Consider the following 576,716-nt stretch of genomic DNA (forward strand, 5'->3'; position numbering starts at 1 on the left):
TTGGCAGATGGTTGCGTTATAGGAAGATAGAATATTAAAATTAAATGAAAACTTTAGTTTGTCGTATCGTGATTATGTCATAACAAGTAAAATAATGGATTGGATGGTACAAGTATGTTGATTGCAGAAGATGCACATAACTTTCTTTTGTCATAATCATGAAACAGTCAATAAACAAAACATTATACAGAGATTGATTAACTTATATTGAGCAGAATTTGATTGTGCCACTACCTAGGAAATGCCGTGTTCCCAACACTGGTTGTATTGAGATCTGTATGCCACTTCTACTGATTATTGCTCGGCATCAGAGTTCCCACTGCAGGAAACTATGTTGTAGCTGGACCATGAGTATTGAATCCCACTCCTCTTAGCAGCCTTTCCACAGGCCGGAGGCGGTGCGAACTCGACGATGTGACAGGCGCCGCTTGAAGAATCCGACAGAACAATACTCCATTGGCCTGACATCTGGACTTTTGACAGGGATGTCAAAGAAGGAAATTGCTGAACTTCCAATTTCTTGTTCTATATGGCAATAGAATTCCAGCGATGTTTTCGCTGTGTGGCTGAATGCCTCGTCTAGGAGCATTTCAATCTGGTTTATGTCTTGTCCGTTGAGCTCCTTTGTGGCTAAGCGGTTAGCGTACAAGCCTTTGGCATGGGAGATCCGGATTCGATTCCTGGCGGGAGCTCATGTGGTTCGAATTCCATGTTAATCGGAAGGTCACACGTCTCATTTAGCCTCAGTACTGAACGGACTTTAAACTCAATATTTTGCATTTCAGTCATGAGTCTGGTACGATTTTGACCTTTCGTTCCACCTTTCAAAGACGGTGTTTGCTCCTGTACTAGAAACCGACCACAATCAGGAACCCTTTTGGGAAACCTTCTCGCGCTGGTGTGGTGGGTGGGCCTTGGTGTTCCTTATATTTCTATATAATACCATTCACAGTGGCACGATCTACACGAAAATTACGTAGTTGACACATTTCTACGACGCATGACTCCGTGAACTTTGAGTCGAGAACGGTCACAGTACTCCCCTCCCAACACATGTTGAAAAAATGAAATGAAATCTTTAAGTTTAAAGTCCCACGTTATGCCGGTTAGGCTAAAGGAGACGGTGGTAATGAGAAAAAGTGGGAGGAAACGGGAGAACCCCGAGAAAACCCACGAGCACGGTGTTTGTTCACCACAAAGTCCACACGGCGCGAGCTTGGATCGAACCCGGGACCCCAAGCACCGGAGGTGAACGCTCTACCACTGAGCCACCGCCCCCCAAAGCACATGTTGAGTTTCGGGGACAGCAGACTACGCTCGATCATACTGCTCTGCATCATGGCTAATGAAATATTGTTGCTTGCCTCGTTGCAATCTCATGGCAATGGGTTGGCCATGTGCTGAACAGTTGCATATTGACTTTGGCTCAGTATCAGTGAATCAACCTCTGTATACAACCAATAACGTACGATATGTGTGTGGGTGAGACAAATAATTGCCACTTTCGCAAAATCAACATCACATATGTAATACTTCTAAATTTCTCTAATGTGGAAAAATGGACGTCCTTAATGGAAATGGCCTCGGGGAAGCATAATGGTACATCACATTCTCTAACTTTCGAGCAAATCAGAAATGAAGATTCAACATTCCCATGTAACTCAATGTAATGACACGTACAACATAGGCTTTACCTGCCATTTGCAGCTACTTTTCTGAAATTAAACTACCTATATACTATTCCGTGGCTTTGTCCTAACCAATTGTACAGTCATGTTCAAAATGATTACTGTCTTCTTGTAAGAATATAATTTGATAATGATTTTGTAGGGTACTTTTAATATTGATATTATGTGTACTGTATAATCTGGAAATGTATATTTCCGGTAAATTTCATAGGAGAAAATTATAAACATGAAAATTAGAATGAGTAAAACAAAATGTTACTAAATGGACAAGAAAGCTTTATTCTTGTTTTATTGTTCTTATTTACTTCTCTTTTGACATGAAATTTGCCACATACATGTCTTTGTCGATTATACACATACCAACATTATAAAAAATACCTAATAACTCAATTTCACCGGAACTGGCGCTTACTATTATGTTCGCCAGAGCCGCACAATTCTTGCGAGAAACTAGAGGGACAAAACTTAAGAATCGAGTTCGTTGACGAAAATAATATCCAAACCGAAAGTGGCATAAATAAATCATTTCCATTTTTAATGTTAATCACTCTAGAGCGAAAATGGTAATACAATAGATAGTAAGACGCTCTCACCTAGCACCGGAAGTGATGAAAATCCACTGTAGCATATTTATCTACATACAGCACACGCTATAAGAGATAGCGAGAAGCGGTTGTTTGGAATTGATTCACCACTCGAAGAATAGGTACCATCTTTTCTCCAACCTTGTATTCAAACCGAAAGAGCAGACATCAACCACTTCTGGTTTTATCGTTGATTGCTGTTTAGCAAAAACTGTAATAGATACCGACAAGCTCTTTTCTATGATTAATTAACTGCTCTAAGAATATACTGTGTATCCACTCTAATATTCTTATTAAAACCGGAAGTGATAGAAACCTTCTATCACTTTCGGTTTCATAATATTAATTCAGATACTATCACACCATACACACCAAACTTGTTCAGGTGGTGTACACGTGATACAGTTACTATAGAAACGCCCTGCTCTTACAAGATAGCTAACCGATCTTCTTATCATTAACGTTCTTATGGATCAAATTAATATAATATAACTTCCGTATTTCTTTCTTTTTGTTCAGAAACACTGTTTTGACTGTTGGCTTATAACAAGGGAACAAAAGGTGTAAACAGGAAACATTTCTTATGAGATCAATATCTGCGTATGCGTACTACTACGCTAGGTTTGATAAAGAGGGGATTACCGTATTTCACCACAGAATTTACAACACTGCCCTTCTTATGCAGTTTTTCTTTTTCAACAAAACCAATTGAAGGATGAAAACCATATATGTAAATTGTATGAATAGTAGATGTATGAAAATTTTGGTTTGGAATTTTATAGATATATTCTTTTGTGTTTTATTGAAACATTAGGATTGGTAAGATTTCGTTTAAGAGAGACGAGTATGAATGGAATGCCTAAAGGAAGAAATAGTAGTAGGCAGAAAGACCAAAACTAGCACTTACATGATACTTTCAAGTAAACATTTGGGTTGTAAGTAACCGCACAATACAATTTTGCATTGTGAGCATCGAGGTAAAGGGGTTGCCGCAGTGACAAAGTAATATGAAAGAAACTTCTATATTATTTCTCTTCATATTAAATGTTAATCAGCTATGCCCTTCTTCCCCGAGCAAAAGCTCTATAGCAGTTTTACAAGAGACATAAACTCAAATGAGAATAGCAAGAAAGAAGACTAATTACTTAATGTATAAAAAAATTTCTTTCCTTCCAGAGCTAACACAACGAGCTCATTGTCTCAACACAGTATCTCCAGAATACATAATTCATATGCATCAACATATCACATTGAATATAATGTGAAAATTATGATCATAATCATATGACCAAAATCAAATGAAATATTTAAATAAAAAATGATATAATATTTCATTTTTGTTATGATGGTCGACTAACAGGGTCAATGTTAACAGACTAAAACCATACCTACGAATTGAATGTCTACTTAAAGCAGAAAATTCGTGTTATCATTCAGGTCAAAATCTTTCGTCATCGCGAGTTCTGTCGAGGAGTTTGAAATTTTAAATATACGATACAACGATAATCATATCGCTCGTGCTGCATGGTTGCGAAATATGATCGCTTATTCTGAGGGAAAAGCGCAAAATGAAGAGATTTGAGGTTAAAATACTGAGAAGCGAATAATCGGACCCAAGCGGAATGGGGAGTGGTAGAAACTTAATAACGAGGAACTGCATAATTTGTACCGTTTACCAAATGTCGCTAATGTCATCACATTTAAGAGGATCAGGGTAGAATGGGAGAAAGTAGGAACGCTTTCAAAGTTTCAACTGGAATTTCAATTGGAAAACGACCATTAAAAAGACATAGACGCAGTTGGGAGGACAATATTAAGATGAACCTCGCAGAAATAGGAATACAAAGTAGAAACTTTATCTAGTTGGCTAAGGATGGAAGTCAGTGGAGAGCTTTATGTGAACGCGGCATTGTACCTCTGGGTTCTATAGGCCATAGAGTTAGTTAGTGCTCGGTCTAAAGAAATTAATTATCCCTAGAAATTCAAGTAAATATTTTTTTCCTTGTTTATTTGGCATTTCTATTATCACAAAGATTGTATCTTACATATGTCTGTCTCATTTTTCAAAACGAAAGAAAGAAATACTTTTTACGATTTTCAAAGGGAAAAAGGAAGATATGTGATATTCGGAATTTACATATAAGAAACACCTAGGGGTCTATATGACTTCATATACTGACGTAGAATAAGTCTAATGGAAATTGAGACAGTTCCATATTTTGAAAGAAGTGTAACACACGAAACATAGAAAAAGTATCTTAGAACTCTCGATGGGTTCTTATGTGATTCAGATCCCCATATAGATTTGGTGCTCAAAGGGACGATAAATCAAACTCAACGAAGCAAGTACGTTCTTCGTTCCCATTTATTTGTGTTTTAATGAAAGATTTTTTATCTCTTAACAGTCCCACATCCAATTTTGAAGTTCTGCTCTTATTAGTTTACTGTAGTTTATGTCGCTCACACCAGTTAAGTCTGATCGATGGAAACTACGATGAGCTTAAGATGACTGATAGACAAAAGTTAAGATGCTAAAGCCAAACTATTCTTGAACATAAGGTTGGGATGTCATTTAGATAAGAGGCAAGAATGCAAAATGTAGTCTCTCTGAAAACTAAGTTACACCAGTTGGTTGCGTTGTTACACAGTACATGAGACAATAAGTTCCCTAACTAAAACATTTCTAACTCATAAAAAATCATATATAAGCCATATTTTAAAGGTGTCTGTTATTATTACTTCTTTTATTTATTTATTTATTTTAGTAAAAGCGGAAGAATTCGTTTTACGAGGAAAATAGACCTAAAAACGTATGTAGCGTAAAACATGCCAAAGCTTACGGGAAATACGTAAGATCTGGCAACCCTAATCATACGTGATTGACGATACTCGTTCGGTCTTGACCAATCTTGGCATGTTGATTGACAGGTATTGACAAGCTTAGTACTTATATATAAAACATTACGATATGCACACCGTTGGTTTGTGAGTTTTGTGTCATCGAAGTTGGGATTTAGACTTAGATTCTTTCTATTTCAAGTGTACCCCTACTGGCGCTACTTTCGATGTGTGTTTTCCCGTACCAACCTCGAAAGAGATAGGACAAGATGTTGTGGCCGATATCTCTCAATAGTTGGACAGGTTTACCACATTGCATTATTCACGGACTTCACTGTCTTAGTACACTGTCTTGTTAGCTTTTCTAAGTATCCTACGATCTTCACTCGCCAAGACCACACGGCTGATTGACAAATTGGAAACATAGCCGAAGTCATTCATTACTTTCTCCAAAGCAAAGGGAAGGTTTCCTCTTTGAGAGGGTGTCGGTTTTGAGACCGAAATATGTTTCGCATATTTTCCGAGGGCACACTTGAAATAGAAAAGCTCTAGTAAACTTTGTGCAAGGAACTTTTCTTATTGTCATTTGGATCAAAATATGCATGGAGCAAAACCTGTTATTAAACGTTAATTTGAGACATAAGAACGCAAGTAATGAATCAGCTGTTCTTTAACTAAGTTCTAAATGCAGTGCGTACTTACATAATAAAGACATGCTTTCAAACATTATTAAAGACATGATTTTTTGGGGGTGGGCAGGGCAAACATTAATAATCGTATTTGGGCCCTCGAGAAAAAGTTGTTTTTCTAATTCTTGGCCCCCCTCCTTCCATCTTTCTATTTCTCTTCCTGTAAGCTCTCCCGCACGGCAAGCTCTGCGGGGCCATTAGTTACGCTCCTGGGCCCGTTCCATACATGACTAATTAATTAAGGGGCAATATTGACAAATCTGAAAGACATGCGAGTAAATGTTACCTCTAGGGCCCCTAATAGTAGACATTTTTTTCTGAAATAGGCCCACGACTCATTTTTGTTTTATTTACCTTTTTTGTACTGTTTTGTTCATATAATGTAGTCAACCTGTTTAATGCTTCATTTATAAGTTCATGTTCGTATCGTGTATGAAGTAAGAAAATCTTGTCTAAAAATGGGTCACCCTCGAACGGCGGTGAGCTTCCCGGGAGGGGCAGTTGCCCCTGCCCCCCACAAGTTACGGCCCTGATTATAACTGTAGGACGATTTTTTCCCCCGCAATACAGAAACTTAGTAGTTATTAAAGTAAAAATGTCACATGATTAAAGAAAACGAACAAAGGATATTACGGTACTTTGAATGTATATTTGCATTTTTTTTTTTTTTTTTTTTTTTTGTCAAACTATTTGAAAGTATCGGTACCATATAGAAAGGTTAATGATTCAAGCTGGTACGTTCATCTAGTGTAATGCGGACAGATACTGTAAATGAAATGTAGAATTTTGTTCAAATTCTCCTTGAAAAGTAGTTTCTCATTCAGAAAAATGATATTTCCTTATCTATAAATAATATTGCAAAATATCAATATAATAAAATTGCCTCTTCTATGCTTCCGAATCTTTCTTCAAAATTTGTTCAAACATACATACATGTCAAACTATAATAGACGTAAATATATTATAATACATGCCGTTGAACAGCACAGAGAATATACATATGTATAAATTATTTTGATAATAGTTAAGTATTGAAATCGAGATTGATTTTTTTTCAACATGTGGCGCAGCTGTGCAAGTGAGTGGTGGTGGAAACGAAAGAGGAATGTTTCTTAAGGCCCCATTGTCACTTTGCAAGAATATTGTGCTGTCATAAAAAGAATCTTTCAACATTCAATATTTCTCCATGTGAAAATAGGAGTCAAACCATGTGCAACTTTCTGGGTCGTCTTGCTTGCTACCTGCTATCGCCATCCCACTGACATAAAGAATAAAAAAACAGTTTTGCCGCTTCCGAAACAAGGGCTTATTTTGGACTGGGATGGGAAGCGCGTCAAAATACACGTTTTTAATGAGGAGGTTCACTATTTGTCCACTAGAGTAGTGTTCCATTGGTGGAGATATATTTCTTACTTTCAAAAAGTTGTAATGTGTAAATAGAAAGATCGAATTACAAGATTTTTTAATGACAGCTACAATATTCTTGTAAAGTGACAACCCAGCTTAAGTAATTGATACCAAGTTCATTAACCTTGAATGACAGTTAGGTGTGTGGGCGTGGTGAGTATAGACAGGAGTTTCTAAGCAGCGTCTTGAGTTCAGTATGAAACGAAGAGCAAACATAAAGTTTTGTGCGCGTCTGGCAAGAATGCTATAGAAACTTATCAATTGTTGTAACAAGCATATGAGACGACTTGTTTATCCTGTGGGGCCGCGGTGGCTCAGTGGTAGAGCGTTCACCTCTGGTGCATGGGGTCCCGGGTTCAAACCCTGTTCCCGCCAAGTGAACTTTGTGGTGGACAAACACCGTGTGCGTGGGTTTTCTCGGGGTTCTCCCGTTTCCTCCCACTTTCTTCATTCCACCACTTCATTTATTTCTCATAATCACCGTCTCCTTTAGCCTAACCGGCATAACTGTGGGACGTAAAACTCAAAGATTTCATTTCATTTTTTAAATTTTTTTTGTTTATCCTGTGAGCGCGTATTTGAATGGCGCAGGTGTTTCAGGGAGAGAAGGGAGTTAATTGAAGATTATGAACACGCGGGTGTAGCAAGGACAGTGAGAACACAGGAATTGGTGGAGAAAATTAGGATAATGATCACGGAAGACCGAATTTCGACACTGCGAATTCTTAAGCAGCTGCACGTAAATAAAGAAACTGAACGGCGTTGCAAATAATAACCCACAATCTCCAAGAGGAAGATGTGTGTCCCTTTTCCGCCTCATTCCTTAACAAATGACCAACAGTGACACAGAGTTGATCACAGCAGAGAATCGATTACTAACGCCAACAGGGACCTTAACTTCCTCCTGAACATCGTTACTGGCGATGAGATATTTGTTTTTCAATATGTGACAAAAAAGGATAGTGCAGTGTGGAAGTCTGCTAACTGCCAAAATCTACAAAATCCAAAAAAAAAAGAACCCTGAGCCAGTCAAAATCCAAAAGCAAGCATTTGCTCATTGTTTTCTGCAACAATAAACACATTGTGCATAAAGAATTTGTACCCTGTGCATAAGGAGTCAGTTCAGACAGTTAATGCATCATTTTACCTTGAGGTGTTGAAGCAATTACTGTAACGTATCATACGTATGAAACCCAGGAATCGGAATAATGTGCAATGGCATCTGTTCCATGGCAATGCCCCAGGTCGTAAGGCAGTGGCTTACAATATTTTTTGCTCCAAAATTGTATCTTTGTGCGAGTAGTCCTGAGTTCAATTCCTGGCGGGGACACTCGGTCAAAAAAGTGTAAAAAGCTTTTTCAGGCCAGCCATCCTGAGCGAGGTTTTCCTGGGTTTTCCTCATTCACACCAGATAAATGTTGGAATGGCACCTAACGTACAGATCCCAGACAACTTCCTTCCTTGCTTAGTCCTTCCTTTTTTTCCCTTTCCTCTCATAATATGGTCACCAATCACTCCTTATACGTGACGGACTAACATGGCCATAGATCCAGAAAGCCCAATACATCTAATTCCTAATTCTAATCCAAAAGGGAATCTTTGTATTGCCCCACCTTCCTTACCAGATGTGGCCTCGTATGATTACTTTGTATTTCCTAAACCCAAGTCTGTACTCAAAGGCTTGTACTGTACTTTGATGACAAAAATGCCGCAAGAGGGCTACGGCAAAGCTTTTCAACAGCATTCCACAAAATGACTTCCAGCAATCCTATGCACTGACGTCCAGGGCGCAATGGTGTATGAATGCAGGAGGGACGCGTTTTGAATGATTCAAGGTAAAAAAAAAAATGTCTATGTTCACTTTTTTTCCTCCAGCTCCAGCCTCAATTTCAAATTGACCCTCTGTGTACTTTAAGAATTCTATTTATAACGATCGTTTCTTTTACTTATTGGCTTATCTCTCAGCTACCTCACAAACGTGTTATAAAGTATTAGTAAGCCTTTATTTACATTAAAACATAACTGACCATTTCTTTTTGTTACATAGCATTACTAAGTTTATTGACTTCAGTTGTTAATTTAAAATATAAGAATCTCGCAATTCCCTACTGACCATTTTTCTTGTCTATATATTTTTTATATACATACGTTCATAGGTCGGCATAACATCACTCATAATAAAACTCTCCTCCAAATTTAAGCTGATCTCTATTTTATCTTTTTGGCATTCCTCCAGGTTCCTTCTTTTATATGTATTGTAAGCAAAAACTTTTCTTTCTAAAAAAAAAAAAAATAGTAATTGAAAGAGAAGCAGAATGCATTTTTCTGTGTTGTAAGCTATTTTACCGAAGTTAATTTTTGTATTGCAATCTCATCCTAGTGTCCATATTGCCCTTTAACCTGTCTTCTATAGTTCTTGCTCTCCAGCCTATTTACCATTACTACATTCAACACGTGCTATATACAAGCATACAAGTCTTGCGATAAAAATTACAAGTTTGTCTTTGATAAATTGTAATTTCTTTAAAAAAATAAATTCATAGCTAAAAATGCAAAGCATGAGTATAGTCACGAGTGTACACAAAATCCTTCTAAATAACACCAACATCATTTAGGAAATGATACCTGACAAAAAAATAATGCAAACATTGTAGACTAAACCAGGGTGTAGAAACGCTTCCTTTCGGCGGTACGACCAACCCTAAATTCGATGGACAAAACTAAAAACAGTCATATCGGATAGAAGTCGAGAAAAAGACAATGCTTATTATTATTATTATTGTTATTATTATTATTATTATTATTATTATTATTATTATTATTATTATTATTATTAATTGTTTTGTCATAATTATTATTAATACACAATTGAATGTTGAGTTAGGAGAGAGACAAGGATTATCCTCTAAATAGCTGTTAAATTCCTGGAGTGTTTTATCAAAGGTTCAATACGGATAATAAATAATTATTTTTATTATGTATTATTATTTATTATTGTAATTATAATAATACTATTATAATACTTGATTATATTGTAATAATCAAGTACAATACTTAAACGGGTAAACATCATAACATATTGTTTTAGTAAGAAGAACATTGTTAAAATTTGAAAGACCAAAATACTTATGTGTGACTGGAATTGGTCACCTCACAAAAATTAGATGATTTTTGATTTGGCGTATGACCCAACAAAAAGCCACGAGACAACAAGTCTTCTCACAACACATTTACTAGGGAAAGTAAAATATTATCCATGTCATAACTCACTCTAAGATTCTCCACGCTGCCTTTTATCTTCGCATGCTATACTGTTTTGCTAGTTCTGGCGTTTAATTGTTCCATTTTTCATACTTCCATTGCGGAGAAAAACGGTTATTCCACTGGTAATGTGCATCAAGGAAGAATAAAAGAACTGTGATCATACAACAAAACTACTGGTTTCGACAATAGAACACGACGTTTAGGGTAAATTCCCAGCTTCAGATTGTAAACAAGCAAATCACTGTGCATGTTGAGTCGTTAATATTGTGCACCTCTTTCCTGGGTAGTTTTCCAGTATAGCATCCGTTTAGACTTACACAACAGGGATAGTATTACCTTTCCCGTGGAAGTTTGAGTCTTGAATATCTTTTTCATTGGTTACGTTAGTTGTTGTTACTCCAAACTTTACTCTGGATTCAGGCTCATAACGATATATATCCACATTTAATCCCCAGTGCCAATTATGCACAAACATGAATCGGCTTAATTGTTGTGGCAGCCGAGTAAGTGGTGCAGGTTGAAATACGTCCTGCCACTTTTTCGTGTGCCCAGTCTAAGTGTACGAGGGACTCTCTGTATTTTGTTGAATAGTACTGTTAAAAGTATGCTTCCGTTATTTTTCTTCCGTTATTTGAATATTCAAATATTTGTTTTCAATATTCAAACATATGCCAATAATTGTTTATTATTGGAACAATTGTTCGAATTCGTTATACGTAACCTTAACAATTATTCCAATAATTATTTGAATAACGATACTTTTTCGAATTCTAGAATAATGTATTATTCGAATTTTAACAGCACTATTGTTGAATGTCCTCGACGAATTTAAGCCCCTGTTAAACTTTTAGACTAAAGAAATCGGGTCATTGCCTTCTATTCTTCCTTGATGCAGTATGCTAGTGAAGCTACTATATTTTCTCTGCTATAGGAGAAAGAATATAGCATAACATTATAACCTGCAATTAAGAATAAACTCTCATAGCATTACCAACACGTCATAATATTATAACACAATTACGAATAAACTCTCATAGCACTACCAACACATCATGACATAACATGCAATTGAGAAAAACTCTCATAGTATTACCAACACATCATAACGTTATAACATGCAATTAAGAATAAACTCTCATAGCATTGCCAACATAGTATAACATTACAACTTGCAAGAGAAGGAAGCAGTGCGCACAATCGAAAGAAAGTTATGGCAAAAGTGTGGATATTTTGTTGTTGTTGTTGTTATGTAACTTCCCTAGTTACATATGGTAACAGTTTTAAGGAGTTATCTTTTAATGTCATGCCATCCAAGAGATTCAGAATTCAACTATAGAAGATCTTTAATAGTACTTTAAGAATGCATTCACAAACCAGTAAGTTTCTTTATGGTAAGCCAGTTTAAATAAAATAAGCGTAAGGCTTGCTGAAGTATACTCCTCAAGCCTAGAAAAGGAAGCAAATTCTTCTGTATGTGCGAACTGGCTTCTAAGCATACATTTAGTTAATTACTAATGAGCACAAGGCGTTTTCAATTTAACTGGAATTCCTCTTGGGGGGTTGGGGACAGCGTAATAAATTACCAAGCTGTGGTGCTGATAAAGGGTATTTTGGTGGGTTGTGGATATTTAACCAAGAAAACCTTCCACTACAAGAAGTTGCTTTGCCTCTCGAGAATCCTTTAGTGTTGGTGCTAAAACAGTTTGCTTAACCTTGCTTTAAAGCATCTAGTAGCATTACTGAAAGTCTTGAAAAAGTGGAAATAGCGGGACCAAGGGAATTTACCCAAATATTAAATATTTCAGGAAAGGTACATACTTAGTGAAAAGTTTTAAGACCTATGCGATTTTTGCTGCTTTTGAGAGAAAAAAAATAAACTTTAGAAAAAAAAAACATGGATAGATGGAGATTGGGTCAGAAACAAAAGAAGAATCGAACTGCAAAATGCAGTAGTATATTTGTTTTGTGCCTGGAAGACAGGAAAAACAAAAGGACAGCAGATTGGATCATTCGCATATTTTTCGCATCTGATACGAAAACCCTTCCTGGGTGGTGAACAGTACCAAACAAGCTTAAGTCATAAAAAATGGAAGTAAAGGAATGAACGAAAACGTAAGCAAAGGAGAATGAGAGGAACCAGAAAGATAAAGAGAGGGAAGAAAGGAAAAAAAGGAATGGTATTCTCGTTCAGGAAAATTTTACGAAAGTGCTTCTCTCGTTGCTCGTTTTCTGTATTTGGATCAGCGACGCTTTATGGTGGTGCTATCCTTGACTTCTCGTAGGGAGATCAGCAGAACCATTTTTTCTGTTGGCACTTTTCTCTTTTTAGTTGAGAACATAGAACCGGAACTGGAGCTTTTTAAATGATTCCGTTATTGTCACGTGTGTACATGTAGTTGCTCCTTACTGTTAGATTCAGTGTCATGCTTCAGTGTAAATAAGGCGTAAGTAATCGGTTCCGGTGCATATATCGTAAATACCTTGGCAAAACATCCTAGATAAGTGTTTCTCTTGGTTAATAATAATAATAATAATAATAATAATAATAATAATAATAATAATAATAATAATAATAATAATAATAATAATAATACAAAATTTCTAGAACAAAAGCAAGACATTTGCGAAAAATAACAAATTAAAGATATATCATCTTTCCTTTTGTTTAATTTTTAATAAATTAATTAACTTTCTGTTTCTCATGTGTACGTTAACAAAGGATTTTGACAAACAATTATGTATATAATTTCAAAGCAGTACAATTAAGTTTTTAAGTCTTTTGCTCAAAGAATAACATCAAAGTATTAGTGTGAATTTTGAAAAATATGTTTAATGTGCATGATGTCAATTTTAAAAAATAAGACAAAAGAATGATCGTATTCAATATGAAACTTGTGATGTATGTCGATATATGAATATAGCATCATTATCTACATAGAATAATGTGGTTATACTAGTTAACATTTCATATGTAAAATATATCAGCACTATCAAATAGGTTCTTCTTCAAGGTGTATTTAAGAAAACGGATTGTTTCTTTGTGATTATCTGGTATTCAAATTCAAAAATTTTCTTGAGCTCCTTCGTGGCTAAGCGGTTAGCGTACGCGTCTTTGGTGTGGGACACCCGGGTTCGATTCCCAGCGGGAGCTCATGTGGTTCGGATCTCACGTTAATCAAGAGATCCAATCTCATATAGCCTCCCTGATGAAAGGGACGTTAAACTCAAAATCAACTCAATTCCACAAATGTCCTTAATATATCATTTATATTTGTTTCTGTGTTTGTTTCCGTGTTTAAAAAGTTACAAAACCTTATGCCGAATTTCATTATTATTTTTTTTTTATTTCATCACAGATGCTGAATAACTGACCAGCCATGGGCTATACTCTGGAACAGTACATATTCATTGTGACATAGCATAGCCGCACTAGCAGTTAGTTATTCTTTGACACAGATGGTCCACACAGAGAAGTATGGAATAGATGCTCCAAACAGATCCTCCATCAATCGGGCTATACGATAAGTACCAGGAGACATTTAGTGTAGTAGAGGCAGCAAGAAGCACTCGACCAAGGTTGTTAACAGAAGAGCAGTTGAGGGATGTGAAAGCTGCGTTATGATGTGACTATAGAAAATCAGTGCAACGACCTTTGGTCCAGTCCGCGTTATCCATTGACAGTGTACACACTGTCTTGTGCAAGTGTTTGCAATCGTATACGTACCCAAAACAGTTTTACTTGGAAAAGTGCTTTCCAGGATGAGTGATCTGAAAGAGCTTATGGTCACCACAATCTCCAGATTTATCGACTGCAGACTTCTTGCGGGTTTATCTTAAGAATCCCATCTACATTGTTCATTCGCACAGTATTTTGGAATTGAGATATATATATTCGTTGTTGCGTTACTAACATCTCACAGATAACATTAAAAGATTTTTTTAAAACTTAGTTCGTGTGTTCGCTTGTGTGAACGAAACGGCAGTCACTTCCAGCACTTAACATAGAAAAATTAAAAAAATAAAGTAAGTTTTCCCATAAGTTTGCATAACTTTTGCAATACCCGGCAGTATAGTAAATGGACCCATGATCGAAAATAGTTCTAAAAATTTCAAACTAAAATTTTCAAACAAAAATTTTTAAAAGCTCTCAAACAAAACTGTCAAACTAAAAAATTTCAAAACAAATTTTGAAACAAAAATTTCAGAAAAATTTCAAACAAAAAAATTCCATACTAAAAATTTCCAAAACAAAATGTTGAAAATAAAAATTTTCAAACTTTTGAAACTAAAAATTTTTCAAACAAATCTTTTAAACAAAATTTTGAAACTAAAATGTTTTCAAACATAATTTAGAAACAATACAAACCTAACCTTTCGAACTTAAAAATTTCAAACAAAAAATTTTCAGAACAAAATTTTGAAACAACTATTCAAAAAAATATTGAAACAAAAACTTTTCAAACCAAAATTTTTCAAAGAAAAATTTGAAACTAAAATGTTTTACAAACAAAATATTCGAAATTAAAAATTTCCAAAACAAGATTTTGAAACTAAAATTTTCAAACCAAAGTTTTCAAACTAAAATTTCAAACAACATTCTCAAATTCAAAAATTTCAGAACATATTTAAAACTAAAATGTTTTCAAACAAAATTCTGAAACTAATAATTTTCCAAACTCAAAATTTTGAACGAAAATTTTAAATTTAGAAATGTTCAATTTCAAGCCAATTTTTCAAACAAAATTTCAAATGAAATTTTGAAACAAATATTTTGCAAACAAATTTTGAAACAAAATTTTCAAACAAATTTTAAAAAATTCAAAGAATTCACAAACAAAATTTTAAAATCCAAAAACGCACCATTAATGACTTCACGGTTAACCGTCAAACGTTATTCGTTTTTTTACTACTCGATTAACAAATAAACGGTTGTCAATTTTTTGATCATTTTTTCTAGTGAGTCCACAAGAAACATTGAACAAAAATGTTCAAAATAAAATTTTCGAACAAACTTTTCAAACCAAGATTTTCAAACAAAAGTTTAAACAGTAAACGAAAACATGCTAAGCAAAACTTTTATGCAGCAAAGATTTGAAAGGAACAATCAATCATATTACACACATAAATAGTGATCAGCTAATCAGATTGCATCAAAAATTACTTTCTTTGTGATTAACCAATCAGATTGCAACACCTTATGCAGTGAGTTGTGACAAATCTCAAAGTGATGTTGCATATCAGGTATCATGTGTTAAAGAATTTTGTTTATAAGATGAATGAAAACTACAATTCTAAGATTCGAAGTGTAAAATTTGTCAAGGTTAACTCTCGAATTTCAAGTACGTAATTTAAAGCTCGAGGTAAAAATCAACCAATCAGATTTCAGTAAAAAACTTTCTACCAATAATCTTAGACTATGAGTTGTAATAAGTTCAAAGTATTATTTCATATCAATCAAGTATTAAGTTATTATTTTTTTGAATATTAAGCACAACATTCAATCTTCACATCTCATACTAAAATTTTGTTTATCACAATTCGCAAATATAAAGGATGGTCCTATATCTCTCTACCGAAGTGCATAAATATACCTGTCTTAGAATTAACCATGTACTTAACCATATAATCATATATTGTAGTTAGATCTAATTCTAAGTAGATCAATTAGGTCAAGAACCTCCGGTAATTATTTACCCTTAGAAGGAAATAAGCAAAACTACCTGAGGTCTAGAAAGGTGTTATTTTGTAAGTGTCAAATTTGAGGAATACCGTAACAAAAATTTGAAAAGGGAGCAATAAAGTATACATGTTCTATAAAAGAAGATAAATCCCTTTATACAACCATATATTCATATGACCCAATCAAGGTCAATAATATGAACCAAACGCCTTCCACTTGGTACAACGTATTGCTTACGTTTATATCTTGGTATTTTTTACCCATAGGCAGGGATAATGAAGACCAATGAAATGTACAGAAATGTATATTTAGGGCCTAAAGAATATTTATCAATTATTGTTTTTGATTATTCTCAAATGAAAGGGTGGTCCTAAGTACCTCTCCCAAGTTTTCAAAGGGATGCATCATCATATCCATGTTTAATAAAAGAGAATAGATCGCTGCACACACCAATATAATCATATGATGTAATAAGACCTCATCAAAGGGGAAAAAATGGGTCAATAACCTCCAAAATTTACATTTTTGACAATTCTTAACCCATGAAAGGGAACGAGATGAGCCACCCAATTTATAATAGTATTTACTAGGGCCCTACACTATTATACCAAATTTTAAATTGGGCAATTTCTAAAATTTAAGGGTGGGCCCAGGTACCCCTTCCCAATTATCAAATTGGAACCTCGGCCCATAATGTACCTATATCTTAAGAAAGAGAATAGACCTCTGTACACGTTCATATAGCTATATAATGTAATAAGACCTCATCAAAGAAGATAAATTGGATCAAGAACCGTACACGTGGTCGTACTAATTTTTGGCAAGTTTTAGAAATGGAAGGGAATGAGATGGACTTTCCAAATTTACAGTGATACATATTAGAGTCTTGTACTACTATACCAAATTTTTAAATTGGGCAATTCCAAAATTTAAGGGGTGGACTAAGGTACCTCTCCCAAATTTTGTGATGGGTGCACTAATATGATAGGGAATGTATCTCTGTACATAGTCATATAACCATATAAGATAATAGAAACTCATCAAAGGTGATAAATTAGGTCTAATACGAACACGTGGTACGACGTATTGCTTACGTTTATATTTTGGGCAACTTCCAAAATTTACGGGGTGGGCCAATGTACCCTACCCAAATTTTAAAGGGGTGCATCAATGTAATCATGTCTTATAAAAGGGAATGAATCCGTATACATGCACATATAAACCATATAAAATAATAACACATCAAAAGGGATAATTTAGGTCAAAAACCTCCGAAATTTGAGTATTTGCCAAATTTTACTCTTGAAAGGGAACAAGATGGATCCCCAAAACTTATAGAAGTACATATCCAGGTCCTAGGCTACCATACCAAATTTTTAGATTTTTCAATTTCCAGAATTTAAGAGGGTGGTCCTACTTACCGCTGCCAAAATTTACGGAGTGAGCCAAGGTACCCTGCCAAAATGAAAAATGAAATAAAATCCCAATGTTATGCCGTGAAATAAAGTTTTACGTCCCAAGGTTATGCCGGTTAGGCTAAAGGAGACGGTGATGATGAGTAATGAATGAAATGGTGGAATGAAGAAAGTGGGAGGAAACGGGAGAACCCCGAGAAAACCCACGCACACGGTGTTTGTCCACCACAAAGTTCACTTGGCGGGATCTGGGATCGAACCCGGAACCCCTAGCACAAGAGATGAACGCTCTACCACTGAGCCACCGCGGCCCGCAACCCTGCCAAAATGTAGAGGGGTGGTCCTCTTCTATATAGAAACTTGAAATTTTGTAGACATATTCACTATATCCTTAATATTTTTCAGTTGATTTTGCGATCTGTGTTTTAACACAGGGAATGGTACCGTTTGAACACGGCGTATAGTAAGAAAAGGAAATTTCAAATGTAATTTCTAGCATGACTATCGGGTTAACTTTTCAGAGGTTAACAGGATTTTCCACTAGTGTTATGTTCTTCCAATCAATTCAATTTGATTATGCGATTTAAACTGACTGTTACTTCTTTTTAATTAAAGTTTAGAGCTTCATGAATGGAAAATGAAAGAAACATGACCCAGCATGTCAGAAGGCTACTGATGATGTGTCAGTAGAGATAAGAGAGACACACACTACAAAACATACTACAAGCTAAACCAGTAACGTCTTAGTTACTATTCCATTCTCAGAGTTTTCTTTTTCAGAACATGCGTCGTGTACTTATGTAACATCCTATATTACTGAGAAAGTAACCCTGATAGCGAAATTCTGATTTCAGATTTGAATTTAACATGGTGAATTACTATAGTACTACAGACCTTTATCTCAGAAATATAACTTCTTTTAGAACATTGTAATTATACCACATCACAAAAACAGTTTTCATATTTTTGTACCTAATTCAAAACGTCACATATTTGTCCGTTTGCGAAATATGTCTTTAATAATTAAACACAGAAAAATGTAAGTGAACAATTCTTTCAGATTATTTTAAAATGAAACTTTGGGTGTCTTCCCGTTTGGCCTTTTCCCATTTCACCTTGTTCCTGCTTTCATTACTTCAGGCTATGGTGCTAAGATAGTGTATGCTAATTTGATTGTAAGGCGAAATAGGAATTCCCGTTTGCCCTTTCTATTTCGCCTTACATCAGCGAAGTGAATTTTTTAAATTATGATAGGGAAATTTTCTGTCTTTTTTAAAAATATTTGTAAGGCTAGTAGTACTTACGTTTGAACGAATAGAACAGCGTATAATCAAAGTAGGTATTCAAAATACTGTGTTATTTTCATCACTGTTTAAAAAATTGCTCCAGTAGCCTTGTATTTGTACCTCAAATATGAAGAAGAGAGCGGGGGAAGAATGAACATCAACAATTACTAAGATATATAGTTAAGTATATATATTAGTTGTGATAAGGTACACAGGTAATGTTGACACCGAAGCTTCTCTGCATATTTCTAATATTTATTTATGCAACTTCTCCAAAAGTTATTTTAGAACTTTAGATGTGGAACTTTTTAAAGGACTTTTTTATTTATAGGGTAACACAATTAACCCAGGGATGCAAACAACAACTCGCCTGGGGCGAGTAGTTCATCGGTGCGGGCGAGTATTTAATATCATACCGAATATAAGTAAATGATTTATATTGAGGGATATGGGCTAGTACCTTTCATCTTGAGCTAGTAAAATTGAGTTGCTTATTTGCATCCCTGAATTAGCCGGTCGTAGTTAAGCAATATCCCGTTTGTCTTTACTTTCTCGGGGGACAGTATGACTTTTTTTCTCTTGATTTTTAAAATTAGTTTATTTTCTTCTCTCCAGGAAGGAGATTGCTAAGGGAAATTACTGTAGTGAAACAGCAAGTGTTGTTCCTATTTTTGGTGCCGTCAAACACTATCTATATAACGTACGAGCACGAACCCGCTACCACTACCGCAAATATTGAGTATATTGAAGATGGAATGATCGTGGAGCGAAACGCACGACGGCAAAAACTTTTATTGGCGGTTGAAGGCGTTGACACTAGTAGGATTCTTGTAATATGTATTTTAGTAATCAAGAAAATAGTTTATCATTTTCTACTTTCTTTCTTTCTTTCTTTTTTTTTTTTTTTTGAAATCGTAAAAATCTGATATGACAATAGTAATAGATGTAAGAATATTAACATTAAAGCATTTTCTTTAGAATGTCCTGTTATTTATTCTAAGTCTTTCTATCTTCAACAGGTTTTCGGCACTGTTGAAACTGGAGATTCTGTGTCAGTGCGACAGGATTGTAATGGATGGAACACATAAGACTGTACCTCGCTTTTTCTCCCAAATGTACACTGTGCACGGAAAATATTTCGGCCAGATATTTTTTCTCCTCTTTTGCATATTTCCCAGTAAAAGGCAAGATACATATGTAGGATTACTGGAGATAATCAGGGAAGAAGCTGAGAAATTTGGACTGTGTTTCAACTTGAAAGAAGTTTCTATTGATCTTGAGAATGTAGCAATCAATGCTATAAATTATGTATTTCCTGGTTAAAATCAGCGGATGTTCCTTCCACTTCTCTCAGTCTGTATGGAGGAAGGTTCAGCAGTTAAGACTTCCTTAATTGTATAAAGAGAACGCTGAAGTGAAAAGATGGATTCGACATGCAGCAATACTACTTCTGGTACCAACTTCCTATTTAGATGTAGTGTTTGGACGTTTGCAAGAAGATGCGCCTGACGCTCTATGTAAGGAGGAGTTCCATGATTATCTTGTAGACACGTGGCTGGATGATGATGATACGTTATTTTCTCTGTAAGTATGTTTTCTTTCCTACATAGATAGCTGGCGTTTAGTGCAAGTTTTTTTAAAAATATTAAATCATTAATTAAGCTATTCCGAGCACTCTACAGTAAAGCATTTTTTAAAAATTAATACCTCGTATAAAGTGTAATATAGATTTTCTTGCGACGTGCATGTATTGAAGATTATGCATTTGCTGATTTGTAAATTATCAAAAGAATACATTCTTTTGTTTACAAAAGAAATAAATGAGTTTCACCCAAAATTTTGCTATTGACTTTCCAACGTAGATTCTCCTGCAATCCTTTGAATTTTTAATGTGCTAATGATGTATTTTTACCTATTTGCAGTGACTTGTGGAATCTGAAAACGATCAAGAACGAACGACTAACAATGCAGGAGAGTGGCACGTCAAATTACGAAGAAAATCATCAAGGGATCACTTAGACATATATTATTTCATTAAATTAATGAAAGACAAGCAACGTGAAAATGAAAGACTGTGAGTACTTCTTCAATTGGGTTATCAGAGAACACTTAGAAAGCTAAAGTAGAGACGGATTGATGACAGGATTCACCGCCTAAAAGATACCTTAAGAACAGTGAAATTGATGTAATTTCATATATTGATACTATTTCAAATTATTTCCACATAAAAACTTTGTATGCTATTTCGGGTGTGATAATAAACTTTATGTTCTTGTAAGATATTTGAGTTTAATTTGTCTGGCATAGAAGAGACGTTGCAGTTGAGAATAAGGGAAATCCCTCTTTCATACAGAAACCGAATGAAAATTTCCTTGTGTTATAAGGTCAAACAGGAAAAGGCCAAACGAAATTCCCGTTCCGCCTTAAGATAACATCCTTATCGGTTGTATGTCAAAATGTTTTGGAGGCATAAGGCGAAACGGGCATAAATTAATATACTAAAATACATTCATTTAAAAAGCGATAGAAAGATTCGGGGGGCATAGACATACAAAGTTTGATTTATAATGCAAAATAAAATCCGAGTTCGTAGCTTCCATTTCTTTTTTTAAATTTGTATAGTTTTTTCTTTCCCATCGCTAGATTTGCTATCAGTAAGATTTTTCTAACGTTGACCCAAGCTCTTTTATTTTACCAAAGATAATTTGAGGTTTTAGCTTTAATGAAAATAGCAAAACTGCTCTTGTAGGGCAACCTGTAAAACAAAAGGCTATGTATAAAAATTGAGTTCTTTTCCTTTTTTGACTTGAAAGATATACTATTTGAAGGCCTTATGTTTGTAACCATTTTCTCATAATTGTTGCGACGTAGTTTAGATGGGTCTCATAAACTGAGTGGCCTCAATTGTATGTTGCACATCTGATATACAGGCTTGTCAAGGATGTGAAAACGATGGAATATATTTAGAACACTACCAAAACTATGAAATCGAGGTTTATTGATGGTGTGATGCATGACAGAGTGAAAATGTTCCACTTTACATGAGAGCCTCTGCGACCATTTTGGAAGGTATCATACTGGATTTTAATTAATTCAGTGAAATGGGAACTTTACGATCCGGTACTATTTTTGAAATAGGGTGTGATTTCGTAACGACAGTATGGAAGTTTCCTCTCTGCTTGTTTGTATCCTGAACGAAATTATGGTCATGAATTTACAATGATAAGTTTTTGTATATGTTCTAGACCTATGTGATAAAAATTTCGTTAACAAAGACTACAGAAAACAATCTTATTAATGTCTTTAAAAAATCACACTTTATTTCAAAAATAGTACTGTATCGTGAAGTCCATATTTCACTAAATTAACTCAAATCCAGTAAGGCAACTTCTAAAATGGCCGTAGAGGCTCTCATGTAATACGGAATATTTGCACTCTGTTCTGCATCACAAAAAATGCCTCGATTACATATTTTAGTAGTGTTTTAAATGTATTTAATCGTTTCCACACCCTTGGAAATCCTTTATATATTAAGGAATATACAACCAGCGATACAAACCACTGTTTCAATTAATGCATGCATATGCTTCAGTAGGAGACAAAAAATGCATAGCATTTTGTGATTTCAGCAAAATGTTTACGTGCATAATGAATCATACCACACAAGTGCATCAATTAACACAGTATTCATTATGTATTTAGTTGCATGATTAAAACTTATACACCTAAACATTTTGGTGAAATCACAAAAGTTATGCATTTTTTGTGTCAACTAACGCGTCTGTGGTTCTGTGTTTATGCAGATGTGATAATTCTGCTCTTAAAAGACATTGAGCATACTTTATTGTTTTAAGGATCTTGAAATGAATCTCTTGATTAAAATTGTAGTTCAAGTCGAGATCTCGCGCAGGATTATTTCCATAGAGGGGAGTAAGAAGACCGATTGATAAGCACTGTCTGGAATACACACACACACACACCTTGATGGTATTTATGCACATTCCGTAACTTTTTCAACTACGGTAAATGTAGTTGTACTATTTCTTATAAATTAAAGTGTTTGAGTAAGCAAATTAATGTATTTCAACATGTACTTCGAAGAACTTAATCACCTTGGAAAATCCATCGGAAGATAACTACATCCGCTTATTCCACCCTGACAGCGACCATCGCTCAAATCATAGATAGAGGTTATACTTAACTGTTCCGTTCGGAATAAACGGAACCGCACAATTGAAGTAACTAATCCGGCTCCATGAATCGAAACCTGAACTTATCACTAACATATACATGCACAAGGAAGAAGAAAAGAGAGAAAAATAGAAAAGATTTGCCGAATCCCACCCTATCACTAGTTTAAAAGGACGTCTCGTAAAAGTTTGTCTAATTCATCTGAAAGAGAGAAAAGAAATCCAACCAGGAGCCATCCGGCAAGAGAGATTACTGAACCTTCGGATTGTTCCCGTGTGGTAGTTAGAACCCTGACGGGAGAACATGGACTGCTTTATGGCTTCTCTGTTCTACATTTCTAGTCGCTCATGCTTCAACCCTTCTCATACCTTCACTTACACCAAAGAGATGAAGGGAACCTGTCACTCGATACTTCGTCTTATGGAACAGGGTTACCAGCAAGGAAGAGGAAAATCAAGCGACTTTCATTCTTTTAACAATTTGTCTTACAAGGAACGTATTTGATCCATGACAGCTAGATATTTATGAAAATTGGTATTCTGACTAATTGCGGATCGCTAATCATCGTAGTCAGAGTCACTCTTTGCGGAAATACCTTGTTTACCCACTGCAAATAATGGACATACCAAGCAGCGACCGGGTGAGGCTGTTCTGAATTAAGGCTGGAAAAACCAGAAAAAATGTTTCCAGCTAACCTGATACCTACTAGAGGGAGACACGTGACTAAGAACATGACAGTAGTGTCACACAAGCAGTGTTGCCATACCAACACAAAATTCTTGTTTTTCAAATAGAACATATACCATTTTATCGCATTAAAACAATTGCCATAAAAAGAGAAATAAAATAAGCAAAATACTGGTTATCAGTGTCGCCAAATAAGGAAGATATGAGGTTCTAAAGTTGAGAAATTATGGAGTCCGTACAACAAATTTACAACAACAACAAGACTGCACAAGGTACACTCCGCAACAAAAAATTGCGACAGCTAACGCCGTGCAGTTAGGCCACTTAATATACAAATTCTTATCCCATAATCGTGTCAGGTAAAGAGACCCCCTCTCTCTTCCTTTCTCCTATCCCATACTAAAATTAGCTAACAACATGAGCGTAATTCTAATTTCAAACTACACATGTATTATTTTCGATAAAATGAAATAAGAAAACCGAGACGAAACAGATTCATAGGTTGATGTAGGGAGAAACTGAAACACATCCAATGAAAAATTGAAACTAATGGATGTCTATTATACAGAGATTCAGAAATGAGGCAGAGAGAGAGAGAGAGAGAGAGAGAGAGAGAGAGGGAGGGAGACAGAGAGAGGAAGAAGAGGAGAGAAGAAAAAGAAATGGGAGAAGAGATAAAACTGTGGAATTCAAACGTAGTAAGAAAAGAACCTAACATTATAAAGTTCCGTTTCCAGAAATCCAACAGTAATATAGAAATAACGTTTGTTTTTACATATTTTTCAGAATATGTAGAGGATGCTTTAAATATTCATTATCTCACTTTCATAATGAATAGCATACTCAATTTCAAGTAGAACTGTAGATCTCCAAGACACCTCTAATATAATGTCAAAACTTTAACACACATGCTTGGTTTCCGCGTAGTTCGATTGCGATAGTGTTCATTGGACGTACTGATCCGAATACATTCTAATATACGCAGTAGATAGCATTGGTCATATCCTCCATTTCAGACTACTAATACAAACTGAAAAAAAACGAAAAGAAAAGAAAAATAAAGAAAGAAAGAGAAAATTGAAGAGTTCTGTTTTACTGCTAAGTTTTTAATCAGAAATACCCTATGTTAAAAGTCCAAACTGTATCGTAATGAAGAGTTGCAAATGTTCGAAAGGAAAAGTTTATGTTCCTCGTAGATAGCATGTTTCAAATTTCAACGTGAATGAAACACATTGAATTACAGGATAGAAATAAATTTTGTGTCGAACTAGTATAAATAAAATGTTGTTTTCAAATAACCAAAGAACTTACCGTTTTCTAGTCTTCTCCGAAGATTTATCTCTTCCGAACATCCAGCATTGATTTAATCTCTTCCAGACATAACGTAATTTGCACAGATAGAATGAACACACTAAGAGCTCAAACGGATCATCGTGTCAGTCGGATGATGTTGGTTAGGTTATAGACCACCACTGGGTCGAGGAATAAAATCCGTAGTGACCCGGTAATTCGACTGAGACTCGGTAATCCAGAGGACAAAAAAAGAGATTGTACTTATTCCCTTGCGTTTAAACACTATTTTTGTCAGAGATGATCAGGACTGGAGATGTTATCCCCAGAGTACCAAAACCACAACTCCAAAGTTCCCAGTTAATTAGATTCTCCAGACCAGGTATATCGGTCTCTTTACCTGACACGATTATGGGATAAGAAAGTGTGTTTTAAGTGGCCTAACTGCACGGCGTTAGCTGTCGCAATTTTTGAGTGTACAAATGTACATAAGGGAAAATGAAACGTGATCTTTGAGGTTTACGTCCCACGATTATGTCGGTGAGGCTAAAAGAGACTGTGGAAAGTTGAAACATGTATAAAATGGTGGAATGAAGAAAGTGGGAGGAAACAGCGAACCACAAGGAAACCCATAAGCATGGTATTTGTCAATCACAAAGTCCACACGACGCGAGCTGGGATCGAACCGGGAACCCCAAGCGCCGGAAGTGAACGCTCTACCACCGAGTCACCGCTCTCCCTCAAATGTACACAATGAGTAAACTACAGTATGCACAGCATCCAGTGACTAAAGGGTTTGATACGTCATATTGAGTGTGCGTATTTTGTCATACTATGTATGACTTTTCTGTCGTTTGTATTGGTGTATTACGTTAAAATAATTTTGCGAATGTATATTACTGGTAACCTGAATGCAGTGTGTTTTATCTTCATCGTTGTCTCACATGCTGACATTTTCTATGCTTTCTAGTGACATCTTTCACAGGTCAATAATCTTGGCGAATCGTGTCTGATGTACTCTCTTGTCACAGATTCGTTACCTTAGGTGCCGCAGTTTTTCTGCACTGTGTTCAGACGCGACGCCGTTGTTTGTGTGGTTTGGACGGCATACAGGATTTTAGGCAGTATTGTAACCCCAGGACAATTCGTTCTATAGCTCGAGGGTTCGGGATACCGATTCTACACGACGAACACTATTGGAATTAGTGGGCTTCACGAAGAGTTGCTGTTCACATTTCCTCATTATGCCACATGGGATTTCTTCTTTCTACGGCTACTCTAACATGTGCTATTTTGTGTGGATCCTGTGTCAAGCCCGTTAGTCACTGGGTGCTGTGTAACCTGTACTTTACTCCCTACTGCAATTTGTTCCTTCCGCAGTCTTGTTGTTGTTATACATTTATTAGTTTCTCTGTACGAGACCCATAATGTTTCAACTTTAGAGTCTCATATCTTCGTTATTTGGCAATACTGATAACCCATTTTTTGTTTATTTCCTTTCACGTTTTATGCCAATTATTTTAATGCCATAAAATGGTATATCTTCTATTTGAAAAACTATAAATTTGTGTTCGGTGGCACACTGCTTGTGTGACAATATTCCCGTGTTCTTGGTCATTTGTCTCCCTGCCGTAGATATCAGGTTACCTGCATACATTTTACATTTTCTGTCTTTTTTGCCGGCGTTTTTGGGTATTACTCGGGGCAACCTCTCCCAGTCATTGCTTGGTATATGCATTATGCGTAGCGGGTAAACAAGGCATTTCCGCAGGGAGTGACTATCACCACGATGATTATGGATTCACAATTAGTCAAAGTACCCATTTTCATAAATATCTATCTGTCAGGATTTGCATACGTCCCTTGTTAGTGTTAAACTCGATAGGAGTTTTGAAGATATTATCATTATCATATTTATTCTGCCGAATATTGACAGGTCATTTGTCGCAAACAGAGAAGTTTCTTTGCTCAATAGCATCGGCTATCATCTTCATCTTTACCTACAATATTTCTGTTTTGATATCATCGGTTAATTGTAGTCTCCTTCGTCCCTTCCTCTCATTTTTGGCACCATACCATCTTGCGCGTCTCTCATGACACAGTTCCTTCAGCCAATGTCATAACCAGTTTCTCTTCCTCTTCTTAATAATATCTAAAATTTTTCTTTTCTCCCCACCGTTTCTAACACCCTCTCATTCGTTTTCTGTTTGACCCAACAAATTCTCTGCATGCTTCTCAACACCTACATTTTGAAAATTTCCAGTAGTTTTTCATCATTTTTGCGTAATGTTCATATTTTTGTCCCATATAGTACAAGACACCACACGAAGCATTTTATGAGTCTTTTTCTTAACTCTTTATTCAAAGTCCCAGAAAATATACTTTTCTTCCTTCTAAAGGCTTCTTTCGCATTACTATTCTTGCTTTTATGTCACGTTCTCACTTCATATAATCACTATAATAATACTACCCAGGTATCAAAAATTAGTCATTTGTTCTATTTTCTCCCCTCCTACTTCTATATTTGACACCGATCGCTTTGTTCCAATCACCCTGGCTTTTGCCTTTTTAACATTTATTTTCATTTCATATTTTTCACAACCCTTCCTCAAGTTATCTAATATCTTATTGATTTTCTTTTCGGATTCCGCAGCAAGTGCAATATCATCTGCAAACCGCATACACATAATCATTCTACCTCTTCCCGTCGTCTTCATTATTTAGGGTCTTTTTCACTATCTCTTCTAGATAGATATCAAATAATATTACCAACAGATATCACTGACGAAATCCCTTTCCAATTGCACTCTTCTCTGTTATTTCCTTCCTTATTCTAATGCTTATTTATTGGTTCATATATACGTTTCTTACGACCCACCGATCTTCCTCTTCCAACTCAATCTTCTTTAGAACTCCCAACAATAATTCTCAATTCACGAGGTCAAAAGCCTTTCCTAGATCAATAAATACGGTATATTATACACCTTTTTCTGTTTTTCCATACACCTTTCACTAATTACTCTAAATAACCCAATTGCATGTCTTATACCCTTACCTCTCCTGAATCCGAACTGTTCCTCCTCTGGTTTTTCATTTGTCCTTCATACAACCTTTTGATCAGTATTCAAAGCAAAAGTTTTTGCTGCATACGATGTGAGACTAATAGTTACATAATCTTTACATAATTTCCGGGTTCGATTTCTTAGCTATCGGTATCATAATTGTCTTCAGGAAATCTTCTCCAGTTTCGTATATTTCATTGCAGAGTCGGAACAACCTTTCTTGCCGTTGTTTCACATATTATTAAGATATTCGTTGGTATATTATTAATATCGGTTACCTTTGCATTCTTGATTTCGGATATAGCTTTTCCAGACTCATTCCGAAGAATACTAAACTCTTTATCATAACAACCTACTTCATTTTCTACTTCAACATCTAGGCCACTGGTCTATTGCTACTCTCATATAAGTTCTCAATATATTCTTTCCATCTTTCTAAGACCAGTTCTCTCGCTGATTATCTTCTCATTCTTATTTTCCACTGCCATCTTAAAGTCCCATGGAGCTCCTCCGTGGCTAAGCGGTTAGCGTAGGCGCCTTTGGCGTGGGAGGCCCGGGTTCGATTCCCGGCGGGAGCTCATGTGGATCGGATTCCACGTTAATCAGTAGGTCCACGTCTCATATAGCCTCGCTGCTGAACGGGACGTTAAAATCAATTTAACATAAAGTCCCATATTTCCTCAGAAGTTCCATAGATTTCACCTCCTTGTACATTTCCTAGTAATTTTCAACTCATTCTAATTGTTCTATCTCTTTTTATTTCCTATTATAAAAGTCTTCCTTGCTCTGCCTGTTTCCGTGGTAACTCGTTGTTTAACTTCGTGCACATCTTTCTGCCCACTTCTGTATCAACATGTTTCCACGCCCTCCTTTCCTTCATTTTCTGCAACACGTTTAATATGCTCCCACTGTCTGTTACTGCCTGTACCTATCCTTTCCTCGCTTGAACACTTACAATTTTTCAACGGAAAAATATATTACTTTCTTACTTTTCAACTTTTAATTATGCAACATCATGTGGCAAATTTCCGTCTTCCTACATTTTTAGTTGAATATCCACTCCGACCCACGGAAGGTTATGATCAGAGAAAATGTCGGACCTGGGTAGTCTGTTCAATATATTCGGCAGTCTATTGAGAATTTCCATGTAAAACTTCTTCTATTATGTTGATTGTACGACGTTTTCCCAATAACTAGTGAATCCGTCTACAGTATTTGACCAATCCCTCAACCATTTCATTTCTTTCACCTAAGCCATGTTTGCTTACGAAGCTACTTTCCTTTTTTACCCGCAACTGCATTGAAATCTCTCATTACAATAACGCATGCATCCTTCTTCTCCTTCTCTACAATTTCTTCTATTTTCTCATAATTTTATTCTATTACTTCAGTTGAATACAAAGTAGTTGGTGAATAGGTCTGTATCAGCACTAGGTCCTTTTTTTCTTTAAGACTTAACAGCATATCTCTATCAGGAACAAATTCTACTTTCACTACCTTCTCTTTTAAGCACCTACAAAGAATTATTCCCACATCATTATGACCACCCTTTTCATTACGTGAGTAAAACTTTCTATATCCTTCGCTGTTCTACTCCCAATGACTTTTCCATTTAATTTCAGAAACTCCTACAAGTCTAGATTGTTTTGCTTTATTTCTTCTTTAAAATTTGAACGTCCCTATCCGAAATCTTTTGCTCTTACCTCTCTCCCTTTCTATATATATCTTCTCCACATTGTTACTCTGTCATCCAATAGTCTTTCCCAAGACATCCCTCTCCAAGAGATCCGAATGGGAGTATAGTGTACATCCAGAACTATATTTTGACCTGCGAAAGATCATTGTATATATGTTCTCTTTATGTAGTCAGCAAACTAGGGAAAAGTAAGTCACAGGTAAAGGTGCATCTAGTATTTAGAAAACAGTTTTGTGAAATTTGTTCAGCAACAGTTTGTAGTGAAGGTCTTATATACATTTTATAGTTCACGAAGGAATTGTATCCATATATAAATATGACAATACCCTTAAAGAGAATAACGACGAGTGAACAAATTTATATTCATGCTTTTTCACTCCGCTTTCCTTCCATATTCTCATTCCACCAATTACAGGCAGTGTGTGGGTAAAGAGTATGTGCATCACTAGCAATTTATCCCAGCAAAATATATATTATTAATTATTGGCAAAAAAAAAAAACATATTTGCAGCAAATTATCCCAGCAAAATATATATTATTAATTATTGGCAAAAAATCGTTGTTTTCAGATTTTCTCGAAAATTACACATGAACATTTATTCTTATACATGTTATTTGTTCAATTTTGATGTGATCTATCGACTGACGTAAGTCTTACGTTACAACAATATTTTAGTTAAACATGTTATTAATAGACTTCGGAATTTTAGGCACGAAAAAGTTAAGGTTTAGGCGCCTAAAATAGGCCCTCAAAATACGAAAATAGACGCCAAAAATTAAAAAAAAAAATAGGTTCTAAAATTCAACTGTATATTTCCCAAATATATTTTTTTTTGTATCTTTCAACAATACATATACATATCACAATAGTAAGATTTTATTCATAGTTCACGGAACAGAAAATGACCAAAAGTCTTTCCAATTTTTCTACACTCAATCTGTGTCTCTTGTGTATTAAAATCATTTTCGCTGCTGAGAATGATCCCTCAACTGAAACCGATGTTGTGCATATTTGAATTTACTTGCATTTGATAAAAAATACTTCTTCCGGAAGCATCTCATTCTCCCCCGTGAAGATTCTTGCCGTGCGATCCAACACATTAAGTTCTCGTTTTTTCTCAATCATAGTGTCCCATTAACCCTTCATTATTTCCACAACTTTTCCGTTTTCTTTCTGCTTCCTTTTCCACTGTCACCTGCTCAACAAGTGTTATTTTCCTTACCTTCCAATTTGACAATTGTTACAGGCAAAAATGAAAAATTTGCCTTTATGTACAGAAAATCTCTTTTTATTATTACATCCTCACAAGCTCCTTCAAAGCCGAGACACGTACTATTATATACCCTCACCAGTGGCGTATTTAGGGGGGGGGCTTCCGGGCTTAAGCCCCCCCCGAAATCTTACTTACTATAGTAAAGTATATAAAATATTTTGCATAATTTTCACATTTTCAGGCAAAGCCCCCCCGAAAGTTAGCAAAGCCCCCCCCGAAACAAAATCGTAAATACGCCACTGACCCTCACTATGAAGTTCTTCAACAACAGGCGCAATAGCATCCAAGTTTTCAGCTTAGTACACAGCTGCCTCAATCCATGTTTCCTAACGTGTTAAAACAGGCTGTGAAGAAAGAGGGATGTAGGGTTTTTCCCTGAAAAATGCAATTTACAACGATTTTTTTTTTTTTTTTTTTTTTTTTTTTTTTTGCTAGCCGTAGCTAGCACCCCTATTTTTGTATACTCTTACTAAGTATTACTTATATTTGCGGGCAAAAGTGCTACTTTAAAGGCACAGACAATTAAGAAGAAGAAGGAGAAAAATATAAAGAAATAATTTAAATATCGAAATATTTTTCTTAATTTCGTTGCTAAGACAACTTGATTATCTGTTTGATGTCGTTGTTGTGGTAACTAAGAAAGATAGATAGAACGAAGATCCATCTTGTAAATACCGAATGTATAATATTTTAGTGTGACAAACACGATATATGTTGAAAGAGAAAATATATTTATATATAAATATAAATATATATATTTAAAAGTGCATAACTGTGTTGTGTGATTCATGATAATCTCGTGAAATGTATAAATATTCAATATATACGTTTGGAGTCAGGGAATGTAACGCAACAAAAGAAATAACCTTACAAATTCTAGATTGAGTTTTACAGGTTTTATTTATGTTTGAAATCAAGTTATTTACTTCAGAGAATTCACTTCTGACGGTTTCAGAAATTCTGTGAAAAGCATGTGCCATATTGGTAACATGAATTAAGTTGGGGTGGGCATTTAATTTCTGGATTTCCTTAGAATTTTCTTGTTTTAGGTTATTTTAGGTTTGAAAAGAACAAAAAAAAGGCAAAAAAATAGGCACTAACACCTCTTTTAGGACATTTTCGGTCACAAACACCTTGTTTCAATAGGCCAAAATTTTCATAATTTGTTAAGATCCAAAGTTTTATTGCCGTACTGTGAAAGGAAATAAATAGGCATTTGCCCTAAAATCCGAAGTCTAAACATTAACCATACAATGGATAATTCTCTTTCTAGTGGCTAAGATCTTAATGTGGATATATTTTAGTTATCAGTTACACTTCAATAAGTAGCAAAATTTTTGTACAATGTTAGTTTTTAGGTTTACAAATTAGCTGTCTTCTTTTTATTTTTCATTCATGTTCTCCGAACTATGCATGCGCTTTTACACTTGTGTATATAATTTTGTTCAGGAGTGATTTATATATGTACCATTTTTGACTTTTCTCTATTAATCGGTAATAATATTGTAGATTTTCAAAGTTATTCAATTTGTTTATACATTCGTCTCCATTAGTCTAATATGCATAATGCCGCGACATTGAATTACAGATTCTATTGCATTTCATTTAATTTGCGATAGCGACGAATCCAGCCATTAACATATTTACAGGCTTTGTTTAACACAGTATGCACGGATTAATGAAAGCATAGTGTTTGCAGTGCAAAATATTACAATTTTGAACATATTTATTGAAACGTTAAATAATGAGTAAGCATTAAGCTGATAAAATGTATGAAACAGTCACTAACGCAAGTAAATAATACATTTCATAAGCAATGTGTGTATAAAGTATGGTGCTTACTTTTTTCGAACACTACATATCATGGTGAGATATACATAAGTAAAATATGTTTTTTGTTTATAGACAGACCTTTACCTGTCAACTCTGATTGTATTATTAGTATTGAACACGTAAGTTTCGTTTCACAATGTGAATCTACGTCAGACTTCCAAACTATGAGAATTCAATACTCAAACGCGAAGTAGTACATCTATAACAACTGGTTGCAATGAAGTGATATGGTCAAAGTTAAGAACTGTACCTCGGATGCTAAATTCATATCAGAAAAGCCATTACTCGCTATCATTTATTGTTTTTATTCTATAGCAGCATTTCCAACCGGTGTGCCGCGAGGAAATCGAAACAAAATTATTAATTCTATAGCAGTAAATTTCAAGACATAGGGAAAAATTGTATATTTGTTATTTCACATTACTATTAGCCTCTACTATGAATATACAATTTTAAGTTTCATACTGTGTTACTTTTCTGCACATTTTTAATGTGGACAAACGTATTTGTTATCATTGTTATGACTATTATTGCTTCTTTATTGTTACAGACTATTTCGTAACTTAAAATTTAAAAAATCATTCAATCCTCTCGGCAAAGCAAACGTGCCTACAAATTACCTACTGTGTTTTAAAAGTACAAGAGATTTGTTCGTTCGTTCTTGAGTAATCTTCCTTCTTAGTAAAAAATCGGATACAGCTTTCGAAACAGAAAGTGTATATTTAAAAGAATCTGAGTCCTATATTTCATTGCAATTGTTTTGAAGTTTTAAATTGAAATGAAAAATAAACATAATGAATTCCACGGGGAAAAATCAGTGATCGAGCTTTCTTCTTTGTGAGAAAATCAGTAACAAAAAAAAAAAAAAAAAAACAAAAAAAAACGGTACTTTATATTTACAAATAATACTAATAATATCTATGAGTGTGCCGGGAGAATTCAAGCTACCCCGTAGTGTGCCGCAAGTTGAAAAAGGTTAGGAAACGCTGTTCTATAGCAATAAAGGTTGAAACTGGAAGTTGTTAATTTGTACCATTTACGATTTGAATAGAGGCATAAGAGATACTAATCAAAGAAAAGGTACTCTTGGGAAGTTGAATCGATTACAAAAAAAAAAAAAAAAAAAAAAAAAAAAAAAAGAAAGAAAAAGAAAAAAGAAAGAAAAGAAAGAAAGAAAAAAGAAAAATCAATTATTGGAAACAGTTTGTCACTATTTATTATCATTTTTGTTCTATAATGATAAAGGTTCACAACGGAAATAATTAATTTCAATCACTTCCGGTTTGAATATATAGCTAACGAAGAAGAAGAAGAAGCATATTCTTGGAATGTTCAATTGATTGCAAAAAAGTCACAAATCTCTCAGTTTTTGTTCTGCAGAAATCAGTATTGAAACTAGAAGTAGTGGTAAATTTCGAACACTTCTGGTTTTGGTAGATTGTTACGGGTTGGGATGCTATATTCTCTTCTCATCCTAAATCGATTGCAGAAAACCGCTTGCCGCTATCTATTACAATTTTACTTCTATAGTAACAGATAACCGGACATGGTTTATTTGAACCACGTCCGATTTGAATACAGGCTTTAATAAAGAAGGCAGAACCTATTTCCGGGAAGCTGTATCGATTGCAAAAAACACTTCTTGATATTTCTTACCGGTTCACTCTATGCAAATCAATATTGACACCGGATGATTTAGTAAATTTGAACCTCTTCTAGTTTTAGTAGAGGGTTGTGGACAGTAATGATACAAGTATGTTTTCTTGAGACATCGTTTGCAAATAACCGCTTCTCGCTATCTATTGCCGTTTTCGTTCTGTGGCGATAAACGTTGAAACCGGAAATGGCTAATCTGAACCCCCTCCAGTTTGAAAAGGGCTTAGTGGAGGAGGTAGAGCATATTGTTGGGACGCTGAATCGATTGTAAAAAGTCGGTACTCAATATCCTTTAGCGTATTTCCTTTGATACCTCTTGACAGAAGAATGGACAAAGCCGTTCTATGAGACTTCCGACAATTATGGATAGCATAGTTTGGTTATCTAATAATATGTCAGAAACCTTCAACTATATCTGGTGCAAAATCTTGTGGAAAAGGGGGAATTTCTCCTAGTTGATATCTGTGGAATAAAATTTCTGTACTAAGTCACTGAGGATAAAATTACACTATTGTCAGAACTTTGCAACGCATTAAACTGCAATATTAAGACGACTCGGTATTGTCATTCTGGAAAGTCAAAAGGATAACTAGGACATTATTTGATATATATAAATGAAGAAAACTATATCATGAAGAACCTCATAATCTTATAATATATGAACGTATCATGTATGTTATATGCCTCGTATTAGCTCTGTTACCAGTGTCTCTCTTAAATTTCTCGATCATATACGAGGGGCATTCAATAAGTAAAGAGACATTGCTATAGCTCAATAAAGATTTATTTCAATCTTTCAAAACTAAGGCTATTTTTCAATATAATCACCCTTTACAGTTATGCATTTGTCCCATCTTTCTTGTAGCTTCCTAATTCCCTTGGCGATGAAATCTTTCGATTTACCCCGAAGCCACCTTTGCACCGCTGCCTTAACTTCCACATTGTTGGGAAATCTTTTTCCACGTAGGGCGTCTTTGAGTGGTCCAAACAGGTAAAAATCAGATGGGGCGAGGTCTGGGCTGTAGGCAGGATGAGGTAAGACCTCCCAACCCAATTCTTGAAGCTTATCTCTGGTCAGCTGGGCTGTATGAGGGCGGGCGTTATCGTGCTAAAGAATGACTCCTTTTGACAAGAGTCCACGGCGTTTGCTCCTGATAGCTGGTTTAACTTTGTGTTCTAGCATATCAGAATAGTATAGGTATATTGATAGTTCGCTGATCTTCAAGGAAATCGCAATAGATTGGACCCTGTGAGTCCCAAAAGATGGTCAGCAGCACTTTATCAGCGGAAGGTTGAACCTTGAATTTTTTTGCGAACTGGAGAGCTAGTGTGTTTCCACTCCATACTCTGCCTTTTGGTCTCAGGGTTGTAGTGATGGATCCAGGCCTCATCGCAAGTCACTATTCTTTCAAAAAAAGCGTCTCCTTCAATCAAACTTCGTTACGTTAAGGCTTGACAAATGGAAAGCCTTGATTCTTTATGAGCGTCAGTAAGCTGTCTGGGAACCCATCTGGCACACGTTTTTCTGTATTTTAAAATGTTCCTAATGACATTGTGAACAGTTCCAACACTTACTTGAACTTCCTCAGCTATCATTTCAACAGTAATTCTTCTGTTATCACGAATAAGACCGTCAATCCTCGATTCCAACGAAGAACCAGAAACTTCCACTGGACGTCCACATCGGGGTTCATCACCTACACTTGTTCGGCCACTTTTAAACCTATCAACCCACTTGTACACATTCGCACAGTTCATACAACTGTTACCGTACTGTCTCAACATTCGAGAAAAATTTCACTTGGTTTTACACCTTCTGCGACTAAAAACCTAATGACTGAGCGCTGTTCTTCTAAGGTGCAATCTTCTAGAGGACTTGCCATGATGAATTGATATTTTTGAAGTTATGTTGACATAAAATTACGAGACAGCAGATCAGAGCATATCCCAAGGTTGCCAGCTAACACCCCTGAAACAAAAAAAAAAAAAATGATTAGTGTTAAAAATATACTTTGTCTCTTTACTTATTGAATGATCCTCGTTATATATATATATATATATATATATATATATATATATATATATATATATATATAAAGAGAGAGAGAGAGAGAGAGAGATAGTCATTGCCAAAAATTCTGAGCACACTACTGATTTTTTAGAATTTTTTAAATAAGATGCATTGTATTTATACAATACCTGTTTATTGGTCTGATTTCATAAAGTAAACAACGATATTTATATAAGGATTCAAAAGTGTATAATCCTAATTACATTGAGACACATTTATAGAGAAGAACTGCTTTCCAGTAAACAGATAAGTAACAGACAACAAATGTCTCACTTTGTCCGACGATGCATCGTTTTAACGACATCCAGTTGTGTTAGTACTAAGGCTTATTGTTAGTTTTCTGTTTTTTACAACGAAAAATTGTATGTATTATACAATCGTATCGTAAAATTGGGTGCATGCGATCGTGCTGCTTGCACTTGCGTGAATTGGTAAATTAGTGCAAAGTACGTGCAAGTACTACAAAATGCGGAAGAAAACTAAGTGTCCAATCACTTTCTCAAGTTGTTATTTTGAGAGAAGAGAGCTATTCTGTGCCAAAGAAAAGATACAGTGGTTGCAGATAGCAGTCAAGGTAATGCGTCGGGCTCTTGAAAGACAATCACAAACTAGTGTAAGTATTGCACTTGAACAAACTAGTCGTCCAGAAATAACAATTTCTCGTCAGCACAAGTTCATTAGAATTACAGCAAACGGAATAGATGTATAACCTTCCCGAAAGTAGCAACAGAACTATAGAAGAGGCCAATAGGTACCAGATAAAACCGTGATCCAAAGTCTGCAGACTTAGTTTGGGGGTGCGGTTGCAGCAAAGAAATCACTCTTTTCAGCTGGAGATGTTGCAAGAAAGGTACTATTATGCCATATATAAATATTGGACTTATGAATAAATAGAAGAGGATATTTTACATCGACGAATCTAAGTTTCAACTTTTCGGTTCCCGACGCCAGATGTTTGAGTGTCACTCTTTCGAAAAGCGCTTTTATCGTGATGCGTAATACCTATAGTAAAACACTGGAAAGGTAGTTTTATTTTGTGAGGATGTTATATAGGCAATCAACTTGGTGACTTAGTTCAAATCAACACAATAATGAAAAGAACATGTATCACAACATCTAAGTGAGGTACGTGATTCCATTACGAACGCACATTTTGGGCAGTAACTTTGTACTACAACAGGATAATAATCCTAAACTTTCTTCCAAGTTATGCAGTAATTATCTGCAAAAGAAAGAGATACCATCATCAAAACAATGGAATAGCAGCCACTGTCTCATGATTTGTCACCCATGGAACTCCTGTGGAATGAACTTCTCATGACAGTTCCTGAACCCATACCAATGATTACTGAAGATCTCAGGAAGGCTCTTCAAAGCTGTTGAAGTCGCATAACTTCACAAAACGTGGCAAAATTGTTCAAATAAATGTCTGGGATTTGCAAAGCTCTTATCAATGCTATGTATAGGTACTTTAATGAATGCAAGCTTCCTCAATAAATTTGTCTTAGTGGAAACAGCAAGCTGTACTTTCGTTTTCTTGTGTAATCAATGATATTTTTGTTTCATAAAACAAGTCCAACAAATAGGAATTTGTGAAGGTATCCACATATTTTGTTTGAAAAAATTCTGAAAAATTAGTAGTGGGCTGAGACTTTTGACAATTATATATATTAAGAGCGAAACTTAAGAAGAGAGAACTTTAAGTGGGACACGCTTGTTACAGAGCTAATACGAAGCCTATTGCATACATTTCTTTATAGGAATGCTGATTAAACGAATGTTTTGAATAGGTCGAAGGGAAACTGATAGAGTAATACAAAGCAGAATATTAAGACAATATAAGAAAACATTAATTTTTATTGGAATATCGAAGTGATTGGATTTTCGATCTAATTTGAAAAGGATATTATTCAATGGTAAGCTTTCGTTTCTGCTATAATAAACCTTATTGTTTGATGACTCTTCTGATTTCTTGAATCACAGGTTTGGCTATTACCATATGTTGATTTATGGTATTTATTTACTTTACTGGTTAATTAAGTTTAGGCCTATGTTTACATACATGCAAACTAATCTTAACTGTACATGCTTCTGTGCCTAGTATGTATTTACTTTAGATTCCAATGTAATTCATATACGATTCTAATTAAATTTATCTCTCGAAATATCATTAAATATTAATACCTGAAGCACTATTTATGTTTGTTTTGAAACTGCAAAATTGTACCATTATACCGTATCATTATACTGTGCAATATTTACGTAACACATTCTATATATATAACATATAATGTCAATAGATATTTGTTTCTGTTTAAAGATATGTAATGTGCAAGTATGAAATAACGTTTTTATATTCTATAACAGAAATTATTATTATTATCTCTTTCAGACACTTTACATTTAATTGGCTAATTAACTCAGAAAAGTTTTCTCAAAAAATTAGGACATTGTTAATAAATGCTTAAAATATTCCGAAATATTATATATTATATATATATATATATATATATATATATATATATATATATATATATATATATATATATATATCGCGTGTTCTAAAAATATGCTGCTACAGGCCAAAATAAAAACGAAAATGTTATATGATGGTATGCCCCTTCAGCCGCTATGGGGAATCAAAATTTCACTATGTAGCAACGTCGGAGATTAACTTGGACCAATTAGTATTAATCTACGAATACAACAAGCAGTTGAATCGATTGCTACATTAAAAAGTGATGCTAGTGTCAATCAATATCGAATTAACTGCTATCTCGAAAGAATCGATATAACTATTTGCTAGATTACTATATCTAATCTATGGGTCTTCATTTGCAACGTTACCACATAGTGCAATTTGAGTTGAGTTGAATTTAAGTTTAGCGTCCCTTTCAGCAGCGAGGCTATATAAGACATAGTGTAATTTGAGTCTCCAGACGAGTACTCGAAACGTATACAAATATATTTTGCTCTATTTTGACTTGAAGAATAATGCTCTGCCGATATATATGGTATTAAGTCACAAGAGCAGTTGTAGCAGAAGAGATCCTCAAAAAGAGAGAGAGAAAAAAAGAGTCATTTTAATACATATGACTACTTCCTTTCTACCTTCAGCGTTTTGCTCAGCTGAACTATGAATCACTTCAGGATTGGTATTTTGGATTGTTGCAACGTTCGTATATGCTGTATTGGATGGGCAAACCGAATCATAGAGGATGACGCTGGTTGTGTAATGTCAAAGGATACTGATGTGCTAATTTGCAATAGATATATATACCAACGAAGTAGTACGTAGCACACTTAAGAGAATTCCTTTCTTAAGCAAATACTACATACATTTACGTGCCATTTTCAAAAAAGTAAATATTGCTTACATTTTCTCCATGCAGGCTAGTTGATTTAAATCATTCTTACCAACTGGTAAAGTTAAGTTTATGTAATGATGAGAAATATGAATTAATATGTGCGGTGAGAAACATAGACTCAAGGAAAATGCATATGATTCCGTTTCGTTATATGCAGCTGTGCTCATAGGGTGACGTCACACGAAAGCATTTGGTAAAGCTTTCCTGTATATAAACCTCCGCGATACTGCTGTTTGAATATTTCTAATTTTAGGCTCTCTGATGTGACTTTGTGACCGTATTTTTGGAAGATTTGACAGTTTTGAAATTTGAGCGTTCTGACTGTTGGGCAATCTGATTTGGTCCCTATCACGCTGTTTTTTGCAGTGATTTGTTTAGTGTTACGGAAAAGGTCTTGAATATAATTACCCAATATTAGAAAGTAACTACTCGTAATCGATAACCAATATTATGCAGATTTTGTAGGAAGTTCAGAACATGGAGAATTTTAAAAATTGATATTAATTCCTAACATTAGACGACTAATAGCAATATTTTTCAATATTTTAAGAATTTAAAACATAGAAATATATTTAAAAAAATATTATGTCTTTTATTTCACACTACGTCTCAGGTCACAACTTCCAGTTATGTTCAACAGCGTGTATATAATTCATATAATTGAATATATACATTTCAAATTATTTCTAGCTAATACCATAAACATGAGAATGATTTGTTGAAATTTATTATTATTATTATTATTATTAATCTGAAATTTTACGCATTCATAATATTTTTCAATGATTTTTTTTTTTTACACTTTGCTTTCTACCGAAAGTTCTTAATGTTCTACTCAAACGTAATTTCTATCTGATTTACGTAGCATCTCTATATAGGTAGTTCTAAAACAGTAAAGCAGGATTAGTGGGGATGAACAGTTTCATTTCCTTCACCTGTGATTGGAAATAGTATAGGGAAAATTTGAGTCTACGAACTGGAAAGGAGAGATGCCAATTAACCTTATGTGATCTAAGTTTTTAAGGCTTTATATTCACATATGTATGAAAAAATCAATATACCTCTAATGTATGGATTATTTGACTATTAATATAAGTCACATTCTTAAAATCGCACGAAACTCATGTTAAAATAGTACCTTCAAAGTTATTTTACAGTGGATAGATCCATGCTGTTTTCATTTTTCTCCTCCAAATTACTTCTTAAGCAGTTACGTTAAACTTTTCCTTAATGAAATTGGATTGCGTTTATTTTCAGGTAACTTCTAAGGATTGAAGCTATGAAACATGTTACCCACAGTTAAGAGAAAAAAATCCAAACTAGAACTTCGGTTGTTTGTATTCGAATCAAGCACCTGCTCAGAATCGCTTTGATGATGACATGCGTAAGAGGCATGATTTTAGCCATCTTTCGCTCATTTTTATTTCCTCGTTGTTGTACTTCAGCCTTTATGCTCATTTACGCAACAGCGCGCGCATCTTTGGTGCACGGAGTCCTAAATTCGATTTCTGGTCGGACATCCTTGAAATTTAAACATATCCGCCTTAAACTGTAGATCCATGTCTCCTATTGCCTCGGTACTGAAAAAGGATACTAAACTCCACTATTCTTGTGACACTTTTCATGATCAGCGTTGCATTGTCCGATGAATCGCGATATTCCTTTTATCACTTCGATGGCAGGATATAAACTGTTGTCTTCTAGAAGAGTAGCTGCTCGTAATGTGTTCAATCAGACAGGCCGATGTTGCTTCGTTATGATTTGGGAAACTTTTACAAAGTTACCTATGGGCTCAGTAGTGCGTGTGGACTGTACCATGACGGCTTCTATCTATCGGCAGGTAATTAATGGGTGATCATACCGAACTGCATACCATAACTGATCAACCTAACACCTAGACGCTTATGGTGGAGTAAACATGTATTACGCCACGCAAGGTGAAAGGTTTCACCATGATATCTCCGTGATCGAGAAGAGATACCAAAATCATAAGGATCCTGCAATGATAGGAGACTATTGTTGGTACCTTCTGCGCGAGAGTAAACAGGATTATAAGAGGCAGCACAAACACAAGCGTTTGTAAGAAAAGTAAGAGATATATCTCTATCAATGGTGTAGATATAGCTTGACAAAGGGGGACACTTAATAATGAAATCATCATCAAAAGTTTCAATAGATATTTCCGAGGCCTTTTATAAACATCTTACCTTTGTGAACCCCAAAGTGTTTTAATTCTTCTCTACGCCATTGTTACGAATGATTCAGTAAGCTAATTTAAAAAGAATTGCACGATTTTATGAGTATGTTAAAACCTTATAGGCGTACCCAAGTAACGATTTGTATCGAATGTATTTTAATGTACGTACAATACAGTAGGACCACGACTATCCGACATTGTTTCCAGACTATTTCTCAGCCTATTCAATCGATCTCTTTCAAATTTTGATTAATATAACTAGATATCCTTGGAAGCATACCTGTCAAATTTGCTGTAAATCGGTTAAATAAGGGCTGAGAAATATCCCGAAAACTGTGTCGGATACTCGTGGTTGTACTGTATGTAATGCGAATAATAAATCTGTTCATATCTTTTGAACCTGACGTGACAGGGCATTCTTATGGTGATTTTCGAAATCAGCGTGACCGTTTTCTTAAGAATTACCTATTTTGACCGTGAAGGTATAAAAACGTTTTTATTTGTTGGGCAGTGTAATCAGACCACGTGTGTATGTAAAACACAGTTGAAATATAAAAATGATAATTTCTATCAAGACGTTAATTTCACTCATATGCATTTTAGACTACTGTTAAAACAATTACGACAAGCGTCAGAAAGCTCAAGATGCATCCCTCTACGAAATAGAAATTCGATAAGGTGCTTAGATCAAATCGAGAATTAGAAAAGACGTACCTAGTCAATTAACCTGTACTTGTGGATGTGGTCAGTAAATCTTGTCCAAATAAATGTTCTGAACTTTCTGTTCCACTGCACAAATCACCTCAGTTGAAATTAAAATGTATAATCCAGTCTATTAATTTATTTTAGCAACGATATACAAAGATTGACACAAGAAAACTTTGAGAAATTTTTAACGGAAATCGAATAAGATGTTTCTTAAGTGCATATTATTTTACTTATAGTGCATATTGTTTTAAAACTTTTTAGAGTATATTTGCATCCATATTTTAAGGTCTTTTAGTGCATTTAATTTTGGTCCCTACTGATACGTCTTCCAATATTCTCGTATATAATATACCTGTGTGCATACAAAGAAAGCAGGTTAACATTCAGAGTATAGTTCCTCATCTTGGATTATCTACAGTCACCTTCCTGCCTATTTCCCGATTCCACGTCTTGTCCTCAGAGGCGAAGAAGTCATTCACTGCTGTTTCCATATCCTGCTGATTGGAGAAGTATCGTGATCTCAGGAAGTAGCCACGTATTGAAACACGTAGCAATCGAAAAGGCCAAGATCAGGACTATATGCTGGTATGAAATAAGTTCGAATTTTTCAATCAAGTTCCTGAATTCTTTTTTGTTACGTTTTTCGACCCGAGTGTGCTTTCGTTGTATCTTGTTGCAACAGAGCATTCTTTCGGTTCACAAACGCATAGTGCACGACACAGTCTCTCCAACAGTTCGGAATAAAGCCTTGCAGTGATAATATGACTGTTAGGAACGAACTCGAAGCAAATTACCTCCTCGTAGTTCCACAACATACAGAGCACTGTTTGACGACCAGACCTGGAAGTTGGTGTGGTGTGGTTCAGTACACCTTTTCCTTTCGTATTAACATGTTTTAGGTTGTTGCGACATCATTATGTCCGTGTTCGAATTCATACAGTAACAGTTCATACATACATTAGACATTGTTCAGTACTCATCGTCACTGCCACTAAAAGCTAATAGAAAATTGTAACGGAGTGGCGGTGTCCATGTTAACTAGTCCACTCGCCACACTATGTTTCTTGGGCCAGTGTGATCCTGTTACCGTCTATCACGGCGTATACACGTGCCTGATGTTTTGGTTGTGGAAATCTTGCAAGACTTATGACTGATCCTTGTATATTAAAAATAATCTACGATGCAATGAATTATGTATAGTAGAATTAAATGAATACATAGTACGTAAAAATGAGTATTTGTAAAATTGCTAAAAAATCACACTGCACGAAATCCACACAACCTTTCACTCCATCTTGAAGAATCGTACACATCCATAGTTAAAAATACACAAAATAGTATATCTACATCATTTCATCTTTTCATTACATTACTAACTGGCACTACTCAATGAGTCAACCAACCTCAAGCACTATATAATTCTTTCACAACTCATATATATTCTAACGATGAACATACACTTTGTTTACAGTGGGGAATTTAGATAATCTTACTCGGAGCAAATAAATGTTTCGCCGAGATATGGGAAGGAGATAGCGGTACTTATTCGATAAACATTGCTTTGAAATTATCGATATGAATTTCTCCGTCACAGAAATTTATATTCACGAGGGAAAAATGTTCTACCAAGGTTTCCGTTATTCCATCACCTGATGCTTTAGTTTTGAAAGAAATAATTTGTTTTGTGATATCATACATTTCATAATTATACTTTGGCGAGTCTATGCGTAATTCTGATGTATATTAGCTAGCACACTAATCTGAATAGTTGTCTCATCTTTAGTACACTTATTTGTTAGTCACTGCAAAAATAAATATGTTATATTTTGGTTTGCAATTATATTCTAATCTAGAAGTGGTCAACATGAAACATGTAATATAACTCTTATTGATTTTACCTGAAATAAATTTGCTTGATTAACCATTTCGTAAGAATATTCATGGAAGGCTAGTAAATGGACAAAGGCAGATACACCATCCCTTCAACACGCAATCTCACCAATTCTATTCGAAGCACGAATTGTGGATTTGTTGCCACCAAGACAAAGAAAGCAGTTTGCCGATCATTCTCAAACTATTTTGCAGTGGCTTTTCTTCATTTCAAATGCAACCAGTGTCTACCAAGTTTCCTTAGCACTCACCAAAAAAGAACTTTTCTCATCTCGTAAGGAGATTTTCTTGGTTAAACTACTACTTCCACTTATTCTTCTTTCTGTTTGTTTTGCCTCTTTTAAGACTACAAAATGTAGCAAGAAAATAGTAAAGTTTGTACATACATTGCTTAAATGTTTTCAGAAATTAGGCAAGTTCTCAGAAAGTAAAATTGTTTCACTAATTATCTCTTCATTCTTTTGCAAAAGATTTGCACCATCCGATATGATATAATCCTATGAATAGGGTTTCCATATTTCTAAACTGAAAAAAGGGGACATTCAATTAACATTTACAGAATATTATAGTTGTGTGCTTGTTTCCAGCTGAAATAGCAGAATTAATTAAAAAGGGTCACACTCACCAACAGTAAATGACAAAGAATAGATTGTTCTTATTAATTGAGTATTGATGGATAATGAAAATGGAATCTTTTTAAAAAAATATAGCACGAATGATATTAAATTTGTGTTGGAGGGAATTCGGGACATTTGAAATCCCAACCATTGGCTGGCAGAGCAGATTATGTATATCCGGGACTCAAACTCGGCTACATTAGGACGTCTCTGAACTCTACATATGAGGTACACAAGTTCCCTCGTGGCTAAGCTGTTAGCATATGTGCTTTAGCGTGAGAGATCGGAGTTCGATTCCCAGTGGGAGTTCATGTGGTTGGGATCTCACATTAAGCTGTAGATCCATGTCTCATATTGCCTCGATGCTCCAAGGGATGCTAAACTCAAAATCAGATTAGATCTGACGTGAGGTACACTTGAAGTAGAGAGAAGCACCACGAACCTGACTATAAATATAATGTTTTCTGCAAAAAATGTCATATTTACAAAATCGTATCCTATTGGCGATGTTGTACTTCTACTATGCAAGGTACGTCTTGCGACCTTGCTGATATTATATTCAAATATAAATGATATAATTTAAATATTGCTCTATTTAATAATTGTGTTTAATTATAGGTTAGAAATCCAGGCCTGGAGTATATTAATTATTGGTATATATTTATTCATTTATTTTATTATTATTAGTGTAAGGAAATATTTAATTCAATTTATGTTGTATATTTATGTATATATATATTAGAGCATCATCCCCTATTATTTAAGAATTATTCATATTATTACTTACAGTTTAGCTAGTGCTAATCGTTGCTTTTTCCATGCTAACTTTTTCTCTTGAAGCCTGTCGAGGAGGCTAGCTGCAAAATCCATTGTATTTCAGTCTCCCTTACTGGGAATTTTCCATTTCGAGTAGTTGGCGCTAAAAAACTTTCTAAAGATTTTTTGTTGCTATTTTTTTTAGCAGGCCAAACCGTATAAAAAGGCTGCCTCCCCTATCTTCGTTGCTGTGCGTTTTGAGGATTCCTGAATGCAGGATCTTGGCCAGCCAGTCCGCTGCACTGTAAGAGAATAGTGCAGTTTGGAGAGAGTCCCCTCTAGTTAGAGACTGTACGTAGAGAGAATAGTGATTCTACTACATTACAGATGCCCGCTTAAGCAATTGAGCTTTGGCCGTTTAGATAGGATATTCAAATGATAGGGATTTAGGAAATAAGTTGTTATTTTTAGATGCTTAATCCTACGCCTATAACAGAGGCTATTGGATTACTATTGCTTGTTTAGAATGGGAGTATATAAGCTTCCTAAGGGTCTATGGCGGAGGTGAGTGACGCACGTATAGACTCGAGGTTTTGGTTCCGTCCTAGTGGTGGAGGAACATTAATTTTAAAATCCAAATGCGTTTGGGTTCGATCCCTGCTTATGTAATTATAGCATAATTAGGTGCTGTAAGAGATTAGAGATTTCTCACTGCAACTTTCATTTAATAGAGTGTTAGAGTGAGTATTTAACCAAATTCCTTTATTTCCTTGAGCGAAAGGAAATTTAGAGCCGTGAGCAAAGGCTGACAATCCTATCCCTAAAACCAACCTATCCTATATGATTATTTGCTTAAGCTAGATAGAATCCTTTTGTGGACTTAGCTTGGAGTCCCAGAGACAGGTTTAGGCCAGACAGTGACCTATGAGTCAAGGTCCCGTCTTTAAAAGTAAGGAGTACGGTCCAGGAATAACTGAATTCTGTAAACCGTATTTCCACAGGTCCCTGCTATAATAGAGAGTAATTTGATTAATAAGGAAATTAGGATTTCTAGAGTTTAGATTAAAATACTTCCTTTCTCCATTAGTTATTGGGGAAGGGTAAGAAGGAAGATAGAGTGCATATAGGGCGGAGTGGCGTCCTGAGATAAAGTTAGTACCCTACCTTTAAATTAGAGAATTCTATTTGTAAATAAACGAATAATCACCTAGTTAATTTCTCGAAAAATTCATTTAATATTCTTTGATATGAACCATATACCCTAGACATTACGAGCAAGTACTTTGTAAGGACGTAGATAGAAAGTTATGAATATTTAGAGAGTTGTTATCGTAAATTATACGGAATTGATATTCATATTTGGAAGAGATATCGAGAATACGGAATATACGAATACGAGAATACGGACAAATTTTTTTTTTTTTATCTTCCAAAAGTGGGGAATTCTCGTCCGGAATAGAAATTAAATGAAACCGAGAAACAGACGTAGGAGGAAAATGGAGAATGTAATTGAATTAGACTTGTTAAAATCCGCTTTAGGGATAGATTCGGATATTGATCTGGGAATAGACCAAATAGTAGAGGAAATACGTAAGCTTAGAGAGGGGAGTCAAGAAAATAATGAGCACAGAAATTGTAAATGTAGTAGTTTGGATGAAATAAAACTACCGTTACCGAAGTTCTCAGGACAAGTATCGGAGAATCCATTCGATTTCCTCGATGAATTGACAGATTTTGCCAAGAGCAAAAACATGACAATGAATGAATTGCTAGATAAAGTTATTCCAAATGCCTTAGTTGCTGACGCCCGTAAATGGTTTAATTTCAAGTCGAAATTTGCAGATTTTACTGCATTTAGGCATAGTCTACTACAAGAATATTTTAGCTTTAATTATGAAAGCGAAATTGAAGCTCAATTGGCGACACGAATTCAGAGACCGGACGAATCGTTCTCAAGATTTATTAGAGAAATGGCATTGCTTTTCTCTCGTATGAAAAATCCAGTTGAGGAGGTAGAACAGATAGCTAAGATTGTAAGTAAAGCACACCCTAAGTATAAACAATTTCTTCATGATAGGAAATTTGTAAACTTAAGGGAGTTGGAGGAATACGCCTTGAAAATTCAAGCGTATTTATTAGAAGATTATAACTATGCTAAGCAGCATAGCGCAGGGAAGGAAGAAAGTATCCAATTGGCTGCAGTGAATAGTAGAGAGATAGGCACTGAGTCAGTCCCCCCGATTAGGCCGCAAGCATTAAATCCAGCATATTTTAGCAGGCAAACAAATGAAAAGAGAGAAAGTAAAAAAGAGGGACCAAGTAAGGCTGAAATTAAATGTCATGCGTGTAGAGGTTTTGGGCACAAAAGCTATGTTTGCCCCAGCAAGAAAAAGGTTGAGAACCACGGGAAAAGGGAAAATATTGCAGCTACGGTCACTAGATTTCCTAGAAAACTTGCTAGAGGGAAAAATGCACCTCCTTATCTTTTTGGGAAATTTTACGGACAGATTAAAGACTGTTACTTGGACAGTGGATCATTTATTTCATTAATTGATATTAAGACCGCGAAAAAATGGATTGAGAAAGGAGCGAAGTCGGAAAAAGTAAATGAAAAGATTTTGTTAGCTACAGGTGAAGCTAGCTGTAGTCTTGTGGTTATGCCAACTTTTTTCATAAAAAGGAGGAAATTTACGCATAAATTCTATGCTCTTTCTCACGCTTCTATTGAATTAGTGCTTGGTGCTGATTTTCTATCAGAAGCAAAGATAGATCTTTACCTTGCGAAAAATTCATGGTGCTTTAGCGATGAGTCGTTTCTTACGAGATTCGTAATTCCAGAGGATCGAGAGAGAACTTCAAAAAGTTTGTCAACATCAATGAGGGATAACGGTACTCTTTGTAAAGAGGGAAACGATGGTGCGTCAGGAAAAAGAAAGAATTCTTTTTTATTGCATCGAAAGCAAAAAAGGAATCTCAAGGGTGGAGAACAGAGCCACTAATAAAAGCGACAATATTAAATAGAGAGGTATTCTTGTTTTGCGACTCTGGCAGCCTACTGAGCTTTGTTGACGAAAACGAAGCAAATTTGTGGAGAGAGAGAGGGGCGAAGTTTAAGAAAGATCCATTGTATTTAAGTCTAGCGAGTGGGTCAGCGACTTCCTTAGAGAGTGTGCTCGTAGAAGTTGAATTTTACGGCCATAAAATTAAGCAGCGGTTCCACGTGGTATCTTCCCTTCTGAAACCCATAATTGCAGGAAGAGATTACCTGGCGAGGGCAAAGATTGTTTTGTGTACATCGCTCCGAGGATGGTGTATTGAGAACGGAGGGATGGCGGTATGCGAGTATGACAAACCTCATAAAAGTAGAGGGGAGGGAAATGTCCCTTGTGCGGCCATTGAGAATGCCCCCAGCCAGCTTATAGAAAAGATGTTATACAATGTTAGTTTAGACCCACAGAGAAAAAATAAAATGAGAAATATTTTGGAAAAATATAAGAACGCTTTTTCAGACAAACCAGGAGTTACACATTTAATGAAACATCATATAAATATTAAAAACCCCAAACCCTTTTCTTGTCGGCTTAGACCTATGTCTATAGAGAAAAGACAGATTATGGAGAAAGTGTTAGATCAAATGGAAAAAGATAGAATTATAAAAAAGGCGAGTACTCCGTACGTAAGCTGCCCGATTTTGCATAAGAAAAAGGATGGTAGTTTCAAGGTCATTTTAGACAGTCGAAAAGTTAACGAACTAACAGAGAAGGAAAAAGTAGGTTTGCCAAGTATAATGGAAGCCCTAACTCACTTAGGAAAGATGAATTTCTATGCATGTTTTGATTTATCATATGCTTTCGCTCAGATTGAATTAGATGAAGAAAGTCAACCGTATACAGGTTTTATAACTCATTTGGGCACGTATCAGTTCATTAGAGGAGTTTATGGATTATGTAATTACCCATTTGCTTTAGCCAGGTTGATGCAAATGGTTTTAAAAGAACTATATTATACTAAGGTCATCTCATTCTATGATGATATAGTGGTGGGCGGTCAAACACCTGATGAGTTAATTGAAACTCTTGAAGAAACGTTAAAGAGAATTAGCGATGCAGGACTTACCCTAAACCCGGATAAAGCAGTTCTTTTTACGCAGAAAATAGAATTTCTGGGATATACTATTACTCCCGGTAGAATAACATGCACTCCGGAGAAATTAAAGATGGCACAGCAAATTACTAGGCCGAAGAATGTAAAACAGCTTCAAGCGATCTTGGGATTTTTCCAGTTTTTTCACTTTCGGATACCAAATATGGCTATGATAGTTTCACCGCTTACAGATTTGTTGAAGCGAGATGCAAAATTTAAATGGGAAGAAAAGCACGAGAAAGCGTTAATGCAACTAAAGGAGGAATTAGCCAAAGATCCTGAATTACTTCTACCGAAGTTAGATGACCCGTTCTACTTATATGTGGACGGAAGTTCGGTGGCTACTGGGTACACCCTCTGCCAAAAGGATGATAAGGGCCGTTTAGCAGTAGTAGCGTATGGATCTAGAAAGTTATCTCCCACTCAGAGTAAATATAGTTCTACGTATCTAGAGCTTTTATCCATTGTTATTGCACTTGAGAAGTTCGAGTTATATTTAATTCATGCTCCTGTCATTTATGTATATACAGATCATAGACCGATTTTATCACTAATAAAATCTATGAAAGTACCAGCGCTTGTACAGAGGTGGTTAACAAGAATAATGAGATTTCCAGTTGTGCTGAAATTTCAGCAAGGGAAGACAAATCCCGTAGATTTTCTGTCTCGTCTCGAAAACTCGCACACTGAAGGTCCAGAGTTTGAGGGGAGCAAAGAGGCTAATGAATTATTACCGTTAGAAGCTGAAAACGATTCTGGTTTTCTAAAGATAGAGACAAGCGAAGGAAAAGTAGTAGACGTTCAGGAGCTACCAACGTCTGAGGTTTTACTCATTGATTATAATAGTTTTAGGGAAGTAAAACTATTAAAGAAACAAATGAAGGAAAAGAAGAGAAAAAGGAACTTAAACGTAAGCAAAGTTAGAAAATTTTCTCTAGAAGAAAAGAGAGAAATGCTATCGGAATTACCTTACTGCATGTTAGTAGAAGAAGAGGAAGAAAATAATTTTGCAGACTTCTCGCAAATCAGAGATTTAGATAAACTTAGAGAAAATCAAAATGGAGATTCTTTTATTTCGAAATTCATTGCTTTCTTAAAGGGAGATAAGGTGTCAGTTTCAAGTAAGCTGAGACAAAAATTTAAGAGACTGAAGAGAAATTGTTTTATAGACGAGAATGGAATTCTGAAAAGAAGATTGAGAGTAAATGATGAAGTTAGGGATGTGGTTTGGATCCCAAATTCATTGAGAGCAACTCTCTGCGTGATGGCTCATATAATTAAAGAATCAGGTCATCCTTCGTGGATAGAAACGCTAAGAAAATTGCGGGAAGCTTACTTCTGGCCAAGTATGCGTAACGATGTACGAAATTTTTGCAAAGCTTGTGTTCCCTGTAGTTTATACAAGGAAAATACTAATAATAAGTATGGGTTTATGGAATCTTCATTAGCTGTTAAGCCTAACCAAATCTTGTATGTCGATAATTTTGGATCCTTAGTGCCGAGTAAAATAGGAGGATATAGATATGGATTAGTCCTTGTTGATGGATTTTCAAGATTGGTAAAGATTTATCCTGTCAGAAGACTTACTGCAAAGACAATGGTAGACTGTCTTTTAACTTTTTTCTCGGAGTTTGGACCTTATTCTCAAATATCTAGTGACAATCACTCAATATTTTCAGGAAAATTGTGGAGAGAAACAATGAGTCTGCTTAAGACAAGATGTCATTTTATTAGCGCTTATAGGCCAAAGGGAAATAAAAGCGAAAAAATGATAAAAGATGTAAAGACAATACTTGGCATGTATGCTAACAAGCATGAAAATTGGGCGAGAGATATTAAACTTATTGAATTTGCAATAAATTCCAGAGTTTGTTCGGCTACGGGATACAGCCCAGCATTTCTATTCTTTGGAAGGTCTTTTAAACACCCGTTATATGAAACCCAAGAAGAGAAAGAAGAAGTTCAAGAGGAACCAGATTATTGTAAATATGTTCGGGAAATCCAACTGAGAATGGAGACTGCTTACAAACGCGCGAATGAGGTACAGAGACGAAAACATGCTGACAGAAAACAAATTTACCATAGAGGTCGACGACCGAATCCATTCAAACCCGGTCAGATGGTATGGTGGCGGATAATACGGCTTTCTTCCCCCACTAATAAAGTGAGTGCAGGCCTCTTACCGAGGTACAGCGGTCCTTCGAAGATCGAAAAGCAGTTAGCTGCAAATACTTATATAATTCGGAATCAAGACAGTGGTAGAACAGTCAAGACAAACGCTGATATGATCAAACCTGTTTTTATGGCCCCAGAATTTTGTAAGAAGGTCCGTGAACTACAGCCAGAGTTTGCCAAAACACTATTTCCAGACGAAAGAGAAAGTAAAGTTGGGGGGAAAATAAAACATCCCACAGACGTAGTAATATAAGCTTAAAAAAGATTTTTTGTGCTGTTATTTTTTTTTCTTTCTTAGAGAAATTTAGCTAGTTTAGGGAACAAGCCTGGCCAAGATCTCAGTTTCTCGTCTCGTCGTTTTCTGTAAACATCGTTGTCTGTAGTCTCAAAGCTTTGAAAAAATGTCGAACGGATTTAAGAAACCTACACGTAGTGTGTACGTTGCTGCTCGTCCTAAAGCAGATGCAAGTTTTGAACTTGAATTATTGTGTCACGTAGATGCTTCACGAAACAATAAGCGTCGTATGCGTTTTTCACAGTTAAATAACAGCAGTACTAAGAAAGTTCGAGTAGCTGACCCAGGCTATACTCTGAAGGACATTAGAGCACTTCAATATCAAAAATCGTTGCAAAAGTTTAATTTCACGAAAGAGGACTCCAACCTTGGTGGACCGAGTTCGAAAGATTCTTCCAGTAATCCAGATGCTATTGTCGAGGATGGTTGTTTCTTGGATCTAATCACTGATGGTGAGGGATTAGATAACCTTCCCTTAACACCAGGTAAGGACTTAGACTTATCAGGTACTGTGAACGGAGTCGAGACGGCAAAAAGGAAGTTGGACTTCTAGTGAACAGCAATCTGCAAGTCGGTAGTGCAGATAAACCGAAAATCAGTACAAGTGAGTGAACAAGTGAAGTGAACAAATACTGAATTAAATGGGAAATTATTAATTTTTTTGCTTATGTTTTTTTTTAAAAAAAGAGACGGTCACGAGACTAAGAACTGAAGGGAAATTCTCCCTAAAAAATTTTAAGTCTTTACGAAATTAAATGAAAAATTTGTTTGTTTTTGTTTTTTTGTGATTGTGATAGTGTTGTGATGAAAAATGTTTTGAAATATAAGACTGATCCGGACTATAAACTGAATACTCAAAGTAACAAGTGAGAATAATATTCTTTTTTTTTCTTTCTTTTTTTTGTGATGGGGTTATATGCAAGGTACGTCTTGCGACCTTGCTGATATTATATTCAAATATAAATGATATAATTTAAATATTGCTCTATTTAATAATTGTGTTTAATTATAGGTTAGAAATCCAGGCCTGGAGTATATTAATTATTGGTATATATTTATTCATTTATTTTATTATTATTAGTGTAAGGAAATATTTAATTGAATTTATGTTGTATATTTATGTATATATATATTAGAGCATCATCCCCTATTATTTAAGAATTATTCATATTATTACTTACAGTTTAGCTAGTGCTAATCGTTGCTTTTTCCATGCTAACTTTTTCTCTTGAAGCCTGTCGAGGAGGCTAGCTGCAAAATCCATTGTATTTCAGTCTCCCTTACTGGGAATTTTCCATTTCGAGTAGTTGGCGCTTAAAAACTTTCTAAAGATTTTTTGTTGCTATTTTTTTTAGCAGGCCAAACCGTATAAAAAGGCTGCCTCCCCTATCTTCGTTGCTGTGCGTTTTGAGGATTCCTGAATGCAGGATCTTGGCCAGCCAGTCCGCTGCACTGTAAGAGAATAGTGCAGTTTGGAGAGAGTCCCCTCTAGTTAGAGACTGTATGTAGAGAGAATAGTGATTCTACTACATTACAGATGCCCGCTTAAGCAATTGAGCTTTGGCCGTTTAGATAGGATATTCAAATGATAGGGATTTAGGAAATAAGTTGTTATTTTTAGATGCTTAATCCTACGCCTATAACAGAGGCTATTGGATTACTATTGCTTGTTTAGAATGGGAGTATATAAGCTTCCTAAGGGTCTATGGCGGAGGTGAGTGACGCACGTATAGACTCGAGGTTTTGGTTCCGTCCTAGTGGTGGAGGAACATTAATTTTAAAATCCAAATGCGTTTGGGTTCGATCCCTGCTTATGTAATTATAGCATAATTAGGTGCTGTAAGAGATTAGAGATTTCTCACTGCAACTTTCATTTAATAGAGTGTTAGAGTGAGTATTTAACCAAATTCCTTTATTTCCTTGAGCGAAAGGAAATTTAGAGCCGTGAGCAAAGGCTGACAATCCTATCCCTAAAACCAACCTATCCTATATGATTATTTGCTTAAGCTAGATAGAATCCTTTTGTGGACTTAGCTTGGAGTCCCAGAGACAGGTTTAGGCCAGACAGTGACCTATGAGTCAAGGTCCCGTCTTTAAAAGTAAGGAGTACGGTCCAGGAATAACTGAATTCTGTAAACCGTATTTCCACAGGTCCCTGCTATAATAGAGAGTAATTTGATTAATAAGGAAATTAGGATTTCTAGAGTTTAGATTAAAATACTTCCTTTCTCCATTAGTTATTGGGGAAGGGTAAGAAGGAAGATAGAGTGCATATAGGGCGGAGTGGCGTCCTGAGATAATTTAGTACCCTACCTTTAAATTAGAGAATTCTATTTGTAAATAAACGAATAATCACCTAGTTAATTTCTCGAAAAATTCATTTAATATTCTTTGATATGAACCATATACCCTAGACATTACGAGCAAGTACTTTGTAAGGACGTAGATAGAAAGTTATGAATATTTAGAGAGTTGTTATCGTAAATTATACGGAATTGATATTCATATTTGGAAGAGATATCGAGAATACGGAATATACGAATACGAGAATACGGACAAAATTTTTTTTTCTTCCAACTAGGATTGGTATACCTGCGAGGAGCTGCGAGAAGCTGCGACGAGCGTGGTTGTTAGTAGTTCTTTAGAAAAAAATCGTCATTTAGTGTTGTCATCGAGCTTGTGTTTTACTAGTAATTTTCCAGTTTTTACTAGGTATACTGAATTACAAGAGAACTGTTTTCGCAGCCCACCGGGATCTGTTTGTGGCAGGATGAGAGGAGAAAGGCTAGTAACATAGATAGTTAGGATTTCTAAGACACTATCCAAGAAGCTAACTGTGACTACACTGGATACCATAAGTGACAGCACATTGTTCTTTTTTCACGGTTTCTATCTTTATTTAGTGGTTCTGTGGAGGTTGATATTCAATGGTCGGTTATTACAAATAGAATGTGTGTAAGTTAGAAGTGTGTGTGTGTCTCTGTTAGCTCAAGATAAACGAAAACAGATACATATAATCTGCTACTTAATAGTTTGTTTAATATATAAACATACTATTATTATATAAATAAATAAATAAACAATATATAAATAAATAAGCAATTTGTTCAAGGAGAATAAAAGTTGTCAATTATTTTTGCTAAGAAATCATAAAAAAAAACTCATTTTGCTCGAATTCTCACTTTGATAAAGTCGATCTGATCCATCGATTAATATATGTTCTATCTTTGTACATTATAGATTAGCTATCTTTTTTTTTTTTTTTTAAAAAAAATAAGTTTTAGAGTTAATCACAATTTGAGGCTACATATAATATAGTTTTAATTGTATAATTTTAATATATAATGTGTCCTTATATAATTTTAATTGTATTGTGTAAGTCTTCTTGTTAGTTGCATAATGAAAAGCTTATTGAGGTATATTTCAGCATTAGTTTCATCCTAACAGATGGCGTTCTTATCGTATAGCATCAACTTGTTTGGAAAAAGTAGTTTGTTTTTTCCTCGATGATCTCAAAAACTATGTTAGAGAATTTATTCTATATGGATTTCTTTTTCGTTATACGAGTTACGAGCTGTATAAGATTTTGTTTTTTAAGGTAAACCTAATCAGATTCAAGTTTGGTAATTGGTAAACAATATTTGTTTCAACGGAGGGAAGGGCTGATATGAATAAAATAATTATGTTAGAAAACACGAGAGACAAAGATAAAGTTATTGTATGGTTTTATATGCTTTGAAAATAAAGACTAAGGTAGCAGTATAATACCGTATTTGAAGATCTAAAAATAAAGGCGTGCCTTTTTACAGAAAGAAGATACAACATTGTAATAGGAAAAAAAAAACTCCGGAAATTGTTTTGGTTATTCTGAAAATCTCAACTAGCGAAAAAAAAGAAGAAGAAGAAAGGAAAGAGTGAATGCCAAGGACATATCTAGTGCAGAGGCAGGGTATCACCGAAATATAGCAGACGTAGTGGAAGCTCCATTGTCATCATCACGATGCTATATCCAGGTAGCGTCATTTCTCTCCCAGCGTAAACAGAGAGCGCTTGCTAATGAGCACAGGACGCAGCGGAGAGAAACGGTGATGTTGCGTGGGAGTGGAGGGGGAGTCGAGGCCTCGTACTCTCATTTAGGGTCCATTGGGGGAAACTCCAGGAAAGAACATTTTACCTTCCTTAGGGCCAGGGAGCTATTTTATTCCTAAGGTTGAATTTCAGGCAGGAAAATTAGATTACTTCTCTAAAACAGAGGAATAAGAGCGGGCTGGAGGGGGAGCCACCAGTGAAGAGTTTTAACTGTTTTCAATATTCATGAGAAGAAACGTGAAGAGGGGACAGAGAAGGTTGGAAAGCTTTAGCATTGCGTCTTTCTTTTTACTCACCCCCTGTCGAGCAAAAATTCTTCCCCTCACCCCCTCCGCGTTCCTATACAGCGACATGAAAAGAGAAGAAGGAACCCAGAGAATGTAAAAGAAGTTGCTTGTAATAAGAACCTTCTCCTGGTAACTTGTAAATCTTCTTTTATAACTTTCTGCCATCAGCAATGCCGCCGACGCCACTGACGCATTTGGTATTACTGCTAGTTCAATTCTTATCACTTTTTTTCCCTCATAAGAGCTGAGAATGATGGAAAATTATGTGTCATCACATCACGGCTATTCACTACTTCTGGTTTCATCCTAGTCCCCCTTGTTGCGCTTGTGTCAATAAACGTTCCTCGGAATAGTTCATTTTACAACCAAATAGAAAGTAAGTGATTATGACTTTTTTTTGTAAATGCTTTCTACATGATCAAATGACAACCTTGATATTACAATCAAAACATAAATTTTGTAACAGTAGAAACAATTTCGTTTCATATTGTAAAATTACAGTAAATATCCAAATTACGGGGATTCAATATTTATACCCGAAGTAACACATTTATCATTTCCAGTTGCAACAAACTGATAACATCGGAGATAGTACCTGTTTTTGAGACACTGAATCCATAATAAAAATATTCTTATCTATTACTATTCCTGTTCTAAAAGAATCAGAACTGAAACTGGATGTTGAAGCAGATTTCAACAACTTCCAAGTTTTTCTTGGAAAATAAGAGCGAAGATAAGAGGTATTCTTACGGCACTGAGTCTAGGGCTTATATAAAAGGTTTTTGGTATCTGTTGTCGTTTTTTCTTTTCTTTTCTTTCTTTCTTTACCGCAATCAGTGATAGAAAAGAGCTCGTAGAATTCGACCACTTGAGAATTGAATCGACCGATAGAGGGATGTTGAAAATCTACGTTTCCTACTTTTTTTCATTTCAACGGAGATTAAGATTGAAATTGAAAGTGATAGTAGATTTCTACAACTCCTGGTAGAGGATAGAGATAATTCCGATTGTAGAGACAGCTTTGGTAGAGAGATCCCTGCTTGTAGTAGAGAGATAAAGGCGGGGATAACACCTATTGTTGGGATGCTGAATTCCTTTCAAAAATACCGCTGAATCGCCAGGCAGTACTATTTCTGTTTCATTCAGGCTGGAAATGATTTATTTCTACCACTTCCAGTTTGAAAAGGGGCTTGAGAAAGGAGATGACACTATATGAGATACTCTGTTCTCTGTATGTATTTGTTACACTCTCTTTGATTTCTTTTACTCTGATGTCTGTCGACAGACGAACAGGTACATAAATTCAGTGAGATTTTCCATTCCTTTTGCATTGCATACATAGTTTGGAAGTCTAAAAACAAGTGGTAAATCTAAGTGAAACACGTTAATTTATTAAGCCAGTCACAATAAAAAAAAAATAATTCGTAAGTGCTGGTCCAGATTACTTGACTTAAGCATGACGTCAGTGGAAGTTATCCCTGTATTGGCCAAATGTAGTAATGTTTACTATGATTTCTACCGTTTCCACTAATAACAGAGATGTAGCTGACCCGAGACAAAAGAAGACTACATACAACCTTGGTCTCGTCTCCATTCTCAGATAGGTGTCTCTGTTTTAACTCGAATTGAAAATTGTATCTCTCGGAGGTCTAGTTTTCGATCTGAAGATTATCTCAATCTCGACCTCAAACTTGAAGGCAAACCCCAGTGCCGTCCGGAACATTTTAAAATATTATTAGCTTAAATTAAATTAAAATAATATTAAATTAATATTAAATTAAAAAAGCTAATATCAAAAGCTGACAAATGTTTTTTTTATTGAAATTGAGTTATATATCGCTTGTTATATATTTGATCTAAAGTAATTCTATGGAAACATAATTTTGTTTAAAAGCGTAATATTTCATACTAAAAAACTGTAGTTCAAATATGGGAATTTGTATGCCTCTATATGGAGCTTCACTGCACGTTTTGCGAGATTACTCGAAACTAAGCGAAATGGATGTGACGGATTTTGATACAAGGCACCTCAATTATTTACAATGTTTCTCAATTTTTGAACCTGGCCCGAGAACAAGTTACAATTAATTTCATACTATCCTCCGGAAAACGATGCCCTGCGCACTAAACGCTCTTTCGGGACAGTCCGCGTTCGTTGTGTGCGAGACTGTATTTAATGAGCATGAATTAAAATTAAGATAGTATTCAACAGGGAAAGTAAAGAACATTGAAAATATCATGCATTAGTACGTTCAGAGTGAATAAAAATATGGAAAAATCACCTAAAAGTTGAGAGAAATTCCCTATAATTCCCTGTAAAAATCACCTATAAGTTGTGGAAAATGACGATCACATTTGTATCTGTACCTATAAAAGAATACAACAAACATAGCGAATGATAGGGATCGTGTCCACAATATCAGAAAATATGACGTAGTTTTTGGAGTTGAAATATATAATTTTTATTTTAAATGGAAATAGCCAAATAAAATATAAATTTAAACAATTTAATGATTAAGACAAATACAGCAAATTATTCAGCGTCAAAAGCACTTATTTCTTGCATCTTCGTCTGCTATGTAGCATCATGTGTTTCCATATTCTGCGCATTACTGCAAAAATAATACATTAAATCCTCCACGCAAATCGTATAATTAATATTTAGAATTATCAAATTGTGTATGAATAATTGATAAGTGAAAATCAAGGACACATTCAGCGGAGAGAGCTTCCTGTACACGCTGCGTCTTTCCACCAAGATACAGGAAAAGTTACTGATTTAAACACCAGAAATGATTTTTAAAATATTACACATATACACACAAATCAACTTGGGAAATATTTAATGAACATGACAATTTCAATTGCTTTTTTTTATTTACCTTACATATGATTTCAGTACATCATCATTGTTTTGACAACACAAAGAAACAAAGACTAATGTATGTAGTTCAGAATCTTTTTCTTTTGCTTGTAAATTGTCATCTTATAAGAGAAATGTGTTTACCTCAGTGCAAAGTCTCGAGTAAATTGACAAAATAATAATAAAAATACCGAAACATTCCAAAATGATGAAAATATCACCAAAACTTATGAAAAATAACAAAAAACAACCTAAATTCGGCAAACAAATACCTAAAAGGTGAAAATTGGCAAATAGGCAAAATAATTCACTATAGATTAACCATTTCTTGTTTCAGAACAAAGGGGTATCATTGTGTATTTGATGGGCACTATGTGTGCGATATCAGATAAAAGATAACATGTCATCAACTTCCGTCCCCTAATAATGTGGAGAATTATGGAAGATTCTTGGAATAAGTTGTAGTTAGACGTAGAAAAATAGGTACAACTAATATCTAGTAAGACTATATTAATATCTCTTACACCAGCTAAGATTTTCCCAAATATCGTGAATCAATATATATATATATATATATATATATATATATATATATATATATATATATATATATATATATATATATATATATATATATATATATAACTCTATACATTTATATTTGTCAGTACTTTTCTCCTATTTTTATTTGAAACAGAAGCAAGTAGGTTTATTGACTTCACTCTGCCTTTAACCCAGGGCTTTTGTGCTGTTGTTCTAGGAGTATTGTTTGTCACTAAGAATAAAACAGAGGAAAAAGACAGAATGGATAGAAAAGGAAGGAAAAAAGAAAAGAAAAGAAATAAAACAAGGGCCCTGATCAAGGACGGTAACAAATGAAGGAAGTTTTGCGTTCGTTTTCTTTTTTTTTTCTTCCCTCGGCGTCAAATTGCTGTCTTCGGTCGAATTTCGTTTTCTTTCTATCACCCAACTTTTCAAACAGGGAAACGTGAGCTCTAGTGGGATCAGGGGCCAGTCGATGTTTTCAACTCCTTCACGCATCACTGGAGATCACGGGAAAAGGAAGAGAATAGGAACTTGGTTAAAGGGGTGAGTGAGTGTGTGAGTGAGAGACAGAGAGGTAGCTGGTGGTTAGACTCTCTTCTAGTATTTCTATATAGCAGCACACCAAACTACTAGAACTGGAACGGTTCCACGGTCTACACGCTTCGAGATGAACTCTGTTTGAAATTGGGAGAAGAAGAAGATCAGGGACATTGACAGAGAAAGAGGAGTATTACATTGCGCGGGAGGGAATTGGAGGGGTTATGCAATGCAGAAAGCGGGAAAGCTCAAAAGATCTCAGTGTAGCCACTACTAGACAATTTTTGGTTTAACAGCCAGAATTTCCTGTATGCTTATTAGGATCATGGTAATTGACAAGACTGCAATGTTAATGCGTATATCCATCCTTTACACCACATGCGTATATCCAGTAGGTCTACTGTCTTTTCCAATTGATCATTAGAGTTGTTACCTCGGCCATGTTCCTTAATTGAGGCAATCTGCTGACATCTCCACGAGTAATGGTGACTTTAACCTTAACTATTCTTATCTCATTCACTCCTAAAAGAAATGTACAGTCAGCGACAAAAGTTCTTTCTCTTTAATGAAATTAGTTTCGTAAATAACTTCAGAATGGATGGACAATTTGAGTACAGTTATCGGTAAATTAAAAGGAACGTAATCCTCTGTATGTTTCAATCTTGAAACTCGGTGAAACGGTGAAAGTTCTACAGTTATTCCCAAAATAAATTTTACCAGACGGAAAAAGCTTCGGTCGCTGACTGTAGGTTCCGTCTAATGTTAATATGCAACACACAATATATTGGAGAGTTAGGGTTGCATAGATATCTAGGCAAATGTGTTAATGAAGTCCATTCGTTCATAAGTGTACTTTTCATGTGATCCTTTTTATTATCTCGGGCAACTTTATATTGAGTACATCTTGAATAAACTTTCCTTTCTACCTTTAAGACTATATAGACAGTGTATGTGTGTGTGTGTGAGAGAGACGTTGTTTATAATGTAGCACGTGTACTTAACGCTCTTAACCCATTTCAAGGACATACCAAACACGTAATTGAATATCTTGAGCGTTCTAACCACATGGATATTCTGTCACTTAATTTTCAGGAGCAATTGTACTGAAAGGAGATCATTAATGCCAACCTGAAACGGTATAAAATTCCATCTCGAGAGGCAAAAAATCCCATTTTTCATGTTAATTTCCCACATTGTACAATTATTACTATTAATAATAATAATAATAATGTCAGAATTGTAGTTATGTTGTTAGAGTTTAAAATGCTGTGACTCCATCATACCTTTGTACCTTCACCTTATACTAAGTTGAACGATAGGGGAAAACTGGAACGTTCCTTATATTTCATATGAAACGTTTGGAAATTGATAGATTCTCGTTTGATATTTTATTTTGTTTATTTCATTTGATCATTGTTTCGTTTTCTTCTTTCTTAAAACACTAGAGCACAAGTTTCGTTTCTTGGTACTTGATTTTTTAAGAATCACATACGATTAGATCACTTCTCACTAAATCATTTGGACTTTGTCGGTGGTAAATAAAAGATTTTGGAGTGAAAGTTGACAACACGCTTATTGACACTCATTATGTCCAATTCCCACTCGTAGAGAATTTTGTTGGCGTGGATTATGCATATAATGAAAAATTAAGTATATGTTGCCAATTTCGACAAAATTTTGCCCTTCGAGTAATTAATGTAAAAAAATCCCTTAAAATGGGATTTTCTCCACATGTTGGCATCATTGAAAGAGACTGAGCCTCGACGTCTTCTGAACACAGACCAATTTTGATTCTAATTTTATGTTACCTATTAAAACTTTACTCAACTAGAGGTCTGCACGAGCTCGGGCCTACAAAGTATATATAACTTCGGGACCGAACCGGGCTCGGGCCGTAAATTTTTAAATATACAACTATATTTCTCGGGCTTTCTCGGGCCTAACTTTGTAAATATACTGTACAACGGTATATATTGCACCGTTCTTTCTAGAGAACTTTTAAAGCACAACTCCAAAATTAAACCTCTAATTGATGTCATAAAAATACAATTTTGCGTTAATTATTATTAAGTTTCTGTAATTCGGGCTTATTTCGGGCTCGTTTGATTATCACGCGAGCTCGTGCTAAAACTTCCGGTCTCTAATATCTCCGGTCTCTAATCTCTAATCTCTAATTTCAACTGTGTTGAATACTTCCGCCAACTTTTTTCTATTCCTTATATGGAAGAAATAATTTTCTGGTTTCTTTGTAAGTGAAATGGAATGTTAATGGTTTGAATTTACTGGTTTCTTTTTCAGTGTTCTCTAATTGTCCACGACTGTACCCAATTTATCTTATGTTATTGCATAATTTTAATATTTAACAATTAAATTTAATAAAAGTAATATTAAATTTATATAATTGCAAATTAATTTTCAAAACACAAAAGACATCTAACTATTCTGGACAAAGAAATTAGTAAACAGATATCATTAACATTAAAGTTCATTGCAAAAAAAAAAAAAAAAAAAAAAAAATAGTAGAAAGATAATTCTAGATATAAATCAGTAAGTTAAATAATAAAGATAATCTATGTATGGTCTACATACAATGGATATTAATATCCAACACCTTGCGGATGGCATCAGTTATTTACTTTTGTTCTTAAATACCACACAGACGCTGTCTCCATAAGGATCACAGATCTTCAATTATGTTTAGATTCATGAACTGAAAGGTCCAGGGGAGATATTTAAATTAATCTTAATGTTCCTCAAACTCACATTCACGGAGAAATTAAATGTAGCCTAAAAGCAGGGAATTCGTGTTACTATTCAGTTCAAAATCTCTTGTCGTCGCGAATTCTGTCGAGGAATTTGAAGCTTAAAATACATAAAACGATAATCATGCCTGTTGTTCTGTATGGCTGCGAAACATGGTCACTTACTCTGAGGGAAGAACATAGACTGAAAGTATTTGAGAACAAGATCCTGAGACGAATATTCGGACCCAAGAGGAACGGGAATGGGGAATGGCGGAAACTTCATAACGAGGAGTTACATAATTTATATGGTTCACCCAACATTGTTAGGGTCGTCAAGTCTAAGAGGCTTGGGTGGGCGAGTCATGTAACTAAAATGGAAGAAAGTAGAAACGCTTTCAAAGTCTTGACTGGAAGACCAATCGGAAAACGACCATTAGGAACACTTAGGCGCAGATGGGAGGACAATATTAAGATGGATCTCGCAGAGATTGGAATACAAAGTAGAAACTGGATGCAGTTAGCTAAGGATAGAAGTCAGTGGAGAGCTTTTGTGACCGCGTTATTGAACCTGCCGGGTTCCATAGGCCATAGAGTTAGTTAGTTAGTTAGTTCCTCAAACTACGCAATAGCTCTGCCTGTGTAAATAGCTGTACTATCATCCTAAATATAGTATCGATGTACCGAAACAACATTTGGACCATAGGATTCAGATTGTACCATAAAATGTCGACATTATCACAGGCACTGACGTGACAAAGAAGAATCAGTACAGAGCCTAGTGAAAAGGAGGATATTAAGCTCCATAGCATCACAGAGTCGACGCCACATTTCTTGGTTCGACAGAACATTGCGAATTATACACTTCTATGCGCTTCCGCCACATACAAATATGACGTACACTTTTCAATAAGGTGATCTATGACTTATTCTACTGTATCACACGTTTCAGGTCATCAACGATCCATGTTGTATGCTCGCGAATCCATCGGCGTCGTGCTAAAGCGTTTTGGTTCCTTATCAGCAGTTTCGCCCGACCATTTCTGTTAAAGTAACGTAGCTCGCGACGGACTGTGATTGTCTACACAGGCTGTCGGAAACGCTGTTTGAGTTCCTCTGTCATTTGCATCTTAGTCACACAAAGTTGTGAGTGACAATCCGTTTTAATATTTACAGGAATCTGTCACAGAGGGGTTTCTTTCCGTCTACCGTTCTTCTTTGGCAATGAAGATTTTCCATGAGTTTTGTAGACTGCCATCTCTTTGGGCATTGTCACCGGTGATACACAGAATTTACGTGCCACTTTCATTACTCTCAAACTACAAAACTGAAAATCACCAATTTTCTTCTTTGGAAATCAGAGAAGTATCCGTTTTACATTATCTCCGTTTGCTCAATGCACACTGCAGTTCTACCGCTCCTTATGTAGTACTTAGTTTTCCCTAACCCATTGTGAACTGCAGGGAGCTGCAGTCGCCATCTGACAGTTGCCAAAACCATATCGGATGTATTTCGAAGTCCATGTATTTGTATTACCTTGATAACAATCTATATATTTTGTACTTATTAGATCTATCTATTTTGAAATAAGGAAAATACAATCAATTGATAAATTGCAGGAAGTCTTAAGAATTTAACACTGATAGTATTCAAAATTTAAAAAAAAAAAATATTTCATAGGCTTAACTATTTCTTTGAAAAGCTATCTAGAAATGATTGTTTTCAATAAATATTGGCAAGAATTTTCTTTCAATTGTTATAATATAAAGCAACTTGACAAGTAAGGTAACAGTAAGATACGGGCAAGTAGAATGGTAACTATCAACTTATTTTGATGTTCTGAGTTCAAACGTACACGTAATAATCCTAGTAAGCAGAAATATATTGGTTTCATTTTGTGATCAATTGAAAGTCGCATTTTGAAATTTGGTTACAATAAAAATCATAAAGTGTTTGTGAATCAACATAGGTCAATGATACTATAATTAATGAAACGTACAGGTCACACTGCACTGAATTTTCTCTAGAAGATAATTTATAGGTTAAATTTAGTCATGACTTATGCCATGTTGTAAGACTATTACGAAATAAGAAAATGACAACTAAAAGGGTACATGTCACCAAAAATTCCAAATTGAGATTTCAATAGGATATTTTTTTTCGTCTGCATGTCTGTCCAATACCAGGCAGTATAAAGCAGAAAATATTCTTGTTCCTATATTTCACTACCTGAAAAATTATAGTTCGCATGTAACCCTAACACTTACGTAAGGGTTTTCTTTCCCCATATTAGAAAAAAACTCTTTCAAGTGGACATGTATGTTTTCGAAACACAGTTTCACGAATGTGAACGAAATTACTTGTCATTTTTTGAGAATATCGTTTAACAAAACCTTACCCCTGAAGCAAAGTTTGTATTTTTTTTTTTCATGAGAAATAATTTATGGCCTATTCTAGCATTGATATCAATATGAACAAAATAGCATAGTTGTTTCTGAGAAAATTGTCCGAAAAGGATTCATCACAAGGAGTAAACTACCCGTTCTGCACTTTTTCCCAGAGAAATGAAATATTAATCTATGAAAGCTAAACAAAATCGAAACAGTTGTTTGTTTTCGTGAAAGTTTTATATTCACTTTTCAGTATACTATAATTATTTTGGGGACTAGGTAGAAAATTCAAAATCCCTCTTGTGAATATTATAAAACTTTAAGTTTAACATTTGGTCCGTTTACGTTGAACGGTATGGCATTCTAGGCAAGTGCACACGAATGAGCGACGGATGAATAGACACCAAAACCATCACTTTTTCGCTATGTACTCATAGAGAGCATGAAAATTGTAAATTCATTACTAGAATCTCTGATTCAATTTTCTTTCTCATATCGTCTTCCGACAGTAAAATGTGGACATTACATTCGGAGCTCTGTTTATCATAGAGTAGAGTCTTATATTTATACAAAAAAGTCAAAAGTATCCGGACAGGTCAGTAATAACGAGAGGCGTGGATGGAAGGAAAGCAAATATTGCAAGTATATATTGGTGCGAGAACTGTATTGAATTGGGTCTGGATATTATGACCGCCATCTTAGATTCCGCCATATTGGAAATTACACATTTTTTAAATAGAAAAAGGCATGTGCAACATATTAATTTAGGCTTTAATCGTCCCATAAGAGATAATATGAACTCAATTTGACCCTTCGCCATTCGTTTATGAGATAGGATGTGCTGACATTTGACATTTGTATCTAGTAGCCAATTTTTTCGGAACAGGCTAATAATAGCCTGCCGCGTGAACGAAGGAAAAGCAAATGTTGGAAGTAGGTATTAGAGGTAGAATTGTATTGAATAGGGCTGTGCCATCATGGTATATATATATATATATATATATATATATATATATATATATATATATACAGAAACAGACTGATATTTTTTAAACATGTGTTTATTACTCAAACTCTATGTTCACATGATCTTTTTCAAAGTAGTCCCCTCCTTAGTGAATGCACTTTTTTATAACGTTCCTGCCATTCCTGGAACACGTGATGCATTCTATATTTTTTATATTTCCTTCAGAATCACCTCACACTTCTTCACCACTGCTTCAGAGTTCTCAAAGTGACTGAGTGCTGGCTTGCTTTCTTTCTAGATCGAAGTGATGTAACCAAGTTTCATCTCCAGTGATAATTGACTGAAGAAACTCATCTCCTCCCTCAGCAAAGGAACGTAGCATCTCACGGGAAGTCTCAACTCGTACAGCCTTTTGTCCGGAGTCAACAGTCGTGGTACCCAACGGGCACAAACAGGGAACATATGTAGGTGATGATGGATTATTGAAAAAACACTACCATATGAAATTCCCAACACTTCACTTAGTTTACGTAACGTTATCCTTCGATCCTCACGGACAATCACAGCAGCAGTATTGATGTTTGTCACAGCAGAGGCCGAAACACCAGGTCTACCTTGCTTAAAGCATGAAACTCGTCCTTCTTTGAATTCTTTGATCCAACGAAACACTGTTGCTCGAGTTAATGCACTTTCACCGTAAGTTTGCTTGAGCTTTTCATATGTATCAGAAGCTGTATACTACAAGCGAAAACAAAACTTTATTGCGCCATACTGTTCTTCTCGTCTAACCTCCATTGTATGCATATATACAGCACGTTGTGAAATGAAATGGAAACAGTGTCTAAAACACAGCGGATTACTCCTAACCTAACGATACGACGATGCTGCCACCTAGTGAGAGTATACATGAAACACAACTCTTTCAACTATCAAACTGCCGGCATTCGGTAACAAAGGACACTGCGGTAGAATAATCAGTCCCAGTCTTTTTTGATCAGCTCTCGTATATATATATATATATATATATATATATATATATATATATAGGGCTGGATTTAGGGAGCTGCAAAGGTGCACGTGACCCCCCCCCTTCGTTGTAAATCTATACTACCTAAAGTGAGAAGCTAGCAGTGAATTTTCCAAAATGAATAGTTTAAGTCAATTTTCTGAAGGTTGAAGGAAAAGACTTAATCGAGAGCATACACACAATCCTGGGTCCGGCCCTATATATATATATATATATATATATATATATATATATATATATATATATATATATATATATATATATATAATCATGGATTCTGCCATATTGGATATCACACAATATTTTTCTAATAGAGACAAGTAAGTGTGACAGAGTAATTTACAAGCGAGAATTTAAACTCATTTTGACATATTGCTATTCATTTACGAGATAAAGTATGCTATATTTGACATTTCTACATAATCGTGATTGAGGTCCTCAAGAACAACCAAGACGAAAACCTTGTCTCGTCTCGTAATAATTCGGTCTTGTCACATGACTGTCGCAGAGATATGACCCTTTCTCACCTGTTGTAGAGATTTTTAGATCAAACGTGAGAAATGTTTCGTGCCCCACTCTATATACATCAATCATGCGAATAGATACTTCTGCTAGTAGCATATACATATGTAATTAAAGATACCAATATATATATATATATATATATATATATATATATATATATATATATATATATATATATTAATTTGGAGGTCAAATTCGATTCAAATTGAAAGACAAAGAAATGGTTTCTATGTTGCCAGTTGTCTCTAAGTAGACTTCTTGACATGACAAACAGAAGGATAATTTAAGATTAAACTTATAAAATTAATAGTGAAAACAATGAATATTATCTATTTAGAAACTGGAAGATAGATAGACACTTATATCATAAAAGAAAACATAGCAATGACAAAACTATCATGCAATTTCCTGAAACTGAAACAATGATGTAGATATGCATAAAAAAAAAACACATGTGCTTGTCATCGTATTAAAGCAAAAAGCAAATGCAGAAATTGTGAAGAAAACCTCTTCCATACAATCATAGTAGATGTAACTTGTGGAGACAGTGAACAAGTGAGGCGTTTTCATTCTCTTTTCTTTCTTTCTCTTTATCTTTCTCTCTCTCTCTCTCTCTCTCTCTCAGACACACACAAATACAGGAAACTAGTTCAAGGAACGTCCGTTTACGGTTTTTCGTCCAATTTGAAATTCTCGAGGGAAATTTTAGATCGTTGTCCTGCAGACAAGGATTATCTGACTGCGGTCCCATTCCTCTTTGGATGACACGCTGCTTCGGTTCTCTGAGGAATGTGGGTCGACCGTCCTTAGATTGGCCACAGCTCCCTCAAACCCTTTTTTTGTATCTCTCTGTGTGTGTGTTGATACGAACGTGGGTGAGTGTGTGTCCGAGGAAATGTACACTATGAGGAAAGCAGTCTAAAGAAACCCAAAAGAACACTTTTTCTTCTTTTTCTGTCAGAGACACTATTTGCTGCTGAAATACATCTATCCTATTTACGCAGTGAGATAGTGTCCAGAATAAAAATGCTGCGGTGTCTATTGTATCCTCAAAGTGTCCATTGGGGTGTATATCTTCTAAGTTTACTATTTCTAGTCGTAGGTTTATTAAATTTACAGGAGAATACTAAATTGTTCGCCATGATATTCAGTAAGTAGCTATAGTAATAGTAGAATATATTGCAAACATTGTATCTCATAAGCTGTGATAATATATTTGGCAGCTAGCACTAATAATAATAATAATAATAATAATAATAATAATAATAATAATAATAATAATAATAATAATAATAATAACTGGGTGTTTATTTGCTGAACATGTAGCTAACGCAAGTATAATTTGATGTTTTTGTATTTTTCTTGGTTATTGTTGCATTTACAGCAGAAGTGCCACCTAGTAATACATCTTAGTCTGAAATTATGTCTCAAAATAATGTAAAAGTTGAAATCTATTATATAAAAGCGAATGTAAGTTTCTGTCTGATCGTATTACACAATAGCTACTGAAGCAATTTAAAGTAAAACTTGGCATGATATCAACTTTTGTCTCTCCTATAACGATCTTATATTAAATTTATTAAAAATGCGTATTCTTAGGGAAAGTAGGGGTCTTTAATTATGCAAAAAGGTGAGTATTTCACGAGCTTGCCAAGTTAGAAAATTGAATCTCAGTATAAAAACTATTAATAAAAACTAAAGAGATATATATGTTCCCTCGTTTTTGCAAGGTTCCGTTTTCAGCGGGAAAGGAGCACCTATATATAAAAATGTCTATTATACAGAGTGATTATAAACTTACGATTTATTTCAGATATAAAAGCGAATGCAAAATTCTTCCTGATCGCATTATGTGATAAGTATTGTTCCATGATTATGAATTCTTGACATGATTATGAAACTGAAGCTTGCCAAGAATTTTGCGATATTAAATGGATTAAAATCTATTTTGTAAGACGGAAGCGGGATCAAGGGAAAAATAAGTTTTCGTTATTCAATTCAGTCATTTCTCGCTTTCAAATTGCATAAACCTTATTCTTCACTTGCATCTGGGTTGAGCTGAGAATTGATAGGTGCAACAATACCAAATGCTTTACTTTCCATTTTTCTCGTTTCTTTATTTTCAAATTGCAGAAACCTTATTCTTACCGTGCATGTCAGGCAGCTTGCCTGTTAATAGACATGGACTGCAAAGGCGTTTACTATTCGTTATTTATTTCACTATTTTCTTTACTTTCAAATATTCTTCATAGATCTTAATTCTCCCTATACGAAAGCAGGATGTTCCAGGAAGTTCATATAATAAAAATAAATGAGAGTTTTTTCTGATCTTATCGTGCAATAACCATTTGAACCAATTAAAATTGTATTTGGTATGGTTATCAATCTTAGGCATTCCAAGGAACACATGGTATTGCATTTCTGAAAAAAATCTATCTTAAGGTGGGAGCAGAGGCACTATTTTATGCAGAAAATTGAGTACTTCACGCGCCCGGGAAGTTAGAAGGATGAGATTCGGTATATAAACTCTTTATCAAAGACAAACGGATCCTTACCCCTACGTGTTTGAAAATTTCCATTTCAAGGCGATAACAGAAGAGTCATCATTTATGCTAAAATTGAGATATAACATGTAAAACAAACAATATTAGTGCTCAATCCATAGATTTCGGTGTTGCTGAAATGAATAGTGACACTTCTAATACCATTTAAGTGCAAATTCACCTCTCATTGTCTTGAAGATAGAGAAGTGGAAGTGGAAAAGAGTAACATGTAAAAAATAATCGAAAACGACTAGTATTAGTGTAGAATCCATAGTTTCTGGGATCGCTGAGATGAATACAGACACTCTCAATACTGTTTAAGTACAAATTTATCCTCCATTGACATGAAGATGAGAAATGGTAGTGAACAGGAAGGATGATGGATGAGGGTAGAAAGGGGATGACATTACGGATTACATTTTCATTATAATGAATATACTGAGAGGAGGGAAGGATTTCAAATACTTATCATAATTCCATATTCTCCCCTTTCGAAAAAGGAACGTTTCAGCCATTCCTTCCTTCTTTGAACTTCCAAGAAGGGAACAACTTTATATTTCGTAATCTACTCGTATATGTATAGTATAGAAGAATAAATACACTAACTCACTCATTGCTTCAGGCTTTAACAACTTTCCGAACCTAGGTTTAGAACTATGATATTTTGTATAAATCTTTTCCTCCCATTGTAGGCTGTAAAAATATGAGGTTTAGGTAAATATAACCTCTAAGAGGGACACAGAGGCTTGAATGATTTTCTGCTATTCTCTAGATCTCCGAAACTATCAGCCATATAAATTTAAAATTTAATATATATGTTTTCCTTGTTTAATACATAACAGAGAAAAAACGATGTTTTCCGAAATGTGACCCCTAAGGTAATGGTGGAGTGTGAATAATTTTCTGCAGTTTTGCTAAATCTGTCAAAATGTCAGCTGTAGAACCTTGAAATTTTGTATAAGTATCGTGTTTGCATCCTAGGATCCAGATTAGACGAGAGTTTGCAAATCAAAATTAAAGATGGGTGTGGAGGTTTTGGTTTTCTCCATATCTGCGAAACTATTGAAAGCAGAACCATCAAACTGCGTTTGAGTATCCAATTGTATTCAATATCGAAGACGGAAAAGAATGGAACACAGGGAGAAGATATGAAAAATATTGTATATGGTTACAAGCGGGAGCATAGACTAAAATAGTAGGCCCTATATTGTTATTTTCACGTAAATGTATTCGTGGATTAGATTGGAATCATAACGGTGATATTTATTGGCCATTCTAGTTATTAAAATTGAACGTGTTTTTGTTGTAAATGCAACATGAATCAAGAAAAATATCAAATTATATTATTTTGTAAGTGTAGTTGGCAGACATATTGAATTGACCTCCATATTGGATGAAGCAAGCGTGGGAGAGGCGGGGACTTTTAATATCTTGTTACATTTACCTTAGGGATTCCATAAGAAAAGGTTGAGAAATTCAACAATTATGTCCGGGTTCGGCCTAAACCTATGCCAGATAGACTGGACTTCGTATGTATATATACTGCTGAACACTGTCAATAGATGTAGAGCTGTTGTGTTAAATAAACAATAAATAAACAGAAGATGATCTGAAATTTGGAATAGTACTCAAGCTTCAATAAATTTCTAATTGCGCTTTTATATCCTATTTTTAGGATGATGGCTTCACGCGTCCTTTGGGTGCCTAAAAAAAGTGATCTCAAATTTAGGAAATAAATGTAAATGTCTCAAGTTTGAGGTATTTGTTGTCGTGACTGCATGGATGGATATTATTGGAAATAGTTCAATTGAATTCAAAATCTAACAAATTAGTACCAAAATAATGTCTAGAAACCTATGTAAGTGTGAACGCTTTTAATATTGGTATAAGTAGTATCCCAAAGATCCAACTTTTGAGGTCATTTGTTTTGTGATCTGATAGATGGATGCGTTTTAAAATAGTTTAATTGAAGTCAAGATCCACAAATTAATATAAAAAATGCACTTACAAATTTATCCAAGCATGAACACTTTTTTCCACCAATAGCATAATTGTGAGCTCTTTAACCATGCGCTTCGGACAAATCCATTCATTCTTGATTCATTCTAATTGACTTATTTTTTCTTTCTTTCTTTCTTTCTTTCCTTCTATTTATTTATTTATTATGGAATGACTTAAATATATTTTCTTACAAAAAAGGAACCAACTTCTTTCAAAGATAAAATATGAATATTTAAAGCCCTATCAAATGAATAAGAAACTAGTAGTGTATTGACAAAACACAGTGATAAAGTACTCATACTTTATTTAAGAGGTACTATGATTTAGAGCAACAAAAAGGAAAAGAAACGACAGTCATTTTGATGCTAATGGCACATTTTATTAATTGTCTTTGTTTTCAGAACTGATTTTTCATTTTCTATAAAAATGACATTGTCTTTTCCTCGACATCTATAAGTACAAGGAGATTTACCTATAGAAAACGTTAAGAGGTTTAACAACCTCGTTTCATTTTTTCTTCAGAAACTATCTTCAAATATTATTGTAAAATGTTAGCATTTATTGTAGCTTACTGCTTCTTTAATATGGCTACTCTGTCCTAAAAAGTATACATGTGTTTATAATGGACAGTGCTGGTTACCAGAGGTATGACAACTCAGTTTAAAGAACAACGATATGTATGCACTATTTTATCGTCCTGTAGGGCCTAGAAAGTCATCTAATATGTCTGCTAGTGATCGTGGGTGAGCACCTGTTAAAAATATTCTATCAAAAATATCATCTTTGTCAACGGCAACAGACACAGTACATAGCAATCCACAATATATATATATATATATATCACACACTTGATACAAAGTGGCTCAACTCAAAAAAAGTTAGTTTTAAGCTTCTAGTAAAGCTAGAGCCATGATTCTTATATTGCCGGATAGAGGACAGGCTCACAAATCCGAATATATACATAACTTAAGATTGACAATTTTTGAGTTATGGCACTTTTGTAGCAAGGGTATGATCTATCTATTTATATAATATATATATATATATATATATATATATATATATATATATATATATATAGATAGATAGATAGATAGATAGATAGATAGATAGATAGATAGATAGATACAGATATAGATACATCCGTACGTCATGCATACATACATACATAGCTATAAGACCAAATTCCATATATATTAATAATAGTATAGCCTAATGACAGTGCATGTTACATCTTGAAATTGGAAATGCACTAGGAAATCTTTCATATAATGAGACTTCCATTATATTTTCTCTGATTAAAATAAGATGGAGTTGAAGAATATATGTATATATAGAGCTTGTTTCGTAGCTTCAAAAGGAAGGCCGCACCCCAGGAAACCCAAGTTGTTTACCTGCCACTACTAGGAAAGCTCTGCTAACGACATCTTACGCCAACTAATGTAATTAAGTTGCAGTTTGAAAGACAGGCCGCAATCCTAGACACGATTCTCGGCACAAGTTGCGTTCGCCACCGTCATTTTCTCTTTTAGTTTTCCCTATTCGTCTTTCTCTCTCTCCTTCTGCTTCTCCCACCTACATTTTAAACGAGCTCTTCTACCTCTTACGTATAGATTTTCTGGTTTTTGCCTCCTCTTTATGTAGTGCTTTTATTTATTTCCACCCCTCCCCAAAACAATCCCATGTCTCTACTTAAAAGCACCCCTCAATGCAAAGTGCTTTTCTTTATACATCCTCTGCTCTGCTTGTTGTCAGTACGTTAAATTGCAAAATTACTGTATTTTACGCTTTGATAAACATTGTGATGCATTCCGTTTGACCTTTATGTATTCATACATATAAAACATCGAAAATGAAGTGAGGCGTCCTTTTACGAACAAACTAGATTTTAATAATAATAATAATAATTTAAATATCTTTTACAATGGACGAAGAGGTAGGTCTAGCCAGACGACACTTATTTAATGAATAGTATGTGGTTAGAGCATCGTCTTCCAGAACCACTCTGCTAATTTCGCAGTCTTGACTTTACTATATCTTAATTGCTATAATAATAATAATAATAATAATAATAATAATAATAATAATAATAATAATAATAATAATAATAATAATAATAATAATAATAATAATAATAATAATTCAAATAGATAATTATTTGAAAAAGGCATTACAGCTAATAATCAACTATTCCCTAAACGAAACCCAATGGACACAAGCAAGCCTTCCAGTCCGCCTAGGAGGTCTAAACATACGGAAAGCATCGGACTTGAGCCTACCAGCCTTCCTTTCCTCTTGCCATGGGGTGCGTCCACTTGTCTCCAATATTTTAAATAGTTCAGTTGACAACGTGGATATACATCACACGGATGAGGCTTTGGAAATTTGGAAGGGGATCTACAACAGTAAAATTCCTGAGACAAAAGAATTACAAAAAAGTTGGGATGCAATATTGTTACAGGAAGTAATAGATAATGAAGTAATTCCTGAAAGTATAATTGACACTGTGCGTATGAAAGCTTTGCAGAAAAAAGAGACCGGTTCTTGGTTGCAAGCCACGCCATCTAAAACAATTGGAACCTTTTTAGATAACAAAGTTTTTTAAATATGTGTAGCTTTGCGTCTGGGGGTAAATATCTGCCATACATTTACTTGTACATACCAAAGCAGAATGGATGAAAAAGGGTTACACGCACTAAGTTGTACTAAAAGTGGAGGAAGACTAGTACGCCATGGTGAATTGAACAACATAATAAAACGAACACTGGCGAGCATTGATTTTCCAAGCATTTTGGAACCACCAGGAATGTTTCGAGAAGATGGAAAGCGGCCAGATGGAATTACCCTAACTCCATGGAAAATGGGTCAACGGTTTATATGGGATGTCACATGCATGGATACCTTTGCACCATCTTATTTGCCATCAACACAAAACGAAGCAGGTAGTGCAGCTGAAGTGCCCTGCAAGAGAAAACACTCCAAATATTCTAAACTGAAAGAAGAGCATCTTTTCGTTGCTTTTGCAACTGAAACTATAGGGGTTTTCAGGAAAGAGGCTCACAAATTTTTGAAAGAACTGGGTTCCAATTTGATTACTAAATCAGGCGACGCTAGAAGCCAACAATTTTTAGTACAACGCATTAGTCTAGCTATACAAAGAGGCAATGCGATTAGTATCTTAAGCTCCTTCCCTTCACACAAGTTAGAAGAAATATTTTATCTTAATTAGACAAATTTTCCCTTATAAATTTTCAAAAATAATTCATTTTAGCGGCTCATTCTTGAAAAATATTTGATGTATAGAATATACATTATTTAACGGATTCATAAGATCATAATGCATAAATAGCTTATATTTTTTTCATATCTGTAATTTTTTGCTCTGTATCTTCATAATATCATTATGGCATTCGGGTTTTATATTTACCATCTAAATGTACTAAAAATATATCCACAATATAATAATAATTCTTAATGAAAAATTTGGAGCAGATTTATCAACAAAATTAAATTGGAAATAAAAAAGTTCTTCTTCTTCTTCTTCTTCTTCTTCTTCTTCTTCTTATTATTATTATTATTATTATTATTATTATTATTATTATTATTATTATTATTATTATTATTCGAGAACCTAGTCAATGTTTTACAATTCAAGATCAATATCGCATTATTTTATTCAAAATAAGCTTTTTGTGAACGAAATCGTATAGGATCAAGTTTTATTTTCGAATAGAATCCGGTATACATAGGCTCCAATAAGATAATAAACCAATAATTGGTTTATTATCTTATTGGAGCCTATGTATACCGGATTCTATTCGAAAATAAAACTTGATCCTATACGATTTCGTTCACAAAAAGCTTTAGGAAGAAATCGTTGCCACAGCAAATATGACTTGAAGTGCACACACCTATGTAGCAACTTAATCTAATATACATTGCTATAACTAACCTTCTCAAAAATATCTGTATGCCTGCTTCTCAATCTTTATTCGTGTTTGAAGAACTTCTAAGTATCAAAGAGGGTAGAAACCAGTGTCGAATTTACGCAAAAGCTAAACAAACTATAGCTTATGGCCCCACTGTCTTGGGGGCCCTAAAAGAATTAAAGGGAAAAAGAACTGGATGTACAATTCTAAAATATACTGTAAGATAAAATAAATAAATAAATAAAACCTACATATAGCAATAGTAATTTGCGTTGCATAGATTCGTATGATGTAAGTAATGGGGCTCCCTTCTGCTGTGCTAGCGTGCTACCTAAAATGTCTCCCGTTTGCTCCCTTCTGTATATAGGGTCCTACTCTCTGCGTGGACTGGTTACACAAATAAACATGCAAAGGGCCCCATTAAATGCAATGGCTGAGTTCTCTATCAAAGTTCAACCCGGCTCTGGTAAGAACTTTTTCTTTTTTTTTTTTTTTTTTGTTACAAAAAGCGAGACAAGATATAAAACATAAGATGACTATCTCTCATATTACTCATTTTTAATAAGTTCTGTTAACATTTCTACGCTTTGCATTCTTTCTTATTGCCACTTTGTTTCCAACACTCACAAAGAAGATCCGGAATATGAGGCTTGTGAGAATGCGTTACCCCAAAGTACTATTGCCAAATGATCACAAATAAGGAAGTGGCCTAATCAACACTAAATTATGCAATCGATTACATATTGAGGCAACAAATTGTCTGCAAGGCAGTGTGCACGCATCAACACCACGGTATATCTTAGAGCGAAAGTGCAAGGCCAAAAGGTTGTATGAGGCGGCCCCTAGCTGGTGACCGTGATAATGGATGAAACATGGATCTACCTAAATGACTGAGGAAATATTCGAGTTACCACATCAAAGGTTTTCATTAAAAAAAGAGAAAGAAACTGTTTTAATTTTGTACATTGATCCAAACGACGTTTCTCGAGAGGCTTTATGAGTGTTACTGACTTTAACTATGGAAGGAAACTCAATATTCGTAAGATCGAAAAACTGTCAAAATCTATTTTTTTTTATTTTCACGAATACGCTCCGTACACAATTTACCCAGGTCCGTCTTAATATATGGGCTCTATAGTTTCTAATCTAAGGCCCACTAACATAGGAACATATGAGCTGAATTGTATGTGTTAATTACATGTTTTCGATGCAATATTATGTATATTTTCTATTTTCTTTTTTGAGTTCCACAATTCCTTTTTTTAAAACTTATTCGTTTTTTGTGCAACATTATGTATATTTTCTATTTTGAGTTTCACGATGCTCTTATAGGGTCGTTTCTGATACAATAATATCATTGTAGATTTTATATTATACTTTTCCCAATTCCATGATATATTTTTAAAACTCATTCCCCAATAGCAGAGACAACTTGCAAACCGCTTGCTGTAAACTTGCATTGCAAGTCGGCTAAGCTTGCACCCAGCTTTATTGAAAAGGGTGTAAGCAAGCAGCAAACGAAGTTACATGAGGGTACCCTTGCATTCAGTCTTCCAATCAAGCTTGATGCAATTGTTTTACGCTGGCGGCAAGTCAATAGCCAATGAACGGACAGTGGTGCTATTATGCTCTGCGAAAGGTCTAAAGCATGACTTGCAAGTACAACAAAAGGCAGATTATACTGTATGAAAGCACATGTTGAAAGTGCAAGAGTAGAAAGTCAAAAGCAAGAACGCACCAACTGGCCGAAAGTTTTCTTCCTACTTTTGTTCGTTTTTGATACAATATTATGTAGATTTTCTATTTTATTTTTTGAATTCCACTATACATCTCTAAACCTCATTTCTTTTTGATACAATATATACGTATGTTGTTTGATCTTTTTCAGTAATCCCAGCACTTAGGATTGAAATCTGTCATTTATGAGTGGTGTATTTAACTTCCTAATGTGGAGTGGTTTACTCCCTATCTTGCGATTAGAAAATATTATCTACAATATATTTCGTAAAAATATTAGATTTTTATGCAATGTAGAGAACATTTGATTCCCAGTACTTTGATTTATATTCAATCGAGAGTGAGATAGTGGACTTAGTTTTCCTTTCCCCCAATTTGCTATATGCTAACGTCCGAGAAAAAAGCGATTTTGACACAATATATGTATATATAAGTTGGGGTTTCGACTATTTGGTAATAATGTCAATCAAATATGAGAAGTCAATTAACTTCCTTCACACAGACTTAAAAAGCGTTCCATGACAAGTTTCGTAAAAATAAAAATCGATTTTGATGGAATGTTGCTTATTTTTTTTTCTGAGAATTTCTAATCTTTCCAATTGTTTGGAGTGGAAATGAATCAATAAAAGGGAGTACATTCACTACAATTTTATATAGCATATCTTTAGAGAAATTTTATTAAAAACATTGAATCTTTCTATAGAACATGATCTATGTTTTGTTGGAAATTAGAGGGTTTCTTAGTCATATAGTTTGTGTTGTAATTAGAGAGAGGGAAGGGTCTCTTTTCCCAAATTATCTAAAGAATACCAAGTCCATGGTGTAACACGACAGCTACATGGATTTATAGAATGAACAAACATATTAGAAAAACATTCATACCTTCCTCTCTATGTGCAGTATATAATATATTAATTTTATTTATTTTTTCTTTATGTCTATTTTATTTTTTTCAATTTATGCTTTAATTTTCATATACTCTCTTATTTTTACGTTTATATACTTCTTACATATTATACGTAGTATGTTATTAGTTTCTTATCTTAATCTAGCTTTCTTCTTTTTTAAATTAAGAGCGTAGACAAAAAAATATTTTATGTTTTGAAAATATGAAATCTTAACCTTAAAAAATGAAAGTAAAACTCCAATACGTATACTGAAAAGCTAAAGTTCAAAGTTGATCTTGAGTTTTAATAACATATTATACAAGGAATTCTTAAAATAATTTAGCATTAAAAATTGCACAACAAAGATCACTAAAATGTTAGAGCAAATTGTATATTTTCTATTGTTATTTTTGCTTTTCTTGGAATACAACATTAAAAAGCAAGAATTCTTTTGTATTATCCACTATGAAACAGTAATTTCAAATTACGATTTCAAATGTATTTAAGTAGAGTGTTTATTCTATACTTGTACCAGTTTGTGTTTAAATGGTACGTTTCAAAAATAGATTATGCCATTCAGGTAACCATGGTAATTAGTATTTTCAGTTGCGGTTATGAAATTATATAATGCGTTTAATATATATTTAGGCCAATAATAACTAAATTACCATACTCTACATGAAGCTGCACATTAGCATTATTATGAAAGAGTATATTTAGAATCTAAGAAGGACAGGAGGCATATTAATGATAATAATTCACAATAAATTCATAAATGAATAATATTCACGGGGCTGCAATTTAAACAGCAGAAAATAGAGACGAAAAGAATGAAGACAAACACATTTGTATCTTGTTAAATTTTAGAGAAATTAAACAATATTAAGTACTCTTGTTGTGAGATGATTAACAGGAATAGAACAAAGTGCAGATTAAATATTGTTTTCGGAGCAATAGCTGGTCAGTTGTTATAAAATTTTCATTACATCTAGTGTAAGCATTTAATCATTTATTGATATTCAAATATATGCAGCAAATATCGCGACTATTTTGTTTAAATCGAGATCTGTTGGTATGTCGAGATCTGTTGGTTGCTCTAAAATGTAATGCCAAGGTTGAAGCGCCATGAAGTTATTACAGCGTAAGTAAAAAAAAAAAAAATTGTTTGTATGCATATGAAACAGAATGAAAATGTTTTGGGCTAATTTCTATAAAAATTGTCTAGATCGTCTACATTAATTACTACGTAATTTAATTCCTTCTTGTAAATTGAAAACATTAAAAAATCTTGAGTGGACCATGAGATTATTTTGACATGAAAATAGTCATCATGTGTTGCTCACAAAAACGCGGATGTATTCGAGGTACTGTGGTGAAGTTTTGACACAAGGAGGCGTGTCCTTGACTTATAATCCAATTAGAAATTTATGGAAAATCTAAACTTTCCTTGCATTTACAGGAAATAGGAGGTAATAACTAGAGTATTAAGTGTAACTAAACCGTAATAGTACTGACTAGTTCCAGTGTTCGTATATTTTTTTAAATAGTGAAATCAGAAACAAAATATGGCTCGTAGCTAAACTTACACTACACTGCCATGGGAAGCTTAGCCATTAGTTTGGGCATTACGTAGATTTACTCCCTAATATCATGTGCAATTAAGTCTAGTGTTATTAAGAACAATGTAGCTTCTAAATTTCAGTAATTTTAGAATATTGTGTCTCCCTGTCTCCCTACACAAGTTTCGGCTGCTAATTCAAAATTGCAATTTGAAGATTTCAAGTAAGCATTGCGCAACAAGCAAAATATTAAATATTATGGTATAGATTGATTTAGTTTCAGCACAGTTTCCGAATTATTCTTCTAGTACGTTGGCATGCCAAAACCTTAGTAAGTTTAAATTTCCGCAAACGATTGTGCATGTATATCTAAGTGAGTGAATGGGTGCACGTTGGAGAATGGTGCATATAGGGAGTTTCTGGTTTCTTACGTTTTATTAGTAATTTCGTATGTTCTCATGTATTTCATCGTCATCTGCATCATCATAACGTTTGTTCCATTTGAATGTAAGTGTAGCTTGATATGTGTTCCCTTCAGGAACTGATGCTAGCTGGCTGAACTGGGAATTAATGCACCTGTTATAAGTAAAATAATATATTAGATTGTTTATAAATGAAGATATACAAAAGTAAGAATATTGGAAACAGGTGTATTTAAGTGTATATCCATAGCTCACGGAGGGACCCTAGGGAGTCCACGAGCTCTTTACAATTTAAACAAATGAAAAATAATTAGGTATTTCTTATATGTAGTTGTAGATGAAACTCCTCATAGGCACCAATTACTATTTGTCTTAGGTTAAATGTTTATAACTTGCATGGATATGTGTTAGTTGCATGGATATGTAATCTTGTAATTTAAATATGGATCAAAGTAACAATAATTCAAAGTACCAATTAACTAACTTGCAGATTGTGAAACTGTGCTTAATATTTAATACGAACGCTACTGGAAACGTATATACAAAAGCTGTACCTAAAAAAAAAAAAACAATCGAAGGAAGTTTGAGACAACATTGGAAAACTATGTTAAGATTTTTTTTTTTTGCGTGGACATATGACGTCCTATGTAAACATATGTTAAATGATATCACGACAATCTACGATTATTAAAAGAATCCTACTTTGAACCCAGTATTATTATTATTGTTGCTTACTATAAGCTATACGAATTTACAGTAAACTTTATATTTAGGTCTTACGGTGCTACTTATTTTCTTTCTTCCCCAGTCTTATTTACTACTATGCTTCTTCATTGTGCCACAAATATGCATATGTGACTTATACGTAGAGAATTAGCAAAAACGGAAAGCTGATACATGGTTGGCGCCCATGCGTATTTTCTCAGCCATGAGTGGAATTCGGCTATAAATCTACTCATTCGAAATTCTAAACTATTCCAATTTTTTAAAAATTATTTCGGTATTACCAGTTTTTGGCAATAATGTTTCATCTTGATAACTAGTAAATACATCTTGAGCCCACATAAGGAGACGGGTAGTGGTCCAGGGAAGAATATCCAGTCGTACCAATAGTTTATTTCTTCTACCTTCGTCGAAGGAACTTTTACTTATATTTGCGAGCCGTAGCAACAACCATCGATAATGAAACATAAAAACAGGATATATCCCAAACCATAATTGTTTTCCATAGTCATATGAAATGTAGTCTATCATTCGGGAGATATATTCGCTCTAAATTCTTTATTCTTTATTTACATTTATTTATTTTCTTTTTCCCTAATTTATTTGTTTATATTATTATTAAATATTCGCTGTTACGGCTTCAATAGCTTCTCCACCCGAGTATTTCTTTTGCAAGTGACACAATGATTAGTTATTTTAGTCAACGGTTTCAACTACTAGTACGAAGAAGATAATTTTACATACGTAATTTGTTTTTGCCGTTGTGTACAGAATAAAAGCCAGTCCGTTCATCTTATCTGCATGCTTTCATAACTACACATATGTTAAATTGACTTTTAGTTATATAAACGACAACGTGGGAACAAGCATGTATGGTCACATTTCAATACACGTGAGCTTATTTTAGATGTATGATATTATATACCTATATATATGCTTTCATGCTTTATGATGGTCGGCTTTTTATTTTGTAACATATGCTGAAAGATATTCAATAAAAATGAATCGCATATATAATATACGCACTCGCAAACACTAATACATACATGTAATTTCCAGGAAAATGTCTTTTTAAGCTGTTTCTGTTATTGTATGGGAAAGAAAATATGTTGCTATGGCAATTTCAATTTCTAAGCGTTCTATAACTCTTCCTATTTACCTGTCTGTAAAATGATATCTTTTCACTAGAAGCATCACAATATGAAGTCTTTCTGTGCTGCACTGTACGTAGAGAATTTTCTTCGCTGGTTACTATGAAGTAAAATTTGATAGAGGATGATGCTTATGTAACTTTATAATATTATATATATATATATATATATATATATATATATATATATATATATATAATGATATACGTATATACTCTAGTTATATACGCATGTAGTATAATACAACGTGTAGTGCATAATATAATGTATCTGGGAGATATTTATAAAATCAAGCAGCAAGAAAGTTTATATTAAATTAAAATATCATTAAAAAAAGCTTTAATTCACGGCTGGTATTTCAACTTAAGAAAGGGAATGTTGTTTGATATTACATTGTACCTAAAAATGCATTTCACTTCGATAAATTTAATATACGGAAAACTACAATTATATCATTTATATGAAAATATACTTAAGCATATCCTACAGAGATAGAGAGAAATATACACCAGAATTAAATATTCGTGTGAACTTTAATCATATATTCATACTAATCTTGAAATTTTAATGTTTTTTGGGACGAATTCTTTAACATTGAGTAAGTTTCATAATTTTAAATTTGAATAAAATTGCGTAAATTTTGTATCCTATTCTCATTAATATGGCGATTTAGTTTTCATTTTTCTTTATTTTTTTATACTTTTTGTACTAAATAGTATGTGAGACTTATATGTAGAAATATAATGCGGAATCTTAACCATGTACGAGTATACACATCCTTATCAGTTAACTCTTCTTGTCCAGCATGAATTCACCATTCAAGAAGCAGTGATATACCGCTAGAGTGCAGATTTGTTCTAAATCCCACACCATGCTGAAACTTCTGCCAATATGAACACCTTACTTACCAATCAATGCAAGTGTAATCCGGTTTACTATAGATGTTGAGCGATACACATCTTACCATATTCTTTTTCTCCAACATGCAGGGGCGGATCAAAGCTTTTGGGACCTTGGAGCAGACTATTTCAAGGGGGGGCTAAGTTGCGAATAATTCTAGCACATAAATTTTCTTTCCTGCCCTCCACAGCCTCATAGGCTTATCGAAACATCGAGAGCTATGTTGTAATATTTTAATGTGCTTCAAGTTTACAATAACTAGTTAGTTTACATTCATTATTAACAGTTAAATGCTCATATACTGCAGTGTAACACACAGATGCCAAATACAAGCTAAATTGTCAACAGTCCCAGTAAAACACTAATAGAGTAAAAAGAAAAAAGTCATATACAAAATAGGTAAATCAGTACAAGACTACATTGTTTGAAAAGTTTTCTTCCTACATTTTCGCTCTGCAAAAGATTCTATTATGTCATTAAACGATAACTCTCTAAAATGTTTCTACGGTGAGACTACTGGGATGTTGGATTAGCAAGAATGTTCTGCTTACGTTACCTGACTGTAGCTATGTATGTCGGCAATACAGGGATTCCCTAAAATTTCCCCATGTCCTATAAATTATACTTTACAATGGTGTAAAAACAAATAGCACGGTATTCTTCTATAATATTATATTTCGTCCCCTACATTATGGTGCTGGCTGCGTAAACAAGTTTTACGTTTCTCGTTGTGATTCGAAAGATGTTAGAATAATGGGTAAACCATATGAAGTGTTCCAAAAAATGTGGTTGCTTGACCATTTAATATATATATATATATATATATATATATATATATATATATATATATATATATATATATATATACTACTGTATTATCATATACTACATTGGTAGCAGAAAACATTTTTTTTTTAATTTCCTACCTCGTTTGTGATTAGCGGCCAGTAGCGTGTGCTGATTACTGAACCATTGGAACAAACATCATTCTCTTCAGCACTTTCTCTTCTTTAATTTTATCTCTCACTATGAATAGCCGTAATTGAACCCTAATAAGTGAAAACTACTAAGTATAGTGTCGAAAATGAACAAATTTCACGTTTTAGAGTTGAAGTTTAAAATGAGGGGTGAAATTTAAAATACACGAGAAAACTGTAGTAAAAACTTAGACTTTGGTTAACAAAGTTATGGAGTTTCAAAAAATGGACAATTAGCATTAATTTCCACCTTAGCTTTTTAAAGATAACTTTAACTTGCACAATAGACATATTTTAATTGTTATTTCCACCATATATATATTGATAGATAGATACATACATACATACATAGATACATAGATATAGATATATTATCATTGTATAATATTCTCCTCTACATTTTGTTATATAGTGTATAAAAGAAACCATAATTGTTCTATTAGTAAGATAAGATTATGAAATCGAGCGCTCAAAAGTAGAACGAAAAATAGTTTGAGTTCATTGTAGTGTTGCAATTCATCTTCATTTCTATTTATTATTTATATTTGGGTCATGCTAAATGATCGAGAAAAAAAATTGCCGCTCGACCTTTTCAAAAAAAAAATCTAATTTCTTCAGAAATGTTAAGTCGATGTAAGAGTGCGTGAAAACCACAATTAATTATTTTCTACATTTCATGACCATTCAGCGGTTGCTGCCATTTTGTTTGTGTTTTTTTTTTCGATTTCAGGCTTTTACGCTGAAACTGTCAGTTAATACATCATCATAAGGGAAGCATTTCCTCAAAAGTTCTCAACTCTCCCCGTCTTGCTCCCCCCCCCACAACCCTAAACATGCAAATTTGCATACCTACATTGAAATGTCAATAACTCGATTACGCCAGCTTGTGTAAATATGATTTTTTAAAGTTAGTTTTCTCATATTACGTTCTTTAAATTATGTTCTTATGTGTTTTAGCTAAAGTAAGTATATATGGTGCTATTGAAATAAATTGCTGAAAAAGTAAATTTTCAATATAATGTTCAACATTTTTGTTATTATTACTAAAACGCTGATAAGGCTGGAACGAAATGTTTCACATAAAATTTCTACCTTTTTTTATTAGCTTTAAAATGATATACGTATTAACAGGTTTATAGGAATGGGAACGATGTCCAGAGAGTTCTTACCAAATGACTGCAGGTGGGAGAATATCATCGTGCCGGGGCAGCTAGGCGCGCGCCGTACCCCGGCTATGACACTGTCTACCTTCATACGTCAGTTTCAATGGGAGATTTATAAAATTTGTATGTGCTAAGTGTCTTTTTACAGTGGAAGTGAGAGGTATTTAATGAGTATCTAAAAGGTTCTTTTTTTTCTGTAAGCTTTTTGGTTTATAATTTGAAATGTAGGCATAGATTAGTATGCCTTTAGTACACTGCTTTCTTATCGTTAATTAGAACGTAACATTATGACTTTTGTTTACATGCTCACAATCAATTTAGATTTTTATCTTTAAAAAAATCTGCAGATAAATTTACGTTATGTCTAACCTGCAAAATAGCAGTTTTCAAATTCAAGGCAAGCATTGAAAGGTTTAATCTCTACATGATTATTCACAGTCAATTTTAAAAATACGAGTAGTATAAAATATGTAATATGCCTGACTAAAACCGAACATTAATATAAAAACCGAGCAACATTAATATAAAAAATAAAGAATAATTTTGAGACTGTAGTTGTAAAAATGGTGTACATTCTATTCGTGAAGTACAAAGAAAAGGTGATGTGCATGAAAAGTTACAGACAAGGAGTATTAAGAAAGTGCAAATTTGTAAGAGTACAATTAAGTCAGGGGGCAAAGTTATTCCAGAAGATCTTGATATTTTTACATCACAAAATTACAAAGAAACGAAACTTCAAGTGAATCCCAAAAAGTTGAAAGTAAGTGGGTTGTTATAAATCACGCTCTCGTATTTGCTGTAAGACCTAGATGGTTTCTGTCACCCATATAGACAAGCCTTGCTCTAAACCTACATCGATTATACGGATATAAACACTTCATAAACATATTTCATCGATGGGAGTGTGAGCATCTTACCATCAAAACACAATTTACCAAACATTGATCATTAACTATTCATTCATTAGCTCCTCAGCTATTTATTCAGATGGATTACTCCAACAGGTTTTTGATAATGTTGACGTAAATGTATGAAGTCTTGATAGCAAAGGCACTTTCCGTACTATGGGAGGGATTCATTATGTTATGTTATGTTAAGCCATATACCTATGTCGAAGCTTAGATAACAGTTAAGAGAATTCCACTTTTGTATTTAATACCGCAACTATCCGAGAGTACATATATTCAATGAAAAAGAGAAATACAGGCCTTTCTTCAATGATCATTAAAGACTTCAGTGAACTTCAACAAGTAAGATCTCTTATGGCTCAATCTTTACATATCTGTTCCCCCTCAACCTTTTATGGATTTTGTGATTACAGTCGCAGCCGGGATGTAGTGAATTTATGACTACCATAATGAGAAATTCGAAAAAGTGCTGAAATACACATATTATGTCTGTATTGCAGTTGATCAAAGCAGAAAATGAAACCAGTTATGGTGATTGATGGAGGGTTACTTATATATGTTCCTTGTACTTAGGAAAATGGTATTCAAAATTGTAGCAACTACACTAACAAGGGAACATCTTATATTGATAGTAGCATTGCCCAATCAAACAATGTGCAATCGATAGAAGTGTGAAGAAAAGTGAGAAATCCTAAGTTTTACGGGTCGACACCCAAAAACACAGGAGATACAGAGGAAAGAAGGATCTAGAATCATGTGAAGATAGCAATGCAAAAGATACACTGACACACAAAGAACTTCAAATCAAAATGGCATTTATACAACAGTATAGTAAGCAACTATTGTACCCACAGACATGCTCAATAACATCATATGTAATTCAGTGTTGCCAAGTGAGCAAAAAATGAAGATTTGTTACATGGCACGGTACACAAATTATAACATGTATAAAATCTAACAATGGGTATGGTTCTATTAGTGTGGCTCTACACAAATAGATTTTATACATGTTATAATTTGTGTTCGGTGCCATTTAACAAAACTTCATTTAGTGCTCAGTTGGCAACACTGAATTTCATATGATGTTATTGAGCATGTCTGTAGGTACAGTAGTTGCTTACTATACTGTTGTGTAAATGTCATTTTGATTACTTTAATGATTTTGAAATTGTTTCTGTGTCAGTGTATCTTTTGCATTGCTATCTGCATATGATTCTAGATCCTTCTTTCCTCTGTATCTCCTGTGTTTTTGGGTGTCAGCCCGTAAAACTTCGGATTTCTCACTTTTCTTCACTCCTCTATCGATCGCACATTGTTTGATTGGGTAATTCTACTATCAATATAAGATGTTCCCTTGTAAATGTTCACTGAATTGTGACCACCTAGGGGAAACCATACTATTATTGGCCCACTGACAGTAAGTGGCAATTTCGGAAACGAAATTAAATATTAAGAGTTATACTTATTTTGGTTCCGTCATCAATTCACCATGCTGATGCGGTATCTGTTAGCCATTTTTTCTACTTTAGTTGATGGCATGAGTTGACCACATGAGAAGTTATGGCTGGTAATTCTGAAATACCTTCTGATTTGCAGGTAAGTCTTACAGATTTTATAAGGAATTATTACTTTTTTGTGCTTGTGTAAATCATGAATTATTGTTGACAGACTCATCAGTTTTAAAAATCAAGTTAAGGAGAGAGCAAGTAATTAACTTCTGTGTCTTTACGTTGTATTTTGTTCGTTTTGACACTTAAAAGGGGAGTGGCTAGTAACTCGACTCGCAATTTAGTTCCAGCACAGTAATTAGCCATCTATGCAAATAACTATGTTTAATTCATTACGAATTTTATATTAATGTTTTTATTGAAATATCAATGTCACGTTTTGGTTTACAACCTGTAGATTTCTCGCGTTTCTATGAAGTGTCTGTACAGTTATTAGCCGAGGTGGCTAATAACTGTCAATAGTCTGGCTAATAACTACCATTTCAAATAGTTGCATCTCTTCATAATTGTTTTTCAATTTTGTAAATACTGTAATGAAATATTCTTTTAATCAATATTGCTAGTAAGATGTTTCAGATCTTCGATCGCTAAATTAAAATGCCAACAAGACCAAAATATTCATCTGGAGCTGCACTTCAAACAGTTACAAATGAAGGAGTTCCTGGAAGATAGCTGCCAAAAAGAATGGAGTTCTAAGAGCAAATATTCAGTTTAAAAGGATAAGTCCTGGACACAAAGAAACCTTCAGCCTATCATCAGTACTGACAACGGAAGAGGAACATATATTATCTAGGTAAGAGAACTTTCTTAAATATTTATATTTCAGTATGTAGGATAATATTTAAAACTTTAAAGAGTGTTTACTTTTATATCTCGACTGCTATCTCGAATATTACTGTCACTGTAGACTATCTCCATTTGGTCATTTTGAGTTGTGGTGCTTCCGTTTCAAACATTTACAGTCACAATGATGCATTGTAAGTAAGACTAGCAGTTGATTTCTTGAGTCTAATTAAGCTACAGGTTCTAAAATTTCGCCATGACGTTTAAAATGTTGTATAATACTATTTTTTTCTTTGAAAAAATACATAAATTAAAAAGTCTGTATTATTTTGCTAATTGCTATTTAAATATAGGCGAAGATATATTTATTATTTAATAATATCCCGTGTTTTCACACGATTTCGAAGGTAATACTATGTTAATTTGTAACATTTGTATCTATCACATAATTATTGTTAAATTTATTATGTTTTACAGAGTTTCCTGAAACGCCACCCTAAAATAAGAGAATGAACAAGCGACGGCGTCACGTCAATGAACGTGTGTGCAAGTGAGGATAATATACGAAAATTGTTCAGTGTTAAATCAACATGTGCAAGACAAACGTATAGAAGATCCTCAAGAATTTTGAACGGTGATGAAAACGGTTTTCAGGTACGCCCAGCACCTGGCAAGATTCATTTTGAAAAAGGAGCTAAAATGTATACTCTAACAAACAAGGATCCTCAAGAGAACAAATTATGGTCTTGTTCACGTTTTCTGCTAGTGGGTCTTCAGGTCCACCTTTTATAGTGTATCCCTACAAACGAATCTCAGAAAAGATGACCGACTCAGTTCCACCTTCTTGGGGTTTATCACGAAGCGACAATGAGTGGATGGCGACTCAAGCTCTTTTTATGAAACGGAATGCGTTTCACCTCTTTTTAGTACAATAGAATGTAAAATTTTCCGTCTTTTTTTCTTGATGGACATAAATCGCACCTGACTTATCAGCTAAGTATTTTATGTACACAGCTACTAATAGAGATTACAGCGCTCTATCCAAACGCAACCAGAATTCTGCAGACTGCTGACGTAGGGGTGTTTGACTCATCAAAATATATTGGCATATACCAGTACAAAAGAGACAAACTAAACACCCTGATGAAGTGCTTACAAAATATTCATTTGCTTCTGTCTTACAAGATACAATTGAGTCTTAAATAAAACCAAAACATTTGAAAAGCAGTTTGGGAGCTTATGGTTTCTACCCATTTCATCCAGATGCTATAGACTATCTTAATGTCTTGGCTTCATCCAAAAATATACACGCTCTCGTAGAAAGATGTATATCCAAAATTTCATTACGACTACCTTATTGATCATTCGCACACATTATAGGTGAAAACAGATTGTAGGCATTTGAAAACCTAAACGAAAATTGTTGTGAAATTGACTCTAATTCAGAATGCTTTATTTTGCATCGTTTGTTGCTGTGCTTCAAAAAATGATAAACGTAAAAAACCCTCGTAGTTATTCTACAGATTGTGATATACCTGCTCTTCATCAAGTGATATTTCAGGTAAGAATGGGCGGCGAAACATATGTAACGAAACTGAAGAAGCAGAGAATAATTCAGATGCAGCTGAGAATTGCAATAATTCAAAACTGCAAAATGTTAGCAAAGTAAGTATGGATTCTGCAAGTGGTAAACCAGTGTAAAATTCTACAGCATCGTGTTCAATTAACATGCCAACTTCTACTTTAGGCAGTTTTCTTCAAGTGACCTGAGACTCCCAAAAGAAAAGGAAAGAAAGGCTTTGAACGACTTCCTTAAGCTGCTACATCTATAAAATATCAAGAATTGCTTGAGAAGAAGCGACTTACTGAAAAGAAAGAAGAATCAGAGAAGAAAGGAAGAAACAATAAAGGGTCCAGCTGAGAATGAGTGAAAGTGAAGGAAAAGTACAAACTACTGCTAAAAGAAGCTTATTTTTAAGCAGACAATCTGTTCATAAAGTTATTACATAATGTTACACATGTAACTTTGATGTAAATGACACTGACGACACGACAAAGTGTGATTAGTGTCTAGGGGTTTAACACATAACGTACATTCCAATTTCCGAAAGCTCATCGTATTCATATTTCTGATACAAGAGATGGTGATGCGTTCCTATACCTGAACTATTACCAGAACAACAAAACAAGCAGTTGAGGTGATATGGAGGAGGAGGAGGAGGAGGAAGTGGAAGACCTTCCAGATCTTGTTTCCACTTCAAATGAAAACATGTACGCCTATTTGTGTAAGACTGATTTCCCTAAAAGAATTGTCAATTGACATTTCGAAAATTAATGCCTAATTTCATTACGTGCAATTATAAATCTATTAATAATAATCAATAATATTAAAATTAGTCTCTTTTATTATTTTAATTTGATATAAACCTTCTGTTAAAAGAAAATATGTTAGTTATGGTATAATTAGTTGCACATTTGTCACTAGTAGTTATAAACATTTGAGTGTTTATAATGACGTGTATTGTCGTAATAGGATATATGAGAATATAATGTGTGTAACTGTGGTCTATAAAAATGAAACTTGTTCAAATGTTTCATGAAAAGTGCAAATGACCACATGGCTAATAACTGAATTTATCAATGCCAATTACTGTAAAAAGTGACTAATAACCGTAACTTTTTGTACGTTTTCATTCAAAACTGTCTTTTGTATCTTTGTCTTATACATAGTATCTTAAAATAATTGTATACCATTTTATTAAGAAATAAACAAAGTTTCTGAAAAGGTACATTTCATTCAGTTATTCTGAAAACTGTCTTGTAGACAAAAGTTTAAACTAAAAATTTCGCTTAAGTGGCCAATAAGTATATGGTTTCTCCTAGTCCTGGTCTATGGCACAGAACATTGTCGTCCATGAAAATATCGTCTTCGTATGGATAGAAGTCTTGCATTATAGAGTGTACGTGATTCTCTAACACCTGCAGATACACAATGGATGTCTCGCTGTAGTCCATACACACCAACGTTCCCAGTCCATGCCAACAGAAGCATCCCCCAACCATACCACGCCGTTACCTGCTCGTACAGTACGCACTATGCACGAGGGTTCCTAAGATTCGTGCTGTTGGTCCCACATATGCACACGCCCGTCCTAGAGGAGTAGCTCAAACCGTGGTTCATGGAACCAACACATTCTTTTCCAATCATTTATGGTCCAAATATCGTTTTCCTATGCCCGAGCGCGACCGAGACTAACGAGTCGTAAGCAGTGGGTGACGAGTGTGTAGTTTGCTGTGTAACTGCATGCTTCCCAGTGTACGCCGTATAGTTGCGTGGGTAGTGTGCATTTACCGTTGTATTGGTCACGTAATTCCCAGACACTGATGGTTCGTTTCGCTGTCACGAGGTGTTTGACACGACGCTCGCCCCACGTTTTGAATTTCCGTACGCCCCCGTAGTCCCGTCCCTTGGAGAATGTTACTCCATTTTCTTTCCACTCCTTGTAAACCTTCACTACACAGGAACGGGCGCATACAACAAATATTGTTTTCTGGGTTATTGGCGCACCTATTGCTCGGTACTCACAATCATCTTCTATTAAAACATTGATAAATCCTGCCCACTTTCCATTATAACAGTGTGCTTTCTGCCAACATGTAGCTTCGAGTGTGTTCTTTCTCTGCAATACTCCCAGTCGTGGTCATATAGCCAGCTCGGCTGCTGGCCACACTTTCTTGTGTGGAGGTGTTACGCAATTCAGTGAGCACTCTGTGTACATTGAGAAGACATGTCATTGTCTTTTTTTTACTTTTATCGTGAAGATGGAACGTTTAAAGGAAAGCTCTGATACCAGTACAAAACTCTAAGCCTTTTGAACCTGGTGATCTTCATCTCGTTACACACAGCTGTGAATAATCTTGCGCCAACTGTATGTAGAAACGTAGAGTTAGATCGTTCCACCATATGTGAACACTATAATGGACTTTTCTGCCATGATTCTCCTGCCTATAACGATGTTATCAACTTTAATGATGACGAATGTGAACAGTGTAGTATTTTGTTTTAACAGATTAGATTGAGAACTGATTTGAGTTTTATTAGTCAACAAGTCAACAAGACAGACTTTTATCAGTCAATTGTATGAGCTGCGAACTAATATTGTAGAAAGTAGAATATTTGATTCTACTCTCTACATTCATTATGTCTTATGTGTGTGTTTTCCGTGATTTTGTTATTGCAGTATAAAGTACATTATTTTTAACTTTTAAGCACCATCGATTGTTGTCAGTTAAGGACATGGCGGGTCCATTGGTGGTAGAAATTGGAACAGACCTGATCTAAATTAGGAATAGTCCCCGGACCAAAATTGGCCATATTAAATTGCAATAATACAAGTAATAAACAAATTAATAAAATATAGTAACCAAAACTTGTAATAACCATTTTAAATAAAACATTATCATTTAAATTAAATATATATGTATTTTAAAGCTAAAATTCCTACCAACAAAATGTTCCATATCAGCCTCGACTGCCACCACATTATCTAACTATGATCACACGTTCTCGCCAACTTTATCGTGATTACATTAGCACCAAAAATCCTGAAGCTTTGCATCATCATCAACAATTGCAGAGAACTGTGCATAAATACATCCAGGCCTATAAACTTTGGTGTTGGGTAAAAATCTGTAATAATCTGTCTACCATCAGTCATCCTGACAAATGTTGGAAAAAGTTTAACGCTTTATGCGGCAAGTTCACAAAAACTCCCTACCCAATCCTGATCGGCAATTCCGCTGCTCAAACAGATAGGAGAAAGCAAATGCCTTCGCAGATCATCTGCAAAACATCTTCATGCCACCACCACCTGGGACTACACCCCATACTGCCGACAAAGCCGACACTTCTTCATTCTTACAACCCAATACCATGCAGGAGTTCAGTGTCGATCAACCTGTCACTGCACCCATCACTGTTCAAGATATCACCGATACTATCAAATGTAAACGAAACACGGGGCCAGGCTTCGATAATATCACCTATCGTCAGATCAGGGAGTGTCCACATACACTACTCATCCTTATTGCCAATCTCTTCACCTTTATACACCGTACTGGTTACTTTCCTATGTCTTGGAAAACATCTCAAACACTTCTGTTTCCAAAACCACACAAGCCTCCTCATGAGATATTTTCTTACAGGCGGATCCAACTTACAAGCAGATTCCATAAATTCGTTAAACGCATTCTCGTCAAACGCCTTCATATCTACTGAATACAAAAAAACAATTCCTCTCACTCAAGCTGATTTTAGCCCTTCTTTCACTATAAACGATCAACAATTAAGAGTCACAAGCCTACTCACCATCCACTATAATAGAGTGAAACCATCATGTGTAGTCTTATTCGATCTCGAGAAAGCTTTCGATAAAGAGTGGCATCTCGGACTTATTCATAAACTGATTAGGCTCCAGCTTCTTACAACATACATCCGGCTTATCTTTAATTTTCTCTCAGGTCGTCTTACTTATGTTACCATCAACGAACATTTATTTCATCCCATTTTCTTACTATCCGGAGTTCCACAGGGTTCTGCTCTTTCACCGCTGTTATACATTCTGTTTGTTGCTGACATGCCACACCTCCCAAAACAAGTCTATCCTTTCCAGTATGCAAATGGTACTGAATTTCTCGCTCTACAAACATCCATATAGCATTAAATAATATCTTACAAACAGCCATCACTGATTTCTGCGTTTGGTGCCAGAACTGGAAAATCACCATCAACGCTACAAAAACGCAGGCTATCTTCTTTATTCTGCCAAAGGAAACAACTAAGATTCGCCGCAATCGCCGTTGCCCATCTCTACATCTGGACCAGGTTCCAGTGCGGGCTACAAAGGCAGTAACCTACTTAGGCATCACATTTGACACACACCTCACCTGGATGCAACATCTTAAAACAATTGTGACCAAAGTATTTAATCGTCTTAACTTACCCAAACGTCTCATAGGAACGACATGGGATCTCAGATCACACACAGTCTTAAACACCTACAAAGTCTTCCTCCGTTCCACTCTGACCTATGGTTTTACAGCTTGGATTGCAGCATCACACAAATTCTACTACAAACTTCTTATTCTCGAACGTCATGCCTTCCGCACTGCATTTCGCATAAAATTACCTAGTCCCACACAAGAATTGTATCAACGCATTACTTTTCCTACCTTGCAATACCATCTTGAATCCCTTCGACTCTCCTACATATGCCGCCGATTTCAAACCCAACATCCATTACTTTTCGTCATAATGCACTATATAGCACTTCATCCCACACCCAGTCGGTATCTTCACATATCTTTTTTACATTGTATCGTTATACGCTACCTGCTGATGACCCCTCACTATTGCTTCTGAATGATTAAGTCATTCATGTTTATTTACCTCTCATTTTTTCACCATTTCATGCACAATAATTTTCACAGAGTAACTTGGGTTCATCATGTCTCTTATCATAGCCTAGAGTCCCCCTAGGCAAGAAGATAACTGCATTCGTTCGCTAATATTTTCCTCTGTGTTGTCTTATGATTACACCTCATCCCACGTTTCATCCTCATTAATTATACTACTATAATACTACGTTACTATCAGTTTTCTATTCTCCTGATCGTATTTATTGCTTATGTTGCCTAAATAGTGTTGTTCATTTATAGTTTTGTAGATTTTTGTTATATTATGCTTTCATAACAGCTATGTATGCATGTTCATGTTGTATGCATTTATGTCTATTTTCACCACCGAATGTTAAGAGACGCAAATTTCCTAAAGTTCATTACTGCTATGAAAGTAATTCAATAAAGCACTGAGACCAACCAAAGATCTCAAAAACCCGTAATCCTTTGGCATCACTTCTCTAAAAGAGGGCATAACCCTCTCAAAGGTATTCTGTATTCAACGTAAGAAAGACACCTGGGATAAACAAATGACGTACTACAATGAAATGTAATTGGCTAGAGCTATGTAGTTCCGTGACTGACGTAATTGCTTATCTGTAACTGGTTAAAGAGGGGAACTATTTTATCACATTGTTTCGTATAATTAACTTGACTCATTTGTTAGACGAGACGAAAAAATATTAATTCACGAAAAAAAATATACTACTACAAATTACTGACAAAATATATGCAATATTCTGTGATTTTTACCTTCTGTTATCGAGAGAAAACAATCGTCACAGTGTTACTAACATGCAAACCGATAAGTATCTATAACAACAAATGTTAAACACTTGAGAGAGAGAGGTAGATAGTAAATGTAGTAGAGAATAAACATTTATATATGTTTCAGTACAAATTTAATATATTTTGAATTTCTCTAAACAACCATAGTCTACTAAAGAAAAAACGTTTTAAAAAAGTGTAATGGTTGTCCTTAAGAAACGCAGAGATTGCAACAGTCATTTTAAGTCCCGCCCCCAACAGTCACCTTACAATTTGAAAACGTGGTAGCTACATGTAGTGCTTCTGTTCAGTGTCAAGTTATGGAACATCCAAAGGGAAAACCATTGAACAGCGGGGGAAAACGAATTGTTTTAAACGTGTTCAATAAACTGCTGGAAAACAATCCTATTGTGTTTGTTAATGACGTAGTGAAATCAATGGCAGAATATAATGGTGTCCCTGAGTCAAGTGTTGTGAACGTACGTAAAGAGTTCAAAGAAACGGGCTTGTTGAAAACATCGGGTAAAAAGAGAAACAGAAAGAAAACAGAATTAGTGAAGGCGAATGGCTTTATGAAATGTGCTATTCGAAGTAAGATGCATGATTTCTTTCTAAGAAATGAACCACCTAAACTAAACAAAATTTTGAGTTCTGTAATTAGTGACCCTATGTTGACTACTTTCAAACAAACTACGTTTTACACATTGTTGTTGGATATTGGTTTTCAGTTTCTCAAGACAAATAAAGTTAATGTTATTTTAGATAGGGAAGACATTGCATTATAACGACGACGATATTTGAGAAATATTCGTAAACTCAGAGCGGAAAATAGAACCATATATTACTTAGACGAAATCTGGGTGAACGAAGGTCACACTACATCCAGTGTATGGGTAGACACAACTATATGTTCTAAAAGCAGGCGCTTTTGTCTGGAAAATCAACCGACCTAAAAAATCCTACGGGCAAGGGAAAAAGACTTATAGTTATTCATATAGGTAGTGATAGTGGATTTGTAGATGGTGGTGCTCATATCTTTGAATCTAAGCGCGGTGGTGATTACCATGATGACATGAATGGTGACGTTTTTCGTGAATTGTTTGAAACAATATTGCCTAAACTTGATCCAGGGTGTGTTATTGTAATGGATAATGCTTCATACCATAATGCTCGAACGACGTCCAAACTCCTCATGGCGAAAACAAGAAATAATTGAGAGGTTAACAGCAAAGAAAGCGCCTTTCTCAAAATCCAATGTTAAAGTGGAACTACTGAATAAAGCGCAAAGCATTGCTCTCAACAACGAAAACCTATATGTAATAGACAGCATCACATAAACAGACTGGAAGAATGATTGAGAGACTCCCCCACCACCACAACAATTTTAACCAGATAGAAACTGTGTGGGCGTTTCTTAAGGGTTTTGTAGCCAGAAACAATACCACGTTTAAATTACGTGACGTTCAGCTGCTGCTTGAAACTGCCTTGACTCAAGTGACACCAGATATGTGGAAAAACAATATTCATGTGTTGAAGGAAGAAGAGAAAATGTGGAATCTGGACGGACTTTCTAACCCCTTGGTGGATCGCCTTGTAATTAACATAAACAAAGAATCTGATGAATCTTCTGATGAAGACCTGCAAGTTACTGCATTGAGCGATTCAGAAGAAACTTCAGATTAACGTGAGTAATTCATAATTATTTTATCTATTATTTCTGTAAGTTGACAATAACATTTACGTACCACTATTACTTAATTCCATTCAGTAGCGTTGCCAGGGGATGGTTCCGGGACCCCCCAAATTTGTAAAAGTTGTTAAAATTAAGCATAAAATCGCGTTTTCTGGCCAAACGTTTTCCGGAGGAAGAACTTCGGAAACCCTCCCCCGAAATTACCTTCTAGCTATCTGACCCCCGGAATCAAATGCAGGCTACACCACTGATTCCATTATTTATTGATATGCTTGCTTTATAACCGAGATATACCTTGCTTTTGAGATCGAGGAACGCACGGAAAAAGAACAGCTGACCGAAGCAGAAATTTCGCGGTGAAGCACGTGGTTGACGCGGAGTGATACAAACTATTTTGTTTATCTCAGGTGTGGTTCTTACGTTGAATTGATTTTAGCATCAGCTAGAAAAAAAACAACCTAAGAGTTATATTTAATTTCGTTTTTCCTGGTATATTAAAACGGTAAGAGAGTGCTGTTACTGGATTCTTTTCTCCGAAAGTATCTCATTTGAATTAACAAACAGGATTAAGAAATATTTTTTTTCCTCGTAATTCTTCTAGATATTGCAACAAAACTTAGCACATGGATTATGTATGGACAATAGTATTTTTCAAGGTAGATTGTATTATGGGATCTGTACCCGGTACCACTTCAGGGGTCACCAAATTTCAGAAAAGGGATTTTTGGAGGGAAATTTTTATATTTATCCCAAAATCCTTTTCTTTTGTACACTATGAACACATGCTCATGGTAACATTTAAAATCGTGTTTCATTCTGGAAAGAATGACGTATTAACCATGATGATTGGATGTGTAGTACTGTGTTTGGAAATTTATGTTTTATATATGTCCATTTTTCCGTTTATATATGAAATTTGGTATTGCCAAGCAGGATTGAGAAATATTTTTACCTTGTAACTATTCTAGATATTGCAATAAAACTTGGCACATACATTACATATAGACCACAGCATTTTGCAAGGTAGATTATACAGAGGTACCTGTTACCAGAGTTACTCCAAAGAGCACCAAATTAAAAAAAAAAAAGGATTTTTGGAGGGAAAATTCTCTATTTTATCCCGAATTTGCCTTCCAGCGTACATGATGCAAACATGCGCATGATACCACTTGAAAGCATGTTTTATTCTAAAGAGAATGATGTATAATCAGTGCTACTCTTACGAATAGTACTGAAGTAGTAGTTACGTAACTGAAAGTCAATATTTTTTTTAAAAAATGCATGAGTCTAAGAGGGTTAAGGGGGTTGGACAGGAAAGCAAGAGAGGGGTGGGGACGTTTCAGAAAATACCTCTTATATTGTGGTCTAACGTTCCTGAAAAATTCAGCTTGTTACTAATTAGTCCCGACACAAAACCTTTATTGGCTGGATTATTATAAAGGTGACACATGTATATAGCTTGATTTCGATCATGCTGTTGACAATAAAAAATGCAGTCTTGAGCTCATTGATCTGATGGTAAAAACGATGTTAGCAACCAGTTTCCCCCGACCTCTGAGAGTGCCTCCTGGAGGTGACCAAATTATTATAATAAAAAATAGAATAGTACCATTTGAAAATAATATCTGCCCCTCTGAATACTAAGCGTGCCCCCTGTAACATCTTTTCTGAAAGAACAACTGTTAGCAACTATAGTGCCTATAGCAACCCCTGCCTCCGTTGGAATAATGTATAAGAGGATATAACAGCGATAATTGTGACATAAAAACAGCGATACGAAATAAAAATAAAGCAGCAACAGTATGCTGGGATCTCCCAACCTGCATTTTTGTGTGTGTATGTGTTACTGGTAAACGTATTTGGCACTGTTTTAACATGTAACCCACATGAAAAGGCTAGACTTTGCTGGTAGTTGCATTGTGAGTCAATATTTCACCCACTTTAATCACGCAGTGAATATACACAGTGTGCATATATATGCAAAAATGCTAGAACCCTGTTTTCCAACCTTATGATCCACACACAATCTACGTTTAAGAGTTTTTGCTAAAATATATGCAATAGTCTTAGAAAATAATATACGCTTCTCTGAATCTCGAAAGGAAGCCTTTCCCAGGAAAAATAAAAATGACTTTTTAGGTCTCTTCTTTTCATGTGCAGAGAGCGTTAAATCAAAGTAGGCATGCTTATGACGTAAAACATGCTTCGTAGACTATTAACGGAACATTAGCCTCTTCCCAGCCGTTACGCCGGGAGATGAGAACCGTAGCAATAATAATAAAAATAATAATAACAGTAACAATAAAAACGGGACTGAATACTCTAAAGTGTGTATTCACACAAGTAGGAAAACTACTACGCTTCCCTTTATTTCTTCTTGGAATGTGTGTGTGTTGCAAGTAAAGCGTCTCTAAACTAATGTAGTAGTGGAACTATATATACATTCTGAATAGTTTACTACCAGTATCATTATTTATATATGTAAAATAGTGTTTTTGTTTATTTAATAATAAAACACAGAACAAAATATTTGTATGGGAACGCGAGGAAAAAATGAAAAAATGAAATAAAGTAAAAATATGACTAACTGTCAAATGTTTTACATTCTGTTGTTATAAAGGTGTTTTATGTGGTTCGAGCAGAAACATACCCTAAGTAATATAACACTAAAGTTTGTACTGTTGTTTTACTAAATCGTCTTGTGTGTTATATTCATTTTTTTTTTGTTGGAGAATAAAGAGTCTGCATTCTGGATTCAACTTCGTGGTTTTAGGGCATCTGGATCCAAAACAAGAAAGTAATATTTGTCTTTTCTCCATAGTACTTATTCTGCAATGTTTTACAATTATTCTTGTTTGAATACACAAGACTGCTGCGTGTTAGGTTATGTTTTTCAGAATGTTCAGTCGTGGATCCCTTAAAACTTAATCTTCACCTTTACCTTATATATATGTATATATAAAGTCCGTCTTTAAGGCAGACTGATATATATACTCAACCATAAATAAAATCTACTCAATTTCACTAATTCCATTTATTATCGTACAACATCAAAATTATACTTGCATTTCCAATATCGTAGTATTTCCAAATACTGAACAAACACATCCATTACAGTCATTATTACACATAACATAGAGAACATAAGGATTATCTTTCTTAAAATTGCAATCTAAAGATTCAATATCCATCTAGAATTCTTAGGATTCAATATCCGTCTGGCTTCGACTCATTTCATCTTAATCTGCTTCCATTACCAAAACTTACTCTTTCCACAGCAAAACTTACTCTTTCCTAGCAACATAATAAAATGGCCATGTGCCATTATTTCAAAATCTTAGAAGTCCGTGGCCAACAAAGCCTCATTTCATACGTTCCAGTAGTGCGATTAAAATGTCCCCCCAAATTGCATCATTTCAAAAGGAGGGAAAACGAAAGCTACAATAATCTGATTAATCAAAATAGTCACGGTTACTAAACGCGTATTTTTTCCATCGCTCACACAATAATTGGATTCCGTATAAAGTCTGCGATAAGAAGACATTCTCAAGCAGAGGGAAGGTCTTACAGGGATAATGAAACAAATGACGATGAGAGAGACTTAAGGAGAACATGATGGATGAGGAAAGGTTGCATACTGTAACTCTACAGTCTGCAGCGTCTTTGAAGCGACATTTTCGCGTACATTGTTATGAAACATGGGAACACCATGTGTTGTGAATATTTCTTGATGCTTCGGGACAAACTTGCGATGCATTCACGAAGTTCAGTACTGTAACGATCTCCAGTGATGGTTTCTGCATTCCACAATATATCATCACACTACCAACAACATATTCTAGGGCTTTGCCATCCCTCTTAGGTTTCAATCGAGATTTTACCACTGTCCTGATCATTTTCGATTGTCCTAGCAAATCCATTTCTCATCAGAAATGACAATCTAATACAGAAAACTTCCCCGGCTAGTCCTTACACTCTGACAACTGCACACATCCAGGGCGATACTTGTTGGCCGGTGTCAACCCATCAGGAACTCATGAGTCAAGTTTTTTCATCTTAGAGATTGCACGAAGTCGTCGAAAGAATAGTATGATGCATGCCACATTCCTGGCCAAAGTACATTGTTATTGTTCTTTGCTCTTCAGAATTTCTCAGTTTGAATTTATTATTATTATTATTATTATTATTATTATTATTATTATTATTATTATTATTATAATATAGTAAATTATTATTATTATTATTATTATTAATAATAATCACTAGTAATTTTGTATTCTCCATGTTGCATTTTGATGATGATTATGATCATTTTCAACAATGCACTGTCTCTTGACTGTCTGACTACCCTACACTGTCTGGGTCTAGGGTCTCTTGACTGTCTGGGTACTCTAGACTGTCTGAGTCTAGGGTCTCTTGACTGTCTAGGTACCCTAGACTGTCTGGGTCTAGGGTCTCTTGACTGCCTGGGTACCCTAGACTGTCTAGGTCTAGGGTCTCTTGATTGTCTGGGTACCCTTGCTGGATATTAGCAAAACTTGTGACGTTAGATGTGTGACCTTAGTCTATCCTATATTATGTTGTTGAGGTGTATCAAACCTTGTGTTAAAGCAAACATTTCATTCGCACCTAATAAAAACGAATGTTTGGATAATTGAAATAGTTGCACAGTTTCACTCGATATTTTGGTATTATTATATGTCATTTGTCTAATTTATACTAATACCCAGAAAAAAGTATTGTAAAAAAAATGAACTACTCCTCGAATAATTTCTCAGATATTCCTGAGAGTCCATTACTTTCAATTATGATAGAATATTTATTTAGTTTGACAAAGGAGGAAAAAAGAGGGAAGACAATCGGAACACAACAAGTGTACCGAACTCACAAGTAAGGGACCATATGGTTGTCGCGCAAATCAGATGCAGACATACGCCATCTGATTGAGCATGAAAAGATATGGATAACACAGAAATTTAAGGTGCTAAGGGCCATAGGGAGCTGAGCAAGGAATGAGGAAACATTGAATGTCGGCAAAATTGAAGAAAGTCAGGAATGACGGGAAAAGTTAATTTCGTGCAAACAGGGAAAGAAAGTCAACTAAAAGAACGAAACTAAACATAACAAGGGCATCAAGGACGAAGAAAGATCATAATCAGGGTTGCCATCCGGACCGCAGTGTCGCCAGCGCTGCATAACATTGATATGGAAGATATAGCACAGTATAGGAATTCATGCACAGGGAAAAATATTAGTAACACAAAAGACAATTGAAAAGACTGTACACGTGCGTAAAAAGGTTTAACGATAGTTGGGAGTGAATAATGTACATGAGGGAGGACAAATATAGACATGAAAGTGAAGGGGGTTACACATGATAACACAGAAATGAAGGTGTTTGGGAGCATCGTTCCATGTTGATGATGATGGTCGCTGAATTCCCCAATGTGAAAGCATATGCAAGCAGATCAGCGAATATGACCAAACGGGATTTGCAAATCTTCCTGGAAGAAGTTTTGTTGCCCGATCTTCAGTGTAAGGATCGTATTTTGCTTTTGGTTGACTCCTGGAATCCAAACAAGGATGACACTTTTCAACATGACAGTTCCTGGCGGTGTTCAGTTCTACAAAAAGCTGATTCCTCCGAAATGTACAGGCCTTATACAACCTGCTGATGTGTTCTTCTTTCGTCCATTCAAAAACATGGTGAAGTTCATCACAGATACGTTAGTGTTCTCCAGCATTAATGTGTGGCAACGTGAGAACTTTCTCCGCCTTCAGTCATTTGTTCATTACCAGTTTTCCTCTAGGCGATTCCAAAAGATGATACGCTTTGCGTTTTTCAAATGTGGCTACTCCAATGAACATCCTGGAGAGTTTGAAGCACCTTCCGCATATTGCTTTGAAAAAGAACTCACAGAGGAATGCTGCAGAGACGCGTGTGACCAACTTGCTTTCATTCGTGATCTTCACGTCAACTGCAATTAAACTACAAATGGTGTGTACTGTTCTCTATTTTCCTCCATTTGTATTCACGCGGGTGTAATATTTACTCACGACTTCGTTAAACCTTTTTACGCACGTGTACAGTGTTTTCAATTGTCTTTTGTGTTACTAATATTTTTCCCTGTGCATGAATTCCTATACTGTGCTATATCTTCCATATCAATGTTATGCAGCGCTGGCAACATTGCGGTCCGGATGGCAACCCTGATTATGATCTTTCTTCGTCTTTGATGCCCTTGTTATGTTTAGTTTCGTTCTTTTGGTTGACTTTCTTTCCCTGTTTGCACGAAATTAACTTTTCCCGTCATTTCTGACTTTCTTCAATTTTGCCGACATTCAATGTTTCCTCTTTCCTCGCTCCGCTCCCTATGGCCCTTAGCACCTTAAATTTCTGTGTTCTCGATATCTTTTCATGCTCAATCAGATGGCGTATGTCTGCATCTGATTTGCGCGACAACCATATGGTCCCTTACTTGTCAGAATATCCAGAGGTGCAAAGCTGTGGAACATTTTTTTTTAAATATCGAAGGGAAAACGATATTTTAAAAATAAGTTTGTGAAGTGCTCTTCCACTGGGCCATTACCGTCCCATAAAATTATAATTAAATCTTAAACATTCCAACATAATTAAAACTCTTAAACTTAGCATAATTTTGTCCAATGATGAGAATACTGTATTTCTTTCCGAATAAAATGACATCCTCGAGAGTAAAATTGTATTCGCAGTTTCTCAGAATATCGAGAAAAACTACTTTTGTGCCTGTTAATAAGTATGCCGTTTTGTTCCCAATAATAATTTATAGCTTTTATTCTGCTAGAATAAGTCATTTAATTATTTTAAGTATTATATATTTAAAACAGGGATTAGGACGTAGATTTTTGGATTACGACCATGTTAGTCCGTCACGTATGAAGGATGACGTAGCTCGGTGATCACATTATCCGAGGAGAGGGAAAAAAGGAAGGATTGGAGAAAGAAGGAAATGGACTGTGTCCTGTATAGTAGGTACCATGCCGGCATTTGCTTGATGTGAATGAGTAAATCTTAACGTAGGATGGCTGTCTTGTAAAAGCTTTTACACTTTTCGACCGAGTGTCCCCACAGGGAATCGAACCCGGGACCGCTCACGCCAAAGATGAGAATATGTAAAACAAAATACATTATTAAGAACCATGTTACATCTAATGTTATTTCTATTCTTCTAACGGTGGCACATATACACCTAACAGTGACATATATAGACCTAATAGTGATTGTTAACACTGACCCACATACCACTTGTAAAGTTCAGTTATTGTATATCAAGCTCTTTATTTAATAAAGAGGCACAGTGACTAAGGGCGCCGATCCTGTTGGACCCGGGCCCCGCTTTGTATTTATGAATATACAATATTTGGCATAATTTCAATGCAATTTGTCTTAAAATCGTCATATATATACCTTCTGCAACTCAATGGGCCCCCCAAATTTACGGAGAAATCGGCGCCCTTGACAGTGACAGAAAAACGTGTGTCGTGTATTCGAGCAGTCTGAGGCGTTAAGCTAATGATCGTTAGGCGAAACTCATTTGGACTTCGAGTTCCTCTGAAGAACATGGACATTTTTAACTATCCGCGAAGTATCTGAGTTCGTGTTCCTGTCGTATTGGAGATTCAGTAGAAAATTGAATTAGGTTAATTAGAAGACTATGGAGATAAGCGTGCGATTGGATGAATTTGAGAGAAAAATTGGTAGAGCACTCATCTCTGAAGTGAGGATTCCCTGGTTCGATTCAAAGTCTTGTGTATTTTAAGTGGACGTTCTTTGGGTGGCGGTTCACCAGTTTCCTGTCATATTTTCATTCTAGCATTTCTTTCTAAATGATTTTATTAACTAATCATCCGTTCCTTTCAGTCTAAAGGACATAAATGTGGAACATAAAATCATATAATTATTAGACACACCTCGTACAAGTAACTCGTCTTTTCTTTAATGTTCTTATCTTGTATTCCCAACCAAATTGCAAGTGTTCCTATGTTACATTTTCTAATATACCATTGAATGAATTCATTTAAGATTTTAGTGCATTACCTAGCTATATTGAAATGGGGAAAATGTATGAAAACAGGGATTTTGCATCGTCTTCAACAGAAATGTTTTTCCAATCCGTCGCCACAGTTTAAGACTCTAAGTCAGTGGCCACCAAACTTAATGAACCTTTTACCTACCGGACTGTTTTTAAATTCTGCTGTGAGCTACCAACCAAATGACACGTATCAACTTATTTTATTAAAAATTCTTAATTTGTTTATTACCTATAAACTTAATCTTACATTTCTAGTAAATATGAAATCAGTAAATATGAAATCTATTCAATTTATCAAATGTCTAATATACATACGAAAAAGAACGTGCACAAGAACACACATATAAAATCAACAGTGAAATAAGGCTGACTATGGTAGTTGCGCGGGAGAAACAATCAGCTGTTGTCATCAGCGGCCCTTGTCGTTAGCGCCAGCTCAGTAGATGAATCAAGAGTAGCCAACCTTAATGTTAACGCTATCTACTGAAAATGTCCCCGCGAGCTGGTAGTAGCTCGCGATCGACGGTTTGGTGATCACTGCTCTAAATTGATGTATTTATATGAACAGCAATTTTCGTTGTCTCATTATTTAAGAGTTTTTTACGTATCTTTTCATTTATGTCCCTGCACACAATATATTTGTTTCTAATTAGATCGTAGCTCCATTCGACAATAAGTATTGATATCAAATTTAATCCCTATAATGTTTATAACTTAGATACGTATACATTCATCCCCAAATGATATGTAACTTCTGTTTCTTAGGAACTGCAAAATAATTCTCGTGACTTGTTGTATTATACCACATCTCAGTAATAGCAATAAAAAGGCCTTGTTTTGAAATCTGTTCTAGTTTTATTTTTTTCGCGAACAAAAAAAAGTAAGCAAAAATGAAGCGCTTAGGAAAATGAAAAGAAAATTAAAGACGCCAATAAACGCTTAGAAAAATCTACTTAAAAAAAAGAGGTGGGTTGGTTGGAAAGAAACGAATGTTAGTACATTGATAAAGTAGCGACCGTGCTATGAAGCGAAATCCAGAGGAAGTTACGAAAAATAATAATAGTAAAAAAAAAAGAACACTCATAAAATATTTGATTGCCCATAAGCGAGTTAGGAAGTCCGTTGTTAACACGAAGTTTGTGGGGAGTTCTTATTTGGCCAACAAAAGCTGTTTCAGAGGTTGATGCAATTCTCAACTGGTTTTAACTACCCATCTACAGCAGCGATCATCTAGCCAATGGCTTTGAGCGAATAAAAAAACAAAGTTTTTTTTCTTTTTTTTTACTAAATATCTTGAAAAACAAAGTTATGAAACGAAAGCGTTATCCCGTTCTTGCTAATAAAACTTTGGGAGCAAAGAAATTAGAAAAAAAAACAACAATAAAATATCTAACAAGCATTTTATTATTTGCATATCCCTGTAACATTACGATTTTTTAAAAAAAAATCTATGTGTTTAGCTCTTCAAATGTCAACAATTTCATTACGTATTATAACTATAGTAATCAAATTTATGCAAATTTATCAAATTTATATACGGAAGTAGATAAATTTTGTATGAGCAGTAATATAAGAGAATCAAATCATCACAAAGCATCAGGGGTGGATCCAGGAGGGGGCGATCGGGGCGATCACCCCTCCCACAAGAGGAAACTTTCTTATCTTATATATAAATAAAATCCATTTCAGAGTTTGGAGCTCTTAAAAGTAGCTCTAAATAGCAGTATTACAAGCTACAACCCACCGCCCCCTCGAAGTCCATCATGGATCCGCCCCTGTAAGGCATTAAAATAATCTGAAGTACAAGTGGAAATAAAAACCCCATATTTATCGTATCGTATCATGCCCTGTAGGGTATGATAGATTCAAGTAAATACCGGGTGTAAAAAATAGTAGAGTTAAAAGAACATTGTTGTTTGGTTAGGGTTTAGTGTTCGTTTTGTAGCACCGAGGATGTTTTCACACTTGGATGTACCGTTTAAACTGAAATCTAAACTCTTGTAATGCGTTCAAATTTTAATCTCTCTCTTCCCGAGAATCGAACTCAGCACCCCTGGACCAAAGGCGCACGGGCTAGCTACTAGATCAGTGGAAAGGGCGAGAATAATGTTTATTGCTATTCTATACTTGATACTTACACAAACAGCAACTCTCGTTCAATCAACTCTACCATACCTCTTGAGTAAACACTCGAAAACAACAACAGTATTTTCTGTATTCACTTCCTCAATATATTATTTATTCTTAGCTCCAACTATACAAATCAATAATACCATTTGTTGACCATAAGCACCACTGTAATTACATACGAGTATTTTGCCGTACTCTGGCACAAATGAAGAGCTGCGTTTCAGAAAGCTACATGTTTTTGTGAAACAGCTTTTTTTTTTTAACATGGAGAAAAATAAACATTCACTATCGTAGTAAGATTAAATTCAAACTACAATTTTTCATATGGTAAAATGTAGGGACAAGATTTTTCTTCATTAAAGCTATGTATTTTATTCAACAGAGATGCAAACAAACAAATAAAATATACTGGAATGAAATCTCAGTTTGGAATTTTTTAAAAATGAAATGCAGCCTCTCATTTCGCACCTTCTCAAATATAAGTTATTTCAAACAATCTAAAACTTCCATGGCTTCAATCTCACTTCTTCCCCAAACCTAACAGGTTATAGTATGTTGTTCCGAATCGCAACTGTAAAGCCTATTCAATTATATCACTGAGAGTTTGCTATAATCTCAAATATTAATTTAAATATTAAATAGTGTTCATAGTTGTAACACACATTGCAATTAACGCAGGTATGAGACCAAATGATCCGTTTTACGTTAATAGATTTGAACTTCTAAAGTGTTATAAACAAGTATTTATACTGAAGGCGGATATGTTTAACTTGATCCACATGTCATAAAAATCAAAGCATAATATTGATTGTCTGTAATGTAAATTGTTCGCAAGTTTTTTTAAAAATGTAATAAATGTGCGATTAAAACGGTGGTCCTTATCAAGTGGCCATTTTGTGTGGGTAACGCAAACTAAGTTTTGGTCTCGACAACTTAAATATATCTTCATCTTCTAAGTCTTTTTTTTCTTTCTTTTTTTTCTGAAAGGTCGGGTCTGCAAACATTTCTTCCCTGTTTCTTGATCTTTCGCTTCACCTCTTCTAATTCTGGCTGTTTTCACCTATGGATTTGTCAGATCATTGATCAAGTCTGTTCTTTTCATCCCTACCCCTCATTTTCCTTTCGTCTTCCCCTTTATGACGTTGTGAAGAAGACAATTCCTTCGCAAGATGTGTCCAATCTAATTGGCCTTTCTGTGAAGGATACTGGCCAAAAGTGTACTCTTCTCTTCTACCCGCTTTTAAACATCTTCATTTGTTACTTTCTGTCTCCAATTCATATTCTCCATATTAATGCAACACCACATTCCGAACCTTTCTAATTATTTATTGTCCAACTTCTGTAATGTCCAAGTCTACTATCTTATGGAGTACGGTAGTACTATTACTAACAATAATAATAGTAACACAAGTAAGGTGCCAACAAGAGCAGTGTTACGGACATTATTTTGTATTTACCAAACTGTATGTGATAAGCTGATTCTTATTGATACAAATTTTATATACGGAGGTAAACCAAAACATATGCATAGTGAAACTGCTTGTATTATATTTTTTCCAACTTAAGAGTCGAGGTGCTCGAGGCATTTTCCATGAATAAGCTTGGCATTAGTTTTAGTATGCCATGTTCATAGAATTCCGTTCTCTGCATGTATAACTGGCTGCTGGAAAAGTTTCGTAAAATATTACTAACAGTAGTGCCAGTCAGGGCAATTTCTTCATAGAATAGAGGGAACATTCTGTTTCTTTCTATTTGTGTCTGTCTAATTATTTTGCTATCGGTAGTGAAAGTGGTGTCTTCTCCGCATGAAACCGAGCAGACACAAATATAGCGGCGAAACCAGAGGAGACTGTGCATTTAGCCTGCTCATACCAGTGCATTGGGCATAGTGGAATATACAGTTAAGTTTATTTACATAATTTTAATTTGCTAAGGAATAGAGGAATTTGTTCAGCCTTTTGTGTAACATTGTATCACTTTCTTGATAAATATAGGGAAGGCTTAGGTTTCCATACTGCTATTTAAACTTGTGCAAATAAGACGGCAACGGAACAAGTGAATGGTAACGCTTCCAAGTACATGTATTCAGAAATTTCGTATTGCGCAGAAATTGTGTCAGGCCAGGCCCGAAATCAGCTTCAGAGGTTTGGGGGGGGCATCAATATGTTAAGGGGGCAAATAATTAAAAATTCTCGGTAATAGTATACATGAGAACCCCCTGTCTTCCGTGCGCGAGGATACTTCATATTATATATTTATACGTTACCAAATTAAATCACTGCGTTGTCTTCATTATATGTGCTTAACATTCTATTTTTACTTTCTAGAATAAATTTTGTTGATTTCGATTCGAAAAATGTTAAATATTTTAAAATTTATATCATGATGCAGACCAAAATCCTTGTTGCATATAATGTAATGCGCTATAGCATATAAAGTACAAGGGCAAATAGGTACGTTCTTTTTTATTTTCGTATCAGTGGATAAGTAAATGAAAGTGGGTTTGTTACCCCCTTTCTAAGTTCGTAGATACTCAATGAATAATCCCTAAAAGTATGAGCGTCCAGCTTCTTCTGGAACTCAGACGGTCTTACGTATACTATATCCAAATTCTCTTATAAATATCTAAATTGTGTTTTTGTATTGAGGTCTGGAGGGACCACGAAAAGTTTAGGGGTGCCAGGTCTCCCTAGCCCCACCCTCTGGTTTCGGACCTGTGTTAGGCCTATCCCTTGCCTTACAAACTATAAAACAGAAACGAAATATTGTATGGGCATTTTCTAAGTAGTCACCATAATTGTATATAATGGTTAACTGGATGCTAATTAAATGATATATTGCCATATTTGTCATATTCATTTTGTTCTGAAAAGACGTTTGGAATACTCAGAATTCAGTGATCATTTCTGTGTAAATAGTGGGTCTCTACCAGTCTTAAACCCATCTTCATCTAAATATTGCGTAAAGACATTTGAATACACGACGGTTGATGGTCAATTGGGTCGCTATGATATAACGAAAATAGAAAACCAACAGGAAAAGAGAACGTCTGATTAGTGCTAGAGGTTTTATTTAAGCATAAATTAGAACATAGAAGACATGGAAGGGCAGTGAGTCAATGAAAAAAAAATAACAACCATATTGAACTGCTTAATTTGATTGTAAAATATTATTGAAAGTTCCAAACCTTTGTTGAAAGCAACTACGATTGCTAGAACTTGCAATAGAATTCAAAATTACCTAAGCAGCTAGGCAACAGAGAAAGTGATTGACGAAGTAGGGCATGAAATTTTCAGATCTCCCTTTAACCTTTTAGACGCCAATGTTCCCATTTAGGAACATCGTGCACTTTCGATTGTATAGCTATAATAATGAAATATAGTTGCATTTTTTGACAAGCTTCTTTCAGGCTAAACGAGATAAGTTATTTTCGAAGAATTACCGCTTCGTAATAGGTCGAATAAAAAAATTCTAAACTTTTGTTTCATATTCATTTTCCACATGAGTGCTCAGGCTTATTTGTAATTTTCTTTTCTAAAGACTAAATTCAATGTCAGTAGCGTTTCTGTTTGGTTTAAAGACCAACCTTTTGATTCAATGCAAATGTACACCAATATAACAAACATAAAGTAACCTAGAGATCGACATTTTACGATGTTCCCATTTGGGAACATTGGCATGATCCATTAAGATTTTATTTGTGCAATATTGAGGAAAACCAAAACATTGTTTGGAAACAGTGTGGACTGCCAACACTAAGTAAAAGTAAAATGTGGTTTGTATTGCAAGGTGTGTTAGGTGGTGACTCATTGTTGAGGTTTCTGAATATCCTGTGTACATTGCAAGCACATTGTTAAGAAACGATTTTTAGCATTACAAGAAGTTTGTGAATATTTTGAGACGCTTCAGACTGAATTTTCAGACATATCTGATGCTGAAGTGTGTATTCTTCCCCCTGATGAGAACGCTGATTTAACAAACGAGGAGCATATAGATGATGCAGATTTGATTTCTATTGAGCCAAATGATGTTTGCGGTGAGCTAGAAATTATAACCAGTACCGGTAAATCTGAATTAGATTCTGCTACCATTCACAAAACGCCGAATTTGGCGTGGCGCTAGTACACAGGTCAGAAATGAACATAAACGTAGATGGAAGAAAAGCATCACGTTCGATTCACAGCTGGAGACAGAACCAATTGTGCCTTTGTGTGAGAAATATCCTGAACTAGTTTCGTTGAACAGTATTGACTTCTTGAGAAAAATTCTTCCTCTTGAATATTTTGAACATTTGGCAGCCATGACCGCACTATATGCATTGCAGAAAGGACATTCTTTGGAAGTAGGTGCTGAAGACATTTCCCAGCTTTGTGTATTGTTACTTTTGAGTGATTATCACAGTGTCCCCTAAGAAGATATGTATTGGAGTACTGCAGAAGACACATCTGTTCCCATTGCGCCCAAAATTATGTCTCGTGGCCGTTTTCGACCGATAAAACTGTTTTTCCATGTGATGGATAATGCTAGAATGAAACCTGAAGATAAACTTGCCAAGATTTCACCTATATACGATGAACTTTCAAAAAATCTTTGTCAGTTTGGTGTATTTCATGAGCTGTTCAGTATTGATGAATCAATGATTCCCTATTATGGCCATCACTCTTGTAAAACGTTCATTCGGGGCAAACCCATAAGGTTCGGATATGAAATTTGGATGATACATTCATCAAATGGGTATCCCTATCACCTGGAAATCTACAGTGTAAAGAAAGGTGAAGGTGAATCAAGAGAACCAATTGGGTCAGCAGTAGTGAAGCATATGATAAGTATTTAGTGAAATACAAAGCAGCATGAGGTCTATTTTGATAATTTTTTCACTTCCTATGATCTCGTAAACGAACTGAGATTATTACACGTGAAAGCAATAGGCACAATTAGGGAAAATCGAACCAAACAATGCCCTTTGCCAAGTTCGAAAGAGATGTCGAAAAAGGATAGAGGCTATTTTGACTACCACTGTGATGGGAACGTGTATGTATGCAAGTAGTATGACAATGCTGTTGTGATGGTTGCTTCTAATTTTGCTATACACGAACCTGTCTCTACTGCCAGAAGGTTCTCCAGATCTAAGCACGAAAGAATTCAAATCTCGCAGCCGCATTTAATTTCAAAGTAGGGAGGTGTTGATCTTTACTGAGAACTAGGTAGCTATCATCCACAGTTAAGAAGTAAAAAGTGGCGGTGGAATTCGTTCAACAACGCACTAAATATTGCAGTAGTGGCATCATAGCTTTTATATTGAGAAATAAATAAGAAAACACAAGGTGGTATGAAGCATCTTCAGTTCCGGAGAGAAATTACATTGGCGTTGTTGCACAGGAACTCCGTGATTGTTAACCAACTCGGCCCCCGAACTCATCAAATATCATCCTCATCTAATCAGGTTGGTTGTCACTATCTGGTATCAGCACTGAAACAGAGACGGTGCGTTGTGTGTCAGAAAAATACAAGAAAGCAATGCCAGGACTGTGAGAAAAGCCTTCATCAAGAGCGTTTCCCATTGTATATACCATTGCAGATCTACTGTAGATGTTTGAACAGTGAACCAAACCAATTACTGTTTGAAGGAATAAATGCCTTTAAAATTCAGGAAAAGACTAAAAATATAGTGTCAATTATAATATTCAATTCAGTAGTGATAATATAATATATATCCCAGGTGCATCGAATAAAACTTTATTTTCTTTGTCACATATAAAATGTTCACTTAAAACGTCAATGTTCCTAAACGGGAACATAATTGCAAAAACCACAAAAATAAATAAAGAAGTAAATAAATACAAGAAATATTCATAAATAGGAATAAAATGACCTATTCTATGAAATATAAAAAATGTAGTCCAATGACAAAACAATTTGGCGTCTAAAATGTTTTTAATACAATCATACTTTCAGAATTACAGGCATTAAATAACTTTGAACACTGTTACACTAGTGACAAAGAGTGTTAAGGTGGAAAAATTATTCCCATGATTCACAGATCTTATTGGAAATCGATCAGCAGCAGTAGTTGCTGAGAATGTGTACAACTTAAATTAAATCTTTAAGTTGACATCCTACTATAAAATCATTTAAGCTAAAGCATATGAATGATTATGAAAGAATTGTGGAATGATAATATTGGAGGAAACGAGGAAACACGAGAAAACTCATGGACATGATGTACCTGTTAGTAACACATGCTAACATTATATTGTATTTGATAATGTCGAATAGTGTATTACAAGTCATGACCTGTTTCCTGATTGGAAACATCACACTAATGCTAATGTTCCGCTATTATAAAATACAGAAGAATAGGTGTTTCTATGTTTAAATTATACCTGATTGTTTGTTTAAGTCTATTTGTTTTTACAGTATTTTTCATAAGAGTATGAGGAAGTAATTTTGAAGAGAAACGGAAATTTCTCGTGAACACTTTTGTGCAATGTTTCTTTTATGATATCAAAGGTAGTTTAACATCAAGACATTGTGTTCGGCTTTTGCGATGAAGCACCATCCTATAAAACTGTATACAACTGAATCGTTGAGTTTGAAAACCGGTCATCTTCATCGAAGGTAATTTAAGAGGAGAGACATTGGTTAAAATACATTTGACATATAGAACTGTTTTCATTTTCAGATCGTAGAAAAATCGCAGTTCTTCGGTCCGGAAACTAAAACAGCCCTATAAGTGAGATGTATATTGGCTAATTTAGTACTGCTTGTCTCTCCTTTCAAATTAACTTCGATGGAGATTACTGGTTTTCTAACTCAACGATTCAATTGGTTTTCCGAATTTCAGTTTGGTCGTACATTTCTCAGTGATAAATTTCGTGTAGGTCGTTCATTTACTTCTGTTTGGCGAGAAATATTGATTCTGTGAGTGAAATGTTTGTAATGAATGACATCTGACATAATATGATTATTTAGACATCCATACACATTGACTTGAAAGAAATATATAGGATTTTGCATGGTCACCTGAAACTGCGGAAACTTTCAAGTTGTTGAATCCCATAGAACTTGCTCGAATCTCAATCTGGTGCCAGTGCTTAAAAACATCAACCGAGGTAAATAAAATTTGGTGTACTACAAGACTACAGAGTCCAAATATTAGATTTATTCATACAATTTCGAACCTAGACAGCAACCCATTGTCTGGCTGTTTCAAAGTGAACTGAAACTAACCAAAGTTTTCGTTCGAGAAGTTCTGCCATGCAGTTTTACTTGTTTCTTCGGTTATATCGGACATGTGACAAGATAACATTAGAAGATCGAAGGGCTGAAAGTGCTGAAGAATATACAACAATCCGTTTGTCAGAGCTCATCAATATATTGCATAAAACATACTAAAATCGTTGAATTATTCGTCTCAACCACAACAATAGTTCCCACAGAGAATAATAAACTATTGATTTTTTGTCCAGTAAAATCATTGAATCAATGAGTCATTGTTCGTACTCATCTAATTTAATATTTAGTAACTTCTTTTCTTCGCACTTATGAAAAATAAGGTGTGTGATCAACTAAAGCAGCTGTTGGCACTTTCCGAACAGCGGTTTCTAAGGTATGTTTTCAAACTGCTGTGAAAAATAAACAAATATGCTCAATCAAATGTAAACACGGAAACTTAGATTCTTCAGAATTTTATATTATCGGTTTAAGTGCCACTATTAGTACTGGTTTGCAGAAACTTTTCCAGTGTTCTTTGTATCTGTGGATCACAGAGTCAACTTTTTCAACCGAGTCGAACCATGGACTGCTATTTAATCGTTTCTAGGAGACGAAAGATGAAAATCTGAAAGAATCACTTTCGGACTGTGTCAACACACCACTTAGTAGTTGGTGGTCTCTAGATGATGTTAAATGTATGATTGTGCTGGAGTATATCCCAATCAATTTGAGTGATTTTGACAGGAACACATTAAGCAAAATGGGGACAATATCGTGAAACAATAGCATATTTGAAGCAGGTTTAGTCCTACACTTCTTTACGAAAAGCACGTTATAACTTGGCTAATTTGTTAACGTTCACAGTATGGTATAGTCCACAGTAGTTCGAGAAGAAACAGAATCCGAGGAAGGTCTCCGATGTCCAAGATCACTGACAAGAGTGCTTTTCAGCAGAGTGAGGAATCTGAACGTATCGAGACATAAACAATCAAGTGTTTTCCATATTATACTGGACTAATCTTTTGAAAAAATGTAGAGGGACACCCAGGACTCATCGCATATCATGTAAGAAACTCCGGAACTAGTGTCGGGTGACATTATTCTCCGTCTTTCAAGGTCATCTTTCAAGTTCTTTGGTACCCATTATCCACTGATTTTATGAGAAGCAAATTTGTCATTCGCAATATCGTTTATTTATCATAAGAAACACTTAATTTACGTCTTATTCTTTACAAAAGATTAGTCATTCATCCCCAATTATCTTCCCAAATATGCAGATAGTGGCTAGTTTAATTACTGTTGGACCAGAACAAAGCAAATCAGAAAGGTTTACCCGACTGGATCAAACTACTTGCACTCCCTGGCAATTCTGCGGTTCAATCATTTTGCATTATTCACTTTAAGCATGTATTTGTAATATTTGAAGTTTTTCCGTTTAGGCAAAGGACTAATTATATCTTCCCTTCTGTAGACGACACTAACACACCTCACTGACAGACGCATTTCAGTTTAAAGTTTTTCAACTTCGACTTCTAATTATTCTTTTAAATGTTGAATCTTAAGAAGCACTCCATTCGGTATTTAGCAAAAGATGGTTTCTGATAGTTAGGCAGAATTGTATTAGACTGTTGGACATAGTGTATTAGAGGATCTGTTTCCAAAGACAATGCAACAATCATAGTAAGTGATTAGATAGATGGAGTTTAATATACCTTTTCAGTACCAAGACTATATGAGATGTAGACCTACAATTAGAATCCGAACTACCATAATGGGCTTAAATTTCAAAGCTGTCATTCTAAGAATTAAACCCAGAACCTCGCGCACTAACTACTATTCCAGTAGGAAGGCATGCTTTAGATCACATTAACATCTAATAACACCCCACAATTATTCCGAGAACAAGTGAGCCCTCTACATAATATTTACGTGTATTATATATCCCTTCCGGTATAAAATAAAATCCAAAATTATATATATATATATATATATATATATATATATATATATATATATATATATATATATATATATATATATATATATCAGGTGTCCTCAAAATGGACCACAGAGCGGCACTATTCTACGGGCAAAATAAAACGAAAATGTTATATGATAATTTGCTCTCCTGGGCTTCCTTCAGCCGCTATGGGTAATCAAAATTTTACAATATGGTAACGTCGCAGATTAACTTGAAGCCATTAACATTACTATACGAATAGAACAAGCAATTGAATCGATTGTTACACTAATAAGTGATGCTAGTGTCAATCGAAATCGACTTTAGCTGCCATCTGAAAAGAATCTATACAACTATTTGATAGATTGTTAAATTTAATCTGTTTGCGACGTTGCTACATAGTGCAATTTGTATCTCCAGACGAGGACTAGAAAGGTATACAAATATATACCTCCCTGTATATATGAAGGGAGTTTGGCTACTGGCATATAAATTGAAGTGTTCAACAAGTGCTTCTATAAAAATTGTTGCGGATGTGCCGCAGAATTCTGAAACCTGAATATTTGGATAGGGCACATACAAATTCCTAAGTGAAGTCTTGGCCCGACTACGATAGGTCCCATAGTTTTGGAGTTATGGACCTTTAAAGTTGAATTTTTTATGTTTTCGGCAACCTATAATTCCGAAAGGAAGCATTTATGCACCCAGGTTGGTCTATACTTTTTGTCTTATCTTGTCAGGAATCACCTCCCAAACGTTGTCGGTGCTTTTTGAAACGGTGTCGGTATATATATATATATATATGGTTTGGGTACAAAACCTCGCGGCCAGAACCTCGCGGCGACAACCTCGCGGACCAAAACCTCGCCTGGCCAAAACCTCGCCTCCCAAAACCTCGCGGCCCAAAATCTCGCCAGGCCGAAACCTCGCCTGGCCAAAACCTCGCCTCCCAAAACCTCGCGGGACAAAATCTCGCCGGGCCAAAACCCCGCCTGGCCAAAACCTCGCCGCCCAAAACCTCGCGGCCCAAAATCTCGCGGGGCCAAAACCTCGTCTGGCCAAAACCTTGCGGGCCAAAATCTCGCCGGGCCAAAACCTCGCGCCCCAAAATATCGCCATACCCAAAATCTCGCCTGACCAAAATGTAAATGTTCCAACAGATAATAAGGATGACGGTATAAAAGACGCTGTTTCAGAAGAAGTATCACAGGTATTTGACCAAGTCCCGCTATACCATATGAAAATTCTATTTCTGTATTAGAGAATTTCAATGTGAAGGTAGGGCGACAGGATGTTTTTAAACTGGTTATAGGGAAAGAAAGTCTGCATAAGGAAAGTAATGACAACTAACGAGGTTAGTTTCGTGAACTTTGGAACATCCAAAAACTTAAAATTTTAACAAAAATCTAATAATATCTATGAAAATATGAAATAATATATGAGTTTTTACGACGTCCCTTGATTATGTCCTATAGGTTAAAGGAGACGTAGATGACCAGGATGAAGGAAATGATCGAATAAAGAAAGTGGGAGGAAACGGGAATAACTCGAGAAACCCCACGCACACGATGTTTTGTATCTTCTTCTTCTTCTTATTATTATTATTATTATTATTTCTAATGTGGAATTGCATATTAAGAAACACATTGGGTAAATTTTAAAGAAAAGCTTCATTCGCGGCGAGGTTTTGGCCCTGCGAGATTTTGGGTGGCGAGGTTTTGGCCCGGCGAGATTTTGGGCGGCGAGGTTTTGGCCCGGCGAGATTTTGTCCCGCGAGGTTTTGGCCACGCGAGGTTTTGGGCGGCGAGGTTTTGGCCACGCGAGGTTTTAGCCCGGCGAGATTTTGTCCCGCGAGGTTTTGGGCGGCGAGGTTTTGGCCACGCGAGGTTTTGGGCGGCGAGGTTTTGGCCACGCGAGGTTTTGGCCCGGCGAGATTTTGTCCCGCGAGGTTTTGGCCGGCGAGATTTTGGGCGGCTATGTTTCGGCCGCGAGATTTTGTCCGTATCCCTATATATATATATATATATATATATATATATATATATATATATATATATATATATATATATATATATATATATTGGTTTGTTTTGACTTGTATAATAATAATGTGTGGTCCGTGGGCGCCATTTTTAGAACACCCAATATATATTTATAATTTACAATGTTGAACTATAGTATATCTCACTAGTTTAACAGTTTATTCTTTCCATTATGTTTCTATAACAACATGCTTTTATTTATTTATAGTTTCCAAATACATTTTTAGACCAAAGTATGTTAAAACAAAAGTAACTTCATTGTGATAATAGAATTGTAAAATTAGAACGTAAACCCATTTTTTTAAACTTCTTTCCCATAGTTGTGTAAACATTTTGATCTAGTACATTTTTCGTTCGTCAGAAAGGTTGTATGGTTTCGGTTGTCTTAACATTTAAGCTGAAAGAGATTGCTAAACAATTTCCTAATCTCTAAAGTATACGACTCTTTTAGCATGAAGTGTTTGTTTTTGGTATTGAGTTTTGGTGTATGTCATTTGCTACTTGTTCAATGAACAATTGTAATACAATTATATTCCCTAATTTCTGTGGTTTTCTCCCTATGTTTCTGTACATTTTTCAGTATGTAACGCGCAAGTATAGAAAATTCTTTGAACTAATATTATGTCGTTCCCTATCTAAAAATCTATTTTAAGGTTCTGATTTAAAGAGTTTTCCTTTAGGATTTATATTATTCGAGTTGCGTACACTTGCTCTACTCACGGAATTCCACAAATAATTGTTCTCTCAGTAACTTTTCAGTGATTCACATTTTATGGAACCACTTTAATAGAGCTTCGTTTATAAAAATGTAAATGTTATTCAGGATTAGGATAAAGGATTTAGATTTCTGGGCTTTTGGCATCTAAGACCATTTAGCCCTTCATGTTTTTGAGGAATGACGTCCCCGGGCAAGCGTACTATCCGGGGAAAGAAAAGAAAGAAAGATTGGGGAAGGAAGGAAGCGGCCTGGGACCTATAAGTTAGGTATCACCCTGGCATTTGCCTGGTGAAATGACACACACACACACAAAAGGAAACTTCACTCAGGGTGGCTGGCCTGAAAAAGCGTTTTATACTTTTCAGCTGAGTGCCCCCACCGGGAATCGAACCCGGGACACCTCACTAAAGGCTAGATCTTTAGCGACTACGCTACGCGGGGTCACTAAATGTTATTCACTAAACAAATAAGGTTTATTTCATATTCCGCTATATAGTATCGTTCACTAGTATTAGTATTCCGTCCTCTTGCACACGTGTAGAAAGATGCTTCGTGAAATGATTTTTCTACATAAATCACATTCAGCAACATTTGTACTTAACTCGTTTCCCGTAACAGTATGGAAATATCGGCCATCTTGCTAGATATGATACACGTGCCGTGGAGTAATGACTGCCATATTAAATTTTAATTTGACTGAATCCCAAAGAAGCAAAGAATTATAAACGAGTACAGTAATATATAAAAAAGATATGATCTGAACTAAAGATGGGGGAAATGTAAAAGCAGTACTTAATCATAAGCTCCTAACAACAACTGCATCTATAAGAACATAAATCCCGTTCACCATCCCCCCCCCAAAAAAAATGTAGTAACGATAAGTTGTTAAAAGGAAAAGGGTAGAGGATTTTAAGATATTTTCTTGACGTGAAATTAAAATTATGATGACGGTTATTATCGTAAACTCAATGCGTAGCTAACATTAATGTAAAAAGAAAACAAATAAATTGCAACGGAAACTATATCGTGTAATTTTGCCACAAAAATAACACAGACGATCATCGCAATTACTGTTCACTGATAGCCAATGTTCAGTTAAAATGTATATAAGCTTTGCTTTTAAATCTCCTGCAGGGTGCAGTACGTAATCCGCATAATAATAAGCTTTGGAGTGAACGACTACAAATGTTGTAACTACCAAATCTGGTGTTAAATATCGTTCCATATCAAATTTACTAATAATATGTTATTTAGATTTTAAATGTTGTTTATACTTTAATCCCTACAGCAACTTTCATGGCTATACCACTGGCTTCAGTGTGAGCATCAACGAATACAAATCTTGCTGAGAACAAAATGTTTCGGAACAGTTTTGTTGGCAGTAGAAACCTTTGATTATCACGACTTCAATGTTATAAGCAAAGATGTAAAGTCACTAGGAATAACTTTGACTACCCATTCAGAGCAGGTAAGCCACTAGAAATACATTGAAGATTAGCACCGTTTCACGTTTCAGGATTATATATACGAGTATATCAGTGTATGTTTATTGTTAACACTTCGAAGTTCGGAACTTCTAAGATAAAACGAAACTTCATACAGTGGTCCGAATTACGTAAGAACCTAATAAAAACATTTTCTTCAACACAGTTAAAATTATCAAGTTGGGGTACTAACTAACTAACTAGCTTTATGACCTATGGAACCTGGAGGTTCAAAGCTTTCCATTGGCTTCTGTCTCTAGCCAACTGGATCCAGGTTCAATTTTTATTCCCATTTCTGTGAGATTCATGTTAATATTGTCCTACCATCTGCGCCTAGGTGTTCCTAATTGTCTTTTCCTATTTCGTTTCTAGTTCAAACTATGAAAGCCTACTTTCTTCCTTTCTGAGTACATGAACTATCTATTTGAGCCCCCTAGACCTAATTGAATCGCTTTCTATTAAAAGGGTGTATGCGCAAGAAAAAGAATTGTCGGGAAATGACAAAAACTGTTTTCTTACGAGAGGGTTTGGTTATGCAAAAGAAAAAAAAAGCCTTATATTTATAATACGTTTCAAGAAACACGTCCTTTTAACACAAATTGTTACATCTGCCTCGAAAATATTCATTTCTTTAAAAATGTTAAAATTGTGAAAAATGTTCCATACGCCCTTTTAAGAGAAAGCGATTCAATTACCTTAATAATGTTAGGTAAACGGTATAAATTATGCACTTTGTCGTTATAAGGATTCCACCATTACCCAATCCCGCCCATCTTGGGTTTGAATATTCGCTTTAGGATTTATTTTCAAATACTTTCAGCCTGAGTTCTTCCCTCAACGTAAGTGACCTACAGAAATAATCATCGTTTTATACATTTTAAGTTTAAAATATTTCGATACGATTCGCAAAGACAAATATTTCGGACTGAATAATAACATGAATTTCCTGCTATCAATTAATATTTAATTTCTTTGAGAATATGGTTATGCTCCGTTAATGTTGACCTAGATATTTGAAAGTATCCACTTTGTCGAAAATATTATTTAATATTTCAACTTTAAGATATTAAAATCTATAAAATTAGTATTAATTGTTGAAGTTTGAATCATCTCTTCCAGGGTTCGTTTCCTGGTGTGGGCATACTTTTTCGTATTAGTACAGTATTATGAGCCAATTGAGTGTTGCATATATTAACAATAAGACCAGAGAATTCAGTTATAGGAAACTAGGTGATACGATAAACACCATACTGACCATACATATCTCAAACTTATAACTCAAGCAGTCGTTCTTCTAGGCTTCAACAGAGGTTAGTAGTTGAATGTAAACATTTTATTCGTTCTTCAGTTACAAAGATGTCAGCTATAATACACACTTGGTCTTCTCCTTCCTTTTGTTTACTGGTTGTTATAGATTTGGAACGCATTTGGAAGTGGTTGTCTTTTCTGTGCTTAAAAATCTTCGATACTATAAATTAGTTGATTGATTGGTGTTAACGTCCTTTGTCATCAGCCAGATTTTATAGGAAAATATCAACAGTTTAAAATGGGTTCTTGACCATTCTAGTGCACTCGGTCATTTACCAGGAATCTAATCCAGGAACTCGTGTTCCAACAGCACCCACTGTAATCACCAGACTACTAAGGAGGAGGGCTATACAATTTAGTCAATCAAATACTCAATAGCAGTACTTCCCAGTATCAAATGTCCAATAATATCGTTCAAATACTTAGTAGTATTATTTCAAATACTATCGATCAAATGTTAAATAGTATTGTTTTGAACACTATCTATCAGTGTTTCAAATACTATCCATCAAATGTTCAGTAGTAGTGTTTCGAATAATATCGATTAAATTCTCAATAATAGTGTTTCGAATAAGTTTCGTAAAATGTTCAGTCGTAGTGTAGTGTTTCAAATACTATTGATAAAATGATAATAGTGGTGTTCTGAACACTGAAGACCAAATGATCAAGAGTAGTGTTTCGAATTCTATTGATCCAATGCTCATAAGTAGTGTTCCGAGGACCAAATGATCAAGAGTATTGTTTCAAATTCTGTCGATCGAATGCTCAATAGTAGTGTTCCGAATATTATCGATCAAATCTCAATAGTAGTGTTTCAAATACTATCGATCGAATGCTCAATAGTGATGTTTCGAATTCTATCGATCAAATTCTTATGTTTCGAACGAATACTTTCGAACAAATGTTCAATGATCGTTTCATGATTACTATCGATCAAATTTTCAATAGTAGTGTTTCGAATTCTATTGATCAAATGCTCAATAGTATTGTTTCATATTCAATCTATCAAATGTCTATGTTTCGAATATTATCTATCAAATGTTGAACAATGGTGTTTTGATTACTATCGATTAAATGCTCAATAGTAGTGTTTCGAATTCTATTGATCAAATGACCACATTTCGAATATTTCGATTCAGTATTGAGTAGTATTGTTTCGAAGTAATTGAAAGTAACACTTTCCCGATAATAAAAGAGGAAGAGAAATACAAGTGACCAAAGATATCGACACTTCTAGTCCCAGTTTTTGTCCATAAAACATAAGAAATAGTTTAGTGTCCACATTTTTTTGTCTATGACCTAATGAATTACATGATGTTCCTTATTTTAACTTATCTCGCACACTACATAACGAATGCCAATAACTTATTTGCGTACAAAGAGCCTCCCTTTGACTTAACTTTCGTTTTCAATATCGAGGGCATGCGTTATGCATAAAGTACAATACACCATACAAACATTTGATAAATCGTTATCTTAAAATTTCATACAAAAATCCTTTTTTTATATCATCACTAAAAATACCACCTAAATATATAAAAATCAACTGTTATTTTCTTTCCTACTTCTATTGTTTACACATCTCTTTCTAACGTTTAGTGTCCTATCAACATTTTAAGTTTTACTTTTACTTGAATAATCTTAGGTGCAAATTGCACTAGGAAAGTAAAATATGTCAATTACAAATCGAATACATTTAATCCTTCTACCTGCAACCAAAATACCGCCATCCTCATGTAGCTTATATGATGGTGAGAGACAACAATGCTATCAAACTCTCCTTCCAATTTCACTTTTCGCTATTATGTTTCCTTATTCTAATTCGCCCATCCTCACTTATGCTATGGAGATAAATTTCTGAAAAAAATTCTTTTTTTTTTGTTCCGACCGTGGGCACCGATCCGGGTCCTCTTGAAAGTTTTCTTAGGCATTACAGAATCAGGATATATTTGCAAAAGTCTTCCTTTGAATATTTGGCAGTGAAGCACATAAACCTGAAAGCGCTCTCCCCTTGGAGTTATACAGAAATTGACACTACTGGTTCTAGCCCAACTTCATTAGTTACTCCATCAATACGTTTTAGTTCAATTGGTCTTAATCTCTGTTTAGGTTAACAAATACTATGTGTATATTCTTATATTTTTCCATAGACCTTTCAGCAATCATTCTTAGATAGCATTTACATTTTGCTTGCCTTTGCCTATTCGAGATACAAACTGTTTCTAATAATTTGTTTTATTGATTACTCCAAATAACATTTTGTTCAGTGTTAGTTGCATGCAATATGAAACTAATTGTTCTGTAATTTTCCCATCTACCAGAAGAGAAACGGAAAACACCGCCAGACAAGCAAGGTCGCGAATATTCACATCTTGATGGAGATAATATTTCATATAAAACAATTGAATCGTTGAGTTCGAAAATCGGTCATCTCCATCGAAGCTAATTTGAGAGAAGTGACAAACAAAACTAAACGTAATGTGTTTTGTCAAGTATTTGGAAAATTCGAATCCCTTTCGAAAATCCAATTTGAAAAATTGTCCTCACTTCTAAGTCAAAGTATTATAACTTGATATCATAGAATGTTATCTTGATGCCATGTCAAAAGGCCACGACGAAAGGGCAAAGACAGAAGAGCACGAGACTAAAGAGTCTGAGACCAAAATATCAAAAGCGCTTATTAGTAAGAAAGGAACGAAAGAGAAAGGAAAAGGAAATGAAAATTAATACCATTTTTATTTACGTTTAAAATATCTGCAGGCTCTGCGATTATGTATGTTTCATTTTTGTTGTTATACGAATGTTTGGTGTAATGTTCAAAGGGTAAGCCAGGTATTCTCTTTAACATTCTAAATTTTTCTTCATTCTACTCAGCGTTACCAAACATGTTTAACTGGCGTCCTCCTTCCTAAGCCCTGCATAATTCATGCAACTCTCTTTTCAGTTCGTTGGCCATACGTACTTTTTAATGACTATTTCTTCGATATCGGATATAGCATTGAATTCTCAATTATTCTCTAACTTACACAAGTCCGGAGAACTGGCTCGCAAACAAACTCGAGTTCAGCAACCATGCTCTTTCAACACAAATAAAATAGGTATTATCCATAGAATATTTCTGTTTTTTTTTTTTTCACTTATATACACTCTGATCTTAGGCTATGAATTTCCGGCTCTTTTGGTGCGAGGCACTTTGACCTAGAGTGTTATGACACGACTGAGTCTCTTCTAAGTCGTGGCCTTTTCGACCGATGATCTTTCTACCAGGCTCTTGTGATTGGAGTCGTATAGACTTCCCGTTTGACCCGAATCATTTTGACTTAGGGATACTTTGACGCGAGTGGTCATTTTGATATAAGGCTTTCTAAGGCGAAACCATTTTTATCCTAGCCATATTGACAGGGAGCCGTTTCGATCAAGGCCCTTTTCACTTGAGCTCTTCTATTCTCGCGCTTTTCCTAATCCTTCTGACATGGAACCTACTGAATAGTACAACTATTATTGAAGAAATATCCTGCAAGCGTATGTAAATTAACAAGATGTGTGACATCGGAACATGTTTCGACAGGCTCTAAAGATAAAGGAAAATACTTTGAACAAGAAGAAACGACAGGCTCTGGAATCGAAATTAACATTTTTGAGAAATAGCTTTGGTTCTGGAACCGAAACCAATCTCACAAAAACGAGTTGCGGTTCAAGAAACGAAATTATTTTTTAAAAATATTGGTTTTCTTTCTAGAACCAGAATTGATTTTTCTGGAGTATCGGTTCTGGTTCTGGAACTGGAACTCGTTTTCCAAAGAATTATGGGTTTCGTTTCCAGGACCGAAATTATTTTATTCCGAAAATATTGTGGTTCTAGAACCAGAACCCATTTTCTCAGAAATGTAGGTTTCGAATACAAAACTGAAATTATTTTTTCTGAGAATATTAGTTCTGATTTTGGAGCCAAAGCCCACTTCCTCAGAAATATGGGTTTCAGTTCAAGAGCTGAAATTTTTTTTCTCAAAATATTGGTTCTGGTTTTGAAAGCGGAACACATGATCTCAGAATAATGGGTTGTGGTTCTTAGAGAGTCGTTTACGGTTGCAGAACCGAGGCATAGCAGAACCTATTTACATCTACCGGTTAGGTTAACGTAAACAGTCCTAGTGAAATCCTTTTAATTTTCGCTTACCTTATTTTTCAACTCGCCAATCATACGAAACTGTCTGTTTCAACTCCAATGTAAGTAAGACTTATTATCTTTCTAAAATTTGGTTTACTTGTTATCTTCCCACTTTTAGTCAACTCTTTAGCAATTTAACAGTTTAGGGACTAGTGACTGGGTATGACCGTTGTAGAATTAATGTCCTTTAAGAAAAACGACAAGCATAACCCGACTTTTGCTTACATTTTTATTCTGCGTGAACAATAGGGTGTATTTGTAGCATATATTCTGTCTCCTGTGTACATTTTTTATTAGTATCACGTTGTTTAGATTTGAGAAGCTAGGTGGCATGAATTTACTTTTGGTCATAGAGGAAGTTTTCTTCAACATGTGTCGTTCACAGTTTTTGATAATGGATGCTAATTTTGGTTTCGATAATTCTTAATAAACAATGACAAAGATATACTCAGCTTTTAAGATACTTTGCATCAATCATTTCTGTACTATTTATTTTCAAAAACTGTACAATAAGTTCTAGTACACTATATTTTTTCTTTTCCGAAAAGTATTGGCGAAAAATTGTGTTAAGTATAACAAGTTAAACATCTTTTGAAAGAGCAACCTTTGTGGTTCTCAGAAATGCATTTATTAAAATATAAAACAACTTAAAGAAATTTTTTATTACGAATTTTTGAAAAAAATATCAAAAATCATCTTTCTACTGGGAAAAGTATGGTATTTTAAAGTTAATTTTCACACAGCTAAACCTATGGGCACTATGAAGTCAGAAATATATTATTATATTTTGTTCTAGAAGTAAATACACTAATCAGCAAACCAACAACAGAAAGTAGCTTATCCGTCTTGGATCCAGTAAATTAAAAATTTGATTATTTTTGTTGTTAGTTTTCCTTTTTGCATTCAGAAGACATTTCTAGATACATAAGAATTTACTTCTGGTACTTTCTAATTATTCTTCCTTGAAAACAATTGCAGTAGTGTGTAGGAAGGAGATATTCTATGCACAGACTCCTCAGGTCTAATTTCATTAAGCTAACGAAGCGGTATCTCTTTAATAGTACTTCTCTAATTAACATTGTCATCTACAGAAAGAGATTTGGTTCTTATGGATGTGTGTGTATCTGTGAATGTTCTGTTCGTAGGCAGATCCTGACACACTTGCGTAGCTAAGCTAGGTACTACTAGTAGGCTAACGGAGCAGGAATGAAGGAGTCATTCTTCTCTCTTGTAATGTAAAAGTATATATGAAATCTGATAATTAGAATGCCAGAGTGAAAGGACAGAATGAAAATTAGGTTGGAATGTAAGCATACAAGGATGAGAGTTGAGTTATAAAATAAATAGTGGAATAATACTGGAGAACATTCACGCCCTTCCTTAGGATATCAGTGATTTTCTTGATGTTTTAAATTCTCGTAAAACAGTTAGCCATAGTACATTACAATAAATAGTGGAATTATGCCGGAGAACATTCACGCCTTTCCTTAGGATATCAGTGATTTTCTTGATGTTTTAAATTCTCGTGAAACAGTTAGCCATAGTACATGTTATTGAATGTCATCTGACACACTAGTAAGAGTTTTATTCCAGATTTTGCACTCCATTAGTGTAAACAGGATCTAAATCCGGGATGAACATTGAAAAATTACGTCGTCAGAATTCAATACTTCTTATCATACTTGTATTTAATATACCTACAAGTTCCAAGAAATTAGATTTTCAGTTGATAGTCCTCTCTGCTGGACTAATGATTATTCCTTTGATGCATATGCATCCGGGTTTCCTGTGAAGTAGCATTAAAATTTGAAAACATTGCAGTGGTTCGAATTCTATCTTAAATTGTAGATACACGTATTAAATAACCTTGTTTGTGAAGGAACGCTAAGCTTAAACATCCATCCAGATCATTTTTTTGGGAACATGGTGGCTCTGTGAAAGCCTGTGGTGTGTGGGGTCCCTGGTTTGATCTCAGGCCCAGTAAGATGGTAGTGGACAATATCGTGTTCGTGAGTTTTTCGTAGTACTCTCGTTTCATCCTACATTATTATTCCACTAATTCGTCCATCATTCCACTAAATCGCTTGCCTTAATCATTTGTCTTCCTTAGCCTAAGGGGATAATCGTGGGACGTTAAACTGAAATATTTCATTTCAGATCACAGTTTTAACAGCAACAGAGGAGAAATAGTTATACATCTTGCATTGGCGTCTCATGTGGGGGGTGCTTTGGTAAACCTTTGGAAAAGTTAAAGACCTTCTTCCCCAACCACTAATCATATTCACTCCCTTAATCCTTGACTAGTTGTTGGGAGAAGTGAGCTGTCATCATTTTCATTATTATCATTCTTCTATTCATAGATATACTGTCACGCAGAAGGTTTTTTTCACGAAAACTGACCTAAATCTAGTATTTTTGAAAAATGAAAAGAGAAGGAAAGAAGATTAGAAGGAAAGTAATTGAGGCAACATTAGTTTTAAGCAAACAGGGACCATAAATCTTTACCACATGTCGCAAAGTCTAGCAGGGAAAGTTTAGAATACTTACACAAGTCCTGAATAAAAGAAAGCTCTCTATCCATTTTCTGCACTATACAGCTATATCTTTTGTTGTTTTACGTACTCAGGCCCAACATGAGAATAAAAGTTTATGAGTGCAGAAATGTTAATATTTCGGACTGCGTTGGTAGATTCAAATCATTTGGCTCCCATTGGCTTCTCTTTTATAGCTAATTGTTAATTTTCACATTGATAACATGCAGAAACATTTAACTACAAATAGATAAAAATTAAACTTCACGGCATCGGCGCCACTAGAGAAAGGTAGATTTCTTCTGGTTAGAGTGTAAGATGGATGGTAATATTTTGGAAAGGAGGGTGGAAATCAATTTTAAAGACAATACTGATCATAAGTCAGCAGTTGTCTTTCGGAACATATATTGAAATCAAATATTTTATGTAATAACTCGTATCATATAACAAATAGGAAAGAAATTAACAATAAAGATTCATTAATAGTTTCGTTAAAGAGATCCATTTTACTAGTGCTTTCTACACAAAGTAAAGTTCAGAAAAGGCCTTGTGTTAATTTTACTATAGTATTTTAAACTTATAAAACCATCATATAAGAATACAGATGCTATATATAAAATTGATAGAAAAATTATTAGAAGGCATTATATACTGGAAGAGAAATCCACGAGCAAATTTTAATATACAAACTGCCAATGGAACAACGTAAAATCAGGAAATTTTAAAATTATTGAAATTTATTGTTAACAAAACTAGGTTCCGTACTTACTTTAAAGTTGTTTGATTTTGCACTTAATTTGCTTCTCCAGTAAATAGTACATTAATTACGTTACTTAGTAAAGGTATTGTAATACATATAAAAACATGGCGTGAAACTATGTAATCAATTTTCATTCTGTATACAATATAGCGGGAGGAAGGGGACCTGTTTTGCTTATCGTATCCCTTGTTCACGAATTCTAAAACTGCCGATGTGTTTCTGTCTCTGCTTATCTATGTTCAGAAACCATCGATAATTCATTTTGTCAATGATTACAGAAATTATTTATTTCGTATTTTCACTTATTATATATAAAGTTTTGGTGTCTGAAACATACATGCGTATTTAAATGTTCAACGAAGTCTTTATATAGAAAAATAAAGAAGTAAACATATTTTCAAGTTTGCCTTTGATATGAAGACAATCAATACCAAACAGCTTTTTATACTATAAAACATGAACTTAATTAACCGTTTATCATTCATCTTATTTTATACTAGCTATTTGTTCTGTAAGTATTTAAGAACAAGATCCTGAGACGAATATTCGGACCCAAGAGGAACGGGAATGGGGAATGGCGGAAACTTCATAACGAGGAACTACATAATTTATACGGTTTACAAACATTGTTAGGGTCATCAAGTCTAGGAGGCTTAGGTGGGCAGGTCATGTAGCTATTATGGAAGAAAGTAGAAACGCTTTCAAAGTCTTGACTGGAACACGAATCGTAAAACGACCATTACGAAAACCTAGGCGCAGACGGGAAGACAATATTAAGATGGATCTCGCAGAAATATTATTACAAAGTAGAAATTTGATCAAGTTGGCTAAGGGTAGAAGTTAGTGGAGACCTTTTATGAACTCGGCATTGAACCTACGGGTTCCACAGGCCATAGAGTTAGTTAGTTAGCTATTTGTTAAATATCTCATTTTGAGAATTGATTGAATTCTTCAATTGCAAGCATCTTAGTACATCATTTTCATTTTACCACTTTCTCCCGACTAATATTCTAGTTAGTACCCGGAATTTAAACATTGCGCAAATACAATTAATAGGACAACTAACAATTAAAAATACATCAAATTTGACAATTGTAATGACATAATTTTTAAAAAAGAAAGATTGTCGTGACTTTAATAAACCTCTACAGGCATCATAGAGAGGACAATTGAAAGTAATATTTTAACTTCTTATCTTGGAAAGAAAGATCGTATAACCTATTTTATAATTTGTATAATGCGAACAATGAGTAAAAATAATAGCAGACATTCAAATGTCAGTCTTTACAACTACTGGAGGAAAAGAGCCAAAATACGTACAATTCATATTTGAATTTGCTACATTTACACGGCGTAAAATAAACTTACATATTACTAAATAAAACATATACGTATATAAAGTGTGTGAAACCTTTTAACATTTCCATTTTTCTAAAGCACACACACACACACATACATACACACAAACACATACGCACGTACAATGCACACGTGGTATGTATATATTCATCATTTTCTACCTATAGAGAACGGTTGGTACTCGTCCCCCCTCTTCTAGTCCCCTTTTTATAATGCAAACACTGGATGGCTGGTTGGTTAGTTTGGTTCGGTCAACATTTTCAGTCCATTTTGAAATTAGCAATTCCGCTCCACATGTTAAATTACAGTTACGAACAATTATGACTATGAATGGATGACATTTATGAAAACGCAACCCCTTTTCGCTCCGCAATTATCTTTGTCTTTGTCTTTGTGTTTCTAGCCCCCCTTTCCAGATTCTCCATCCCTGCTCTTTTTCTCTTTGTGTCTTTTCTATTCAGTGTCACATACAGACACACACACACACACACACGCACGCAAACTGTGTTATACCAAAACCTGTAGCCTTTTCACATATTCTGTTCATTCGTCCATTCGTTCTGACTGTGCATATACGTATAACCATTAGGTTCAGAATTTTCGAAATTTCTCCCCTAACCTTTTTCATCTAAAGATAGCTGTTAGGGAAAGAATAAAAAGAGAGATAGAGAGAAAAAAGATAGAAGGTGAACTGTTTACTCAGTAAATTTTTGATTCAGTTGAAGTAAAAAAGAACATCTGAATTAATGTATTTCGAATCATTTTATTTGTATATAGCTACTATATTTGTTTCGAGTGTTAGATTTTATTTTTCAAAAATCATTCTTTTATTTACATTTTACTCTATATATAGCTTACAAAAAATTGTGTTTCTATTCTGATCTTCGTTTTCTACTCCTTTTGCAAGTTCTTTTTAAATTTTTATTTTATAGTGTTGCATAGAATTGTTATTGCAATATTTCACGAATTTTTTTTTTATTCATATTAAAGCGTAAACATTGTGAATATAATATTATTTCTTTGGTCCTTTATTTAAATTTTAATATGTTGTGATCTTCCATACTCTCACATTAATCTACATACATTTGAAAAATATATTCTACAATCGTTTCCTAGTAATTAGTAAGCCTATTATGGATCATAATGCCAAACTTATTAAATAACATATATTACATATTACTTTCATTTTTAAAAGAATGGCATTTAAAAGAACACTTTTTTTCCCTTATTCACAATCAAATTTCTTGTAAGCATTTTCCCTAAATATTAGTTGGATTATTTGTTCATATTATAAAGTTCTTCTTCTGAAGGTATAGATAGTGCAAATTATAGCCCGAAATAGTTTTCTTCCACTTTTATTTAATAATCCTCTTTCATATAAACAGTATTTTACAAAAGTCACTGTGCTGTTCAGTTCTCTAATACTTGGGTATAATATGGTATCCCAAGACCCGAGCAGCCTACTGAAAGATCTCCACAGAGCTCCAAGCAAACTGGATGACTGACGTTAGGTGTCTCAACAGAACTCCGAGCAAGCTAAGTGAGTAGGAAAGTAGGCCTAGAGCTCCGAGTAAGCTAAAAGCTTTGGGTTAGGTTTTTCTCAAAGCTTCAGGCAAGCTAACAGAGTGGATGTGACCAGCCGAAGATTGATAACAATCGCTGTTATTCTTCTGATTTTTTAAGTGCTCCAGTATGACGATGTCTCTGGTGTTCACGTCGTCTGCCACTATAGTAAGTCGTAGTAGAACTCATATGGTTAATGTTTGTGAACATAAGCATGTGTAGGTTGTTTGCCCAAGAGACATGTGAGGAGTATTACAATGTATACTATATAAAAAGTTAACGTAATCTTGTTTGAGGCCCCATTACGTTCGAATGGTTGAGCCAAGTGGCATATTTTTAACGTAGTATGTACTTCAAACTTAATTTTTTATCATATTACATTATATTACATATTACATGAATATATTAAGGCCGGCCGTGGGGTTTCAAAATTTATGCCAAAACATAATTCAAGCCGCAACTATAAGTTTATTAATTATTAGTTTTAATTATTACCCTTTTCATTGTTACCCGTCATAAAATATTTTCCATTGTTTCTAACGTGTATCTTTAATCATAAATCACCTAATGTGAACGAGGAACCGAAGAAACGTGAAAAGGAATATCAGACATGGTATCGAACGGCAAACTTACAATAGCAAAGGAGGGAGAAATTACAGCAGAAGGTTAAACAATATGGCAGCAAACAAGGAAATGAAACTACAGAAGAGCAATGAGAACACTAATGCTGTTTCAAATCTATATCTTGAATGAGATGCATATCTTATAAAGGGTTATTTTTCACAAATAATAATAGCTGCACAGTTCGAAAAGAATTTTTGAAGAATTGAAAAATTCTACGTCATTTCACTTCGATTGAATTACACATCCTAACGGAAGAATAGTTTACATATACCTTTCAAATTTTTGCCATAAATCTATTTCGTTCTTGCGAAGAACGGATGTTTAGCTGGTTAACAGAATTTAAAAATTTATTCAGTTTGATGCACTACAAGTGTACAAACTGAAAAAAAAGAAAGAAAAATTGCCATCAAATGGTGGCTGTGAATGATGCGTTCTATGTTCTTAAATGTAGAGCAAAAAAAAATGCAAGGGAAACACAAGAATTTTTTAATGTAACTTTTTCAAATTATAAATTACCATACATTTATCGTATTGTATAACATTAACATATAACAACAAAGACAAATCCTAGTGAAGACATGTAAGTGAAATCAATGTGATTCCATATTGAATTTCAAACACATATATGAAAAGATTCCAATAATGATTGTACAAATATGCTTCACACTGTAATATGCAAACAGACTTTGGATGTAAATAGAGTTTATTTTTCAGGTTTACAAAAATAGAATTTGTATGCAAAAAAGAGTGTAAAAATTAACTTTAAATCACATACTGTCAACAATATGCAGTTGAATGACAGAAGTACAACTGATGCCCTGTTGTTTATCAATCACAATTGATTCACATTTAATACTTTTGAATATAATATCAAATTTTGTAAACCACAATCTCTCAACAACTGATCATGTATTTTTTTTATTTCGCTTAATTTTTAAACAGTGAAAATAAATAGCGCTTGAAAATTGATTTCTTTCATGGCTGCAATAACATATATATCAATGTCCCAAACGAAATTCTACCCAGATGCATGAGTAATTTATACTCTTAACCCTGCATCTAGTTATTTAAACGGACATTTTTTTAAATGTACTATATACTGCATATTACTCAACTAAAAATGTGATATTAAGGATGAGAAAACTTTCTCAAATCTTTTCATTTCTAACTTAGTTTCTTAGAATACGCACATGTATATTTAAAAATATATTTAAGCATATCGTCTCTTAAAAGCAAATGCTTCTTTTCACAATTTGTGAGTTTTATAAAGAATGTTTACTTTATGTACGCAAATATCTACTCTCTTAAAATATATGACAAGCACTTTCGCTTCGCGTAATTCTCTTTAATATACGATACGACGATCCTTAACTTAATTATCGTGTATGAAAAAATAAGATGTGATGACTACTAAGTAAATACCATGTCTTTCTCAAAGTACTTCTTGTTATTCTCTATGCATCCTTTGAAATCACACCTGGGAGAACACATGCCAATTTACTTTAGGTAAGTTTATTAAAGGAGATACGCTTAACTTTTTAGCCTGCTATCACAAACTGTCGTACCTGAATATTCTTTCCAATTTTGTTGAATGAAAATATATCAAATGGTACCAGATCTGGACTATAAGCAGGATGAGTAACTAAATGAACTGTAACTTCTCTGTAAATTCAATTGTCCACGTTGAGGTGTGTGCAGCAAATCCTATTTTGGTTGACTCAAGGATTTTTTTCCTCTAAAGCGTCTGGCAGACAAACTCTCACATAACAATTGGAATTAATCAGTTATTCTATCTTTTTGAAAAACAATTACCACGTGTTCGCTTTACTTGAATAAGGTGGCCACTCTGCTGCGTACGTTGTTCAGTTTGACAGGAGGTTTCTTATCTGGAACGATTCAGACTGCCGAACTGATGTATCGTTTCGAGAGCATCTTGATAAATCGAGATTTCTCGCACCTGTTACAATATATTCTACTTAACGGAAGGGGCCATTTGAAAACTTCAGATTATGTAGCAACGATATTCCATTCAGAATTGCTGCAGTATTCTGGTGCCCACCGGGATCAAAAGTTTTGTGCAAGAAATGTTAGCACAAGATTTTGTACATTGGCTGCAATATGATGCCTAAAGTTTAAGTACGCCATTTGCGGATTCTTTGGAAGTATGGCTTACTACAATGAAATCAGTAACTGCCATGACATGCTGGCAGATGTCCAAGTCAGTTATAATTCCCCATTACTAGTATACCTGGGTTAAAATGGAGCTCAATTTGGAAACTCTCTGCAAACGCTCAAATAGTGTGCCAGATAAAACAACTTTTAAAATCATTTTAGATGTGATATTGCATTAATATTCTCCCGTGCAAGCTCCATTATTTCAAGCTAACTGCCTTCAACTTGAAATTTATCGTGTCAGAATTTCATATACAGTAGAAATAGAGCTTGTATGTAAAAGTAGAAATAAGTGCTATGCAGTTCTGTTCACATCAACTATGAGATATTTTGCAAAATTATACAATAAAGCACATTGTATCTATTGCTGGTTGCCTAGATCCGAAAGTTAAAGTGCTAGCCGTGGTATTGCTTATTCTAAAATACAAAATTCAATGTATAGCACAATCTGAAAAATACTTCTAGGGTAAACAGATATACTCGTATATGGACAATGTACAAAATGTACTTACAGCGATATAAAAAGATGAATTATTCATAGAAAATATACATTAATGGAAATTTTGGTAATGACATACCACCAAGTGATTGCATGATGTAACCGAAATGACAGTAAGTTTTTTTTCATACATTGTAGCTAGAGAAACGAAAATTAAAATTAACAGGGAGCAAGCAAAAGATACTTTACGGGAAAGAAGTAAGAAACACATTTACTTGAAAAAACGGTAAACCACACTCCACAAAGATAAACCTAGTTTTCAATGGTTGTGATAACCTAGTATCTAGTTAAAGAGAGCTACGTTCAGATCACAAGAAGATAATTGTTATTGATAATATAGACGCAACCGTCATGATTCAAGATTTTTTCATTTCTGAAGACATCTTTTTGACATTGTCTAATATACGTTTTGAATTACACTAGTATACAAAACTTATGTACGAAAGTAAGTTTCATAAGTTACGTCATTCCCAAGTGGTATAGATTGGAAAATCTTGAACCATGCATAGAAAGTAGTGCTACAGTGTGATATAGGAAGCAATAGAAAGAAACATGCGATTAGAAGAAGCATGCGATAACTTATACTGAAAGCAATGCAACTCATGATATCCCTGTGATATTACAGAAGGAGTGAGATGTTCCTTAAGAGGTTATTTGTTTATCACGGTATGCAATGTTCTCCAACGTTTTCCCACTTTGCTCACAACGTCGGTAATAAGTTATTGTAGTACCAGTATTGGAACACCATTATTGCATCAGTAGTATTGACAACTTGTGATAGTTCTAGTATTTCTGAACGATCGGCATGACGTCTTCCAATAAAATTTCAAACATGCTTGATGAGATACGAGTAAGGAGAATAGTCAGGCTAATCCATTTACCAAACATCTAGTAGCAAGAGTTCCGCTGCTTGCACTGTTCGATGTGGTCGAGCCTTATCATCCGTAAAGAAGAAGTTGAGGACGACTGCATCTCCGAAAAGACACATGGGGGAGGAGGAGTACAATGTCACAGTAACATCGACTGGTGAGTATACCGCGTACTAAATTGGGAGATCAGTAAGTAAATGCAACATTATGGCTTCCCACACAAGAAAACTGGACCACTAAAATTATTACATTTTACAATTCTGCCGTTTTCTTTTTCATGTTCCCAACACTCGTCAGATTTGGACAATCACTACTCAGACTATATTTGCTCTCATTGCTACTATATCTAAAGAGAATGCGGCCACATTCTCCTCGATGCAGTCCTTATGTTCTTGACACCATTTTAAACTTTCCTGCTTATGCGGGCGTCAACAGAATACAATGTAATGGCTTTTAGTCAAATATACTGTACTACTCCATACAGTCCACGTGACGTTGTGGAGCGTGAGATTGGATGACTTGTAGTCTAATTAGATATGTTCGCAATTGGAGCAGAGTTCGGCGTCAGTCCCTTCTTGCCTGTTTCACAATGTAGTGTTAGTAGATGTAATAATACAGGTTTCAGCGCACTTACACTTTAGCCACATTTTTATATATAAATCTCACTATTAAAATATATTTCCTCAAAAACATTGGCTGCATTGAGATCCAACTGATTGAAAATAATTTCTTGAAAGGTTTTAATTGTTCTTTTGCTACTTTGCAATGATGTATCTCGACATAATTTTTATGTATAAATATCATTATCGAAACACTTTTCTCCAAATTATATTAGCGCAAAACACACTACCCCAGCAATGAAAACGAAATAATTGTTTATAAACATTTTACATACAATAAATGAAGAAATGTAACGTTTTTGGTTAGTTAAAACAATACCAGAAATTTTCTAGAAACAGAAATACAATACCAGACGAATGTTGTAATAAAAAGAGAAAACAAAATCATGAAGTAGAAAGTATAGGAACGTTTGCTTATGTTATTGTAAATCCTAAACAACTATCTGAAAAGGAATTTACAGAATTGCAAAATGAACTTAGAATTTTATATTGATTATACGAATGAACTAATTCAACTTGATGAAAGAGCTAGGTATAATCTTCTCAAAATAAATGAGTTGTGGGATAATGCTTGATCTTATAATGATTTAGAACATTACTTAAGTTTTAAGAAACATCATGTCTTTATCAACCACATTAATAATGAAAAGTGGAATGATTATACCTTTGACCATAAAAATTCGATACCACTGCCAAACTTTGTCGCGACGTAGAGGTACGTTGAACCAGACCATAATACCTCTCAACTTTTGATACGTCTGTCCCGTAATACTCAAATAACTAATTATTTTAAATGAAAAGATCATATACCTGTTCTTCATATTTCTAACCTTCAGATATTCTTAGATATGAACAGTTTAAGATAATAATGGTCACTTTACGTTCCCCCTTAGCATCGAATTTCCAAACAAATCTTTCCTCAGCTGGATCTTACATCACAAATAATATGCCTTATCTTAATTTCAAATTTCTAGTTTAAAGGGTGAGGCCTGGACATTGATTAGTCAGAGTGGTCAGTTAAAGAATTATGTTGTGTATAGAGATATCGGATGTAACAAAATTACGGGCCCATAAGCTATCTTCGTTATGAGTAAAAAAAAATGAAAAGTGTGGAACGTTGTTGAAAATATGTGATTTTCAATCTAAAATGGAGAATTTCTCCAAGTGAACCACGTGTTTGTGCTTCACACCGGCAATGCACTAAATGTTAAATGAAAATGCCACTTTGCGAATTCAGCAAGCTCGTCGAACGAAACGTAAGGACACGCAAAAGTGAAATGGAAAACGTGCATATTGTTATGTAAGAGAATTTGGAAAACTACGAATCCATTCCCCAACAATGCTGTGTTGTGGGTATAAAAAGGGACAAAGAAAACAGCCTTATGAACTGGAAAAATGGATTTTTAATTTAATACTAGCTGAAATACCCATTCTTCGCAAGGGTCAGATAAAATATCTATATAATCAAACTGCACAACGAAAGAAAAAAATATCAGTCATTTTCTACTACTTTTACACATCCCAAAAAACGGCCCCTGAGACCCCGTGGTTTGAATTTTGAAAAGAAATCGCCTTTGGCCCCAGCCAATGGGGGGCTGTATTTGGAAGTCAACGCCTATTGGAGCATCACCATTAATCTCAGTGACCTCGAAAACTACGGATTTAATACTAACATCCGTCATTTTGGATTATTTTTTACATGTCTCGGTATCCCACTCCCCGGTGACCCCGACCTGCAGCTGAATGGGGTGAATTTGGAAGTTAATGCGATCGGAGTTTCACCATTGATCTCAGCGACTGCGAAAACTATGAATTCGACACTAATATCGATCATTTTCTACTACTTTTACATGTCCCTGTAAACGACCCTCTGTGACCCCTCTGGTTCGATTTTTTAAAATAAAACAACGTTTTGTCTTGATCTGGGGCCTAGAGCAAGGTACCCGTGACCAAAATTTGGTAGCTCTCGGTCTACTCGTTTGGTCCCCAAGCCGCACAAAGACACACAGACAGACAGACACACAGACAGACAGACACACAAACGAACTCATTTTATTTGTATTAGATTAGATTAAGCTTATTAGCAGCGTCGAGCCCAAACGACCGATGCACTTGGAAAATCTATCATTTTAGACTAAACTTACATATTTTCAATAACTTCGTCCCACCTTTCCATTTTTCATGTCTTTTGCTCATAACGGAGTTAGTCAGTGCCTGCAGACTTGGATTCACTATCTAAAGCTTAAAGATTTTTAAGTCTCTACCTTCTCAGATTATTCAAATAATAATAATAATAATAATAATAATAATAATAATAAAAATAATAATAATAATAATAATAATAATAATAATAACTACCTAAATTGTTATGTGTAAATTATACTTCGTATAGCTTGTGTTTCGAAGTATTAATACAAACAATTTTAATCTTTGTAATAAAATTTTATAATTTAAAAGGATCTCGACTATCCACACAAAGATGTCACGTGTGATGTAAACATTCGTTAGTCTGCACATCTCTCTCTCCTTTTCCCCCACATATCCCCCTACCACACCCACGTCTACACATATCACAACAAAGAGTACGTTATCGCCAAACCAGAAATATCGTTAAAAAAAGTACCCTACCGTTATTAGATTAATGCTGTTTGATAACACAATATATCAATATATAAAAGAGATGTGCGTAACGTAGATTAAGATAGTTCTCTAATCACACACATATATAAAGGTGTATCAGTATATGTGTGTTTTAAATAACAACAATATGTCTATAGTAAAAAAAAGTTCATCTATATATAATTGGAAGCTTACAGAAAGGACCGCTGAATGAAATCCAAATATAACTAGAAAGGATTGGTAATTAAAATACTGTCATTCAGTCCAAAACATTATTTTAAAAAAGTAAGAAAAAAAAAGATCCCTGCAGTTCTTTCCTTCTGTTTTCATCCAGCGTGACGGTTGTCAGTCAGCCTCTAATTTACCTCACTCTGTCCCTCCACTCATCTCGATTTTCTATTTTACCATGAAAAAAAAACACATACAATAGTATAAAAGCATTAATACTACAAAAAATGCATGAACAAATAAACTTATCGCTAATACCAGGTTAACCTTCGAAAGTGTGCGGCGGGGCTTTAATTTTATTTTCATTCCAAAAAGAAGAAAGTGTGATATTATTTTTTAAAAAAAAACTAAACAACGGATCAGTGCTTTTGTAATTAAGGTGTTACATTAAAATTTACTTTTTTGTCCTCTTTCTTTAACGTATTGTTATAAGAATTTAAACGGCGCATGAAGCTTTGCCTTTGTTTTGAACAATAGAATAAATTGAAATTAAAAGCCTATAGCAGTGTACAGTTGTTGACAAAACCCTTTAAAAATGTTGGTAGGTACATGACACCAGGGGTGGATCCAGAGGGCGATTGGGGCAATCGCTCCCTCCCTCAGAAGAGGATATTTTCTTATTTTATATATAAATAAAATCCATCCCAGATTTTGGAGTTCTTAAAAGTAACTCTAAGTAGCAGTATTACAACCCACTGCTCCCCCAGAAGTTCGTCCTGAATCCGTCCATGCATGACTCTGTACTGGAATATTTTCAGATGTTTTCTCCGGGGATGATTTTCAGTACCTATGTAGAGGGATAAATTAGTATAAAAAATGCTGAAAATCTTTATGGAATAGATCGGTAATTTGGGCCTGGGGAATTTCGTACCTCCGAGGGAAAAATGTCCCGTGGGTCACCCCTCAAGTCATCAGTGACTGCAGTCCTGGTTGCTTAATCATAAATTACTCACTTCTAGAGTGTGAAATCCGTGGTAGGATCCCAGCTAGGTAAGAAAGGCTTTGTGGTTGGCAAATTTAGTGTGAGTGGATTTTCCGTTTCCTCTCACTTTATTTTGTATTTATAATTTCTTTCATTATCATCATCACCATCTCACTTAGCCACGGAGAATAATCGTGGGATGATAAACTAAAAAATGAAAATACATATCTACTCAGGGCAACTACATCATATAAGCTCTCTCAGCTATGGGTGATACTTGTGGTATGTAACCAAGCTTGAGCACTATGAAGGATTATGTTTAACGAGTTTAAATTTGATCAGATCTTTAAGGAAAGACGAAACCGGTATAAGATCGAGAGAGCTGGAAACTCACTATTTGATCAAAGAGATCCATCTGTACCCATGTTTATGTGGCATTACAAAAGTACGATTAAGCAAAAGCGAACCAAAGCGGCAGTCTGGACTCTCTCCTGAAACGACTTGGTACTAAGTATTCTCCTTTTCTCTACACTATGTATAAAAACTTTCAGAAAAAGTATCACCATATTTCATACTAAAGTTTAGTTCAATTCTATTTTTTCTAGGTAATTCGAAGATAGATGCACATACAATTTTTTCTGTTGGTCGGTGTCCAAACTTAGAGGGTGTCTAAGTTAACACTACACTCATGTTCTGTTAAAGCGGCGTCATTCTGCATCCGAAAAGACGATATGAACTTGTTAAGCGCTGTCCCATACATTCTCAAAAGAAAATGATAGAACGAGATTATTTTTATAAGAAATGAAAGAGTACAGATGAAGTACAGAGTACAGATGAAATCGTTAAACTACATGAACCATTTATCTCCTTAACAAATACATTATTATTTGGAAAATATACAACTGTATATCGAGTTAGAAAGATTTTAGGGTAGGATCTGGAACCAGTGGATCAATATGTGGCTGCACTCCTTTTCGGAGGTGATTGCTTATAGTCTACTACAGTGATTACTAAGTGAAAAAAATTCCAACAGATAGAATACGAAATTAACCATGTGGCCCAACTATTTTTTAAGTTTACAAGAGTTTAAGAAAATTGATTTAAAGTGTGCTCATTTCACAATCTAGATAACTTGAACATGTTTGTCTTTAACCCCTTTAAAATCACTAGGTCATATGATCGATATTATTAAGTGCATAGTTGTATTATAAGTACTTTTTCGACGACTCGTTTCTCTTATAATGTTATGTTGTACCGTTAACTTAAGAAGACGCAGTCTCTCACAAACACAGACATGTTTTCTCTATTACCCTCCTTCTCTTCCAGTCATATTATTTACAAATATATATCCTTCGTTATATAAACTTTGTCGTCCGCATAGTTATTAATATAATTATATGAAGTTTGATGAACATATTGACTTGAATATCTATCTACTATTTCTCGAGATACCTTCAGTTTAGGTATCTGAATCTGAAGCCTTGATATGGTTGCTAAGATTTGAAAAATATTCTCTTCGGAAATTGCGGGAAAAAATTCCAGAAGTTATCAATCGTGGTTCATGCAATTCTTGTCATTTTAGAGTTTTATTGATTCTACTAAGTAAAGTACGTATGAACAATATAACTAAGGTATTTATAATACAAGCGAAAACTTCCTAAATGCCTTTTATTTATTTATTTTTTAAAAACGTCACAATATTGTTTAAAATGTTTCTGTCTTTATATCCGCTAACAGTATTCCAACGAAACTTGACAAATATGTAGCTTAGTAAATAGTATTTTAGATATAACTTTTGTGCACATATCTGGAACTGGGGTTCCAATAGAGCTTCTAAACTGTAAGAACTTCTCTTTTGAAACAAAAATCACTAATTTTTTTTCCGACTTTATATATCGATGAGCAATGACACACACGTATGGCATCTATGAATATATTCCTCCATTATAAAGATAAATATATAGGAACCATGAATGTTAAAGTAATTAGTGTAGTAGCAGGAGCTTCCTAAGTGATTGTTTTATTTTCCACAGTGACTCAATATTGACTTTATGGCTCAATTTTTTTTTTCTATTACCGCATGTCATATATATATATACTAAAATATTAACTTACAATGTACCTAAACTTGGGATAAAATAGTAACAAAAACTTGTCGTATAAAATTGATTGGAAACATTTTCCAGAACTTACGAATATGTTGCACTTATGTATAGTATCAGTCATAATCCTGATTCAATCTAAAATTAAAGATATAAAAACTACATGAAGCTACATTAATTAGGACACAATAGAAACTTCCTAAGTGAATTCATGTTTTGACTTTTCAAATTTGTACTCGATATTATAAAGAATAAAAAAAAATATTTATACTTCTTAACCGTACTTGGATGAATTTTTGCAGACATATAACTTCGAACGTAAAGGTTTATTTTGTGCATATGTATATACCGGAACCTGGTATTCAGTTCTAGGCATCTAAATCTGAAAGAAAACGTTTTTTCAGGGTATTTCGAAACCTTTCCCGATTTCATAGATGCGAATAGATGTAAGTGAATAGTTTCATTCGAAGGCATTCATCGACGTAGCAACTCAAAAGAGGAAGTCTTAACTAAGTCCATTACATTAAAATATCGGTTTCAATTAAAGTGTCTGTTTAGAATTTAAGAAAAATAAAAAAACTTAAAATATCTATATACACTTGTACTTAACATGTAACGATATCAATGAATACTTCAGAAATTATTGGGCCGATTTTGTTAAAAGTTTACTGATCTATTAAGAACATCTAAAAAAAGTATTAAGTAAAACATTTTCGTTGTAAATTCTGTTATGTTTATTACAGAAATCAGTAGTATCAGTAGTACAGAATTACGCATTCTAGTTTATTAGTAATTTTCTCTCTAACCACGAGGTTGTTCTTGATAAAACTTTCTCAACTTTATTCATACTAATTTAGAGAATGTTTTACACATAACGTTCTAAATTTTTGAAGTGTTCAATTCAACATTTAAGTATTTTATTTTATTGAATTTCCTGTTACGAAGAATTCGAAATATAACAATATTCTTACTTAAATTTGTTATGCTCTTCTATGTTTTATGAGTTTTATTAAATTATTCACTTTTATAGGTTTCTAGTACACCAAGGCAGCCTTTATCTGTAAGCTTTCTACTACACCAAGTATCTGCTATCTGTACTAAACATTACTAAGTTATATTTTACACAGTATGTAAAACAGTAAGCGTCAGTGCTGATTTCTGTATATATTTGAAGGAAGAGTTTAAGTTTGTGAGTTTCGATGTGAAATGCCGTGGAGGAATTTAAGACAAATACTTATTTTAGTGCATTAATTTCATAAACATGTATTAATCAATCTTGGGTGAACTCGGGCTCCATTTCCTCCCAGAATCGTCGCCCGTGACAATATGCACTTCACAATATGATACTCCAAAATCTGTTTAATTTTGTGAGTTATAATGAATAATAATTGGTGTTTTATTTTTTATCAAGAAAATTTTATTTATTTCTATTTTATTTTAATTAATTAATTTATTTATTTTGCATTTTATTAAAAAATAATTTGTTGCCAGTGATGTATTGCTACGATCGGGGTATTTAATAATCTATTATAGCCAGAAAAATAGCTTCTCGTACAAAACTGTAGTGCAACATACATTTTGAGAGTTTCATTTGATTGCTTGTCAAATATGACAACTGGAAGATAATTTACAGAACTATAGTGGATGAAAAACTTTTAAAGCTTGTGCTCCTCATTTGGAGAATACGACGGATTGTTGATAAGTTCTCAACCCGACTTCCTTCAGCATATGTCATTCTGAAATCGCATCTGAAACAAAGATATTTTGTAAGTTTGTCTATAAGCAGGGATAAAAGTGAGGGGGAACGCAGGTTACGTCGTTACCCCACTTCCAATAAATATACATTGCATCCCCCACTTCCTAAAAATACAATAGACAAAGATAGGCAAGGAGAACGGCGTTACGTCATGCGTTCCCCTAACTTTTCGTATCCACTTTTACCCTTGTTTATAAGTGTTGTGTAAGTGCCAGCAAGGATAACCATAGCACTAACAGCTTTTTTTTTTCTTTACATGTCATTGATTGAACCACGGTGCAACTAAATGTGGAATTTGACAAGGAGAAGTTGTTAGCTATCATGAAGTTCTCCTTGCAACAAAGTCACAGCAACAAGAAAATCTCTGGTTGCATTCTACATATATAGTGCGCAATGCCCTTCCCTCCACTGTGAAGAAATGGTGCTCAAACTTTAAGCATGGCGATTTTTCAGCAAGAAATGGTGAAAGGTGTGAGAGGCCAGTGTCTGTGTGGGTCTAGGTCAAAACCCCCACAACCAAAACCCCCACACTTAAGAAATGTCAAAACGCCCACACAAACGGTCATAACCCCCACACAAATGGACAAATCTCCCAAATACACGAACGGTCATAGCCCCCACAGCCAAAACTCCCACACTCAAGAAATGTCAAAACGCCCACACAATCGGTCATAACTCCCACACAAACGGACAAATATTCCAAACGCACGAACGGTCATAACTCCCACAGCCAAAACCCCCACACTGCTAATCGGTCATAACCTCCAACGGTCATAACTCCACACAAATGAACACAACTCCCACACATAGCAACGGTCACAATCCCCACATAAATGGACAAAACCCCCACACAAATGGACAAAACTTACACATGCAGAAATTGTCACAACTGCCACACAAATGGACAAAGCCCCCACACAATCGGACAAATCCCCCACATTCCAAAATGATCGTGATTACAAGTCTTTGTTGCGGCTCTTTATGACGCCCACTTTAGTGTTTTTGTCATTAGAAGACAGTGCAAGAAGATTAGTTGCAACATCAGTTTAAGTGGAATAAAAAACGTTATTAAAAAGTACAAGGGCAAGACATGCAACCAGGATCATTTCAGAGTGCGGGAGATTTGTCCGATTGTGTGGGGGTTTTGTTCATTTATGTGGGGATTGTGACCGTTGCTATGTGTGGCAGTTTTGTCGATTTGTGTGGGAGTTATGACCGTTGAAGGTTATGACCGATTAGCAGTGTGGGGGTTTTGGCTGTGGGAATTATGACCGTTCGTGCATTTGGGAGATTTGTCCATTTGTGTGGGGGTTATGACCGTTTGTGTGGGCGTTTTGACATTTCTTGAGTGTGGGGGTTTTGGCTGTGGGAGTTTTGACCTGTTCCCGTCCTGGTTAACTCTGGATAAAATGAATCAAGCTCATGACCTGATTTTGAGAAACATATTAATTCACTTCAAGCGATATCACAGACTTTGCACATATCCAAAGAATGTGTTTAGTCAATAATCCATTATCAGTTGCTCATGCCTAAGCTTTCCGCGAAATATAAACCCAATCGTTTGAGTGCCGATGAGAAATGCAAACGTATGACATCTTCTTGGTCAGTTGATTTTTTGGTATATTGCGAACTCTAGTGACATTTTTTCAATGTTACCCAGAAGGCGACAAAACTTTTTACATTAGTACTCTGCAAAGTACCCTCGATATAGCACAAAACATATCGGAGTATTTGAGTGAGCAAGGAAAGGGAATGTGCTTAATCTGTAAGTGATAATGCTAAGTATAAAACTTATGGGGCAATTTGACTTCAAAACTTCATCAATAACATAACCAAGCATAACCATTTCGTTTTGAAGACTCCGCATTATTATTACGTTCGTAATATAAAATTCTTCTTAATGTAGGTATAGGTATAGAGTGTTTTAGTCGCAGTTCCTCAACGGTCATTTCAAAACCATTCACTATAAATAATATTAATGTGCAATATTTTGTCATTCTATCTCCAATAGTTTTGCAGAAATCAAGGTTCATATAAATGAAACGATTATGGGACCTTCATTTACCCCAAGGTAAAAATCTATTATCAATATTTTCAGTAATGCTTCAGGAACGTGCACATTTTGGTAGTGATACCTCAAATACTCTTGACGAAATTAGTGAAAGAAGAAAAGGAAAGTGAAGACGTAAAAGCTTAAAAAGAATAGCATATTGAAAGAACTGAATTCTTTAATAGAAGACGTGTAGACCCTTGTAGTGGAGGAATATCAATCGATATATCTAGATAACTTATTGTTCAGTTCTTGTATCCCAAATCTTAATTTCATCCGTCTTCCGTAGCCTAAAGGGCATAAATGTGGGACGTTAAACTGAAATAATTCAATTCATTTTCATTTTTAAAAATTTTCATTCTATCCCTTCACTCTGACATTATAATTACGAGGTTTCTTTAATACCATAGTTTTACATTACATGGTAAAAGAATTGGCTCCTTTGCTCCTGCTCCTTTGGTCTACTAATATACCTTACCTTTGCTAGGCAAGTATACCAGCATCTGTTTTCGAGCAAAGCATTTACAGATACACACGTATATATATATATATATAAGAACCAAATCGTTGTCTGTAGATGACAATGTTAATTACAGAAATACTATTAAATAGATACTACTTAGTTAGTTTAATGAAATCAGACCTAAGGAGGAGTGAGTAGACTATCTCCATCCTACACAACAATTACATTTGTTTTCAGGAAAAAATATAATAACAGGTGACCAAAGTGAGTGCTTAGTATCTACAAATGTCTTCTGAATTAAAAAAAATCTAACAACAAGAATAATCAGAATTTTAATTTACTGCTATCCAAGGTGAAGAAGCTGTTTTCTTCTGTTGCTTAACTGGTTAGCACTTTTACTTCTGGAATAAAAGATAAGAGTTCAGATTTCATGTTAAATATATACTGTGAAATGTTGTCTCATATATGTGTGTCAATGTGTAAATTGGTAGACAACCCTATTAAGAGTTGTGTTTTGTGTGTTGCATATAGCGTAGGGATTAAAACCGTGATTTTTTTTTCTTTCTTTTTTTTATAACGGATGAGTAAATATTAGCTTTGTTGCGCTACAGAGTATGTCAAAGAATGTCCCTCTGCCGGTATTTGCATAGTACAAAAATTCAACATTATTGTACGTTACTTTGAAAGTTACAAGGGCGTATCAAGATAAATAATCCACTCTGTATATATCATATCATATGTATGTGTAAACTGATTACGTGTTACCGGCTGAATTGTTCGGCGCATGGCCGGACAAACTTTCATGCTCTTCCTACATCACAATGTTTTATTTCAGTACACAGAGGTGAGCCTAATTGTAGGGGAAACATATGCGAATAAGTTATATTCTTTTCAGCTTTCTTTAGCCATACTGCTAAAAAAAAACACCTTATGAAACTTGTTAACAGATAGAAGTACTATAATCACTGCCGCTACAATGAATAAAGTTCTATGGTCACCCAGATGTAGTGCGTTCAAGTGGGTGATGGGAGGTCATTGCAACAGCTCTCAGGTGACATTATTTCTGCCTTTCTGAACCTGAGTTCGCTATTTCTTAATTCACGTGATTCCTCAATTGCCTCATCATGATGAAAAAATTAAATGAAATCTTTCAGCTTTATATCTTATGATTATGCCTTGAAGGCTAAGGAGACGATGATGTTAATTGATGAAATGATGGAATAAAGAAAATTGGAGGAAACGAGAGAATCCAAGAAAACCGACGCATTGTAGTTGTCCATCACAAGGCCCACTTGGCACGTGCTGGGATAAAACTAGGGATCTCACACATCAGAGGTGAGCACTCTACCACTAAGCCATCATATTCCTTCCTGATAATGGGTTAACACCTAACTATGTTAGAGATCTAACTAGGTGTAGAACCTGAGACCACGTATTACGAATTCGAAGTCACGTGCGCTAAAAATTGAGCATTCTTTTTCAACGAACTTAAAAATTTCGTTACTGAATTCTCTATGTCTCTGTGTGTCTGTCTGTCAGTCTGCCAGTCTGTCTGTTATTTGAGATTTTTTTCAATTTTGAACCCTGCATTCGATAGAGCGTCAAAAACTATCAGAGAAAGTGATTAAATTTTTCACGTCACTCTTACCGTTCCCGAGATATTTGCCAAAAAATGGTCGACTTACAGAGATATAAGGAGCCATAGTTCGGGATCTGTAAGTTGCAGAGACATGATATTGATGTGATCAATACCTAAGAGGATGGTAAATATTTTGATGCCAAATAGTAACCGGTGGTCACTGTCCAACTGGCCACTGGTTTGGCCAATGGCCAATTCGCCATTGGCTACCAATTATTATCGGTACGAAAATGTTTTAACATTCTATTAGGGATTGATTAACACCAATATCATCTCCCAATGACTTACCGTTCCTGTGACATTGGCCAAAAGTGGCCAATTTCTAGATACTTAACGAGCCATGACTCTGGAACCATAAGTTACAGAGAGTTTATATTGATGTTGATCAATATCTAAGAGGATGGTAAATATTTGGTTTGGCCAGTGGCCAGTTGTATAGTGGCCATCAATTAATATCGGTACGAAAATTTTTAACATTCCATTAGGGTTCGATTAACACCAATATCATCTCTATGACTTACCGTTCCCATGACATTAGCCAAAAGATAGTTCGGATTTCGGGAGATTTCAGAATCTAAATCTCGGGAACCTTAGGTCACACAGAGATCATGTTGGTGTTGATCAATACCTAAGAGGATGGTGAACATTTTGGTACCAAATAGTAACCGGTGGTCACTGATTAACTGTCTAGTGACCAACTGGCCACCGTTCCCCAGATATTGGCTAAAAACGTTCGAATTTCTAGATATTTAAGCTGCCATATCTCGAGAATTGTAAGTCATAGAGAGATGATATTTGCCAATTTTGTGAGAAAGAGAAGAAGGTACGAATAAAATGATTTATTTTTACATCTTGGAACACTGACAGTTATCCTTTTCTCTCCATCTCTCCATTCTTTTTAAGGGGATGTCTACCCACTTGCAAGTGTTTCAAGATTCCTATAAGATAACACGTAGATATTTCTATGTGAATATTTAACAAGATATTGCACTTACCGTCTCAAAATTTTCCATGATATTTTCCAACAGCAATACCTATATGTTCATGGTTTCTGTTTTTGATTTAATGCCCCAGATCAATTTAGATTAATTATAATGTATACTTCCGTTTACACTTGGCAACGTAGAGGATAGAATTTCTCCAGGAATTGAGAGCTCTCTGCTGAACCTCTAGCCCTAATAGTCTTCGCGTCACGTGGTAGTGATTTATGAGCGCTTCTGGCTAAAAACAAATGTTGTCTCTGTTTCTTCCTTTTTTTTTTTTTTTTTTTTTTTTGTCAAAAACTTGTTTTGGGCAGCTTTGTCCTCAGTTTTGTCCACTGCCTCTATCGAGATAGCAGTTATACAATGGAGATCGTTTGCAGATCTCATAGCAGATAATGTAACATTCTTTGAAGAAACTCGAAAACTGACATATGAACCGCGTGACAATTTGGGTAGGGAATCTGGAGCGTTGCAATTTTGTGTTCTGAAGTCCGCCTTATCACACAAGACGAAATGACCATAAACAAGAGACTTGTGAAGGAAGAAGGAAAATGTTCTTAGTAATTGTATCTAATTGTTTCCACATTTTTCACCTTTCCCCCCGAAAGATCCCTTCGAAAAGGGAAAGAGGGGAGGGTGATTTTGTGACCCTTGAGTTTTAGAATAGTCTTGAAACGAACTGCAAAGTGCACTTACTGGAAATTCTACTGTCGTTGTGCTATAATATCTGTGTTGCAAGAAGTGTGACAAAATGAAGGAATCAAAGAGGAAAAGAATTTGGTACTCTCTCCTTCCAAAAAAGAAGTCTCGCCAAGCTAATTCATATGTGTGGTCGATCTCAGAGTATGGAGTTCAGAGACTGGATAGTTAATATTTACCATTCAGGATTACCTTACAACCAATTAAATTCCATTTTCACCTAGCTTGGGCTGGGTTTGGGCAACTCCCTCTTGTGCAGTCGCCTGGACCCAGATCAGGCTCGTATTTATGGATATGTGTCTATTTCCGGATCACTTCGGAATTGATCCTTCGTTAATAACCATTCAAGTTCATTACTATATTTCCTGAATTATCCAGTAATCCTTTCTCCTCCAATCCTTTATCTTTCTTCATTCTTTCTATTTTTCTTTTCTTCTCTGCCTCCCTCTGCTACTCTTCTTTCTCAATCTTCTTTTTCCTAACACTAACAAAACTGAAAAACGGTGTCGTGACGGGGAGTAGTCGCTATCAGCACGGTCAATAAGTTGTTTCGATAGTTTTTTTTTTCTTCGGGAGTCCGATATGGAATGATTAACTCGAAAATGAACATATACAGAAATAATAATAATAATAAAATTTATTCATGATTTCAATTATCAGATAGGAGAGTATTGTATTTCTTCCTTACTTCGGGCGACTCCTCCTTCCACCCACGAATAAAATTACCCGTATACATGACAATAGGAAGGTATTTCGTTGAAAAATATGCTTTTTGTAGGATCATTTTAATTTCAGGCATATAGTCATTCTACTCCTTTTCATAATGTAATTAATATAGATGTATGCACAGTATAAATGTAATGTGTTAGCGATGTAATAAACTATTTCGTTGATAATTGTTTTTGGTAGAATCATTTGAATTTCAAGCATAACGTCATACTAAGGGGTTCCATAGTCTTGTGGTTAGAACTTTTGACTACTGTTCGCGTGATTCTAGGTTCGATTCCCTACTAGAATACTCAAATCATTGGCGTTTGCTCATCGTTGTGAGGCAAGCTGGGGAGCCAGGTGATTAAAAGACGTGACAGTCTATAGAATTAATATAAATGTATACACAGTACAAATGTTGTTTGACAGTAGTAAGGTATTTCGTTGATATGTATATACTATTTCTAGGATGTATACATTTCTTTGTATACGACTTTTATAATGTATAATATATTCTTATAATCAAGAACAAAATTTTAAAATTATTCTTATTATTATTATTATTAAGTATTCTGCCTTTTGGCCGGTCCTGGGACTGATGAGATTTTTTTCGTTTCTTCTTAATTTTCAGTTTGGACCTTGAAATATTTCTTCCATGTTTCTCGATTTTCAGCTTCTTCTTAATAATAAGTAGACCCTAATTATTAACGCTTAATAATAATTAGGCATAACAATGTTAGAAAACAAATATTTTAACAGAGCAGTTGATTTCCACGAATGTCTAATAACAAATTTTACCACCCAAGTGAGATTTATACCACTTGATACTATGGTTCGGAACTCATGACTATCATATTTGTGTTACAAGGTTATTTTCTAAAGACAGCTGTTTATTAGTCTAAAATCTAAACTCAGCAATACAGCCCATAGGGGCCTGGACATGCCAGCTGGTAAACATTCACAACCTAGAAGATCGTGATCAGTGCAATGACATCAAACAATCCTTTCGTCTTTCTTGGCCAGAGATCGCTACCACTTTATTCGGATAGTTCTCCATTTCTTTCACGATGTTGACTCAACTTCGGAAGTTGTGAGCTTACACTGGCAATCGAATCCTATTCTACGTACAATGGAGACACAATATAACGAGATTCAGCTAAGGAAAAACTCCTAAATAGTCATTAGTAGGAAAAGAAGCTGAGTACTATTCAGGAATGAATTGTTGATCATCTCTTAGGGGGAGGATGTTTTCGAGAAAATGTACGCATGGAAAATAATAATAATAATAATAATAATAATAATAATAATAATAATAATAATAATAATAATAATAATAATAATAATAATAATAATAATAATAATAATAACACAGCTACACAAAAAGAATAAAAGTTCTGTGCACCAGACCCCAGGGTATGGATTCCAAATATTTTGGTACCCAGAATCCAAATTTCGAAACCCCAGGACGATTGACCGTAATATTTTTTTAAATGGGCGATAAACATAAGCAAACGTAAAACAGCACTTACGTTCTTCGCCCATAAAACAAAGTTGACACGGTCAAATCGTCCTGGAGTTTCGAAATTTGGGTTCTGGGTACCAAAATACATCGAATCAATACCCTGGGGTCCAGTGCACAGAACTTTTATTTATTTTGTGTGGTTGTGTAATAATAATAATACTGTATAAGGAAAAGAAATGAAGACGTACTAAAGGAAACTAATGAAGGACGACAGATCATGAAGATAATAGAAAAAAAAAAGAAACAGCATGCTTGGACATCTTATTCGGCACTCCGATTGGATTACCATGTTGATAGGGGAAAAGGCAGAAGAAAAACCAGGAAGTGGAAGATCAAGGATAGAAAAATCTATAAGTTTTACGTCCCACAGTTATGCCTGGTAGGTTAAAGGAGCTAGTGATGTTGTGAAAAGAAGGAAATGCTGGAATGCAGAAAGTGGAAGGAAACGGGAGAACCCCGAGAAACCCCCCACACATGGTGTTTGTCCTCCACAAAGTTCACTTGGTGCGAGCTGAGATCGAACTAAGGGCGCCATGCATTAGAGGTGAACGCTCTACCACTGACCCACCGCGGCCCGATCAGGGATAGATGCAGTTACGAAGAAGAGACCTTATCAAATTATAAAACAGCTCTCCCAGGGGAGAGAAAAGTTTTAAAATTTCCTTTTTGCGCATCAACCTATGATTGAAGTGAGAAAGATTATTATTATTATTATTATTATTATTATTATTATTATTATTATTATTATTATTATTATTATTATTATTATTATTATTATTATTATTATTATTATTATATCGAGAATGTACTTCTGGGTTTCCTCCTTAAAAAATACACACTATTTCCAATTATGGTTATCCTACTTTTTACAAATTTGTCTTTTTTTTCCTCTGTCTTTCATTCCCATCATGCGGTGGGTGGGCCATAGAAGGTGACGCCTTTTCTGTGGCCAGAGTGATCAAATTTGTCTAATTCAATATTGGTTTAAATAGTATTAGTTTTCAAGCTACATATATGAGTTCTTTGACTAACTGAATAGTGCACGCCCCTTCTGGCTCACTCGCCACTATTTAACATTAAATTTCAGATGCCTCGATATACTTGCATAAGTTTATTATTTCTAAAATAAACATTACGTAAAAGGTTATTCAAATTGATATCAAGTTTTTCTGACATTTGTATATTACGCATATCTTTCTTAATTTGCATTACTCACATTACCCCAGAGAACGAACAAATTTTAGAGTTCTGGTTTGAACTTCTCTTACAATAATAAGCAAATATACGAGGAACAAATTTACCATTATTGACGATGCGGAGGGGAGGAGATTTTCTGGACTAGGAAGGAATGTGTGCGGGTGCAGAGCAGAGGTCTGCACGGGCCGGAATTTTCAGCCCGGGCCCGGCCTGTGAATTTACAATGTGAGGCCCGACCCGAGTCCAAAATATGTCTTAGCATTTAGGCCCTAGCCCGGACTGAGCTCTGTGATAATCAAATGAGCCCGAAATAAGCCCGAATTGCAGAAATTTAATTATTAATGCAAAATTGTATTTTTATTTACAGCAATTCGAGGTTTGATTTTGCAGTTGTGTTTTAAAAGTCCTCCAAAAAGAACGGTGCAATTTGTATCGTTTTACACTATATTTACAAAGTTAGGCCCGAAAAAGTCCGAGAAATATGGATGTATATTTAAAAATTCACTGCCCGAACCCAGGGGCGTCATTTAGGAGGACAGGGAGAGGCATTTGCCCCCCTCCCGAGTTTGAGATTTATATAATTTTATCAATAGCATAGTAGTAAATCAGTGAAAAACGCGAAATTTTACATATATCAAGGGGTCTTGGCCCCCCCAAGCCAAATCTGAAATGACGCTACTGCCCGAACCCCTCCCGGGCCCGAAGTGATACATTCTTTGTAGGCCCGAGCACGTGCAGACCTCTAGTGCAGAGGCGTTTCAAGTGGTGGGCGACTGCCCACGGCCTTGCATCTTGAGGGACCTCGCAAAGACCAACGAGCCTAAATCGATTTAGCACTCACTTCTGTCGATGCAACAATAGAAACAAATATGAATTCGGACTTAATTACAGAAAAACAATACGCTTCAAACTAACTTTTCATCTATTCGTATATATTAGATCGCTAGCATACGCGACAGGCGGCGAGTTTATTTTAAAATTGCAATAATGAATGTGTATAAGTCTTTATCGTAGAGATGAATTGTTTTCGATAAATTTTATTATAATTAGCAATTTTTAAAAAAGGGAGCAGGAAGGACTCGTAAACCTTATTCGCCTTCTGTGCAGATGGTATGGTAAAAATCAATACTGGATAATGAAAGTGTAAATGTAAAGGCTAATATGGAACAGAGAAACAAAAGAGAACTCCTTCAGAAGGGAATTGGGAGGGGAGGAGATGAGAGTACAATGCTGTGACACTTAAAATGCGTCTTGATTTGTATAATTCAACAAACTTTTCTTATTAGATTACGCAATTTCTAGTTTCTTACTCCGATTATTCAAAATATTCAAATGTTCTCGGAGGGAGTGACCGCCCCTCCCTTTAATCCGTCCGTGGTGTCATTCAGTTTGGCTTTTCGCTACTAATTCAAAGTGCTTTCCGAAACAAGTTGTCTTCTTGTGACAGCAGGGGGTGGAAGAAACAAACAAACCGTGAAAGGAAGAAAGAAGAGGTTTTGGGCTCTTCCAGTCCAGACCATTCTAACCACTGAGAAGTGAGAATCACAACGTGACTTTTCTGGTAAGAGCGTCCTTTTAAAAGCAGCTAACAAGCAAACAGATGGTCAGCCCTCTCCCCTCTGCAGCATACTTTTTATTCTCTGTTGCCAAACTTACTGAAGAATATATTGCAATTAATCTAACGCATGTAACGTAAATTGGAGACCGTGGTTGGATTTATATGGGTCTTGTGTATTTGTATTAAAAATTTCAAGTTATTACCTGCAATACTTTGTTAGAAATTACCATATTAAATTTTACATGTTATCAAATGGAGAGTTAGAAACCTAAGCGGAAATGGTAGAAGATCCCCTTAAGTTCGTTCTGGGAATTCTCTTGGAGCATTCTTAACTGGTTTAGACTTCCAAACTATGTTGTGCATATATCTCGAAAGTATTTTATAAGTCCGTGTGTCTGTTGACAGATATCAGAGCAGCACCGGCAAGAGATATCGAAGTCCAAAATCTCTTGCAATCGAATCAGCGTCCTAAGAATAGATTCCATCTCCTCCGTTAACTCTCTATTCACACGGGAAGAAATTCAAATTAGTCATTTCCGGTTTCAACGTTTATCACCATAGAACAAAGTGGTAACATATACCAAAAAAATCTTTTCTGCAAACGACTCAGTGTATTAAATCAACGTAACATGATTATCTCGAACACACTATTAAATTCAGAATAGGTAGAAAGTTAGTATTACTTCCGGTTCCAATACTAATTTTCAAAAGCAAAAACGGTAAGATATATTGGAGCGCGGATTTTTGCTATAGATTCATTGTCTCGAGAATAAATTCCATTTTTTAGTTAATCATCTATTCAAACCCAAAATAGTTTAAATGAACTATTTCCGGTTTCAACGCTCATCGTCATAGAAAAGTTGTGAAATTAATGGTAAGCAGTTTTCTGGAATCGATTCATTGTCTCAAGAGAGAATATCATCACAACCTGAAACACTCTATGGAAACCGGAAGTGGTTCAAATTGTCTATTATTGCCGGTTTCAATACTGATTTCCGTATAGCAAAAATGATTAGAGATATCCAGTTGCAGTTGTTCCAATCGAATCAGCTTTATATGACGTGGTTGTATAACATTAGAAAACCGGAAGTTGTTAAAATTCAGTACTACTTCCATTTTCAGTACTAATTTCTATTGAGAAAGAACAATAAGAGATATCGAGATGTGTTTTTCTCGGAATTGATTCAAGCTTTCCAAGAATAGATTCGGCCTTCTACATTAATCCTATGTTGAAACCAGGAGAGGTTCAAATTAATCATTTCCGGTTTCAACATTTATCGCCATAGAAGAAAAATGATAATAAATAGTGCCAAGCTGCTTTCTGTAATCGATTCAGGGTGTCAAGAAAACAACTCCCAACACTCTACCAAAATCAGAAGTGCTTGAAATCTACCACTAGTTCCAATTTCAATACTGATTTCTGAAAAGGAAAAATGATAAAATATAATGTGCAGTACCTCTTCATATGGATTCAATGTTTCAAGAACAGGATCTATGTTTGATCTTATTAATTTATTGTAACTAGTAGTTATAGATATACTACTTTAAGTTTGAATATCGAATTCTCAAAGATTGGAATTCTACCATAGTTTCACACAGTGAAATGAAACTCACCTGTCTTTTCTTATTGCTTTATACTAGCACTCCCAAAGGCTAAATTTTGATATATATTTTGACGAGAAAGAGTCCCTTTCCCGCAAAAGAAGAATACAGTACATACCCAATTTGTTGAAATCTTATGTCGTGTTAAAAGGAGTTCCTTAGAAGTAAGTTTCTTTTAACATGATCGTACAATACTCAGGCCCGTATCCAAGGGGGGCCTATGGGAGGCGGGCCACATAAATTTTTACAGCCCCTCTAAAATTTTCACGGTAGGCTTGCAAATGAACTGTAATATGGTGGTGAAATATAATATGGTTCGATCGGGGTCCCCCTAAATTCTACCAGGCTCCCCTACATTTTTGAGCTGGCTACCGCCCTGACAATACTTGAGATAAATGAGAGAAAAAGTCGTATTGTGAATGGATGTCAAAGTGTTATAAATATTTACGTTATATTTTTTGTTACTTTTATTACAAATTTTGGGACATTCCACAATGATTTAGAATCAGTGGAAATTATAATCTTTATTCACTTGAAATCACCAACTTTAAATTATCATCCCCATGTTAATGTTGAAGTCATATTTAATCATTTTTAGTTCATTAACAAGTTCATTTACGTTACAATTATGCGGTATTTCTGCTTTCTGACTACTTAATTCAACAAGTGTATTTCTTAATCAATAAAATTGCAGATTGTTTCCTTTGTTCTCATTCCTACCATTATCTTATTCTTGGTCAATCTACGTTGCTTGCACTTTTCACCGTCGACGCAAGAGATCATCAAAGTACAAGGAAATGACCTGAGGGTCGTTAAACAAAACCATCATAGAAGCTTTGTGAAGGAAAAGTCAAAGTTTGAGTTGAAAACGACAAACATGTAGTTGCACAAAACCACGCATTTGAGTTCTAAAAATCCATATCTTGCTCCAGTTTGTAAAAAGCATTGTCTATGTGTCACGATACTAAATATTTTGTGAGTACGTTTCATCGTTTAAAAAAGTAGTTTTAATTTCAGCTAAGTTTATTGCCGCAGTAACATCAGTATTACTACCTGAGCCGCACCAAATTTCGACTCAATCGATTTAGCACGTTTGCCAAAAAGAGAGAGAAGAAAGACAAACCATAAAATAATTTAAAAGTCTGCTAGTAAGTACTAGTAAATTAACCTATCCCACAAGTTATTTCCCTTCCTTACCGTTTTCGTACCCTTAACGTCACAATCTGTTTCATTTCTACATGTGTGTTCAATTTCATTCAAAAGCAACCCAGGTCCAACCTCATTATCTTAAACTGTACCAAATTTAATTTCAAAATGCTAGGTGCAACTTGTTAATTCAGACATCCCCAACGTTACAACGTATTCTCATTGTGTCTAAACTACGGGAATTTATTATGACAATGCAGTGGCAGCTACACAGTATTATCGGATGTCACAAATGGAATATAATACATATTACCAGAATCAATTCTGAAATTACTATAGTAAGAAAGGTGGGTTTGAGCGGGCCAGCACCGTGTCTACGCCACTGATCTACAGTTTTGATTTATGCACATAATTTGCAGATTATGGTTGAATAAAATATACCATTTTAATAACAGTTCTCACATTTCTGTCTACTGCAGAAGGTGCGTTTCGAATGTTGTTTCTTCAATGCAATGTAAGGCTACTTTCACCATCCTTTTTTTATGAAGTTTTAATAGTTCATACGTAATCCTTGTGCATTACTTTGTGTAACGATTGTTTTTCCTTTTCCATTTCACTTCAAATGACAACAATCATTTTAACAATATTATTACACAACAAAAGAAGAAGTGGATGGTCGATCTATAGCCCTACTGAGAAAGAAATTAGACGCATTGTTACCAGTTCACATGTATTGTGGTATCTGGGTGTCATCAAGGGGGAGATCTAAACTCGAAAAGTAGGTGGGAACATGTTACGCTCGCTGTTTGCGGATTGTGCTGCTGTACCATTTATGAATAGTTTTCTTAGGCAGGACAACAACCTTGCAAATGAAGGTTACAGCTGGATGCACAAATGGCGACTAACCGTGCCTTCGGACTAACCTTTCATCACTTCATCAAAGTAGGTGGAACTTGTAAGTGACCCACATTCCCTACCGGGGGAGGTGGGAGTTCGGCTATCCTCCGTAGTGGGCAACTAGGACGTGCTTGCCCAACCCTCAAAGGGCGTATGGTGCATCCTCTTGAGTCTGGTCAAAGGCATTTTAGTACTTCAAGAGTAGTAGTTCATGTAGTAGAGCAAACAATTCTCCCAGGATTTTTCTCATTTATAGGTGCAGGCCCACAACTCTACCGCGTGAGCCGCCCTTCCAAATGGCTATATTTAAAGGTGGATGGTCTACATCAACCTTTGGGTCCAATAATATACGATGTGCCTCTGCCGTAAATAGAGGAAGTCCCATATTGCTTGGACGGTCCTAGCAAATGAAATTGGAGTAGTCTCTCCTAAATGGTGACCTACACGTACCATTGGTTTCGGAAGGTAGCTGAGCTAAGTGGTATCTCAACACGCAAAAGAGAGAAAATTCTGTGTTGCTTGGAATCATATGCCACAGAAGCTCCCCAACTCGCAAATGGCCATGTCTTTAAATAGAAAAACTACATCAGTCAGTGGCTCTGGTAATGTACAATGTACTTTTACCGTTATTAGAAGAAGTCCTTTATTACTTGGAAATTCCTACCAGGGATGTCAATTTACTGTTTCAAGAGAGACTGGACGGCGACTGTGGAAAGGTGAGATCCCAGAGATCTGAGTAAATGTTCCCGATCTCAATGAGAGGGAGGAATCTCTCTGGAATGAGAGACTGGTACCAAACCCGAACGGCACTTAGCATGTATCACTGGATCCGAGATGAGAGTATCTCGGCGTGTTCAAGGTACCTCTGCACGGTAGGCGGTTGCTATTAAACGATAGCGATAGACGAGGTCCTGGAATGATCAAATCTTCTCGGGTTAGCCTGGGGTTCAAGGCTTGGGTTGGATTCTGCCGGGCTGTTAATCAAACCGTGAGATTGAGTTGCTAGTGTTTGTATTGGCGCGAGGTGAGTTTGCCTTGTAATGCTCGGGTACCATGAAAGAGCTCAACTCTCTAGCAGGGCCGACTCAACCAGTAGGATACATTGATAGGCCCTAAGGACTTAGGTCTGCCGCGCAGTCTGGGTATCCCCCTCCCTAGGTAGAAGACCGGGGCTACTCACTTACTTGAACACCAAAGTTGAGGGACAAAGCTTGAAGATGCACATAGTGAATGAGGACACAACTATCCAATGAATGAGGAATTACGAGCCGGGTGCAGTAAGCAGAGCCGGTTCATCAAAGAGGCCAACAGACCTCACCTTGTTGTAGGCAACGAATGAATACGTGGCCACTCCACCTCTAATATGTATTGACTATTACTCATCTTATGTTCCGGCCACCCTGTAAAGTAATACAGAAAAAAGTTCATATCTTCACTTCCAACAACTTAAAATATTACAGTAACAGCATACAAACACAACAACGACTTTACAAAACAAACGCATGAAATCGTCAGTTAATATTCACGTCAAATGTTAATATTCGCCGAATATTAATATAACTCACAGTGGCTCAGAGAAATCATTCCAGTTCGTACTCCTCTATAGAGCATGGACAGTTTACAATTGTCCTCGATGTTCGTATATTAGTGTCCCTGTTGTGTCCGATAGAAATTCAAAAGTACAGGAAGTTGAATATGTTTTTCAAATAATAGAGCCCTTACTTCCGGTGTGAGAGATCTCTGTTTGATCCCAGAAGATATGAGTTTGTGATGGACAACATCATTTATGTAGATTTGCTCCAAATTCTCTCTTTTTCTCTCACATTCTCATCCCACTAATTATTTCATAAACATTATTTTACATTAAACATCCTGTGCCGCGGTACCTCTGGTGCATGGGGTTCTTGGTTTAATACCAGCTCGCCTTAAGTGAGCTTTGTGATTGACAAACACCTTGGGGTGTGCTTGGGTTTCCTCGGGCTTTTCCCTTTCCTACTACTTTCTTCATTCCATTTAATTCATTTTTCATCATTGCCATCTCTTTTAGCCTAGCCGGCATAACCGTGGGACGTAAATCTTAAAAATTTTATTATTTCATTGACCATCCGCCTCTTTTATCCTAAAGTGCATTACCGTGGGATTTTAAATTAAGTATCCTATTGCTTTCCTTCATTCTATTTCTTGAGTGTGTATAGTACATTTTTTTATGAAAATAATTGTATCTTCCAAATAGAACATTTCATTTCATTAAAGAGCACTGAACGGACTTAAGTTTAGTTTACCTAAGGGCATGAGCACAAACTCAGAGGTAAAATATCTTACATAAAGGGACACAACCCCTTCAGAAGTCATTCAGAAACAAAAATGCTAAAACAGTCAAAATATCAAAAATGTTTAGAGCATCAGGACACCTGACATTCAAATCCTCCATAAAAAAAAAATCACTTCAATTGTTTAAAGTTTTGGGTGTTGTAACCGTTGAGCTGACTGTCTTTTTTTCTCCTTTTCATTTTTTCGTTTGCTTTTGGGAATGCTAACTACTTTCCTAGATGTTTTGACTGTTTTATAATTTCATTTTTATATCATTTTGTGACCATTTTCAGCATTTTGGTAGGCGATTTGACTCTTTAGGTAATAGTTGCAATAATCGTTTAACGATTTGACCAGGTCCGATTAAGCTACTCTATCCCTTAAAATCTCAAATGTTCTCCCGCAGATATCAAAGCTTACCATCATTCTCATCTGGTGGTAAGGTAGTCCGTATTGATTATTGTTATGCATCACTGTGTGATACTGCATTATGTTATTCCTCTATTCGCTTCACGGTCTAGCCAAAGATTTATTTTTGATATGCTAAATTCTTTATACTCAGCGAGAATTTGCATAGAGCTGAAGCGTTCCTTCTTTACTCTTTCTGATTTTAGAGTTGAAAATAAAAGAAAATATCACATTTATAATATATGTATATCTAATGTTTAATATTCGATACTAAATAATACCCAAGTCTTGAGTGGTTCTGAGTTCAGCTTCCGATAGAGGCACAGTCTTTTCTTACCTTTTACACTCAACATTTTGAACGAGCTATATAAGAAAAGGAAAACACAGTTAGTGAATCGAATTCAGAAGCTTCCTGCATGCAAACCTGGAAAACACAGTCTTTATTGCCTAACCGAGCCTATTCCTGAATAATATGTGTATATCTACTAGTAGCTTGCGAGGACATTTTCATTAGATCGCGTTAACGCTCAGGTTAGAAAACCTTGATTCTTCCACTTGATAGGCAATAAACAAATGCAAGATTTTTTATTTTTTATTTTTTTTTTTTAAAAGTGGGTAGTTCTTTTGGTTGATAGCTCACAGTATGACTTAAAAACGGAATGGTAGCCCAGAAGCTTCATAAATTTGGCAACTACTGCCTTAGACGAAGAGCTACTTGAGCGCAAATGTCGTTCATATCTGACTAATGAATACGGAGAAGTAACGTACCATACACATATACAGACACACACACATATATCTGTGTAATTATGCTTACACCGAGAGCTAATAAGGAACAAGGTATTATGAGTCAAGTCACAAGAAACGATTAAACCAAAAGTCTATATTCTAATTATTCAATTCAACGTGAAGCGAGATATCTTGAATTACAAAAGTCCAACATTTTATTGTTTATATACAATACACATCTAAGTAAAATTAAAATTTTATGTATTTAAAATTTAAAATTTGATATATTTTTTATCAAACATTTTTAAAATAATAAATTTCGATGTTTTTATTACACATTATGCTCTACAGGTAAAATAAGACGGATGATTAAGGAAAGTGAATGAATGAAGAAATTGGAGAAATGAGTAAGTGTAAGAACCTTGAAAAAATCCACGTTACGATGATGTCTACTACAAACCTACATGGCCCATGATCAAACCAAGAGCTCCTCACATCAAAGTTCAGCGACTTACCACTCAACCATTATGCTCTCAAGAGTAATGTTGAGGATCAAACGTATGATTATTTCATCCAAATGCCGTACGTGTTGCGACAGTTTACCTCTAGTTCCATATATCTCCAATGTCCTGGTCATTTCAGAAGAAATAGGTTTATAAATGTTTTTTCATTGTAAACTAATATTTTATGTTATCACAGTTCAGATTTGAACTGAAAAAATATAATATATTTGTTTCCAAAGCTATTATTCTCTTTTCAGCATTCAAACATATTAAGATGTTGATAGTTGATGAAAAATATTAAAACTTCATGCTGCAAATGATAATGCATGCATATTGATAATACTAACATGATTCTCAATTTTTTTTAGTTCAACTTCAGTCAAATAAATAAATAAACCTTCACTGGAAAACGACTTCTTAGACACATAACTACTATTTACATAGATTTGTATCATGGCATAGAAATGAAAAGACAGGGGTTGATAAATCAATAAAAATAAAAGTCTTTGAAACTGTAGCTATGAATTTAACGTCAGAAAAAAAATCCTTTCCCCTTATCCTTTCTCAGGACATTTTTCACTAGTGTAATTATCGTGTAACGTTTCCTATCTCTGGCATTCTTTTTGTTTGGTTGTAGTATCACTCAAAATCATTAATTTTCAGAGCTGCATGTTGAAGCGTTTAGGGAATGTGTTAATTGAATGTTTTTTGGTTAAAGAACATAAGAGTGTGAGAGTATGTATATATACTCTGATGAGTTAAGCAATATCCAAAACAAAGAATTGCTCATATGGGTTGTGAAGAGGGCTAAATTGAAAACGTGTTTCCGTATATATATAGCACATAAAAGTAAGTGATGCTTTTTTGCATATTGATACAGTGACATACATGTCTATATGAAAAGACAAAAAGACGTGGGAGCTGGGAGGGGGCATAGGAAAGGAGACCCTGAGAAGGGTGCGGTCGAGTAACATGCAGGCAACCAAAGACGAAGTTTGTTCCGTATTAGTTCTGGTGTACAGCGAGTGCGCGCGCGCATGATCTGACGCGCTGAGTTACTCTCAGTTGTGTTCCTCTTTTTCTATAGAGAGAAACGCTCGCACACACACACACACACACACAGATAGACTGAAGCACACTCTCTCACATAGAGACGGAGAAACCAGTGAATTACGGGTGCTTGGTCGTCTGCCCGCCTTAGTCTTCCAGCTAGTGACATCCAAAGCGGTAGAACTCAGTGCGCGGAAGAGAGAAATCCCCCTACGTCTTGCTCTTAACAACAGAACAAGGAGCGCGAGAGAGCGAAATATCTATCCTCTTGTGTGATTTTTGGTCGTCGTGAACGCTGTCTCCATCTTGTGGCAGAAGATTGAACCAAAATTATGTTACCCCATCTTCCCCCACTTTCCCCTATATCCATCTTTATATCAATCTTTCTTTCTCTACTTTTTCTTTTCCTTGCTTTCTTTCTGTCACCTTTATCGTTCTTTCTCTATCCATCGTTCTCTAGCATTTTCTTCTTCCTTTAACCGAATACACGAGAGATTTTGTACCCACACGCACACACACTTACGCATGCTACCACACACACAAGCATTTTGCCAAACAGTTCGAATGGAGTTTTCAACAGCGTCACATCATCCCTAGTGTCACTCAACTGAAAGTCAACAAACGTCATACAGCGAATATGTGTGAGTGTTGAACGTTGAAATTTGATAAAACACCCAATATAAAGCTCCATGAGAGAACTTTAAAGAGAACGGTATATCTAACGCGGTTTTAAAATAAACGGAATAATAATTTTTCGTATACAGTGCAAGACAATGAGACAATGAAGTTAATGTCTGTGCTTAGTCAATGAACAAAACTTCATATCTAAAATATCAATCATATTGAAATTCAACAATATCGGGCATGTCCATTATTTCTACATCTCTTTCCCGATTTTATTTTTCATAAATCGAATGTGTGTTATCTATTTTGAATGTTAGGTACATTAAAAGTAATTCTGTTATATTAAGCAAGATAAATTCATACATATAAGAATTTTTGAAAGTACCAATCCATCACTGACTAAACTTAATTTTGAAAAATGAACAATCGATTTTGGTTTAAAATGTGATTTTTTTTCTTCCAACTCATAAGCGTCTCGATTCATAATGACGATCTAACATACCGCAGTTTCGATTTCCTTTTCTAGAAAAAGAGAAACGAGATTGGTGTTACTCTCAAGAAGAAAGTATGAGGCTCTACTACTGAGAATGATTGAGTGATTTTGTTTTGTAGTGAAAGAAAATATTAAAACGATCATGAAGATTAGAAGATCAGTTTTACGATTTATTTTCACTATTCTCGCCTGGAGATTATCTCCAGGTAAGTAGAATATAATTTCAGTTCTTTTTCTTTTTCTTTGATATTTTGTACACGTTATAAAATTCTGATCATTCTTATATACTTGACATTGCATGTCACCTACATATTTATATATTATATTTATTGTTATTTTTTTATTACGATTAGTACACTTATCGTAAGTCTATACCTGACGTGTACAGCATTCGTTTATATGTATATATATAATATCAAATCCTGAGAGACCATTTTTTCTGACTTTTACGCCCCTCTTATGAGCGATTGGATACGAGATGTGACCTTTAGATTAACCACACGAATTCTGACGGAAATCAAACTAAGTTCTCCCACGTCGAAGGCGTGTATGCTAACCATGTAATCATAAAAGAGCTCCCATTTTGAATGAGTTGTATAAGAATTCTTTAAATTCTGCAAACCTTTTCCTTATTTCTGCAGAGTTTCTTTCAATTTTTTGCTGATCTTAGGTTGATAATAAGCTCCAAGTAGAATACGTGTGTTATGAGTCTGAGCAGAACAAAATCTGATAAAATTTTCTTAGCCTGTATAAACGGTAGATACAGACCGTAGTAATGAAGAAATTACATGCAAAGACCTCAACTAGAATCTAAAGAATTGTCAAGGTGAAAATTCGTGGTATAGTGGTTTCATAATCAAGTGCATTTGCTGATAATATATACAAAAAGTCCATAGAGTGTGTTTTCTTATCATAGTAACATATTCTAGCAAAAATTATATTAAACATATTAAATGCAATATCTTATATATATAATATACAAGTTTGTTTCAAATCATCTCTTTTTCAGGGCAATGTGCTCTTTGGCATATGCTTAGCATGATGTAATATTTGCAAATTTGGCATAAAGAAATTCTTCAGTTTGAATTGGGTTTGTAGTCAAGTAAAATCTAGAAATATCACATCATATCTAGCAATATAGTAACTCTAGTAATTTTTAGGGAATACAGCGATATCTCAAGTACGAAATACTTCAAATAGTAAATGCAATTAAGCGATTTTTACTTTAAACATGTTATTAACCACTATGATCTATTACTGGCTACAAAGTCCAAAGTCTCTTCTTCCGTGTTTATACTTGCAATCTACAGATTCCCACAATCTGTCTCTGAGGAAATTCTTGTGACTCTGAAACGAAAGCTGTCTCTTTTTGGATAAAAAGAAAAAAAATAGGTTGATCATTCGCGCTTAAGATACGTAGGCGAAAGAGATGAATGGTAAATGTCTGTGGATGATGATAGAAGAATTGGTGAAAAAGAAGAGAGTGAGAGAAAACAAGGGAACATAGATAAATCACATAAACTTTATCCCCATCATAATTTTGATAATTTTGTTTGGCCAAAGATAAAATCTGATATTTGAATTAAAGATTAACGCTCTATCAATTAACCATTATGTATTTATTTGTTTCTATGTTGAAACTATATGAATTACGTAAAGTTTCTATGTCACACTGCATTTGTATCCCAATAATCCCTAAATCTAAATGAGTTCTGATCTTAGAGAAAGTTTAAAATTTTGAATTTTTATTATATGAATATCGTAATCCTGCAATGAAATGGAAAGTTTAGTTTCCGTAGATGCAATTTCTTTAAATATTTCAATTTTAATACAAACATTTTATGTTGCATTTATTTAGCAATTCTATCATATTAGTTATATTTACAAATCACTGTTCATCAGGAAAGAATAACCTTCTAAAGTTCGTCCATCTATTTGAAAATGAAACTTCTTGGAAATGAAATGTTTTATTATTAAAGCAGTTTGATAATTAATAATTCCTGTATTTACAAAATTTTTGTAATATAAATTTCTTTACATTAAAATATTGCTAGTACATATAGATCAGAAGTGAAAAGCATTGATTTGTAGGTCTTTGATAAATGTAAATTTGCGATTTTCCATAGCCGTTTTTTAAGTTTTGTAATGTTCTGTAGGAAAGCTTCATGCATACCGTATACATACTTTTTAAAGGCAATTCTAAAATATAAGAACGTGTGTAAAGTGATTTATAAATAAGAATAAATTTCTGCATTGTAAAGTTCTTAATTTTTATAAGTATTACAAAATTATTCAATGTGTTTGTGGCATATTATAAATTTATCTATTCCTTATTCGTTAAGTAATCTAAAGTTTTCTATTGGTGCCCTACAACTATTACAAACGTTTCTATGTACATTCGTTAATTATCATAGTTTTCTATTGTAATCATAATGTATATTAATAGACATATCCACAGGTGTCCTTTAATTTTACGAACATTTATAAGTATTTCGTAGTACCAGAATCCTTCTTTCAGAATTACTTTGAAAACGTTAAAAACTTTCGTATAGACATTTCTTAAGTGTTTAAACTTTTCACATGCATTTCTTTCAACTATACGTTTTCTGGTGATGTTTTTACGTATTGTGAATTGTTCTATAGGCATTCTTGAGCTACGGTGGGAAACTTAAATATAAGCATTTCGTAACTCTAAAAGCTTTTTTAGAATGATTTGAGAGTTTTAGAACTTCTATAAAAGTATTAAGATTTTATAAAGCATTATACTATAACTCTTATGAACTTCCCTATATTTTTTTGCAAGCTTGCTTATAAACCTTCTTGAAATTTTTAAATTCCATATGATTATATTATTTATTTTTTGATTTTGCGTCTTGTGATAAAATGAAATGAAATGAAATTTTGAGTTTTACGTCCCACGGTTATACCGGTTAGGCTAAAGGAGACGGTGATAATGAGTAATGAATGAAATGGTGGAATGAAGAAAGTGGGAGGAAACGGGAGAACCCCGAGAAAACCCACGCACACGGTGTTTGTCCACCACAAAGTTCACTTGGCGGGAGCAGGGTTTGAACCCGAGACTCCTAGCACCAGAGGTGCGTCTTGTGATAGTTCATGGTTCAGATGCAGTATCCATTTCCTAGATATCCATTTTACATTGACATTTTGGGTTAACCATACTGCGGCAAAGACAGAGTGAGAAATAAATAGCGGCCTGGTTGGGATCTAGGTCGCCGAATTGGTGGGTGCCCTTCCATTAGCGGATCGAATTCGTTGGCGATTTTAAAATAAAGATTGACGTTAGTAATTTTCCTCACTGTATTTTTGAATATTAACGGTTCTTGTTATACTTAATTGTAACTTCCTTATGACAGAACACATATCAGTGATTTGTTGCATTTTTTAATCAATTTTAAATTTTGCTTTCTTTATCTGTAGTTGCTCATCATTAAATCTTTGATGTTAAGAACTGACAGTTCGATTAGAGGCAATACTGCAAATTGTTATCTATTCCATTATTGAGCTGAGCGAGCGAAGCTCTAATACTCGGGTTAGCTGTTTGGTTGTCCGCGAACTCCTCCTACCGTTTGGCCGATCTCAACCAAACTTAGCAGCTGATAGAGTATGTCGTGCTGAGTGACAACATAGGTCGAAATCAAAAATCCGATGTACCATCGAGGAATAATCACCGAAAAACGCTTCCATAGACTTAACAAGGGGAAAAAGTTTTCACGTGATTTTTTTGTCAACAATTAAAATCTGCGCGTGATTTTCAAAAATTCCGGCGAAGCCCTTTTATTCTTTTAGCGTAAAAATTTACAATTTTAATCACAATTTAAAAACAAATTAACGATTTTTTAAACTTTTTTTAGCCGGAACAAAAGGTCAAGACGAAGAGTTGTGCGATTGTTATGAAAAATACTGATTGTTTTAAAAAGTCACAATAAACTGATTACGTTGCTTAAGCTCGCTCAGCTCCTTTCATTGCAATCGAGTATATCCATTGCATTCCTAGTTATATCAATGCAATGATTCCAGTAAGTTTCGTTTAGTTTCCGTTCTCAAAATGATAAGGGGTAAATAATTTTTTAAATAATAAAAAAGTAAGAGTATAGTACTTAGAATATGCAAGGAAACAAAGTGATTGACATTTAAAAGATATTCTTTCTTGTTACGTAATCAAATTCAATGTGATAGGTACTTTTCTCGTGATAATCAAAGTTTAAATTATCTGAACTTGTATAACTGTTTTAACCCTTATTATCCCGAATTATTTTTTAATTCGTTTTTAATGAATTGTGTTTACGTATTTTCCTAGCAACGTAAAAACATAAAAAAAGTTTTCCATTGGTCACCTTGTTCATTTACTAGTTAAGGAATTAGATTTTACTAGAAAATGAACAAGAAAAACGAGCAGATACTTAGCGTTGGATTTCTAAAGGTTGTTCTCTGTTGCCATATGGCATCACGTGGATAAAACGGGTTAATCTGGTATAAAATTATAACCAATCACCAGTAATTGAGTTGTCATTCCATCGTTATTATTAAGCATATTATGCTTTTACATTGTTCACACAACATTTGATCTATCTATAACTAAGTATAAATAACTAAATTTGATCAAATCATTCATTATATAATAATCATAACTACGTATGTTTCAGTTTCGGCAGTTTGTCATTAAAAACATTGTCATTGTCTTTGTCGGATAATATAAATTTCCAAAATTGCCGATAATTTATCGAAACTATAATTAATATGGTTGCTATGATCTTTTAAAATCGCAATTGCTAAATATGTTTTTTTTCCTTAATGCTTGACTGTAACAGTGCTATTCTTTTCAACCTGGATTTTAACAGTATTCTTCTTTTTACTATTGGTTCACATTTTGTAATGACAGAACGTACGTCAATTATTCTCCGATAGTTTACTTTTTAAAATATTATATTGTATTTCATTTTCTACTACTTTATAGGAAGAAGAGCCTCACTTCTTCTTAAACAATTTCGTTATTTGATTTTTTCGCTAACATTGAAAATACGTAATAAATTGAGATTATACTACACCCTTAAGTTTTGCTGCTCAAGGCTATAAACTAGCATATATTACCCGCTTCGCTGGGTTGAAATGAAACTTTAAATGCACAACTCCGTATCTCACGTGTTTAGTCCCCTTGAAGTATGCTGTTTTCGTTTTTAATGGCATCGATTTAAACAGCAGAAGAAAGATCATTGATCTCCCGACGACCCTAAAAACCATGGATTGGACACTAATATTGGTCATTTTTGATCATTTGTATATATTTCTCCCTCCACCCTGTTGCGGGCCATGACATCGGAAGTGTGACTCTTCATCTCAGTGGCCCCAAAAAATGTGGATTCAGCACTAATATCGGTCATTTTCGATCATTTTTAAATATCTCTTCCTTCCCCGCCACAAGTTGCGGCGTTGAATTTGAATTTATATGGGATCGAAATCACTGTTCATCTCAGCGTGTATATATATATATCTTTTTTCCTCTCCCCCAAGTGGCGGTGCTGATTTTGGATTTAAACCGGATCGGAAATGCCACTGTTCATCTGAATGATCCCGAAAATTATAGACGCTGCGGCATACTGCATCAGAATTGTCACTGTTAATCTCAGCTACTGCTAAAACTATGGATTCGACACTAATATTAGTCATTTTCGATCATTTTTAAACATTTACTCCCTCTCCAATTATCAGGGCTGAACATAGATTGAAACAGCATTAAAAGTGTCACTGTTTCTCACATTGACCCTGAAAACTATGGATTCAACTCTAGTACCGGTCAATTTTGATCATTTTTAAATTTCTCTTCCTCATTTCCTATGATATATATAGCTCCCCCTCCCCCGACTCCGTGCTGCGGCACATGGCATCAGAATTATCACTGTTAATCTCAGCTCCTCCTAGAACTGTGGATTCAACACTAATATTAGTAATTTTGATCATTTTCAAATGTTTCTTCACCTCCCCTACTTTCTACCCTCCCCTCCCCAACTTTCACGGCTGAACTTGTATTGAAACAGCATCAGAAGAGTCATTGTTTCTCTCATCGACCCCGAAAACTATGGATTCAACACTAATATCGGCCATTTTTGATCATTTTAAATTTCTCTCTCCCTCCCCCTCCCCTAAGTTGCATCAAGAGTTATTAAGTTACAAAAATAGTCACTTTCAGTCTTATATAAATTGATTTTTATATATCTTACACTCCTTTTCCTCCCCCTACGTTGCTCCGTAAAATTTAAATCACAAAAACGATTCCAGACCTGAACCTCATCTATGTTGAAAATTTGATCAAGATCGGTCTAGTGGCTCAGGAGTTATTAAGTTTCATTTATTTTCTTATACCCCCTCCTCCTCAGCCAAACCCTAAGTTCTACCATCAAAATGAATAGCCTAAAACCAGTTCAGCCTCAAACCTCATCCATGTTACAAATTTGATCGAGATCGGTCGGGCGGTTCAGGAGATTTAGAGTCACAAACGTAGTGATTTTCAATTATATATATATATATATATATATATATATATATATATATTGAATTGAATTGAATTTCTCTTTATTTCAGCGGGCGAGCGATATATATATATATAGATAGATATAGATAGATAGATAGATAGATAGATAGATAGATAGATAGATAGATAGATAGATAGATAGATAGATAGATAGATAGATAGATAGATAGATAGATTTGAACATGTCACAGATGTAAATGTAACTCTTCTCTTATTTAATTACTATAATAATGAATCAGTAGTAATATATTTGCTGTCCCCTTTTTAACAAGCATTTTTTCCTAATTTTAGGCACACCAAATATTTATTGTAAAGAAAAAGGATAGTGAAACTATTACCAGTAATACATTACTAATTATAAAGACTGTAGAATTAATAAATATTGACAATATGGAATTTTCACGCAGGATTGTTTTATCTAACACCACCTGTAAACACTTGTTGCCGGGTCTTTAATTCAAAATCTAAACACAGTGAGAGGAAGAAGAATGTTCTTCAAGAAATATTCCCATAACCATTCCATTGCCCGAGTTTTTATCCTTTGGCGTTAGGTTAACCCACATGAAACAAAAATAATGCTGGTTGTATATATACAAGGCGTTCGTAGAAACTACCAGAGTTTTTAAATTTTGTTCTTCCCACCAAATCACCAGAAAATAAAATAAAAAAACACCTTCGTACGCGATTAAGTCTAGTGATGATATATTTATCTGTATAGAAAATTGGTGGGCACGGTGGTTCAATGGTAAGGTGCTTACTTCTAGTGAGTGGTGTTCCTGATTCGATCCCCGGCCAACTAAAATTGTGGTGGACTACATCGTGTCTGTGGGCTTTTCTTGGGGTACTCCCGTTTCCTCCCACATTCTCACTTCACCAATTTTTCCATCATCATTCAACTAACTTAATCATCCGTCTCCCTTAGCCTAAAGGGCGTAATCATGAGACATTAGACTGAAAGGTTTCATTTGATTCTTCGTATACAAAATTTGGTGGCTCTAAACTGTTCCTTTCTATGATAGAACCTAATGATAGACACATACATGTATTATTATTATTATTATTATTATTATTATTATTATTATTATTATTATTATTATTATTATTATTATTATTATTATTATATACTACTACTACTACTACTACTACTACTACTACTAATAATAATAATAATAATAATAATAATAATAATAATAATAATAATTTCCATGTCATTTTAGTTTTGAATTTCATATTGCCCGCTCAACTTGTAAATAATCGTGAAACCAAATTAAACGTTTTATTTCAAGCTAATTTACAATACATGAAACATTATTTAGAAGATGTTTATAGTGACAGATGATAAATAGAGCAATTATATAAAAACTAAGCTAAGTTGCTATAAGCCGTGGCTATGTCATTTTCTTTCCTTCTCTATACTTTATGAGTTCCTGATAAAAACTTAAGTCATTTGGTGATATAACTTAAATCACGTATTTGGTTTGTTTAAACAACTAGCTGCCCCGAATGTTTATATTTTTATATCAAATATTAAGCATAAATTAAAACTTGGAATTTTTGTATCATCATCAGTAAAGTACTGACTATAACAAAAATATCTCTAAACATAACTATACATAACATAACTCTAACATAACTCTAAACATAACATAACTATATCGCTATTGAGAAGTAGACCAAGAAAAGGGTAACACATATGGCTAAGAAAAGGGAACACGTATGAATGAGTTAATGAGCGTGGCAATGTTCTCATCAATTGAGAAACCTGATCAGAATCACAGTTAATTGTATGATTTAATAACATACTGTGTTAATCATTGTGACTTTCTTTCATTTATCTTTTTAGCAAATTTCAAATTCATTGCTTAAACTTTCGAAAATAGTGTAAAGGTAATCGAGAAAGTTCTATCGCTTTTTGTGGAGGTCTGCGTTCAATTGGCCCTCACACCGTGAGTTGAATGCAAATGGAGATAAAGCAAAGGTTAGTTGTTGGTGTAGGATATCCAACATACTACCTGGTTGTGGCAGTTCAGTTACACGCTGAACGTGCGTAAGAAAACAGTAAACATGGGACCTCCACAAAGCGTCATACAAGCGTGTATACAGTACGATTTCAAACTGCGGTTAAACGCCGTTGCAGCGGGGCAAAAGATATGATAGGCTTTTGGTGAGGTTGTCGTGAATACGCGGACAGTGCAGCGGTGTTTTAACAAGTTTAAGCACGGTGACGAAACACTCAAGGACGCGCCACGTGCCAGAAGAGCAACGCATGTACAAAATTAAAATTTTCAAGCAGTAATTGAGGCGAACAGTGGCCAGACATGTGAGGGACTGGGACTACAATTTAGTGTGAGTGGAGGAACAATGCGGCAGCACCTCCATCAACTTTGGATGCTCTTCAAGTTGGGTCAATGGTCAGAAGGCAACGCGAGCAGAGAACTGTATTTCTTTGCTGTCTCGTATAAGGGAAGAGCCATTTCTGGACAGGGTGTTGACATATGATAAGAAGTGGGTCCTGTACGAAGCTCCACAGTACCATCATTGGTTAGCATCTCATGAACGGGTTTCAATACAGCCGAAACCAGCACTGCACCAGAAGAAGATTCTCATGTGTGTTTGGTGGACTGCTCGCGGCATTGTCTATCGAGAACTGCTACCAGCTGGTCAGATCATCAATGCAACTGTGTACTGTCAGCAGTTGAGCCGTGCTCGAGGAAAACTCTGGAGCAAGCACTTCTGAATCGAAAAGCGGTTCTCTGTTATAGGACAAGGCTAAGCCCTACGTGGCTAGGATGACTCGGGACACCATTCTACGCATTGCGCCTTGGATGGGAAACACTATTGAATCCGCCATACGCCCCGGACATTGCACTGTCCAGATATCATCTGTTCTATTCGTTAGACAATCATCTTAGAGGACGCTAGTTGAAACCCCTAATAGAGGTGCAAAACACTTGGTACATTCTTCGCTTCACGGCCCATCCAGTTCTACCGCGATGGGATCCATGGCCTTCCAGAACGTTGGCAGAAGATTGTCGATGCTGATGGGAACTATTTTTGTTCTTCGAGGTACGTCTTAGGTGACATATTGATGTTCGAAGTTGGAGGGTGAAAAAGCGACAGAACTTTCTTGATTTCCTTTATACGATAATTGCTTATTTCATTGTAGCTACCTCATATAATTTGCGTTTGTCTTTACATCCATTTACAAAAGAGTTTTTCCAAAATAAAAGACACAATACTTTTTATTAATTCACTCAAGGGTGTTGCTATTCAATATTTATAGGGTGGTAATGAACTACACCGACAAACTGTAAGAGGTGATTCCTTACATCAAAATAAAAGAAAAAGTTTATTTGGACCTGTGGGGGAAAATGCATAGTTTTAGAGCTAGGGCTGTCCAAAATCACGAAAGAAACAAATTTCAAAACGCTCTATTTGGACTTCCAGAAACTATGGACAGTGGTCCTTATCAGTATAAAGGAAGTCACGCATACCCAATTCAAAATTGAATATTTCATTAATGTTCAATGGGTATGCAAAGCATTCCTTGCAGGGGAAATTCCCAGACATGCCATCAATCGAATTTTGAGATATGCTCTCACTTTATGATTGGTCAAAAGTAGGCAAATGATAATAATCCTTGACGACAGTGAACACGAAATCCTTTGGCGTGATGTCGGAAGGGTCAAGGATCGTCAGCAGCACGGTCTCTCGTACTCGGGAAAAAGCATGCTGGGATGTTTTCTCTCAGGCTTATAAGTGAAGAGAACGTGAAATATACCGTGACGAAATACATCGCATCACACATTATTCTGAACACAAATAAACATTTAGCTGCCGGTTCTTAAGAGTTCCGATTTCCCTCCGAAGCATTGAGTATCCATTGTTGCCAAGGCATACCTTCTGCCTACTTTGGGCCCTTCTTGAAATCAGGGTAAATCTGAAAACTCTATTGAGAGCGTATCTGAGAATTACACTCTGTAGGGAGTATCCTGTATATATGACTGACGTAGTATGCACTTTTAGATTGTTTATGCTTGGTTTCCTTTACGCTGATAAAGACCACCATCCACAGTTTCTTGAATTCGAAATAGGGCCTGTTGAAATTTTGCTTTTTCGCGATTTTGGACAGCCCTAGCTCTGAAACTATGCACTTTTGCCCATAGGTCCATATGAACTTTCTCTGTTATTGTGATATAAGGAATCACCTCTTACAGTTTGTCGGTATAGTTCATTAACACCCTATATATATATGAATCTGAATATGTTTTATACAAAAGGAAACTTGATACTAATAGTTATGCCAATAATTATTGGATTTAAGTAGATCCAAACTTTGTTCAAATTACAACAACAACATTAACGATAATATAGTAAATATGAGTTTGATTCGATATGTTTTTCAGTTTAGCGCCCGTTTTCAGCAGCAAAGCTCTATTAGACGAGAATCTACAGATCTACAGCTTAACGTGGGACCCGAATCACTTGACCTCTTGCCTGGAATTGAACTCGGGTTCAGTGTTTCTTCCAGACCGGATTTTAGGGGTCACTGGCCCCCCGCGGAGCTCTGAGAGTGCCCCCCGGAGGAGACCAAAATAATAGTCTTTAATATAATAATAAATAGAATAGTACCAGCAGTGCCAACCCACAATACTAATTGTGCCCCCCGGAACATCGTTTCTGAAAGAAACACTGCTCGGGTTTCCCACGTCAAAGGCATGTTCGCTAACCGATTAACGACGAGAGAGCTCAGTAATTTTGAAATGTTAAGGAAATCAATTTATAACTTAGAGAAAAGAAACTTACAGCACTATTTCCGTGTTATACTTATGCTTCTAGTAGAAAAACTGAAGGGTAATATATTTTCTCAAATCCGTATCAGAGGAAGATACTGAATTCGGAAACCATTAACAAAGGAACATGTCTACGTTTTGAACAAAATGGAATTTTAAATAATTTTCAATTTCTATTCATAAAATATTTTGCTTTTTAGGAATAAATATGGCTTTCTATTCATAAAAAAAATATGACATCAAAACATAAAGAAAAACTATGCGTACATGTCAAATTTGAGTTATCAGGATCAGGGAGTTATCTTTGTTTACAGGAAACAAGGCATTTTTTCTGAAGGAGATATCGCTATGAACGATACAAATCCAATGTGTTAACCATTTGCTTACGTTGATCACTTACTAGAAGTTGCACAAAATATGTTAGCTAGTTAGAAACATTTCAAATGAGACTCTTCCAAATACTAAGGTGTTATGAAGAGATGATAATTAGTTAAATTAATTATGTTTTTTAATCAAATTTTATTCTTTAGTTATTTTTTGTAATTCCATTATTGCCTTAGAGGCCACCGTGGCTCAGTGGTAAAGTGTTCACTTCTGGTGCATGGGATCATTAGTTCGATTCCAGCTCACGCCAACTGAACTTTGTAGTGGACAAACACCGTGTCCGTAGGTTTTTTTGGTGTTCTCCCGTTTCCTCCCACTTTCTTCATTCCACTATTTTCTTCGTTTCTCATCATCACCGTCTCCTTTAGCCTAGCCGGCATAACCGTGGGACTTACACATTTCATTTCATTTTCTATTACTGCCTTACTATTAATAACGATCATTCTAACTCCATAATTTCAAATATTCAGCTTCTGTGAAATGTGAGTTCTGTGGAAAATATATTTATACATTGCGAGAGACGTAACTTCAAATTATTCACCACAAACTCAGTCTTATCTGATTGTAAACAAATCGGAGTCTCTATCAGAAAACCACTTAACACAAGTCTTTTTTTTTTAAAGTGTATCAAGTAGTCAAGCAGTTTGGGTGAATATTTTGTTAGTTATGTGTTTGTGTATTCTAATCCTGGTGCAAGTATTTTTTTAACTTACCCGAAGACTTGAGAACATTTCTTTAAATAACTTTTTATCAATTTTTACTTTTCAAATCCAATTAGAAACATTATATGACTTGTAAATATAAAATGCCATAGTTGAAAACAGGGTATTTACTACCTTCACCATTCTATTATTATCCTCTGGAGCGCTAGGCACCAGAATTCAGTTCTAGGTAAGAGCTTATGTGGTTTGGGTTTCACGTTCAGTTATAGTCCACGTGCAACATAGGCTTCCTGATGAAAGGTACTCCAAAGTCTAATTAATCAATATTATCCTCTAAGTCGTAACATGAAATCATTCCGCAACAAAGAGAATAGTTCATTAGTTTTCTGTTATACATTTTGAAGTAGTAATATCATAGCTTCTGTGAAAATGAATGAAGATGTATTTGCGTTGTTCTTATTACGAGTATCATGTTTAATACCAATCCTCTGTTGGAAGATGTGTAGCTCGAATATTGATTTTATTACAGTTTAAAGTCCACTCTTATGTGATAATAGTGCTAGAAATGGACATTAAATTCAAATTAATTAATTAATCAGTCAACACAGTAACAAATATTACATAATGCGTAGTACAAACGTACGAGTAATATCGAGATTACATAAATTAGGATTTGCTAATATCAGGTTGTCTAAAAACTATTGAGCATTTGGAGATAACAACTGAAAGACATTTATTATCTTGGTTGCAATGCAGAGTAGTTATTGCAACAAATTGTCCATTGTCCACAATTTGTAGAACATGTGTATTTACAGATGAGATGACATTTACTATAGAAGGTGTATAGAAAACCTTACGTTGCACTTGATGAACGTCAACAGCAACGATTTAGTGTAAACATGTAGCGTGGCATAGTGAACAATCTTCTCATTCGACCCTACATATTACTACCTTGGCTTGAAACCTGGCAATACCATGTAGTCTTTTTTCAAGAAACATGTTACCAGAACTGTTGAGGAATGTTCCACTCGCAGTTAGAAGGACTAAGTGATTGTTGGATCCATAGGATGTTGACTGGTAGACCCATAGGAAAACGACCATTAGGAAGACCTAGGCGCAGATGGGAGGACAATATTAAGATGGATCTCGCAGAGATAGGAATACAAAGTAGAAACTGGATGCAATTAGCTAAGGATAGAAGTCAGTGGAGAGCTTTTGTGAACGCGGCACTGAACCTCCGGGTTCCATAGGCCATAGAGTTAGTTAGTTAGTTAAGTGATTGTTGGATTGGAAAAGGTGGACCTATCTCTTGATCTTCAAGGTCACCAGATCTCTTACTTCTGGATCTTTGTTACTATATAAAACAATCTATGCTACAACAATACATTCTGAAATGGACTTAATTGCTCGTATTTTTGATGCACAAGCAACCATAAACTATACTGTCGGCATCTTCGGAAGGACTTACAAATAATTACTTCCACGATGTAGACTGGTCTCTGAAGTTGAAAGACAGAATTTTGAACATTTGATGTAACACATTTCTGAGGACTGTAAAATATGTCATATTTCAATAGTAGTGAATTGTGAATTCGTTTGCTTATTAATACTATGTATTTAATTACGATATTAAAGATTAGTTTGTTTGTGTGTGTATGTATGTTAGAGTAGACCATGCACCTTCATTGAACATTCTGTGTATTGTGTGGTGTTCACATCGAGATTCGTCACCTTTCATTGGTTACTTTTTCTGGGTCGTTTTGTATCAATCGTAGGTATGCGCATTCTGGATTTCAGTAAGTATTGGTGGAAGCCCTTGGTAGTACAGTGGTAGAGTACTCGACTTTGGTGCATAGGGTTTCTTGCTTGATAATGACTCATATCTTGTGGATTCTGTGCTGAACAAACAACAAATGCATGGGTTTTCTAAGAGTTTTCCTGTTTCCCCGTACTTTTTAGTTATGGCAATCCTTCTCTTATCATTAATTTCTTTCATTATTTGTATCTACAATAGCCTCTGGTATAATGGTGGATATTACAATTATAAGCTATTTTAAAAGAAACAAATTTGTTTTCTTTAATGTCATACGTACGAATTTCACACCATCAAATTATTCAATGATGATAATTGGATTGGAATGCCTACTATTTACTTTGCTTTGACCACAAAAAATGCTGTTTGAAGTAGTATAACTTCAAAAAATATTTTGGGGTTCCATGAAAGTGGAACTTGGTGTTACTCTCTTTCGTTCAACAACATACATAGGAATTGACATAGATTTCTTACTATATATATTACAAATTATACAAAGTAAGGGCTTATCAAATACCTTCCCATACACAGACTTCTCTCACAAATTTGTTACGTAAACCCTGTAGGATTCCGAACTATGCAATTTAGATAGCGAACCTACTAATTCCCGTGTAATTGTTTAAACTGCTTGCGACATATTCCATAGTTTACAAGCTACAACATTGTAGAAATTCTGTTTCGCGTTTTTCATGGTTTATAACTCTGAAAGGAGTGTTTATTTCTGTCATGGTTTATTAGAACTTCTTTCTTTCATTTGATATAAGGATTTACCTCCTGAAGACCCTAATCGAATTCAATGGCACTTTGATTTCTTTCTATTACTGGGCAGCCGTGATTATTTCTTTGCGTTTACCATTCCATAAGCTTTCGTCAGCCTAACAGCTTTAGAAATTATTTTTAAAATCCTATTCTGGAGAAATTTTAAGCGAGATTTCTACAGTTGTAAACACTTTGAAAGCTTCATTTTAAAGTGCTTAGTTTAAGGGCTACCGAAAGAATTAATTTTCAGGGTAATTGAGTGGTAACGAAAAAGTTGGTGAATTAGACACACGGATTCTATTTGCTATTAGTTGAACAATAAGATTTGATTGTCATATATTTATATCTCCTAGCAATCAATTATATTGCAAACATTCATTTTTGTTGAACGATTACGATATGTACTTCCAGGTAGAAATGATTGTCGAACTCTTAGAATTAACATGTTTTCTTAATTTTTATTCTTACTCAGGAACAAATTAGTGAGTACGTCCTCTAGAAGTTACGAAATAAATTTTAATATGGAAATTTCATTCCATTTTATTATGAAAAACTCTTCTTTGAATATAGCAAAAATGTTGTGTGTGTATGGTTGCATAAGTCTTGATAATAATATTAGTTGTTGCATGACAGGAAATTATGATATTAGACATTTTCGATTACTAATAGAGAAATTAAATTATTCCTAAAAGTAGTCTGTTTGAATCTTGTCATTAGTATTTAATTAGTACTTAAAATCTATATCTCGGTATCCCAACTTCCTGTATATAATTCTATACACAGGTACCAAAGGATTGTGAGACATGGATATTTAGATGGAGTGCATACCAGTTTCTATGTAGTTATTTGAAGTTCTTGCAATAGATATCATGGCTTAAAAGGTGGGAGTTTTGAAACGAAATTTTTAACATTCCAAGTTTATGCCCGTTAAGCTAAGGGAGATGGATGATTAAGGCAAGTGAATTATGATAATGGAAGAATTAATGGAATGAGAAGGAAACGGGAGTAGTCCGAGAAAACCCACGGACACGATGTTTTCTACCACAAAATTACTTGAACCAGGGACCCCACACGTTAGAAATAAGCGCTGTACTACGTACCCTCTGCTAGGGCGTTTTAAAATGTGATGTTCTCAATTTTCGTCGGCATATAACTTTGGGAGGAGGCGTTTCTCGACCTATGTTTATTCGAACTTTTCCTTTCGTTTGGTATATGGAATCAACTCCTGGTGTTTGGACATCGAATTTTGCAACATACTCAATATATATATATATATATATATTCAGTAAAGTGTCTCACGCTAATCTTACATTTCTGAATGAAGCTATGCTGGTAGTTGAAACTCTCAGTATTATATATCCTCTCATATAAAGAAAAGTAAGTGGCGGTTTAACTTCACCAATACTTTTTGATCTTTAACCGTAATATCTGTTAAGCTCAAAACACTTTTATCCTCAAAAAATAGTATATTTTAACCTAAAAATTCTAGCCTCACCTCATATTTCCATGAATGAGATTCGAGATATGGATAACCACCTGTGAAGATGTTAACAGTTGTCTTCATTAATGAATTCAACAAACATAATGGATCTAACTGTACTGAAAGAGAAAAACTAATTCAGAAATTCACTTCCGTTCAAGAATTGTCGTTCAAGAAGTTACGAAGGATGTAACATTGCAATCTTTTAAGGCAAACTAGAGGATCCTAATAATTTACAGAAAATTACGTGTTCTTTATATCAAAGGAAACTGTATTCAAATTAATGCGTTTGTTTGAAGTCACAAATATGAACATGAGAACAACATAACTTGCTGTCAATTGTGAACTAAGCAACTATTCGAAAGGTTTCGTTTCTTACACTATAGTCACAACAATATAATATTATAGACACATACAGTAAATAGTATTTCTGATTTTTCCCTACTTATCGTGGTATGCCTATTCTCTAACTATTTGATACAAATATTGAATTTAAATATTGATTGTATTTCACTGTCTTTAATCCAATTTTAGAAAATCTGTCATCCATCAATCTTATTTAAATAAACTTAATTACCCAAATAGATATTCAGTTATATACATTGTCATTAATTTATAACATTAAATTTCACTTTACTCAAAATTTCTAAGGTGGCTCCGCGTAACGTAGTTGCTAACACCCTCACCTTTGTTGCGACCAGTCCTAAGTTTGATTCACGGTGAGAACACTAGATTGGAAAATTAAAATTATTTACAGGTTAGGCATCCTGAGTAAGATATTTTGAGTTTTCCTCATTCACACTAGGTAAATGCCGGGGTAATACTTAACATGAAGGTTGCAGGGCGTTTTCTTCATTCCCCATTCCTTTATTCCTTCCCCAACTCTCTGGATAGTACGATGGCAAAATGACGATTTCCTTTATTTGTGTCGGCCTGAAAAGATCACAGATGCAGAATATCCAGAAATATAGTTCCTAATCCTAATCCTAATCAAACTCCAGTTATTAGACAATGTATAAAGCCGTCTTTATTGTGTTAAACTAAGAATAATTGCCTGACAGGTATTGAGTATATAACGTTATAATTGGATAGTTTAATATTCATGTGAAGTTGTATGTATCTAAAATGAAAACTAATATTTTTTACCTTCTTTATTTCTTCTTGAACGCAACAAGCAAAATTCAAACTCTTATATGTAATCTATTGGGTTCCGACCCCTATATACGCCTTAAGGTATGTAATATAAGCAACCAAATGAGTGACAGTGTGAGATCAGGATGCAAAAGTGTGAGGTAGGCAAGATTAGAGAAGGATGCTGTGGAGCTACCACTGCTAAAGTAGACGACTTTTTAAGAATTATACTGAAGATATAATTATTCAGTTCTCGTTTACGTGCCTATACCTAATCCTTGTATTCTATTATCTCTCCCTACTTCTCTATTTAGGAATTTTTATCTCTTCCTGGTGTACAACGTAACAAATCTACTTTCCTATCTCTGTTCTGTTGTTCTAATGTGGATTTGACACTTCAAACTTAAACTTGTCACGGATGTGATGTGTTCAAAAATTTAGCTCCTAAGTAAAACTTTAATGCCGATTTATCCCTCTTAATAAAACTATCTTGTTTCGTTTGTTGTCAAAATATCACCGCAAAATAGGACATAAAATCATTAGTTTGATGTCATATTCTCTTTGTTTAGGCTAAAGTAAATGAATAACTGTGGGAATCAGTCAATTTGGAGTCGAACTAAGAACTTTTACATTAGATATTAACACTTTATCCTTATGTTAAAATTCCTTCCAAATTTTCATTAACATTTTATAGTATATCACTCTGTATGTACATTACATTAAAATAATGGAAGAGCATATTCTCGTAAGCCTATAATGTTACAGTAGAAAATGTAATAAAATACTCACTACGTATCTTTTCGAAATATATATATATACTGACTCAGCTCATATATATATATATATATATAATAGAGAAAAAGAGAAGCGCGTATAAAATTGAATTTCATCAACTGAGCAAACATAATAGTTTGAAAACCTGCGGGAAGATGAAGTTGATACATGAAACATAAAGAGAATTAATGAAAATTCAAATTAAATTTCATTTTCAGAGAAGAGATACGGAGCGAGAGAACGAAATGGATTTCATTATATCTGAGCTATTCCCCTTTGGGCTTCTAACAATCTCATATTGTAATTTGTGCGACAATGGATCTCAAATATGGTCAGAATAACTTCTGTTTTGCAGCTAATTCTATCCTGTTTTCCGCTGTCGTTCGCCCTCCTTTTCCCTGAATAACATGAACAATTTTTAAAACTGTGCTATTGTTTGAAATTTGATAGATCTAAAGGAACTTTTTTTTAAAAAAATCTACTGTATTATCAGAATACCAAAGATTTAACATAATACCAGTTATAACAATATCACAGCTATCACAGTACATTGTATCATGCTAGGGACCAGTTTAATAAATCCGTGCGACAAAATAACATACAGATGTAATTACTTGATGTATTCAAGTTATCTCTTAAATCTACTTTACTGTGAAAATATACAGTCTTCTTGAAAGAAATACTGGCTTTCCAACTCTTTTCAAAATGGTCTCTTGTAGACAGGTGAAATAAAATGAAACTAATATCAATTTCTTTTGAATAAATCAGACCTATCATCCTTCTGCAATAAGTAATATCTTTCTGCATAAGTAAATAACATAACATTTAAAAGAAACATAGGTATAATGTTTTCGAGCACGACTTTACGTTTCTGATATTAAACATGATATGTTATTATTCAATATTTCTCACGAGCAAGATTTGTAAAAATCTTGAAGTTTTTGCTGGTATACTTGAGCATATGGTATTTGTCTTTCATTTTCCATCAACTATGTGAAGAAAATATAATACTCAAAACAAAATGAACTTTAAAAGTTCTAAACATGTACACTTAGCGACAAAAGTTATTTCCGTTTTTTTAATATTTATTTTGAAAATAACGGTGGTAGGGCTGGAAGGTACAATGGCGGTATGATTGAAAAGTGCAGAATTCTTTTTAATTTATTGAAAACTGTATTCAAATTGTCTTCCCATTCTGAAATTATTTACGAAACCAATTTCATCAAATGGTAAGAACTTTTGTCGCTGACTGTACATACTTCTAAATACCAAAGAAATGATTACTGGATGTTAGTTATTCCTTTTCACTCTTCTATATTAAACGTCAAGCTATTCACTTTTAATTTTTAAATTGAAGTTTCTATGAAATCCCTAATTTATATTGTGTTTAATATACTTAAGAAATATACTGTATGTAATGTACTGAAGAGTGAAACGAGTTCTAAGAAATGTGCTAGTATTTTATAAATAAATATACAATTAAGAACTCCATTGTATAATATTATTAATTTCTCTGTGGGGAAAAAACTAGGGAAAAGCGAGTATTGAACCGATGACAGGTAGAAAATTGATATTACTTCTGTATTTGTTTATACTCTCAACCAAATAATTGGTAAACATGATATAGGATAATTCAATGGCATCGAAAATATTTAAAATTTAGTTTCTTTATTTATCTATTTATTCAGCTTCAACAAAGAATAATCTTCTTAGTTACAGAAGTCTTATATAGCATTATTCAGTTCATGTTAGAAATTGTGAAGGGAAAATAATAAAATACATGTGTCGAAGCCAGAAATCTGTATAGCCAAATGTATCAAATTCCACAAACAATACGTACTTGCACTTAAAATATATATATATATATATATATATATATATATATATATATATATATATATATAAATAGATAGATAGATAGATAGATAGATATACTCGTATCTGAAAATGGATAAATACTGGTGTATGTATATTTTATTCCAGCATTTATATGTTTACTAATTCTAAAAATTTCGAAATTTTAAGTGAGTAGCCCATTTCCAAACGGGTCCTTTTCCCAAAAGTTTGGAAATTGAGTGATTGGTATCGTTAGATTCCTCCCGTAAATTTGCACGGGATTATATACTTGTTACTCGAATGAAACGATTCTAAAGTCACTAAAAATAAACATAAAACTTTGGTCCAGTTCCAAGGGGACTCTTGTCCAGATGCGTTCTTTTACAGTTGTGTTCTACAGAATCAAAATGACCCTTCTCCAGTGAACTCTACCATCAAATAAATATGTCCATTTCCAAAGCGGTTTTTGTCCATTGTTTCGTTGAAACAGAAGTATCCATCGCAAGTTATTTCTAAAAATGTAGTCATTTTGCATTGCATAGTAAATTATTGTTATACGCATTGACAAGAATGCTTTGGTAATAATAACAAAAGAGCAACGAAATTTGACGATCAAATTTTTTGCTATACTGTGGTGATGTCGTATCCTTGTGACTGTTGGCTAATGTAATTTGTGTAGTTAATAATACGTCAGTGAAATGTAATTTCAATCGAAAATAATTATTCTTTGGAGTAGTCCTTTTGTTTGTGGCCGTACGTTGACCATGGACATAGATAATTCTGTCCACGAAGCATAAGTTGCAGTGGAGGGAATGTTATGCCTGCTATTACCGGTCAAGGACGTAAGAAATTTCGTATTCCTGCCATATGGAAGAAGAATAAGGAAAAGAAAATTTGGCATTAATCAAAGAAGCTTCTTCTCTCCCAAAATGTGGCCATATACTTACAAAAGACTTTCATTGTTCAGTCTTAACATTGCAAAATGTCTGTAGATTCCAACAGATGTTTTACTCAACCAATAGCTCATTTGAAACGTTTAAAATTGATCAAGATAACCTTATTTTGAAGTACACTAGTAGTGAATCACCGAAACGTCATATCGTTAATAGCAAACGAAAGCAAAAAAACAATATTGGAACAAGTATTTGTTACAATTTGTCTGTATTACAATGTTTGTACGTATTATGTTTTCTGAAAATGAAATTGGTGTTTTCAGACACATTCTATTATAGTGTTCCAGAGCTACTCTTAATGTATGTGAAGAAGTAATTTGTCTGATTTAGAATGCTTTCATATGTATTACAATGTTTTTAAAAAAATAAAATTGGTTTGTTTTCAGATACAGAAACAAACAAATTCTTATCCACATTGTACAAAAGCAAAATGTCCCTTGTCCTCTGCACAGTCCCAAAAAACTCCTTGTCCATTTTTTCTCAATTTATGAATATTATACGGTCATTGTGTGTATGCCTGAATTAAATATTTATATATCACTTCACCAAAGCATACTAAAATAGTGCAAGTTTTCTTCAAAAAAAAAAAAAGGTATGACAGTTCTTTTTGTTTGTTTCCCAAAATTTTCTCTTGGTGGACAAGGACCTCTTTGGAAATGGGCTACTCAAGTGCAAAGTCGAATCCATTGCATCATTATTCTGTAATGTTGTACATAGCTCTACTACAATACAACGACGAACTTTTGTAGAAAACTGTTCTTTGGTACTTGACACACTATTAGATTACGTGTCCTTAGATTACAAGATCGTGCGTTAAATTGTTCATTTTCTAAGAATGCACCATTGGTTAAGACTCTATTAATTATTTCATGTACGCATGTTAACTACAATACTTCTAATTTGTTTGACAAAAATTCATAGTTAAAAATTTTAGTACACATATTAGTGTACAGGTAAAGCAATTTTTCTGTAAGAATTATTGTCCCGCATGGATAAAAAGAGCTTATTTATATTTTACACTTAAATATTACATTATCAAAACCTACAGGATATTGAAAAAAATCCCTACAATCAAGTATGATTACCAAAGAGAGCAATATTAATGAAAGTTTCTTTATTTAGCGCATACGGCAATTGAGTATTTACAGAGATGATCTATATATCCAATGAATTTGTATTTACTTTATCGTGCTGCACATGAGGATATATATGTGCGTCTCCATGTTCTCCTGGGCATGTTGCGAATCATATAAGGTGTTACCTTTCGAAATGCTTTCTCCACACTTTCACTCAATTCTTCATCTGTCCTATACCGACGATGATATATATAGGAAATCAAACACCTGAAGAGCAAAATGGACTGGAGCCCCTTTCCTCCTGCCTTCTTCTCTTGAAGCTGAGGTACTAAGCATGTTTGCAAATTATGTAAGTAAGAATGTATATTCACATATTCGTTATATATATGGTCCGAATAGGTATCGTGATATCATCTTGTCCCTAACATAACATGAATCGGTTTCGTTCCAACTTTTGCACATAACGGAGACATTCCTCTTGTATGAACTGATGTATCACACATTCATCGTGAGCTAGATACCCATTTGGAAAGTGCATCTACAAAGCACGGTAGACTGCAATAAGCTGTTCTATGTCATTTGACAGATAATTAATTCACAAACATCGTCCTAAACGCCTTCGTGTACAAATCTGGTTTAATGTGGTATGTTTTGACCGCAGTATATTCAGTTCAATTCTCTTTTGCGAAGTGATTTAGTTGAAGACATTGCAATTAACAGAATGACGGTAGTGCTCATGTGTTCCCTCATCTCCACTATGTGGATTATTTTTGACACATCTTGAAGCAAATGCGTGTTTCTATCAAACTAACATAGTTAATGTATGGAGTGGTCTTTGCCAAAGCGATCATTAAACGCAGTGTTTGCCTGAGCCACTGTTTTTCCCGTGCGTAGTCGTTCATGCGCCCACACACATGACACTAACAGTTCTTCAACTGTGTAACTGCAACCACTTACATCAGCCATGGTTTCATAACTGAAATACTGCACATGACATCAAACGCAGAGGTACCAGATAGTTATGTATGTGAATATAAAAGCAGTATTACAATGCCATAACAAAAATTACGCAGACATTGTTCTCTGTGGAACTCAAACTTAGCAGCACAGATCTCTTGGACATCCTGTACAATCGAGAATAATTACTTTCGTTGAAAGCGTAGAAAGGATAGAATATATAGTAAGGATAGCTTATTGGTGAATGCTTTCGTTTAATTTTTTCGTAAACAGTTTCAAGAAACTTCTTCATATTTCAGAAACAAATATTCCGTTTATTATTCTATTGGTTATTTCTCACGAGGAAATCCAGAATAAAGTACTTTGTTGGTGAAATGATGTGGATGAAGATGCGGTCGGATGATTTTTAAGACTATATTCGGTGATTCAGGAATGTGTTTCATCTTCTCGCTTAAGCCGATACTTGAACTGGAAGCATTATTAATTTGTCAGTTTCTGTTTCAACATACATGCATCACCATAGAGGGAAAACGGCAGGGGAATAACGGAAAGTGTACTATTACTTTTGAGCGATTACAGGAGAAATAAAAATATGGTGATCGTAAGAAAATGTAATTCAAGATTTCAACGAATTTATACGTTTCATGACCCATAGGTACCGAAAACGTGATTTTTCGACATATGTCCGTCTGTTCATCCTGATGTGCAGTCGCTTAGAGGTCATACCGTTCAACATATATGAATGAAATTTTAAACTAAAGATATTATCGTCAAGAATTCTCAAAGACGTTTCATGTGATTCTCAAGGATTGTTTAGAAATGCTCTTTCTATTCCAAAAAATCGAGTAGTTTATTAAGGAGTGAAAATAAAAAATGACATTTTTTCAAAAACACCTCTAAGATTTTTTTTATGTTTCATAAATAAAAATTTCGTTAACATTCTCATACAATGGTATATGTTACTTCTTTACCAAAGAAATTTAGTAGGGGTATGAGATTTTTTGGACGATTTTCTGAAAGACGACTCAGGTGTGTTTCTTCATATTACGTTTAAAATCCATTATAACCTGGCAGTATGACATAAATAATTTGGTCTGAAAAAATGTACAAGGGGTAATTTATTCTTGAGGTTAAGTTTTTTCGAATGATTTTCTCCAAAACAACTATAGGTTGATTTTGTTCATATTCCTTAAATGCATATTTTATTAATATTCCTACGAATATTATATTCCGTAAATCACTTCCATGAGAATATGTGCAAGAGGTACTTTACTCTTGAGGGATTTTTGGACAGTTTTGTGAAACATGTCTTATGCGATTTTGTCGATATTTGTAAAAAGAAATATTTCAGTAATAGTTCTAACGTATGCCATAAGACATCCCTTATGGAAAATTTACGAAGAGTAGTAAAGTTTGAAGTGAGTTTTGTTTGGGCAAACTTTTCTGAAGACATCTTATAATTTTGTGCGTATTTCACAAGAAAATGCTTCATTAGTAACTACACCAGAACATGATTTACTTTAAGAAATTTGGACAAGAATGTTTAGGGCAGTGGTTCTTACACTTTACTTTTTAATGTAGATTTATATATTTAGGGTTACAAAAATAAGTCCCATTTCATGTCTACAAAAAATAGAAAAACTAGAAATCTAAATTCGGTAACGGAGACAGAAAACCAATTTTTCGCCACCTATAACTGTTTTTGTTCTGTGTGAGTCAATTTTGAATCTGGAAGTGTTAGAAATCTAATACCACTTCAGGTTTTAGTATTGATTTACATAACCCAAAAACGTGATAAGTAAAGAGAAACCATTTCTTGATATAGATTCAGGATTCCCAAAATAGAATCCATCTCACCTCTTGTTCTTCAATTGATACCAAAACTGGTAGAAATTTAGTACAATTTCCAGTTTCAATGTTGGTTCCGGTACAGCAAAAACTATAAGAGATAAAGATAAGTACTTTTTTATATAAAAATTTTCAATTCTCCTAAGAATAGGGTCCATGTGTGACCATTATCTCAATACCTGATGTGCCAACGGGAAGGGTCTAGGGTGCAAGTCTTGCCCATGAGAATATTTATATCTCATATTTATTATTTAAAAAATGAAAATGATACAATAAAACTGAAGAATAAAACTGAAGAATGGTAAATTTCAAACTAGAAAATTATATATTCGAGATACAAAATAAACAACATTGTGTAATTATTTATTGTACATATTAGTATTTATTATAAAGTAAATTGTTATTTTTGTTTCATATGAATAAAACACTAAATCATCATACATGAAATGTTGGTATATGATATAAGTATAACAATGAATGTTCTTTTACCACATTAGTTGAAGACATTGCAATTAACAGAATGACGGTAGTGCTCATGTGTTCCCTCATCTCCACTATGTGGATTATTTTTGACACATCTTGAAGCAAATGCGCGTTTCTATCAACCACATTACCACATTCCCGCAGAGAATGCGAGAAAAGAAGAAAATATAAAGATCTGCTCAATAGATACATGTTCGTGCCCGTGGCCATTGAATCGAGCGGCATTTGGGGTCTCGAAGGGCTCAATTTCATCAAAGAAGTAGGCCAACGTATAGCACACCTTACTGGTGACAAGCGGGCTTCTACTTTTCTGATACAACGTATCAGCATAGCAGTACAGCGAGGAAATGTGGCTTCCATTTTAGGTACATTACCTCCTGGAAAATCATTAGAAGAAGTTTTTCTTTTATAATTAACTGTTCAGAATTTGCTGTTTATCAGTCTGTAAAAAAAAATGTCAAATATGTTCCAATTTATATGTAAAAAAAATATTCTATTATAATTTTAAACCAAGTCGATTGCAAAAAAAAATTTGTTATCTCTACCAATCAAGAATCATTTTTTCATTTTTCATTAAAATTCAAAATATATGCCCATTGTTGTGACAATTTTAAACTCTTAACAGAAATAATACATTGTTAACTAATAAAAAAAATTTTACAATTTGAATATAAATATGTTAATATTTAACATCTTTTTTTTCTTATTCATATTACAAATAACGTTGATAAATCATAATAACTCTAAATGCTGAGTACATATTTACTATCTATTTGTTCCAGAGTAATGCTCTTTCTATGTATCAATTAGGGCTTCTTTTCTATGATATGTGGTGTAGCTACTTTTCGGAATTACAACACAGCGTAAGATGAGGTATGACGATCTCTTCCAGTTTAGTTATTTTTTTTTTTTACAAATTACTTGTTTTAAACTTTTGGCGATACATTTACCACTTACATGTATCAGCAGTTAAAAAAAAGAATTTGACATTGTTTACGTTTACGCGTTACGATCTCTTTCTCGGTTTCAGGCACTTTGTCGTTACTGATCTCAAAGTTGACTCTATGAGTCAATTCTTCTCTCAACTTCTTTAGATAAATTTTTCTTTTGATATTCTGTGTTGATCCATGCGTTCAAACATGCTGTCCTCATATTGTAGAAGATATACACTAGTCATCTTCTGTAAAGACACTAGACAATATATTCCTTACTATTTAGTCTACAACGTATACTCCATATTTTATGTCGCTATAAAAAATAACAGTATCTGGCTTCTTTTTCAGAGTAGGTGAAATTCATAGAGACTTATGTATAGTACTAAGAATACATTCACTCTTATATCACTTACATTTATATGTTGTCAATGTGTTCACAGAATTGTCACGATATATATCAATATGATATCAGTTCTATTTCTGACAGAGATACCCTTTAGAAAGCTCTCTCCTATTTTGTTTGATGCTTCCGCCTAACTTAGTTCCATTGGCTTTCAGAGCTCCTGCTGAATGTGTCTGATGAAGAAATTGTCAGAAGTTACATTTAGGCCTTTGTTCTTGAAAAGATAAATCAAAATTTGCACAAGATGCTTACCTAACTGCATTCCCAATGGACGCAAGTCTTAACCTAAATATGGAAAACCATTGAGTATATATTTAAACATTACATCGGCCAATAACCAGAACTTTATTTTAAATTTGTCGGGTTAATAGAAATATATCTTGAATAAAATTACATCTTATTCTTGTGATGTACAATCTGCTGAAACATTCTCGTTGGCATTATAACACTTTATGAAGTTTTCAATAAATGGTTTCCAAATTTCTAACAAGTAACACTTCCTAAGTGTAACACTCCGATTTTGATAAAATTTGGCAGGTAGATACTACACAAAAAATAAATGAATACATGTTTTTTTTTATTTTCTGCGGAAAAACGGTTTTAGGGGGCAAAATCTCCCACCCAAATTTTTGAAAGTTGACGACCGATAGGGACACTTGAGAAACCCGAAAGACCTTATTTTACATAGGGTCTATACAATATCTACACACAATTCTATTTGCTTCGGTCCACTCCTTCCTGCGCTGTTACGGTAATATTTACTTTTTTTCCGGATCGGCCTAGGCCCCAACACTGTTTTCTCGCACAAATTAAATCACATTTCATTTATTGTTTTGCAGATTTTTCCTATGCGAAGTTTCGTTGCAATTCTCCACATTCTTCAGGAACTTCTGATGTATGCTTATTTGACCTTTGACATTTAGTAATCAACAGTTTAGAAGGTTCGTGCCTCACTCAACCGCTTTTTTCCTGGAAACTATGAAACTCAATTACCTCATTTTAAGTATACAATATTTGTGCACAATTTCATTTGATTCGGTGCACTTTTTCTTGCCTTTTAGGACTCAAATTTCGAAATTTTGGGTGGGGGCTTTTCCCCCTAAAACCGTTTCTAAACACGTTTTTAATAATAAAAAAAAGTTTTCGTTTATTTCATGTGTAGTATCTACCTGCCAAATTTGATCAAAATCGGAGTGTTACAGTTCGAAAGTGTTACTTGTGAGGCTAAAGTAAATTTATCACTTTGAATCGCCTTGATTTTGTTGACTTGTCATGAATTTGTAAATATCTTTCGATTTCATAGCCTTTTGAGAATCATAATTTTCCTTTAGAATGCTGATCCAAAACTCCAAAGTGCATAACTTCTTGACTGAAATTTCAGAAGCACCAGTAGCGCCACGGTATATAAGAAGGCTTCAAGTTCAAACAGAGTTAAGTTTCAACTAGAGGACTTTATTTGCTTATGAGCTTCGATAATAGTGGATTTCTGGATGTAACGAAGCATTTTTTTCTACAAAGAGAAGACGAAAAGCATTAATATATTCATGTTCAACAGCATGGTGCTTAGTATAGACCCAATTTCTTGAAACCGTAGCATCTCGAATAATATTCTGCTTGTATGTACGACCTACGCTACTCTGTCCTGTTCTTACCACTTAGGTCCATCTGGAGCGACAAAAAAATCTTCTTGAGGGGGCGCGGTAGTTCAGTAGTAGAGCGTTCACCTCTGGTGCTTGGGGTCTCTGGTTCGATCCCAGGTCGCGCCGTGTGGACTTTGGGTGGACAAACATCGTGCTAGTGGATTTTCTCGGGGTTCTACCATTTCCTCCCACTTACTTCATTCCACCATTTCATTGATTTCTTATCTTCACCGTATCTTTTAACCTCACCGGCATAATCGTGGGACGTAAAACTCAAAGATTACATTTCATTTTCATTTCAAAAATTTCTTTTAACTCGGTATGGGCATTTTCCTCACTAATTTCTTCTTCGTAGTCCACACCTTGCGGGAACTCCAATTCTTCATAATCTGAGATTAGTACACTGATTTCTGGATCATAATCTTCATCCAATGACTCGCTATCTTTGTCTGTACCAAATCTATCATCAGATAAATTTTGGAGAGTTCTAACAATTTCTTCTGGTTTCATTATTGCCCAATATTGGGTTTCCAAACACGAAAACGTTCACTTATGGCCATTCTTGAACGAACTGACTCTTTATGTCAAAGGTGTATTCTTTAACCGTTTAACCATGAGGAAGTTCTGTGATGGATTTAGATTTAATATATGTTTTCAGCATCGCAAATGCAATGAGCACCACAGATTTAATACTTAAACCTACGAACGCGATACTGTTTACAATAAATTAACTTGTCTTTGGATGGATCCAGGAAATAAGTTTTCTAGAAATTAGAATTAATAAAAATTATTATAAGCACATTAAAATACACAAAATGTATCACTTTCCGAATACCTTGTTCAGGAAACAATCGTGGAGGTAGAAGCTGAAATATTCTTAGTTATAACTAGACTTCGGATCGATATGCACTAAAAAACGGCAAAATATGCATGCAAATATGCGCTAAAAATCACGAAAATATGCAGTAAAAACGATAAGTCTGCATCATTCAAAAGCTAAAGTTAAATGGGAAATTTTATTGTCTTTAGAGAAAAAAGTTGTATTACTTGAATTACATATACTTGGTGCACAACTATGATGCATTCATGCTACAATAGAGAACTATGTAGTTTTCGATATTTTCTGGCAAAAGCCTGCACTTGCCAGTCAAAACATTACTGTACATCGAAAATGTTCCTTCTGTTTCACGGTTCGTTAAGGGACAGTATTTCAAAGAAATCTGTAATTCGTGTGTCGTTGTTCCCACAACACTTTATTTGCATTAGACAAGAATTTTATGCCAAGTTTTATCGCATCTATTGACTGTGCCTTTCGAAACAATGTGTGTACGATTGGTCTTGGCGGAGCCTGTTTTGTTATTGAATCAAACAGCTCTAATGCACTACAAAGCCGTAATAATCATTCTTCTTTTCTCGTTATGATCTTTGAAATTAAACTAAAATTTGTATTGATAAACGCAAGTTCGCTTTTAATGTTTTCAGTTCCGCAAGTATCCACGACTTCTTAAATACATTTGGCTTCTTCGGGTTCAAACAGCTCAGTATGTGAAATTGAAATATATCTACCCCCATATATATATATATATATATATAGAGAGAGAGAGAGAGAGAGAGAGAGAGAAAGAAAGATTTACAAATCAAAAAATAGAATGCGCCAAGTACTTGTGAATAAAGAATAAATATACTCAGAGAAGTAATAAACTTTTCTGGCATAAGCATATAATAAAACATGACTAGCAACTAATAAAAATTTCCCTTAAAGGTTTTAAAGTTAACGGAGATAGATTTATGCAAAGAAAAATAATAATAAATAATGGACATACAGAGATAAAATATTATACATACCGTATTAAATCACAGTATTTAGTTATGCTACAAATTCATACACATAGAACTTACAGTGAACCAAAAAAAGCCTACATACATTTCCCAAGGCCAAGACAAAAAGTAGATACCCTTTTCAACGCGCATTCCTCTACTTTTGGCTCCCTTTTGATCTATTGTGTATATTATGCTCCTTGTTCCATGTCTCTAGACCAGCTAGAAAAAGAGTTATTGGTTTGGAAATTACTATATAAACTGCACTTCGTTCAAAAAGTTGCACGGTATCTAGGGCCTTATATGGCGGTTGACTACAGGTTAAATGTGTAGGGTAACAAGTAAACGAAGACCTTTACAGACAACGTAGTTCATATACGTAACCTCTCACAGAATGTCTAAAATTTTTCTAAACTCTGCATTCCGGAACTTGAAAATTCCCGTTAAAATGTATATTTTAACATCCGTTGTTCGGAACACAGGTTCCGACTCATCAAGTGAATTCAATTTTCTTTTTAACCTATAAATTTATGGACTGAGAAATATTTCCGTTTAATAAGTGACCTATTGAAGGCAATTTTTACTGTATTAAAAGACTGTATTCAAAACGTTATGTTCTTGTTTAAAAGAAAATAAATCCACTTGAATAACTTTTTGTATCCAATTATGTGTTAATCCTAGAATAGTTTCTTCTAGCGTAACATTGTCCGCTTAAAACAGTAAGAATTTACAATGTATAATATTGATACTTTAAATGGAATAAACTGATTTGAGCGAGACATGGAGCATGAATGGGAAGAAGGTAAAGTTATCGAAAACATAACAGAACACGTAATAGGAAAGTTGCGTTTCGAGAGACGGAGGTGCGTATCAAAGCAACACAAGCTTATATTTAAATAATCTCATAAATTCCTTAAAGGAAAACTCGGAAATTTATCTAAAAAAGTAACTGCTGCGACAAGTTTTAGATTTTGTAAAGCAAATATTTTAATTAATTGTAGAGCTTATTTTCAAAAGGTTGTTCATTTCTTCCCGAAATACATTTTTAAAGGGTTTCTTTGAGATGATCTCTATCGAGTATGCAAAACCATAAAAATAAAAATAAATAAAATAAAGCCACAACTGGATTGTTTCATACTTGTAGAACTTCTTACCAAACTTAAAACTGCTACATAAGAAGACCAAAAAATAGGGCGCTGCTGAAGTATAAGCTTTTGCTATCGAACAAAATGGAAATGTCCTCTTTTGAAAACAAGCATACTTAGTTTGAAAATATTACTTGTTTAGCACACACTTTGCAAAATATATTTTCTCCTTGAATTGTTAACGTATCTCGACTTCAATCCATTCTTTCAGAGGGTCCATTAATTGTAGTGCTACACAATCAAATTTCAATTTTAACTAGCTCAGAATTTTGTCGGTTTTTTTTAGTACATTGGTGAACCACTAAGAATTTTTTTTTACAATTGAAATAAACGAGAGAGGGCCATTTGAAATTTTGGCCACATCGATCACCTGTAGTGCGACATCTTTTAATTCGAATTTTAACAAGTTTTGAATTTTGTCCATTTTTTACATTCTTGAACCACTAACAAAATGGTATATACCATCCAAATGAACGAGGGAGATTCATTTCAAAATTTGGCCACTTCCATCATCTGTAGTGAGACATCCTCAAAATCGTATTTTAATTATGTCAGAATTTCGTTGAATATCGGAACATTTTTACCACCAGAAAAAAATTCGTACCATTCAAAGAAACTAGGGACAGACATTTAAAATTTATCCACTTCGTTCACCTGTAGTGAGACATTTCAAATTTGAATTTTAACTAGCTTGATGGTGCAAAACTCTACAAAAGACAGTGAAAATTCTAAGCTAGTTAGAATTAGAATATAAAGATACACTACTGGTAAACTAAGTGGCCAAAATTTTGAAAGGACCCTCCATTGTTAATTTGAGCGTTAAAAAGTTTTCTTGGTGGTACAAAAATGTATAAAATTCACAAAATCCCGAGCTAATTAAAATTCGAATTTAAAAATGTCACACTACAGGTGATCGAAGTACCCAAATTTTGAAATACCCTTCCTCGTTTATTACGATGGTACAAAATGTTTTGTTTGTGGTACAAGGATTGGACAAAATAGTAAGCTTGTTAAAATGCGAATTTGAGCATGTCACACTGATCGATGTAACCAAAGTTTCAAATGTCCCTTCCTCGTTTATTTGAATGGTACAAAATTTTTTCTTGGGTAAAAAAAAAATAGACGAAAATTGGACAAAATTGTGAGCTAGTTAAATTTCAAATATGAAGGTTTGTCACTACAAGTGATCGAAGTGACCAAATTTTGAAATGGTTCTCCCTCTTTTACTTGAATTTTACAATTATTTTTCTCAGGTGGACAAAAATGGACAACGGTTGGACAAAAGTCTAATGTAGATAAAATTTCAGATTTGATGATGTCGCACTACAGGTCATGAAAGTGGCCAAATTTTTAAATGGCCCTCCCTCCTCTACTTGAATTTTCAATATTTCTTCTTAGGTGGACAAAAATGAACCCAATTCTGAAGTAGTTAAATTTCAGATTTGAAGATGTCGTACTACAGGTGATCAAAGAGGCCCAAATTTTGAAATGTTCTTCCTTTGTTTATTTGAATCGTACAATTTGTTCTAGGTTGAAAAGAAATGGATAAATATTGGACAAAATTCTGAGCTAGTTAAAATTCTATTTGAAGATGTCACTATAACTAAATGGACCCTGTTTCAGGAGATAACTTTTATAAGATTTATCTTTCGGTATTTTTATCCTGCCACAGAACTGTGCAATTTCAAATCCACACAACGGTAGCAACTTTAACTTCCGAGGTGGGTAACGTGGAAATTTTGTTGTTGGTGATTTGACACCGTTATTTATATCCTCTCTATATAAAAAGGTGTCAAGCATGCACATTGGCGGAGGGATGAATCACTCATTCCTTTCTTATTCTCATTTTACATGACCTTGGAAGATATTCGAAACCGAAAAACAATGAATCATTTCAAGGTCTTGAGTCTATTTATATTAGAAACTTGGAACTCCATTTATGACGAAAGTTATTGCACATTTAAAATTATCAATTTGGTCGTTTCTTTAAATATGCATTTATATGCAATAACGACATAAACATGCACTAACCTCCGAAATATGCAAATATATGCACTATAAAACTATACAATTTTACCCCAAAACAGCTGAAACGAATTTCTGTTTAAAGAGCATATCAATATCACATCAGGAAAAAAACATGCAAATATGCAAAAATCCGATGTCTAGTTATAACAAAGTAATAGTGGAACTGATTCATACATACAAAATTTAGATTATGAAATTCGTTAAGTTATGTGTTTTGTATTCAGGAATAATAAAATCTTTTGTCACGAAAATGTTAAAACCGAATCAAAGATAGCAAAGCGAAACCAGGGAGCGAATACGAAATTTCCATTTCGGATTGTGAAACTACGATAAGCTTCTGAACATTAGGACTGAATACTGAAACCGAACGTGATAGAGCTTTCTTTACCGCTTTCAACAGAGTACTAAGGGCGGAAATAGGAGCTGCTCTTGGAATTCTGAGCTCTTTACCAAACACTTGATTTTTGCTATATGTTAACGTGCTCGCGTTATAAGAATCTAATATTGAAACCGGAAGAGATAATCTTTAAGTTCCGGTTTCAATAGAGGAATGAAGAGAGAGCAAAGATGGAATTCATTGTTTTAAATCTGACCTCTACCAAATCTTGGAACCTAATCTTTAAACGCCAAGGAAGCAACTAGTGCGTCAAGACCTTAAATCTACCAACCCCTAATCAACCTATGGAGATAATTTGGTTATCAATGTGTTCCACTTGCCGCAGGTATGCATTTTATGTATGGGAGAAGGGTAAAAGTGTATTTTGTTTTCCTTTTGCATCAGGTGTTTTGAAGGAACCATATCCCGCCCTTGAAGATACAGTCATAAAAATTGGTATGTGAAGCAATGTAGCCCACTAACATCCACTACACGCTAATACCCTGCCAAAGTACTTGTTGTTTATATAGGGGGAGTAGTGGAAGGGCAAATTTGGCCAATTTTTAGTCCATTTTTTTAAAGTAAATTCCATTTACTTTCTGAACTGTTTCATATAAGACAAGATATCTTTTCACTGAATTGGTCTGGAAACATAATTCTTATTTGTGTATTTTAGAATCTGTGATCCATGAGCTTTCCAACGATGTATAAACAGTGACTCTGTAATATAGGGAAGTCACCAGGGCCGACAACGTGAAAGTCTGCAACAGCCCTTCCAAAATGATATCTAGGGTGTTTTCGTAGTAATTTTGTTCTGAACGTTTATCTCGCTTTGTATTACGACATTTTTATATTATTGCCTACCCATTAGCTTCACTTTCTCAGCGTAGAGTGACTACAAGGATTTGCAGGGCCCCATAATTCTATTTTTCATATTTTTAGGAATTTTGTTGTTTCTTCTTCCACTTCTACGAATAGGGCGAGAATTAAACAAGTGTTTCGTCGTTGGAATCAATGTTTCATAAGCTTTCCTACGAGATATAAATCATTATCCTGTGATAATTAGGGGAATCATCAGGACCCCCAACGTGAAAGTCTACGATTTCATTCAAATCCCTGTATCAAGGTTTAATTCCACACACTCTCATTCTAATTAGAACTCTGAAATGTGGTACAGTTACGTAAATTCAATGATAATGCAATGTATTTACATTATTTTTCCTGTAACTTTCAGCTTTACTGTAAACTTAAGTTACAAATTGTTCGCAATTAACTATATATCCTATTCCGTTATGCAGCTAGAAATGTTCTGCAGTTGAGATGTTCAGTATAACATCTGGGGATATTCATGATTTTACGAGCATATCCGTAACAGTTTGCGTCAACGCAACAGAAATTTTGCCTTTTAGTTTGAAATGGAATGAAATGAAATCTTTAAGTTTTACGTCCCACAGTTATGCCGGTTAGGATAAAAAAGATGGTGATGATGAGAGATGAGTGAAATAGTGGGATGTAGAAAGTGGGTGGAAACGGGAGAACCCCGAGAAAACCCACGCTTTTCCACCACAAAGTCCACACGGCGCGAGCTGGGATCGAACCAGGGACCCCAAGCACAGGAGGTGAACGCTCTACCACTGAGCCACCGCGCCCCCTGCTTTTTAGTTTGTGATAACCGGCATTGCAGGTACAATAACGTTTTGCATATTCTTTTTGTCTTAGATTTCTGTACGCAGAATTTTGTGAAGACCGGTACCGGTACTTAACATTGGCCTTAGGTAAGTTTTGTTTCACACTTTGAAACATTTTAGATGAACTTCAAGAGCTTATATCTAAAAACACGTTATACGATGTAATAAAATGATAATAATATCGTACTTTACGGACTACAAGACGCACTTCCTTCTTCGAAAAATTTCCTCCAAAATTCAGGTGCTTCTCATACTTTAAATGAATATAAAATTGTCCAGTATTTGATTTAAAGTACCCACCAATCTTAAAAAATGGCCGTATATTCGATGCCGCGGGAAACCTAACTCTATCTGGCAACACTGGATTCAACTGACAGCAGGAGGCATATTTGCGGATCCCAAACGTTTCAGCATATCCTCTGATCTGATTGGTCGATACAGATGAGATATCACAAGACATGATCTACATATAGCACAAAATAAACGAACATTGTTGTCGGCTCTGGTAGCCGAGTGGTCTAGCGTAACATGCTAGTAACAAAAATGTTTTCGGCTCGGTAACTTTAAATAAATTACTTCTTCGTGTGCCAACATACACGATCACACATACAAGATACAAGTTGAGCCTTTGTCATGAGCAGTAACGGATCTACAAGGTAAAAAAGTGGGAGGCCAACCAGAACCCAGACTATGATAGGTGCGAGTATATCATGAGTTACTATAAACTTTAAAATATATATAAATAATTGCTTAAATTATTTTTGCCACTCAAAAAACTGGAGAGACTAGCCCCCACCCTACCTTGGGCTAGATCCGCCACTGGTCATGATGAAAAAGGTGTTCGTTTTAAATTTTGTTTTCAATTCGAAACAACCTTTCTTCATTTTTTTACTCTACTCACGTAGGGATGTGAGAGCTTCAATCCGAGATTGACATCGCTAATTAGAAAGCAGTGCCATATGGTCAAATGGTTTCTGATGGTGCTCACTGTACAAGAATGCATTTCATCTATATATTCAATATATAATCGCATCATACTCGTATGGTTCTAGAGGCTATATACATTGAAAGCTTCACATTTCGTAGCCTTTGTGTGTATATGTGCGGGAAACCACTTTCATTTGTCACAATTTAACAAACAGAATGGTCATTACTAAAAAACCTCTTCTTCTCTTCAACTGAGCTTTTTCCTACTTTTAAAGCGTAACCACAAATGAGCTAATATTTTTCCTCTTCAATCGCTTATCTACCCTTTTTTTCATTATTTGATTTTTTTTATCTCGTGTCGGTTACAACAAACTACTTTTGATGAGTTTGATATTTTTTTAACAAAATAAAATAAAATAAAAAGGAAACATGTAACACGATTGAATGATCACAAATACCATATGAAGCAATTCACCATGTCGATGTTCATTTGTCAGACTACCAGATAGAAGTTGTGTGATTTTGTATGTGTGAGCATGTGAGTCATGGGAGGGGAAATGTGTTGCAATGGACGGAGTGTGGTGGTACTCTTTTTTTTCTATAAAAAAAATTGACGGACAAGTGACAATCAGTTGAGCTGTGAGAAAACCTTTTTTTCTTTTCTTCGTGTATTTTAAATACGTTCTCTTTTTTTAAAATGGCACAAAGTCAACAATATTCGGCTGATAACTAACAATAGAATGGAAGAAATAAAAAACAGAGAAAAATAGACACTTATGAAACAAACAAATAAAATTTTAAAAATAACTGTCGATTATATTTCAAAAGAATGAATATCAAATACATAATTTCAAAGTTGATCTTTTTATAATTGAGAAATTGAGGCAATGCGATAAAAATATTCTGCCAGTCAAGCTATATATGTATACCAATTGCAAAGGGAGTTATGTATAAGATAATTTACACAGCCACGTAGATTTTCTTGCCATAAAAAATAATTAAATCTACTTTTCTTCTCCCGTACATATCTTGTAGGCTAAATAAAACAAATGATTATAGTAAGTCAATAGCACTGGCGCAAATTCCGGGGGATAAGAGGGACATGTCCCCTCCAATCTTAGAACTGGAAGGACTTTCCCCCCTTCCCCAATAATCCGATTTGAAATGTGTTTTTGGGAGAGAAATGTGATATTTTGCATCCGATTGCCACAAAGGAAGGTGAGATGAAATTGATGCCCCCCTAAAATAAGCCTCAAATCTGGCCGCCTTCCAATGTTGAAGACAACTCTGCTACCCTGATCCTCCACAGCATTGTTATTCAACCTCATAAATATTTTGAACATCTCTAAAAAACATTAAAGGACGGTCTTGCCCGTACCACCACCCCCTTTTCCCAATGTTGAAGACAGATTTGCGCCACTGGTCATTGGTTATAAAAGAAATGGTAGAATGAAAATGTGGAAGAAAATATGAGAACGCCAAAAAACCATACGATGCTTGGATTTTAATTTGATTTGAGTTTAGTGTCCCTTTCAGCAGAGAAGCTATATGAGACGTGTACCTACAACTTAAAGTTGTGGCGTTCTATGGCGTTCGATTCCCGGCGGGAGCTCATGTGGTTCGGATTCCACGTTAATCAGTAGGTCCACGTCTCATATAGCCTCGCTGCTGAAAGGGACGCTAAACTAAAATCAACTCAACTCAATTAAAGTTGTGGCCGGGAACCCGGGTCTCCTTCGCCGTTTACACGATGTTGTCCACTAAAACCTCTCAGAATAAAACTCAAATACCCCTCGCGGTGAGAGAGAGAGATTTAGTCACTTGATAATTAGAACTTCTGTCCGAACAACGGAATAAGCACCAAAATCAACGAAACAAGTTCTCAGCGGAGCGTTGAGATATTGATATATATATATAAAAGAGATTTTCAATGATTACTGTAACATTTCTGTTTGTGCGAAGTTGAGAGAAACAATGGAGCTCATGTACAGACTGTCTGACCTAGGTGGTGCAAAGATAACAGAAGCATTTTAAATTACCTCTCCTGCACTGGACATATAGTTTGTTGTTTCGGAGATGATTTTTGACATCAAGATAAGACAAACCGTATGGAACAATCTGGATTTAGAATCACTTGCTTTCGGAGCTATGACCAACCCAAAATGAGTCGGAAAAGTGCAATAAATAAAAACACATACTACCCATTTTCCAATACATTTGAACCAGAGGCACTAAGAGACGGCGATTTCCTGAATATACAGTCAATTTTTCTGTTAACTGTACTTTTCTCCATGACAAAAATAATAATAATAATAATAATAATAATAATAATAATAATAATAATAATAATAATAATAATAATAATAATAATAATAATAATAATACTGTCAGAAGCAATGTAAAGAAAAGAAAAATTACGCATTCGATTGGATTTGTCTCTAAAGACTTGTAGTTTACTGTATTGAAGCTTAGAGATCGTTGTGGGTTCAACAAAATCCTCCTCCCATACTTCGGGTATGCATGTCATCATTTTTTATCCGTTTGAAAATGCTACTACTGATAATGCAAAGAGTTCACAAGTTGTACGTCTAAGGTAATCTCGTTATTGTAAATTTTGTGTTATCTAATTTTATTAACGACAAGAACAATTAAAAATATTCTACATAAAAAGTTATTTATTTCGTTTAACGGGGGGCGCGGTGGCTCAGTGGTAGAGCTTTCACCTCTGGTGCTTGGGGTCCCTGGTTCGATCCCAGCTCGCGCCGTGTGGACTTTGTGGTGGACAAACACCGTGCTCGTGGGTTTTCTCGGGGTTCTCCCGTTTCCTCCCACTTTCCTCATTCCACCATTTCACTCATCTCTCATCATCACCGTCTCCTTTAGCCTAACCGGAATAACCGTGGGACGTAAAACTTAAAAAGATTTATTTCGTTTAACTAAAAAAATCTTAAAATTGATATCTTAAAGTGTATTTTCCCTTATGGTTCAACAAACTAATCTACTTTGGTATGTTACATTATAGAAGATTCCTCGATTCCATAACGCTTATTGCCAAGAGCTATTTCCTTGAACAGGTCAATAACATCTACATGAACAATATTACAATCCTGTCTTAATAAAAGGATAACATGTATAAACCTTAAACTTCCTTTTACATATAATTTAAACGATGCCCTATATATCTTGAATGTGTAACTTTACACAAAAGTGGTATTTTGTGGTTTCATTCAGGTTAGCTAAGCAGTTTATAATTAGCTATTTCACATATTTTGTAGAAAAAGTATCAATGCAATTGGAAATTCTTCTTGATGACTTAAGATTCCAACTGGAGGTACATCCCTCGGATTACATCCCTAATTTAGTAGTTAAGATCGCTGGAAAGGAACGCTAAATATTAATCAATCTAACAAATGAGCTTGAAATAAAATAAAAAACTGATTCGATAAATAACAAAATAATAATTCTTTTTCACATCTCACAGAAGTTATGGGATTAAAATTAGTTGAGAATTATTATGATATACGCAGCACATCCTCCATCATACTCAAAACACTTCTATAATCGCATGCAATTTGTTATTTTCGAAGTAATTCGTTTTAGTATGTGAATAACCATAACAACCAAAACCACAATTGTGATTATTATCTCTTGGAAATGACCCTTATGAAGAATGTTTTCCTCTATAGTACTTAGAACTTAGAACTTCAATCTCCTCCACATTAGCAAATTCCATGCATTTGAGGTCAGGTGTTTTTCGTGCTTATGTCGCACAAATTATCGCTTTTCTACCTAAGCGTCTGGCAAACATATCAGTGTCATAGAATTTCTGTATAATTGGATAGTACTAGATTTTGTAGTAGCTATATATTTTACAGTATAGCATTTGATAAATAGTAAAACATGCTTTTTGGAACTTTATCTTCTATTTACTAATTTGTTTAGCAGAACTTTTGGAAACAAATCTAAAAAATGCGCTCTTAAAATTAAACGAATATCCGTAAAACACATTTCCGTGATATTGCTCTTCAAAAATGAAATGAAAAGCCTGCTTCTATTTATAGATCCCACGGTTGTGGTCTTTAGGTATTAGTTGATAACCTTGTTTAACTGGCTCCATACTTCACGTCACTCCCGTCTCCCCTTATCCTTCCTGCTAGTTGGTTATACGTGCTTTTTGTGTGACCCCTTATGTAGTTTCAGATCCAGCATTTAATTCTCAAATCTTCAATAATAATAATAATAATAATAATAATAATAATAATAATAATAATAATAATAATAATAATAATAATAATAATAATAATAATAATAACAATAATAATAATAATAATAATAATAATAATAATAATAATAATAATAATAATAATAATAGCCATATTCTCAGAAATGTATACACTCCTTGTCATTAAAAATGGAACACGAAGCGGGAGACAAGAAAGTAACACCCAAGTTGATAGCACCCATGCAGATCCATATTGAAACTGAAAGTTGTATTGGATACCCATCATTTCCAATTTTAGTAGAGACTTAAAGATCTAGATGAAAGGAAGTGTTGGGACGCTTAATCGATGGTTTATTTCTACCACTTCCGGTTTAATATTACTTTTATCAAAGAAATTGATTCTAAAGTTTTGACCCTTTACATGTTCTTGGCCGAAACTGATGGTAATTCATCAAATAGTTCTTGAGAATATATCTACCGGACGGACGCACGAGGAGACATGGCCAACATATAAAGGTAATTTGGTAGACCAATCTTCTCAAAAATGAACTCTGACAGTTGAACTATCTTATTCTGAAACCACAGGCCTCCAGTTTATATCTTAAGGGGAGCGCAGAGGCTCAGTGGTAGAGCGTCCACCTCCGGTCCCTGGTTCGATCCCAGTTCGCGCCATGTGGACTTTGTGGTGAACAAATACCGTGCTCTTAGGTTTTCTCGGGGTTTTCCCGTTTCCTCCCACTTTCTTCATTATAGCATTTCACTCTTCTCTCATCATCACCGTTCCTTTAGCCTAATCGGCATAACCGTGGGACGTAAAACTTAAAGATGTCATTTCACTTTTTTCCAGTTTATCCCTTATATACATAAGAAAAAGTCTTGACTGACTGATTGATTGATCAAACTGCTTAAGCTAGAAACATGTAATTTTTACCATGTATAGGATTTATAACGTAAAGTATTCCTAAGAAAGGACTTTTGGAAACGGATAAAGGAGGAACAAGATGACAATTATTAATTTAAAATTTTAATATCTCGGAATATCTGAGTGTTAGAAACATAATATTGACTTCTCCTTTAAAGAAAACTTAAACATCTGTTTTACCGTGTTTTGATGTTTCCTCTAGAAAGGAAGAAAAAACATGAAAAAGGGGGGTTACAATAATTTATTGGATTGTCATATCTCGAAATAAGTTTGATATAAAATAATAAAACACGTGTGTAAGCGTTTTTTGATATTTCTCCTTGAAAGGGGTAAAAAGTCGAATGGAAAGAAGGAGTAGCGTTGCAATTTTTAAAGTAAGATAACTATATCTCAAAATTCGTTATGGTTAGAGATATGAAATTTAGTACTTAGACTTTTCATTTAAATAATTAAAGACATGCTTTCAGAGTTTTTTAAAAAAAATTCTCCTACAAGGGTAGAAAAAAGACAGGCAGGGAAAAGGAGTCGTGATTGAAATCATTAAAATAAGATGGCCATATCTCGAAATCCTTTAGAGTTAGAAACATGAAAATTAGTGTTTAACCTTTTAATTTATAATAATTAAAGATATGTATCGGCATTTTTTGATGTTTCTCTTAGAAGAGAAGTAAAGGACTAGAAGGAAATAGGGTTGAGTTGAGTTGATTTTAAGTTTAACGTCCGTTTCAGTAGCGAGGCTATATGTGACGGGGCATACTGCTCAAACTGGAATCCGAATTACACGAGCTTCCGCAGGGAAACGAACGCGGGGCTCAGACGCCAAAGGCACGTATGCTAACCGCTCAGCCACGAAGGAACTCGGGAGAAAATTGGGTGGGAGGAGTAATTGTTATAATAAAATTTCTCGAAATCTCTTGAGAGTGAAAACATGTTAATTAAAGACGTGTTTCAGCTTCTTTTGTTTTATGTGTCGCTTAGAGGGTAACTAAAAGACTGAGATTGTAACTGTTATAGTAAGATGGCCATATCTCGAAATCCCTTAAGATTACAGACATGTTTGGGATATGAGAAGTGCGAGGCTGTAGGCCGAGCAAAAATAGTGAGTCTGAGTGCGAAGTCCCCAGCTAGCCGAAGGGTAGAAAGATTAAATACAAAGAATAACAGACACAATCAGTATTTAATGGTTTCCATAGTTTTGTTATGAAGCCAATGTTTACAACTAGATATGGGACATAAATTTATGTAATAGAATTGTCCTATTTTTCTTTTGTGTTTTCTTTCTCTTTTTTCAATGGTTACAAAGTTTTATTTGTACTAAAGTCATATATTTGAGAAAGCTTTTTCTGTGGAAAATAGAAAACATAATATATAATAGTTTCCTCTTGTAGAAGTATATATGAGATATATATGTAATACTGAAAGATAGACAAGAGAGAGACAAGAAGAAAAAATATAGTAGAAAAATTGAAAAGACATCAACACACTGTTAACTCTGTGAGATTACGACTTCCGCTAAAAGGATACAGACAAGGATTAAATGTGGTGATTTTCTGTGTAGATGATGTGCTCGGAAAAGATATACATCCTTCCTCATTTTTCTCTTTTCTTTTTTCTTTCTGTCTTCCCAAAACATTAGACTAAAGAGGGGAAGAAAGAAACAGAAGAACTAAACGTAATAGCAATAAGACAGATATAGAGAGCGAAAGAGTGCAAGAGAAAGGGGAAGAAAAGAGAATATTTCCGTATTTGTTACATTCAAATGAAAACGGCATGTTTTATTCATATTCTTTCTCTTCTTCTCCCTCCTTCTCTCTCTTCTATTCTTGTTCCTCGGTTGCAGTCCTGACCTGTCGCTAAATCTCGTAACGTTACGAACGACTGTAGTAGAATCTCAGTGGCGTATGCATTTAAGAGTTTTGAAGAGCTCCACTTAGTTTCTTTCGTTCTCTTCCCCTCCACTGTTTATCTACTGGTCTGGATGTCTCTGTTCTTAATTTTCCTTTTAGTAGTGTTCGTTTTCTGCATAAAAGATTTCAAATTAGTTACAAATATTTTAGATTTATATGTACTACATGGAAAAAAGACGCATTTAAGAAAATTAATATAACTACCTAACGGTGTCAATGCAAATTAAGTTAGAAAACTGGGGGGCGCGGTGGTTCAGTGGTAGAGCGTTCACCTCCGGTGCTTGGGGTCCCTGGTTCGATCCCAGCTCGCGCCGTGTGGACTTTGTGGTGGACAAACACCATGCTCCTGGGTTTTCTCGGGGTTTTCCCGTTTCTTCCCACTTTCTTCATTTTACCATTTCACTCACCTCTCATCATCACCGTCTTCTTTAGCCTAACCGGCATAACCGTGGGACGTAAAACTTAAAGATTTAATTTCATTTCATAATTTAGAAAACTGGAGCATATACTACCAACACAGTGACTGAAAAATTACATAAATCTCTCCAATGTGCATTTTGATCAACAATTTTAAGAGGTAAAATAATTCATTTCCTACGCCAATTACTCCATTATATTCCGTGGGTTTACAAAACAGGATGTTTCGTTTCGTTTTAGAATTAGAAAGTAGATTTCTTGGATTCTTAAGTGATAGCGTCCCACGGTGATCACACTGCCTGATACATTGGAGAAAAAAGGACTAGGGAAGGAAGGAAGCAGGCTGGGACCATTATATTAGATACCATTCAAGCATTTGCCTCGTATGAATGATCAAACTCTCGCTCAGGATGACTGGCCTGGAAAAAAAAAACTTTAATCTTTTTGAACCGAGTACCTCCACCGACAATCGAACTGATCACTCATACAAAAGGTGAAATTGTTAGCGAATACTCTACGTGAGAGTACTCGTTTCGTATCACGATACCACGGTGAACTTCCAAACTATGGAGATTCAATTTTACTGGTAGTTTTAAGTCTTCTATCTCTTCCGATTTGAATAGGATGATAAAGTTGGAGATAATACTTACTCTTGGGTTAATGAATTCAAATAGTTTCTCGCTATCTGTTACCGTTTTTGCTCTATGGAAATCAATTTTAAAACTGGAAATTGTGTTAAATTATTACCACTTTCGATTGTAGTAGAATACCATATTAAGATCAGAGGTAGGATATAATTTTGGGACATTGAATACTATTTTTTAAAAAATCGTTTCTCGTTGGCAATTACTTCCAAACTATGCATAAATATCGGTATTCTTCTAGAATGACTACAATCTCCGTCCGTTTGCCACAGATAACAGCGCTTAAACAGTGATATCGAGAAGCGGTTATTTTGGAACCGATTCAGATTTCCAAAAATAGATTCTGTCTACTCCATTAACTTCCTAGTCAAACAGGTACCAAAATTAACTATTTCTGGGTTTAACGTTGATCATCATAGTGGAAAAAGATAAGAATAGGGGAGAAGTGAACTTTTGAAATATATTCAGAGTTCAAAGAATATATTCAATTTAACTCTCCATTCAAACTTCAAGTACCTTTTTCAGCGTTCATTACTACGAGTAATATACGTATAGCTATAAGCTCTTTTCTGGAAATGATTAAGTGTCTGAAGGAAAGTTAATGTTTTCATTCACGTTTCTCTACTAAAACCGAAAGTATGATAAATTTGCTAATACTTCCAGTTTCACCCTGGAAGTCCATTCAGCAAAAACGGTAGGAATCGAGAACAGTTTTGTCCAGATGATTAAGAGACCGACAAAGAAGGTCCATGTCACCAATTGTATTCATCTAGTCCAACCGGAAGTTACAAAAATCTACAATACCAAGATTTTTTTTAAAAAAAATACAGCTACACTGTCTGAAAAATAAATTCCATGTGTGGCCTTATACCTACACTATAATTGGAAGTTATAGCTCTGCTATGAACAAAAATGAAATGAAATTGTTGAGTTTTACAACCCACAGTTATGCCGGGTAGGCTAAAGGAGACGGTGAAGATGAGAAATGAATGGAATGGCGCAATGAAGAAATTGAGAGGAAACGGGAGAACCCTGAGAAAATCCATGCGCACGGTGTTTGCCCACTACAAAGTTCACTTGGCGGGAGCAGGAAGCACCCGGGACCCCATGAACCAGAGGTGAACGCTCTACCACTGAGCCACCGCGGCCCCCTCTACTACGAGCAGTTTGAACATTGAGTTCATATATAGTTTGGAAGTCTACCGTAGCTCTGCATATGAATCCACTTGTTGCTGTGTGCTTATGGTTACTAAAACAAGAAATGGTAGGTTTCGCCAACTTTTAGCTATAAGAGAAGAATAAGAATGGAGATGAAGACCTACTTTTGGGACATTGAATCCACTTCAGAAAATCGTTCTTCTCTATTTCTTCGTGTGTTTTTTTACACTGATACCTGTAAACATTCAGACGCATGGAAGAAATAGGAGTTCAACAAGATTTTTCTTATTTAAATCTAACAAGTAACAGTGCCACGTATTCTCGGGATGCTTGATTAATTGCAGAAAATCACTATTACTTTTTTGCTCAACAGCGATGAACTTTGAAACTGAAAGTAGTTGATTTCTGCAATTAATCCAGTTTGAATAGGAAATAAAGAAAAAATGGTACCTATTCTTAGACTGCTTATTTTATTCCAAAGAAAATCGCTTCTCGTTATCTCTTTCTGGTTTGGATCTAGGTAGATTAATATTGAAATCGGAAGTTGTAGTGGACTTTTACCACTTTCGGTTATAGTAGTAGAGTTCAGGATCAAGATGAGATGTGTTATTTAGGCACTTAATTCCTTTAAGGGAACCGCTTCTCGCTATATATTTTAATTTTTCCCCTACACTGATCAACATTACTATATACTGAAAATGGATGATTTCTTCCACTTCCAGGGAATGGATCAGCTCCATCGACGAACTCAGTTCCTAATTTTTGACCTACTTACATCCTGGCGAAATTTATTATTATTATTATTATTATTATTATTATTATTATTATTATTAGTAGTAGTAGTAGTAGTAGTAGTAGTATAGTAGTAGTAGTGGTGGTAAAAGTTTGGGAATTTACTGCTGCATCTCAAATCACAAATGTGGTCAGACCAACGAGTGACAAGAAGAGGGGGGACTGAAGTAAGGGGGTTGATAAAGAGGAACCCCAAGTAAACAAGGTTAGGAACTTCTGCCTTAGACGATGGTTTACTTCACCAAATTTCGTTCAGATCCGCCCAGTATTACCGAGAAGTACAGTAAAGGGCTTGTAGTGCCGATCTGAGCTCTCCCTGACCGAGCTTTTCGCCAACTATAGCGATCTTTATCCTTTGAACAATGGTCTGCTAGCCCATTAAATTTGGTTTATATCCGGCGAGTAGTTACCGACAAATAAAATGCACGCACATATATACAGACTTGGAGTGAAACTATAGTACGCCGTACGCTTAAACCGGAACTAAAAATACTTAGTTTAAAGTAGGTTTTTTAAAAATGTGCAATTTCGGAGTTCCAGCTTGCCAGAAGTTGGTCGAAACGACATAGAGAGAATTATAACCAGAGAATGAAATATAGGATGAAATTTGGGAAAAACATCATAGTATTATTTTGCACTCAGATTCCATTCATGTATTGGAGAATGTTGAATTAGTGTCAGTATCCAGTTTCTGATCTATCATTTTTCGTTTCTAGAAGATCACATTATTTTCTTCTTTGCTTCGTGCTTACCTCTGCTGGCGTCTCTGCTCCACATCCACTGGAATATTAATAAAATCTAGACTCCCTATTTTGTCATTACGAGCAATTTTGATATATCTCCAAAATGAAGCATTTGAACACTCATTAGTCGATATATTTTTTTTAAAAAAAAGATATATTTTCTTGAAATCATTCATTTCTCAAAGTTCCTTTGCATTGTTTCCGAACACCCTCCATATTTCTATAATATAGTTTATACAAACTTCTTCATTATTTAATTGTAGGAAACAACTAGTAATAGTTAACACTTCCTTATTATTTATTTTTGTTGTTATTTTTGGCATGTTAACTATGAATAACAAAATCTACCGGTAAAAATGGATCTCTGCTGAGTAACAGAAATCAAAACTTATTAACAATGCTACCAAATACCTTTCGGTGGTATGTTTTGTCTTTCTAGTTTAAACATGTAGTCATCATTATAACATTTTTTTAATGGTATAAACTTCGTTGACATTCTAACGATGGTAATTTATCACGTATCTTGTGGTGTCAGCGTGAGAACCACATACGGAAAGTACAAAATTGCTTTCGTTACTTTGGTGCGGCATCTACGTTTAACTTTGAGAATAGCCGTCATTAGCTCCTACTAAACTATTGAACTTTGTAATTTCGTACGAAGAGCAGAAAGGGGGAACGAAATATACTGATTGGGAGTACAAGGGCAGTTTCTCAACCTCAGTTAAGGAACTACATGGGATGGCGAAACATGACAAGTCAAATTTGTTTTGTTGAAGGTTGCAGATACCTCATACAAAAGACAGATTCTGCGGAAGTTCCACCCAAGTTGAAGTATGTTATGTAAGTCGATTACTCCAGCCAGATGGCATAATGTTGCGACGACTAATTGTCAAAGAATTAAGAATCACGACACTAACTTTATATGAGATTGCTGTGTGCACAAATCTTATAGAGAGTTGTTTAAAAAAGACTTATTGAAGTACACATCAAAAGTAGCCAAGGGTGGAAATCTGTGCTGGAAGACAACCCTTTGAACGTGTGAATCATGTAGTTCGTGAAATGATTAGAAATAGCTTCTGAACTGTCTGATTTTGGACTTTTATGAAGTTTGGACTAATAGTTCACCCTTGACGAGCCCGTCAATCCATTCGATATGTTTTCACTCCCATTATTGAACAGCAGAGTCTGTTTCGGTGTAGGAGATGTGCGATTTCCAATAAAGAAATTTGGATTTTCTGTGAATGTATACATTGCTATAAGATTATCTTTACAATTGCTTCTTAAAGTGTACGAGAGGAGAATATTTAAAGTACAAAATGTTTGATAACCACTACTTTTAATACTCTATCAAAATACAACTCTTTCAACACCCTAATTTAACATCCCACTCTTATCCTTTAAGATAAACGACGAGGAGGATTAACGAACGTAAATGATTATGAAATAATTGATGGAATACGTATGTGAGAAGAGACTGAACAACCTAGAGAAAACCCTCGATTAAAATTCAGATGGCTGACTTTTACACCATTGTTTTACACAAGAAATTAGGACCTTATCACTATCGAATGTGTTTTCTCGCAGGTGGGTCTTCAGGCTGCCAAACAGGAAGAAATCAGAATGAACCAAGTCTGAAGTACAGGAAGGTTGAGGGACAATTCATTATCACAGTTTGGGGCAGTTGTGGCTCAGAGGTAGAGCGTTCACCTCTAGTGTACGGAGTGGTTTGTTCGATCCCAGCTCGCGTCAAGTGAACTTTGTGGTGGACAAACATCGCGTGCGTAGGTTTTGTCGGGGTTCTCCCGTTTCCTCCCAATTTCCTCATTCCCCCACTTCCTTAATTTCTCATCATTACGGTCTTCTTTAGCCTAACCGGCATTATCGTGGAAGGTAAAACTTAAGGATTTCACATTTATGGCATTTTCATGATTTTCTGCTGTGTCATCATGACTGCGTAATCATGATGGAGTTTGATGACCTTACTTTGCAGCACCAGTCTCTTGGTCTGGAGAGTAAGTCGTAAATTATCCAGAGATAAACAATAACGATCATTGTTGATTGTGGAGCAATATTCCAAGAAATCTACGAAAATGACACCGCACTGATCGAGGAAACCTAGCATGATGCTGGAGGTTCAATGTGTAATCCTCATAAACCAGAAGCTATTTCTTATGAATTGGTGTGCTTTTCATTACCGTTTTGAACAGGAATTCCTTACCAACCATTGTCGGGTCCTGATGTACTTCAAAATTCATTGTGGTTTACCAGTGGATAAATTAGCTCATCCTGCTCATCTGTTTATTCTATGCAATATTCTTTGCATATTGTTTCTTTTGGTGCCCATTTTAAACCCATTAGTTAGATGTTAATTAGTTAGATATGTAGTTTGTAAGATCTGTCAGATCCCGATCCCACAATTGTCAGATTTTATGCTGTTAACACGAGTACATCCTTTGCATGGTAATGTACACCAATCGATAAATGCCGTAGAGCTGAACTAAATGATATGGATGAGTGTAATTCTTTATTCTTCTTTTGCATTTTCTTTATTTGAGAAATCCAAAATACATTTTGTTTTTCAAAAACTAAAATTGATGCTATAAACACGCCACTTATTAAGAGTCTTCACTACAGCGAAATTAAACTACCGCTGATTTTAGTTTTTTTTTTTTTTTTTTTGTAATATATTTAAAACAAAAACATTAGAAAAGCTGAAACGCAGTGAACTAGAGAATACGATTTTGTATGTGATACCGTTATTACAACTCATCTATCTGTTTTCAATTTGCAATTGTAGATAGATTTAACACTTTTTGTGGGTTTTGTAAATAGCGGCATACCAAAAGCAGATAGGTGAATTGTGGTAAAGGTATCACATGTTAAATCGTATTCTCTGGTTCACTACGTTTCTGCTTTTCGAATATTTTTTTTATTTATTTTGAACATATTACAGAAAAACTCAAAAATTAGGCGGTAGTTTAATTTCAATGTAGTGAAGACCCTTAAGATGAAACTGATACGAAAGTGCCCAAATCGAGCTTTTTATTATGGCACTAGCAGGACGAATGCATGAGGTGTGGTCCCAAATTATATTTAAAATTCTCTTAATATTTTTGTTTAATAATCATATTCTCTAAAGATAAGGAATATATCAATCTATATGAGGTGTTGCAAAAGAAAAAAGACTTTTTTTTTTTTAAAAAAAAAATAACAGTTGCAGATGACATGCGTACCTAGCGGCATATCTTGATAATAGATGACCTTTTACTGGATTCCGATTTATGCTTTAGTTGCCGAGCAGCTACCAATTGAGTAATGCCAATCATAATCTGCTCGTCGGATTAGTGATAAAGGAACACTGAAGGAGTTGGAGAAACAGCAGATCTACATGAAATTTTGCGTAAAACAGGGAAATAAAGCTTTATCGGAAAGAATTATCAATGCTTAAACAAGCATACAAGAATAACTGTATGAGTCGAAATCTGTGCTATAATTGGTTTAAGCATATTTTTAACGGGGACAGAAGTTTGGTTAAGATCCAAGGACTGAACGTCAACATACAACCATCATGTTAAGATTGAATGCGCTGTGGTTCTTGAGAATCGTCGTTTAACTGGCCGTGAGGTTGCTGAAGACACCAGTGTTATCAAATCCAGATTGAAACAAAAAATGAAATTAGCTGACAAAACATATATCTCAATTTCGTTCTGTTCCACGTAATTTAATCTCTGGACTTGACCACGGCATTTTTTTTTTTTTTTTGGTAAATCCCAAACTTAAAATCACTTTGAAAGAACGTCATTTCGAGTCAATAGAGAAAATTAAAGAAAATGTGACAAAAGTACAGCACGTAATCGAAAAAAAAAAAAAAGACATTTTCAGCAGGCGTTCTAACTTGGAAAGAAATTACAGCAACGGTGTATTGACGTTAGAGGAGAGTACTTTGAAGGGAATAGTGGTTGAAGGTTTGTATACTGACCGATAATAAGACAATTAGAGCAGAAGTAGTTTAATTTTTGAATACACCTCGTAGACCACATCAAACTGAACAAAATGGCATGTTTGAGTTCTTTTCGAAAAATCGAGAAATACACATTTTTATAGCATTGAAAAACATGCTGGTAGCCAGCCCAAAAATGAAGAGGGAGGCAATCCAACCACACCATATTATAGTTCATTTGTAAGCCTAATGTGAAAAGTTTAGGGGGGCGGCAAAAATTTAGGGGGGCGGCCAGCCTAGACCTTCCGTGGATACGGGCCTGTTGAAAAATATGCTGTTCATTGCCTGTTGAATGCCAGTTGATAGTTGTTATTCTATTGGAATTCATCATTTATTTATTTATCTACTATATATTGATAATATTGCTGTTAAATAACAGCCTGTATCAATATATTGTTCGTCTGCCTAACACACCTAACAGTTATACACATACTAATAACAGTGATTCACGTAATCCAAACATTGACGCAAACACACTTGTAAATTTTTCTATTTGATAAATTAACTTCGAAACCATTTATTAGTTACTAATAAGATCTAATGAATGTAATTTATTAAGTAATTTTCTTCTTGGTTAAGCGAAGAAAACATCTTACATTGTTTACTTTAGATAAACTGGCGTAAGCATACGTTAACTTACAGTTTCACTCCAGATCTATCTATATATATACGTGTATGTGTCTCTGTGGTATTTTATTTCTCAGCAACTTGGTCGGATTTGAACCAAAACTTTTGGGCAAATAGCCCATGGCCAAACGCATAAAAAAAATAGTGGCTGGGCTCGGCCGGGGATAGGTTCGACTAGCCTTGTATGTAACACTTTATTTCTCGGAAACAATTGGCCAGATCTAAAAATGAAATTCGGTGGCAAATAACTCATTGTTTATGGAAAAAGATCATTGTATTTGGCAGCCGGGCTCAGCTAGTGGAGGCTCAGCTGGATTGTGTTGTATGTGGCATTTTATTTCTCGGTAACTACTGGCAGGATCTCAACGAAATTTGATGAATAAATAGCCCATGGTCTATGAAATAAAAATTGTTGTAATTTCAGCTTGGGCTTGTCCAGGGATAGGTTCGGTTCGACTCGTCTTGTATGTGGTGCTTTATTTCTCGGTTACTATTAGCCGGATATGAATGAACTTTGGTGATTAAATAGATCATTGTTTAGGTAATAAGAATCGCTGTATTTGTTGGCCAGGAAAAGGCTCGGCTCAACAACAGAAGATATGCTCCGTAGTTTTGAACTCAGGGAGTAATTAACCTCAGCCTGATAATTACTAATAAGATCTAATGAATTTCATTTACATCTATTAAATATTTGTCTTTTTAAGTAAGTTATCTCACATTATTTACTTTAGATAAACTGAAGTTTCAATATATGCGGGAATGAATGTATCCGCAAAATATGTTTGTATTATTATTATTACTAATTTTCAGTCGTTTGGGCTGTTGATTTCATTTTCCTCTAAATTTTCCGATTTCATCTACCCGCACCCATTCTTCCTTCCATGTTTTCAATCTTGTTTCTATCTACTTCCACTCTTTTTTCTTTTATTTTCTTTTTCTCCTTCTTTATCTCTCCTTCACTTCTTTGCTCTGTTTCTTCCATCATCCATCCATTCGAGGGTATTTTGTAAGGAGGGGGTAGAGGCTGTTGCTGGTGAGTCTTGTGACCCGTTAATCATCATTATCCTCGTGTTCCGAGGGAGGAGATGGAAGAAGAACTGAATCTGAGAGGGAAAGAAGAGAAAAGGAGAGAGAAGAAAAACAGAGTGAAAAGATGAGGAGCACCGCTGTAAGAACACAAACTCCCGAGAACCTCCGATAATAAGAGAAGATGGGGAAAATTTTCCGGAAATGAAACTTTGGGTGTGGCTACCTACTGCGTCCTAGAATGTATATTTCTTTTCCATTTTTCTTTATTAATTCTCTTTTATTTTTTTTTATTCTGAAAGACAAAGAATATCGAAGGAAGCACCCTTATTCTCCTCCCTTCTTCTTCTCTATTATCACCTCCGGTCAATTTCCATTTTATGGTTTCCAGAAACATCTAAACATACCATTTATACTTTATTGACTTTTAAAGACAAAGAAAATAGAAAATTAATTTTAAAGAGAGACTTACTTTTCTCTTATTTCTTTCTTATGGCAATAAGTTGTGGAAATATCTATTTATATTATGCTTATGAATTAACTTCCAATTATGCTTGAGTAAAGGGAGTCTTGTGAAACAGCTATGCTCATCCATATGTCCTTCTGTCTGTTAGACAGGTAACAAAGCAACAAAAATAAAAGAGGTAGCGAGAAGCGGTTTTCCATTAGGGATTCAGTATCCAAGGAGTAGGTTATATCTCCGTCTTAATATCCATTTCCCAAAGTGAAGTTAAATAAATTTTTCTCATCCCGCTTTCAATCTGGAACACAATAAAGTCCTATCCACTGGTTTAATGGCTGGCGCTTGTGCCTTTGGTACATATAGTTCCGACTTCGATTCCCGGTGGAAGAGCACAAGAATTATATTTCACAATCATTCACGTTCATTATTCACAAGTGGGGGGGCACGATGGTTCAGTGGTAGACTGCTTACCTCTTGTGCGCGGGGTCCTTGGTTCCATCCCGGGCCAAGTAAGTTTGTGGTGAACAACATCATGCCCGTGGGTTTTCTCGAAGTACTTCCGTTTCCTCCCACTTTCTCATTCCACCAATTCTTCCATCATTGTTCACTTGCTTTAATCATCATCTGCCTTAGCCTAAAGGGTATAATCATGGGACGTTAAACTGAAAGATTTCATTTCAGTTCATTTCATTATTCATCTGTTTCTCTTAGCCTAAAGGACATATTTCATAAATCCTTGAACGTTAAACTTCTTAAAAAATCATTTCATTTCATTTAAATGCAATAAAACAAATCGTAAAAGACAACAAGAAACTTTCTTTAAAATATATGGATTCAGTATCAAGTTAAACATAGGCCCTTCTTCCTTTATCCCTGTCACGCTACTGGAACAGGAGATTATTTAAATCCACTGCAACTTCCGGTTTCAATATTGACACACAAAACAAAAGTAATTTTAAGTAGTGATACGAATTTAGGGTCCCAAGAATTGATTCCACTTCTCTTCTTATCTCTTTATTCCAAATGGAAGTGGTATGAATCTACCATCTTAGGTTTTAAGTTAATCAAAATAGAGCTAAATTAATAAAATCAAAATAAAAAAATAAATAAAAGGTAAAACGGAGCGAAAATAATATGTTATAAATTCAGCATCTAAAGAAAGACCTTTCACTGCTCGTATCACTCTACTAAAAAGAACGGAAGCGCTTAAAATCCACTGCAACCGTCAATTTCATTCTTGATTTTTATAAAAGGAAAAGCGGTAATTTATAGTTAGAAAAGGTTTTCGATGTTAATTAAGAGTTGCAGAATCGTGTTCAATCTCGGTTCTAATTCCTCCATTGATATCGAAATCCTCCTCGGCTCTAATTCAATCTGGCAATATATACATATTTTCAGCATTGCGAAAGCACGTTCCATCTTCTCCCGTATCTGCTTATTCCAAACCATCATTCTGGTTAGAATATTGAGTCCTATATTTTATTATTCAACCTAACTTCTTAATGAGAGACGAAACTTATACTGGTAGTACATACTGTTGATAGTTTTTTCTCTTTCATTTCTATACTTCTGGGATTTTATTTAATTTTGCAACCAAGTTGCTTATCTGTTTAGGGTTAGATTAACACGTTTCCACCAACAAAGCTGTGTGAGATGATGATCTAAAGCCAAACTTGGGGCTTTTATTTAGGTATACTGCAATCAAAGCGGTCTCCATTTGACCAAAAAACAATACACTATTTCTAAGTTACGAAACATTCTCCTACTATCATCGCTTTGTATCTCATAAAATAATTTTACAATACGTGAATCCACCAAAGTGCTAAAATCGACTCATCCTAGACTAAAAATGAGCTATACATGAAATATAATATTTATTTTAGTTCTCGACCTGTAGGAACAAGGAAGAGTCATAAGTCTTGGACTATCCTGGTACATAATGTACCTCTGTTACAGTATAGTAAAGGAATGAGACTTCGTGTTGGGCTGTCTGCAACCACCTTCCTGCCAATTGCTCGATTCCATATCGTTACCATTCTCGTTCTTATAAGTAAAGAAGCCATTCACTGTTCTTTCCACCTCCTGCTGGTTGGTGAAGCATCGTGAATTCAGGAAGTGTGTCATGGACTGAAACAGATAGTAATCTGAAGGAGGAAAGGTCACAACTATATATCGGTTATGACATCAGTTTGATGCCAGGAAGTTTCTGTTTTTTTCTTTTTCATTTTTTGCTTTGTTTCGTTTTGTTTCTCGAGCCGAGTGTGGTTTTCGTTATACTGTTACACCAGGGGGCACTTTCGGTCCACGAATGCAGGATTCTTTTTGGCATAATGCAGCATGTTTCTGTTCCAACTGCTCGGAATAAAAATCGGCATTGATGATACGACCGTTAGCAACGAACTAAAAGTTAATTACCCCGTTGTTTTTCCACCATTCACAGAGCTTGACTTTTACACTGTCCTGGTCCTGTTTGATGATTGGTTATAGAAGTTGGACCTTGCTCAGCAACTTTTTTTTTCTTTTTGCGCATACTGATTTAGGTAAAATAATCACTTTTCTTCGCGTGTGACAATTTGTTTCAGGAAATGTTCATCAATGGGTTTTACAGAAGATATCGGCACATCCACTCTCCTCTGGCCTAAGCTAGAGTCAATGCATGTGGCACAATGAAGGAGCTCCTAATGATTTTCACGAGTCCCTTAATGTGATGTACTACAGTGGAGTGGGGCTTGTCGATTTGGTTTGGCAATTGTTGTGTGCTGGTGGAAAGAATGGCTTGTCGTATAACCTCAAAAGATGTTACCATGGAGTAGCCGGACTTTGGCTGATCTTCAGTATTTTTACGACCTTCCCGAATTTTATGGAACAAGTGAATTGTTGTGTTCTTGTTCATTGCTCCTTCCACGCTCCTATGACAAATGTTTGGGCCGCTACCGCAGCGTTATGTGCGAGTTCGAACTCATGCAGTAACAGTTCAAGTATTAGATGTTGTTCAGCTCTCATTGTCATTGCCACTAAAAACTGATTGAGGATGCGCACGAGGTGCATTTCGCCAGCCCCCCCACCTTGGAGTTTCGAAAAAAAACCTATGCCAATCGTTTGTGCTACGTTTGTGCCGGAATGTACCGCAAAAATTTTCGTTTGTACCACTTCCGGTACGAAGTTATAATAGTTTTAAAGTGGGGGGGCTGGGGAAACGGCAGACCCCCACCTTGGAATTTCGAAACGAAACCTATGCCAATCGTTTGTGCTACGTTTGTGCCGGAATGTACCGCAAAAATTTTCGTTTGTACCACTTCCGGTACGAAGTTATAAGGGTTTTAAAGTGGGGGGGCTGGGGAAACGGCAGCCCCCCACCTAGGAATTTCAAAACAAAACCTATGCCAATCGTTTGTGCTACGTTTGTGCCGCAATGTACCGCAAAAATTTTCGTTTGTACCACTTCCGGTACGAAGTTATAAGGGTTTTAAAGTGGGGGGGGCTGGAGAAACGGCAGTCTCCAAACTTCGAATTTCGAAACAAAGCCTATGGCAATCGTTTGTGCTACGTTTGTGCCGGAATGTACCGTAAATATTTTCGTTTGTACCACTTCCGGTACGAAGTTATAAGGGTTTTAAAGTGGGGGGCTCGAGAAAAGGCAGCCACCAAACTTGGAATTTTGAAACAAAACCTATGCCAGTCGTTAGTGCTAAGTTTGTGCCGGAATGTACAGTAAAAATTTTCGTTTGTACCACTTCCGGTACGAAGTTATAAGAGTTTTAAAGCGGGGGTTGGGGAAACGGCATCCCTCACCTAGGAATTTCAAAACAAAACCTATGCCAATCGTTTGTGCTACGTTTGTGCCGGAATGTACCGCAAAAATTTTCGTTTGTACCACTTCCGGTACGAAGTTATAAGGGTTTTGAAGTGGAGGGGCTGGAGAAACGAAAGCATCCAACCTTGGAATTTCGAAACAAAACCTATGGCAATCGTTTGTGCTACGTTTGTGCCGGAATGTACCGCAAAAATTTTTGTTTGTACCACTTCCGGTACGAAGTTGTAAGGGTTTTGAAGTGGCGGGCTGGGCCAACGGCAGCCCCCCACCTAGGAACTTCAAAGCAAAATTTATGTCATTCGTTTGTGCTACGTTTGTGCCTGAATGTACCGCAAAAATTTTCGTTTGTACCACTTCCGGTACGAAGTTATAAGGGTTTATAAGTGGGGGGGGGCTGGAGAAACGGAAGCCTCCAACCTTGGAATTTCGAAACAAAACCTATGCCAATCGTTTGTGCTAAGTTGGTGCCGGAATGTACCGCAAAAAATTTCGTTTGTACCACTTCCGGTACGAAGTTATAAGAGTTTTAATGTGAGGGCTGCGGAAACGGCAACCCCTTCCTTGGAATTTCGAAACAAAACCTATGCCAATCGTTTTTGCTACGTTTGTGCCGGAATATACCGCAAACATTTTCGTTTGTACCACTTCCGGTACGAAGTTATAAGGGTTTTAAAGTGGGAGAGCTGGGAAAACGGCAGCCTCCCACCCAAGAATTGCAAAACAAAACCTATGCCAATCGTTTGTGCTACGTTTGTGCCGGAATGTACCGCAAAAAATTTCGTTTGTACCACTTCCGGTACGAAGTTATAAGGGTTTTAAAGTGGGAGGGCTGGAGAAACGGCAGCCTCCCTACTTGGAATTTCGAAACAAAACCTATACCAATCGTCTGTGCTATGTTTGTGCCGGAATGTACCGCAAAAATGTTCGTTTGTACCACTTCCGGTACGAAGTTATAATAGTTTTAAAGTGGGGGGCAAAATTCAGAAACATCAAATTCAATACAAATAGAGATAGAAACATTGAGTTAACGGGAATCGTTAGTGCGCTTATAAGCACTAAGCACTAACGTTAGGGCTATCATATTTTGGGATTTATTCAAGATTTTTGGTGGGGGAGCCAATTTCAGAAATATCAAATTCTATACAAATAAAGTTAGAAACATAGTGTTAACAGCAATCATTAGTGCATCATTAGTACACTTATTCGCACTAAGCACTAACGTTAGCGCTACTATATTTTGAGATTTATTCAAAAAATTTGGTGGGGTGGTCAATTTCAGAAATATCAAATTCTATACAAATAGAGTGAAATACACCTTGTCACAAATACAGGTACATGTTCCATTATATAAAATTTGGAGGTTCGGTGCGCAAATGAAGGAACTCCCACAATGAAGAACGTAGGATCTCTCTTTCCATCAGCCATGCATAAAACTGACCATTAATAATCAAGCTGTGCATTAAAGTCTATGAAACGTCAACTAGGTTAAGCAGTATTTAAGAAACAACGTATGAATATCTATATAATATTTTTAATTGAGATCAACTCTAAAACTGTTAACAGCCTTTTTTTTATTCAAATTACATCTTACAATTGGAACGTATTAATTACGTATTATCTTCTTCTTTATATTTGTATATAATTCTCATATTTCGTCATATTATTTAAATCATACTTCATCATTTATTTCACATATCGTATTTCTTTGAGGGCTGTTTCATGAAACTAGAATTAAATTCTCAATAATATATGTATATAGACAAACAATACTAATAAACAAAATACTAACCTAGTTGCTCCAGCTCGAACTGATTTTACTTTAGTTTTCAGCTGATTCTTAAATTTTAAATAGAGGCCTAAACATAAATACAATCATAGTTGGTTTTAGCTTTCGACACTGGATCCGAGGCTTTACTCGTTTACAGATACATATTTCTAGTATATATATTGTCAATCAAAATCACAAATGTCTTCTTTACCATATTTGATAATATCAATTTCTTTTAATTTCGATTCGAAAAATGTTTTAATATTCTTATAGATTTTAATTTAAAGATCATCTGATGCAGACCGGTATGCCTCTCACCATCTTTCAAGAATCGTGTAATGCGACTGTTCAGCTATAAAATAGCGGCGCATTACAGACTCCCCTTTGTCTGAAAAAAATTATCACTAAATAATTTTTTTTCAAATTTCAGTATCCACATTTTCTCCAGACATCATTTCTTTAGAACATTCTAACTATATAAGGACCAACTTATGATTAGATATTTCATAAAATTTTTCGACAATAATCAGGTTTCTTAGAACATTAAAATAATCAAAATTAATATAATACAATTAATTTAAATTGAAATATTAACATCGCTAATAACTTTTCTAATTGAACATATCACTAAAACACAACAACAAATAATATCACAACACCATCTGTGTTCTTAGTTTTTTTTTTACGCCGATGGTTTCTTCTCTGTTCGTCCTTCCACCGACATCGTCGCCTCTTCCGGATATCAGTTTTCTTCCTTTTTCTCTTTCTGTGAATTATAAACCTTGTTCTCCTAACTCTTAATTCACGAAGAGTCATCTTCTTAATTTTTGTTTTTATTATTCTCCTTTTTCGTGTTTGGGAACTTGTCTTCCTTGCCTTTGGTACCCAACATGCCAATACTTTTCGTTTCTTTCTTTTTCTTTTCCACATTCGGTTCCTTTCAACAATGTTGCTTTTTCTTCTTGATTTATTTTGTCTTTCATTTCTTGATTTCATCGTTTTCCTTCTCCATCTTCTTCTGTCGCTTATCCTTTCACTATCTTTCTGTTTCTTTCTTTCTTTCTTCCTATATCGGCTCCTTTTACTTCTTTCTCTTTCTACTATCTTGTTCTTCCTTTTTCGGTATTTCCATTTCTTGTTCAATTTAAATTTCCTTCTTCTTGTCATCCTTTTCTGCAGATTCCACAAATATTCTTTGGGCTTCCTTTTCTTCTTCTTCCAGCACTTCTCCCAAGGTTTCTTTCTAGTTTTCCTTATGTTTGCATATTTATCCACTTTTGGAACTCCTTGAAAAGGTTCTTCTTCATAAGTAATAATTTCCTCTTCATAATCACTTTCTTCTATTTTAGTTACATCACATAGTTCTTCAGATTCTATCATATCCATTATTTGTTCTTCGTTGCCATTGTCTTCTTCAGCCTTTCCAACTTCTTGAAATTCCACATTTATAACGTTCACTACTTCTTCTCCACCAACGATCTTGTTATGTTCTTTTCTGTCTCCAATTATCTCATGCCGAAGTTCCAAGAACTTATTATCGAGCTGCATGGTTAACAATGAGAACTTCTCGTTAATTTTATTTCGTAAGTATTCTTCAAAATCAATGGTGGTACGTTTAAAATCACTCCTCATACCTTCCAAGAATTCTGAGAAAGTTTTATCACTCTTAATAGTAGTTTCTGTCTTCATTATTTTCATTAAGGTACCTCGGATCCTCATCTATCTCTGCTACCAACTGTATTGTTCGTTATTCAATGAGTATTGTCTTCACTGCCGGTCGTATTCTTCACCTGCACCTCAGAAAATCCTTTGTCACGGTCGCCATTTTATGAAATACACCTTGTCACAAATACAGGTACATGTTCCATTATATAAAATTTGGAGGTTCGGTGCGCAAATGAAGGAACTCCCACAATGAAGAACGTAGGATCTCTCTCTCCATCAGCCATGCATAAAACTGACCATTAATAATCAAGCTGTGCATTAAAGTCTATGAAACGTCAACTAGGTTAAGCAGTATTTAAGAAATAACGTATGAATATCTATATAATATTTTTAATTGAGATCAACTCTAAAACTGTTAACAGCCTTTTTTAATTCAAATTACATCTTACAATTGGAACGTATTCATTACGTATTATCTTCTTCTTTATATTTGTATATAATTCTCATATTTCGTCATATTATTTAAATCATGGGTTAAATTCCAAAGTTGGGCGTCCGTTTCTAGCGAAATTTTTAAAATTTAGAGGAAATATATGGATAATTTGATCGTTTGTGTGCTTGATAATATATAAAAGTCTCGAAAAATCTGTTTATTTGTTATATATAAGCGGTTATAAACATGGGACTATATGGCGAGCGGAAGGAACTACTTGGCGCAAGGTAACCGAACAGTTGCATTGTGGGAAAGAAACGAGCATTTATGTTACCAATATGGCGAATGTACAAGGGCAATGAACTAGCAATTTTAACATTTGTGAAGGAATACATTGATAACAAGCAAAATCTTTTGAAAGTTTGTGAAGACCACGGATTAATGAACCAAATAACAAATTGCAGAAAGTGTGGAAAGGAGATAACAATGAAAAAAACTTGATTAAAGCGGACGCCCAACTTTGGAATATATGCCTAAATGATACTTCATCATTTATTTCACATATCGTATTTCTTTGAGGGCTGTTTCATGAAACTAGAATTAAATTCTCAATAATATATGTATATAGACAAACAATACTAATAAACAAAATACTAACCTAGTTGCTCCAGCTCGAACTGATTTTACTTTAGTTTTTAGCTGATTCTTAAATTTTAAATAGAGGCCTAAACATAAATACAATCATAGTTGGTTTTAGCTTTCGACACTGGATCCGAGGCTTTACTCGTTTACAGATACATATTTCTAGTATATATATTGTCAATCAAAATCACAAATGTCTTCTTTACCATATTTGATAATATCAATTTCTTTTAATTTCGATTCGAAAAATGTTTTAATATTCTTATAGATTTTAATTTAAAGATCATCTGATGCAGACCGGTATGCCTCTCACCATCTTTCAAGAATCGTGTAATGCGACTGTTCAGCTATAAAATAGCGGCGCATTACAAGAGATAGGAACATAGAGTTAACGGCAATCGTTAGTGCATCGTTAGTGCACTTAAAATACTAAACACTGACGTTAGTGCTACAATATTTTGGGATTTATTCAAGATTTTAGATGGGGGCCAACTTCAGAAATATCAAATTCTATACAAATAGAGGTAGAAACATGCAGTTAAAGACAATCGTTGTTGCATCGTTAGTGCACTTAAATGCACTAAGCATTAAGGTTAGCATTACCATATTTTGGGATTTATTCAAGATTTCTGGTGGGACCAACTTGTGAAATATCAAATTTCATACAAACATTTAGTGCTTTCTAGAAGCACTAACGATACACTAATGAATGGCATTAATTTTTTGTTAGTGCTTGAAGTTGACGCAAGTTCACCGTGCCCTCCAAAGATATTGTACCTGTAGCACCTACACTAATGAAGTACTAACGTTAGGGGTTGGTGCACTAAGAACCACTAACAATTGCACTAGAAGATATCATTAGTGCTTTTGAATATGGCGGAAATTTGATGCAATTAAAAATTCCCAATAAATGTCTTATAGGAGTTTAGTGACATGTAATTGTCCATAACTACGCTAATATTGAAGGACAAACGACACTGTTAGTGTTTTCTAGAAGCACTAACGATTGCACTAGAATAGATCATTAGTACTCTTGAATTTGACGGAAATTTGACGCAATGAAAAATTTCCCATAAATTTATTATGTGTTTCGTTACATGTTATTGGCCATAAGTAAACTAATATTGAAGTTCTAACTAAATTGTTAGTGTTTTCCAGAAGCACTACCAATGCACTAACGAATGGCACTAAGTTTTAGTTAGTGCTTGAAGTGGGGGCACTAAGTTCACTCTGGCCTCAAAAGGTATTTTAATTGTAGCACATTTACTAATGAAGCACTAACCTTAGGTGTAGATGCGCTAAAAAGCACTAACAATGCACTAACGATCGCTCTAGAAGAGATCATTAGTGATTGTGAATTTGGCGGAAATTTGATTCAATGAAAAATTTGCCTAAATTTCTTGTGAGTCTCGTGATATGTAATTGGCCATAACTACACTAATAGTGAAGCACTAACGAAATTGTTAGTGCTTTATAGAAGCACTAACGAATTGGACTATTTTTTCCGTTAGTGCTTAAAGTGTCGGTGCGAAATTCACGCTGACTTCCCCATAAATTTTTTTTTACTTGTAACACCTACACTAATGAAGCAATAACGTTAGGTGTTTGTGCTCTAAGAAGCAATTACGATGGACTAACAATTGCACTAACAGAGGTAATTAGTGCTTTTGAATGAGATGGGAATTTGATACAATGAATAATTTCCCATGTGTTTCTTATGGGAGTTTTGAGACTTATAATTGGCCATTTCTACACTAATGGTGAAACACTAACTAAACTACTTGTATCTTCTAGAAGTACTAACAATGCACTAACGTATAAAACTAATTTTTTCGTTAGTGCTTGTAGTGGGGGCTAAGTTCACGATAAATTCAAAAGTTTTCTTTCCTTGTAATATTAGTGCTTCCTCGTGCACCAACACCTAAGTTTCGTGCTTCATTAGTGTAGGTGCTACAAGTAAGAAACCTTTGCGGGCCAGCGTGAACTTGGTTTCCACTTCAAGCAGTAACGAAAAATAAGTCCATTCGTTAATGTATCGTTAGTGCTTCTGCAAAACACTCATAGTTCCGTTAATGCTTAACTATTGATGTAGATATGGCCAATTATATGCCACAAAAATCCCATAAGAGATTCATGTGGAATTTTTCATTGCGTCAAATTTCCGCCAAAATCAAAAGCACTAATGACCTCTTCTACTGAAATTATTAGTGTTTCTTAGTGCATTAAAACCTAACGTTAGTTCTTCATTAATGTAGGTCCTACAAGTAAAAAAACCTTTGGAAGCTTTCATGAACTTGGCGCCCCACTTCAACCGATAACGAAAAAATTAGAGCCGTTTTCGTTAGTGCTTCACTATTAGTGTAGTTATATCCAGTTACATCTCAGGAAACTCACATAAGAAATTTAAGGGGAGTTTTTCATTGTGTCAAATTTCTGCCAAATTAAAAAGCACTAAAAATCATTTCCAGTACAATCCTTAGTCCATCGTTAGTGCTTCTTCGTGCACCAACCCCTAACGTTAGTGCTTAATTAGTGTAGGTGCTACAAGTAAAATATCTTTGGTGGTCAGCGTGAATTTGCGTCCTCTTCAAGCACTAACAAAGTAATTAGTGCATTCGTTACTGATTCCTGAAAATACTGACACTTTGTATGGAATTTGATATTTCTGAAAATGGCCCCCACCAAAAATTTTGAATAAATTTCAAAATGTGGTAACACTAACGTTAGTGCTTAGTGCATTTAAGTGCACTAATCACGCTCTAACGATTGCCATTAACTCCATGTTTCTACCTCTATTTGTATAAAATTTGATATTTTTGAAGTTGGCCCCCCACCAAAGATCTTGAATAAATCCCAAAATATGGTAGCACTAACGTTAGTGCTTATTGCGTTTAAGTGCACTAACAATGCACTAACGATTACCGTCAACCCCATGTTTCTACCTCTATTTGTATAGAATTTGATATTTCTGAAGTTGGCCCCCCACCGAAAATCTTGAATAATCCCAAAATATGGTAGCACTTACGGTAGTGCTTAGTGTATTTAAGTGCACTAACGATGCACTAACGATGCGCTATGTTTAGTGAAAATCTGTCTGCATAAAGATGGGTGGGGGGCTAACTTCATATGAAGTTGGTCCCCCACCAAATTCTTCAATATCTCGTAAACGCTGATAGCACTAACATTAGTTCTAAATGCACTGACGTGCACTAACGATGCATTAACGATGTGCAACGTTTGGTGTAATTTCGAAGAGGTGGGGGGCCAACTTCAGGCACTTTTTTTTTTTTTTTTTGCGGTACATTCCGGTAAAAACGTACCACAAACGATTGACATAGTCTTATCTCGAAATTCCAAGATGGGGGGTTCTGGAAACGGCAGCCCCCTAGTTAAAACTGTCATACTTTTGCACTGGAAGTGATACAAACAAAAATGTTTGCGATACATTCCGACACAAATGTTGTTAAACGATTTGCATAGGTCTCGTTTCGAAACTCAGAGGGGTTTGAAAACGGCAGCCCCGTAGTTTGAAACTCTCGAATCTTTGTACCGGAAGTGGTACAGAAAAGAGTTTAGCGAAACGTTCCTGTTCAAAAGTAGTTTAAAGAGTGGGCATAGGTTTCATTTCGAAATTACTGGGTGCAGGGTTGCCGCTACCACAGCCCCTCTTGAAAACTCATATAACTTCGTACCGGAAGTGGAACAAACGCAACTTTTTGCGGTACATTGCGACACAAACGTAGCACACACGATTGGCATAGGTTTTGTATCGAAATTCCAAAGTTGGAGGCTGCCGTTTCTCCAGCCCCCCCCCCCCACTTTAAAACCCTTAAAACTACGTACTGGAAGTGTTACAAACGAAAATTTTTGCGGTACATTCCGGCACAAACGTAGCACAAACGATTGGCATAGGTTTCGTTTCGAAATTCCAAGGTGGGGGCTGCCGTTTCCCCAGCCCCCCACTTTAAAACTATTATTACATCGTACCGGAAGTGGTACAAACTAATATTTTTGCGGTACATTCCGGCACAAACGTAGCACAAACGATTGGCATAGTTTTTGTTTCGAAATTCCAAGGTTGGAGGCTTCCGTTTCTCCAGCCCCCCCACTTTAAAACCCTTATAACTTCGTGCCGGAAGTGGTACAAACGAAAATTTTTGCGATACATTCCGGCACAAACGTAGCACAAAGGACTGTCATAGGTTTTGTTTTGAAATTCCAAGTTTGGAGGCTGCCGTTTCTCAAGCCCCCCACTTTAAATGACTTATAATTTCTTACCGGAAGTGGTACAAACGAAAATTTTTGCGGTACATTCCGGCACAAACGTAGCACAAACGATTGCCATAGGCTTTGTTTCGAAATTCGAAGTTTGGAGGGTGCCATTTCTCCAGCCCCCCCACTTTAAAACCCTTATAACATCGTACCGGAAGTGGTACAAACGAAAATCTTTACGGTACATTCCGGCACAAACGTAGCACAAACGATTGGCATAGGTTTTGTTTTGAAATTCCTAGGTGGGGGCTTCCGTTTCCCCAGCCCCCCACTTTAAAACCCTTATAACTTCGTACCGGAAGTGGTACAAACAAAAATTTTTGCGGTACATTCCGGCACAAACGTAGCACAAACGATTGCCATAGGTTTTGTTTCGAAATTTTAAGTTTGGTGGTTGCCGCTTCACCAGCCCCCCCACTTTAAAACCCTTACAACTTCGTACCGGAAGTGGTACAAACGAAAATTTTTGCGGTACATTCTGGCACAAACGTAGCACAAACGATTGACATAGGTTTAGTTTTGAAATTCCTAGGTGGCGGACTGCCGTTTCTCCAGCCCCCCCACTTTAAAACCCTTATAACTTCGTACCGGAAGTGGTACAAACGAAAATTTTTGCGGTACATTCTGGCACAAGTGTAGCACAAACGATTGACATAGGTTTAGTTTTGAAATTCCTAGGTGGCGGACTGTCGTTTTTCCAGCTCCCCACTTTAAAACCCTTATAACTTCGTACCGGAAGTGGTACAAACGAAAATTTTTGCGGTACATTCCGGCACAAACGTAGCACAAACGATTGGCATAGTTTTTGTTTCGAAATTCCAAGGTTGGAGGCTTCCGTTTCTCCAGCCCCCCACTTTAAAACCCTTATAACTTCGTACCGGAAGTGGTACAAACGAAAATTTTTGCGGTACATTCCGGCACAAACGTAGCACAAACGACTGGCATAGGTTTTTGTTTTGAAATTCCAAGTTTGGAGGCTGCCGTTTCTCAAGCCCCCCACTTTAAATGACTTATAATTTCTTACCGGAAGTGGTACAAACGAAAATTTTTGCGGTACATTCCGGCACAAACGTAGCACAAACGATTGCCATAGGCTTTGTTTCGAAATTCGAAGTTTGGAGGGTGCCATTTCTCCAGCCCCCCCACTTTAAAACCCTTATAACTTCGTACCGGAAGTGGTACAAACGAAAATTTTTGCGGTACATTCCGGCACAAACGTAGCACAAACGATTGGCATAGGTTTTGTTTTGAAATTCCTAGGTGGGGGGGCTGCCGTTTCCCCAGCCCTCCCACTTTAAAACCCTTATAACTTCGTACCGGAAGTGGTACAAACGAAAATTTTTGCGGTACATTCCGGCACAAACGTAGCACAAACGATTGGCATAGGTTTCGTTTCGAAATTCCAAGGTGGGGGGCTGCCGTTTCCCCATCCCCCCACTTTAAAACCCTTATAACTTCGTACCGGAAGTGGTACAAACGAAAATTTTTGCGGTACATTCCGGCACAAACGTAGCACAAACGATTGGCATAGGTTTTTTTTCGAAACTCCAAGGTGGGGGGGCTGGCGAAATGCACCTATGCGCACGGGGTGGTGACCGCCGTGTTAAATAGTAAGCTGACCAAACTTGAAAAAACATTGACTTTGAACTTACTCTTGATCATGACGTATATACGAGCCTGATGTTTGAATTGTAGAAATAATGGAAGACTTATAATTCAGGATTGTACTTTCGAGTTGAAAAAATCATGTATAGTCAAATTCCTATATAATTCGAAAAACGACAGTGAAACGTAATACTCCTCAAATACATTGTATTTATCGCAGTGCTTTTTCCTATTTTGTGAAAAATTTCAATTTGGAGTTTTTCATTTTTTGGAGTCATGTGTTTATATGATCTTTCTTCTTTTGACTAATACAGAGTTTGTATAGAATGTAAGTAAACTAAATTTGGGGGAATATATTGAAGATATTGATTCAAATCATTACAATGCTTCAAAATATGGCGTCGCCACACTTCTGCCAACTAGTTTTCCACACTTGGAAGGCGCTCTGGAAATCATTTTACGGAATGTTCTTCAAGTAGCGCGTCGAATCCCTTTTGTCCTCTGCTACAGTCCTATGGTGGTATCTTTTGAGGGATATCTTCATTCGAGAAAACAGGAAAAAGTCCATCAAATGGGACCTGTAGGGGAACTGGAGTAGCGTTGTGATGTTGTTCCGGGCCAGATAGTTGACTTTGAAGCAGATGTGGTTTGGTGCTTTGTCATGATGCAGTTTCTAATTGACGGCAATGTCTAGCTTCACTCGGTTCCACCTTTTTAGCAATTCCACGTAGAAATCACCCATGATGACCAGTCTTTCAGTTACAAATTTTTGGTAACTACACCCTTGGCGTCAAAGGCTTTAGCTTTCGACCCGCTCATTCGAGCTTTTTTATGGCGAGCGAATGCTGTTGTGTGTGATTCGGTGTTGTGTCTCTGGGTCATACTCAAATACCTACGATTCGTTGGAGGGGGGTATCATATTGTTCAAGAGCTTAAGGTGTGTTTGAATGCATTGCAAAAGATCTTCGCAAACAAGTATACAGCATTGTCTTTGGCTGTGTCTCAAAATTTTTGGGGACGAACTTTGATAGATTTTTCTCTCTGTAAATTCTGGTGTGCACAACCATTGTATCAATACATATTCGACTTCTTGATTGCCAATCTGAGTTGAAGACATCATGCACATGTTGAACACTGTCCTCAGTTCTGCTCGTAGACGGGCGCCCTGTGCGGGGTTCGTCTTCCGCATTCTCTCGATCGTCTTAGAAGCATTTGTGTCATCTCAAAACAGCAACTTTTTTTTATAGATTTTCTCTCTGTACCCTTGCTGAATCATGACCAATGTCTTCTTGACTGAATTTCCAAGTTGTTTGATGAAACGATGCACTTCTAAGCTTCGAACGAGCCTATAGAAAGGGTCGTAGAAGGATAGGCCTACGATGCACTTAAATTACAATAGGAATCTCACGGAAGCTCGTAGCCAACTGACACGAGGTGTGTTTTGAAGCTTATTTGCTCCTTCATCGAACCCGCCTAGAGCGAGTGCACTGAGATATACTGTACTGTCGTGTCAGAGAAAAAGTATCATTACTTTTTATTAAAACTCTATATAGGGCAACGTATTTTCGTAATTCAGTTACGCACTTTCTTTGAACACTCAGTTAGTCTACTCAGTAGTTGTTCAAGAAAGTAAAACATTTCTCATGTTTCTTAAATTAACTCGTGGCATGTTGCAGTTTAACTTAAAGATTTTGAAATATAAAGAAAACTACAGCAGGTGTTTCAGGAAAACTTAGAAAAAAGATACGACTCCTTAAAACAAACTAACTTTATTTTATTTTTCACTTGTGGAATAATTTACCTCATATTGTATACTAGCTAATGAAAATATATACTTATTAAATATTAAAAAAATCAATTTTGAAAACACAATCTTCCGCAAGAAACATCCTCAAGAGTGAAATATTCTTTGTGGATTATTAATGAGAAATCACTTACGCAATATTGTAGGCTTACTAATGAAATGTGGATATATAAAACAATATGAACGAAAACTTCTTTCTCCTTTCTGCGAAAATCATCCAAAATGAACTTACTCCTCAAGAGTAAACTATCCCTTTTGGTAATGATTTACACTACTGTATTTTTTATTTATATGCAGTTCCAGATACAGAACGTTGACTATTTTATACTGCAACATGTAACAGTATATTGCATAAACTATTATAAGGCTATTAATAAAATATGTATTGGTGAAATATAAACAAAATACAAAAGTTAGAGATATCTCTGAGAAATTCGCTTTATGACTTGTTCCGTTCAGTAAACTACCCTTATTTTGGAGATAGGAAGATTTTTAAAAATATATTGTGAATCTTATAAAAATATTGGGCAGTATCAGAGAGAATTCGTTAATGAAGCTTTAGTCACATGATTAGTTATTGTCATATTAGCTCTGTGCTAAGGAGGGTGTACTTTTTAGTGTTCAGAATCTGCTTGGAGTTCAGCTATCATAATAAGTTGATTTGAATATGATTAACTAACATAACCCCAGTACCTTGAGTGAGGAAAATAAATGTGACAACTACAGAAATCTAGACGTGCTCATACATATCTGTAAAACTGAAAATGTATGAAACACGAAATTTGAAATGTTTTCTTTGTGGTTTGACTTCACAACAACTTATGAATAGTTACCTAATCGGATTATAATTAACGTATTCATTTCTGAGCGATGTATTTACGGGGGGAAATAAGTAGAAGCCAAATAATATTAGTGACCATAGAAGGATTATGTTATAAGGGAAGGTAATTTATCAATCAGTTTTATGTATCCCTCGCAAAACTGGAAATTTTCTACTCTTAACAGCTATTATAGAGGATTCGGCTTAATAGCTGCTTCACTCACTTGATGATATCTAAGGAAAGAAAGAAAAAAAAGACAGGTAATTAATTGCCTTTGTATTCTCGTAATGTAAGTTTATTGTGGCTAAACTAAGGTACCGTCTGCTCTAAATTAACTACTCACATGTGATTAAATTAATTAACTACTACGTGCTAATCTCTGAACACACTTCTGATAACCAAACCCTTAGTATGGAACTAATCATACGTAAAACGACTCTGCATAAGCCCCATTAAGTTTAAAATTTGGTCTAATATGTTAAATTGTATGGCATCTAAAGGAGAGTATATAACGAAAAATCGGTGTAACATATACTCAAAAATCACTTTCTTTTTTTCTTTTGGCATGTACGAATCATGAAAAAGTGTTAGTCTGCTGAAATCTTAAATTCATTCATTTTTTTTTTTTTTTTTTTTTACAATAACCATACTTTATTCTTTCCTAACTGAATGGGGTTTATTGGTTTTCTTCCAAAGGTCCCAACGGTAATGAAAAACAAGTTGAAGCTACATATATAAAACATATAATCAATAATAGTACTTAATTCACCACTAAATGTTTCAATTCAGTACTATTTTTACATTAAATATCTGTATATATATATATATATATATATATATATATATATATATATATATATATATATATATATATTCGATACATATAAATAACCTGCACATATTGGAGGAGTATGTTTTTTTCGACCGACAACGTTAATACAGATGACTGCGTACAAGAACTCAATATGAGAATGGCCTTCTGGTATTAGTTTGCTTTCCAGTGTTCGATGAATTAAACATAAATGTTATAGAACACATATAATTCATAAATACATCTACCCAGACATTGAGAAAGGAAACAAGACAGAATATGCTGTATATACTAGCCTATAAATAAACTGTTAAAAGTGATGGTTGAATTGGGAAAATCACCAGACTAAAAAAAACATGCGATACTATCTTACCTCAGTCGTCCATAAACTGTTGTATGTAAAATCATGTTGCCTGCGATATTTATAGCTGCAGAGTTAAATCAAACTTGCTTTTGAAACTCAGTGATGGTGAAACAACGTATCCCTAAAGCGTTTTTAGATTGACGGTTCATAGATTTTTCCTTGTTTTCATAGCTGCAATGCTTTTGGGATTAAATCTTTCCATAGAACTCAAATATACGCAAATCCATTTAAATAGAATCCAACCAGGTTAGTTTGTTTGTAAACAAGTAGGGGAAAAATCAATGATTGATTAATGTTGTTACCTGTAAATATATTTGATATTTAAACATTACATTCATTTTACATTCCACATTATACATAACTAAAAAAATAAAAAGCGAAAAACTACATATAAAGCAGTAAAGCATAAAATGACCGATATTGATTGCTCTCTTTTTAGCTCCAAATTTCCCGTTCTTTTTCAGCATCGAGGACATATGAGATGCGGACGTATAGTTTATGGTGGAGTCCGAACAATCATACTGAAATGTTTTAATACTCTCCCACCGGGAATCTAAGCCAGAATCTTGTACATCTAAGACGCAAATGCTATCCACTAGATCATCGACGACACGACTTTCAGTTGAATTATAAATTTTTATATGTTCTTCTTAGGTTGCTTCTGAGCACATATTTTATTCACTCTGTATCACTACCATACAGGCCCGTAGCCAGCCCCAAAATTTAGGCGGGGTCCGGTCGAAGTTAGGGGGGACCCGACCCAATCATATTATACTTCATCACCATATTATAATCCATTTGCAAGCCTATCATGAAACTTTTATTGGGGCCAGCCAAAGATTAGGTGGGCCCAGTCCCCTAGCACCTCCCCCCGTGGATACGGGCCTGCTACCATAGTCCAAATACAATACTTGAGGTATTATGAAACCAATGAATCTTATCCAATTAAGGCCTACACTTTGTTTCCATTAGATGAGGGCACACTGATAAAATTATCATCACATATCTTAGAATGTGTACAATTGACAAGTATATCTTAGTTATTAAACTATACAAAAGATGCATTTAAGTTTTGCATCATAGGTTGAGAGATGAGGTGGTCATACGATTTATACTATAATAATTTGTGTGAATAGTAGTTACCATAAAATGTGAATTGATTTACAGGATGTTACACAAAAAAGCGGCGAGGCTGTTCATATATATATCTACTTATCTAGTGTTCTACACATAGGTTTACTTCTTTCGTCGAAAACATACTTCGCTTAGGGAAGGGAACACGGTGGCTTAATGGTAGAGCGCTTACCTCTGGTGCGTGAGTCTCCTGGTTCTATCACCAGCCAAGTAAGTTTGTGGTGGACAATATCGTGTCCACGAGTCTTCTCGGGGTACTTCCGTTTCCTCCCAGCAATTCTTCCATCATCATCTACTTGCTTTAATCATCGTCTCCCTTAGCCTAAAGGGCACAGTCGTGGAACGTTAAACTGAAAGATGAAATATTTTCGTTTAGGGTCACAGTCTCTCGATGGTACAACGCTCAACTCTGGTGTGTAAAGTCCCTGGTTCTATTGCAGCTGGTGCTAAGTGGGCTTTGTGGTGGCGAAACACTATGTGCATGGGATTTCTCTTGATTCTCCAACTTTCCCTCACTTTCCTCAATCCACTACTTCATTGTCATCATCACCATCATCGTTAGACTTGGTGCCTAATCATTGGACGTTAAACTAAAAATTCACTTTTAATTTTCTTGTATCACATTTTCGAGTACCTGAACGGAAAAATCTCGCATAAAATTGTAATTTGTATATCTTTGAAAAAGGATTGAAACAAGACATTAGGATTGTTTTATGTATTTCTATCACCTAGTGATACGTTTGCCTACATAAAAGATGTAATCTTGTTTTTTGTTTACTTTTGTACCCAACGATTATGTTCTGTGGACTAAAAGCATTGATAATAATGCAAGTGAGTAGTTACTAAAGAACTGATGGAATGAGAATGTGAAAGAATAGGGGAAAATCCGAAGAAAACCCAATGACCCAAAACTCCTCATTAGCAACTCATAATGCTTGCGATCGAGCCAGGAACGTCTGGACCGGGGGAGAGCTACCGTTCACACCTCTTTTGCCCCATTGAAGAAAATGAACAGTGACATATTCTAATATGTAATTCTTAAATCTAATACATGTAAATGTAGTATATGTTAATTAATATTTTTGGAAGGTTTCTTCAAAGCATGATACCTTAATTTATATATAAATATTTGTTATAACTAATTAACTTACCCCGTGGCTTTGGAAACTGAAGTGCATAGTCTAGACCCAAAGAACGCCAATACCTCTGCAACAATTCTGTAACTTGGATCTTTTTCTTGGGGGTGGACAGCTTTCATATTTGGGCCCCTTAGAAAAAATATGAAATTATCTCTTCCCTTAGAAATATCATATACAAAAAAAAATCTAGCATTATAATCTTAATAAAAGTTTTTATTACTTTTATAGGCTCCAGTTGGCATGTTACTGAAGTAGGACTAGATTACATTTATGCTTCATCTCAGGGCTGTATAGAGCTTTATCTTAGGCTGATAGGACAGCAGCAGCACTTTAAATCATTTAAACTCTTTTGGAAATCATATGGTGGATCTATTTCACGCTTCACAAGTTAAATTGACAGGACAATATCTGACATACTGTAGCTTAAAACCTTAGGAAATATATATACAGTATATTATTTCTGGGACTCTAATAAGAGTAATTTTACTGGAACGCGCCCAGATCAAGTTTTTATTCCATTTAAGAGATGTATTTTTTCTATATATTTTATAGTTTTCGCTATTTTGTTTTTGGGATGTAGTAAATACATTCCATGCTTAATTTGTACATTTATTCATACATACATATTTATATTGTATTGTATGAATTCAGATTTTTTTTATTAAGTGTGTCCCCTCAAATGACAGGAAGCTTAAATCAAGGAGGAGCTGTTCCCTTGTCCACCACAAGTTACGACACTGTACCTCACTCAAGCAGTCGAGTCGGAATTAATACTTATCGTCTCTTCTTGACTTATATCTGTCCAGGATTTACAATTAGAACTATTTATACACCCCGCACTAGCTCCCCATATAAGGGGACTCCACGCATTTCATCGTAAAGGTCTCTCTTACACTAAAGCTTTTCAACAAGAACTCAATACAACCTACAGGCGTTCCTTATACAAGCAACGCTTCTCGCCAAAGAATCATCTTACACACAAGATTTCTATCAAGAACCCTATACACCCCGCTTGTGTTCCCGATAGAAGCGACGCGTCTTGCATATCTTCGGTGACTTGACCTTAATTTTTAAAATATTCGTCGGGGCATCAACATTGCATGGTTCCACTTCATGGAGATATCTCATTTAAGTCATTTATTGGTATCTTTTCGCTTCAGGATTTTTCCTGAAAAAAAAATGTTTAAAACAAAGAAAAAAGTGTCGTAGTCGGTAGGATATCTACTTATCAACGACTGGCTGACTCACGTGGAAGTGGACTTTCTTCTTGTTCTATTCTACTCCCAATGTGACTTGTAGTACACTCAACTCCTATACACTGGGTAGCTGGGAGCTAAATAATATATACTTGAAGGTTGTACTAACTGAAAGGTGAGTCAGAAATATGGATTACACGTTTGAATGCATCGTATGATGACCCTTGTACTGTTTACGGGAAGCGAGATTGTGTCATTAGAAAGCCAAGTCTTAAAATTTAATTACAAACAGTGCGCAACAATATCAACCAGATGCACTTTATTGCTTCAATCATTAATATTTCTACATCGACATTACTGCGAGATCCACTGGGGAGTTTCCGTACTAGTTTCTGGATGTTTCCCGTTGCAAGTGTTTTCTCTACTTTTCCATACAGCTTACGGCAACACTGTTACGTGAAAATGACGTTTTGCCGATCTGACTCCCAGTCTCCCTCATCCCCAAGCAAAACCTGAAAGACGTTACTGATGTGCTTCAGTAATAATCATTTAAAGTGCTTATGCATTTTATTGAACAACCCTAATCTGGAATCCTTTCGTATAGGAGGTCCCGGGTTCGATTTCGATAGGAGACTACTGAAATTTGAGCCCATTACGAATCCCCTCTTGAATACGGTAGGTGTACGTTTCATCTAGCCTCCATGTTAAAAAAAAAAGGGGGATACTAAACCTCAATTAGCAACAAGCAAATCTAGAAAGTTATTTCACTCCGTTTGCATAGGGCACTATATATTAAATAATTCAATATGTTACAAAAGTTGTTTTTCTGGGAAAAAAATTAGTGATTCTAAAGGAATTTAGGATATTAAATTCAAATCTGAAATTAGAATTTTGTTGTTAGGGATGTTTCCCAGCAATGTCCTGTTATTTTAATAAAACAGCTAATTATAATTAGAATATATGGATAATATGAATAGAATATGAAATTATCAGTGGTAAATTCAAATCTGAAATCAGAATTGTGCTGTCATTGGTAGTTTTGCAGTTATTTTCAAAGTAAATGATGGCGGAATGAGAACGTTGGAGGAAACGGAAGGTCCCTTGAAAACCCACAAAGAAGATGTTGCCCAGTACAAGTTAAATTGGGCAGGAATCGAACCAGGAACCTCACACAAGTAAGGTAAGCTGTAAAAGTGCTCTACCCTGAGTCACATTGTCCCCTAAATATAGTGAATGCGTGGAAACAGTTGGTAGTATTACCTTTCCATTACCGGCCCTTCTTCAGAGGTTGTAGGATGTTATCCTTAAAGTTACAGTAATGTAGCGTCGATTTCTGTGAGCCATGGGCATGTTGTGAGAAAATAACACAAAATTTCTTTGGAAGTAGAAGAGACTCCAAATGAGAAGAATCAAGGGATCAAAGCTTACAAAGATTAATTATGCACCTTGTCCTTGAAAATATATTTCAGGGATTCAGATCTGGATTTATTTGCAGAAAACCGAAATGATATATCGGACAATCATAGGTAAGATTTCATAAAGATATAGCTATCACGGAGAAATGGAATAAAGGGAAATTTATGTCCATAATGTTAGGACTATAATTCGGGACACTCAGTACGAAAGAAAAAACTAAGATATAATTTTAAAATGTTATGTCTTCCTTTTAAATATTTCTACCATAACTGCTAAAATCTAAATCCATATATTAACACCAGCATCGTAACTTGCAACTTTTCTTAAGGTCATGGATTAATGTTTCCTGATTCCCATGAAAAATACCTGTATGTATTTGGCCTTCCCTAGAAAGATATGTAATTTGCCTTCTCTCGAATTTGAAATATTAAGAAACATGTTCTTGCTTCTAGATACTACAGGTGGCGTTTTACTAAAATAGGACAAAGATTATATTTATGTTTTATCTGAGGGAAATATATTTTGTTCAGATTAGAGGGCAGCATCATGTTAAACTATTCTCAGTTCGTTTGGAAATTGTTTGGTGGGAACGTTCCACGTTTTGCAAGTTAAATCGAGAAAATAATATTTCCTTAAAATATACATATGATTTTTTGGTCTCTAATAGTAGATATTTTACCGAAATGGACGCATAGTACGTTTTTTTATTCATTTAAGATATATTTTAGGGATAAAGCGAAACTGTTACATTTTTCATTTATATATTCATGTTTGTATCGTTTCATATATAGTACGAGAGTTTAATCTTGAAGTGGGCCAGCACTCGAAAAGTGGGAGGCTTAAATGAGAGGCGATCAGATCCCACCTGTCTCCCTATAAATTATGGCACTATTTAATAATGTGTTATATATTACCTTCTGCTATGCTCTAAATATTATAGATTTCTCTTGAATTTCAGTTAGTGTATCTACCACTATATGAACACAATGTTTGGAATTCCATGAAAATGTTCAAACTAAAAATCTAACTACTCTTAAACTAAAAATTGTAAGAAAAGTCTATTTTCTAGATCTTTGAATAATGACTTAAGAAAAAGACTCATAAAATGTTTTATCTGGGATATTCTACTCTATGGGACAGAAACAGAAGCATTACGATAAAGATACGGAAATAGACAGAAGGCTTTCGAAATTTGGGTGTAGAGCAGAATGGCGAGAATAAGTTGAGCCAAAAGGGAATGAATTAGGCGTTAGAAAGAGTGAGAAGAGTAAAGAACAATTTTAGATGAATTAGAAAGAGCTAGATAAAGTGGTTGGGAAATTGGATGAGAAGGAACTGTATCATGAGGAACGGCTAGCGAAGATGTGGTAGCAGTAAAAAGAAGGAGAGAAGAAAGAGGATGCAACTGGTATTCAATCAGAAAATTCTTACGTGAAGACGAAGAAGTTAATTGAAAGACCGTAGTGCATGGAAACTTTTCAGGTGCAGCAAGTTACGTGCCGAAAAAATGGCAGCATATCTATAATAATAATAATAATAATAATAATAATAATAATAATAATAATAATAATAATAATAATAATAATAATAATAATAATAATAATAATAATAATTACTCTTATATTATCCCTGATGCAGAACAATTAAACATGCATTTGTATTCAGTTCTAAAACATCTATAAGATTCTCAACATTTTTTTTCCTCCGTAAAGAGGGAAATAACATTAAACAAAGACACATATCAATAATTTGAGTCTCTTAAAAACATTTCAACTTCATTAATGAAGTAAAATCAAGATAGCTATAATCATATCACATCCTTGAATTTAATCCATCATTTGAAATTGCAGTATTTTGGCTTAAAGAAATAATAAGTGTTTCATTACAAAACTATTTTAAAATGGAGTGAGTTATAGGCGTCTCAGAAAGAAGAAATAGTGGAAAGGGTCCTGAAGTCTTTTGTCTGTGTGTGTGGGTGTATATGTATGTATATGTGTCATTAGAAGCCATCAGAATACGGAAGACATTGAAAAGAAAAAAAAAGCTGTTAAGTGGTGGATTGAAGAGTAAAATGCTCTTAAACCCAACCAGTAATTAGGTGCTGGTTTAGGTTTCTCGAAAAACGTCGTATAAATGGAAATAGCTTTAAATGATACTAAAAGATAGCGCCTTTTAAAAAAAGAAAGACAAGAGTGCTAAGCTCTTGAGCTTGCAAAATAATCTTGCTTCTTCATCCTTGGAAATAATCATTTAAAAGTCGTTCCTGCAAGGATGAAGCAATGAAGTTCTTTACGAATTTCTAACTTTTACACAATCTAAAGCGTTTTAAGTAATACAGTACAGAACTACACTTAAATACTCTACGATTACAATATAGTTAATGAATCATCTCATTATTTAGTTTGTGATGTTCCAAAATAAAGTTTAATTATAAACTTCCATGTATTTTAAATAGCAATAGGAATATTTGCGAAGATTTTACTAAGTCCAAACATTGACTTTGATATACCGTAACTCAAGAACCAAAAGCTTGTATACAACAGTGCTTTATACACGTATTATTAAGCCCGACGAGAGCAAACATCATTCAAGTATGGTCAAGATCAAGAGTTTCACCGATCACGTAGATTTTTTTCTTCGAAAATTTGACTTAAGTCCAAACTTCAAATTTTAATATCCTATAACTTAGGAGCCAAAGGTCTATATACCGATGTGGTTCACATGAGTGTTAAGCAAAGCAAGGTCTATCATTACGTAAAGTTTGTTCATGATCCAATAACTTTAATCGATCGAATACTATATGTTCTGTCGTTGTGCTTGATTTTTAAAAAATCAAATGAGGTACGAAAAGTAAACTAATAACGTTTCTTAAAGAGTACAGCCTGTACTTTCTTTTATATGTGTTTAATAAGTAACAACGATACGAATTCTGTGTGCCTAATTATTAACAATGTACGCAGTTAAGCGTAATATTAGTAAAGACTATACAACAATATATGTGCATGTGTTAGGACAACACAATATGCACTTAGATGATCAATGGAGAATGACCATAGCTGTAACTTTTCGGATCAACACAAATTTTGTGTGGCCTGTTGCTGAGATTTGTTTGGTTAATATATCTGGTTATGAGTGATAAACATGTCATCGGTCGTTAATGTGAGAATGTTAAATTTTATATTTGTTAAGATTCATTTGTGTTGATAGTTTTAATTCATTAAAATCAGGAGAAGCAGAGATGAAAAGAGAGATAGAGCTAACCAAGATACTTTACTGATCAATGTAATTATGTTTCTTAGCTAACTATTTCGGAAATTTCACTGCTAGTCTTGCAGCTCATCTTCACCTTCCGAGTATTTTGATTGGTTGATTGATTGATTAATATTAATATCGTTAGTCAGCAAACGAGGCTATACAGAACAATGTCTATAGTTAGAAGTTAGATCTGAACCACTGTATTGTATTTCATGCTCTTCATGGAAATCGAACCCAGGACCTCTTACACCAACGATACGCGCACTAGGACATCACCGATGAGGACTCTATGTTTTAAGTCTATCTTCATCTAGAATTGCTTTCTCTTTGTTTCCATCTTTATTTACTGATTGTTCTTTCTTGTCCATATTGACATCGATTAAGTTCTCCAACCAGCAGAGATTTTCTGTAGTATTCACCTTTTCTAAACCCTGAAAGGAGCTATAAATCGTGTTTTGTTGGTATGTGAACTGCGATCCCCCTGGTGTTCCGGCTTCTCACATGTGTATGGACAAAATTTTGGATTATGAGAAATTTACATGAGGCTTCGCAAAACGAAAGCAAATAAAATGTCTGTTTTCCAAATAACGAAATAAAATAGTGAACACCCTTTAGAATAAACCATTTAAAACTGACAAAATCATATTAAATACAATTATGGTGTCATCAACTGCATACCCAGATTTCTGGTGTATTAAAAGTTTGAAACACTCGTTAATCTGTTAAATAGCATTTTACAAATCTTCACGACGCAATACCTTACGTCTGATCATAAGGATTCCAACACCTATTGCCAGTGGCGTATTTACGATTTTATTTCGGGGGGCATTAGTTAACTTCATTAATGAAAATGTGAAAAGTCTGCAAGATATTTCATTTACTTTAAAATAGTAAATAAAATTTCGTGGAGGGGGGAGGCTTGCGACCGGAAGTCTCCCTTAAATACGCCACGCCTATTGCACATCTAATAGTTTCAATTGTCAATTGTCAAATGATGTTATGCCTGACCCACTGTGACTCTTATTCTCTGATGATTGAGAACAAACGCCATCTTGTGAGCAGAAGGCTCAATACTTCTTCTACTAGTTGATAATTAGACTATATCGTGAGATGATTAAGAATAATAATTTCCAGATATTACTTTCCATAATTAAGTACATAATGTAAAATTCTAATTGGATATTATATTACACATTATTATTTGTAACATCTGAGATAATTTAATTGAAGCAAGAATAGAGAGATTCTATCATTTGATTCGATCGCCAGTATGTCTGTCCGTCTGTCTGTTCGACGATAACTCTCTTAAAACTTATCTAACTTTAAAAAACAGTGACTTAGCTAGGTTCTTTCATTTAAGGGTGGGGGAGTGTATAAACTTTTGTTCTTTTTATTTGGATTAATGTCTTGTAAAACTAGTCATCAGACTTAATTTAAAAACTTCACTGAAGTTATTAGCCCCTTCCCCTTGTGTTTTCTTACAATACATTCAAAGTAGTAAAATATTGTATATTGCATTTGATCTGTTTAATATAGTGTTTGTCCACATTATTTTACATTCCTTGAAAGTAATTGATTCCAACCAAGGCGAAGTAAGAAACTCTTATACTTTATTAGATCTCACACACACACAAACACAGGACCGGATACAGGATTTTCTGAGGGGTGGTGCACCAATATCTACCAGTACATTTGAATTAAATTTGATTTTTTAAATGTCTTTAGGCATCCGTGGTGTGAATGAGGAATTATCATGGAAATGCTAAATGTCCTGGAATTATCCTGGAAATGTCTCCTCTCGGTGAATTCTTTTCCTTCAACCTTCAGAAAATTGACTTAAACTATTGATTTTGCAAAACTTCGCCTTCTTTTAAGGCCAAATGGAAACATGAGAGCAGTAATTTTCGGAAAGTGATTCTATTTTCACAGCTAGTTTGTCAATTTAGGTAGTGCATATTTACAACGAGGGTGGGTACACCTTCACCTTTGCACCCACCCCCCTAAATCCGGCCCTGCACACACATATTGTATACATAAAAACCGTCAAATTTTATTTCACCATGGAACGCCTTATTGAATTTACTTAATAATAAGGTATTTTCCCGACAATTTATGAAGAAATAACTGATCACAAATATTTAACTTGTTTCCATTGTAAAGAAATAAGGTAATAATAGAAAAGATGTGTGATCTTATTATGAAATCTTCGAAGAGCGATATATTCATTTACCGATATACATATACAAAAATATAATTTTAGAAATGTAAAACACAGCATATAGGTTACTTGTTACACTTGCATTTAATCGTGATTGATAATCAAAGTAGACACCTATACAGTAATAAGACAAACCTGCTAGTGCATTAGAGTAGAGACTTTGCGATGAACATTTTTCCTGAAGTAGAGCACGAAATTACTCCTGTTTAAAAGTAGCTAGCACTTCACACATGCATCCTCTCATAACATTTACACCATCACAAACCCAAGAGACAATATTTGGTACGTGCTCCTGAATGAAATAAAATGTTTATAGCTGCTTTTGAAATGACAGAAATATTTCTAATTTCTAAAAGTGTTTCAATTTTAGAAAATACCGGTTTACAGTATTTCACAAACTTACCCCATCACACACACCCACACACACTCACACGTACATAAAATTGTTTAGTGATACTTGCCCGTATCATACATGTTTCGTTAGCTATGGCGCTATATTTCGCACTTGCATTCACTTCTGAAATTTGATGATGTAAGCCTCACCACGGGCACTATTACTAACCAAGTTCTTCAGGTGACTTATCTCTCAAAAAATCACTAAAGGGGTGGGTAAAGATCGATTGCCTTTAATAGTCATAAAAAAGTAAGTGTTCATAAAAAGTATGCGTATCGTGTGAATATGAATTTCAAGCGTTAAAGTTTACATCTCTCTAAGATGCATATGAAATCATACTGTAGCAAGTTATACGAGAACGCCGGAAACAAAGCATATTCGTTAATATTCTGCTAGCTTAGACGTTTTCTCAAAGTTGCAACAATGAACGCTAATAAAGTAATTTTAGTATGAGACGTAATTTTAGTAAAAATACTTATTAACTCTAATCATTACTTGAATTAAATTTATAATGGTTCATGAAGTACCTAAGACTAAAATTGTTGTAAGTTTGGAAAAAAGTCTACAGTATACAGGCAGAATATCAATAATCACACTTTTCTCCTGGATTCTTCACGTGAGTTGCTATTGTATCTTTCATATGCATGTTACACAGATGTGACATTTAAGGCTTGAATTTTATATTCATATGTTATACAAGCTTTTGTGAACACTTTAACTTTTTATAGCTATCATAGACGCGAAAAGACCGATCTTTATCTACCTCCTTTATCGTCTTCTTGTTTTTTCCTTCACAAATAAAGTGGCGGCTATTTCTTGATCGATTTGCAAAATAGTCACACCAAACGTTCTCTCTCCTCCTGGCCTACAGTACATGTATGATTTGTCTTTTCTAGACACTAAAGCATCATTAGCATGCACATGACACCGGTAGTGTCAACGTGATTTGAAATAAAGGTCTGCTCTGAGAAAATATAGATTTCTGAAGTAAAGCACGGGAAAAGGCATTGAGATTAGATGGAATCTCCACATTCTTAACAAATTTTCACCACAGTTATTTAGGACTCACAAACTTCCAATGTGCTTTATTTAGGAAAATCGAAGACTTAGGACGGAAAACTTGCAGACCTGGCTAAAACATTTCCCTTGAACACTTAAGCATTAACTAAGCTCCTTTATAATGACTTCTAACATAGAATAAAGAATATGAACCTGGAAACTGTTTTCATCAAGATTTGCCGCCGTTTTGGTTGAAATCTTGGCTGTAACTGTGACATTGTTAAGTTTATTGCTTGCAAAATGTAGATGTTCTCTCAGAATCGTGCTCTGGTACATAAATGTTATTTTCCTAAACGAATAGAAGAATCCTCTGGAAAAGATGCTTCTTCCATTCGTACATTATGTAGTGTTTATCTACTGAGGAAATAAATGCATGAGTAAAATCCTTATCTTGCCGAAATGCACTCAGTCCATTCGTAATTCCAAAAATATATGCACAGATTAACAGATATGCAATGTTGTGTATAAAGTCAGTTGCATGTATACATTCTTAGAGTCATACAATGAGTGCTGCTTTTCTTCTTTCTCTAAAACTTCAAGAATTACACAGCAACTTTTCAATACGACTGCTACAGTTTGACTATGAGATGACCAATGCAGTGTTGAAGAATTCGGTTTACTACGAGAATTCAGATCAAGTGACATTTAGATATTTTGAAAACACCCGTGAGGAAGCACTGACAAAAAAATACTTATGGATATTTTGTAAAAGGTTAAAAAAAACTTTTGCTTTCCACTAATGAATATGCATGTAATATAACCAGATTAAGTTAATGGGCGTGTAACAAAGATCACAAGGGAATATTCTTCTCTGAAAGTAACTTGAACTCCTGAGAAATGTACCCTCTACTAACGCTCGCATCATAGTAGGCTTGGCTTGACCGACGCATACTCTTTCCATTTTACACCCGAATCAAGAAAGGCACTTACAAAAGCTTTTGATATCGCAGTGCCATTTAACTGTTTTAAAGTTTTACATTTAAAAAATGTTTCACTGGTTCATTATTTTTAACATATCTTACACCACTCTAAGCTGCACATTGATACTAAAATCACAGGTTTCATCACTTATGACACTGAATTTCTCATCTGAATTTAATTCTGCAATAATAACTTCTGACAGATAGGTTGCATTTGCTGGGACTCCATATACTTTCAGGAAAAGATCAAATGTAGATGGGATGAATTGTAGATGTAATTTGAAGTTACAGGTATTATCCTTTCAAGCTTCCTAAAAACAAACTCACGACCCCAAAAATTAATAAAATAGATCAATACGTATGGCAAGATAGCCTCCCGACTTTAGAAAATTGAAACAATGACTAGGTCATTCGTTTGTACTAGTTTGTACAGGTTGTACCGAAAATATTTTCGTTTGTACCATTTTCCATATAGGGTTACTTGAGAGGTCAACTGGGGGCTATCTTGGCGCCAAGATATTCCCCCCCTTATCACAGCACAAAAAATTGAAATACACCATTCGAAAGCAAATCGTTTGTACCGTTTGTACCGAAAAAGTTTTCTTTGTACCCTGATAGTTTTCGAGAAAGAGGGCATGACATTTGGGGGGCTATCTTGGCTCCCAGATAGTACACCCCCCGTAACACAGTATAAACATTGAAATAATACACCATTCGAAAGCAAATCGTTTGTACCGTTTGTACCGAAAAAAGTTTTGTTTGTACCCTGATAGTTTTCGAGAAAGAGGGGATGACATTTAGGGGGCTATCTTGCACGCAAGATAAGCCCCGTAATGTGTACTTTTTCCATGCCCATTAATAAGTATTATGTGTTAATTCATGTCATTTCATCTGTATTTAGAATTCTGGTTGTGCATATCCAAATAAAAGAACAACTTTTTAGAAATAACTCAGTGTTAAAAATGAATCGGCGAGTGTGAGTCCAAAATAAGCCATTTTGAGGTAAAGGCCAAAATCATATTAAAGATGTAGAACTACGATCAGTAATGAAGAGCAGCACAACTTGCAAGACCTCGCACATTATAGCAGAATGCTATAATGTCGACTGTACATTTGTGGCATAACCAAACGAAAGTTATTTCTTCAATAACTTAAAATTCGTTTTGTGGACTTGTAATGTACCATTACAGTTGAAAGTAATGGCAATTTTTTTTTACACACCCTGTACCTAGTAATTTTTTTTTTTATTCAATTTCGGTTTAGCTACACAATTTATTTACTCTCTCTACTTCGAATTAAATATAATGAACCCAAAGGTTTCGTTAGTAACCATATTCCCACTGTATAATATATTTATTTACATTTTGATTAAGTGTAAATCCCATTTACGGATATATAACTTGAATAGTTACAAGGTTTACCATTCTGACGTCATACCGAAACATAGTTCCGTTATTGGATATAAATTTTCTTAATTTCAGACCAATGTAGAATTTAGTCAGGTACCTAATTTTTCCCTCACCCCCTCTCAGTAGTCCATAGTCACTTTCAGATCCGGTTATATCTGGATTTACCAAATTTTCCATTCGCTTTGTAATTTCCGCGGCTAAAGTTTTCTTTCTGATTGGAGGAATTCTCCTACCTCTGGCTTTTTCGGCGCAATGTTATTAGAATAATTGAAGACACACTAGCCGGAGCAGCTTGTGATTTTTGTGCCACATATTTTTCGGGAAGGATTCGGATTTCCAAGGACAACTAAGGTAACAGATAATGTAATTCAATAGTTAAAGATTTACAACGGAATAGGAGCCCGGAAAATCCACAAATTTTGGTAAAGAAGCTGCAATTCAGTGAAATAACAAATTCCAGTTCTGTTTACTAGGAAGCCATGTTTGCTGCCTATCGAGAATAGACAACAGTGAAAGAGTGACTTTACTTTTTTTTTTTTTATTTCAAACTCAAGTAGGGATTAGGGAAATTACGACCTGTTAGTGCATGTTGTTCGTGTGTTAAGTAGAAGTGACTTTTTATTATTTATTCAGTAATCGCATGTACGTAGGTTTGATGGTTGTAAAGTGAATAATCATAATGGCAGCTTAAGTTAGCTTAAAAGGGCTCCTATCCCCTTTTCTAAATTGAACCAGTTCTAGCAGGGGAATGGGTTAGTTATTGTTCGTTTTAGGGCCTTTTCCCCTTTCAGGGGAAGGGTCCCTCCATAAACCTCGTTAAGGTGCCCCCCCGGGCATCAATTTTTGGCAATCATTATGTAAACAATTGGTCAGGTCAATTAGACCTAGTGTTACTTTTCTCATTTTTGACCCCCTTTAAATTAAATAGAGCCGACTGTATATATCGACGAGGGAGTAATGTATTTTAAATTTAATGTGTTAGGTTATTTTCGTCAACATGCATGTAACTAAATGGTGCATGTTTATTTTAGTTAGTTGTCTTTATGTATAGTACTAACAGTGGTGTATGTAGTTAGTAGTTTTGTGTGAGTGTGTGAATTTTCGATTTGGACAGTGTATAAATATGCTTTAATTTAGTACCATTTTGCTAACATAAATAAACCAGAGTAAATATTAAATTTCTGATTAATGAGTACAAGTATAGATTTCAGTACACGGTAAATTATGCCTCCACTACAGCGCCACAGCGTCCGGTTTCGGTACTCAATTGTTTGTTGACAATATGACATCGCATAACTTAGTGATCTAGGTTGTTGGATTTTAGTCATTTATTCAAAAATTACTTTCATTGGACATGGTTTTCGGTTCGGATGAGTATACCTTCGTATAAAATAGCATGAGATCTTACTGTACTGAAAATTTCAGCTTGCTAGGTCCAGTAGTTAATGAATAATCCGCTGAAATAAAGAACACCTATTTTCTTAATAGAAGTAAAACCCATATGCTGTTACTGTTTGTTTAAAAATGTAATATTAAATTCTCTTTTCCCGTAGCTGTAGAAAATTCCATTGTTGCTTCAGTTTTATCAACAAATCAGAAATAGATTAATTGTTGACAATTTAACTTTCCGTAAATCCATGTATGATTTTTTTTTTTTAAACCTGCAAGGTAAATACAATTTGGGTGCTTCGAAATAAAGAGTACGTGGTTCGATGAATGTGATCGTGTGGTGGTTTGAGCGTGATAGATTGTGATAGTTATATATATATATATATTTATTACTGCGTAATGTAAATATGTGTATGGCCTGCGTGTAAAATGTACGAAATAGGGTGTTTATAAAATATTACTTCGTGTGGAAATTAGTAGATAATGAATGAATGTAATGATATGTTAATAATATGATATATAATATGAATGAAATGATGACCCCTATATTTAAATGGATAGGCCTAGTGAATTTTATATAGTGAAAATACGAATATGTTTACGAAGAACGAAAGAGAAAAAAAAAATCTCTCGCGTTTTGACTTCCACACCAGTGCATTCATCCAACCGAGTTTGCTACTTGGATAGTAAATTATAGTTGGGAATTGTGTGTTACTTTGCATTTATGTACCTCCTAACAACAGCCCCAGATCTTAAGCCTTTCAATAGATAGAGTAGCATCATGTGGGAATTACTTCTAAAGGATGACAGAAATGATAATTAAGAAAACCAACTGCTATATCCTGTGATCATCGAAAAGTACAGGTTTCGGTCATTTGTACCTTTAGCATTCATAGCCTTTCCGAGATTTTTTTTTTTTTGTTGCTTACCTTATTTATTTATTGTGCAGTGTTCATATAACTCAGTTCGGACTATCCGATTAAATTAACTGCTACTAAATTAATATTCATGGATAGCGTACCCGGATGTCGACCCCTAGTCCCCTTAAGTATTTTCGTTTCTTTTCTTAGTTTAATTAGATAAGGGAAATTAACGACGTCCCAGACGGTGGCATGTCTGCGCTGGGTAGCCATCGGTGATGTTTCGGTAATTGAAATCACCGATTCAAAATTCAGTTTATTTATTTAATTTTTTTTATTTTTGGCGAATTACTAATTAGGGATACCTTAGCTATTACTCTAATTTCATCCCTATTCTGGAATCTTCTAGTTTCCAAGAGGTCGGATGATTTTTTTTTTTCTTGAAATTCTAAATTAGCGCCTTCTCTAACCTTCCGGACGATTTCCGGGAACCTGCTGGTTTGGGCCGGATACGGGGATCGGATTTCAATCTTACAACCAAATACTTGTGGGATTGGGATCTGATGGACACAGAACTTGCATCCTTGGCAGCAGGGCGTTCCTTGAGTCTACGTATTTGAGTAGACCACCCTTTTGGCATGTTAAGAATATTTTGGCTATGGATTTTGTTGAGAGCGAAATTCGATTTCTGTCTTTGTAGCGTTAGTTATTTCCCACTTAAGTCTTTGGCGCCACTATTTCTTCGTCTTCCTTCTTCTCTATCTCTCTCTGTCTTCATTACTTCGAGATTTTTTTTTTTACTTTTTCAACCTTCCCCCCCCCCCCCCGGTTTCTGAAACTCATAAAACATACAATATTCATTTCACTTATTTCGATCGTATGTACTAACTGAGACATCGAGGGATGCAATTCGTGGAGGTATTGCAGCACAACTCAGGACCATTTTCGCGATATTCAATCCACCACGGGAGAAATTGACGGGAAGGTACACTATGCTTTCAGATTCCTAGAAACCTTCGTTATTCATTGATCATACAACTTATATCAATTGATTACTGATTTCTGGTTTTTATTTCTATTGATTGGTCATATAATGTGTATGTATTAGTAGTCTGGGCCCACTAGTTTCCAATAACATTGATTTTTTTTTATATACATCTATATATGTGCTTACATAGTTTTAAAAGTTACGTGCCTGCTCTATTTGTTGCATTTTCCACCTCTTATGTCAACTCATTAAATAACACCAGCTATTTTGTTTTTTGTATATATACGCGGATCTTTAGTAAACTGAAAATGATTATTGATTATCGGGTTTATTCATATGAAATACAATGTTGCAACCTTATGAAGGAAAAAGGTGAATGTTGATAGTCAGGGTTTTTGTTTTGTCTTTGAGCCAAATAAATATAAATATTTATAAAATATGAATACTTGTCGAATATGAACGGTGATGTAGAATTTAAACGTCGATGAAATATTAAGATAGATATTAAAGTGAAATTTATTGTATTGATTAATATGAATACATATATATATATACGAGTATGTATGTAATGGGCTCGATATTTACCCTGGTCTTGTTAGGTTGCCATAGATTTTAGACACCCGGTATTAACTAACTATTTGTGATATATAGTATTCCCGCGTAAATTGTCATAAATTACTTTTTGTTGAGTTGTTATTGATTTTTGTAACTATTAAAGTGGAATATAATGTTAACTACTGCATGTGAATAAAACAAGTAGCGGGTCGTAAGATAAATAAGAATAACCCTAATCCTTACCCAAATTTACTTTGCGAGTGAAATTAGCAACCTACGAAACAGTGCGCCCCTCCAACGAATCTTTCCATTAGTGAACCATGAAACAAATCCTTCCCCTACGATCGGAAACCAAACTATTCAATATTTAGAATCTTTTGACTATAAGATCTATATTAGGAAAAAAATTAGTGATCTTAAATTCAACGAACTGAAATCTGTTTAATAAGTTAATATGAATACCGGAATATGGAAATATGTTCCCAATATCTGTGACTGGATTTGATAATTTTTTCTCTAATATTAACAAACTTTGAAATTTTAGATCAAGTGTGTCGAGTGACAAAATGAAAAATATAAACATATATGTGATATGAAGCAATTAGTTGTTTATAGTTAAAACAAAACCAATTGAATACTCTCATGGACACAAACCACAGTGCAAAAGAGAGTTGGAAAAAGGAGCTATTATCGATGTGAGAACAAAGACTCATAAAATCGTCGAAATGTCTCCTCTTGGGACAGAGACCTAATAAAATGCTATTAAAGTATTTTTTTTAAAGAATGATTAACCAATTATATATATATTTTTTTTTATTTTTCTTTCTTTTTCCGCAACGATATATATATATTCATTACATTGAATCCTAAATGTATTGATCTTTGAATTTTTTTATTTTTGTCTTTCATTTTTTTTTGTCAAATTCTCTTTCATGTAATTCAACTTTTAATATATATATAGGAAGAGAAATGTGTTATTTGGTCTTGATAAAATTAGCGAATTTCTATGCATGTTAATGAAACATTCTTTCCATGTATTAAATTTTTCCATGTTATGTCCAACTAACTTTTCTTCTATTGAAATGTAATAAATGTATATAGTAATGTAGTTAGGTTAGTTTAATTTAACTAAATACAACCCGAAGTATACATTGTCCTGTATGAATGTGTGTGTGAGTGAAATGTAGGTTTAGTATTAAGTGCATCCATTATTTTGACATATATGTGTGATTTATTATAATTAATGGTAGTTATCAATTAAACTCATTGAAAGTTAATACTAACTTAGGTTGGCTCTATGAAGGAAATAAAAAGGACTGAAGTAGCCTGAACGAATGATCAGCATGGGAGAACTGTGAAAGTCAAAATCTTCTACGAATATGTAATACTCTGATTTTTTTTTTTCTTTGTGGTCGATTCTAACATGCCATCAACTTCGTCCTCTATTTTTCAAGTATTGGATATTAGTCTAGAACTTCTGGAAATATTGAATAAACTGTAAACTTAAACTTTCTCGTCTATCTCAGATCTAGATCGGGATAATTTGGTAGTTGGGGTTAAATGGATCTAGATCGGGGATGTATGGGTTAACATGTGTCTACCCTTGATCACCTTAATACCAAATATTAACCCAATAGCTATTGGAATTCGATAATTATTCACTTTTCTTTACCATATTTTTCAAAATATTCAGTAACAGCTTCCTCTTTATCACCTTCTTACTTTACCTTTTTCCTCTTCTATTTTCCTTTTCCTTTTTCATCTTCTTCTTCTATTTTTTTTAATAAAACTGAAAAGGGGGTCGTGACTGGGAATCCTAGAGATAATAAACACGGTCATGTATTTAGTTATTTTATTTCATTCTCTTTAGAAGTCCGATAAAAAGTTTTCTCGTTTCGATCGAATCTAGTATGTTCAAAATTAAGAAACGGCTAATATATTCCAACGTAATTAGACATAAGCTGATAGCTTCATGAACATCCCCACCAGGGGTGAAGGATTCCCACTTACGACTTATTCTTTTCTCCAAACAGTTTTAGACTGACAAGCAGTGACAGGATTCGTTGTTATGGAAACGTTTGTTTCTATGGCAACGGCCCCTCCCCCTTTTTTCAGTTTTAGAGTGGCGACACGTGACAAGACTGTTGCCATGGTAACGCATGTTTACTGTGGTAACGGATCTGAAAATGCTTATTGAATAATACCAGTTATCATGCCAATCAGTTTGAATTGGTGAATCGCGATAAGAATGGTTGTCATGGCAACGTTTGTTTCCATGGCAACGGATCTCAGTTTAAATGGCGACCGATAGATTTGAAATTTTTTTTAAGAATGTCAAAGAGTGAGGTTGAAGGCATGTTGAATTGATTATAACATTGAAATTAATAAGAGAAATTTTATAGTCAAATGAAATAAGTAGAGTCGTTGGCTACTTTGTCATTTTTGTTTCCTTTTCTAAGGGGGAAAAAGAGAAGGAGTGTCAAAATTTTTTCTAAAATTAGAATTAAACGCTAGAAGGGTTTCAAGGAAGGAAAGAGAATGGGAGTCCTTTAAGTCATGAATAATACTTGTCTGGATAGCAAATAAGTATTTTATAGTATATGTGTATTTTTGCTATATATATCTTGTCTTTTGTAAAGTGTAAAGTGTCTCAAAACTATGGCAACAAAAAAGGTTGTGGTGTCACAGGGCGAGTGTGAAATCACGTGCACTCAATGCACATTAAATGAAAAAGAGAAAAGATCTCGCGCCCCGCGAAGATTAATTAGATGCACCGGTTGTGGACAAAAATGGATCCACTTTGCTTGTTTCAATTTAGATGACACTGCTGAAAATGCAGAAAAGGTGCAAACCGGCGAAATAGAAAAATATTGTGAGGACTGTGAAAAGGACCGAGGCCAAATATCTCCAGCGGAGATATCTGACCTCGACGATGAGGAAAAAGATGAAAATCACAGTGATTCTCGGGATCAGACGGCAAACCCGAAGGAAGGAATGTCATCTGGAGGGTCTGACACGTCTGCATTAATTCGCCAGATGATGGAAATGATGCATGAAAAATTCACTAACATGGAAGTTAAAATAGAACAGAATGGTGCAGATCTGAGACGTGAGAATGCAGAAATGAGGCGTGAGATAAATGAAAAGTTAGATCAGAATAGTGAAAACTTAAGGCGTGAGATAAATGAGAAGTTTGATACCTCGAAACGAGAGACCGACGCTCGATTCGAGGTATTAAACAATAAATTCGACCAGATTTGTTTAGACTTTGCCTCTTCGATTAGTAATCTGAAAGAGCAAACGTCTATTGAATTGGAGCAGGTTAGATACCGGGCCCAACAGTCTACCGAGCAGCTCAGGGACGAAACAAATGAGAAACTAAACGAAATAGATGTAAGGTTTGAGGGTACAAACAAAAGATTTGGTGACATCGAACGAAAGGTTGAACAGCAGCAGGCTGAAATAAGTAAATTGAATGTTGTAATATCCGACCTATCAATAGAAACTAAACTAGAGTCGGTTGATCAAAGAATTAGTCGAATTCAAACTGAGGTAGACAGTATTAAGGGGAAGATTACTAAACTGGAAATCGTCAAGTCTGACATCTCCTATCCTTTTCCTGATAGCGATTCTATAGGGAAAAATTTCCCAGAAACGAGTAACGTCCTCCCGGGAAAGAGTCAAGTGTTGCCTGATGCACGGGACACAACCATGTATTGTCCCCCGCATCAGCCAACCTCGAAATCATGGTTGAGTAATTTCGATGTACCGATGCAGTCGAGTGTTGTGACTACAACAGTCACTAGCGTAAATGCTCACTCTACTTTTGGAATGGTACAATCTTACAGCGTGCTGCCAGGAGGGGAAAGGAGATGTGCCGGACCGTCAGTTACTGCAGTGGTGGGTCCTAAATTCGAACCTTACATGGTCAATACTAATTATAAAACCTCTCTTGGTCATATGGGAGCGTTCAGTTCAGTGACCACTCCGTCGGTGGCAAATCCGGTGACAACCCCAACTGCTCAGGATAATGCGTTGATTCCACTAGATTCTTTTCCTGCCCCGTATAGTATGAGCTCTAAAGTTTCCCTCCGGGATATTGAACGTTTTCCCACTTTCGATGGGAACATTACTAACGGGTTACCTAGAGTTTTTCTGCGAAGATTGCAGCAATATCTAGACATGTACAAACTTACTGATGGAGAACGCCTACAAATAGTTGAAAAATGTTTGATCGCCGCTTCGGGCGCATGGTTTGCCTCGGTTAAATACCAAATCCGGACGTTCGGGGATTTTTTGATTCTTTTCAAAGAAGAATATTGTAATGAGCACATCGAACGACTCCAAAAAAGAAACTTACAATCACTCCGGTATGATCGCTCCAAGTATGGATCCCTCTTGGACTATGCTTGGAAAATTATCGAACTATATTATCAGATAGCTGAACATCCCTCTCAGGCCGAACTGGTAGATATTATAGTTAACGCTCTTCCACCCGATGAGTCCCGGGCCATAGCGTCCCACTTGTGCCAAACGGTGCGAGAAGTCACCTCACGTTTAGCTGCCTTGTGCGGTAAGGAAGTTGGTGGTCCACCAAAACGATACTTCGCCCGACAGGCAAAGATTCTAAAACCGACGAAGACGAAGGTAACGGCAAGTTGCCAGACAGATTTCCTGAGTTATACCCAAGCTGGATCTCGTTATCCTAGTGGGTATGGCTCAGAAAACAACAATAATGGCCGGCGACTATTTAGGAATCGGCCCATGTTCAACAATCGCCGGAGTTATCGTCCCTATGACCGTACCAACATGGCATCGAACCCGGATAGGGGCGATAACACCAGGAGGAATTTTAACAGGACGTACGGAAGAAGGGAGAACGGTAATAGTCAGGGCAATAATAATAGCAATAATAGTAACAATAATGTAAATCGACCCCAGAATTCAATCCATTCGCAAGTGCGTGGTAACGGTGAGCCTAGAACAATATTAAATGGGAGTGATCGTCGGGAAACTGCATCCTAATGTCATTTGATATGCTACTCGGCGAGTGAAGCCTCACGAGTTGTCTCTGTCGATTTCTCAGTTATAACTTCTGTCCGTTCTATTGCTATATGAACACTACTGAAAAAAAAAAAGTATCGGAATTCACAATTTTCGAAATTTAAAGATTTTCAATTGTACAGAAGATAAACGTAATGAATTACTCGCGCAATACCCCAAGTAGATATAATACACTGTCCTAGAGTGACTGGTAACGTGTGAATGGGATGAATGAGTGTGTTAATTTAACAAGCATCATTAGTTAGTATTCCCAATTAGCAAAATTTTGTTATTCTAACAAAATTTTGTTAATGGGCCGGGGAAAACTGTAATGTACCATTACAGTTGAAAGTAATGGCAATTTTTTTTTTACACACCCTGTACCTAGTAATTTTTTTTTTATTCAATTTCGGTTTAGCTACACAATTTATTTACTCTCTCTACTTCGAATTAAATATAATGAACCCAAAGGTTTCGTTAGTAACCATATTCCCACTGTATAATATATTTATTTACATTTTGATTAAGTGTAAATCCCATTTACGGATATATAACTTGAATAGTTACAAGGTTTACCATTCTGACGTCATACCGAAACATAGTTCCGTTATTGGATATAAATTTTCTTAATTTCAGACCAATGTAGAATTTAGTCAGGTACCTAATTTTTCCCTCACCCCCTCTCAGTAGTCCATAGTCACTTTCAGATCCGGTTATATCTGGATTTACCAAATTTTCCATTCGCTTTGTAATTTCCGCGGCTAAAGTTTTCTTTCTGATTGGAGGAATTCTCCTACCTCTGGCTTTTTCGGCGCAATGTTATTAGAATAATTGAAGACACACTAGCCGGAGCAGCTTGTGATTTTTGTGCCACATATTTTTCGGGAAGGATTCGGATTTCCAAGGACAACTAAGGTAACAGATAATGTAATTCAATAGTTAAAGATTTACAACGGAATAGGAGCCCGGAAAATCCACAAATTTTGGTAAAGAAGCTGCAATTCAGTGAAATAACAAATTCCAGTTCTGTTTACTAGGAAGCCATGTTTGCTGCCTATCGAGAATAGACAACAGTGAAAGAGTGACTTTACTTTTTTTTTTTTTATTTCAAACTCAAGTAGGGATTAGGGAAATTACGACCTGTTAGTGCATGTTGTTCGTGTGTTAAGTAGAAGTGACTTTTTATTATTTATTCAGTAATCGCATGTACGTAGGTTTGATGGTTGTAAAGTGAATAATCATAATGGCAGCTTAAGTTAGCTTAAAAGGGCTCCTATCCCCTTTTCTAAATTGAACCAGTTCTAGCAGGGGAATGGGTTAGTTATTGTTCGTTTTAGGGCCTTTTCCCCTTTCAGGGGAAGGGTCCCTCCATAAACCTCGTTAAGGTGCCCCCCCGGGCATCAATTTTTGGCAATCATTATGTAAACAATTGGTCAGGTCAATTAGACCTAGTGTTACTTTTCTCATTTTTGACCCCCTTTAAATTAAATAGAGCCGACTGTATATATCGACGAGGGAGTAATGTATTTTAAATTTAATGTGTTAGGTTATTTTCGTCAACATGCATGTAACTAAATGGTGCATGTTTATTTTAGTTAGTTGTCTTTATGTATAGTACTAACAGTGGTGTATGTAGTTAGTAGTTTTGTGTGAGTGTGTGAATTTTCGATTTGGACAGTGTATAAATATGCTTTAATTTAGTACCATTTTGCTAACATAAATAAACCAGAGTAAATATTAAATTTCTGATTAATGAGTACAAGTATAGATTTCAGTACACGGTAAATTATGCCTCCACTACAGCGCCACAGCGTCCGGTTTCGGTACTCAATTGTTTGTTGACAATATGACATCGCATAACTTAGTGATCTAGGTTGTTGGATTTTAGTCATTTATTCAAAAATTACTTTCATTGGACATGGTTTTCGGTTCGGATGAGTATACCTTCGTATAAAATAGCATGAGATCTTACTGTACTGAAAATTTCAGCTTGCTAGGTCCAGTAGTTAATGAATAATCCGCTGAAATAAAGAACACCTATTTTCTTAATAGAAGTAAAACCCATATGCTGTTACTGTTTGTTTAAAAATGTAATATTAAATTCTCTTTTCCCGTAGCTGTAGAAAATTCCATTGTTGCTTCAGTTTTATCAACAAATCAGAAATAGATTAATCGTTGACAATTTAACTTTCCGTAAATCCATGTATGATTTTTTTTTTTTAAACCTGCAAGGTAAATACAATTTGGGTGCTTCGAAATAAAGAGTACGTGGTTCGATGAATGTGATCGTGTGGTGGTTTGAGCGTGATAGATTGTGATAGTTATATATATATATATATATTTATTACTGCGTAATGTAAATATGTGTATGGCCTGCGTGTAAAATGTACGAAATAGGGTGTTTATAAAATATTACTTCGTGTGGAAATTAGTAGATAATGAATGAATGTAATGATATGTTAATAATATGATATATAATATGAATGAAATGATGACCCCTATATTTAAATGGATAGGCCTAGTGAATTTTATATAGTGAAAATACGAATATGTTTACGAAGAACGAAAGAGAAAAAAAAAATCTCTCGCGTTTTGACTTCCACACCAGTGCATTCATCCAACCGAGTTTGCTACTTGGATAGTAAATTATAGTTGGGAATTGTGTGTTACTTTGCATTTATGTACCTCCTAACAACAGCCCCAGATCTTAAGCCTTTCAATAGATAGAGTAGCATCATGTGGGAATTACTTCTAAAGGATGACAGAAATGATAATTAAGAAAACCAACTGCTATATCCTGTGATCATCGAAAAGTACAGGTTTCGGTCATTTGTACCTTTAGCATTCATAGCCTTTCCGAGATTTTTTTTTTTTTTGTTGCTTACCTTATTTATTTATTGTGCAGTGTTCATATAACTCAGTTCGGACTATCCGATTAAATTAACTGCTACTAAATTAATATTCATGGATAGCGTACCCGGATGTCGACCCCTAGTCCCCTTAAGTATTTTCGTTTCTTTTCTTAGTTTAATTAGATAAGGGAAATTAACGACGTCCCAGACGGTGGCATGTCTGCGCTGGGTAGCCATCGGTGATGTTTCGGTAATTGAAATCACCGATTCAAAATTCAGTTTATTTATTTAATTTTTTTTATTTTTGGCGAATTACTAATTAGGGATACCTTAGCTATTACTCTAATTTCATCCCTATTCTGGAATCTTCTAGTTTCCAAGAGGTCGGATGATTTTTTTTTCTTGAAATTCTAAATTAGCGCCTTCTCTAACCTTCCGGACGATTTCCGGGAACCTGCTGGTTTGGGCCGGATACGGGGATCGGATTTCAATCTTACAACCAAATACTTGTGGGATTGGGATCTGATGGACACAGAACTTGCATCCTTGGCAGCAGGGCGTTCCTTGAGTCTACGTATTTGAGTAGACCACCCTTTTGGCATGTTAAGAATATTTTGGCTATGGATTTTGTTGAGAGCGAAATTCGATTTCTGTCTTTGTAGCGTTAGTTATTTCCCACTTAAGTCTTTGGCGCCACTATTTCTTCGTCTTCCTTCTTCTCTATCTCTCTCTGTCTTCATTACTTCGAGATTTTTTTTTTTACTTTTTCAACCTTCCCCCCCCCCCGGTTTCTGAAACTCATAAAACATACAATATTCATTTCACTTATTTCGATCGTATGTACTAACTGAGACATCGAGGGATGCAATTCGTGGAGGTATTGCAGCACAACTCAGGACCATTTTCGCGATATTCAATCCACCACGGGAGAAATTGACGGGAAGGTACACTATGCTTTCAGATTCCTAGAAACCTTCGTTATTCATTGATCATACAACTTATATCAATTGATTACTGATTTCTGGTTTTTATTTCTATTGATTGGTCATATAATGTGTATGTATTAGTAGTCTGGGCCCACTAGTTTCCAATAACATTGATTTTTTTTTTATATACATCTATATATGTGCTTACATAGTTTTAAAAGTTACGTGCCTGCTCTATTTGTTGCATTTTCCACCTCTTATGTCAACTCATTAAATAACACCAGCTATTTTGTTTTTTGTATATATACGCGGATCTTTAGTAAACTGAAAATGATTATTGATTATCGGGTTTATTCATATGAAATACAATGTTGCAACCTTATGAAGGAAAAAGGTGAATGTTGATAGTCAGGGTTTTTGTTTTGTCTTTGAGCCAAATAAATATAAATATTTATAAAATATGAATACTTGTCGAATATGAACGGTGATGTAGAATTTAAACGTCGATGAAATATTAAGATAGATATTAAAGTGAAATTTATTGTATTGATTAATATGAATACATATATATATATACGAGTATGTATGTAATGGGCTCGATATTTACCCTGGTCTTGTTAGGTTGCCATAGATTTTAGACACCCGGTATTAACTAACTATTTGTGATATATAGTATTCCCGCGTAAATTGTCATAAATTACTTTTTGTTGAGTTGTTATTGATTTTTGTAACTATTAAAGTGGAATATAATGTTAACTACTGCATGTGAATAAAACAAGTAGCGGGTCGTAAGATAAATAAGAATAACCCTAATCCTTACCCAAATTTACTTTGCGAGTGAAATTAGCAACCTACGAAACAGTGCGCCCCTCCAACGAATCTTTCCATTAGTGAACCATGAAACAAATCCTTCCCCTACGATCGGAAACCAAACTATTCAATATTTAGAATCTTTTGACTATAAGATCTATATTAGGAAAAAAATTAGTGATCTTAAATTCAACGAACTGAAATCTGTTTAATAAGTTAATATGAATACCGGAATATGGAAATATGTTCCCAATATCTGTGACTGGATTTGATAATTTTTTCTCTAATATTAACAAACTTTGAAATTTTAGATCAAGTGTGTCGAGTGACAAAATGAAAAATATAAACATATATGTGATATGAAGCAATTAGTTGTTTATAGTTAAAACAAAACCAATTGAATACTCTCATGGACACAAACCACAGTGCAAAAGAGAGTTGGAAAAAGGAGCTATTATCGATGTGAGAACAAAGACTCATAAAATCGTCGAAATGTCTCCTCTTGGGACAGAGACCTAATAAAATGCTATTAAAGTATTTTTTTTAAAGAATGATTAACCAATTATATATATATTTTTTTTTATTTTTCTTTCTTTTTCCGCAACGATATATATATATTCATTACATTGAATCCTAAATGTATTGATCTTTGAATTTTTTTATTTTTGTCTTTCATTTTTTTTTGTCAAATTCTCTTTCATGTAATTCAACTTTTAATATATATATAGGAAGAGAAATGTGTTATTTGGTCTTGATAAAATTAGCGAATTTCTATGCATGTTAATGAAACATTCTTTCCATGTATTAAATTTTTCCATGTTATGTCCAACTAACTTTTCTTCTATTGAAATGTAATAAATGTATATAGTAATGTAGTTAGGTTAGTTTAATTTAACTAAATACAACCCGAAGTATACATTGTCCTGTATGAATGTGTGTGTGAGTGAAATGTAGGTTTAGTATTAAGTGCATCCATTATTTTGACATATATGTGTGATTTATTATAATTAATGGTAGTTATCAATTAAACTCATTGAAAGTTAATACTAACTTAAGTTGGCTCTATGAAGGAAATAAAAAGGACTGAAGTAGCCTGAACGAATGATCAGCATGGGAGAACTGTGAAAGTCAAAATCTTCTACGAATATGTAATACTCTGATTTTTTTTTTTCTTTGTGGTCGATTCTAACATGCCATCAACTTCGTCCTCTATTTTTCAAGTATTGGATATTAGTCTAGAACTTCTGGAAATATTGAATAAACTGTAAACTTAAACTTTCTCGTCTATCTCAGATCTAGATCGGGATAATTTGGTAGTTGGGGTTAAATGGATCTAGATCGGGGATGTATGGGTTAACATGTGTCTACCCTTGATCACCTTAATACCAAATATTAACCCAATAGCTATTGGAATTCGATAATTATTCACTTTTCTTTACCATATTTTTCAAAATATTCAGTAACAGCTTCCTCTTTATCACCTTCTTACTTTACCTTTTTCCTCTTCTATTTTCCTTTTCCTTTTTCATCTTCTTCTTCTATTTTTTTTAATAAAACTGAAAAGGGGGTCGTGACTGGGAATCCTAGAGATAATAAACACGGTCATGTATTTAGTTATTTTATTTCATTCTCTTTAGAAGTCCGATAAAAAGTTTTCTCGTTTCGATCGAATCTAGTATGTTCAAAATTAAGAAACGGCTAATATATTCCAACGTAATTAGACATAAGCTGATAGCTTCATGAACATCCCCACCAGGGGTGAAGGATTCCCACTTACGACTTATTCTTTTCTCCAAACAGTTTTAGACTGACAAGCAGTGACAGGATTCGTTGTTATGGAAACGTTTGTTTCTATGGCAACGGCCCCTCCCCCTTTTTTCAGTTTTAGACTAGAAGTGTTTTTCCACTCACCGATTCAATTAAATTTTCTCTATTTCTGCTCATTTACGTAAGTAAATACCGTATTATTCAACAATGGCCTACTTGCTTTCGGCTTTTGTCTATGAAAGCGGCGAGCTTCTTGAGCTGCTAATGTGACAAATATAAACAGTTGATTTCTTTAGTTGGTGTAAAGCTGAAACGTGGAAGGATGCAGTTTAGGTGAGTAAACATTTCATTTTTTTATATTTTTTAAAGATTATTTCTCTCAATCCACTTTCTTTCTGAATTTGTACGCACTTTGTTATTTTTTTCACGGTATTTACTTTCGGAAAAGGGCAAAATAGAGAAAATTTAATTGAATCGGTGAGTGGAAAAATAGTACTAGTCCACGAAACGCATTTTGAGATATTTGAAGAAAGAACTTTCGTTTGTTAATGCCACAAATGTACAGTCGACATTATAGCATTCTGCTATAACGTGCGAGGTCTTGCAAATTGAACTGCTCTTTATTACAACTTGTAGTTTTACATCTTTAATGTTATTTTTTCCTTTACCTCAAAATGGTTTATTTTGGACTCACACTGTTTTCCCACTCGCCGATTCAATTTTAACGTTGAGTTATTCCCAAAAAGTTCTTTTTTTTTTTTTTATTTGGATGCGCACAACCAGAGTTTTAAATACACATAAATTCACATAAATAAACAAATAATACTTATTAATGGACATGGAAAAAGTACGCATTACGGGACCTATCTTACGTACAAGATAGCCCCCAAATGTCATCCCCTCTTTCTCGAAAACTATCAGAAAACAAACGAAACTTTTTTCGGTACAAACGGTACAAACGATTTGCTTTCAAATGGTGTATTTCAATTTTTTGTGCTGTGATAGGGGGCTATTTTGGCGCCAAGATAGCCTCCCCGAGTTGACTTCTCAAGTAACCTCATAACGAAGATGGTAGAAACGAAAATATTTTCGGAACAAACGAATGACCTAGTCATTCTTTCAATTTTCTAAAGTTGTTTCAATCTATCTTGCCAGACGTAGAAAATTGCGCATTACCCACTTATTATTATTATTATTACTATTATTATTATTATTATTATTATTATTATTATTATTATTATTATTATTATTATTATTATTATTATTATTATTATTATTATACAAGAACCAATGATAAGTGAAGAAATTAAATCAATTTGGGGGCAAATGAAATACTTAAGAGGGCGGTGCACCACAGGCCGCACTTTAACGACGTCACAGCCCCAAAATTTTAAGGGAACTCGTTATATCCGCAATGTTATTGTTTGAAGTTTCAATCCATGAGGAATAAGTGTTCAAAGAGGATCAAATCTACCCTATATATCAAGTTTGAATTGGCGCCATAACCTGTGCATTCAAATACTTTATCACTGCTCGCCCTTCACACGCGGCGGGAGCTGGAATAGAAACGTCCGTCTTCAACCATTGCCACGACGCTACTGAAAGCACTAAGGAAATTCCGAATGCGCGTGCGCCATGCTAGAACCTTACTTCCTCATATGCATGCAGTCGCTTCGCGCAACACGATTTCTTAGTTATGGGACGCATGGGAAAGTTACATTTTGGATGCGCCTCGTATATATATTATTTAACATAGAAAAATAAGGCCCAATCTTGAGAGGAATTGAGTCCTGGAGAATAATCTGTGACAGTAGTCCAATATCTGATTAAAAGTTAATATTCCACAAATAATTCATAATATTTACCTTTTAAGAGGCAATTATTTAACATGTATGTTCCGAGTTAGTAATTCTCAACCAAGATTACGATGATCTTCGTGGATATATACACAGCAAAATTTCTGTTCATTAAAGACAGTGGTTGAATGTTGTTCTAGTTGTGTTGAATTTTGATACACTCTCCGTACTACTTCAATTCTATTACACCCATAATCGTGCGACGTAAAACTAAAAGATTTCAGTTTCATTTTTTCACCTTCTTTGGATAATTTCACAGGAAATAGTTTGGTAAAGTTAGATCGGGGGACCTGGATGGTCAATGGATATCAATGAATCTGGAAATGACGCGTCCATGGAAGTGTCGTCGAAGGGTTGCCATTGACACTACTGCAATATGGCTGGTAGCACCTTTCTGCTATATCCACATATCGTATTCCATAGGCCAAACTGTTTCATTTCAGGAATGAAAAATATTTGTAAATGTATTCGTGTGGTACTGCTCATCGGTGACTATGACAGTGTCATTATGTTCATTCTGAAAAACATAGAGGCGTATAACACAATCATGACTCACTGCACACCATACAGTAATCTTGTCACCGTGCAATTGCGTTTCACGTAACAATTATGGATTTTGTCTTGCTCATTTATTGACATAACCACTGAGGTGGGAATGAGCTTCGTCGGACGTTATAAGGAGTTGCACCAAGTCATCCATCGCCTTTACTGATCCAATCCTAGAATGTGATTCGTTGAGCCTTATAATGATCCAACAATTTGTGCACTACCTGTAGTTTATATGGATACAGTTGTAAATTCTTTTTAAGTATTCACCGCATACTGGTACTTGGAATATGCACTTGAGGATACAATTAGCGAATTGACTTCTTTAGACTTCGATCCATGGCATTGGATACACGTCCAAGATATATTGCACTCGATCTCCCAGGGGACCAATTTTTGTTTGCGTTGGCGATTTCATGAAAGTTGTAAACAAACACGTAGTATATGACCTTTCGGGATGGTGCTACCCGTTTCTTAAAATCTTATTTGCAACGCGTTGTGCTGCGATCATGCAGCTTCTAATACTAAAGAACGCCTCCACGAAGAATGAAATTTCAACGGAAATTCGTATCACGATGATTCCCTGCAACAATGAAATGGCTTCCATCCTTACACTTCCTGTTAACTTATATGAAAAACATGCATGACTCTTATCGTTCGAGGTATTCAAAGTATAAATATAATTTATTCTTATCGCCTACGCTGTATTTTATTATTTTATCCTTTTTCTCGTAGATTTAGCTTCAATATCGTTTGTTGTTTTCCAAAATGATTACAACTGGAACGTGATTTAGTAAAAAAGGAAAAAGTAATTAATAAGAAAAAAAAAGAGTGAATAATATATAATTAGTTGGTGGGAAATAAATGAAAGCAATAAGTTAAAAGAAGGAAAGGTGGGTGAAATGTTAAGTGGGAAAACAGAAGACAGATTGGAACAAAAGAAAATGAAAATGAAAAGAAGAATAAAAAATGTTTGAAAAATAAATAAGAATTGAAATTAGAATCTGGTTTAATTAGATGACTTAAGAGTACACCTTCTTTTTTCTCCTCCCTTCCACCTCCTATATCATTTTGAACAACCAAACCACACCTACACATTTAAGATACTTACACACAGAGAGAAAAGCAAACCAAAAATGGTTTTCTTTTTCCAGTTCCTTTAGATAACTTTTCTAAAATTTAATTTTGTTTTATTTTTATCAAATGCAACTTAAGTAAATTTGTTTGTACTTTCTTTCTTTTTTTTTTAAAAAAAAAACGAGAACATTAGCCCATTTGTACTCTTTGTTCCTTTTCGTTATATTTTTTATCTTATTTTTTATCTACAGATTTTCTCGTTCATTTCTTTTTCAGATTATTTCATTTTTGCAAATTTATTTTCCTTGCCTTTATGTTCAAGTTTCGTTCATTGTACTAGCTTAATTTGTAGGAATGTGGTGACATAAAGAAAGAAAAAGCAGATAAAATAACATAAAAGAAAGATATTAGATAATATAATACCTCATGCTTGCTCATCATTTCGGTTTATTTGTTTTTTCTTTCGTTTTCTTTCTTTCTTTTTTATTTCTTACTTTTTTCCATACCGTATTTCTCTCGACTCTACACTCGGTCCCCCCCTCTTTTAAGAAAAAAATCCCTTTCTGAAATCAGTTTCCAACCCTGCTTTCTTTATTGTCTTCCCACTCTGTTGTAAGAAGAAAAAAATCCTTTTGTATTCTCTTTTTTTCCTATTTTCCTATCTTGATTTCTTAATTAAAAAGGAAAAAAAACAGACAGCAGTTCATAATGGAAGCAAAACGTTTCTTATTTTTTTCTGTGTTACATATAAAAAAAAATTCTTGTCTGATTACCCTACCCTCTTTTGATACTAACTTTAGCCATGGCTGAGATCAACATTTTCCAATTCATTTCTTCTTTCTGTTCTCATTTATTTGTTTCCTTTAAGATATTTCCTCACTCAATACGCTGATATTTTCTCATTTTCCTCTTTTCCCTCTTCTAATTGTGCCTTAAGACTATTTTTTTTTAGAAAAAGTTAAAGCGAGCACTTTCTGCTTATTGACCGTTAAGTTGTTAAACATCTGTTAAAGAGTACAGAACTAGTGATGATGTACATTGTACACAGAAGTAAGCGATCCTCCTTTTCCCCTCTCATAAATTTTCTCTATCTTTAATCTCGACAAAAACTAATCTTACGTTTTATAAATATATAGAACAAAATTGTTCTGTACATTCATAAACAATTTCATCGATAAATTTACAAAAAACGGTGGCAGTCTGTTTGTCAAGCCTCTATGTAAATCAATTTACACCTATAGAGTAAAATTACTAATACGGAAAGGTGTAAAATTACATTTTTGCCAATAAAAATAGTATATTTTCTTATAAGTTTACTGTAATATATATATATATATATATATATATATATATATATATATATATATATATATATATATATATATATATATATATATATATATATATATATATTTAGAAAAAACAGCAAATTTTGTAATTTAATCTATGGAAGTGTATATCAACTTACAAAATGAAATGTAAGTGATCTTACATTGATATTTGGCAATTAAACTACATTTTGTTTTCAGTGTAACATATAATCGACATTTTTTGTACAGTTGGGAAATTGCTCACCAGTGTAGTTGCTATGTCTTTCCACAACCGCATACGTTTTTGCTGCCTGCAGTGCTTCCACCGGTTAGTTGGACCTATATTAACCAGTGGAAACATTGCTGTGGTGGAAGTGTGTATATGGTTGGGAAAATAGAAGTTGAACAAAAACACGGCAGCTGCACATAAATTTTGCTCACGGTAGTAAGGGCTAAACCTTATGTTCACGTCTCATATAGCCTCGATGTTGAAAAGGGTTGCAGAACTCCAATCTAAGTAAAATAAACCTCCATCTATTGTTTTTCACTTATGACAAAAAAGCTAATATTAAAGTGCTAAGGAAGAAAGTGAAAATTTTTTTCTTTCTTTTTTTTTTAAACAAAAGAAAAAGCTATGTCATGAGTAGAGACCGGATATTTAGGTATTAAAAATCTGGAAAATAGGCAGGCAAATAGGCACTTAAAATTAAAAATAGGCATTAAAATGGAACTCAAAATAATGAAGATGAATATTCAATACAGTTAAGAAAATAGATTCAAGTCATAGATAATGTTCAAAAGAATATAGAAACATACCTGTTTGTTAATATCTTCTCTTACTGTACATATGAAAAGAAGCTTGACATGTATTCCGTGTATATTTGTTAAATACATACTCTACAGCACTTTAACACTAAACATAACAGTCCAAATTTTATATACTTATCAGTACATACAGCAGTCCAAAGTTTTACAGCACTTTATCAGTACACATAGCAATCCAAAGTTTTATGACATCTTATCACTACGAACAACACATATTCCTCGAAAGAGGCAGAATCATTTCTTGAAATACTAAATTATATATTTTTTCCCAATAAAGTCTTATTTTGAAGAAAACTCATAGAATAGGCAACATTAGGTACTAAGGCAATTATTTAGGCAGGAAAGGAGAAATAGGCAAAATAAAATTGGCTCAAATTAAAATTATAACCCCCATATAAACTTTAAAACGTTATTTTTGATCATATTAAAGAATAGACATTTTCCCTAACATCCGGTCTCTAGTCATGAGTTATAAATGTATGCTTCAATATTATGTATGTACGTTCGAATACATAAAAAGCTTATATTAACCAATTTAAGTAACATGATTTTAAAGAATTTCATCAGTTTCTTGTATGGATTATGGCAGCATGAGGTGAATAAATTTCTGTGAGAAACATGAATTACTCCTCCTCTCATTACGATTTTTTTTTTCACAAAATATTATGCAAGTACGCCCTCTATAACCTCTTTAGTATTCACCTCATAGAAAGAGAGTAACACCCTCACTTTAACAAAAGAAGGCAAGATGAAAAAAAGGAAAAATACTGGCAAAAAAAAAAAAGACAGACACAGAGGTTCTCATTGCTTTCTTTGGATTTTATTTTAACACTATCACTTTAAGCTTCTAGCAATTAGACCAAAGTAGCGTTCCAATTATGTAAAAGAACTGGTGATTAAAGAACTAACGCCGGCGCATAAGATAATGAATTTTAGATTGTAATTGACAACACGAACAATGAACTGGAACACATCACTGGCTAAAAGTGCTTGCTTGCGTGTTATATGCTATCCTCTCTGTTCTTTTATGCTCTTATATCCTCCTTCACTTTTATTACATCCCTTCAGCTTTCAGGAAGGATATAAAGTGTAATTTCATGTTAAGACACAATGACTAATTGTGGGAGGCCCTTTGTTTGCTCTAAAATAGGTGTAATAACAATAAAGAAAATGGGATTTCTATGTAAAATAAATAATGAGGATGCGCACAGTAATAACAAGTGGAGCGTATACTATGTTATGTACGCTAATAGAATAATTTCTTTCTTACTGGCTTCAATCTTATCAATAATATAGTGATTATAAAGAGTTTGCGATTAAGAGAAAAGATTCAATAAACTGGAAAATGTTGCTTTTGTATATTACATTATTTGTATATAATCAAGTATTGTCAATCCATTGCCTGATGAAGGTCTCTCCAACTTTCCTCCACAATCATCTATTGTAGTTAAGTCTTTTTCGACGTTACTCTGCGATACTTCTTGATTTCCTCATCTCAATTTGTTTAAGAACGCTTTTTTGGATGACTTTTGCTTTGATATCCAGCCAAAGATTAATTTGAGTCACTGATCACTTTTAATGGGTTTCGTTTACAAAATACCCCTGTGTGCAATACATTTACTCTGTCTACCCGTGTATCTGTCCACGAGACACAAAATGTCTATCATTTTAAGGGGTTTCACTTACCCAAAGCCCCTGTGCATAATACATATACTCTGTTTGGCCATGTATGTGTCCAGGAGACACAATATCTCAATCATTTTTAAGGGGTTTCGCTTACCCAAATCTCCTGTGTACAATACATTTATTCTGTCCGTGTATCTGTTCAGGAGACACAAAAACACAAATACTACGTGATGGATCGTCAACGATTCTTGTCAGGTTGTAGAGGTTCAAAGTTAGTTCGTTGTTGGAGGGGATTGTTGATTGAGGGGATTGTTGATTGAGGGGATTGTTGACTGAGGGGATCCATCCTGTTGATCCTAAAATATGGTAAGTCAAGAGTCGGTTCCTAATGGATTCCTATGCTAATAATTGTAGACATAATCCTTGTTTTATTTACTATCTACAGTGTTGTTGAGATTACCGTGCTAATATAATGTTCAGGATGCAAAGCGTTAATATGTCCGTGGAACACAACAATAAAATCAAACTAAATTACTTTCTACTAAGCAAAATCTAAAGAGAAGATATCTATTTTCTAATATTCGTTCATCATAAAGTATGGTTCATTTAACCTTGAGGCAAATGCTGTATTTGAACAGATTTAGTACTATTTTTTCTTGTGAAGGAGTTTGGTTTACTATAAAGAGAAGACCTCCTTTACGTAGTATACACTATGATATTGCTACTTGTTCTTTGCATTATGTCTTGCCACTGGCCATTGACCACTGCAATATGTCTGGACATCTCTTTAATCAATTTGATTCTTGTCCTATTTGTGCGGACGGTTCTTAACATACCCTATATGTTCCCATGCTTTGAATTTTAGCCCTTGTTATGTAGTTTGCAAACGGTGAATGTCTGATTTTGTTAGCGTCCATGTCTCTGATTCCTATATTAAAACAGGTGAAACACGGTCATTGAAAATTGTACGTTTAGAAACATTGGCATTTTACTATTTATATTCTGCGAGAGGACTATGTTCTTAAATGAAAATTGTCAATGTGGGGAGATAATATTTATTGTTTGTTCTCATGTATTAATATGGGTATCCGTTTCTGATATTATTCAGATATTTCGTTCTTGATCGAGTTCAGGGGTCTTCAATCTATCAGACAATGTAGGCTACATTAACAATTTGAATGATGCTCACGGGCCACTAAGACGAAACAGAATTTCTGTAACAAGATACTAGACGATACAGAGTTTTTGGAATGGAAACAGGTACACTTTGCGACACTAGCCATCATTTTCTTGATGCCTGTCCGAGATAAATTATCACGTTTAAGCTCCCTTTCGAGACAAAACTGCTGTAATTCTTGTCTCGTACGCAACTCTAACGGTATTTAAAACTGTTAAGATGTCATCTACTTTTACTTTATAGGAGTTTATGTGTTAGATGATTCTTTCTCTAAGGTCGAGAGCCACAGCAAAGAGTACTGCAAGCCTGGCTAACAGGCCATGTATGAGGATCCCTGATCTAATTTATGTGGTATTTTCTTTAAGTATTTCTTTACAAAACTGACCTTCTTATAAATCAATTACGTTATTTCAATACGTCGTTCAGTGTCACAAATCTTTCCTTTCCAGAGGCGGAACTAGAAGGTAAAAACTGAGGGAGAGGGCAGTCAGAACTCAGGGGTAATTCCATGTCAACTCGCCTAGAGCAACCTGCTTCAATGTCTCAGATTCTCTTTTTAAAAAATTTTTTCATACATAAGTACCAATGAAATTATGCCATTTTTTTCGATTTTTTGGATGAGAAATGGACAGGGGAGAAATTTTTAAAAATTGTGAATTTGGCACCAATTTCACTTTCCGGCACTCAGCATCATGGAACTAAAATTACCATAACTTCCTTACCTTTCAAGTCATTGGGCTCATCCAGGTGTCAAACGAAAGCTCAATTTTTGCTCTTTCAGTAGATTTTAAGAAACTTTGCAAAATGTTACACTGTCAAACATTAATGGGAATACAAAGTAAATTTTAGGGTTTCTTACAAATTGTGCCATTGTTCAAGAGTTACAACTATGAAACTTTTGAAACTTCTTTGTATATTAATCTTAATATGTACATGGTATGGTTAAAAATAGAAAGGGTGTTTTTTTTAGCATTTTTGTAATTATATTTTTATATTTTACATGTAATGAAATACACAGTTTGACACCTGGATGAGTCCAATGACGTAAAAAGTAAGGACGTTATGGTAATTTTAGTTCCATAATGCTTAGTGTCGGAAAGTGAAATTGGCACCAAATTCATTTTTCAAAAATTTCTCCTCTCTCACTTCTCATCCAAAAAATCGAAAAAATAGCATAATTTCATTGGTATTTATGTACTAAAAAATTCTGAAGAGAATCTGAGACATTGAAGCACGATCATGTCTTAAAGTTAGGTGATTCGACATGGAATGACCCTCAGACTATACTAGATGTATCAGAAGTTTAGTATAAACTTTAAAAATATATAAATAATAGCTTAAATTATTTTTGTCACCAAAAAATGGGGGGCTCGGTCTACCGGCCCTGGGCTAAATCTGACATTGCTCCTTTCTGAAAAGGTACAAATTTTTTTGTGTTCTTCCACCTCTATTGTCTTTTCCAGCTCTTCAATCAGAATATACCATTACATTTAAACATCTATGTGTCTTCACAATTTTAATATACGATACCTATCTCACCTACAGACTCGAAATATTTAGCAGGCCGCGGTAACTCAGTGGTAGAGCGTTCAACACCGGTGCTTGGGGTTTCTGCTTCGATTCCAACTCTTGTCAAAAGGATGTTGTGGTGGACAAACACTGAGTGCGTGGGTTTTCTCAGGGTTCTCCTGTTTCCTCCCACTTTCTTCATTCCACCATTTCAATAACTTCTCATCATCACCGTCTCCTTTAGCTCACCCGGCATAACCGTGGGACATGAAACTCAAAGATTTCATTTCATTTCGAAATATTTAAAAGAAATATACTGCGGTAAATTATGATAGTACACTTTTGTGCAAAATTCAGCTTTTGCTTTTATTAAGTTTTTATTTAGGTCTTAAGGAATGATACAATGGAGCACAGGATCGATAGAAATTGCTCGAAAGGTAAAATATATTCGTTGATAGTGATGATATGTAAGGATAAATTGACTGTATAACTATGGACACTAATGTATAGTTATGAAGCGAATTAGCTGAACCAAGTCTGAAGTAGGAACTCAGACTGAAATTTGAAAAATAATTTATTTTCTGCTTTTACATTAGAGAACTTGAGAAAAAGGTTAGTTACCTATACTCCCCATCCTCATCTATATGTGTGAGCTAAAAGGATGGGACACGGTTTGTGAAAACAGCTTCAAAACAGACGGTTTAAATAAGATTTTGTCACTTATAAATATTCTTGTTCGTTTACGAAACGAAATTGTTTAATATGATATTACACTTCTTCGTCACTATTCTGTTTGCAGCTACTAAAATTTACCATTCCTACCCGTATTACCTTTCAAAAGGAAACCAATACAGGAAAAGCATAGAAACTTTACCATATAGCGCATATCGTTGTTTCCTACTTCCGTTTTTATGAATCTTGTGTTGCTTCCGCTATAACCATAAACAGACTCTCCAAATTGGTGAACCACATACGAAAGAGAAGTACTTATACTGACTCTTCCCACAGGAAGAGACGTTTATAACGTTTCAAAATTGTATACTGTTCATTAGTACATGCATTTACATTTCTGAAATGTTAATATGTGCATTACTTACTGATGCATGCAAATATACGGCGAGTTCAGTGCACAAGCTAATCAAGTCCACCTTTTGGTCAGCTTTAATAATTCTATCTGCAGCTCCTATCAGAGCTTAAAAGATTCATGTCCAGACATTTCAAATAACTCTTATAATGATAAAGGTTGTATTAACTGTACTTAAGCACATTTTATATCTTTTCTTCTTACAACTTCGGTGATTGGACTTCATTCTCTTGTGCTCTGATAGCCTCAAATCTGCACAAAACTCTTTCAAGTTTATTGTGTTGTTAATTTTTATACTATGAGTTAATTCAATTCCGGAGTTATATGTATTACATATTTTCTCTCAGTTTTTCTCAGACGACTATGTAAATATTCGATAGTAAAATTTTGAAAACTATGCTTTTTCTAATAATAATAATAATAATAATAATAATAATAATAATAATAATAATAATAATAATAATAATAATAATAATAATAATAATAATGTATTTATACACTCTGTAAAGAAAAAATAGCGACACCTCAATTCTCAAGCTAACTTACACAGAAAACCATAGTTGCGGCCCGTTAGAAGAGGAATAGAGGGAAATGAAGAGTGGGATAGTTCATTTGTGGCATCTGTGTCACCTGTGGTGTACGACATCGCTTGCCAATTGTTTGTGTATCAGTAATATTTTCGCTAGATGATACTGAATGAGTCTCGTAAATTATTGTAGTGAGAATTCTGCATTGCATTTGTGATGTGTAGGCTGAGGTAATTGGCATTTTATGATTGTTCTTTGCTTTCTCATTGTTTGGATAACGTCAAGTGGCAAAAGTGTTGTTGTGTAGCGTTGTTTGTGCGTGATATTGTTGCTACATGTGGACTGTAAAGAAATAAGATAGGTAAGAAATGTGACTTGGTGCCATGTGAACAAGACATAATTCTTGCTTTGATCAGCTAAGGCAAGATGGAATACTGAAAATCCATCATTCTACGGCAGGAAGAGTAATTCACAAGTGGAAACAGCATAGCAAATCTTCCCTTCGTCAACAGTGTAAAAGAAAAAAGAAAGTATCATCCAGAGCAGATTGCTAAATGAAATCAATAGCACTGCAGATTTAAGGAGTGATTTTCCCAAAAATCGCTTCTGTAGTTTGACATGATCTTGGAACTGCAGTTACACGTACAACTGTATTGTCTTGAATGTATGAAGAGGATATTACAAAGAAGAAACCGCGTAGAAAGTCAAAACTGACAAAACACGGAGGACTTCAACATGTAGTTTTTTAAGTCGATATGCAACTTGGACTTATGACAACTGCAAACACGTCGTTTTCTTTGTTGAAAAGAAGTTTAGAATAGTGGGAAACGATGGTGGTGTGAAGTTGTGGATACGAACAAGCAAGGAACTTGACAAGAATTTTGTTTAAGAGATGCAAATATTCAATTACTGAGTGATTGTATGGGCTTGGTTCACCGTTAAAGACGTCAGAACGACGGATATATGTGAAGAATCGTTTGATGCACGAAAATATCTTCAAATTCTGGTGCGTAAAGTTCTTACAACAGCTACAAATGACTTTTCTGAAGAAACTTTGGACTATTCCTTTTCCAGGACGATAATGCTTCATGTCACCGATCGAAAATCGTTAGTACGTGGTTCAAGAATATGACTATTTAGAGGCTCATGTGGCCTACAAACTCACCTGACATGAATCCTGTTGAAAATTTGTGGATCAATATGAGCAGAAGATTCAATAGACAACTATCTCAAATAGAATGGAATTCAAGGAACAGATAATCCGGATGTTATTCCGTGAAATCGAGGTTGCATATTGCAATAGCCTTGTTACCAAAGGGCTCCGATGATTCGCTGCACTCCAGAAAGTCCATGGTGCACGTACAAAATACTAGTTTGGTGTATGGCACTTCCCGATGTTTGCACGCAATATGTCTTACCCTTAAGAAATTCAGTTTCTTGTTTTCTGCTATTGTTGTTGATTCTTTTTCAGTATTATGTATAACTCTTCCTATAAACGATTTTGCTCAAAACACACATAGCTACTTATATATGCATATAAATTCATTAAATTCATGTCAAAAGCCTAAAACTCTGGCGCAAGTATTAAGAATGAACTGCTCATTAGGAATATGCATTGTAATAATATCAGGAATTCATGTAAAAAAATCATATTGATTAAAGTACGTTGCAAAAATCATATCCGAGCAAGTGTCGCTATTTTTTCTTTACAGAGTGTACTTCAAGGAATTTTTGTGTAATCTTTGTCGGGGAATTCGATTGTAGTTTCAAATTAGTAAATAATACCTTAAGACGACTCACAGCTTTTAAAGAACTTCTGTTTTTTTTTTGTTTTTTTTTTAAGAAAACTTGCTTCTCTTTAGTCTGTAATGTGCATGTATTAAGAAACTTTGTAGTTTTATCAGTTGGTCAGAGTATGCATACGAAACCTCCTTCGAGATCAAAGGTACATTGTTAAAAATTGTCTAATTTCCCTAAGGGTTGGTGGTTTCTTAGGAAGTTACGCCTTCTCTATATACAGTGATCCATAATTATTTGGATATGATAATTAAATGGGTCGAAATGTCATCAAGCACTTACATGTCATTGGCTAACTTTCTAAAAGAACCTTGGTCCCTCCCGAGTCCACTCTGTCCGTATTATCATCTACTAATCAAATATCCAAATTACATTCATCCTTTAAGCCCTTTACTCGACTCCCCATAATACAATTATTAAGTCACAAGCTGCGCAATTTGAATTTTGATCTCAAACAAAAGATCAAGAGACAGTTCTATGTTTTATTGCATTTGGCAGAACTATCAACCATAAAAAAGTATTGTTGGTGTGATTATTTAAATTTTAGTATCCCGCTCAGCACCAAGACAATATAAGATGTGGACCTGGCTTAACGTGAGATCCGAATCACATAATCTCCTATTCGGAATCGGATTCGGGCCTCCTGCACCGAAGTCGCGTCCCGCAGTGATATTATAGGAGCAAAAAAAGCAGTAATTTTGCAATTTCCCTCAAGTACCTAATATTTTACAGTCTAGCAATCTCCATTGCCACTCTGAGACATTACGCTCACGTTAAAGCAATTGTATATAAAAAAAATAGTTTCATAAAAGAATGAGTAAGCACAATTGGGAGTTTAATTGTTGATCATTTTCCTCTTTTTCTTACTATATTTGATATCAGCCCAACTTTTTTAAAAAAAAAGTATAGAAAAATTATTTTTTAATGGGGGAATCATTAAAACGAAATATGCCTACCTAACAATTACCAAAGATGAAGTGAGTGGAAGTTCTTTTTCTTTTATTCTAATGTTAAGCAATATTATTAATAGAATGAAATGTATATTGAAAATGTGGATTGAATAGAGGAAAATAAAAAGGAAATAAAAACCAAATTGATAATAAGAAGAAAACATTCTTTTCTCCTCTTACCTGCTTCAAAATTATTTTAGTATCGGAAATGAAACCAGCGATAGAAGGAAGAAACCCGAGAGAAAGAAGTAATGATAATGCAGAAAAAAGAAGAACAATTTTCGTTGGATTATATCATTAAGCCAGAAACTTCATTAAAATTAACGGCTTTGGTGTGTATATATATTACCTACATAAGTATATATGGTCTATCAGGAACAATTTTCTTTTCTTTTTTTTTACCGGTCCTCATCCTCTCTAACGTATACAGTCTAATTGAATCGATTTTTTTCTCCTTATTGAATGATATTGCGACTCATTATTTCCTAATAATCGTCATTATTGCCATGATTTTCTTTAATAATTACATTTTTGAACGTTAAAGGCTATTGAAAATATTGAGATTCATTTTCTCTTCATGCTCTAGTTGAAATAGATATTTGAAATTAATATCTATGTCCAAAATTCCTATTTTAATTCTTATAGCTTTATGTGTGATCAAATCAAGCAATAAGAGCTGAACCAATTAAAATGATACTTAAACCTCATAAGAATCCTATGATATCATATTTTCAATATTTGGCATTGGAGGGATGAGAGTATCGTAGTTATGAACGTAATAATAATCGAAAACGATCGATATTAGTGCTTAATCCGTAGTTTTCGGGGTTACTGAGATGAATTATGACACTCTAGATATAATAACAAACTCTACGGCTTATGGAACCGGAAGATTCAATGCCGCGTTCACAAAAGCTCTCCACTGACTTCTATCCAAAGCCAATTGGATCCAGTTTCTACTCTGTATTCCTATCTCTACGAGATCCATCTTAATATTGTCCTCTCATCTGCGCCTACGTCTTCCTAATGGTCGTTTTCCGATTGGTCTTCCAGTCAAGACTTTGAAAGCGTTTCTACTTTCTTCCATTCTAGCTACATGACCCGCCCACCTAAGCCTCCTAGACTTGACGACCCTAACAATGTTGGATAAACCGTATAAATTATGTAGTTCGTCGTTATGAAGTTTCCGCCGTTCCCCATTCCCGTTCCTCTTGGGTCCGAATATTCGTCTCAGGATCTTCCCTCAGAGTAAGCGACCATGTTTCGCAACCATACAGAACAACAGGCATGATTATCGTTTTATATATTTTAAGCTTCAAATTCCTCGACATAATTCGCGACGACAAGAGATTTTGAACCGAATAGTAACGCGAATTCCCTGCTGTTAGTCGACATTTAATTTCTTCGTGAATATGATTTTCGTTTGTTAATACTGATCCGAGATATTTGAAACTATCCACTTTATCAAAAGTATTATTTAATATTTTAACGTATCCATAATTTGCTGTATTACGGTCCCAACGCTCTTCCACGTATTTAGTTTTCTCTGCATTTACTTCTAAACCCAGATCCCTGCAAGCCTTTAATAAAATCTCTGCATTTCTTTCTATTGTTCTCCTATCATCCCCTATTAAATTTACATCATCAGCATATGCAATAACCTGGTAAATACCGTTCAACTCTAGGCCCTGGTTGCTATCTTTGATTTTCCTTATAGCGTATTCCAGAACAAAGTTGAATAACAATGGCGACAACGCATCTCCTTGTTTCAGGCCATTTTCGACGTGGAAGCTCGTAGACAAAAATTTTCCTACCCGGACTTTACTTTGGGATTCATTTAAACTTATCTTAATTAATCTAATTAGCTTTCTCGGTATTCCAAGCTCTGTAAGAACGTTGTATAATATTTCTCTCCTAACCGAGTCATATGCCTTTCTAAAATCAATAAATAGTTGATGTACCGGGGTATTGTATTCCCACTTCTTTTCGAGTATTTGGCGAATGGTAAGTATTTGTTCGATAGTTGATCGATTTCGTCTAAATCCTCACTGATAATCGCCAATAATTTCATCTCCGTATGGGATCAATCTTGCTAATGAATATTTGAAAGGATTTTATAAGATGTTGACAGAAGAGAAATGCCTCGTTAATTATTCCAGTCAGTTTTTCGCCTTTCTTGTGAATTGGAACAATGACGGATTTTTTCCACTCCTGTGGTAATTCTTCCTTCCTCCAGATAAGGAGAATGAGTTTGTGTATCTTGTTCCTCAATTTTTCACCTCTAGCTAATATTAACTCAGCCGGAATTTCATATACACCCGGAGATTTATGTTTCTTTAATTTCTTTACAGCGGTTTCTACTTCTATTTGGTTGGGTTCTGGAATATACGGTTTTGCGGTGTGTATCTCCTCTTCTCCATGCACATTAGTTTTCGGCTGCGTGTTAGGCAAATCATCAAAGAAATCTTTCCATTTATTTAAGATGCTATCCGTATCAGTGAGAACTGTACCGTCAGCTTTCTTTAATATGTAAGCACGATGTTGATAGTCTTTCTTAAATTCGTCGATCCCCTTATACATGTCTAGAATGTTTTTATTTTTACTATTATGTTCAAGTTCTTTAATTTTAGCTTTCAAAAATTGCGTCTCTTTGTTCTAAAAGTTTTGGAAGTTTCCCGTCTGATGTCTGCGAAATTTTGTTTAGTTATTGCATTCGTATTTTGTGGCCACGGTAATATTGCCTGTTTTCTCTTCTCTGCTAGTTTAATGCATCCCTGGTCGAACCATGGTTTGTCCCAGTTTCTCTTTTGATGAAATTTTAATGCTATCTCTAATTTCAATCCAAGTATCCTCAACACTAGTGCACTCCGAATATTCTAAAACTGAGAATCTATTTGAAACTTCAATCTGGTATTCCTCTCTTACCCGGCTCTCTTTTAATTTCTTTAAATTAAGTCTCTCCGTTTTCGGACATTGAATATTTCCTTTATTCAAATATAATCTTTCTCTTATTATCGTTGCTACCAGGTAGTGGTCAGTGTCACAATCAGCCCCTCTAAATGACCGGACATCAATTATGCTAGAGTGCCTTTTTCTATCTACTAAAAGGTGATCAATTTGATTATGTGTTTTTCCGTCTGGTGAGGTCCAAGTGTATTTATGAACGTCGTGATGCGGGAATTTTGTACTCTTCACGATTAAGTTTCTGGATGTTGCAAAGTTCGCGAGTCTATCAATGTTGTCATTCCTTTCCTTACGCAGACTTTCGTTCCCTATAACTGGTCTGTAAATATATTATCTTTGCATTGAAATCTCCTAATAGAATTTTCATGTGGTATCGTGGGAGTTGGTCAAATATCAGTTCCACTTCTTCGTAAAAACTGTCTTTTATATCATCATCCTTATCTTCTGTTGGGGAATGTACATTTTAAAAAATATCACACCACCGACCCTTAAGAGTAATAAAAGAAAGTCTGTCAATAACAAATTCAACCTGCTTAAATGCTGATATTATTCGTTTGTGAACGAAAAACCCTGTTCCTAATTGGTGGTTTTTATTTCCTTCCCCGTAAAAGAATGTAAAATTTACGGAATTCACAGATTCCTTTCCTTCCCACCTGACTCCTTCTCACCTGACCTGAACTTCTACTAAGTCCATCCTGTATTTCTTTAACTCACTCGTTACGGATTTTAAGGCACCTGCCCTATAAAGATTTCTAATATTCCATGTTCCGAATCTCATGTCTATTTTCTTTTGCTGAGGTCGTGCCAAGTTATCAGTACTTCTCCGAGGCTTTTGTGAATGTTTTTAAACAAGTGCCTTTTTATACAGGATAGGTTGTTAGCCTTACTCAAACTCCCAAACTGTAGGACCACTCCTAGTTGTGTCCGTGACTGCTTATTCAGTATATTCGCACCTAACCTCTATATCTAGAGGCCTTCTCCTCGATCCGCAACCTGTGGACGCGCCATGCCGTGGTGCCACGTTGCACGGCTCTCGATAGGACTAAATTCATCCCCCATTCGTATGGAGGTGAAGAAGGGGCATTAGAGTTACTCTAATATATATATATATAAATGAAAGTGATCTAATGGGTGGTCGGGTCATAGGAAAGTGGTTGAACCGATTGATAGTGAATTTTGGAGTATAGTTATCACCTACCTCGAACTGGGTTCTTGATGGAAAAGCGTACTCTAGTAGGTCTTAGGATTTAGGATTTGAGACTTCTGGGCTTTCGGCATCTAAGGCCATTTAGACTGTCACGTATGAAGGATGACGTCCCTCGGCAAGCACACTATCCAGAGAAAGTGAGCGAAGAAAGCGGCCTGGGAACTATGTTGGGTAACACCCTGGCATTTGCCTGGTGTCAATGAAGAAAACCCATTAAAACCTCATTCAGGATTGTTGGCCTGAAGAAACATTTTACAATTTTTCGACCGAGTGTCTCCACCGGGAATCGAACTCAGGACTGCTCGCACTACAGGCGGAGCCATAGGGAGAAAGGTCTTATTTATGCGAAAAATTTAGTATTTCGCGAGCCCATAGTTACCGAAATGAAAATCAGCCCTTATAGGAAGTCTAAATTAAAAATTAATAGACATCTGTCCCAGCGTTTTTTTAAATTCCTGTTTCAAGAGGAGGAAGGAGTATTTTATACATTGTTTTGCTACATTAAAAGATACATTATCTGAAATCTGTGATCGAATCACGGGAAATGGAATTGTTTGGAAAGAATTTTGGAATATTTTATCTCCCCCTAGGATAAAAATGTCCAATTCACTACTTGTGACAACTAATTACAAACTACAATCTTATATTCTTCAGATTGGATGGACATATGCAGGGGCGGTGGTTATTCAGAAAGTAACTGCTACTGAATGTATGGGTTATATTCGAAAAGATAAAAACATTTATATTTTGCCAAGGAATTATTTCATCTGTGTACCCTTCTTTCTTTCTTTTTTTTATTCAGTATGACTCGGAATGAATGCGCTATAATCTTTTAATATGAATGTGGTGATGTTATAATAAAGGCTTATCTCATATGTGTCTGAACATTAAAAATCATGGTCACGCAAGTTTGTGAAAGGCAACTTAGTAATTCGTTTGTTTCCGCCAACATTCTCATTCCACCGATTATTTTAATCATTCACTATCATTAAACATCTCTATCCTCTAGCCTAAAGGACATAATCGTGGTACGAGAGTAGAAATTTCTTTTCAATTCTTTATTTAAAAAGTAAGAATCATATCCTTAATTTAGTTCCGACTGAGCATATTACGATTGTCAAACATGAATGGTATGGCAAAGAATTGCTTTAGCATATCCAACATTTTCTTGACTTTTTATATTTGAAAGAAAGTCAGATAAATAGTTATCTTTAGGGTTCTCTCTTTATATTCGAAAATTCCTGGATTCAATTTCCGCAGCCAATCATGCTGATTGAAGTCTATCCATGATTTCGGTACTTCCACCAGGAAATACCCTGGCTGACAATCTTTCAAGATTGTTTCCTACGTTTCATTGACAATGACGACAGTGTAAAATGATTTCAATTTCGTTATAAAATATTTCTTTCATTGTCTATCTGAACTGAATTTACTCAGAACCAATGTTTGGATTTCCTTACCCAATGTCTCGATAAGTACCGTACTTTTAGCATCGAATGTGTCCACTGATCATACTTTAGGCTAAGGTAGCAAAGTTTGTTGAGAAAGTTCTATTTTCAAAATATCAATGCCTAGAATATCAGGACTCATCTGTCAGATCATCTACAGCATTGAGAATCGAGATCTTAATACTTAGAAATACACTAAAAGAGTGACTCAGTTTTTAATCCATTGGATATTCTTTACCAATATAGTTGGTGAAGAAATACATCGTTCACTGTCCTTCTGTATTTTTGTCATTGTTTACCAAGAAGAGTAGCCAATGTAATTGGATTCCTTATTCAAGAACTTCAAATGAACTAAGACCAAATCTTTCTGGCGTTACAACAGGGCAGATGGGATGACAGGCAGTAAGTACATATGGTAGCACTATCTATGGTTGTAGCTTTCTGAGGTCAGTGTTCGTATCTTTTAATGCCTGTGGATCCACAATTGTGTTAAGACGAATCAATACCATAATCTCTGTTCTGCAACCAGGAATCGAGCCAGGATCTCTGCACCGAAGACACACACGATAATCATTCAACCACATGAAAACACGAAATGTGTCAAGCAGTTGAAAAAAAATAACGTTTCTGTTCCTTTTTATTCCAGTCTTACTTGCTGGACTAGTGAATTGTGCACTCGCTTTTGTTGCACCCAGTGAAGCTAATATCTGTATAATTTTAAGGGATGTTCTGGGATCTGTGTTTCGTTATTAAATATCCACCAAAGATATCCGTATCCAGCAAGGAGAAAGAAAACTGGGAACACAGGCCCCTCTGCCTCCCCCAGAATATTTGCTCTTGTGTGCACGGGGTACCGGATTCGATTCCCCGATGGAGAGCCTTAAAATTTGAACACATTACGTTGGTACGGATTCTATCTTCAACTGTATAGACCCACGACTTATAAAGCATCGATTCTGAAAGAGACGCAATACTACAATCCAAAAAGGACTAAGTGCCCAATCACTTTGTCTATGTTGTGAATATCGGTCACCATGTAATATTTGAGGAAAGAAAGAAGGAAAATAGTAGAATGACACAGGTGTAAGAACCAAAGACAAAAATAACAAGTGTAGCAAAGACAAGGCAGGAAGGCAAGCCTGCCATCTACTAAACAAAATGTCTTTTCTACCTCCTCCTCTCCACCGCGAAAGCACGCACACAGACACAGTTCTTCCACTTATCTTCTATGTGTTCCCTAAATATCCCCGAATGTTCCCTCCGGACCTCATTTCCCGTTTACAAACATAATCACGCCGGGGAAAAACCTTTACTTTAGAAGCGCTGCCTGTTAAATAACAAATGACAAACGGCAGGCATTAAAAGCCTTGACTCGTTGCAGCCGTAATGAGACAAGATTTGCACGCTCGTCTTAGCAAAGAAAATAACCCCCTCTTCCTCTCGACCTGTGAGGCGAGTTTTCACAGACGGGGGGAAAGGGAGGGGGAAATATATGAAGGGACTTGCATTTTTATTATTTTTTTCTTCTTTTAGAAAATAAAAACGGGAAAAGAAGGATAATAGCAGAAGAGGATCAAGCTTGTATTCTTGGGCCCAAGTACAAGACTTTTGTTTCTGTCTCTTTAACGATATTTTGTAGTCATAACAATTTATACAAGTAAAGCCAAAACACAAGGAACAATATTTCTTCCCAAATTTTCATATATAATTGAAATAATAATTATCGTCTAAGTTTGAGAAAAAATATTTTAATTATTTGTTAATTATTTTGCATATTTTGTTCGTAATGTTGCTGAGTGATTTTATTGTCCTAGTGATTGCTTTGGTTTTAGAGGTAGGTATGAATTTGAAATGGAAAATTTGAAATGGATTAGCTAAACTTTCTTTAAGCGGTATCCACCTGTTTACTATGAAAATATTTCTTTGGACATTAACAGACTTCTGCTACGCCAATTATATACTGTACAGTCTTGTTTTAAAAAATCTTGGCTACCTACCCTGCTTTAGAAGGTCATCTAGCGGAAACCGCACTTAGAAAAATTATAACACTCTACCTCTGAATAAATATTTCAATTGGATAAGGAAAATCCGCATTAGTTTGATTTGGATCCAACTTATAGGTAAGAATGTAAGACATTTCAAAGATAGGTGAGTAGCCATTTCTTTTAAACAAGGATTTACAACAATAAGTTGAGGTTGGTTGGTTGGTATTTATGTCCTTTTGTGAGCAGCGAATTTAAGTGGGAAAAGATCTACAGTTTAGAGCGAAATATGTACTATTGTATTATGCTTGGTGCTCTTCCGAGAATCGAATTGTAAATCTCGTTCAGCCAAGGCGGACATGTTAGCTAGAAAACCAGAGAAGAAGGCTATGTTCTAAAGTTGTTACATACTAAGTTAGAAGAGAACAGCGAATAGTTGCTGTTCAACATATTATTCCTAGAAGTTATGCATCACTGATGAACCTCTGGCGTAAAGTGTTGCCTATGTTTAGGCGGCACATAGCGCTCTATTTGACTTAAAAACTTTCTTTCGGACAAGCTTTCTACTGTAAATTGTAGGAGAATGTTTTCCTGCGGCACGTGCCACAAGATTTTTTTTTTTTTTAATATTCCTAATAGGAATTAAAAATTTGCTGGTGGTCAGTCCAACCATTTAAAAGAAGATACAAAACCGAAATGTATCTATATATTATTCAATACCGAAATACTATAAATACATTTTAGATATATTACTCCTAGTTTTCTGCCATTCCTACTTTTACTTTTCCACCTCTAAGTGATTATACAGGTTACTTTTAGTTTTCCATCGTATTAAATTTTTTAATTAAATGAACCTGGAAAAGTGTATTTTTTGTATACAAACAGTAATGTATTTTGAATACGGTGTATTTACCATTTTGTTTCGGGGGGGCTTGGCTAACTTTGTTCCTGGAAATATGAAAATTCTGCAAGATATTTCGCTTACTTTAATATAGTAAATACGAATTCGGGGGACTAAAGCCCGGAAGCCCTCCTTAAATCCGCCACTGTAAAAAAAAAAAAAAAAAAAACCTACTTCAACACCGAAATCAATAGTAGAATTTGCTTGATATGACACATTTATTCTCTCTCTTTTTTATTTTAAAGTATTGTTCTATATTATTATAATGATCGTCTATCTTCCACTAGATGACGTTTAACGTTCATATCTCTAAAAGAGTGGAAAATTCGCCTGGTACTCTCTGATATAATTTTGATTTCCATTTCTTAAACATCTTTGAAAATACAGAGAAAAGTGTTCAGTGACCACATCCTCGTAATAAGGTCAGAAGAGTACAAATATGTGTCGGCCAGAAAGTAACATACAATTCACGATAGCTGGTAATGGGTAAGAACTAGAGAAAGGAAAGTTTATAGGAAGAAATATTAATACTTTAAAAGTGTCGCTCATGATTCATTTGCTTCACTGCACTGCAGCCATCTTCGTTTCCATTACACGAATGACCAGTGATTCCAATTTAGCCTATTTTTGGCTAAATCTAGCCTATTTGGAGAGGCATTTAGCCATACAAATCTACGAAATGCTTATAGCCTTAAATATAGTTTATTTTATGAAACTCTTTTGCCATTTTTGGCTTTTTATTAGCCATTAAATTAACTCTAAAAGTACTTTTTCTTTCAAAATAAAGTGTAATTTTTAAAAATTAGCCTATTTGTCATTATATATTATCATATTAATTGATTTCTCTAGATAGAGCGTGTTTTATTATGCAACAAACATTTGATTTTCATTCTTCTTCTCTCTCCCTATCCATAGATTTACAACTACTTAACAATAATTATCAAGTTAGAGAGTCTTTTAGTGTCGCTCCCGTAACGACCCCGTTCTCTACTTTTTAATTATTTCCATTTTCGCATTTCATTGCAAGAATGAAAGTCTCTAACACAAATTTAGTAAACTGTTCTGTTCTTCAAGCCAGAGAGACTGTTTTTGTTTATTAAAGGAAACAAATAGGATATCTAATTAGCTTGAAAACTCTCAATGTAATCATGATGTTCATATGGGTGTAACGAGAAATAAGAAGTGATTGTAAGGACTATGACCTGCCGAAAGAAGTACTATGAAAATGGTGCCTCCAGTTCCAACGATGGTGCCTCCAGTTCCAGCGTCTCTGATTGCTGCGACTCATCAATAATGGCTTATTTCAATTCAACTGATACGGCTGTTGACTTTCTCAATTCAAATGAGTTGTTTATGGATTTTATTGCAATTTAAAGTCATGTATGTTGGTTTCAGTCTTCAGCGAATAATATTCAATGTTTCTAATTATAGTATAACCCACTTAGACCCTATAATTAAACACACAAGAAAGGGGTTTGTCAAAATCTAGCCTTTTTTGCGTAAGAAAAAGCTTATTTCTGAAGGTCATCTAGCCTATTTTCTTCAGAGGTTGTTTGCAACACTGCGAATGACATTGTAAAATTTTTCAGCTTTGTCATTACACTAGTTTATCACAAACACAATGAGCTCGTTATCATCTCGAAACTATCTCCTATGTAGTTGAGTCTTCAGTCATCCGAGCAGATAGAAACGCAATTGAGCTAGGTCGGTACACTATGAGAATTGTGGCCCAACTGTCCATTTTAGTTGTTGAACCTTCTGAATTGTCATGCAGCATGCGGTATTGCATTATCTGATGCAACTTAATATCTTGCTTGTAACTTGGCCTCACCGTGGTCTCGTTGTTCGTAATATGAGTTGCAGTTTGTCTTGAACAAACAATGTCACTCTTTTTTTTTTTTTTTTTATCATGATCGTTCCACGTTTGAGATTGCATAAAATCACTCTCCCCTCATTCCGATCTCAGAAGGATGCAACCATCAGTTGTTTTTGTGACCGGGGAAGTCTCGGCTTCTATCGAAGCCGAGATCATCAATCTCTCATTCCATCGACTGGATTTTCTCAGGACTGAAATGAAACAGCTCGATTTCATAACATGTAATGACTCTACAAAAGCATTCTGAGCAGTCCCGAAATAAACTTTTCAGATAAGTATTTCCTGATTTGCATCTCCCTTGTCAAAAACAGCGAAACCCAACAAGCACAATTTGTCTGTATCTTGATCATCAGGTTAGCGTTAAGACAGAACTTTATATGCTACATGATCTATCTCGTGGTGATGCATCTGTCTTTTTTGGAAGAGTTTCTCAGTGTCGAATACGTATTCATCGATTTTGACTGCCCATGGCTGGTTCTGAATTCTGAACTCACCATGATGAATCTTCTGAAGCCATTGACAACACTAATTAGATTCATTTTGTTGTCTTCATAGACTGGCAACAGATTACTGTGAATCGATGTTGCTGAGGTATCCCCGGATTTGTAGAGTAATTTGATCAACGCATGTTGGCTAGTACGGTATCAAGCTGAATTTTCATAGTGACTTAGCTGAAGCAAGAGAAAATTATATATATATATATATATATATATATATATATATATATATATATATATATATATATATATATATATATATATATGTAAATCGGTGATAAAGAACCAAATGTTTTGATTAAAATAAAATTAAATGAGAATCGGAAGAAGAGGAGCCAAAGTGGAGCAATGGAAATGGCCTTACACCATTTTGGAAAATGATTTCCATTGGTTCTTTAGTTATTATCCGAGTTTTTCTTCATCTTCTGATAAGTAAAGAAAAATCAAGATTTTTCTACCTACTGTGTATAGTTATTGTAAAACATGTTAAATATCTCTAAAATTGTGTTCTATGCAGAGTCCGCTTGTACGGCAAGTCATGCTGACAAAAATTAAAGTTTTATCACTAGAATCTATGGAAATAAGGTTTATCTAATGCAGTGGTTCTCAACCTAATACCTATAACGACCCCCTTTTATCACACTCTCTGCCAGCAACCTCCTTATAATGTCTGGTTTGTAATGAACTTGTGTGGGATTTTTAATATACATATTGCGGAGATCTCACAATATCCATTTATTTCTATGATAGTAGAATCTATTTCTTGTATACAGAGTGTCCATAACCTTTTGGGTCAAGTTTATACAAGGGAAAGAGGGCTCTAATATACGCATTTTGAGATACAAAAAGCGAACGTCGGAAACCGCTAACACCATCTTGAAGCTGCAGCAATCTGTGGACACATAGTACGACGTTTAACTAACAAGTCGTTTATGAAGTCGATGTAACCTGCTTTATTGTGCATAACACTACATCTGAGTATGTAAGGTTCAATACAAACACACTACTGCTGCACTGTACATACCAAGAACTCACAGTAACTGTACAAAATGATGATCACCAACCTAGACGTACGTAGCACAATGCCTAAGGAAATTTTGCCTCACTCGCTCAAATATCCCCGGCGTTCTCATTAGTTTCATATCGTACATCTTTCATTTAAATTTATTTTTAAACAACTCTGCACCTGTTGAAAATGTTTATTAGACTTCGTTTTTGTTGTTCTTACCAGTATGTATATAAAAACAAACATATGCCAATCAGAATAAAATTCAAAATAATATTTAAAAATACTTTCCAGCCTTAGATCCTACTTATATTTATCTCTTTCGTTTATTTTCGCAACTCCGATGAAACACTCTCGCGATCCCCAGGTTGAGAAACCCTGATCTACTGTATTAGTTATTGCATACAACAATATAGTACATTAAAAAGTCTTCCATTACCTTTAAGCTTACAAATATTAATTTTTACTGATGTAGATTCCCTCACGACCCACCTCTGCTTCTATATAGGATAAGTACCAGTTGTATGGTGTAGCAGACTAAGTAGGGTTTAAACCCCGATTAAGCCACGGTTGCCACCTGTTATTCTTAAACGTTGCTTTTTATTAGTATCATTTATATTTCGCCATCTTCAGGAGCCAGAAAGTGCAGTTGACCTTAGAAAGCTACAACCATAGATAGTGCTACCATATGTACTTATTGCATGTCATCCCATCTGCCCAGTTGTAACGCCAGAAAGATTTTGTCTTAGTTCATTTGAAGTTCTTCAATAAGGAATTCAATTACATTAGCTACTCCTCTTGGTAAACAATGACCAAAATACAGAAGGACAGTGAACGATGTATTTCTTCACCAACTCCATTGGTAAGGAATATCCGATGGATTAAAAACTGAGTCACTCTTTTAGTGTCTTTGTAAGTATTAAGATCTCGATTCTCAATGCTGTAGATGATCTGACAGATGAGTCCTGATATTCTAGGCATTGATATTTTGAAAATAGAACTTTCTCAACAAACTTTGCTACCTTAGCCTAAAGTATGATCAGTGGACACATTCGATGCTAAAAGTACGGTACTTATTGAGAAATTGGGTAAGGAAATCCAAACATTGGTTCTGAGTAAATTCAGTTCAGATAGACAATGAAAAAAATATTTTATAACGAAATTGAAATCATTTTACACTGTCGTCATTGTCAATGAAACGTAGGAAACAATCTTGAAAGATTGTCAGCCAGGGTATTTCCTGGTGGAAGTGCCGAAATCATGGATAGATTTCAATCGGCATGATTGGCTGCGGAAATTGAATCCAGGAATTTTCGAATATAAAGCGAGAACCCTAAAGATCACTATTTATTTGACTTTCTTTCAAATACAAAGAGTCAAGAAAATGTTGGATATGCTAAAGCAACCCTTTGCCATAACATTCATGTTTGACAATCGTAATATGCTTTGTCGGAACTAAATTAAGGATATGATTCATACTTTTTAAATAAAGAAATGAAAAGAAATTTCTACTCTCGTCCCACGATTATGTTCTTCGGCTAGAAGAGAGGGATATTTAATGATAGTGAATGATTAAAATAATCGGTGGAATGACAATGTTGGCGGAATTCCTAAGTTGTCTTCCACAAACTTGCGTGACCATGATTTTTAAAGTTCAGACACATATGAGATAAACCTTTATTATAACATCACCACATTCATATTAAAAGATTGTAGAGTATTCATTCCGAGTCATACTGAATAAAAAAAGGGAAAAAAGGGACATAGATGAAATAATCCCTTGGCAAAATATAAATGTTTTTATCTTTTCGAATATAACCAATACCGGAAGGTAACTGCTACCGGACTGGAAATTCGAATCCTTCCCGAAAAATATGTAGCACGAAAATCACAAGCTGCTCCTGCTAGTGTGTCTTCGATTATTATAATAATATTGCGCCGAAAACAACAGGGATTGGAAAATTCCACCAATGAGGCAGAGTCCTCCAGCCGCGGAAATTACAAAGCGAATCGAATTTTGGTGAAATCTAGATATAACCGGATCTGAAAGTGACTATGGACTAGTGAGAGGGGGTGAGGGAAAAAATTAGGTACCTGACTAAATTCTACATTGGTCTGAAATTAAGAAAATTTATATCCAATGACGGAACTATGTTTCGGTATGACGTCAGAATGGTAAACCTTGTAACTATTCTACTTGTATATGCAAAAATGGGATTTACAATTAATCAAAATATGAATAAATATATTATTCAGTTAAAATATGATTACTAATGAGACCTTTCGATTCATTACATTTAATTTGAAGTAAAGAGAGTAAATAAATTGTGTAATTAAACCGAAATCGATGTAAAAAAAAAATACTAGGTACAGGGTGCGAAAAAAAAGTTGCCATTACTTTCAACTGTAATGGTACATTACAAATAATAATGTTTGATAGCAAAAGAGGGTTCACTCAGTACCGGTATACTCAGTACCGGTAGCAGTTACTTACTGAATAACCACCGCCCCTGCGTATGTCCATCTAATCTGAAGAATATAAGATTGTAGTTTGTAATTAGTTGTCACCAGTGGTGAATTAGACATTTTTATCCTAGGAGGGATAAAATGTTCCAAAATTCTTTCCATATAATTCTTTCCATATAATCCATATAATTCCCGTGATTCGATCACAGATTTCAGATAACATATCTTTTAATGTAGCAAAACAATGTATAAAATAATCCTTCCTCCTCTTAAAACAGGAATTTAAAAAAAAAAACGCTGGGACAGATGTCTTTTTATTTTTTAATTAAGATTTTCTATAGGGGCTGATTTTCATTTTGGTAACTATACTAAATTTTTCGCATAAATAAGACCTTTCTCCCTATGGCTCCGCCTGTGCTACGAGCAGTCTTGGGTTCGATTCCTGGTGCGGACACTCGGTCGAAAAAGTGTAAAAAGTTTTATCAGGCCAACAATCCTGAATGAGGTTTTCCTGGGTTTTCTTCATTGACTCCAGACAAATGTAAAGTTGTTACCCGACATAGTTCCCAGGTCACTTCCTTTAACCCATCCTTTCTTCGTTCATTTTCTCCGGATAGTGCGCTTGTTGAGGGACGTAATCCTTCATACGTGACAGTCTAAATGGCCTTAGATGCCGAAAGCCCAGAAATCTCAAATCCTAAATCCTAAGACCTACTAGAGTGCGCTTTTCCACCAAGAGCCCAGTTCAAGGTAGGTGATAACTATACTCAAAAATTCACTTGCAATCGGTTCAACCACTTTCCTATGATCCGACCACCCATTAGATTGCTTTCATTTATATATATATATATATATATATATATATATATATATATATATATATATATATATATATATATATTATATATATATATTAGAGTAACTCTAATGCCCCTTCTTTTCACAACAAGAATGGGTTTATGGAAACTATTTAAGTCTCTCCCCCTCCCCTTAAGAAAAGCATTTAAATAAAAGTTTAATGAGAAAAACCAATAAGGTGATTCCATCTTCTCCCCACTCTTAACACGATTAGAATGACCATCTAATGGTCATTCTAATCACAAACCAATGTCTGCAAGCTTTTTCTTAGTAATCGTAGACATACAAAATATACGTATAACATAAATTAAAGGACAAATTACTTCCAAAAGAATGAAAAAAACATAGAATTTTCTGTTTATATGAATAAGTCAAATTTCCGACGTTACTAAACTTCATTTCCAATAAAAAATGTTTTATGGTTCCCTTGTACAAAAGTATATGGTAGTACCAACCGACAACTAACTAGAACACGTTGCTTGTAAAAGTAGAAGCCCAAATGGTTCTTCCTTCCACAGTCCCTTACAAGTGAGCAATGATTTAAATCACAGTTCGTTCATGAAATGATCTTCCTTTTTTATTTTTTAAAAATTTTTAGTAGAAAAGAGAGAGCGTATGTGTGAGAGAGACGGAGGCGTAAGAAAAAAAGACATACTTCGATCTTCTTTTGTTCTTTGCATTCAGAATACCCACATATCTTCCTGGAACGGAACTTTTCTACCAAAAGACCATCATTTTAAAGTGTTCCGTTTCCGTTCCCTTCTCTCAATCTTTTCCGTTCTTGGTTAACGAAGAAGAAAAATATAAGAAAGAGACAGAAAAAACGGACAAGAAAGGAAGGAAGGAAAGAATGAGTGAAGCCTTCCATTTTTCTCAACAAAACTCGATCAGTAGCGTAGTATGTATGTTAGTCTCTTTCTTTCTCAATGCTGTATGTATGTGTGTACGTGCATTATAAATCAAAGACGCCGCGCAGGCAGTAAAAGAGGTCCCGAAAAGAGAGTGTCCGGAGTTGCTTTCTTTCTTGTAAAAGAACACACAAAGAGTTCGTAGTGTGTGGATGAACCTTAAGAAGAATGGTTTTTGAGTAATGGATGACTGCTCTGAAGAAAACGGGTAAGAAGGTGTATGTAGTAGGGGTTCCGCAAGGTAGCAGACTGAACGGGAAGAAAATGAAAATTGAAAAAAAAAAATCAAGATGTGAAACTAGCGTGATGTTTACTGTACACTCACACGAACTTGGCTGACAATACCTTATTTCATACTACGCTCATTTTTTGTTCAATTCCCACTTATCTCCTCTGAAAATAAAAATGAGTGAACCATAAGTGAATAAAATGGAAAAAATATATACTGCAAGATAATTATATTTTTTCTAAGTCAAATTATTTAAGAAAAAGTCTTGTAAAATTCAATTTAATTAAGAACTGGTACCTAGATAAAGAAAAAGATATTTTAGTGTTAGTATTAGCCAAAGTAAATGTTCTGCTTCCATTAATTTTAATTAAAATATCAATCTTCGTTAGCTTTCTGTGAAGGTGGACAGATGTCTCTCTAGTCGGTTGCAATTTTCATTTAATCATACGTAATCTGTTTAATGAGGAATTCCACTAATGTTGTCTATTAAAATCGCGGTCTAGTCTTATGTGATATGTCAAGGACAAATGAAAGAGAAACACAAAATTGAGCCATGGTTAAGGTACTACTTGAATATTCCTCGGGGGCCGCGGTGGCTCAGTGGTAGACCATTCACCTCTGGTGCATGGGGTCCAGGGTTCAAACCCTGCTGCTGCGAAGTGAACTTTGTGGTGGACAAACACCGTGTGCGTGGGTTTTCTCGGGGTTCTTCCGTTTCCTCCCACTTTCTTCATTTTACCATTTCATTCATTTCTCATCATCATCGCCATCTCCTTTGGCCTAGCCGGCATAATCGTGGAACGTAAAACTCAAAAAGGGGAATTCAAGGGTTCATGTTCATCCGTGTGAAGAATAGTAAGGGGTGTTCTTGTATTTATCAAATACTTCAAATATCTTAATTTCTTTTGAAAGTTTCTTCTCCTGCTTCTTTACTCTACTGTGGCTTTTATTATTTTCTGTGGTTTTGTTTCCACTATCAACTACTTCACCCAGGCCCTGCTAGTACCCATAACCAACCCCATAATCTAAGTTGGTATTAACATCCAGCTTTTGTGTCAGTTGATATGGATTAAAGAATTTATTATGTAGAAAGTATCACATTTAAACCCATAGGATTGACGAATGTAAGATATTAACTGATCGACTTATTTAGGCATATTATTAAAGATTGGTGATATTATAGGTATCGCATGTAGATTTGCTACATATGCCGAATTAGGAGGGATATACCAATCTTTTATTTTAAAAACAATAAGTATTTTAAATTACACATAAGAGGAACGCATTATATGACAAAACGTAAAATTTTCCAAACACGCCACTTGAGCCGAATTAGGCGGGACATCCCAATTTTTTTTAAACAGTATCCCAAATTACACATAAGAGGGATGCACTATATGACAAGAAAAAAATATCCAAACACGCGAACTGTGTCGAATTGGGCAGGACACCTGAATTTAAAAAAATATTCCGAATTACACATAAGAAGGACACAAAATTTTCCAAACACGCCACCTGTGGCAAATTTGGCAAAACTTCCCAATTAAAAAAAAAAAAAAAAAAAAAAACAGGATCTTGAATTACACTTAAGAGGGACGCATTATGACAGGATGCAAAAGTTTATAAAGCACTTACAAAATACACTATTAACATTAATAAATTACGATTCATGATGTGAATCTATGTTTATTGAGTTATCAATATGGCTCTATCGCTAAACTTTGCGCATTTGCAGCAGTGAAATCATAGCCAATGAGTCAATAATTTACAAATTTCTGTTTGATTATCAATAAACTAACATATGAGTTTTCTGTTTAAGTCTGTTTCTAGTTTTTAAACTTCCAAACTTGCAATTTTCATCTCGAAGTATTTTTTTATGATATTCTTACTAAACTGTTTTAATGTATAAACCTGGATATACAATCGGTGATCTGCACTTGTGTTACGCTTTAGGTTTACGAAAGAGTGACCAATTGTCTTTTTTTTTTTTTTTTACGAGATTGTCCTTGTTTATTCTCAGAAAAACATTAGGTGTCCTAAGAAAAATGCAAAAAGGATATTCTAAAAATGGCGCCCACGGACCACAGAGCACTATTCTTTAAAGTTAATTCAAGGAACGTTCAGTACCTCATGTAAACAAATACACGTGGTGATTATTTAATTTTACTGGGTAAAGAGATTGGAACATTCACGCGGCAGGAGAAAATAGTCCATTGTTTTTCAATGTTTTTGTTGCTTATACGGCTCATTACTAGAATACAATTTCCTTACAATTAGATAACATAAATAACACTGTTTCTAAGAACTAAATTGAATTAATGCAATAAAAGAAAGTGTGCATGCGTAGAAAGTGGTTTTGACCCACCTCACCTTACGCGCAAATCACAGTTTACAATATGGCCGCGTGCGAGGAATATTTAAAACACTGGCAGGGTATAAGCACGTGCTTCTCGAAAGAAGCGCTGACCGATAGCCAATCATGCGATGACTGGTGGAGCAATGCTATTCCGTAATGTTTGCATCAGGATCAGAAGTTTCGTTGAATGAACTTTAGGTTAAAATAAAGCGAAAATCCTATCAAGATTTCACTATGTGGTAACATCTTATATTAACTTGGAACCATTAGCAATGCTGTACAAATTAATATAACAGTTACATCGATTGTTAAAGTAATAAGTCATGCTAGTGTCGATGTGTGTTGACTTTAACTGTCATCTGGCAAGAATCAATGTAATTGTTTAATGAATTGGTAGCTGTAATCTATGGTTCTTTATCTGCGATGTTGCCACATAATGCAATTCGCGTCTCCAGACGACTACCCGAAAAGTATACAAATATAATATATTTTTTGGTTTACTGTGACTTGTACAACAGTGGTCCATGGGCGCCATTTCTAGAACACCCGATATACATGCATATATATATATATATATATATAGTGTCCCGTTTGTGTGTGTGTGTGTGTGTCTCGTTTTTGACTTGTAGTTACATAGTAAAGTAGTAATTTCTGGTATGGACTTCAACAGTATTTTGAAGGAAATACCAATCCGAGTCTATAAGAAATTCAATCATTACCAAAAAAAATGAATTGAAGACTCGCTGTTGAAAACAAGGTAAGTGCCAAAAACAATAGTTACTGTAACAGTAGAGACAAAAGATAGTAAATTGTGTCCAAGTGTCACAAAACAGAAAATACTATTGCTTAGAAATACAACCCAGCATATAACGAAGTATGAAAATCTAAGGCAAAAACATATATAAAAAAAAATACGTGAAACAATTGCAAGGTGGCACTTACTTTGTTTTCTTCAGGAGTTTTCAATTCAAGACACAATTTGATATCTAGAACTGTAGTTCCCGTCAAATGTTAAAATATAATATAAAAAACATAAAATTGCATTAAGTTTAAATAAATAGAACCTGGTGATTTTGAAAACCTATAAACTTCAACACTGGTATGAATAACGGTATAATAATAATTATTATACTGTGGTGGACTACCAGATTATATTAGTTTATGGAGTGTCCATTTAAAAAAAATCTAAAATCTGATCACCCTAGCTTACGAAAAGATGACAACCTTAAAAGCACGGTTTCTCGAGACTTCAGCAAAATTGCTTTCTCTTCCTTTCTTGCTAAGGGTCAGGGCACCTTACAAAATTCTGTTGTAGTAACAGTTTTTACTGTGAAACGAAGACGGCAGTATTGTTGTTTTCCGATCCTTAATTCCAACAAAAGTTTCCAAATCTCTATTATTATATTTTGGTTTAGTAACAGATATGACTCAACTTATTGGTAACATTCTTGATTAGAGAGAAATATTCTGACTATGTTCAAAATTTAGCATAATGCATAAATATACATTTTTTTAAAAAATAATACCCAATATTTGCGCTTCTTTACATGCTGAAAATGTATATCTGTTAATAACTTTCCCGAAGTTTGGAATCGTCCGCCAATGAAGGAGGTAAGTTCAACATAGCAAATGCGGGAAATAATTGTCCTTTTCTTCTTTTTTTCCAGCTTTGAACATAGAGACACAAGTTTTCGTATATGTAGGATTTTGGAGACGCGTAATAATGACATCACATCCCACTACTAATGTAATTCGGCACCCCTGTACCAGTTTGAAACTATTCAAACTCAGAAGATTCGAAACGAAGGCCAAATTACTGTATACTACGAATAAGAATTCATGTTATCTTGCAATCAATAATACATAGAGCATACTATTGTTCCACTGATTATTAGTATTGTTAACTATTCACAACGTAAATGATAATGACAGGACGAACATACATAAATCAACGAACTTGGGTGGAGAAGTTTGTCACGCTATTATATGACAGATCAAGAAATTCTAAACGGAAATCGCTGTAAGCCTTTATGTGGTCTGTTATGTATATTGTTAACGTAGACGCAGAACGGGATAAAGATATTCATTATAAGAAATCTTTTCTCAAACCAAAATTCAAATGTGGTAAAGTCACGTGGCATAAAAGTAGGGAAAGGCGCGATGAATCACAGTAATATCGCTTGCTCAACAATGTGTCGTGCGTACACTAACCCTCAAACAATTCTTTGTCACGCAAACACTGTGAGTGAAAGTTCTTTTTTCGTCTGGAATTTTGCAATCAACTCTACCTGCCTACAGATTCATGAAAATCATAGTACAGAAAGATTTATATGATTTATACAAATGTAATGACAACCAAAATTTAGATAGGAAAGAAATTGGTTAATTGATGGCTTTATGGCACGAAAACTCGTCTAGTCTTTCAGGTTAAACTTGCTCAATGATGCTAATGCCCCGATCTGAAATCTAGAAATGCAAATGGGAATAGTTTTTTGTCTTCGAAAGGGATAACTTAACTACTGTTTCCAACGTCTATGAATTAACAGTAAATCAAACCTACATGATAATTAATACCAGATATTGGGTAGTAAGGGCCGCTGTGATTCAATGGTAGAGCGTTCACCTCTGGTGCATAGGGTCCTTGGTTCGATCCCTGCTCGCGCCAAGTGAACTTTGTGGTGGATAAACACCGTGTGTGTGGGTTTTTCTAGGGTTTTCCTGTTTCTCCCACTTTTTCATTCCAAAATCTCCTTTATTTCTCGTTATCACCATCTCCTTTAGCCTAGCTAGCATAACTGTGGGACGTAAAACTTAAATATTTCATTTTTTTTTCAGAAATGGGCAGAAAGTTTTCTCGAGCGTTTCATTTTGGTTGCCTGTAGAGCAACTATTAAATGATTGTTGTATTGTATTAACGTTAGTTCAAAACAGCTGTCTGGCATTCCTTTGTTTCTGTTCGTTCTAAATAATGTTGCAAGTTTCTCTTTGTTCGATCTTTTGATTACTAACAACAATTGAATATAAAAACTTAAAACCTTTACAATTACTTCTAAAAATTCTGTCCGTGTTTCCTCATATTTTAAATTTCTAGTTTGTATTGTTATATATTATATTCCTATGAAATATATTATATATTGGGTTGAGGTACGGTTAGCTGTATATGTGATCCGTTCCATATACCTACGGTGATCATATTTCTGTTAGTGAAAATTGGGACATTTTTAAAAGTCAATCCCCTCAGCCACTGGCGTCGTTAGCTTTTTAATTCTGCGGGGAGGATGGTCATATGAATCAAAATAGAAATTCTCTTACTGCCAATTGATATACATATTCTAATACATTTGACTAAAATCTGGTGGACGCGTCCCCGATTCCCCAGCTAACGACGCCCGTGCCTCAGCCACCGTTCTTATCGCTTAAACTCTGAACCCTCTTTTGCTATGAAACATTATTATTATTATTAAGCTAAAATCCAAACCTGTTCAAGATAGTAGTATTTTGTAATTTATTTGCTATGTATACTTACATTACTCTATTAAACAATGACATTCCTAGTGCTAAGTATTCTAAAGAACGAACTTTGCAGTAACTGATGGACAGAGTAAAAGAAAAAGAAATGCATATTAGATTAGTTCATATTTTCACTGTACTACTCTTTTTCAGCGGTCATAGAGGAAGACGGTTTGGACTGTTTTCAGTCATATTTTTCTGATGAGGACAGAGCTTTTGAAAGGTTCTTGGTTTTCTTGATGTTCTCGTGCACTTTGTACACGTTTGTAAACAGTTCATCTGTATTACTAAAGTTCATTTTACACAATCAATGGACATCACGGACTTTTCAGCACCCGAAAAGTTGTTTATCATTGAAAATGTCTGCTCGACCGAAGCATTTGTTCCCGGCAAGCAAAGAACAAACTCAACAAACATCTTAAGATTAGGATCATTTATATCATGTTTCTTCAAGTCCTGAAATATGGTTGACCACCTTAATTCTGATAAAAAAAAAAACTTCTGGTTTGTCCACTCTGACAAAACTGTCTCTGTAAGATATGAGTACAGTACCCTTAGTTCGTTAAAAAAAAATCGTCAAATGAAATAGGCGGCACACTATCTTGAAAAAGAGTCCAACTTTCTTCAGATTTTAGCCTCTTTAAATCTATCCAAGACAGTTGACTCAAGCTGTCTACGTTTGATTTCCATAGATCTAAATAATTTATGCAGAGAAGACACACATAAAAAGAAGAGACACTCTCCTTCACCTGTTGTAAGTCACAGCGTTGTTCTGCAGCAAAGTTTTTTTTTTTTTTTTTTTTTTTTTTTTTTTGAAGGTCCTTAACTTTCGTCGGTAGAAACGAGGACTGTTTTCTGTCAATCAAGTTCTTATATAAAATCAAATATTCACATGCTGCATCTGTTGCTGATACTTTATCTTTCTTTCATCTTTTTTTACAACATCGTTGAAAAGAGATGCACAATTGTGTAAAAACTAATGCCATAATTCTCCATTTGGATCTTCAAAAAACGATTTTAGAACCATAGGAGGATTTGCTTGGGCAGAAAAATAGTTTCTGAGTGGCTCCATCATTTGTAGAACACGTTCTAAAGCAGGTAAAAATCTGAGCCATTGTGTGTTCGAATAAGGCAACATTTTCTGGTACTCAGCATCAATGAATGCGCAGGACTCCTTCAGTTTAGCCACTCGAACTGTGTAAATATGGAAAAACTTATAACTTCACAATTGTTACCTCAGCATCAACAGGAAGTGTATCAGCAGCATTGTTAATGCAGTTATTGACAACATCAGCCATGCATCCTACGCCAACAAAGGATTTTTAATGCTTGCTGATAACTTTCGAAAGAGATTATTGCAACACTTCCTATTTTGCACCCCCAAAATTTTATTAGTATTGTCTACAAACATTCCAACTAATTTCTCAATCAGATTGATGCGGCTCAAAACTGAAAATACAATCTCATTAAGATGATCACTCGTTTCACCAGGCAAAGTTCCAAGCTCTAATACTTTAACATTAATTCCACTAGGCACATGAAAATATCTCACAACGATTGGTACAAATTTTTCAGCACCATGGTTTGAGCTGTCAACCATCACAGTAAAACAAGACGTAAGACGTTTCTCTCAATTCCTGTAACAACTGATTTTGAGACTCTGGGACTAAAACATTTTTTACTACGGCTTCACATTTCGTTCTTGCAGAAGAGTATTTTGGCTCAAATAGTGTTGAAATAAGTTTAGATGCACAATCTAAGGATCTAAAGCTATGATTATTCTTTACAGTGTGGTACGCAAAAGCCGCCTCTTTTGCTAAAATCTCATTTTTGGCGGAATCATTCTTAGTGATAAATTTACTCATTGAAGTTGTCATCGATACTGCGTTAACTCCAGCCAGGTGTTTTTTAGTCTTTATGTGAAGTTTGATGTCGGAGACGGCACCATGAGTAAAATTAATCTCACTTGAACACTGAGTACAAAAGGCTACATATGGGTTTTTTCATATTCCTTTATTAACTCCTCATTAAGCGAACACCTACGTTTCTTGCCCTTATCACCACTCATGTTTACGAAAAAAGAAATAGAACAACAACAAAAGATTGAACCAAAATTCTCTAAACGAATAAACAAAGCTCGACGAAGCACAGCCCACTGCTCAGGTGATTAGAAGGTGAATTGAACTGAAGCTGACGATCTGGAAGAGAAAGGCAGTGCAGTTGCAAGTGCAGCTAACCGATTCATTGTTTAAACTAAGACAGTCACGAGAGCTGCACAGCGTCGAAAGAATAAATCCCGCGTTAGTTCACAAATACATTTTAAAAATTTTTCTGTGAATAACTGTAAACCAATTTTGAGATCCCACGAAAACAAAATGTGTTCCCTACTTTGTAAGTTATTCAGATTCTCTAAGTAAAAACTCAATGTAAAAGATTTTATTTTTCCCCATCAATTGTTCGGGACATTAGGGTCTTTATTCGGGACGCCGGGATAAAGACCTAAAATCGGGACTGTCCCAATTTTCTCGGGACGTATGGTCACCGTACATATACCCGCACTGCTGAACGGAACGCTAAACTCGTCCAATCCTACTGGATTTAAATTTAGCATCTCTTTCACCAACGAGGCTATATAAAACGTAGAATGTACAGCTGAACATGTTTGTATATATTATTTGAAATAAAGGTTTTCTTACTTGTAAATATTCTTACACAAATGTACATGAGTTAAATAAAACCATGTGTATGTATGTATGTATGTATGTGTGTGTGTAGGTATGCGTGTGTATGTGTCTAGTAGTTTGTCATAAACTCATGTTAAAGGAGACGGACGATTATTGAAAAGGGAATGGTTGTGTAAGTAAAGTTTTAGTACTCTCCCATCGGGAATCGATCTCAGGACAACGCACCAAAGGCGAATTTTCTAGCCACTAGGTAAATCAGAAATGTCATATCTCAATTCAAAATCTGTCCAGTATGTTGGACTACGTTATTTGCCAAGAATAGAATGAGATGGGAATAGCAGCAATACTTAATGAAGTTTCTCAAAAGTATTTCTTAATTTAGAATAATTTCAGTAGAATATCTACAGACAAAATCCATTGTGTCACACGAATACTTCGGTATTTATCTATTCCGAAGAATACGTTTGTTACAGCCATACAACAATAATTTACTTTGTTCTTGAGCAGCGAAAACTAAGGGTATTTTCATGTATTCTGTTTCATCAGATTAACATAACATCATTTTTGTGCTCAGCGCAAGAAAACCAAATTCGACTCCTGAGAGATTATCGTGTAACGTGTTTAGTCTTAGTACTGAAAGCTGGCGTTAATTTCAACCAATACAAAAATTGATTTGTTCTATTATTTAAAATTATAGGTAAGGGAACTACTAAATAGGATATCAAATTTATTCATTTTCTATTACTGTCTCTTTACAAAATATTTGAACACGTTAGACCTTGCAGCAAATAGTAAATTCGAAGTACCTGTTTAATTATAATGTCACAGAAGAAAAAAATTAAGATTTTGAGTCATGTTATTAAACCTTTAACCCTTTGGGGATCCTATGGTACAATTTGTACCATATGCACTTTTCATGGTACATTGCGTTATTTCTCTTCTATTTGAGCTTTTTCGTCCGGTTTTTTTTGTTTTCCAAGTCCAGAGGCCTTGTAGAAGACATTACGTATGGTTTCAGACCGTCCTGGGTCCAGACATAGGAGGTGATGACGTCATAAGTCAAAAATTTATTTTCTCATTTTCTAAGCATATGTTCAATATTTTTTGGCGGGCTTATTTTTCTACGTAGAAGATTGAAATTTTGAACAAACATTCAGTTCACCGAGTAGTATTTACCAGATTTTTTGTTCTGATGTCAGTGCCAAAACAGGGAGGAACCAGAGGGGAAAAGGGGTAAAAATAGGGATTTTTTTACTCCCAAAATCCCGTTTCTCGTCATTTTCCCGCCTCACATACAAGATAGGACCACGTAAGTCATACCGTCTGAAAGGCCGTTCTATTCTGAAGAGAATGACGGTCGAATTATTATTCTAGGGTAATTAGGGACGTCTCAGGAATTTTTTGAAAAATTTACTTCTATATAGGGAAATATGGGACATTGTCGGTATATATATTTTTTGGCGGGCTTATTTTTGAACGTAGAAGATTGAAATTTTGCACAAACATTCAGTCCACCGAGTACTATTTACCAGATTTTTTGTTCCGATGTCAGTGCTAAAACAGGGGGGGAACCAGAGAGGCAAAGGGGTAAAAATAGGGATTTTTTACCCCAAAAATCCCGTTTTTCGTCATTTTCCCACCAAAAAAACATGATAGGACCACGTGAGTCATACCGTCTGAAAGGCCGTTCCATTCTGAAGAGAACGACGTCGAATTATTATTCTAGGGTAATTAGGGCCGTCTCAGTGAATTTTTATCCAAATATACTTCTGTATAGGGTAAAAGTGGGGCAAAGTAGGGACATTTTCTCTGGCAGGCCTATTTTTTCACGTAGAAGATTGAAATTTTGCACAAACATTCAGTCCACCGAGTAGTATTTACCAGAAGTTTTTTTTCCGATTTCTGCGTAAAAACAGGGGGGGTCCAGAGGGACAAAAGTTGAAAAAAGGGAAATTTTGCCCCCCAAAATCCCTTTTGTCAGGAATTTCCCGCCTTAGATACATGATGGAGACATATGAATGGTACCGCCTGAAAGACAGTTCTATTCTGAAGAGAATGATTTGCGGATTATAGTCCTAGGGTAATTAGGGATGTCTCAGAAATTTTTTTCCCTGAGATCATAGTGTTTTATGGTATTTTGGGGCACTGTGGGAATTTTTGATAAAAATTCTCCCGCCCTTACTATTCAAGATAGAAACTTGAAATTTGGCCCACACATTCAGTATACTAAGTACTATTTCTCAGATTTTTTTAGATGGCTACGATCACACAGGGGGGGTCCAGGGGGGGGCAAAGTTCGAGAAAAAAATTTTTCCCTCCAAAATTTTCACTTTGACATTTTTTCCCGCTTCTGGTATATGGTATGAGCACGCAAGTGGTATCATTTGAAAGCCAGCTCTATTCTGAAGAGAATGAGGTATGAACCATGATCCTGGGATAAATAGTGACGATACAGTAGCTGCTTGACTGAAAGTCTAAAAAATAGCCCAAAAAGCCAGGATCCCCAAAGGGTTAAGTGTAAAGCAACGACATAGCAGTGAGAATGAAATAATTCATTGAATGATAACATACAGAAAAGCGTAATATCAGAAGAATCAGTTCAGATTTTGCTTTCTGGAAGGAAGGTGGGGTTTGGTGGATGAGAAAAAGTGTAAAATTTTCTAGCGATATATGCAAACAGTGTTTCATGTTTACCATGTAAATTTTACTATATTATTGATTAATGGAGGATGGTACAATAATACACCGACTTCCTGAAGGAAATGATAATAGATATGAAATTAAGCCAAAAATATCTGTTAAGTAGGGGCCGAAAGCGGTATCGTTTTACCGTGAGAGACGTTTAAAAACTTGCGAAGCCGGTGATATAATGTCAGTTATATCATAAGCGCAGAAAGAGATTGCTGTTGGGTCAAAAGTTTACACAGGAAGTCGACCCACACAAATACAATTACATAGTGATAATATCAGAGTGGTCGCCGAGTTACAAGAATCTTTAGACTCAAACGGAGAATTCACACATGTATTCCCCATCTATGGGGATCCTCGTTGCACAATTTTAGAGGCCGCGGTGGCTCAGTGGTAGAGCGTTCACCTCTGGTGCTTGGAGTCCCGGGTTCGATGCCAGCCCCCGCCAAGTGAACTTTGTGGTGGATAAACACTGTGTGCGTGGGTTTTCTCGGGGTTCTCCCGTTTCCTCCCACTTCCTTCATTCCACCATTTCATTCATTACTCATCATCACCGCTCCTTTAGCATAACCGGCATAACTGTGGGACGTAAAACTCAAAGATTTCATTTTTCGTTGCACAATTCATGTTCCACTACGATCGGTACATCACTGCACTTATCAAGGTTGACTTATTGTGTGATCTTTTGACCCAATATCGATATCTTTCCACGTTCATGGTATATTTGACATTATATCAACCCCTTGGTCGGCTTATGAATATCTCTCACAAAAAAAGATGCTGCTTTTGACCTATATATATATATATATATATATATATAATTATTTTGCATAATTTCATGTCTACTATCAGTTCCTTCGGTCTGTCGCTGTACTATTGAATCACCCTGTATACATTGTGCCTTAAAATGCCATTATAACTTTAAAGCAAAAGATAAAATAGATGAAACTTTATACCATAGAAATATTCATAGGGAAACAGTGTCTTACATACTCTACAATTCCATCAAGTTAATAGTGTTGCCAATCCAAGTTGGAGTTGTATTTTTTTGAAATAGAACTACGTCGGTTGTTACATATTTTAAACCTACAAGTTAAATAAAAAGAAAATATTGTGTTACAAACTAAGAACGTCACAATATGACGATCATTCATAAACTTTAAAATTTTGGACGCCTCTACAATAGTAATAAGGAAAGTGAGATAGACCTGGGAATTTACATCGAAAGTCTCTTAGTGTCAAATACTGTGACCATGATATGACTTATTTCTAACAAGTAGGAACAAAGTTTGAATGATTGAATATTTGAAATAAAATATATATATATATATATATATATATATATATATATATATATATATATATATCGAAAACGTGGTATGTATCACATCCGATCACATAAAATCGTTTCCAATAAACGTAAAGAACATAACGTCGTTTACGGTAATTTGACCGTTACAGAGATATGATAAACATTTGTAAAATTTGCAACGACCAAGAACTATTACTGTAATAGTATAGGATCAGAGGAAAGCAAAAAAAAAAAAAAAAAAAAAAAAAAAAAAAAAAAAAAAAATTGAACAATTTGCAACAACTACGCTATTTCTGCAACAATGTCCTCCTATAGATATTTGAATGGTACAAAATTTCACAAATTTTTGGCCGTTAGTTTAAAAGGTATAAGGGTGTTTGAAGAAGTGCATCGTTTGGGAAGGGCAGCGGGAATTTCCCTGTGAGTTTGAGAAATACGCATATGTCAATAAATTATATATTAATAAATTATTTTTAATAAAATGAAACTCTGAAATAAATCTGAAATAATTCTACTGATTTCAAGACAAATTTTCCACCCTGTATATATTTATTAACTGTCCTTTGCCATACCCTAAATGTCTGCTTCTAGTAATAGTTGTGGGAAAGTTTATGGACATGATCTTATGAACTCGTTTCTAAAGGTTTCGAACCTATAACCATTAGAATGAGAGATGGATAATCAGTTCATGAAGCTCTGAGTTAGTGGAAAATTCTTTTGACCTGTTGACGATAGTATGAGACTTCCTTCTAACACTAACAATATTGTTTCTGACGGAAATGCCCGAGTGAAGGCTTATATAACATTACATGCTCTAAGAAAGAGTCTCAATATTTATCATGAAATCTTGGTAACGGTTCCTTAGCATGCAAAGACATATTCCCCGATGTTGATTGCTAACTATGTCCTTTCGTGTCATACTTGATGCGTTCATTTGTAGTTAAAAATTATAATATTAAGTTACTTTTATGCGAATTTTCAAGTTTTCCCCACATTTATCACGTACGAAGTAGACAGAATGACGTGTGGCTACGCTTAAAACAAATACAGTTTTCTTTTGTAATAAAGCAAATGTCATTTGTTTTTCTTTGAAGTTCACGAAACCATTGGTTAGTTTCAACGATAGGAAGAGAACTGCTGATACAGTATACATTGCACGCAAATATTCTTAGTGTTATCAGCAATGCAAAATGAATGACTTATGAGAGTAGTTGTAAACTAGTTTTTATTGTCGTCAAGAACACGTTGGTCGTCGCCGAGATGTAAGATAGTAGAGGAATAAAATTGATTTACTCGAAGTAATTATTCAGGTGCAAAGACCTTACAAAAAGTGTGTGTGTGTGTGTAGTAGAATGTTTAATGAGGCATGGAAAGGCTCAGGTGGACATCCTAACGTAAGTTTGTCATAAACCCCGTTACTTAATTCATGGTAACAACTAGATCTTATTAAGGGGGAGCAAGAGTAAATTTAGCTAGTATGGATTTAAGATGGGTCATGCACACTTTTCATTATATATATGGTGTGTTCTGAAAATCATGACACACGGACAACAAAGCGCTATTTTACAGGTCAAAATAAATCGAAAATGTTATATAACGGTATTACCCCCGGGTCTTCTTCACCTGCTAAGGGAAATCAAAAATGTACTACCTGGCAACATCGTATATTAACCATTAGTATTGCTCTATGAATCTATCGAACAGTTACATAGATTGTAACGCTAATAGATATAATCATCTATCGATTTTAACTGCCATCTGGAAATAATCAATGTAACTATTTGATGAATAGGTGCATCTACTCTATGGCTCAATATCTGTGACGTTGCCACATAGTGAAATTTGCGTCTCCAGACGAGAACTCAAAAGGTATACGATTATACACATGTATTTTTTTGCTTTATTTTGACTTGTAGAATAGTGCTTTGTAGCCTGTGGGCACCATTTTTAGAACTCCCGATACACTCATATATGTATATAGGGTCTAGAATGTCTTTCTTTTCTTTTTTCGAAAAATATCAAAATAACTCAATGTAAACACTAGACACGTTAAACTGCAGCTGTGCCGATGGGAAGGTTCATGAGTAGGCCCTATATTGCAGTTTTAATTTACTAAGAAGTTTGGCACCGCAAAGATAATTCGTACCATATATTTAATCTGGCCGTGTGAAACGTTAAACTATGATTTCATTTCATTTTCTTTTTTTCAATCTGTCCGTGTGTCCATCCGGGAGACAAAACATCTTGAGCACTAGGTGGTGGATCAGGATGAATTTTGTTCAGGATGTAGAAGATGAAAAGTTAGAAATCGAGTTTGTAGATCTGGATGATATTGAAACCGGAAGTGGTAAGAAATCAATCATTTCCGGTTTTAACGTTGATATCTCGCTATAGAGCAAAAATGGTATCAGATAATGAGCAGCTGTTTCCTGCCAGCGATTAAATGTCCCATCCACTAAAACTGGGTGTGATAAAAATCGGTTTTAATATTGATCCACTTAGAAGAAAAACGATAATAGATTGCTAAAAATAGTCTCTTGGAATCGATCTAACGTATTACTCGCCCGCTTTCAATCCGATCCAGAAATCAATCACTTCCAATTTTAATCTTGATCGCTATAGCGTAAGAAAACTTACAGATATTCAGTTTTATTACGAAAACGATTTAGCGTGCTAATACTAGGTATTATATTCTCTCTTAACTCTTTGTTCGAACTGGAAGTACCTGAAATCAGCCAGTTCTAGTTTTAACGTTGATGGCAATAAGATAAAAACAGTAATAGATAGCGAGAAGAGTTCTTTTTTTAAATATAATCAATTAAGCATCCTAAGAATTTATTCCATCTCCACTTCAATTCATCTACTGAAACTGGATCTACTATTGGTAGAAATCTACTATCATTTCCAGTCACAATATTAATTTTAAAAACGTCACTCCATACAAATCAAATTCTTTCACGAGGTGTACAAGACATGCAACTACCTGTTATGTTAATAATCACAAAATCTACAACAAATACAATGTAAAAATTACCTGCGAAATTAGCGGAGTAACTGTTTGCTGAAAACTAAAAGGGAAGAGTTTTCAGGTACAAATTTGTTTGGTTCCAGTTATTTTCGTCCCACATTAGAATACTAATCTTGGGTTTCGGTAAAAATGAACTTCTTAGTAGCTACAGGCTAAACTATACGTAATTTTAAAGATCAAAGCATTCTTCTATGCATGTGCTATATTTTCGTCACCCTATTACAAGCAAGAGAACATACACAGCGTGTTTACATAGCTCAAAGTCACAGTAAATGCATAATTATCCCAACTCAATGTTAAATCAGTCACAATATTCATGTTAATCTACTTAACTGCAGTTTATTATAACATTTGATGTATGGTGTACTTGCAGATTATTGAAGCAGCTGGATGATGCGATGTTTCAGCAACACATATAACTCAGTTGTTTACCGTCTGCTTTCACCATTGAGGTTACACATAATACGTAGTTCTATAGTCTAAACACGAGATGCGAACCTCAAGAGGTCTAATCAGAAATCGATTCAGTGTCTCTCACATGAATATATGAGTATGCTTTTATAAATACTTCATGTTCTGCATGTTAATTTATTATCTCGCAAAAAAGAAATACTATACCATGTGATTAACGAAATTAACACTTCATCGTTAATTTCTATCAATTTTAGTAGAGATATAAAGCGATAATCATGTCTCTTGTCCTGTATGATTGTCAAACATAGTCGCTTATTGTGAAACAAGAGCGTAGACTTAGAATATTTGAGAACAAGTTCCTGAAACGAATATTTGGACCCAAGGGGAACGGGAATGTGGAAAACCGAAAACTTCATAACGATGAACTGCATAATTTATACCATTTACCAAACATTGTTAGGGTCATCGAGACTAGGGGGCTCAGGTGAGCAAGTCATACAGTCAGAATGGAATAAAATAGGAATGCTTTCAGAGTTTTAACTGGAAATCCAATAGGAAAACGACCATAAGGAAGACCTAGGCGCAAATGGAAGGACAATATTATAAATGGATCTCCCAGAAATAGGAATACAAAGTAAAAACGGGATCCAGTTACCTGAGAACAAAAGTGAATTGAAAGCTTTTGTAAATGTGGCCTTAAATCTCGGACTTCTGAAGGCCATAGACTTAATTAGTTATTCGTAAAGAAGAAGGATAAAAACTTAAAGTAAATGCTTATGAAATCAATGGAAATATATACATCGAGTGTTTTTGCATCCTCAACATCATTTGGAATATGTAGAGTTTTAACTTCATATTGTATAGTGCTGTAAGTTTTATCTGTAAATCTAAATTTCAAACCAGGCTTCTCTGAATATAGCGAAAATAAATCTCTGACTGTACGGCAGATTAACATTCTAAATAATTTGTAGAGATAAAGTAATATTTTTCGTGTTAATCAATTTCATCAATTATTGGCCGCATATTGCATTTTTCAATCTTTTAAAAACCTTCACTAAACAGTAATGCGAAGCTTAAAATATAACTTGAAAACGTAATGAGACATATATATCAATTAACGTCTACGCATGATATCACCCAACCAGTGTGTGTGTGTATTCCTGTGAAAATGTGTGTGAGCGAGTATGTGTGATCCAGCAACTAGGACACAAAGTTCAACAACATTGAGATGTCAGAGAGAAGAGGATGGGAGGACAAAATCAAATTTCGTTTGATAAATCTGACGCCGTAGCGCAGTGGGAACACTGACGACAGAACATAGCAATTTGCTACTACTACTACTATTGTTATTATTTTAGCCTCTGATCGAATTTACCCTTAACTGACCACAAGTACCAAACTCTGTATATGCGGTTACACGTTCCACAACTGTTGTTAGGCACATATTATCTTCTCTTTAGCACCTAATACACAATTAATGATTCATTGGTAGAACAGATTCAACATAATTATACTACATTCTGAAACCAGAGTTGCTTATTACTAATTACACATATTATAATGCGGGTGACTAAGATCTAATGTCATCTGTATGTACTCAATGAGGTAAAGACAATGATCATTAATATGTTATAAGAAAAAGCTTGGTAAATATATATACGTGGTAGAGGTGAGATTTAGAGCGGGTAATTACGTTTGCGGTTTTACATTTGATTTTCCTTTTTGGGAAAATATTCGTGATTTAAATTGATAGTGTAAGTAAAACATAAATATAGGACAATATTCATTCAATAATATTAACATTTTTAGGAAAGATCGTATAATGACTATCTTACAATATTTTATGCATGTAAAAGCCGCACCTTGTATTAGCCGCACCTTGTATCAGCCGCAACCAGAATAAAAAGTACTTTTAAGTAATCTGTCAAAATACTACTGGAAGTGAAAACACAACTTCTGCAATTGCACAAAATTTTATTGTAACACAAACAGTTTACCTTTAAAGGAATTTATAACTATAATACCACGTAATTGGTTGAAAAAAATGAAATGAAATCTTTGAGTTTTACGTCCCACGGTTATGCCAGTTAGGCTAAAGGAGACGGTGATGATGAGAAATGAATGAAATAATGAAAGTGGGTGGAAACAGGAGAACCCCGAGAAAACCCACGAACACGGTGTTTGTCTACTACAAAGTTCACTTGGCGGGAGCTGGGATTGAACCCGGGACCCCATGCACCAGAGGTGAACACTCTACCACTGAGTCACCGCGGGCCCTGACGTAATTGGTTGAAAGACTATGCTAATTATATAATAATTATGACTCATGCTTCAAATACACACAAGGTGTGAATTACCGTTGGGGGGATGGGAGGAATTTCCCACTTCAGTCACATTTCGATCCCCCTGAAGAAACTAACTGAATTGCCGGAAATGCTTGCTTTCCAACCCTCCAAACCAGTAATGGTAAAAAGGTTCGAATATATTGTAAAATTCCACTTGTTTTTATTTTTTCATGCAATTTTAGTCTGTTGTTGGTTGTATTCCAAACTGAAACATGTAAACAATTAGTTTTTGGTTTTCTTCTCACAACTACCACAACATACATGCTCTCTTCTTATGTTCCCACCGTTTTCCAGTCTAACTATTTTATAGTAAACTTCAGTTACACTTCCAATCGTATCGTCACACCCTTCAGTTCATCATCGGCGGAGATGAATTTAGTTGACGACGACGTTATTCTAACGACGTGAAACGAAGTCGAATTCATGTAAAACGTTAGTAAACATTACATTGCATTACAATGTAAGAATCTTTCAAATCCTATAGTCAATCACATATTAGGTGTGGGTATATAGTGATTATTACGAAGTTTACTGATTTTTTTTTTTGTGTTGTCAGATGATCATATTTTTGTATGTATTGGGGAGGGGAGGAAGAATGTAATTGTCTCATTTTGAATTATTGTGTGTATGTTGGGAAGGGAGGAAGAGTGTCATTGTCTCATTTTGAATTATTGTGTGTATGTTGGGAAGGGGAGGAATGGTGTCATTATCTCATTTTGAATTATTTGTGTGCGTGTTGGGGGAGGGGAGGAATAGCGACATTGTCTCATTTTGAATTATTGTGTATATGTTGGGGGAGGGGAGGAAGAGTGTCATTGTCTCATTTTGAATTATTGTGTGTATGTTGGGGAAGGGGAGGAATGGTGTCATTGTCTCATTTTGAATTAATTGTGTATGTGTTGGGGAGGGGAGGAAGGGTGTCATTGTCTCATTTTAAATTATTTGCTTTTCAAATCTGTGTGTGCTTTTGGACTTCATTGTATGCTTGCTCCAATTTCAATAACCTAATTCGCACACTGAATACACATACATCAAATAACTGGTGCTGTGTTGCCGGATATAGTACATTTTACATTCACCGTATATTGTATAGCCCACGCCCTTTAATTTTGGAATTTTCGGGAAAGAGATGCTATTTACACATGCATTAATATGATACATATAGAATGGATAATGTGATTAAAACAAAACTTGCTGATCTTATACAGTTCATAATATTTCTTGGTCTGTTGAACATGAATTTACTTCAACTTGGAGAAAAATAAATCTTAGATTTCAATTCTTTGTTTTTTTCAACATTCGGTTTTCATTTATTATTGAATCACTTTTTTTTTTAGATTTGTCGAACAATGTTATGATATTTCTCCGTTAAGTTCTGGAAACAAATTAGAAACATAATAATCGTATTGAATGGAAGAGCCAGCCGAATTTCTTTTGAAAAATAGGAATTTAACGTGAAGCCAAGAATTGTGCAAAAATTATTTGTGCAAAGGCATATAGTTTATTCTTTAAAGGATAATTGAAACTTTAAATAAAGGACATTCGTATTAACAGAATGTATATAAATGGCCAAGTAAATAGTAAAATCGAAACAATTTTACTATTGTAATTATAATTATAATTTTAATTTTCAAGAATATATGCATGTAGACACATGAACAACAGCTCAACCAGCAAATAAACTAGCATTAAGTGACTGTAACTCTGTGAACAAAAGTGTAAAGGACCATCGCCTAGAAACCACCTTAACGGGGGAAAAACAGTATTTTTTGTCCACACACACACACATACACACATACTCACAAAATAAACTCTCAGCGCAAATACTTATAGGCATATACATGATAATTTCAAATGAATAGAAAAACTTTGCGTACTCACACCAAGGAAACCATTCATTGTACCAAAAGAAGAAAAAGTACTAGGCAACAAGAGATTGGGAAACTTGTGATAAGCTGTCGCTGTATGCGTGGAGTCATTTTTACGCTCGGGTCAAGAACGTTGTTGTTAAAAGACGACAAGCAATGAGGACAAACGCGTGTTCTGTGCTGAAATTAGCTTTGAAAAATTCAATTACAGTAACGGAAAGGTATTTTTGTCAACATAGTAATCTATTAATTTTTTAATACATCGTCTGCGATTTAACTTTTTTGAATCATAAGCTTGGAGCATACAGCACAAGGGAGTCAAGTTCACTGTTGGTCATACTTGATATCATCTGCTTCAATTGTGAATTCGAAGATTGGTTACAGCAGCTCTCTAGACATTGTGATCTATTGCTAGCCTCTTCATGACCAAATAGTTGGGGCAGCCTGAGCCCTCCATTCTTTGGTTGATAAATTTTAGCCATTGCCTATCCCTGGTATTCCTGCTTTCGACTGTACTCTCGATAATGGTCTTAGTAAGTCCTTCGTGCGTCAGAAGGTGACCTATTCAGGTGGTTCTTCTCTTCCTTAATATTTCCCTAAATAGACAGCTTTGCCTTTCCGATCCTCGTGAATAGCTCTTCGTTAGTAACTCTGTCAACTCAGAGAATTTTCAATGTAGGTCGGTAACACCAGTACTCAAATACCAATATTCTTCTCTTCTTTTCTGAACTGCCATAGAGTAAAATATTCTAGATAATGATCTTAATAAGGTTGTCCCTGAGGCGCATGGCAATGTTATTGAAAGTGAAAGTGGTACAGTTCTTGTAGAAGCAAGTCTTTGTGTGGTGTATGTGACTTATAATTTTCGCCTTGGCTGCCCTGTCTGATATTATTTAGCTATCAATCTAGGTAAATGATTTCATACTTTCAAGTTGGTCTTCTTCCAAACTACACCTACAATTGTGTCATGTCAGCTTACAGTCAGTACCTTTGTTTTCCCTCTTTTTAGTTTCATGTTACAATGAGAACCGAGAGTTGCCTCCATTTCAGTAAATGTCCCTTCAAGATGGTTTCTCTTCTCTACTAGCACAGCTATATGGTCAACAAAATGAAGCATGTCTATCCGTTGTCCGTGTACTTCACGTATTACTCCAAGTCCCTTGAAAAGTCCAGTAGAGAACGACAACTTTGTTCCATACCATTTCTTGTATTAGTCTTCTCTTGGTGATCACCACACCTTACAACTATCACCACTTTCTTATACAACTTTTGAACTAATATTCTGTCCCTGTATTTTACTCATGCTTCCTTCAACATTTGAAAAAGGTTCCAACTGACTCAGTCAAAAGCCTTTACCAAGTCTACAAAGGCAGTGAATGTGTTGTGTCCTTTGTTTAGCCGGTTTTTGAGGATGACTCTCAACCTTAATATTGTTTCTTTTGTGCCCATTTCTTTCCTGAACCCAAGCTGATGTTTCGAAAGTATTGCGTTTATTCTCCTGTCAATCCTTCAGTATAATGAAGTAATAAGTTTTATGCGTGAGCTACAAAGCTTAAGGTTCTGTACTGTTCACATTTGGTAGTTTCTTTGGGAGAGGGACTATAATATATTTTCCGAAATATGAAGGCAGCTACCCAGTTTTATAGATCTTGCATAAAAGACGGAATAATTCATCGTGCACTTTTTATTGGTTCAGTTGGCAAATTATCGATTTCTTGAGCTATCTTGTCTTTAAAGTTGTTTCAAGGCCAAGTCACTCCCAGGTCAACCTCAACTTCTTGTTGCAGTAACTCTTCGATACCTGTCGTGCTCCGTATAGTTTTTCAAAGTACTGTCTATTCCTTTCTGCAACTTTCTTATGTGGAACGTAAAAGCTTATTAGATTTATATGCTGTTTCCAGTTTACCTTTCCTGGTCAACTCATCCATTTCTCTACATCTCTGTTCCATATACCGTTCTTTGGTTTTAATTAACTCCCTAGTGATATTATTTCTGAGGACGCCATATTTTCGTTTTCAGCATTGTCTTGTTTAAGCAAATGTCGTTCATTCGTTCTTCACTTAAACTTTTTGTCTTCCAATTTCTTCCTCCCCCTGAATCTCACAAGACACTTTTTAACTTGTTAAAATGCTCATCAATGTCTTTAAAAGAATTTTCTATCACACATGTGTTTGTTTTACCTGTATATGCCCACCTTCTTACTTTGTTACTTTTCAGTTTTTCCAAGTTTAATTTCTGACTAAATAACTTCTTAAACGTTTTGTATTTGAGCTCACACTCACTCATCACCATGTTGTGATCCCTTCTTTGTCTAACTCTGTGTAGCTTTTTCGATCCTTGACCAGATTTCTATATCTTTTTTGACTTTAATATAATTGATCTGGTGTCATCTGTTGTCACCTGGATATTTTTAAGTGCACTTGCTACATGGATTGTATTGAAACCATGTATTGTACACTATTAGTCTGTGTTGGATTCTACCAGATTGTAACCTCTCTGATTCGTTTTTCGTAATCTGTAAGGATCCACAATTTGCATCTGCTCCTTCTCCTGTCACAACATTCCAGTCCACCCACGATGATCAATTTGTCTTCGCCTTTAATTTTGGATTTTCATCTTTAATATCGCTTCGCCTTTAATTTCATCTTTAATAAGAGACTTAAAAGTCTTTCAAGTCTTTTGAAACAAACGAGAATGTGAGGGAAACCACAAGTGCTGTCAACGTTTTGGCCCATTGGGTTTCACCACATCGAGGGAGTATCGACATATTGTGCCCCCAAAACATTGTAACCTCTTCACATTTGCATCTGTCATTCGGGAACAACTAATGACTCGCAAGAACACCCTGTGTAGTCCGCACTATTGGTCAGATACGAGAAAAGCTGGACTATCAATCGTAGCCCCATGCGTAGTCTGCCGTTAACACCACAATACATGTAGCTTCGTTTGGACTGGTGTCCTGGCCAGAAACCATACATTGCTGGCCAGTGGATCGCATCATTCAGCGGTAGTTCTCAGTTCGGCACCACCTCAGATGACCATTGCTTGCAAGCATGGTAGCGCCAAGAGTATAGTACACATTCTTAAAATACTTGGAGACACACATTGAGGTTACTTCTAGCATCATAATGTAAGGAACCATCGAGTATAACATCAGGCGACCTCTAGTAGTGATTCAAGAAGTCTGACGGAACAACCGTATGCTACGGAAATCCAACATCCTCATCTGTCAATAGAACAACGCTTGTCGACACTGTCTCTATGAACTACCCTCATGATGTTGAGATGCTCCCTTGGCCACCAAGCTCCCGCCCCAATAGAACATGTGTGGTACCAGATCAAATGTCAAATGTGTTCCAGTGCCAATATGCAGGAAATCGAGGTCCAATTACAGTAGTTGTGTGGCCAACTTGCCTTACAACAGAGCACAAGAACTCTATTGACACCCTTCCCAACTGAATCAGTACATCCACTAAAGCCCCAGAACTTGCTGAATTAAAATTACATAATAACATGGTGACAACAGTAACCTAACCATCACAGAACATTGGAACTATAATCAACAACATACTCGTCGATGGTGTACACGTGTACGAAATTACATCCACATCGGACTATTCTGTCAAGGTGCTTAACTTTTCCTGTGAGTCAATGTAATAATAATAATAATAATAATAATAATAATAATAATAATAATAATAATAATAATAATAATAATAATAATAATATACGAGCATAGTAACCATTTCTCACAATTTATATTTATTTCTAGCAAGACTTTTGCATTTCATTGCAGTACAATATTATTTGTTTCTTGCTTTGTTCTTAATGAAACCACAGTTCTTAATCAGGGGTGTCATTTCAGACTTCGCTTGAGGGGGACAAGAGCATCACCGACATAAGATTTTTACATTTTGTACTAGTATATTGGTAGACAATCGATTAAAGTATATGTATTCGTCAAACTCTTGGGGGGGGCAATTGTCCCCTCCTGCCCTCACTAAATGACGCCCCTATTCTTAATAGTTATTTTGTGTTTGTAAATAGGTATTCAATTTAACGCTTCTTTGTTAGAACATTCGTAAAAAAGTATTTTTAAGTTAAATAACTGCAAGAAGCAGCGTAACCAAGTATACAGTCTTGGCTCCTCATAAATCAGTTATAAATTATTTAAAAATAGGCTAGCCTTTTACAGTTTTTAGTAATACCAACATCTACAACTTTCCAACAATAAGAAAAGTCAAAAAGTCTTAAAGAGTCCCTATCACTGCGAAATTAAAATACCGCTAATTTTACAGTAATTATGTAATATCTTCAACAAGACCTTCCTAGACGATGTTATTTTTAACGAGGCACCGTTATCATGAGTCACCTAGTAGCTTTCCGTTTGCAGTTATTTAGAAACGCGAAAATAAATGCCGATTTTCTAAATGGCTGGAAATCGAAAGCAGATAAATGAGTCATGATAACGGTATATCACGCAGAATAATATTGTCTATGGAGGTCTTGTTCCACTTTTCTATTATCTTTTATCTATTTGAAGATATCACATAATTACTGTAAAATTAACGGTATTTTAATTTCGCAGTGATAAGACCTCTAAAAAGTCTTATTAAAGAGTTATGGGCAAAATAGAGAGAGAGAGGAATATTTAGTATTTAATAGTAAGACACGTAGCGTCTCCAAAGTTTGCTTAAGTTAAGTTGGAAATGGTCATTGCATGTTCTTCTTCATTCAAAATTTCACGGTTTCTGCCTGTAACTTACGCCCCCTTACTCGCGTTTCACACATTTCCCAGTTTGGAAATCACTGGCGTAAACCTAACAAACAATTACGTCCGGTTGCATTACAAGCAAAAAAGTAAGGAGAAACCAACAACTCCATGGTTTCTACTGTACCAAGGTCAAAAAAATCAAAAACAAAACTAACAGTTGATATTATCACCAGCGGAAAGTTTATTGAGAAAATAAACCTGTAATCTGAGGCTGAAAAACAAATGGCAAGGTTAAAAGCAAAAGACTTTTTGAAGATGTTGTACTACCACTTCATCATCAATATCCGTATCTTCACTTATGTTGTATGACAGAGACGAATCCATTAAATCTGTTGATCTTGGAAGCCATTTCAGAAGAGCGTTGTCCATAGGGCCTTCTCGTCTTATCCAAGGTTGTGGAAGCAATTCAATGAGTTGCGCACGAACTCATTGTTCTAACTTTGAAATGAGTGCATTGAACTACGTGAAGATAGAATATCTAAAGAAGACTGGGTAAAATTATTAAATTCTAAGTTGGTTCAATAAAATATGCTTCATTTATCCAGACAAGTACTCAGCATACGGAAGGGTTGAAAACAGACGACTGTGGGCGACCAACAAATTGTAATATACAATAAATAATTTGTTCACTATGTCATCTGTCATATCTTGTTGAGAAAGAGATAGAAGACAGGAGTTTTTAAGAAAGCATATTATCAAACCATTATGATGCAAAAATAAATAAATATATATTTTCTTTGTTCTTCAAGGATAGAATCTTAATATAATCTACTTTATAAGATAGTAAGCGATAAATAAATAGATTTATTGCCGTTGACGAAAATAAGGGCTGCCTGTCCCTCTTTATCCTATATGTTTAGTGTACTCACTTTCGATTAGACGGAGAAAGGTTTTCTTTCTGAAGTAGTAAATGGTTTTCATATCTCGCGTTAAACTATAAAGTTACACTTCTGAAAACCCACTAAATAAACAATAAAATTTAATTTTTATACGCGAATATATACTTTGATATTTTAAAAATGAATGTTATTTGGTTTGTAGTTCAAATTCAACAAATCAAACACTTAGCAAAAGAGAGTATAGGGTGTTTCAACACAACACCGACAACATTTGGCAGGTGATTCCTGGCACCGAGATAAGACAAAAAGTGTAGAGCAACTGGGGTGCACAAACGCTTCCCTTCGGAGTTATAGGCTGCCGAAAACATGAAAAAATGAATTTTAAAGATCCATAGCTCCAATACTATGGGACGTACCGTAGTCGGGTCGACACTTCACTTAGGAACTAATATGTGTCCTATCCAAATATCCATGTTCCAGACTCCTGCGGTACTTCCGCAACAATTTTTATACAGGTAGTTCGTGAGTACTTCAAATTATATGCTTGTAGTCAAACTCGCTCTATAAAAATTGTTGCGTGAGTACCTTAGGATTCTGAAACATATTTTTGAATACTCCAATATTAGTTCCTAAGTGAAGTCCTTACTACGGTAGGTCCCATAGATTTAGAGCTATGGACTTTTAAAGTTCATTCTTTTGTGTGTTTTCGGTAGCCTGTAACTCCGAAAGAAAGCATTTGTGCACCCAGGTTGGCCTATACTTTTTGTCTTATATTGGTGTCTTAGCGACAGGAATCACCTCTCAAACGTTGTTGGTGTTGTTTTTGTTGATTTGAAACACCCTATATATAGTATTTTGAAACAGTAAACTGTTTATATTCTTAAATATATATATATATATATATATATATATATATATATATATATATATATATATATATATATAAGAATATACACAGCTTACTTTTTTGTATTGTTTTCTTTTCCTTTTCTTGTCTTTAAACCCAATAACTTTTTAATAAATATAGAGAAAAACTTAAGAATTTTCGGATTACGCGAATGGAGTTGAAAATAGAAACACACAAAAGGCGGAGTTAAGTAAAACCAATTGCATAACTGAAGAAGAAACAAAAATAGCAATTGGGTTGAAGCAGGAGCTGCGCGAGAGAAGAGAAACAAATGTCGTTTGAAGGGATTTGTGTAAAGAGACAGATAGAGAGAAGAAGAAAAACCTAGAAGTGATTAATGTGTAACAAAAGAAGGAATCAATCGTTTTTAAGTGGAAAAGGAAAGAAGTAATTTTTTTCTTAAATTTCTAAAAGTATAAATTGAAAAGCTTAAAAATAAATTCTACTTTATCTTTTTTCTCCATTGTATTCTTGAAGAGATAGTCCCGACTGAGCAGCAGAAATTGAATTAATTATATTTTCTTCTTTCCTAGAAAAGCCATTTTCACAGGACTAACAAAAATAAAAAAAAAATTAAACAACGTGAAATACCAAAAAGCCTTTGATGTCTATCTATTGACTACATAAGGAGCATAACATACATGAGAATAAAATTAATTTTTCAAGTACGTAGTTTTGATCTGTATATATAAAGTGAATGATCCACATGTAGTCATCATTTGAAAATGGTAGTAGGCTATTTGGTAGAAAGAATAAATGCAAAGTTGAGAGACAGGGTTTGATTAGGAACTTTGGAGTTTAACGTCTATTTCTGCATGGGTTCTTTCTTCTAGTTAAGTATATCCAGTATCATTCTTGGTTGATTTGGAGCTTATATATATATATATATATATATATATATATATATATATATATATATATATATAACAGTGAAACAGATATTCTTGAAGAGTCACATATAGTTACTACTTGTAATTCACGCACACACACCAATGATTATTATAGGTATTTTGGCGACACAGATATACATTTATTCATATACAGGGTGTCAATGAACTATACCGACAAACTTTAATAGGTGATTCCTCATATCAAAATAAAAGAAAAAGTTCATATGGACCTATGGCGAAAAGTGCATAGCTTCAGAGCTATGGCTGTCCAAAATCGTGAAAAAGCCAAATTTCAAGAGGCCCTATTTCGAATTCGAGAGACTGTGGATGGTGGTCCTTATCAGCGTAAAGGAAGCCAGAGATACATAATCCAAAAGTGCATATTTCATCAATTGTCAATTCGTGTAAAGGTTATACCCTGCAGGGCGTAATTCTCAGATATGCTTTCAATATAGTTTTCATATATACCCTGATTTCAAGAAGGGTCCAAAGTAGGCAGGAGGTAAACTTTGACAACAATGGATATCCAATGCTTCGGAGGGAAAGTGGAAGTGCTAGGAACCGTCAGCTACATGTTTCTTTGTGTATGATGATATGTATCTCGGCACGGTATATTTCAGGTTTTCTTCACTTATAAGCGTGAGAGAAAACATCGCACCATGCGTTTTCCCGAGTACGAGAGACCGTGCTGCTGACGATCCTTAACATTTCCGACATCGCGCCAAAGAATTCCGTGTTCACTGCTATCAAAGCTTAATTTGCCTATTTTGGTTGATGAAATTTCACCCTTCAGGGAATAATCCGTACACCCATTGAACATTAATGAATATGCATTTTTGGATTGTGTATGCGTGACTTCCTTTACGCTGGTAAGAACCACCATCCACAGTCTCTCGAATTCAAAATAGGGCCTCTTGAAATTTGGCTTTCTCGTGATTTTGGACAGCCCTAGCTCTGAAACTATGAACTTTTCGTAATAGGTCCATATTAACTTTTTCTCTTATTTTGGTGTGAGGAATCACATTTTACACTTTGTTGGTGTAGTTGATTAACACCCTGTATCATTGTTCTAAGTGGAAAAAAAGCAGAGGGGGTATGTTTTATTATGATTTTGACTCAACATACCGGCTATTTAAATATTGCCTTGATCACTGAAAAACCAGAGAAGATATGTCCTCATTACTGAAAAACCAGAGGCGGTATGGCATACCACCACATACCGTCTCACTTCGACCCCTGCCCTGTATATAATATATTTATATTCTAAACGTGTTCCAAATAACGATATTTGTATATTGTAAAATTCAATGTTGTTTTTACCAGAAGAAGAGTGCGGAGCTCATAATCCTTATACTAGTTTGCTAGAACTTATAAGGTGAATTAGAAGACGGTAAATTAAAGAAGAAATTCACAGAAAATAATGAGCGACTTATATTCTTATAGTTTGATATCTGGAGATTATTTTGCACTGGTAGTTTTAGGAGTTAAAAGGAAAGTTAACTTCGAGAATCTATAATTACCTAGATTGAAACTTCTTCCTTCCAATAGCGTCGTTGACCTCCAAGATTGAGTTTAAGTGGTCATTAGCTAGTCTCCTGGGTTGAAGAGCAATGAATGCCTTTTGAGAATGATTGAGATTGCTCTGCTGGAGGTTATTTTCCTCCAAGTGCCTCTTTGTTTCTCATTTTCCAAATAACACAGTTACTTCGGCGTAAGTAAGAAATGTGCGAAACCAGGAAAAATTAGTTTTCCCGTTCAAAAGAATGAGAAAAAGCTGATCCAATTTCCTACTCGTGAAGAAGCGTTCACAAGTAGGAAAAACAATACACACTTGGTAAACAAATTCCTAGCTCGACTCGTGGTTTCCATCAGAGAGTTAGTTACTTGAGCAATAATAATTCTTAAAATTGCTTAAATTCCCTCGAAAAGTCTATATTTAGAAATTGCACAGAGAAGCATTAATGCGAACATTGCAGACATTGAAAATCTTTTAATTTATTTTTACAGCGATTACAGTGATTACAGTTTCAACGTTATTGTGACTAGTAGGTTAAGTTTGGTGGATGGAATAGTACAGCGAGAACACGGTTTACACAGTACCCAGATATTGAAGGGTGAACATGCGAAAGGATAGTTATGGGAAATGTTATAGTGACTTGTTGATGTCAAAGAGCGCTAAGTAGGGGTAAAGGGTAAGTTCGAACGAGATCGAATGGTCGGGCTACGAGAAGACGGCTAGTCTTAACAAAAAATTGGTGCTCACACAGAACATGCAATAACGACAGTGATAGGTGTGCGTAAGCAATGGACATATTAGAACCATACAAACAACGGTTATGCAGTGGACATCGCCAATGTGATCACGCCAAAGGATATCATACATTGTATCTGTATAGCAATACAAAAAAACTGCAGAACGTTGTTAATCGTATTAGCTCCACACTGAAGTACGGTAACGGATGTGGATTTGTCTTTGTAGATGGGTCAACGACATGTGTAGAACGCTTTAACGGTAATAAGCCTACTTTTGTGTTGGTTATCATGCCTTTCAATGACCAAGAACAACAAACACCTCAGTCTACATTGAGAGCGTGAACATTATCGCTGGCATTCTGGATTGCCAGACAATCGTGTTTTCTGTTAAGCCCCACCTCGACCTCTCACACAGTGATGGCCACATACGCATTACATGATACAGTAATGCGAGTGCGCATTGTAGAATGTGATACCGGTCGAATGTAAGTGATATGATATAAGGTACAGCAAAGGATCTCAACTGCTACGAATTGAGGTTTGCTCAGAAATAGTGTTGTTCATAAAACGAGAATAGACGAGAAACAAGGTTTCGTCGATAAAATTTTGTAAAAGTTTCGTCTCGATTCCCAAAATATTATTTCTCATCTCGTCTCGTCTCGATTTTCTCTTCATGCACAAAACTTGTGGTCATGATTTGTTTCTTAAATTCGTCTAGAAGTTATCAGAATCGTTCCTCCTTACAAGAGAGTAACGGAAGGTCTACGTAACAACATTTTTGATTAGAGTTTATTTTATGCAATTCATTGTGTTCATAAAATCATTTTATTAATAATTAGTTTTATAATATAATTCATGTAACGCTAAAACAGTATTTGGAATCTAAGACTTAAGATGAACTAGTGTTGTCTGCGACAAGCTTCCCACCGATCTGGAAATCCTGGAAAACCAGGAAAAGTCAGTGATTTTAGTTTACTTGTAAAAAAAATCCTGGAAAAGCCAGGAAATATCACGAAAGGCTGAAAAAATATAGGAGAAAGGAGGGAATTTTAAGGACGGATTTTCACCTTTCCGAGCCTGTTTCTGTTATTGTCTCATCCGGCTATTCGCTAAGGAATAATTTATAAAGTAAATTAGCTCGTTTGGAAAACTTTTCTACCTACACACACACACACACACACACACACTACATCTATATATATGCATTCTTAATGAATGAGGAACCGCTGGTTGGGAAAAATATACTTATCTTTTTACATTGTATTTGTCCACTACAAAGCCCACTGGGCTCGAACTGGGATCGAACGATAGGCCGACCCTATGTACCAGCTATGAATGCTCTACCACTGATCCACCGTGTGCTCTCATAGTTCAATATATTTTTTACCTTAGACAGTATATACATAGGGCATTATTAACTCCATGTTAAGCAGTGTAAAATATAAAATATATCGTGTATGTTAACTTATAACATGTGCTCTGTTGTCCATGGAAATGTAACAGCACTCTTCTATGAAGCTTTATTAAAAATAAGAACTCCATTTATCTGGTCCCCTGGTCCTTTATATATATTGGTATTATCATCATAGGTAGCTAGTCATTTTTAACGATTACTTGCACCTCAAGTCATGTGGCAGGGAACATTACAACTATTCGAGGAATCTGATCCGTCATACAGTTTCAAAATGGAGGCCATTTCAAAATTTTGAAACTCTATAACTCCCTTAATTTTTTGTCTTATGATAAAAAATAAAGAGATTTCTAATTTTGGTTTAAAAACTTGGACAATCGTTAAAAAGGTTATTGAGTAATTTAATTTTCAAGAAGCCGCTATTCTGAGTTACTTCATATTGTTGTGAATTTGGTACATTGTTGTGTATGTGTAGAGTATCGAGGGGTAAAAGTGGATCTGAAAAGATAGGGGGACAGTAGGTAGAGACATGACGTCACGCCGTCCCCCTGCCTATATTTGTCCATTGTAATTTTTTAGGAACTGGGGGGGGGGGGACGCTGTACATATTTTTGGACTTGGAGGGATGACGTCCCTCCGCGTTCCTCCGCACTTTTACCCCTGTTAGAATCACGAAAAACTGTTGAAAACAACTTGTTTTTCTTCCATGGTAAGCATTAAATCAAAGACAAGTAATAGCTTATTAGTTGCAAATGACTTCATAATGTGCGTCACGAAGATTAAACCTGATATTGTCTCACTAGCGAAATCACAATATGTTCAGGTATCTCATTAGTTTTAAATTTTAATTGTATTTCAATATGCAGGTTTTGTTGCATTTACGTTTTACTGGTATTTCAATATTCAGTTCTCATTACTTTCATATCTGCCTCCTTCATTTAAATTTATTTTTAAGCACGTCTGCATGTGTTGAAAAATGTTTAGCAGACCTAATTTTTTGCTTTTCTTAACAGTATGTATAAAAATAAAAATATATCTAGCTGAACAAAATTCAAAAAAATATTTAAAAATATTGTCCGGTAATACATTCTAAGTACATTTATTTTTCCGCTTATCTTCGCGACTCCCAGGTTGAGAAACCCTGAATTAGGTGATACTTAAGTATGCAATTCACAAAATCTCGAACTCAAACCCTAGTTGAACTCAGTTTAGTACTAACAGATATTTCAGGTATAACATTCTGTACATTGTTTATCCTAAAGTCATTATTGTTTGAAACCTTACCTTTGAAAGTTAATTTTCCTCCCTCTCCCGTCCCTTTATCTCTCTCTCTGCCGGATTCCAATTGAAACTGATAACCCACGTCTCATATAGCCTCAATGCTGAAAGGAATGTTGGACTCTTAATACAAACCACCTGTCAATAGTACCTCAAAATACGAAGCCGATTGCAATTTGGCATCAAAAAAAGACCACTATTTTTGGTTTATTTTCGTGACTATAACGAATTCTGAAACACTGTTAGTGTGTAAGTTTGTGTGTGTGTGTGTGAACTAGAACATGTTCATCGGGAACAAAGGATTTGTGAGGATATTTCCCGCCATCTGAGGACCCACTTATAATGGGAAAATCCACCTAACAGCAGTAAGAGATTTTCTCACAAGGAACCACGAAAATAAAAATCGATTGCTGAGCTCAGCAAATATCTTTGTGGACATAAAACCATTGCTTGTAAGATGTTATAGGGAGAGAGAAGAAACATACATATAGAAAAAGAAAAAAAAATCTACCACAACACAGGATATGAGAATATACGCAACACGAACTGTTGTTTTCTTTTGGAGGGGAGGGAAGTAAGAAAGAAGTGGAGACAATGGTTTATTAGGAACCTTTGCTGTGAATGGAAGGAGAAAAATGTGTTTGTTCCCATGATTCACAGATGGCTCATCAAGAACTGACGCACCACTGAATCTCAACGGCAACAGGGGGGCCAGTTCCCAAGCACCAATTCCATTTACGTGACGGAAAGAATAGCTTCATCGATTACTTTTCTCCCTCAAGGGGGGGGGGTGTCACACCCTCATGGTTTCCCTTGATGTTTTCTATATTATTACTTTCGCGGTGAATCAACAAGCGTTTTATCCAGAGAGAACGAGTATTTTATTCATGTTACTTATGACAGTGATATTCGCTTCAAACTTAACTTTAAGACTTTCCTTGGACCTTATGATGAATAATGTATTTAGAAACTATGCTGTCTAGTATTTAAGAAGGTAAATTGGGCGTTTAAAATTTGGGACAGGCAGGCCATCTGAAGTCCAAGAGTTAAGTGGAGTACGATTCTACATTTTCTGTAGAACTTCAGCACATACAGGAGGGAATATCCGTCTGCCCGTCGATGAGCAAAAACCTTATTAAGTAACTAAGTTAGAATTATTTAGATATTTATATGAAGGATTAATTACAATTATATAAAGGATAATTAATGCATAGCAAGAAGTATTTTCTTTAAACGATCCAGCCTTCCAAAAATACTTTCAACCTTCACTGTTATCTGTCAGCAGTAGCGTACCCAGGAATTTATTTCGGGGGGGGGGTTCAAACTAAATATGAAGCTATTTTATATTAAAATTGCTAAAATTGCCCCTAAAATTAGGCTAAATTTTTAAAAAGTCGAAATTTCGGGGGGGTCCGGACCCCCGTGTCCCCCTTCCGTACGTCCCTGTCTGTCAGTGCCGTGCACCGTAGATGGTAAAGAAAAAAGAAAACGAAGCCTATTAGCATTTACGGTTTTAGTATTGAACATAATCAGTGGTAGAGCGTTTACCTCTAGAGTATGGGACATTCCAACTTAGCCAAGTGAGGGTTATAATGGACAAACATCGTGTGCGTGGGTTTTCTCGCGGTTCTCCCGTTTCCTCCCACTTTCACTATTTCAGAAGTTCCTTCATTTCCCATCACCGTCTCCTTTAGGCTAGCCGGCATAAAAAAGGAAATGAAACCTTTAAGTTTTACGTCCCATAGTTATGCAGGCTAGACTAAGGGAGGCGGTGATTTTGAGAAATGAAGGAAATGGTAGAATGAAGAAAGTAGGAGGAAACAGGGGAATCCCAAGAAAACCCACGCACACGATCTTTGACCATCACATAGTTCACTTGACTAACACTCTACCACTAAGCCAGTGCGACCCCTAGCTGGCATAACCTTGGGACATAAAACTTAAAGATTTTATTTCATTTTTGAACACATAAGACAAATGCGGTAAGAGATAAGCAACAATTTCTTTTCGATACTGATAGGGATAGATGTACAGCGTATCGACAAAAGAAAAACAATATTTGATTTTCTCTTCATTTACAAAACAAACTACTAACAAGTAAAGGGTTCAAATGGATGAATAGAGTAGCAGGAAGAGACATAGTGTGCCTCATGGACGATGTAAAAATATGTGTATGTTTAAGGTTAAAGCGGCTGAGCGCCATAAGAAACGTAGGGGGAGAGGTTTAAAATTGGTGGGAGTAGAGCTATGCTATGTTATAGAAATACATCAAACAAACTCATGAATCGTAAAGTAGTGAAAGATAGACATTGCAAACGGTGGTAGTTTCACATATTGGCAAAAGAAGAATGGGCAAAGAAGATTACGAACGTCCGCCGCCATTTTGAAATCTGTATTTTTTTTTTAATGGAAGGGTAGCAATGTGATATGTCAATTAGGGCAAGCATTACTTAAAAAGTCAATTATGAACTTAAATGATCGTTATCAGTATTTATTTGGAAGATTTAGGATCATCTTTATAGTTATTTACGAAAATACAGGAAACTGATACTCGAATGTTGAAAGTTTGAGCTACAAAACAAGAAAACTAATAGTGAAATTTGATATCCAAATTGGATATTATTACAGTATTATTTATGACATTACTTCCAATTTGCTTCATATACTGGCGAAGAGAACAGTTCCGATCTGGAAGAACCACTTCTACTTTTCTAAAAAATTTCTTTGCGCTTTTGGTCGAAAACAATGTGAAGTTTATACAGCTACCTTTTGTTAACTTACATATTTACCAATATAGACCATAACACAATAAAACCTAATCGATAAGAATGTAATTATTACGTACTGTACGTAAACCACTATTTTTTCACCACTTCCTATACTTGTATTGCCATTTCAAAAAATATCACAGATTTCAAAATGGCGGATATGAAGATGGCGGCGGAGGTTTATGATCTACTCTGTCCATTCTTCTTTTGCCAATATGTAAAACCGTTTGAATTGTCTATCTTTCACTACTTTTACAATTCATCAGTTTATTTTGTGTATTTCTATAACATACCATAGCTCTTCTCCCACCAATTTTAACCCCCTCCCCCACTAGTTCTTATTGCACTCAAACGCTATAGCTTCGTATATACATATATTTTTACATCCTCTATCAAGTGAACTAAGTCTCATTCTGCAACTCGATGCATCCATTTGGACCCTTTACTTGTCAGAGAAAAGAAAAGCAATTAATTTTTTTTTCTTTTACCGATACTCTGTACACCTATCAATATGGAATCAGAGTCTCAAGAATATGTTTAGAGTCAATCCATATTCTCCTATCAAATTGATAAATGAGGAAGTTTACGACTTCCAGTTTCAGCACTGATCGGCATGACTTTCAATGAACTAGATACCGAGAGGCAGTATTTCTTTATATGGATTTAGAGTGGTCAAAATAGGTTCCATTTCCATCCAATGACACCACCACCTTTAATTTCTTTAGGTGACAAGAGGAGGGGTTCAAACGTTTTTGTGGGGGGCAGATATTTTGTGCTAACCGAAAGTAATAGTTTTATGTTACTTCGTCAACAATACAACACAACAGTCTTGGGGTGCAGTCTGGGGGAAGATGGACGATGCCACTGGGGGTACCCGACTCCCTTACACCCTCTAGCGTCGTCACTGTTTTTATCCATATCTCTCTAGAAAAATTGGAAAGTAAAGATATATGTTAGACTTCCGGTTTCAATTCTGATCCCCTTATAGAGCTAATCAATGCAGAAAGCAATGTGGAAGGCTGCTTATGTCTTGTTCCCTGTAATCAAAACTTTTGCTAATTTTGCATTGAAACACTTAGTTAAAACATTTCCAAACTTACTAAAACTAAAGTTGTTCTTTACATTAGGTAGGTAATTATAACAGATATGTGCCTCTTACTTAATACTTCACAGAAAATGAATTTTGTTTTATTTACAGTGGAAAATTAATTTACCACTGAAACAGTTGAAAGTCAAGCTAAATATTGATTTTTCTCACTTTAATTCTTCCAGATATATTGTTAATTTTTAATATTGACTTAAACAGTAAATTAACCAATATTTCTTGCTTGTTTAAGAACTGAAAAAAAGTTGTCATATGTTAATCGTCAACTCTTTAACTTATACATTAGGCCTGTCCAATAGAATTTAAAAGTAAAAAACAGTTCAGAATGCTCTAAGAACATTGTTAGAACGAACTTAAAAATATTTTTTTTTTCGAAATTTATATGAAATTTTGTATTAAATTTATTTGATAAAATGCAATAGATAATACAATATAGATAATCATATTAATATAAATTATAATTACAGTAGAGCGTCGATTATCCGAACGTCGGTCAACCGAACGACCGCTTAACCGAACTGTGTACTCGCTCGCACCTGTTTCTCTCCCACCCTACCGTCCATCATTCCCCTCACTCCCAAACCAAGTTTCCCACAGTAGTCGCCGCACTGAGCCACCGCTGGCGGAACATTGCTTCTAATGTGGCATTCATAAGGCGCTGCTGACCGGCGAAGCCGCCAGTCGCTGTGTTTCAACAATCAGCACACTTTTTTTTATGAATAAATTTACTGTACAATACTTCTTTTTGGCAAATAAACATGTACAGTTCGATTATCCGAACAAACCAGTTTTCCGAACACCAATGTCCCCCAATTACTTCGGATAATCGACACTCTATACTGATCATAAATTATAATACAAATTGTAGGCAATTACCTAGGTAATTAAATGAAACAATATGTAATGTTATTTAAATTATTTAAAAGTTTAAATTGCATGGAAATTTTATATTTAAATTATTATAAATAACAAATAACGCAATAATTATTGAATTAATAACTCGTATTGGGATTGATCGACACCAATATCATCTCTTTATGACTTACGATTCCCGAGATATGTCTCCTTAAATCTTCCGAAATCGGAACGTTTTTGGCCAATATTTCGGGAACGGTAAGAATGACGCAAAAAGTTCCATCACTTGTTGCAGGTAGTTTTTAATGCTTCATCGAATGGAGGGCTCAAAATTGAAAAATTCTCAAATAACAGACAAAGAGACAAACAGACACACGCACATACACAGAGAGACAGAGGGGGAGTTCAGTGACAAACATTTTAAATTGTTGACAATTAAAGATATATAAATAATAACTGGAAAATAGATGAAGATTTTTGTAATGTGGGTGTATAGTAGGTGGACAGGCTTCTCGTTACTTGCTTAAACAAAACAAAACAAAACAAAATCACACAATCTCCGTAATCACGAGAACAAGAAACAAATACGAGACGGTTTCTTTTATTTACGTGTTGGCGTTTGTGTTGGCGGCATTTCTGTTTCCTCCCAGGCGATTTTCAAGTTTTTTATATTGTTTCTTTTTTTCTCTTCGTTTAATTTTCTCTTCCATGTATATAAGTGTGTGTGTGTGGTGACAATTCCCATGAAATTCCATGTCAGCCAAGGAGATCCCAAGAGGATTCAAGTGAAAAATAAAACGCGTGAATAGGAGCATCCCGCTCCCCTCCTTCCAAACCGCTTCCCATCTCTTGGATAAACTACGTTTGCAGGAAACAGACGAATTGCCTACAGGAAACAACAAACATTGTAGGATTCTCTTGCCGTACATACTTTTCACCTAAATTACCTTTCACACTCGTGAAATGTTCTCGCTGTCTGGCAGAATTTAGCCAGAAAAATACTTTAACCCATACCCAAACCTCCTAGAAAGAAAATGTTCCACATTTTTTTTTTAAACAAAAACACATTCACTAAACTAGCAAGTTTTTAGAGGAAAACCAAAAGAAAGCAAGAACATTATGAATATGCAACACATGTCTCTGAAAACCAGCGACTATAAGGTGAAGAAACGACACTTGTGTCTTCAAGTTTCACATTAAGAATATTCTTTGTAGTGTCGTTCTGTGAGATCATGATGGTCGTCGGCAATTATAGTAAACATTAAGAAATCTCTCATCTCATTATTCACAACTAATCCTGAGCTGTAAAGCCTATTTTATTTTATTGCCAATTTTAATTTTCTAACTTAAAAATAACATGATAAAAAGAATCCGGTATGTGACATCACTTGCCTATCGTGCCACTTATAGAAATAATCTATTACTTAAATTCAGTGCTCAACATTTCAAGGTACAATCTTGATTTTAAAATGTATTTTGTACAAATTACATACTTTTATACTATTCGTTTCATTTACCGTTGAATCCAATTAATTCTCTCACAACCTTTAAACTTTAATGATGCTCATTGCATCACAACCATCCGCCTTTTGGACACCCGTTGCCTCCTCTTATATTGATCATAACCAGTGATTTATTTGTGGATTTTGTAGAAGGGGGGAATGTTTATGCAAGATTGTGTTCCGTATAACAGAACAACTTTAAAGTCGGTTGGGACAACGTTATCTTTAAACCCATCTACTTTAAAATTATGGTACTAGTTTGTAATAGGCGGTTCAAAAGTTCTTTCTTTTTCACCTTTTTAAAAACAATTTATATATTTCTCAATTTTACTCTAATTTTATGATAAATACGGATAAGTACGTTAGATAAGATTTGGTTAGGTAGATTAGTTTACATGTGTTACCTTGCTACTTTTCGTCCTACTGCTGAAGACAAATGTGCAGCATCCAGTAAAAGCTCTATAGTTACATTGCAATCAGCACAACTTGTCGTAACAAGTGTCACACACCTACGTAAAACAGTTTTATTATAACAAATAATTCTTTAGTCCGTTCTAATTTGGTCTTTGAAAACCAAATTCCTCGCCCGAACAATAAATACGATAAAAGGTAAGAGTTTACTTTGGGCAGAACAGTGATAGGTGCACATACACTTGAACCTGATTTTATTAAATAGAAAGGGAAAGACGGTATTAAATGTAATTTGGCATATCATAAATGAGTTTTTGCACTTGCTCCTTCTACTTAATAAAATTAGATTCAGGTATGTGTGACCCTAGCACTGTTCTGCTGAAAGTAAACTTCTAGTCAACAAAACATACTGGTATTAAAACAAATCCAGAATTGAACGAAGACTGTAATCTGGTCTCCGAAGAATCATGAGCATGTATTAAACAATTACCAATATGATGCTACCTAGGAAAAAAAAAACAACTTATTTTTCTTTCACTTTTACTCTCGAAATTGAAACAGCCATTGTAGCCTACAATATTTGCAGTTTTTACAACAAAATCACAAGAAAGGATTGACTGCCGATTTCACCTTGAGTTAAGCTGAAGCATGACTTATCTAACACTATCTTTAGAAATTAACAATATTTTCACAGAGTACCTCACTTTAGAATAGAGATCCAATAGGAGGTTGGTTTACATCGGATACCGTCTTTTTCAGTTGGTTTGTCGGTTGCAGCATGATGTCCACTTTTTATCCAGCTGAAGGCATATTTTTCTGCATTGAAAGAAGTAATGTCTGGCCCATTAACGTTTATGGAAAGAAGAGATTTGAGGGTTTTTACAGATAAATGGTTTCTAGCGGCAGTATGCTGTAAGTTCAAGTTGGAAAAGCCTCTCTTACACTCTACAGAAGAAACTGAAAGCAATTCTATGAACAATTCTTCGGGAAGCAATTTTATAAACAAGACCAACATAGCTCGCGACAATAAACATACTGAAAAAATAAAGAAAAATGAAATGAAATCGTTGAGTTTTATGTCCCACGGTTATGCCGGTTAGGCTAAAGGAGACGGTGATGAAGAGTAATGAATGAAATGGTGGAATGAAGGAAGTGGGAGGAAACGGGAGAACCTCGAGAAAACCCACGCACACGGTATTTGTCCACCACAAAGTTCACTTGGCGGGGTCTGGGATCGAACCCGGGACCCCAAGCACCAGAGGTGAACGCTCTACCACTGAGCCACCGCGGCCCTGAAAGAAGTAAAGAATCGCTACTAAAACAAGAAGTTGAATCATTACACTTCAAAACAGTTTATAGCTTAAGAAATGGGGAAAATATCTTCCCAGGGAAGACTGAATTAAACCTAGAGACAGGAAAGTCAAAATTTAGAAGGGGGGAAATTCCCAGGTTTCCCTGGCTACAAATAAATCCCTGATCATAACGTCATCATTATAGAGGCTTCTAAGTGGCTGTTTAACAGTAAGTTACACAATGAAGATTTCAAGTAAGTTCTGATTTTCAAATTTCTTCAAATTTTCCTATGTCCTTTGTAATTTGATTAAAAAAAACATGGATTTGAAATTAATTAATTTGTTTTTAAGTTTCGTACGCAGATAAGATTACATGGAATTTCACTTTCTCAACTGTCACTTTAAGAACGATACTTATAAATAGCAATAAAAATGAATAATAAGAACTATAAATACATATGAGGAGAGACCAGAAAATTCTTTCCCTCATCATGATAGAGATTCGCTAATGATCTGCAATTTTGTCCTCGGACGCATCCTTTTTATATTCATCATGCACTGCTTTATATGTCCCACATCTGTGGATCAGTCCGTTAATTACATCTGCATGAAAGTCTGTGAAGTTGGAGGACCACCTATTTAATGACCTCCAGGCCCGTAGCCAGCCCAAAAATGTAGGAGGGGGGGGGGCTGAAGTTAGGGGAGCCCGATCCAACCATATTATAGTTCATTTACAAGCCTACCGTGAAAATTTTAGGGGTCCAGCAAAAATTTAGGGGGGCCCGGCCCCCCAAGACCCCCCTGGATACGGGCCTGATGACCTCGTCATCCAGAAAGCACCTAGTCCACAAATACTGTAATTTTTTGCGAAAAGAAAGTAATAGGACGGAGTCAAATAGGATTAATATCGTGGCATCGCATGAATAAGTTGCTAATATTATTTTGGTAAAATTCGAGTCCAACGAAAGAGAAACTGTAATTTTTCACCTTAATATGTTTTAACAAGGGCACTGTAGATGACAACGCATATATCAATATGGTAGCCTATTTCTTGTTTTGTCACAGATGTTGGAGTTTGTCGATAATGTTCACTGTCGCTATGTAACCTCTTATCATTTTGCGATGCGCTAGGTTTCACTGTTACAACAGGCACCATGTCTTAGATGCAACCTTACAAACTAATCTCATACTGGTGTAAGATCAAATGATCAAGTAAAAGCATTATACATGTACTAGTCACCTTTACACAGGCGCTCGCCCAGAATTATCTACTGGGGGGTCCAAAGTTCGGGAGAGTCTAATACTATAAGATACTATATCTATATATTATTGAAGCCACGTTATTCTTCATCCCGAAAAAACGATAAGTATCATTGTTAAGTATTGCCACCTATACTCTCATCAAAAATGATAGAACTAGATTGCTTTGCAAGGAAAAAAAGAGTACAAATGAAACACAATATCAAAATCTTCAGGTCACATCAATCATTTCTCTTCTAAACGAGTATACCTAGGTATTTGTTATTAAAACAAGTGTACAAATATATGTTGAGTTACCAAGTTTGAGGGTGTTCGGAACAAGTAGATCCCAGTGGATTCGCCCCTGTCTTCACATGTACACTCATGTCCAAAATTATTGCCGCATGTCTATAAATATGTTGTTGTGGTAATATAATTTGATAACGAATTCGCCCGGTATTTCTTATACTATACCCTATGTGTATAATCCGCAAAGACATGTATGTGGCAAACTTCATGTCAAAAGAGAAGAAAATAAGAACAATAAAACGAAAATAAAACTTTCGTGTCCATTTAGCAACATTTTGTTTTACTCAATCTAATTTTCCTATTTATAACTCTTTTCCTATGAAATTTACCATAAATATACATTTCTCGATTATACACATAGTATCAGTATTAAAAGTACTTTGCAAAATTATCATCAAACTATATTCTTACAAGAAGACAGTTATAGATATGCGACAATCATTTTGGACATGAGTGTACGTTGGCAGCCTTGTGTTCAGTTAGTGACCAGTTTCATGAGCGGAGTCGCAATTTTATAGAAAAATGGAATTCGACTGCTATTGTATATACATTGTAATTTATGTATTTTTCAAAGTAGCGAAGTATGTGAAACACGTAACTCAATTCTAGAAACATGTGAAACACGTAACTCAATTCTCGAAACAAAACTAAGGTACATTTGGTTTTTAGCGACAGGTGTGGCATATAAACACAGTTGATCAATGAATTGAGGACGGGTGTGATATATAAACACAACATCTGGACTGAGAGGCCTTTGTAGTTTATAAACCTCATTTGCGATTAATATGTCAAACATGTCATTCAACAACCAATCATAGGGGCTTTTAGATCATTTTTCTTTAGTTTTGTTTTCTTCTTTTTCATTTCTAAAGTATTACCGTTACCTATCCTTAACTGGTTAATTCCAGATATTAAGTCCATATTCTACATAAACTATTAAGCTTTACTTTCTCATTAAGGTGGTTTTACTTTTACAGTTGTAAGGATGGTAGTTTGAACGCTAAAAACAAACACATATGAAACTTTAATTCTCCATTATCGTATCCCCGATACCAACGATCTTTTAATAATAGTTTAAAATGACATGGTCTGAAACAGAAGATTACAAAGAACTCTTCATATCATTATTCTCGATATCCTTAGTTCTCTAGTTTCAGTTCCTGTTGATTTCTATGGGCTGAGTACGAAAAATGCCCGTATCCATTTCTTGCGTATCTTTAAAAAAATACTCAAGTATTCTCTTAAGAAATATGATACCCACAAAACAAAAATACGTATTGAAATTTAATACGTAACGCGAGCACTAATTAATAATACAAATTCTAAAATAAAATATTCAATTTAACATCTCATAATTATGCACTTAAAATTAAAAGACACGGATAATTAATGAAAATGAATGATTTTGAATAAAAGTGGAATGCGAATGTAAAGGGAAACAGGAGCATCCGTAGAAAAGTCAAGCCAAGGACTCGATGTTGTTCGTCACAAACTAACAGTACCTGGGCCCAGTCGTGTACCCTTTGAACTAATATAATGAAATATATATTCGTTGGTGGAATATATATCAATCAGTAGGGCTCATTTATCCCCCCCCCAAAAAAAAACTGGCATACTTTGAGGGCACATCTTCAGTCGCAGTTTTGGAGAGAATTGATAAGGGTAAAGTCACGTTACTCTACATTATTTTAAATGTAATATTTTCTGTCTAGGTACCTTACAACATTGTTAGTTCAAAACAACTATTACTTTAATTATGGTAATTGTAGATTTTTTAAAAGGCAGCCATATTATTTTTCTAAGATGCACCATTCTGTAATATCTAGAAGGTTAACGAATCTGAAGTTTCTCAGGCCATAATTGAATGGGTGAGTTGAAAAAGGAACACATTCCAAAAACCTCAACTTTCAAACACTGGTTGGAAACATGAAAACATTCCAGAAATATGTTCGATTTTTCACTCATACTTTCCCGTAGACTTCAGTAAAGAGGACCTAAAATTAATGAATGCATTCCTTGTTCCTCTCACGCGGTGTAGGTATATTTAAAATGAATAAAACCATCCCAGTTTAGCTTGCCTATTTTTTGGAATGTGTACCTTTTTCAACTCACTCATTCAATTATCCTATTAATATAGAATAAAAAGTAAAATGTTAAACAAACTGCTAGCTATAAGTTCCGTATTAGCCGGTGTCATGCAATAAATATAAAAAGGTGAAGCTGAGGTTTGAAAAAACTACGACGAAGAACTCTCGACTTTAGCCGATGATTTTTTAAAGAAGGTAGCTGATCTTTTCTGGATAGAACTCTTACATAGAGGTGCTTATGCACCAAATTGCGTCCTTTGATATACTACTATTGCTTTGTAGGATTTTGGGAATATTCATAAAAATAAAAAATTAAGAACAAAACACAGTTTACAGGTAGATATTTCTGGTGGAGGATCTGATTTAAAAAAAAATCCGGAATTCTATCCCATAAGAGCTCTGTATGGCAATGTTATGTTCTAAAAAATATGAGATTCAGTAGATGTATACTGTATATACAAAATCAGAAATCAATTGACAGTTAATTAATGACCTACAAAGAGATGAATAAAATCAAAACATAAATGAACATGTTTTATCCTTTCTATATTCCACATAATTTTCACTCGAAACACGTTTTATCCTTTCTATATTCCACATAATTTTCACTCGAAACACAGATACTATTGGTCAGTGCTAAAATAAAACTACCTCTTTTCATGGAAGAGATTTGCAACTGTAACTGGAATTTTAAAGCTTCGTCTGTATTCAATGTGTTAGCATGTAATATAATTTTTTAAATAAAATTTTTATTATTTTGTGGTAGTCCATAATGCTGACTTCTCTAGTTGATTTAATCTTATATATCTTACATATAAGTCATGTGAGGAACATATACGATATACAAGATTAAATCAAACATACAAGTCAGCATGCACTACAAGAAAGGTATAAATTTTGATTGAAAATGCGTCAATTATATGTAGATCCACTTATGGATATAAAAGATTACTAAAGGAAGCAATGAAAATACGAGTAAAATTACGTGACAGCAGCCGTTCTTTCAGAGATAATTTTCCGGGGGGCACACTTACTATTCCGGGAGGTCACTGCTGGTACTATTCTATTTATTATTTATTAAAGACGTATTATTTTAGTCTCCTCCGGGGGGAACTCTCAGAGCTCCGGAGGGGGGGCAGTGTTCCCCCAAAAACATGTCTGGAAGAAACACTGCGTGACAGCACATTGAATAGAAAAGAAAATTTGAAATTAAGTGGAATTTGGTATTACCATAAACAGGAAAAGATTTGCAACACTACTTCATTGTTAAATATTGGAATATAAAATTATAACAATGTAACAATAAAAATTGTAATAGTATTATATTTCAATATTTAACAATTAAATGTTGTTACAAATTAAAATAAGTCGTAACAGTTTCAATAACATCAGACATTAATTGGCATATATATGTTCATATTAATGTAGGCAATACAAGCATCACAATATTAAATTATTGATATAAAATTTTGATTTGTTTTAATTGAATAAATTTTTAGAAAACAAATTTTGTTACAAATTAATTTAAATTCAAATTATACATTACAATTTTCAAATATTATATGAAGGTTATTGTTAATTTTTTTTTTATAATACACAAATTATATAATTTTTCCATAACAACAACAAAGGAATCTACATGAATTAAAAAACATTCCAATGAACATAGGACTAAATACTGTATGTATATATATCGCGTGAATAGCAACTAAGGAACCAGACACGAACAATTTTACACACAGAACCCACTTTGCATTAAGTCCGCTGGCAAAACTACAAAACATTACATTCCTTGAACAGTGGGGAATAATGAAAATATATCACAATAATTGCACAACAATTCCCCAAGTTAGTTCAAGTGTGAATATAAGTGCAGCCAGTACATTTAAAACGCCAGTCTAATTAAATAAACAAGAAATGGAATATTAGAAGTCTTTTTAACCCTTATCCGGGCAACCGGGACCTCCCAGGCCCAGTAGCTTCATTTTTCTAAAATTTCTCAATAACCATACATATTTCGAAGACATAAAATACTGAATTCTTCTATCTTTCGTCGAAGTTAAAATCATGAACATATCGAGTTGGTAAAGCTAATGTTCTTTTTTTTTTAATTTGAAAAATCTTTTCCTGACGCAACCGGGGCCTAGGAGGCCTCGTATAACTTTAGTGAAATTCCTGTCAAATATTAGATCAAATTGTCACATAATTATGTATTGAACACGTGACTATTGTAACCTTTAGTCGGAACAGTATGCGGCAACAGACATTGAATTTTGAGTGTTCTGCACTTAAAATATATACTGGGCCTGACAGGCCCCGGTTGCCCGTTTACGTTACAAAAATGTCTGGACCGGATTTGCTATTCTGCTTGGCTTACAAAAGCGTGACACGAAGTTTCGCTACTTGACAAAAATATATACCGGTACATTCTAGACTAGTCTAAACAGTAAGTGACAATAGGCATTGATTTTGTGTATTCTGCACTTAAAATATATACTGGGCCTCACAGGCCCCGGTTGCCCGTTTACGTTACAAAAATGTCTTGCCCGGATAAGGGTTAATTGGTTAACATTCATCTTCGTCACAATTACTGTATGTGGAATATAGAAAAAGTGAAACTTATTCTTTTATGCACCCCTTTTTAAGTCATTCATCCACTGCCAATTGATTTCTGATGTGTATATATATATATAGTAAATTCCTATCCAGAACGAATCTGAAACTTCTGTACGAATAACAAAACTTTTCTGACCATAGTATGTACACTTATTTAACAAAACTAAAATACAGTGTTACGGTTTCGACAACTTAACGTTATCTTCATTAGACACTAACATAAACAGTTAGTGTCTAATGAAGACAACGTTAAGTTGTCGAAATCGTAACACTATATCGACGGCTTAGTGTTCTAGGAACGTATCTACAAAATGTTAGTTTTTCAGAATCACGAAAAGAAATTGTTTGATTTTAGTTTTTGATAATCCAAAATGCTTTTTTATTTGATTAACCATAGTTTACAAGGATGTTTGACTTATAATCATTTCACAGAAGGAAACATTCGAGCTCTGATAATGTCAGCAATATTCGTAGCTCAAAATAAAATAAAAAAATTGTAGATACGTTCCTTTTGACACTAAGCCGTCGATATTTTAGTTTTAATAAGTAAGTGTATGTACTCTGGTCAGAAAAGTTTTGTTAGTCCTATAGTAAATTCTCATTGAACCGTACTTCTGTATATGCTTATTGTACGATATGTGTTCATAATAAAGACACTTTCAGCAAAATCTGAAACTCAGATTGAGAAGACAACATTCTCACACAGAGCTTTTATGACGATAATTGCATTTTTTTATCAGGTCCCATATAAGAGATGTGTACGTCTGAAATGTGCGTTTTATTAACTTTTCTAATAATCATAGAATCATACAAAACAAAGGGAGCATGTCAAAGTGATGCAATTTGATGAATAAGGATACCTATGTGAGACGTCTTAATTCGAAAAAGTTCAGCTTCCTGCAAATTTACCATCTTGCAAAAATCATCTGATAAAATCGGTGACTTCTTTTGGTGAATTGTGAACTTTTCTAAACCTAAATTTCATCCTTTCATATTTCTTGGATGACAATGAGTAATACATAATATTGTAGCTTGCAACTTTCTTAACATTTTTGCTTTTGTTCTACACCGGTCATATAATTGGAACCTGAGAACTTTCGTATTCGCTAACCCCTTTAGACGTTGCAAAATGGCGCATCTTTGAAAACAAGTATGATCCGATTTCAACAACCTACAAACACTACAATTCAAGAAATAAATGTTTTGAACGAACAACATGATAAAATACCTGCACAGAAATATTACGTTTAAAAAATTGTCGAGCAACGTAATTTGATTGCTTAACTTGGCTTTACTCATAAAAACTATTTTGGGCTATAAGAAATAAGTAGTAGTTGCCAACAAAACAATCTCGCAAATTCGCCACCTATTAAGAAGACATGGTACTAAATGCATTATCCCTCAATTATTTTAAAAGTCACATAAAAAGTCTCCGCGGTTTTTGGTACATTTTTGAACAAAAAATGTTTTTTACTGAAAATCAATTTTAATCAAATACGTATTGAAAATTATTATCTATACCTTTTGCCATTTTCCGGGTAGCTTCATAATTCCATCGGTGTATAACTTCTGTGGTTTATCGTCCAAAAACTTGGCCAAGTGATTTTCAGCAGCGTTTCGGTCGGCAATTTTTTTTAACATCAAGAGAGTTTTTCAGAGACCGAAACAAACTACAGTCAGACGGTGCGAGGTCCGGGCTATGCATTCGATGCATCAAAACTTTCCAACCAAGTTCCGTCAATTTGTTCCGAGTCATCAAAAATCATCCGAGAATTGGCCAACAGAAAGGAAGTTGTGTTCTATCATGACAATGTGCCGTCAAACACATCAGTAGTTGTGGGCAAACTACTCGCCCAAATGAATATTCATGAGTGTGTACTTTTTTGACATTTTAGCACTTCCTAATGCACGTTTAAAAAAAATGGATACACCCTTTTACGCATACTAATGACACATAATGTATGCAGGTGCATCCGGAGGTAACATGACATATAATAAATGTTTCCGGTTAAAAGAAATGTTAATGGGACAAGCAGAATACAGAAAAAACCTTTTCGGAAATAAAATATGCAGATCACACACGTAGAACAAGGTAATTCATTAATATTCAGCACATGTAACGCGACAGCTGCTGGATCGGAATGAGTGAAAGAAAGTACTAGAAACTTCGAGATCTTTTTAATTTATTATTGTTGGAATAGGGGAAAGAACACACTCGAACCTTCTGGAAAGGTTTCTTGTAGTATACTTGTTCATTTTTTATATGGGAAATGGACATATTGTAGTTGTTGGAAGTATAAGGGGACGGAACTGTTTGTTTTAATCGGGAATTGATTGCGGATTTTCCGGCATTGAAAAAATATGACTCGGTGTACTTTTATGGAATTATAACTTGACTAAGATATAGTATAATGTAATATGTAGGGAAGCATCATTAATGATTGCACCGGGACTCGAATGAATATTCTCCCACGTGGAGAACCGTACGCTAAATTTTATGCTTGCAGTGCGAACATGTTACTTATATGTAGCTATGAATTGTGTATGACATAACAGGTATATATAAATTATATTGTACAGAAAGTCAACAGAATGCACCCCCGGGAATCGAACCAGGACTCTTTTACGTGAAAAGCCGTACGACAAACATTTTGCTTAGCAGATGTTGTTACTTGTATGTAGCTATGAATTGTGTAAGATATAACTGGTATTTAGAAAGTATATGGTAAGAATTATTATTATTATTGTTGTAAACTGTTGTGTTTTGTTTCATAAACGCTAGTGTAACAATGAGGTTATATGGCGACAGAACGTTTAACGTTACCGCAGATTGAACTTAAGGGTTTTTCATGTTGAAAGCTAAGGCAATAAAAAGAGACCCGAGATTGTTTGAACATATTACCCAGGATGAAATGTAGTAGTGAAGTTAAAAGGGAAACTTTATACTTATATTTTGTAATTGGAAATCGCAATACAGCAAATAATTAATTTTTAATTCTTTTATTGTTTTAGGTGGTGAAGGAAATAAAAAATTTTAATAGAAACACTGGAGAACAAACCTTATTTTCCTGAATTGTTTGTTGCGGAGTTTTTTTTTTAGTGAAAAGGAGTTATAGATTGGTTTTAAAATATGGATTTATTGACACCGTTGGATCTTAGTTGTATGAAATATCGAAAATATTGGATAATGTGTGATATGAATATTGAATACTGAAATATCGACATAAAAGTTATTATAAGTGTTACATTCAACGAATATACTGGCTAGACTAAAGGAGACGGTGATGATGAGAAATTAATGAATATGGTGGAATGAAGAAAGTGGGAAGAAGCAGGAGAACCACGACAAAAACCCACGCACATAGTGTTTGTGCACCAAAAAGCTAACTTGAAACAAGCTGGGATTGAATTAAGGACCCCATGCACCAGAGGTGAACACTGTATTGCGTACCCACCATAGCTTTTTCTATGTATTATATTTGGATGGATAAAAGTACGCATGTATAAGTTGGTGGAACGAGAATGTAGGTGGAAACGGGAGAACTTCACACACAATGTTTAAACTAGAAAATACACTTTGATTGAGGGAAAGCATTTTGTTTTAGAAGTGGCTTTTTATGATCAGCGCTATTTAATGTTTATGAACGAGGAAAGAAACTGTAGCAGTTATTGGAGAATTATACTTTTGAAACTCTTTATACAAAATTATGTGTTTATATAACTTCATACATACTAGTAAAGAAGATATATGATGTACATTAAGGACGATTTTGACATTATTTAAACAGTGTAGGTAACGACTCTTAAGGCAATACAAGAGACGGACAATTATTTGACAGCGCAGATTAGTTTTATATGCAGATGGAAACAATTGCTTTAAATAAGAGATAGCACTTTGAACGTATAGTTTGGTTAAAATTGCTTTACTTTAGAACTCATAACATTAAGTACAAGGTAACCAACACCATTGGCGATAACTATTAGCAGGACTGTGAATGATGGGAATTAGCGTGTTGGAGAGTCAGATACATTTTGCGTATATAATAATAATGAGCATGAATATTTAACTTTGGCACCTAGAAGATTATGCAACCGACAAGTTAAAAATGCTTTGAGGATTGCATATTATATTCACAGACAGTCTGATACGATTTTGTATTTTACTTGAAGTATGATGAATGTTTGTTTGAACTAAAAGGGTATTTTATTTATAGATCTTGTTTGTAACTTAGAAAAAACAAGAAAATATTCTTGTAATGGTGTTACGACTGCCAGAAACGAAATAATAGCTAACATGTCCTTTTTACAGTTGAAATAGATATCTGCCAATATTAAACTTTAATAAAAATTATTCTGAATTTCAAGAATTTTAAACTTTATTGTAATTGTTACAAAATGCATAAGAAAATAGTATTTTAATGTTTTAGTTGTCTGCATATAGAGTATATATATATATATATATATATATATATATATATATATATATATATATATATATATATATATATATATAGTTGTGAGCGAATACATGGCATACAGTTATAACATATTAGAAGTGTTGTTCTCAAGAAATTAGATTTTCCTAAACCTTAAAGAGATTATATTGTGCAGTTTGCACTTACTGAGTTAATTTTGGTCATTTAAGACGAACTGTGGTTTTGCTCTTTTACCCAATGCAATTGTATTGGATTGAAATACGGAAGTTACTGTTTGGAATTTTAGTTACTGTTTTGCTGGTTTTCACGAGCGATTTCGGAGGGCTGTTATTAAAAGTGGAATTTGAACCATTACTAATGCTTGTAACGAGAAAGTATATCTATTGAGAAGTGTGGATTTTCTTTGACGCAGATGAGAAGTAGCCCGTGTGTAAGACAGCTTGACGAAAACGAATGTTTGCACAACGAATTGAATTACTATTGCTTACAACAAGATTTATTTTAACTGTACCTGGGACTTTTGATTGATAAGTAAATTAGTAAATTACGTTTAAAGCGGTGTTGAGATTTATTTTGTATTAGGTTATCGACTACTGTTTGGATTATTTTAATTTATGTTTTATATAACAACAAGGTTATAAAGAACAATATAACAGTAATATGGGTTTTGAATCACAATAGGGACAACTTTAATGCAGTTGCTGTGTATATGAACTGTTATGGAACATTAATCACTATTGCAGTTGCTGTGTTAGGTAGCATTTTTTTTTATATTGTAACTGCAAGAGAACTGTATTATAAGACTACCTAACACATGTAAATAATAGTTAGAGCTAAAATACTGAATTACTGGCAACTGAATTGTCAGTGAGAGTAATGTATTTTTAAAGAAATAAACTGATATTAGAAAAAAAAATAATCTTAGTTGTTTGTATGCTATATGAAGACACTAGTGTTTAAGAAGCAGTGCATTAAAAGAAAAAGTAATTGTTTTCGAAGAATATGGTAGGAAACTGAAAATATTTAATACTTTATTTTAGATTTTTAGAAAAATTACCAACGTAAGTAAATGATGAACTATTGTCGATTGAACGGGAATCACTGAGGTTGATACCTTGTGTTTAGTTTATGATATGAAGACTTTAACATTCTTGTTTATACAGTTACTTTTAAATGAAAACAACTTATAATCTTATATGCAGAATGGATTGAATTAAGGGCGTACCTACGCGAGGGATTCATTGGATGCGGACCACATTTAAAACTCTATAACCCAACAAACATGTCAACACCTTTTTAAGAGAATTATGGTTGCAGTAGGAGAGAAATATGTGATATACTGTAGAAAAGTCGATGTTACAGTACCCCTGTACTCTTTCTTTTTTATAAAAAGAAGTTAGTGTACTCTTTTGCTGAGAATATAAATGACAATATTGTAAAATTACGTGTTGTTTTATTGCAAGTAGAATAATGTTACTTCAATAATGCTTAAACGCAGTGACTGTTAGTGCAAAATCCACCCTCCAACAAATTTCAGGATGTGCAGACCCTTACTTGGTATATGCTTTTTAAAAGAATAAAGCTTAGAGAGCTCAATACTTTGAGGTAAAGGATAAAATGTCTATGAAATGCATAGAAATATACAGGAAAATACTTCTTCTTAGTAAGATGATAACTTGAAATACTTATTCCATTTTATATAGTAAAAGGACAAGATTGTACTTTTGTGAATAAATACCTTGGACTTGAAAATCAAACACAACCCTTTTGTTAGACAACCACTAGAAATCCTACGTATAATGAATTGACACACACTGCAGACGCTTTACTTTTATTGATCCTGATAATAAACATTGTATGGTAACCTCTTGAAACTTGTAGACCCACAGTGAGGTATACTCGGATATGGGGAGAGCACTATGACTCAGTGGTAGAACGACATTTTGATGGTCGTGATTTAAAACCGACCAAATGAACTTTGTGGTGGACAACACCTTTTTTCTCCTAGTACTTCCATTTCCTACAGCATTCATTTATTGGCTTAATTCGCTTATCCCTTAACCTAAAGGACGTTCTTCAGAGTAAGGAAGCTATCATGTTTCATAATATATAGTATAACAGGTACGATTGTCGTTGTATATTAAAACCTCAACTTCCTCGATAGAATTTTACAACAACAAAAGATTTTGAATTGAATAATAATACGATTTCTATGCCTTGGCGGGCTAAGATCGAACCATGGATTCATCATGTGCCAGAGGTGAAGGATTTTGAAGGCGATGAAGAATATTTTATAATTCCACAGTAGTATTAATGATTGTTTGAGATTCTTAGTATACTATGTGATACAAAGGTTACATGAATTTTATTTTTGTTCTTTTTGGACTAATGTTTAAGAAGACCAGAATGATAGATTTCAAGAACTATCTATGGTGCACGGATTACAGTTTTAATTTTACAGCTTTATACACATGAATTCAAAATTATAAGGCCATTAGATTTTTTGTATAAGACTCTTGTTGGAATTGATTTGATTTGAGTTTAACGTCTCTTTTCATCAGCGAGGCTATATGAGACGTGAACCTACTGATTAACGTGGAATCCGAACCACATGAGCTCCCGCCGGGAATCGAACCTAGGTAGACTTTTGTTGGAATAAATGTTTTCGCTGGAACCTTTTTTTAAAATTTAATGTAAAACTTTAAACATAATGAAGAAAATAAAAACATACTGAGGTGAAATAAACTTGAAAACTCCCACCGTGCAAAAGAATTAAGGAAAACAGCCTCTGTTTTCAAGCTGAGACTATCCATGGTTGAGATTGACCATCAAATATAACGATTATTTTTCTCAGGTGATGAGTTTGTATGCTTATGCCAGTAGCTAAAACTGGAAAAGTGAACCAGGTAGTGTTTGCAAAATGGTTTCACATGGTTTAATCTCAGAACATGTGCAATTGTGATGGACAAAAATTCCATGGGTAGTGGGGCTGGTGGACAACAACAACTTCACGAAACATCTGTTGGTATTAAAATTAACGATACATGAACTTTCAAAAGACGAAATGTTTCTTTATCTGGACTGTTAATACTTTTTTGAAATTTCATCCGAACAAGCATTCAACTTAAACGGTGTATAATAAACGGACGAACTATCTAGTTGCATTATAGGAGGGCGATACAGGTGTGGATGAAACGTTTATGTATTGATTTTTGAATACGAGTTGTGTGCGAGTAATTCAATTTTATTTAACTTTTAATATTAGAGATTATTTTATACGACCATTTAATATTTTATTATTTCTTATACATATTCGCTTTCATCATTTGTCCATTGTAATGTTAGTAGAAAAAATGTTTTATTTAACAACATGAGCACGAAAACCTACAAGAAAAATATTAGACAACATTCATAACTTTCACTGTACGGAATACTTCTTTAAATGGAAACAGTTTGATCCATTGGTAGAGTGCACCCATCTGGCACGAGGATCCCTAGTTCAATCCCAAGACCGTGACAATTTGTGATGGACAACACCCTGTGGATATTCTCGGGGTTCTCCATTTCCTACCACTTTCTTCATATTCAACATTTTTTACAATCATTAACCATTCAACGTTGCCTACTTGTAAAATGTCTCGATTAGATGAGTATACAAGACTCATGCCAGAACAAAATGTTTTCTCATTGCTCTCAAGCCAGAAGAAAAGCAAAAACTCATATCTACATGCCAAAATAAGTGTTTTCGCTTTGCTCTCAAGCCAGAAAAGAAGAAACTCGTATCCACGAAACTTGTGAAATTTGGCGAGTAGCAACTCGAGAAATTTCACTTCTTGGATACGAGTTTCTTCTTTTCTGGCTTGAGAGCAAAGCGAAAACACTTATTTTGGCATGTAGATATGAGTTTCTGCTTTTCTTCTGGCTTGAGAGCAATGAGAAAACATTTTGTTCTGGCATGAGTCTTATATACTCATCTAATCGAGACATTTTACAAGTAGGCAACGTTGAATGGTTAATGATTGTAAAAAATGTTGAATATGAAGAAAGTGGTAGGAAATGGAGAACCCCGAGAATATCCACAGGGTGTTGTCCATCACAAATTGTCACGGTCTTGGGATTGAACTAGGGATCCTCGTGCCAGATGGGTGCACTCTACCAATGGATCAAACTGTTTCCATTTAAAGAAGTATTCCGTACAGTGAAAGTTATGAATGTTGTCTAATATTTTTCTTGTAGGTTTTCGTGCTCATGTTGTTAAATAAAACATTTTTTCTACTAACATTACAATGGACAAATGATGAAAGCGAATATGTATAAGAAATAATAAAATATTAAATGGTCGTATAAAATAATCTCTAATATTAAAAGTTAAATAAAATTGAATTACTCGCACACAACTCGTATTCAAAAATCAATACATAAACGTTTCATCCACACCTGTATCGCCCTCCTATAATGCAACTAGATAGTTCGTCCGTTTATTATACACCGTTTAAGTTGAATGCTTGTTCGGATGAAATTTCAAAAAAGTATTAACAGTCCAGATAAAGAAACATTTCGTCTTTTGAAAGTTCATGTATCGTTAATTTTAATACCAACAGATGTTTCGTGAAGTTGTTGTTGTCCACCAGCCCCACTACCCATGGAATTTTTGTCCATCACAATTGCACATGTTCTGAGATTAAACCATGTGAAACCATTTTGCAAACACTACCTGGTTCACTTTTCCAGTTTTAGCTACTGGCATAAGCATACAAACTCATCACCTGAGAAAAATAATCGTTATATTTGATGGTCAATCTCAACCATGGATAGTCTCAGCTTGAAAACAGAGGCTGTTTTCCTTAATTCTTTTGCACGGTGGGAGTTTTCAAGTTTATTTCACCTCAGTATGTTTTTATTTTCTTCATTATGTTTAAAGTTTTACATTAAATTTTAAAAAAAGGTTCCAGCGAAAACATTTATTCCAACAAAAGTCTACCTAGGTTCGATTCCCGACGGGAGCTCATGTGGTTCGGATTCCACGTTAATCAGTAGGTTCACGTCTCATATAGCCTCGCTGATGAAAAGAGACGTTAAACTCAAATCAAATCAATTCCAACAAGAGTCTTATACAAAAAATCTAATGGCCTTATAATTTTGAATTCATGTGTATAAAGCTGTAAAATTAAAACTGTAATCCGTGCACCATAGATAGTTCTTGAAATCTATCATTCTGGTCTTCTTAAACATTAGTCCAAAAAGAACAAAAATAAAATTCATGTAACCTTTGTATCACATAGTATACTAAGAATCTCAAACAATCATTAATACTACTGTGGAATTATAAAATATTCTTCATCGCCTTCAAAATCCTTCACCTCTGGCACATGATGAATCCATGGTTCGATCTTAGCCCGCCAAGGCATAGAAATCGTATTATTATTCAATTCAAAATCTTTTGTTGTTGTAAAATTCTATCGAGGAAGTTGAGGTTTTAATATACAACGACAATCGTACCTGTTATACTATATATTATGAAACATGATAGCTTCCTTACTCTGAAGAACGTCCTTTAGGTTAAGGGATAAGCGAATTAAGCCAATAAATGAATGCTGTAGGAAATGGAAGTACTAGGAGAAAAAAGGTGTTGTCCACCACAAAGTTCATTTGGTCGGTTTTAAATCACGACCATCAAAATGTCGTTCTACCACTGAGTCATAGTGCTCTCCCCATATCCGAGTATACCTCACTGTGGGTCTACAAGTTTCAAGAGGTTACCATACAATGTTTATTATCAGGATCAATAAAAGTAAAGCGTCTGCAGTGTGTGTCAATTCATTATACGTAGGATTTCTAGTGGTTGTCTAACAAAAGGGTTGTGTTTGATTTTCAAGTCCAAGGTATTTATTCACAAAAGTACAATCTTGTCCTTTTACTATATAAAATGGAATAAGTATTTCAAGTTATCATCTTACTAAGAAGAAGTATTTTCCTGTATATTTCTATGCATTTCATAGACATTTTATCCTTTACCTCAAAGTATTGAGCTCTCTAAGCTTTATTCTTTTAAAAAGCATATACCAAGTAAGGGTCTGCACATCCTGAAATTTGTTGGAGGGTGGATTTTGCACTAACAGTCACTGCGTTTAAGCATTATTGAAGTAACATTATTCTACTTGCAATAAAACAACACGTAATTTTACAATATTGTCATTTATATTCTCAGCAAAAGAGTACACTAACTTCTTTTTATAAAAAAGAAAGAGTACAGGGGTACTGTAACATCGACTTTTCTACAGTATATCACATATTTCTCTCCTACTGCAACCATAATTCTCTTAAAAAGGTGTTGACATGTTTGTTGGGTTATAGAGTTTTAAATGTGGTCCGCATCCAATGAATCCCTCGCGTAGGTACGCCCTTAATTCAATCCATTCTGCATATAAGATTATAAGTTGTTTTCATTTAAAAGTAACTGTATAAACAAGAATGTTAAAGTCTTCATATCATAAACTAAACACAAGGTATCAACCTCAGTGATTCCCGTTCAATCGACAATAGTTCATCATTTACTTACGTTGGTAATTTTTCTAAAAATCTAAAATAAAGTATTAAATATTTTCAGTTTCCTACCATATTCTTCGAAAACAATTACTTTTTCTTTTAATGCACTGCTTCTTAAACACTAGTGTCTTCATATAGCATACAAACAACTAAGATTATTTTTTTTTCTAATATCAGTTTATTTCTTTAAAAATACATTACTCTCACTGACAATTCAGTTGCCAGTAATTCAGTATTTTAGCTCTAACTATTATTTACATGTGTTAGGTAGTCTTATAATACAGTTCTCTTGCAGTTACAATATAAAAAAAAATGCTACCTAACACAGCAACTGCAATAGTGATTAATGTTCCATAACAGTTCATATACACAGCAACTGCATTAAAGTTGTCCCTATTGTGATTCAAAACCCATATTACTGTTATATTGTTCTTTATAACCTTGTTGTTATATAAAACATAAATTAAAATAATCCAAACAGTAGTCGATAACCTAATACAAAATAAATCTCAACACCGCTTTAAACGTAATTTACTAATTTACTTATCAATCAAAAGTCCCAGGTACAGTTAAAATAAATCTTGTTGTAAGCAATAGTAATTCAATTCGTTGTGCAAACATTCGTTTTCGTCAAGCTGTCTTACACACGGGCTACTTCTCATCTGCGTCAAAGAAAATCCACACTTCTCAATAGATATACTTTCTCGTTACAAGCATTAGTAATGGTTCAAATTCCACTTTTAATAACAGCCCTCCGAAATCGCTCGTGAAAACCAGCAAAACAGTAACTAAAATTCCAAACAGTAACTTCCGTATTTCAATCCAATACAATTGCATTGGGTAAAAGAGCAAAACCACAGTTCGTCTTAAATGACCAAAATTAACTCAGTAAGTGCAAACTGCACAATATAATCTCTTTAAGGTTTAGGAAAATCTAATTTCTTGAGAACAACACTTCTAATATGTTATAACTGTATGCCATGTATTCGCTCACAACTATATATATATATATATATATATATATATATATATATATATATATATATATATATATATATATATATATACTCTATATGCAGACAACTAAAACATTAAAATACTATTTTCTTATGCATTTTGTAACAATTACAATAAAGTTTAAAATTCTTGAAATTCAGGATAATTTTTATTAAAGTTTAATATTGGCAGATATCTATTTCAACTGTAAAAAGGACATGTTAGCTATTATTTCGTTTCTGGCAGTCGTAACACCATTACAAGAATATTTTCTTGTTTTTTCTAAGTTACAAACAAGATCTATAAATAAAATACCCTTTTAGTTCAAACAAACATTCATCATACTTCAAGTAAAATACAAAATCGTATCAGACTGTCTGTGAATATAATATGCAATCCTCAAAGCATTTTTAACTTGTCGGTTGCATAATCTTCTAGGTGCCAAAGTTAAATATTCATGCTCATTATTATTATATACGCAAAATGTATCTGACTCTCCAACACGCTAATTCCCATCATTCACAGTCCTGCTAATAGTTATCGCCAATGGTGTTGGTTACCTTGTACTTAATGTTATGAGTTCTAAAGTAAAGCAATTTTAACCAAACTATACGTTCAAAGTGCTATCTCTTATTTAAAGCAATTGTTTCCATCTGCATATAAAACTAATCTGCGCTGTCAAATAATTGTCCGTCTCTTGTATTGCCTTAAGAGTCGTTACCTACACTGTTTAAATAATGTCAAAATCGTCCTTAATGTACATCATATATCTTCTTTACTAGTATGTATGAAGTTATATAAACACATAATTTTGTATAAAGAGTTTCAAAAGTATAATTCTCCAATAACTGCTACAGTTTCTTTCCTCGTTCATAAACATTAAATAGCGCTGATCATAAAAAGCCACTTCTAAAACAAAATGCTTTCCCTCAATCAAAGTGTATTTTCTAGTTTAAACATTGTGTGTGAAGTTCTCCCGTTTCCACCTACATTCTCGTTCCACCAACTTATACATGCGTAATTTTATCCATCCAAATATAATACATAGAAAAAGCTATGGTGGGTACGCAATACAGTGTTCACCTCTGGTGCATGGGGTCCTTAATTCAATCCCAGCTTGTTTCAAGTTAGCTTTTTGGTGCACAAACACTATGTGCGTGGGTTTTTGTCGTGGTTCTCCTGCTTCTTCCCACTTTCTTCATTCCACCATATTCATTAATTTCTCATCATCACCGTCTCCTTTAGTCTAGCCAGTATATTCGTTGAATGTAACACTTATAATAACTTTTATGTCGATATTTCAGTATTCAATATTCATATCACACATTATCCAATATTTTCGATATTTCATACAACTAAGATCCAACGGTGTCAATAAATCCATATTTTAAAACCAATCTATAACTCCTTTTCACTAAAAAAAAACTCCGCAACAAACAATTCAGGAAAATAAGGTTTGTTCTCCAGTGTTTCTATTAAAATTTTTTATTTCCTTCACCACCTAAAACAATAAAAGAATTAAAAATTAATTATTTGCTGTATTACGATTTCCAATTACAAAATATAAGTATAAAGTTTCCCTTTTAACTTCACTACTACATTTCATCCTGGGTAATATGTTCAAACAATCTCGGGTCTCTTTTTATTGCCTTAGCTTTCAACATGAAAAACCCTTAAGTTCAATCTGCGGTAACGTTAAACGTTCTGTCGCCATATAACCTCATTGTTACACTAGCGTTTATGAAACAAAACACAACAGTTTACAACAATAATAATAATAATTCTTACCATATACTTTCTAAATACCAGTTATATCTTACACAATTCATAGCTACATACAAGTAACAACATCTGCTAAGCAAAATGTTTGTCGTACGGCTTTTCACGTAAAAGAGTCCTGGTTCGATTCCCGGGGGTGCATTCTGTTGACTTTCTGTACAATATAATTTATATATACCTGTTATGTCATACACAATTCATAGCTACATATAAGTAACATGTTCGCACTGCAAGCATAAAATTTAGCGTACGGTTCTCCACGTGGGAGAATATTCATTCGAGTCCCGGTGCAATCATTAATGATGCTTCCCTACATATTACATTATACTATATCTTAGTCAAGTTATAATTCCATAAAAGTACACCGAGTCATATTTTTTCAATGCCGGAAAATCCGCAATCAATTCCCGATTAAAACAAACAGTTCCGTCCCCTTATACTTCCAACAACTACAATATGTCCATTTCCCATATAAAAAATGAACAAGTATACTACAAGAAACCTTTCCAGAAGGTTCGAGTGTGTTCTTTCCCCTATTCCAACAATAATAAATTAAAAAGATCTCGAAGTTTCTAGTACTTTCTTTCACTCATTCCGATCCAGCAGCTGTCGCGTTACATGTGCTGAATATTAATGAATTACCTTGTTCTACGTGTGTGATCTGCATATTTTATTTCCGAAAAGGTTTTTTCTGTATTCTGCTTGTCCCATTAACATTTCTTTTAACCGGAAACATTTATTATATGTCATGTTACCTCCGGATGCACCTGCATACATTATGTGTCATTAGTATGCGTAAAAGGGTGTATCCATTTTTTTTAAACGTGCATTAGGAAGTGCTAAAATGTCAAAAAAGTACACACTCATGAATATTCATTTGGGCGAGTAGTTTGCCCACAACTACTCACATCTCGACGATAAATCACAGAAGTTCTACACCGATGGAATTATGAAGCTACCCGAAAAGTGGTAAAAGGTCATAGATAATAATGGTCAATATGTACTTGATTAAAACTGATTTTCAATAAAGAAATTTTTTGTTCAAAAATGTACCAAAAAAAAGCGGTGACTTTTTATATGACTTTATTATGACACTCTTAAGATGAAAATATACACTATGGTTATTATTATCTAATATAAATAAAATAGAGTTTGTTTGTGAATCTTTCTGTCTGTGATTCTGTGTGAGGCCTGAATACCAGACGAGTGGACGGAGAGTCACTAAATTTTGGGCACGTGTACCTTGGTCAAGGCCCCAGGCCAAGACGAAGCGTTCTTTTTTTTTTTTTTTTTTTTTCAAAACTCGAACTAGGGTGTCTCAGGGGGAACGGTTACCAGGACATGTAAAAGTAGTAGAAAATGACCGATATTAGTGCGAAATTCATAGCTTTCGCGGTCGCTCAGATCAATGGTGGAACTCCGATCGCATTAACTTCCAAATTCATCCCATTCGGCTGCGGCCCTAGGGTCACTGGGGGAGATACCGAGACATGTAAAAATAATACAAAATGACCAATATTAGTGTCAAATTCATAGTTTTTGCGGTCGCTAAGATGAATGGTGATACCCTCAAAGGTGTTGATTTCCAAATACAGCTCCCACCGGCTGGCAGCCAGAGGCGTTTTTTTTTTTTTAAATTCAGGGTCTCAGGGGGCGTTTACCGGCATATGTAAAAGTAGTAGAAAATGACCAATATCTTTTCCCTTTCGTTGTTCAGTTTGTTCACATAAATATTTTATCTGACCCATGCGAAGAATGTATATTTCAGCTGGTATATAATAATAAGAAACTTTGTTTAAATACTTATTTTAATTAATGTTTTCAGATTTGTAAGCATTTCTTATAATTTTATACATTTTAAAATCAAAGTAAAAATTGAATTTATGACTTAGGACCGTGCATAAATGTCCAGTGATTAAGGACAAACATACTGGTTACAGCATTGCTGGAATATTTATTTACCCCAGTCTTCCATTAGATAGGAGAAGGAACTCACTGAAAGACCAGGAGAGTTGCTGAGTCAGCTTTACTTAAATACAACCATCTAAGAATCGATATGGGACTGAAATTTGTTCAAAAATCATGAGTCTGAGACCGGATATAAAGGTTTCTGAAAGTTTCCAGAAAATTTAAAATATTTATATTTATCTCCTTAGTCTTCTGAAAAATTTTGCCAAATTCTATTCGTTTCCACAATATTCTAGAAGGTTCTACAGAGTTCAATTCATTTGCAAAAAATTCTAGATGATTCTAGAACTGTAGTTCTGTTCACACTTTTCGACTAAACTTAGGCTTAAATATCATCTGGACTGTCACCTAGCTATGGATTGCGAAAACTATGGATTCTACTTTATTACCGATCGTTTTGGACATTTCATTTTTCACCTCTTTTTATCCTCTGTGGATGGGGACTGAGCTTGAAGTTAAATGGAATCTGGAATATCAGTATTCAACAAAGTGATCCTGAAAACTATAGATATGACCCTAACATAGGTCGTTTTCTTTTATTTTTACATGCCACTCCTTCCCACTCCCACAACTATGAGTGGTATGGATGTTTTATCTACAATTTTGTTTTTCATATTGTAAATCACATGTATACCAAGATTGGTTGAAATTGCTCCAGATGTTCCAGAGTTAGGATAACATAAACCTATAATAACATAAAGCTAGGATTTTTGTCATTCACAGCCAAATTCTATGATATACATTTATTTGTTAGATGAAAGTAATGACTATTTCACTTACTATGTTTGGTAAGAAATTCTTCAGTTAAATTAGTGCTATATTAAAGAGTTACTGTTAGACAAATGTGTTCAATTAATTTGCGTAATCTATATTTAATTGTTCCTTTTGCTAAGAAATCGGCACACTGTATTTTATTTATTTATTTATTTTTCATTCCAGTGATGTCAACACTTACGATAACGGAGTTGAAAGTTCCTGCGGAGGCCGAATACCGTAGCTCAGCAACGTTAAGCTGCCACTTTGAATTACATGAGAATATCCTTCAGTCTGTGAAGTGGTATAAGGACGAACATGAGTTCTTTCGTTACATGCCCAATATTAGTAAAAAACCAACCACAGTATACCCTATACCTGGAATCAGAGTAGATGTAAGTATACCTGTCTTTTCCTTATATATACCAGTAATGCAGTGTTTTGTCGAAGCGAGCAATCCTCCCTCCCACTAATTTCAACTCCAAAATTATAGAAGTAAGTCTCCAATCTCCAACAAAACACACACAAACACAATGTTCTGTAAAAATTTGAATGTTTTAACAAATATTTAAGGAAACATAAAATCAGAGAGAACGTGCTACTCCATTATTAGGTTATTTCAACTGCAGTCAATACAGATGATTGGAAATTCTCAGAAAAAAATAATAGATCATATTCAACGAAATTGTATTTTTTTACTAAAGTTATAATCTATTTTTTATTTAAATCTTTGGCAAGAGGGGAGAGGGGAGAGAATCGTCATATTTAATTAACTTCAACTGCAAGAGTGGGGGTTATGAGAAAACCTCAATAAACATTGCATAATATAGTTGTAAAAAGAGCATATCAGTTGTTTCCCACATTCGTTAATACAATATGTTGTGTTAAAATCAAATAATATTTACGAAACTTATAACAAAATATACATTTTTAAAACCTGGGTAAGAGGGAGAGACGTTCACTTTTTCGTTCTTAATATTGATTTTCAATCAGGAAGGGCAAATGATTGTAAAGTCTCAAAAATTATACGCCATATCCTATAAAAATCTAATAATCTCATAAAAAAAGATATTTTGGACCCTTTTTTTAATCAGATGGGTGGATCAGATATCTATGCCTCATTACAAGACTAACTTTACCGTTCATTCTTGACTGCCTTTAACCCTAAGCTCTGGAAATTACGGAAAAGAGTCAAAGAAAATATAACATAAAATTATCAAAACCGAATGAATTTTAGAAAATGTATCGCGAAAGTTTAAAATGGATAGGAAGGTAGATCAACTACTTGATTCTAACTCTCTGAAGCGAGGACGACTGAGAAGCCTAAAAGAAAATGTATAGCATATTACGAAAATATCGAACATTTTTTTAACGAAAAGTATTGTTAATCATATTTTTGAAGTTGAAGAAGGATGACTTCAACTTTTTGTTCTTGACAAATCTTAACCCCAAGCTGTGGGGATACTTACAATGCCAAAAAGGGAATATACTATAAGTTTTCTCATAATCGAATGATTGTTACGTATTTTATTTTGGAAGATTGTCTTGTATGTTTATGCGCAATACTGCAACATTGGGTGGATTTTACTCACTTTTACTATACTGATACTTGACGGTTTGCGACCCAACCAATAGGGAGAATTCTGCATTTTGAAGGAATGGACATATCAAGTGTCGTTAAAACCCGATAAGCTTTACGATAGTTATTATGTAACAGACGGACAGAGGGACATAAACACAAAGGTCGATCGAGCCGAATGGAAGAAGAATCACTAATGCTTTCTTCAATCATAAGAAATACAGTACATACAAAACGTTTAATTCTAATGACAATTTAATGTTATTTGTTGATCTGTGGTTTTAGGATTAACAAGTGTACTGTCACAAATAAATACATAAATATTTAAGGTAGCTCTTTGAAATTATACTTAATTTTTGAGTCATGCGATTATAACTAATGATAAATTAGAATACTATGACAACACGGGAACATTTAGCTTGTTTGTAGCAGCCTATTTCCAACTGAATATCATGCGATGCCATAGTTTGCTACACTCTTTAGGCTAATTCACATGTAGAGAGCCATGCATAAGGCGTTCCCCCTGACATACTCCATCCATGATACGGCCGTAGACATTCACGCATATCATGTCTTCCGCCACAGCTTTATACACAATTTCCCCAGATGAATTGCAAGGAGGGTCAACTTCGTGCCGCTTCTAGTACTGCGAGGAAAGCCGAATCATCGAGGTCATCGAGGCTCGACCGGGATGGTTTCTCTTCAAGGTGGCCTGTCGGAGCACAGCACGTCATGTGTGAATTGACAGCCCAATGAATTTTTAATCTCATAGTTTGGAAAAAAAAATTCGTGGAGCACAGCATGGCATGGTAGCGACACACTATGTGTGAATTAATCTTTCCTCTGTAAATCACAAGAGGAGCGGAAGAAGAAGGATGGTCATTTGACGTTGATTAAAGACAGTTGTAGCAGGTAAACAAGCATATCAACAATGCAGTACAATGATGTTACAGGAAAAATACTCATGGACACATGACTATGCATAAACACTGCCAACACTTGCGTATTTAATTCTTCTACGTCATTTCTTCCCCTTGTTTCCTCATTGCGTTTCTTTCTGCTTTTATCTGATTGCACTCTTACGTCATGCATCGGCAAATTGGAAATGACGGGTCTTTGTGAAGAAACAGAATATTGCGGTCATATAACTACTAGAGACTTAGCTTGCAGTCACGTTTGACTGCCAGGTAGATATGAAAATACAGGAAAAAGGTTTAATAGCTTGAACGAGGAAAGGAAACCTACTTGCCGTTTCTTTTCTGATTTAGTTTACAAGACATCTTTAAATTCCAACGTCTAGCTGGCAGCTATAGAATGATCAAAATGTAACGGCAAACAAAGGCTTCTATCTAGTAGCTTAAAGGATCACTACATAATATGTCGTCACAATACTATTATAATATGTCTGTAAGGTTTTGGTTTCCCTTTTCGTAGTGAAGTATTTATCTCATATGCTTCCCGTGCACGCGATTCCAGACTTGATTCCCGGTGGGTGCATTTGCCTTGGATACAAAACAATCTTTGAATATTAATTTGAAATTTGCTTTAAGCAGTAGGTCCTATCTCATGGAAGGTCTCTAGAACAGCAGCAACATATGCGTCTATTACTAGTTTTTGTTGCGGAGACATGAGCAGTACATATGATTCCTCGTATTCACGCTGAAATTTTACTCGCACTCGTGATATATGAAGCAATGATGCTTTCAGCTATTATTAAAGAAGCTTCCAGTAATATGTTAACACAGAAATAAATAAATAAATAAAAAATTCTCGTATATGTCGTTGGCATTCTAGGACCCTCATATAACGTTAGTAGTGAAATGGAACGATGTCAAAAGATGAAGGGATTTCGTGGGATAGTTGGTTACACAGCGCTCTCCTCTGGTGAAAGTATATACACACTGGTTAGATTCATTTATGTGACTTTAAGGTGTCGGTGAGTCTTATCGTGGTTCGCCAAGTTAACTTCCCACATTTTAATTTCACTGATTGTTCCATAAACACCTACTTAAATCATTCATCTACCTATTTTAGTCTAAAGGACATAGACTTAGTACAGCCACCAGCATAAGTATATCTCCGTCTGAGAGCTCTAATTCCATTACTTGGGGTCCAGATCATTTGCAGTTTGTAAAACGCCTGGACAAATTGCGACCAAACTTACACGTAACTTTTCTGGACACTAGCAGCAATTGGTAGCACTGAGCAAGGTCTTTATGCAAATATAATTGTGAATAGATGACGCACAAAACAATCCTCCATTCTGAGATGAATCTCTATGGTTCGGATCGCGTTGTCCAATGAACACCATATATTAATCTCAATATTACTTTGTACGTAATGTATTACTTCATTATATACCGTATGCTAAAAAAAAATAAAAATATTGACCACAAAATGTTTGAAAGTAAACGAAAATATCAATTCTAGAACAACTGCTGGAAATAAGTATGTAAATCATTGTCTCCATTGACAGAACTTCTCCAATTTTCCTCATTCCAACATTTTTTTTTCTTTCTGGAGATTAAATCTTGATTGTCATACTGAGCATGTATTGAAATGGGAACATTTGAAAAAGTTTGAACTTGGCAAGGATTTGAACCGGGGTCTTTCGAAAAGAAGTTCAATGCGCTAATCACTTATCTACCGCATCACTTCATCTTCCACCCATTAGCTAGATAAAATCGTTTCATGGAACACTACACACAAGATACTAATGCTCGTATTAAGAGACGCTCCTTATATAAGTGTCACAATTACTTACTCGAGATTTCTTTCTTTAACTCGAAACAAGTTATATAGACCTTTCTCAATGAGGAAAATATCACGAAACTTTCTCCAAGTTGAGGCTATGTCATCGTTTTTAACAATGGTCCCAATTTTCATTACAATTCTAACTTCTACTTTCCAAAGAAGAAACGACAGCAGAAATTATTTTCACGTTCTTTGAATTGTATCAACACGTGTAGAAATAGGAAGTTCTATGTTTATCTTCCGTAACTACTATCTTAACTTCGTATGAGGAATTTGTGACGAAGTGTGAAAGCAGGAGCCTGGAATTTAGGAAATCCTGGTAAATATGACAGGTAGTTATAAAGATGCGTTACAACGTTATTCAAATACAAAGTAAACAGAAAATAATAAGACGACTTCTCAGAAGGAAGAATTTAATTTTAGTTTATTTTTACAGTATATATGGACATTGGACATTTTTACTCAGTTTTCTTAAATTTATATAGAATGGAGCTTAGTTCGATTTTGCATAACACGATACAATTAAGTATTCGAAAATGTATCTTTTTTCTTAAATCTCGGTGTTGTTACAGGTTAATTTACAAGAAACTTGGTTCAAAAAATGATCAATGAGTAAAAAGTGGAACCATACTCATGAAAAGTTTAATCATTAGTTTCATTTTGCATATTTTATTTTATTTGTTTTTTTTTTAATTCAAGAATGATTTTCATGTATAGACTAAAATATACAGATTCTGGTGCAAGAAAGGAGCATAAGTAGGTTTGAAGTTGGGAAGAAATATTTTGAGGTGACTCTGGAAAAACTCATTTCATTATAAATGAGTGTGTTCAAGGTACAAATAATAGTTGTCTTGAATTTGGAGGATTTGTAGCATTAGGGGAAGTGTAAGAAAGCGACTTAGATTCTCAACTCTAGTAGACTTTACTTAGGGGTTACTTTGTGACTTTACTTAGATTTTACTTAGGGTAAAATCTGAAAAGTCAAGTTTGTTTGAACTTGTGTGAATAAGTTCCCTCGGATTAGAAAGAGAAACGTTTCATGCACGTCTCGTACTATTCTTTTAATTTTATATATCACCAGGTGAACGAAGAATACCTGAACAAGTCACTTACAAAAGTAACAGTAGCGTCATTTCAGAGTTTGCCAATGATGGGGAGAGGGCAAGGTGCTCCACTGACATAAGAATTTAATATTTTCATTACTATATGAGTATAAAATCTATACAAAAATATGGACATCTCAAAGTCAGGAGGGGCAATTGCTCCTCCCTAATGACACCCCTGAAACATGAATTGCATGCGGTCCAAGAACTGAACAGAGTAAAAAATTGCATATGGCCAGAAACAAATTTTTAATATCGGTTAAGAGGGATGGTAGCTATTCTTAGAACGCTAAATAGATTCCAAAAAATAAGAAAATCATTTTAAAAACACATTTCTTTCCAAATATTATCGTTTTTGCTCTTTGTAGATCAATATTGAAACCGGAAATTCTAGTGGATTTTCACTTTCAGTTTTAGTAGAGTGTTAAGGAAGGAAAGGAAATGTATTTTTGGAACGCTTAGTCGATTGCAGAAAACAGCTTCTACTTTTATTCTGTATAGTGAGCAATGTATGGGCTGAAAATGGTTGATTTCTATCACTTCCGGTTTGAATATCATCTGCATCAACGAATTCGATTCGTAGCTTCTGACTCTTTACATGCTGGCCAAGTTTGGTAGTGAACAATAAAGTAGATCTCGACGTTTTTTGACTCATAGTTTCACAAAGCAAATATATAAATTTGTTTTGGTCAACCAAATACCTTAAAAACTTCGAGAGTAGCCGTTCTTTGCTTTTTTTTGTTTTTTTGCACATATACATTTTTTTTTTTGGTTTAGATGTAAATTCGATTTTTCTGAAGTTACTATACTCTTAGTTCCACTCTCCTTTATGGGCGAGATTTCGTAAAACAACACCTGATCTTCAGGCTAGGGTACATGGGGAATACTTATACAAAATTCGTCTAATAGTTTCGAAAATTATCAAGAAAATTGCAAGGTTCTTTTCCCTCTTTATGAGACACTTTTCATAAAATATTATCTTACCTTCATTGTAGAGTACACAGGCGAATATTTTTACTAATATTTCAAGAATCTACGTTTAACGGTTTCAAAAGTTTGGTAAGGAGTAAATTAATAAATGGGTCAATGGATATTGTATGTAGATTATTTCATAAGAAACGTAAGTAGAATCAATCTTCCGTTTGTAACTTTGTTTTCCTGTATCTTTTCAGGAAGATCATTCTGGAATGAATTACGTAGTTCTGCGAGATTTGTCCTTTAATAGTTCCGGTGTTTACAAATGCGAAGTTTCAGCAGATCGTCCTGATTTTGTAACAACTTCTGATCAAAGCAGAATGGATGTTGTAGGTAAGCTAATATGCCTAATCATTTTTTTCTTTTTTCTTTTTCTGTTGATATAAGTTTATTTAAATGTACAGATATGTCCAGAGTTTCTAAAAAATTCGGAATAATAGGCATTATAGAGTATGAATTGATGCAATGCTAAACTATGAATCTTCAAGCTAATACTTACCTTTTTCTGAAATATACTAATTACAACGTCAAACTACACGATAGAAATCCTATCACAATAGATCTATTACAAACAGTTTATGTAGTGTTTCTCCGCTCTATACTTGGGTAGTAAATTTTTAGGAAATATTTATTCAATGTTATACAGGGCGGTCCAAAAGAGTATAAACACCCTAAGTGGGGATGTGGGAAATGTTTGGAAATATATCAGAACGACATCTACCATCTTGAGTTTTACGCAATTGTCTTAAATGAAATCTATAGCATGTGATACATCATGTAAATAGTATTTCTCTTTTTTCTTTTTCTTTTTTTTAGAAATTACATAGTACTGTTATGTTTGCTCTAGCGCTAAGCATTATGAAGTTATGTCTGTTTTTTTTTCTTTATTGTATTTTTAACATAAGATGCTAGTAATACAGCAAGGACAACGTAATGTTACAGGACGTATTAAACATGTTTCCTCCTTTCGATTATCAGACGCATGCTGAGTTCCTACTCACCCAAAACCTTGCATAAAGAGTTGGCTGTAAGTTGAAACTACGTTCACAGTTCATTACTTGAGATGCTGACCATTCCTAATTTTCACCACATACACAACAGACTTCGTATGGCCTTATAGGTACTAGTCTAGTGGCGTCAGGTGAGAGGAACGAAGGGGCCGTAGTGCTTTGCCGACCAATTTACACATTATTGAACTGCTGATCGTGGTAGTCAATTATACAAGTACCGTAATAGCGTGGGGTGCCATTACGTTAGAACGCTCTGTTCTGCGACAGCAGTGATGGCAAAGCGTCGTCTTGTAACATGCATCGACATCCCATTGCCGTTAGAATCCTGTCGATGGAGAATTGTTTTACAACACGAGTCCCTCACACGCCACACCACACCATCACTTTACTAGAAACACCTGGGAGTAAGTCTAACCAATTTGAATTATTATTTGGGCAGTATCGCACGTTCTGTTCGTTAACTTTATTCGACACTTGAAATTTTCAGTCATCACTAAAGAATACGTCAAAGGCGAATGTGGGCTTTTGTCGCAGATGCTCTGTGGCTCATTAATCAAATTCCAGACTACGATCTTGATCATCTTCTGCAAGTTCTTGGTAAAGTTTCACCTTACAAGGGTGCCGGTAATTCACTGACATAATGCGTTAATACCACTTTTATAAGCTATATTATGCGTGCTTCTCTTGGGACGTTTACTAAATGATGCCAACAAGACAACAGTTGTTACCTAGTCTATCGCCGTGCGTGATCTACCAGTCTGAATTCGATCTGTCACAGATCTGATTTATTAGAATTTCTTCAGCACTATGAATACAGTACCATAGTTGCTAAGAGCTGTTTCTGGATGATGGCCATTATAATCGTCTTCACCCATTCTAGTAGTTCGTTCTCCAAAGAGCAGGACGATCTCTATATACCCTGCTTGCGTCAATGCCATTTGCTAGTAAGCCGACTACAACGATACAAAGAAAGAAACGCTAATAACTTCATAATAGTTGGCACTAGGGCACAAATGACAGTGTGATTAGATTTCTGCAAAAAGTTTCTATTAAAATTACATATCACTTTCTTTTGTTATCATTTAAGACAGCTGTTTATAATTCAAGATGGCGGTCGTCATTGTAATCTGAAACATAATGTCATTGATAAATTTCTCAATTCTATTATTATTATTATTATTATTTCTACTGCCACTACTATTACTAATACTAATACTACTGCTACTACTGCTACTACTACTACTACTACTACTACTACTACTACTACTACTACTACTACTACTACTACTACTAATAATAATAATAATAATAATAATAATAATAATAATAATAATAATAATAATAATAATAATAAATCACTACCACTAATAATTTTCATTCTATTTCATTTTAAAGTTTTGACATTCTTTTAAAAAAATGAAAAGGCAATCTTTCAGTTTTTCGTTGAATTACACCGTGTAGGCCAAAGGGGGTGATGGTGAAAATAAATATAACAGTGAAATGAAGAAAGTGGGAGAAAACACAAGAACCATGAGAAAACACATGCACAAGTTATTTGTTCACCACAATCCTCACTTGGTACGAGCTGGTATCGAACCAGAAACCCCACATACCAGAGGTAAACGCTCCTCCACTCAGTGACTGCAGCCTGTCTGTCCTTCTTGACAGCCGTCGTATATAGTGAAAATTCATTTTGAAAAGAACAACGCAAGGATTAGAGTTGAAAAATAAATCACAAAAATCACATTGTTAAACTTGAAGACCATTTCCAAGAAAACTGAAAAGTAATTCTTCATGTAAATGAACGGGCTAAAAGAAGAAAGATTATATAAAAGAAGAAAGATTATCAATACTGGAAAATATTTTCTAGAGAATTGTAACGAAAAAGAGGTACAAGTTTTAAACATGGGGCTGAATTATTCAACAACATGTTTGTTTACAAAATGTTATAATTGATGCCCACATTTATATGTAAAAACATATTTTTTAAACACATACAAGCCCAAAACAAGGGTTATTATCCAAATTAAGAGTCTACAAGTGTAAATTACAAATTTTATTTCATATAAAAATACGTATTTTCTAAAAAAAAAAGTAAATAAATATTTTGGACATTTTTGTAATAAATACATATTTTAAATAATTTTCCTGTATTATATTCTAAATTTCACAATGAATTGGCTTTTCTTTTCTCTCGAAAGAAATTAACATCGGGAAAAGAATAAGCTATATGAATCTATCCATTGTATTTACAAGCAATTTCCCACCTGCAGAAACAGCGTCGTAATAAATCCGAACTCTGTATCTTAAAGTGTACAAGATAGTGTCAAATAGGGAAAAAAGAAATTTCATACAATCGGCAACTAGAATTGAACGTTGCAAAGAAGCAAACCCCGATTCTGCCCTTCCTCCAACACAGGCAACCATGCAGTGGGGTACCTGGCTTAATGCTGTACTACTAATATTATACAGAGAATTGTGAAGCATTTGTATCTGTAGTAAATAAACTCAACCCAAACGATCAATTGAAATTGTTCAAATGTAGTAAGAGCCAAGGCTTGAAATGTGACTTGGCTTTCACATCTGCCATTTCGGTGTGTTGACTCATTCTATAAAGAAACTAGAAACAACGGGAGATTTATTGAGAAGTTCGGTTAAAAAAGTACAGTGAGTTGAAAGAAAGCTGTGTGTTCTTTCTGCTTCGAAAGCTGAAGTTGTAAGAAAAAAATTAAGAATTTGTTTGGGAAAAACATTGACTATAAAATCTTATGTAAAATATCTGAAGTATTGGAAGGCCAAAACACAAGTGCAGTTCATGGTGTGGATATTCGTGATATGCCTCTTTTGAATTACGCGAGGTTAATATCGTGTGATATAGAATATTCGTTTTATTAATATAATACATTATTCCGTGACAATAGACAGGCTTTACGATGGGAAATTTGGAAAAGACGTTAACAATTCACTGCAATCCCTATAAAATTTCGACATGTGCTGAATAGGAGCTATTGGTGAATTTTAGTATTTATTTTCTTATCTTGAGAGTTTTCCCATGCTTTTTCTTGTTATTTTTTGTTAATTTTTTTAATTTTTAGCAATTTTTTTCAATTTTTAGCACATAAAAATCCGGTCCCTAGGCTTAATTTATTCATATTCAAATGATGAAATGATTATTGTATCGAAGTTCATTGTTTACTGATTTGAGTAAACTCGAAGTGAATTTTAACAATATTTCAAGAAAGCAACGTAAATTGATGGATGACTCATGTAATCTACTTATAAATATGTTAAATATGTATGTGTTTTTTTAATAGTTAATATTTGCATTAAAAGCTTTCTGTTTTAGATTATGTGTCCTTTATAGAAATAAATAATGCAGCAGAATCCTCCCATAAAGTGTAAATATACTTAACATGCTTTGATAACGAAGGCACAACAGCTGAATGGATAATGCGATATAATCTGTTAATGTACTGTGTACACCATTACTTCCTGCTCGGCCGTTCTAAAACAGTGACAAACAAAGAACAATTCAGTGGACATTACGTACCTTTAGGTTTCGAAGTAATCTGCATCAGCACCTTTTGCCAACGTTCCTGCAGCATTTATAATTACTGAACCATATAAGATTAGAGGTACCGCTAACAAGTAGTTCACCCATCAATTACATGTGAAATACATGTTAATTATGTATAAAAATCACTATTATTACTTTCCAAACTTGTGACAATAGTGTCACATTATTCACTCCAAATTGTAATTAGTGGGGGTTCCTTCCCAAAAGTATTAAATTTCCTTACCCATTAGAATTTCGCACCCTGTATGTGAAGACATGCTAAAATGTGGAAGTAGATGAGTACAAGCATCTTCCAAAACATATTCCGGATGAGAATTGGACCTATTCATAGTAAACACAGGCATTTTTTTTCGAAAATAAAAGCATTATCTATATTAACTATCTTTGTTTCCGATTTTGACGTATTGAAATCTTCCTCTATGCGTCATTTACGCCTGAATTCCTTTCCCAAAATTTCAATCAGAAAACTCAAATGGAGTGGATCAATACATAATTGGTTGAGACAGATTTCTCGTTGACTTTTTTGTGGGGGGAAGAGAAGATAGGGGGATGGGGCGAAATAGTGTTTTTTCTCCCCAAATATTCCATTGTCGACACACGCCCTCCTTAAGATTTTGGCACTGGTGGGGTGGAGAGAGGGCTTGGTGGATGAGTCAATTCCAACCTATGCAATATATATATATATATATATATATATATATATATATATATATATATATATATATGCATATTCACGTCCGTTATATCCAAAGCGCTTACGGCAACATTCCCCAAAATCTCGTTCTTGTAATAAAATCAGAGAGGATCAAATATTAACTATGGCCTGGAGGGCAGTAAGTTCACAAACCTTCTTCCCCTACAACTTCTTACGTACTCTCCCGGAAACAAACTATCAAGTCAAATAAAAAAAAAAAGTATGGCCTTCTACTATTTCCCCGCTTTTTTTTTAAAAAAAATAAATTTTCTTTCTGGTGACATTGGATTGTTAAAGCTCGAGATATTGTAGCGCATACTTCACAGTGATTCTTTTCCTTCGTTCTTTCCTTGTACTCAATACTATTTCACTCTTCTTAGTTAATATTCTGTCCTTGTTATCTTCTTCTTCTTCTTCTTCTTCTTCTTTGATTTTACTTTTTTCTGTTTTATTCTCATGCTCTCTTTCATATAATGGTTATTTTTTTGGGGCATGCTTTCCAATTTTTTCCCCTTTATTTTATTTTTCTAAAACAATCTTACCATCTTTTTTGATATTGCATAGCTGAAATAAATGAGTGGGGAAGAGATAATGTCTCGAACCAGCGGCCCATACGAAACGAAGTATATTTTTCCGCTTCTTCCTTTTCTCCTTCTTCTCCCTCTTTTATTATTATTTTTTCTGTTCTCTTATAACGACTTCGTGTAACACACAACACACACATACACATTCATTCAAAGGGAGGGAAAAAGAGAGAAAGACGGAGTAATAAGAAGAAAAAAAAGAAAGAATTTGATACTTGAAATGAATATTGATTTCTTGCAGCTCGAGAATGATAATAATAATAATATTACAAAAATAAGGGGAAAAAAAGATGAAAAACCTTGAAGCTAACGCAAAAGAAGGCATATTCTGCTACCAGGAAAGCAGAAACGATTTCTGTTACGTTTCATTCCTCTTAGATTTTTTTTATTCCCTTTTCGACGAAAGGACTGAAGAAAAATACATTACCATTATCATTTTTGACTTCATTCATTTTTTTTTCATCTTTAAGAAATTGCTGAGTGATTACTGAGAGAGAAAATGTGATATGTCTATCTCTAAAGGAAGAAGAAAAATTAAAGTAAGAAATTAGAACCAAAAAAAAAGAAAGAAATTAGTGTTTCCCGTTTTATCCTTTTAAAATAAAACTTTAAACTTGTCTGTCTTAGTCATTATATTATTTTTTTTTTACGGAAACAATTTTCCATACTTTTTTTTTCCTACCCTCCACGTTGATGTTACTAAGAACGGCTTATTCGGTTATTATATCTCTAAGAAACGTATTGAATGAGAAAATATTCTCTTGTCTTTTGTCTTTAGCTTTGTTTTTTGTAAAAAAAAAGGAAAATCTATTTTCAATTACCTATAATTTCTTTTGAGGGATGTAAAAGAGATTTATTCTCTTATTTTGTTCATAATAATAGTCAAATGGTTTTTTTCTTTGAGTGACAAAAAGAAATGCTATATAGAGCCTATAAAAATGCATACAATTGCGTTTGATTTCTGTGGTCTTATGTCTTATAAAAGGTACTAAGCCAGGGTATGAAAGCAGCAAAGGAAGACAGCCAAGGAGAGGAAACGATTTCTTTTAAAATGAGAATTTATCATTTTAATATTCTTTTATCTAGTGGTAAAAATTGTCCTTGATATGATTTTTGTTTTACGTCAAGACAAAAACCCGTAGTGATTGAAACGAAGGGGTCGGTGTCGGATATAGAAGTAGGAGGGAAGAAAATATAACAAATGACTAGTTTTCGATATCCGGGTAGTAATATTAGTGATTATATGAAGTGTGAACGTGAAATTCAAAGCAAGAATAGGAATGGCGAAGAAAAAGCCTTTAGGGGAAAGAAAAGACTACGTATTTTGTGGGACCTTGAATAAAGAGTTAAGAAAAAAGACTTATAAAATGCTTCGTGTGGAGTATGGTGCTATATGGATCAGAAACATGGATATTACGCAAAAATGATTAAAAATGACTGGAAGCTTTCGAATTTTGTGTGCGGAGAAGAATGGAAAGAATTAGCTCGTTCGAGTGGAGAACAAATGAGAAGGTGTTAGAAACGGTGGGACAGAAAGAACAATTTTAGATATTATTAAGAAGAGGAAGAGAAACTGGTTGGGACATTTGCTAAAAAGGAACTGTATCATGAGGAACGTGCTAGAGGGTATGGTGGCAGGAAAGAGAGAGAGAGGGCGAAGAAGACTACAGTTAATGGATGATATTAAAACAGAGAAATCGTAGAGGTTAGCGAAGAGGTTAGCGGAAGAGCGTGAAGCATGGAATCTTCTCAGTTGCCGCAACTGACATGCCAATAATGGCAGAATACTTGTGATGAGGATGATAAGAACCAAAAGCCTGCAGGGCATCATATCTCACAAACTTGTACATCAATCAAGGTCTGGCACCATGCCAAGTTTGATCACGATCGGATAAATTCGGTTACACTCGTACAATATAAAAAAATAAAATCTTTAAGTTTTACGTCTCATGATTATGCGGCTAGGCGAAAGGAGACGGACGTACAATATAAAGTGTCTTTTTAATTGAATTTTCAAAGAGAAATGAGATGAAGGGCGGAAAAGATGTGAAAATTATCTTTAAAGTAGGAACACGTGATATACTAGTTCCAAATTGTATACTGCTCGGGAACATAATTTTCAGTCAGCTAATTGGCCCTCATACCGATTTTAGTTTAATACACAAGAAGTTCTTGGTTCGGATTATTTTACATTTCGTCTTTGTCACCGGAATCAATATTTATTTAGCTTTAATGGACACAGACAACACATACAAATATTTTTGCTGTTAACTTAGACCAATAGCTAAATATGATCTCAGAAAATGCCTTTCTGCAGGGAGACTGGTAGGGGACGAAGCGGTTGGTAAAAGTTAAGAAGCACTTACCAGATATGAGCACCACATTTTGAAGTGAAGATGAGTTAGTGCACGATAAAGGATGTATTTTGAGTGCGATGGCGAGAATATATTTTGAGACTGAAGAGGAATGTATATAAAGCAGATAATACATTTTGAGTGTGAGGGCGAGAGTACATTTTAAAGATGAAGAAGAGTTAGTGAGAGGTAAGAATACATATAGAGTGCGATGGTGGGAATATATATTGAAGGAGAAAACGAGTGTGTGAGATACAGAGGATACATTTTAATGCTGGAAATACATCTTGAAGATGAAGAACAGAGAACGCGAGGCAGATAATAATAACTGAGAGTGGAAATACATTTCGAGAGAGAAGCCGAGTGAATGCGGGAGGGAGTATAAACTTTGAATACGAAGACGAAAATACGTTTGGAGTAAGAAGTTGGGTGTATTTGAGGCAGAGAAAACATTTTGAGAATAGTGTTGCGTAACCATACATTAGCATGGTGTACGCGAGGCAGAGAATACATTTTTGGTGAAGGTCGATAATGTATTTTAAGGATGAAGGCAAATGAGTGCAATGGCAAATTAAATTTTGTGGATGAATTTCAGCTAGTATGAGAACAAGAATATATTTTGAACATAAGGGTGAGAATAAATTTTGAGGACGAATGGGCCAAAATACTTTCGGGGCGAGGACTAATGAGGGTTTGTTAAAATGTCCACCTCCGGTGATAGTAGTATAAGAGTTGTCTTGAATCCTTGAGTTGAATACCTAATAGACCATTGACTACATTTTGGAAGGTCTTGTCAGATTGCCATCACTGCTTTGACAGAGTGCAAGTTGTTCTCTTTTGTTTTGTAAACGTACTTATTATGTTTACTGAGATTAGAGAAACAGACTGTGGTATCAGAGAATATCAGATTGGCAAGTATAAGTTTTCTCATTGGCGAAACCCAAAAATTGTTCTTCAGCGACCTTTTTAAAAGCAAAACTTGAATATTGTTATGCGAAAATTTCACGAAATCAAGGCCCCAAATTTGATGGTTCATAACACGGAAGCTAAAAGTTTTCACATCATAATATTCCAGTCCCTTCCATTATACAGGAGATGAAAGTCTAGCGCCATGCCAAGTTTTATCTAGATTGCATGAATTCGGTTCAACTCGTATGATACATATAGTGCCCTTGATTTGTCGTGGGAAATAAATGGTGAGAGACGAAAATTACTGATTTAAAATTTACAGTTCCTAGTTTGAATCAAAGTGAACCGACAGAAATGCCTAGTTTCTAAACTCAACTCTAGCCTAGTGACTTTAATCAAATTCGCTGTTCATGAACAATGTAAGGAGGTGTAGGTAACTTATGAGTAGCCCTAAAAGTGCACACTGTGCAATTTCCATTACATTGCATCACTTGTTATGTGTGTCCTGGGGAAGAAAGTTGAATGTCTCCGTGTAGACTATTAATCTCATTCTATTCTAAACAGTTTATGAAAGAAACATTGCTGTATTCTATGAAGAGACACGTTTAACTATTCAAAGTTTACCATGCCTACTTTTACGTTCCATTTAAAGTTTCATCGTTTCTAATTTTTACTTTCTAGCGATGAATAGAGGAAAGAAAAGTTACGATGATCCTGAAAAATATTGAGATTTCAACGAATTTACACGTTTCATGAATCATAGATATCGAAAAAAGTTATTTTTTGACATACGTTCGTCTATTCATCTGCTTGTCCGTTCGTTCTGATGTATCATACACTCACCAAGAGGCCATACCATCAACCTAATTCTAAACTTAAGATTTTTGTTTGATTCTCTAGAGGGGGTTTTCGAATTTTCTTTCTATCCCTGAAAATAAGGGTAATTTACTGAAGGACAAATATAAAAAATTGCAATTTTCTGAAGAAGACTCTAACGATTTTCTTCATATTTTTCAGTAACAGTTCCATGATGTGATACAAATCATTTTTTAAAAAATCGAAAAGGGGAAGTTTATACTTGGGATGAGTTTTCTCGGATGGTTTTCTCAAAAACTTACGCGATTTTGTTCATATTTCATAGATAAATATTTTATTAATTATCTGATAATATAACATAACTCATTTATCTTGAAAACATATACCAGGGGTAGTTTACTCTTGAGTGAAATTTTATGGACAACTTTCTCGATAACAACTCACACAATTTTGTTTATATTTCATCAATATTTATAGAATGTTGCATAAATCATTTCCATCAGAATATTCATAAAGGTTAGTTTACTCTTTGTTGTGAGTTCTTTTTCAAGTTTTGTGCAATACGACTCATGCTATTCTGTTGCTATTATATAAACAAATATTTCACTAATAACCATAACATATGACGAAAGCCATTTCTTATGTAAATATTTACAAGAGATAATTTCGTTTTGGGGTGATTTTCCTTGGTGCATTAATAACCGCAGCATAGCATGATTTAGTTTAACGAATTGAAGTGAGAGAGTTTGGTGCGGTGACGCGTACCTTTTATTTAAGTTTCTGTTCGCAGTGTATTTAAATCAGCATTTTACGTTTATATAATTTTAATCTTTTTACTAATTACGACGCATCATATCAATCTCTTGATTAAAATAAATAAATAAAACATGGTCATGACAACGAGATCAAATACGACTTCGTTATCCTCGATAATATAATACATGCTGACGCTTGTGATCTCTTTTTATCAATCGGATTTCATATGTTTAGCCTCCGAAATACACTAGGTTGCTATCTAATTTCGTTGTTCTATGCAAGTCATGATTCCAACTAGAGATGGGCAGCATTTACCAAGAGTCAAAATCGAAGCACTCGTCGTTTGTCCCTGGAAAGAGGTTTTTAGTCGCACATCCATCATGTATGTTTTGTCCCTACAAGTGGCACCCCTACAAGCTACAATTGTATCAGAACCTGTTAGAGAATGACCCAAATCGTCGATCCAAATTCATGGGATGGGTAACAGAGTAAATGTGCTAAAATCCCCGTTTCGTCTATGATGTATTATTCATTATGAGGCTACTTTTACGTTGCAATGTTCGCTACAGGTTAGACACCAATTTCCATTTATGTAAGGCTCTTCTGGTATTCCTCGAAAATGATAGTGTGTGGGGAACCCTTGTTGTGGGTACTTTGTTATCAATGGTACCTTAACCGCAGTCGAATATTGTCAAATGTTGGAAGTAGATATCTTACCATCGCTCTTATCTGAAGATGGACATTCCCTGTCTTTCACGAACGTAATGATGCTCTTCCGTAGCATGGAAATTGTGTTTGTGAATATTTGGATGTCCACTTTTCCAACTTCTGAATCGGTAGATGTGGTGCTGTGAGTGGCCACCACTTTCCAATGACCTCACTCCTCTAGATTTCTATCTTTCAGAACATCTCAATTTCATTGTGTACTCAGTGAAAAATGCAGAATATTGACCACCCTAAAGTAAAGCATAACAAACACTTGTGCAAGCATACCTGAAAGCATTTTGAACAAGAGTTTGGATGAATGAGAAAAAATAACTCTGACAATTAAACGGAATGAGCAACACATCGAACACTTCCTTTGATCGGGAGAAATATGTGATGTGTGAATGACGCTGTGAAAACCATGAAACAATCATAACTTCGTTATGGTAAGTCATAAAGTAAAAACAAACGCAGTGTTGAATTGCTGAGAGAATTTCAGATGAGAAGAATGTATTACAACGTAAGGTTTCCATTTAAGAAAATTAAAGAAAACTCAAAATGGCATATTGTAAGATGGCGGCCAAGGACATCACATATGATAAAAGTTTTTGCAATTCTTTTATTTGGGTTCTTCCACACTTTTGGGACTACCCGATATATATACCTAGGTATATATGTATATCCTTGGTTGATTATTCATTCACAGGTATCCGAAACATTGAAAATTCTAAAGTAGATGAGAAAGCACTTAGTATTTACAAATAAAATAAATTATTTCAGATTAACATCCCGCAATTTTCCCTTTACACTAAGGGAGACGGATGATTAAGGCAAGTGGAGATAATGGAAAAATGATGTGATGAGAATGTGGAAGAAAACATGAGTACCTCAAAACACCCAGGGATGCGATTTTTATTTCGCACAATGTAGATATCATTGAGTTATGCAAAATGTTGTGGGTCACTGCAGTTTCGAAGAAAATCGATAAAATTATTTTCTTGTATATCTTAAAAATTGATGCTGCACGATACCCACACGACCTATTAACGTAAATCTGATACTGAAGTATACATTAATCAAACTTTGTATTACAATATCCACATTATGACAGTATACAGTACAGTTAATGAGAAATAGACAGAATTTATGATTAAAGTTTAATTATGGTTTGAAGAATAATGTAAAAAAAAAAACAAAACAAGAGATACATGTGTTGATAGGTTACATCGAGCTGAACAAAATCATATGCATTAAGATAGATGTTAATGCATAACTTTCGAAGAATTTTTTAAAAGATAAACGGATTTTCTTAGCTTTAGAAAGCATATTGCTCAATGGCAGTCTGGTACCATTTATAGTTTTCGTTCATTTCATTTTATTAATTTATGCAGTTTGAAAAATATACATTGCTAAATAGCGTATTGTATTTGTTGTTGTTTGACTTCTTCTAACAGTGACAGACATATGAACTATATCATCCTAACAATGACATACATTGTCCTTACAATGACATACATCGCGCTAACAGTGACATACAGAGTCCCTACAGTCACTACATCTTCCTAACAGTGACAGACATATGAACTATATCAACCTAACCCTTTCCAGATCCTGGCTTTTTGGGCTATTTTTTAGACTTTCAGTAAAGCAGCTACTGTATCGTCACTATTTATCCTAGGATCATGGTTCATACCTCATTCTCTTCAGAATAGAGCTGGCTTTCGAATGGTACCACTTGCATGCTCATACCATATACCAGAAGCGGGAAAAAATGTCAATGTGAAAATTTCGGAGGGAAAATTTTGTTCTTGAACTTTGGCCCCCCTGCCCCCCCCCTGTGTGATCGTAGCCATAAAAAAATCTGATAAATAGTGCTTGGTATACTGAATGTGTGTGCCAAATTTCAAGTTACTATCTTGAATAGTAAGGGCGGGAGAATTTTTATCAAAAATTCCCACAATGCCCCAAAGTACCATAAAACACTATGATCTCAGGGGAAAAAATCCTGAGGTATCCCTAATTACCCTAGGACTATAATCCGCCAATTATTCTCTTCAGAAAAGAACTGTCTTTCAGGCGGTACCATTCACATGTCTCCATCATGTATCTAAGGCGGAAAATTCCTGAAAAAAGGGATTTTTTGGGGCAAATTTTCCCTTTTTTCAACTTTTGCCCCTCTGGACCCCCCTGTTTTTACGCAGAAATCGGAAAAAAACTTCTGGTAAATACTACTCGGTGGACTGAATGTTTGTGCAAAATTTCAATCTTCTACGTGAAAAAATAGGCCCGCTAGAAATATTTTCCTACCATGCCCCACTTTTACCCTATACAGAAGTATATTTGGATAAAAATTCACTGAGACGGCCCTAATTACCCTAGAATAATAATTCGACCGTCGTTCTCTTCAAAATAGAACTGCCTTTCAGACGGTATGACTCACGTGATCCTATCATGTATGTAAGGCGGGAAAATGACGAAAAACGGGATTTTTGGGGTAAAAAATCCCTATTTTTACCCCTTTGTTCCTCTGGTTCCCCCTGTTTTAGCACTGACATCGGAACAAAAAATCTGGTAAATACTACTCCGTGGACTGAATGTTTGTGCAAAATTTCAATCTTCTACGTAGAAAAATAAGCCCGCCAAAAAATATTGAACACACGCTTAGAAAATGAGAAAAGAAATTTTTGACTTATGACGTCATCACCTCCTATGTCTGGACGCAGGACGGTCTGAAACCATACGTAATGTCTTCTGCAAGGCCTCTGGACTTGGAAAACAAAAAAAAAAAAAAAAAAAACGGACGAAAAAGCTCAAATAGAAGAGAAATAACGCAATGTACCATGAAAAGTGCATATGGTACAAATTGTACCATAGGATCCCGAAGGGGTACATCATCCTAACAATAACAGGCGTATGAACTAAATCATCCTAACAATGACATACATCGTCCTTACAATGATATTCATTGTGCTAACAGTGACACACAGCGTCCTTACAGTAAACATCTTCCTAACAGTGACAGACATACATGTTACAGTGACACACATAATCCTAGTAAAGATATACATCGTCATTACAGTGATTACATTGTCTTAACGGTGATAGACATACCCCTTACAGTGACATACATCATCTTGACAGTGACATACTTCGACCTTATAATGAAATGCATTGTCCTAACAGTGGTATACTCCTAACAGTGATATACTTCATCCTAACAGTGACATACATCGTCCTGACATTGGCAGACATACTTATTGCACTGAAATACATCGTAGTAACAGCCAGACATACTTTTCGCAGTGGTGTCACACTACTTGTAAGAGTTCACTTTTTGTAGTCAAATATCTATGATGGAAAATTACTTTGAAGAATTAGAATATATAATAGCTGATAGTGTCTTTTCAAGTTTAGATAAACTCGTAAATAAGCCAGCAATCAGCACCAGATAATAAAAGGTTACATTACACAGGAAATTAAATATGTGTTTCCAGTTATAACGTTAATCAGAAAAGAAAAACAAAACAAAAACCCGAAACAAAATAATCCACGTCAATTTTTACTACATTTAGCTGTTGCTAAACGAGAAGGAAATGAAAAAAGTCAGAACGGTTTTATTATGCACCCTCGAAACATACACCCGCTCAGAATTCAGCCACGCATATCTCCTGGCTCTCTAAATCCCTGCCAGCTGGAGATAGCTTAACTGTGACCGTAGAGTACAATTTCGGAACAAATAAATAAACAGAGGAATGTGTGAACCTGAATTGTATAAGCACACGTATGGCATGCGAACACATATCAATACAAACATATTTGCATTACCAGTTTTAATTCCACTTGTATTAGTACATATTGCTTGTATTAGTATGTAACAAAAAATCGAAAGATATCAAACGATACATTTCATCGACCTAAAAAAGGGATAGGGGTGAGTGTAAATAGACAAAAATGGTATCTTTTCCTGTTACCCTAAAAAGTAATGCTATACACTAACCAAATTATCTATGAATATAATTATCTATGAATTTGATTTCGAGTTTACAGGTGGACCTACAGCTTAACGGGGATCCAAACCACATGAGCTCCCGCCAAGAACCGAACACAAATCTCCCATACCGAAAGCGCGTAAAATTATCTACGCTGAAAAAAAATCCATTACCTGGACAGCTATATACTGTATAAATGTACGGAATGCATATATTTACTACGGAAATTTGTGCAGAGCATATGTTAGCCATATGAAACATGTATTGTCTTTTTCCTTCGCTTAGATGTTGCATCATGCCGCTGCATGATATCTGACATCTAACAATCTCCCGTATATTAGATACGTATACGTATGTTACACACGTGAGATATATGTTATATACGTCCATCTGTATGTGAGATCCTTACCGCCAACATGCAGTTCGTTTTCTTCAAACAAAAAGTACATATAAATGCAACACTTATACTGAAACTATTATAAAATACTCGTTTTTAGTTATACGTTTCGTGCAGAATGTTACATACACTCGTAAGTAAAGTCAAATAACTACATGATTTACGCATGTAACCTACGTTTTTACGTACACTACACAGTTTTTTACTCGGTCTATACTGAAATATAACTTCATCAAGCTTCTTACAACGACACTAGCAAAACAGTAGTACTGAGTGAAATTAATAGGATATTAATTAAATTGTGATTAATTTTAAATCTTAATATTTGTTTTAACTATAATATTCTTTTAAAATAATGACATTTATCATTCGTTAGATCATCATCAAGCTGGACCAAATGAGGATGCTTGAGAAAAAGATCTGTAGGGAAAATACAATTTTCGTGAACTAAGAGAAAAGAATCTGATTTTTAGTCTAGAAAATTCGGAGAGGCGAAATTTACCAGGATTCTGATACGGCATACACAAGGCTTTTGTAAAAGAGTGCGTAGAAGTCTATTGCTTAGCCAAAACCAATCTGTACAGCTATAAATAGAAATAAATCATGTGTCTCCTCCGTCTGGACTTCCAGGATACAAAAAAAAAAATCATGGTTATACCGTATACTTTCTTGTGCGAATATTAGAAAGTCCCTTTCTTGTGCACTATCTAGATTTTCCCTCTTTTGGCTGGAAATAAGCATATAGAGAAAAGAAATGAGTATTTAGTATAATCTAGAAATCTATGTTATATGGAACATTCGTACAAAGAGGAGGAGCATGAATTGCATCATCTAGGTTGACCTGATTCCAACACAATACAGAAAGTCTGCACAACATCACCAATTGCAGTTCTGCTGTGGCAGAAGCACACTGAGAAAAATCCGTTCTCCGGACAGCGGTATATTGTACAGTCACGAACATTAATAAATGGAGGTTGGAGCCATAAGAAATAATGGCTTCAGCCTCCATTTATTAGTATTCGTGACTGTACAAATATACGGTATCCCCTTGCTTACTACAGAAATCAGTACTACGGTTATCCGTATGCTACATAGGCACTGACCTTACTAGGAATGATTCCATACCGGAACCAAGTACATGGGGAAAACTTATATATCGACTCAAAGCTCTTGCCAAGAGAAGTACGAAACCATTTTCAAATCACGGGCAAATCCACAACCTGATCCAATAAGGGGCCCGTTTGTTGGTGTTTGTGACTCTATGTATTGCAATTTCGACAGAAGTTTAAATGAATATCACTATGCATCACGCGTAAGCACCTGAGCCCATCATGTTCCGTTTTGGCTCATTGCTAGAACGTAACTCGAGCAAGAGTTTGATAATATCGGTTTGCACCCAGGTGTCCCCATTTGGTCAGTGTTGCCAACCAACTGTAAATACAATGTGGCAGATGGTTTCTGTACTACTGGATGTATATCCATGAAACCTGACAACATCATTCGTCACTAGAAAAATATACTGTGGACGTATTCTTCCTCTAAGGAGCCCAGTTTGTCAGTGTTACCAACCAACTGTAAAAATGAGAAAGTGTAAAGCAGGTACAATGAGACGTTTATACACCAAGATTGGCAGAAACATCAAACAACATTATAGCAAAAACACGTCGAGTGTGACCGTATTCAACCACTCTTGGTTGTCAGTATTGCCAACCAAGTGTAAACATCACAATGTTGCAAATGGGGTACGTGCCATTGAACGAATATAGAACAAACTGACAGAAGCAACATTGGACAATGGAAATCATAGTATGAGTGTGCCCAAGCAACTCAATTTTACAGTGTTGCCAACCATCTAAAATATATTTTCTCGAAAGGTTGCCTGATCATTGTATGCATAGAGACAAAACTTGACATAAACATTCGACACAACAGCCAATATTCTGTCGTTGTTACCATTCCCTAAGCACCACAGTCTGTCAGTATTGCTAACATTTTCAAAATGGAAGTTCTTCTAATAGTAGTATACTAGCTTCGTAGTAATTTTTTTGTCTAATGTTATGAATGGTATTTCGTGTGATGTTTCTACCAATTTTGGTGCATAAACGTTTCATGGTAAGAAATCTGCTTTACATCTCATTTTTACGGTTGGTTAGCAACAGTGACAAACTGGGGTCCTTGGAAGAGGAATACGTACACAGTAAATTTTTCTAGTGACGAATGGTGTTTATGCCACGTTTCATGAATATACATCCAGTGGTACAGAAACCACCTGCCACATTCTATTTACCATTGGTTGGCAACACTGACCAAATTGGTACGTCTGGGTGCAAAGCGATATTATCAAACCCTGCCCGAATTACCTTCTAGCAATGAACCAAAAAGGAACATGACGGGCCCAGGTGCTTACACATGATGAATCATAACATTCATTTTTGCTTTTGTCGAATATGCCATACATAGGGTCTCAAACACCAACAAACTGGCCCCTTATATGGTCAGGTTGCGGGTTTGCCCGTGATTTGAAAACGGTTTCGTACTTCTCTTGGCAAGAGCTTTTAGCCGATATATAGGTTTTCTCCAGGTACTTGGTCCCGGAATGGAATCATCCCTAGTTAGATGTTACATCATGCCGTTGCTGGATGTCTGACATCTAACAGTTTTCCGTATATCACATGCATATACTTATGTTACATTTCTCGACTATCTGTTATATATGTCCATTTGTATGTGAGATCCTAACCGAATATATTGTTTCATATGGAAAGTACATACAGATGGAACACTTATATAGAAAGTATTATAAAACAAGCGTTTTCAGTTATATGTGGGCTGTACGTTAAGTCCAAAAACTACAGAACGCATGTAACCTACAATTTTTTTCTCAGTGCAGCATCAAGGAAGTCGCCTGTAGCCGGTATCTATAAATTTTCCTAATAAATGTGTTCGATTTTTATTTCCGTGTAGCGCTATAAAATATATAATTCGTTGCCAATAATAAGTAGTTTGTATCTTATTGGAAGAGATAATGTATTTATGCAATTCATATGTGAAACATAGACCCATACCATGTTAAGTAGCACGCTGTATATGTTGGTGTTTGGACTCTAACAGTGATGTACATACTACTTATAATATTAATAATACGACGAATGCTTTGTACGTACGTACGACATTGTTAGGCTTAACTTTATAAAAAAACGTGTTGATAACATAGAATCAAATAATTGGTAAAACTCTGACAATTGTGACCTGCGTCAATTGCGGTTATGTCAACACTCTTGGGGAATTGTGATCATTTTCTTTAGAAGGTCATTTCAGAAAAAAATGAATTGTGAAAATTGCGACCAAGTTGTTAATCATCTTATATGTCTGTATCAAATATAGGTTTATTATTTTACATCGAGCTTAAAACAAGTAACCAAAGACTGTTGACTGAAAACATTATTCAGAAAAGGTATATTATAAGCTATTACATAGAGATACATAGCTGATAAGAGAATTACGATAACACAATTATTGTTGTGTGTCTTGTTTATTCGTCTGTGTGAATTCCCAGATTTCTCGAAGCAGCCGCCTGCCATAATAGCATTAAGAGAAACGTTTATATTAATGCATATAAATGGTTGCTTTTTACTTTACAACGAGTATAGAAGAGAAGAAAGTAGGGTGATCGTTAAATTAAAAAAAAAAAAAAAGGTAAGCGGAATTCGAGATTTTAACGTATTTACAAGTTTCATAGGTCTCACATACCGAAAAAGCTATTTTGCGATGCCTCTGTATGTGTGACTGTGCGTCCTTATGAATACTTGCTAATCGGCCATTCTTTTTAAACATATAGAGACCAAATTTTAAATTTTAGGTTTCCATAGATTCTTCAGGGAGGTTTCTGGAATTGTCTTCTTATTCCAAAATTTAGGATAGTTTAGTACAGGGTGAAAATATCACAATGTCTTTATAGGTAGAGTCAAACGATGGACCGGATGACTTTTTCCCCTTCACCAAGCTTTATTACAAAATTTAATAAATACAAGTGTCTCGAATTCAATGTCTCTTCCTCAATGACCAAGTGAAGGAGTATTAAATGTTTTGCTGGGTGCCCCTTCCACTCATGACAGTTTTCAGAACATTTTGGCAGGTTGTAGGTTAGAATTGGATTATAAGCTTAAGATGGAATCCCTACTCCCGCGCGACATAGGGTAAGGAAGAGGTACTCCTAGTCCACAGGAAGGTAAAGGTTAAGGGATCAGTTGGTCGACTGATACTGGGTCCCTCGGTGGTCCGGCTTTTATCTGTCCTCTTCGGGTCCTTCCGTGAGGTCCGTCATCTTTCGGCGTTCGTCGGAGTTTTTCTTGCCGGCTTCTCGTCTGCTATGCTGTTTTCAAACAATAGCACGTGTTGTGTTAACATGTGCTCTTGTCATGATGTGGGGATCCTTGCACCCCCACACTGGAAAAAAATAACTTGGAAGATTATTTTGAGAAAAGAAACGCATAATTGTTATTAGTGAAAGGCATCTTACCACAACAATGACACATTTGGGAGTACTGTTTAGACACTATAAAACACTGTGAGCACTATAAAATACTGAAAAATCACTATAAGAACACTTGTTGCGAAATATACATATAATGGTAATAACACTTTTAGTTCCGTTTCAGCGAAGCTGGATCAAAGCAGTTTATCATTTCCCTCAAAAAGGACAGAAGTGATATCACTGTGATTAATAAACATATACCAGTTTATTAAGGGTCGGTCACTATGGGTATGTCACATCCGGTATGAGTAGTCTATATGGGCGGAGTCTCACTTTTGTAGTATTAGTTAGCGCCAATGAATTTAGTCTTTCTAATGGTAACGATATGTTTAGCCAAGAGAATGTGAATTTTTGGTCACTCTGTATAATGGGATGATGAGTCTGATTTTATGAACATCCTGTATAAGGAGAAGAAATAACGTAATAAGCATTCATGTACGTTAGTATTGAAGAAACGATGCGAGAAGCAAGAAAGCGTTGTATTTCGACCTTGCGATAATTAATTACTTTTGAGACTAAAAATGAATGAAAAATGTTGGTCTTGCATTTTGCGAGGAGAACGGAAATATTAATATAGCGAAGTTGAATAATAGAATGAGATACAGCTGATAATTGAAATAAAAAAGCGCGGATTTATGTCAGTGTATCTTTTTTTTTTTTTTTTTTTTAGTTTCTTCTGTTGTTCGTCCTTCTTCTGTTCCGGTAAATACTTGGAATTTAATTCTTCTCCTTCTTGAATTTGTGTTTCTCTCTTCTTAGTTTTGTGTTCCCTCAGTTTGGTCCTCGTAGACTGGCTTTAAACGGTCCACCGCAATTTCTTGAATTCAGTCCTTGAATTTAGATGGTAATTCGACTCGTTAAAATTTTGAATTAAGTTCCTCCAAGATTCATGCCGTGCCTTCATAGTAAACGGTAATATGTTCAGGTAAACCAATCTTTCTTGTGGGATAATATACCTAAACAAGGTCCTCTGGATTATAAGTTGTCCGTCTATGGTGCTTATCGTAAAACTGCTTTTGTTTGTTATATGACTTCTAATATGTAATGGAATCGGTGGGGAACGGTCGTGGAATACGGCAGATTTAGAAATACTAATTTTTATGAACGTATCCCCCTAAAATATCCGATGTCGTCAGGGACATAAGTAGAAACGTCTCTATATTTAAATGATAAATCATAATCTGCTTGTTTTTGCTTTCTGTCCAGGTCGGGGTTAACGTCAAGGAGCTCTTTATTGAGAAGTGTTTTTGTGTACTTTAGACGTTCCTCCGTTTCCTCTTTTGTCTTAAATTGATATGCTTTTTCTAAAAAATTTGGTTCTTCTAAGGTGTTGAAAGTAACTTCGTGCCCCCCCTCAAGAACCGCTACTGGTGTATTCTTTTTTAAAGTGACGCTATTGCTACTGGGATTTGAAATTAAAATTGTCATTTTGTTTGCTTCTGTCTTCTGATCGAGGGCATTTAACTTATGTTTCTCGCGTATTCCAGGAAGCAATGATACATACAGGAATTCTTTGTCAGCAATTTTTTTTCCTGCCACTTCTATAAATGTATGAGAACGTGGAGGTAATGTTACTTGCTTAGTCACGTATAAACAGTTGTAGTCTGTCTGCAATACTATCTGAGTCGTAAACGATGACAATGTATTTCCTTTGCTTTCCAGTGGTAGCTATGGTTTCTTTGGAAGTTTAAAAAAAGAGATTGCATTCTTGTTTAAGTCGATGGTGGAATGCGAACGTTGGAGAAAGTCAATTCCTATAATTAATGGCATGTCTTGTCAATTATTCTAAAGTAATGAGTAGATGTTGTTTGACCTATTTTAAATTTTATCAATGCTATCTGGTTAAAACAAATATTATTTCCCGAGATTCCTTTTACTATCGTCTGGAACGAAAAATAGACTTGTCCCAGGGGGTACGGTTTTGGCTGGCCAGAGGGATACTGTACTTCCAGTGTCAATTTTATCGCATTCTGAGGGCCTGATTTAGTTTTAATAGTTAAATTCGACCTGTTAATTTCGTCCTCTAACGCAATATTTCCCTTCTTTCTCCCAATTGTCCTGATTGTTCTATTATAGGAATTTCGTAATTTTTGCCAGTTTCTGTTTGGTCTCCCTGTTCCGAGTAATGATGACTGTCGGCCCCCTTGTCAAGGGGCTGCCTTATGCGTTTTTTTGACGCTTGTAGCAAACAGATGCACCATGCTCCCGATTCCGGCATATCGAGCACACCAAAATTTGATCTTCCGTTGTACCGGGCTTGTCCCTGTTTGTTATTATTTCTCCTCCTGCTTCTCTGGTTTCTATTCTTCTGTTGGTTTCTGTAATTCGTCTGAGCTATCACCAACGACAATTCTGCCATTTTATTGGCCAAGGAAGAGAGATCATTTTGTGGAGGGTCTTGTCTTGGTGGGGAACGGTCTTGGGTTCTTGACTTGGGGTTTGAAATTCTTGGTATTAGTTTGAGAAATTGCCATGGAAGGATTGATTTGTTGTTGATATGTAGGTATATAGCTGTTCGTCGGTTGTGTAACAGGTTGCGTTTGCGCAGGATAGGTATGGTGATATAGCTGTTGTCCAGGATACATTGTCTTTGGTTCGGTTGGTAAGCCATAGGATATATTCTGCGGATTAGGTATCTGATTCTGGCCGTATTGTTTTTGTGATAGGTCTACATGCTCTCTTTTCATCAAAAGGTCATTAGCGGCTTCCAAAGTGTTTAATTTAGTTTGTAGCACTTCTACCGAAACAAGCAAATCCCTCTGCAATCCCAAGGATAAATTATGGATCTTTTATTTTTCAGTCGCTTCCGGTAGTAACTGCCTGATTGCTCGGAGTTTACGTAAAAAGTATGAGTCTATGGATTCATCCATTCCCTGTTGAACCTCGAACAATTCCTGTTCTACTTTATAAGATGGGACCTTTGGTATACTTAATGCTAAAAATTTAGATTTTAAATCGTCATAGGTCATCGTACCAAATTGATTTTGGTTTTTAAGCTGTAACACGAGATCTAGTGCCGTGTCTTGTAAATATATTGGTAGAATTTAATTCTTCTTAGCCGATGACCACGACTGCATAGTTGCCATATGGTCGAATAGCATGAAAAACCTGTCCGGGTCCTCGTGCACGTGTCCCGCATACTTCGTTAAATGTGACATGTTAAAGGATATTTTAGATGTACCCTCTGTCATTTTCGTGTTATTTTCTCCTGATCTGTATGTTCGTTTACCTGACCTAGTTTCCGGCATAAATCGCACTCAGGAAAGGTAAGAAGACAGGGAGGGATGGAGATTATGTCAAATTTAGTTGAATTTTGATACTAACCCCGTCAGTGCTTAGATAAAAAGTTAAGAAAAACAGCGCCCCGTACAAAACTCCGGTGCCTACACCACGCAATGTCTTTATAGGTAGAGTCAAATGATAGAGCGCGTGACTTCTTTCTCTCACCAAGCTTTATTACAAAATATAATAAATACAAGTGTCTCTAATTCAATGTCTCTTCCTCAATGACCAAGTGAAGGAGTATTAAATGTTTTGCCGGGTGCCCCTTCCACTCATGGCAGTTTCCAGAACATTTTGCAGGTTGTAGGTTAGAATTGGATTATAAGTTTAAGATGGAATCCCTAGTCTCGTGCGACATAGGGTAAGGAAGAGGTGCTCCTAGTCCACAGCGACATAGGAAGGTAAAGGTTAAGCGATCAGTTGGTGGACTGATGCTGGGTCCCTCGGTGGTCCGGCTTTTATCTGTCCTCTTCGGGTCCTTCCGTGAGGTCCGTCTTCTTTCGGCGTTTCTCGGAATTTTTCGTGTCGGCTTCTCGTCTGCTATGCTGTTTTCAAACACTAGCACGTGTTGTGTTGACATGTGCTCTTGTCATGATGTGAGGATCCTTGCAATATAAAAAATGTGACTTTTTAAAAAACCTTATATTACTATATGAGTAGTCTGTTTGCAAAAAAAAAAAAAAAAAATTCCAGAAGGAATGGTTTCTTTTTTGAGGTCAGTATTCGTCAGGTGATTCTATCAAAATATATATTGAAAATAGAGAAATGGTAGTTAACTTTTGGGAGTGAGGTTTTTGCGGACAATTTTCTGAAGAACGGCTGGGAGTTTTATTCATAGTCTTTTTTTTCCTGGATAATTTTCTCAAAAATGACTCCTTATTTTGTAAATAAATGTTTCGTCAATTTACAGCAACATATGATGAAATTTAAAAAGTGAGAGCGAGAAAGTTTAGTGCGGTGGCGCGTACCTATTATTTCATATGAAGAAGTGCTTATGGAGGAAGTGTCAGAACATAGGCCTCATCCGTAAATATAATAATGATGATGAAATATGGTAGACATTTCAAAATATATTGATCTCTTCTGTTTCAAAACTTCAGGATGTTGATGAAGGCTAGTCATTCAACCATGGTGAAGCTCCTGCTAATAGGTAGAATCTTTGGTTATTTTCTACATCAGTGGCTGGAAACGAAGCTACTTCTGTGGATATATGGACATACTATTAGCTGAGACACAGAGCTAATAATGATGTAAAAAGATAGACTAATGAAATAACTGCATTGCTCGTTAGACCCCATACAAAGGTTCAAGACTTAAATTTCTGCCTCAAAATTTAAAGCAGAAAGCGCGAATGTGATACTTATCGGAATGGAACTTAACCTCGAACGCTTCAAAAGAAAGAAACGATACATACAGGTGAATAGAAGGATTGACAGTATCGTTCAGAGATGCAAAGTTACAGCAGATGCCAGAGAGCTTTAGCCCATCTTCAAAAACTGGGTTAATGCACAATCTCCAGTGAAACTGTTGATGCATATGATGTTGATACCTTATTGTTTACATTTGGTAGTAGATAAATCTTTAAAGACTACAGAAGTGAAAATTAACACTGTTTTTAAAAACATAAAAATAGACGACCATCAGATCGGGGTTCCGACCATTTGGCCAAGAAAGTGTGAGAGAAATGAATATTTTATCTGTATAATAATAATAATAATAATAATAATAATAATAATAATAATAATAATAATAATAATAATAATAATAATAATAATAATAATATAGTAAAGTGTGAATTTATTAACAAATTTTTGACACTGAGTTAATCGCTACTTCCACTCATTGAGTCTTGAGATTGACATAGACTACTTCCTTGTTGATCGCAATTGTCGTAGGTCGCAATTATCGCAACCGTGGTGCAAGGTACATAAGCTAAAGCACTCTCTGCGGCATTACATAATCTCATAATAAGTTGTCAGCATTTATATAATTGAGAAAATAAGGTAATCGTGCAAAATAATACAAACATACGAGGGTTATTAGTTTTAGGTTAAGTTCGTTTTCTTTTAATGAAAAATTAATCAAGTTATCACTTTTAGAAAGAATATTTATTTTCTTCTTTTATATGGGATTCATTATTTTTGTACGTAATTTCCGTATCGACTCAAACATTAATTGTAATGACCAATGGGATTTTTAATTCCCTCTTAGAACTCAGCTTCCACGATGCTTATCAGTACTTCGTGGTCGATTAAGCTTCTACACCAGTTGTCTAAAATATTTGCAGTCCTGAAAGGTCTTCAGATGACGAAATAATTGGTAGCGCAAAGTCTGGACTGTATCACAGACAATTGAATTCCTCTCGAACAAAATATTTGCGCGATTTGTTTCCTGAACGTTTCCTGAACTTCTTTGAACAATCTTACCAATTTTCACACTTTACTATCCCTCATTACATTAGCACTAATAATAATAATTGCATTGTAATTATTATTACTTCACGTATCTTCCAATGAATATTTGCAGGTGTCACGTTTCTTGCTCGCTGATGATGAATGGCCATATTTCACAGTCAGCTGGAAGCTCGATTTTCTTAAACATTTCGGACTGACACTCCGGACGTACATATTGAAACCATAAATGCAAAAGACATCCAATTTATGCCGGAAACCTTTCCACCCACTTATTCTCAAGGGCACACGTAACTTCAAACGGTATTCACAAGTAAATATTACTTAAAAGTAACTCCAATATATTGAAGTACAGTAATACAAAGGCATAATACCAAACAATATTAACACGCACATGTAAAATAAAGAAAACACAGTAAATTTGTCGTCAATCACCACATTTATAAGTGCAAACGTTACATTATTAAGTACATAATCAATTGCAGATACTTTGTACTTTATGTCGTGTGTTATCAAGGGTATCCTGATACAGTTAAGCAAAACAACCTGAACGCATTCACTCGCGTACCCGAGTTCAAATCAATAAGGGAAGTTTGGCAAAAATTGTAATTAGCTTTTAATAAATTAAGAAACGAGGTATTACGGTAAAGAATTTCTAAGTTACGAACCTAAAACCAAAGTAACTACTAAACTAAGTATTTGTGTTTATTTCCAGCCCTTGAATGAAGCTGGAGACCAAATTCAATATTGAAATTACATAATGTTATCGTAACTGTTTGGTAACTCTCCCTTTGCAATTTAGACAAAAGTATGTGACCCATGTTCACTGTTTTATTAATTATGTTAACCATTGTTTAACCGTAAAATAACATGGAACATCAAAATCGGTAATATAAAATGAAACAAACGTACAAGGTTAATATGTGTATTTTACTTATAACTTCGTCTCTGGAGAAGGATTCACTATGAGAAATGAGCAAAATATGATTACTGGTAGTCTTTACATCGAATTCCTAACTGACAATGTATGTAGTCATTCCAGAAAGAGGAAATTTGGACTGCTTACGAAACTCAATGTTGTTTTGATTTCAAAGCAACACAAGTAATTTCTGAAAAAAAAGAAAAAAATACAGTCTTTGGTTCTACGGGATACCACTTGAAATCCTGAGTAATATCAATTAAAACATGGATATTCTGGAGTCTTCCAGCCCTAAAATAAGGCGGAAATATAAGATTTCTAGGCAGTAGTAGAACACAACGGGAACTATCAAGCCAGATCAACAAGAAAGGACTTGGGTCGTCAATATTAAGGCGTCTATCCTCTACAAAATACGAGAAAAATGACCTCTATTCAATATGTCAATATTTCTAGAAAAGTAAGGCAGATAACAAGCAGTACTATTCAGGATATTGTTTAAATTAATAATGTTATGTACGTCAACTAAAGATAAAGTGTCTCAAAGTAGCGTCTCCGGAACAACACACGGCGCCCAAAACAGGCATAAGAAAATCTTGAAAATGTATAATTTATTCTAAATACTTCAGAACGTCTTCAAATTATGATAGTTTGTTATTTGAATAGACGCTGCATATTAAATGAAACAAAAATTCCAATATAATTTAATTTTATCACCTGATAGCACTGTAATGAGCGGTCACATATAAAATTCCATCGCTGAATTGACTTAATTACAATTTAATGTTGGGGTGCAGACGAGTACTGAAATTATGTCAAATCTTCCCTTAAGGAAAATGTACAAGAAACATGAAAATACTCCGTTGAACAATAAAATCAATCAAGAAAAAACAGTAAAACATTCATTTCTAAACAGCATTGAAGAAGAAATTCTATCAGCAAAATAACTGCGATAAGGCACACAAAGACCATCGTGAAAACAGCCAAGAAAAAATGACAACTACAACTCATTGCTCAATAACTTCATTCAGTCCAAGGAAGAAGAGAAAGATAATGCATACATCAGAAACTAAATGCTATATTTACATCACTCTGAGGCTACAATGACACTATTATTTGTCAACTTCTAGTCGAAAAATTGCACGTTCGTCTATAGACATTTATAAGATCAATAGATAATATTTATTGAACTAAGTTTTTGTAACGGGCAGCAAAGGCCGGTAAATGCTATGAGATTACACCCAAACATATCCACTTACGCATCTAAGGGTATATAATTGATACCAGATTTACAAAATGAATTATTTAGTGAGAAAAGCTGGGAATAAAACTCTTAATTTCTGATAGTGATTTTTGGAATCCAACAGGTATTGAAAAGGTAATGAAAGCGGAAGGTATCTGCAACTTATCATGCTACAGTCTCATCCCATATGACGAAGATCCATGGACATCCTTCTCACTCTGCGGGCGATGGTCGAGAATTTTGGAATAGCGATGTAGCCTTTTCTCCTTCTGGATTCCAAGCCAAATCACAAGCAAAAGACCCCATTCGTCACTTCTCAACCCGTTTTGTTCTGGCCATTCCTCTGACGTCATGATATTAATTGTACATCACCACACCGACCAAATCACCTGATGGCGGTCATATCTCCAGAATAGCCATAGACAAAGTCCGTATTTCCTCATGCAGCTAGATCTGACGATAGCTGCAAACCCATGTCGATAACCAGAAAAGGCAAAGCTCAAGTTGTTAAGAGACAAACATTTCCTGGGTCGATGTTTCCTAGATGTGTCAATATCCATTAGGTAGCTGTACGCAACGGACAATTGCCCCGACGTTGACATGACTATGAGGGCTAGCAAGATACAAAACTTAGAGAAGTGACTGAAGTCAACAAAAACAAATATTGACTTGACGCGTGTGAGACTAAAGTAATGCGATGTAAGGGGAAAAGATAATAGGAAGTGCTATCACTGTTTAATACATGTTATTTACAAAAACAAGGACTTCCTTGTAGTAAAGCTGACAGAAGGTAATTAGTTATTTCCTAGATAGAAATATGATGTCAGCTGGCGATGTTGAAGGTTGGTGTAAATGACATCTAACAGGCGATGAATTCCAACAGTGAAACCTGTTGTGCTCTCAATGGATGACTGACTGGATTTTGATGTAAATAAAGTTGCCGGTTCTGACTTCACATCTCGTAGCAGTTTGAAACAAGAAAGGAAGAATAGGTTTCTAACCATACTGAAATCCACATATTTTGGACACCAGGCAGTAACTATTATGGACCTCGCAACACTCTATCTCACGTTTGTTAATCTCACTCGGCTTGAGCTCACTAAGGGCTTGGGATCAAAATCCTACTGCGATCACTCGTGTTTGAATTTGCTCGGACTCGGGCTATGATTCGTTGCCAAATTTATAGAGCTATCCAATTATTGGAGCAATAGTTGATCATGTCGTAGGGTTGAGTTCGTGAGTTTGGATATCCACGTATATGGAAATGGTGTGGTTATTCAACAGAAATGTTATCGAACCAGTCTCGAATTTCGTATTTTCTAAGAGGACATGTTTCCAAACATGGATATTTGGAAGAGCTTGTTCTAGTGAATGAACTGTCACTAACTCTTTCATTTAACTTGAATAATTTTTAACTCAGAGTGACTTAAAACTGATTATTCGGATTTGCGACTGCTTACATCTCTAAAAATATGAGTTTAGAGACTCATATTTATTATAACCATTTTTATCAGTTAGTAAAACGAATCATCTCCCAAAATTAAGTGAAATTGTTTAAATGCAACTTTGATATACCCATAATTTCATTGTGAGTTTCCGGTCTTAATAGTAATAATCATAAAAAAAAATATTGGACAACAGGGCAAAGGAGCGCTACGTAATTGGTGAGAATGAAATAACCATCTTCACGTCTGGTGGAAAACTCTCGTTAGTAACATAACACAGGGAGGTATTAAAGTCGGACGTCTAATCTGTGTACTTCCAGAAAATAGGCTAAGGCACCCAGACAGTCAGGAGCCAGTGCAATGTTACATTGGGTTGTATGAAAGTGCACCATCGAAAAGACACAATTAGGAATGATTTTCCTTTATGACTTGAGACTGTTACATTCTATAGAAAACTGAAAAAGACATTAATAGCGTATTTCGGCCAAAGATGGCAATTAAATTCACAATTCATCGTTAGTTTGTGAAATTTTCTTTCGGTGACAGCATTATAAAATCATCTCCGTTTGCCGAACCAATATAATACTCGGTTAGCTCCTCACTCGTCAGGAACACTGTGGATGTAAACCCTCGAAAAAGTGTTCATGTCATTGCAGATGAAAATGTGTAATTCATGACATAGTTATTCGGTGGCTCCTTGCAATTGATAAGTTTAAAAACTTGATCTCAAGTGTGCCACACAAGTTGATATCAATCAACGAGAATTGCCTCTAGGAGGTCTGTAGTGCTCTGAGTATACGGAATAACTTGGAAAATATCCTGCATCTGATTGTCACTTCTAATGATACATGAATACGCTAACATAATTGTAAATATTCAGGATAGTAGTTGTGTCGTGAACGACAGTTAATACATTATCCTAAATAGAAAGCATCTGCTTTGATGATAGGTGTGATACATCATGTCTCTCTCCGTCAAGGGAAAACCATCACTGCAGATCGTTATAGTTCTTAACTCCAAAATACAGTCGAAACTTATTCAAAAGCACTCTCAATCGTAACACACAAGGTATTCTCAAGTACCATGGCAAAGAATGGCCACATATCACTCAAAGGACTGTAAATACTTTCCATGAATTACAGTATGAATCGCTTCCTCACCCATCGTATTTTCTTTACAGTAAGATGCAATAGGCCAGATGTACAAAATTATAGTTTTTTTTAAAATAAAAAGACGTGTTTAATTTTACTACAAACATTACGTTTCACAGGAGAGAAAAATAAGCCAAGAATATTTAGTGAACGTGATTATTCTAAAACTGTTATAGCTAAGTGAAAAACAAGATACATCACTGATATTTTGAGATACGGCAAATTTCCACGGAGAAACTGATAGCGAAACCAAGTAATAAACGAAACCAAGAGAGCTGTAAAAACTGAACATTAGAAAGTAATCATGAGCAATTCAGTTATTCAATGCAGTGCAGTTCGGAGCAGAGCAGAGCAGTTCAGTCTTACGTCTTTCATCTAAGTCGGCTACCTTTAGTCAGATGCAAGTTGAATTGTGACTCTCCAGTCCCCAACGCCGTCATCCTGGGAGATGGTCTTCAGTTGATTTGGAACCTGTTTCTAAGTGGTTTGATGGTGACGTTCTCACATCAGCATAAATGAGTGTAATTCGAAGTCCGTTGACGACCGGGTATGAACTGAGGACACTAGCAAGCAGAGTTGCCCTCCACCCTACATCACCTTCAGCGAAGACGCCAAAGCAGCGGAGGAGAAGAGGAAATGAGGTTCCGAAGGAACGATACAAGGATACCTGCTTGCCGGATAAAGACACTGAAGAAGTTTAGCACGTGTCTAATAAGATAACTACCGTGCAACCAGCAAGCCTCTCAAGTCTGTGGTCTGCGCATCGATAAATGTGAGGAAGTAATCTTATTTAAGTTCATTCTAAATTGATGATTGAGGAAAAGGAAATTCAGGTTTTCTAACTCGCACGCATCAGCCTTGCATTGGCGTGTTCATTAAATTTCATCAGACCAGTAATAGAAATACATTTCTTAAGAATCTAGCCTGACTCTTAAAGTCAAAGTGCAGATTACTGGGCTATCACTATTCTATTATTTAAAGTCGGTCTCCCAGATCAATACATCATCTTCCATAATCACCATTTCTAGTTTTTGTCATAAAATATTAAGAACCCATTTCCCCTCTCTTTTATTCAAGTAAACAAAAGTAAGCGTATTCTGATGCGTCTTTTATGAATATTAAACAGGGTAAATTATTTGGTAATTAAATATGACAGAGCAGATCTTTCAAATATACAGGATGTTTCAAAACAACACCGACAATGCTTGGGAGGTGATACCTGACACTACGACAAGACAAAAATATAGATCAACCTGGGTGCACAAATGCTTCCTTTCGGAGTTATAGGCTGCCGAAAAAATGAAAAAAATGGAGTTTAGATGTCTATAGCTCGAAAACTATAAGACCTACCGTAGTCGAGTCAAGACTTCACTTAGGAACTAATATGTGGACTATCCAAATATTCAAGTTTCAGAATCCTGAGGTACTCACGGAACAATTTTTATAGAGGGAGTTTGGCTACGGGCATATAATTTGAAGTACTCACCAACTTCTTCTATAAAAATTGTTAAGGAAGTGTCCCATTATTCTAAAATATGGATATTTGGATAGGGCACATATTAGTTTTTAAGTGAAGTCTTGACCCGACTACGGCAGGTCTCATAGCTTTGGAACTATGGACATTTAAAGTTCATTTTTTTCATGTTTTCGGCAGCCTATAACTTCGAAAGGAAGCATTTGTGCACCCAAGTTGGTCTATACTTTTTGTCTTATTTTGGTGTCAGAAATCAGCTCCCAAACGTTGTCGGTGTTATTTTGAAACACCCTGTATAGTAGATTCAAAAGTCTAACCTTCAGTATTATTGTAAGACATACAATAAGAATTTACAGTATTACGTTTCCTCCTCCGACTGTCACCTATTCCTACATCTTGATCACTCCTTGGAAGAAAAGACCTTCTCTGATGATTAGAGGAACAACTTGCTGTTGATTACTTCTTTGTATTTCAGACAGTAGGCTTTTTTTGCCACGAAATCCAGTTGTTGGCTGAGCAATGGAAAAAGCGTGTGGTTGAAGACGCAGACTATTGTGATTAACGGGGTGTTACATTTTTCGCTTTTCCTTTCGTCTGCCATCAAAAATGACGCGTCTGGGACAAATATTTTGTTCTCACCAATTTAATAAATTTTTTTCAGCTAGATGTGCTATGAGTAGCAGCGTCACAAAGAATGCTATAATATCGAGAATATTCCTATACAATCACGTAGCTTTACATCACAGTTTATCCATGAGCTCTCCCGCTTTTTTCCTGAGTTAATTTGTAAACCATATCTTATGAGTTAAAACTTATCAGTTAGTCTAAAAATAGGGAACCTTTTGCTCAAAAGATGGTATTAGTTTCTCAATTATCAGAATATACATGTCACAGCGTGTCAGATGTAATGCCATTCAGCAGCTCACCGCAAAAGTTACTAGATGTAGAAAAGTGTTGGAATTTCTACCATCAGACGTAAGATATTTCGGCATGAAGATAAGTGAAATTTCCGAGATACATTTCATAATTTTATTTCTGCTGTTTGTGCTGTTTATGGACAAGACACATAATTAAACGAGTCAACTAAAGATAGTTATGCCAAAATCGCTCTGTAAATTTCAATGTTTAAGATGATCCTTAGCAATGAGTGACCAATTACAGCAAAAGTGGATGTTATTCTGACAAAAGTGGAGCAAAATCGGAATGTAAGTAATCGTGACATCGCCAACGACTTCAACACCCGTCACCAAACAGTATTAAACCACTTGGAGAAATATGCTACAAAACGATTCTTGACGTACGTATGCCACATCACCTGATTCAAAAGCATTCACTCAATCGAATTCCTTTTCTACTAATATCTACTGAAACGAAACGAACTCGATCCAGTTCTGAAATTGTTGAACACGAGTGACAAACAGTTGATAATCTATGACAACAATGCGCGAAAAAATGTAATTTAAGCGAGGAGAAGCTCCACGGTCTGTGACAAAGTCCACTCAGATTTCAAGATGATCATGGTGAGCGTTTGGTGGGATTGCAAGGGCTGCTGCCGGGTAGAACGATAGACTTGGACTTATACTACCGACAAATAGATACCAATAAAACGGATGTCGAATATGACTCTGACAAGGCCTTACCGCATATATCTTTAATGACTATCACAAATTGAGAAAACTTTGGTAGGAGATTTAATTCATCCACTGTATAGCTCGGACCTGGCACCGTCAGACTAATTTGCTTCGGTCTCCGCAGAACTTTTATCTCAATCTGTTTGTGATTATGTGAACTAACCACTTTACTTGAAACACCAGCTGTGTACATATAGACATACTTCAAAATAGTTGAATTAACCTAAACGTTTATCTTAATAAGGATTTTGATATTATTTTTGTCTCCTATTTCTTTTCGCATTGCAGCTCTTCCCAAAGAAGATCCCGAGATTTTAGGGATACAAGGTTCCTATTCGATCGGAGATCTAGTAGAAGGAAATTGCACTTCACACAAAACATATCCTAATGCTACTTTGACTTGGTTTGTTAATGAAAAACAGGTAAGAAGATTTAGTCAAAGTTTTAATTAGTTTGTAATTGGCCAAATTAGCCGTAACTAATTCTAGGTATTTCGCATGCACAAGTATTGAAGATTCAATTTCTTCTTCTTCTTCTTTATGTAAGAAAAGAAAGGTTCTAGTGTAGGCAAGAAGTGAAAACGTATTTTATGTGTTTGCTTTGAAAGATCTCAGGTTTTTTTTTTGTTTGTTTTCTTCTAGCTACAAGAGTACTTTATTACACTTCAACAACTCTACTATGTAGAGTAATATTCAGTAACTTTTATGGTTATTATTACTCGTAAATTACTCAAGGTTAGTTTGAAACTGACAGAATAATATGTATGAAGCCCCAACTAATTGCCTTCTTGACACACAAAAACATTTTATGTTGTTAATACTAATTGGTTTAAGACAAGTTATTTATCGCCTCATCAAACTTTTTTTTTTAAAGAAGTTTTATTATTCAGTAGCAAAAGTGACCGTTCTTTCGAAATCAGTATGCCACCTGAAACACGGAAGAGTATTGTGAGTCGTATAAATTACAGGATTTCTAAGATACAATATTTTTGAACCTGTAGAAAGTATGACCTACCAATCTCCTTCCCTTCGAGTCAAAAATCGAAGTAAAACGGGTTCATATGCGATTAGAACTCTTAAAGATCTATTTATATATGAGGGAGGATCAGAAACTGAGATTACAAAGGCAATATTTCTGGAAGTTCTTCTGTTACGTAGGAATGAGGATTGTGTGGTAATTTCAATACATGGAGTTGGCAACTGTGCAGAGTTTCAGCCACCTGCCTCCTACACGTCTGTGAAGTTGTCCCGCCCACCTAATGAACTTTTCTTTTTCTTATCTACATCGTTAGTTTATCGTTAGTTTACGTTAGTTTTGCTAAAACTATCGTTAGTTTCGCAAAAATAACGATTTTATTCAAGAAATAAAGTTTCCCGCCAACTGTGAATTACCCCGCTCATATTGAATTCTCATAAACTTCCAACTCATATCGTTAGTTTATCGTTAGTTTACGTTAGTTTTGCTAAATTTAACGTTTGTTTTGCAAAAATAACGATTTTATACGAGAAATAAAAGTTCCCGCCAAATATAAACACAATTATATAGCAGGCATACGCCTATCATGTTCCCTCAGGTACAGTACATGAGAATGTGTCCAGTACGTGCCTTATATACTTCTTACGAAATGAAATGAAATGAAATCTGTAAGTTTTACGTCCCACGGTTATGCCGGTTAGGCTAAAGGAGACGGTGATGATGAGAGATGAGTGAAATGGTGGAATGAAGAAAGTGGGAGGAAACGGGAGAACCCCGAGAAAACCCACGAGCACGGTGTTTGTCCACCACAAAGTCCACACGGCGCGAACTGGGATCGATCCCAGGACCCCAAGCACCGGAGGTGAACGCTCTACCACTGAGCCACCGCGCCCCCCTATATACTTCTTACGTATGCCTGTTATGTAAATGTGCTGTTAGGGTTTACATTTGGCGGGAACTTTTATTTGTCGAATAAAATCGTTATTTTTCCAAAACAAACGTTAATTTTAGCAAAACTAATGTAAACTAACGTTAAACTAACGATACGAGTAGGAAGTTTAAGGGAATTCAATATGGATCGGCTAATTCACAGTTGGCGGGAAACTTTATTTCTCGAATAAAATCATTATTTTTTGCGAAATTAACGATAGTTTTAGCAAAACTAACGTAAACTAACGATATGATAGAAAAAAGTTTTGAAATTCATTTGCGGGTGGGGAACCGTGAAGTTGGCCTGCCCATTTATTTCTCGAATAAAATCGTTATTTTTGCAAAACTAACGATAGTTTTAGTAAAACTAACGTAAACTAACGATAAACTAACGATGTGAGTTGGAATTTTATGGGAATTCAATATAGGCGGGCTAATTCACAGTTGGCGGGAAACTTTATTTCTTGAATAAAATCGTTATTTTTACGAAACTAACGATAGTTTTAGCAAAACTAACGTAAACTAACGATAAACTAACGATGTGATATGAAAAACTTTTGAAATTCGTTTGTGGGCGGGGAACCGTGCAGTTTGCCTGCCCATTTATTTCTCGAATAAAATAGTTATTTTTGCAAAACAAACGATAGTTTTAGTAAAACTAACGTAAACTAACGATAAACTAACGATGTGAGTTGGAATTTTATGAGAATTCAATATGGGCGGGCTAATTCACAGTTGGCGGGCAACTTTATTTCTTGAATAAAATCGTTATTTTGCAAAACTAACGATAGTTTTAGCAAAACTAACATAAACTAACGATGTGATATGAAAAACTTTTGAAATTCGTTTGTGGGCGTGGAACCGTGAAGTTGACCTGCCCATTTATTTCTCGAATAAAATCGTTATTTTTGCATAACTAACGATAATTTTAGCAAAACTAACGTAAACTAACGATAAACTAACGATGTAGATAAGGAAAAGAAAAATTCGTTAGGTGGGCGGGACAACTTCACAGACGTGCCTCCTACAGCGCTAGTTGTATGTAAGCACAAATGGCAACTTGTTTGGAAAACTGATCTCGCTCAGTTATTCGATTTCTGTGAGTGAAACATGTAACTGGGACTGAAATTCATGGGGGAGCTGCTAGAGGTTTACGGAAAGACTGCAATGTCTCGTCAAAATGTCGCAGAATGGTATTTAAAGTTTGTGACTGGTAAAGTAAACGATGAGAAGCAGAGTGGCGGACCCAGCACGGCATCAAGAGATTTATACATAGCTGGGACATCATCGATCACCCTCCCTATAGCGCGGACCTCGTTATAAGCATCTTTCATCTGTTCCCGCATTTAAAAGAGCACTTAGGAGCCCGTCTCTTAATTTCAGACAATTAGATGAAACACCTGGTGAACACGCAATGGCAGGATTTTTTTCCAGGAGAGAATCTTCAAACTCATCCCACGTTGCGATAAGTACATCAATCCGTATGTAGACCACGTCGAAAAGTAACCTAACGTATGTGCTATCTGTTGACTACACTAGTTGTATGAAATAATATAAATACAAGTTTCACTGCTAGCTTTGAAACCTTACTTTCTGATCACTCCTCGTACATAATGTGATGGCTCTTTGTGACTTTTTCTATGCTAAAAACTGATGCTAGACAGACAATATAGACTGAAACGAATGTTCTTTTTTATTTATTACTAACATTTACATTACTATTAATTAACTATCCTTAAATGCCCAGGGTGGAAGTTATAAGTTATATGTAGAACTGCCAAAACTGACCATATAGGAAAAATACAACATTACTGGAAGACACATCATAACAATGTATATAATGCTGCAACTTATACCTTTACAAGTTCGTATCGAAAAGCATGTATCCTTAATACTACTTGATATAAGACTGTCCTTTATTGCCTCATCAGATGTTGTTTTAAGAAGTTTTATTATTCGTTATTATAAGATAGTTATCTGTAAATGCCCACAACGTAAACTGTAAAAGTTATGCGTAAAACTGTCAAAGCTGATCTTATAGGAATAACAAATAGGCCCTACTACAGTGACTGACAAACAATGATGAACTCTAGAATAAGAGAAACTGCTTTTGTATTACATTCTGTTTATCTTTTATCGTGTCACATTTCATTCATTTTTTATGATACTCTATTTCTTCAGTCAGAGCTAATAGTTTTTCTTAAATCTAAATGCGAAGGACATACGGAAAGTTGTGAGCAACATTTTTCCTCAACTGTAATCTTTATTTGTAAGTGAAGTCACATATATCATCTTAATGTACAGACCTTTCTTTCACTTTTCCAAATAGTCTCCGTTTTTTGAACACATTTTTTCCATTGTTCTGCAAGTTTGAAAATACCCTTCCGATAAAATTCCGTTCCAGCTACTCGTAAACACATCCTCCAGTGTCTCTTAGCGATGGCCTCATATCTGTTCCTTCACAAAACCGAAAAGATGGTAGTCGGAGTGTGTCATGTCGGGGCTGTAGGGAGGATGTGGAAGTGTTTTCCACCCAAACCTCCTAATTTGCTGCATAGTGGCACATGCAGTATGCGAACGCGCATTATCTTGTTGAAGGATGATCTTCTTTCCAGGGCGTTTATCACGCAAGGCACGACGGAGCTTCAAAAGTGTCTGGATGTAGTGGGCAGAATTTATGGTTTGTCCAGGCTCAAGAAAGTCAACCAGAATGCAACCCTGTGCATCCCAGAAGACGCTTCCCATAATTTCTCCTACCGATTGCATAGTCTTCGCTTTCTTCTTCGGTTTCGAATTCAAATGGTGTCATTCCATACTTTGTCGTTTGTGTTTAGGTTCATAATGATGAAACCAGCTTTCATCCCCAGTCACAATACTATTCAGAAAGCCATCTCCTTCATGCCGAAATCTCTGAAGAAGGGTTTGGGCCATGGTTAGTCTCTGACCTTTATGGTCCTCGGTTAATAAACGTGAGACCCAACGGGCACAAACCTTCCGATAACCTACTCTGTGAATCATATCGTGCGCCGCATTATGTCCAACACCAAGTTTTGCAGCGATTTCATTCACAGAGATACGCCTATCTTTTCTAATCAGCTCATCAACCCTTACCTTGTTATGTTTCGTGGAGGCAGTTCGAGGGTGTCTGCTGCGAGGCTCATCTTCGATACTCGTGTTTTTATCCTTAAAATGTTCAAGCCACCTCTTTACACTGCTGGAACACATGCATACATCTCCATAAGAACGCTACAGTGTACGGTGGATTTCAGAAGCAGATTGGACCTCTTTAACAAGGAATTTAATCACAGCACACTGTCGAAACTAAACATCGCTGCCCGCTATTTTAAAAATCCTGCCTATGGTCACGTGCTAAGAACGAACAGAGTCAAAATCTGGAAAGAAAGGAAGAAAGGTCTGTAGATTGAGATGATGTACTTGGTTTCACTTACAACTAAAGAATCCGATTGGGAAAACATGTTGCTCAGGACTTTCAATATGCCCCTCGTAGTTTTCAACTAGTCTTGAAATGTTAACAGTACATTAGAACAAACGTTTTATGAGTAAATTTGCATAAATAACAATATAACCTTTGTGTCTGAACATGATATGGGCAATTACGTGCAGATCCAACACTATTTAGTCTTTACTTAATCAGATACGAATATTCAATGGATGTCCAACTATGAAAATGACACATATTCTACTTTGTGGAATAAATATAGTCGTCCAATGTATGTTTATAACATGTCAAGTGAATTCAACTGTTTGTTTTGAGTTAATCAGTGAAATACAAAACGATGTTATATAAAGTTGACCAAGGAAGGTCTGCGCTTTTCCACCCACCACCTTCGAACATCGATATGCCACGTAAGACGTACCTGGAAGATCAAAAGTAGTCTTCATATGCATCAACAACCTTTTGGAAACGTTCTGTAAAGCCATGGGTTCCATCGCGGTAGAACTTAGTGGACCGTGAAGAGAAGAAAATATTAAGTGCATTTTGTACTTCTGCTAGGGATTTGAACTGGTGTCCTTTAAGGTGATTGTCCAAGGAATAGAACAGGTGATAATCGGAATGTGCAATGTTGCATCGGATGCAATAATTTTCCCATCGAAAGCGTAGAATGGTGTCCCGCGTCGTTCTAGCCACATGGGGCTTAGTGTTGTCCTGTAAGAGGAGGATTCCTTTTCTTGAACACGTCTCAACTGCTGACAGTACACAGTTGCATTGATGCTCTGATCAGCTGGTACCATTTCCTGATGCACATGCCACGAGCGGTCCACCAAACATACAGGAGAAACTTCTTCTCTTGCAGTGCTGGTTTCGCTGTTTTGGAACCGATTCAAGGGATGGTAACCAATGATGACGGTGCCGTGGAGCTTCGTACAGGACCCATTTCTCATCACATGTCAACACCCTATCCAGAAATGGTTCCTTTCTCAGATGAGACAGCAAAGAAACACAGGGTCTGCTCGCGTTGCTTTCTGGTCCCGAGTAAAATCATATGGGTCCCATCGACCCAACATGTAGTGCTTCCCAAGTTGATGGAGGTACTGACGAAGTTTTCTCCACTCACACTGAATTATAGTCCCAGTTCCTCACATGTCCTCCCGGTGTTCGTCTCAATTTCTGCCTGAAGATCTTCATATTTTACATATGTTAGTCTTCCGGCAAGTAGTTCGTCTTCGGGTGTTTCATCACCATACTTAAACTGTTAAACCACCGCTCAACTCACCAAAGGCCTGGCATATCCTCCACCCCGCTGCAGCGGAGTTTTACCCCAGCTTGATTGAACTCGTACAGAATACACGCGTTTTGACGCTCTGTGGAGTCCTATGTTCATTCTGTACTTACGGAAGTTCATGGTCTGACTGAACTGCTACAACCCAATATACCCACACCAACAATCGATCTTCGCCTTCTGTACATTCACATTGAACTCACAGCGTGAGGACCAATGGAACACAGACTTCCACAAAAAGCGACAAGACTTTCTTGGTTTCCTTTATATATTGTAATACACTTGTCACACCAGCGCCACAAACAGTTTGAATGAACCATATTACTGATAACTGATAAGGTAGTGTAGCATCTGATTTTCAATAGCGTTTCTGGCGTGTATTCGACAAAATCTGGCTATTATTGCTCAGTTCAAGTTATCAAACTGAAGTATAATCCATGTCAGACGAGACTATGATGTAGAACTATATGAAGCACATATATCAAAATGTATTAAGAGATTCATAGACTTTTACAGCAAGTTTTCACTTTGTCTGTTAATTCCTAGCTTTCAATATTTTTCTGTAATCCAACTGTGTTGTTTCCCATTTATTATCAATTTCCAACAATATGTTTTCATGAATACAGAAAAACGTGTTTCTTTTACTAGACTGATGGGTCCAGTTGTTCCCAATGGCTGACATGTGCACGAGGTCTTACGATTGTCTATTTGGCTAACGAGTAGTAAAAGTGAACTGAAGATACCAGCTACTTACATTGTTAAGACATACACTGCTGTCTAGTTCGATATCAGCATTTCAAGCCAGGAGCCCAGGTACGCGCTTACCATCTGAATGCCTTCCCTATGAATGGGGTCTCGACCACAAATTCTTTAAATGCAGAATAATAGAGAAAATCAAAATTGCTGTGCTATGTATGGATTTTTCATTATACTTTAAAGAGATGTGTCTTACTGTTGCCAGTAGGGTAGAGAGGTAATGATATATATGCCACCTTAAGCGGTAAAGAGGTAAGTGAAATGCAGCAAAAAGAACATCTTTAAGATCTTGCAAGCAACGAGGCATTTACTGTACAACATTAAAGAAGTAATCATACAAGCGATTGAGAGAACGCGCTCTTCTCCCATGCCGAGAACATATTGGCGTTGGTAATGACTAAGAAACAACATATACTAAAGTCGGGTTGCAGAAAAATACTAAAGGCTAGGAATCAACAGACGAAGAAAAAATCTGGTAGACCATTTATGTCCCCCTTAAAACATCTTGATGATTTTAACATTGACCTGAACGCTTGGACGAAATGTAAGCTGTCATTCCCTCCAATGACAGAAACATTGACAACCGAAAATATGTAATCATTTTTGAAAAATAAATTCTCCCTGAGTTTGAATTCATAACATTCTTTTGTCAGATCCAAATAGTGGACAAATGTGTCAAATTTGTGACAGAGTCCGCTGGAAAAGTGTGCAAAGACGGTAATAGATATGCCTATATTATATAGAGCAACATTGCAATCTTTGATACCTAAATTAGATCGGAAATCCTACTTCAAAATGATGCTCTTGAGTGACAATGGTCACACAACATAATTTAACATTTCCTGAGTAGCTGGAGTAAATTCGAATTAAACCCACCTTCACGTGGTAAGATCTGACAAGGAAGGGTCACGCAGTGGCTCCGCTGAGATCCAAACGAGACAATTGTGTTTGCACTTGATATGTTATAACTAGATGAATCCCAAAGTTATACGTGCCACCGAGCGGAATATTGTGAGTTACAACATATTTTGTAATGTAAGAACTACAAAAAATTACCTGGCAGAATAGTTTGAACCGAGTCATTTGTTCGGAAACGGTTGGGTAAGTGGAAAACTCGGCCAACACGTTTCCCATCATTTTCAACGACAAACATTTTTGGGGTAAAACTTTGTCCCAGGGTCCCCCGCAGGGTCCCAGACGGGGTCCAACTTAAAATTTTCAAATAGCAAGGGGGGTTAAGTGGCACATCATTTGAAAGCTGTTGTAAAATGAAAGAAAATGAGGTTGGCAATGCTGCAAGTTGTGTAGTGTGGTGAAAGTAAGCCCTCTCAATATCAGGCTAATTTGTGTGGAATTAAGGACATATGGAGTTATAAAATATGATAAAACACATCTGTAAGTACAAGTGATTAGTTAAAATTAATTCGTTTGTTGTGATATAATGCGGATGTAAGTGGGATTGTTAAAATAACTAAAGCAACAAGATTCCTCAATGTAAACAAAACGAAGACAGAATTGCAACCTCTGCAAGGGATATTTTTGTGTGAAAAATTCCCTTGTTAAAAATTCGTAAGGGATTTTAATAACGCCACGTGATGTTTTAATAACAAATAACATTCAGTTTGGTACTATATGTCATAGATAGTGCAGAACAGAAAGTAGTCCAATTACGTATATTTATATTGAGGGCTTGCTTATAACGCTTTTATCCTTTATTCAAAAACGATGGGGATTTGTAGTAAGTGCTCAAAAGCCGTAGCTAGACAAGACAATCAAAAAATCCAGTGTAGGGAATGTAATAATTTATTTCATGGTGCGTGTGTCCAGTTAAAAGAGGAAGATATCAAATTTCTACGTACTACGGAACAAGTGTGGCGATGCGATAGTTGTGAGAAATCGCGTAGAAGAAGTATGAGTGGTGATACCTCCATAGAAGTTACAAGTAAGTGTCCTACCCTTAGTGAAGTGTATCAATTATTATTATCAATTAGGGAGGAGATTAATAATTTGAAAAATCAAACAAGCAAACAGAAGACGATTTAGGAAGATTTTTGAATCTAGCACACGAGAAACTTGATGAGAACTCGAAGCTACTAAAAAGTGGGGGTGAAACACTGAAAAAATGTTCCGAACTCATTGATGATCTAAAAAATGAAAACTTAAGGTTACAGAAGGAAATTGATAAGCTAAATTTAAAAATAGATGATCTAGATCAATATGGTAGAAGGAATACCGTAGAATTGTATGGTATCCCAGAATCACCTAATGAAAATGTTGTTTCTGTTGTGAAGAATGTAGGTCGCGCTTTGGATATATCAATTAATGATGATATGATAGACGTATGTCATAGGTTAAAGAAGTCTCCTAATCAGATTAATCCTGGCATAATTGTTAAATTTGTAAGAAGGTTTGATAAAGACAGGTTTCTTCAGAGAAGAAAGGTAAAACGAAATTTAAACTGTGGAGACCTAGGATACACTAATGGGGGACCTATTTATATAAATCAGAGTTTATCTTCAAATAGAAGAATTATATTTAGCGAAGCTAAGAAAATAAAAAGAGATAAAAATTTCGCTTTTCTGTGGGTAGATTGGTCGGGAAATATTAAGCTTAAGAAGAATGCTGAAGATACAATTGTATATTCACTTAGAACACTGGAAGACGTTAGGAAGCTAAACTAAGCAATATGAGTGTTAAGGATAAATGTTTTTCATGTTACTATCAAAATACAAGAGGATTGAATACAAAATTAAGTGAATTGTACACAAGTGTTCTAGCTGCTAACTTTGATATCATAGTTATTACTGAGACTTGGTTAAAGCCAAGTGTGTATGATAATGAAATTTTAGATGATATATATAGTATATTTAGACAAGACAGAAATAGTAAAAAAGAAGGTGGTGTCTTTATAGCAGTATTAAACCACTTTCATACATATAGAATCGACATAAACATAGAAAATATTGAAGCAGTTTGTGTTAAAATTATAGTAGAAAATCGCTCGTACCTAGTAATTGCTGTTTATTTTCCGCCCAATTCTAGAGCGGAAACTTATTATAATTTCTTATCAAGGGTGGAGGAAATCATTAAATCACATCATTTTAATGTAATTCTGATTGCTGACTTTAACTTATCTTTGGTAACAGACTCAGATTTTGATTTATTACAAGGTGGAACGATATATTCTTCTCTTGCTAATTTTATGTCATTGAACAACGTTAAATCTATAAATAACATAAAGAATCGGTTTGGGAAAACATTAGATTTAGTAATAACAAACCTTAGTCAAAATATGAATGTATATAGAATGTCAGAACCTTTTGTAGCTGAAGATTTATATCACCCAGCTCTGTTAATTCAAGAATCGATAATTGTTAGACCATCTCATGCTAGATGTAACTCGATTACAGTTTATAACTATTCTAAAGCAGATTTTTTGAGTTTGTATCATGATTTACGGGAAGTTAGTTGGGATGAAATATATAATTCGAAAGACCCGAATGAAGCATTGGATCACTTTTATAGGGTCTTTAACAGCATTATTGAGAAAAATACCCCTAAAAGAAACTTATATAAGAAAAGATCATTTCCCAATTGGTTTTCCTCAGACATAATTAAGACTTTGAAACAAAAGGAATATTATAGAAAGAGAAAACAACATTCTGAGTTTAATGAAACTATGTTTATTGAATTGCGTAAGAAGTTGAAGAAAATGATAAAAATGGAATATAATCTGTATTTACACAATCTTGAAAATAATCTTGATAACAACCCTAGTTATTTTTGGAATTACATTAAAAGTAAAAAACTTAACAATCGAAACATCAACACTATGACATATCATGGTACGCTTTTACTGTCTACACGGGAAATAGCAGATAGTTTTGCACAATACTTTAAAACTGTGTATGCTGCAGAACCTCCATCATACGAAATTCCAAGCACACATCAGTTGACAGTACCTAATTGCTTAAATATTGATATCATACATGAAGATGAATGCAAGGAATCAATAAAGAAATTAAAATCAAGTAAATCTAGTACAACGAGATACTTTGTATCGTTTAATAATTACCTGTACCTTGGGCAGAAAGTGCTCATACTCAAGCACTATACTTGATATAATGTTAATTTAAAAATAACAAAAGAAGAATGTTTTTAATATATGTAAGAAATATACATCATTATATAATTCGTTGCTATGTAGTTGTTTATAGTTACCTAACAAACATGTACGATTGGAAGGCAGTCTATGTGCATATTCGTTCATAGAGAATCAACGAATAAAACTGTTTAATACGTATCACCGTTTTGTAATTTCAGTATAAAAGGTGAGAATACAAGTAAATGTACTCACAGAAGATATTTTGAGGTGTGAATAATTACTACCACAAAAATTTGACTTAAATTATTAGCCGAACCAGGTTAACGATTACCTTGAGTGAATCGTTTGTTAAAAATTTTGGTTTACCTCACCCGGGAACTTGTAAATTCAATTCCCGAAGTTAAGTAAGGGTGAATTTACTTCTGCAAAAAAGTTAATGACTACGAACTTGACAAGACTGAGAAGTGGTAGAATAATCTCAAGAAATATGAACGGGGAAGCAATGGAAAAAGAAATCAGTGATAGTGATAATGGTGAACAAAGTGCAGCACCAGGAATGACACTAGAAGACCGAATATTACTACTCTTACAACGGCAAGAACAAAGCCGAAAAGAAGATATGGAACGGCAAGAACAAAGCCGAAAAGAAGATATGGAACGGCAAGAACAAAGCCGAAAAGAAGATATGAAAGCCATAAAGCAGACGATGGAGCAGAAGTCAGATGAGACGAAACAATTTATTCTTCAGGCGATGAATGACATCACCTCGCAGTTTGACGAAAAGTTAAAAAGAATATCTGAGGATTGTCAAGATAGTCACAGCCATCTAATCCAAGAAGTCAGTGGTGTAAAAAGGGATTTAGAAGCAATAGAATCTTCTGTACGTCAACAAAAAATCCAGGTCACGGATAACTCCAATCAGATACGTGCGAACACGCAGTTGATAGCTATCTTACAAGAGGAAATTAGGACACTACAGATCAAGGACAACACGTACCCCAACAACACGATTAATGATCGTGTGGAATTCCCTTGTTCGCCAGAGATGACCTCGCCTTCACCCGTATCTGATGAGGACATTATTTTGGAAGAAAATCATCCGAGGAGTTCAGATAGGCGGAAAAGAGACGGTGTAACTACACATCACACCATAGATAGGAATTGTCACTCAAGAAGAACACGGAATGATAAAAGGAAGGTAAAGTTAAGCGTAAAGATGAGTGAAATACGTGCCATGAGTAAGTTCAGTGGTAAGTGTAATGAGAATGCTACTTCTTTCCTAGAAAAATTTCAGGATGAGTGCAATATAATGTGTATAGATAGATCACAATATATGAAATTAATCCCTCATTTATTACTCCCACCATGTTCTTTATGGTTTAAAGCAGTACGAGATCACGTTAGTACGTATGAGGAGTTTAAAGCAGCGCTAATCGCAAATTATGAAAATGACTTTTTGCTTGCAAATAGAGATGTCACGATTAGAAACCAACATTTCAATCCTCGTTTGCACAAATCCGTTGTCGAGTTTGTTGTAAATACATACAATGAATTAAAAGTCGTAAATCCATTGCAATCAGAATCTAGAATCATAGCATCAATTCGAAATTTGTTACCGTTCAAGTTACAACAGATCCTGTTTTCTACACAGTGTATGAGTTTCAACCACTTATTAATGCTTGTTCAATGTTATGAAACTCAATACCATGCTCTGAATCAACAAGCAGGAGTAGGTAAAAGTAAAAATAATTCAGATCATTTTGTACCTGTTCGGAATCTAAATATCCGTAGTGTGAACAATACCGAACACAACCTAAATCGAGTGAATTTAAGCAATCAGAACGAGCAAAATAGGCAAAGATATGTTGGTAATCAACCTAACCTAACCAATCGTGACAATAATTATGTTAGATCACTCAACCGAAGTAGACACAAAAACAATCAAAATACATGGCGAAATTCTAGGAATGCTATCAATCCTATGTATAGACATAATCATTGTTCAAGAGATGTCACTTCGTATCAAAATCAGAATCACGACACAATACATGTACAAAATAGTACGGAACCTAATCATGATTGTGCAGTACAATGTACTTTATTAGAACCATATGCAAATACGAATTTAAGCTGACTACAATTGATGAAGTAAGGGTTAAACCCATATCAGCTATAGATTTTCATAACCATTTATTTTATTTTTATTCAATTTAATTTTCTTTAATTCTCATTAACCAATGATAATTTTCAAATGATTTTAATTCTCTCTTGTTAATGTGAAGAATTATAATTCGATTTGTAATTGATTAAAGGCAAAGGTTATTTATATTATATGGATTTGTGTTGAGAATTTGTTGTCAAAGATTATGTTAAGAATAAGGTTCATTCTATTAAGCTATTTATCCGACGACTGTCTTTATGTGCTACCTTACATATTACTCGAATAAGATTCTTCTATATTCTGACGCTTTATTGATACAATGTATATTTTAAAACATCATCTAATGTAGTTATTATATAATGCGCCCTGGAAAGATCAAACATTTTTTTTCTTTACATCACCGTTTGTAATAATGATTGAAACTGTTAATCATTGAGATTTATGTTTTAAAAAGTAATTTGCCTTTTACCGATTTTGACTTCGCACCCTTCATTGATTAGATTATTAAGCGACGACGTTTTTATAATAAAAGATAAATGATAATGGAAGGAAAGATTTATTATAAATGTATTTATATATATGAAGCTTAATGAAGATATATACGAGGGGCGATCAAAATGTAAAGAACATAAGTAATGTAATACCATTATTGTAAACAGACCAGTGGTTCTTAAATATAAAAGCCAAGCTCGCTTGTAACTTTTATATTCAGTCCCATCGTCGGGCGACATTTTTATACAACGAGATACTTTGTATCGTTTAATAATTACCTGTACCTTGGGCAGAAAGTGCTCATACTCAAGCACTATACTTGATATAATGTTAATTTAAAAATAACAAAAGAAGAATGTTTTTAATATATGTAAGAAATATACATTATTATATAATTCGTTGCTATGTAGTTGTTTATAGTTACCTAACAAACATGTACGATTGGAAGGCAGTCTATGTGCATATTCGTTCATAGAGAATCAACGAATAAAACTGTTTAATACGTATCACCGTTTTGTAATTTCAGTATAAAAGGTGAGAATACAAGTAAATGTACTCACAGAAGATATTTTGAGGTGTGAATAATTACTACCACAAAAACTTAACTTAAATTATTAGACGAACCAGGTTAACGCTTACCTTTGGTAAGCACGTTATACTAGTGGACCTGACCAAATACCTCAGTATATATATAAAGGATGTCGCGATCTAATAGTGAAGCCTCTGTGTTATATATATAATATCATTCTGAAAACTCAAATATTTCCTGATAAGTGGAAACTTAGTAAAGTTTGTCCCATTCACAAATCGGGTAATCCTGATGTAATTGAGAACTATAGGCCAATATCATTAATTTCAACACCCTCTAAAATATTTGAACAGATTTTGTACAAAAGAATATATAATCATGTAAAATCATATATTTCTGAATTCCAGCATGGCTTTTGTCCTAAAAGATCTACAGTGACAAATTTAGTAACGTTTACTCAATTTATATCTAATGCAATTAACAATGGTAACTCACAAGTAAACCTTACGTTTGGGTGAATCGAGTTGCTGACTGAGACACATATGAGAAAGTAGTACTAAATGTGGTCAGTATTTCAGTGAAGTTTTAGGTGCGAAGCTCCAGGGGTTTAGGAGATACAGCTACCAGAACATCACATGGAAGTACAGAATAGTCTTCATACAGTTGGAGGTAAAAGCTCTGTAAGACCTCTTGTAACGACAAAAGGTAAATAACAAATATATGGGTACATATTAGGACTAGGAGGAAGTCATATAGTAAGGGTATGCCTGACGGCGGCCATCTTGAAATCCGCCATTTTGAATTAAGGTTAAGTTTTTAAAATAGGAATAGGGTCATGTGATACATGATTTAAGGCGCAAATTTAATCAGAAGAACAATGGTGACGTTAATTTTGATTTACGCGCAATTGGTAAAAAGTTACAGGGAAATTAAATATTGTTGCTGCATATGCATTAGTCCTTTATCGCACCTTGTAAATTTTGTGTTAATGATAATAATTAAATAAAAAGCAGATGGATTAATATTAGGTCTATGATAAGAGTTGCCTTGATGGCGGCCATGTTCAAATCCGCCATTTTGAATCAGACAAAAGTTTTAAACAAAACGCATAACAGTGACACCTTATTAATAGCAAATTTTACCATAACTCCAACGGTATAACCATTTTTGCTTTATCATGAACCAGCATTTGTTATCGCATAAACAAGTTGCTAATTTAAGGAAAAAGGACCAAAGTGGAATTGAGTCATAATTGAACTTGGGTCTTTCTTCCAGAAAAGTCCTCAATTAGTACAATCAACATGTAGTTCAGAAAAGAGTGCATGACTTGCACAAATGCTCTGCTCACAGTGAGCACACCTGACAAAGGCAATCGAGTTACACTTGACACATTTGCCGTTAACAATTCCGTCAAAGCAGTAGTCGTAAGGAGCAAAACTGGTTATACCGTTGGAGTTATGGTAAAATTTGCTATTAATAAGGTGTCACTGTTATGCGTTTTGTTTAAAACTTTTGTCTGATTCAAAATGGCGGATTTGAACATGACCGCCATCAAGGCAACTCTTACCATAGACCTAATATTTATCCATCTGCTTTTTATTTAATTATTATCATTAATATAAAATTTACAAGGTGCGGTAAAGGACTAATACATATGCAGCAACAATATTTAATTTCCCTGTAACTTTTTACCAATTGCGCGTAAATCAAAATTAACGTGACCATTGTTCTTCTGATTAAATTTGCGCCTTAAATCATGTATCACATGACCCTATTCCTATTTTAAAAACTTAACCTTAATTCAAAATGGCGGATTTCAAGATGGCCGCCGTCAGGCATACCCTTACTATATGACTTCCTCCTAGTCCTAATATGTACCCATATATTTGTTATTCACCTTTTGTCGTTACAAGAGGTCTTACAGAGCTTTTACCTCCAACTGTATGAAGACTATTCTGTACTTCCATGTGATGTTCTGGTAGCTGTATCTCCTAAACCCCTGGAGCTTCGCACCTAAAACTTCACTGAAATACTGACCACATTTAGTACTACTTTCTCATATGTGTCTCAGTCAACAACTCGATTCACCCAAACGTAAGGTTTACTTGTCAGTAGATGTAATTTATACAGATTTTGCTAAAGCGTTTGACAAACTAGATCACTCTATCTTGATCAAAAAATTGGCTATGTATGGTTTCTCCAATAGTTTGTTGAAATTGATCATATCCTATGTATCAGGTCGAAAACAGTACGTTTCCTATTATCAAACTAATTCAGTACAGTATGAAGTTCTATCAGGTGTCCCACAAGGTTCCAACTTAGGACCATTATTTTTTATGTTATTTATAAATGATCTACCGCAAACAATTAAGTCATCTCATTGTTTGCTGTTTGCAGATGACCTTAAAATATATAAAGTAGTTAATAAAATAAATGACGCTTTAGATTTGCAAGCTGACTTAAATAAATGTTACAAGTGGAGCATAGAAAACAGATTGTTTTTTAATGTAAGAAAATGTCTAGTTATATCATTTTCTAGAAAGTTAGTAACATATAAATATGAGTATAAGATGAATGACGAAATACTACGAAGAGAGGATAAAGTGAAAGATTTAGGTGTGACAATTAGTTGCCGTCTTACATATGAAAACCATATTGAATCTGTTATTAATGATGCATACAGAACATTGGGTTTTATAAACAGAAATACTGTTGATTTCAGAAATATAAATGCAATTTGCAGACTATACAATAGCTTTGTAAGAACTAAATTAGAATATGGATGTATAATTTGGGCTCCCTGCTATCAATATTATATAAAAAGGATTGAAAGGGTACAAAATAAATTTTTAAGATGTCTCTTTTATAAAAAACATAGAAGGTCATCGTATCAAGAGAGAATATCGTACAAAACCCTTTTAACAGAATTTCATTATGATAGCTTGTGTGATAGGAGGGAATTAATTGATCAAATGTTCTTGTACAAAATAGTTAATGGTTTGGTCGATAGTCAGGAACTATTACATTCATTAAATTTTAATATTAGGAAGCACAGTCTACGAGTTCGATTACCTTTTCACTGTTGTAAGTCTAATACACTCGTACATCAAAACTCGCCAATAGCAAGGATAACTAGAAAGCATAATCTATTAGTGAAAAAATGTTGTGATGTCGACTTTGCAATGAATATTGAATATTATATTAGCATAATAAAAGAATACATTAATAAGTAAAACAGTACTTTTGTAGCTAATGAGGACCTACTGATTTGCAATGCGATTTGGACCATGTATATTTAGAAACTACAAAACAAATATCAAATACATATGAAATTATATATAGGAATATCTACGGTTTGCACTTTGTTCATGTATTCATTTATTACACATTTATAACAAAAAAATGTATTTACTCTTTTACTATGTAATGTATTGAATGTATATACTATTTTCTTTCATTATTCTGTATACGTTTGTTACTTTTCTTTTCACTTTGTTTATTCTTTTCTTTTCTCTTTTTTTCTTTTTGTAATGTCCGTCTTTATCAGTTTTACTGTATAATTTTATAAGAAAAATACCTGTAATACCTATTGTAAAGGGAGCAATAGCTCTGTAATAGGTAATAACGATAAATAAAAAAAAATGCAGCAAGTCTATGTAAAATGAAAGAAAATGCAGCAAGTCTAGACTCTCTACAACAACCCTGTGCAAAATGGCGACGTGTCAAAGTGTAAACAAAAACTTAATTGAAAAGTCCATAGTCACCCCTATAAATCGGAAACGGTAAGACAAACGTGAAAACAGGAAAGGATGTGTGGCATTATTTTCAAAGTACGACGATTTAAGTGAAAACGTCTTGTCCCACATGGTCCTAGGTGGGGTCCAACTAAAAAGTTTCAAATGGCAAGAGAGGTAGGACATCGTTTGAAAGCTCTTGTTAAGTGAAAGAAGATGGAGCACGTCTCGACTTTCTACGACAACCCTGTCCAAAATTGCGGTGGGTCAAAATGTAAACAAAAGTTTAATTGAAAATCTATGGCCACCTTGAATCCAAGAGGACCACTTAAAACCTATATCGAAAGGATAAGCATACCAAACTGCTGAAGCTACGAAAACAAACTAATGTTCATTAGCAAGTGACTAAAATATGCAAAATGTTCAAAAACGCAACATTCTGAGTTCAAAATGCCGCACTATGTATCGAACGCATATCCAGCTCACACCACTGGTGTTGGAGGAGCGAACGTTTATGGTTAATAGTAGTTATCCACAAAATATCAAAGAGTATATCTGTAATCCAATGTGGCTGCCAGCGTGAAAAATGAGTTTGTACATAAATATGTTATTTCTTGGAATACTGTAACCAAACCAACAAAGTTTGAGGCAGCTTGATGTACTGAAATGACTTACACATGTTTGGTACTACTCTCCAATCTTGCAAATGATTTTTTTTTTTTTGTATATTTGGTATTGCTTGAAGTATTGCGATCAAACCAACGAATGACATACAAATGTAACCATCACGAATACGTTACAATAGAGCCCCGAATCTTCTGGTGCAGCAAGTTCTTTTTGTATGAACTACGTATGACAAAATTAGAAAAATACCCGAAGGTATTCAACATTTGTTTAGCAGTATGAGTAGGAAGTCAAAAGTTGTGTGTTCATCGCATATTCGTTATATTCAAGTAAATAATGTCCAGAGAACCGTGACGGACGTGCATTAAGAACAAAACATATGTGTGTTGTTACCGAATGAAATAATAGTTGAAGTGAATCGAAATTCAATTGTTCTTTAGTCTTCCTATTATTTCTAAATACATAATAGAGAAAAATAGAGATTTAGATTTGTACTGTTATGAATGACATAGGTTTTAAGCGACCATTTTGGATTCAAGGTGGGCATAGTTTTTCAATTAAGCTTTTGTTTACATTTTGATCCTCCGCCTTTTGCACAGGGTTGTCGTAGAGAGTCGAGACTTGCTGCATTTTCTTTCATTTTACAACAGCTTTCACACGATGTGCTACTTAACCCCCCCCCCTTGCCATTTAAAAAAATTTGAGTTGCACCCAGTCTAGGACCCTGCGAGGACTATGGGGCAAACTTTTTTATCCGAAAAAGTGTGTCCTTGAAAATGATGGGATACGTATTGTCCGAGTTTTCCATTTACCCAACGGTTTCCGAACAAATGACTCGGTTCAAACTATTGTGTCAGCTTTGTAGCTTTTATATTACAAAATATGTTGTAACTCACGACATTCCGCCCGGTGGCACGTATAACTTTGGGATTCGTCTAGTTATAGCATATCAAATGCAAACACAATTGTCTCGTTCGGATCTCAGCGGAGCCACTGCGTGACCCTTCCTTGTGAGCCATTTTAGCAAAAATAATATTGTCAAATGGGCGAGATGATGCAAGTTAATTTTTTCATCTTAAATTTGAATATATAAAATCAGCTTCTAGGAAAAAAGTAATAAAACGAAAATGATATTGTGTATACTTTTAATAGAAAAATACGTCTGCTTATAGTACTATAAATACATCAGGTTGTCGCCGAAATTTACTAAGGACTATAATATCATATACGCAAATTTAAATGTACCACTATAATTTTAAAAATATATTTTCGCTTATCAAGCACATAATTTTGTGCTATTAGAAGTTGAAAAAGTAAATCTCTAAAATTTGAGTGTTAAAATACGAGTGTTAAAGCAATGAGTTTTTGTCATTATTTCCTTAAAACTTTCGGCATTTTACGTGAACTGAAGGTAAAACGTTAGAATTGTGTTAATATTCTCCCTTTATTATCTTACGAGTATGTACTTTTCGGTACTATTTGAATTCGACATTCAAAAAATCACTATTTTCGACACACCTTAATGGGCAGTACGAAGGTGACTTAAGATTTTTCTATAGATTTACTTCTCATAAACAAAGTTTATATATATATATATATATATATATATATATATATATATATATATATATATATATATATATATATATATATATATATATATATGTGTGTGTGTGTGTGTGTGTTCATGTGAAAATGGCAAAAATAAACATTTTTTGGCATAGGCGTCACGCAGCGAAAATGCTTTCCTACTGACTGTTCTATGTACGAGTACATTTGAAATAGACCCTATTTTCGTACTACAGTCAAATATTCATTACCTCTGCATTTATTCCTTCATTGAAGCTTCTCACAGAGGTTATGCCATTCGACAGTACATGTATTTGTAGAACGATATATCTGGTTCTTAAACGTTAATACTGAGCCATTAAATACATAATTTACCTTTTTCACACTTCGTTTAATAATTATAAAAGATAAGCTTCACAGTTCACTTCTACACAAATTTTCAAGATGTCTACTTAACCAACTGAATAATTCTATATTTTTTTTTGTTGTCATGACGACCACGTCAGGATTAGATTACCTAAAAAAACACTTAAAATATTTTTTATATATTAACATTATAAATATATTATTTCTTTGTCTTTCTCTTCTTGTATTAGCGAAATCTGCCTAGTGTATATTTAAAATACATTATGGCCCAAAATTACAAGTATTACATGTAAAATATAGAACATACTGTTGTATTTGTATGTCAATTTGTTTGTTCTACGAGAACTTTAGCAGAAAGAAAAGTCTATTAATTGAAAGTGAAATTACTAGCACGCGGGTGAATTCGCCTCACTTTAGATTTTTTTTTTAAATATCATTTTTTTATGAAGCGTGATCTATCTCATCATTGAAACTTCCTTGTAAAGTCTTTTGCTTGTTATTGAAACCAATCAAAGATAGAGTTGTAAATTTTCTTTTAATTTCCTTTAATAAAATGATAAAGGATAACTCTATTACATACATTCATGAAAGACATCGTAGCGTCCCCTATCAAATTTATTTTATCTGAGCCACATTGAGAAGAATCAGTCGTTATCCAGACACTGGACAGTGGTACAAATATACGGTGCCCGTATATTTACCACGGAAATCTGTTGATACGTACGGTATCTAAATGCTGCATAAGTACTGATCTTTTCCTGCTTAGACGCTACGCTGCAGGATGTCTGAAGTCTAATAGTCTGCTGCATATTACATTCGTATACATATGTTACATACGTCAACTGTATGCTATATACTTCTATCTGTATGAGAGATCTTGACCACCTATATACAATTCTTTCTTTAGTAGAAAGTACGTATATACGGAACACTTATACGGAAAGTACATATTAAATATACCTTTTTTGGTACAGAATGTTAAATACGGTTGTATGTACGTTAAGTACAAAAACTACAACATTTACGCCTGTAACTTACGTTTTTACGTACGCTACATATACCTTTTTTTATTGATTATCTTATTATTTCTACATAACGGGAAGTACTATTCTCTTTAGTTCGAAGTGGAATAAAATGATATTGATGTGATGTTACTGATTTATACTTCAACTCTATTTAAATATTACTTGTTTGGTTAAAGTTAATTTGCATGATATATAGTGTTCCCCATGAGATAAGATGAGACGATATCATCGAAAAACTCTTTCTCGTCTTGTATTGAATCTCGGTAAGATTTTCTCATCTTGTATCGAAATTTTTCGTTTCGTTTTCTTTATTTATGTACAAAATTTATGTCCTGATTTTTTTTCCTAATTCCATCTAGAAGTTATAAAAATTCTTCCGCGTCACTAGAAATCTACGAATGGTGGGACGTAACAATACGTAAACCATATTTATTATTGGAGTATATTGTGTAACGATATCCGTATATTTAAATGTTGATAAATTCTTTTCGTTACGTTCGTAGAATCATTTATAGTTTTTATACTATGAATAATGAAAGACTAAAACATACCTAAATGGCTAAAACGTATAGCTAAAAGCAATGCAAGATCTTCAAAATCAAACTGTAGTTGCAGTTGCATAAATCGTGGCAAGAATCGTCGAGGTCACCGGGTGTGACACGTCACAAATCGATGCACTGTCAACATTTCAGGTCTCTAGCTTCAGCGGTTTGGACAGTCACCAGGTATTAAGTTTGTCCAATGGTGTATATGTGGAGAACTAGACTACTTTGCCCATTACTTGTGATTTTGCATCTCAGAGTATCAAGTAACGAAGTTATACATGTGTTAGTTTATGTTTTGGACATATCTTATTTTGCGACATCCTAAACGGATTGTCCTGTACAATAAGGCTGTAAAATCTGCGAGAAAACAAAATATCAGTTTTTTTTTTAAAACAAAATGTAGACCTAAAAGCTATTCTAAATATATTTATTATGTTCCATTTGTAAAACGTAAATTATTTTACATCCACTTGTCAGTAAAATATTTCCAAATGTATATTACCTTCATACGTTGACTAGTTTACTTCAGTCTGTTACGCTGTGATTTTAAAAGAATTTTTTTCTGTATTTGATATTAAAATATTATTAGACTGACACCTTTGCCATGTCCAATGTTATTAAATGTCTTATTAGTTATCACCTTTTTATCTTATCAATTTATGACAACTGGCAGGTAGAAAATAATAATATAATGTATTATTATTATTATTATTATTATTATTATTATTATTATTATTATTATTATTATTATTATCAAGGCCGAATCCAGGATTTTCTGAGGGGGAGCACCAGTAGTTACTACTACATTTGAATTAAATTTGATTTTTCTTAATAACTTTAGGCATCTGTGGTGAATAAAAAAATATTGTTTTGCTTGGTGAATCCTTTTGCTTCATCCTTCAGAACATCGACTTAAACTACGAGGGAGGATCAATAAGTTTTCGGCCTAGATTAGAAAGAGAAGAGATATGATCTTCATTTTTTTTATCGCTCAACATAGTCTCCCTGGACCTCAATTCACTTGGCCAATCGATGTTCCAACATTTACATACCCTTCAAAAAGAAACTTCCATCGAGACTGTCAAAATACTCCTCTACATCGTTAGCACACCTGACCTCGTTAGCACTTTCAAATCTCTTTCCCCGCAGTTGCTTCTTCAAATTCGGAAAAAGTTAAAAATTACTTGGGACCAAGTCTGGTGAATATGGTGGTGCTCGATCAATCCGAATCCAGCATCATGAATGGCTGCCATTTCAAGTGTTGACTTCTGGACCGCAGCGTTGTCCTGATGGAAGAGCACTTTGCCTGACAATTTTCCTCTTCGTTTCTGCTTGATGGATTCACTCAAGCTTCGGATTAAGTTGGCGTAATAGTCACCTGTGATGGTCCGTCCATGTGGCAAATAGTCAATAAATAAAATTCCTTTAACACCCCAGAAGACTGATGCCATTACCTTCTCGACGCTGTGTACGACGCGGAATTTACAGGTGCATGGGGAACCATGGTGTTTCCACTCAATAGATTCCCGTTTCGTTTCCGGATCGAAATGATGGACCCAAGTCTCATCCATGATTAGAAATTGCTTGTAAAACTTGTATGGTTTACGCTTTATTCTGACCAAAAGGTTTTGGGAACAAACCACTCGTTGCCTCTTCTGTTCTATGGGCAACATTCTTGGCACGCATCGAGAAGATAATTTTTCCATGTGTAGAACATTGACCAATATTGACTGCACTGTGCCATATGATATGCTAGTCTCCTCTATGATTTTGCGTATAGTCACTCTTCGATCAGTCATAACCATATCACGAATCTGTTTACGTTTTCTTCATTCGTCACTGCGCATGGGCGACCGGCACTTGGCGCGTCCATACATGATTCTCTGCCAAGTTTGAATTTGTGACAACATCTCCTTACAGTTGAATGTAAGGTGAAGAATCATGGAACGTACTCACCAATTTTTCATAGATTTTCATTCTGTTAAGTTGTTTTTTTCAGTAGAAACTTTATCACTGCAAGGTACTCAGAAGGCTCCATTTTCAACAAATGGCACAGAACGGATCACTTACATACCTGTAATTAGAAAAGAAAATGAGTTAGATAGGCCTACTTGAGATTTTACGTGTAAACCTACTAAAGACTACAACACAACATATTAAATTTCCGACGCTGGATCTTATTTCTAAGGGCACCAGGCCAAAGACTTATTGATTCATTCTCGTATTATTTTTGCAAAGCTCTGCTTACTTTTAAGCTCCATACAGAAACATGACAGCAGAAAGCTTCGGAAAATATTGCTGTTTTTACTGCTAATTAGCTTCTCATTTCAGACAGTGTAAACCTACAACAAAGGGGGTGCACGTGTACCAGTGCAGCTCCCTAAACCCGGCCCTGATTATTATTATTATTATTGGTATAATTAAATCACATAAGGCAAAAATACAACTTCAAACCGTGGAAGTTGTTATTTTTATAAAACTTATCAAACTACTCTTCATCATTCATATGAATCAGGCAGTCCTATATGGACAATATTTATGACTATGGCTCAGTGGTAGAGCGTTCACCTCCGGTGCTTGGGGTCCCTGCTTCGATCCCAGCTCGCGCCGTGTGGACTCTGTGGTGGACAAACACCGTATGCGTGGGTTTTCTCGGGGTTCTCCCGTTTCCTCCCACTTTCTTCATTCCACCATTTCACTCATCCCTCATCATCACTGTCTCCTTTAGCCTAACCGGCATAACCGTGGAACGTAAAACTTAAGGATTTCATTTCATTTTTCCATACATGTATTGCAGGAAGCAGGAATACTTGCCAACATGCAGGCTCTTATTCAAAAGGGCTCAAAACAATATGAAGCAGCAGATGCAAACTTTTCACGTGTAGTCACCAAAGCCAGATGGGGAGAGGGGACGCTGTGTGATGCTACTTCACTCACTGAATTTCATCGTCTAACTGCAGATGATTTATATGAATTAACAATAGATATCTACCAAATCGACAATGCTCATGCCTACGCGGCTGAACCCATGAAAAGTGATGGCACCTTTGCCTAATTTTATAATGCAGTTACTCCCAACTTTTTAAGATTTAAAATGCAATCCCGACATGTGCAATCCTTTCGTTACTTTCTTTTAGTAGAATTTGATAACACCTAGGTTGGGTCAAAATCCATTACTGGCTGTATTGTAAGTGCCCAAGTGGAGCAAATGTTCTTGGTTGTTGTTCCCGTATCGCCTCTGTTTTATGGTACTTGGCAATAGGCAGGTAACTCTCATTTACTTTTCTCATTCACTTAAATAATCTTTTCGTTGACTCCTAAGTGTTGTGAGTTTGACAACACCGAGTTCGTATGAAGTGTTCCACATCTTTGCAGTCAGTGTCAAATGCTCCATTTCACACTTTTTGTCCAGCACAGTAGTCAGAAACTATAAAAGTCACCACCGTGGGTTTTTACTATTATTTGCCGGTGTTTATGCTTTACACACTGTCCAAAATCCAGCTTCATGCGCTGAACCCAAGGTGCCTAAAAGAATCAATTTATCACATGTATCCTCCCATATACTCCATTATAAAGTATTTTGATATTTTCCCCTGTGTGCCAAGATAATTATTTTATTTTTGAAACTATATTTTTTCATGATGTGTCAGCTCTATACCTTCCTGATAGCACCAGAATTTTGCAAAAACTCGACATTTCAATTTTGAGCTCCTTGTGTCAAGAGGTCCTTTGCCGTCAATGTACCGGTCAGAGGCGAATCTAGAAGGTAAAACTGGAGTACCAATCAGAATCGAGACTATGATAGGTACACTCATGTTCAAAATTATTGTCGCATATCTATAACTGCCTTGTTGTAAGAATTTAATTTGATAATGATTTTGCAGAGTACTTTTAATACTGATACTATGTGTATAATCGGGAAATGTATATTTGTGGTAAATTTCATAGGATAAGAACTATAAATACGAAAATTAGAATGAATAAAACAAAATGTTGTCAAATGGACAAGAAAGTTTTATTTTCGTTTTATTGTTCTTATTTACTGCTCTTTTGACATTAAATTTGCCATATACATGTCTTCGACGATAATACACATACTAACATTATAAGCAATACCAAACGAATCGTTATCAAATTATATTCCTACAACAACATATTTATAGACATGCGACAATAATTTTGGATATTAGTGTAAATCATAAGTTCACTATAAATTTAAAATATTTATAAATAACAGCTTCGATAATTTCATTACTCAAAAAAAAAAAAAAAAAAAAAAAATGGGGGGAGGCGCTAGGCCCCGGCCCCGGGCTATATTCGCTTCTGGTACCGGTAGAATATACATATTATTATACTTTACATATTATTATACATGTGCTTTTAAAGTTTTATTTCCAACTTCAGCAAATGCAATTCGTTTATTATTTCCTTTTATGTTCTCTCAGAAAGTAGCCTAGCTACGTGTGGAAGGAATGAAGAAAAAGGAAAACTCAAATAATGTTCGAAGTTTCTTTTTTCTTTTCTTTTCTTTTTTAACTGTTTTTGTTGGTATATAAAAGAAGATCGAAATCACTTCCTCTCGTAACAACTTTCCAATTTCTTTGTTTCTATCTAATGTCTCCAGGTTGGTTTCTGCTTTGCACAACTTTCTAGCGTCATATTGTTGTAACAGGTTTTCGACTTTACATTGCTTTTCTTTTCTCCCTTTTTCTTCTTCGGACTTCATAATGTTTCTTACTGAATGCTTCTAAAAGTTCCATTCTGAACCTATATGGTTGTTATAAACTAATATTATATTAACTACTGTTTTTCTTTTTTTCTTTAGTCTGTTTGTTTTTTGTTTCGCTCTAAATGAATTGTATTTTTATACAGAACTAATAATGTTCAGAGCGAAGAGAAACGAGTTAAGAAAGACTATAGAAACTTACAGAACAAAGAACTCTGTAAAATTTACTCTTTGAACTATAGTGTACAAAGAGTATCCTTATGAATTTATGGCTACCGTACGCGTGTTCGGTGTGGAAGATCCAGGTTTGATTCCTGACAGGAGCTTATGTGGTTCGAAAGGTATGAGTTTTACGTTCCGCATTTATGGCGGCAAGGCTAAAGGAGAAGATGATGATCAGAAATGAATGATATGGTGAAATGAAGAAAGTGGGAGGAACCTGAAGAACCCTGAAAAACCCATGCACACAGTGTTTATCCACCACGAAGTTCACTTGTCGCGAGCTGAAATTGAATCAGTGAACCCATACACTTGAAGTGAACTCTCTACTAAGCCTCTGCTGCCCCTCATGTGGTTCGAATCTCACGTTAATCTCATATAATTTTGGTGCTTAAGATATGAAACTCTATTTAAAAAAAAAATCAAAATATAGTGTACAAAATAAAAATCAGACCGTCCAATACAAGGAAAGCATGTAATACACTAGTACATCTGAGATGCATGGAATGTTGGCTTAAAAGCTTTGCAGCAAATTCACTTGTCGACCAAAGAGTTGGAAAGATATTATATGAAGTAATGAGTAAATCCAATTTTAAATTCCTCATGTTCCTGTAATTTTGAATATGTGGGATTATTCAGTAACAGAATACCAGGGCAGTCAAAATGTTCCCGGAATTGTGTTGCAACTCTTTACTGCCACAATGTAAGTATACATTTACCTAATTGTCTTCAAACTATGTATGTTCGGAACACACACATACTGGCTCAACTGCTCCTGCCATTGCTGGAAACACAGACGAAAGTCCTCTTTTACTATCTTGTAAAATTCTGTCGTCGCGTTGGTTTTGATAATTTACGGTGGCGAAACGGGTAACTTTGGGGCCAATTTTTCTTTAAAGCATTATCAGCTAAACTGTTTTAAGTCTTTGAAGCAGATTTCCCCAGTTTGCACATGAACTTCATGTCTGTGCGTTGCGTCTACCAACCTATTTGTAAACTGCCTAAAAGAATACACCTGACTAGAAATTGGCATCAAATTATTGTTTATTATTTGTTTACTCTTTTATTATTATAGTAGGCTCTCAATATTGTTTATTATTTATTAAAGTAACGTTTACATACTTCACAACTCAATGGCTTTAGCATTCAGTTTTTTCATACATATGCTAGTCATCACTTTATTTGTTTTATTATTCCTGCCCTTTTGTTAACACAGGTTTTGTTTTGCCCATATTCTTTGCGCCAGTTTACAAAAAGCCTGGTCATCTCTCCAGTCCTTTTGTGAAACATGATGCATCCTTACAAACGGAGTGAAATCTTTCAGTGATATTACAAAGAAGTTTATGTGGACTATACTGATTCAGAATTATGTTTTTTTATTTTACACACAGCCGGCGTTTTGTAAATTTCCAATGTACTTTGAAGAAAGGCTGAATTTATAAAAAGCCTGCGACATTATCAATCCTATATAATGTTACGAGGCAAGATATTGCTTTAATTTCGTTAATGACTCTACGACATAACAATTCAGTTTGAGTCGTACAGTACATTTTGATATCTACATTACTTAGTATGAAAAATTGTGTTCCGCTTGTAAGGAAACCAGCCCGAGTTGAAGGTTTGTGCAATAATATGTAATAAGGAACTTATTACGTGATTTTTAATACAAAATCTTATATATAAAAGAGAACGCACAAATCCTTTGTTACCTCATCACGCTAATACGGCTGAACCAATTTCTTTTATTTTTGGGGGGTTATTAGGATTTGGACCCTAGATGGTTTTTATCATATCACTTTAATTTTTAATTACCAGTGTCTTAAGATAATTGACCATTCAAGTGTCCATAACGTACAAATCCTTTGTTAGTTCATCATAGGTAAAAATAAACGTATTTATATGCAACCCGCATGACCGTGTCACTCGGCGGGTTAACATAAATGACAGGCGATATAATGTTAACATTTACTGCAATCTACTATGGCTTTTATCATATCACTTGAAAGCGAAAAAGTAAAAATTATCTAAGTAACAAAGTTTATTGCGTTCCGGGGTGACCGCAGCGAAGCGGGGCGGGTTAACATAAATGACAGGCGATATAATGTTAACATTTACTGCAATCTTCTATGGTTTTTATCATATCACTTGAAAGCGAAAAAGTAAAAATTATCTAAGTAACAAAGTTTATTGCGTTCCGGGGTGACCGCAGCGAAGCGGGGTGAACGCTGCTAGTATTGTATAAAAAATTTAATACAAAAGTTAATTTCTGTATTAAATTTGTGCATAAAGGCGAGCAAGTTGGCCAGTTTCATATATGTAATAAATAACAAAATTAGGAGTTTTTTACTAAGCTCACCTCCACTTTTTAAAATGCTAGTAAATGACTTAAAAGACTGAAAAATAAAAACAATAGAATGTAAGGCAGAATTTATCTTATATAAACTAATAATTGTTTTTAAGACCTCTGGTATAGTGCGATTAGTTAGGTGCCAAGCAATTATGACATCATTAGCTGTGTACATAAATTTCTGCTCCATAAGAAGCATTCGAAATGTGTGTGTGGAGAAGATTGGAGAGAATAATTTTCTGTGTCGAACGGAAAACGAATGAGAGAGTTTTAGAAATGGTGGGGGAGAAAATAACAATTTTATGTATTATTAAAATGAAGAAAGAGAATCTTGTTGGGACATTGGCTAAGAAGGAATGGTATCATGAGGGGCGTGCTGGAGGGTACAGTGGCAGGAAAGAGAGGGAGGGGACAAAGGATACTACAATTAATGGACGATGTCAAAGCAGACAATTCGTATGTGAAGACTAAGAGCTTAAAGGAAAACTGTGAAGCATAGAAGCTTCTCAGTTGTGGGAAATGAACTGCCTATAATGGCAGAGTACGTATCATGATGATAAGGAAAGGTTTAGAAACGGTTATTGGCTTATTTAGTTACGTTTTGTTAATACTATCTGGCCTAGTTTCTACATTTTTGATATCTTCATTGTCTTAAAAATTGTTCACTTAAATCTGAAAAAAAAGAGAGAGAAAAAGATCCAGCCAAGTTCATGTACAGGGTATTTCTTGCCGAAAACATGAAAAAACCAGCTTTAAAGATCTATACGTCCAAAACTATGGGACCTGTCGTAGTTGGGTCAAGACTTCACTCAGGAACTTGTATGTGCCCTATCCAAATATCCATGTTTCAGAATCCTAAGATACTCACACAACAATTTTTTATAGAGGGAGTTTGGCTACGGGCATATAATTTAAAGTACTCACCAACTATCGCTAAAAGATTGTTGCAGAAATACCCCAGGATTCTGAAACATGGATATTTGGATAGGACTTTTCTAAATAAACTCATGACCTGACTATGGTAGGTCCTATAAACACTGTTTCATGTTTTTGGTAGCCTATACACGGTGTCTACTAAAATTCCAAAATGAAATTTCGTGACCTTTTCTTTACCAAATCATAAAATTTCTTAATATTTTCAAGAGCGAATTTGAGTCCGAATTAGGCCGAATTTTCATCATTGCGATAGAAACGTACTTTGCTTGCGATTTGGTAGCGTCTAAAGCCGATGATCGACATTTTTTGTAGTGAACTTTGACGTTTTATAGAACAAAATTTTTCAATCTGTACAGTTAAAAACAATCGTGACCCAAAAGCTAAATTTCGTGACTTTTTCGTGACTTTCATGACCGTTTAATGATTTCGTGACTTTTTTTGTGACATTCGTAACTTTCGTGATCAATAGACACCCTGATATAACTTCGAGAGGAAGTATTTGTGCACCCAGGTTGGTCTATACTTTTCGTTTTATCTTGGTGTCAGGAATCACCTCTCAAACGTGGTCGGTGTTGTTCTGAAACATCCTGTAGAATTGACTGGAACACTACAGTAGTAACGACTTGAGTGTGCTATTTGCAATTGTTTGCTTTCTGGAGGAAACTATTATACTTGTAACATTTGTTCAGTTCAGCAAACAGTTTTCTTATGTTTCATGACGTCATTTTGAAATGTGGACAACTTAATAGACTTATTTGGTTTAATGCTTAGTAAAATAACGTTAATATTTACTTATCTACAGCGAAAGGTTAGTTGTGCTGCAATGCGCTTAAATGTAAATAAAGGTTTACATTGCAAAAGGTTGTTTGTGAGGCGCATAATTAGTTTCTCGTAAATATTTCTGAAAAGTACCGGTATTCGATATATAAAGGTAACCAAGAGAGTTCTGTCGCTTTTTTTGGAGAGCTGTGTTCAATTAGCTCTCACATCGTGAGTTGAATGCGAATAGAGATAAGGCAAAGGTCAGTTGTTGGTGTGGGTAAATCCAACATACTACCTGGTTGTGGCAGTTTAGTTACACCGTAAACTTGCGTAAGGGCAGAGTGAACATCGGACCTCCACAGAGCGTCATAAGGGTGTGTTTGCTGTACGAGTTCAAACTTGTTTCAAACGTTGCTGCTACGGGGCGAAAGATGTGCCAGGCCTTTGGTTAGATTGTCGTGACTACGCGGACCGTGCAGCGGTGGTTTAACAAGTTTAAGGACGATCACGAAAAACTCGAAAGCGCACCACATGCCGGAAGATCAACACATGTACAAAATGAAGATTTGCAGACATCAATTGAGGCGAACAGTGGCCAGACATGTGAGGAACTAGGGCTGCAATTTAGTGTGAGTGGAGAAACAATTCGGCAACACCTCATCAACTTGGAAAGCACTACAAGTTGGGTCGATGGTTCCCACATGATTTGACTCCTATGGCCAAAAGGCAACGCGAGTAAATACCTGTGTTTCTTTTATATCTCGTGTGAGGAAGGAGCCATTTCTGGATAGGGTGTTGACAGGTGATGAGAATTGGGTCCTGTATGAAGCTCGGCGGCGAAGTTATCATTGGTTAGCATCCCATGCACAAGTTCCAAAACAGCCGAAACCAGCCCTGGATCTGAAGAAGGTTCTCCTGATGTGTTTGGTGGACTGCTCGTGGCACCGTGCATCCGGACTGCTACCAGCAGATCAGAGCATCAATACAACTGTATACCTAGGTGCTATCAGCAGATGAGCGGTGTTCAAGAAAAACTCAAAATTCTGGAGCTAGCACTTCTGAATCGCCAAGGGGTCCTCCTGTTAGAGGACACCGCTAAGAACCATGTGGCTAGGATGACCCGCGACACCATCCTACGCCTTCGATATACTCCCCAGACATTGCACCGTCCGATTATCACCTGGTGCTTTCCTTGGACAATCACCTTAGAAGATACAAATTCACATCCCTAGTAGAGGTGCAAAATGCATTTGATACTTTCTTCGCTTCATGGCCCACCAAGTTCAACCGCGATTGAATCCATGGCCTTCCAGAAAGGTGGCAGGAGATCGTCGATGCTGATGGGAACTATTTTTGATCTTCCAGGTATGTCTTAGGTGACACATCAATGTTTGAAGTTGATGGGTGAAAAAACGACAGAACCTTGTTCGTTAACTTTATATTTCTCTAATCTTTATTCCACTTTGCCAGTCACTATAATGTCTTCGTTAAAAGAATACACTCGGAACTTGAATTCACAGGGAACGCCAATCCTCACGAAACTGATCTTCCATGGGCCGTCTCCTCCGCTACTACCTGTCGAAACGAAGACGAAGAAGAAGAAGGAGCAATGCTTGCGCTGCACTTTATAGGCAGTGGGCAGCACGTAGACAGGAGTGTTGCCAGATCCTTAGTTGAGAACGTGTGGTATCAGCTGCTACCAGAATCTTAAGGAATTTCGAGATATTGTAACTTAAAATATCGAACCTTTTTTCTCTCATCTAAGGAGAATATCAAACAGCCCAGAAACTCGATTTTATTTACTTTAAATGAAAAGTATAAATACCAAATTTTATATCTCTAACCCTAATAGGTTTCGAGGTATAGCCATCTTATTTTAACAATTGATCCCCGACTCTTTTTCCTTCCCTTCTTTCTTCTTCCCTTGGAGGTGAATTATTAAATCACGCTGTAACACGCCTTTGTTTATTTGAAATGAAAAGTTTAAATATACAATTCCATGTCTCTAACCCTGACGAATTTCGAACTATGGCCATACAATTATAACAATTGTAACCCTAATCGTCTTCCTCCGCCTTTTTTTTTTTTTTAACTTTCTGGGTCAAATATCAAAACCGTTGAAACACGTTTTTAATTATTCTAAATGAGAAATCTAAATAGCAAATTTCATGTTTCCAACTTCAAGAGATTCTGGGATATGAACATCTTATTATAATGATTATTATTCCCATCTCTTCTTGCTTCTCACCCCTTTTCTAGTTCAATATCAAAATTAAAATTGCTGAAAACACGTGTAATTATCTTAACTGAGAAATTTATATACCAAATTTCGTGTCTCTAACTTTAGAAATACTCAGATATGAATATTTTAAGACAATAATTGGCACTCCCTTTAACCTGCCTTACTCGTCGGATTTCCAAAATGTCTCGCTTAGGTGAGATCTTACATCACAAATCCTATGCCCTGTATAAATTTCAAATTTCTAGTTTAAACAGTTTGGCCTGGGTATTGATCAGTGAGTCAATCAGGACTTTTTTATATATAGAGAGAGAGATTTCCACCATTTGTAAATGCGAAACAAGGAAAGTAAGTACGTGTGATTTGTTAATTCAATTATTACAAAATAAGATCTGAAATTAATTTTCAATAGTAAATAAAGAGAACGGAACATTCTACTATAGAGCCAAAAACGCATGTGCGCACCATTGCTTTCCACCTTCTGAATTACCACCAATTAATAATTGTCAAAGAGGTTACTGAAAGTGTGGAATAAGAGTTTTGTCTTATTTCTAATACAAAGCATTTTTCAATTTAATACGTCACATGCATATAATGGCAACAAAAGACCAAATGGAAATAAAATTAAAACGAAAACGGAAGCACACCAAAAGTTTTCTTTCTTTCTTTCTTTCTTTCTTTTTTTTTTTTAGATAAAAATGAAATAAAATAAACTTGAAAGTCAGATCGGAAAGCAATCCCCCGCAGTAGTTGTAGAGATTTTTCACACCATCAATTCCCTGTGACACGCTTGAAATCTATTTGGTGCGAACTGAGGCATATCTCAGGTGTTACTGAGTGACTGAAGGGAAGTGAGGAGACAGGGGCGTTTCTCTCATTGATCCACTCATACCATCACAACCACTCCCAACGCTATTCCACCAAGATGAAAATCCGAAAGAGAAATTCTATTAACGCACGATACACAACTTCACGTGAGATAAAAAAAAATATATTAATGCAATTCTCCTTTTGCTTTTTCAGGTCTTCCTTTGTATTTTGAGCGTATTATATTTTAATTAATTCACCGTTTGATTTATGTATGTCTTTGACTTAAAGTATATTGTCAAATTATTTCTGCATAGTATATACACAGTGTATTATAAAAAAGAATGTACTCCTAAAGATAAATATAATACAAAAGTAATTATCTTGTTACGAAACCCTAATCATTTCGGAGTAACTTATTAATGTAAAGCTATGTATGATTATCGATTTAAATGGGCGTTACTTATCTTGTGTACGGGCTTGGCAAGGTAATTCACTCATTACGTTTTTTTTAACGTAAATTAAACGTAATTTACGTCACGAAGAAAACCGGTTCTTTACGCAGATATAAGAAAATATTTTCTTTCTTTCCTTTTTTTTTTTAAAAAATAAAACCATTCAAAAGTTGAAAACAGTCAAATGCAAAACACAAAATACAATTTCTTCAAACTTACTAGTTGCATCAACTGAAGCGAAGTCTAACCTTTCAGAGTTTATATTAATAACAGAGATTGTAGAAAACAAAATGTATAGTGTATAGCTAATATTTCTCTCGAGCCCTGAAACTCGGTAAAACGCTATAGGTTCCAGCGTTATTCCCAAAATAAATTTTACCAAACGGAAAGAACTTTTGTCTCTGACTGTACAACCGTCCTTTATTTCACCATGGCTTCTCTGACTTCAAACTTTTATTGACCACAGAGGATTTAAAACATAAACCATTATGACTTTTTAAAAAAGAAACATAGACTATTCATTCACGCAGATCATAATATTTGTTATTCATATAGGCATAATAAATAATCTTTTGGATCTTTAAACCGTTGTTGTAGTCTCGATAAGCATAACGTGCATAAGTCGACTTCAGGTTTCAGAAAACAAAACTCAACATTCTCCCTGCTTATTTCGCCATCTTGTCTATATTTCGGACATCACTTTCGGTAACAGGAGTAGGGACTATTCTCCTCCTTGCAGAACCATTGGGCACCCCACCAAACATCTCTTTCGTGGTGTGCCCTTTCCTTTGAATTGCCCCACGACGCTGCAGTGGAGAATCCCCATTTGCACGTTCCTATTTCCATTGCATGTGTATGCCCAGCGAAACAACATTTGATGTATTATTTTTCTTTTAATTCACTGCCCCTACCGCATCTGATTTGGGGAGTTCCGTTCTATCCATGGTGAGTTCCCTTCTGTGGTTCGTGCTGGTCCATTCTGTTGGCCAGGGTCGGCCTTAAGCCAATTGGATCGATTGCACCCAATCGAGCCCCGCGCCTAAGGAGGCCTCGCGGTAGTGCCATCTACTGTACTCTCGACTCTAATCTACTCTCCAGTGCCGTTTTAACAGCATATTAGGCTCCAGAGCAAAGAAGTGTGTTGTGATTCCTATGAGTAAATTTTGCTCCCAATATATGTAATTATTACATGCCATTCTGCACGTGTGGTCTCTAGCTAAGTGGCTATGGTACCGTTAAGATGGTTCTGCTACTCTCGGTTGCCAAGTACACCCAACATATTGAAATACAGGTACATCCATGGCCTCTCCGTAACAAGTAAATGAATAGTTTGTTGTATTAACTTTCCCGGTATAAGCAAATATTTTCCCAATTTAAAGCTGCAGTAGTTTCTTTATTTTTTATTTTTTATTTTATTTTATTTTATTATTATTTTATTATTTTTTTTGCATTTACAACTTCTGTTCTAAAAATATATATTATGTCTAGGGAGTATTCTGAACAACCCGAAAACCCCTAGCACGCCTCCACAATTCCTTGCAGACACCCCTGTGCGTATTATTTTCTTCGAGTTTGTGTAAAAATGTATATCATTATTCTGGGTGCACATCCACTTTTATTCTGAACACCCCACTAACGTAAAAGTTCCTGACGTTCCTACTGATTATATCATGTGATACTACCGTGAATACCGAGATGGTATCAAATAAATCAGCCTCAGTGTAAGTTCTTTGCATATCCTTTCTCTTATTATAGCTGTGTTAAAAATACAAAAGTAGAGGACAAACATTGCCCTCTTCTGCGAAAAATCCCGTAGATTTTTTTTTAAAGATATGAAGTTAGGAAAACCGAATGTATACTGATGCGTATTGAATAGGTGGCTCCTTACGAGGGTTTGTCTTCTAACTCGAATAATCCAATTCAAAATATGTCATCCATTTTTCATTAGTTCCTTAAGGTTTGTTGTGATCGTCTCATCACCATTTCACTTTGTCTGCAGTCGATAACGATTTCAAGCTGATTATACCTCTCATAGCTACCTATGATGTTCTCACTAGGTTTTTCTGACTTGAATTCTTTCCATAAAGATACAGCTATTAAGAAAACTTTAAAAACAACGAATTAATATCAATGTGCATTTAATTATGTCTTACAAATATAAAGTTATGGGAACATAACCTTCACCATTGCATTCTTCATAAAATTCTAGCGCAATTTGATATATTACATGACTCCCTTGTTATTTACAAAAAGTCGAGCGAGATACAAGATGGCCGATTTCAATGGCGACCATGATAAGCATTCCCTTAAATAGATGTCTACTTTCTCCCGGTGTCGGTTCATGTGTTTTTTAAATCCCTTTACCCGTTTTACAAATAAAATGAAATTTTCGAACTTGAAACACATTGAAATGGCTTATTCTGATCAATCAGGTTTTTGGCCACTGTGGCCGTCTTTATGAACGGAAACACTTTAAATTTTGCTTCCGCTTGTTTCTTGAAATTCCACACATCTTTGCCAAGTTTACTTGTAAGAGAACAAAACTATGAAATACTGGTACAGTAGTACCTTCTTGAAAAATTGCGAGGCACAAGGGTGAAATATGTATTCATTCACTGTCTGCATTTTCATTTGAGTTACTTCTCTGAAAAATTAGCTGCTATAAGCAATGAACATTGTGAACATTTTCACTAGAACATTTTGTAGATGGAAAAATGTTATAAAGCGAAAAGGACCCGTGCATCATGAGAGATTACTTTTAGTTCCTCCTGAAAGAGGACTTCACAATATAGAAACGGGAAAATGTTTCGAAACTGTCTTTGCCGTTAACCATTTTTCTTAATCAAGCTTATAAGTAAACATACAAGGTGTTCCGGGGATGAATTGACAAACTTGTCATAAGTGTTCAGGATCTCAATATAAGAAACACGTTTTTCGGCGACTTTGGTCGGAAACACTTAATTATGGAGAGAGCTAATTATAAGTCATTGCTGGAATTGGTAATTTCTTTTAGGTTTAACTAATAGACCAGCAGGGAGAGTGCTATATGTCTTGGTTCTAAAGTTCTACACACCTTGGTGTAGGTTAATTATAAACCTGGGGCCCCGCAAAATGTTCCAATCAGGCCCCGCATCACCTAAGGCCAGCCCTGCTGTTGGCCCCATAGTTTTCGTTGGATATTACTTTCCTCACACTCTTCGGCAGATATTGTACTTTAAAGAAGGCTTGAAACGATATTCCGCATGGCTCCTGCTCTTCTGCTCGAAAACGTTGCCGACTTAGAACTATGTTCATTTGGACTTTTTATACTTGTTTTAAGTTGTAGATTCATTCTCTAAGCTTTTGGGCGAAATTGCCTTCCATCCACTATATAGACATAATATTCTCGACATATTCTAACTTTAAATGCTGAACTTGTATTTCTTTTGACGAACAAATGTATTTGTTCAGAACGCTTATTAATTGATCTAATAGGGCCTATGGAGTTTCTGTCTTAAACATTCAACATAAACTAACATTTGTTTCTTTTTGTCTTTCATTTTAGATGCCGAGCGATAAAGTGTATTATACTGTGACAACAGACAAGGAAGGTTTAATGACGTCCGTTTTGGAAATTAAATTTGTTGTAAAACCCTATCACTTCGAACGAAACCATAAAATGCAGTTAAAATGCGTAGCCAGAGTGCGGGATCGCAAACCCTACAGAATAATTGAAGCTCAACAAATACTTGCCAACAATGAAAAATATTCTTCTGGCATGAACAATGCCTTAGGTAAGTTGATCACTTTCGTTCGACCTTACGAAATTATTATTTAGTTGTATGGTGATGCATTGAGTAAGAACAATCTCAAAAACATGAGTAGTATTTTGTAATTCGGTACCCTGATTTAGTGAGGTATACGGGAGTATACGGCATATACCCACTTAATATTTTTTTATAGTCAAGCGAATATACATTTCAAATTTAATGAACAGCGAGCGTATAGAGTAAAACGTAAATGCTATATGTTTGAAAATGTTTGAGTGTATACTTATAAAAAAATTAGCATTTCATCACTGCTTCGGAACTATATAAATCTAAAGATAATTCTGCTAAGATAAGCTTAACTGACTAGATGTTCCCTAACCTGGCTAGACACTACTTTCCTGATTCAATTTCACGTGCATATTTATAAAACTGAAATGTTATTTACAAGAAATTATGAAGGGTATTTATTTATTTATATACAGTGGGCTTTGCCGGCATCTATGAGCTTAACCCCGTCATGTATGAAGGATAACGTCCTTCAGCGAGCATACTATTCGAGGAAGAGCGAAGAAAGAAATGGAGAGGTCTGAGACCTTTATGTTAGGTACAAATCTCGACGTTTGCCTGGTGTGGATGAGGAATACTCGAGAGAAATCTCACTCAGCATGCTGGCCTCAGAAAGTTGTTAGGCCTTTTCGACTTAGTGTATACAAGATTTTGAAAGTATATAGACCCAATGCAGACTTCCGGTGACGCACAAAACGTGGAAATAGGCGCTATAAACTGCACAAAACACGTTCAAAACGATGTGATGGAAACGACGTCAAAATTCTTTTATGGCGAAACAGCATTCACTTGTTCCGCCATATTTGTAGCACATTTTGAGAAACTTCCGATGGGGCACAAAACGTGGAAATTGGAGCATAAAACCGCACAAAATACGCACAAAACGATGTAAAAGAATCCACCAGAAAATTTGTTGGTGATGAAACAGTGGATCATTTTCTTCCCACTTTTGTGGCCCATTATGACCCACTTCCGATGACGCACAAAACCTGGAAGTAGGCGCACAAAACGGCGCGAAAGAGACCACTTCGAAATTCGTTGGTTTCGGAACACTGGGTCACTTTCTTCCTACCTTGGAAACCCATTTTGACCCACTTCCGATGACGCACAAAACGTTTAAATATGCGCACAAAATGGCAAAAATACGCACAAAAGAATGTGATGGAAACGACCTCAGAATTCGTTGGTGGCGGAACAGCATTAAGTTGGTCCGCCATATTAGTAGGCCCATTTTGACTCACTTCCAGTGACGCACAAAACGGCACAAAACACGCACAATACGATGCAAAAGAAACGACCTCTAATTTCTTTGGTGGCGGAACAAGTTAATGGGGCTTTTCTGTAAAGACCATGATTTGCAAAAGCTAACAACAATACTAAAAACAAAAGAAAACAGATGTGAGCGTGGTGGTCACACGTATACCATCAGTGTGACATACTAATCCAAGGGTAAGAAAAAACTCACAGACTTCTTTTTTCTCTCAAATCGTACTTCTCAGTTGAATCTACCTCTCTTATAAATCCTGAAATTCCTCTTATGTATGGATGAAGTTGCTCAATATTTCTCTGTTCGGTTAGTTGACATACATAAGGGAAATTATTCTTTGAATTCGCTTGACTGGTATACTGTTTCTTTATCAATAGATACAGGTACTTGCAAGAATCGATTTCAACTTTCATTGTGCGGTATGCTTATTTTACTCTTAAAAAAGAGATGTTTGGGTAAAAAAAAAAAAAAAAAAAAAAGGATATAGCAAGGATGTAGTGGAACATTTACGGATATGTTTATATAAATGTGTAACTGAAAAATTGAAATGATATGTTATAAACAGGGCAACTCGAACAGGCAACACAGAGATATGTCATAAATTAAATAACACTTACCCTTTTGTATGTGATGTGTTACAACTGTAACGGGGCGAATTTAGATGCCCCATCTATTGCTATTACTGCTACTACTACAACTATTACGAATATATACGTTCTATTTGCACATTTTTCTCCTTTTCATCTTGTGTTCTGTCACTATGTAGTTTCAAAAACATCAAAAACTGTCTCCAAGGTAGGCGGGGAAATGTCTTTGTGATATACATACGAAAGCATATGAATGTGTTCGTATGTTAAAAAGAGTGAATGAGTGTGTGTGTGTGTGTGTGTGTGTGTGTGTGTGCTTTCGTTGTTATAGTATATTCAGGCGACAAATGCTAGAGCTTCTAACTTGAAAAGAAAGCAGAAGAAGAAGAAGAAGAAGAAGAAGAAGGAGAACAAGAACAAGAAGACATAAGGCATCTTGACATAGTGAGTGCGTGTGTGAAAGAAATATTCTTTCTTTACTTGAGAAATGCTTTTCCATCGCGTTGATGTTCTAACCCCCGCTCAAGAACCACTTTTCAATGTTTCTTTTTTTATTATTATTTTTATTTTATAAAAAAAGAAAGCATCTTTCGTTTTAGGTCGCATTTCGTTTTCGGACTTTTCGCGCCTTCTTTTATATTATATATGTTTGCTATTTCTTTCTTTCTTTTTTTTTGGCGTGTTTTCCTTCTCATCTTGGTTCCTTCGTCTTATCACCCATTCGTCCATCTCCATTCTAGAAAATCCCTCGAGACTCTCCTTTTCTGTTTGGTAGTCTGAGAAATTAAAGTATATATATATATATATATATATATATATATATATATATATATATATATATATATATATATATATATATATATATATAGAATGAGAACAGAAACCTAAGAAATAGCATGGCACAGCATCAGCACTGAAGTCGAAAACGAGCAAACCAAACGAAAATGTTGGGCGGGGTTGTTGAGAGCGAAATGGAGAACGAGAACAGAGTAAGAATGCGAGAAGGAAAGGAGGGACTTATGTGAACAATCCTTCTTACTCTGGCCTCCTCTTGTATCTCTATTTCTCTCTTTCTTTCAGTGTAAGTCCCTCTTTCTTTCTTTTAGTCGTCCAGTTTCAACTGAACTACCAGCTTTGGAGAACCGCCAAGCCCCGAAATGGCCGAAAAGTCTGGTTCTATATAGCGTCAGAATCGTACAATACTTGCCTGGCACATAGCATTCGTTTTCCAACATTCAATGCCGTTTTCCCCACTAACTTATTTTTCGTTTTCTCTCTTCTTTTCCTGTTTCTTTTGATTCTTTCTTCGTAAAAGGTCTTTTTCTCTTTCTTTCTTTAACCTCTCAGCTTCCTTCCTTTTTCGGCCGTTCATTTTTTTCTCCACTTTCTGTTGAAGAAGGGAAAGAAAGGAGACCGACGAAAATCCAAAAGTGTTTGGCTTTCTTGTTATCCTGCTCGTATCCAACCACCGGTTCCCATTTATTCTCCAAGGAAATAGTTCAACATCAACAATGCCATCAACAACAAGCTTAACAATAAGAAGACGCGAAACAACGAAGCAACAGCAAATGCTAGTTTGCTTGTAAATAACAATGCATGGCAACAGTGCAACAGCCACACACTTATATCAACAAACATCATATTTTGGAAAATGGAACGCTTTCTTTCCTTTTGAATAACGGAACCTTAAATATGTATATTTTATTATACATTTGTTGCTCTTAGCACACATATTTGTCTGTAGTAAGTGACATTTACATGTAAGCAAGAATAGGAATGGTGAAATAAGCCTGTAGCAAGAAGAAAAACGATTTTTTTTTGGTGCGTGGATCATTAAATGAAGCATTTCGAAAAGGATTAATTAAAATTTCATATGATGTATTGTATAATGCAGAGCTGAAATGTGGATAATAACGAATCAAGAACGAAAACGGAATGAAGGTTTGTAGTGAGTGTACAAACGAATGAAGAACAGCTATATGGGATAAGAAGGACACGAGAAAAAATAGCTTAAAGCCTCAAAAGTATAGCCTTTAGGACAAAGAAGACAATGATTAATGAAATTGAATAATTTGGGGACGTAACTAGTCGAGTGAGAATGTAGGAGTAAACGGGTGAACCCCTAGAAAATCCGCGGATACGAAGTTGTCCATCATAAATTTACATGTCTCACCCAAACATGAGTGGTGAAGTTTGTCCCTTAATGTAGTATGGATTATTCTCTCTTTCGCTCCCCCTAAAAAGTGTGTCCATGATGTCTTTCGCAAAAAAATATTAGATTTTCATGGAATATGGCATGTACTTTTTAATGCTTTACAATCATTCTCACAACTTGAATTTAAAATTAATCGAAAACTGGAACGTCTCTCCCCTTCAACCAAATTTAAAGAAATTATATTCTACGATAACTTTTGTAAATATTATTCGATTTTAGCACATCATGCAAGTGATTATTGAGGTTTCACATAATCTCGACTCTTGCACTTGAAGTCAATCGAATAATAAAAGAAACTTAACTCCCCTGAAGATTTAAATAACACATTTAATGATAATTTTCGTAAAATATATAATTTTGTATAATATGGTATACTTTTTTCTCAGGATAAAAGTGCCAGGTAACGCGGGAGGACGCCGCTTCCACCTCCAAAAAATATGTGTCTTCCTGTTATGCCTAATTTGTGTTCTGCCTAATTATCCTCCAGCACTTTGTAACGCATTTTTGATCTAATCTTATCTTTAGGCATAACAGGAATTCCTGATCTACCTAATTCCTGTTCTGCCTAATTAACACAAAAAGTTATATTTAGCTTTACGGGAAAGTTAATACTAATTATTTTCCCAACAATTCCAGTTGCTTTCAGGACCTCTTGATTTTCTTATATTAAATTAGCTTCTCTGAACCTCTTTCTGAGCTTCTCTGAAATTAAAATAGCAATCTTACGAGGGAACCTATCCAAGTGTAACTCAGACTTCGAGTCAAGACTATGGCCGTTGGATACCTTGTCCCGATAAAACATAACAAGAAAAATTATACATCCTCGATCTCAACCGTTGCGGAGATATAAGTGTGAAAAGTTAGAAATTGAGCTCCATACTAAACATTACAAAGTCAGATTCCGGGTCAGATTTTTCGGAAACGGTCGGGTAAGGAAACTCAGCGAATACATATCAAATTAGTGTAGAGAGCCAACACCGTTTGAATGAAAAATGTGTGTCCCCGGGGCACTTGCAGAGTCCCAGGCGGGGTCCAATTCAAAATTTGCAAATGGAACCGGGGGTCAAGTAGCATATTGTATGAAAGCTGTTGTTAAATAAAATAAGATAGAAGAAATATCAACTATCTATGATAACCCTGTGCAAACGGGCAACTGGTCAAAATGTCACCAGAATGTACATCAGAAAATCTATGGCCACACTTCTAAATCCGTTAAGTTGCGACAATAATAAAACACAGAAAGACGTTTAAAAGTACAAAGTATTGAAGTAAAGCAAATTGCTACAGAATCTCTCACAGAGTCGCACAACGGACCTTATCAAAATATAAGTGTGACATCGAATGACCAATGGACCATAGGATGACCATGACCATTGGATTTCGTGTCCTAGAAGAGAAAGGATACATTGTCAATCGCAATCGTCGTGTAGGGTGAGAAGTTCAAAAGGCAACGGGTTTGTTTTCATTGAATTTTACGATATTTGTTATCATTTTGTCTAGCGCAATATGTTTTCTTTATTAAAGTAACATTCTGTAAATATAGCAACACGTATATGCGAAGTTGTATATCTATTTTCTTTGGACATAGTTTTGTTTACTTATATTTCATCCACATATTCTTCCAATAAATTGCATATTGCTGCAAATAAATATTGTATTGTCAAAGAGTATTTTGTGTGCCAATATTCTATGAAACACTGCCTTCTGGGACATTCACTATGTTTTGACTCGTCTCCCACCCCACTTGGTTATCGTTTCCTTTCCCGAGTTTACAATTATCAAACCGGTTTCCAACTTTATATTTTAACGAAATATTATTCTATTCCCTATAACCCTAGAAAAGCATCCTCCAATATATTTTATTTCTGCACCATTATTCCAGTTTTCTCCAACCCCACTCCTCTCCAACTTGCATCACAATCTCAAGGTCACTCCTTTTCGTCTTTATCATCACGTTTCCCGTTCAGCAAACCCCCCGAGAGAAATTTCACGGTGCAATTTGCGAATTTGAGGTCCCGATTCGCGAGTCATATACCGTAACCTTTTGACATTCCCACTTTCCACGACGGTTGCGATTTACAATATATCCTTTCTCTTCTTGGACACAAAATCCAATGGTCATGGTCATTCTATTGTCCATTGGTCATTCGATGTCACATTTAAATGCGCTGGACACTAATTTCTCTCTAGGCCGTCCAATAAATCAATTTCGTTGTGCACTTTGGTGCAAATAACGTTACAGGAAGAAGCCGATTCGTTCCAAAGATAAATATTGGAGCTGGATATAAATATTCCAGCTAAAGTGAGTAATATTTGGACTGGAATTTAAGATGGCATGATAGTGTAGGAGTAACGTAATGGCTTTATGAATAATAGAGCTATCGAACGTAGGTTCAAATCCTGTTCACGCCAAAGTTAAACTTTTTGCAAAGTGATTGTGAAGAATCGACTTATACTGGACAAACAATGCATACGAATCTGGAAACAAACATCTGTATCATGATTGAGACGATTTTCGAATGCTGGTTGGGAAAGGGCAAGGAAATTGCCAGGACATTCCAAAGACATCATTGATCTGCAGTATGCACTTTTCGTGTTATCGTTCTCAGAAACAAACTCTACACCATTTGTTAAACAAAGTTTGGCTAAAGCAATCGGTGGTGTAGTGTTAACGAGCTAGACTTCCAAATGGAAAATCTAGATTCGATTCCCCAGAGATTTATCTTCTCATGTAGAACTTACAAGGCAGCACTGGCGATAATACGAATAAAGAGTGTGTGCGTTCTATATAATACACTGTAATGATAAGTATGTTCCATATTCGTTCCCCTCTCTGTCTGTCTCGACGTTTCCTTATCCTGTCTTTGCACCTTTCACTTCTCCCCCTCTCTCACACACATGCACTTCATGTTCCAAAGTTAAAACGGAGCAAGAGCCCGATATACCTGGTCTGGAGAATCTAATTAACAGTTAACTTCGGCGTCGTGTTTTTCGTGCTCTGGGGATAACATCTCCAGCTCTGGTCATCTCTGACAGAAATACTGTTTAAACGCAAGGGAATAAGTAAAATCTTTTTTTTTATCCTCTGGGTTACCGAGTCTTTGTCGAATTACCGGGTCACTACAGATTTGAATCCTCGACTCAGTGGTGGTCTATAACCTAACCAATATCATTCGACTGACACGATGATCCGTTGGTTCTCTTAGCGTGTTCATTCTACCTGTGCAAATTACGTTATATCCGGAAGAGATGAAATCAATGCTGGGTGTAACTCTTTGGTTATTTGAAAACAAAATTTTATTTATACTAATTCTACACAAAATTTGTTCCCATCATATAATTCAATGTGTTTTTCACGTTGAAATTTGAAACATGCTACCTCTATGAGGAATATAAACTTTTCCTTTCCAACATTTGTAACTTTTCATTACAATACAATTTGGACTTTTAATATAGGGTATTTCTGATAGAAATTTAACAGTAAAATAGAACTGTCTTCTATTTTCTCTTTCTTTTTTCCTCTTTTCTTTTTTCTTTTCATTTCGTTTCGTTTTTTTTTCCTGTTTTGTTCAGTTTGCATTAGTGGTCTGAAATGGAGGATATGACCAACGCTATCTATTTATTAGAATGTATTTGGAACAGTACGTCCAATGAACACTACCCAATTTGCAATCGAACCACGCGGAAACAAAGTATGTGTGTAAAACTTTTGACATTATCTCAGATGTCTCTCGCATATCTACACTTCTACTTCAAATTGAGTATGCTATTCATTATGAAAGTGACATAATGAATGTTTAAAGCATCTTCTATATATTCGAATAGTTCTGAGAAAATATGCAAAAAAAAAAACGTCATTTCTATATTACTGTTGGATTTCTGGAAACGGAACTTTATAATGTTAGGTTCTTTTCTTACTACGTTTGAATTCCATCTATTCTCCCTTTTCTTTTTCTTCTTCTCTCCTCTTCTCTCTCTCTACCTCATTTATGAATCTCTGTGTAATAGACATACATTGATTTCAATTTTTCATTGTGTGTGTCTCAGTTTCTCCCTACATCAACCTATGAATCTTGTTTCGTCTCGGCTTTGTTATTTCATTTTATCGAAACTAATACATGTGTAGTTAATAATAGAATTGCTCTCATACAATTCTAGTAATACGAGAATAATAGTAATACAAGAATTGCTCTCATGTTGTTAGCTAATTTTAGTATAAGAGAGAAGAAAGTAGGAGAGAGAGGGGATCTCTTTACCTGACAGGATTATGGGATAAGAAGCTGTATATTGGGTTGCCTAACTGCAGGACCTTAGCTGTCGCAATTTTTTTTTGATGCGGAGTGTACAACATTGGAAAATGTAAACAAATCCTTATCTCTGATTGGTGGAATGTCTGTTCACAATGTTGAAATGAAACTTGCAGACATCTTTGTATCTTGTTTTCTTTGATGCAAGTTTGTTTTCTTGAGATTTGCAATAACTAATTAAGTTACTCAGAGTTAAAATATAACATTCTTCTTTCTTAGTGTTCTATCCCAACCCACGTCAAGTGAACTTTGTGGTGGACAAATACCGTGTGCGTTGGTTTTCTCGGGGTTCTCCTGTTTCCTCCCACTTTCTTCATTGCACCATTTCTTTCATATCTGATCATCACCGTCTCCTTTAGCCTAGCCGGCATAACCGTGGGACGTAAAACTCAAAAATTTCATTTTTCTTCTTCGTTAGTAACATATTGAGTCATACTCCCTATAGGACAACTTGCTGACTACATCCCTGAATGAATATGTGTTGTTCTCTGCATACATCATGTGTTGTTTATTACATTAGTAGTCTAGCAATGTATGTTGAATTTCTATTTTTTTCTTTTTCTTATGTATATCGATTCTATTACAATATACTTCAAATGAAATGTAGAACTTTTTGGTGTGAGGATGTTTAGTTGTAAGGGATGTTTCGGTATAAAAGATATTTGTGAGCATTAATTATATACTCGTAATGAGAAAAAGAGAGAATTAGTCACATAGAAAATATAAAATGCAAGTTGTTTTTTTTTTCTTTAAAAAAGTATTTTGAATGTTGTGATTTTATACTGGAATACATCCAAACTTTACACCAAACCAGCTATACAACTAAACGTCCTTATATCGAAATGTCTTACATCGAAACGCTCTACAGTGAAACAGCCGTATCCCAGTATTGAGTATGATTGACATGATTACGTGGTGGATGACATATTTTCTTCAGAGTCTATTCCAGTATTGGAAATCTATTCAATGTCTATTTGGTAATTAGCCTCTTTTTTCTTTTGCTATTTTTTCCGTTTGCCATTTTGTTCCGTTTACTGCTGATACGTCTTTCTTAGTGTGCGGTTGAGCGTGATTTGCGCCCATGAAAAAAAATCCCAGTTCAGATGCGGCTATTGATAGTTGTGTTCAAAAGTTCTTTAGATAGACACGTTATTTGCTGCCGTGTGAAACTGTTAGGTTTGATTCGATTCCATTCGATTAATTCTGAATTACACAAGTTGAATGTATTTTCTTGTAATAAGGATGGTATGTTTGTGGAATGTTATTTTTCAAGGAGTATTAAAATATCGAACTTGAACTTGTGAACTTTGTCTCGAGGAAAAACACTCGCTAAACTATTAGTTTTAACGTTAGCTTCCAAGTAAAAACAACTCGAAGGAGTCGTACACTATGATGCAGTACCTATAAATATATAAATAAATATTCCCCTATACATATTCCCCTTATATTACTGACACCAAAGACAGTAAATTATGTTTGAAATTCAGAGTAAATATGATATACATGTCATAGTGGAAAGCCATTAGAGAATTCTACGTAATTTATAGAACAATTCTAATCTAAAATGTGGAGGAATATCTTACCTATTACATGCAAGAATCCGTTGACGTACTAGCTGCCAAAAGCTACGAAAATTGAATCATATTATATTATTAAATCGGAGCTATTTTATAAATAGTAGGCCCATTACTTTTTAAGTGGCTTTCCATAAGAAAGTACATGCAAAGTTGCATTTCAAATACAATTTACCTTTTTGTTGATAGTTATATATATAAAAAGCTTTGTTATGCTATAGTTTTCTACTTAATGGTCATAAAATGAATAAAATGAGAGACATAAACCATGAGAAAAATTTTACTGAATATGAGTTGGTATACGATAATATAGTAGCATTTGAAATAGAACAAAGTCTAGATTTTTGATCTTACAGTCATAGCACACTATAGGTACTGCACCATACTATACGACTCATTAAGATTGTTTTTACTGCAAAACTTATGTTACAATGAACAGTTTTGAGGGTGTTCTTCCACGGAAGGTTTATGTTAAAGATACAGCTCATTGGAAGTAAAGTTTTTGAAAATGACTGCATGAATGTTTTTTCGTAATGAATTACAGTATGTATATTCCCATTTCAGAAAATTTAATTTAAAGGGTTCTGGAATGGCATTTGAAACTCAAGGGAAAATAGTTACTAATAAATTTCCCTTAAATTTAAATATCCCTTTTGCGAGAAATACGCAGAACAGGAATTCCTGTTCTACCTAAAGATAAGATTAGATAAAAATTGTGTTTCAAAGTGCTAGAGGGTCATTAGGCAGAACAGGAAGGAACCTATGTACAGAGTCCCCACAGTTCCTAAGAAAATACAATAGGCAAAGATAGGCAGGGGGACGGCGTGACGTTATACCGCTACCTACCGTTTCCCTACCTTTTCAGATCCACTTTTACCCCTAATTTTTCTGAGTTACCAATTGTCTCAATTGCTTGAGATGGGCCAATAATGAGGGAACACGTTCACAACAATTTCATATATTTTCCTAAATATTTATTAAAAGCAGAAAATTATTTACGGAACATTGCATGGGGCTGAAATTAGTGGGAGAGAATCACTCGATTCAACAATGTACAGCGCTGTTACTATTAAAGTAACCCGTTCTTGCATCATGCTTGTTAATCATTCATTAAATTTTGTTTAGTATTGATTACTAGACTTAGGCCTGTATTTACAAATCTCTCTTAACGTTAGGGTGTGACACCTTAAATGACTCTATATAAAAACAGGTATTAACAAATTTCAGCTTCACCTTGGTAATCCTCAAGGTGCAGTCAAAATCTGGGAGCATGTCGAATCTCAAACAGAAGGACATTTTAACAATTTGAGACTCGCTGAGAGTAATCTGTGACAAGAGAGAAGGATATTTGAAATACACATTAGAATCCAAAATAAAGAGATAAGGGTATATACATTAAAATCCCTCAACTCCTTTATCTTAGACGTTTCTCGAATATTTTTTATCGGAACCAGAAAAAAAAACTTTACGGTTTTTAGTTATTAGAATCTCTTAAACTTGGACATCCCTCTATCTTTCATCTTGGATAATCACATTTGAAACGAAATTGGATACCTAAAAAGGACAACATAAAAGTAAAACAAAATGAATTAACCGTTGACAGTAAGTTACAATCTGATGATTCGCTAGATAAGATTGTTGGAATTCCGAGAAGAGCTCGTGTGGGATTGAGTACAACAGATGACCTAATTTCATGCGAAAATAATCATGAAATTGCAAAAACAGGCGGAGGAGTTCGGTAGTGTGGCTAGCAGTATTTGGTGTGAGAATATTGGTTGAAATTGTAAGGATGAAGTACAATTTACAGAATGGAAACAAATCCTCGTAACTGACTTCTTTACGAAGATTGAAACTGAGAAACAGACATATGCTGCAGAGCATTTTTTCCTTCTAAATGTTGTTTTCATGTATGTGTCTTTGTTATTGAATTGCTGTTCAAGTGTTATTAATGAACTGCTGAGGTACATACATACATTTTAACTGCATTGGGCAGTATGCACTAAGTATTGTATTGTACAGTTCCATTCAAGTTTGTAATTTAAATTTTAGTTTAGTGTCCCTTTCTTCAGTTAGAATGTGTGATTGTGGATCTACAACTTAATGTGGAATCCGAACTACATGAGCTCCCATGGGAAAATGAAACCCGGGTCTCCCATGTCAAGGGCGCGTACACTATCCACACTAGCAACTAGGAAGCTGTGTAGAGTTCAATTCAAGATATTATGTTTCCACTTGAAAATACTGTAAAAGTGTTCAATAACAACATCACGGTCGGTAACAGCTACAGCAACAGTAAGTACTGTTATGCATACAATATCATATATTGATATACGTATATACGGTAGCGTAATATTGTTTTTGATACAAACTTCTATCCCTTTACCTTGGACAGCCCTCTAATTTGGACAGTTTCGGAAAAACTCCCAAACGTCCCAACTTAAAGGGATTTTACTGTACTACTTGAGAAACCTGGAGATACACAGGAAGAATAAGTTTATGGGAAACATTTGAAGGTGTATTTGAACATCTTTCTCCTCCTTACGACGTGTAGTTGTATCAAAACGAAATGAAGAAAACTCAGTGCAATTCAAGTGGAATCTTTAGAAATGCTTTTCAGACGTCGCAGGCGTTATTCCTTGCGAGAAAAATAAAACACTTTTTTCCCGTTAGAAAACACGATGTGACCGTTGTGATTTTTCTCAAGAGGCCGCCACTAGTTTAAATCCTTCAAGCATTTTTTTATATCGTCTCCGTTTCACACTTCGATGACACACTTTAGTTATGAAGCCTTCGGGAATTCCTTCTGCCATCACGTACATAAATTAAAATATTTATTTTAATAGAAGAAATTGTTAAAGCAAGTAGTAAACATTTTGGAGAAACTTGGACGTATTTGTCTACGCGAACTTAAGTAACTTATTTCGAAATTGAATTACTGCACTTCACACAGCTCTCTTGCTCTAGAAGCTAAAGTTATTTTTTCTTGTGTTATTTTTCAGTAAATCAATTCTGAATGATTCATTTGAAATTCCTCACTGCTCTGGAAGATGCTTGTAATGTATTCACTTTCCATTTAGAGCGCCTTTAGACTTCCAAACTGTATAAATTTAGTATTGTGATCAAGTATTCTCTCTTTAACTTCCATTCCCTATTACAAGCATCCCATATCTATCTGTATCTGTGTGAGAGACGTGTTTCCAAAGCGCTTGCATTGGAATTTCTAGTTTCAAATGAAGTCATAAATATTTAGTACGTATCACTTCTCAGCTGTCTGTAATCTCTAGAGTAAATCAATTGCTTGCTCTAGATACGAAACGAATAAATTCAGCACAAACTGTTCTACTGCAATACCTATAACTACAACAGTAGAGACATATACAGCTAACAGGATGCCCAAAGGAAATGGATTGCACTATGTAATGAGAACTAAGTCTCAGAAAGGGAAACTAATTCAATTGTGTTTCTGTCTTAATATTCTGGTACTGATTTTAGACTTCCAAGGTTAGTCTTGTATAAAGTAGTATGGGAAGTGGTGTTGATCGTTCGTCCATTCGTTTGTCAATAGGTAACAGAGCAAAAAATAGTAAAATATAACGAATATTGTTCTTTTGATTAGCTCGCAATGCCCCAAAAGAATAGCCTCTGTCCCCTCTCTAAATCCTCTGTTGAAACCGGAAGTGATACAAAGCAACCATTTCTAATTTCAAATTTAATTACCATAGAATAAAGAAAACAGTAATATTTAATGAGAAGAGGTTTCTTTCTAATGGATTCACAGCGTCTTAAGAACAGTTTCTATCTTCACTTTTATCTCTCTTTTATAACCAGAAGTAGTAGAAATCCACTACCATTTTAGTTTAGAAAATTGCCAAAGAAATTCAATTCAAAATCTTTTGGCATCGCGAATTCTGTCGAGAAATTTGAAGCCTAAAATATATAAAACGGTAATCATGCTTGTTATTCAGTATGGTTTCAAAACATAGTTGCTTTCTCTGAGGGAAGAACGTAGACTAAAAGTATTTGAGAACAAGATCCTGAGACGAATATTCGGATCCAAGAGGAAATGGGGAATGGCGGAAACTTCATGAGGAGGATTGTTATCAAGTGTAGGAGGCACAGGTGGGTAGGTCATGTAGCCAGATTGAAAGAAAGTAGGAACGCTTTCAGAATTTAACTGCAAGTCCAATCGGAAAATGACCATTAGGAAAACCTAGACGCAAATGGGAGGACAATATTAAGATGGATCTCGCAGAAATAGAAATACAAAGTAGAAACTGGATCCAGTATGCCAAGGAGAGAAGGCAATGTGGAGTTTTTGTGAACGCTGCATTGAATCTCCAGGTTCCATAGGCCATAGGGTTAGTTAGTTAGTTTATTGTTAAAAAAATCTTTTCATTTATTCAGAACATTACCCATGCTAATTATAATTGTTTCATTCGTTCTGTGTAAGCGCAAGCCTGATAGTCTTTCTTAAATGCGTCGATGTCTTTATACGTGTCCTGAATATTTTTATTTTTCTGTTATGTTTGAATTCACTAACTTTAGTTATCGAGACATAGCATTTCTTTATTCTAAAAGTGTTAAAAGTTTGCCACCTGATATCAACGAAATTTTGTGCAAACTGTTGTTCATTTTTGTATTCAGCGCAATTTTCGTATTTTTCTTCTATGATAGTTCATCGCACTCCTGGTCGAACTATGGGTTGCTACGATGTGTTTCCCCTACCTCAGTTTTTCTATTGCTGAAATATTAATGCTATACCTAATTTAAACCCGAGTATCTTCAACGCTAGTGCATTCAGAACGTTCTAAATCCGAGAATCTATTCTATACTTCTATTTGGCACCTCTCAACTGACCCTCCTATAATTTCTTTAAATTAAACTTCTTTGGTATAAAATACTAGCTATGTCTTTTTTTAAAGATAATTTTTCTCTCATAATCACTGCTATCATGCAATAGTCAGTAATACAATCAGCTTCCCTAAGTACCGAATATCAATTATGGTAGGTTGTCTTCTATCTACAAAAACTTGTTAAGTTTGATTAAGTGTTTTTCAATCTATGGTGAGGTCCAAGTGTATTTATGAATGTCTTGATGTGGAAATGTTTTGTGTTCTTCACGATTAAGAGTTTTTATTGTAGTAAAGTTTGGGAGCTTAATGCCGTTAAATTTTCATTCCTTTTGCAGGCTTTTATTTTCTATAATTGTTTCGAAAGTGGCCTTTCGTCTTACATTGGGATTCAAATCCCCTAAGAGAATTTTCATATGCTATCGCGTTGGTCAAATACAAGTTATACTTCTTCGTAAAAACTGTACTTTATAATGTCACTCTTTATTTTCTGTGAGAGAATGTACATTTACAATGTGTTATCACACTACCGTTCTTAAGAGTAATAAAGCAACTCTGTCATTAACAGATTCAACACATTTGAACTGCAGATATTATTAATTTGTGAACGAACAACCTTGTTCTTAGTTGGTGATTTTTATTTCCTTTTCCGAAAGAAATGCAAACTTTCCGGTCTTCTCCGTCCTTCTTTCTTCCCATCTAATTTTCTGAACTTCTACCAAGTCCACTCTATACTTCTATAAATCACTCGTTACGGATTTTAATTTACTTGCGAAGATTTCTCATATTCCATGTTCAAAAACTCATGTTGATTTTACTTTGTTGTGATCGTGCTAGGTTATCAGTCCTGGTCCGTGCTTCTGTAAACATTTCTAAACAAGTACTTTTTTCTTGAAATCAGGTTTTTATCCACATGTCTAACCTGCAAGCTGGAGAATCACGCCTTATCGCTTATTAGAGATTGCTTATTCAATATGTTCACAGCTAGTCTCCATACCCTGAGGTTTCCTCCTCGATAAACAACTAGAAAACGTGCCAGGGGCGGATCCAGGGCCGACTTCTGGGGGGCGGTAGATTGTCATACTGCTACTTAGAACTACTTTGTAACAGTTTCAAACTCTGGGAGGGTTTTATTTATATATATAAAATAAAAAAGTTTCCTCTTCTGGGGAGACAATCGCCCTGATCGCCCCCTTGGATCCGCCACTGGAAAGTGCCAGCTCCATGCCGTGGTAACAAGCACTCACGCTAAAACGCAAAATAAAAGCTATTAGTTATTGGTAAAGAGCCACAGAGCCAGAAAAAATTGTTTTATCCATTCTAGTGAGATCTATGGACAAGAATACCAACCTGAAACTACATGATTTTTTTCAATTTGAAGAGATTTATGGATTGATACATTTCCCTTCATAAGACAATATTGTAACTAAACAAAAATTAATGTCTAATACCTACTCATAAATTTGAACTTTATCTCATTGAGTACATTGTTTACTATCATGTTTTTAGTGCCATAATGAAACGGTTCATGAGATCAATTGCAGTAGCAGGTCAATGTTTCATCATAAGTAAAAACTCCAACTTTTTTCGCTTTTAAAATGGTGATGGCAGTGGCACGATGTATGAAATTGCACGAACATTATTCAGACATCGGCTTCCACAGTGCTGGAAAGTAGCTCATCAGAAAATGTTATTGCTCGCTGAACGCGGACTTCATTTTTTAATATTTGAGTTACTTGCACAAATGTTCACAAACCAAGATGTGTGGTGACCAGCTTTAGCTTAAAGTTGATTTTTTTCGGCTAGATGTGCATAACATTCCAGTTTGTACTCACAAAAGAAAATCAGCCTGAAGTGTGTCCTCTGCAAACTATGGTTTCACACGACCCTGTTAAGCAACAATCTGCTTCCTAATGATTGAGCACTCATGCATGTTTTGTGAAATCGTACAATAAAGAAAAGGGGACTAGGGGAGCATAAAGAGGAAAGGTCACAGAATCAAAAATGGGGCAAACAAAAGATGCTAGAAAATTATCTCTATTCCCATTCGGAGGCAAACTTTGGTATAATGGGTACTTTAGGAGAACCATTTTTTGATCTTAAAAAAAAGTCCACACCTAAAAGTCATATTAGTGACTTTTCCTCGTATTATTAAACAATACAAAACCATAAAAACGAAAACGCAATACAGTAGATAGTGTTACGAAAGAGTGAACAAAATGGTAACTCAAAGTAATAATAAAATAAATTTTAATTTATTTAATACGTAGTAAACTAACTACAACCTTGTATTTCTACATAAAAATGGAGATTTTTACACAAGAATAGAACATCGGGGATAATGTTATTCCTCTCGTAGACACTGTAGGATTAGCCAAAAATATTGATCTGTGTAATATTACCATTGCAAATAATGTGAGATAATGAGAAAGAAAAGAAAAGCAACACTTAACTTATATCTACTTTAGAAATACAAGAGTTATTCACCTCAAATAAATTAGCAACTTTTACTATGAACCTTGTATTACATTGTGCTATCGTTGCATGCAGTACGGCACAACGATAACACGATTCTTAATTATAAAAGGCAAATGTTTCGTGTGTGCGGCACGATATTCTGGAATGTTATGCAATCTTGGTTGCAGAGACATAAAGGATACAACGAAAATTCTTATAATAAATGACACATTATTACTAAATGTGGCTATGTGCCCTATCATTTAGCAGCCTAGGGCTAATAAATGTCTTTACTTGCGCAATTGATGTGCTTAACGAAGTTTTTCATCAACTACATATAAAAATATGGTAGAAAGTTCAGGATGGTGGTAGGCATACTCAACAAATAAATAAATAAATAAATAAATAAATAAATATTGAACGTAAACAATTAGAGCTTTTAGTTAATCACGCTCTTAACTTAAGTTTGCAGCAGGTCGAAGACTTGGGTTTGCAACAATTAGTTGTTCAAATAAACCGAATAGCATTATTTACTTCCTTTCTCCTATCCTCTTCCACCGATGAATATCGTGGTTTTGCAGGAAGCATGGTACTTCCTTCTATCTTCGGTTAATTTGTTTGTTTTCACCCGTAACATTACAGTCTCAAGACATTTTCTTGCGTACCTTCATTGCATGTTCTACTTGGCTTCCCTTTGAATCTTCTTATTTCAAACCCTACACTGCTCTCATCATTCATGCCATCTTTGATATAAAAAATTGTGTATCTTTTTGTTATAATTTTTTCGACATTCGACATCATCATCATCATCATCATCATCATCATCATAGGTAATCTGCCTTTATTGGCAGGTCACTTGCCGCAACTGAGAAGCTTCCATACTCCACTGTCTTCAGCTAACCTCTTCTCCTCTACGTACGATTTTTCTGCTTTGATATCATCCATCAACTGTGGCCTCCGTCGCCTCCTCTCCCTCTTTCCTGCCACCATATGCTTTAGGACATCCCTTACGATACAGTTATTTCTTTGTCAATGTCTCAAGCAGTTTCTCTTTCTCTTCTCAATAATATCTAAAATTATTATTCTTTCTCCCATCATTTCTAACACCCCTCATTCGTTTTCCGCTCGCTCTAACTAATTCTCTCCATTCTTCTCGACACCCCCATTTCGAAGTAAAAACAAATTGCATGTAATTTTAGAATTTGGAACCTCTAGCGATATGTCGCGGTTAGTATCAGAGACATTTATCTTGCATGTATTTTAATAACACAACTGTATAGGTAATATAGTCTTACGAACTCGTGCGTTACTGTTAGGAAAACTGATTCACTGTTAAGGAAGGACAATAGATACAACATAATACTTAACAGTGCACTTTGGACACGTATAGAACTTATACAAATAGCTGTGTCATGTGTACACCGCGTGAAGGTGTTTGGTTTGTATGCCACGCTATTTTCCCTATATGGAAATTAGAAGTGGTAGTAGATTTCTAGCACTTCCATTCTTAGTAGAGAAATTGCAGTTGAGATTAAAGCAGTTTATCGTTATCTCTTATCGGTTTTATTCTATAACCGTCAACGTTAAGACAGAAAATGGTTGTTTTCTGTTTCATTTCGAACTCTAGTAGAGAGATTACAATAGAGATGAAATGTATTCTCGGGATGCTTAATTGATTGCAGAAGACTACCACTTCTCGTTATCTATTACAATTCCTATTCTATAGCGATGAACAACGTTAAATCGGAAGCGATTGGTTTCTGACGCTTCCAGTTTGAGCACGGGATTGGGAGAGAAGAGGGTATATATATTCTTAGAACACTAAATCAATTTTTAAAAAGATTCTCAATATCTCTTATTGTTGTCTGCTCTATAGGTTAATATTGAAACCGGAAATTGTAATGGACTTCTACCACTTCTGGTTTTAGAACAAAGTTTAGGATACAACTGAATTTTTTTTTTTGGGGGGGGGAAGCTTTATCGATTACAGAAAATTGCCGTTTATGATCTAGAGTGATTAATGTAAAAAAAAAACAGTAATAAATTATTTCTGCCACTTCAGGATTGAATATTGTTTCCTAACTCGTACTTGGTACTCAAGTTTTGACTCCATTCTAACTAAGTGGTGAATTAAGTAGTTTTGAGCTTTTTGTGTCCTTAACGACCAGACTTATGGACAGCATATAAAGAAGTTTTGGTAAATCAAATTACTTATATAAAAATATGGTTTTAAGCCAAATAGAAATTATTTATAACGTGTTATTGACAATGATCGTTTCATATTTTAGCATTATTCTCATATATTTTTTAAAGCTGCACATCCTTAAGAATCTTATTTTGGTCACTTCGGTATGGTCTATTAAATGATAAATGTCTTATCTTCAGTCAATATTACAGTTACACCAATGTTAAAGTTCAAAGAATTATTTAATTTTTATATCTTCTTAATCATATTATGTAATATCATAATTCTACTATACATGGAATTATGACTCAGCCGAGACATAAAAGAAACAAAATTTTCTGTAGTAAGTACTAGTATTTGCTAGGTACACGTCTCATAAAAATCCTAAAGAATCCGTTACGTGTTTACGAGATATAACGTCATTAATATAGCCATTATCACAATTTGTAGTGACAATTGTCAATAAACTAATATTAGACCTTTTGGCATTGGGATTGTAGGTCGTTATAGTGCTTTAAACAGGCAACAAAATCAGGTCTATATAACTGAACATGAGTGAGTTACGTTAATTTTTGAACTGAAATCTGTGTTAGTTTCATAGCTTCCTTCTAATATATTCTTACGACAAATTTGAAGTAGATGTTCTCCATTGTTCTCGATCCTGGTTTATCTCTTTATTCCTTCGAAATAATATTATTTTTCTATGAAAGAAACAAAAGAAGCAAATTGAATAAATTTCAATATAGGAAACAACACTCAATATAGGAAAGTGTGAAAATCTTCTTCCTATTTTTTCTCTTCATTTTTCCCCACTTATGTGGGGGTCGATACTTCTGATACATTTTCCCCATAAAGTTCTTTTGCGGAATTCTTTCTCTATGAAGGAATGATATGATGTTAATATTTTTCTATGTAGTTTATGATAATCTGTATTTTAGACTTTCGTAACTGCTAATATGATGTGTAAAAATAAATTGTAACAATCACAATGTCACATTTTATTTAGATTTAATTATGTAGGATATACCAACATTCTGAAGCAATAGATAAGATAAATAACACTAAATTTTATAAATTTCAGAATGACAGAAACTGTCACTAATGAAACTGATGCAAATTCTTCAGATCTTTTCCTTACTCAATAAACATTCAACTAATCCTTCTGGAAAATATTTGAGTAATATTTTTTTTTGTCTGTTCAAAACATAATTGCACTTATTATCTGCACTATTTTTTAGAAATATTGTTTTCTAAATGGAAGTTGACCACATTCCATTCTTTGTTGTTCATTTCATAGGAAAAAAATATTGACTCTAAAGAACAAAGAAAATTCACAGGATCAAAAGCAAAAGGATACCTTCTAAATCAAATCTGTCATAAGAATGTATTACATAAAAGGGTGCCATTAAACAACAACAGATTTCATTTCAAAATTTAATATCTCTCTTATGCTCAATGACATTGAAATAATTTCGATATGGGTTCAAAGCTCTTAAAACGGTCTAAAATTATAATGTCAAAGTACGTAATATTAGGTTACCAATTACTGGAATATTAACATTAAACTGTCTAAAATATATAATAATAAAATATCCACTTGCATTTCCCGTTAATCTATTTGAGAGCATGGGACAGGTATCATTCTTGCCTTTGACATTTCAAACTCTACTCTATGAGAAACTATATTCGTTTAAAGATTACCCTGCAAATTCGGACGGCGGTAATAATGATAACATCACATGTTCTAAGCCTGAAAATGAATTCTTCGAGATTTTTTTTTGGACAATAACTCGTACGTTGTACTACGTGTCCAGAAATTTATTTTATTTATGTCTAGGTTGATTTCCCGAAAACGACTTATGTTCCTGTACTACTAGTGTCATAATGAAGAGATTTAGAAGGTTATACTACAGTATCAATTGTCCTGTAATATGTAACTCGAATATCGTACAGTAAGATCAATTTTGTTTTTTTTAAAGAAATATTCCTTTTTCTCGAGAACTGTATGCAGATTTACTATTACACTAAACCTTATCATTTTCTTCAGCATAATGAGATCCATCGATTGGTATTTATCTAATCTTTGGACAGTTTTTTTCCTGTTATACGTTAATAATACTGTAACCACTATTCTTATGGGTTATACATTTTAGAACAAAGTGTATAAATTTTATATTATATTTATTGTTCTTATTTACTTCTTTTCTTTCAGTATCAGGCTGTGTATCTCCGATCATCTTATTGGTACACTCAATATCGTGGATGTCATCACAATTTCTTCTTGCATCGTGACAGTAAAGAGAAAGCGTACTCAGTATTGTAAAAAGAAAAAAGAAATCCTAATATCAAAACGAAACAGAATTGAAAAAAACAACATATAATTCCACTACAACTAATAATACTACTATTAATATTATTATTATTGTACATTATTGTTCCAGGAAAGAAACGAGAGATAAATAATTACTATTATTATTACAATTATACGAGTGTTTTTGTTTCGCGTTTCAGTGTCAGTGATAAGTGTAAATATGTTACAATAAAATGATAATGTTATTTCATGTTATTGACTTATATTTTAAAATGAAATGAAATCAAATATAAATTGAAAATTAATATGATTAATAATAATGAAAATAATAATAATAATAAAATCATAATTTTAAAAAGTTACTAAAATATTGGTGGATGAAGAAGTGTTATATACTGTCCAATTAAATTACGATGAACTTTGACGCTGTCCCGGAGGAAGAAATTGAGATGTTAATTTAAAAATGGAATATTTACCGTATTGGTAGTAATGTTATTGTGTTTGTTAGTAGTGTAATAATGAAAATAAAGAGATTTTTACATCAAATCTGTGTATGATTTTTTGAAATTACCACTTGGTGGAAATTCGCAACAAATGCTCATGATTTCAACTACTCTTTTCTTAGAGTAACACATTTCATATCATTGATTTGAATAGCTAATTATTGCTGCGCACCAAATACTAAGATTGATTTAATGAGAAAATAAGAATTATTTGCTTGTTTAGTTATTATATGTAAGGTTATATATTATATTTCTAGGCATTCGGCATCTGTGATCCAGGCCGGTAGGCAGCCCAAAAATTTATGAGGGGCCCGGTAGAAGTTAGGGGGCCGATCCAACCATATTATAGTTCATTTCCAAGCCTACCGTCAAAGTTTTAGGGGTCAGTAAAAATTTAGGGGGGCCGACCCCCCTAGACCCCCGTGGATACGGGCCTGCTATGATCTATTAACCCCGTTACGTATGAATCTGTGGAATCTTGGTTGAAAGAAATAAAGTGACCTGGAACCATTATGTTATGTACCATAACGGCATTTATCTGTTGTGAATGAAGGAACCCGAAGAGAAACCTCCTCAGGGTGACTGGTCTGAAACAGCTTTTACATCTTCTCGACTGAGGGTCCCCACTGGGAATTGAACCTAGAACCGCTCATGCCAAAGGCGAGAGCGTTAGAAATTACGCTTCGCAGGACTAATATATGTTGTTCTAATTTTTGTAAAACATTATACGTAATTCGTGTTGTAAAAATAAGTTGGAAAATATTCAATACTTTTGGATAATTATACACCACCACTTATTATCTATCAAGCGGGATTAAAAAAACAAAGAGAAGTTTACTTGGCACGTTTTGTTCAATTCTTGTTCTAAAACATACAACGCTGCAAGAAAAGTAAAACTAAAATAAACTCTTCCTGCAACTGAAGTAAAATAAACTAAACGAAAATTACTCACAATATCTGAGAAACGTGTAAGGTTTGCTAATGATGTTGGTCATATAAGTATTTTTTTAAGATAAATTTAGCCATTACCATATGTGATAGTATAATGCAATTTGACTACCATACTAGATACAATTTTGGAAATTTATAACTTATTTTCTAGATATTTTGTGTTTAAATATTATCGAATATTTTCCCAATAGAAAACAATATGAAAATGTAAATTAAAACAAAATGGAAGGTAACTTTCTATTTTGCAAATTCGATTATTGGCAGCAGTGTTTAGTTACATTTCCAAACAACAATGTGTCACTTGTATCTTATACTTATTTTTCTTCCATTTCCATCAGATCTCATATCAAACTTGATGTTCTGAAAATTCTGCCTATTATATCTATTAATGGATAGTTAACTTACTTCAACCGTACATTTTTAGAGTTGTAGTAGACGGTGGTAGTACTAATACATAGCCAACGTCACTGTAGATATTGAGAATTACGAAAATAAATCAAAGACAGTTGTTGTACATTTCATTATTTGCGGTTTCATAGCTTATTTAATATTTTAATTGTGAATGGATGGTGAAAATACGGCAGTTGATTTACAATATCAGAAATATTATTACTGTTTCATTCAGTTGAGTATACTAAAATGTAAGATATATATGCTTTGCGTATTATTAAATAAAATTACCTTTATTTTAAACATTTTTAATATTAGTAGTTAGTGCTGTCTTCGTGCATTATTCCTTACTAACATTCACCCATATATATACTAACAGTGATTAATTACGATAATCTATTATATTAAATTTATTTGATTAAATTCAATAGATAATATAATATACATAATGTAATTTTTTTCATACACGCATTCCCGATGAAGGTGACTGTCAATTTCAGTCCTCGCGGTGAAATATCGCACTCTCCCGTTTTCACATTGTTTGGAGTTCATTTCACGAAACATGGTGTATTTCGATAGACGGTCCCATATCTATTCCATGGATGGGTTTGTTCAATGAGGCATTTTTCATAGGAGTAAGATTTCGTCTAATTCTTTTCCTGGTGGTGTAGTTCCCCTAATTGAGGCAACATTCCCTCTTTGTACGGCCAAGTTTATACGTTGTGTTAAAAGGGAACTGTCTCTGTTATCTCCAGTTAGAAGAGTAATTCGTTGACAAACTTCCTTGATAAAATTGAGACATTCGTTGCCCCAAGCTCCACTGGTTTCCATAGCTATAGTAACGAATTGGTATTTGTCAATTAGGTTACAAATTTTTTTCTCTTTTCTGTTTCTTTTCTACTAGCTATGGTACCAGCTTGAACCGATGAGAAACGAATATTGGAAGTAGCGAACGTGTTGGCGCGTGTAAAGTCCCAGACCAAGGCTGTATCTTTTTCCAAGGTATCAATGTTATCCATTAGGTCTCTTGCCGTCTGATCGATTGCATCCAGTTGGATTTCGTATTGATGGTATCCCTGCTGAGATAAGAGCTCTCATTTTAACTCGTTAAACATAGAATGTCGTGAGTGTCTGCCAGAAGTTTTTATACACGAAAGTCCGTGTAGTCCTCTTTCATCTACTAGGCTCCTGAGGTACGCAAATCTCTGGACCTAAACGTAATGCTATAGCAATTCGGAAACTTTCATTGGGTAGATGGAGTCCTAGCGAAGAAGATGGTAAGGCCTTAAGCCAATTGTCTGCTCCAACAGATGTGACAGCGAGTAGTCTGATTTTGTCCTCTAGATTATTGGTTGAGTGCATTAGGTAAGAGAAGTGCAATTTGATGATGGGATCATCCCATGATGATTGCTTTGTCCTTGCGCTTAGTGGAGGAAGTTCAGAGCTGACTAGTAGAGACCATGTAGAAGAGCATTCTGTGATTTCTGAGTCTATGTATGGATGAAGGTCCTGTTTTAGTAATGATTCTATGAGGTTTCGGGGACCGTAGAGCGAGGCCAGAAAGGCTGTAATAGCTGTATCTAAGGTTCGACGAATGCCCAAACCGCCATTACTAACAGGAAGAGAAGCCTGGAGCCAGCTGTTATCTTTCAGAGCACATTTGAGTATAGACTCTAGTCCAGATTTTATGGCGTTGTCATAATGTTCTAGAAGGTCTTCATCTTGCCATGTTGAAGAGCATCTGAGAAAATATAATATTCTTGGAATACTGAATAAAGACTTTAGTAAATAGAAAGTGGAGTGTGCTGAGATCAGAGATAATCGTGAGAAATATAATTTTAGTTTGGCTGTTTCCCCTTTTATTAGTGTTCTTCAAGCTTCTGTTGAAAGGGAGTTCTGAGAAGATAAGATTTGACGGTGACATTAATTGAATTTGTGTTGCCTCTTCTCTGTATGATGTAAAATATTTCTGCGTCTGCTCTGAGGAAACTAACCAATTGTTTAGCTTGTACGAGAATCATGTTTAATGCGTTTAAAACGTCATCTGGGTCTCCAGCAATACAGCCATCGTCTAAATACCAAGGATTTAGATCTGTGTTTATTTTATTGACTATTGGTTGTAAGATTATTGCAAATAGAGCTGGTCTCAAGGGATCGCCTTGTTGCACTTCTCTTTGTGAGAGAATGATGTCCTTGCCATAGTATAAATTGCTAGCTTCTGAATAGCTCTGATGAACATAAGGAAATATCGAAGGGAAATTATCTTTAACTGCTGAAAAAATTGAATTTGTCTAACTCGTTGAAAGCGTTCCTGAAGTCAATTTTTAGGAAGGCTTTGGGTGAGGAAAAGATAAATATATACGTGCTGCGTGGACCGCTACTTCGTCTTCTTGCTGTATGCCCACTCCCAGTTGGTGTGGATATAGGAATAGATGCAGTGTTTAATTCTGTTGCATATGATTTTAGATCAAAGTCTTCTCCAGGTATTTCCTATTGTGATTGGTCTGATTCCCTCCCGATTTCTTTCTTAGTGCTATCAGAGAAGCTCCAAAGACCATGGGTCTTACTTCTTTGGGAATGTTTCCTGATATTATCATTGAGAGAAGATCGCAAATTATTTTAACCAATTTATCTATCTATCTATCTATCTATCTATCTCTCTCTCTCTCTCTCTCTCTCTCTCTCTCTATATATATATATATATATATATATATATATATATATATATATGTAGTTGAACAGGTAACGAATAGGAGTCAGCAGGCCGATAGCCAGCCCAAAAATGTAGAGGTGGCCCGGTAGAAGTTATTGGAGCCCGATCCAACCACATTATAGTTCATTTGCAAGGCTACCGTGAATATTTTACGGGCAGCAAAAATTTAGGGGGCCCGTCCCCTAGACCCCCTATGGATACGTCCTGGGAGTCAGACTTTCTATTTAACTTTATTTTTGTTGTAATGTATTTAGGATAGTACAGTTCTTGCGTTGTTTATACTAGTAAAATAATTTATGTGAACATGCAAATTGAAATAAAATATGGATAAATAGATAGATAGATATGTAAAATATACTTAGGAATAATAATAAATAATATACATATACACAGTGTTGATATATTGTAGAATCTAAAATTAGAGGTTCTCATACTTCACGTTGCAAACATACAAGGTCTGTATGATAAGTAATGAGACTCGCCGCGCCGCGGCGCGCGTGTCGCTGGAGCGGGTTTGTCGGTGATGGAGGATGTAGGGGGGGGTCCGAGCAAAGCAACGCACCGCGCGTCAGTTGGCTCCGAGCCTTAGTGGAGCGCGGACAAGCCTTGGACAAAGCCCTTGTGAACATTCTTGTCACGGCGGAAAATCAACAAACATGGAGGGTTCCATCGAACAGCGTTATGCGATCAAATTTTGCGTTCGCCTGGGGAAAACGGCTACTCAGACGCTTTCTCTCATCACGGAGGCCTACAAAGAGGAAGCCCTATCCAAAGCCCAGGTGTTTCGTTGGCACAGTGCGTTCCGGAACGGCCGGGAAAGCGTTGAGGATCTGGAGAGGGCTGGACGCCCGACAACAGTGACTACGGACGAAACTGTGGCAAAAGTGAGGGATCTCCTGAACTCAGACCGTCGATTATCGTTGAGATTGATTGCTGATGAACTCGATATGAACCACACAACAGTGCACAAGATTGTGACGGAACAATTGGGAATGAGAAAAATCTGTGCGAAACTGGTGCCGCGAGTGTTGACTGACGAACAAAAGCAACGACGTGTTGATTGTTGTCAGGAACTGTTGAACCTCATGAACAGTGACCCTAACTTTGAAGATGACGTCATAACAGGTGACGAGTCGTGGGTGTTCCAGTACGACCCTGAAACGAAACGTCAAAGCGCGGAGTGGCACACTCCTGCGTCCCCGCGCCCCAAGAAGGCCAGAATGTCGAAGTCAAAGGTGAAAACAATGTTGATTGTTTTTTTTGACAATGTGGGGGTGGTCCACAAGGAGTTTGTACCCCAAGGACAAGCCGTCAACGCCGCCTTCTACAAACAAGTCCTTGAGAGACTGCACAGGAGCGTCAAGCGGAAAAGACCGGCGATCGCTAGCCGGTGGAAGTTGCATCACGACAATGCCCCTGCCCACACCGCCTTCTTAGTGACCTCCTTTTTGACCCGGATTGGGGTGGAAGTCCTTCCACAACCACCCTACAGCCCAGATGTGAGCCCGGCCGACTTCTTCCTCTTCCCGAAGCTGAAGCCACGCTTGAAAGGAACCCGTTTTGCAGACGTCACAGCCATCCAAGCAGCCGTGACCACATTTCTAAAGGACATGCCGGCTGCTGACTTCCAGGGGGCGTTTGCAGCGTGGAAACATCGATTGCAGAAGTGCATCGACGCAAGAGGAGAGTACTTCGAAAGCTTTTAAGTCCCTGTACAGATCAGATCAATAAAACAATGTTTCCAGACCTGGTCTCATTACTTATCATACAAACCCTGTACGTGTAATAAGGAACATTTAGAAGAAAGATTTTGGATTAGCCAAAAATAAAAGATAGAGCAATGCATATATAAACTTTATCTTTGTGTTATGGTATTCATAATCCTGACTGGTTCGAATTGGCAAAAAATTGCATTAATGGTGTATATATATATATATATATATATATATATATATATATATATATATATATATTCGTGAATTTTCATGACAGTATTGAGATATTGCTCTGAAAGGCTTACTTTAACATTTCGCGACTATACCCTTATGGTCTAAAAGAAGTTACTGTTTATAACTTAATAATGAGAGAATGTATGAAATTGTATTTTAATGGAAACAGGAAAACTCTGAGGAAATCATTAGACAGTATTGTCCTCACATCGAACTTTTAAACCTGAGACTGAAACATGGTCTTTTCTCAAATCTTAAAAATAATAAAACATTTCATAAGCTACCTGTCTACTACTTTGAAACTACCTGTGGCTCATGCAATAAACTTACAAGTTTACAAATATTGCTGTTGTATGAAACAGAATTATACTATGCATTGTATAACTATAAGGATAAGTATACATACATATGGTTTTGCTTTTAATTTGTTACGGGTGATTTCAATTTCATGTTACTGTGGTATGCGTAGTTGTATAAATATAATTATATAGTAATATTCAAACATTCTATCTTTTGTAAATAAGGTTTCCGTTTACATCGCTGATAGTTGTGGTTTTCTCTATTAGATATATCAACAATTAAAGATACCAATTAAAGTTGGTGGAAAAGGAAGTTGGACATTATAAAAGATTTTATTAATTATTTTCTATGTCATGATACATATACATTATCTTCTATATGGTTTCTTAAGAGGGAATATGGATTCCGGAGAAGACATTCTAAATTTGGTCTTAATTTCGAATTAACTTATCTCAAAATTGATGGTTATTGATAAAGGATTACAGGCTTTTGTGAAGAAAATTTTGTTTAACCACAAACAAAATATAATATTGAAATATCGAAACGAAGCAGGAAATCAAAACTTAATCTTTGTGCGAACCTGATTTTGGACGAGACCTCAGATATACACAACTAATCGTATGACTAATCACTAATCGTAATAATCAGCAATAATATGGAGAATGACAAACATGAAGGATAGTGTGTAGTACGGTATACACACAGATTTTTACCTTTAAAATGCCATAATCTTTTTTCGTTCAATTATAACAATGTACGAGATTTTTGCTTCAGGTAATTACAAGCATTATGTGGAACTTGCATTTTTGTCTACATTTTTTTTTACAGGGTGCTCATTTGGCATGCCTTCACAAAACAATCATCTGCTTTTGTATTCCACAAACTTTGGGTACAGTGAACACGGGTATATTTTACACTCGTAAAGTAATGACATCAACACAAAATTAGTGGATTTACTATATGCTATGTAAAGAAATACCTAATGTCGGAGGAAAACCGTGAAGTTACACCTGAACATATAGGCAACACACATATCATGAAAGTCCTGTGGGTTGCCTCCAGTAGGTTAATGTGGGATACCGGTATCTATTCAGTAGAAATCTCGAGTGAGTGAGTGAGTGGGTGAGTGAGCGACTAAATGATTGACTGATGAATACCCAAGCCAAAACACTCAAGTTAGAAACTTGAGTTTGGAGACGCTATAAAGTCATGACGTAAAGTGCCACTAAAGAAGGATTTTTAGAAACACTGAAGGGGGATAATATGGATGGCCATCATTGAATTAAAACACCCATGTCTCCGAATTCTGAAGATTAGAGACATGATATTTAGTATATGGACTTGTCATTTAAAATAATAATACAAAAATTGCAGTGAGTTGTGATATTTGACGTGGTAGAGACGAAAATGAAGTGGGCAGAAAATAAGAAGTGAGACGAATTTTTTTTCAATGAGATGATTGTATCTCGGAATATCTTAAGATATGAAATTTGATATGTTGACTAATTATTAAAAATAATAAAACAAATATTTAAACATTTTTGGATTTTTGGTCTACAGTTGAAGATAACGAGTAAGAAGGAAAAAGAGTCTGTGATTTCAATTATTAAACTAAGAGTCTGTAATTCGGAATCTCTTCAAGTTAGAAACATTACATTTAATATTTGGACTTTTCATTTAAAACAGTAGGAAAACTATTTCAGCTTTTTTGATATTTGATTTAGAAGGAAAGAAAATGACACCGGCATGAAAGAAGGGGTGGAATTATAATTATTACAATTAGATAGCCATATTATGGAATCCTTTAACGTTAGAGATATGCAATTTTGTATTTGAACTTCTAATTTAACATAATAAGTAAGACATTTCAGCGTTTCTGGATATTTGATCGAAAAGGGAATAAAATGGTGAGGGCAGGAAAAAGGAGTGGGATTACAATGACTTTAATAAGGTGCTATGTCTCAGAACCTCTTAAATTTAAAGACATGAAATTTGGTGTTTGAACCTGTCATTTATAATATTAAGGAAGTACACCAGTGTATTTGACCTAGAATGGAAGAAAATAGATCCACAGGAAAAGATTTGGACTTACAACTACTACAATAATATATATATATATATATATATATATATATATATATATATATATATATATATATATATATATATATATATATATATATATATATATATATATATATATGTAATCTTTGAATCCCTTTATGTTAGAAACACGAAATTTGATGTTCAGCCTTTTTTGTTTAAAATAATTAAATATGTGTTTAATAATTTTTTGTATTTATCCTTGAAGGGAAGAAAAGTGGATGGGCAGGGAAAAGTGGATGTGATTACAATTATTTCAATAAGAAGGCCATATCTCGGAATCTAACATTAGACACATAAAATTCATTGTTTGTGCTTCTCATTTATAACATTGAGGTACGTTTACCAACATGTTTTGATATTTGACCTAGAAGATAAGAAAATGGTGTGAGCAGGGATTACAATTACTGTAAAAAGATTGTCATATCTTTCAATTCCTTAGTATTAGAAACATTAAATTTGATATTTGAACTTCGTATTTTAAATAATTAAATACGTGTTTCAACGTCTTTTATATTTATCGTACAGATAACAAAAGGATTGGACAGGAAAGAAGGCGTGGGATTGCAATTACTTTAATAAGATAGCCATATGTGAGGAATATCTTCACATATATATCCATAGAATATATCAAATTTTGTATTTGGATTTCCCGCTTAAAATAATAATAAACCTCTTTAGCGTTTCTCGATATTTGACTTAGAGGGTAAGAAGATGGGGTAGACGACAAAAGACACTTGATTACAATTACTATAATAAAATATCCATACGTTGGAATCACTTAAAGTTAGAAATTTGGTATTTGGACTTCTTACGAATAATAGTCCAGTCAGATTAAGTCAAAAATAAACAAAGCCCGGACAAAATTAGTAATATTTTGAAACTCGGGAGATAAATTATTCTGATTCTAAGGAGTCATATCCCAAAAGTCCCCGCGCCTAGGACTTGTGTATCATTCAAAATGGAGCTCATATTCAATATGGCGGACGCCTTTTTTAGGCCAAGGTTGTTCTCCAACATTTTTAAGTTATAACCATCCGATCTCAACCATACTTGGTATATCATGTATGAATGCCTGGCGCATGCATTGATGTAACATGGTACCAGTAGGATATGTGACGGTGTTGCCATATCAGATTATTTATTAAGAAATTGATTTTTTAAAAAGAATGTCAAGCAATTTTGTTTTCTGACTGTATAATATGGCAACAAAGAGTACACATGACATATCCATAGAATTTGCATTTCATAAGCTTTCAAACCAGTTATAATTTGTTGTCCTCTGATAAAAAGAAATCACATTGGTCGCGCAAAGTAAGGGCTGCAGAAGTCATGTAATTCTTGGCAGGAGTCAAAAGATTAATGGCTTGACTTCTTCATCAATGTTGATGTATTTTGTATTCTGATTATATGTCTTTTATTGTAACTTTGATGCACGTGAGCTAAGTAGGTGTTTTTGTAATTTGTATGCCAAAATATCCGTACCTAGGGTATTTTATAATTCAATACTGTCACCGTCAACTGTACGCCAAGTACGGTTTCTCTTCTCGTCTTAAGGTTAATAATAGAGTCTTAAACTATTTAATTGAATATTTTCCAAGTGAAATAAAACTTATTTTTAATGTACAGTAACTCTTCTATGATACATTGTTAGAAATTTGCACATATAACTTAGTACTATACAACAAAATTTCTCATATCCCGAACACAAAACTTTGCTGTTTTTCAACATTACAAGAACACAGATTAGAAAGTAATTATAACAACACTTTTATCACTAAATTGTTACATAAACAAAACGTAAAAGATTATTTTAAAAATGCAGGCACATACATATTAATAGTTCAGAGCAACCAATAAACCTAATTTCATAATACACGTCATCTGTTGCTTTCAATTTGAAGATAAAATGCGAACGTGATATCAGAAAAGAAACAAAATAACCAAAAGCAAAGGTACAATATGCTCAACTTATACTGGCGTTCTGCTGTCTACATCATCGTCACTACCACTCTCAATCTCTGGCTTACGGTTTCCACATAGTTCTCCTCTGTTGTTGACACACATGTCATTACAGAACAGCCCATCCTCATTCAGTTGCTGGGAGATCATTTCCCTGCCAGGCCTGGATTTTGTGATATACCCGTAACATATGCTGCTTACTTGACCCTGCTATAGGTGGTAAAGCTGCAAGCTTAACACCAGTATTCAATGACTAATATCCTAAAATTCTCCTGTATGTATAGTATCGACAGGAAGCCAGAGTGTCACCATTATGTGCCCCATATAGCCGTAAGAGAAATTGCTCTCCTATTTTAACAGGCTGGTCAGGATCTACATCAGGATTATTGAATATACTTACCATCAGTTGTAATTTATGGCCTTTCTCCAATATTCTATAACAGATTTTCTTTGCTTTTTGGAATATGGAAGATGTAGTGTCACATCCTGAAACTGCGTGCATAAACAATAACACTCTGCACATACTGCCAATACAATTCTGTAAGTTCTGTATGTTAAACACTTTCAATGGTTGATGGAGTTTTCCTTCTTTGTGAAAGAATATGTTGAAGTTGTAGGGAGCAAGAGCAGCCAACGTGATCAGAAGTTCGGTTAAGTTGTACTGTTTCCCTGCAGCAATCAAAATAGACAACTTAGTTAAGAAGTGTGCACAAAAAACTCTTGAGTAGCTATGTCTGATGATCATTTTTGGAATAGAACCATGGGCATACACAGTTTACCACAGCTCTTCTAGGTATCTACCAGACATAATGTATCCAACAGCACCAATGAATGACATTAAGAGGTGAAATCCACCAAGTCTTAGGACTATATTTAACAAATCCTCATTTTGCTTCACAGCCTCGACTATTTCTGATGCCTTGAGGTACAACGGATGATCAAAAGTCACGAAACAAGAAGAGTTTCCTCGCAGTCCTGAAGCAAACTGAAGTCAATGTATATAGCTGTTGGGCCAGATGGGTTCAGTTTTATAAACGGCAACACTCTTACTGTACTTACCGAGTACGCTTTAGTACCTTCAAAGACTGTTTCCATGTATAAACTGCAACCAACTTGATAATAATCTCCATAAATATGCTTTACTGTCCATAAGAAATCCAGTATCATTCCAGTACTAGCAGACGTAGGAACAGTAGTTTTCATAGCATTTAGATCCAGTGCAATAACTGTGGACTTACGCTGGCATAGACTATATGGTTTTATTGGAACATTCCAAAACTTTCCCAATTCTTCAACTGTTAGTCTATTCTTCAGAGGAGGTATCTCTCTTGCTTGGGACAGGTAGGTAGGTTTGTGCAATGCATTGTGTTCTTTCCAAGCTGTGAAAAGTGTTGTGTCCATCGATGGTTTTAACGTTGAAGTCTGCATTATCAAAAGAAAAGCATCCTATCCGATTTCTATATCACTAGAAACAGACAAGACAGAAGATTATTCGTAGTATTGTATTTCTGTGTATTTAACATATTTGATACTCATCAGGAATTTTACTTCTACAAGCCTTATTTTCTGCGGCTACTGTGAGTCCTCTAATTATAGGAGAACAATTTATAATACATCGTTAAAAAGTATATAATATGTTCAGTTTAAGAATGTGTTTTTTGTAATTATTGTAGCATTATCAAACAATCAGGAAAAAAATATTTGCTCTTTTTTAATGTATTTTTTACAAATAATCTGAGATGGAAACACTGTCGTTTGCTCTGCTGCTGCCAAACTACACTGGCCCATGCACCAGACATTTATCTAGAACATAGCGAAGAATAGTTGAGATTGATGTAAAACAACATGGTAAAGGTGGTAGAACAATTTTAGAATACAAGTGACGCTAGCTATATTGAATATGGTGGTCATTTTGAATGACACACAACTCCTAGGTATGGGGGCTTTTAGGATGTAACTTCTTTTGATGAAAGGAACTTATCTCCCGAATTTCAAAAGTTACTAATTTTGTCCGGATTCCGATCCCTACAGACTATATTAAAATAATTGGACTATAATACTATAAATTATATTGAACTATAATTAAAATAATTAAACATGGGTTTCAGTATATTTGATATTTTTCTAGAAGGGAAAGAAAGAGGCATGGGATTGCAATTGCTGTAATAAAGTATTCATACCTTGGGATCCCTCAAGGTTATAGACTGATTTTGGTGTTGGGTCTTTCATTTAAAATAATTGAATACGTGTTTCATCGTTTTCTGATATTTGTCCTAGAAGAGTGAAATTAAATTCGGTATTTTAGACTTTAATTCTAATTAAACACATGTTTCAGCATCTTTGATGTTCGACCTAGGGGTAAAAGTGGATCTGAAAAGGAAGGGGGACGCCTGACGTCAAGCTGTTCCCCGTGCTTATCTTTGCCCATTGTATTTTTTTAGAAAGCGGGAGACGTCACAGATATTTTCTGGAAGTGGGAAGACGACTTCCCCAAGCGTTCCCCCTCACTTTTTTCCCTGGTTTTACACACGATGAAAGAAGAAGGAATGGAGTTGTTTTCTTAAGATTCCCATACCTGACGTTTGAATTTTATTGGAAGACGTCGCGTTCAGACGAATTCTCTATGAATGATACAGAAGGAAGAAACGAAAATATTGTCCACAGTAACACGTGTTGGCATTTGCTAGTCTCTAATATAAAAGAAGTCCTTAGTAACTGAGTGAGTGATCAACGTCAGGGGCAAACTGCAAATTTCACATTTGGAGAAGGCAAAGGATTTATGACGTATGATACCATTAATGAAGGATTTTGGGAAATTCGGCGTTCAAAGGGGGAATATACGTATATATATACACCGAGTGATTCAATAAGAACGTACCAGACCTATATCACAGCTAATACAGCTCGTAGAGCCTTCAAACAGAAAATTGTATTGCCAAATCGTATATGTAGAATGCAATAAAAATAGTAGCGAGATCAGTGGCGTCTCGTGAATACCTCCAATGGGGGCAACTTCAAAATTTGCAATAGAAAGTGGTATAACTGTTGGAATAGTTCGAAATGACATTGAATGTCATGCAACTTTTAGAGGACAAACTTTGTCATATCCTTTTCCATTTAGCCGCTAGAGGCGTTGTTGCAGACTTGTATCTGACTACCCGTAGCAGGCCTTTATCTCAGCTAATAATGCACATAGAGCCTTCAAACAAACAATTGAACTACCAAATCGTATGTGTAGAATGCAATAAAAATAGTAGCGACACCAGTGGTGTATCGTGAATATCTCCAAGGGGGTCATCTGCAAATTTGACATGGAAACAGGGGTTGGTTGTGCCTCCATTGAAACAAGCGCACAATGGGAGAAACGTCGAGAGAAAATATCCTAGCACCATCTGACTTTCACCTAGTAATGCGACCGTGTTGCTGCCAACGAGGAAGAAATATGCCAAGGTGTTTCACGAGACGCCACTGGTCTCGCTACTATTTTTATTGCATTCTACACATACGATTTGGTAACGCAATTTTTTGTTTTAAGGCTCTACTAGCAGTATTAGCTGCGATATAGGCCTGGTACGTTCTTATTGAATCACCCGGTATATGCGACTCCTGAAGATTAGGAAGACAAAATTTTGTATATGGACTTCTTATTTAAAATATTACGACACGAATTGCAGCATTATATATATATAATGACCCCGAAGGGGAAAAACTGATTGGGAAACGAAACAGGCAGAATTACAATTATGTTAAGATTAGTCCATATCTCGGAATCTCTTGAGGGGTTATAGACATGAAAATTGGTATTTGTACTTTTGATTTAAAGTAATGGAACATGGTTTTAGCGTTTTTGATATTTATACTAATAGGGGAGAAAGAAGTGAGAAGAGAGAAGGATGGAATTGCCTTTACTATAATAAGATATTCATATCTCTGAATCTCTTAAAGATAGAATTATGAAATTTGGCGTTTGGATCCTTGATTTAAAATAGCTATACATCTATATCAGTGATTTTAGATGTTTGACCTACAATGGAACACAAAGGGGTGGGATGCTTCCAATTTTGTGCAAGACTTTGTGTTCACTTTGAGAAACGATATTTTTACTTTAATTGTTCTCTAAACTACTAGATTACTATAAGAATAACTACATTGTATAATTTACTAATACTGGGCGAAGTAGTTATAACTACATTTTCGACTTAGTTTTGTTATTTTACGGCAAGAGCACATGTTAAGAATTATAGTAAGAAAGAGACAGAGAGAGAGTACGCTTGCACTCCTGTATCATACATGTTCTTTCAATAGTAACTTAATAGTTATTTCAGGAAAAAGTATTTGTCACTATCTTATTAACTTTATAACTTTTTCTTAAGAGAGTGAGGCTAAAAACAATTTTACATGTTTTGTTCCTAATTCTCCAGTTGTGTATAAAATGCTATTACGTATAGGCTAATAATCAGTGTTAGTGATATATTCACAATACTTTGAAATGAATTGACCATTTATTTGCTGTTTCTTAAATAAAGAAAAGAACTAAATTTAGATTTCCAAGATTTATAAACTTTTCTGTCATATTCGATGTTCCTCTTATCGCCATGTAGCGTCCCGTGGATGGTGAATGTAAGGAAAGTCTTCAGATCTCAATATCAATTCTTTTGGCTAAGTGCGATGTCCCAACAACCAACGTACGTGCTGTTTGTCCATTGATTTTAGATGGTGGGCATGGGACTAAACAAAAGAACAAAAATATGGACCTTTCTTGGTAAATGTTCCACAGATTAAATACTCCCTCCATCAGGTTGTCGGGGCTGAATCACTAAAGAAGGAGTACAGAGGAACGTTAAAAAAACTAAAAAGGTAGGGAAGGTAAAAGTTATGAATTGATATAAGAAAAGGTGTTTTATACATCAATTTAATGTAAGGGGTACAGAGAGCTAATACAGATGTAACAGTGACTGAGAGTAACGACTCTTTAGTATGCAGAGGGGATAAACTTTTTGTGGTATATTTTCTATCACGGACACCTAAAAGTGACTTATGTTCTTAAGCCAGATCATAGGAAATCTTCTTACATGAATAATATCAGTTTTGAACGTTTGTAAAACCAATATGTATGTATAGCCAGTTTCAACATATCATGAACATTCTTAATTACTAAACTGGCTTCAATTTTACAAAATAATGATTTATATTATTTAAGGCTTCTCACACAAGAATACACACACTACATTGTATAGTGATGCTTGCCCGCAGCAAAATTCATTATTTGAGCGGTAACATTCGGTATTGCAGATGCATTCAGTTCTGACATTTCATACCGAGATATAAACTTCACCACATACACTATTGCTAACCAGGGGCCACGGTGGTTAAGAAGTAGAACTTCCATCTCTGGTGCAAGGGGTCCCTTTCTCGATCCCAGCTCGCACCAAGTGAACTTTGTGGTGGACAAACACCATGTGTGTGGGTTTCCTCTCGCTTTCTTTATTCAACCATTTTCATTTATTTCTCATCATCATCGTCTCCTTTAGCCTAGCCGGCATAACCGTGGGGCGTAAAACTCAAAGATTTCATTCTTTACTATTGCTAACCAACTTCTTCAGATAGTTTGTTTCTCGAAAAACTCAAATTTTATCGTGTACCTGATTTCGTCGCAAACCCATTATCACTTTGATCCTCAAATAAAGTAGCGGCAATTTCCTGCCGACTTGCAAAACATTTAAAGCATTCGTTCCCTCTTGCTCTGAAGTATTGCAGAGATATTTTCTTAGAATACTAAAGACTCGTTTCCACGCACATAATGGCACCGGTATCCTCAATGCAGCTCAAAACAGTTAGATTTGTGAAATAGAGCATAAATATTGGAAATGGTATTGAACTGATGACATTTCTAGATTTTAAACATAATCTTGTACTACATTTATTTCGGACTTATTGTACTCGTTGTTAAGTTTTTCCTGCAAAAGCTTGCAATGTTTCTTTATCTAGGAAAATCGATGATTTAGGATGAATAGCTTACACACCTCGAAAAAAATTTCCCTTTATTACTAAATTGCTCATCAAAGCTCCTTTATAATGGTATCTAACAAAGGATTAAGAATATGAACCCCAAAACTGTTTTCGTCAAGATGTGCTCCCGTTCTGATTGTGATCTTCGCAGTAATTATATAACTCTTAATTTTATTGCTTGCAAAATTAGACTTTCCCTTCAACCCGTCGTCTGGTATAGCAATGTGATTTTTCCTGAGGAAATTCAAGTATTTTCAGAAAAGGACGTAGTGTTGCTTCTTCCGTTCGTATATACTCTAGCATTTCTTCTACTGAAGTAATGATGAATACATGAGCATCTGCTAGAGAAACCCTTTCAGAAAAGCATTCAGTACGTCTATAATTCAAAAAATGTGTAAAAATACAAACAAATATACGATGTTATGTAGATATGTCAGTTGCATCATGTATAGACTCATAGTGTGATACAATGAGTGCTGTTTTTGTTTGTGTAGTATGTGTAATACTTAACTCAATGTACTTTACCTAGTTACAAGTATCATCCTCAAAGATGGAAACTTAACTCTCTTCACTGATAAGTACTATTTGTAAACTTTCTTCAAGTACTAAACAAACATTTCTAAAGTAATGGTGTTTTATTTTATGTATTTAGTTCTTCTTTCCTCCTTCTTTTGCTTTTGGAGTATTTACATGTATAGAGTTATACCTCTTATTTTTGTTATCTATTAACCAATTTTGCATTGTTATTCTTATTTTCTTGATTCTCATTGCATACTGTAAAATTATGTTTGACCGATCTGTATATTCCATAAACTGGCAATGAAGAAATGAAAAAAGTAATAGAGCGATCCGCTCTGGTGAATGGGATCCCTGGTTCGATCCCGACTCGCAGCAAGTGTCCTTTGCGGTGGACACATAACGTGTTTATAGGTTTTCTACAAATGCTCCCGTTATCTATGGCTTTTTTCATTAGACAATTTCATTCATTACCATCATCAAGATCTTCCTTATCTTCGATTCATAAACATGGATGTCTCCGAAAGACATGGTCAGAATAAATCTTTCCTCACAAATAAATCAATCCTTCTGAGCTTCTTTCTGAAAGCGAACTATGAATTGAAGTATAAACAAGATCACTGTATACAGTGGTGATGATGGAAAGTCATAAAATGCGACAACATTGTTAAGTTTTGTCGATAATATTCCTTTTACATTCAAACATTATCTGTTAAGATTTATTTATTCGTACCAAAATTATTGTAAAACAAATATTACACTGTAGGTCGATGGGGGATATTCTAAAGCAATGATTGTCAGGTGCGAGGGGTCTCTGGTTCGATCCCCAGCCAGGTAAATTTGTGGTGGACAAACATCGTGTCCGTATGTTTTCTCGGAGTACTCCCACTGCCGTGTCGTGACAAAACGCTGTAACTTTGCGGAGCAGTTTTGCGAAAAAGAGCCGTAAAGTTTTCATCCGAAAATGTGATCTGTATCGTGTAGAACCAATGTATCTTGACTTTGGAAACACGTGGTTACATGTAATGTTACGTAAATGCATGTTGTGTGATTAAATTTGGTGAAAATTGATTGGTTGACCATTATTGCCAAGTTACACTGGTTCTACACGATACAGATCACATTTTCGGATGAAAACTTTACGGCTCTTTTTCGCAAAACTGCTCCGCCAAAGTTACAGCGTTTTGTCACGACACGGCAGCCCATTTCGTCTCTTATTTCATTCTATCAGTTCTTCCATTATCATTCACATGCCTTAATGATCCGTCTCTCTTAGCCTAAAGAGCATAAACCTGGGACGTTAAACTGAACTATTTCATTTTAGTTGTAAGAAAAGCTCGATTTTGGAAAAGAAAATACAATTTCAGATGTTCGTAATTGGCCTTGACACATGAAACAAGAATACGTAGAACAGAACAAACATTCAGAAAATGTATGACATCACATACACTCAGAGGACTGTGGCCTCAGAAAGGTTGGGATGGGGAAGGTGTGAAGAAAAATGGCCTTAAATATGGCTCTTATTTTGTCCTGACCAGAAGCACGTTATAATTTGACCCTATAAAGCGTATAAACTTTACGTATACTAAGACGTTCACTACAATTGAAAGATGTCAGAAAATAATATAGAATATTCTTCAGAAAGGAATAAAAAAGGTTTTAATCAATAAAAACTAAAACGTGTAATGATTTCATTAACACGAAGAAAAAATGTGTTCGTTCTGTTCATAATTATCATTAAAGAAGACATATAAAAAAAATATCATTTATTTTATTTGGTCTCTTGTTCGTCTATAAGGAGAACGAATAATGAACGGAAAAAAATGATAGAGATGATGTAAAAACAAAATTGGGATTGTGGAGAGGATGAAAGTATTTTTTAAAAAAAAATAAAAAAAGGAAAGGAACAGATACATAAAAAAAAAAATATTCTACAGTCAGCATCAACTTGTTTCCGCCCTGTAGAAGCTTCTTCATTCCTGAAAATAAAATAATAAAAAAAAGGAAGAGACCCTTCCGTAAAAAATTTGTGAGTGTGGAACAGCTATTTGATCAAGGCTGAAACGTGATTTCCATGTCAAGTGGCTTCTTTTACTCACCTTGAATTTTGAGTTCTCTTTCTCTACCTCTGTCCCACTTAGTAAAGGGAGATGAAGAGAAAAATTTCAGGATGAAACTTGGTAGGGGAAGGAAGTAAAAAAGTGCCAGTATGCTTTCCCCCTCTAGTTTCTTTCTTTTTTTTTTTTTTACAAAATACATATATGTATATTTAAATGTACAATAATTTTTAGTGTGTAAGTGAACATCACACAAATGTGGCCACACAAGAAAGTCTCGTAGTGTTGTAATTGCACTTGGAGGTTCGGCTTCTTTCAAATTTCGAGTGGAGCTGCAATGGTTCTGTTGGTTTTGAAAAAAATCTGCATATTTTTTTTATCCCCAATTTGGTATGGGAAGTAAATTTACACTTTAAAGTGGGATCTGACTGTGATATATTCACACAGGCCTACAACCAAACTTGTTTAGTACTCCTGTAAATATGTTCCGGTTTCCTTGTCGGTCGTTATATCTTCAAAGCAATCCGTTCTTAAACACTACAAACAGCTGAAGAAGTCACTTGAACAAGGCGTTCCATGAGTCACTTAAGTCACTCTAGGCTTACTGATATCTGACAAAATGCTGATTTTCATGTTTCTTTCCCTTCATTTGCTCTTTCATTTTCTAAATTTATCTGAATATGTTATATTTATTTGTAGCGGCCTATTTGGGTATGTCATATATATGTGTGTATGCGAGATTATGAGTATAATTTTTTGTTTGTTGCATTATTTACTACAGTGCGTAAAAATTTATATTTTATACATATTGGATTATCCGTATCTTATGGTATACGTACAATGGTTTTGCATCTCTTTCTGTAGATGTGTGTCATGAAATTAAATGAAATGAAATCTTTCAGTCTTACATCCTACGTTTACAACGGCTACGCTAAAAAAGACGTTGATGATAAGCAGTGAATGAAATGGCGGTATGAATAAAGTGGAAGGTTAACGGTAGAACCCCGATAAAACCCAGGCACACGGTGTTTGTCCACTGCAAAGTTCACTAGACGCGAGTGGAAATCGAACCAGGAACCCCACGTACGAGAGTTGGACGCTCTACCACTAAGCCACCTCACCCACTGTAGATGTATGTCATTTCAATTATTATTCTAAGAATAGTTGTTACTATAATATTATATCTTGATTACTGTATGATTAAGTAGGACACAAGGTTTGGTTAACCTTAATTTTGCCAGGTAAAATAAGATTAGATAAATATATATAAAAGCAACACAGTTCAAACAAGAGTTGACCCCTACTATACTTACATTACTACGGTGCCTAATAGAAGTAAGCTTTGAAACTTTTAGAATGGACCTGGAATGCATGGCGCAAAATATGTTTCTCAAAATGAATTTATTTAGGTTTGACAGAACAAATTTATTCCTTTACCCAAAGATGTAACAAAAATAAAGAGGGTCCATTCTTCTGTAAGTACCCGCCATTCATGGTTGCCGCACAAGACAAACCACTGTCCCATTCATCCTTAGACCATAACACTCTGAGTACAGATGTGTAACATTTACGTCAATTCATTAGAGACAACGTCATCGTACAGGACATATTTAGTGATATCTTTGTCGACCACTACCATTAGATGGAATTTTTGTAATGGGTAACTCGCATTATCTACGGACGTGAATGTCATAAAGTACACTTGAACACAGCTGAACCAAGTGATGCAACGAAATCTGAAAATCATAGTATGAACATTCTAGAAGCATGTTACGGGCAAGACTCATGTTTAGCATAGAAGTGTTGTGGCGATCCGCTAAGAGCCTGCCTCAGTGCTGTAATATTCTCGGTTGTTCGAATACTACCACATTTACTCACATATTTCTGTTTTAAGAATGAATCAGTCTCTCGGAAACTGCGTACTAATAACATTGTAATTGTTTCGTTGGAAACATTCCCGTATCGACCAACGACTAAATCACAGCTTAAGAAAAATCACGGAATCATAATTCTTGAAATAAGTCTCTCGAGCTCCCTTGTAGCTAAGCGGTTAGCGTACGCTCCTTTGCAGGGGAAGACTCGGGTTCGATTTCCGGCGGGAACTCGTGTACTTCGGATCACACGTTAAGTAGGTTCACATCTCATATAGCATCCCTGCTGAAAAGGACGCTAAACCCAAAATCTAATCAAAATTTTGAAATAGCTCTCCAACGCAACTGTTCAATGTTTAAAACTGCACAATCTAAATTACACAACTAAAATGGAGCTTGGGCTACTTAACGTCAACGATACACAATTCTTGCACTGTCTGTGTATATAGCAAATTGAAAACGATCATACCAGCGTTATGCATGATGTCCATCAGTGGCGTATTTAGGGGGGTTCCGGGCTTAAGCCAAGCACGAAATTTTATTTAGTATATTAAAGTAAATGACATATTTTGTAGAATTTTCACATTTCCAGGACTAAAGTTAGCAAAGTCTCCTCGTAAATACGCCACAGATGGCCATTATATGTCACTTGAGATAAGGGAAAAAATGTTGTACCTATTTTATTCGTTTATCTGTCCTGACTTTTCCTGACAGACTCCACCAAGGACCCAAAAATGTCCCTAGAACCTATTAGTCAGTATCTAGGATATGCAACTCGAGGACGTACCATGGCGTGGTGACAGAAACACACGTTACCCCACCATCACTAATTTTAATTGTTTTTTTAATTTTGAATTAGTTTTTTGAATTGATTTCGAGTTTAACATCCCTTTCAGGAGCGAGGCTAATTGAGACGGGACCTACTGATTAACATGGAATCCGAACCAAATGAGCTCCCGCCAGGAATCGAAGCCGGTTCTCCCACGCCAAAGGTGCTCGAATTAGTTTTCTTAAAGAATTGATGGAAATAAAGAAACTAAGTTGAAAGTAGACGTAAAATCTCAGGCATACTAAAATCAGGGAAAAGTTTTTCCTTGTGCATAAATAAAGACTGATTAACAGTCAATGAAGTTCGTTCTTAAATCCTTTAAATTACCGATACTTGTGTCCTGAGGTCTCTCAGATATATCGTTGCAGCCACGACCGGCCCTGATTTACATAATCTATACCCCTAGGAATTGTTAGGAACCCCAAATGTTAACGTTTCTCTCCAAAACAAAAGTACATACCTAGTAACGGATCTAGAAAGTAAAAACTGGGGGATGGGCTTGCCAGAACCTAGACTATGATAGGTACATCATGAGTTCAGTTAAACTTTTAAAAATATATAAATAATAGCTTAAATTATTTTTGTCACCCAAAAAACTGTCCTGTGAGTTCTGATTCAGAATCACTTCATAGATAAAACAAGAAGAAATACACACGAAAAGACATGAATATAAGACATTTGATGTATTGGACTTCTAATGTCCTTTCTTTCAGAGCACAGAAAATTGAACGCTATAATTTATTTGTAGTATGCACTCATCTGTAATGTGTTTCTTAATATCAAATAAGTAGCAATTTTTATCTGCTTCCTCTCTCTTGCACGCAATCAACATGTTAATCTTTAGAATTATGGACTCTGTTCAAATACATATGTACGCGTAGTTTGCTTACCGCCATGAACCTCTCTCGCTTGAGTCAACATCCATGCAAATATTGACCCACGCATTATGCTAATAGCGATAAACCTATAACAACACCAGAATATTTTTGTTAGTAGTCTGTGCGGTTTGTCCACAGTGAGAAAATAAAACAGTTTTTACCTAAACCTTCGTATGCAAACTAATTTAGAATAATTAAATATCTAGTGCGTTGAACAGTATGATTATATCCATTAGGGTTTACTTTAAGCTCTGTTACATCTGTTTCACGTATATAATTTGTTCTGTTGTTTTTACTGTAGAATTTATCACATCTATATGGTTAGAATATAATCCATCTTTGAGATCTGGGTTTGGTTCGCGGTGACATCTCAAAATTCAGCCCCCGGTTAAACTACATGTTCATTTCTCTTATAGTTTTGCTGCTGACAATTAAATTCCGTTAAGATTTTTAAGTAGAAAACGTCTTAGTTAAAAATTTTATTTCATTAACCCAGTGCATTAAGAACCCAAACAAAGCTTCATCGATGTAGAAACGAAACAGTTTAATTGAACTTAAGGTCTCTTTTCAGTATAGCGTTTCCTTTAGGTCAAGCACCTTCATCTTAATGGACCAAGGACTTGCACACATGAAGCAGGAGCATTAGCTGCTTTAACATGAAGACACATAATTTAAAACAAAAGTAATCTGCTTACAAAGCGAAATATCTACAACTATTATCCTACTAATATATACAGTGTATATATATATACACCGTATATAAAGTATTGTAGATATTGTAGGTATTGTAATAATTGTAAATATACCGCTTTGCAAGCAGATTATTTTTGTTTTATATTATGCGTCTTCGTCATAAAGAAGCTAATGCTCCTGCTTCATGTGTGCAAGTCTTGGGTTCACTAATATGAAGGTGCAGATATATATATATACAGGGTATTTTTAAACAATAACGACAACGTTCGGGACGTGATTCTTGATACCAAAATAAGACAAAAAGGTATAGATCAACGTGCGTGCAAAAATGCTTTCTTTCAGAGTTATAAGCTGTCGAAAACATGAAAAAATGAACTTTAAAGGCCCGTAACTTCAAAACTATGGGGCCTAACGTAAAATAAATCTTTTAAGTTTTACGTCCCAAGGATATGCCGGTTAGGCTAAAGCAGACGGTGAAGATGAGAAATGAATGAAATGGTGGAATGAAGAAAGTGGGACGAAACGGTAGAACCCCAAGAAAACCCACGAGCACGGTGTTTGTCCACCACAAGGTCTACACGGCGCGAGCTGGGATCGAACCAGGGACCCCAAGCACCGGAGGTGAACGCTCTACCACTTTGCCATCGAGGCCCCTGCAGCCAGGTTTGTCTATACTTTTCATCTAATCGTGTCAGGAATCACCTCCCAAACGTTGGAAACACCCTATATATATATATATATATATATATATATATATATATATATATATATATATATATATGTCTGTCTGTGTGTGTGTGTAGGGGTGTGTGCGTATGTGCGTTTTGGGAGAAGTGAAGCAAGTACAAACATGTAATTTTTAGATCCACTTGTAAAAGTAATCCCCATTTTGTTAGTGAATTGCGCTCATAGAACGGGGAAACATTTTTTAAATATTGCTAAGAAAATTGCGGATTTGGAGCTCCTTCGTGGATGAGCGGTTAATATACTCGCCTTTGGTTTGGGAGACCTGGGTTCGATTCCCAGTGGGAGTTCATATGGTTCTGATCCATTTTAATCATTAGGTTTACGTCTGATATAGCCTCGCTGCTGAACGGCACGTTAAACTCAAAATCAACTCAAAATTACGGATTTGGACTTGTTCACTTTCTTTCAAACGCATACATATATGTGTCGCAATCTCGATCTTATCACATGAATATATTAGTAACAAAATAATATCTTAATAAATAACACTTGAGAATATTTTTACATACTCCTTCAACGTTTTCTCATTAAAAACAAATTATTAAATAACTACTAGTAGAAGTACTTCTTTTCCGAATTTCATCACAGCGTTTCTATTAACTACCTTGTATGTTCTTTTCACTAACCTATTTCACGACAGCTAACCTTCAACTTTCCAACTCCCATAATTCTGCGTGTTCTGCATAACAGTAAAAAATTAATACTACGTTACTAGTATCTATTCAAAAAGTTATTAATTACAAAATCCGATATTACTCATTTATAATTATTATCCCTGAGAGTTTTCATGTGAATTTATTACTTCATTTTCCTTCTCCATGAACAGATTTATTTTTTTCGCACCTTCGACTACACGTCAAATTCAACTAACTTTTATACCATTTTCTTAGCTTCGTTAATATTTTCTATTCTAGTTTTGATCCTGCTTATCAAAATTTTTGATGCTTAATCTTGGTGACAATGGCGCCAATCCTGGGGCCCCGGGCCCCCTAAAGTTTATGTGGGTCCCCCTAGTGTATTTATGAATACACAATATTTGGCATAATTTGAATGTATTTGTCTTTAACATCCTCATATATATATATATACCTTCTGCGTCTGAGTGCCCCCCCTCCCAAATTTACAGAGAAATCGGCGCCCTTGCTTGGTGAGTCTGGCATAATAACACTATTCTATAATTTATGTTTTAATATTTTAATGTTTTCTGTTCTAGGAATATTCCTTCATTATGCTCCTTCATGACATCTATCAATAACATCTGATAGTCATTCTTTCGCACATTCTTTTCTGCTTTATAAGTTTATGTAATATTATCAGGATTTACATTATTATCTACAGTGCACTCTATGTTTCAGAGCTGCAAGATCAGAAATTCCCTATACCTTCACTCACGTTTACAATTTTCTTGCATATTTTTAATTATCGTTACAATTTCCACTACGAGTCCGGATGTCCCAGGAGAGGAAAGGGCTTGTGCGACGTCCAAAAGTCGTTTAGTGTATTGTGCTATGTTGAGGCACTCTAACAAACATGCTATCATGAGAAAGATCTAATATAATTTCACATTACTAATTTATCGAAGTGAATTTTACAAGTGAATAGCTTTCCACGCTTTTTTGTCTCTTTATGCACTGGTAACTGATTTCATGTTTGGAAATTCACTACTTCAATTAACTGACAAAACATTTGATTGCTACATGCTGATTTTTTAAAATTAGGAAATGAACGGACATGAGTGTGACAGTAGACACACAACATACAAAATAAACTATTTTCTGTTGATTGCTTGCTGAATAAATGCGTAAAGTCATCAATAATTGAGAAGTAAAAGAGTAGTAATAAGTATATAAATGCGGAAGTAAAGCTCATAACATAGCATTATGTTTAACTCAAATCTACTTCATTTTATTCCACACTTTAAGCTTTTGTTTGAGTTTAATCTGTCTTTTCGATATGTCAGTTGTGCTGTACAACTAAAAAAGCTACTACGTACGTACTCTTCGAGACCCAACAATAGTCGTCTAGACGATAGACAAAAATATCGTTGCAAGGGCCCCGATTTCTCTGTAAATTTGGGGGTCGGCATTGAGATGCAGAAGGCATATATATGAGGATTTTAAGACGAATTGCATTCAAATTATGCCAAATATTGTATATTCATAAATACAATAGCGGGCCCACATGAGCTTTGGGGGGCCCGGTCCCCCCGGTCCCCCAGGATCGGCGCCCTTGGAACCAATAGTAAGGAAAAGATAGGCTGTTTTATACAAACCTGACGAAAGAGTTATGTTCGTTTTATCCTATTTCATTCTAATTTCGGAGCATTTTTCTCCTTGTGTTGACGAAAACGTGCGAATAGCACTAATTTTGGAGAATAATATTTCGAGAATAACCACCAGATATCAAATGTTACACTTTATCGTAGATAAATTGGGAGTGTATTTCTATATAAAAAACGAAGAATATTATTGAAAACAAAAGTTTTCGAAGTAATTGCAGTAATTCTTATGCAATTAACAGTGAACTAGTACTTATCGGTATCCCTAATCTTATACTCTCAAATATGTAATCTATCATTGAAGACACATTCCAGTGTAAGAAACTTCTCTTTACCCATCTACCCCCATACCCTAGTTTGACAGTGATTATTTCGCACCCTGGTGTGGAATACCTGTCTCGTAGAATGATTCTTGAACTACTATAGCTTACTAAAACTACGTTCGTTTTGCGTTAATGAGGACAAGAAAAAAGATTATACTAAATAGTTACGTCATTCAATAATTGGAACTATAAAAAATCTAGCATAGCGCCATCTCCTACAATTTCAGCGGAAATGTTAAAAGAGGTTTCGGAAATACGCTCACAGCTCTACTACGATGCAATCACTGCAACGAATTTTCCCTTTCGGCATTCTGCTTTGTTCTTTTCTATCTCTTTTTCCTACCACAGGAAGTGTGTTTTTTTTATCTGTGTGTATTTTCTTTTTTCATTCTTTCCTCTTTTAACCCCGTATTTTTGTTCCCCGGAGGGCAGAGGAAGTACTGTTCTAAGCTTCCTGTCACGTAGAGCAAACATGGCGCTGATTGCAGCGGTCAACAAAGGCCACTCATCCGCGAAGGATCCTGCCCTAATAGTTCCTCTTCACCCGTTAACTTCCTTGGTTTCTTGCACCAAGGTTCTTGCCGCTCTGGTGTTTTGCTTCTCTAATTCTTTTTCATTATCCTTTTAATCCACTGTTTCTATTCTCTCTATTTTTACTTCTTTTTTTTAACGCTTTGGTCAAGAGAACGAAATTGTTTAAAAAGATAAAACAATACTCGTCATTGTTTTCGCTTTATCAAGAAGTAGCTGTAGAAATGCAAATTTGAATTCTTAGATAATCTCATGGAATGCATTTACAAACATCATTCTATTTCTCTGAATAGATAGGATAATTGCTGTGGGGTATTTTTTTTAACTTAAGAATACAAGTTATCTGCCATTAGACGAATACAATGTCCGAATTACAAAATCGTATTTTGGAGGGGAAATTCAGCTGTATATATTAAGTTAACTCAATGTATTCAGTGTTTCTCAGTTGTCTTGATACTATGAACACAATATTCGAATTAGCCACAGACATTGAGATAAAATTCTATACTAACCCACGGAGGGCATATTAAATATGTGAGCAGAATAAGATATCAGGAACAATCTATAGATATTCATGTATGTGTGTAACGTGTTAGAAGCCATAAGGATTATACTGGTTGTGTTAACATCAAGAGCTCCTCCGTGGCTAAGCGGTTAGCGTACGCGCCTTTGGCGCGGGAGACCCGGGTTCGATTCCCGGTGGGAGCTCATGTGGTTCGGATTCCACGTAAATCAGTAGGTCCACGTCTCATATAGCCTCGCTGCTGAACGGGACGATAAACTCAAAATCAACTCAACTCAGTTAACATCAACTGAGATACTGAGTAAACCCATCAAGGATGCATAGCCATTTGGTAGGAAAACGTGTTTTTAACAGTAAGAAATGTACTGTGATACAGATCCTAATCACCTAGTGCGCAATAACCATAGATATTCATCTGAAAATTTTCGTGCTATGAACGAAAAAAAATTCAGTCTCTTTTGTGCCAATTATGATGGGAAGTGATTTAAACAAGCCTTACAGGGCAAGCTTTTCACCTTATGATTTCCATTAATTTTGCTACTTCATGTAAAAATCCAAATACACAGCCATAAGTAGGGAATTCTATCAAACAACTAGTTGCAGACCTGTGTCATAAACATTCTCCTAAGATTTTCAAGTTCGGCAAACGATGACTGGAACAGCAATTCGACTAATACCTCCAATATGGGAATGCAGTCTTTATGGCACTACAGATCGTCTCCTCTGCTATAATAATAATAATAATAATAATAATAATAATAATAATAATAATAATAATAATAATAATAATAATAATAATAATAATAATAATAATAATAATAATAATGTTTTAGAATTTTTTTATGATGATAATAGAAAGGGATTCCTGAAGTTTAAAAGTTTCTAGACTAATTCTTAGTAGAGTCTACAATGAGTGTATTAGCTCTAAGGACGATCTAGGAATTCGTATGTGCGACGATGAATACCGTCATCTCTCAAATTCACCAGGTATTGTAGTTTAATTGAAATTTATTCCACATGTGTGCTGACGATTGAAGAATAGGAATTAATTCTCAATACGTATTTGGTGAGTAGTTTAGTAGGAAATTCTTGAAATGACTCAGCTAAGTCTGAAGACTTCTCATACGACAACAGATCGGATAATTCTGCTATACCTTTCGATTACGATCCTGCAGTGTCAAAAGAAAAGTTAGTCAAGATGACGTACAACGAAATGGAATAACCAGTCAGCAACACAGATCTCATTCTATATAGGACGGAAAAGATTGAACAGCGAGATCAAAGACAATAACGCTGTAATGACGACCTCTAGATGAAGTTCTGGTGCAGAGTTTTGAAGGGTTGCTCTCTTCAATACCTCGAAAATTTAATGTCAAGTGTACCAAAACTAATGCAAAGGTACTTGCAGGTAATGTAGGCGAAACGGCTTTTTAATAATAATTAGTCACGCAACTTTAATATTGCATTGGATTCTATTATTCCATTTAATAAAGATTAACAATTTCACACCATCGGAATTTGTTTTGTTTCAACAATTATGCCAATTTTAATGTAATATTCAGTAATGGTGTCTCAAAAGTCCAGCTAAGTCTCAATTTCAAAAACTACCTTTACAAAATATCGGGGTTACTATTATAACTCAAATCTTGCTTTTGTCATTGATCTACCAAACAGTAGGAAACTTTGATTGCCATTAAGTGGCCAATGTGATATTTTACCTCTATATTGTTACATTTCATCATCAGTGCGTTCAATTTCATGAGCATTTTCAACGTTGGGGAGCAGCAGTCTTAACGTTACTGAACATAATCTTTAGGAAAAGGATGTATTATCATGAGATTTAGGAACCAGAAGGTTCGTGCACTGTAATCTATCCATCTCTCAATGAAATGTCTGTGCAGAATACTCCAAAGATCATGAGAACACGTTACTTCCCAAGACTGCGCTGGAGTATATATAATACATTTGTCATATTGTGGGTAGGATTGGTAATGAAATATATATGTCTAAAATGTAACCAATTCCTTGTAGACATTTAAGAGAAAAGTTGTCCTTAAAATATTATCTCAGCAGTATTTTACTCATTCAGATGCTTCAGAGAATCTCAGAGGTTTACGTTTTCAAAAACAATTGAACGCAGAGGGCGCTGCTGGAAAAATTACACACGCGGTTAGAACTTCTGCGACATTCTTCACGTTAACAGTGCTGAAATACAGATCTCTGAAATTCATGCTCCCACGCTTCTGACACCGTCCAACACCAACACTACGTGCGTTGGTAAAATAATAATAATAATAATAGTACTAATAAAGAAGAAGAAGAAAGAAATAAGAAGAAATTCTTTTCTTTCAGTGACAAGAATTGCCCCGTTTTCATTCACGATCATCTGAACACCCTGTGTATACAACGTAGTAGTTCATAAAATACTGTGCTTTTAGTAGATATTAATTTGAACATAAGCTTTCTTTTCCTGACTCTTGCAGGTAGTCGTGCAATGTTGGTATTCCTGTTCCTATAGTGTTTTGTTTTAGTATCCAGACCTTGGTGTACTATTAGGAGAGTGTTTTGTTTGACTTGAATTAGCGTTGCTGGTGAGTGTGAAAGCGTTTTGTTTACCCTGATTTTAGTGTGTTTTTCAAATACACAAAGGAACTGAGACAGTAAAAGTATTGCTGTAGTGTTCTAAAAAATGAATCGCCGTCGCAGCTGTCGGTATAGTCCAGAAAACTACTATTACATGTGTGGAGAGTTCACCTTTGCTCGAAATAGGAAGAAAATCTCGCCTATCATAAAGAAAGCTTACAAACATTACTTTGGAGTAACAGTTGGAGACCAGGATAAAGAATAGGCCCCGCATATGTGTTGTGCAAATTGTAATTCTAAATTAATGAAGTGGTGGAAAGCAGTGTTGGGCAAAATCAATTGAAATCAATTGCAATTGATCAATCAATTGAAAGTAATTGCTCTGAAAATTAATTGCAATTGATTTCAATTTGTAATTGACAATTAATTTCAATTGCAATTGAATTCAATCATAAAATTTGCAATTAAATTTTAGTCAATTGTTAATTGTTAATTGGTCACCAGGCAATTGAAACTTTTAGTTGTTAATTGTCAATCGCAAAGAGTGCAATTGAAACATTTAATTGTTAATTGCAATTTAGAATTGAAACTTGTAATTCTTAATTGTAATAGTTAATTGCAATTGAAATCAGCAATTAAAACTGAAGATAAGAAGATATGTGTATATTGTGTTGTCCACTTGATACTGTTTTACATGTTTCAAATAAGATACTTATAAGAAATGCTGGATAACTACCAACCCTTCGCCTCCCTGGGAAGAAAGCCGTGAAACTAAATATTTTTTAAAAATATTTTACGTTTATGGTTCTATCTCCCTCGAAATAACTCTATATGCCCATCATGCATACAATAGTGATGGGCACGAGTGAGTTCGAGTGAGTTTTCTTTAAAACTTGGCTCGACTTGAAGCAGCCATCTTTGAGCTCGACTCGAGAACACGGCTCGAAAAATATCCACCAACTCGACTCAATTCGAATCGAGCTTCCCGTCAAGTCGAGCCAAAACGAGCCAATTCGAGCTAAATCCTTTGTGTAGTTCCAAGTACTACTATCTTCAAGTATCCTACATACACAATATAATTATCAATGATACTACTACTACTATAACTAATTATTATTATAACACCGTGTATGAACATGGAATATAGGCGGTTTGTATCTGAATACTAAAAATTAGTTGACTGTCGATCTCGGTCGCCAAGAAATCTTCAGGAGGCAAGGACATCGGTCACGAGGTTCTAGGTTTGAGTGCAGGAGGAGCAGTATTCGGTCGCGAGCCAAAAATTGTTAAAACTTATAGGACTCCAGTCAAACATGTTCAAAAATGCTCGACTCGGGTTTAGGGTTGTTAACGACTCAAGCGGCTCTCTCACAGCTCATTAACTTATCGAGCTGAACCGAGAAGTGAGCCGAGCCAACAGCTCATCCAACCTAGCCAGCTCGAGCCGATGGCTTACACGAGCCGAACCGAACCGAGCTGATTGCTTACCCCAACCGAGCCGGTTCGAGCCATCGGCTCAGTTGAGCTGACTCGAACCCAGCCTATGGACTCGTTTCAACGGAGCTGGTTCGATCCATTGGCTCAAATCGAGCCGAGTCGATGGCTCGTCCCTACCGAGCCGGCTCAATTGAGCCCAGTCGACAGGTCATCCCAACCAAGCCAGCTCAAGCTGTTCGCTCAGTTGAACCGAGCCAAGCCGGTTGACATCACTATCCCGGTTGGGCTTCTACTTTGGCTAAAAATATTAGACCGTGCAGTTCTCAGCCTTGATGGTAAGAACTACAGTATATACTTATATTGGTGCTCACTGCGTCATTAACCTTTTCCGCCATCAACGAATTTAGAGGTACTTTGTTTCGCATCTTTTGTGCGTGTTTTGCGTCGCTTTGTGAGCCTATCAGGAACGGACAAATATCCTCGTTCCTGACTTCTCAATTAAAATGAAACGAATCAATCAATAGATTGAATTATTATCTTACCTATTGGGTAACTCCATCAGAGACTGGAGGGTAAAATGCTCTCTGACATGGCCTTAACGTTGTGAAGAGTTATTTAGAGTCGATTGTGTGAATCCTGTAACTCCAGTGAAATCACATTTATATCTATAATATGTAAATGTGAAAAACGGGAATTTTACTAGTATCATGTAAGCCTCCGTAAAGGAAGCCCTGTATATACTATATCTATTATCCAAACATCTTCCATGCATTGTAATCCAAGCAGTAATCTAATGTTTTCAAAGGCCCATGACTTCGAATATCGTCCGTCACTCTACCTTTTAGCCCTAACCCAGTGTGCTGCATGAGTGCTTCAGTGTGCTGCATGAGTGCTTCACTGTGCTTCCCAATCGGTTAGAAACATATTCACTCATGCAAGCATCACATATAAAAATACGCATTCACTAATAGAGTAAAACTATTTAAGGCATTAAACGAGAGTTTTTGGAAAGAAAACTATATCTGTAGCCACGATGTTCAATTGCATGAAGCAAAAAGAAACCATCAAATATAACATAAAACTGTAAACAATGTTTGATTTGATAGTATTAGATAAACACTAGGGCCAAGTCTTTTATTTAGTAGCTCCTGTCAAATAATAGAAATGTAGAGTGTGAAATTTGTCTAAAAGGATAATTTTCAGTAATGGTTTGCAACAGTTTTATTTTCAAGTGAGAACAACCTCATCTACTGGGTATTAGCTAATCAAGATTAATGCACATTTTGCACCTGTCACAGGAGAAATGATTAAAGAGTGGAAAATGATAAATGAAGTACGTGTGAATAATGTTTCAACAAATTCTGAAATTCGTTCGTTATAAAAGTAACTGACAATAGAGAAGAAGAGAAATGTTAAAACTACAAAAATAAATGTTACTAGGTTATTGTAATTCTTGTATGACATACCTGAAGCAAGTCTTCTACATTTTTAAAAGTAATAAGCACTTTTAAAGTGTGTTTCTTTTTAATTATCATCATTATCTTCGTTTATTTCCTATAGAACAACCAAATATATTAAAATTCACACAATATTAAAAAAGTATACAATATATAGTAATAAATAATACGAGGTGATTCAATTATGTTTGTCTGAACTTGTTACGCTTTTCAGTCAATATCAAACAACTTAATTTAATACTGTTGTATATACATTGTTATCAGTGGGGGCAGATTTCAATAAGAGGGGAGTCACTTTGGTAGAATCTAAAATTTTATCTACGTATGCTCATAGGATGCGTAGACTTCCCGTTTCTGCCAGGATAGTCCCGAATTTACATCTTTGACTCTCCAAAAATTATTCTAAACTTCAAATATCTTGGTTTCCCCCTAAAACATAAATTACATTTATTCGTGAGATATTTCAAAAATCTGATTTAAGCAACTGATTAACTAACTAACTATATGGCCTATGGAACCCGAAGGTTCAATGCCGCTTTCACAAAAGTTCTCCATTGACTTCTATCCTTAGTCAACTGGATCCAATTTCTACTTTGTATTCCTATTTATGCGAGATCCATCTTAATATTGTTTTTCCATCTGTGTCTAGGTCTTCTAATGATCGTTTTCTGATTGGTCTTCCAGTTAGGACATTGAAAGCATTCCAACCTTCTTCCATGCTGACTACATGACCTGCCTACCCGAGCCTCCTAGATTTGATGACCCAAACAATGTTTTTTAAACCGTATAAATTATGTTGTTCCGTGTTTTGAAGTTTCTGCAATTCCCCCATTCCCCATTCTTCTTGGGTTCGAATATTCACCTCAGGATCTTGTTTTCATATACTTTCAGTCTACGTTTTTCTCTCAGAGTAAGCGACCATGTTTCGCAACCATACAAAACAATCTGGTTTTTCTAGTCATCTTAGTGTAACTTTTATGGACGCTTGTACACGAAACCTGATCGATTGTGCTTCAGTAGTTGCTGAGTTACAAGCAAGAAACTGAAAACAGACGTGGAAAGTGGACACAAATTTTCCCTTTATCTTTTGAAATAAAGCTTGCTTCTTCTACCACATGTGAAGCAAAAACGATGGGATTAGTGTCATTGGTTAGTGCATCGATTGTGCGCCAAACCTCATTGTTTGTGGTTTATTAATTTAGAAGATATGAACGAAAACCTTGTAAGGCACAACGTGAACTTGGTTTCTCGACTTTAAGTATAAATGATTATAATAGTATAATTCGTTAGTGCATCGTTTGTGTACGAAACCCCATTGTTTGTGCTTCTATAATTCCTGAGATATAAGACAACTAAAAACAGAGTTGGAAACTGGATTTAAATTTTTTTGATCATCGAAAATGTCTACGCAAAAAGATAATGATAATTTTTTTGCTGCATGAAATTTTCGGGAAAATGTTTGCATGTGAAACAGACTTTCAGTAGTATGCCCACAGTTATGGGTTAATCAGGTCCAATTGGCTAAGGGACGAAACGTGTGGTGATCACGTTGTATGACGCCGTCTCTAAATTTTGATAGGATACCGTTGCCCATCTCCTAAATTTTGATAGGGGTACATAAGACCGCCTTCTATGTTTGAAAAGTGTGAAATTTAAACATTTAGTTTATTATTATAGGACCGTGGAATGTGCTTCCGTAAGTTTTAGGAATCCATTTCATTCTATTTTATGGGTAAAAAAATGCCAAAAACTGAAATTTTGGAGAAACAAACGATGGGATTATAACGACCACTAAATGTGTATTACTATGAAAATCACCAGTTAGTAATTAGCTTAATGCTTGTTTTGCATATTTTATGTCGTTATAGCCCTCAGTCCGTATATTTACATAATCTAGGTTACTGTTTTATCAAAATCCGTCTAAACATTTCATTTAGGTATTGCCTTTTTTATTGTAGTACGTAATAAATTAAACATTTACACACTTTTAAATGTTGCTCATGTATATATATCACAAGATGGATTATCTATATATTATATATTTTTCGTTGCTATGACGACTTACAAAACATGTCATATCACTATCACAACAGAACATCAATCATAATAACAGAAAAGAAATTACATCTATTTTTCTTTATATTTTTTCTTTTTCCTTTTGAACCGCTTGTGTATATTTTAAAAGCACATTTTGTTCTAAATACAAGTTATTATATAAAATTACACAATATCATTACATAATGTCGCCCGAATATGGAACTTTTTTGTGTAAAAATATATAAAAAAGACATCGTAGACAGTTGGATATCACATGTTGGTTATTTGAGTTTTCGAATGACCCTCGTATATGCAATAATTACAATTCGTACAATCATATATCATATTTTACTTTTATATCAATATTATTTTCATATTTATCTTAATTCTTATAATTAATTTCATTTTATACAATTCAACATTGACAACAGAAGGTACATTCAAATAATGTTATAAAAGTTGTTTAACTTAAAGTCCTTTCGAGGCGATCGATACGTGTTACAAGTTGGAAATTAACCAAATCTGTCATTTTCTTGGGCAAAACTAAGAAGATTGCAAACGGATATTATTATGATGCTTGAATGATTGTTTTCTTAAATGAAAAAGGATCAAATATATTATATATTCAAACAAAATGCAATTTATAAATGAAATACCGACATCTAGAACAAAACACGATCATCAACATCATAACATAAACTAACATATAAAGAAATTATCATATTAGGAATTAGTTCAAAGATTACATGTCATTCATGTTAACTTTGGTTACAACTTCCGAAGGAACTAATGTCTTAACTAATTACATCCATTTGCTTTTAGTATACTTCGAAGGACGCCATAACCTAAGTTCATCAATATTGCGTAAGCCCAAAAGGATTAATTTGTTTAGGATTAATTTGCTTGATGCCTAAATTTAATACGATTATTTATATTATCTTCATGGAATTCAAAAAGGAAAAAAACAAACAAAATCATAACGATATTTACAGTGAAAATAAACAAAAATCAATTTGTATCGTCTCTTGAAAAATAAACAATGTAGTATTATGTGTGAATGAAAAAGGATGATGTCTGTTAACAGATTTATTATACAGATAATATACAAAGTCACATTCTGCCTTTTCGCTATTATAGGCACAATTATAGAGACTACTTAATTATTTATATATATGTGCCTTTAGCATTAGCAGATATCTTTTACACAAACACATTAAGAATTGGGATCCAACTTGAGATTTGCATTCTCAAAGCAAATGTACTATTCAATCATGATAATTACACAAATTTTAAATCTGAATGCTCAGTAGTATAAGTGAAGCCTGTTGTTGGAAGACCTACCAACAATCTGGCATAGCAAATGTCATCATAACAAATAAGCAGTTAGGAGAGAAAAGGACAACTTACTGGCCAGGAGAGTGTGCTGCCATTCTTGAACGACTTCGAAGAACCTTGGTAGTCTAATCAACTCGAATCTTCAAATCTTCCAAATCATAACTTGTTGTTAAAAGTGAGTCCTTTTATATGATTGTGGAAGAACACTTTCCCTTTCACCAAAAGTTGTTTACAATGATTTGTCCGTCTGATGAAATATCTTGTTTTCTAAAGAGTGTTGCTATTGCCTTTATATTTAAAATGAGTTTTTAAAAAGTTTTAATTATACTCAAATATAATTATCAAATTTATGGGAACCGGTCAAAACCCCCCCAGCCAAAACCCCCACACTCAAGAAATGTCAAAACGCCCACCGTGTGGGCGTTTTGACATTTCTTGAGTGTGGGGGTTTTGGCTGTGGGGGTTTTGACCTAGACCCAAATTTATATTAAACAACACACAGCCCTACTTGCTTGAATCTAGTTCTTAGTCGTAGTCTTAAGGACATGACTCAAAAAAGAACAGCTTTTACATATATTTTAATTATACTCAAATTTAATAAAATTCAATACTGAAGCAAGTAAGAATGAAAATGCAAACTAATGCAAATTAATACAAATTGAAGCAAAGTGTTGCAAATTGCCTAGGACTTATCAGTATATTCTGTGTGTAGTAATGGTTGCAAAGTCAAAGTATAATATATATATAAGCATATGTAATAAAAATAGCAACCAAATATTTGAGTATATACTTAAATAATACAAAATAATTACATAAAGAATACTAAATAATTATGTAAAATAATGATTGATATGAAATGTTTGACGAGCAATATTGTAAAGTATGTGTTTTATGATATAATACCAGTACATTATTTTATTTTATGTATTCAAGTAAGAGGCTAAAATGTTTATTTAATACAGAAGAAATGCAGCTATAGACTTCTTGAATAATAAGGATAATTTTTCGGAACATCTGGATTCAATGGATGCGGTACAAACTTCTGAAGGACGTAAAGATAGTCTCATCTTTGCTTGATTTTCTGGATAGATAATACGCTCTGGATGGTCATCGATGAGGGTTGAAATGACAAATCTCTGCACAAACTTCTTCAAGCGTACTGATTCTTGTGTTGCGCTTCCACAGAATCACGCTGGTTTGAAATCAGGCAGGGGCGTCGAGACGTGGAACATCCATAGACGGCTGGCCTTCTGGGGTGATCAGTCCCAAAAGTGCTGCATGGGATGACTTCACTAAACATCATGTAGGTGTTGATTGAAGACTAGAAAACCCTGACTGGAGAGATGGAATGTCGTTGACTATGGTGAGAGATTCATCTTATGGAGTGATGCTGCGATGCGTTGAAGATGGTGTAAACGAGAGATGAACATCGGAAGTTTGCAGGATCCATTGTCGTGAGAAAATGGGATCCTGAAGCATCATCTGGATGTTACTGCTGATGTGCTGTGAAGCTCTGGATCCTTGAAGACTGGAAGCTGGATATTAGATGTAGATGCTTTGATAAAACAGCTGTTGGTCCATGGTGTACAGAAGCATGCTGGGCAAAACCATGTAGACGTCTGGGTGTAGCATTCGCAAAGGCCAAATTAGGTAGGGGGAATGGTCAAACCACCACGGCGAATTTGGAGAATTGCTACTGCAGCTGCTCTGGATAACTGATGGTGAATCTGGAGCCAAATCTGCGCTTTACGTCGGCTGCTCTTCTGGAAAACCTCTGGGGTGGAGCCTTCATTGTACTGCTGGATTGACATCTCCAGGGATGTGGAAACATAACAGGCTGCTACAAGACTGCATCCGGAACATCAGCTTCTCTAGGATACTGGAGCCTGGGATGGGAACTGGCGGTCTGTTCTGGAAACGAGCAGATCCTTTTTGTAGTACATCAAAGTCAATCCTGGTATCGAATAGAACGAACGCCTGGGATGTGGTCATCTGGATTGGGCTGGCTGCATGAAAGACATCTTCTTCTTACTGGAACACGCCTGGAATGGATGGCTGGAAGGATGGCCTCTTCTTCTTAGTGTAAGATGTGAAACTGGTACTGGATCAGGTGCTGGACAAGACTGGCATCTCACGGAAACTCGATGGCATCTCATGTAACTGGATGGCATCTTCTTCTTGAGAGCGTCTGAATACTGAATGTCTTCGTAAGGCATCTGGAGTTGCTCGTCGTTCTCACTGGCCAGGCAGATTTGTTTGATGGCTTAGGACAGGGTGGGGTGATGGTGAGAAATCAAAATATTAGTATTAGGGAATTTTTTTAAAGGTATACCATTAATTATGTTGGGCAGGAATTAGTTGTTAATTTCACACCAAATACTTGTATTAAAATTTTGTATTTTGAAAATTATGCTTATTACTCTTGTTTGAACTATAAACTCAATATCATATCTAAAAGTAAGTGCGGAAATATTTTTTTTTAAGAAAGCACTAATTTGAACTAAATCAATATATGAATTACATTGTAAGTTTTTCTTTAGAAAAATATCACATCATTAGTGTAAGGTATTGTTTGTTGTGAGGATAAAGGCTGTGAATGCCATCAACAATAAACTAAAAGAAAAGACATACTATTTGTAATTATAACTATTTGCATGTTATTAAAGGAATCTTAATTATGTGCGTTCAGCCATATCTAGGCAAAATACTATGGTTATGCCTGTAGTGCTCTATAAATGAAAAGAAGTTTTCTTTGAATTTACAATGAAAGAACGCACTTATTATAGCAAAGCAATTTAATGGTAAGGTAAATAAATGATTAACCTGTCCTTTATATGCGGCCATTGAATTAATGAACAATGAGACTGACTTCATAAATATTTGCGAGACGGTAGTTTGAAAAACGCTAGTTAAGCAAATGTAAAGTTAAAGCAAGGAAATATGTAATGTTCCTTTTGTTAAAGTACTGAAGATATCTTGGTATTACAGACTAAGTTCAGAAATCTCAAAGTAGTTAAAGTTCAAATTATTAGAGCGAAATAAATTTGAAAGAAGGAAAGTCTTACCTAAAATTTGGAGACATGTTGAGCGTTGATTGAGAACGATGAGTCTGAATGAGAGACTGATACCAAAAGCTTGGGTGTTGAAGATTTTATACAAAGTGAAAGGAAAGTTGGTACATTGTAGATACCTTGAAATTTGTTATTTTAGAGAACTTGAAAGTAGTTGACTTGTAACGAACATGAAATGTTATTGAAAATAGATTTCTTTTCCTTATTTTTGAAATAATCTAGGAAATATTGACAATTTCAAATTGTTATTATTTCTTTTGATTTTAATTTTGAGCCGGAAAGAAAGTTTAATTTTTTGTCAGATGTAGAAATAATATTTTCGATGACATGCAGAAATAACATGTTTGTCAGAAGGAAATTGCAAGATATTTTTGTGACTAGAAGAATGTTTTGAAAGTGAAAGTTACGAAAATAGACTCAACTTAAAGGGAAAAATAGAAATTGAAAGTGAAAGTGACGTCAACAAGCCATTGTGAAAGTGGTCTAAACTTCCTTGTTTTGTATTTAGAAGTTACAAATATTTACCATGTAACAAAATTGAAAGTAAAAGTGCTGTAATAAACAAGTGATACTGTTGATGGAAAGAGAATGAAAATATCAACAAATAGTTATTTTAGAAACGCAAGAATTTAGAAAATAGGATGATATGAAAGTTTTAGATAATATGTTTACGGAAAATGCACTAACAGACACCTTCAGACTTATTTTCTTCCTGAACAATATTTACATCTTAAAGTAATTTTGTTAGGTGTTTTGTTTTGACTTGTTATTCGAAAGTCGTCAGTCGATAGAATGAAATAAAATGATATCATGAGGCAATGATAATGAAAATACAATGTGATTAGCATTGTAATGAAATGATTAAGGAGTAACTTGCCTAAACTTACTAAATATTGGGAGTGGAGACATGCATTTTGATACTAAATGTATAGTTAGCATGAAAGCTGCTTGATGCAGTATTTTAGTATGGAATTAAGAAGCATTAATGATGCTTTAATTAATAGATCAGATTAAAGAGCAAATTTGCTTGTATTTAGTATATGTATTGGGTGAAAGATCGCCTATATATCGATTATGGACCCAAATTATTGTGATGGTTAGTAAGGGGATTAGGGTGTGATGATCGCTTATATTTATGTTTAGTGCAACGAGCGATTACGACCCTAAATTAATAAGTTAATTAGTGGTTTATTAATTGCCTAGTTAAAACATAGGACTTAATGGTACATAGTTTAGTCTTAATCTCAATTTGCGCGCTATAGAGAGATAAGACAAAATTGCATAATGCAAGATCCAACATGGTATTTATAAGAAGAGGTTATAGCCTGGGACCTCTTTAGTTTAATTATTATTATAGAGAAGTTCTAATTAACCCAGATTGTTTCAATACAATCTATAGGAGTGCAAACCTAAAGGTGCTCAAAACTCACTGATTGATTTTTGGAGAGTAAGGGAGGTTTGAATCGGAAACCTCTAAGTTTCTATTCTAATATTTTTTTAACACTAGATTTATTTATTCGGCTAATGGAAAAGGGCGTGATACGGGACAGAAGTTAAATAGCTAATTTTTTTTAAAAGTTTTTTTTTAACCTAGTGTTCTTAGAAAATGGGAGCCAACTTGTGATTTGCATTCTCAAAGCAAATGTACTATTCAATCATGATAATTACACAAATTTTAAATCTGAATGCTCAGTAGTATAAGTGAAGCCTGTTGTTGGAAGACCTACCAACAATCTGGCATAGCAAATGTCATCATAACAAATAAGCAGTTAGGAGAGAAAAGGACAACTTACTGGCCAGGAGAGTGTGCTGCCATTCTTGAACGACTTCGAAGAACCTTGGTAGTCTAATCAACTCGAATCTTCAAATCTTCCAAATCATAACTTGTTGTTAAAAGTGAGTCCTTTTATATGATTGTGGAAGAACACTTTCCCTTTCACCAGAAGTTGTTTACAATGATTTGTCCGTCTGATGAAATATCTTGTTTTCTAAAGAGTGTTGCTATTGCCTTTATATTTAAAATGAGTTTTTAAAAAGTTTTAATTATACTCAAATATAATTATCAAATTTATATTAAACAACACAAATTGGTTATAGTTTTCTCTGACGATTAGCTTAAGTTACATGACCAACGAATTCGTTTAGGTTGCATTGAAAATTATAAATCGGAATACAATCTTGCGCGTTATTTACATCTACAGTTCTTTGTTTCCTATTTGAAGAATTTTTGTCATCTAGGAAATTTCTAAGAAATCCAATTCGAGGGAAATTAGATCTAATGATTACATGCTTCTTAAGTGTAGTACGATTACTATTACTGTTGTTACTAAGATTAGATTCGGTTACATTACCGGTACACATGAATCTAACATTACTTTTTACATTGGAATCACACTTTAATCTCGAATGGATATTTCGAACTTTGTTTTGATTAAAGTTAGTTTGGTTCAGATTTGTATTGTATTGCACCATTGATGGATTCTCAAAATTTTGCAATGTCATGCCTAGATGATTGAAGTCAACACATTGCATCACGTTCTGCAAAAGCACCATCGAATCGTTCACTATTATCATTTTGGTCTTTTCGTTGAGTGAACATTTCAACAGCTCCAACTCAATCAACCAATCATTACAAGCATTGATGGGAACACACGTTTTCTTTCTTAATTTCACGAATACTGGAATCAATCTTCTTCCTGCTACATAAACCAATGTCGTAACCATATCATTAAACGATTCTATTACAATTACTTCATCTCCAGAATTAATATCATGTTGAATATACTGTGAATACAAGCAACCAATAGCATTCACTAGACGAAAATGACCATAACTTTTCGCATATTAATGAATACTAAAATCTTCGTTACACGCAGCATCAGTTAGACAATCAAAAACATTCGAATAAAGAGAGAAGTCAGGATAATCTAATTCAACCAATACCGCAGTTGTTTTTGCGAACACTCAGTAAATTTCATCCACACGTTTCAATCAATGACGTCATATTCTTTCGTCGATGCAAATTTAGGATCTACATTCTCTATAGCTTCCATGAAAGGTTCAGGTTCACTTATTTGGTTACTGTGTTCATTAATTATACAGTAGTTTCTACAACTTCAACTGAATTTTGCATTTCGGTGAACCTACGTAGTATTTGTTACATTTTGTGATCACTCTGTTCAATTCACTGATTTGTATTCTCAATTTGTTGTGATAAATGTTGACTATTAATGTCGAGTTGTTGCTTCAATTATACAATTTGCTGACCAATTCATTTGCTCACCAAAATTTTGCTTTAATTCTTGCTTCAATTGTCCTATCTGCTGATTCATTTGCTCACCAAAATATTGCTTCAATTCTTGCTTCAATTGTCTTATCTGTTGATTCATTTCACCAAAATCTTGCTTTAATTGTCTTATCTGTTGATTCATTTGTTCACCAAAATCTTGCTTCAATTCTTGCTTTAATTGTCCTATCTGCTGTTTAATAAGGTCACCTAGGTCAGAGGAAGTGTACATTTCCCTATTACAAATTGCTTCAAGTGTATTTTCACTACCAGGAAAACTCATTTTAGTATTTCTGAAAATTTGTCTTCAACTCCTTAATAAGGTATATTCCGTTTTGATGTATTTAATAAAATTACTACGTAACCTTAAAATCAATCTGTAGTTATTTATTTAAGAGATAGTTTACTTATCTTCTTACAAATTTCCTGAACTCCTGAGGCGGCAAACCACCAATTTAAAACGATCACTAAATGTGTAATACTATGAAAATCACCAGTAATAAATAGCTTAATGCTTATATATATATATATATATATATATATATATATATATATATATATATATATATATATATATATATCACAAGAGGGATTCTCTATATATTATATATTTTTCGTTGGTATGACGACTTACAAAACATGTCATATCACTATCACAACAAAGCATCAATCATAATAACAGAAAAGAAATTACATCTATTTTTCTTTATATTATTTTCTTCTTCCTTTTGTACGGCTTGTGCATATTTTAAAAGCACGTTTTGTCCGTAAATAAAAGCTATTATATAAAAATTACACAATACCGTTATAGGGTTTTGTGGACAAACGAGCACAAACGATGCACTAACCAAAGACACTAATTCCATTGTTTGTGCTTCACATGTCGGAGAAAAGCAAACATTTTATTAGCAAAATAAATAGCAAGAACTTGTATCCAGTTTACAAGTTTGTTTTCTGTTTTTGCTCATAAGTCAGGAAATATTGAAGCCAAAACGATGAGGTTTCGTGCGCAAACGAGCACAAACGAGGTACTAACGAACGCACCACTTTAATCGTTTTTGCTTGAGGTCGGGGGCCAATGTGAACTTTAAACCTACCAGTGTTTTGCATATATCCCCGGATCTAATTAAGCTCAAACGATGGAATTTCGTGCACAAACGAGAACAGACGATGCTCTAACGAATGACAAAATTTTCATCGTTGTGCTTCACATGTGGTAGGAAAGCAAACATTTTACTGTAAAAGAAATAGCAGGAATTTGTATTCAATAGGCAACTCTGTTTTCAGTTTCTGGCTTATAAGTCAAGAGCTATTGAAACACAAACGATGGGGTTTCGTGTACAAACAATTCACTAACGAACCACACTACATTCATCATTTGTGCTTGAAATCAGGGGCCGAAGCTGAACTTGGCTCCCCTACCAGTTTCTCTGTTATATCTGCGAAACTAATAAAGCACAAACGGTGGGGTTTAGTTCACAAACGAAGCACTAACAAATGACACTAATCTCATCCTTTGCTCCAGATCGGGGGAGAAGTTCACGAAAATCTTTAAAATCTTTGGTTATGGCTGCAGAGATCTTCAAGTGTGATGTTACTTCTGATGACAGCAATTGTTAAAAATGGGTGCAAATCAAAATATTAATAGCTTCATTATATATTTAAGGGTAAAATGAATTAAATATATGACATTGTCGATCTGATTTTGGAAACGAAATATAAACCAGTGACCTGAAAAAACTACGTTGAGTAGGCGGTGTGTTTCTATACAACGATAATGTATAATTCTTATGTACTTTTAAGTATTATTTGTATTAAATGAGCTATTTAAAAAGGCACAAGCTATCAAGAAGAAGAAGAAATCATATAAAGAAATAATTTAAATATATTGTATTATATTGAGATTTTGTTATCGTTGCTATGACGATTTGTTTACTTGTTTTAATGTCGTTGCTATAGTAACTAGAAAGATATAGATGTAATGAGGAACCATCTTGTGTAAGCTGAATGTACAATAGTTTAAGGTGTTGAACAAGTTAGACGTTCAAGGATAATAATAATATATATCTGAAATGCATTATTGCGTTGTATTATTCCAGATAATCTCGTTCATTGCCTGAACATTTAGAATCAGGGCATATGTAACATAGTTCTCGACAGAATTAGCGTTACACCTTCGCCCGGATCGAATTGACGTTAATAATAATTTATGCCAACGTGTATAGTAAAAAGGTATAGACATTCTTTCTGTAAAATAAAAGTATTAAAATGTTAAGAGAATTTTCTAATGAAAACGCCATTAGCGAAATTATTTATCTTGACACGATATGGGCCAGTAGCCTAAACTTTTACATACCAAACAGTTGCCAAGTTAACCACCAAAAATGATTAAGTGAGACATAACGATACTTATAAAAGTAACCAAGAACGTTATGTCGCTTTTGTGGAGTTATGTATTCCATTCGCCCTCACACGGTGAGTTGAATGGGAATGGACATAAGGCGAAGGTCAGTTGTTGGTGTGCGTATATCCAACATACTACCTGGTAAGGGCAGTTCAGTTACACATTGAACTTGCGTAAGGACAGACTGAGCATGGGACCTCAACAGAGCTTCATAAGAGCGTGTATGCTCTAAAATTTCAAACTGGTGTCAAACGCCACTGCAGCGTGGCAGAAGATATGTCAGGCCTTTGGTGAGGGTGTCGTGACTACGTAGACAGTGCAGCGGTGGTTTAACGAGTTTAAGAACAATGACGAAGCACTCGAAGACGCACTACGTACCGGAAGACGAACGCATGTACAAAATGAAGATCTTAAGGCAGCAATTGAGACGAACACTGGTCAGACATGTGAGGAACTAGGATCACAATTCAGTGTGAGTGGAGAAACCAATCAGCAGCACGTCCATTAACTTGGGAAACACTACAAGTTGGGTCGATGGGTGATACATCATTTGATTCCGGGACCAAAAGGCTACGCGGGCAGACATATGTGTTTCTTTACTGTATTGTCTGAGGAAGGAGCCATTTTTGGACAGGGTGTTGACATGTGATGAGAAGTGGGTTCTGTACAAAGCTCCACGGCGCCGTCATCATTGGTTAGCATCCCATGAACCGGTTCCAAAACAGCCAAAACCAGCACTGCACTAGAAGAAGGTCCTCTTGAGTGGTGGACTGCTCGCGGTGTTGTGCATCAGACGCTGTTACCAGCTGGTCAGAGCATCAATACAAATGGGTACTGTCAGCAGTTGAGCCGTGTTCAAGGCAAACTTAAAACTCTGAATCCAGTACTTCTGAATCGCAAGGGGATCCTCCTGTTACAGGACAACGCTAAGCCCCACGTTGTTACGATGACCCAGGGCACCATTTTACGCCTTGGATGGGGAACACTGTTGCATTCGCATACTCCCCGATTATTGCACCATCCGATTATCACCTGTTCCATTCCTTGGACGATCAACTTAAAGGACGCCAGTTCAAATCCCTAGTAAAGGTGCAAAATGCACTTGATATCTTCTTCGCCACAGGGACCACAACAGTGATTCAATCCATAGTCTTCCAGAACGCTACCAGAACGTCTTCGATGTTAAGGGAGACTATATTTTATCTTCTAGGTTCGTCCTAGGCGATAAATTGATGTTCGAAGGTGGTGAGGGAAAAAGCAATAGAATTTTCTTAGTTACCATTTTAGCTCTGTCATGTGTGCGATCATATGCTTAACCTGTAGACTAACATAGTTAAAATTTTTGATTTTGGAAATCTTGGATGGAATAACTTGCGAAAGCTTTTGGCAGATCGGCAAAGATTGATGCTTGCTATACACAGTGTGGGAATTAGAAAACGAGACTGAGTCTGTAAAGAGTCAACAATAAGAAAAATTCATTTAACTGGTTTTATACAAAGTAGGAACTTCCATTGTCTACACACACAGTGCAAGATTTTGTGTCATGCAAGGACTTTTGAAATGTATGCATTGTGATGATGTTCAATACCCATGTCAGTATTTTCAGGACAGTGGAAACATAATAAAAAGAAACTCTTTAGTAATGCATTTAGTTTACAAAAAAGAAATAGCACAAAGGCTATAACCATATTTATATTTTATCATTAATATTTGAGTATTTCTACAGTAAATATATTGTGATGATGAAACTGCAACTAGAACTGTATTACTTCATTTCAAAATGGATAATAATAATGTACTGTACATGAATGTGTTTTGCTGATTGTTATTAGGACAACAAACGTGGCAATATTTATACCTATTTGGGCTTTAAAATTCATTATTATTATTATTATTATTATTATTATTATTATTATTATTAATAATAATAATAATAATAATAATAATAATAATAATAATAATAATAATAATAATAATAATAATAATAATAATAATAATAATAATAGATTTGTTTCAAAATGTGAAACTACAGTAGACTTACAAACTATTCGAATCCAATACTCAAAGTTGAAGTATTATATCTAGTATATCTATAACTACTGGTTACAGCAAAGTAATAAGATCAAAAAGAACCTGTTCCTCGGATGCTGAATCCAAATCAGAAAGTTATTACTCGCTATACCTTTCGCTTTTGGTTTTGTGGCAATAAAGGTTGAAAGCGGAAATCATTAATTTGAACAAATTCTGTTTCAAATAGATGGTTAAAGGAAAAGATGAAACCACTCTTGGGAAGCAGTATCGATTGCAAAAAGACTGCATCTCGATATCTTTTACCATTTTAGCTCCATGGAAATCAGTATTTAATCCAAAAGTAATGCTTAATTACAATTACTTTCGGTTTTGGCAGAGTATTGAGAGCTGTGATTGTATGATCTCTTGATACCCTGAATGGATTCCAGAAAACCGCTTGCTGCTACATATTACTATTGCTGTTTTATGCCCATAAATGTTAAAACCGGCTATAGTTAATTATAAAGCCACTTTTGGTTTGAATAAAGGATTAATACAGAAGTCGAAATCTATTGTTGGGAAGCTAGATATCTCTTACCGTTTGTGTTCTATAAAAATTAGTATTGAAACGGGAAGTAGTCTTAAAGTTGAACCAGATTCGGTTTCAGTAGATTGTGCGGAATGGTCATGGAATGTTGCCTTGAGACGCAAAATTCTTTGCAAATTGGTTTTATGACGATAAACGTTGAAGCTAGAAATGGCTAATTTGACCCACTTCGGTTTGAAAACAGAGTTAATGGAGAACATATAACTTACGTTTGAGATGTTGAATCAGATAATCATTTCTCGATATCTTCTATCATTTCTGTTCTGTGGAAATCAGTATTGAAACTTGAATGTTAAAATTGAATAGCTTCCGATTTACTTTGTCATGATACATTAAATTGATACGCTGAATTGTTTGCAAGAAACAAGTATATTGCTATCTGTTACAATTTTTGTTTTATGGTGATAAACATTGAAACCGGAAATCACTAATTTGAAGTTCTTCTGGTTTGAATAAAGAGTTACCATAAGAGGTGAAACCTATTATCCTTGGGACACTGAATCGGTTGCAGAAAACCTAATCTTGATATATCCTACCATTTTTCCTATGATACCTTTCGATGGACGGACGAACGGACGGACAAAGCCGTTCTATAAGACTTTCGACACTTATGCATAGTATAGTTTAGAAATATAATAGTAATAATAATAATAATAATAATAATAATAATAATAATAATAATAATAATAATAATAATAATAATAATAGCGGTGGATAATGAATTGACTGGGACGTCATGAGAGGTAGACCGGTGATGTTTGGCGCATTGTCTATATCAATCACTATTATTTTTTAAAAAAAAATGTTTTCTTCTAGCGAGCTGGTAAACAGATAAGTACAACACCAATGTCTTCTGAAATGAAAAGTAGCCCTTAAATCTGAAAAAGTTTGGCCACCCCTGACCTTGCAGTATATAACTGGCTAAATGCTTGTGCACAACAACAGGTACAAAATAAAGAAAATAAATGTGAGATTTCACAATTTTTCGGTTATTCAAAACCAAGATGTTTTCTCTTCTCCATAATCATAGCAGCAGCAGTATCGACAACCATTTTTCCTTATGCAGATGTGGTTGCAGTTTCGTACAGAATGATACGTACCTCCTATATAATTCATGACCTACAACAGTTCCCTAGGGAAAGAAAGACTGCTAGAAGAGAGAGAGATGGGATGAACATAAAGGAAAGTAAAACATGACTCATAGATCAAGGACTTATGGTGTTTCCATAAAAGTAGATTTTCATAAAAATATTTTAGCAACTTAATGAAGAAGATAACATCATGATAATTTCTAAAAGGTGTTTAATCAAGCTAGTGTAAGAATAATACATAAGTTTTACATTAAAAGCAGGGAAACCATAGTCCTGTTTTGACTGAGACAGTCCCGTTTTAGGGGCGTGTTCCGGTTGTCCCGTCAGTAGTTGGCAAAAAGTACTATTTATCCCGTTTTATGCAAGTGAAAGGAGTAAATATAACCCAGTACTTTACTCCTTAATAATAACAAATAATAATTAATAAGAACAAACAGAGAAGAATTGAACTGAAATTCCATACATTGAACATGATCTATAGTTCGTACTACTTCTTGAAAGGCAGCAGGGGTTTTACAAGTTGGTTGTTTGTTGAACACACTTAATGTGATTTTCCTTTTTCATAAGTATTGCTTGAAATAATACTTACGTCATTACTTGATAAGTCATTACTTGATCCAATGTAATATCAAGGATTCGAGATAGGACAAAGGAACAAATGCAGGCAGCATCATGTACTACTATGTTATAAAGGTAACCAAGAAAATTATGTTGCTTTCTGTGGAGGTCTGTGTTCATTGGACCTCACACCGTGAGGTGAATGGTAGTGGATATGAGGCGAAGGTCAGATGTTGGTGTGCGTATATCCAACATAGTACCTGGTAGGAGCAGTTCACTTACACAATTAACTTGCGTGAGGACAGAGTGAACATGGGACCTTGACAGAGCATCATAAGAGTGTGTATGCTCTACAAGTTCAAACTGGAGTCAAACGACGCTGCAGCGGGGCGAAAGATATGCCAGGCTTTTGGTGAGGGTGTCGTCACTACGCGGATAGTGCAACAGTGGTTTAACAAGTTTAAGGGGGTTGATGAAACACTGGAAGACGCACTACGTTCCAGAAGATCAACACATGTACAAAACGAAATCTTCAGGTACCAATTGAGACGAACAGTGACCAGACATGTGAGGAACTGGAAGTACAATTCAGTATGAATGGAGAAACAAATCGGCAACATCTCCATGAATTTGGGAAGCTCTACAAGTTGGGTCGATGGATCGCTCATTATTTGACTCTGAGCCAGAAGGCTATGCGAGCAGACACCTGTGTTTCTTTGTCTCTCATCTGAGGAAGAAGCCATTTCTGAACGGGGTGTTGACATGTGATGAGAAGTGGGTTCTGTACAAAGCTCCACGGCTCCGTCATCATTGGTTAACATCCGATGAGCCGGTTCCAAAACATCCGAAACGAGCACTGCGCCAGAAGATGTCTTTCTGTGTTTTTGGTGGACTGCTCTCGACTTCGTGCATCAGGCATGCTACCAGCTGGTCAGAGCATCAATGTAACTGTGTACTTCAGCAGTTCAACCACGTTAAAAAAAATTCAAAACTCTGAAGCCGGTACTTCTGAATCGGAAAGGGGTCCTCCTGTTACAGAAGAACGCTAAGCCCCATGTGGTTACGATGACCCAGGACACCATTCTGTGCCTTGGGAAACACTATTGCATCCGCCATACTCCCAGGACATTGTACTTTCCGATTATTTCCTGTTCCATTCCTTGGAGAATCGCCTAATAGGACGCTAGTTCAAATCCTTGTAGAAACAAAATGCACTTTATACCTTCTTCGCCTCACGGCCCATCAAGTTCTACCGTGATGGAATTCATGGCCTTCGGAAACGGCAGAAGTTCGTCGATGCTGATGGGACTATTTTGATCTTCCATTTATGTCTGATCCGAATTCGAAGTCGGTCAATCTCCATCACATCAGTTTCAATGTCATTTGAAGGTCAAACAGAGAGAAAACGTTGCAAAAATCGAAACAAAAGAACATTTTTTTGAGTCGCTGGATCCGATTATGTCATTTTCTTGACCCAACAAGGTCATGTCTAAGCATTGATGACCCCAAGAATTTATCCTTAATCAATATCGAATGTGAAAGAACTCTAATGTTAAATAATTGTGTCCTTGCTAGAGTTGAATCAAATAGTGGGAGCAACAGCTTTCTAATTTTAGAAAGTAACTAAACACGATCTCAAAACTTATCTACATAATCTTAGGATTTAGGATTTGGATTTCTGGGCTTTCGGCATCTAAGGCCATGTAGCCCTTCACGATTTGAGGGATGACGTCCCTCGGCGAGCACACAATCCGGGGAAAGGGAAGGAAGAAAGGATTGGGAAAGGAAGGAAGCGGCCTGGGACCTATAAGTTAGGAACCACCCCGGCATTTGCCTGGTGTGAATGAGGAAAACCCAGGAAAACCTCATTCAGGGTGGCTGGCCTGAAAAAGCTGTTACACTTTTTCGACCGAGTGACCCCACCGGGAATCGAACCCGGGACCGCTCGCACCGAAGGCGAGAGCGTTAGCGACTACGCTACGCGGGGCCACACTCTACATAATCTTATGAGACTTACTTCTTATTGCAGTGTAAAGAAAGCCTGATAAAGTGTATCCATACAGTGCTACAGAGAAAATGGGGTCACCTTGGAACCCACAGAAAGAATGGTCCGTTTTTATGAGAATGAGTTTGTAAGATTCACACTAATGAGAAATCATATTTGCGAAGATCAATAGAACTTTACAGGAAGACTTTCTGATAAAATGATACAGTCTACAATATTGAAGAAAATTGCGGATAAACGCAAAGCTAATGTATGAACTTTTTTGGTAAATTTCAAGCAAACGTTTTTCTTTGTAGCTGCGAGATGTGTGTTTACTATAATAATAATAATAATAATAATAATAATAATAATAATAATAATAATAATAATAATAATAAAGTCACAAGCAAGAAACTGAAAATCTGGTACATATATTGACGTCGTGATGAAACAATTATACTTGCAAACTCATCAGCTTCGTCGGTTTGGCTTTGGTTGGTTTTGAGTTTAGCGTGCATATTTAGCAGGGATCACAGTTTAACGTTATATCTTTATCATATGAGTTCCCACTGGGAACTCTGTTTGGTGTGAATAATAAATACGGTATTTATAAGTTTAACATATGCTTTTGCCACTGGGCCAGAAAACTACTGTTAGTTATTTTGTCGCCAACCGTTGTGATTAGGGATAAAAGTGGATCTGTAAAGTTAGGGGGATGGTAAGTAGCGGCATGACGTTACGCCGTCCCCCTGCCCATCTTTGCCCATTGTAATTTCTTAGGAACTGGGGAGACGCAGTATATATTTTTTGGAGGTGGGGGAACGACATCCTCCCGCGTTCTCCCGCACTTTTCCCTTGGTTGTGACAATTAAACAGTGAATTGATAAAAGTAGTCATGCTGAGCATTGCTGAAGCAAGTGATTCTAAGTCTTTCTTCTTTCTCATTTCAACCCTGAATTATACGAGTAAGTATCTAATGTCAATCAAAACACACATTGTGTAATGAAAAAATCGGAAATTTATGACAAAATTCTTACAGATAGAGTTTATTTACAAATGGGGAGAATTCATTCTATTATCAATAATCCATTTCAGCTCCGTCAGTAAAGGTGATAGGGAATTGTTTAAAAAATGTACTCCATATTCCACGAAAATCGAATTATTTTATTTTACGAAAGCTACATGTACAGTTTACGAAAGCTACGTAGCATATATTTCTGTATAAATCATAGTGTGCATATATATTTGGATTTGTGTGAAAGCCTCAATAAACATGCAGATAATTGCATCAAAATAGAATAACCAATGTCGCAAGAGGTCCTGTATTTTACTTTATATTTTCATGTCCTGCATGAAGGTGTACAGGAAGCACATTTATCCTTTATTTACTTGCTTGTTCAAATTTTTACCCCATAACAAAGTAATTATTCTCACTATGCTTTGTACTTTAATGGAGAAACTATAATATTACACTTTCAGCATTCGAAACAGCAGGACCTTCCGAATGAGTAAGAAAACCTGAACAATTACTAAGAGTGACAGTCGCAGCTGCCTAAAGTTTAGCACCCTAACTCATAATTCGATTGTAGAACGTGCATCTTCATTAATGAGTAAACAGTGACATGTAGAGAGAAGCAGTTGGCAGTGATAACACTAAAATCTATGTTCTAGTGTTAAGCGAGTTTTAACATGGCTTCCCTTGAATTTTATAAGTAGTTTATGTGTTGCAAGATAAACAGTTCCTGGGCCGCGGTAGAGAGTTCAGTTATGGCGCGTAGAATCCCTGGTATGATCTCAGGTCCCGCCAAGTGGAGTTTGTAGTGAAAGAACACAATGTGCGTTGGTTTTCTCGGGATTATTTCCTTTCCTCCCACTTTCATGATTCCGTCATTATCATTCATTTCATCATGACTGTCTACCTTAGTCTTGGTATATAATCGTGGGACATTAAACTCAAAAAGAGGTTGCTGAGGAACACCAAATCAGCAGATAGCTATGAAGACCGTTGTTAAACATCAATTGGCCTTATGAACTTTATGAAGTATCTGTGAATGTAAATGAACAAGTAATTAAGTACTGTTTAAAAAACTAACTTAATATACAATATTTCTAAATGCAAAAATAAATCATGTATTTACGACAGTCGAAAAAAATGGAGCGTTAAGTGAATTGAACATCACTTATGGTGAATTTCATAGTAATTAGCCTATATGTTTAGAAATATGCTTTCAGTTTTCTTTTTACGGTCCGCATTCTAGATTTACAGTGGAGAAATATGGCAATCCCAGGAATAGGTATTACGTAGCAGATAGCGGAACATATTTTTTCAGTTCGAGGTTGGTTGAATGGAGATAGGAAAACTTTACTCTTCCCTTGTCGATTGACTTTAAATCCAAGTAGTGAAGATGGTTCTGAAACCAATAAAATATACACTATACGACATCAAAACATGTTTTTAAAGTAGTTGTCATAGAACAGGTTAAAGGGTTAAATTCATCACGCACTCCAACAGTTTTTAATCACACAGTGTAAAAAATTTCGCCTTAAATTTACTGACCGATTACCGTCAACTCTCGCTGCCATCCGATTACCCTAAATTTTACGGACCACCGTTTTTTCACAAAAACGGCAGACCGTATATTTAGAAGCAAAATAATATTGACCGTGTTTAGAAACAAATTTGGTACCGTATATTTTACGGTAATTTACCGTAATATTTAGGGGTCGTTTTTTTTTAAAAAAAAAAAAAAAGCACAGGTGTGTTATTACCGTACAAGATTTACTGTAATAACACACCTGTGCCCTCTTGCTAGATCCAATAAGAATTCTTGCTGGTCAATATATATTGACCCAATTTTCATCGAATTGCTGGAAACTGTATCAGTACACACACTGGCTACCAATAATTTTTGCTGGATGGATGCAACTAGAGTGTACACTGGTCCACTGCTGTTAAAGACTACTTAACTAAAGAAAACAAAAGTGAACGAAAGAAGCGTTGCACCTACGACGTGCATAATATCCATAAGAATAAAAGTTGAAATTAATTCTTAGTTTGTAATATCGAACCCTTGTTCTGATATCATCTTGAACATACATTGCTTTTTCTTTTCAAAATTACTAATTTTGTCATGTATTGAACAAAACACCAGAAGAGGATTCGATATTACATACAAGCAAAAAAAAAAAAAAAAAAAAAAATCTTGAATTTTATAGCTGAGTTTTCGCACGCTTTGAAGATATAGTTGGAACAAACATCCATGCCCTTTTAAGATATTCATAAATCGATATTCTGTTACAGTGTAGTTACAGAGACTAGCTTTATTGCATGTATTTTCGCTATGATTACCAGTAGACTAATAGACCTCAAATATTCTAATCAGCGATTCACTCGATTAGTCGCATTATTACGGTTTCAGATAATCAAGCAGGCACTCGACAACATAGCTTAGAATGACCATAAGGACGACTAAACAAGTGCAAAACCATATGACTTCTCACAACACTGCCTACAGTATCCAGTATCCACTATCTCAAATTAATAAATACGTGTTTGCATAATTATGTAACAGTTGCATCAATGTTAAAAAAAGTCACCAAACTTCCAGAGTATTAAACTTTTGCATATTTAGACTATTAAACGCTCAAATCTATTAACAAGGCACCAGAACAGATTATAGGTACTCAGAACAAAATTAAAGATAAAAACATTTACAGAAATATTTTTCAAATCTAACAATTTATTTATCCAAAAAAAATAATGACAGCATGGGCGTCCGCTGAAAATTTTCTAGAGGACTCAACTCCCTGGTTACTATATACCCTGATATTTTTTATTTGTATTAAGAAATTTAACACGTTTTCACTAGCTAGGGGAGCGACCCCCTGCCCTCCTTCGGGCACACATGAGTGACAGTATACTTTTGATTCTGTAACATGAAAAATTCCAGTTGATGCAACACAATTTATGTAATGCTGTTACGGAGCACTTTTCCTAAAAGTTTTTTTTTTTGTATCAACATTGTGATTCTAATTCTAGCTGCAGAAACCACTCGTAGTTGGCTACATTATCATAAGAATTTATACCTCCAGCAGCTTCTTGGTTTCGAATCGTTGTACTTTGGAGCGATCTGCTTGCCACGATTGCCAAATAAAGTTTTGTTTGTCACCGAACAAAGTTCAAATATTAACATGGTGCTTTCCATTACATTACCTTGCTTATTGTTGAATTTCCAGGATATCTTCAACACTAGTAGGCCTGTTGTATATACCACACCAGAAAACCACACACTATACAAACAAACAAACAAACAAAAACAAAAGAAAGAAACAAAACAAAACAAAGCACAACACATCCGAAGCTACGCGCCATCAATCCTCGCTTCGAACATGTGCTTTTCTCTCCAATGCGCATGCCCGACACAAGCATATGACAGGAAAACGGTCTCCTACCATTACTTTAGAAAAACGGTAAACCGTATATTTTTTATGGTAGGTGGCACTTATTTTCACGGTTATTGGTTATAGTGCACAGTACTATGAGTAAGCCTCAAAGAATATATTTTAACAAAATTGAATAAATTTTACGATCGTAGATTTTAAAAAATCGAGTGAGTGTGTGTGTGTGTGTGGGGGGGGGGAAGGGCGTAAACATCCACTTGCTCTTCTGTGATCTTAGGTTCATCAAGAGGGGGTGATCATAAAGCCTCAAAGAAAATTATTCAACATATTGTATCAAAATCAAAAACTTTAAAATAAAATATTTGTAGAACATATTGGTGGGAGGATTCACCTTTTCGTTATTTGCAAAATTTAACCGGAAGCTGGGGAGACTATTGGAATCCCCTGAAAGAGACCGACAATATGTTTCATCGAAATTATTATTATTTGCGCAGATTATCCTGAAAAATTGTTCTCTATACAGATGTCCAAAGTTGCAATATGGTATTCGACTTCACCCCCCTTTCTCTCTCTTGCTCCTCGTGGATTGCAAAATAAAACAATGGACTTATTTCTGCATGTTAAAGGAAAGCACATAATTAGTTTTGTTAAGTTTTGGAAAGTTTTGTTAAAATTGGACAAGTTTTACCGGAAATATCGTAGAACAGACAGACGGACAGACACTCAAATGCCAATCGAGTCTAATAGTAGAGCCTTTACTAATGCTCGCTTCGAAAAAGAAAAACTTGCCAAAATCACAACAAATCAGCGTAAAATTGCCTTTTTCCTTAATAGTAATGTTAGAACCATATTAGTGCAACTAAAAAGAAGTTAGAAACTCTTAACATCCCAGCTTATTGGAAAGACACTGTTTCATTTGACTTTGACTTACTCTGTTCGATAATAGGCTTCAAACTTCCGTAACTTCAACAAGTGTAGAAGATGATATAGTTTGTACCAATTTTTGCCGCCTTTATTCCCCCTATTTAGTCAGATACTTACTTGATTAAAGTTAGATGTACCCATCATAGTCGGGCTGATTTGGGGGGTAAAGTACCATGTGGTATAAAGTTTTTGTTCTTTGCTTTTTATTATAAAATAGAATGTCCGTTTGCAGATTCCGATTGATGCCACCTTACCATCCTTGGGCAATTTTCAATATTACGTCATATATGACGTCACTGTTTCACACCTCTAATTTATGTAGTAAGCGCTAATGGACGAGTTAAACATCTTTGTAACACAACAACCGTACACAATAAAAAGATAATTTTTGGCAAGAAGGGTAGGAGACGTTTCTATGTGGTATTGACACAATATAGTGGCATCACAAGTTTTGGCAAATATTTATTTAAAAATGTACTTTAATAATTCTCTATGAACAAAAGTATTTAAAAAAATTGGATCAAACTAAAGGAGATAGTAAGGAGAATCATATATATTTCTTGCGTTCATGAGTCTTAATAGATCGTAGCTTATACTTATCAAACACAACAATGACATCATGTTCTGTACAATAATAATAATGAGTGGGATTTCTAACCAGATCAGATACGGTTCCTTTGATACAACATCACATTTCCTTTGATTAACTCAACATCAAGCAATATGCTCTCGGAAGACGGCACATCCACTTTCTTCATAAGAACACTTTTATCGCCTTTCCTCATGTTCCCACACTCATTGTAAAGACTAAATGGGAAAGGAGATAGTTCAAAATTGAGAACATATGAGAGATCCATTTGCCTTCTCTCCGATATAATTAATAAGCGTCTGTATACTTTTTCAACTTCATATCCTTCCTGCTTTCCAAGTTTGACTTTCTTTTTCAATGACGAAGGGATATTCACGGTTTTTCTTAGACTGTGGTGGAATCCATGCGGCAAATTATTTTTAAAATCTGCAACCATTTCACCATCAGCAGAGCATCTTGTACATTTACATTAACGTCGCCTGTCTGCCAGTACTAATGTTAACAATTTCAGCATTTAGTGGATGAATGCATTGTTGAAAAGCTTTTCTTATCTTCTCTCCGTCATTTGGTCAAGAACTATATGGCTGGCTTCCTCCTCTTTGTGCGTATTCTCTTTGGATTCCTCTTCCATCATATCCGTTGCTATGGGTACTGTATTACAGATATGGTGAGAAAGAATCCATCTGGCAGCTTCATCTGGAGAAAGAGTCATCCCAATGAGACCTCCTTTTGCCTTCCGCTTTCTAATATAAGTTTTTCTGCAAATTGATCGTCAGGAATATCATTCCAAGGCCCAGCTCTGTGGTGGCAAACACTGTCCTTTTAAGAGAGTGTCTTTTTAATCTCAGAAGAGAGAGCATTTTCCATAATATGCTACGTTATGTATCTCGCATAGTTGAAATGCGCAGCTGCAAAAAAGAAATATGGAACCATACGCATTAGACAGTACAGCTCAATTAATCAGTCACCCTCTCTATGTAATCTAATGAACAACTAAATAATGACAACAGGGATGATTAACATATCAACTCACAAACGACTAGTTGGGTTTTCCCGTACTTGGTCAAGTCTAGACTGTAGCTCTTCCACTGTGTTAGTCCCATATTGAATAAGGTCCTCAATAAGAACGGGTGCCAACATAAATCCTCACATTGCTTTCACCCATACTTTTCCGGAAAGTATGTTGCTCACACCTCCAAATGTTGGCTGTAGCAAATCCTCGAAACTGTTTCCTCTCATAAGATATCCAATGGATCCAATGAATGACATTAGTGTGTGCACCATACCTGGTCTGCATGTCTTCTGTGATATGTATAAAAGGCTATTTTTCTCCGATAACTTCTTCCATATAACACAACGTTTCAAGAACAGCATCTAGATAGGACGGTGGAGAATCAACAAGTAGTCCAAACATATAGCGTGTTGGAGGTGACGTATAGCTTGTGCCTGACAATTCTATTCATGTACTCCGACCATTCTATATCGTCACAAGTCAGAATATTTTGCAACTACTGCATGTTCATTTCTAAGGCACGAGAAATATTCTCTGAAGTTTTGATGATATTATCGAGAGATATAGTCACAAAGGGTGAGCATGGTTCCTTTGCACGGCGGTAATGCATAGGCGTTACTTGTAGCAAGTCACTGAGTTTGAGATTATGCAAAGATGAACCTTTTAGATGTGGTGTTGTTAATCCATATGATCGTCTCGTGTATACTACATACACGACGTCTCGTGTATAAATTTATACTACATGATTACTATACACTGTACATATTAGTGTAACATAACCACCCTTATTTTTTTTTTTTTTTTGTGCGGGAATAGGGTAACATTGAAATTTTTATCCATCTAATTGCTTTATGCTTATAAAATAAGTTCCTACTCCCAGCCATTAGAGGGTTACGCCCTCTCTTTGGCATAGGTTACAATACGTATTGGTGTTGCTAATACAAGTACAATAGATGGTCTAAGTGCAATTTGGTTACACGGGGAGTTAATCATCATTTTAATCAGGTTCTATTTTATTTGATCATGGTAAAAAAGAAAAGTAGGAGAAGTAAATGAAAAGAGGAACATGAAGTGCACTGTCTCAACACAACACAGATGTGATAGTGTACCAGATGAATGCTATGTTCCGTCCAACTTTGGACGTGATGAAGACCAACGGTGCCCTGGTAAGACATAAGGTTGTTATTGTGCAGAGGATGAAGGGGCTATGTAATGAGGAACGACAGATGATGAAAAAGCTGCAACTGCGTCTAAATCCGGATGATCAGGAGGTAGGGTATAGCGGTAAAGTGCAAAGAGTAGCGACAAAGGTGTATCCTGTAATTGGCGAGGTGGATTGAACGGGATGTCTGCTTGCATTGTGGTGAGGAGTAACGGATGCCGGGACTCGAATCGGTTAGTAATATACTTCGTCCGTAAAGCTTCAAGATGGAACAGAAGATGTGGAAAAGGCATAATGTCGTAAAGATCTTGAGTAAGACTAGGAAGTTTTATTCTGTAGGCTATTCGTATGGCATGTCGTTCTAGTATCTTCAGTTTTTCATAATGACGCTGGAGTGCGGCTATCCATGCAGTGAATCCGTAGGTCAGGACTGGTCGTAAGAAAACTTTGTAGGTATTAAGAATGGTATTTGCTCGTGGTCCCCAAGTAGTACCCGTGAGGCGTTTGAGGAGGTTAATCCTGTTATATGCTTTCTGTATTACATTCTGAAGGTGAGGGCGCCAAGTGAGGTGGTGGTCAAAAATAATTCCCAGATACGTTACATGTTTAGCTGGATGAACCCGCATGTTATCTACTTGGATATTCAGTAGTGAAGGATTTCGATGTACCCGGGATCTGCGTTTTGGCGGGAGAAAGACTATTGCTTGTGTTTTATCTGGGTTGAGTTTCAGACGCCACTTCGTACACCAGGTGAGAAAAGTTTGAATTGCTGCATTAATTTCAGTACTTATACGGTGAATAGTCCGGCCTAATGTAAGAAATGCAGTGTCGTCTGCATACTGAAAGATATGTGTGTTTGGCGGCAATGGTGGCATATCTGCTACATATAGAAGATACAACAAAGGTGATAAGGCAGACCCTTGTGGTACTCCAGAAAGAATAAATATCGGGTGCGAGAGAGTGTCATTAAGAGCAACATAAGCAATACGGTTGTGAAGAAAATTATAGACAAACCTGATATATGATATGGGAAGTGTCAGACGGATAAGTTTATATATGAGAGCTGCATGCCATACCTTATCGAATGCCTTTTCCAGGTCGAAGAGCACTAGACAAGATGGAAATTGTGTATTAAACTGATTGGTAATAATATTAGACAGACGAAGTAACTGATCATTGATACTAAAACCGGGGCGGAAACCAGCTTGATGCAGAGGGATTATATTACGTTCTGTTAGATAAGAATGAAGGCGTCGAACAAGGATTCTTTCAAGAATTTTGCAATACACAGAAGTAAGTTGAATGGGCCGGTAAGAAGAAACAGTATTTGGTGGTTTGTGTGGTTTTAGGAACATCAGTGTTTTGGATGTCTTCCACTCACAAGGAACAAAGCCTGTCCGCAGGATGAATGTATAAATGAGAGAAAGAAGGTAAAGCAGCTGATAAGGCGCTTCTTTAATATGTCGATAAGTAATCCCATCGAAACCAGGTGCAGTATTTTTCTTGTTCTGGACAGTTCGAGTTATATCCGTTACTGTAATTGGTTTTGTAAGAGCAGTCTTGTGCGGGAAAGTGTGAGAGATGTCAGGTTGAAGACAAAAGGTGTCAAAATTTAGTTTCTCAACCGGATGAAGACGCTGAGAGTATGCAGGTGGTAACGGGGTAAAGATTCCCTGGAGATACGTTGCAAAAGCGTCGGCTTTATCCTTGTCACCTTGTAGTGGGGAATCTTTATCTATTAACGGATATGAAGTACGAGTGGATTGTCCTGTGAGCTGACGGAAGCGCTTCCAGTATTGTGTTGGATGAGCTGTTTCGGCTAAGGAATTACAAGCTTTTATCCAGTTGCGTAATTTATAAGCTTTAAGGTAATTGGAGACGGTGCGTTGAAGTTGACGATGATGACGAAGAGCTTCTTCGTTTCTGGTATGGATATATTCTTTGTAAAGGGCTCTGGAACGTCGTATGAGAGGTAAGTATTGCGGAGGTAACGGAGGACGGCTTGGAGAAGTAAGCTTGGTAGTAGGGATGTGTTTATTCCCGGCATTTTGAAGTGCTGTGTTGATAGTATCTAGTGTAGTATAAAGTGCTTCTTCGGTTTCTGGACTAGGAGTTTCCGCCAACGCAGTAGCTATATCAGTTCTATAAGCTTCCCAGTTTGCTTTATCGAAACGCAGGATACGTCGAGCAGTATGACTGGATAGGGTTTGAGAAGATTTTAAACATGTGATTGATAACTTGATTGGTAAATGATCGCTACCCAGATTCCCCAGAACTGTAATATTACAGCGATTATGAAGGGAGGCAGAGGTAATCACAATGTCTGGGGTGGTTTGTGAGATGGGTCGTGTGTGCGCTGGAAGTTGATGAATGATGCCTGTCGTGTTTGTTTCAATGAAGTTAATGAACTGTTGTTTCTCTCGCTCTGGCCGACTATGAATGTTAATATCTGCCATAATGATATAGTTACGGAAGTTATTGGAGATATAATGAAAGAAGTTAAGTGGGATAGGGTGACCTGGACGTATATAGATGGTTGCAAGAGTGACATACAGTTGGCGAAAATAGGTCGTGACTATAAGGTATTCCGGAAGTCGAAATGTGAGGAAATGTTGTCGGATGGCAAGAGAAACAGGATAGCCAATAGCTACGCCGCCATTTGCGCGTTGTGCTGGAACAGTGTTATCGTGACGTAGAAGTTGATACTGTGGTATCTTACAGCTTTGCTTGGATGTAAGATACGTTTCATTCAATAGAAATGCGTTAGCTTTTTCTTCAAGAAGAAGATGCTCGAACAAAAGCTTGTGCGTTAGTAGCGATCGGATATTAAGAAATATAAACACAAGTTCCATGATCACTTTATGCTTAAACTGCTGTTTCGAGGGGGGCAGCGTGGAAATAAACAGATTGTCCGCTGTATGTAGCATTGAGGTTAATATGAAAAACATTTCTGGCAGCATATTGGATTTGTTGAAGAACATGTGGCCTATCAAAGGGATGTATGTTTTGAAGAGCGATGGTTATGAAGGAGAGTAGCTGAGCTACAGTTACAGTTTGTTGCGTTTGTGTAGGAGGCATTTGAGTTTGCTGTGTTGTATGAAGCCGAACTGGGACGACTAGACTTGGTTTTGTGGTGTCAGGTGCTGGGCGTGATTTACATTTAAAGCTGTAGGTAGGATGACTCTCGGGACAGGCAGAACAAACAGGTGGCGTTTGCAAATTCGTACATTGATTAGTAGCATGGGGACCGGAGCAATAACCACATTTCGAGGCGCTCTTACAATTAGCTGTAGTATGGTCGTTATATTTTTGACACCTCTCACACCGAATCGGTAGGGGTTGTGCAGTTCGAGAAGGTTCTACACGGTGGCGTTTCTTAAAGATGTATGCGCCATTGGAAAGTAGGGTGTCAATTGCATCTTGCGAATTGGTTAGCACTCTCACCATGTAGGTCGGGCCTTGGTTATTGCGAATACGCATGCATTTATGGATGTCAATGCCCTCTAGCTTTAGTTCTTCTTCTACTTCGCCATCTTGGATGATAGGGTCGACGCCACGGATAACGACAGACAAGAAGGGTGCTTTCCTAGGCGGCGGAGGTTGTTTAGCAGTTGGTGGTTGTAGCTTTTCAAGTTTGGCTTGCTTGCCGAAAATTTCGTAAGAGAATTTATTGCGAATGATGGTTGCAAATCGAGGATCAGTAGATCGAATAATGATGCCATTCCGGGTTTTAATAATTTCGGATACAGCTTCCCTTCGAAGATATTTAGTGATCTGCTGGAGTAGAAGTTTTGGATTTTCGAACTTAGTATCGTAGTTGGTTAGTTTGAATGGATACCACTTTGGTTTTAGAGTCGACTCAAGTGTTGGGAAGTCCTGATCGTTATCGATAGTGATGTCATTGGCGTCTCGATTGGTGTGATGGCGTTTTGATGGAGGTGTACCTGGTTGCACAAAATTATCGGACACAAGTGGTGATCGAGAGCGCGAGCGTATCGAACACGATTCGGTATTGCATGAAGAATTAGATGATGTAGAATTTCTTCTGCGAGCTTTGCGTTTTTCACTAGCGGGTGGATCAAGAACCTGAGCAGGTAACCCTGGATGGTGTCCCGTTGCCATGACTGAAAGGATTCGTTAGCCGGTCGAGATGCCGAGGTCGTCAACTGATTTTCACAAGCTCTGCCTCCTAAGAGGAGAGAATCAAAACTCGAAAAGCCAAAGGAATTGCAAGGTCGTCAATTTAGGATCAATCAGTCTGTTTACCTCCGTGGAGGCTAGTTATCAATTCGACGGTTGTTTCCTTGAACTCAAAGAGCCAAGTAATCCAACCGTATAAGATGTTCGCGACTAAAATAAACCAATGGGGATGGATACGCTAAAGGACTTGCTTATTTTTCTCCGCCAGCTACGGATACCCTATTTTTTTACCTGGTTAGAGATTCCAGGTGGCCAGTTCGACCACCCTTATCAAACTTTTTATCTTTATGCAAATTTTACTGTTGTGCTTTCGTGAGAAAGAAATAGTTCTTTTATATTTTTCTTTGTCATTTTGTTTAGTTTGGTCCAATTTATTTAAATATTTTGTATTATTTTTATATAAAATAAATATTTCATAGCAAATTATTAAAGTGCATTTTTAAATTAATATTTTTCCAAAATTGTGACGTCACTATATTTTTCCCATACCAGGAATGATCAGAAAAATGTTCCAAACTGTGGAAAGGTCTGACCATATGTATCTTGCCAAAAATTATCTTTTTACTGTGTATGGTTGCAGTGTTAGTGAGATTTTTTAACTCATCCATCGGCGTTTACTAATTAGAGGTGTGAAATAGTGACGTCTTTTATGACTTAATATTGAAAATTGCTCAAAGAAACCAAGGTGGCATCAATCAGAATTGTAAAGAGAACATTCCATTTCATAATAAAAAGCAAAGAAAAAACTTTATACCATGTGATAAGGTATACGAATTTTACCATTGATATCTTCTCGACTATTAGCCTAAGATAATTTGAATACTGCTTCCGGAAATGACATTTTATTTCAGAAATCAGATCCGTAACATTGGTCAAGGAAGAATCACTTCCATACTAGAAAAAATAAGTTATGTTACAAAAATAAGATTTTAACAATTTTTCTGCAGTGCAAGTAGAATGAAGAAGATCTTATTTTTATCTTCTTTCTTTTGTTCAAGAAAGCACTCTGCATCTGCCATAAACCTTTTGGATGCCTAATATAAACTAAAAGCTAGAAAGAGGGAGTTTAAAGTTTTCATTTCCTTGGCACAAAAATCTGAGTATAATTCCCAAAGTGCACTTATACAGTTACAAAGAGACACTCTCTCACATACGCATACAAACATTGGAAGTCACAGCAACAGCAGCAAAAGAAGAAGAAGAAGAAGAAAAGAAAATGACGAGATAACTCGTTTTAACACTCCCAAGATATGTGAAGAGTTCATCTCACAGGGGAGTGCTCGAGAAACACCTCTCAAAATCAGAGATGGGTTAGGGGTGGTAGCAATGCACATGAAAACAGCTTTATTCAAGACATTTTCGTCACTCCTACGTCATCATTTCTGCCTTTTCTAATCTTAGAGCGTTATCACCTTAGCTTCTTTTCCTCCCCCTCTCTCACTCTTTGTGCAAAAGTGAGAAGTGAGAAGTTTCTCTATTGTTAAAAGCCACCAATAAAAAGCTGTAGCTAGCAAGCAAGAACGAAGAAGGAGAGCAAGATATAGAGGCCTTTGCAAGCGACTGACTGCTGCTCTTGACTTTCTTCGAAACACACACACACACACACACACATACAAAAAACTTTGTTGAAGAATATCTTCGTACTTTTCGTACGAATTGATTTTTCTGACTTTTCGTTTTTTTAAAAGTCCTTTTCTTAAAGCTAAGTGACACACCCATACACATTCCTACACACCGAGCACTAGGCATTGTGTATGTGTGTATGTTTCCAAAGTTTCTGTTGCTTTGGTACTTTCGTTGTAGAGGAAAGTTAACTTGAGAATAAAAAATGTAGCCAAATTCTCTATAATTATTTACAGGAAAATTTTCCTCCCTGAATGGCGTATACTACCTGCATCTCGCTTCATCCTCTGTTTCTGTTTATTATTTATCTTTTTTTATTCTATATTTCTATATCTTTTTTATTTTCTTTATATTTACCTTTTGTTTCTTATCTTTCTCTCTCTTATCCTCCACAGTCAGAGAAATGCTACAATAATTTAACCAAAAGAAAACACTGCTTTTTCAGTGTTAGGGAGGTCATTATTCATGACTATTTTTTTTTTACGAACTGCTGGTGTGTTGAGTCCCTAATTCCATCCCAGCTTGCGCTATGGAGTTTGTGGTGGACAAGCACCTTCTGCGTGGGATTTCTCGGGGTTCTCCCATTTCCTCCCATTTTAGTCATTCCACCATTACATTCACTTCTCATCATCACAGTCTCCTTTAGACTAACCGGCATAAACGTGGTACGTAAAACTGAAAGATTTAATTTAATTTAATATTTTTACAAACAGCACTAATACTTATTTATTTTCAATTGAAATCGTTTTAAGAATTAATTTGATTTTACTTTTATATAAAAAAATAATCAATAATAACAATAGTATACAGTCGTACGTGATCGACAAAACTCATTAGATTTTGACCAAACTTTGTATGGTGGTAGACTTTGACAAGCTTAGTAAGCACGTGAAACATTATGGTATGAGTCTTTGGTTGTTGTAAGAATCATCAAACTTGGGGTTTTGGAATTACTAAAGATAATCAATAGAAAATCTCTAATTGCTATTTGGAAGCAAAAATAAACTTGAGCAAATCTGTTATTAAAAAGTTGTTTTAAAGCATAACGAAGTAAATGATGAGACGATTGATTAGCTATGTTGTAAGCACAGTGCGTATAGTGTGGTCACTCAATAAGAGTGAAGTTCGGCAACTTTCTTCCAAGTGCGTACTCTGATTTTTACAACGGAATTCCTTTTCCTCTCCAGCCTTCTTTTGATCACATTTGCAGAGTTGCAACGTCTTAACACCCACTGTGTCTGTTCTTTCTTTCCAATACTACGTCTAATATGAAACAGATGTCAGGCAATGTACGAAAAAGATAACTGGCCTTGGGAACAGGGAATCGAGCACTAACTTAAAGGACAGTATTAGGAACTTTAAGACCCCACGTGAAGTTAACAAACAACTGAATACCTTTTGAAATGACGGTTTTGGTTGATCATTTAGTTATTGGGGATGTTTTCCAGAAGAACCCTCCGACGATGACTTATTTATGGCATGTGTCACCACAGGTAGAAGGTGGCATTCTTTATATACGAACTGCACTTCACTCGAAGAAATGAACTAGGCTATAATTATACTAAAAAATGCTAAAAATCAATGAATGGCGTATTTTTCTTTAATATGGAAACCTTTAGTTAAACCTTTAATATTTTGAAAAATAAAATGTTATACAGCATCGCAAGTGATATTATTTCAAAACAAATAATTCACGAGGACTATTCTTGCAACCTCCTTTAATTCCTACCGGAGGGAAACCACGTACTGTAGTGATGCGGATATATTCAGTAGTTCATTGGAGGTATCTTACGTCATACATCTATGGAAAGACACTGCCGTTCAATCATTATAGAATAAAAAGCGGGAAAGCTTATAGAGTACAATCGAAGCAAGTGTGAACCAAGTGTGAACTACGTAATGTAATTCGATCTCTCGATTAGGCTGAAAAGCATGATGAAGCCGCAGTTTATCATCGATTACAGCGAGAACTTCGTAAGACTGCACGAGTTTTGCACACATTTTAAAGAAGGACTTAACAATGTACACGACACGAATAGCCGAGGGCGTACTGAGAGAAAACCAAGAGCGTACTGAGAGAAAAAAAATGCTAATTTTTAGTCTAGAAAATTCGAACAGACGAAACATAGCAGGAGTCTATATCATACGCAAGATTTTCTCTACAGACTACATATTAGGGTGGGCCGAAACATTTTTTTTTTGTTTGAAATGCTAAGCTGCGGAAAACTTGCCTCTATGGTGGGTAAATGAAATAGAATAGAATAGAATTTTTTTGTTTAAGTCTGGCGGTAGCGCAACGATCCTAAACTTTGTGAAAATATACGATTTTCATAACTTTTCCAATATATGGAGAAAATTCAAATAATACATTTCACAATTTAATAGTAGCGTATTACATTTATAAAAACACATTTTTTTAAAAACAAAAGACAAATTTCCATTGAAACAAACAGTTTTTTCTGATTGTGTAAAACTTCAGTTTGTAATGAAATACAGTCTTTTACTTCTCTTTAGTTTCTTTTGGTAGCTTGAAAAATGATTTGTTTGAAAGCCTTGGCATTGAAGACCTTGACAGAAGTGTAGTTCTTATAAAACCATCCCTGGAATTGGAACTGACGACTTTTTGTGACGTTTCAATTACCAGCTTCACGCATCTTCCAATGCTTGGGTGTGACATGGGAATTTGTCAGAATTCCACTCAGCCGCTGTTTTACCTGATTGGACCTTAGACCAAATCTCTTGATCGGTAAATCTCCGCAGTAAAGGTGGTGGTGAAAGCGTAACAGCGTTCCAGTGAATCATTTCGGTGTAGTCTGTAGCTAGGAAATTGATCTTAGGTAGTCGGAAACTCCGTATTGACTTTCTGTTAGAAATTAAGTGTCTAGCCTTTATAATTCTTCTGAATCGTAACTCTCTTATATGATCCCTTGTATCTAGTATCATACTTTAAAGCAAGTTCTCCGGATGGGCAAAAAATACGTTTCTCTCAATTACTGGGTCAATGACTTTTAGCAAGTTTTCTGGCAGGAATCTTGACAATTCTATAACTTCAAATACATGTTTTGGACCATCTGTGAAGTACTTACTTTTTTGATATGAAACCATATTGGCCTTGAAATCTTTAGGATAAAATACACTAAGTTCTTGTGTTCATCTGTTGGGTTTACAATACTTAAATACAATCGGAGAACTCTGTTCGCCGTTGTTAACCATCTTGAATTGGAAAGTCGGCCTGGTTCACGAAGCTAAATCTTCAGGACAGCTTTCTGATTTTATAGCGGAGCTTATGTCCAGCAGGTACTGTTGATCTTTGCTTACATTTTTTCGGTCAATATATGGAATCTCACACTCAACAATTTCAAAATTTACCACTGGTAGTTTCTCAGATTTACTGAGCTGTGTGCCAATTGGACCAGCAAATGATTTGAATGGCAATTCATTAAAGTGTAAGAGGCACACACACAACTGTAGTGGCCTTTTAATTTGTTTTTCAATTTGGCAAATAATACTCGTTTTACACCCTGTATTGACAACTATGCCATCACATCCAATTACATCGAGTTCATGAAATGAAAATCCAGCTTCAGTCAAAGAAGAAAGAATGCTATTGGCAATGTTTTGAGCAGACCCAGAAAAGGGCGAAACATGACCAACAAACACAGAATTAGGTTCTTGTAAAGTTGAGTAATGTTCCTCTTTTACAGTTCTTCGAAACTGCTTTGAGTTTACTTTCTCTATCACGTCATCCTTCTTCCATCAAAATATAGACCTTGAAGTGGGTTATGCTTGTCCTTATTCTGCATTAGCATTTTCTTCTCTTCTAAGTTTATTTTTGTCAATAACATGGATGCGGTCATCATCAGTTACGACACCAAAATGTTGCAACACACTTGAAGCGATAGCTGCCATTGCTATATCTGATACTACAAAACGATGCTAGTCAGAGAAGTATTTTTCAATTTAATGCGCATCTGTCATGGTGACTTACTTTCAGGCTTAAATTCTTCGAAATCTCCATCGTTGCTATCTTCTATCTCTTCAGACGAATCACTGCCTACCTCTCACAGGGGAGTTTCTGTATTTATATATTTTGAACAAGCTGGCTTGATAATAAATTAGCATTGGACTGAGTTCTTTTATGTTCAACCAACTTCCTTTCATGTCTTTGGGTAATCTTTTTTTTTTTTTTTTTTTTTTTGTTTCCTTTACTTCCACACTTCCAATTTTACCTACACCAAACTTTCTTCGAGAGTACAAGAATTTTAGTTCAATGATGGGTATCTTTTTTGATTTTTCACAGTTACAGATAATAGTCACAGGACACTCACAGATCTCACTATCAGTGACCTTTTGGCAATTGCAGTCTAATGTTATTTTGCACTCACATGCAGAGACATCAAACAGTAACATAGATTTTCTTTTGAAATCTCAACTTTCTTTTTGAACTTTTCCTTATCCCGCTTAAAGGACCTCATAAGATTACGATAACTGACATGGCATGTATTTATTAACTGAACAGTTCTGTAAGGCGTTACTGTTTCTATTGAAGCTTTATCAAACACAGATTTAACTTGTCGTGCAACAATATTCTAAATCATTTTTCAAACTGTCAAAAGAAACTAAAGAGAAGTAAACGACTGTATTTCATTATAACTAAAGTTTTACACAATCAGAAAAATGTTTTTTCAGTGGAAATTTGTCTTCTTTTTTAATGTGTTTCTATAAGTGTAATACGCTACTAATAAATTGTAAAATGTATTCCTTTTCTATTTATTTATCTTTTCTATAATTTTCTCTATTAAATATGCCTATAGATACTTGTTATAGAGGTATTTTTTTGTATTTTCTCCATTGGAAAACCTATGAAAATCGTATATTTTTTCAAAGTTTATGATCGTTGCGCTACCGCTAGACGTAAACAAAACAATATTATTCTTTTGCAATTCATTTATCTACCTTAGAGGCAAGTTTTCCACAGTATAGCGTTTCAAACAAAGAATTTTTTTTCGACCCACCCTACTACATACAGATGGTGATCAGGAAAATGGAAACCCCTGTAGTTGGCAACACGTCAGATGTATGGGTTGGCAGTGGTGTCGTGGCGCCCGCAGCGCCGGACCACTGGTGGTGGTGTGTTAGGTCGGTCTCCATACTACGTCAGGAGCAGTGAAACAGCAGTGTCCAGTGGCTGCAGCAGACGGAGGTAGTGTAAAATGGGAGACCTCTCAGATTTTCAAAGAGGGCAAATTGTTGGTGCACGGTTATGTGGAGTGAGTGTGACGGCAGTGGCTACTGTGTTAGGTGTGTCGCGTGGGACAGTGTCGAAGGTGATGACGGCCTACACAACACACGGGAAAACTACATCGGGGAAGCGGAACAGTGGGCGGAAGAAAATCATGAGTGGCAGGTCACGCCGGGTATTACAGCACATTGTCACGCAGAACCGTCGTGCCACTTCGGAGCAAGTGACGGAGGAACTCAATCAGCACCTCCCCCACCCTGTTTCGACAATCACAGTCCGCCACAATTACATGACATGAACTTACGGGGTCGTGTTGCACGGTCCAAACCGCTCATCAGGGACCATAACGCTTTCGCACGCCGCAAATGGTACCGCGACCATGCAACTTGGACCGTTGAGGACTGGAAACGTGTGATATGGTCGGATGAGTCATCCTTCACCCTATTCCCAACCACGGGCCGTGTTTATGTGTGGAGAACGCCCAAAGAAGTTTATGATCTGCAGTGTCTCCGCCCAACTGTGAAACATGGCGGCGGCTCGGTGATGCTGTGGGCCGCAATATCATGGTTTTCATTGGGTCCTGTGGTCACACTTAGCGGACGAATCACTGCCAACGATTATGTCGCAATTTTAGGAGACCACTTGCATCCTATGGTCCGGATGTTCTTCTCGGACAATGACGCCATCTTCCAGGATGATAATGCACCCATTCACACAGCTGGAGTTGTTGCAGCGTGGTTTGAGGAACATCGGATGAAGTTCAACACCTCCCCTGGTCCGCCCAATCCCCAAATTTTAACATAATTGAACATCTGTGGTCTGTCTTGGAAACACGACTCCGGCGACGATTTCCACCTCTATCCTCTCTCACAGAACTGGTCGATGCCCTGCACGAGGGATGTTGTAAAATTCCACTTGCTACCATTCACGACCTGTATGCCTCCATCCCACGTCGCATCAAGGCTGTTCTAAATTCGAAAGGTGGCCCGACACCATATTAATCTGGTAAGTTGCAATTTCGTTCAGATGTTTCCATTTTTCTTATCACCATCTGTATATATTTATTGCCTAGATAGGACTAATCTGTACAGCCGCAAATAGATGTAAATCATCTGTGTCTTCTGTTGACACGTGAAGGACACTACATAGTTCCATTTTTGTGTACGATCTAGATTTTTCTTCTGGTTGGAAATGCACATAAAGGAAAAGGGAGTATATACACAACAGTATCTAGAAAAAATCTGTAGGGAACATATGTAAAAAGGTCAGGAGAACGTATGCGTATGAGTATGTCTAAGCTGATCTGGCTTCAACGTAACACAGGAAATCTGCACCACAACATAGACTGCAGTTCTCCTGCCGCGGCAGGAACAGCAGCAGCAAAGCCACTTGCAGCCGAAATCTACGAATTTTCCTTCTAAATGCACTGTATTTAAAAACAAAAACTGTAGAAATCGATGGCTTTGGACAACTTCATAAATGTGTAAATCATGAGGTTCGGGAAATGTGTGAATTATGATTTATAAACTGTCTGATTTTGGAATTTCAGGGAAATCAGTTCCTGGAGAAAGTGTATTACATCATGTAGTTCACTCTTGGCAAGTACTTTGCTGTACTCGATATGTTTCCAACCTCGCTACTGTATACTGATTGAATGACAGAGTTTGTTTCTCTGTGTTCGGGTTGTGTGACATGCAATGAACAATTTGTCTGATCTGTATTTCGGCATCTCACTTGTTCTTCTCTGGCAGCTTAACGGAGGTTGAAAAAACTGATCCCGTATATGAATATTCGCTTATGATTATCACATCATGTATTTACTATGCAGTAAGAAACAAATTATTACAATAGATATTATTACCTACTTTCAGTTAGGGCAATTCTGTTGTCACCTAGGATACTGTTTTTCTTCATTAGATTGAAAGATCAATCTTGTTGAGAATAAGGACTATTAGTACAGTGAGGTTAGATAAACTAATGTCCTTAATTTCTAACATAATCTAGTGCTTCTGAGATTGAAATTTGCTTGGTTCATTGGTAAGCAAACTCACAATGGAACTTTATTATCTTACTAAACGGCATTTTGTTTAAAATTTCAAATTTTATTACCCGGAATATAATGTAGAGGTTATACAGAGTCTGTCCAGAAAGTAATGAGACAGACCGCCGTGCGCCGCTTCGGTCGTCAGCAACGCGTTCCCCGGCTGGTCTGTGGGGTGTCTAAGCTAAGCAACGCACTTTTGTAACGTCCGAGTCCTGATGCAGTAAGGATCATGCGTGGCGCATAATCTGTTTTTGAGTTTTTGTCATGGCAGATTTTCAGAAATAATTTTGTGAACCGTTGTTTTGCATATGTTGAGGTCTTCGACGATTAGCCTTACACTCAAATGATTCTCGGAGTTTTTTCACTTTGGCCACATTTTGGTCTAAACCACTAGTTAGAGGGCGACCAGATCGCTCCCTGTCTTCAAAGGTCTCCCGACCGCTCATGACCTTACTGAAGCACGGGAAATCCTGGGCCCTTCACAGGGCGTTTCGTTGTAAGCCTACTTGACCAAGGCAAGCGTCTCGGAAACATTTTAGTCCAGGTGAAAGCAAAGCTTAATGCGAATGCTCTATTTGTTTCATCCTCTGTAATGACAAAAACTCAAAAACAGCTTTTATGCCACGCGTGATCCTTACCGTACCAGAGCTCGGACGCGACAGATGTCCAATGCATTGCTTAGCTTAGACTCACCACTACAAATTCCTTTGCCTGGGAGCTCTCTGCTGGCGACTGGAGCGCCGCGCGACTTCCACTCTCATTACTTTTTGGACAGACTCTGTATAATACTTCTGCCTTCAAGTCATAACTACAGAGCATAAATATAAATTTTGATATTCTTTTGTGTGAAAAACAATAATTTTATTTTTCTAAACATTAAGTATGACTTTAAGTGTACTAATATGCATGTTCTTATAACAGTAAACTGAAGTTCAGTGGGATTTGACTTCAGTTGATTAGTTGAATCGAATTTTAATAGCATTCAGTCCAGTACCATATGAGACATTTCACTTGATTATTCATGCAATGATTAGATCAAGCCTTTTAATTTCAGTATAATTGTATTTGTTATGTTCGTTGTTCATATGGATGTAAATGAGACAAATGTTTGGACACACCATCTACACCTTCAATTCATTAAATTTGCGCATAACGTTATTAGGAGAAGATCATAATTACGATCACGATAATGTAGAGTTATTTTAAAAAGAGAGAATATTGTACTTGTAATAGTAGATAAAAGCTCACTAAATTATACATATTTCCTTGCTATTAAAGCCAAGTGGACAATTGTTTATATATATATAAAATGAATTTCAATGTTTGCAGAAAATCTACAGTCACGCTATTTAGAATATATGTTTGCAGTGCTTCTCTCTCTCTCTCTCTGTTATTCTCTTCTAGCTCCCTCCCTCCCTCCTTCGCTCTATCTTACACACACATATGCATTTGTGTGTGTGTGTGTGTGTGTGTGTGTGTGTGTGTGTGTGTGTGTGTGTGTGTGTGTGTGTGCAGAGTTCCTATATGCTTTTAAGAGGGACCTATCTCGAATGGGCTTGTTCATTTATGGAAAGGAAAACTGTACCCTAGGGCAACTACATGTAGATTAACTTCATCCTCTTCGCAAATTAACTAGTAATGAGGGCCAAATGTACTGCATGAGAAGTAACTTTTCTCTACACTCTCTTTTCCTCCCCTCTTACCTCCTCCCATTTTCTCTGTTTCTGTTGGTATTCAGCATGAAAAGTACATACTAGTTCATGAACCCACAGTTGCACATACAGCGAGAAATAACGGCCAAGTATTGTTGCTTAGTAAAGATCCTGTTTATGCACTCTGAAGCCATAGCATATACTGTAAGAGATTACAGGTATAAATAGATAGTATACACTATTCATAAATTGGTTTATTATGGTGACGTACACATGGAAAATTACATACGTATTTTTCTGAAACGGCACACTAAGCATGCTTTTGTATTCCGATAACAAATGTTATCTCAAAAGTGTAACACCCTTCTTTACATTTACGAAAGATGGTATCTGCGTTACTTTCCATAAAATAGATTGACGTAATTAACCAGTAGCAGACTTATGTTAGGTTTCCTTACCGTGTTATATTTATTTATCAGTATAGATTTTACCTCCTTACAAACAAACCACACAAAGACAAGTCAAAAGAGAAGTCTCATACGTTCTCGAAGACAAAGAGTTGGGGTGCTGCATTCCTTCCCTCGAAGAAAATCGGTCCACATAATGGATCGCCACTTTGAAGTTCTGGTGTGTGTGAGGTTGCACTTGAAGAAATGAAAAGGCCACAATGTAATGAACCAATAATACCACAGAAAATTACATTTCCAACAAGAAACCTACAAGGTAACAAACAAACAAATGTATATACATGTATTATGTTGTACGTTCCCTCCTATAGTCTCAAGAAAACAGATTTTACTCCAGCACTTTAAACCTATCAAGTATGTAAGGCATGTACCGTAACTAATTTCAACAACTTTTTATCTTTATTTTGGGGTTGCATACTCTTCAGGCAATACACTCCAAGATTTTTTTTTTAAGTGTGGATAAAATATCCGCACGTAACAACCTTAATATTAAGTTCTAGTTTTGAATAGATAAATTTAATTATTTTATTTTATTTTGTACTTTGTTTATTAATTAAGGATCTTTTTTTCTTTCTAGGATCTATTCAAGATTTAATGAGGCTGCGACGTACTACGGATACTCAGTTCAGTTAAGAGATTATTATTTCGAGGACATATTCCTATAGTATCTATTTTTTAATACATATCGTAATCATATTTATATGTAATATTTATGTCATATATTATCTTATATATTATTCTCGTAACTTCATTCTATACATTTATTAATTATCTTTAATTTTTGTTTACAGGGTCTGTCAACTGTTTCTACTACCACTTGAACCATACAATAGTCCTGTGATGGCAACGTACATGATTCAACATAGTTTTAAATTTTGACTTGACAAAAAAAAGTAGGCCCTACTTCAATTTATACCGTACTGTAGATTGGTACATATATCAAAAGTACTTTGTCATGATAAAAGTGAAAGAACTATTATTTATTGAAAGTGGTGACGTTTGTATCATGCACTAAATTACCTTGTTATCTTGAAATTAGGATTAAGTTTGGTTTTGCTGTTATTCTAAAATAAATACATAATTCCAAATATTATAGGGCTATTTGATGATGGCTGAAAGAGTTTTCGGAAAGAAAAGGCCTTTAAAATAAATTACGAAAAATTATTTAGAAAAGTGCACATTATTTTATTTTACTCGTATTTTATTTTATTTTATTTTATTCCGTTTATTGTTGAACTTGATGTCTGTCAGAAGTAGAAAAAGACGGTGGAAGATGAAGAAGAGAAGGAAACCATCTTCCAATCTGAAATGTTTTAAGTTAATATAATAATGGGATATAATGTAATATATGTATGCTCTGATAACATGACGGAGTCATGGACAAATTAACATCAAAAGAAAGAAATGGTGGAAAACTGATAGCCGGTGAATACTGCGAACAGTTGTATTATTCTAAGGCGATAACCATCAATAAACATGTGACGTGACCATGTGATACAGTTGGCAGAAGAAAAAAATAGAAATTAGCACTGAAGCAACTGGAAGTGATGACAAAACAAGGGAAAACCATAGTCAAGAAGAAAAGAAAAAGGAAATGAAGGGATCTAAATGTTGAAACGAAGATTGAAAGAAATAAGCAAAAAGGAAAGATGGAACAAAAGACGCTCAGGTGACTACTCAAAGGAAAAATCCAAAACCGATGATGAAGATAAGAAGAAGAAAGAAAGGAGACGAAACAATAGTAGGAATAAAGAGGAAGGAAAATAAATAAGGTTCATTCTTAGAGATAGAAAGAAACGAGAAGAAAAGGGAAGAACGAAGAAGAGCCCCTCAGATGACCACTCGAAGTAAAAGGGTAAGAAAATTAGGAACACTGGTAGTAAAAGTAAAGAGGAGGATTATACGTATATTCAAGGGAAACAATAATACTCAGAATGCTAAAACGAGAAATAAGAAGTAGAGACAGAGAAGTGATTTGTATGTCAAAAAAAAAACTGGAAATCAAGAACAAATGTGGAAAGTTGATTTTAACAATTTACCCATCAACAAAACGATTCGCCGTATGCTGAGGACACTGGAGGATTTTTTAAAACTACATTCGAAACCAGTGTGAACCAAGACTTCTCAGCATTACGGACACACCTTAATACTAATCTGTTGGATTTTCGGCCTGGAGGGAGAAGAGTTTACAAGGGATTGTAAAAAAATCATTAATAGAGAAGGAGTAGAAGTAGACATTACAGATGTAGAACTGTAAAGACCAAAGAAGTGAGCTGAAAAAATACAAGTACTTGACACAACTAAAATAGAACCCAAAGAACTTATGGTGAAAGAGCGTCTGAACACAAATAAAAATACACAGGAGGAAGAAAATACTGAAGAAAAGGATCATGTAGGCGAAGACATTAATAAGCAACACATAGAAGATACACTTCCAGTGAAAGATGAAATCGACTTGTGTCACCAAGGTCATCCAAAGAAGAAATTTTTCAAGTGAATAGACAGATGTTACTGCATAGTGTACGGTAAAGAGGAAAACAGCAGACATCAGTATTTGTGGAATCTAAATGTAAAAGAATTTACGAAGAAAAAGTATAAGTTGACATCTCATTACGAGAAAATAGTATTCCATAAAGGAAATCAATCTACTGTAACTGAAGATGATATACGACTGAATAAGGAGCGTGAATCAAAAGAAAAACCTGTGAACATGGGGAGAAGAATTAATCACGATGATAATGAATTAAGACTGAAGAAGACAATAGAAAAAATAAATATCAAGAACAAAGAGCAATGCATTATCTATTGAAGTAAAGAAACATGCTTGCTATATATAATCGTTTGATATATCAAAGCAAGAAAAATAAAAAAATAGGAAATCAAGATTTGAAAACCAAGACAAAAAAGGACGAAACAAAGAAGTAGAAACCCAAAGTTGGAAATGGAGAAGAAAAAAGATGAAATCAGAAATTGACAGTCAAAAGACAACTATGAGGAAAATAGCTCATTTAGGATTGAAGACAATGAGAAGAACGAATTTAAGAGCAGATTGAGAAGATGTGAGAAATAAACGGAAGAACGATCTGGAAGTACCAGCGAAACATGGCATTTGATGAGATAGTATTGATCCAGGTTGAGGAATTGAGCATAAATATTAGAATGATATAAGTTTATTTACGTACTGTTGAAAACAGAAAGAAAAAGGAAAGAAAGAAACCTATGACAGGCACCAAACAGGAAAATAGGAAACAGGACAAGGAACATACAAGACGTAATAGTAAAACAGAAGGAAAGAACAAAGATCGCCAGTGATGACAAAAAGGGCAATAGAAGAAGTACACGAACTCTTAGTTAGTTATTCTAAGAAAGAAGAAAGAAAAAGTAATGAAACATGATTCTGGAAAAAACAGTAGAAAGGAAGTAAGAAGACCAGTGTCAATGTTGAAAAAAAGTTGAAACAAAAAGGAGTGGTACCGAAATCGAAAAGGAAAGTGAAAGGATAAAACAAACTGAGAATCAACAGAATGTGATAAGTGACCCACATGGAGAAAAGCAACGGATGGAGAATATGAACATGGAGAACCTATCCCCAGAACACATGTATCAATACAAGATAAGACACTGTATCCAACTTCAGAAACAATTCGAAGTTTCCATCTCCAAATTTTCTCACATATCTGGATACTCTGATAAAGGAATTTTAGAAGGATCTTTTAGAGTTTAAAATATATTGTATTTCATAGAAGATATGGACCTCAAATTGTCAGATGGAGAGCACGATTGATGAAGTGAAGGAAAAAGCAGCTGAAAGGGACGAAAAGATAGACTCGATTGTAACAACTGTTGATTCTATATTGAAAGTACAACAAAGTATGAAGCGCAGAAAGGAAATACTAAAAGACGAACAGAAAAACAACTGCTGGATCGAACAATTTTAAAGGTGTTGAAGAACGAAGGAGAATATGACGTGAGAGTGAAAACTCTGGAAGAATTTCGAACATAACATATCGAACACGATAGAATTGAAACTTGTGAACGAATTTTATCAATTACCCCAATGACTACTAGTTCATCCAGTAGCTTCACGAATACAGTTGTGACTATAACTAGCAAGAATTTAGTAACTTCATAAAGTAATCCTACCCTTACGAAAATGCCGAGTAATCCTTCCCTTAAGAGAATGAGGAGTAATCGTAACAATATTATCCATCAGAGCATGTACAATGTGTCATTGGTTACGACAGGTTACATGCATGTAACTCAACGTGTGGAAAACCTATTTAAAGTAGGATTTGCTGAACAAGAGGAGCAGGAGACCGTTAAAAAATGAGATATAGCGATATTACCGATTTTCCGAAGTTCAGCAAACAACATAATGGAGCAGCAAAGACGTTCTTAGATGAACTGACTGAAACACTTGAACTGTTTCGCCTAACCAGCAAAGAGAATTTGATCCTCGTGCAAAGGTGTTTGAACCAAACAGCTCGCCCTTTTAGCAGCGAGACTATAAAAGATGTCGGCCTACTAACTAACATGGAATCCGAACCACATGAGTTCCCACCGGGAATCGAACTCGGGTCTCTCACGACAAAGACGCATATGCTAACCGCTTAGCCACGAAGGCCTAGCTCAAGTATCATTTTAACATACGTGCACTGAACTAACTACTTTATGGTATGTGGTATTTAATGTCTTCTCGAGGCAAAGAGGAATATTCGAGTCATTTTGGAATCTGTTGAACACATCGGGACAGTCAGATATTTTGATAATCGAATGATCTTACGTTAAACCATGTAGGGTAAAGGAGAGGGATGAGTTATGGAGTTGATTGATTATGAAAGTATTGGTGAAATGAAAATGTGGGGTGAAATAGAAGAACGATGTTAACATATGCAATCTTATATACCTATGTAATTGATATGCAAAAGAAAGCATTAGTCACTTCGTATTGACAATTTCGTAAAGAAGAAAAATTTATGTATTTGTTATATCAACTATATTCTAAGGACCTTTTTCTGACATTTGAAAATGAAATCTTTAAGTTTTACGTCCCACGTTTATGTCGGTTAGGCTAAAGGAGACGGTGATGATAAGAAATGAATGAAACGATGGAATGAAGAAAGTGGGAAGAAACGGAAGAACCCCGAGAAAACCCAAGAGCACGATGGTTTTCCACCACAAAGTCCACATGGAGCGAGCTGGGATTAAACCAGGGACTCCAAACTCCGGCAATGAACGCTCTACCACTGAGCCACCGCGCCCCTTTCTGACATTTAATTTAATGCATATAAGAACGAAAGATTATATATTTACACTTAATTTACACAATCTATTATACATATAACAATACATCCAATCCTCTTAAATTAAATATTAATTTATTCATCAAAGACTTAATACGATATTATTTAAGCATTGTATTTTTCCGTTCATTATAAACTTCATAAATTGGTCTGTGTTTACCGTATTCCTCTCCTCATTTTATAGTATAAAATATGAAATTACTATGAATATTTATGTAAAGCACAGTTTTTGTCAATAAACAAGTTTATAAGGAAATAAAAAAAATATCTTTCAACTAAATTGAGCGAACGGTCTTACTGTGACTTAAATTTTATAGCATTTTCCTACAATATTACTGCCAAGAAAGTATCTCTACCGTATCAATAAAGTACTCTTGTTTGGACGTATATGAAATGATTATAAGATTTCACGTAACCTTCTTCATTGATAGATCTTCCACATCATAGATTTGAAGTTTTTTTTATTTATTTATTTAAGAAAAATCCCGTTTTATAGCTTCTTTTCTATATTGCTATATCGCGTTTCTCAAACCCTCTCAAGAAGTTCTTCAAACAAGAGAAATAAAATATCGTTAGTTTGCTATAGCATCTAAACACAAAAACTAGCGATAAGGTTAATAGACACGGTGTGCGAGTGTATACATGTCCTCTTCCATACAGGTTGTTGTATGTTTCATGTAGAAGGGAGTATGTGTATTTGTGTGTGCGAAGGGGAGACTGTGTGTGTTTATGTGGTTTCCTTTAATTAAATATCTCCGAGAGAAGCGCAGGATGAAAGTATATACCATGAGTTCATTGCTCATAAAGTTAGGCCGTTAAACTCAATAACATTGAACGCTTCTCCACACTCTGCAAGATCGCTCCCGCGCCAAGAAGTAAAGAGAGGCAGGAAAGTTCTAATTGTACAGCGACGGAAAAATTGGTTTTAAGATTTCTTTCTTTTCCTTTCTTTTCTCTTTGCAAGTAAATATAAAGATATTAAACGCTGTATTATATTAACTGGTTCATAAACGTATACAGTATACTAAATATCAGAGTAATATACTTGTAGCCTTTATAAAGAATCTTCTGTTTTCTTTAATTTGATATTTACCTTCTTGTTTTTTTCTAATATAAATAAAACAAAATGTTTGTTTGTGTGTTTTTCTGTCTGTGTGCGGCCTGGGGACTAGACGAGTGGACCGAAAGTTAACAAATTTTGGTCAGGGGTACCTTGGTCCAGACCCGAGTCCAAGACGACGCGAATTTTTCAAAATTCGAACCAGGGAGGTCTCAGGGGGGAGAGCGTTTACCGTGATATGTAGAAGTAATAGAAAATGACCGATATTAGTGTCAAATTCATAGTCTTCGCGGTCGCTGAGATGAATGATGACACACTCACAGGCATTGACTTTCAAATGCAGCCCCCATCGGCTGGAAGCCAGAGGATAAAAAAAAGAAGACGCAAGAAAGGATTAGACAGCAGAAGGATGATGCAAGATTGAAAAGGGACAACAATGCGATATATAAGTATCAGAAAGAGACAAAGCACAGGATAGAGTGAGAAGGAGCAGTGGTCATAGGAGTAGAGTACAGAACTTTGGTGAGGAAATGAAAAGAAGCTATGGAGATTATGAAGACAGGGAACAATGTGATGAATTGGAATGCAAGGATTCTCAATAAATAAAGAGTGGGAGAAGATTCTGCTTAAAGAGGAAGAAATGAACAGGAAGAAGAAAGAAAGAGAACAAACTAATAAGAAAAATAAGGATAATCAGAGAACAGAATGTATACAGGGAAAAAGTAAACTTTTAATTGGACACGTGTGCAGCTAAAAAGTGAAAGTGAAAAACACACAAATGTTACTTTTTAATGAAGGGGCGGAGCCTAATTAAAAGTTGATCTCCGGAGACTATATAAGAGATGACCAACTCCGAAGCAGCCAGGAGTGGAAGTCTGAAGAAGACAGTTATTTTGTTGAAACTCTTACGGTTTTTTTTTTTTTTTTTTACCTATCACATAGCCTTGCTCAGTGTGTTATTGTGTTTTAATACAATATGGAAACAAGGTCTGATAGAGTAAATATATTAACCAAACCTTATAACTTTCTTTCACTACATTGACCAATATTCCTAAACCAAAGTATACAATCTTATTTTTACAATTATTGATATTAATATAAGCTTACCAAATGTTATAAATAAAACAAATGGAACTTGATAACTTTATCTATCGCGCTTACAAAATATATAAATATATATATATATATATATATATATATATATATATATATATATATATATATATATATATATATCGATTTTATGAGTTACATTTTAAACGCTATTCGTGAATTTGATAAGTACGAATTTGAGTGATTATTATATTCAGCGGTCCCGGGTTAGATTTCCGGCAGGGGCACTCGGTTGAAAAAGTGCAAAAGCTTTTAGAGCCCAACTATCCTGAATGAGCTTTTCCTCATTCGCACTGGGCCAATGCCGGGATAGTACCTAACATATAGATCTCAGGCCGCTTCCTTCCTTCTCCAACCCTTCCTTCCTTCCTTTTAGTGTGATCGTCAAGAGACATCATTCCTCGTACTTGACGGACTAACATGTCCATAGGTGCCGAAAGCTCAGAAATCTAATGAACAAATCGTCCTCTCTAAATCATTTTTATTTTTGATCGCTTAAATACAAAACTTTTCACTTATTGTTTGGTTAAACTTTTGCACCTTTCTAACACAAAGGGCATATGACAATTTGATTTAACGTGGTATCCGACTCACAAGAACTCCCAGTGTATCATCCGGCTTTCCCCCCCCACCAGAGAAGTGTATGTTGACCATGTAGATACATGTGGATCACAGTAGATACTTTTCATTTCTACTATATTTGAACATCTATTTCTGAAAAACGAAAATAATAGTCTCTGATCTTTTATGAAGAATACATTCGTTTTCTGTTGTTCTTTGATACAATATAAAGATTTTCCCCGTTATTTGAGGAAATCATATTGTCGTTAAAGAGCAAACAGTACACGTTATGATTCCGCTTCTGCAGATAACAAAGAAAAAGGAAACAAATGACGCATCTTCTTGAAAGAAGCCGATTTTTTGTTATTCGTTTACAAGCGGATTTCAAGGAAACGAGAAGATGAAAAGGAATTTTTTTTTTAAATAAAATAAAAAACTGCAAAAATAAAGGGGATTTGAAAGTGGTTGGGTGGTTTAGGGTCTTGGTGGGTGGGTGGATATACCAGAAGAAGAAGAGACTCTGTTTTTAAAAAAAATCTCTTTTTCTTGGTTTTGAAGAGGAAAAGTTCTTGTCTTTTGGGTTTCTGTTTAATTCTCATTCACGTCGTCTTTTCCTAAGTTGCAGGCTCACCACTCACAAAGAGAACAAACCTAAAGTCTTCGAGCTGGAAGAGTCTTTTCCACACAAGAACATTTCCCAGAATGCACTGCAAAGGAAAGGATCCCATACACTTACACACACACACACACACAAACACAAATACATACGCAGTTCTCCACCTAGAGATTTCATGGTATTCCTAGCTTGTTGACAATTCTTCAAATACTCGCAAAAGGCAATGTTACTTTTTTCACTTCTTGTTTTTTTGGTTTTTTAAAAGGGAAAAGTCTAGGAAACTACAAGAAGGAAAAATAAAAAAAATCGGAAATTCTGAAAAGATTTTCTGTTTGAACTTTTGTTTTCATATCAACGTTATGAATATATTTTGTTGTTGTAAATACTATAAACACTAATATTGTTTGTTAATATTTTAAGTAGTATTTGCGTTGTGATTAAAATTTAGTGCGTCATTCTTAGGAGTAAGTGTGTCACTGTTAGGAGTACGTATGTCATTATTAGAAGTAATCAAGTAACAATATGTACAACCAACTATTTAACAGTGCGTATTTTTTCAAATGCAGTACACAAGTAAATAAACAAATAGATAATGTAATTTAGAGAACTAGAAACTTGCAAATGCATCAGCTTGGCAATGAGCATGCGTTTTAACGCCATAAAATAGTTACTTTTTATTTTACTTTCTTAAACACTATACATGAAAACTACTAGAAACTACTTAACCCTTTAATTGGCAAGAATTGATAGAATTACCATTAAAATATTTAGTTCCTTTTATTGTTGAACAATCTCTTCCTGATCATAATTTAATAATTTTTAAAGTATTTTTGTACTTTGGTTACAAAATACAGGGTGTTTATTTCGAAGCAACATTGACATACAATAGGTCTTATGTGTAGCTACTGAGCAGCATTGCCCTATTCTGGCAAAATATCATAAGTAAAGCAACCCACATTATGCTTTATTTTTTCTCAAATTATGTTTTATTATGCTTTATTGTTAATTTCCATCATTGTTTTAGATTAATCGTGTATAATGCATAATATTTACTATACATTAAATATTCTAAATATCTTAATCTATTTATTAATATTTTATACAACCAGTTTCTTTCATATTTCATGAACTTTTTACTTAATGCACTGTAAAGAGATTTGCTTTACTCGAGTCAGTATTTTTATCACTTATGGGCGCCATAGAAGTGCATATATACAGAAAGTAAAAGTAAAAGATGTCACCAAAAAGCACAGAAAGTGCTCAAGTTCAAGAGGTACACATAACAATATAGCGTGGAGTTCTTGTGTACTATTCATTGTTAACGGAAAGTTCTCTTTCTCTCCGTTTTCTCTCCTTTTTCTTTTCTCCACATCAAAGGATTAAAGTTTAGAAATATAAAAATAAGCTTTCTATTCTTGCATTGTCATTTTCTCAATGATTTTGCATTGTAAATATTGGTTTTAAAATATTAATACAGTATGTTAAATTTGTATTTAAACAGGATTTTCCAAGAATTGTGATATATATTTTAAATTATGCTTTATGCTTCATTTTCTAAAATTAATCTTCATTATGCTTTTAAAATTACTTTCTTCTGAATCCTTAGACAACCACAACCACATTCAAGGTACCAACAATATGTGTAAAATGCTGTTATCGTTTTTTTACTTTTTAAAAATGAAATGAAATATTTGAGTTTTACGTCCCACGGTTATGCCGGTTAGGCTAAAGGAAACGGTGATTATAAGAAATGAATGAAATGGTGGAATGAAGAAAGTGGGAGGAAACGGGAGAACCCCGAGAAAACCCACGCACACGGTGTTTGTCCACCACAAAGTTCACTTGGCGGGAGCAGGGTTTGAACCCGTGACCCCATGCACCAGAGGTGAACGCTCTACCACTGAGCCACCGCGGCCCCTTTTTACTTTTTATGCTTTTGGGTTGTCCTAATCTTAAGAGTACTCTCAGTGTTTACCAAGAGTTTCGTTGAAATATTTTCCTATAGAGCAAGAAACCACAAATAAAAATAATAATAAAAAAAACTTTCGCGGAACGTAAGAGATAAAGCTTCTACAATACTAAATTTGACTGTCCCCTGTTGACGAAGATTAGAAGTATATAAAGAAGCAACCCGCAAATCATGTATATGAATATTGTATGAAAGCAATAATGCCAATTAAATGATCACTGAAGTTATAATTCGTGCGAATAACGCAATAGAATGCGATGTTACTTGACAGCAACACTGCCCAATAAAGGGTCAATCACAAGCACCTGATATTGCTCAGTTCTCTGTGAACCGTTGGTCCATGATCATTTATTTTTCGTAATCAAACGTCTTCCTTAGTGTAAAGAGCATAATCGGACGCTAATTTGAAAGAGTTTCATCGTAATAGATGGCGTGGTAAATTTACAATATTAGCTTTATGCTTTATGAAAAATAGTTTTCTTCTAAATTATCTCGAAAACTACACATGAAGATTTGCATTAACTATATTATTTGTTCAGCTCATAAAAGATGTATTAGTTAGTATGGTATATGCTTCATCTTTGGACATTCTTTTCCCATTAAATGCTAATAGTATGACAAAGTTTCGTCGCTTTTGTGTTCTGTCAGGTTTGCCCGTATAATAACGGACAACGGGTTTGTTTCTCATCTACAAGAAACTGGAATACAGAATCACTTAAATAAATAGATTTTACTGCAATTTTTTCCTCAGATTGTATGATGTTTAAATTGATGCTGATATCGCATTTTGCTCGTCATACTTGTATCCGTATATCCCATTTTCACACATAATACTGAGGGTTTGTGGAACGGAATTGATTTTGAAATATTAGATCTATGTGGATTCTTTGTAAATTACTACGGAGTGCTGTATAATCAGTCTTTAATTACTATGGTGTAGTTAAACACGCACGACAACACATTACTCCTTTGACAAAAATAACTTGTACTGTACAGTATATTTCACTGATTGCACTACAGCAATGGGTGATATGGTGGCTCAGTAGTAGAACACTTACCTCTGTTGCATTGGGTCCCTGGTTCGAACCCCGGCCAACTAAGTTTCTGGTGGACAACCGGATACTTCCGTTCCGCTCTCCATTATCATTGCACCAGTCATTCTATCATCATTCACTTGCCTTAATCATCGTCTCCCTTAGCCTAATGGGCATAATCTTGGAATGTTCAACTGAAATATTTAATTTCATTTCATTATTGCAGCAGCATGTCTACATAAGTAGACCATTTGTAGCGGAGTTCTTACTACTACTCTGAAATCAATCCCAAATATGATGAAATGTTGCAAATACACCCAATAAAGTAAAACATCTAGTAATGTCACTGTTTTCACATGCTTTAATAAGTAAAAGCAGAAGAGTGACTATACTCGAAGTATAAGGGTCGCAAACTAACAAAAAATAACTTCTATTTATCCATAATTCACATTTTGCTCCCTTGAATTTTAAGAGGGTGCTCAAGTATTTTCATTTCTTTACTTTGAAACTTAAAGGCTTATACCTTGTTACAGCGTATTTCCTGCTAATATAGTAATAAAGACATTAATATGAATCTGAGGGTACAATAACTTTTCGATATAATTTAAGCTTACTTCGCGGATCTTATAATGCGGTCGAAGTTATAATTTCACTACGCTGTTGATTTCTTAACATCGCACAATTATAAAACCATAGCATTTTTTTTTTTACTTCTGAAAATTTGAACTTATCGGAGAAGTTCCTGTGGTTTCGATGACAACAAAATCTGTAGATTTATCCGTAAGCTTTGAGAAAGTGACAATTGATTCGGTCTGTTGGGTTGGTCGATAGAGAAGACCAATAGAAGAGAGAGTGAGAAAAGAATTTCCGAAAAAAGAATGGTTTCTAGAGAAATAGTCACCGCTGGAGTAGGCGACTGCTAGTTGGTTTGGTATTGCAAAAGGAGACTCGTGATGGTTCCAATCGGCTGGGGCGCGGTTCGCTGGAGATTAACAGAGTTTGGGCTGTGGCCAACAGTTGGTGGCTGAGAACATTTCCAAGGATTTATGGAAGGTTTACTCATAAAGACCATTTCACGATGGCTCAAACCTGTATGAATCGTCAGTTAAATTTAAGCTCACTGTTCACAAAACCACATCTCCTTTTCTATTATTTTTTGCTATTATTTGGATCTTTTTTTATGGTTTTAGACTATTAAGTACCACATATTATGTAAGATTTTTTATTAGTAAATTCTCCAAATTTGAATTTAATTTACGTTTGAGAAAGTAAAGTTTTAGAAATGCCGATAGAGTATGTATACAGTTATTTAACGTCTAAACTTCTTATACAGTAAAACCACAATTAATTGGCATAGCATACGATTGTAATTCCGGGCAAAGCATACACTAGCAAATATTTTGGATTCAAAATTAGGAAGATGAAGCGTGTTATGTTATTCTAGGATTAACTTAAATTTATCAGTCGTACAAAAGCATATATATATAGTAGTTAATTAAACATGACTACAACACAGCAACCTACTGTTGGGATTGTGTACTGTATATGCGCTAGAAGTACAGCATTCCCAGTAAAACTTTGCTAATATTTCAAAATAATAATATATAGTTAGAAATGTTCTTTAAATGAATGGAGTTACAAATACTCGAATGCAGAGAGAAAACAGTACAACACAGAAATAAAAGAAATGGAAGTATTATGATAACATTGGTATCTTCACGAATTGATAAAATTAATACTTGTGATATAATTCCAATAAAGAAGTGTAAACGCAAATCAGAGAGAGGTAACAATTCTGGAGATCATAATAAAATGGTATAAAAAGTGTTTACGATATTAATTTAAAAGAAACTGTCTTGTTAGAGAAGTGGTAGAAGACAAGATGATTGTAATTGATGGAATATACTAAAAGATTTATTCTTGTACCAAGAGGTATAAAGTTACCGGACAATTGTATTGTATGGTTATTTCTTGGTTTGTGGAAAATTAACTGCAAAAGAGTAAACACACTTATTGCAATTCGAAATAATACTATACATAAATATGTAAAGTCTATAGTATGCCTATGTCCACCCGTCCGTCTGTGGACAGATATCAAAGGGAAAATTTTAAGAGATGACGAGAGAAATGCTCTTTTAAAAAATGGATTAGATGACCCCACAAATACATTTCTTTTCATTTCTTAAGCTTATATTCAAACTACTACTTCGTCACTGCTCATCAGAAAGCATAAAGGATGATAGAGAGTAGTAGTTTTTGAAGTGGATTGTACATACCACCTTTGGCTTCCGTCTCCGTCCATATATCTTTACTAAAACCTAAAGTTGCAGAAATGTATAACCACTTACAGTTTCAATATTGAACTCCATTGAGAAAAATGATAAAAATTATCGATTTGTTTATAGGGATTCAACAGCCCAAGGGTAGATGCTACTGCATCTCTATCCCAGCTTTAACACTGATCGCTACAGAGCAAAAATGGTAAAAGATTATGAGAAGCATTTATATATATCTGTTTATCTCTCATTCCAGTCGATTAAGGTTTCACAACATGAAACAAAATATTATTATTATTATTATTATTATTATTATTATTATTATTATTATTATTATTATTATTATTATTATTATTATTATTATTATTATTATTATTATTATTATTACTACTACTATTATTATTATTATTATTATTATTATTATTATTATTATTATTATTATTATTATTATTATTATTAAATTGAGTCTCGAATTTTTAGCAATTTTGATAATATTGCTACTAGTGTTCAATAAGAAGTCAACATAGAATATATAGACCTACTGATATAGGTGATTTTGAAGTAGATCACTGAAGTAGGATTGAGGAAGACGTGTTCCAACTACTGAGTTTCGACTGCATTTTCATGACGCAGGTCCTTGTCAGTACGCTCATAACGCGTTCATTTAATTACACAGTTTGAGAAGATAATAGCAGGGAAGTGGGAAGCGAACTTGCTAAAATCAGAAAAAAATATTTGGGAAAAATTAGGCAACGAAATCAAAATTTATGATGTATATTTTCCAGGAAGAAATATGAAAATGTATTTTTCACTGGAGAGCATATGGCTGACAAAAGCAACGTTATTTAATATGAATCATGAATCAATCTCTTAAGTTGAGTTATCGGGAAATTGTTTACATACTTTAATTAAGAAGTGAACAAAGCACAAAGTTCAGAGATGTTTGCAACTGATGCTGCATATTTATAAACATTCAAGTTTTCACAATTTATTTTACAGAATGGCATTACAAAAACACCACAGTCAGGTTTGAATATCGGTAATGCTACATTAAGGTTATCGAAAATAATGTTATACACAGGAATATATTGCCCCATTCTCTTTCGATAAGAAATCCTCAGGAAATCACGGAAATCAGTCACAATGTTTTTTTCTCATATGAATTTGATTTTTCCTGAATGAATAGAGCTTATTGTATTTACTCTTTTGTCACAGGTGACCGAATACCAACAACCTTGCATTCCGCCCTCACAATGTGGATGAAATAAGATGTAAAGTTAATATCCCGTCAAAGTTTTCATAATCCCAGCTATTGTTAAGCAAGTAAACCTAGAAATTGGATGCACCAGAACGCAAAGCATGAAGATTAACTGTTTTGCTTGTAGCACTTTAACATAACAGTTACCCACTGAGTTCGCATTGAATGTATCAATATCCATTAATTCGTGCAAATAGAAAGAAGTTTTTGTTATCATTCAGGCTTGAACTCACAATTAGTTATTCCCAATCAGACACTGTTATTGTGCTCAGAATCAGAAGTTTCACTTTTTGACAACTTAAGTGTGAAGAGAAATCATTAACATTATTTTTGAATGTATGTCGTAGATTGTCTCGCGACCTTTGAACATATTGGAGTGTCTGATTGAGATCCTTTAGTAAAGGAACGTTGGTTAAAAAAAGATGTCTGCAAGCCTTCGGAATAGAGACAAAGCAACTATTTCGAGAGGCATAACTTTGTCACCGAGATCAATGACAACTTTTGGCAACATCATATCATAGGATGAGTGAACAGCCAACAGTAACAACAGTCATCAGTATATGTCGTCGAGAGAAAGTTTAACCATCTTTACACCACGCTGTAGTTATCGAAAGGATCGTTAGAAAGTTAGTATGAAGTTATATGAAATTGAGGCTCAGTATAGATCGAAAAGTCAACATTAACTAGTTAATATGTCCATTCTTACTTAAACTTGGGCGAAAATGTCATCGAAACTGTCACCAATTAACCTCTGCGACTTTGAAAGGTATGAAATCGGTCCTAATGTCAGTCATGGTAAATATATATTTTTCACATCTTCTCACCCCCATGACGTTGGATGCTGAACTTGATTTAAGCGGCATCACGAGTGGCACTATTCATCTCAGTGACTCCTAAAACTATCGATTCCACACATCAGCTCTCACCCCCAGGGTGGCGGGCTGCCTTTTTCCTACAGTACCTCATCGGAAGTGTCACTGTTCATCTCAACGACAATGAAAACTATGTATTCGATATTCATATCTGTTGTTTCTTTCTGTTAATTTTACATACCACCCCTTCCCACTTCTAGGTGTGTTAGGGCCTCCAATGTGTTTGATTTTAGATTGTAACTCATGGGTGTACTAAGTTTGGAAAATTACTGCAGGAGTTCCATAGTTATGTTGGAATGTACATACATACACGTATATAGGCTCTATACATTTAAAATATATTAGAGTAATCTCAAAAAAGTCAACTTAAATCTAAATGAATAGGCATTTCTCTTTTTGTTACACCTGATTATATAATATAGAAGATAAAATTTCAACACTCTAAAATGAGAGGAAGGTAGCGCTCAATGATGTGTGCTTTTGAAAATCTGGGAATATTATGATTTTGTCATATAAAAAATGTTCCAAGCTGGGGATAATTCAAAAGCCTAGATAGTAGATCCATGTTATTTCCTCACACTAAGTATTGCATTTCAGAAATTGTTGCAGCAGTCAAGAGTAGAGTAGTCAAAATGTTCAACAGCTTAAATGATATACGAAATGCGCTTTTTAAATTATTTTTTCTAACATAGGTGTTTTCTTTTTCTTTCAGGTGTATGAAAAGAATTTAGAACTTGCATATACAGAAGGTAATTGAAACAATCATACATTCCACTTTAAATTAATTTCTTTTGGACCTAGATGAATCAACTAGAAAGTATTGGTGTCAAAATGGAAGCAAGTATTAGTTTAAAGTTGTTGGATATTCGTAAAGTGTTTATTTTGAACCTAAGTTGATCAGATAAAAAAACTTAGTGTGTTAAGGGAATTGTTTCTTCAAAATGGATGCACATTCTACAAGCCAGATGGATAGTATTCGTTTTTGGTTATTAAAGACCTAAAGTCTTTTACTGGAAAGAATCAACAATCCATTTCAAGGAAAGTTTTGTTACGGTTTCATTTTTACCTTTAAGAGAAAAAAATCTATTCGAAATGCGAGTAACAAGAGCTATAATTCCTACTAGATTCGCAAAGCACTCCATTGACAAACTTATAAGATTACATTTCGAACATTTTGAAGAATAATAAAGCACATTCATAAGAAAACATTCAAAGAATTATCAATCAATGCCAAGCTTAATACATTATTTTAATATAGCTCGTACTGAAACCATTTCTCGAATAAAAGTAGACCAACATAAAATATTCTTGATAGATCAAATAACTGTCAGAAAAATGTTAATTACCCCTGAATACAAGCAATTCATTTAGAAGCAACAGAGACTTCTAGAGAGAAGAGCAAGGAAAGAACTGAGAAGAGAGAAGTCTGATTCTGGAATTATTGTGTTTGCTCCTTCTCCGTTAAATGTACTTAATTCCGATTTACAACCTAACTCAAGCTCCGATGCAGCCGATGATGAATCATATCAACCTCCATTTGAAAAAAAATGCAAACCATCAAAAGCCAATCCAGACCATGGTAACAAAACTACCTCAGAGCCAAAGTGAAAGAAAATTAATTTTTGATCAACTGCGATTAGGATTTTAGAAAATAAAAAGGTTTCAGAAAGTACCCATTGATCCGCTTCCTGTTGCATTTGGCCAAGATTATGCCAATATATTTCTACTACGGAGCAATGTAGAGCGAAAACGGGAGGAGCCAGGACGAATTTTTACTGAAGAATTAAAGTAGAATTTTGTTGGTAAAGAACCAACTGTTGCCTACCGGAAGACAAAAATTGTACTGATATTTTGAGCTCAAAAAGTGTATAGATTACCAGTAGTAGATCCTTATATAGATGAAAAAATTATTTCGAATCACAGAACTTGCATCCGGTACGGACCAAATGTTGGAAATGAAATTTATAACGTTCTTAAAAAAATAGGAGCTACATTATTAGAATGAGCTTTGACACAACAGCTGTAAACACAGGTTCAAAACAAGATGCATGCACTTTCATTGAAAATAAATTGAAGAAATATCTATTGAGGCTAACGTGTCACCATCATATTCTATAAATTATTCTTATAGTAAAGTCTTAACATTACGTTTTTGTTCTTCCAAGACGAACACTTACGGATTGTGATCATCTATGCATTACTTGCTGTACTACAGGAAAAGAACAGTCTAGACATGATTATCCGGATTATTCATCAAATTCGAGGCATTGTTGTATGTGAAAAATTCGATAGAAGCACCAGTCACTGCGAATATGATCATCAACGGACAGTTGCTGAAGAATATAATGTTTTCCATGAAGAAATAAGTACGAGAACACAATGACCCCTACAATCTCACCTATGATACTTCTAAGACGAATTGGTTGGTATTTCTCTCTTTTCAGTCAAAGTATCTTTAAGTTCTATCGAAGTACGGTATTTAAATTCGGAAAGTACATACTGAAAGCCGATTAAATGCATGAAGAGCAAAAATTTATGGAGGGCACGTGCATGTAGTATAAAATTATTTCACATAGCTAACTGATTCATTAATTTTTCATTTACACTCGGGATAATCTAGGAAATGTAATATATTTTCATCTGTTGGCAATTCAAAATTTAGAACTTAAAATGTTTAGCAAAAAATCGTCAAACTGAAAATTGCAATATGTAATGCATTTTTCTGTTATTCATCTCTCTTAATATTAACAATATATCATAATGACATTGTTATATAAAGTTCTGTCGCTTTTTCAGACACCATCTTCGAACATTAATATATCACAAAAGACGTATCTGGAAGATCACAAATAGTTCTCTTCAGCAACGACCACCATCTGCCAACGTTCTGAAAGGCCATGGATTCCATCTAGATAGACCTTGGTGGGTGTGAAGCGAAGAAGGTATCAAGTGCAGTTCGCACCTCTACTAGAGATTTGAATTAGCGTACTCTAAAGTAATTGTCCAAGGAATGCAATAGGTTATAATCGGAGGGTGCAATGTCCGGGGAGTATGGCGGATGTAATAGTGTTCCTCATCCAAGACGTAGAATAATGTCCCGGGTCATCCTAGCTATGTGGGCTTAGCGTTGTCCTGTAATAGCAGGACCCTTTGCGAATTAGAAGTGCTGGCTACAGAGCTTTGAGTTTGTCTTGAACATAGCTCAACTACTAATAGTACACCGTTGCATTGATGCTCTGACCAACTGGTAGTAGTGCCTGATGCACGATGCCTTGAGCAGTCCAACAAACACACAGGAGGACCTCTTCTGGTGCAGTGCTCATTTCGGCTGTTTTGGAACCAGTTCATGGGATGCTAACCAATGATGGCAACGCAGTGGAGCTTCGTACAAGACCCACTTCTCATCACATATCAATACCCTGTCCAGAAATGGCTCCTTCCACAGACGAAACAACAAAGAAACACAGGTGTCTGCTCGCGTTACCTTCTGGCCCGGAATCAAATCATCGACCTAACTTCTAATGCTTCCCAAGTTGATGGAGGTGTTGCCGAATGGTTTCTCCACTCACACTGTATTGTAGTTCCAGTTCCTCACATATCTGGCCACTGTTCTCCTTAATTGCTGCCTGAAGATCTTCATTTTGTACATATGTTGTTCTTCCGGCACGTGATTCGTCCTCTAGTGTTTCGTCACCGTTCTTAAGCTTGATAAACCACCTCTGCACTCTCCACGTAGTCAGACATCCTCACCAAAGGCCTGGCATATCTTCCCTCACGGTGCAGTGGCATTTGACCCCAGTTTGAACTCTTAACCATACACTCCCATATGACGCTCTGTGGAGGTCCCATGTTCACTTTGTCCTTATCAAGTTCACGGTATAGCTGAATTGCCACAACCATGTAGTATGTTGAATATGCCTACACCAACAACTGACCTTTGCCTTATCTCCATTCGCATTCAGTTCACGGTGTGAGAGCCAATTGAACACATATCTCCACAAAATACGACAGAACTTTCTTGGTTGTCTTTTATAGGAACGGGGATAGAGCTTAAATACAACAACATTTAGTGTTATAAAGACACATGTATTTTAGTAATTTTGAATTGGTAATTTTAGTTTATTGTAGAAATGAGTTGCCCGATAGAGAATTGTGATTTATATTTGAGTTTAATATTTTTTTTAGTAAATTTATGTACACAAGGAACATATTCGTTTTACTAACCTGCTTTTGGTGATAATAGTAACTTCCCTTTTATGAACATGAAATAGGCTTGTTTTTGTTTATTAATGAATGAAACTAGTATTTGAATATTACTCGGATGTGAGTTTTGAAAAGTTATGGTGTTCTTCTGGTAGTTACCAATGATAATACGAGAGACCGAGTGAACTAAATTTGGAAGTTTCTAGTTTTTTAAAAGCACGGAAGAGATAGTAATGAAATGTGGAACAGTTCTACCTGTGGTGTCTTAAATCTGACATTTCAACATATGCATAAAAATATTAGTTTCAGAGCAATGTTTATCTTAACATAGTGTAAATTGGAAGTCTATTACTTTGTTTTAATTTGTTGCACACAGAAGTTTATGTAACATAGGAATTATACAATGAAGACAAATAATTAATATACATACATAGACATAACGCTAATTTTTGTTTGTTTGTTTGCACAATTTAATAAATAGATAGAAAAAACAAAACTAACAAATTTATGTGCGTAAAATAGAGAGTTGGATAAAATTAAGATATTAATTTTTATTTTCATTTTTGAAATCTGATTTAAGCTACACACTGAGTAAAACAATACTTTTATTGTTAAAATTTTAATGTGTAACAGTTTCGTCAACTATCCACTTTGGGTTCACAAGGTAGTGTCTGATGAAGCCAAAAGGATAGTTAGCGAAACTGTTACATGCTATTATTTTTTTACAATAGGAGTATTGATTTGCTCAGCGAGTAGTTTAAAGATGAAGTCTGTTAAAAGCAAATCTTGCACAATGAAAAATATTAGTTTTTAAGTTCACAGTGCTAGTTTCCACATAGGTTTTAGGACATTTATAACTATGGAAATATTTATTATTTATAGTGTATAAAATATGAAGAATAATTTTATTAGAGATGTAAATCTGGTTTCTGTATTATATATATGGCTTTATATGGGCTGCAAGGGTAGCTTCTAAACATCCGTAAACATGTTTATGTATATATATATATACTAGCTGAATATACCCATCTTCGCATTGGGGCTGTATTTGGAAGTCAACGCCTGTGAGAGAGTCATCATTCATTTCAGGATCCGCAAAAACTATGGATTTGACTCTAATATTGGTCGTTTTGTGCTATTTTTACATGTGTCGGTATCCCCCCACCCCGCTGAACCCCGGCTCGCATACAATGGTAGCTGAACTTCAAAGTCATCGCTAATAGAAATGGCATTCAGCGACTGCGAAAACTATGGATTTGACACTAATATCGGTCATTTTGTCTCAGTATACCCCCTGGTGACCCCCAGCCCGCAGCCGAATGGGGTGAATTTGGAAGTTAATGGGATCGGAGTTTTTTTTACCATTGATCTAAGCGACCGTGAAAACTATGAATTCGACACTAATATCGGTCATATTCTACTACTTTTACATGTCCCGGTAAACGCCCCCCTGAGACCCCCTATTTCGAATTTTGACAAAAGCGCTTCGCCTTGATCTGGGGCCTGGACCAAGGTATCCGTGTCCAAAATTTGGTAACTCTCGGTCCACTCGTTTGGTCCCACGCTGCACACAGACAGACAGACAAACAAACACACAAACAAACTATATATATATATATATATATGAAATTATTCAGTTCATTCATCTGTTCCAATGCTGTAACGGTACTTCTTACTCAATGCAATAATTTGTTTACATTTAATCTTGTAAAGTATTTGATCAATATTTTCTCTAACTTATATTGAAATCAATGTCGCCAAAACTTTTCGTATTTTGAATCTATGAACCAAAGACGTAAAAACAGAGACACTCTTTATGCTGTTTAAGTTATTAGATAAATTTTGAAATTTTCACGAGAATTACAACTGTAGAAAAGATTTTTGATATAATGGGCAACAATCATGTTACATATACATAAATGCTTTGACTTAATGCAGCTATCAAAATTATGAAGAAAGACGGCTTATCTATACGAAATTAAATATATAGATAGTCATCATAACAGCTAAATCACAGATACATTCTCACTAGTAATGGTTTCAACCAATCAATACTGAGTATTCATGCACTGCGACTGTATTTTGTTCATGCTGTGTTGAATTACAGCAGTGATATGCTACATGGTCTAACACAGATTCGTGTATGCAATAGGTAAGACTTTGGTGTGGAACATGAGAGTTCTCTTCGATCTTCGATGGTTACCTAATTAGTTGGAGCAAATGTGTCTAGGAAAATCAGAATGTTAAGAGTATCGAGAGCAGCAGTGTTCAATGTAATGGGAACATTTCGTACTCGTTGTGAGACATCAATAGAAAACAGGAATGAAGAATGAATCAACAGACGGAAACTAAACCTAGACAATAGATCTTGGATAAATATTGACAAGAATCGTCATGAATGACCTTAGAGTTAATTGGACACAGCTGAGTGCATAACTAAATCACCATGTGAAATGATCTGTTTCTACAATTATGCATCCAACGAAAGCTGCATGATCTCAACATTCACTGTCGGTTGCAATTTCAAAGCCTTTAATCACTCACATAAACAACATGATAGCGATCAAAATACAGTGTCGAGGACAAAAAACTGATGATGATTGGCAAAGAGAAATAGTCCGGCGAGTCAACTTTTTCCTTGTTTCCACAATAAGCCAAGTTAATGTTGTGTTGACTCCTAAAGAAACTTTTGCTTAGAACTGTCAACTTCTCACCATTAAACACTGCACTGGTTTCGTTTTCATGTATGTCACATGGACTTTTAAGTCACCAGGTACATCTTATGGCATAGATGGTTTTGTTATTTTCCAACATTGCCGTAGTACTGTATATCTCGATTACTAATTAACAAAAAACTATTCTACTCTAAATTGATTGTTTATGGATCACTCGTATGATCGTGGATAGTCCAGGAAGTTTTAGTCATGGACTATACTGGTGATCCAGGGACACATTTAAGTTTAATAAGTTGTATTTTCTCAACGCATGTTAACAATATTTTGGTAAATATCTGTATACGTAACCTTGTACTAAAAGAAGCCTACAATTATATATAGAGGCAATTAAATGAACTTAGAGTTATTCCTATCTGTTATGTTAGCAATTTTGTTTACAAGACTAAAATCCCAGATAAAATTATATTATGCAAGGAAATCCTACTTTACATGAGCATATATTTACAAAAAAGACGAGATGAATACACATCGAGGTCTTTCATCACCATGGAAAATTTTAGTAAATAAAGTTAGTATATCGGAGAAAAGAAAGAAGTTTAGAATAAGTACAGAAGGCATAAAAATGAGTTTATTTTTACTTTATAAACAGCCACTAGGTTATAACAACAATAAACTTAATCAAACATGTCTTTTTACATTATTTTCTCTTTCGATCGTACTCCTTGCTTTTTATCTGACTCATGTTTGTCTTATAGTTCCAATAAATAATCCTTTGAAGCTAATATATACTCATATTTCTCTCCTTATATCTAAATATTTACCGGTACTTTCTTTTGAAAAACCCTCTGAGGTATACGATAATAATTCACATGATGTGATATATATATATATATATATATATATATATATATATATATATATATATATATATATATATATACGTGTAGCTCTGTATATGCATAGTTAATATAAAGACTGAAGATGTTGTGAAGGTAATTTAGGTTTATGAACAACAGGAAAATGAAGAATATAATAATGATTGCTATCATCAAAGTCGAAGTTGAACGTACCGTGAATGAGCTCTTATAAAAATCGCAAGACCTTTCTAGTTCATAATAGCGTGAATTTAATATACAATATATTCCCCTGTCTGACGCCAACGAAGCGAATTCGTTCGCTTTCGGTGGTTTCAACAAAGGAAAATGAAAATTATAGAGGAAAGCTCTAGTAATTGTGGCAATATTGAAGCTTTGGAGATCTAATATTTCTTGCGTATTTATACGGATGTAGCGTACTGCATGATGCATAGGATGAGATTGCAGTATATATTGATTCTGTCCATATGTAGACAATTTTATATTACACTAGCGGAATACCCATTCTTCGCATGGGGAAAATCCGTTTTATTTTGGACATAAAGTACCAATGGGAGCTGAATTTGGATTTACACGGCATCAGAATTGTCACTTTTCATTTCAGCGATCGCGAAAACTATGGATTTGACACTACTAACGGTCATTTTGGATTATTTTTACATGTCACGATATTGCCGACCTGGTGATCCAGGCCCACAGTCTAATACGGTGAATTTGGAAGTTAATGCGATCGGCGTTCCACCATTAATCTTCGCAATCGCGAAAACTATGAATTTGACATTAATATTGCTCATTTTCTACTACTTTTACATGTACTGGTAAATGCGCCCCCTGAGATCACCTAGGCTCGAATTTAAAGAAAAAAAAAAAACTTGGTCTGAGGCTTGGACCGAAGTACCCATGACCAAAATTTGGTAACTCCCGGTCGACTCGTATGGCCCTCAGGCCACACATAGACACACACACAGACAGACACATTAACAAACTCTTTATTTTATTTATATTAGATACAGTATTAAAAGTATGAAATGATAGAGCTTCCTAGAAAAGAAAGTAAAAATTCTTTAAAAAGTCCGCTTGACAAAAAATGGACTCGAATCAGGGATCCCGCACACTGGAGGTTAGCGCTCTACTACTGTGTCACCACGACTCTTAACTTAACTTTATATACATTTTTGTAACTTTTGCGTTTCATGACAATAAAATGTGCTATTTTCTCTCATTACAGTAAGTAAGTTACTAACATTCTTTTGACTTGTTACTTTCTACAAAGAGTCATAATAGTCATAAAATGTAATAAGTGATTTTGTATGTGCAAGAAGAAATGAAAAGAAGAAGAAGAAAATACTTAAAACGTATTACCATTTTAGTTGTCTCGTATAATAAACTACCTTACAAAGTTAAGAAAGTTACTCGTCTTTTATTCACGTGACTATTTGTGAACTATCTCATGCATTATGCACTATTATAATTATATTTGCTACAAGTTCTTTTTTTTTTTTAAAAAAAAGTTTTCTCCTCCTTCTTTTTTCTCTGTTTTTGATGTAGTACTTTTCGGTATGAATAGGAGGAGAATAGAAGGAGAAGAAAGGAAGATAAAGAAGGAAGTCCAATTACTGGAATATGAACTCTTTCTTTAATAATTCAAATTCCACAAGAGAGAGAGAGAGAGAGAGAGAGGGAGAGAGGGAAAAAGAAAGAGAGATGAGAAATTGCTGATGTATTATTTTACAAGTTTAGGTTTCACTTTTCTAAAAGATGAAGAAATTAATATAATATTCTACAAAGCAACTTAAATACTTACATATTCACATATATTATACTGTTTTTGTCTATGACTTGAAAATGGTATTAGCTTTCTAATTATTTCTTGTATTTCTACAGTTTAAACCAAAAGTCGAACTATATTACTTTTAGGCATATTTTTAATTTAGGCGATAATAAAATGGATACGATACTTTTATCCATACTTTCATCTATAAGAGAGGAGTATTTTGTAGTAAAATGGAGCTTCTGCGCAAATTATAGAAAAATGAAATGAAATCTCTAAGTTTTACGTCCCACGTTTATGCCAACTGGGCTAAAGGAGACAGTAAGAATGTGAAATGAATGAAGTGGTGGGATGAAGAAAGTGTGAGGAAACGGGAGAATTCCGAGAAAACACACGCACGCGGTGTTTTTCCACTACAAAGTTCACTTAGTCCGAGCTGGGACCGAACCAAGGACACCATGAACAAGAGGTGAACGTTCTAATACTGAGCCTCCGCGGTCCCTATAGACTATAAGAATATCACCTTAAAACCTATAACGCTTTGTGGGACTACAATGTACACTCATGTCCAAAGTGATTGTCGCATATCTATAACTGTCTTCTTGTAAGAATATATGATAATGATTTTGCAGGGTACTTTTAATACTGACACTATGTGTATAATTGGGAAATGTATATTTGTGGTAAATTTAATAGGAAAAGAATTACAAATACGCAAATTAGAGTGATTAAAACTAAAATGTTGCTAAATGGAAAAGAAAGTTTTATTTTCGTTTTATTGTTCTTATATACTGCTCTTTTGACATGAAATTTGCCACATACATGTCTTTGCTGATTATACAATACTGATATTATAAGAAATACCGGGAGACTTAATTATCAAATTACATTCCTACAATAACATATTTATAGACATGCGACAATAATTTTGGACAAGAGTGTACTTATACGTCAGTACCAAGCTGGATTTAGTGTAGTATAACCATATATATATATAATTTATATGTTTGTCCTTATGTTTTAAAACAGTATATATCATATTTGAGGATTTTATAGGGTACTAGGGTTACATTTGGCTTCACATTCTATTTGTGAAAGCTTGTAAATTTTTAAAATCCAAGATGGCCTTACAAACAAATTCTTTGCTTCCTATATGAAATATATTTGCGGATTCTATCGTTTTCTAAACTTATTTGAAGTTATAGTTAAAATAAAGACTGACTTTATTGTTTTGAATTTATAAGAGCAATGTTTCTTTAAAAATACGAGGTAAAATATTCATCACCACTATCTAATGTAACCAATCAGGAAGAATAGATCGTATAAAATTACAAGACATTTAAAAAAAACAAGTTCTCCAGACACTGTGTTGAAAGAAACGGTGCATTTGAAATGATTGCATTGGCTTGGTCACTGTCATATTAATTTTATGGATATTTAATTAGAAACGCCGTCATGTATTGTTTTGTAGCATACAGTCGTTTAGCATATTTGTCAATTTCTATCTCCTAACAACAAGCTCTTTCAGGTATCTTGGGCAAGGTTGTAATTATAGAATATAGCGACATAATCTTCGTGATAGTAATCTTTATCCTTATACAAGTTGGAATGTGAAAAAGAAAAACATTAAATATTTAAGATAATTGTTTGCGATTTAGTTTCCTTCAAAAGGTTTTAATAGTGAGAAAGCAATAGATTACCTTTTCAATGACTACTCAAATAAGGATGCATATTACGAAGGATGGTTGGATATGAACAATTTTCCCTGTAAGTCATATTTTGATCTACCCAAACAAACCAATGCAGATGATGCTTGTTTTTCCGCAGAACTATATTTGGTAATAAAAGTTTTCAATTTATTGTCAAATGTTATTGATTTCTGTCATACTTAAACAAGTTTCCGACGGGTAAGTTGCGGACATCTCAGCCAAAATATAGTTAATATAGATTTCCTATTTTTCTTAATATTACTGCTGTCAGATAATCTTATAATCTGTTGAGTATATAAATAGATAGATAGATATAAAAGCATAAGTCGATTATCACCTCTGCAGCACACGAACAGCTTGGCCTTCACGCTTGGTTCATGGTATATGTTGCTCAGTGGGTAATGGATCATATTGCACTACATGGTTGTCATGGTGGCCATCTTGGCCATCTCGGATCCATTTCTGGATTTTTAAATGAAAAGAGGGCATGTGGGGTAGCATTTGACACAAGAGCGATCTCAGGGAAACAGTGGTGTACTATATTTTTTCCTTCCGTTTTTGGTTAAGAAGTTATTGCGTCACAAAGGGGTAAAAATTTGGCATTTCAGCACGTTTTTCTCTGTTGTTCCAGGTGATGTAAGATATCAGTAAAAATCTCAGAATCGAGATTGTGGAGAAGAGTGATGGACGATCTGCCAGGGTGATTGTGCATGAGTTTAATGCATCCTACTCAAGGAGGAAAAACATCTTACACATTGCAGTGTTCAAGTTGTTGAAGAAGTTCCATTAGACGGGCTTGGTGCACGCAAGGATCGATCTGGACGCCTACGGAACGCTACTACTGACAGAAGTGTTGGCTGCTGTTGTGAAAAGTCCAAAACGCAGTTTCATCATGTGGCATCCATAACAATAATCAGTAAGCAATCAGTGCTACGGATACTACATGTAAACAAGTGGCACCCACACAAGTTGCAACTGCAGCAGCACTTCACACAGGATGATCCAGACAGGCGAGTGCAGTTTGTTAAACGGGTCACAGAAAAGTGTAAGGAGGATCCCACTTTCCCAAAACATGTTCTTTTCAGTGATGAAACATTATTTTTCGTCCACCGAGAGATCAATAAAAAACAGATACTCAAGTGACACAAACCCAGATTGGCACCAAGACAGCAAAGAGAAGGTTGCGGAAAAGGTGATGGTGTGGTGTGAAATCTGAGGGATATGCATTATTAGACCGTAATTCATTCACGACACCCTGACTGGTGAGAAATATTGTGATCTGCTCGAGAATGTGTTCCCTGTTTTCTTAAATGAGGACGTGATTTTCCATCCTTTTTCCAGCAAGACGGGGATTCACCTCACCATGTGTTATGTTCACGCCAATGGCTCGATAAAAAAATTCTAGGACACTGGATAGAGCGATGGGGTCCGATAGAGTGACCACTATGATCCCCAGATCTTACGCCGCTAGACTTCTTCCTCTGAGGCCATTTGAAGAACCTTGTTAATCAAGAACCCATCCGTGATATCCACCATCTGATGCAGCAAATTCTGCAATGTTGTGAAACCGTCCACCCAGACATGCTGTTGCGGATTGGTAGAAGCGCCTTACAGTGAGTTTTGGTCAATAAGAACAGCAGATAGAGCTCATGCTGTAATGCCAAATTTGCACTCTTTGTGATGCAATAACTTCTTAACCAACAACAATAGGTCAAAATAAACTGCACTACTGTTTCCCTGAGCTCAAGCTCGGGTTAAGTGATACCCCACATGTCCTCCCTTCAAATTTAAAACTCCAAAGTTGGATCCAAAATGGTGGCATCCAATATGGCCGGCATGACAACCGGGTCATGCAATATGGTCCATTACTCACCCGAACAACATATACCTTAAACCAAATGTGAACGCCAAGCCGTTCGTGTGCTACTTCTGTACACGGGTGTTAACCGACTTATGTCTCAGCCTATATATATATATATATATATATATATATATATATATCAAAATCATTATATGAAACCTCCTACTTTTCGAAGGAAGTCGTTGGGCTGGGATGAAGTAAGAGTCACGGGACATAGCAGTACCACTCGCCATACTATGACGGGGATTTCACCAGATTAACCAGTGTGGTACTTGTGCGTAGAATTGGGAAGGGCCGCAAAATACCAGTTGAATGGAGCAAACCAGCTTTGCCCTGCTCTGACGTAGAATAGTTAGAATTCTTGCTTATAGCGGGTACCTGACACAGGTTGGAGTGTGTTTTCGCATGTATAGTTGATTTTATAGCCGATCAGCTTGCATGCAAATTGTTAATCTTTGCGCAATTATTCGAACATGCACTAGGAAAGTAAACATTGAAAGTGAACGAGTTCTTTTCAATTACAAGACCTATGCACGGAGATTGCTATGCATTTTTCCATAAGAGAAGCACAGTTACGGTCTTGCCAACCCAATATATGTGCACTTGCCCAAAATATGCATGGAGCATTTTCCTCAAATATAGTCCGTCTTCTACTCCTACACTGAGTAGGCATACTACTGCCCTGCCTTGTCCCATCAAGTTCTACCGCTACGCACTAGAAACAAATCCATTTGTGACAAAAATTCAATCCAATAAAATTAGAAAATAATTAATAAGATAGAGAATTTGGCATTAAACGAATTCTTTAAACATATATTTGTGTTGGATTATATTCAATCTGCATGGATCAAGCTATGTATGACAATAAAGGAACACTAACTGTAATACCTATAAAAATACTATATATAAGTTACAGGTATAAATCCATGCAGAAATATTTCCGCAAATTGACATGCTTTTGAAGCACTTTTTCCTCTCTACTTCTCAATCAATTGATAAAATTAGAACAAAGAACGATTTTAAGAAATTTGGAAGGAAGAAAGCGGAAAAGGTTTCTATACGTTTTACATAAACATATAAAGACCTACAAAATTATAGTTAAGTCATTACTCATATAACATCCGTATACACTGCTTTTGAATTACTGTATCTTCAGAAGTGTTCTGTTGCGCCTCGTTTTATCCTACCCCTAATATCAGCAACCGAATTCGCACACTGACAAAGGCAGTTACATTCGTGAGCTTATTACTTGGAATAAGGCAAATGCTTATTAGTTCAAAGAAGGGTATCAGAATCCTAGTGTCGCTGACATTTTAAAGTTCAAATACAACATCTTATCTTCTACGAATATAATGATGTTTAAGATACATTGACGATTTGACAGAGAATAGCATGTAAGTCTCAAAAAATAAATTTTAAAGCATAAACGAAAAAATGTTTCTGCCAACGCTAACCTTGAATAGATACATAAACCAAAGTATTTCTCGAGCCATTCATGCTTTTACCATGCCACTGATGTGGGTTCAAATATTATTTGCCTATAAATTAATTTCGATTTTTTATGACTTGGATGCTTTTCTGTGTTACTGAATCAATTATCAGTATTATTGTTAAGTACCACAATGACAAGTTACAGTTGATATACAAACACTTGCTTTCTGCATCTTCTTCTTTTGTACGTCCAAACTTTCCAAAGAAGCAGAATGGGTAGATTGACCAAGTCATTGGCTCCGGTAGTGTAGGGGTAACTTGTGATAGGCAGGACTGAGATTATAACCCGTCCTTGATTTCCAAGACGTACTTATATGATCGATTACTTTCTGCCGAGTTATGGTGTGATCATCCTGTGATATTCGGTTCCTGATATCAGACCTGATATCAGAGCGCTCTCTCTCACCAAAAGGTGACTGTGAGCTTTACTTAACACGAACTTTTTAAGTTCGTTGAATATTTCTGTGAATTATGGTAGACTAGGAGTGTAGTAACATTTTTATCTTAATTATGACCCAAAATGATGAACATCTTATACTACAGCTAATATTCGAATATAAGTGTTGCAAATAAAGATTATTTTCAAACCTGTTATAATCACATAATCCTTCTAAAATTTCCAGTATATCGATGCATTAGTACTGTGTATGTATAGGTGTACGAGCTAGCTATGATAAATGAATCAATGTTCCCTCCTCATCCCTCTCACAACTCCACTAATTCAATTATTGCGAACCATAATTGCGCATATAATCAGCTGGAAAATATACATTGGAATGAATTCAGTCAGCTCTGATGAAATTCCTAAATTTAGTTTTGTAGATAGATAATGAGAAGTTATGGCTCGTAATAATTATACATAATTGTCAGATATGAATGTTTATTTTTTTGAACGTTTATTTTCTTCTTCCTTTACGGTTAACTAAGCTCAGTGTATGATACATGTATAGTGTATATGTGAATATATGCAAAGGGATGAGTACACATGTATATTCGTGACTTTTCTGTTATTGACATTCGCCATGCTATATTATGATGATTGAAGGTTTCTGCCAAAACGTTGACATTTTCATGTGTTATGTGGTACGTGTTTACGAGCGCGTATTTTAATGGCATGCAGTGAATCGTTTGTGAAGCTAACTGTAATCCTAATTGAATCATGATGATGTGATATATGTCAATCTTTTCATTTTTATCTAGTTATGGATTAACTTTGTACCATTTTTCTGATTAAAACAAGGATTTATTTTTCTATTTGTTTTCATCAAGCTTTATATATGTAATTGTAACTCATGGTAGAAACTAAATAATCATTTTTGAGTTGAATTTGTAGTATTCTAATTATAAATTGAATAGTTACTTTCTCTTAATCATATTAGTGCATATTATACATATTTGGAGACACATGTTTAAGTATCTCTAAGATATATTAGAGTGTGTTAATCTTGCTTCACAATAATCAGTGAGAAAGCTATATAGAGTTATTTTAATGACCTTTCTTATTACAAACATCATTAATTCACCATTATTAACACTCCTTTACATGAAAGTGACAACAAAAGAAACAGCAACTCAAAAAGTTTTATTCTATTACATATCTATCATTTTACAGATCACAGTGCTCAATGTGGGTCCCTTTTATAACTCGACTCATATCAAGCCTATAGTTGAATTCCTGCCAAACACGTTGTAACATTTCACGATTGACGAATGCAATAGAAGCTGTAATACGTATTCAAAGATCATTTAAGGTGTCTGGTAGGGGTGTCTGATAGTCTATTCCTTTCCAAAACAACAGAAAAAAGTCCCACTCGATAAGGTCAGGGGAACGTATAGGACAAGTAAAAAGCATTTCATCCACACGTCCAACATTTTCTATCAACTTCTGTGTAGTCTTATGTTCACCTTTCTTGTGACGTCTTTCTTGTATAATATGGTGGTGCCCCTTTTCGCTGGAAATTGAAATCCTTTTGTCTCTCTTCTTGCTTCGGAAAACGCCAGATCTGTAGCTAATCTAAGTAAGAAATTTCCGTCGTCGAAGAGGTAAGGGCTATACGGTTTCTCTTGGCTGACAGTGCAAAACACATTCGCCTTGAGAGAATCGCTAATATCCTTTTCATAACACATTAGAACTTTACAAACAGGAGATTAGCACATTTTGATCGTTTACTTTACACGAAAGAAAAAAGGCACCGGCATAACCGAATATTGATGAATCAATGAAATCATCAGTTTTCATTAAGGTTTCATGCTGTGGCAGAATTAAAGCTTCCTCACTTTGTCATTACTTTGAAAGCTTGTACCGGTTTTAACTAATAAAGATAACATTCCAGACACTTTCGAACAATCCTACACTGTTAGGTGCGGTATGTGCAGTTCTCTGTTTGCTCTCAACAAGGATTTCTGTGGACGTCTTGTAAAACTTGCCAACACATTCCACTATTTAATATTTTACTGATGGGTAGCCAGGCAATTATCACTCGCAGATTAATACATCTTATTGTTTTAAAATAGGAATACCTCTTAAGAATAATGTACAGTACCACTGGGACGAACTTCGGCAAACTTACTCCTAAAACCTCATTGGACTTTAATAGCATAACTCTTGATATGGAATTCTAGCACAAAAAGCTTTTATGCTTTTATTTGATGCCATTTTATGTTACTATAGCAGTAGTCGGAAACGGCACAACTATCCATCAGGCATGCCAGTCACTAAAACGTTTTGTGTTTATTTTAACTTTGACGCCACTTTTACGTGTGTTTATATTAATAAACATCAGTTATTACCTGCAATGAGTGCAGAATGGAAGATGATTATGAATAACCCTGTATATTAATCCTGCATGTTATTATGTGATAAAGAACTAACGTGTATTAAATTAGAACTAGGGAGAAGCTGGAGGCCCAATAAGCACACCAGAGATTATATACTTGTGAGCTATAGTGTTTCATGACTGGTTTACAGTTTGTATGAATCTGCCACATATAATTACTAAATATCTGACATTGTTTCTGAAATGTACTTCGCGGTACGATAGTGTGCATCAAATTTGGATCGGATGGTATGTTTCGAGAAACCAAGTATGAAAAAATGAAATCTTTAGGCCCCACGGTTATGCCGGTTAGGCTAAAGCAGACGGTGAAGATGAGAAATGCATGAACTTCTATAATGAAGAAAATATGAGGGAACGGAAAAACCCCGAGAAAACCCACGAGCACGGCGTTTGTTCACCACGGCGCGAGCTGGGATTGAATCAAGGACCCCAAGCACCAGAGGTAAATGCTCTATCACTGAGGAAATCAAGCATGATTCATTACTATTATCATAAGGAGAATTTTACCACAACTAGCTGGCTATTATTTACATCGAATTCAGAAATTTTATGAAACACCTCAGGTGATTTTGTCTTGAAATAATACTACTCCAGGACGTAAATCGGAGTATTGTACTTCCATTATATTATAACAATATATATTTTCCTTATAATCCTCATCTTTGTGTTAATATGTTAGTATAATTGGAATCGACACTCTAAGAAAAAGAAACAAAGAGAATATACGAGGGTAAGTCAACTGAAAACCATAAAAGTAGAAATAAAAATCCACATATGGCGCCAGTGAGCTGTAAGTTGGCATGCCTGTTTACAATAGTATGCCGCATGTCTCCTAGGTGGCAGCACCCGGCAGATGCACAAACACCGGCGCAACAACAGTTCCAAAATGGCAGTGATACTAGCCACATGCACCGTTGAAGCCATCGTTTTGGAAAACCGCCGTGTGACAATAGATGAAATAACAGTATGTGTACACATGAGTCATTGATCGGCACATCATATTGTGAATGATGTTCTTCAGTTTCATAAGGTGTCTGCAAGATGGGTGCCCCGACAACTGACGCCTGAACTGAAACAGCGACGTGTTGATGCGTGCGAAGACCTTTTGTGGCGTGCTGAACGTGACGGTAATGCCTTCCTGTCACGAATCGTCACTGGTGACGAAACATGGGTGCATTACCATCAGCCTGAAACAAAGCGAGCGAGCAAGGAGTGGCGGCAGGAAGTTCCTCTCCGATGAAGAGGTACGCAACGCGGTGCACGAGTGATTGCGCCGTCGCCCAAAAGACTTTTTTTCTGCAGGTATTCAGGCTCTTCCGAAGCGCTGGCGGACTTGCATTGAACGAGGAGGGGACTATGTTGAAAAGTGATTTACTTCTGTACCCTGTGTGACCAATAAATAATATTTAAAAAAATAATTATGGTTTCCATTTGACTCCCCCTCGTATATTTATTAAAGAAGTAATTGTCTCTGTAATGTCAGACTGAAAATTCACGTAAGGTTAAGCTGGTGCAACGTAAATGAGTATAGACAGCATCAAAGAGAATCTTGTAAGACAAGGAGGAAAAGGAATCAAACTTTAAACACATACAATCTATGTATGAAATTACATTATTAACTTCCTTTTAAGTAATTGCTTCCCGTCTTATCTTCTTCCTTTTCCGTGTTGCGACATCTACTAGCATATTCTACTGTATGGTTCTTTCAAATTTTGTTGATGGTACTTAATTTACATTGTACTGTTTTCATTTTCTTCTCTCTAAATATAATTTATATTCTTTTGTGACCACCTATATTTATTTATTTTGTCAAACGAACAATTACCTTATGCTTAGATATTTATTCTATTCTTATTTTTTTCACTTTCGAGCGTCCATACTATGTTAAAAAATCGTGATGAAAATCGAATTAAATATTCCAACGCATTTACACGTATTATGGTTCTTACGTGCAGAAAAAAGGATGTTTTTATGTTTATTCATGCGTTCGTCCCGATATAAGTATATTCACTTCCTTGAGGTCATATCGTTCAACGTATTGAGACAAAATTTTGAACTTATGCTTTTTATAATATTCTCTATTTTTTAAATGAATCTTTCTATCTCAATAAAATACGGTAGTTTACTCAATGATTAAAATCAAAATTCGCATTTCTCTCAAAAACGGTACTACGGATTTTGTTGATATTTCAAAAATCAATATTCCATTAGAAACCCTATATTTTGGTACAAGTAATTTCTCTGAGAAATATCTAGACGACGTCATTTACATTTTGAGGCGAATTCCTTTCATACAATCTTCGTATACGTGTACAAGGAGCCATAGCTACGGGAGGGCAAATGGGCCGTTGCCCCGGGCGCTGACAGCAAGAGGACTCCGCACAAGCAAGAAGAAATAAAAGGTTTGAAAAGAATAAACTACGCGGCTCTTCGTAAAAAGTATTGGCGCCCTATTAAAGCAATATTATTGTTGGTTTCCAAAGAAATGTATTTTGGTAAACATTTTCTTGATACTTCGCTTGCAAACCCAAATGTTTCATTAAGAGTTACAACAAGTCTCTTACTTATTACTTAAAAAGTTGAATTCTTAATGATGATGTGATATACAAGATGCCGAGTAATCACTTAAAGTGTACACAGAGCGTTTTTAAAATAGAAAAGATCAAAATATGAAATACGTGTTCGGCGTTTTGATGTTATGAGTTTGGTTAGTTAATTCAGTTTTTCTACCCAATCCGATTGATCACGACGGTGAGAATGAAGGTATGAAAATGAAAGGAGTGTAGGGACATGCAAGCACACGCAAGCAACAAATATTAAAAATGAAGGTAAATAAGAAGAACAATACTTCTTCGAACTTGAAGCAGTTGTAGAATAGTCGTTAAGGGTTCAAAACGTAATTAAACTAATTTCGTCTTTTTCAAAGACTGATCACTAGCAGTGATTTTTGTTACTAAATTCATATATGAATTGCTCCAATTTGAAGGAATTTGTTGGGTTAATTTTCCGTCAATTACTTGTTTTGCCAGGATATGTGTCTTGTGTGTGTATTCGTATCTACTTGTGTGGTATTTTTTCTATCTACATACGTATAGAACACATACACACATTATACAGTGTATATATATATATATATATATATATATATATATATATATATATATATATATATATATATATATATATATATATATATATATATATACACTGTATAATGTGTGTATGTATGTGTGTGTGTTTGTGTGTTTTAATATGATAATTAATATATATATAAGTAACCCTAAATTCAGGATTTTCATCCATTAAGAAATTGAAATTTGAAAGATATGTAGTAGCCAAACTATATCTTAAATATAAACATTAAATGTGTTCTTCAGCTCCTTCGATTAATATTGATAAATTTCCAAAGAATATTCCTTCTGAATTTCCGTTATATTTCATAAGTATTTTTACCGTAAAAGAATCGAAATTGAAATGCAATTTGTGGGGTCAAATTTCAAAAGTTTACAACTATTACTGGAAATTAATGCTGTCGCCCATTTACAATATGTAAAATTTATAATTTGTATTGTACTAAAATTTCATTTCTTATCGATAGTATAAACCGTTGTAAATATTTGTACTGTAAATTTTCATAACTGTTCAGCAAGTGGATCTGTATACAAACAAAAGATAATTTTGTCAAGTTTAACAGAAAGTGCAAAATGAACCTCTTAGAAACAGCTCTTATTTGTATAAGAATATATAATGATCACTTTTGGCTGTTGCAGCTTGATAAATACACAGATTAGCATAATAACAAAACCTGCATCTCCTATATATAAAAAAAGGGGCACCGAATTCTCAATTGCTCCGGACACCGAAATCACTAGCTATGACTATATATATATATATATATATATATCTATATATATATATATATCTGTATGTATGTATACTTTTTAGAGCCTTGGATCGTTGTCTGGACACACGAATTGCACTATATGGCAACGTCGCAAATAAGGAACCGTAGAGTAGATCTACTAATCTATGAATTGCACCGATTCATTCTAGTTGACAACTAAGATCGATATAGATTGATAATAGCATCACTTAGTGTAAATCAATTTAACTGCTCGATGTATTTGTAGAGTGACGCTAATGGTCCCAAGTTAATCTGCGACGTTGCCACATTTTGAAATTTTGATTCCCGTAGCGGCTGAAGGAGACCCCGGAGGGCAAACCACCATATAACACTTTCCCTTTATCTTGACCTGTAAAATAATACTCTGTGGTCTGTCGACGCCATTTTTAGAACACCCGATATATATATATATATATATATATACTGTATATATACTATATATAGGTTGTTACTTGTTCACCTCTGGTGCTTGGGGTCCCGGGTTCGATCTCAACCCCGCCAAGTGGACTTTGTGGTGGACAAACACCGTGCTCGTGGATTTTCTCGGGGTTCTCCCGTTTCCTCCCACTTTCTTCACTCCACCATTTTCATTCATCTCTCATCATCACCGTCTCCTTTAGCCTAACCGTCATAACCGCGGGACGTAAAATTCAAAGATTTCATTTCATTTCATTTCTTTGTTACTTAAAAAGAGACAAAACGCAAAAGTATTATGTCAATATCAATAGATGTACTATTTTTATATTTTCTTTTGTAAGTAATTGTGGACCCAAAAATGCATGCCAACCGGTAAGATTTTTTTGTAAGTTACAAATAGTGAGTTAATACGCATGCGCTATGTATCTATATCTATATCTATATCTATTTCTATCTCTCTCTCTCTCTCTCTCTCTCTCTCTCTCTCTCTCTATATATATATATATATATATATATATATATATATATATATATATATATATATATATATATATATATAAGCAAATCGGTTAAACATAATGGTATGTCAAATTTTCTAACTTTCGAGTGACATGCTAAACAAGCTTTCCTGCTATCTGCAGGAACATTTCCAAAATTGTACTACTTACATAGTGTTCTATGGTTCAACCTCAACAAATTCCATCTCATAACTAAATTTCACCAGAAGTTGAGCTTAATATTTTGCTCGTCCGAGCATCTCTTATATATGTTCGAGCGGCAGAACAAAAGAATTTAAAAATGCTTGCTTTAACACGATTTGTCTTTGAAGTATTTACGTTAAAATTCCACTATTACACGCACACAAGGAAAAAAATCTCCCAATTATCTATGTCAATAGAAGCTAATTATTCTTTCATTAAAAAATTCCAATAGTTGTGGTGAATTTGAAGTATCTTTCGTGAAGCCGTTTGTATTTGAAAGTGTATTCCATCTTCCACATTCTTCATTAATGAAA

The 576,716-nt window shown here is 35.1% G+C and overlaps 1 protein-coding gene across 1 annotated transcript; it reads left to right on the plus strand.

The window, feature by feature from the left end:
* Positions 1–166,085: 166,085 nt before the first annotated feature.
* Positions 166,086–463,140, plus strand: LOC145668417 (uncharacterized). The gene is made up of 6 exons (XM_081736230.1): positions 166,086–167,348; positions 361,880–362,088; positions 368,302–368,437; positions 402,271–402,404; positions 440,571–440,799; positions 462,496–463,140. The coding sequence occupies exons 1-6, from the start codon at positions 167,285–167,287 to the stop codon at positions 462,573–462,575; spliced, it is 852 nt and encodes a 283-aa protein (XP_081592356.1). The 5' UTR covers positions 166,086–167,284; the 3' UTR covers positions 462,576–463,140.
* Positions 463,141–576,716: the final 113,576 nt, after the last annotated feature.

The sequence above is a fragment of the Thermobia domestica genome, chromosome 13 (genome assembly GCF_964235325.1).
Source record: "Thermobia domestica chromosome 13, izTheDome1.hap1.1, whole genome shotgun sequence".
NCBI lineage: Eukaryota > Metazoa > Arthropoda > Insecta > Zygentoma > Lepismatidae > Thermobia > Thermobia domestica.

Excerpts from the sequence above, each read along its gene's own strand:
- LOC145668417 (XM_081736230.1), top strand. The coding sequence starts at position 167,285 with ATGAAGATTAGAAGATCAGTTTTACGATTTATTTTCACTATTCTCGCC. Across the intron at positions 402,405-440,570 it reads GGTTTGTTAATGAAAAACAG|ATGCCGAGCGATAAAGTGTA; the intron begins GTAAGAAGATTT and ends CTTTCATTTTAG. Across the intron at positions 440,800-462,495 it reads TGGCATGAACAATGCCTTAG|TATCAGGCTGTGTATCTCCG; the intron begins GTAAGTTGATCA and ends CTTTTCTTTCAG.